Source organism: Cibotium barometz, chromosome 43 (assembly GCF_041138505.1).
Source record: "Cibotium barometz isolate CiBa-2024 chromosome 43, ASM4113850v1, whole genome shotgun sequence".
Classification (NCBI taxonomy): Eukaryota; Viridiplantae; Streptophyta; class Polypodiopsida; order Cyatheales; family Cibotiaceae; genus Cibotium; species Cibotium barometz.
In genome coordinates, this window is record NC_141088.1 from 22,766,427 (window position 1) to 23,343,142 (window position 576,716).

Sequence of the window (576,716 nt, forward strand, 5' to 3'; positions counted from 1 at the left end):
GAAATGAAAGCTTTCTACTCATTTACAACTCATCTTAATCACATGAAAAGTTTAATTTCTCTTGCTCTTTTATTAAAAAGTATGAAGCTTTGTTGAATGGGGGTGGACTTTTTGAGTAGCCTAAGTTTATACCCCTACTTTCTTAATACCTCACCATTTTTAAACCTATCTACTCAACCCTGCAGCAGCGAAACATCATTAGATTCTCTCACATGACCTATTGAGAGATGTAATCATGGTGATGTGTGTATGTGTTAAATCACCCTAGAGGTGCAAGATATTGTGGTAAGATAAGCATGCCACATGTAATATTGTTTAGTGTGTGAGTGTTGACCAAAAGAGTGGAAAAGGGTGTGCCACATGGATGATGATGTGTAAAGTGGGATAAGGCTAGAAGGCCTATATCATTGTATGGTTCATTGTGAATGCAATAGAATAGAGTTGTGTTGGCAATCTCTCTCTCTCATGGAGTTTTTAGTGTGGTATAACCCACCTTAAGTTTTATGATTAATCTTGTGTCTATCACCATGATCAATCCCATTTTAGGATTGTTAACATGGTATCAGAACTTGGGTGGGCTCTTGGTCATGGTGAATATCTATATATAGTTTTCTTGCACAACAACACAAAGAAACTATAGACGCGCAAAATAGCAGGCGCATCTATAGGCGTTGCTTGAATTGAGAAATTACGGGCGTGTCTAACAGGGCGTCTAATAGCGCGTGTATTTACGCATGTATTGACGCGTCTATTAGGGCATCTACACTCAGAATCTAACACTGTGTCTAACAGCGCATCTATTTACGCGTGTATTAGCGCGTCTATTTATGCGTGTATTAGAGCGTCTATTAGTGCATCTACACTGAGAATTAGATGCGTATTTAGATGCAAAACAGAGAATACAAAAAGAGAGATTTTGGTGTAGGTTGGTAAATGTACATCACTGCTTTCCAAAAATTACCCATGATTACCAAAGCACATAATTTTAACAAAAACATCAATGCTTTTTTGCAAACCCACATATACAAAAATTAAGTGAGATGAGAAGAATGAGACAATATGTAAAATAGTTTAGCCAATATCAATATGGGCTACGGTTCAATCTCATCCTCAAGGAGATCAACCCTTGTTGCCAAACTATCTACTTCAAAATCCAAACAAGTGTTTAGATCTACAAATACATTCAACCCACTACTACTTGTGCTACTCATGTGCTCATCGAAATTAGCATCACCAATGGTAGGCTCGTCCTCACGGGTAATGGCCTCAATATCTGTATCTCCTATTTCATGATCATCCTCCTCTCTCGTATCACGATCATCATCACCTCCATGGCCATGATCATCCTCCATACGCTCCATATTCGTAAATGTACTATACATCACTTTGGAACGGGGCATAATAGGTATGACATACCACCATCTGTTATTATCCCACCATTGGTTGATAGACAACCTAATTCAAACACAAATACAATCATGTTATTTTCCTTGCATCAAAGGTATCAAATATTTAAAAGTGAGTACTTTTATGTGTGTGTACAATACCTCTTCACATTGTTGCGGTAGTACTAGTGTGTCCTTCTTACTTTGCCAAAACTTTGTGGAGTCAATAGTTACAAAGCCACTTGCATGGCATTTGATTGTTGCATTAGGGCCTCTTTCCACCACGTCCTTAAACCACTTTACATCCAAAACATACACAAAGAAGCGTCGAAAGTCAAGCTTAATATCTTGGATTATGCCACAATAATCATCCATGGCTCCATTGGCTCCCTCAAAGCTAGCAATGACGCTGCAATCTTGTGTGTTTCTCTTATCAGTGTTCAAAAATGCTTGCCCTGACACCATATAGCATTGAACATAGTGCACTACACCAAGACAAAATCAATTAAATAAGCAATCTAAATTATTGAAAGCTCCTAACTTATGCATAACATTCTATATACCGACCTTGCTCATGCATCCCCTAGCATACTCCCATTCTTCCATTGTGATATGCATCCCCTCGTCTTTCTCTGCTTTCTCCATTTCATCAAGTAGCCAATCCACATGAATATCCTTTGGAAGTGCTCTTAGATATTGAGGGTATGGCACACGAGATCCGTGGTGTGTACGAAAGAGGGCCCTTTCTTCTTGTCTTCTTGCCTTCGCATCCTTGTATCTTGTCACCCATCTTTTCATCACATCACTATTAAGCACGCAATAGAGGTTGATATTATTAAGCAACTCCGTGTCTATTACTTTGGTGCGTCCTTTCCCTAATAGAGGTCATCCTTAGGTCTTCATCATCATCTTTCCATAGTCGTGGGAGAGAGCTATCCACATCAACAAGAAACTCAGAAATATATACAAGTGACTCTTGTATCAACCAACCCTCGGCCATGCTACCTTCGGGTCTTGCATTTTGTCTCACGAAACCCTTCAAGGTCTTCATGAAGCACTCGAGGAAGAACAACCATCATGCATGTATAGTACCGCATATAGCAATCTCATCCACCAAATGCACTATGAGATGTAGTTGGCTTGTGAGAATAGAACATGGAAATGTCTCCTCCACTAAACAAACCACCTCCACTGACATAACTCGAGCATTCTCAAGCGTGGTGGGATCTATTTTCTTTGAGCTCACATACCTAGAAATGAAAAAGTACACCATATTAGCAATATGAACACCTTGCATGGAGCATTGATACGCATCACATTTTGTATCATGTAAAGTACCTCACAAGCTCGCCCATCTTGTAAATACAATCTTTCATGTCCTTCGATGCACTATGAGAAATGCTAGTAGGTAGTATGAACTAAAAACACGAGGAATGGTTGATTAGTTCTAATTCACTCACAAATTTGAAAGGAAAAAGATATTATGCACATAAAATACTTACTTGGAGCATCTTGTGCCAATCATGAGATTTCAAGCCATATAATTGCTCTACACCTCTTTTCTTGCTCTTTGTAAAGGCCCCCTTCAAACACCTCATGCATCCAAGTGGGAGTACGAATCGTAGTAATAGCACGCTTCACCGCGACCATCTCTAGCTTTGATAACCTCCACGGTGCACGAGGTAAAAAAACACGCCCATTTGGTCTCTCTTGTGGCCAAGCTTCACGCATCCTCCCTGTGGTACGTAGATCATCCCTTATGTCTACGGAATCTCGTGTCCCATTCAAATGTTCCCAAATGGTAGATGCCACATTCTTGAAGATATGCATGGGATCAAGTAGGTGATTGATCTTGAGGTGGGACCAATATGGTAAATGATAAAAGATGGAGTATCTAAACAAAAGCTGGTGTTAGCGGGCAATCTTTATTTCTTGCCAATATAGCATACAATAGTTACAAACCCTTACCGGCTCATGCCATGTGGCGGAGGAATCATGGAACCGTCCCAAATTCTCATCCAATCTCCCGCTGTGAGTGATTGTGGGAGAACTTCATTCCAAGGGGCAACATATCTAGGATGATCAAGTGGGAGAAATCGATGGTGATTCTCATAGATGACCTTATTCAATGCGTCTGCCCGTGAGGCAACAAGCGAAGGACCACAAACAGGACATGCATGGTAACCCGATGTAGTGAGACCTGAACAATAGAGGAAATTAAGAGTTGAAGGTGGGTTTAGGGTGCCACATCCTTTGCCTACTCATAATTAGAAGTGCAATGCTTACCTGAACACTCGCCATAGCCTGGGAAGTCATGCATCGTCCACATCAAGATTGCTTTGCAGTTGAAGTCTCGTGAGTGACGAGGGAGGCCTGCTCACATCATGCACCTCGATACCTCTCCAAAGTATCTCTAGCTTGTCAATCAAAGGCTCCAAATAAACATCAGGATTTTTGACTTTATGTTTCCTTGGAATTAGAAGGGATAACATAACATCGCCATAGAGGGTGGAAGATTATAATTCACCAATATCACTGGCCATACACTGTAAGAGGTGCTTTAGAGACCAAATGGGTTCACACCGTCCATACCCAATCCAAGTCTCAAGCTCCTAGGTTCTTCCTTGAAGCTTGGCCATGTGTCTTCAATATGCTTCCACGCAAGAGTGTCTGCTGGAGTTCTCCACTTGCCATCGGTTGATCGATGGGAGGAATGCCATGACATGAGCTGTGCAATGGATTTGCACTTGAACATAGGTTGGATGCGAGGGATTATGGGAAAATGTCGCAGAACCTTACGAGGCACGTCCAAAGTTTTGAGATCTGCTCTATATCTTGCCTCTCCACAAGTAGGACACTCTCTTGCATCCTTATGTAGTCCACGAAACAAAACGCAATCGTTGACGCATGCATGGATGCGCTTGTAATCTAATCCTCCAAGAGAGGTCACATGTTGCCTTGCCATATCTCTTGAGGTTGGTAATTTATTCTCCCTTGGAGGCATTTTACACAATAGCCTACACGTGAAGACCATAAATGAGGAAAAGAATTCGAGTAATTGACCCACTAGCATAATTCACCATGTTTGCAAAATAGACTTTAAAGCTTACTTGAGTAATGCATTTAAACTTGCATTGCTCCATCCATAGATGGTTTGCAAGTTTAGTAACTCAAGGGAGGCACATAGAATAGAGAATGTGCATCCCTCAAACAGTGGAGTCGATGCTACGATAAAAAGATCGTCTTCCTGGTCCATGCTATCATCCCTCCCTTCGGATTGATGGACATATAAATCCTGCATCATATCATCAAACACCTCCTCCTCCACGGCTTCATGAGGTAATGGCAGAGGGCTACTATCACCATCACTCCATGCATCCATAACGATCCCTCCTAAAGATCCCACCTCATATCGCCGATGCTTTGCCTCCTCACGCGACGAGCATAGGGCAACATATGCGGGTGTGGCACTGCATCATGTATCAAATTAAAACGGGATCATAACTCAAACATATGAACACCCATAGGTATCTCAATCAACCTTAACTCTTTAACACTTACCATGTTTACGATCGCATCCCATTCTCCATACTTTGAGATGTGATTGAGTGTAATCCTGCGTGCACGATACATGGTTCCTCGACATCGATCACGCATACATGTGATTTTTTGCTCCAACCACATTTTTCAATGGTGGATATGGAGGGATTCATCCTCACTGGAGCTACTTGTTGAAGATGAAGACATCCTACAAATAAACAACCCAAAAAAATTGCTCTTGTATCAAATATTCAATCTAAAAACTCTATGGTGCGTCTATTTGCGCGTCTAAAAGCGCGTCTATTCTGTGCAGTACACATCTATACGTGCATTTACATGCGGTTTTAGATGCTAATAGATGCTTCTGTAGACGCGATTTTCATTTTCAAACCTAATTTTAGCGCGCTTGCTTTTCTTCACATACTTTTAACAGGCTTGCTTTGCTATATATTAACAGATTCACAGCCTAGCATCCACACTTATCTTCAAGCACCCACAATTATCTCCATGCTTACACAATCATCTCCAAGCACACAAGAGAAGAGGGTGAACAAAGAAGAGAAGAAAGAGAAGCAAAGGGTGAACAAGGAAGAGAAGAAAGAGAAACAGCTTTGAAGAAGGACAAGAAGCTTCCATACCTCTATCCAAGGTAAGTCTCTTTAGGGTTGATCTTCTTTTTTGATCTTCTTTAAAAGTTGCTCTCGTTTGATTTGTCCTTTGCTCTCTTTGAAACGACTGTTTTTGTACAACAACTATGTTTTTTGTGTCGGGCACGTCAGACGCAACGCATGTCCTTTTCGTCTTTTTGAATAGTATGTCTGTCAGAACGCGTCTATAGACGCATCAGAGAAAGCGTTTAAAAGCGTGTCTAAAAGCACGTCTATAGACGCGTCTACTCTCTGTGTTAGAAATAGGTAGCCGCGTCTATAAACGCGCTGTTAAACGTGCAGATAGACGCTGTGTTTTTTTTCTCTCTTTTTTTCCCTCTCCCCTCCTCTCTTTTTCTCTTTTTTTCTCCTCTCTTTTCCTTCTTTTCCTCTCCTTTCTCCTCTCTTTTTCTACTCTCTTTTACTCTCCTTTCTCCTCTCTTTTCCTCTCCTTTCTCCTCTCTATTATCTCCACTTTTTCTCTCTTTTTCTCCTCTCTTTTCCTCTCCTTTCATGGAAATAGGTGATTGCATGAATAAAGAAAGGGATTGCATGAATGATGGAAAGGGATTGCATGATTGAAGAAGGGGATTGCATTAATGATGGTAAGGGAAAGCATGATTGAAAAAATAGATTGCACTCTATATTTTCCTCTCTTTTTCTCTATTATCCTCTCTTTTTCTCTCTTGCATCCCCCTCTTTTTCCCTCTATTCTCCTCTCTTTTTCTCTCTTTTATCACAAGTTAGGAGAGAATTAACAAAGGCCGTGAGCACTAGGAGAAAAACAAAAGAGAATGTGCCTGTTTGTAAAAATTTCACAAGCCGAGATGGATGAGGACATTACGCCTATATTAGATTGCTACATCAAGGGAAGGCTAGTTAAGAAGGGTCTAGTAGATAGGGGTGCACAAATTTGCATTATGACAGAGGACCTTATGCAAAGACTAGGCATGCATATTCATGAAACACCTAAAATTAAGGTGAAAATGGCAAACAATAGCAAAGCAGTGTCTTGGGATTTGTAAGAATGTTTTTGTGGAAGTTTTTGGCATTAAGAAGGTTGTTGATTTTTATGTTATGTCTACCAAGGGAAGTGGTTATCCATTTATCCTAGGTAGACCATGGCTAATGAGAATGCGAGCTTTTCAGGATTGGGAAAATGGAAAGTTAATTTGCAGGAATGAAAATCATAAGAAGATTATCTTTGACATGAAGGAGCAACGACAAGAGGAGATAAATAAAGAATCTTCTCAAGGTGAAACAGAGGAGGATTGGACCGATGACACCTCAGAGGAAGAAAGGAGCAGTAGCACTACGGAAGAGGAGTCTTCCATTGAAGTCATGGGGGTAAGATTCAGAGCAAAAGACAAAGAGACACCCTGTCAAGGTTTGGAGGAGGTAGGATCTCAAGAAGACCAAATTGTGCATGATGAAGAAATGTTTGATGCTACACTCTCAAAAAGGCTTACATCAGAGGAAGGATAGGAGTTTAGATGTGTGCTAAGGAAATTTCCTAGGTTTTTTGCTAAAGATTACATAGATGTGCATGGTGTAGAGGCCATTCAACAGAAGATTGAGCTAAAGCCAGAAGCCAAACCTAAGGCACAAAAGCTACGAAGGCTAGGAGTCATCAAGGAGCAAGCACTACTCAAAGAGAGGGTGGAAGAAGGCTTGAAGAAACTCTACGACATGGGGGGCCAACTCAATCCTGACAAATGTCATATCGAATCGATGAGGATGAAGTAATCTTGCTTGGTCATAAGGTTTCTTCCAAAGGCATTGAGGTGGATCCTACAAAGGCAAAGGCTCTTATCGATCTAGCTAGTACCATCTCCAAAGAGTCTCAAGGAGGCCATCGCATTCATTCAAAAGGTGAAGTACATGTCACGCTTCATTCACTTAGCCTTAGAGTTACTTCACCCCTTGCAAAAATTGACTCAACAAGTAGAGTTTGCATGGTCTAATGAGCTTGAGGAGTATTTTTGTAACATTAAAGTCATTTTGTCAGAGCTACCAACACTCATGCCTCCTTGTTGGGAGTACACTTTCTTCGTTAGCTCTAGTGTTGGAAAGGAAACAGTGGGTGCAGTTTTGTTACAGCAAGATCCCCACAGTACTAGGATGCGGCCCATCTACTTTGTTAGTAGGGTCATGAATGTCTTGGAGAAAGGCTACATGGAAGCAGAACTCATGATGCTTGCTCTCATCTTTGCGGTGAGAAAATTTAGATCCTACTTGTTACCAAAACCTTTTGTAATTCTCACTGCAGAAAATTTGTTTCCTTGGGTGTCTTCTCAAATGACTCTCAGCACTAGAATCACAAAGTGGGTTATGGAATTGCAAGAATTCCAATACTCTATCAAGGTAGAAGATAGTGTGCATGCACAATTGGTAGGGATTCTCACTTATAGAGTGCATGAAAAGGAGATTAAGGTGCCTGAAGTAAAGACCCTACCATTGCCACCACCCAAAACTATACCTAATGCATTCACCGTGTTCTTTGATGGAGCTTTTAGAAAAGCCACAGGTAAAGCAAGGGGAGGGCTGGTGTTGCTCAACCCAAGTGGAGAGGTGGTTATGAAGGAGAAGGTCAACTTGCCAAGTTCTACTAGCAACAATGCAATAGAGTACGACATACTACTTCATGGCTTGAAGGTGTGCATCAATCAAGGGATACAACGTCTCCTGGTAAAAGGGGATGCACTTCTTATTGTAAGGAAAATTTTAGGCATTTGGGCATGCAAGAATGAAAGATTAAGGCAAAAGGTTCATGCTATCCGTAGGTTGTTTAATCAATTTGAGGAGGTGCAATTGTATCATATTCCTAGGAACAAAATGAGGATGCTGATCTACTTGCACAACAAGCTGTTGCATGTGTTAAGAAGGAAATGCAAGTAGTCTTGGCTACAGCGGCTATTAAGCAAAGAAGGAAATGCAAGTAGTCTTGGTTGCAGTGGCTATTAAGCAACCACGATACCAAGGAATGGAGACACTGGCTCCCAGTAAGCTACATCTTGGAAGAAGAATTCCCACAAGACTTCACAAGGGCACAAAAGAGGAGGCTCATGAAGAGGGCAAGTCCTTTCTTGTTCTTACAAGGTACCCTCTACCAAAGAGGAAAAGATCAAGTGTGCAGAAGAGTACCAACAACCAAGGAGATTCTAGCCATTTTAGAAGGTTTGCATGAAGAAGCATGTGGTGGCCATTTTGCTCAAGAACTAACTATGAAAAAGATTTTGCTTGCTGGGTATGTTTGGCCAAGCTTACATGTGGATGTCCAACATTGGTGTAAGAGCTGTCATCACTACCAAGTCAATGGTAATAAGAGGTTGCTACATGGTCCACGCCAATTAGTCATAGTTGCAAGTGGTCCATTTGAAAAATGGGGCATTGATGCTATGGGTCCACTACCTAGAACTAAAAATGGATAATTGTACATCATCTTAGTGGCCATAGACTACATGACTAGGTGGGTGGATGCTCAAAGTGTGGCAAGGGTGAATGAAAAGACTGTAAGCAAATTTGTTTACACTCATATATGTTGCAGATTTGGCACACCCTTGGAGATTGTTTTTGACAATGGTCTAGGTTTTAGAAAAGGTTTTCTCACCCAAGTTTGTGAAGAGCTTCATATTTTACATCATCATAGCACACCCTACTATCCCCAATCAAATGGGTTAGTAGAGAAGGCTAATGGTGTCATTGCAGGAATCATAAGGAAGATGGTGAAGAACAAGACAAAGCTTTGGGACGAGTTCCTTGATGAAGCACTCTGGGCATACCAGATTACCTACCGAGAAGCAACGGGGTTTACGCTCTTTCACTTGGTTTATGGTCAAGAAGCATTGCAACCTATTGAGCTCAACATTTCAACAATGCGGCTACATGGAAAAGGTGGACTAGGAGATCAAGATGCATGGGTGAATCGACTTCTCACTTTAGTTGAGCTAGAGTGGAAAAGAGAAGCTACATATGAGTGTTATAGAAGAAAAGCCATGCAAGCAGCGGAGAAGTTCAATGCAACTTTGAAAGACAAGGGCATCAAAGAAGGAGATCTTGTGCTAAAGTATGACAACCGACTTGATATAACCGGTTTGATGCCAAGTTTGAAACTAGATGGCAGGGACCATACATTGTCAAGAAGGTTTTCAACTCTAGCTATTATCAGCTCATGAATTTGGATGGCAAAGGACATTCTAAGAAGGTTAATGGCTACAGACTCAAGCCATACTTGAGTCGCATTCTACCAACAGACTTACAAAAGCAACCACAAAAAGGAGATAAAAGGGCATGTAAGTTTTGTGGTTTGAGTGATGTCTGTGGTGCAAAACATGAGGAACATAATAAAGATGGACAAGAGAACCACATTACATCACTTGCTTTAAAAGGCCTACTTTATGATGGTACATGAATATACCATCATCTAGGGGGAGAGCTAAATGATTTTTTCGACTATCTGCATTACCACAGGGAGCTACCTCGGCCAAGGAAAATCACATGAACTCTTTGTCATAAATACCTTTTCACTGTAAATAGGCGTGTGTGCGTTAAGGACTTTACCCATATCTTCTATATATTTTTTATATTATTTAAAAAAAAATTTGCTAGCTACTCATCAAAAATAAATAAAATTATTACGGCCCATTTTGTGTAAATATTTCATTTCATATAGGGCCTAAATATGGGGGTCTCTATTTTCTCTAATTATGTAAATACTTCATTAGGTGTGCGTATTACAAACCTAAGTATATTTTATTTATTATTATTATTATTATTATTATTTCTTCATAATACTTTTGGACCATCATTGTACATATGCTTCAACTTCACCATGCATAAGTAAATCCTATGCCCTCATATTTCTACCCATACCGTGTAGAAAGCCTACTACTTCCCTTAGACTATTTCATCTTTTATTCTCTCATCTACCCTAAAATAATGAGGGTCTCCCTCCCTTTTGACTTCCATAGTTTAGTATTTTTGTATATATTTTTTACTATCAAATATTTTTTATATATTTTATTTATTATATTTTCATTAAACAGTTTTTCATATATCAATTATTTTTATATATTTTATTTTAGTATTTTTATTCACAATTAGATCTCTTTGTTTATTTTTTTTCCTATCATAATAACCATATTATCATGATATGTTGACCAGTTAAAGTACTAGCTTGTATTTTTCTTATTATATCTTTATAAAATGGAAAAAAATCTCCTGCATGTAAGTGTCCACATACACTTGAGTCTCTAAGGTCAGGATATGATGTATTGGGAGGCTCACTCTTGGAGCTATCAAGAAATTCCACCAATGGGGACCCACACAAAGATTTTGAAAATTCAGAAAATACATGATTTTGCTGAAATTTTTGCGCCCACCTCCACTCTGAATTTGGACTAAACATCAAAGGACAAAAGTTAGCTCGTGAGCTCAGGAATATGCTTAAATGTTTTGAGAGTTTTTGGAGCTAATGGCGATGAGATATGAATTTTTTATTGGGCCCCAGTCTGCCCACTTTTTGGCAAGGTACACCTAGTCTCTTCTCACCTCCCTTACACATTCATCACCTACACACTTACTCATTCCTTTCTCAATCCATCAAACCTGCAAACTTCATGTCCTCTCTCACCCTCTCCACCTTTGCCCTCTCCTTCCATCTCCATTTTCTCTCATATTTACTCTATACACCCATACCTCATCTCCATTTCTCTCCCTACTACTCCCATATTACTAAATTATTTTTCCAATCTCAAAAAATACATAAAAATTCAGCATGAATGTATCATATTAACTTCTGCAAATATGGAGTTTTCATCTACAAAAACCCCCATGTTCTTCACCTCAATCAACTTTTGTGGCGTCGAATGCAAGAAGGAGATCGGCGGTTAACTTAAAAATCTACACATGGGAGAGTCCAAGCTTCTTTGAGCTTTCAACCACACAAAGGATCTTTCATAATCTTTACTCCTCTCACTCAACCTCTCAGCCCTTCTCACCCATTTGTACATTGTACTACTAACCTTTTATAGTGATTACTAAAACTACTAACCAAACATATGTAAATAAGCACTCACTCTACTACTTTTTGAGTAGGCATTACTACAAGTTATTTGCTCAAACCTCTACATCACACTCTCCTCCCATCTTCAATAATTCTCTCACCTTGAGCCCACATCCATGTGACTCAAGGGATAAGAAGAGGCCCACTCTCATTCCAAAATAGAAAATCCATATTCTATGATTTCTCATAATAAAATTGATTAGGCTTAATCTTAATTGGAGCTTCTGAAACCTATAAATACAGCCTCTCCATTCCTTGTGGAGAGGGGGATTACACACATTGTACACCACTCCCAACTCTAGTGTGTAAGGAGATAGTGAACTTGTGAGCTCTCTCTATACATCAACACCTTTGATTGCATAGAGAAGCTTGAAGCTAGTTATGTCATTGTTTGTGAGGGCTTGAGTGATGCCATACTCCCTATCATAATTGTATCTTGCCCTTGTTACATAAATAAGATTAGTAGTTTGGGTGCAATTGTGTACAAAGTCTTGGACTCCTACATCTCCAAAGTTGATTTAGCAAAGCGGTCCGATGTTTGATTTTAAGGTGAATTCGATTCTTGTATTTTGTGGTGTGACTTTATGCTTGGCGGCTTGAGGGCCTGTTTTTGATTTGTTGCCTTTCAATCCATGGTAAGAGGGTCGTATGTTGAGAGGGTCGTATGGTGAGAGGGCTCCCATAACCTTAAGACCATGTGTATACTGACAACAAAATTAACTTTAAATCTTCTGTCTAAGTTCTTCTCCAAGTTTGGTGTGTATCTATTTGTGTTATGCTAGTCTCCTACACACACAATATCATATGTTATGAGTGTTTGTTGAGGGTGTGTGTGCCTTTTGATTGATGTATATGGTTAGCTTGTGTTGATTGGCTACAAGGAAAGATCTTTGGTGTCCTAGTTCACACACATAACTAGGTGGTGCCACTTTTCTTGTTGAGTGTGTGGTTTTGGGGTTCTTATGTTTGTGTTGCGTTGTGCCCCAAGCCCATTGAGCAACACGGGAGCCTTGAGGAGTGCTAAGAGGCCGCTCTTCTTGTTGCCCATCCCGGACTACCTCAGTATCAGAGTGTTGTTGAATGTTTAAAAAGGAAAAAAAACCTTATCAAATAAGAATTATCCAAGTTTTCTCTTGATGGATATTTTCATATTCTTTCTCAAATTTGTCAAGTAAAATATATTCGATATTCTTCTTTTCAAGTAAAAGATTCATGGGATTTACAAAAATCAATTCTACCCATATTTCCCAATAAAATTAATAATATTCAAATTTCCACATTCGATAAATACTCATAATTTGAATTATGTCGAAAATTCCTCTTGTACCATTTAAGTACTTGGATCTCAAATATCATGGGAATTCCTCTTTTTGCATAAAAATAAATTTACCAAAAAATCCTCTTTTACCATTTAATTACTTGGATCTCAAATATCATGGGAATTCCTCTTTTTGCAATTAGATCTCAAATATCAGAAAAATTCCTCTTTTTGCATAAAAATAAATTTACCAAAAATTCCTCTTTTACCATTTAATTACTTGGATCTCAAATATCATGGGAAATCCTCTATTTGCATAAAAATAAATTTACCAAAAATTCCTTTTTTACCATTTAATTACTTGTATCTCAAATATCATGGGAATTCCTCTTTTACCATTTAATTACTTGTATCTCAAATATCATGGGAATTCCTCTTTTAAAAAATAAATTTACCAAAATTTACTCTTTCTCATAATCAATTAGTTATGCAAAATTACAAAAAATTATTTCTCATGAATATGATGAAAATCATTCTTTTTGCATAGGATGTCCAATCCTAGAATATGGTAGGAAGTCCTCTTTTGTTATTATGCATAAAAATAAGATATGTATTATGTTCTAAAAATTTTACCAGCTGCTATTACTGATAATTCTTATTTTTTTCTAAAGAATAAAATCTTGTAATGAAAATATGATAGTAGTTCCTCTTTTATGCTTAAAATTAAACTATGAATTTAAATCATAATTTTAACCATAATCATAAACTTAATTATGATTATCCCACTAGATTAATCTAATTCCATTATTTCTCTTTTCCCAAATTGATAGGATAATCTATTCACAATATATACGGGTAGTCACGGTCCTTGGAGTTATAAGGTAAATACCATCATATCTAGGCCTCAAGCAAGTCAGGGATTCCATACAATTGCGATACTTCCGTCTGAAGACCCAATTTTCAATTTATGCATCTTTATTCTGAATATCAATTTGTATGAATGTCATCACACAATTACAATCTTTTACAGATACTTCATAAATTTTTGACTTTTCTTGCTTCTCGGTTGATCCACTTTAGCCAATTCGCTCTGATATACTAGTTGAAAGATCCCTGCCCCCTTTGCGTAATGAATTATGGGGTGCTAGGAGCGGAAGTAGCACTTCTTGCAAAGGGCAGAGCCTCGCCCCACGGATATCGGGATAAGAGACTAATACCTCGCCATGAGTTAGCCAACCGCCCAACCACTGTAGTGATATAGAATCCAGTTAGGAATTTGGTTATGTTTTGCCTCGGGTACCAACAAGGAAAAGAGTTCCTAGGCCCCGTAGCCGGCGCTTCAAGCAAACTTTAAGATAGTCACACCACACAACAAGACAAAGCACCTACAGACGCATTTAGTCAACTAAGAAAAAAACTTACAGGCGCGTCTATTTCCACGTCTATAGTAGCACGTCTCCAGACCCGTGTCTAAAGGAGCATTTAAAAGGTACCAAACAGGCATGCCTTTATACGCGCTTATATATGCGCATATAGACGCGCATATAGACGCGCAAATAGACGGTCAGGAGAAATTTAAAAAATAGACAAACGCGCTTTTAGACGTGCTTATATAGGTGCATATAGACGCTTATATAGACGCGCAAATAGACAGTCGGGGAGAATTTAAAAAACATACACGCATGTATAGACGCGTGTATACACGCAAACCAGACGCAGAGTAGATGCATTAATAGACGCTCAAATAGACGCATCTTGAACAGACAAACGCGTATATAGACGCGTTTATAGACGCGCTACAGAATATTTTTTTAAAATTTTGCGTGCTTTAACAGAATGCTGTGTATGTTGTGTATGCTATGTAGTTACAAGAATCCCATTTCCACATTTGTAATTCAATTCTTACAGCTAATCGCATTTTAATTAGCACTCTTGCAAGCATGTCTATAGTCGACAGAGATGTAGTTGGCTTCTTGTGAGAATAGAACGTGGAAATGTCTCCTCCACTAAACAAACCACCTCCATTGACATAACTTGAGCATTCTCAAGCGTGGTGGGATCTATTTCCTTTGAGCTCACATACCTAGAAATGAAAAAGTACACCATATTAGCAATATGAACACCTTGCATGGAGCATTGATACGCATCACATTTTGTATCATGTAAAGTACCTCACAAGCTCGCCTATCTTGTAAATACAATCTTTCACGTCCTTCGATGCACTACAAGAAATGCTAGTAGGTAGTATGAACTAAACACACGAGGAATGGTTGATTAATTGCTTCTAATTCACTCAAAAATTTTAAAGGAAAAAGATATTATGCACATAAAATACTTACTTGGAGCATCTTGTGCCAATCATGAGATTTCAAGCCATATAATTGCTCTACACCTCTTTTCTTGCTCTTTGTAAAGGCCCCCTTCAAACACCTCATGCATCCAGTGGGAGTACGAATTGTAGTAATAGCACGCTTCACCGCCCGCGCGTCGACCATCTCTAGCTTTGATAACCTCCACGGTGCGCACGAGGTAAAAAAACACACCCATTTGGTCTCTCTTGTGGCCAAGCTTCATGCATCCTCCCTCTGGTACGTAGATCCTCCCTTATGCCTATGGAATCTCGTGTCCCATTCAAATGTTCCCAAATGGTAGATGCCACATTCTTGAAGATATGCATGGGATCAAGCAGGTGATTTGAGGTGGGACCAATATGGTAAACGATAAAAGATGGAGTATCTAAACAAAAGCTGGTGTTAGCGGGCAATCTTTATTTCTTGCCAATATAGCACACAATAGTTACAAACCCTTACCGGCTCATGCCAAGTGGTGGAGGAGTCGTGGAACCATCCCAAATTCTCATCCAATCTCCTGCTGTGAGTGATTGTGGGAGGACTTCATTCCAAGGGGCAACATATCTAGGATGATCAGGTGGGAGAAATCGATGGTGATTCTCATAGATGACCTTATTCAATGCGTCTGCCCGTGAGGCAACAAGCGAAGGACCACAAACAGGACATGCATGGTAACCCGATGTAGTGAGACCTGAACAATAGAGGAAATTAAGAGTTGAAGGTGGGTTTAGGGTGCCACATCCTTTGCCTACTCATAACTAAAAGTGCAATGCTTACCTAAACACTCGCCATAGCCTGGGAAGTCATGCATCATCCACATCAAGATTGCTTTGCAGTTGAAGTCTCGTGTGACGAGGGAGGCCTGCTCACATCATGCACCTCGATACCTCTCCAAAGTATCTCTAGCTCGTCAATCAAAGGCTCCAAATAAACATCAGGATTTTTGACTTTATGTTTCCCTAGAATTAGAAGGGATAACATAGCATGTCCTTTCTTAATCGCCATAGAGGGTGGAAGATTATAATTCACCAATATCACTGGCCATACACTGTAAGAGGTGCTTTTGAGACCAAATGGGTTCACACCGTCCATACCCAATCCAAGTCTCAAGCTCCTAGGTTCTTCATTGAAGCTTGGCCATGTGTCTTTAATATGCTTCCACGCAAGAGTGTCTGCAGGAGTTCTCCACTTGCCATCGGTTGATCGATGGGAGGAATGCCCTGACATGAGCTCTGCAATGGATTTGTACTTGAACATATGTTGGATGCGAGGGATTATGGGAAAATGTCGCAAAACCTTACGAGGCACGTCCAAAGTTTTGAGATCCTTATGTAGTCCACGAAACAAAATGCAATCGTTGACGCATGCATGGATGCGCTTGTAATCTTATCCTCCAACAGAGGTCACATGTTGCCTTGCCATATCTCTTGAGGTCGGTAATTTATTCTCCCTTGGAAGAATTTTACATAATAGCCTGCACATGAAGACTATAAATGAGGAAAAGCATTCGAGTAATTGACCCACTAGCATAATTCACCATGTTTGCAAAATAGACTTTAAAGCTTACTTGAGTAATGCATTCAAACTTACATTGCTCCATCCATAGATGGTTTGCAAGTTTAGTAACTCAAGGAAGGCACGTAGAACAGAGAATGTGCATCCCTCAAACAGTGGAGTCGATGCTGCGGTAAAAAGATCGTTCTGCTCCATGCTATCATCCCTCCCTTCGGATTGATGGACATATAAATCTTGCACCATATCATCAAACACCTCCTCCTCCACGGCTTCATGAGGTAATGGCGGAGGGCTACTATCACCATCACTCCATGTATCCGTAACGATCCCTCTTGAAGATCCCACCTCATATTGCCGACGCTTTGCCTCCTCACAAGACGAGCATAGGGCAACATATGCGGGTGTGGCACTGCATCTTGTATCAAATTAAAACAGGATCATAACTCAAACATATGAACACCCATAGGTATCTCAATCAACCTTAACTCTTTAACACTTACCATGTTTACGGTGGCATCCCATTCTCCATACTTTGAGATGTGATTGAGTGTAATCCTACGTGCACGATACATGTTTTCTCGACATCGATCACACATACATTTTATTTTTTGCTCCAACCAAATTTTGCGATGGTGGATACGGAGGGATTCATCCTCACTAGAGCTACTTGTTGAAGATGAAGACATCCTACATATAAACAACCCAAAAAAAATTGCTCTTGTATCAAATATTCAATCTAAAAACTTTGTGGCGCATCTATTTGCGCGTCTAAAAGTGCATCTATTCTGTGCAGTACACGTCTATATGCGCATTTACACGCAGTTTTAGACGCGATAATAGACGCTTCTGTAGACGCGATTTTCATTTTCAAACCTACGTTTAGCGTGCTTACTTTTCTTCACATACTTTTAATGGGCTTGCTTTGCTATTAACAGATTCACAGCCTAGCATCCACACTTATCTTCAAGCACCCACAATTATCTCCATGCTTACACAATCATCTCCAAGCACACAAGAGAAGAGGGTGAACAAAGAAGAGAAGAAAGAGAAGCAAAGGGTGAACAAGGAAGAGAAGAAAGAGAAACAGCTTTGAAGAAGGACAAGAAGCTTCCATACCTCTATCCAAGGTAAGTCTCTTTAGGGTTGATCTTCTTTTTTGATCTTCTTTAAAAGTTGCTGTCGTTTGATTCGTCCGTTGCTCTCTTTGAAACGACTATTTTTGTGCATTAACTGTGTTTTTGTGTCGGGCATGTCGGGCGTAACGCATGTCCTTTTCGTCTTTTTGAATAGTATGTCTGTCAGAACGCGTTTATAGACGCATCTGAGAAAGCGTCTAAAAGCGCGTCTATAGATGCATCTACTCTGTGTTGGAAACAGGTAGCTGCATCTATAGACGCGCTGTTAAACGCACAGATAGACGCTGTGTTTTTTTCTCTTTTTTTCCCCTCCCCTCCTCTCTTTTTCTCTTTTTTTCTCCTCTCTTTTCCTTCATTTCCTCTCCTTTCTCCTCTCTATTATCCCCACTTTTTCTCCTCTCTTTTCCTCTCCTTTCATGGAAATAAGTGATGCATGAATGAAGAAAGGGATTGCATGAATGATGGAAAGGGATTGCATGATTGAAGAAGGGGATTGCATTAATGATGGTAAGGGAAGCATGATTGAAAAAATAGATTGCACTCTATATTTTCCTCTCTTTTCCTCTATTCTCTTCTCTTTTTCTCTCTTGCATCCCCCTCTTTTTTCCTCTATTCTCCTCTCTTTTTCTCTCTTTTATCCCCTCTTTTTCTCCTCTCTTTTTCTCTCCTTTCTCTTTTATCCCCTCTTTTATCCCCTCTTTTTCTCCTCTCTTTTCCTCTCCTTTCTCCTCTCTTTTATCCCCGCTGTGCATGCCTTTTATACTCTCTTTCCTTCTCTCTTTTTCTCTCTTTTTCTCTTCTTTTTCTCTTCTCAGTTCATCAGTAATCTTATTTTTTTCTTTTTTCTAGTTCATCATGTGGCCAGGAAGCGCTTCAGGCTCACCTGATCCTCGGGAATCCATCTTTCGGGACTTATATAACCTTTTGGGGCACCCTCCCAGTCCTGCGGAGTTATACGGCTACATGACGGGTACTCTAAACACCCCCCAAGAGTCGGCACTACAGACTCCAAACCACCCCAACCCCACACCTTTTGAGATTACCCAAGTGGAGTCAACACAGCCCAGCCGACTACATAGCCGAGACCCTTCCCCCATGCCGTCCTATGTCCCTTCCCCCATGCCATCTCACATGAGGCCCTTCTGCCTCGCAGAGCCGTCGGCGTACTCCCGTGCAGTCGAGACTTGGTTCTCCAACAGCAGCTACAGGTGGCCAGCGTAGTAGCTCGACACGACACAGTAGCATGCGTAGTAGCAGGGAGAGCGGTGGGGGATGCATGGCACAGTGCTTTGGGGGGGGGTGGGGGCGAGAATGATTCAAATGATCAAGATGTGCCTTTGGGTGATGGTACGATCTACTATGACATCACTCAGACAGGAGGCATCTTGATGGATGCACGAGGGAAGGACATCATGGCCTTCATGCGCTCTGTAATTGCTAACAATTACAGAGATTGCTTTATTCACTACAAAGATCAACCAAAGAGGTTAGCTGATGAGACCCTCGCTGTGTTCGCTCTAGGTATCCTAACCCCCCCAATGTTCAGTTCACAGATAAATGGGCCAAGTCAAAGATTGTTTCGATACTTAGCAATAAAAGATCTTCGCTTAAGAGGCATGCACTAGCGGAGCTTGCCAGGCTCCAGGGAGGTCAACCACCAAGGGGCCCGCCCCACACCGCTCACAAGCGTGAGTGGAAGAAAGCAATGAAGTCAGCGAAGGAGGAACCTAGTCTAAAGCACGTGGAGGCACGAAGGATCCAAATGGAGCGATATGGAAGCATGCATTTTGGAGCAGGGGGTGTTGAATCATGGGAGGCCCAATTTGTAAGTATCGATCTCAAATTATATTGTTTATGTAGTTTATTAGGAGGTTGTTTCTTTGTACTAACCCCTCCGCAAATTGTGTCATCTTGCAGCTTGATATCGTGGGCAGGTACCCTACTCCTGTCGAGACAGCCTACCACCGCCAGCATCGCAGAGGAGATACATGGAGGCACTTCTATAATGCGGGTTGATTATTGAGGAGCAGTATATCCGAGCTACAGGAGAGTCCCCCGAGGTATTCGAAAGTAATTAAATAATGTCAATATTATAAATAAAGATTTGATTTTTCATACATTGATATATGTTGTCCCTTGTTTACAGGACCCTCCACAAGAAGAGGAAGAAGACGAGGAAGAAGGAGGCGGAGAAGGGAGCACAAAAGGGAGCAAGGAGTAGTGCTAGCTACTCTTTTTTGTACTTAGCCACTGGCTTGGCTTCGTGCCTCTTGTATATACACTCCTCTTATTTTTGGTACTTGAAGCCACAAGACGTGGCTTAGCTTCATGCTATATATACATACAAGCACTTTTTGAGCTATCAATTAATGCCTTTTGTAACTAAACGTTTCGGAGTTGTAATGTTTTATTTGGAATTGTAGTTGCGCATTTGGTGGATGAGATTGCTATATGCGGTACTATACATGCACGATGGTTGTTCTTCCTCGAGTGCTTCATGAAGACCTTGAAGGGTTTCGTGAGACAAAATGCAAGACCCGAAGGTAGCATGGCTGAGGGTTGGTTGATACGACAGTCACTTATATACATTTCTGAGTTTCTTGTTGATGTGGATAGCTCTCTCCCACGACTATGGAGAGATGATGAAGACCTAAGGATGACCTCTATTGTGCCTCAAGCGAAAGGACGCAACAAAGTAATGGACACAGAGTTGCTTAATAATATCAACCTCTATTGCGTGCTTACTAGTGATGTGATGAAAAGATGGGTGACAAGATACGAGGATGCAAAGGCAAGAAGACAAGAAGAAAGGGCCCTCTTTCGTACACACCACGGATCTCGTGTGCCATACCCTTAGTATCTAAGAGCACTTCCAAAGGATATTCATGTGGATTGGCTACTTGACGAAATGGACAAAGCAGAGAAAGACGAGGGGATGCATATCACAATGAAAGAATGGGAGTATGCTAGGGGATGCATGAGCAAGGTCGGTATATAGAATGTTATTCATAAGTTAGGAGCTTTCAATAATTTAGATTGCTTATTTAATTGATTTTTTATCTTGGTGTAGTGCACTATGTTCAATGCTATATGGTGTCAGGGCAAGCATTTTTGAACACAACGGATTGATGTGATAAGAGAAACACACAAGATTGCGGTGTCATTGCTAGCTTTGAGGGAGCCAATGGAGCCATGGATGATTATTGTGGCATAATCCAAGATATTATTAAGCTTGACTTTCGACACTTCTTTATGTATGTTTTGGATGTAAAGTGGGTTAAGGACGTGGTGGAAAGAGGCCCTAATGCAACAATCAAACGCCATGCAAGTGGCTTTGTAACTATTGACTCCACAAAGTTTTGGCAAAGTAAGAAGGACACACTAGTACTACCGCAACAATGTGAACAGGTACTGTACACACATATAAAAGTACTCACTTTAATATATTTGATACCTTCGATGCAAGGAAAATAACATGATTGTATTTGTGTTTGAATTAGGTTGTCTATACCAATGGTGGATAATAACAGATGGTGGCAAGTCATACCTATTATGCCACGTTCCAAAGTGATGTATAGTACATTTAGGAATATGGAGCGTATGGAGGATGATCATGGCCATGGAGGTGATGATGACCGTGATACGAGAGAGGAGGATGATCATGAAATAGGAGATACAGATATTGAGGCCATTACCCGCCGTGAGGACGAGCCTACCATTGGTGATGCTGATTTCGATGACATGAGTAGCACAAGTAGTAGTGGGTTGAATGTATTTGTAGATCTAAACACTTGTTTGGATTTTGAAGTAGATAGTTTGGCAAGGGTTGATCTCATTGAGGATGAGATTGAACCGTAGCCCATCATTGATGTGAGATCCCTGTTCCCACCGCGCAACGGAATCGGGGTGCTAGCAGCGGAAGTAGCACATCTTGCGCGAGCCAGGGGTCCCACACTCGGGGCCTCGCCCATGGATATCCAGACAAGAGACTAGTCCGTCGGTTTTTCCAAAACCGAACCCGGAAAAACTTCCTTTACCCGAAAAGCACGGGCGATTCCACTAGGATAACTCTTTACTCTAACGTAGTCAAGATCATGACTGACCAAACTGATCCGCCCGTACCTATAAAGATACTCGGCCAGATCAAGGAAGAAACTTGCACTTGGATCATTTATGATCAACGCGTTTTTCCCCATCAAGAGGCACAGCCGTTGATTCCTATCCATAGAACAATTTCTATCTGGGATTTACTTCATCTATCGTATTAATAACAGAAACTGAGTCTCGATTTACGGATCCATCAGTCCAGTCTAACCCCCTCCAGTCCCATGGGTTAGCCAACCGCCCAACCACTGTAGTGATGCAATCCAATTAGGAATTTGGTTAGGTTTTGTCCCGGGTACCAAGGAAAAGAGTCCCAAGGCCCCCTAGCCGGAAGTTCATGCAAACATAAAACTAGTCACACCACTTACACACCCAATATGAAATTGCCTTTTTCTCAGTATCAGCTAACTTTAAAACAATCTTTTAATGAAACCATTATGTCACTGATGACAATCCTCAAAGTCTTTGGTTGAATCCTTATTTCTCATTATTCATTCATCGGTGTACTTATGGCATCATTGGCAACTAGAACGCTCACCGCCTGTTCACTCAGGGCCCTTTTCCATAGTTCGTAGCTCATAGTAACCGGCAATATATTGTTGAAATTTGAGCAAAATGATGAGCTATGGTGGATCATACACTAGAATCAACATGATTAACAAAGTGATTAAGAAATGATTAAGACGTAATTAGTGAATAATTAGCAGATAAATTAATGTAGGCATGGATACTCAAAAACCAGCAAATTCTCATTAGGGCTATGCCTCAATTTATAGAGTTTACATCAAGCATCAAATCCCTTTGATTTCTCCATGATTCACTCCCTGAATATCTCCACCTTTTGCCTGATTCTCTCCACCTCTTCTCTTTTCCCTGATTATCTCCCAGAATAACTCCACACTCCTAAATTCCCTCATGCTACCCATTATTCTCTCCCAGTAGATTCTCCTAACCTTTTCACAGGTTCTTTCACAATTACATCTCCTCTTTTACAGCCTCTATCCAAGAGCTTGTTCCCACACACACCCTATTCACTTGTATTTTCAACACCTCCCCTCAAGTGAATACTCCTAGTACACCTAGACCCTATACCAAGTTTGCCTCCCCTTACTTGGAAGTCCGCGACCAGTGTCTACTCCTCCCCTCAAGTTATCTCAGCACACCTGGACCCTATATCAAGTTTCTCTCTTACTTGATAGCCTGCGACCAGTGCCTCAAGTCCCTAAACTCCATAGTCCTTGACACTCTCTCTCTCTATGTGTCCAAGGCTACTATAAGTGCTCGCGACCTTGACTAAAGTGCTCACACATACATTTACCACTTGGCCTACATCATCGGTGGCTCAGAGGTGGTTTTACTTTATTGGGGCAGGTTACATTGGGTTGTGGGCTCTCTCTCTCTCTCTCTCACAGAGATTTTCACTGTGAGATCCCCCTGTTCCCACCGAGCAACGGATTCGGGTACTAGCAGCGGAAGTAGCACTTCTCGCACGGGACAGGGGTCCCACATTCGGGGCCTCATCCACGGATATCCGGACAAGAGACTAATCCGTCGGTTTTTCCAAAACCGAACCCGAAAAAAACTTCCCTTACCCGGAAAGCACGGGCGATTCCACCAGGATAATTTTTTACTCTAACGTAGTTAAGATCATTACTGATCACGCTGATCCAATTGCACCTATAAAGATACTCGATCGGATCAAGGAAGAAACTTGCACTTGGATCATTGGGATCAACGCTTTTTTCCCCATCAAGAGGCACAGCCGTTGATTCCTATCCATAGAACAATTACTGTCCGGGACTTACTTCATCTATCGTAATAACAGAAATTGAGTCTCGGTTTACGGATCCATCAATCCAGCCTAACCCCATCCGATCCCATGGGTTAGCCAACCGCCCAACCACTGTAGTGATGGGATCCAATTTGGAATTTGGTTAAGTTTTGTCCCGGGTACCAAGGAAGAGAGTTCCAAGGCCCCCTAGCCGGAAGTTCATGCAACATAAAATTAGGCACACCACTTACACACCCAATATGAAATTGCCTTTTTCTTATCATCAGCTAACTTTAAAACAATCCTTTAATGAAACCATAGTACCACTGATCACAATCTTCCAATTTATCCGGTTGATCCTCAAATTTCCCATCATTCCTTCATCAGAGTATCTATGGCATCATTGGCAACTAGAACGCTCACCACCTGTCCACTCAGAGGCCGTTTCCATAGTTCCTAGCCCATAATACTCGGCAATATAATCACTTATCAAGATGGACTCTCGTTGAAGATCAGCAAGATCAACCAACAGATCCATATAAAAGAGCCATGGACTCATCCGTTGAGGACCAGCAAGGTCAGTCAACCAGATCCATGCCCGGTTTCACAAAACAACTCTTACTCCTTGTTCCAATATCTTCCTCGACGCACGCGTGGGTATCCTAGGCGACCCAGAGCCCGAGCACCGTATGGTCAGCACCCTCTAGGATCCTTCGCAGGTGACCTAGCGCTTCACTCATAGGCCGCTTCCTTGGTCCCTCATCCACCGTACCGGAAGCTCACCATTTTAATCGAACCGAGGCTGGTCAAGACCTCGGTCGACCTTGCTACGCGAGACGTCCTCCATTGACTCTCCGTCAGCAGTTGCAACTTTAACAGTTAGGTCTTCATGACCTTAATCCACAAGATGGTCAAAATGCTTCCCCAGCATTCTTGACATAAAACAGTTATTTACAAACAGTCACAAAATACAGTTTCTAAATCAAACTTTCGTCTTTCCACATTATCCCTCCTTAGTCCACATTACTTATTCCACATTCCATTCAATGTGTACTCATTCTCATCCATTTCCTCATATCGACGACACATTAATTCACATTCACATTCATACATCCACATTTACATGGATACATCCATTTTCACATCCTCATTTATACATCCACATCCCATATCCACATTCATACATACACATCCATATCCACATCCATACATCCACATTCACATCCACATTCACATTCACATCCACATTCACATCCTCATTTATACATCCACATCCACATCCATATTCACATCCATACATCCACATCTACATGCATACCTCCATTTTCACATCCTCATTTATACATCCACATCCCTTATCTACATTCATACATACACATCCATATCCACATCCATACATCCACATCCACATCCACATTCATATTCACATCCATATATCCACATCTACATGCATACATCCATTATCACGTCCTCATTCATACATCCACATCCACATACATACATACATCCACATCCACATCCACATTCCCATTCACATCTATACATCCACATCTACATCCACATACATACATACATCCACATCCACATTCCCATTCACATCTATACATCCACATCTACATCCACATTCATATACATCCACATCCACATTCCCATTCACATCTATACATTCACATCTACATCCACATACATACATACATCCACATCCACATTCCCATTCACATCTATACATCTACATCTACATCCACATTCACATCTATGCATATACATCTTCATGCATACATCCATTTTCACATTCATACATCCACTTTCACATTCATACATCCATACTCCCATCTCCACATCTACACATCCACATACATACATCCATTTCCACATTCCCATTCATGTAACCCCATATGTCTTCACATCTAATATTTTACATCACATCCATTCTCGCCCTATCATAACCCATATACATCCTATTCTATCACATACACTTCTTACCTCATCCCATACACATCTTATCACATCCTATCACTTTCCATACGCATCTTATCAATTCTTATCACATCTCATACACCTCTTATCACATCTTATCACATTTCATATCTTTTTTTTTAAAAAAAAGAGAATTCTTATATTTAATATAAGATTTCTCTACACATTTATTTATACATAAATTCCATTTAAGGAGACTAACACTTTCGAAATTAAAATCAATCTTTTATGCATCTTCTTATGCATAAATTCAGTTTGGTAGGAAATTACACTTTTAGAATAAAAGAATTTCTCTTATGCACCTAAGTTAAGCATAAAATCCATTTATGAGGAAAATCACACTTTTAGTATAAAAAGAATATCTTTTATGCATACCTATATGCATGAAATCCAATATGATAAAAGTAACACTTTTGATATAAAAATTTTTCCTTTATGCATACTTCTATGCATGAAAATTAAAAATGATAAAAGTAACACTTTTGATATAAAATTTTTTCCTTTATGCATACTTCTATGCATGAAAATTAAAAATGATAAAAGTAACACTTTTGATATAAAAATTTTTCCTTTATGCATACTTCTATGCATGAAAATTAAAAATGATAAAAGTAACACTTTTGATATAAAATTTTTTCCTTTATGCATACTTCTATGCATGAAAATTAAAAATGATAAAAGTAACACTTTTGATATTAAAAAAAATTTCTTTTATGCATAATATTAAAATTCAATTTCTCCATGATTGTAATGAAATTCTTTCAATTAATCTAGGATGATAATTCCTAGAATATGGTAGGAAGTCCTCTTTTTATGCTTTGAATGAGATTATTTTATGCATAATTTTTATAAAAATTTTGCCATAGCTGCGCTGCTATGACTGATAAATCTCAATTTTTCTAAGGGATAATGCTTATCATTAAGGAATAATTAAAATAATCTCTAATTGGATTATTAATCCATAATGGATTGAATCATTAATATACATAAACTAAAAGCATAGAAAAAAGCCAATAATTTGGCCTCAAGCATAGCTTAATCTTGGTTTACGGAAAAGCTTTATGAAAAGCTTGATTTGGATTGAGAATGGGTCATGAGTATGACCATTTATTGAGTGAGAGAGGAAATTTACATAAAAATCATTAGAATTTAAACATAAATGAAAATTAACTTCAATAGCATTATGTAACTCTTCACTACTATTCAAACTTCATTAGCATTTAAAAAAAAACCATACCAATTAAACTTCTCAAGCTTGAGAGGGGTTGAGAAGAGAGAAACATTGAGAAATTATAGAAAGATCAATATTCACTAATTACCTTACAACTTGCTTGATTCTTTGTTCACGGTAGAGGCCCCCAACCAATCAATTGGTTAAGTATGTTGATGGAGCCACTAATGGGGATTGAAGAAAGAGGGAAGCTCCAAAAACTAGTGAATTATTAAATGAATTCACAGTTCTTGGCTTAGGTGGAGTAGAGTAACGATGCATAAACACTATCTATCTTTCAACAAGGGGGAGGCTTCTATTTATAGGAAAAATTGAGCTCCTAACCAAACAAACTGATTCTAGAATTTTCTAAATCAGTTTGGTCAATAATTGACCATTTTTTAGGTCAGTTAAGCTAACTTTTTGGAACTAGACTTGAATGAGGAGAGAGGAGAGATGAAATATCTCAATTTTTATGAGTTTAAAACTCATTCAAGCATGTGAAATATGCACCTCCTTTAAAGAACTCCCCTTCCTTACATATGTGTCATAATGGAATCATTTTAATATTGCTCATAGTTTTTTACTAATAAACCTTGTACATTTTCAACTCTTCATCTTATGTGAAATATGCACCTCCTTTAAAGAACTCCCCTTCCTTACATATGTGTCATAATGGAATCATTTTAATATTGCTCATAGTTTTTTTACTAATAAACCTTGTACATTTTCAACTCTTCATCTTATGTGAGCATTTAAGGGACTCCCCTTCCTTACATATGTGTCATAATAAAATCATTATACCCAAAATATCTCATATTTTTAATATTGCACATAGTTTTTTACTAATAAACCTTGTACATTTTCAACTCTTCACCTTATGTGAGCATTTACTCATTTTTGGGTATTTTCTTTTTACAAGTTGGATTTATCTCTTCCCTACACATGGATTGATGCTATTGGTCCATAGGAACCTTAATTGGACCATAGTCTAAAGACTTCTGAAAATCTAGACCCTTAGGCTAAGGTTCTTTATACCTATTTTCAATTAATTCCAATTGCACATTGGAAAATTCTTTTTTAAATTTCTGTTTCAGGGGAACTCATCTGAATTAGAAGAGATATTTTTCTATCCAAAAATATTCAAAATTTGAATATTCTCTCTCTAGAATATTTTTCTCTCTCTAGGCTAAAACAGATAGAAACAAGGTCTTTATATTTCTGAAGAGGGATTGATTACAGGGAAAGATACTAGACATCAAAAAGGGGGTGGGGGAGGAATCTTACATTCTACCCTACTTAAAAAACGCGAGATGTCCTCATCTCGCAACTTGTGATAATTTCGCAAGATTCACGAATATGAGACTTAGAGAAAAATTTTAATCAAGATTAACCACCAAGATAAGTCTTAAAGAGAGCAAGATTCAAAATACGAACAAGATTTAAACTTTATTCATTCTCGGAGCTTATACAGTAAAGATAGAGGAACTCTTTACACTTCCATAAGCCCGTCCATCATATGGTCACAAAAGCAGTCCTCACAAGCTGCACAAGTATAAGGTAACTCATCTATGGGAATAATTCTGTTGGTTATTGCTGCACCTATCTCAGAGGTATGAGGTGATCTAACAAAAGGACCTCTGAGAGGCAAGCCAAAAACGGGATAAAGGCATATCTTCTCATGAGGAAGAAAACATGCTAGTAAGAAGACCCGCTCAGAAAACCCAGGATGCCTTGATCTCATGACACAGTAATATCGGGGACCCAAACCCAAAGCTTCAATAACCATGGCCAAGCGGACATTGTTACGAAAGTGTTGCTGACCCCAGGGTGTTACCCTAGTTATGTTTTGATAGGTCCGCCATTTGGTTTGCGCTACAGAAGTTCCCAAGTGAGGGAAAAGTGAGCGCTCATACTGCTCTATAAAATCCTTCTTCACAGATTCACTTGCGTCTTGAAGGTGAGGAATCATTATGGATAAAACTAATTCTTGTTGCCAAGCCATGAAGGAGATTAGGAAGAAAGGAGATCGATGGGAGTAAGATTACTGTGAGCGACAAGTAAAAGTTACGACTTATATAAAGGAAGGAGCTAGCGTAACTTAGAAGCCAACGGTAGCTTGCCACTGAAGTTTTACCGTCTTTCCATGATTTGGGTTTGGCACAATTTTCTATAGAAGGCATTAAGAATTTTGAGGTGAAGAGATAAAAGAAGCTTGTAGGCTAAGTCACCTACTTTCATTGAATTCAGATATAAGGCTCACAATATCTGGGGGATAACTTCATATACTCCCCAAGAGATAAAGAACTTCTTTTGGGCCGTACTCGAATGAAGACCAAAACCTTGATATCCAAAACATCGATTCTCACTTCTGAACTCATTGTTCTGAATCCTTAAAACAGGTGGGACTCTTGAGAAGTATTCTAGAAAAAGGGTCTTCCTTTGTTAAACAAAACTTTCTTTTATTTTAGAGAGGGAATAATTATAAGATCAGAAAGGGAGATTCTTACTCCTGTATACCTCAAAGGTTGGGGAGGAATCTTACATTCTACCCCACTTAAAAAAGTGTGAGATGTCCTCATCTCGCCAAGTAGAGGACAACTCTTTTTCTTAAGATCCAATTTATTCTAGGGTTCCTTATATTCTGGTCAACCCAACAGAATACGGGGATAAATATCCCTTATATAGAACTCATCATTAAATAAATTCATTTCAGATCATATCATTCATATCTTTAACACGATAATGGTCCATCAGATCGAAATTTTTTCTTGCTGAACATTCCTCCACGGGAATTTCAGTCAAGCAAGTTTTCAATTTGTCATCCCTTAACTTGATATACCGAGTCAAGTGTTAACAGTAGTACTTTGACAGCACAATCCACTAATCTCATAGTGATTTGTTGAAATCATTATCATCATTTATCATTACAGGGACTCGTCCCATTCATCCTCATTGCGGTTTTGCTCAAGTTATTATATTTCAACTAAATTTCAAAAATCATCATTTTTCAATCAGAATCCCAATCAATTCATCAGTTCCCAAACAGAATTAAAAATCATATCAACCACATTCAAATTCGTCATCTGGATAGCATTAACGCTTATAATTTCAAGTCTTAGATTTACTCGTATATACTGTCAATAAAGAGCTGCAGTTATACTCTCGGTATATACGGATAGTCACGGCCCTTGGAATTATAAGGTAAATACCATCATGTCTAGGCCTCAAGCAAGTCAAGGATTCTATATAATTGCGGTACTTCCATCTGAAGACCCAATTACCAAATTACGAATTTCAATTTGAATATCAAATTGTATGAATTATATCACACAATTACAACCTTTTTGTGTTTCTTGATAAATTTCTGACCTATTTGTCTTCTCAATTGATCTTTATTAACCAAAGGCTCTGATACCAACTGTGAGATCCCCCTGTTCCCACCGAGCAACGGATTCGGGTACTAGCAGCGGAAGTAGCACTTCTCGCACGGGACAGGGGTCCCACATTCGGGGCCTCATCCACGGATATCCGGACAAGAGACTAATCCGTCGGTTTTTCCAAAACCGAACCCGAAAAAAACTTCCCTTACCCGGAAAGCACGGGCGATTCCACCAGGATAATTTTTTACTCTAACGTAGTTAAGATCATTACTGATCACGCTGATCCAATTGCACCTATAAAGATACTCGATCGGATCAAGGAAGAAACTTGCACTTGGATCATTGGGATCAACGCTTTTTTCCCCATCAAGAGGCACAGCCGTTGATTCCTATCCATAGAACAATTACTGTCCGGGACTTACTTCATCTATCGTAATAACAGAAATTGAGTCTCGGTTTACGGATCCATCAATCCAGCCTAACCCCATCCGATCCCATGGGTTAGCCAACCGCCCAACCACTGTAGTGATGGGATCCAATTTGGAATTTGGTTAAGTTTTGTCCCGGGTACCAAGGAAGAGAGTTCCAAGGCCCCCTAGCCGGAAGTTCATGCAACATAAAATTAGGCACACCACTTACACACCCAATATGAAATTGCCTTTTTCTTATCATCAGCTAACTTTAAAACAATCCTTTAATGAAACCATAGTACCACTGATCACAATCTTCCAATTTATCCGGTTGATCCTCAAATTTCCCATCATTCCTTCATCAGAGTATCTATGGCATCATTGGCAACTAGAACGCTCACCACCTGTCCACTCAGAGGCCGTTTCCATAGTTCCTAGCCCATAATACTCGGCAATATAATCACTTATCAAGATGGACTCTCGTTGAAGATCAGCAAGATCAACCAACAGATCCATATAAAAGAGCCATGGACTCATCCGTTGAGGACCAGCAAGGTCAGTCAACCAGATCCATGCCCGGTTTCACAAAACAACTCTTACTCCTTGTTCCAATATCTTCCTCGACGCACGCGTGGGTATCCTAGGCGACCCAGAGCCCGAGCACCGTATGGTCAGCACCCTCTAGGATCCTTCGCAGGTGACCTAGCGCTTCACTCATAGGCCGCTTCCTTGGTCCCTCATCCACCGTACCGGAAGCTCACCATTTTAATCGAACCGAGGCTGGTCAAGACCTCGGTCGACCTTGCTACGCGAGACGTCCTCCATTGACTCTCCGTCAGCAGTTGCAACTTTAACAGTTAGGTCTTCATGACCTTAATCCACAAGATGGTCAAAATGCTTCCCCAGCATTCTTGACATAAAACAGTTATTTACAAACAGTCACAAAATACAGTTTCTAAATCAAACTTTCGTCTTTCCACATTATCCCTCCTTAGTCCACATTACTTATTCCACATTCCATTCAATGTGTACTCATTCTCATCCATTTCCTCATATCGACGACACATTAATTCACATTCACATTCATACATCCACATTTACATGGATACATCCATTTTCACATCCTCATTTATACATCCACATCCCATATCCACATTCATACATACACATCCATATCCACATCCATACATCCACATTCACATCCACATTCACATTCACATCCACATTCACATCCTCATTTATACATCCACATCCACATCCATATTCACATCCATACATCCACATCTACATGCATACCTCCATTTTCACATCCTCATTTATACATCCACATCCCTTATCTACATTCATACATACACATCCATATCCACATCCATACATCCACATCCACATCCACATTCATATTCACATCCATATATCCACATCTACATGCATACATCCATTATCACGTCCTCATTCATACATCCACATCCACATACATACATACATCCACATCCACATACATACATACATCCACATCCACATTCCCATTCACATCTATACATCCACATCTACATCCACATACATACATACATCCACATCCACATTCCCATTCACATCTATACATCCACATCTACATCCACATTCATATACATCCACATCCACATTCCCATTCACATCTATACATTCACATCTACATCCACATACATACATACATCCACATCCACATTCCCATTCACATCTATACATCTACATCTACATCCACATTCACATCTATGCATATACATCTTCATGCATACATCCATTTTCACATTCATACATCCACTTTCACATTCATACATCCATACTCCCATCTCCACATCTACACATCCACATACATACATCCATTTCCACATTCCCATTCATGTAACCCCATATGTCTTCACATCTAATATTTTACATCACATCCATTCTCGCCCTATCATAACCCATATACATCCTATTCTATCACATACACTTCTTACCTCATCCCATACACATCTTATCACATCCTATCACTTTCCATACGCATCTTATCAATTCTTATCACATCTCATACACCTCTTATCACATCTTATCACATTTCATATCTTTTTTTTTTTTAAAAAGAGAATTCTTATATTTAATATAAGATTTCTCTACACATTTATTTATACATAAATTCCATTTAAGGAGACTAACACTTTCGAAATTAAAATCAATCTTTTATGCATCTTCTTATGCATAAATTCAGTTTGGTAGGAAATTACACTTTTAGAATAAAAGAATTTCTCTTATGCACCTAAGTTAAGCATAAAATCCATTTATGAGGAAAATCACACTTTTAGTATAAAAAGAATATCTTTTATGCATACCTATATGCATGAAATCCAATATGATAAAAGTAACACTTTTGATATAAAAATTTTTCCTTTATGCATACTTCTATGCATGAAAATTAAAAATGATAAAAGTAACACTTTTGATATAAAATTTTTTCCTTTATGCATACTTCTATGCATGAAAATTAAAAATGATAAAAGTAACACTTTTGATATAAAAATTTTTCCTTTATGCATACTTCTATGCATGAAAATTAAAAATGATAAAAGTAACACTTTTGATATAAAATTTTTTCCTTTATGCATACTTCTATGCATGAAAATTAAAAATGATAAAAGTAACACTTTTGATATTAAAAAAAATTTCTTTTATGCATAATATTAAAATTCAATTTCTCCATGATTGTAATGAAATTCTTTCAATTAATCTAGGATGATAATTCCTAGAATATGGTAGGAAGTCCTCTTTTTATGCTTTGAATGAGATTATTTTATGCATAATTTTTATAAAAATTTTGCCATAGCTGCGCTGCTATGACTGATAAATCTCAATTTTTCTAAGGGATAATGCTTATCATTAAGGAATAATTAAAATAATCTCTAATTGGATTATTAATCCATAATGGATTGAATCATTAATATACATAAACTAAAAGCATAGAAAAAAGCCAATAATTTGGCCTCAAGCATAGCTTAATCTTGGTTTACGGAAAAGCTTTATGAAAAGCTTGATTTGGATTGAGAATGGGTCATGAGTATGACCATTTATTGAGTGAGAGAGGAAATTTACATAAAAATCATTAGAATTTAAACATAAATGAAAATTAACTTCAATAGCATTATGTAACTCTTCACTACTATTCAAACTTCATTAGCATTTAAAAAAAAACCATACCAATTAAACTTCTCAAGCTTGAGAGGGGTTGAGAAGAGAGAAACATTGAGAAATTATAGAAAGATCAATATTCACTAATTACCTTACAACTTGCTTGATTCTTTGTTCACGGTAGAGGCCCCCAACCAATCAATTGGTTAAGTATGTTGATGGAGCCACTAATGGGGATTGAAGAAAGAGGGAAGCTCCAAAAACTAGTGAATTATTAAATGAATTCACAGTTCTTGGCTTAGGTGGAGTAGAGTAACGATGCATAAACACTATCTATCTTTCAACAAGGGGGAGGCTTCTATTTATAGGAAAAATTGAGCTCCTAACCAAACAAACTGATTCTAGAATTTTCTAAATCAGTTTGGTCAATAATTGACCATTTTTTAGGTCAGTTAAGCTAACTTTTTGGAACTAGACTTGAATGAGGAGAGAGGAGAGATGAAATATCTCAATTTTTATGAGTTTAAAACTCATTCAAGCATGTGAAATATGCACCTCCTTTAAAGAACTCCCCTTCCTTACATATGTGTCATAATGGAATCATTTTAATATTGCTCATAGTTTTTTACTAATAAACCTTGTACATTTTCAACTCTTCATCTTATGTGAAATATGCACCTCCTTTAAAGAACTCCCCTTCCTTACATATGTGTCATAATGGAATCATTTTAATATTGCTCATAGTTTTTTTACTAATAAACCTTGTACATTTTCAACTCTTCATCTTATGTGAGCATTTAAGGGACTCCCCTTCCTTACATATGTGTCATAATAAAATCATTATACCCAAAATATCTCATATTTTTAATATTGCACATAGTTTTTTACTAATAAACCTTGTACATTTTCAACTCTTCACCTTATGTGAGCATTTACTCATTTTTGGGTATTTTCTTTTTACAAGTTGGATTTATCTCTTCCCTACACATGGATTGATGCTATTGGTCCATAGGAACCTTAATTGGACCATAGTCTAAAGACTTCTGAAAATCTAGACCCTTAGGCTAAGGTTCTTTATACCTATTTTCAATTAATTCCAATTGCACATTGGAAAATTCTTTTTTAAATTTCTGTTTCAGGGGAACTCATCTGAATTAGAAGAGATATTTTTCTATCCAAAAATATTCAAAATTTGAATATTCTCTCTCTAGAATATTTTTCTCTCTCTAGGCTAAAACAGATAGAAACAAGGTCTTTATATTTCTGAAGAGGGATTGATTACAGGGAAAGATACTAGACATCAAAAAGGGGGTGGGGGAGGAATCTTACATTCACATGGCTCCTCACTCTTTGGAGCCTCACATCTTCTCTTTTCTTCAGTCTTCTTCTCGTGGCAGCATCTCTCCACGCGTCCGTCTCTTCTTCCAGTCTTCTTGGGGCAGCTTCTCTTCTTGTGGCAGCTTCTCTTCTCGTGTCCATGTCTTCCTTCAGATCTTCTTGGTGTGGATCCTCTTCTTGGGAAGAGATATTCTTCTTCTTTCATGGCTGGGGCCATGAGCTCGTCCATCAGGTCTTTTTGCTCCATGTGAGCAACATGTTTCAATGTTTTGCTAACAATTCCTTTGGGCTTTTTATGTTTATCTTGTGTCATTATGCAACGCAAACCCAAATTTATGCAGGAGGTCTTACCTCTTGCCTTAATCTGGACAAGGACAGTGTATGTTCCCATTTTTACACTGATAAAATGTGCCCAATACATAATGCGTATAGCATTCATTCTCATGCACATTCCAAATGCAATTCTGGCTGTGAATAATCTTGAATTTGAGTGAGATTTACAGGCATTAACCAAGGGTTAAATGCAAAATGATGATTTTCACAATTTTATCAGCACAATTTTCCCAGAAATTACACTAAATTAAGGGTAACCGATTTGTACGGGATGGTTGGAGTATCAAACCAACTCCGATTTGAAATCTGAAGTTATAGGGATCTGTATCAGATACCTAATGGTTAATTTGAACCCTCAATTGCACCAAAGTACAGTGATTAGCACTGATTAATCACTGATTAGCAAATTAATACTCTGGTTTGTGTGCAAAAAACAGAGTATGCGGGGAGCTCAGATCTGGTGCCTTCCACTTCAAATGAGCTCAAATGCTTTCAAAGGCATCAATAGCAATGAGTCTAGTAGAGGATTAAGCCAAGAAACACAAGATTTGACCAAATAATGAAAGCTTAATCTCTGTTTTACCAAAGTCACCTGCAGATTTGATGAAGAGCATGGATCTCACTGTAGACTTGATGAAATTGATTTCTGTCTTCACCAGCTTGTAGAGCATGCTTGATTACCCTTTTTGCTAAGAGGAATTAGAAACATTTGAACTGTGCTTGAAGAAATCTCAATTCTCCTCCAGAAAAAACGCGCCGGCTAATTCGCTGATTTCTGCTTCATTTCTGCGCGGTTTGCTACGCCATCTTGCTGAGCTTGAAGCTAGGGATGTTAGCTAGCTTGTGTATAAATCTTGTGCCCTAATTTTGAGTGTGCTAGATGCTAGAGACCCTCCACTGGCTGGGGGTGAAGGGGAAGAGTGAAAACTCACTAAAAACTGATTTTTTTTTGCTAATTACCTACTAATCCTGATTAATTCACTAATGGGCTCATAAATCTGGTTGATTCTAGGCATGGCTCTGATACCATGTTGAAATTTGAGCAAAATGATGAGCTATGGTGGATCATACACTAGAATCAACATGATTAACAAAGTGATTAAGAAATGATTAATGTAATTAGTGAATAATTAGCAGATAGATTAATGTAGGCATGGATACTCAAAAACCAGCAAATTCTCATTAGGGCTATGCCTCAATTTATAGAGTTTACATCAAGCATCAAATCCCTTTGATTTCTCCATGATTCACTCCCTGAATATCTCCACCTTTTGCCTGATTCTCTCCACCTCTTCTCTTTTCCCTGATTATCTCCCAGAATAACTCCACACTCCTAAATTCCCTCATGCTACCCATTATTCTCTCCCAGTAGATTCTCCTAACCTTTTCACAGGTTCTTTCACAATTACATCTCCTCTTTTATAGCCTCTATCCAAGAGCTTGTTCCCACACACACCCTATTCACTTGTATTTTCAACATATATTCACATAACAGAATGGAATCTCCGTGGAAGATCAGCAAGATCAACCCACAGATCCATATAAGAGAGCCATGGACTCATCCGTTGAGGACCAGCAAGGTCAATCAACCAGATCCATGCCCGATTTCAGAAAACAACTCTTACTCCTTATTCCAATATCTTCCACGATGCACGTGTGGGTATCTTTGGTGACCCAGAGCCCGAGCACCGTATGGTCAGCACCCTCTAGGATCCTTGGCAGTTGACCTAGCGCTCCACTCATAGGCCGCTTCCTTGGTCCCTCACCCACCGTACCGGAAGCTCACCATTTAAATCGAACCGAGGCTGGTCAACGACCTTGCTACGCGAGACGTCCTCCATTGACTCTCGTCATCAGCAGTTGCAACTTTATCAGTTAGGTCTCCATGACCTTAATCCACAAGACGGTCAAAATGCTTCCCCAGCATTCTTGACATAAAACACTCATTTACAAATAGTTCACAAAATACAGTTTCTATATCGAACTCTCGTCTTTTCACATTATCCCTCCTCAATCCACATTACTTATTCCACATTCCATTCAATGTGTACTCATTCTTATCCTTTTACTCATATCGACGACACATTATTTCACATACACATTCATTATTCTACATACATATCCATGTTCGTACATCCCATCATACGTCCAATCCCATATCTACATCCATACATCCACATTCATATCCACTTCACATCCATACATCCACATATACGTGCATATCCATTTTCAAATCCTCATTCATATATCCACATCCACATACATACATACATCCACATTTCCATTCACATCTATACATCCACATCTACATCCACATTCACATCTATACATACATCCACATCCACATACATACATACATCCACGTCCACATTCCCATTCACATCTATACATCCATATCTACATCCACATTCACATCTATACATACACATCTACATGCATACATCCATTTTCACATTCATACATCCACACTCCCATTTCCATATCCACACATCCACATACATACATCCATTTTCACATTTCCATTCATATAACCCCATACGCCTTCACATCTATTCTTTTACATCTCATCCATTCTCGCCCTATCATAACCCATATACATCTTATCCCATCACATACACTTCTTATCTCATCCCATAGTAACACATTTTATCACATCTTAACTCATCTTATCACATCTTAACTCATCTCATATGCATCTTATCACATCTTATCACATCTCATACACCTCTTATCACATCCTAACTCATCTTATCACATCCTAACTCATCTCATATATATCTTATCACATCTTATCGCATCTCATCACATCTCATACACCTCTTATCACATCTCATCGCATCTCATCACATCTCATACACCTCTTATCACATCCTATCTCATCTTATCACATCCTAACTCATCTCATATACATCTTATCACATCTTATCACATCTCATACATCTCTTATGCATACCTCTATGCATAAAATTCAATTATGCTAAAAGTAACACTTTTACAATAAAATAGTCATCTTTTATGCATACCTCTATGCATGAAATTCAATTATGCTAAAAGTAACACTTTTACAATAAAATAATCATCTTTTATGCATACCTCTATGCATGAAATTCAATTATGCTAAAAGTAACTCTTTTATAATAAAATATTCATCTTTTATGCATACCTCTATGCATGAAATTCAATTATGCTAAAAGTAACACTTTCATAATAAAATATTCATCTTTTATGTATACCTCTATGCATGAAATTCAATTATGCTAAAAGTAACACTTTCATAATAAAATATTCATCTTTTATGCATACCTCCATGCATGAAATTCAATTATGCTAAAAGTAACACTTTCATAATAAAATATTCATCTTTTATGCATACCTCTATGCATGAAATTCAATTATGCTAAAAGTACCACTTTCATAATAAAATATTCATTGCATACCTCTATGCATGAAATTCAATTATGCTAAAAGTAACACTTTTATAATAAAATATTCATCTTTTATGCATACCTCTATGCATGAAATTCAATTATGATAAGAGTAACACTTTTATAATAAAAATTTATCTTTTATGCATACTTCTATTCATTAAAATCAATATGATAAAAGTAACACTTTTGATATAAAAATATATCCTTTATGCATACTTCTATGCAAAATGATAAAAGTAACACTTTTGATATAAAAAAATTATCGTTTATACATACTTCTATGCAATTAAAAAAATGATAAAAGTAACACTTTTGATATAAAATTTATCCTTTGTGCATACTTCCATGCAATAAAAAATGATAAAAGTAACACTTTTGATATAATAAAATTTATCCTTTATGCATACTTCTATGCAATAAAAAAATGATAAAAGTAACACTTTTGATATAAAATTTATCCTTTATGCATACTTCCATGCAATAAAAAATGATAAAAGTAACACTTTTGATATAAGAAAATTTATTCTTTATGCATACTTCTATGCAATTAAAAAAAGATTTTTAGAATATAAAAATCATAAGGATTACTCTTTTCGAAAAGGATGAATTTTTTTTTTACTTAGAATATAAAAACCATAAGGATTACTCTTTTCGAATAAATAAAGGATGAATTTTTATTTTACTAATTACTAAAAATTTCGCCATAACCTCCTTTGTATGGCTGACCATTTTTCAAGTTCCTAAGTCTACACCAAAGTATTGAAATTTTCCTAAAGTAAAAATTTATTCATTTACTTGAAACAACTTATAAAAATTAGACATTAATCAATTAACCATTCACCTAGGATAGAGAAAGGTTGGTTTTGCTAGAGAAGAGAGCGGAATGCCTTTTGTAATGAGGCCTAACATTATAGAGAAGACATAAAGCATAAAAATCATTTAACCCATAAACATCCATAAAACATCATTTAACCCATAAAGCATAAAAATCATTTAACCCATAAAGCATAAAAATCATTTAACCCATAAACATAAAGCATAAAAATCATTTAACCCATGAACATCCATAAAATAAGTGCAAGAAAAGAAGAATTACCAACTTACTAATGACTTTGATAGCTTTCCTTTGGCTTGATGGTTTGAGGGTTCAACTCTTGTTTGGACAAGAGTGGCCACCAATCTTTGGAAGAGGGAAATGTCAAAAACTAGTGAATTATTAATGAATTCATAGTTCTTGGCTTGGGTGGAGTATAGTAACAGTGCATAAAACACTATTGAGTTTTAACAAAGGGGAAGGCCTCTATTTATAGGAAAAAGTGAGCTCCTAACCAAACAAACTGATTCTAGAATTTTCCAATTCAGTTTGGTCAAGTTTTAACCATTTTTAGGTCAGTTGAGCTAACTTTTTGCAATTAGACTCAGGAGAGAGGAGAGATAAAATATCACATTATTTATGAGTTTAAAACTCATTCAAGCATGTGAAATATGCACCTCCTTTAATGGACTCCCCTTCCTTACATATGTGTCAAAATGGAATCATTATACCCAAAATATCTCATATTTTTAGTAATACTCATAGTTTCTTACTAATAAACCTTGTACATATTCAACTCTTCATCTTATGTGAGCATTTACTCATTTTTGGATACCCAAAATATCTCATTTTTTTATATTACTCATAGTTTCTTACTAATAAACCTTGTACATATTCAACTCTTCATCTTATGTGAACATTTACTCATTTTTGGATACCCAAATTATCTCATTTTTTTGATATTACTCATAGTTTCTTACTAATAAACCTTATACATAGTCAACTCTTTATCTTATGTGAGCATTTACTCATTTTTGGGTATCTTCTTTTACAAATTGGATTTATCTCCTCCCCACACATGGATTGATCCTATTGGCCCATAGGAACCTTAATTGGATCATAATCCAAAAATTTCTAAAAATCTAGACCCTTAGGCTAAGGTCCTTTATACCTATTTCCAATTAATTCCAATTGCACATTGGAAAATTCTTTTTGAATTTTTGTTTTAGGGGAATTCATTTTAATAAGATGAGATATTTTTCTATTTTAAAATATTCAAATTTTGAATATTCTCTCTCTAGAATATTTTCTCTCTCTAGGTTAAAACAGTTAGAAACAAGATCTTTTATATTTCTGAAGAGGGGATTGATTATAGGAGAAGACGCTGGACATTTTGAGAGGCTGGGGAGGAATCTTACATTCTCTCCCACTTGAAAAATGCGAGATGTCCTCATCTCGCAAACTGGGGTAATTTTACAAGATGCACGAATATGAGACTGAGAGAAAATTTAATTAAAATTAATCACCAAGAAAAGTCTCAAAAGAGAAAGACTCAAGACAAGAACAAAGATTTCAACTGTATTCACTCTTGGAACATATACAGTAAGATAGAAGAACTTTTAACACTTTCATAAGCCCGTCCATCATATGGTCACAAAAACAGCACTCACAAGCTGCACACGTATAAGGTAACTCGTCTATGGGAATAATTCGGCCGGTTATTGCATCACCTATCTCATTGATATGAGGTGACCTATTAAGAGGACCTCTGACAGGCAAGCCAAAAATGGGATAAAGGCATATCTTCTGATGTGAGGAAGAAAACACGCTAGTAAGAAGACCCGCTCAGAAAACCCAACATGCCTTGATTTCATCTCGCAATAGTATCAGGGACCCAAACCCAAAGCTTCAATAACCATAGCCAAGCGGACATTGTTACGAAAGTGCTGCCGACCCCACAGTGTTACCCTAGTTATGTCTCGACAGGTCCACCATTTGGTCTGAGCTACAGAAGTTCCCAAATGAGGAAAAAGTGAGCACTCATACAGTGCTATAAAATCCTTCTTCACAGACTCACTTGCGTCTTGAAGGTGAGAAATCATCATGGATAAAACTAATTCCTGCTGCCAAGGCATAAAGGAGATTAAGAAAGAAAGGGGATCGATGGAAGTAAGATTACTGCTGTGCGAGCAACAAGTAAGAGTTATGACTTATATATATAAAAAACTAGCGTAACCTAGAAGCCAACGGGGTATCTTGCCACTGAAGTTTTACCGTCTTTCCATGATTCGGGTTTGGCACATATTTCTATAGAAGGCTTACATGAAATACATTATGAACTTTGAGATGAGGAGATAAAAGAAGCTCGTAGACTAAGTCACCTACTTTCTTTGAATTCAGATAAGGCCCACAATATCTGGGGGATAACTTCTTATACTTCCCAAGAGATAAACAACTCTTTTTGGGCCGTACATTCACATCTCCATACATACATCCATTTTCACATTCATACGTCCACACTCCCATTTCCATATCCACACATCCACATACATACATCCATTTCCACATTTCCATTCATATAACCCCATACGCCTTCACATCTATTCTTTTACATCTCATCCATTCTCGCCCTATCATAACCCATATACATCTTATCCCATCACATACACTTCTTATCTCATCCCATACACATTTTATCACATCTTAACTCATCTTATCACATCCTAACTCATCTCATATGCATCTTATCACATCTTATCACATCTCATACACCTCTTATCACATCCTAACTCATCTTATCACATCCTAACTCATCTCATATACATCTTATCACATCTCATCACATCTCATACACCTCTTATCACATCCTATCTCATCTTATCACATCCGAACTCATCTCATATACATCTTATCACATCTTATCACATCTCATACATCTCTTATGCATACCTCTATGCATGAAATTCAATTATGCTAAAAGTAACACTTTTACAATAAAATAATCATCTTTTATGCATACCTCTATGCATGAAATTCAATTATGCTAAAAGTAACTCTTTTATAAAAAAATATTGATCTTTTATGCATACCTCTATGCATGAAATTCAATAATGCTAAAAGTAACACTTTTATAATAAAATATTCATCTTTTATGCATACCTCTATGCATGAAATTCAATTATGTTAAGAGTAACACTTTCATGCTAAAATATTCATCTTTTATGCATACCTCTATGCATGAAATTCAATTATGCTAAAAGTACCACTTTCATAATAAAATATTCATTGCATAACTCTATGCATGAAATTCAATTATGCTAAAAGTAACACTTTTATAATAAAATATTCATCTTTTATGCATACCTCTATGCATGAAATTCAATTATGATAAGAGTAACACTTTTATAATAAAAATTTATCTTTTATGCATACTTCTATTCATTAAAATCAATATGATAAAAGTAACACTTTTGATATAAAAATATATCCTTTATACACACTTCTATGCAAAATGATAAAAGTAACACTTTTGATATAAAAAAAATTATCGTTTATGCATACTTCTATGCAATAAAAAAAATGATAAAAGTAACACTTTTGATATAAAATTTATCCTTTATGCATACTTCCATGCAATAAAAAATGATAAAAGTAACACTTTTGATATAAGAAAATTTATCCTCTATGCATACTTCTATGCAATAAAAAAAATGATAAAAGTAACACTTTTGATATAAAATTTATCCTTTATGCATACTTCCATGCAATAAAAAATGATAAAAGTAACACTTTTGATATAAGAAAATTTATCTTTTATGCATACTTCTTTGCAATTTAAAAAAAAAGATTTTCAGAATATAAAAACCATAAGGATTACTCTTTTAGAATAAATAAAGGATGAATTTTTATTTTACTAATTACTAAAAATTTTGCCATAACCTCCTTTGTATGGCTGACCATTTTTCAAGTTCCTAAGTCTACACCAAAGTATTGAAATTTTCCTAAAGTAAAAATTTATCCATTTACTTGAAACAACTTATAAAAATTAGACATTAATCAATTAACCATTCACCCTTGATAGAGAAAGGTTGGTTTTGCTAGAGAAGAGAGGGGAATGCCTTTTGTAATGAGGCCTAACATTATAGAGAAGACATAAAGCATAAAAATCATTTAACCCATAAACATCCATAAAATAAGTGCAAGAAAAGAAGAATTACTAACTTACTAATGACTTTTATAGCTTTCCTTTGGCTTGATGGTTTGAGGGTTCAACTCTTGTTTGGACAAGAGTGGCAACCAATCTTTGGAAGAGAGAAATGTCAAAAACTAGTGAATTATTAATGAATTCACAGTTCTTGGCTTGGGTGGAGTATAGTAACAGTGCATAAAACACTATTGAGTTTTAACAAAGGGGAAGGCCTCTATTTATAGGAAAAAGTGAGTTCCTAACCAAACAAACTGATTCTAGAATTTTCCAATTCAGTTTGGTCAAGTTTTAACCATTTTTAGGTCAGTTGAGCTAACTTTTTGCAACTAGACTAAGGAGAGAGGAGAGATAAAATATCACATTATTTATGAGTTTAAAACTCATTCAAGCATGTGAAATATGCACCTCCTTTAATGGACTCCCCTTCCTTACATATGTGTCAAAATGGAATCATTATACCCAAAATATCTCATATTTTTAGTAATACTCATAGTTTCTTACTAATAAACCTTGTACATATTCAACTCTTCATCTTATGTGAGCATTTACTCATTTTTGGATACCCAAAATATCTCATTTTTTTATATTACTCATAGTTTCTTACTAGTAAACCTTGTACATATTCAACTCTTCATCTTATGTGAACATTTACTCATTTTTGGATACCCAAATTATCTCATTTTTTTGATATTACTCGTAGTTTCTTACTAATAAACCTTGTACATAGTCAACTCTTCATCTTATGTGAGCATTTACTCATTTTTGTGTATCTTCTTTTACAAATTGGATTTATCTCCTCCCCACACATGGATTGATCCTATTGGCCCATAGGAACCTTAATTGGATCATAATTCAAAAATTTCTGAAAATCTAGACCCTTAGGCTAAGGTCCTTTATACCTATTTCCAATTAATTCCAATTGCACATTGAAAAATTCTTTTTGAATTTCTGTTTCAGGGGAATTCATTTTAATAAGATGAGATATTTTTCTATCTAAAAATATTCAAATTCTGCATATTCTCTCTCTAGAATATTTTCTCTCTCTAGTTAAAACAGTTAGAAACAAGATCTTTTATATTTCTGAAGAGGGGATTGATTATAGGAGAAGACGCTGGACATTTTGAGAGGCTAGGGAGGAATCTTACATTCTCTTCCACTTGAAAAATGCGAGATGTCCTCATCTCGCAAACTGGGGCGATTTCACAAGATGCACGAATATGAGACTGAGAGAAAATTTAATTAAAATTAATCACCAAGAAAAGTCTCAAAAGAGAAAGACTCAAGACAAGAACAAAGATTTCAACTGTATTCACTCTTGGAACATATACAGTAAGATAGAAGAACTTTTAACACTTTCATAAGCCCGTCCATCATATGGTCACAAAAACAGCACTCACAAGCTGCACACGTATAAGGTAACTCGTCTATGGGAATAATTCGGCCGGTTATTGCATCACCTATCTCATTGATATGAGGTGACCTATTAAGAGGACCTCTGACAGGCAAGCCAAAAATGGGATAAAGGCATATCTTCTGATGTGAGGAAGAAAACACGCTAGTAAGAAGACCCGCTCAGAAAACCCAACATGCCTTGATTTCATCTCGCAATAGTATCAGGGACCCAAACCCAAAGCTTCAATAACCATAGCCAAGCGGACATTGTTACGAAAGTGCTGCCGACCCCACAGTGTTACCCTAGTTATGTCTCGACAGGTCCACCATTTGGTCTGAGCTACAGAAGTTCCCAAATGAGGAAAAAGTGAGCACTCATACAGTGCTATAAAATCCTTCTTCACAGACTCACTTGCGTCTTGAAGGTGAGAAATCATCATGGATAAAACTAATTCCTGCTGCCAAGGCATAAAGGAGATTAAGAAAGAAAGGGGATCGATGGAAGTAAGATTACTGCTGTGCGAGCAACAAGTAAGAGTTATGACTTATATATATAAAAAACTAGCGTAACCTAGAAGCCAACGGGGTATCTTGCCACTGAAGTTTTACCGTCTTTCCATGATTCGGGTTTGGCACATATTTCTATAGAAGGCTTACATGAAATACATTATGAACTTTGAGATGAGGAGATAAAAGAAGCTCGTAGACTAAGTCACCTACTTTCTTTGAATTCAGATAAGGCCCACAATATCTGGGGGATAACTTCTTATACTTCCCAAGAGATAAAGAACTTCTTTTGGGCCGTACATACACATCTCCATACATACATCCATTTTCACATTCATACGTCCACACTCCCATTTCCATATCCACACATCCACATACATACATCCATTTCCACATTTCCATTCATATAACCCCATACGCCTTCACATCTATTCTTTTACATCTCATCCATTCTCGCCCTATCATAACCCATATACATCTTATCCCATCACATACACTTCTTATCTCATCCCATACACATTTTATCACATCTTAACTCATCTTATCACATCCTAACTCATCTCATATGCATCTTATCACATCTTATCACATCTCATACACCTCTTATCACATCCTAACTCATCTTATCACATCCTAACTCATCTCATATACATCTTATTCTGATGACATCTCATACACCTCTTATCACATCCTATCTCATCTTATCACTTCCGAACTCATCTCATATACATCTTATCACATCTTATCACATCTCATACATCTCTTATGCATACCTCTATGCATGAAATTCAATTATGCTAAAAGTAACACTTTTACAATAAAATAATCATCTTTTATGCATACCTCTATGCATGAAATTCAATTATGCTAAAAGTAACTCTTTTATAAAAAAATATTGATCTTTTATGCATACCTCTATGCATGAAATTCAATTATGCTAAAAGTAACACTTTCACAATAAAATATTCATCTTTTATGCATACCTCTATGCATGAAATTCAATTATGCTAAAAGTAACACTTTCATAATAAAATATTCATTTTTTATGCCATTAGGAACTCAATGGAGTCTTTTTGGGCCCTTTAATTTGCCATGAGGTTATGGAAACATTTAACTTTTTGACAAATAGGAGCCCGCCATGTAAGCAAAAACCAATGGTTTGTAAGAGAGGTGTAAGAGTGGTCAAAGGGTGCACTTTTTTCCCCAAAAAGGGGAGGGGGCAATTTTACAATTTTCGGACCTCCATAACTTCTACATACAAGCTCCGATTTGAGCGGAGATTACAGATCCGTGATCTACGCATCAAGAGCTTTCCATAGATATGTTACATGATATGGTTTTATCCGCTAGATTTTAAATTCCATTTTTTCCCCAAAATTCAAATTCGAATAAAGTAGCCGTTTTAAAGCTTCAAATTAGAAAACGTTTCTTCTTAAGAGAAAAGGTTTGACTCCCTTAAACTGCCAAATAAAAGGGCCCAAGAAGACTCCATTGAGTTCCTAATGATACCTCTATGCATGAAATTCCATTATGCTAAAAGTACCACTTTCATAATAAAATATTCATTGCATACCTCTATCCATGAAATTCAATTATGCTAAAAGTAACACTTTTATAATAAAATATTCATCTTTTATGCATACCTCTATGCATGAAATTCAATTATGATAAGATTAACACTTTTATAATAAAAATTTATCTTTTATGCATACTTCTATTCATTAAAATCAATATGATAAAAGTAACACTTTTGATATAAAAATATATCCTTTATGCATACTTCTATGCAAAATGATAAAAGTAACACTTTTGATATAAAGAAAAATTATCCTTTATGCATACTTCTATGTAATAAAAAAATGATAAAAGTAACCCTTTTAATATAAAATTTATCCTTTATGCATACTTCCATGCAATAAAAAATGATAAAAGTAACACTTTTGATATAAGAAAATTTATCCTTTATGCATACTTCTATGCAATAAAAAAAATGATAAAAGTAACACTTTTGATATAAAATTTATCCTTTATGCATACTTCCATGCAATAGAAACTGATAAAAGTAACACTTTTGATATAAGAAAATTTATCCTTTATGCATACTTCTATGCAATTAAAAAAAGATTTTTAGAATATAAAAACCATAAGGATTACTTTTTTAGAATAAATAAAGGATAAATTTTTATTTTACTAATTATTAAAAATTTCGCCATAACCTCCTTTGTATGGCTGACCATTTTTCAAGTTTCTAAGTCTTTAGAACGAATTAAAAGTACACCAAAGTATTGAAATTTTCCTAAAGTAAAAATTTATCCATTTACTTGAAACAACTTATAAAAATTAGACATTAATCAATTAACCATTCACCTAGGATAGAGAAAGGTTGGTTTTGCTAGAGAAGAGAGGGGAATGCCTTTTGTAATGAGGCCTAACATTATAGAGAAGACATAAAGCATAAAAATCATTTAAACCATAAACATCCATAAAATAAGTGCAAGAAAAGAAGAATTACCAACTTACTAATGACTTTGATAGCTTTCCTTTGGCTTGATGGTTTGAGGGTTCAACTCTTGTTTGGACAAGAGTGGCCACCAATCTTTGGAAGAGGGAAATGTCAAAAACTAGTGAATTATTAATGATTTCACAGTTCTTGGCTTGGGTGGAGTAGAGTAACAGTGCATAAAACACTATTGAGTTTTAACAAAGGGGAAGGCCTCTGTTTATAGGAAAAAGTGAGCTCCTAACCAAACAAACTGATTCTAAAATTTTCCAATTCAGTTTGGTCAAGTTTTAACCATTTTTAGGTCAGTTGAGCTAACTTTTTGCAACTAGACTTGAATGAGGAGAGAGGAGAGATAAAATATCACATTATTTATGAGTTTAAAACTCATTCAATCATGTGAAATATGCACCTCCTTTAATGGACTCCCTTCCTTACATATGTGTCAAAATGGAATCATTATACCCAAAATATCTCATATTTTTAGTAATACTCATAGTTTCTTACTAATAAACCTTGTACATATTCAACTCTTCATCTTATTTGAGCGTTTACTCATTTTTGGATATCCAAAATATCTCATTTTTTTATATTACTCATAGTTTCTTACTAATAAACCTTGTACATATTCAACTCTTCATCTTATGTGAGCATTTACTCATTTTTGGATACCCAAATTATCTCATTTTTTTGATATTACTCATAGCTTCTTACTAATAAACCTTGTACATAGTCAACTCTTCATCTTATGTGAGTATTTACTCATTTTTGGGTATCTTCTTTTACAAATTGGATTTATCTCCTCCCCACACATGGATTGATCCTGTTGGCCCATAGGAACCTTAATTGGACCATAATCCAAAATTTTTTGAAAATCTAAACCCTTAGGCTAAGGTCCTTTATACCTATTTCCAATTAATTCCAATTGCACATTGGAACATTCTTTTTGAATTTCTGTTTCAGGGGAATTCATTTTAATAAGATGAGATATTTTTCTATTTAAAAATATTCAAATTCTGAATATTCTCTCTCTAGAATTTTTTCTCTCTCTCTCTCTAGGTTAAAACAGTTAGAAACAAGATCTTTTATATTTCTGAAGAGGGGATTGATTATAGGAGAAGACGCTGGACATTTTGAGAGACGCTGGGGAGGAATCTTACAATTGATATTGGCGAAACTATTTTACAGATTGTCTCATTCTCCTCACCTCACTTAATTTTTGTATATGTGGGTTTGCAAAAAAGCATTGATGTTTTTGTTAAAATTATGTGCTTTGGTAATCATGGGCAATTGGAAAGCAGTGATGTACATTTACCAGCCTACACCAAAATCTCTCTTTTTGTATTCTCTGTTTTGCGTCTAAATACGCGTCTAATTCTCAGTGTAGACGCGCTAATAGACGCTCTAAAACACGCGTAAATAGATGCGCTAATACACGCGTAAATAGACGCGCTGTTAGACGCAGTGTTAGATTCTCAGTGTAGACGCCCTAATAGATGTGTCAATACATGCGCAAATACACGTGCTATTAGACGCCCTGTTAGACGCGCCCGTAATTTCTTAATTCAAGCAACGCCTATAGACGCGCCTGCTATTTTGTGCGTCTTTCAAGCGCGTCTATAGTTTCTTTGTGTTGTTGTGCCACTTGCACACCCAATATGAAATTTCCTATTTCACAGATTCACCTATCTTTAAAACAATCCTTTAATGAAACATAGTATCACTGATCATAATCCTTCAAAATAGCTAGCTTCAGTTCTAATTTGCAATCATTCCTTCATTCGTGTACCTATGGCATCATTGGTAACCAGAACGCGCATTCTCATCCATTTACATCACATCACATCCTTTCACATAGCATCATATCTCACCGCATTCATATCCACATCCACATCCATTTACATCACATCATATCCCATCCACATCTCATCCCATCCACATCCACATCTATTTACATCACATCACATCTTATCATATCCACTCACATCGCATTCACATTTAGTACTATTTTCTACTTTCGATACCAATGGGACTTTTCTAAGTTTTTGCCAATTGCTTGGCCTAGTTAAAGGTACTTTTTCTCAGTGGATATTTTCATATTCTTTCTCAAATTTCTCAAGTGAAATATATTCAATATTCCTCTTTTTGAGTAAAAGATTCATGGGATTTACAAAAATCAATTCTACACATATTTCCCAATAAAATTAATAATGCTCAAAATTCTCCTTTTGATAAATACTCATAATTTGAACTATGCAAAAAATTCCTCTTTTACCATTTAATTACTTGGATCTCAAATTTCCAAGTCCAATTGGGTTCTAGAATTTTCCAGGTTCATTGTTTCTCAATTAGGACAAGATTTGGATCAGTTTGGCTCCCTTTTTTATTTGGTTTGATCTAGGAGAGAGGAGAGATAAAAATATCACAACTTTTTTGAATTAAAAACCTTCCACACATGTGAAAAAGGTGCCTCAAGAGTCCCCCTCTCCTTACCAAGGTGTCAAAAATGCATCATTATTCTAAAATATCTCTTCTTTTAGTAATATCTCATAATTTTTAACTAATAAACCTTGTACTCAGTCAACTCTTCATCTTATGTGAGCATTTACTCATTTTTGGATATTTTCTTTTATTCTTTTAGATTTATCTCATCCCAACACTTGGATTAATCCAATTGGCCCATTGTAGCCTTAATTGGACCATAATCCAAAAATTTGTGAAAATGTAGACCCTTAGGCTAAGGTCCCTTATACACATTTTTAATTAATTCCTAAAGCACATTAGAAAGGTCATTTTGAACTTCTATTTCAGGGGAATCCATTTTAGACACTAGAAGGATTTTTATATCCAAAGATATCTTAATTTTGGATTATCTCTCTCTAGGCCAAAACAGGGTAAAACAAGATCTTTCTTCTATTTTAGAGAGGGGAATAATTACAAGAACAGAAGGGGAGGTTCTTACACCTTTACGCCTCAAAAGCTGGAGGGAGGGATCTTACAATCATAGTTATATTTAATTTTATGGTTAAAATTATGATTTAAATAATTTATAATCTAATTTTAAGCGTAAAAGACTACTATCATATTTTCATTACAAGCTTTTATTATTTTAGAAAAAAATTAAGAATTATCAGTAATAGCAGCGAAGCTATGGCAAAATTTTTAGAAAATAATACATATCTTATTTTTATGCATAATGCTAAAAGAGGACTTCCTACCATATTCTAGGATTGGACATCTTATGCAAAAAGAGGAATTCCCATGATATTTGAGATCCAAGTAATTAAGTAGTAAAAGAGGAATTTTTGGTAAATTTATTTCTATACAAAAAGAGGAATTCCCATGATAATTGAGATCCAAGTAATTAAATGGTAAAAGAGGAGTTTTTGGTAAATTTATTTTTATGCAAAAGAGGAATTCCCATGATATTTGAGATCCAAGTAATTAAATGGTAAAAGAGGAATTTTTGGTAAATTTATTTTTATGCAAAAAATGAAATTCCCATGGTATTTGAGATCTAAGTAATTAAATGGTAAAAGAGGAGTTTTTGGCATAATTCAAATTATGAGTATTTTTCAAAAGTGAAATTTTGAGTATTATTAATTTTATTGGAAAATATGGATACTAAATGTGAACGCGATGTGATAAGATGTGAATGCGATGTGATGAGATGTGATGTGATGTGATGTAAATAGATGTGGATGTGGATGGGATGTGATGTGATGTAGATGGATGTGGATGTGATGTAGATGGATGTGGATGTGAATGTGATGAGATGTAGATGGATGTGGATGGATGTGGATGGATGTGAATGTGATGAGATGTAGATGTGATGAGATGTGAATGTGATGACATGTGAATGTAGATGGATGTGGATGTGAATGTGATGAGATGTGAATGTGATGAGATGTGGATAAGATGTGATGATATATGAAAGGATGTGATGATATATGAAAGGATGTGGATAAGATGTGATGATATATGAAAGGATGTGATGGGATGTAAATGGATGAAAATGAGTGTTTTGGTTACCAATGATGCCATAGGTACACCGATGAAGGAATGATTACAAATTAGAACTCAAGCTAGATATTTTGGAGGATTATGATTAGTGATACTTTGGTTTTATTAAAGGATTGTTTTAAAGACAGCTGAATCTGTGAAATAGGCAAGTGGTGTGACTATTTTGGAGGATTATGATTAGTGATACTATGGTTTTATTAAAGAATTGTTTTAAAAACAGCTGAATCTGTGAAATAGGCAATATCATATTAGGTGTGTAAGTGGTGTGACTATCTTGAAGTTTGCTTGAAGCGCCGGCTAGGGGGTCTCGGAACTCTTTTCCTCCCTGGTACCTAGGGCAAAACATTATCAAATTCCTAAATGGATCCTATCACTACAATGGTTGGGTGGTTGGCTAATGAAAAGATTTTGTGGTGCTCATGCTAGATTCAAACATGTGGAGAAGAGAGACCCAAAATACAAGAATGACTCTTGCTTATTAAGTTGCTCAAAATACAACAAAGCTTCATGCTCCATAAAATACTTTCTAGCTCCACCATTAAATAGGTGAGCTAGTGGACCATAAGTCCATTCACACACACCCTTCTCCTCCCCTTTTACATAACCTTAGTCTTTTAATACCCCCTCTCAATACCAACTATGATGAAAAAAATTGGAATAGGTGGTATTGGACATAGGTTGCCTTTATAATATTAGGTGTACAAGGTTAGGAATATAGGTGTGGTTTTATTGAGATTTAAAACAATTTCTGAGTGGAGTTAGAGGCTGACACAAAGTTAGCCTCCTTTGACTCTTTGTTAGCCTCCTCTGACTCTTTTTTAGGACATTTGGAAGTGATATGTCCCGTTTGTTTATACTTATTACATTTCATTTTGTTGAGATATTTGATCCAACAATTATTTGCCAAATGACCCACCTTTTTGCAATGGACACGCCTTACTTTGATCACTTGATGTGACAAAGCTTGTTCGATATTCGATGAAGTTGTTGCATTTGAAGATTTAGCTCTTCCCTTTGGCCTCTTTTCTTCTCAAGACAAGATTGAATGACTCCTTTAAGGGTGGGATTAGGTATGTTCTTCAGGGTGGTGACTAAGGTGGGGTACACCTTCTTGACTGCTTTTAGCAAAACAGCCATTGCGTCATCTTCATCCATTCTCGCATTCATTGATGCAAGTTGAGCCATAAGGCCCTTCAAGTGAGAGATGATGGCTCCAATGCGGTCTCCCTCTTTAAGCTCCAAGCTGAAAAATTCAATTTTAAGTGAGATCTTGGAATTCTTACCACGAGCTCCATCAAGCTTGTCAAGCTCATCCCATTTCTCCTTTGCAGTCGGAAGCTGGTTGACATGGTGAATGAGAGCCTCATCAAGATGAAGCATGATGATGGCTTTGCAGTCGGAAGCTGGTTGACATGGTGAATGAGAGCCTCATCAAGATGAAGCATGATGATGGCTTGTGCCCTCTCATCATCTTCAATAACCTTATAGTGCCGGAGATGAATGGCCAAAAACCTTTGGACATCATTGTACTTGACAAGAACTTGCCAAGTGTGGAAGCCCTCTCCTGAGAACTTCTTAATTTGGGTGTTGTCCTTTGACATTGGGTATTGAAGGAGATTACAAGAGAGTAATGGGCTGATTTATGAAGATGAAAAACCAGAAAACTTGTGATGTTTTGGCTTAAGTAGAAAGAGAAAGGCTTATGAGAGTGCAACAACCCTTTATCAAGCCAAGGATGTTGCATAAAAAAGGACATTAAGATGGTGAAGCTTATGATTTAGCACTTAGGGTTTGTGCCCAACCACTAATTCTGATGGAGATTAGCTTTATTAGTGTCAAAGAACACTTTGTTTGGTGATTAAGATCACCATTAGTGTTTAGAAACACGATTAGTGTTTAGAAACATGATTAGTGATTAAGATCGCCATTAGTGTTTAGAAACATGATTAGTGCATAAGAGCACATTTTTGGCATCAATTGACACTTGTATTGGTGATTAGATTCACCATTAGTGTTTAAGAACACACTTAGTGTTTAGAAACACTTTGGAATGGCTCCCCTTTGTTGGATTAGTAGCCTCATTAGTGTTAATCAACACTATTAGTGTTTATGAACACTATTAACAAGCTCTTAAGTAAGCTTTCATGGAGAAAACCAGTAGGCCACCTGGTCTTTTGCCTATTACGTGCGTGTCGAGCAACCATTGGAGCTGATCTCTGAGCTGTAGATACTTGAGACTATGGGCTTCAAAAGCCCTAAGCTTATGTGGCTTGAGATTGCCCACAAGCTGCGCATTGCTATGTACGACAGAAAGCGCTGCAGATTTTGTGCGCCGACCTGCTGCTCAGAGTTCAATGCCGCGCGTAAGTGAGATGCAAACCATCAATTGGCTGTACAATCCTGTGCGCATGGAGGTAATCTTTATCTTCTTAGTTGAAATCACACCAAGATATGGCCTGGAAGGCCTCCATTGGCTGGGGGTTCTTCTCCACAAAAAATGAAATGTGGATAACCTAGTCTACACCAACCAAAATGTGACCTAATCTACCCAAGCTCTAGAGACCATGAAAAGATTTTGTGGTGCTCATGCTATATTCAAACATGTGGAGGAGAGAGACCCAAAATACAAGAATGACTCTTGCTTATTAAGTTGCTCAAAATACAACTAAGCTTCATGCTCCATAAAATGCTTTCTAGCTCCACCTTTAAATAGGTGAGCTAGTGGACCATAAGTCCATTCACACACACACACCATTCTCCTCCCCTTTTACATAACCTTAGTCTTTTCATAGCTAACCCATGGGATTGGATGGGGTTAGGTTGGAGCGACGGATCCCTAAAATGAGACTCAATTCTGTTATACGATAGATGAAGTAAATCCTAGATAGTCCTTGTTCTATGGAAAAGAATCAACGGCTCTACCTCTTGACGAGGAAAAAAGCGTTGGTCTCTATGATCCAAGTGCAAGTCTCTTCCTTGATCTAACCATGAGATTTACGGGTTCGGTCGGATCAGTTTGGTTAGTTAAGGCTCTTGACTTTTTTAGTATAGATTTTCCTAGAGGAATCGCCTATGTTTGCTAGAGGCGAGGGAAATTTTCTAGGTTCGGTTTTGGAAGAACCGAGGGATTAGTCTCTTGTCGGGATATTCGTGGGCGAGGCCCTAAGTGAGAGGCTTTGCCCTGCGTGCAAGAAGTGCTACTTCCGCCTGTGCTAGCACCTCATAATTCCTTGCGTGGAGGAGACAGGGATCTTTTAATGATTATCCTAGTAGATTAAGCTAATTTCAACATTCCTCTTTTCCCAAATTGTTAGGATAATCCATTTCTCATTTAGAATGAATTTGAGTAGCTTTTAACTACTCTCATAAACAATCTAAAAGAATTTACCATTATTTTAATAGCACAAAATCATGAAAATATCATTTTCTTAATCTCTAGCTTATCAAGCCTAGAGTTTAGCTTTGAATTAAGAGACTATCATTGAGAAGCATCCTTTTTCAAGAGATTTAGCCATAAAGATGGCTATTCTTTTAGAGAGAGAGATTTACTTAAAGAAATCATTAAAAATAGCATAAAGATTGAATTTCTCTTAATTAAACACTAACACTTTAAGAAAAATCTTGATTTGAATTAAAACAATCATTTAGAAAGCTTCTCAAGCTTGAGAGGGGTTGAGAAGAAGAAAGTTATTGAGAAAATTGGAAAGAACTATTAAAATTTAATTTTACCTCCTAGTTTGGCTTGATTCTCTAATTGTAGTCAATTGGTCCACCAAGAGGAGAAGAGCAACTCCAAGATTTGTTGTATACAGAGAGAGCTCTCCAAGCTCCCAAGAGAGAAAATTTTAAGGGATAATAGAAAATATGATTATTTTAATATAATACTGGCATGCTATAGCTCCAATATCCAATTACAAATGACTGATGGTCTATTTTGAAAAGATGCAGGGGGGAAGAGAGCTTGAGCTCTTAAAAGCACACACACACTCACAAAACCCTAATAGAGAACACACAAGATGAGAGGCTTAAAATCTTCTTCTTCTTCACTCAACACTCAACACACCATATACAAGATAAGAGTACACACAATATGAAAGGTACTCAACCAAATACATACAAGGGCTCTCTATAGTGTGAACCCAACTAAATGAGCTAGCGCTATAACTATGCCAGTCTCTAGAATGGCTGTCACACAGCCTATCATCCCACTGGCCGCATATCACCCATGATCTCACCAACCATGCCAGTGGTATAAGTGTGGGGCCTATCCCCCAATCAGTGTCCACCGCCTCACTAGACGAGCTCGATATCTCAACACTCCCCCTCGAGCTCAACTCCATCTCATGTACACCAAGTGAAGCCCTGAATTTGCGGAGCTTCTCTGTACCCAATGCTTTGGTGAAGATGTCAGCTACCTGATCCTACCTGATCCTCTGTGCTGACATAAACAAGGTCAAGGTCTCCTGCCAAGACCTTCTCTCTGCCGAAATGGTAGTGGACCTCTATATGCTTCGTGCGAGCATGAAAAACTGGGTTCCTGGCCAACTGTATACTGGTAATGTTGTCACAGAAAATGACAACTTGTATATCCACTGATAGACCCAAATCTGCAAGTAGCTTTCTCAACCAAGCTACCTCACATGCTGCCATAGCAGCTCCTCTGTACTCGACCTCTGTACTAGATAGAGCAGCCGTAGGCTCCTTCTTGCTGCTCCAAGTCATAGCAGCACTCCCCAAAGAAAACATGAATCCACTGGTAGATCTTCTATCTGAGATACTACCAGCCCAATCAACATCTGTGTACCCATGTACACATATCTCTGTCCCAGTCTCATAGAATAGTCCACAATGCAAAGTAGACCTCACATACCTCAGTATGCGTCTCAATGCATCCAAATGCGATTTCCATGGAACCTGCATAAACTGACTCACCAACCCAATAGCATAGCTCAAATCTGGTCTGGTGATCGTCATATAGATCAAGCTTCCTACTATGCACCTATACATAGTAGGATCCTCCAAGATCTCTCCTGAATCTACACACTCAACTTGCCATTCTGATCCAATGGCACGGAAATAGGCTTATAGCCTATCATACCATACTTGGACAACATGTCTAAGCCATACTGTCTCTGCAGTAATCCAATACCATGTGGTGACCTAATCACCTCAATGCCCAAGAAATATCTGAGCTCCCCCAAATCCTTCATCTCAAACTTCTGTCTAAGCAAGATCTTTACATCAAAGATCTCTGCATCATGATCCCCCGTAATGATCAAGTCATCTACATAGATGACAACAAGCACAACCCCTTTATCACCATGTCTCACATACAGCGAGAAATCTGCATTGGCTACATGAAAGCCAATAGTGACAAGATATTCAAAAATCTTGTCAGACCATGCTCTTGGTGCTTGTTTTAAGCCATACAAGGCTTTCTTCAACCTGCAAACATGCTCGGGGTGACTCACATTCTCATAGCCAGGTAGCTGCAACATATACATCTCTTCTTGCAAATCCCCATGCAAGAATGCATTCTTTACATCCATCTGATGTAAAGACCATTGCTTTGATGTAGCCACTGCTATCACAACTCTCACTGTTGCCATCTTGGCAACTGGGCTGAAAGTTTTCTCATAATCAATGCCATATGTCTGCGCATATCCTTTGGCTACCAATCTAGCCTTGTACCTGTTTATGCTTCCATCAATGTTATGTTTAACTTTGTACACCCACTTGCATCCAATGGCTTTCTTGCCTTCAGGCAATTGCACTAAGTCCCAAGTTTCATTTCCATATAGTGCATCCATCTCCTCATCCATAGCTTTCTCCCAACACACATTTCCAATAGCGTCATCAATGCATGTGGGCTCAACAACCTGCACAACCTTTGCCGTATATGCATAGTGATGTGCCACATAACCATCATAGGTAAATCTCTGCATAGGATTTTTCACTCTCCCAGATCTTCGCAGCTTTTCATTCATGGCTTCCATAGCCTTCTTTACACCAGGTGTTCTCATAGCTGGGATCTCAAGCTCCTCACATCATCAAGGCTCATATCTGAGCCACTAGACTCTCCATCAACATGAGAATGCCCTGCAGAAATGTCAGGCATACCAAGGGGCTCAACCACTTTCTCTTTTCCTTTACGTGATGTACTAATCACATTTGCAGGACTGGTATTGTGACGTAGCCTGCCACTCCATGGTCTATCAACAGACCCACTAGATGAGGACTCTCCTGGTCCACTCAAAGACTGTGATTGCTGACCTGCATTCTGTGCAACCACACTTCCACTCACATCAACCCCAACAGCTTCTTTTTCAGCAGCATACCATCTCATCTCATCAAAGACAACATCCCTGCTTACCCTCAACTCACGTGTAGCAGGGTTATAACACCTGTATCCCTTTTGCTCAAGGGAATATCCAATAAACACACATTTTTCAGCTTTCGGATCCAGCTTAGTTCGCAGCTCATCTGGCACATGCACATATGCAATGCACCCAAAAACTTTCAGATGAGACAAATCAGGTTTTTTGCCAGTAAACCTCTCCTCTGGAGTTACATCACGTATGGCTGTAGTTAAAGTCCTGTTCATGATGTATACTGCTGTAGAAACAGCCTCAGCCCAATAGCTATGTGGCATATTTTTCTCTTCCATCAATGCTCGCACAATCTCAGCAATGTGCCTGTTTTTTTGCTCAGCAACTCCATTTTGCTGCGGAGTATATCTGATGTAAACTGTCTCTGAATACCATTCTTCTTCAAAAATTCAGAGAACTCATTGGAGAAGTACTCTCCCCCTCCATTTGACCTTAGGCACTTTACATATTTCCTTGTTTGCTTTTCAACCAAAACTCTGAAATTTTGAAAGTGAGTGGACACCTCACTCTTCTCCTTCATGAAATATACCCACACTTTCCTTGTGTGGTCATCAATGAAAGTCACATAATACCTGAAGCCTCCCATAGACATGGTCTTCGTAGGACCCCATACATCTAAATGCACAACGTCTAGTGCATTTCTGCTCACATATTTGTTACGTGGAAATACATGTTTTGTTTGCTTTCCAAATTGGCATGCTTCAAATATTCTCTGCATACCTTCCACTTTAAACTTTGGCAGCTCTGTCACAATTCCTTTAGTCTGCATAGACTTCATTCTCTGCACATTCACATGTCCAATTCTTTTATGCCAAATGTTAGTGTCTGCAACAATTCCTGAACCATTTGCAAACATCACAGCACTCATTTCAGGCATGTCTACATTCAACGTAAACATTCTGCCCACTCTGTTGCCTTTTGCAACCAACCTGCACTTGTCTTTAAAATCTTCAACATAACAACCATCACGGTTAAATCGAACCTACAAACCCTGCTCAATCATCTGGCCAACTGAAACCAGATTCTTTGTTATGTTTGGAACGTGAAGTACATCTGCAAGGTACTTCACTTTGCCATTCTACATAGACAATGGCACATCTCCAACATGGGCAATCGGATGAGCAGTGTCATCCCCTGTTTCCACAAAACTTGGTCTTTCTGGGTTTTTCATCTCCTTGAACCACTCCCCATGACTTGTCATGTGGTTCGAAGCACCTGAATCCACGTACCACACATCATCTTTTTGTGCTGCTTCAACATTTTCAGACATGGCATTCATGACATGCTGCATAACAAACAACCTTTCATTATCCTCATTATTTCTGCTGGAGGATGCATAGTTGTTTTGCTGCACTTTCCCATTTGGCATGTCAACCTGCTTCTTATAACATTCTACCTGCACATGTCCAGGCTTACCACAATAATAGCATTCACGTGCATCATTATACTGCCTTTGCCAATTTCCACGGCCTCCTGCCTCTGAATTTGCCTCTTCCACCTGCGTGTTGTTGTTGTTGTTGTGAATTCTGGGACTGTTATTGTTGCTGCTGCTGCAAATAATTCTGATTACCTGTTCAGCCACCTCCTTGACCGCGTCCACGGCCTCCTCTACCTCGTCCTCTTCCTGAACTTGTGTAGAAGGCTTGTTGCTCTGAACTGTTTTTGTTTTGTGAAGACTGTTGGTCTTCACCCAAGCTCTTCTCTTCTATAATCAGCATAGACACCAAATCTGTAAAGTTGGGAATGTTTTCCCGAGTCTGAATAGATGTCTTGAACGCCTTGTATTGTGGCCCGAGACCACGTAGAGACAGACCTCCACCTTATCATCATCATCTACTGACACACCAATAGATGCAAGGGATTCCACAATACCCTTTATCTTCAATGCATAGTCATTCACAGACATGCTCTTTTTCTCCACAGTATGAAGTTCATTCTTCAACTGTATCTTACGTGCCTTGGTATTTGTTTCATAGAGCTTTACCAAGGTGTCCCACGCCTCCTTGGGAGACTTGGCATCCTGAATGTGCCCAATCATGGTGTCCTGGAACAGCGGTACTGTAGTACTCTCAAATGTCACAGCTAGTGATGACTTCAATACGCATACATACACCCAATGGCAACTGTTGACCTCTTTGCAGCACACACTGTGTCTGCACAGTCAATCTGTCTTACTGCAGTTCTTAAAAGAGAGTTTTGTAGAGAATTGATGACTTACCCACTGTCGTGGAGTGTGCGGTACAGCCAGGAAAGTACGAAACTTCTAGCTGTGAGAGTGAATGTCAAATCCAACAAGGAAACTCACGCACAAAATTTCCCAAGGAGTATTGAACATCACTATTTCCAATGACAAAACATGTGTCGATTCACCTCAATACATCCTTGAAATCATTCCATTGATTGCACAAAATTGCATGAAATCCTTTGAACCATTCACATGTGGGCATAACAAAGCCTTCCCATTTTTCCAATAAACATGTGTCCAGTTACATCCTTTACATCCAGTGCCATTAAAACCATGATATCATGATGCTCTTTTTCACCTGAAAACCTGCCTTAATATTCTAACATTTCACAAGCAAAAGATAGAATACGGCATAGCTATTTCATGTACATAATTTCCAAAACTCAGTCAAGCAGAAACAAGGCCATCTTCCGTGATTTTACAAAACTCCAAGTTCCCCCAAAATTATATCTTGTTCACAAGCTTTTTCCCATATATTCCAAATCTTTTAAGGACTTATATGTCATGCCCTTTTTCTAAAGTAACAAAGTGGTTTTTAAAATTAAGCTTATCTGAATGATGCGTTGAGTGAACACGTCAATTTTTTTATTTTTGTTAATCCATAATGGTCGCTTCAGCGCCGATAACACGATGGAGGAAGAAATGGTGAAACAGTCGCCTCTGCGCTGACTGTGAGCTTTGATTTTCCAAAAAGCACATCATCGGATAGCACTCAATTTTCCCTTCATTTCTAGCACCTAAAAGCTATGCACAGAAGATATGGTCTTCGAATGAAATCCTCTGGTCGCCAACGACACTGTTCCCTAACTCTGCAAATTTTTCCTCCCCTCTCTGCAATCGCCGTTTGCCTCCGGTGCCCTTTCTATTTTTCCCGCGGTGAACTCGGCGCACCCCCCCCACCACCTTTTTCCAGCTATACATGCCATTTTAAAAAAAACTTCGCAATTCACTTCTATGTTTTCTAGAAAAAATCCCAAATATACTTTGCTTTTAACCTTAGCACTAAGGTTACAAGGCATAACCTTAGCATTAAGGTTAAAGTTCCCAATGCAAAGCATTTCATTTAATTCTATTCCCCGGCATTCAACAATTTCTTCGGCACTGCAATGTCTATTACTCTTGATGTCTCCGTAGTGTATAAATCATCATATTGGCCATGTTATTTATAGACTCCCCAATTGTTCATTCAAGTATTTTTCCATATCTTCATAAATACATTCCTTTGTGCATTGAGATACCCTCATGCTTGCATTCCATAAGATTCACTGATTTGACCCAATCGATACCATTTAGCAGAACCATCACCCTCCACACTCATATACAAAAACTCCTAGATTTGACTCAGCCTCAGCTTGTCTTATTGAGCCTTATATACAATATGAACATATGTACATGTCATCATATAATGACTCGTCATGGCACATAACCTCATGCATCCGGATGTGTATTTGACGGCCTCACATGCACGGTTTCACATCATAGACGTGCCATGGCACGACATCCACCCCCTCTAAACCTGCACATCCTCTGGTATGTGCCAAATCATCATCAAGGTCCACATATAACTGGATGTCGTCTTCATCTTCTGCAGTTCCAGGAAGATCATCCTCTTCCTCTTCAATCATATCCATACTTCCACTGTCAAGCTTCTCATCCTGAATTTCTTGTGAATCAAAAGGATCACCATCATGCCTTCTTTTAAATATCTTGATTCTTTTGCCAGCCACAAGATTCTTTACTTCTGTTCCATCAAGCTCACACAGAGTATACATGGCATTTCCATGCACATGCTTGACAATGTAAGGGCCAAACCATCTTTTTGCAAATTTTCTTTGAACAGTGAATTGGTTATCAAGGCTACTATCATACATTAGAACCCAATCACCTTCTTCAATAGGTTTTGGCCGGAGTCTGTGTCTACTATCAAATCTTTCTTTGTTTTTCAGCCTTGCATCTTTCAAGCGAGCTTTAGCAAGCTCTACATCTTCAGGCCTCCTCTCCAACTGTCTTATTCGCAATGCAAGGAGGTCATCTCTGCTCAATCCTTCCACCCAGGGCAATACATTCCAAGTTAGAATTACTTCTTCAACTGGCATCACTGGCTTCTGACCATACATTAATTCTGCAGGCATGTATCCTGTCACTGAGCTATGAGTTGTACGGTCAGCCCACAAGGCATATGGTAGCAGCTTTGGCCACTCTCTCATCTTTTCTCTGCATGCCTTAGCCAAAGCTTTAATGATTGGAGGATGTCCTCGCTCACTTTTCCCATTGCCCTCAGGATTGTAAGCACATGTTAGAGACAGTTTGATACCAATTCTAGAGAAGAATTCCCTTGCTTCTTCAACATCTAGCTCACCCCTAAGGACTAGTATCAACTGTAACAATCACAGGCCTGCCACACTCATAATCTGCCTTTCTCAAAATGGGTGATGATTGGAGCAAATATTTCAGCTTCCGCATAGCTTTAATATGTACTGCACTCCACAAAAATTTTTGATTTTTCCTCAAAAGCTGATAAAGAGGATCTGCTACATGTGCATAATGTGGGATCCAAATAACATAAAAGACGCATGCTCCAAGAAATCTCCTCAGCTCTGTAACATTAATGCATATTTCCTTCATTCTTTGTATTGCATCTATCTTGGCTGGACAAGGACGGCGTCCACTAGTACTACAAAGATGTCCCACTATTAGCACTTCACCAACCCCAAACACTGATTTCAGCCCAGATGAAGTAAGATTCACTTCTTCAAGCCTGGATAGAATCATGTCACAATCCTTTATATGATTTGCCACAAACTTGCGGCACCCTTTTGAATCCAAATTCCCATCTTTATCTTTCTCATCACAGCCCTTTATTGGCACATCATCCAAAAATGGCATAGTTTTTTGTGGTATGAAGTCCCGTAAGACTTTATTCATTCCATTCATCATATGTGCCACTGAGTTAGTGGCTCCCTGTGGTAAAGTACACATCCTTACTAATCCCAAAGGAGTTCTCATTGTGGTCAAGTCCCTGCTTTGTATATCCAGCTGGAACTGATCATATCCCGAATACAGATCACCCATAGAGTATATAGCTTTCCCTGCAAATGCTTCTGCAAACTCATCCACAATTGGACCTGCTCCCACATTCCTGATTGTGACTTTGTTTACAGGTTGCATGTCTTGAATAAAGCGCAATGTCCCATTTTTCTTTGGTACAGTAAACCATCTGTTGGAATATGGGGCACATGAAGGCTCCAAGATTCCCATCCTGATCTTTTCCTTTAGTAATTCCATCAACTTTGGCAAGAGAGCCTTTAGTACTGGAATTGGCCGCAGGTTCCAGGGTACATGTGGAACAGTAAAGATCACCATTGGTGCTGTTACACTTGGATCAACACAACCTATCTCATGCGGCTGAAAGGCAAAAACTTTCCCATGTTTTACAAGCATCTCCTCAAAGCATTCCCTTTCAACTGGCAACAGAAAATCCCTCTCACCAATCTTCAGCTCTTTCAGAGTTTCTTGAGTAAATTTATGCCCAATTTTCTTCGGATCTCTAAGATTTGGCTGCATAGAAGCTTCATCTATCTTCTCCTTGCTTCCTGGTGGCAAGGGCAAGACAACTGGTTTCACCTTCTTTGCAACCGTTTTGTACTTTGTATCCACATGAGCATCCATCTCACAATTCATGTTTTTACATTCCACCCCCTCAAATTCCTGGATTATATCATACATCTCCACAGATGACACCTTTATCATTTCATTTCCACCCTGTAAGCATGCTCTTCCCATATCAAAAAGCACATCCATAGTATCTATAAATGACACCTCATCAAGCACCCCTGAAATAAACTCATTCTTCTCCAAAAGACCACACTGCTCAAAACTTTTTTGTTCATTTTGTATATGTTTTTGCATGCCACGCTTTAAATCCTTGCTTTTTACAAAAACCAGTGACCCATAGCTGGAGAATCCCTGAAAATTTGCTGAAAAACTATTTACATTGATTGAGTCCTGCGAGAACTCATTTCCCCTTGTACCATTGGAATCCCGCTTTACAATGGCACCTGGCCAAAATCCCTCATCTCCCTGTAATTCATGAACTCTCTGTTTATCTTTGGGAGTGACTGTGCCCGAAGAGATTCACGATTCCTTTCATGATTAATGCAAACTGTCAAAAACTGAACAGCCTTTTTGCCATCTTTACTCCTTATTCTTGCATAAGCTGAACCATCATCCAAAACCTTTGTTTCCATCCTTACAGCTGTAATGTAGGGTTGCCCAAGAATGAGGGGATACGATGACATCTCCTGAACAAAGAAATTCTGATCATCCTTCACATCCCCTATAGTTACCCTTACATTTGGACATGCTGCATAAAGCTCACCAGATGAATTATTAGCTGCTTTAATCATCCACCCATGATCCACATCCATTGGCCACTTACATTTGTTGTAGAGATTTTTAGCCATAAGATTTATTTCAGACCCATGATCAATTAGAGCGACATATGGCTCTTCCAAATCACCTATCTTGACAAGGGTTTCAGTGGTTGCTCTTGCCCAATGGCTCCTGGAGTAATGACTCTTTGTAAGAACTTCTTTTTCATCATCCTCTTCCACAAAGCGCACTTGTCGTGCCCCATCAGCAGAGTGATTACATTCCACCACATTTTCTCTCTCTTCCTTTTTCTGTACCTGTACTCCATGAGTCTTGGAAGTGCTTGCCTCCCCTTGTGATGGAATAGATTCAATTATGGACTGCCTTTTTCTTCGTATAATATCAATTATCTCATCATGAAATTCTTTCTTTGCAATTCCCAAGACTTCCCCTAGTGTGAATTCCACCCTGCTGTTTAGAATCCTTTCTTCAAGTACCTTTTTGAGATCTGTTGCAACTTCAATATCAGATTGAAGCTTGTAGAGTGGACTTTTCCCTTTACCCTTCTCCTTCATTTTTGTTGGCACTTCTTCCATTGAAACATCATGTGGAGGTCTGCTATGCTGTGGAGGCATATGTGATGGCCCAGGATCCTTCTTTTCACTTCCACGTGTAACTCTTTTTGATGGCCCTCCTTCCTCATTTTCCCTTTTTCGCTTCTCCTCTACCTGTGCCTCATTATTTTGGCATTTGGCAATATAGGCATGAATGGATAAAGAATCCACAGGCTCCTCCCAGCCAGTCTCAAGACGTATACAATCACCTGCCTCATGCAAAGCTTGCTTTGACACTTTCTTTGACGCAATTAATTCCATTGTTGATGGCCAAAAATCCTCATTCTCATAATCCTCATCATTCTCAAATCCCTGCTTCAATTGACCAACCTTTAATCCATAGGTTGCTGCCTCAACCATAGAAATGGCATGACTAGCAGCCATATCCTCTACCAGCTTTTTCATCCCTCCTTTCCCAAAGTTTGTACTCAATGGAAGACCAGTCTCTGTAAGATGGATTTTCCCATCTTTGAAAAACACAAGTTGATTTTTAAGAGCTTCTTTATAGCTAGTACAGTCCTTCTTTGCATGCTCTGGGTCATCACACCATATGCATCTATATGTAAACCCTTCTTTGGTTTGAGGCCTTTGCATAGAAGCCTGCCCCAATGGTAGACCTTTTTCTTCAATCCTGGACATCTTCAATTTTAAATCACGCATACCCTTGATAAGCTCATCCATCGGCCCATCTATCTTAGGAATTGTAGCAGCTGGCTTGGATAAATTCTCAGGGGTAACAGCAGCTATGGGGGTTGCAGAGCCCATCACCATTTTATCCCTCCTCCGCTGCCGCTTTGCTAACATAGTGACTGCATCCTAAACATCATTCCAATCACTCTTTAATCCCTGCTCTGTATTCTTATCCTCAAGGAGGATTTCCAATTTCTCCTGGAGATCTTTCCCAGCTGCTTGCAAGAAGAGCTCTGTCTTTTCTCTGTCCAAAGTTGCACGCTCTATTCTTGACAACTGGGCATAACACTTCTCAAACTCCCTTAGCAATTCTGTGGCAGAAATTCCCATTTTAGGTTTTATGACCCATTCCAAGAAAGTTCGTTTGGTCACTCGCTCAGAATCCTCCATGAAGTATTCATCCTTTAAAGCAAGCTTGAACTCTTCCCAATTTCTGCCACCCTGTGCTGTCTGTAATCCTTTTATGCGCTCTCTTATTTCAGGAACGCATACCAGCTCGAAACTTCGAACCATATCCTCGTCAGTCACCCTGTTTAGCTCCATCTCCTTTATATAATTACGCAGGTACTTTGTAATGTCCTTCCCATCAAATTGATCTACCTTTTTTACAATTGATTGTAATGCCTTGGTTGTGGAAATCTGTCCCCTCTCAGCAGCTTGTTGCTGTTGCATGTACATGGTAAACATTTGAAACATCTGCACAACTCCGGGGTCAAAATGAACCCCCTGACCCTCAGAATTCTCAGCCATAGCTTCCCTGTATATTTCACCACACTCTCACCCCAGCAGTTTCACGTCGGGTTCGCCAAAAGCTGTCGTGGAGTGTGCGGTACAGCCAGGAAAGTACGAAACTTCTAGCTGTGAGAGTGAATGTCAAATCCAACAAGGAAACTCACGCACAAAATTTCCCAAGGAGTATTGAACATCACTATTTCCAATGACAAAACATGTGTCGATTCACCTCAATACATCCTTGAAATCATTCCATTGATTGCACAAAATTGCATGAAATCCTTTGAACCATTCACATGTGGGCATAACAAAGCCTTCCCATTTTTCCAATAAACATGTGTCCAGTTACATCCTTTACATCCAGTGCCATTAAAACCATGATATCATGATGCTCTTTTTCACCTGAAAACCTGCCTTAATATTCTAACATTTCACAAGCAAAAGATAGAATACGGCATAGCTATTTCATGTACATAATTTCCAAAACTCAGTCAAGCAGAAACAAGGCCATCTTCCGTGATTTTACAAAACTCCAAGTTCCCCCAAAATTATATCTTGTTCACAAGCTTTTTCCCATATATTCCAAATCTTTTAAGGACTTATATGTCATGCCCTTTTTCTAAAGTAACAAAGTGGTTTTTAAAATTAAGCTTATCTGAATGATGCGTTGAGTGAACACGTCGATTTTTTTATTTTTGTTAATCCATAATGGTCGCTTCAGCGCCGATAACACGATGGAGGAAGAAATGGTGAAACAGTCACCTCTACGCTGACTGTGAGCTTTGATTTTCCAAAAAGCACATCATCGGATAGCACTCAATTTTCCCTTCATTTCTAGCACCTAAAAGCTATGCACAGAAGATATGGTCTTCGAATGAAATCCTCTGGTCGCCAACGACACTGTTCCCTAACTCTGCAAATTTTTCCTCCCCTCTCTGCAATCGCCGTTTGCCTCCGGTGCCCTTTCTATTTTTCCCGCGGTGAACTCGGCGCACCCCCCCCCACCACCTTTTTCCAGCTATACATGCCATTTTAAAAAAAACTTCGCAATTCGCTTCTATGTTTTCTAGAAAAAATCCCAAATATACTTTGTTTTTAACCTTAGCACTAAGGTTACAAGGCATAACCTTAGCATTAAGGTTAAAGTTCCCAATGCAAAGCATTTCATTTAATTCTATTCCCCGGCATTCAACAATTTCTTCGGCACTGCAATGTCTATTACTCTTGATGTCTCCGTAGTGTATAAATCATCATATTGGCCATGTGATTTATAGACTCCCCAATTGTTCATTCAAGTATTTTCCCATATCTTCATAAATACATTCCTTTGTGCATTGAGATACCCTCATGCTTGCATTCCATAAGATTCACTGATTTGACCCAATTGATACCATTTAGCAGAACCATCACCCTCCACACTCATATACAAAAACTCCTAGATTTGACTCAGCCTCAGCTTGTCTTATTGAGCCTTATATACAATATGAACATATGTACATGTCATCATATAATGACTCGTCATGGCACATAACCTCATGCATCTGGATGTGTATTTGACGGTTTCACATGCACGGTTTCACATCATAGACGTGCCATGGCACGACACCGCAGTGCTCGAAATCGCCTGCTTTCTGAAAAACGGAGGTCCAGACGCGCCCGAAACGCGTTTTCGGCCCAGGAAAATTTTGTGATAGGACACTATAGTTGCCCTATAGCTTTACTCCTACAAAGAAAGCTCCTCAATCAGAGATCGTTTGTCAGTGCCTCCCGTAGAGCTCCCGACACAAGGGTGTAGTCACCAACACAAATAGGGAAGCGTAGTTGAAGCTCTTACCCTCGTATCGCTTCCTGTGGTTCTCTTGCTTTTTGTAGCTCAGCCCTTAGCACTAACCAGGCTCTCATACCATGAAAAGATGCAGGGGGGAAGAGAGCTTGAGCTCTTGCAAGCACACACACACTCACAAAACCCTAATAGAGAACACACAAGGTGAGAGGCTGAAAATCTTCTTCTTCTTCACTCAACACTCAACACACCATATACAAGATAAGAGTACACACAATGTGAAAGGTACTCAACCAAATACAAACAAGGGCTCTCTATAGTGTGAACCCAACTAAATGAGCTGGCGCTATAACTATGCCAGTCTCTAGAATGGCTGTCACACAGCCTGCCATCCCACTGGCCGCATATCACCCATGATCTCACCAACCATGCCAGTGGTGTAAGTGTGGGGCCTATCCCCCAGGCGGGTCATCAGTGTCCACCGCCTCACTAGACGAGCTCAATATCTCAATATATTTATAGGTGAGGGAGGCCACTAACGAATTCCAACTAGGTTTTAGAATTTTCCAGGTTCAGTTTGACTCAATTTGGACAAGATTTGGACCAGTTTGGCTCTTTGTGAAGGCTGTTGATCCTCACCCAAATTCTTTTCTTAAATGATTAGCATTGGCACTAAATATATAAAGTTGGGAATGCTCTCTTGAGTCTGAATAGACATCTTGAACGCCTTGTATTGTGGCCCGAGACCACGCAGACACACTTCCACCTTTCATCATCATCAACAGAAACACTAATTGATGCAAGGGATTCCACAATGCCCTTGATATTCAAGGCATAATAATTTACATAAATATTTTTCTTCTCCAGAGTATGAATTGCATTCTTCAACTGAATCTTTTGTGCCTTGGTGTTGGTTTCATACAGCTTCACGAAGGTGTCCCATTCCTCCTTAGGTGATTTGGCATCCTATATTTTCCCAAGCATTGTGTCGTGTATACTAATAGAAATCCAATACATGACTTTCCTTGCTCTTTGATTCCAATCCTTGAGTTCTTTGATATTTGCAGCCATTGGATTAATCTTCGGTATCTCTGGTGCCTCCTCATGTTCACCTTCAATGTAGTCTCAATACCCTTTTCCCATCAAGAAATTTGTCAGTCTAAATTTCCAAGCATGGAAGTTATTCTTGTAAATCTTCTTTGCAACAATTTGGTTTATTCCATCATTCGACATCTTGTCTGTAACACAAATTTACCAAAAAAAACACTCTTGTTTGACCTACACAAATTGCTATATTTTTTGCAGTGGTACTAGACTGCACCCAAACTGTCACAACGAGTGACCTGAATTTGCATACGTACACCCAATGGAAACTTTGAGACCTCTTTGTATTACTACACAGTGTCTGCACAACCAATTTTCCTTTCTCCAGTTTGGGTACTAAACTGCACCCAAACTGTCACAAGGAGTGACCTCAATTTGCATACATACACCCAATGGAAACTTTGAGACCTCTTTGTATTACTACACACAGTGTCTGCACAACCAATTTCCCTTCCTCCAGTTCCAAAAACAGAGTTTTGCAGAATCGAAACTTACCCCGCAATGCCCATGAACGCCTGCTGCTGTGAAGTGAAAAACAGAGGTTCAGACGCGCCCAAAATGCATTTTCAGCCTTAAAAAAAGTTCATCCAATAGACACTATAGTTTCCCTATAGATTTTCTCTCGCAAAGAAAGCTCCTCAATCGGAGTTCGTTTGGCAGTGCCTCTCGAAGAGCTCCCAACAAGGGTGTAGTAGGAGCCAACACAAAGGGGGAAGAGTAGATGAAGCTCTTACCCTTGTACCGCTTCTTCCTGTGCTTCTCTTTCTTGCCACACTAAGCCCTTAGCATGAACTAGGCTCTGATACCATGAAAAGATGCAGGAGAGGAGAAGAGAGCTTAAGCTCTTGCAAGCACATACACACTCACACAAACCTAGAAGAGAACACACAAGGTCAGAGGCTGAAAATTCTTCTTCTTCTTCAGACAACAAAAGAGGTATGTAAATAACCCGACCACTGTATTGGTGGGACTTGGTTGTGTTTTACCAGGGTACCGAGGAAAAGTTCCTAGGCCTCCTAGCCGATGATTCATGTAAAAATTAAGGTAGGTATACCACGTACACATCCAATATAAAATTGCCATATTTATAACAGATTCAGCTGGCTTTAAAACAATCCTTCAATAGAAATCATAATATCCTCCAAAATTATGAGTTCGTTGTATTACAAAATGTGTCCTCTCAACTCTCCATTGAAGACCAGCTGGCCAACCAAACGAGATCAGTATCAAAATTTGATTCACAAAAATCTTTCCTTTTAGTCCATCCGAATCTTCCTTGACGCACGCATGGGTGTCCTAGCAATCGCAAATCCCTGCATCACCTAGTCAGTACCCTCTAGGATCCTCCTTAGGTGTCCTGGCACTTCACTCAGGGACCACTTCATCAGTCCTCGCCCATCATACGAGAAGTGCACCATTTTAACCGTACCGAGGTTGGTCAAGACCTCGACAGGCTTTGCCACAAGCGACATCACTCGGCGTCGACTCCCCGCTAGCTATTACAACAAACCTCCTCTTAGTAAAACACATGCCAAATGCTTCCTCTAGTATTTTAGCATAAAATAGTCCTTTAAATGAAAACAGAGGTTCTATGCAAGTAAAATTCCCAGTTTGAGATTAGTTCCACAAAAACCCCTTTTTCCTTTATTTTACAATTTCATAATGAGAATCCTTGATCTCTCATCAGGGTAATCTACCCATCATTTGATTGATTATCCAACTAAATTCTTGGTGATTTCGGTCAAAGGAAAACTAGTTTAATTCAACGGTGGTCTATTCTTTGTATTTAGGAACTAGAATTGGTCATGAAAGTTTTTGCTTGATTCAGATCGAGAGATAGACAGGTAGGTTTATTGTATGTCCCTCTCGTAGTCTAATCATTTGGTTTAGTTCTAACAAGGATTTTCTTCACATAAACATCTACTTTTGGGTAAATACCAATTTAGTGATTTAGCCACATAAAATATCTAAAGACATTCTTTCTACCATTTAATTTCTCAACCTAATTCCCTAGGTAGAATTATGGCGAAAATTCATCTTTTGACACCTAAAATTAATTCAAATCTTTCTTTTCGTAAATATCATTAAAAAAATTTTTTAACTAAATATACCAATATCTATTTTTTTGAATAAGTTTGAAATTCCTCTTTTTCTCATTTAATGAGTTCAATCCAAATGTCATGGGAATTCCTCTTTTATCATAAATTAAATCTATCAAAAATTCCTCTTTAAATTAAATAAAAATATTCAATATTCCAATATACCAAGAATTCTTCTTTTCCTATTTAAATGATTGATTTCTAATGCACCTTCTGAAAATCTTTTTGAACTTCTATTTAGGGGGAGTTTTTTTTAATAAGAAGAGATATTTTTCCATCCAAAAATATCTATAATCTAAATAACCTCTCTCTAGAATATTTTCTCTCTCTAGACAAAAACCGATAGAAACAAGATCTTTTATATTTCTGAAGAGGAATTTGATTACAGGGGAAGATATTGGACATCTTGAGGGGTTGGGGAGGAATCTTACTATATGCATCCACCTACTTTGATGCATGTTGAGATCCTTCTGAGTGAAGATCCACTTTAAGCTCTGATGATCTGTCATCAAAGTGAATCTTTGACCCAATAGGTAATGTCTCCACAACTTTAGGGCATATACTTTTGAAAGTAGTTCCAGGTCGTGGACAGCATAATTTCTCTCATGCGTTCCAGGTCGTGGACAGCATAATTTCTCTCATGCGTTCTGAGTTTTTGGGATTCATAGGCCACTGCATGACCTTGCTGCATGAGTGCAACTCATTCATTTTGGTTTCCAGGAAGCTCGAAGTACAGAACCTTTTCCTAAGGTATGCTTTAAGATCTGACCAGGTCTAGGTATTTCTGTCGAGACGGTTTGTCTCGCAATGGTTCCTCCATGCAACCTTGGCCGTTTCCAGAATCTTTCATCTAGCGAGAGCCATCTTGCTTCTCTTGTTTTAGCCAGTTACATCAAAGTATTCTTCCATTGCCTCAATCCAGTTTTCCACTACTTCACCTAACTGCTCCCCTTCACCCTTGAAGGGACCAGGTTGGGATTTGTGCAGTGCTTTTCGAACATCCAGATCTAACTCTTCGTCATTGGTAGTTAGAGGATCCAGTTCCCTGGCACGGGCCGGGTGCCTCATGACTCTGACAAAATGAGATTTTTGTCAGCTTAACTTTGACAATAGATTTATGATTATTTAATTTCTGAGATTTATCTTTAAACAGATAATTATTTCATCATACTTCTTGAACAAGATTAACCATATTCACAATCATGAAAGCAATTTGGATTTTTTTTTTTTTTGTAAAACCTCATTTATTATCAAAAGTTTTCGATATATACATGGAGCATCACGGCTCCAAAGTCACTGCCTCAATCGCATACGCATAAAGAAGCAAAATTGCGAAGGAGACATGCCATGGCACACACGATTCATTACAGAAAGAGGTGTTGTAATTCTACTTCTAGGGATAAAGTGGCTAAGAAGCCTAAAAACTTGGCATGAAATTCTGAAGTTCTTGGGAAAATGATTAAAGAGTTGTACATGCTAAACAAACCCTAGCCTTATCAGAATCATGGCTAAGGAAATATTTTACCTGAGCCTTTGATGCAGATTGGTACTGATATTAATACATCCTCCTCCAAAGAACCACATATACCGACGTCGCTCTATAGGATCAGGAAAGTAAATACTCTCAAAATGACGTGCGAGTCTCACTCTGCTTCCTTGGGTCGTAGCAGAGTTGATGAGGTGCTCGAATGCAAAGGCTAACATATCCTGACTCTCGGAGAGTTCAGGAATGCCAGATAGATTCGAGGTATCCATCTATAAATTTCCAATTGAATTTATGAGTTTTCAATTTTTGAAGTTCATTCAACATAATATTAACAAGCAAAAACATTATTTTCCAAATTTACTTTAAAACTTTAAGCAATTTCTGTTGCTGTTACGTAAATTTACAACAGCACTCTGATACCAACTATGAGATCCCACTGCCCCCTCCGCACACCAGATTACCGGTAGCTGGCAGGCAAAAGCAGCTCCCTCATGTGCGGGGTAGGGTCTCCCACTCCGGGCCTCGCCCTCGAATGTCTGCGCACGAGACTAAGATGGTGGTCATTCTGAAAACCGAAACCAGGAAAATTTCCCATGCTCGAAAAACGAGGACGATTCTACCATTTTTATTTTCTTAATTTTTCTAATGAAGTCAAGATACTGAACTAACCTTCACCTGAATAAACCAGATAGAAGGAAAACTATTACAGACTTAACTTGAAGGGATCAATGCTTTTTTCCTAATTGAATCAGGCACAGCCCGTTAGTTTATTCATTAGAGAAGTCTTCAGGCTTTTTTTTAACTATTCGAGTTTTAGACGTATTCTTATTAATCAATTTTATTATTAAAACTCTACTGATTCCAGCCTAACCCCATCCGGCCCATGGGTTAGCCACCGCCCAACCACTGGAATTGGTAGAACCAGACAAGTACTCGTGAACCCACCCATAATTGAATGCCTTTCTTAACTTTTGCTTTAGAATACAAACACGCACACACTCCTCTTTAAACTTTAACTTATAAAACAATCCATTGACAAACAATTCTTGGTTTACAGATATCATAACTCAAAATTTCCATCCAGTTCCTTGTTTCTCAAAAACAGGTATCACTTTGGACTCTCCGTCGCTCGAGACCAGCTGGTCAGCGCAACGAGATCCAGTAATAGATTACAATAATTTTTCGTCATTATACATATATATCTTCCACGACATATGCATGGGTGTCTTAAGCACCACGAGCCTTTATCACCTGGTCAGAACCCTCCAGGATCCTCCTTAGGTGTCCTGGCACTTCACTTAGGGACTGCTTCGTCGGCCCTCGCCCATCGTACCGGAAGCACACCATTTTTCACACCATACCAAGGCTGGTCAAGACCTAGGTAGGTTTTTGCCGTGTGAGCCATCCTTTGAACACTCCCCGCCAGTTGTTGCAACCGAACTTCCCTTAGAAAAACACATATACCAACAGTCCTTTAAGAAAACAAGGTTTCTATGCAAGTTTTCAGTTTTGAGTTTCTTTTGAATACAATGAGTATATCTTAAATCCATATCCCAAGACTTTCTGATCGCAGGTCTAAATTCCAAACAAAATTCCTCGAATTCTCTAACCTTGATCCTCATATCAAAATCAAAGAGTCTCAGCTTAGTTTCAGATTCGGTGGGTGATTTGAGTGAATTTTCTTGAACTGATCACATCGTCTTTTCTTGAAACGGACGAAGGAGTTATGTCTTGGTCATAGTCTGATTCAAGGTTTGAGTCTGGAAAGGTTCTCCCTGAACTATCTTTCTCGAAGGGTAATATTTCAATTACTACTTTACTGAGTTTCATTCATTGAGTATTTGCTTAACTGAATTCAAAACTAATCACGAATTCCTATGAGGAATAAATTATTCATTTATCTAAAATTCTGACTTCGATAGTAGAGATTATGAAACGGTAGAATTTTCTCTCATAGAATATTTACTTATTCATTTACCAATATTCATGGGATTTAAACATAGGATTAAAGAGAACTCTGATTTTGATATAAAAATTTTGTATGTATCTGTTTATGCATAAAATCCAACTTCTATGGAAATAACACTTTTATATAAAAGAAAATCCTTTTATGCATAAAAATCAATTTTGATGAGAGTAACACTTTTAGAAAAAAAAAAACTTTTATGCATCTATTTATGCATAAAAATCAATTTTGATGAAAGTAACACTTTTATAATTTAAAAAAAAATCTTTTATGCATCTATTTATGCATAAAAATCAATTTTGATGAAAGTAACACTTTTATAATTAAAAATTTTGTTTAATGCATCTATTTATGCATAAAAATCAATTTTGATGAAAGTAACACTTTTAGAATAAAAAAATTCTTTTATGCATCTATTTATGCATAAAAATCAATTTTGATGAAAGTAACACTTTTATAATTAAAAAATCTTTTATGCATCTATTTATGCATAAAAATCAATTTTGATGAGGGTAACACTTTTATAATAAAAAAATCCTTTTATGCATCTATTTATGCATAATAATCAATTTTGATGAAAGTGACACTTTTATAATTTTAAAAAAAATCTTATATGCCTCTATTTATGCATAAAAATCAATTTTGATGAAAGTAACACTTTTATAATTAAAAAAAATTCTTTTATGCATAAAAATCAATTTTGATGAAATTAACACTTTTAGAATATATTTTTTTTCCAATATGCATCTTTCTATGCATAGAAATTAATTCTAATGGAAATAACACTTTTATAATAAAAATATTTCTAATATGCATTTTTCTATGCATAGAATGAAAATAACACGTTTAGAATACACAAATGGTAGGGATTACTCTTTTTGATTAATAAAAGATAAAACTTATTTCACAAAATTTAAAAAAAATGCCATAACCTCCTTTGTATGGCTGACCATTTTTCATTTTTTTTCATTCTCGAGTTACTTAGAAATTATCCCAAATGGTTTAAAGCATTCTAAACTAATCAAATTCCACTTTTTAAAGAGAAACAATATGAAAAGTTTAATTCTAAGAATTTGATTACATATCTAGGATAAAGAAAGGCTGATTTCAAGAATGAAGAGAGGGGGAAAGCCTTTCCAACAAGGCATAACATATCTAGGATAAAGAAAGGCTGAATTCAAGAATGAAGAGAGGGGGAAAGCCTTTTCAAAAATTAGAAAACCATTAAATAGAATAAAGAAAAGTAGGATTTCTAGCTTACATGAAATTTGTGAGCTTTTCTTTGGCTTGATGGTTTCAGGGATCTACTCTTGCTTGCAACAAGAGTGGCCACCAATTCTTTTGAAAAGGAAATGGTCAAAAACTACTAAATTATCAATAAATTTACTGTTTTTGTCTCTAGGGAGGAGTAGAGTAACAATGCATAAAAGACTATTAAGCTTCTACAAAAGGAGGAGGCTTCTATTTATAGGAAAGTTCTAAAGAGGCTCTTACATGTAGCACACTCCCCACATCTGGAGGAAGCTCCCACAGCCATGTTTGCTCTGTGAGACCCCCCTCCGGGGGTGCCAGCGGGGCGGAAGCAGTGTCAGCCTCCTGCGCGGGGCGGGGATCCACACTCGGGGCCTCGCCCGTGGATGTCCGACGAGAGTAGCTCGGCACTTCGTCCGAAACCGAGCCCCAAAAGACTTCCCTCACGCGGAAGGCGCCGATGATTCTGCCATGGGAAAATCTTCTAACGGGGGAATTACTCTAACGAGTCAAAGTCTTAACTAGTTAAACTGATCTAACCGAACTGAAGTCACATGGTCAGATCAAGAAGAGACTTGCACTTGGTCCATGGAATCACCGCTTTTTTCCTCCTTTAACGAGACACAACCGCTCATCCCCTCCCACAGAACAAGGTTTTCTCTAGACTTAATCTAACTAATGTATCTAATCGCATCGTAATTATTTCGCAAGAATCCTCCAATCCAGCCTAACCCCAACTGGACCATGGGTTAGCCAATCACCCGACCACTGTATTGGTGGGATTCCTTTATAAAGATTTGGTTATGTTTTACTCGGGTACCGAGGAAGAGTTCCTAGACCCCCTAGCCGACGATTCATGCAAAAATTAAGGTAGGCATACCACGTACACACCCAATATAAAATTGCCATATTGATAACAGATTCGGCTGGCTTTAAAACAATCCTTCAATAGAAATCATAATATCCTCCAAAATTATGAGTCCGTTGTATTACAAAATGTGTGCTCTCAACTCTCCATTGAAGACCAGCTCGCCAACCAACGAGATCAGTATCAAAATTTGATTCATAAAAATCTTTCCTTTTAGTCCATCCGAATCTTCCTTGACGCACGCATGGGTGTCCTAGCAATTGCGAATCCCTACATCACCTAGTCAGTACCCTCTAAGATCCTCCTTAGGTGTCCTAGCACTTCACTCAGGGACCGCTTCGTCAGTCCTCGCCCATCATACGAGAAGTGCACCATTTTAACCGTACCGAGGCTGGTCAAGACCTCGACAGGCTTTGCCACGAGCGACGTCACTCGGCGCCGACTCCCCGCTAGCTATTACAACAAACCTCCTCTTAGTAAAACACATGCCAAATGCTTCCTCTAGTATTTTAGCGTAAAAAAGTCCTTTAAATGAAAACAGAGGTTCTATGCAAGTAAAATTCCAAGTTTGAGATTAGTTCCACAAAAACCCCTTTCTCCTTTATTTTTCAATTTCATAATGAGAATCCTTGATCTCTCATCAGGGTTATCTACCCATCATTTGACTGATTGTCCAACTAGATTCTTGGTGATTTCGGTCAAAGAAAAACTAGTTTAATTCAACGGTGGTCTATTCTTTGTATTTAGGAACTAGAATTGGTCACGAAAGTTTTTGCTTGATTCAGATCGAGATAGGTTTACTATATGTCCCTCTCGTAGTTTAATCATTTGGTTTAGTTCTAACAAGGATTTTCTTCACATAAACATCTACTTTTGGGTAAATACCAATTTAGTGATTTAGCCACATAAAATATCTAAAGATATTCTTTCTACCATTTGATTTCTCAACCTGATTTCCTAGGTAGAATTATGGTGAAAATTCATCTTTTGACACCTAAAATTAATTCAAATCTTTCTTTTCATAAATATCATAAAAATTTCTTTTAACTAAATATACCAATATCTATTTTTTTGAATAAGCTTGAAATTCCTCAGTGCAATCCAAATGTCATGGGAGTTCCTCTTTTATCATAAATTAAATCTATCTAAAATTCCTCTTTAAATTAAATAAAAATATTCAATATTCTAATATACCAAGAATTCTTCTTTTTCCATTTAAATGATTGAATTCCAAATATGATGGAGATTCGTCTTTCATCATTTAAATCTATTCATGCATAAAATAATTTTAACTAAAATTTCTCTTAAAAATTACATAAAAATATACATTAACCCTAATATGACAAGAATTCCACTTTTTCCATTTAAATGATTGAATTCTAATATTATGGAAATTCCTCTTTTATCATTAGAATTTTTCCTATACATAAAAAAAATTAACTAAAACTTCTCTTAAAATTGAATAAAAATGTCCATTAATCCAAATATGACAAGAATTCCACTTTTTCCATTTAAATGATTGAATTTCAATTATGATGGAAATTCCTCTTTCATCATTTAAAATTTTCATGCATAAAAATATGGGTGCTACAAAGAGGTCAACAGTTGCCATTGGGTGTATGTATGCACATTGAGGTCACAGGTTGTGACATTTGAGAGTACTACAGTACCGCTCAAAAATATAGCAGTTTGTGCAGAGGACAAACCAGAGTGCTGTTTCTGGTAAAATTGTGTATCTGGCAAGATGTCAAATGATGGCATAACCCAGATTGTGGCTGAGAAGCTTGATAAGAATAACTTCCATGCTTGGAGGTTCAAGTTGACGAATTTCCTGATGGGAAAGGGCTATTGGGACTACATAGAAGGTGAGCATGAAGAGGCACCAGAGATACCGGACATAAATCCGACTGCTGCAGATGTGAAAGAGTTTAAAGACTGGAACCAAGGAGCCAGGAAAGTTATGTATTGGCTCTCCATTAGTATACAGGACACCATGATTGGGCACATTCAAGATGCCAAGCCGTGGGACACCTTGGTAAAGCTCTATGAAAAAAATACCAAGGCACGTAAGATACAGTTGAAGAATGAACTTCATACTGTGGAGAAAAATAGCATGTCTGTGAATGACTATGCGTTGAAGATAAAGGGTATTGTGGAATCCCTTGCATCTATTGGTGTGTTAGTAGATGATGATGATAAGGTGGAAGTCTGTCTACGTGGTCTCGGGCCACAATACAAGGCGTTCAAGACGTCTATTCAGACTCGGGAAAACATTCCCAACTTTACAGATTTGGTGTCTATGTTGATTATAGAAGAGAAGAGCTTGGGTGAAGACCAACAGTCTCTACAAAACAAAAACAGTTCAGAGCAACAGGCCTTCTACACAAGTTCAGGTAGAGGACGAGGTAGAGGAGGCCGTGGACGCGGTCAAGGAGGTGGCCGAACAGGTAACCAGAATTATGGCCAGCAGCAGCAACAACAACAGTCCCAGAATACACAACAACAACATCAACAACACACAGGTGGAAGAGGCAAATTCAAAGGCAGGGGGAGTCAAAGAGGACGTGGAAATTGGCAAAGGCAGTATAATGATGCACGTGAATGCTTTTATTGTGGTAAGCCTGGACATGTGCAGGCAGAATGTTATAAGAAGCAGGCTGACATGCAAAATGGGAAATTGCAGCAGAACAACTATGCATCCTCAAGCAGAAACAATGAGGATAATGAAAGGTTGTTTGTTATGCAGCATGTCGTGAATGCCATGTCTGAAAATGTTGAAGCAGCACAAAAAGATGATGTATGGTATGTGGATTCAGGAGCTTCGAACCACATGACAAGTCATGGAGAGTGGTTCAAGGAGATAAAAAACTTGGAAAGACCAGGTTTTGTGGAAACAGGGGATGACACTGCTCATCCAATTGCCCATGTTGGAGATGTACCATTGTCTATGCAGGATGGCAAAGTGAAGTACCTTGCAGATGTACTTCATGTACCGAACATAACAAAACTCAAATTTAGGAATTTTGGAAAATATGCACAATTTTGGGACACTTCTTTGTTGGATCCAATACAATGTTTACTATGCGATATGCAAGATTTATTATTGGATGTTCTCAACAAGCATTTGAATAATGCGATATGAGTTATGTACTATTGTACATTTGTAACAAGTATATATGATGTTGGTGGGATGTAAATTTGCCTGCACACACACACATGCACACCAAGAATTAAGTTTATTTATATCACATAGCCTCCAGTTGATTTTGTAGATCTGTTGTCATCCTAGAGGATGACACTTTTCTCTTTCCAGCTCTCCCTATCTATAAAGTGATCTTCTTGATCAACAATAAGTTCCGCAAAATTATTCTCTTTGGTATTAGTAATGTCTTTGTCCATAACAAGGTTGACCAATGGCCATTTGATGATGCTTCCAACTGCTTGAGACATTGTTCTTGCATCCATTGTGGCAAATGGAATGAGAAATGTGTCATCAAAGCTTTGTTGAACATGTATTGCTGCACATGTCTCACCAATGAATTGAAAACCACATGTTTGAGATGCATCAATGGAATGAATAACCCCGCGTGCCTTCCTTTGCAGAACCATCAATGAGAAACACTGAAGCACCTTGTTTTAGACCCTCCAATCCCTGAGAAAATCAAGATCTCAATAAGAAAGATTAAAGCGATGTTTTTACGGTAGTACACAGAACTATAGATGTAATTCAATCTCAACATGGGTTTAGGCTCCAACCAAAGTTTGAATCTCACCTATCAATGCTAGTTTGCTAGGAGGCTAGGCTCCATCCATCTAATGCTAGCCTGTTAGTAGGAGGCTTCATGAGCCTCACCATCATATGTTAGTTTGTTAGGAGGCTCCAATTAAAGTTATCATCCTCCCTCACTTGCATAATATATTAGTTTGCATATGTTAGCTAGAAGTGTAGGCTCCTCCAACAAAAGTTTGAGCCTCACCCGCGGATGCTAGTTCGCTTCTAGGAAGCTGAAAGTAAAGTTGTAGGAAGCTGAAAGTATATTTGGGTGTATGGGGAAAGAGGGAAGAAAAGAAGAAATCTCAAGCTCAAGCTCAAGGCTCAAACTTGAGTTTGAGCCTTGTCTATTACACAAGCAAGTAGGAATAGAGAGGGAAGCTAGAAAGTATATTTGGGTGTATGGGGAAAGAGGGAAGAAAAGAAGAAATCTCAAGCTCAAGCTCAAGGCTCAAACTTGAGTTTGAGCCTTGTCTATTACACAAGCAAGTAGGAATAGAGAGGGAAGCTAGAAAGTATATTTGGGTGTATGGGGAAAGAGGGAAGAAAAGAAGAAATCTCAAGCTCAAGCTCAAGGCTCAAACTTGAGTTTGAGCCTTGTCTATTACACAAGCAAGTAGGAATAGAGAGGGAAGCTAGAATAATCCCAGAGAACAAGTGCGGTGGGTGAAGAAGGGTAATAATAAACAAAAGTGAAACTAACTATAATCAAAAGACCTGGGACCTAGGCTTGGGGAATGAAATCAAAATCAAAATTTATTTCCACCGCCCCGCCCCCCCTGTCTCGCCATATCAATTGACACCGCTCCGCCCTCAATTGATTGTCTCTATTGACACCGCCCCACCCTCAATTGATTGTCTCTAATTGACACCGCCCCGCCCTCAATTGATTGTCTCTATTAATTATTTTGACACCACCCCGCCATATCAATTGATTGTCTCTATTGACACTGCCCCGCCCCCCCTCTCCTCTCTCTCAGACCCCGCCATCGCCCCTCTCTTCTCTCTCTCGCAGCCTCCTCTCCTTTCTCTCGCAGCGCCAACCCCAACCCCCTCACTCCCCGCCCCGCTTCTCCAGCCCCCTCTCCTCTCTCTCGCACCCCCCCTCTCCTCTCCTCTCTCTCGCACCCCGCCCAGCCCTCTCTCTCTCGCCACAGCGCTCGCCAGCCCTCTCTCTCTCTCTCTCGCCTGCAGCGCCAGCCCAGCCCCCCTCGCACCCTGCCCCGCACCCCACCCCACCCCCCCTCTCCTCTCCTCTCTCTCTCTCTCGCCGCAGCGCCCGCCAGCCCTCTCTCTCTCTCTCTCTCTCTCACCCGCAGCGCCCGCCAACCCTCTCTCTCTCTCTCTCTCTCTCTCACCCGCAGCGCTAGCCCCTCTCCCCTCTCTCGCAGTGCCGCCAGCCCAGCCCCCTCTCCTCTCTCTAGCAACGCCAGCGCCAGCCCCAGCCTCCTCTCCTCTCTCTCGCCGCAGCGCCCTCTCTCTCTCTCGCACCCCGCTAGCCCTCTCTCTCTCTCGCCCGGAGTGCCAGCCCAGCCCCCCTCGCACTCTGCCCCGCCAGCCCCCTCTCCTCTCCTCTCTCTCGCACCCCACCCCCTCTCCTCTCCTCTCCTCTCCTCTCTCTCGCACCCCACCCCCCCTCTCCTCTCCTCTCTCTCTCTCTCGCCCCCGCAGTGCCAGCCCCTCTCCCCTCTCTCGTAGTGCCGCCAGCCCAGCCCCCCTCTCCTCTCCTCTCTCTCGCAGCGCCAGCGCCAGCCCCAGCCCCTTCTCCTCTCTCTCGCCGCAGCGCCCGCCAGCCCTCTCTCTCTCTTGAGCCCTCTCTCTCTCTTGCAGTGCCGCCAGCCCAACCCCCCTCTCCTCTCCTCTCTCTCGCAGCGCCAGCGCCAGCCCCAGCCCCCTCTCCTCTCTCTTGCACCCCACCCCCCCTCTCCTCTCCTCTCGCAGCGCCAGCGCCCGCCCCAGCCCTCTCTCTCTCTTTCACCGCAGCGCCCGCCCAGCCACACCTCCTCTCTCCCTCTGCAGTGCCCGCCCTGAAATTTGAATTTTAAATTTCCCCCCTCTCTCCCATTTGAAATTTGAATTTCAAATTACCCCTTCTCCATTTGAAATTTGAATTTTAAATTTCTTCCAAATTCAAATTTGAATTTCAAACTTCCTCCTTCTCCATTTGAAATTTGAATTTTAAATTTCTCTCAAATTCAAACTTGAATTTTAAATTTCCCCTCGCTCGACGCCCGTGCCCCAATTTCGAATTTCTCCCCCAATTACCTGCTCGGCGCCCGACTTTGAAATTCCATTTGAGCCCTGCGTTTCAAATAGGTTCTTTTTCTCCCGCAATCGACACGTCTGCGTTTGTTCCGACCTCTGTTTCCTACAAAACCATCACGCCCACACGCCATTGGAGACTTCAAGCATCCGTCACGTCTGTGTGACATCGGAGACTTTCGTGCGCCCATCTACGTTTTGTGTGTTCCCTCATCTAATTGAATACTTTACACAACAAGTAAGTCCTTCTTTAATTGATTGTCTATATCAATATAAACGCTTACTTGATTGCACGCTAAGTGTGCCATTTGTCAATCGTTTCTCGTCGTAGATTGTTTACACTTCTTGCTGCTCTCTTTTGTATCTTCACATATGTCGAGAACTTGTAAAAGTAATCTTTGTGCACATTATATAATCTAAATGACAAGGGTTTCCTATATAAACATGGTATATGTGTCACATATCTGAGTGCATGCTAAGTGTGCCATTTGTCAATCGTTGCTCGTCGTAGAATGTTTGCACTCCATGCTAGTGCACCCTGGCCTTAAGGCTCGAACTTCAGATTGAGCCTTCGTTCTCCATGCTAGTGTACCCCGGCCTTAAGGCTCGACCTACATTGAGTCTTTCTTCTCCATGTTAGTGCACCCCAGCCTTAAGGCTCGAACTTGAGTTTGAGCCTTTGCTCTCCATGCTAGTGCACCCCGACATTAAGGCTTGAACTTGAGTTTGAGCCTTTGCTCTCCATGCTAGTGCACCCCGGCCTTAAGGCTCAAACTTCAGATTGAGCCTTCGTTCTCCATGCTGGTGCACCCCGGCCTTACGGCTCGAACTTGAGTTTGAGCCTTTGCTCTCCATGCTGGTGCACCCCGGCCTTAAGGCTCGAACTTGAGTTTGAGCCTTTGCTCTCCATGCTATGCACCCCGGTCTTAAGGCTCGAAATTGAGTTTGAGCCTTTGCTCTCCATGCTAGTGCACCCCAGTCTTAAGGCTCGAAATTGAGTTTGAGCCTTTGCTCTCCATGCTAGTGCACCCCAGTCTTAAGGCTCGAACTTCAGATTGAGCCTTCATTCTCCATGCTAGTGTACCCCGGCCTTAAGGCTCAACCTAGATTGAGTCTTTGTTCTCCATGTTAGTGCACCCCTGCCTTAAGGCTCGAACTTGAGTTTGAGCCTTTGCTCTCCATGCTAGTGCACCCCGGCCTTAAGGCTCGAACTTGAGTTTGAGCCTTTGCTCCTTTGCTCTCCATGCTAGTGCACCCGGGCCTTAATGCTCAAACTTCAGATTGATCCTTCGTTCTCCATGCTAGTGCACCCCGGCCTTAAGGCTCGAACTTGAGTTTGAGCCTTTGCTCTCCATGCTAGTACACCCCGGCCTTAAGGCTCGAACTTCAGATTGAGCCTTCGTTCTCCATGCTAGTGCACCCGGCCTTAAGGCTCGACCTAGATTGAGTCTTTGTTGTCCATGTTAGTGCACCCCGGCCTTAAGGCGTGAACTTGAGTTTGAGCCTTTGCTCTCCATGCTAGTGCACCCCGGCCTTAAGGCTCGAACTTGAGTTTAAGCCTTTGCTCCTTTGCTCTCCATGCTAGTGCACCCCGGCCTTAACGCTCAAACTTCAGATTGAGCCTTCGTTCTCCATGCTAGTGCACCCCGGCCTTAAGGCTCGAACTTGAGTTTGAGCCTTTGCTCTCCATGCTAGTGCACCCCAACCTTAAGGCTCGAACTTCAGATTGAGCCTTCGTTCTCCATGCTAGTGTACCCCGACCTTAAGGCTCGACCTAGATTGAGTCTTTGTTCTCCATGTTAGTGCACCCCGGCCTTAAGGCTCGAACTTGAGTTTGAGCCTTTGCTCTCCATGTTAATGCACCCCGGCCTTAAGGCTCGAGCTTGAGTTTGAGCCTTTGCTCTCCATGCTAGTGCACCTCGGCGTTAAGGCTCGAACTTGAGTTTGAGCCTTTGCTCCTTTGCTCTCCATGCTAGTGCACCCCGGCCTTAAGGCTCGAACTTCAGATTGAGCCTTCGTTCTCCATGCTAGTGCACCTCGACGTTAAGGCTCAAACTTGAGTTTGAGCCTTTGCTCTCCATGCTAGTGCACCCCGGTCTTAAGGCTCAAACTTGAGTTTGAGCCTTTGCTCTCCATGCTAGTGCACCCCGGTCTTAAGGCTCGAAATTGAGTTTGAGCCTTTGCTCTCCATGCTAGTGCACCCAGTCTGAAGGCTCGAAACTTGAGATTGAGCCTTCGTTCTCCATGCTAGTGTACCCTGGCAGCCTTAAGGCTCGACCTAGATTGAGTCTTTGTTCTCCATGTTAGTGCACCCCGGCCTTAAGGCTCGAACTTGAGTTTGAGCCTTTGCTCTCCATGCTAGTGCACCCCGGCCTTAAGGCTCGAACTTGACCCTTTGCTCTCCATGCTAGTGCACCCCGGCCTTAAGGCTCGAACTTGAGCCTTTGCTCCTTTACTCTCCATGCTAGTGCACCCCGGCCGTAATGCTCGAACTTCAGATTGAGCCTTCGTTCTCCATGCTAGTGCACCCAGGCCCTTAAGGGTTGAGCCTTTGCTCTCCATGCTAGTGCACCCCGGCCTTAAGGCTCGAACTTCAGATTGAGCCTTCGTTCTCCATGCTAGTGTACCCCGGCCTTAAGGCTCGACCTAGATTGAGTCTTTGTTCTCCATGTTAGTGCACCCCGGCCTTAAGGCTCGAACTTGAGTTTGAGCCTTTTCTCTCCATGCTAGTGCACCCCGGTCTTAAGGCTCGAACTTGAGTTTGAGCTTTTGCTCCTTTTCTCTCCATGCTAGTGCACCCCGGCCTTAATGCTCAAACTTTTGAGCCTTCGTTCTCCATGATAGTGCACCCCGACCTTAAGGCTCAATCTTGAGTTTGAGGCTTAGCTCTCCATGCTAGTGCACCCCGGCCTTAAGACTCGAACTTGAGTTTGAGCCTTTGCTCTCCATGCTAGTGTACCCCGGTCTTAAGGCTCGAAATTCAGTTTGAGCCTTTGCTGTCCATGCTAGTGCACCCCGGCCTTAAGGCTCGAAATTCAAATTGAGCCTTCGTTCTCCATGCTAGTGTACCCCAACCTTAAGGCTTGAACTTGAGTTGGAGCCTTTGCTCTCGATGCTAGTGTACACCAGCCTTAAGGCTCGAACTTCAGATTGAATCTCCCCTACATGGAACTTATGTGTTAAGGCTCATACTCCATGCTTAACTTTACATGGAAACTTGGCCTTAAGGCTCCAACTTGAGTTGGAGCCTTGCCTATCTATGCTAGCATATCCCTAGCATATGAGTGCACAACTTGGATCTAGGCTCCAGCTTAAGTTCGAGCCTCTCCTACATAAATCTTGGCCTAAAGGCTCAAACTTGAGCTTGAGCCTTGTCTCTATATGCTGGTGTACCCCTGTCATATGAGTGCACAACTTGGATTTAGGCTCTAGCTTAAGTTTGGATTTCCCCTATATGGAAATTGGCCTTAAGGCTCCAATATACTAGTGTACCCCTGGCATATGAGTGCACAACTTGTATCTAGACTCCAGCTTAAGTTCAAGCCTCCCATACATGGAACTTCGCCTTAAGGCTCAAACTTGAGTTTGAGCTTAGCCTCTCTATGCTAGCGTAACCCTAGCATATGAGTGCACAACTTAGATCTAGGCTCCACGAGCTTCTATATGGATTAAGTAAATACAAGTGAGGCCCCCGCTATTCAAGAAAACTAAGTGAAGCATCAATAATTGTAGCATGCATTAAGTTTCTTAAGTTTGATAGGTTTTGATTTGATATGTAGCATTTAAATCCATTTTTTTCTAAGGTTTTGAAACTTTTTTTGTGCTTCACAGGAATGGAAGCTAGCAGAGCGCCTGCTACCTCGCAACCACATGGTGCACCAATCTTTACTCTGGATGCTCTCGAAACAACAACTCACGGGTGGATAATGTGGCGGACCTGGTGAAAGCGGTGAGGCATGCAAAGAAGGCTTTGGATTCACGAAAAAATTCCATACTTGAAAAGGAGACAACAACCATTCAAGTTAGGAAAATTGTAGAGAAAAAAGGCAGGGCCATAGTGAACAGTGCACTTGAAGCATCTAGAAATGCTGGTGCATCTTCTTCAAAACATAAAAAGGAGGGTGACAAAACAAAAGTCCTTGATGTAAGCACAATAGCAGATGAAGACATGGCAGGCTCTCAGGTGCAAGAAGAGGAGCAAGCACTTACAAAAAGAAGAGAAAGGCAAAGCACTCTACCATGCTCATAGCCCATCAAGCTCTCAACCAAAGAAAGGTAGAAAAGTGCATTGATAGTGATTACGAATGTACAACGAATGGTGATCATTGAAAGGAGCATATCAACTACTAATATTAACATAGGTCTTATTCAAAGTGTGGATTTGTTGAAATAATTATTAGTCTTTTGATTAATACATTAGCTTTTTTGGATTCACTTTTAATATTTTTCTATTAAAGTGAATATTTCTATTCTACTTATCTTTTATTTCATGCCAACGTCTGGTACAAATGATGATGCACACTTACTATTAAGAAATTACTCCATATCCTAGTGTAGCACAGCGAGGCTCAAAATTAAGTTTGAGCCTAATACAAATTATGATGCACACTTACTATTAAGAAATTACACTTACTCCATATCCTAGTGTAGCGGTGAGGCTCAAAATTAAGTTTGAGCCGTACCTCCACTCAACCTTGGGGATGTCTTCTAACACAAGGCACAATCTCAAGTTGAGCGATCTTTACTTTGCCCTTGTGAGTGAGGCTCAAACTCAAGTTTGACCCTTATGTGAAAGTCTTGGCATGTAATATGGTTCCTAATTCATTATGGTACATCACTCAATGTTGAGTAATCTAAGTTTGGATACAAAGTATCTGTGCAAATATAAAAATGACTAGTATTATCCTTGGTGTATTATTTAAATCCTAAAAGTAATAGCATTTTATTTTAATCTTACAGATATATATACAAAGAAGGGAAAGATGAAGATAACATTGCTGAACTACAACATCATCATGAAAGCCCTACTAGAGAGATCAACTCTCATGATTCAAATGCTAGAAATAATGAAGACAACATGGTGGAGGTAGATCACATTGATGATTCAGCTTTGCAAACATCTTCAAGGTTAATGAAGAGCTTCAAGAGACTTTTGCAACCAATATTTGGTCTGCCATGCTACACAAGAATATTTGTGCCTATGTAAACACTCTTCAACAGTATGCACATAAGAAATATCATTTCTTTATGGTGTGGGGACAAGAAGAATGTACTTAGCACATTGTACTGTCATTGAGATTTACTTTTTGTTTTGTTGTTTCTAACACCACACCCTTTAGAGATCTCTCACTTCTAAGGTTCTTTTTAAGTGATATTTAGAATTCTTTTGGCAAATTAAATAAAGCCCATGTTTTTACTTCAATGTCTCAAAGTGGAGATAGTATTTAACAGGTGTTGTATAATCTCAATTAAGTTTAGTGTCATGTTTCCCTTGTCCTTCCAATATTGTTGCATTGACATATGTATCTATACAACTACAAACAAATATGCCAAATAGTTGTGTCAAGATATAATCTAATGGCACAAAGAGTGTACCAACAAATAGATGTTAGCTCAAACTACACAAAAATACCGAGTTTCTAACCAATCCTATAAGAAATGGGACTCGAATAATTCCCAAAATTCCTAAATTTGTCTTTGTAGCCAATTCGCTCTAATACCAGCTGTAAGATCCCTGTCCCCACCGCGCAGCAACAAATTCAGGGGTGCTAGCAGCAAAAGGAGCACTTCTTGTACGGGGCAGGGTCTGACACCCGGGGTCTCACCCACAGATATCCGGACAAGAGAATAATCCATCAGTTTTTCCAAAACCAACCCCAGAAAAACTTCCTTTGCCCGGAAAGCACGGGCTATTCCACCGAGATAACTTTTCTCTAACATAGTCAAAGGCCTTAACTAATTGAGCTCATCTGACCGAGCCCGTAAGTCCCATAGTCAGAGCAACCGAAAAAGACTGTACTTGGATCATAGAGACCAATGCTTTTTTCCTCATTGAGAGGCACAGCCGTTGATTCTTTTCCATAGAATAATTTTTGTCCAGAATTTACTTCATCTATCTAACTACAATAGAAATTGAGTCTCAATTTACGGATCCATCAGTCCAGCCTAACCCCATCCAGTCCCATGGGTTAGCCAACCACCCAACCACTGTAGTGATGGGATCCAATTTAGAATTTGGTTAGGTTTTGTCCCGGATACCAGGGAAAAGAGTTCCCAGGCCCCCTAGCCAGTTTTTCAAGCAAATTTAACTCCAGTCACACCACTTACAAACCCAATATGAAATTGCCTTTTTCCCAGATTCAACTGTATTTAAATCAGTCATTTAATGAAATCATAGTGTTACTGATCATAAACTTCCAATTATCCGATTGGATCTTAATTTCCAATCATTCCTTCATCGGAGTATCTATGGCATCATTGGCAACCAGAACGCTCATCACCTGTTCACTTAGGGGCCTTTTCGATAGTTCCTAGCTCATAGTACCCGGCAAATATTCACTTATAAAAATCAAGATGGAATCCTCGTTGAAGATCAGCAAGATCAACCAACAGATCCATATAAGAGAGCTATGGACTCATCAGTTGTTGACAGGGTCAATCAACCAGATCCATACTCGGTTTCAGAAAACAACTCTTACTCCTTGTTCCAACATCTTCCACGACGCACGTGTGGGTATCTACGGCGACCGAGAGCCCGAGCACCGTATGGTCAGCACCCTCACAATCCTTCGCAGGTCACCTAGCGCTTCACTCATAGGCCGCTTCCTTGGTCCCTCATCCACCATACCGGAAGCTCACCATTTAAATCGAACCGACGCTGGTCAAGACCTCGGCCGACCTTGCTACGCGAGACGTCCTCCGTTGACTCTCCGGCTGTTGCAACTTTATCAGGTAGGTCTCCACGACCACATTCTCAAGACAGTCAAAATGCTTCCTCAACATTCTTGACATAAAATAGTCATTTACAAACAGTGCACAATTACAGCTTCTATAATGAACTCTCATCTTTCGAGATTGTTCCACTTCAATCCATATTACTTAACCCAAATCCAAATCATATGCGTATCCATTCTTAACCAGACTCCATCATTTTCCATCCCATCACATCAGATTCATTCACTTCACATAACATCCATTCCTATCTTTCTTAAATTACATTATGTCTCATCACATCCATTTCTCATTACATCTCATTCATTCACATCTTATATCATTTATTCACATGACATCTCATCTCATCCATTCGCTTCATATCGACGTCATATCCATTCACATACATATTCACATTCATTATTCCACATACACATCCACATTCGTACATCCACATCCACATCTACATCCATACATCCATTTCACATCCACATTCATACATCCACATCCACATCCACATTCATACATCCACATCCACATCCATATCCATACATCCACATCCACATCTACATCCATACATCTATTTTTACATCCACATTCATACATCCACATCCACATCCATACATCCATTTTCACATCCACATTCATACATCCACATCCACATCCATACATCCACTTTCACATCCACATCCATATTCATATCTACATCCATACATCCATTTTCACATACATCCACATCCATACATCCACATCCACATCCACATTCATACATCCACTTCCACATCCACATTCATACATCCACATCCACATCCATACATCCACATCCACCTCTACATCCATACATCCATTTTCACATCCACATTCATACATCCACATCCACATCCATACATCCCCATCCACATCCATTTCCACATCCACATCCACATTCACATCTACTGCCACATTCATACATCCACGTTCACATCTACATCCATACATCCATTTTCACATCCACATCCACATCCATACATCCATACATCCACATCCACATCCACATCCATACATCCATTTCCACATCCACATCCACATTCACATCTACATCCATACATCCATTTTCACATCCACAATCATACATCCACATCCCCATCCACATCTAAATGCACATCTATACATCCATACATCCACATTCATACATCCATACATCTATACATCCACATCCACATCCATACATCCATTTCCACAGCCACACCCACATTCACATCTACATCCATACATTTATTTTCACATCCACATCCACATCGATACATCCACATCCACACATCCACATCCACATGCATACATCCATTTCCACATCCACATCCACATTCATACATCCACATTCATACATCCACATTCATATCTACATCCATACATCCATTTTCACATCCACATTCATACATCCACATCCCCATCCACATCTACATCCACATCTATACATCCATACATGCACATCCATACATCCACATCCACATCCACATCCATACATCCATTTCCACATCCACATCCACATTCATACATCCACATTCACATCTACATCCATACATCCCCATTTTCACATCCACATTCATACATCCACATCCCCATCCACATCTACATCCACATCTATACATCCATATCCACATCCATATTCATACATCCACATCCACATCCTCATTCGCACATCCGCATCCACACTCACATTAACATTCGTATTCTTATTCACATTCACACATCCATTCTCGTCCTATCACAGCCCATACACATCTTATCACATCTTATCACATCCCATACATATCTTATCACATCCTATCATATCACATACTCATCTTATCACATCCATTATTATCTGATCACATCCCCTACACATCTTATCACATCCTATCACATCACATACACATTTTATCACATCCCATTTTCATGCGATTACCATTTAATACCTTTTTCCAGATTGATATTGATAATAGGACTTTTTTTTTAAATTCCTTCCAATTGCTTGGCCTAAATTAAAGATTCTTTTCTGAGGACTATTTCTATATTGCTTCTCAATTCCTCAATTTAATTATATTCAATATTCTTCTTTTGAATAAAAGAATTCATGGGATTTATAGATATCAATGCTACCCATATTTTCTCTTATGGTAAAATAATCATTAGTCAAATTTATACTTCTTCCCATTTAATTTCTAGAATCCCAATTACCATGGGAATTCCTCTTTTCCCATCAAATATTTCTTATAAAATGAATTCATTTAAAATATCCATTATTTCAATATGCTAGAAATTTCTCTTTGTCCATCTAAATGATGGAATTCCAAATGTCGCAAGGATTCTTCTTTTGACATTTAAATGTTTCTCATAGATAAATAAATTTATCTAAAATTTTATCTTTGAAATTAAATAAATTATCCCATAATTCCAATATGATAGGAAATTCTCTTTTTTCCCATCCAATCATGGAATTCCAAATGTAATGGGAATTCCTCTTTTAACATTTAACTATTTCTCATAGATAAATAAATTTATCTAAAAAATTATTTTTAAAATTAAATTAATTATCCCATAATTCCAATATGATAGGAAATTCTCTTTTTCCCATCCAATGATGGAATTCCAAATGTAATGGGAATTCCTCTTTTAACATTTAATTAATTCTCATAGATAAATAAATTTATCTAAAAATTTAATTTAAAATAAATAAATTATCTTATAATTCCAATATGATAGGAAATTCTCTTTTTCCCATCCAATGATAGAATTCCAAATGTAATGGGAATTCCTCTTTTAACATTTAATTACTTCTCATACATAAATAAATTTATCTAAAAATTCATTTCGTAAATTAAATGAATTATCCCATAATTCCAATATGATAGGAAATTCTCTTCTCCCCATCCAATGATGGAGTTCCAAATGTAATGGGAATTCCTCTTTTAACATTTAATTATTTCTCATAGATAAATAAATTTATTTAAAAATTCATTAATTATGCATAATTTAAAAAATTAATATTTCTATGATCACAATGTGAATCAATTAATTTATCTAGGATCATAATTCCTAGAATATGGTAGGAAGTCCTCTTTTCATACTTTGAATGAAAATGTGTGTAATTTTTACAGAAATTTTGCCATAGCTCCGCTGCTATTATTGATAAATCTCAATTTATTCTAAAAGAATGAAATTTAACATTATGGATATGATTAGAATGATTCCTAATTGGATCATTAACCCATTATGGATTGAATCATAAATTTTCATGAAATAATTAACTTAAAAGCATAAAAAAGCCATTAATTTGGCCTCCAATTAAACATGCATAGAATTTATTCTTGGATTAGGGAAAAGCTTCAAGAGAAGCTTCATTTGGATTGAGAATAGGTCATGGGAATGACCATTCTTTGAGTGAGAGAGAGAAATTACATAAAAACCATTAAAATTAAGCATAAATAAAAATTTATGTATTTCCTTACTACCATTCATCAATTAACTTCAATAGCATTAAAAAGCCATTCCAATTAAGCTTCTCAAGCTTGAGAGGGGTTGAGAAGAGAGAAACATTGAATAATTATAGAAAAAGATCAAAATTCACCCTTTACCTTCTTACAAATTGCTTGATTCTTTCACGGTAGAGGCCCCCAACCAATCAATTGGTTTGGTATGTTGATGGAGCCACCAATGGAGATTGAAGAAGGAGGGAAGCTCCAATTTCTTCAATTTGGAGAGAATTTTAGAGAATAGTAAAAATTATCATTATTTTAGCATAATTCTGGCATAGTATAATTCTCCTGTTTTTTTACAAAGGGCTCAGGTTCTATTTATAGGAGAGGGAGGCTCTAACCAAGACCAACTGATTTCTAGAATTTTCTAGATTCAGTTTGGTTGAATTTGGACTAGATTTGGACCTAGTTTTGTTCCTCTTTGATTCGGTTTGATCCAAGAGAGAGGAGAGATAAAAATATCACATTATTTTTGAGTTTAAAACTCATTCAAGCATGTGAAGTAGGCGCCTCCTTGAAGGGACTCCCCTTCCTTACACATGTGTCAAAATGGAATCATTATACCCAAAATATCTCATTTTTTTAGTAATACTCATAGTTTTTTAGTACTAATAACCCTTGTACATAGTCAACTCTTCATCTTATATGAGCATTTACTCATTTCAGGGTATTTTTCTTTTACAAATTGGATTTATCTCCTCCCCACACATGGATTGATCTTATTGGCCCATAGGAACCTTAATTGGACCATAATCCAAAAATTTCTGAAAATCCAGGCCTCTTAGGCTAAGGTCCTTTATACCCATTTCCAATTAATTCCAATTGCACATTGGAAAGTTATTTTTGAATTTCTGTTTCAGGGGAATTCATTTTAGACACTAGGAGGATTTTTATATCCAAAAATATCTCAATTTTGGACTACCTCCCTGTAGATATTTTCTCTCTCTAGGTCAAAACAGGGTAAAACAGAATCTTTCTTTTATTTCAGAGAGGGGAATAATTTTAAGTCAAAAGTAAAGATTCCTTTACCTACACACCTCAAAAAGTTGAAGGGAGGAATCTTACATCCTACCCCACTTAAAAAACACGAGATGTCCTCATCTCGCAAACTAGAGGACAACTCTTTCTCTTAAGAATTAATTGATTCTGGGGTTCCTTATATTCTGGTCAACCCAACAGAATCCTAGGAAAAAGATCCCTTATATAGAACTCATCATCAGATAACAATTCATTCAGATCATAACATTCTTATTTTTAACACAAAAATTGTCCATTAGACTGAAAAAAGATTTCCTTCTGACCATTCCTCCACGGGAATTTTAGTCAAACGAGTCCTTAATTTGTCATTTAATTATCTTGATCCACCGGGTCAAGTGTTAAGAGTAGCAATCTGACAGCACAATCCACTAATCTCATAGTGATTTGCTGAAGTCACTATCATCATTCCAGTTACGAACACCATCACAAGGACTCATCCTATTCATCCTTCAGCATAACGCTTCTTAACCGAAATTCAAGAGTTATCTTATTCCAATCAGAATCCAATTCAACTCATCAATTCTCAACCACAATTTCAAAATCATATCAACCACATTCGAATTCATCATCCGGGTAGCATTTTTGCTTTTAATTTCAAGTCTTAGATTTACTCGTATATACTGCTAATAAAAGAGCTCCAGCTATACCCTCGGCATATACAGGTAGTCACGGTCCTTAGAATCATATGGTAAATACCATCATGCTTAGGCTTGAACCAAGTCAGGGATTCCATACAATTGCGGTACTTCTATCTGAAGACCCAATTACCAATTTGTGAATTTCAGTCGGAATATCAATTTGTATGAATTTCATCACACAATTCCAACGTTTTTTCTGTTATTTCATAAATTTTTGACATTTTTGGCTTCTCAGTTGATCCACTTTAGCCAATTCGCTCTGATACTAGCTGTAAGATCCATGTCCCCACCGTGCAACAAATTCAGGGGTGCTAGCAGTGGAAGTAGCACTTCTTGCGTGGGGTAGGGTCTGACACTCGGGGTCTCGCCCACGGATATTCGGACAAGATAATCCATCGGTTTTTCCAAAACCGAACCCGAAAAAACTTCCTTTGTTTGGAAAGCACGGGCGATTCCATAGGGATAACTTTTCTCTAACGTAGTCAAAAGCCTTAACTAACTGAGCTCATCTGATCGAACCTATAAGTCCCATAGTCAGATCAGGGAAAAAGACTCTACTTGGATCATAGACACCACAAGACAAGGTTGTCATACATGCGTTTCATACACGTGATAAATTACGGGCGCGTGTATGGTCGCGCATGTATTTGAATAGAATCGGGCACGTGTATTTTAGCAATTAAATTTGCGTGTATATTAGCATTTACCAGTGCGTGTATAAGCACGTGTATATACACGCAATAATACACGGATTAATACACGCATCAATACATGCTTGGTAAAGAAAAACTAAATTCCTTTACAAAATTAAAAACTATTTTCTTTAAACCATCTCATAGTACATTACAGTATATATCATTACACAATCCCACTACATGCATTTACAACAATGAAATATATTCAAAAATAAATCATGAGATGATAATTAAAAGACAACACATACAATAGAAATGTCATCAATTTAGAACGATACAGTGACGGATTTGGTTAGGGTTCGATCTCATCTTCAATAAGATCCATCGTTGCGATCAACATCAATATCCATTTGATCAATTTGTAAGGCTACGATTAAATTTATTCCACTATCGATATTCTGTACTCCATTGATAATGGTATCGATGTCCTGATCATTCTCATCAACATTACCATCATCCTCAATGGTAGGGTCATTCTCATGATCATGAGAAATGGCATGCTCATCCTCATTATCATGATCATCTCTTATTTCTTGATCATCGATCACATCTTCATTGGCATGTTTGACATCATCTTCATTGCGGCTTGTTACATCCTCCATATGCTCCATATCAATGAATGTAATATACATCACTTTGGAACGTGGTGCAATAGGGATGACGTACCACCATTTAATGTCATGCACCATTGGTAGATAGATAACCTACTCAAATACACATACTGTAGTAATTAATTAGCATATCAAAAGTCAAGGGGTACGCGAGCTTAGATATATATGTACATAAAACACACTAGTAAAAAAATGCATACCTGCTCACATTGTTGTGGCAATACAAACCTATCTTTCTTTGTTTGCCAAAACTTTGTAGAGTCAATAGTTACATAGCCACTTGCATGGCATTTTATCGTTGCATTAGGCCCTTTTTCCACCATGTTCATTTGCCATTTGATGTCCAAAACATACACAAAGAAGCGACGAAAGTCAAGCCTAAATATGTCTTGGATTGTGCCACAATAATCATCCATTTTTCCATTAGCTCCCTCAAAGCTACTAATGACACCGCAATCTTGTGTATTCCTCTTTTCATCAATTCTTTGTGTTCGAAAATGCTTGCCTTCACACCGTATAGCATTGAACATAGTGCACTGGACCAGAATAGAAGCAATATTTGTGTAAGCAATGTGAATAAATATTAAAAGCAAATCACTTACAACTAATGCAAAACATTAGTTCTATGTACCTTTAACATGCATCCTCGAGCATACTCCCATTCTTCCGCCGTGATATGCAGCCCCTTGTCGCTCTCTGCTCTCTCCATTTCCTCATGCAACCAATCAACATGGATATCATTCGGAAGTGTTGCTAGATGCTTAGGGTACGCCTTACGAGAGCCTTGTTGCCTCCGAAAGAGAGCTCTTTCTGCTTGCCTTTTTGTCTTTGCATCCTCATATCTTGTAACCCATCTGCTCATCACATCACTATTAAGGATGCAAGTGAAATTGAGATCATCAATCAATGTTCTGTCAATTACTTTACTCTGTCCTTTTCCTTGAGGCACAATAGAGGTCATCCTCAAGTCCTCTTCATTGCTCCATAGTCGTGGCAAAGAGCTGTCCACCTGACCAAGAAATTCTGAAATATATACAAGAGACTCTTGTATCAACCAGCCCTCGGCCATGCTTCCTTCAGGCCTTGCACTTTGCCTCACAAAGTCTTTTAAGGTCTTCATGAAGCGCTCTAGGAAGAACATCCAACGTGCATGCACAGTGCCACATAAAGCGATTTCGTCCACTAAATGCACAATGAGATGTAGTTGACTTGTGAGAATGGTTCGCGAAAAAATGTCTCCTCTACCAAACCCAGAAAAACTTTCTTTGTCCGGAAAGCATGGGCGATTCCACCGGGCTAACTTTTCTCTAACGTAGTCAAAAGTCTTAACTAACTGAGCTCATCTGACCGAACCCGTAAGTCCCATAGTCAGATCAGGGAAAAAGACTGTACTTGGATCAGAGACCAACGCTTTTTTCCTCATTGAGAGGCACAGCCGTTGATTCTTTTCCATAGAACAATTTTTGTCCAGAATTTACTTCATCTATCAAACTACAATAGAAATTGAGTCTCAATTTACGGATCCATCAGTCCAGCCTAACCCCATCCAGTCCCATGGGTTAGCCAACCGCCCAACCACTGTAGTGATAGGATCCAATTTAGAATTTGGTTAGGTTTTGTCTCGGGTACCAGGGAAAAGAGTTCCCAAGTCCCCTAGCTAGATTTTCAAGCAAATTTAACTCCAGTCACACCACTTACACACCCAATATGAAATTGCCTTTTTCCCAGATTCAACTGTATTTAAATCATTCATTTAATGAAATCATAGTGTTACTGATCATAAACTTCCAAGTATCCGATTGAATCTTAATTTCCAATCATTCCTTCATCGGAGTATCTATGGCATCATTGGCAACCAGAACGCTCAGCACCTATTCACTCAGGGGCCTTTTCGATAGTTCCTAGCTCATAGTACCCAGCAAATATTCACTTATAAAAATCAAGATGGAATCCTCGTTGAAGATCAGCAAGATCAACCAACAGATCCATATAAGAGAGCTATGGACTTATCAGTTGTTGAGGACCAGCAAGGTCAATCAACCAGAGCCCGAGCACCGTATGGTCAGCACCCTCTAGGATCCTTCGCGCAGGTCACCTAGCGCTCCACTCATAGGCCGCTTGCTTGGTCCCTCATCCACCATACCGGAAGCTCACTATTTAAATCGAACCGATGCTGGTCAAGACCTCGGCCGACCTTGCTACGTGAGACGTCCTCCGTTGACTCTCCGTCAGCTGTAGATAGGTCTCCGCGACCACATTCTCGAGACAGTCAAAATGCTTCCTCAACATTCTTGACATAAAACAGTCATTTACAAACAGTTCACAATTACAGCTTCTATAATGAACTCTCGTCTTTCAAGATAGTTCCAAATCAACCCATATTACTTAACCCAAATCCAAATCATATGCGTATCCATTCTTAACCAGACTCCATTCTTAACCAGACTCCATCATTTTCCATCCCATCACATCAGATTCATTCACTTCACATAACATCCATTCCTATCTTTCTTAAATTACATTATGTCTCATCACATCCATTTCTCATTACATCTCATTCATTCACATCTTATATCATTCATTCACATCCTGATTCACATGACATCTCATCTCATCCATTCGCTTCATATCGATGTCATATCCATTCACATACATATTCGCTTTATATCGACGTCATATCCATTCACATACATAGTCGCATTCATTATTCAACATACACATCCACATTTGTACATCCACATCCACATCCACATCTACATCCATACATCCATTTCACATCCACATTCATACATCCACATCCACATCCACATTCATACATCCACATCCACATCCATATCCATACATCCACATCCACATCTACATCCATACATCCATTTTTACATCCACATTCATACATCCACATCCACATCCATACATCCACATCCACATCCATACATCCATTTCCACATCCACATTCATATCTACATCCATACATCCATTTTCACATCCACATTCATACATCCACATCCACATCCATACATCCACATCCATACATCCACTTCCACATCCACATTCATACATCCACATCCACATCCACATCCATACATCCACATCCACCTCTACATCCATACATCCATTTTCACATCCACATCCACATCCACATCCACATCCATATATCCATACATCTACATCCATACATCCTCATCCACATCCATTTCCACATCCACATCCACATTCATACATCCACATTCACATCTACAGCCACATTCACATCTACAGCCACATTCACATCTACAGCCACATTCATACATCCACATTCACATCTACATCCATACAGCCATTTTCACATCCACATTCACATCTACATCCATACAGCCATTTTCACATCCACATTCACATCTACATCCATACAGCCATTTTCACATCCACATTCATACATCCACATTCACATCCACATCCATACATCTATACATCCACATCCATCCATACATCCACATCCATACATCCATTTCCACATCCACATCCACATTCACATCTACATCCATACATCCATTTTCACATCCACATCCCCATCCACATCTATACATCCATACATCCACATCCACATCCATACATCCATTTCCACAGCAGCCACATCCACATTCACATCTACACCCATACATCCATTTTCACATCCACATCCACATCGATACATCCACATCCATACATCCACATCCACATGCATACATCCATTTTCACATCCACATCCACATTCATACATCCACATTCACATCTACATCCATACATCCATTTTCACATCCACATTCATACATCCACATCCCCATCCACATCTACATCCACATCTATACATTCATACATCCACATCCATACATCCACATCCACATCCATACATCCATTTCCACATCCACATCCACATTCATACATCCACATTCACATCTACATCCATACATCCATTTTCACATCCACATTCATACATCCACATCCCCATCAACATCTACATCCACATCTATACATCCATATCCACATCCATATCCACATCCATATTCATACATCCACATCCATATTCATACATCCACATCCACATCCTCATTCGCACATCCACATCCACACTCATATTAACATTCGTATTCTTATTCACATTCACACATCCATTCTCGTCCTATCCCTCACAGCCCATACACATCTTATCACATCTTATCACATCCCATACATATCTTATCACATCCTATCATATCACATACTCATCTTATCACATCCATACACATCTTATCACATCCATAATCTGATCACATCCCCTACACATCTTATCACATCCTATCACATCACATACACATTTTATCACATCCCATTTTCATGCGATTACAATTTAATACCTTTTTCTAGATTCATATCGTCATATCGATAATAGGACTTTTTTTTAAATTCCTGCCAATTGCTTGGCCTAAATAAAAAATTCTTTTATGAGGACTATTTATATATTGCTTCTCAATTCCTCAATTTAATTATATTCAATATTCTTCTTTTGAATAAAAGAATTCATGGGATGTATAGATATCAATTCTACCCATATTTTCTCTTATGGTAAAATAATCATAAATCCAATTTATACTAAAAATTCCTCTTCTTCCCATTTAATTTCTAGGATCCCAATTACCATGGGAATTTCTCTTTTCCCATCAAATATTTCTTATAAAATAAATTCATTTAAAATATTCATTATTTCAATATGCTAGGAATTTCTCTTTGTCCATCTAAATGATGGAATTCCAAATGTCGCAAGGATTCCTCTTTTGACATTTAAATGTTTCTCATAGATAAATAAATTTATCTAAAAATTCATCTTTGAAATTAAATGAATTATCCCATAATTTCAATATGATAGGAAACTCTCTTTTTTCCCATCCAATCATGGAATTCCAAATGTAATGGGAATTCCTCTTTTAACATTTAACTATTTCTCATAGATAAATAAATTGATCTAAAAATCTATTTTTAAAATTAAATGAATTATCCCATAATTCCAATATGATAGGAAATTCTCTTTTTCGCATCCAATGATGGAATTCCAAATGTAATGGGAATTCCTCTTTTAACATTCAATTACTTCTCATAGATAAATAAATTTATCTAAAAAATCAATTTAAAATTAAATTAATTATCCCATAATTCCAATATGATAGAAAATTCTCTTTTCCTATCCAATGATGGAATTCCAAATGTAATGGGAATTCCTCTTTTAACATTTAATTACTTCTCATACATAAATAAATTTATCTCAAAATTTATTTTTAAAATAAAATAAATTATCCCATAATTCCAATATGATAGGAAATTCTCTTTTCCCCATCCAATGATGGAGTTCCAAATGTAATGGGAATTCCTCTTTTAACATTTAATTATTTCTCATAGATAAATAAATTTATCTAAAAATTTATTAATTATGCATAATTCTAAAAATCAATATTTCTATGATCACAATGAGAATCAATCAATTTATCTAGGAGAAAATATGGTAGGAAGTCCTCTTTTCATACTTTGAATGAAAATGTTTTATGTGTAATTTTTACAAAAATTTAGCCATAGCTCCGTTACTATTACTGATAAATCTCAAATTATTCTAAAAAAAATGAAATTTAACATTATGCATATGATTAGAATGATCCCTAATTGGATCATTAACCCATTATGGATTGAATCATAAATTTTCATGAAATAATTAACTTAAAAGCATAAAAAGCCATTAATTTGGCCTCCAATTAAACAAGCATAGAATTTATTCTTGGATTAGGGAAAAGCTTCAAGAGAAGCTTCATTTGGATTGAGAATAGGTCATGGGAATGACCATTCTTTAAGTGAGAGAGAGACATTACATAAAAACCATTAAAATTAAGCATAAATGGAAATTTATGTATTTCCTTACTACCATTCATCGATTAACTTCAATATCATTAAAAAGCCAATCCAATTAAGCTTCTCCAGCTTGAGAGGGGTTGAGAAGAGAGAAACATTGAGAAATTATAGAAAAAGATCAAAATTCACTCTTTACCTTCTTACAAATTGCTTGATTCTTTCAGGGTAGAGGCCCCCAACCAATCAATTAGTTTGGTATGTTGATGGAGCCACCAATGGAGATTGAAGAAGGAGGAAGCTCCAATTTCTTCAATTTGGAGAGAATTTTAGAGAATAGTAAAAATTATCATTATTTCAGCATAATTCTGGCATAGTATAATTCTCCTTTTTTTCTACAAAGGGTCAGGTTCTATTTATAGGAGAGGGAGGTTCTAACCAAGACCAATTGATTTCTAGAATTTTTTAGATTCAGTTTGGTTGAATTTGGACCAGATTTGGACCTAGTTTGGTTCCTTTTTTATTCGGTTTGATCCAAAAGAGAGGAGAGATAAAAATATCACATTATTTTTTAGTTTAAAACTCATTCAAGCATGTGAAGTAGGCGCCTCCTTGAAGGGACTCCCCTTCCTTACACATGTGTCAAAATGGAATCATTATACCCAAAATATATCATTTTTTTAGTAATACTCATAGTTTTTTACTACTAATAACCCTTGTACATAGTCAACTCTTCATCTTATGTGAGCATTTACTCATTTTTGGGTATTTTTCTTTTATAAATTGGGTTAATCTCCTCCCCACACATGGATTGATCTTATTGGCCCATAGGAACCTTAATTGGACCATAATCCAAAAATTTCTGAAAATCTAGACCCTTAAGCTAAGGTCCTTTATACCCATTTCCAATTAATTCCAATTGCACATTGGAAAGTTCTTTCATTTTCTCTCTCTAGGTCAAAACAAGGTAAAACAGAATCTTTCTTTTATTTCAGAGAGGGGAAAAATTATAAGTCAGAAGGGAAGATTCCTACACCTGCACACCTCAAAAAGTTGGAGAGAGGAATCTTACATCCTACCCTACTTAAAAAACGCGAGATGTCCTCATCTCGCAAACTAGAGGACAACTCTTTTCCTTAAGAATTAATCGATTATGGGGTTCCTTATATTCTGGTCAACCCAACAGAATCCTGGGATAAAGATCCGTTATATAGAACTCATCATCAGATAACAATTCATTCAGATCATAACATTCTTATTTTTAACACAAAAATTATCCATTAGACTGAAAAAAGATTTCCTTCTAACCATTCCTCCATGGGAATTTTAGTCAAACGAGTCTTTAATTTGTCATCCAATTATCTTGATCCACCGGGTCAAGTGTTAAGAGTAGTTGACAACACAATCCACTAATCTCATAGTGATTTGCTGAAGTCACTATGATCATTCCAGTTTACAAACACCATGACAAGGACTTATCCTATTCATCCTTCAGCATAACGCTTCTTAACCGAAATTCAGGAGTTATCTTATTCCAATCAGAATCCAATTCAACTCATCAATTCTCAACCACAATTTTAAAATCATATCAACCACATTCGAATTCATCATCTGGATAGCATTTTTGCTTGTAATTTCAAGTCTTAGATCTACTCGTATATACTGCCAGTAAAAGAGCTCCAGTTATACCCTCGGCATATACGGGTAGTCACGGTCCTTGGAATCATAAGGTAAATACCATCATGCTTAGGCCTCAAGCAAGTCACGGATTCCATACAATTGCGGTACTTCTATCTGAAGACCCAATTACCAATTTGCGAATTTCAGTTGGAATATCAATTTGTATGAATTTCATCACACAATTCCAACCTTTTTTCTGTTATTTCATAAATTTCTGACATTTTTGGCTTCTTAGTTGATCCACTTTAGCCAATTCGCTCTGATACTAGCTGTAAGATCCCTGTCCCCACCACGCAACAAATTCAGGGGTGCTAGCAGTGGAAGTAGCACTTCTTGCGTGGGGCAGGGTCCGACACCCGGGGTCTCGCCCACCCCACGGATATCCGGACAAAAGAATAATCCATCGGTTTTATCAAAACCAAACCTGGAAAAACTTCCTTTGCACGGGCGATTCCACCGGGATAACTTTTCTCTAATGTAGTCAAAAGCCTTAACTAACTGAGCTCATCTAACCGAACCCGTAAGTCCCATAGTCAGATCAGGGAAAAAGACTGTACTTGGATCATAGAGACCAACGCTTTTTTCCTCATTGAGAGCCACAACCGTTGATTCTTTTCCATAGAACAATTTTTGTCCGGAATTTACTTCATCTCTATCGAACTACAATAGAAATTGAGTCTCAATTTACGGATCCATGAGTCCAGCCTAACCCCATCCAACCCATGGGTTAGCCAACCGCCCAACCACTGTAGTGATGGGATCCAATTCAAAATTTGGTTAGGTTTGTCCCGGGTACCAGGGAAAAGAGTTCCCAGGCCCCCTAGCCAGATTTTCAAGCAAATTTAACTCCAGTCACACCACTTACACACCCAATATGAAATTGCCTTTTTCCCACATTCAACTGTATTTAAATCAGTCATTTAATGAAATCATAGTGTTACTGATCATAAACTTCCAAGTATCCGGTTGAATCTTAATCATTCCTTCATCGGAGTATCTATGGCATCATTGGCAACCAGAACGTTCAGCACCTGTTCACTCAGGGGCCTTTTCGATAGTTCCGAGCTCATAGTACCCGACAAATATTCACTTATAAAAATCGAGATGGAATCCTCGTTGAAGATCAGCAAGATCAACCAACAGATCTATATAAGAGAGCTATGGACTCATCAGTTTGCTGAGGACCAGCAAGGTCAATCAACTAAATCTATACTCGGTTTCAGAAAACAACTCTTACTCCTTATTCCAACATCTTCCACGACGCACGCGTGGGTATCTTCGACGACCCAGAGCCCGAGAACCGTATGGTCAGCACCCTCTAGGATCCTTCGTAGGTCACCTAGCGCTTCACTCATAGGCCGCTTCCTTGGTCCCTCATCCACCATACCGGAAGCTCACCATTTAAATCGAACCGACGCTCGTCAAGACCTCGGCCCAGCCCTTGCTACGCGAGACGTCCTCCGTTGAATCTCCCTTAGCTGTTGCAACTTTATTAGGTAGGTCTCCACGACCACATTCTCAAGACAATCAAAATGCTTCCTCAGCATTCTTGACATAAAACAGTCATTTACAAACAGTTCACAATTACAGCTTCGATAAGGAACTCTCGTCTTTCGAGATTGTTCCACATCAATCCATATTACTTAACCCAAATCCAAATCATATGCGTATCCATTCTTAACCAGACTCCATCATTTTCCATCCCATCACATCAGATTCATTCACTTCACATAACATCCATTCCTATCTTTCTTAAATTACATTATGTCTCATCACATCCATTTCTCATTACATCTCATTCATTCACATCTTATATCATTCATTCACATCCTGATTCACATGACATCTCATCTCATCCATTCGCTTCATATCGACGTCATATCCATTTACATACATATTCGCATTCATTATTCCACATACACATCCACATTCGTACATCCACATCCACATCTACATCCATACATCCATTTCACATCCACATTCATACATCCACATCCACATCCACATTCACATCCACATCCACATTCATACATCCACATCCACATCCACATCCACATCCACATCCACATCCACATTCATACATCCACATCCGAATCCATATCCATACATCCACATCCACATCTACATCCATACACCCATTTTTACATCCACATTCATACATCCACATCCACATCCATACACCCATTTTCACATCCACATTCATACATCCACATCCACATCCACATCCACATCCACATCCACATCCACATCCACATCCATACATCCATTTTCACATCCACATCCACATTCATACATCCACATCCACATTCACATCCACATTCATACATCCACATTCATATCTACATCCATACATCCATTTTCACATCCACATTCAGACATCCACATCCACATCCACATTCATACATCCACATCCACATCCATACATCCACATCCACATCCACATTTATACATCCACTTTCACATCCACATTCATACATCCACATCCACATCCACATCCATACATCCACATCCACCTCTACATCCATACATCCATTTTCACATCCACGTTCATACATCCACATCCACATTTATATATCTATACATCCATATCCATTTTCACATCCACATCCACATTCATACATCCACATTCACATCTACAGCCACATTCATACATCCACATTCACATCTACATCGATACATCCATTTTCACATCCACATTCATACATCCACATCCACATCCATACATCCATACATCCACATCCACATCCATACATCCATTTCCACATCCACATCCACATTCACATCTACATCCATACATCCATTTTCACATCCACATTCATACATCCACATCCCCATCCACATCTTCATCCACATCTATACATCCATACATCCACATCCACATCCATACATCCATTTCCACAGCCACATCCACATTCATACATCCACATTCACATCTACATCCATACATCCATTTTCTTATCCACATCCACATCGATACATCCACATCCATACATCCACATCCACATGCATACATCCATTTCCACATCCACATCCACATTCATACATCCACATCCACATTCATACATCCACATTCACATCTACATCCATACATCCATTTTCACATCCACATTTATACATCCACATCTTCATCCACATCTACATCCATACATCCACATCCATACATCCACATCCACATCTATACATCCATTTCCACATCCACATCCACATACATACATCCACATTCACATCTACATCCATACATCCATTTTCACATCCACCTTCATACATCCACATCCCCATCCACATCTACATCCACATCTATACATCCATATCCACATCCATATTCATACATCCACATCCACATCCACATCCACATCCACATCCACATCCTCATTCGCACATCCACATCCACACTCACATTAACATTCGTATTCTTATTCACATTCACACATCCATTCTCGTCCTATCACAGCCCATACACATCTTATTACATCTTATCACATCCCATACACATCTTATCACATCCTATCATATCACATACTCATCTTATCACATCCATTCTTATCCGATCACATCCCCTATACATCTTATCACATCCTATCACATCACATCCCATTTTCATGCGATTACCATTTAATACTTTTTTTTAGATTGATATCGATAATAGGACATGCGATTACCATTTAATACCTTTTTTCAGATTGATATCGATAATGGGACTTTTTTCTAAATTCCTGCTATGCTAGAAATATCAATATGCTAGAAATTTCAATACCAATATTTCAATATGCTAGAAATCTCTCTTTGTCCATCTAAATGATGGAATTCCAAATGTTGCAAGGACTCCTCTTTTGACATTTAAATGTTTCTCATAGATAAATAAATTTATCTAAAAATTCATCTTTGAAATTAAATGAATTATCCCATAATTCCAATATGATAGAAAATTCTCTTTTCTCCTATCCAATCATGGAATTCCAAATGTAATGGGAATTCCTCTTTAAACATTTAACTATTTCTCATAGATAAATAAATTTATCTAAAATTCATTTTCAAAATTTAATGAACTATCCCATAATTCCAATATGATAGGAAATTCTTTTTTTTCCATCTAATGATGGAAATCCAAATGTAATGGGAATTCCTCTTTTAACATTTAATTACTTCTCATACATAAATAAATTTATCTAAAAATTTATTTTTAAAATTAAATGAATTATCTCATAATTCCAATATGATAGGAAATTCTCTTTCCCCCATCCAATGATGGAATTCCAAATGTAATGGGAATTCCTCTTTTAACATTTAATTATTTCTCATAGATAAATAAATTTATCTAAAAATTCATTAATTATGCATAATTCTAAAAATCAATATTTCTATGATTACAATGAGAATCAATCAATTTATCTAGGATGATAATTCCTAGAATATGGTAGGAAGTCCTCTTTTCATACTTTGAATGAAAATGTTTTATTTGTAAGTTTTACAAAAATTTCGCCATAGCTTCGCTGCTGCTATTACTGATTTATCTCAATTTATTCTAAAAGAATGAACTTTAACATGATGGATATGATTAGAATGATCCCTAATTGGATCATTAACCCATTATGGATTGAATCATAAATTTTCATGAAATAATTAACTTAAAAGCATAAAAAAGCCATTAATTTGGCCTCCAATTAAACAAGCATAGAATTTATTCTTGGATTAGGAAAAAGCTTCAAGAGAAGCTTCATTTGGATTGAGAATAGGTCATGGGAATGACCATTCTTTGAGTGAGAGAGAGAAATTACATAAAAATCATTAAAATTAAGCATAAATTGAAATTTATGTATTTCCTTACTACCATTCATCAATTAACTTCAATAGCATTAAAAATCCATTCCAATTAAGCTTCTCAAGCTTGAGAGGGGTTGAGAAGATAGAAACATTGAGAAATTATAGAAAGAGATTAAGGTTAACCCTTTACCTTACAAATTGCTTGATTCTTTGATCATGGTAGAGGCCCCCAACCAATCAATTGGTTTGGTATGTTGATGGAGCCACCAATGGAGATTGAAGAAGGAGGGAAGCTCCAATTTCTTCAATTTGGAGAGAATTTTAGAGAATAGTAAAAATTATCATTATTTCAGTATAATTCTGGCATAGTATAATTCTCCTTTTTTTCTACAAAGGGTCAGGTTCTATTTCTAGGAGAGGGAGGCTCTAACCAAGACCAACTGATTTCTAGAATTTTCTAGATTCAGTTTGGTTGAATTTGGACCAGATTTGGACCTAGTTTGGTTGAATTTGGACCAAATTTGGACCTAGTTTGGTTCTTTTTTTATTCAGTTTGATCTAAGAGAGAGGAGAGACAAAAATATCACATTATTTTTGAGTTTAAAACTCATTCAAGCATGTGAAGTAGGCGCCGATGGACTCCCCTTCCTTACACGTGTGTCAAAATGGAATCATTATACCCAAAATATCTCATTTTTTTAGTAATACTCATAGTTTTTTACTAATAACCCTTACTAATAACCCTTGTACATAGTCAACTCTTCATCTTATGTGAGCATTTACTCATTTTTGGGTATTTTTCTTTTACAAATTGGATTTATATCCTCCCCACACATGGATTGATCTTATTGGCCCATAGGAACCTTAATTGGACCATAATCCAAATTTTTTTTGAAAATCTAGACCCTTAGGCTAAGGTTCTTTATACCCATTTCCAATTAATTCCAATTGCACATTGGAAAGTTCTTTTTGAATTTTTGTTTCAAGGGAATTCATTTTAGACACTAAGAGGATTTTTATATCCAAAAATATCTCAATTTTGGACTACCTCCCTCTAGACATTTTCTCTCTCTAGGTCAAAACAGGGTAAAACAGAATCTTTCTTTTATTTCAGACACGGGAATAATTATAAGTCAGAAGGGAAGATTCTTACACTTGCACACCTCAAAAAGTTGGAGGGAGGAATCTTAAATTGGCATTTCAAAAATATCCATTTTCTAGCTTATGCATCTTAGAATAGTATCATATTTATTCTTCTTAATTTAAAAAATAGCATGCACATTTTAGAATAGTATCATATTTATTCTTATTAATTTAAATGATAACATGTGCAACTTCACTTTTTGGCTCTATACGAGGACCTCATTATATAGCCCATAAGCTTCAGGATTTACGTAGTGGCTTAAATCCGTTATATAATTTACAAGGCTTGTTTATAAAAGTTGGATGGAGATGTAAACACTTCATTGATTACTAAATTTTTGTACATGGAAAAAATTAGAGTTTTAGTGGAGACCCACAACAAATTCATCATGCTTTTTTCCAACTAGGAAGGGTATAATATGCTTTTTTCCAACTAGGAAGGGTATAATATGCAAGTTAAAATCTAGAGTCTTTATTGCGATTTGGAGCCTTGGAAGGCGTGTTAATTCAGGGTATCCCGCACTGAGTGAGTCAGTTCATCTTGGATGATTACAGGTTGATTTTCTACATCAAATTTGGAGTTTGTTGGCTACCTTGGAGTATCTGGATCATTCATTGGAGTGTGGTTGAGCTGAGGAAGGCTCATTTACAGATTTTAAGTGTGCGGAAGGTGTATGCATTGAAAAACATGTCGGACAATCCAGTTTAGATTGTTGGTGAAAAGCTGGATAGGAAGAACTTCCAGGCATGGAAGTACAGGATAAAGAGTTTCTTGAAAGGGAAAGGATTTTGGAATCTCATTATAGGTGCTGAGCCTCAGCACCTCGGCAACCTACACAGCAGCAGCTTATTGCTCATAAGCAATGGTCAGAGAGAGCATTCAAAGTGCTGCATTATTTGTCTATATGTATTTTTGATGCTATGCTCATACACATTCAGGATGCTGAGAATCCCAAAGATGCATGGGATACTTTGGTCAAGATGTTTGATACAGATACGAGTGCTCGTCGCAAGTCTCAATTGCGACAGCAGATACACAATGTGAAAAGGAATAAAAGGAGCATACATGATTATGTGCAAGAAATCAAGAAGTTTGCAGATGCATTGGCCACAATAAATGCCCCCATGCTTGATGATGATTTGGTGGATATTACCTTGCGTGGTCTTGGCAAGGAATACAAATCCTTTGATACATCTATCTCAGTGAGGAGTACAGGTCTACCCGACTTCGATGAGTTGGTTTCTCTCTTGTTGGTTGAGGAAATCAAGCTCAGTGATTCATTTCTGGATGCATCTTCTAGCCATGATGATGGAAGAAATCAGGCTTTCTACTCGCAAAGAGGCTTTAGAGGCAGGGGGAGATTTGCATCACGTGGACGTGGTGGTAATGGTCGTGGATGGCAGGATAGACCTCCACAACAGAATTTTCAGCCTTCATATGGTGCTCGAGGTGGACGTGGATATGCACCTCAGCGAGGCAGAGGTACCCCCCGTGGTCGAGGACGTTGGCAAGGCCAACAAAATTCTATGCAAGATGTTGAATGCCATTATTTTGGAAAATATGGTCATATGGCGAGAGATTGTTTCCGCAAACAGAATGATTTGAGAGGGGGAAGAGCACAACGTGGTGGTCATTATGGTGGAAACTATGCACAACATGGTGGCAACTATGCATCAAGTAGCAATGATGGAACTGCAAATCATTTGTTTGCCATGAAGCATGTTGTGGGTTCTATGACAACAAATGCTGAGAATGATGATACATGGTACATGGACTCAAGAGCATCAAACCATATGACATGTCATGGTGAATGGTTTGAGCACATGAAGCCAATGGATGTCAAAGGCTATGTGGAAACAGGTGATGATACCCAGTATGTCATTACACATGTTGGAAGTGTACCATTGGTCATGCATAATGGTCAGACAAAGTCTATGTCAGATGTGCTGTATGTGCCTTCGATCACTAAGAGCTTGGCCTTAGTTGGTCAAATGGTGGAACAGGGATTACAGGTTCGAGCATGGATGCTTTGTTGAAGACTTCAAACATGGATGTAGAGTGATTGCTAAAGGCAAGAAAGAAGGAAGATTGTTTAAGTTGGATGCTGGAATTCCTGAGCTAAAATCAGCCATGTTCTCAAAGAGCAGGAATGTGGTACAGGACATTGATATGTGGCATAAGAGGATTGGCCATGTCAATATAAAGAGATTAAAGAACATGCAAACAAGAGGCATTGTCAATGGTTTGCCTAGGTTCAAATATGATGGACATATGCATGTTTGTGAAGCCTGTCAGTTTGGGAAGCAGGCAAGGTTGAGGTTTCCTAGAGAAGGAAATATGAGTAACAGGCCACTTGAGATCGTACATAGTGATGTATGGGGTCCTGCACAAAACCCATCTATCAAAGGCAGTTTATACTATGTTACATTCATAGATGATTTCAGCAGGATGACATGGATATACTTTCTCAAAGAGAAGAGTGAAGTGTTGGAAAAATTCATGGATTTCAAAGCTTTTGCAGAAAAGTAGTATGGCTGTTGGATTAAATGTCTGAGGACAGATGGAGGTGGTGAATACACCTCAAAGGCTTTTGAGCATTTCTTGAGGAAGCATGGAATAAGAAGACAATTGACTTGCAGGTATACACCTCAGCAGAATGGTGTGGCTGAGAGAAAGAATAGAGTCATATGTGAAGTGGCAAGGGCAATGCTTAATGAAAAGAGCATGCCAGATTACTATTGGGCAGAAGCATGTGCTACTGCAGTGTATATTCTGAATAAAACACCTACAGCAGCCATTCATGGAAGCACGCCAGAGATGCGGCTCACAGGTTACAGGCCAGACATTGGACATCTTAAAGTTTTTGGATGCATAACTTATGTACATGTGCCTGATGAAAGAAGAAGGAAGTTGGATCCTAAAGCAGAGAAATGTGTATTTGTTGGATATGCACAGGATCAAAAGGCATACAAATGTTATAACCCTCAAACTAGACAAGTGGTCATCTCACGTGATGTGGTGTTTGATGAGCTTGCTAGTTGGTACAAGGCAAAAGATGAGGGTGTTATTGAGTCACTTGAGGCTGATGTTCATGTGAACTTGCCATCACAAGCAAGTTCTAGCTCTACTACTATGTCTGGGCCAGCAGCAGAAGCTGAGAGTAGCAGTGTACGTCCATGGTCAGGACGTTTGAGGCATGAGAGTGTAAGCACTGGGACTAGTGCTATGGATAAAGGGAAAAAGAAAGTCGAAGGAATTGGAATCACAGGTTATGAGTCATCTAGTTCGGAGAGCCTTGATGAGGAGCTTGGCATACCTGTTTTACGCACACCTGGTGCTAGACAGGACACATATGTGCCACCACATGCTAGAGTTACAGGTGTACAGAGTGACCCGCAGGCATTGCGGAGATCCCAGAAAGTCAGATATCCTGTTGACAGATTGACATATAGAGATTTTGCTATGCACTATGCATACATGACATCTATGGTGAAGCATGTGGAACCTACATGCTATACAGAGGCTATTGGAGAGCATGTATGGGAAAAAGCAATGGATGTGGAGATGGACGCATTGGTCCATAATGATACATGGGATTTGGTTGCACTACCAAAGGACAAGAATGTTATTGGATGTAAATGGGTTTACAAAGTGAAGTGCAAATCTGATGGTTCTATTGAGAGACACAAAGCAAGATTGGTAGCAAAGGGCTATACACAAACCCAAGGATTGGATTATGATGAGACGTTTAGTCCAGTGGCTAAGATGGGCACAGTGAGAGCAGTCATTGCTATGGCTACAGCTAATGGCTGGGAAATGCATCAGATGGATGTTAAGAATGCATTTCTGAATGGAGATCTACAAGAGGAAGTATACATGGTACAGCCAGAAGGGTATGTACACCCTAGATATCCCACTCACGTATGCAGGTTAAAAAAGGCATTGTATGGTCTGAAGCAAGCACCTGGCGTGCTTGGAGTGATAAGATGAGCAGATATCTTATCTCACTTGGTTTTCAGATTTCTACAGCAGATTCTTCACTCTATGTGAAGAAGACACAGCATGGGATTGTTTTACCAGTCATCTATGTGGATGACTTGATTATCACAGGTGATCATGGTGCAGATGTGATGCGTGTCAAGAAAGCTTTAAGTGGGAAATTTGACATGAAAGATCTTGGTGAGTTGAGATACTTTCTTGGCATTGAAGTGGTGAAAGATCATGCAGGTACTTGGTTAGTACAGCGCCAATATGCATTGGATATGTTGGCAAAGTATGGCATGAAAGGGTGTAAGCCTATGAGTACACCATTGGAGCAAAATGTGAAGTTGCGGGCTGATTATGGCAAGGAATTGGATGATCCTTCTATGTACAGGAAGATGGTTGGTAGTCTCATATATATGACTATCACACGCCCGGATTTGAGTTATGCTGTGGGGCTAGTCAGCCAGTTTATGCAGAGCCCCAGGAAACCACATTTGGATGCAGTGAGACGCATCATGAGATATGTGAAGACCACAACACATTATGGTCTATCTTATGAGAGTGGTAAAAGCTTGGACATACATGGCTACACAGATGCTGATTGGGCAGGTAGCGCATATGACAGGAGGTCTACTAGTGGATATGCTTTTACACTTGGAAGTGCCGTGGTGAGTTGGAGTAGCAAAAAGCAACCTACAGTTGCTTTGTCCAGTACAGAGGCTGAGTACAGAGGAGCAGCCATTGCTACTTGTGAGGCTATATGGTTAAAGAGTCTCTTGGCAGATTTATGTGAGCCTCTTGATGGCAAAGTTGTCATTCATTGTGACAACATGAGCAGTATACAGTTGGCAAAGAATCCAGTGTTTCATGCGAGGACCAAACACATAGAGGTCCATTATCACTTTGTCAGAGAGAAGGTGCTGGATGGAACAGTTGATCTTCAGTATGTGAAGACTGATGAGCAGGTGGCAGATATCTTTACAAAGCCACTTAGCAGGGAGAAGTTTGAGTACTTCCGGACTATGTTGGGAGTACATGGGATGAGCTTGAGGGGGAGTGTTGAGAGTCTTGATATCCCAAGCTCATCTACATCTTCATCGGCAGTACATCATGAGCTTGAGAGGGGCTGTTGAGATTCAAGCTCGATGTCAGTGTGATTCAGTGTGAGCCAGCTATGCTATGTGCTGGCAGATTAGGTAGGAACATGTGTGAGACATAAATGACCGCGTGTCCAGCTGGTCATAGTGTGTGGACATTAGCTAGGGTTAGTAGAGTGTGGACACAACTCATTGTGTGGTGTGTGGATTATGGATTAGTGCATTATGCTTTGTGTGAGAGTGGACATGGCTTCCCTCTATGGTTAGGGTTTGCAATATACATTAGGGTTTGCTCTTGTGTGTGTGTCTCCTCCTCCTCTACCGTTCTTTCAACAGAGGGGGGGTAGACCTTTAGACTCTCATTAATTGACTTCAAGTTTAAGCTATAACAAGGAAGCATACTCATTCCATGGTTATATGTTTGAGCTTGAGGGTTTTATGCCTAGATATTTGAGGCACTTATTTGATGAGAGGGATATACATGCTAGCAGGTGGTCCAAATGGTCTATTTATGGCAACTTTGTTGTTGATTCATTGCTTGGCTTCCTTGACATAGATGGGTCAACATTGTTCCCATGGGATGATTCTTCTTTGGGCGACTTGCATGAGTTTCCTACACTCTTGAGCCATCATGAGTACGTTCCTGAGGGTGTAGCCTACACCAACACAAATTCAAATGGTCCTGATGATGTATTATACACACATACACATGATGCTATATCGCACACACATACTCATGATGATATTGGTAGATATGCACATGATGATGGCATTGACACATATACACATGGTGCACATGATGATAATGTATGTGGTATTGATTCGTGTGAGCTAGATCATGTGGACATGATATCGAGGGGGTAGGTATAGCATCGAGTATTATGAGTACACCTAGGGCTTTCCTTCTAAAGATTACACATGTGGGTTCATTCTTGATTCGATGACCACTACTCCTAAACCTCATAGCTTTCCTACCAACATTTGTGTGCATAGAGTTCATGTTAAGGTGAGGCCTCAAAAGAGAAAGAAATAGAATTTCTAGCTTTATACTAAATCTTATAAATCTTATTGTCTCCTCTTCATGTGCTCATTTGAAATAAAAAAGACTTACATCTAGGATGGACATAATATCAAAGAAGTTTCTTCGTCGAAGGACCAGAATTGATCACAAAACTTTTGTAATGATGGCTTGGCCTAAGAATTCCCTTTTTGTCAAATTTGGATATCCTGCTCTTATTGATCTCATAAATCATCTCTCACTGTCACCAATGAAGGTAAGGTTTCTACGAGAGATTTTAGCTCAAGCTTAGGTTTGAACCCAAATGTTGTACGAATTGGTAAAAGATGTCATTGCTTGTTTATAAGAAAAATATCACATTGCGTCTTATAATAAAAAATCAATGGGCTTGCCATGGTGGTGGCAAAAAATGATTTTCTCATATTCCTCTAGAGATTAAATGATGTCCCTTTGCCAACATCTAAAAGCTATCCTTATCAATCATATTCCTCTAGAGATTAAAGGATGTCCCTTTGCCAACATCTAAAAGCTATCCTTATCATGCAAGGGAATGCCATATTAGATTATAAAGGGTGGGGGTGGTTTTTTGGTTTAGACTTCATCATTAAGGCTCGGCATGATTCAAATTTCTTCCCCCAAAATAAAATTGAATGCAAGGCATAAAGGCTTGGAGGTGGTGTGAAGACTTCACATTGTTAGGTGCATCCAGGTTAAATCTTCGTACACAAGCTTTTGTGATAGTAAAACTCTACATAGATCTTGTAATAGATATTGGGATTTGGGTAAGTTAATGGACAACATGTATGAAAGTGCTTAAGGGAACATGGGGTTTGCTCCTATCTCTGGCAACAAAACAGTTCTATAGAGAATTATTATGATAGAAGTGCATAGTTCTGCATTTCTAAAGTGTTCCCTACACACTTGTTTAAAGCTACATATTCACTTTAATGACATCATCATCTTCCAAAGGAAAAATTCTTTTATCACTTGATTAATATCATCCATCTACAATTCTATGTAGTAATTTCTCTCAATGAATTCCCTTCTATCAATGATTAAATTTCTCATTGGTTGGAATAAGCCTTGTAAGTTGGGGTGGAAACACACCGAGCCTTCAAACTCTTACATAACAGTGACTAATCAAAGTAGACTCTTTAATGCAAATCATGAATGCAAGAAGGCCATTTTTTCTACTCAATGACTTGAATGATCTTACCACCATAAGAATTTCTCTCATAAGAATTGACACACAAAATAAATGTGCACCGATCTTGAAAAGCGGTAAATACGTTCAAGCTCAAGCGTGAAAAATGAAAAACATGTTGACTACTATTTTGTTTAAATAATTAAACTTTTTTGGGGTTATAGTCAGGCTTTGTTTATAGTTAAAACTATCAATAAGGCATGGCAGACAAAGAGAGAGAGAGAGAGAGAGAGAGAGAGAGAGAGAGAGAGAGAGTTATATAGGAAATGAGTTAGTGAGTGTATACAAGATATAAGTCACTAATAACAAATCACTCTCTACCATAAGCCTCCGAGTATCCTTCACTCAAGATATAAATTCAAAGAATAATTGTAACAAATCACTCTCTACCATTAATTAACCTTCGAGTATCTAATTTCTGGGCATTTATAGCTTTGTCTCGAAGAACCGTATGCCATATGGTCACGCATCAGAAGACTAACCTTTGGAGCTGTTGGTGGGAGGGGAGGAGGTGGCCTTGGTGTTCTTTTTAAATGAGCTTGGAGAGCGAGCAAGCCAGGTTGGTATCTATGGCTACCTTCACCTACCCCCTGCGGCGAGGAGGGGGGTTTGCCCAAATCTCATACCCCATGGCAACAAAATTTCACTTACTAATTAAATATGCAACTGAGGTCATTTGCAACCCAAGCGAGAGATGATACAAATAATAAAATTATCTATTTATCTTGGGTGACCCAAGTGTGCTATAAGAATTAAAAGCAAATCTGATTAATTCTTTATCAGGTGACCCACGTTGGTTTTGAGTGAATCCAACTAGTTGTGACACGTGTGAAACATGCATATTAATTGATAAATCGATTTTGTGAGTGAATCCGATCAAACTCTAAGACACATGTGACGCATGTAAAGATTGTGTGAGTTTGATTGTGAGTGAATCCAATCATGTAAGATTCCTCCCCAGCCTCTGAAGATGTCCAGCATCTTCCCCTGTAATCAAATCCCTCCTCAGAAATTTAAAAGATCTTGTTTCTACTAGTTTTGGCCTAGAGAGAGAAAATCTTCTAGAGAGTGGTAATTCAGTTTTTAAATATTTTTGGATGAAAAAATATCTCTTCTTATTAAAATAAGTTCCCCCAAAATAGAAGTTCAGAAGGTGCATTAGAAATCAAGTATAATCTGTTCAAGAGGCCTTATCCTAAGGGTCAAGATTTTTTTGAAATTTTAAATTAAGGTTCCTATGGACCAATAAGATTCATCCAAAGGTAGGGAGGAGATAAATGGAAGAATAAAAGGAAAATCCTTAAAAAATGAGTAAATACTCACATAAGATGAAGAGTTGACTAAGGACTAGGTTAATAGTTAAAAAAGAGAGATATTTAGAAGAAATGATGCATTTTTGACACCTCAGTATGGGGGAATTCCCCTCATGAAGGAGGTGCCTATTTCACATGTGTGGGAGAGTTTTAAACTCCCAAATAATGAGATATTTTTATCTCTCCTCTCTCCTGTTTCAACTAGATCCAAAAAGTGGACTAAACTGACCCAAAAATGGTCAAAATTTGACCAAACTGATCTGGAAAATTCTAGAATCAATTGGCTTGGTTAGAAGCTCACTTTTTCCTATAAATAGAAGACTTCCCCTTTGTTGAAGCTCAATAGTGTTTTTGCACTGTTACCCTACTTCTCCCAAGAGCCAAAAACTGTGAATTTACTCTCATAATTCATTAGTTTTTGACCTTCCCTCTTCTAAAGATTGGTGGCCACTCTTGTTTCAAACAAGATTATATCCCTCAAAACATCAAGCCAAAGGAAAGCTCTCAAATTCTCCTTGTTGTAAGTTGGAGATTCTTCTCTTTTCTATTTCATTTTATGGTATTTTATGATTTTTGTCTTCTCTAAAATGACTACGATGTTATGCCTCATTGAAAAAAGGCATTCCCCTCTCTTCTTTAGTAAATCCAACCATTCTTTATCCTAGATGAATGATTAATGGATAAGATCAAGTTTTTCATAATGTTTCTCTTAAATAAGTAGAAAATGTTTACATTAGAATGATTTAAATACTCTTGGAGAACTTCTAATTAATTTTAGAGAGTTAAAATTTGAAAAATGGTCAGCCATACAAAGGAGATTATTGCAAAATTTTCTAAAATTGTGTAAAATAAGTTTTACTTTTTTTAATTCAAAAAGAGTAATCCCCATCGTATATGTATTCTTAAAAGTGTTATTTTTCATCCTAGGTATAGAAAAATGCATACGAAAAATATTTCATTAAAAAAGTGTTACTTCTTTAGAATTAAATTCTATGCATAGAAGTAAGCATATTGAATTTTTTATTTTTGATTATAAAAGTGTGATTTTCATCATAAATAATTTTTATGCATAAATGGATGCATAAAAGAAATTCTTTTATATTAAAAGAGTGATTTTTATCCTAAATTATTTTTATGCATAAATGGATGCATAAAAGAAAATTTTTTATATTAAAAGAGTGAATTTAATCATAAAGGATTTTTATGCATAAAATATTTTTTTATATTAAAAGAGTGATTTTCATTATAAATGATTTTTATGCATAAATAGATGCATAAAAGAAATTCTTTTATATTAAAAGAGTGATTTTCATCATAAATGATTTTTATGCATAAATGGATGCATAAAAGATATTTTTTTATTAAAAGTGTGATTTTCATCATAAATGATTTTTATGCATAAATGGATGCATAAAAGAAATTCTTTTATATTAAAAGAGTGATTTTCGTCATAAATGATTTGTACGCATAAACATATGCATAAAAGATATTTTTTATATTAAAAGTATGATTTTCATCATAAATGATTTTCATGCATAAATGGATGCATAAAAGAAATTCTTTTACATTAAAAGAGTGATTTTTGTCATAAATGATTTTTATGCATAAATATATGCATAAAAGATTTTTTTATATTAAAAGTGTGATTTTTATCATAAATGATTTTTATGCATAAATGGATGCATAAAAGAAATTCTTTTATATTAAAAGAGTGATTTTCATCATAAATGATTTGTATGCATAAAAGATTTTTTTTTAAAATAAAAAGTATGATTTTCATCATAAATGATTTGTATGCATAAATATATGCATAAAAGATTTTTTTAATACTAAAAGTGCGATTTTCATCATAAATGATTTTTATGCATAAAAGAAATTCTTTTATATTAAAAGAGTGATTTTCATCATAAATGATTTGTATGCATAAAAGATTTTTTTATATTAAAAGTGTGATGTTGATCATAAATTATTTGTATGCATAACTATATGCATAAAAAGATTTTTTTTATATTAAAAAGTGTGATTTTCATCGTAAATGATTTTTATGCATAAATGGATGCATAAAAGAAATTCTTTTATATTAAAAGAGTGATTTTCATCATAAATGATTTGTATGCATAAAAGAGTTTTTTATATTAAAAGTGTGATTTTCATCATAAATGATTTGTACGCATAAATATATGCATAAAAGATTTTTTTATATATTAAAAGTTTGATTTTTTATCATAAATGATTTTTATGCATAAATGGATGCATAAAAGAAATTCTTTTATATTAAAAGAGTGATTTTCATCATAAATGATTTGTATGCATAAATATATGCATAAAAGATTTTTTTTTAATATTGAAAGTTTGATTTTCATCATAAATAATTTTTATGCATAAATTGATGCATAAAAGAAATTCTTTTATATTAAAAGAGTGATTTTCATCATAAATGATTTGTATGCATAAAAGAAATTCTTTTATGTTAAAAGAGTGATTTTCATAATAAATGATTTTTATGATGATAAAAGTGTGACTTTCATCAGAATTGGATTTTATGCATAATTAGATGCATATAGAATTTTTATATTTAAATAAGGTTTCTCTTTAATCCTCTGTTTGATTTTCGCAAAAATTAAAAAAATGAATAAGTAGATAATCTGTGAGAGGAAATTCTACCGTTTCATATTCTCTAAGATGGTAATGAGAAAACTTAAATAAACTATCGAAGTTGGAGATCGAGATAAATGATTATCTTATGCCTCATAGGAATTTATGTTTAGTTTAGAAATCTGTAAGCAAATGTTCAATGAACAAAATTTAGAAAAAGAGAAATTGAAATATTACCTTTCAAGAAAGATAGTTTAGGAAGAACCTTTCCAGACCCAAACTCTAATTCAGACTGTTGACCAAGACCTAATTCCTTCGTCAGTTTTGATCAATGACGATGTGCCTAGTTCAGGAAAAAATGCACTCAAATCACTCACCGAATCTGAAACTAAGTTGAGACCTTTGATTTTGATCTGAGGATCAAGATTACAGAATTCGAAGAATTCTGCTTGGAAATCCAGACCTCTGATCTAGAAGTATTGGGATACGGAATTAAGATATAACCATTGTATTCAAAAACAAAATCAAAACTGCAAACTTGCATAGAAACCCTCTTTTCTTAAAGGATTGTCTTACGCCAGAATGTTGGAGGGAGCATTTGGCATATGTGTTTATCTAAGGGAAGTTTGGTTGCAACAGCTGGCGGCGGGGGGAGTGTTCAAGGGACAGCTCATGCGGCAAAAACCTGCCCAGGTCTTGAAAGTTGACCAGCTTGGGTATGGTGAGAAAAATGGTGCGTTTCCGCGCTACGATGGGAGAGGGCCGACAAAGCGGTCCGTGAGTGAAGTGCCAGGACACCTAAGAGCTCGTGGTGCTTAGGACACCCATGCGTATGTCGTGGAAGATATATATATGAAGATTATATATATATGAATGTTGTGACGAAATGATTATTGTAATCTGTTACTGGATCTCGTTGCTGACTAGCTGGTCCCAACGGAGAGTCCAGAGTGGTACTCTTTTTGTGAAACAAGGGATTGAATGAAAATTTTGAGTTATGAAATCTGTGACCATATCTGTTTTATCAATGGATTATTTTTATATTGAAGTTTTAAAAAGAGGAGTGTGTGCGTACCTGTTTTCTAAAGCTAAAGTTAAGAAAGGCATTCAATCATGGGTCAGTGAGTACTTGTTTGGTTCTACCGATTCCACTGGTAGGCTAACCCATGGGCCGGATGGGGTTAGGCTGGAATCAGTGGAGTTTTAATAATCAAACTGAAAAATCTTAGGATTACGCTAGGATTCGAGTAGTTAGTTAATTCCCTGATAAATTTCTCAATTGAGTGGATCAACGGCTGTGCCTAATATTGATTAGAAAAAAAGCGTTGAATTGCTCAGATGATCAAATTATATCAGCGATAGTTTCCTTCTATCTGGTTTATTCAGGTGAAGGATAGTTTAGGTTTTGATCTCGTTAGAAGAATTCGTTAAGAAAATTCAAAAAGATGGAATCGTCCCCGCTTTCCGGGCATGGAAATTTTTCTCGGTTTCGGTTTTCGGAGTGACCACACCAGCCTGGTCTCGTGCCCGGACATTCGTGGGTGCGCGAGGCTTCGAGTGAGAAACCCTACCCCGCGCCGCATGAGTGGGCTACTTCCGCTGTCAGCTATCGGGTGTCCTGGTGTGCAGAGGGGGCAGAGGGACCTCACAGTTGGTATCAGAGCTTTGTTGAAAGCTAATAAGGATAAATAAATTCTTATCAGAAATTGATAATAAAAACTCAAAAAAAGCATTTTTCATAATGTATTTTCATTCCGTAAGCTTCTTTAATGAAATCAAAGAAATTATTTTTATAGATAGAAGTTTCCTATTTATCTGGTATTCCCGACCTCACCCAGTCTCAAGATATGACTGCGTTCACCTTCGAGCATCTCATTTCTTCCGCTTCAACTCGAACAAGCCGAGCATGACTCGCACACCATTTCGAGGATTTATATTTTCCTAGCCCAGCGGAGAGAGAACAACATAAGTGGTTTGCAGGGCAGTATGTCCCTGCCTCCTCTGACCGCCGTGCAATGCTGTGGCAGAACCTCTCATTGGCAATGATTTTGTTAAAGCTGAAAATGGTGCGTGGCATCATTCTATATCATTCGACGCCTCGAAATTTCAGACTTTCATGCCAAGTCTACAGACTCCTTAGTTGTTTTATTCCTAAGGAGAAAATAATAGCTCCCTTGTCAGTAAGTGAACGTTTGTATCAGGGCATGGCCAGTACCGTCGTCTTATGCATCTCCCAAGGAGATTTTGAATTCTGGAGCCTAGCTGCTCTATGTTCATGCTCTTTGTACATATTGTAACTTTTATATAAATAAGAAATATTTTTTAGAGAAAAATTCCCTGTTGTATAAGTGATTGTTTATGGACGATCTGATAAAGAAAAATCTATTATCGGACATATGTCATAGATCTCCAATAAGATCATTGTCTTGTTTAAGAAATTGTTTTATGAACCTCATAAGTCTTAGGATCTCGTGGATGATATCAAAATAAAAATTCAATAATATATAAATATTTGGCAGAATCATGAGACGAGGAAACCGTGGCCGTCAACCAGATCCTCTCTCTGAAGATGACGAGCTTGACCCTGATGTTTGGACTTAGCCAGGACCCTTCAAAGGAACCTTCAAAGGAAAAGGAGAGAACCTAGGCGAGGCTGTGGAGAAATGGGTGGAAGCCATGGAAGAATATTTTGACGTCATAGGCTACAATGAGCTGAGCAAAATGGCTCTTGCTAGGCTGAAAATAGTGGAAACAACCAGGGTAGCATGGAGGAACCACTGTGACACCAACCGTCTGGACAGAAATACTCAGACCTGGAATGACCTAAAAACCTATTTTGTCCCCCTAGATTTTTGGAAATCAAAATGAACGAATTCTTATTGCTAAAGTAGGGGAGAAAAACCATCGAGGAATATCACCAGGCCTTTGCTCTTCTACTCAAATATTCACCACCTCTAGATGAAGAACAACTCATGGCCAGGTTCATTCGTCGGGGAATGAACGAACCCTTGGACACACTGGTCAAAAATGCCAAGCCAGTGTCCATGGTGGCTGGCTAAAGCTGTAAGAATGGCAAAGGATTTTGCCAAAGCCTTTGTACTAAAGGTCCCCCTGAAGCCTTCACCCTCTAACTTTAAAAGATTCCAAACCCAGGGAAGTACTTCAAACTTTCCACCCCCAAAAGAGGTAGCAAGGCCCGAATCAGAATCAGGATGCAGGAAGATTCCGAAGTGAAGGAAAACCCTTCCCCCAGAATACTTTCTTAGGAGCCCCACCTCTTTCAAGAAATCTGAGAGATGAGCTCATAAGTGAAAACCGATGTTTTGGAGGGCAAGGTTTTGGTCAGCAGCTGAAAGACTGCCCGACTCCTGCCATGTCGAGGGGACAGGGAAGTCAAGGACCCCGAGTTCAGAGACCAACTCCTTCATACCAATTTAATCACGGTCCGTCTCGCCCAAGCCAGGGAAACCCCAGAAGAACTCCAGCTTAGCCATCTACCTCTGTCCAGAGTAACCTTAGAACTCCTTCCCAGAACTGGGGCAACCAAAGAGAAAGAGTTTCGCCTCAGACTGCAGCAGCCAGAGCAGTCACAATTTTAGATGTAGTAGAAGAGGAAAGAGGGCAGATCTATGCTGCAATTGAAAACCAAGGGCCTAACCGTCAGTTCTCAGTCATCCATACTTCGGCAGAGTATCAAGATAAACCTTTTAAGCTTTTGATTGATTCAGGCAGTTCTCATTCAAGGAACCAAAATTTCAAGATCCCCAAGTCTGCAGTTAGTAAAGGCTTCTAAGTTACTAAAAGGACTTAGAAAGAAGCAACGCATTTATCTTGTCAAAATGAATCCGATAGACTCAAAGTTAAAAGCTAAAGAACCTGAATGGTTAAGTGATTACGATGATTTATTCCCAGGAGAATTAACAGAGATGCCTCCAATTCGAGAAGTAGATCATGTGATAGAATTGACCCCAGGAGCTTAGCCAGTAGCCCTGTGCATGTACAAAATGCCAGTTCCTGAAGCCATCGAACTCAAGGAATAGCTTAGACAGCTGTTAGAACAAGGGTTTGTAAGACCCAGTGTTTCACCTTGGGGTCTCCCAGTTCTCTTTCAGAAAAAGAAAGATGGAATGCTTAGACTCTGTGTGGACTACAGAGGTCTAAATCAGCTATAGTTAAGAATAAGTATCCTATTCCCAAAATTGATGAGCTTCTGGACAGGCTAAGTGGAGCCCAGATCTTCACTAAGATAGATCTCAAATCAGGGTATTACCAGATTAGGATTAATGAGCAAGATATCCCGAAGATAGCCCATCAATACTCGGTATGGGCATTATGAATTCACTGTCATGCCGTTTGGATTGACAAATGCCCTAGCTACATTCAATCGCTTAATGCAAAACATTCTCAGAGAATACTTAGAAGATTTTGTTCTTGTTTTCTTTGATGATATTTTGATTTACTCAAAGAATGCAGATGACCATGAAGCTCATGTCAGAAAAGTTCTTGAGATTCTAAGGAAGCACCAACTCTTTGCAAAAAAGAGAAAATGCACTTTCTCTACTGACCATGTTGAATACTTGGGCTTTCTAGTATCCAAAGATGGAATTTCTCCAGATTTCGCAAAAGCCCAAGCAGTCATAGTTTGGCCTGAACCAAAGATAGTGAAAGAAGTCAGAGGATTCTTGGGATTAACTGGTTGGTACAGAATTTTTATGCCAAAGTATGCTGTCATAGCTTCCCGCTTGACTAATCTTCTCAAGAAGAATATTCCGTTTCAATGGTCTCCCAGGTGCCAGAGTGCTTTTGATAAGCTAAAGACCGCCTTGGTAACCAATCCCATTCTGAAGTTGCCAGATTTCTCTCTACCCTTTGAGGTAGTAAACTGATGCCAGTGGTTTTGCCCTGGGAGGTGCACTCATGCAAGAAGGTCATGCAATGGCCTATGAATCTCGAAAACTTAGAACGCATGAGAGAAATTATGCTGTCCACGACTTGGAACTACTTTCAGTAGTATATGCCCTGAAGATGTGGAGACATTACCTACTGGGACAAAGATTCACTTTGATGTGACAGATCATCAAAACTTAAAGTGGATCTTCACTCAGAAGGATCTCAACATGCGCCAAAGAAGGTGGATGCAGACCCTGCAGGAATTTGATTTTGAAATCAAGTACCGCCCAAGCAAAGAAAATGTGGTAGCAAATGCCCTTAGCACAAAAGCCTCCTTGCTTGCAATTACTGTAGTATCAAATCCTTTGATTATTGAAGCAAGAGAGAAGATCATGCAGCATAGATTCTTTGGCCCTATTGCTACCCTACTTATGCAGGAAAGAAAAACTCCACAGGAGTTGAACAGAGTTCAAGGGTACAGCCTGGATGATGGCATTATGTATTATAATCACAGGCTATGCATTCCCAATGATGAGGGAACCAAGGGTCAAATTTTGAATGAAGCCCATGACAGCCTTATAGTAGGACATCGAGATTTAATCAAAACCTACATGTCTGTAAAGAAAAGCTTCTTTTGGCCTGGTGTGAAAAAGGATGTACTGAATCATGTACGTTAATGTCTGACATGCCAGAAAGTCAAAGCTGAAAGAGTAAAAATGCCTGGGAAGCTACATCCACTGGCCCCAGATGAAGTGGGAATGTATCAGTATGGATTTTATTACTGGATTACCTTCAGTGCAATCAGGTTACAACTCCATTTTCATAGTAGTTGGCAGACTAACCAAAGTTGCCCATCTGATTCCAGTAAAAGAATCCTACACTGCAGTGGATGTGGCTAGAGTGTTCCTCAAAGAAATCTTTAGATTGCATGGCCTACCAAGGAGAATAGTAAGTGATCGAGATTCCAAGTTTACTTCAAGGTTCTGGACTACATTTTTCAAAGTCGTGGGAACTTTCTTGGATCTCAGTACAGCTTATCACCCTGAGACCGATGGTCAAACTGAAAGGGTAAACCAAGTAATCGAAGATATACTTTGGTCATGCTGTGGTGGCAGGGAACCCAAGAAGTGGCTAAGCTATCTGCACCTAGTCGAGTTCGCCTATAATGCTTCTTATCATCACAGAAGTATTGGGATGAGCCCTTTTAAAGCTCTGTATGGACAAGATTGCTTAACTCCATTAGCTTGGTCCGACCCATTGATTAGGGTCGAGATGTCCAGACAAATGCTTGACGACATGGAGCAGCAGATGTATTTAATTCGTAAGGATATTAAAGCTGCCCAGGATCGACAGAAGCAGTATGCAAATAAGAAGACGACATACAGAAATTTTGAAGAAGCAGATATGGTCTTCATTAGAGTACGGCCCAAAAGAAGTTCTCTATCTCTTGGGAAATACAAGAAGTTATCCCCCCAGATATTGTGGACCATATCTAATTACAAACAAAGTAGGTCACTTAGCCTACGAGCTTCTTCTGCCTCCTCATCTCAAAGTTCATAATGTATTTCATGTAAGCCTTCTAAAGAAATATGTGCCAAGTCCAAATCATGTGCTTGATGATGAAATCCTAACCTCTTCAACCCAAGGGCAGATGGAACTCCAACCTCAAGAAATTCTTGATGTTCGAGAAAAGATTCTCATTAGGAACAGAATTCTCAGAGAATTATTGGTAAAATAGAAATTCTATCCTTTTGAAGATGCCACCTGGGAGAATGAAGCCGATCTATTGCAGGATTACCCCCAGTTTGCGAGATGAGGGCATCTCACATTTTTCAAGTGGGAGAGAATGTAAGATTCCTCCCCAGCCTCTCAAGATGTTCAGCATCTTCCCCTGTAATCAAATCCCTCTTCAGAAATATAAAAGATCTTGTTTCTATCAGTTTTGGCCTAGAGAGAGAAAATCTTCTAGAGAGTGGTAATTCAATTTTTAAATATTTTTGGATGGAAAAATATCTCTTCTTATTAAAATAAGTTCCCTCGAAACAGAAGTTCAGAAGGTGCATTAGAAATCAAGTATATTCTGTTTAAGGGTCAAGATTTTTTTAAAATTTTAAATTAAGGTTCCTATGGACCAATAAGATTCATCCAAATGTAGGGAAGAGATAAATGGAAAAATAAAAGGAAATCCCCCAAAAATGAGTAAATACTCACAGAAGATGAAGAGTTGACTAAGGACTAGGTTAATAGTTAAAAAAGAGAGATATTTAGAAGAAATGATGCATTTTTGATACTTTAGTATGGGGGAATTTCCCTCATGAAGGAGGTGCCTATTTCACATGTGTGGGAGAGTTTTAAACTCCCAAATAATGAGATATTTTTATCTCTCCTCTCTCCTGTTTCAACTAGATCCAAAAAGTGGACTAAACTGACCCAAAAATGGTCAAAAATTGACCAAACCGATCTGGAAAATTCTAGAATCAATTGGCTTGGTTAGAAGCTCACTTTTTCCTATAAATAGAAGCCTTTCCCTTTGTTGAATCTCAATAGTGTTTTTGAACTGTTACCCTACTTCTCCCAAGGGCCAAAAACTATGAATTTACTCATAATTCATTAGTTTTTGACCTTCCCTCTTCAAAAGATTGGTACTCTTGTTTCAAACAAGAGTAGATCCCTCAAACCATAAAGCCAAAGTAAAGCTCTCAAATCCTCCTTGTAAGTTGAAGATTCTTCTCTTTTCTATTTCATTTTATGGTTTTTTATGATTTTTGTCTTCTCTAAAATGACTACGATGTTATGTCTCATTGAAAAAAGGCATTCCCCTCTTTTCTTTAGTAAATCCAACCATTCTTTATCCTAGATGAATTATTAATGGATAAAATCAAGTTTTTCATAATGTTTCTCTTGAATAAGTAGAAAATGTTTACATTAGAATGATTTAAATACTCTTGGTGAACTTCTAATTAATTTTAGAGAGTTAAAAATTGAAAAATGGTCAGCCATACAAAGGAGGTTATGGCAAAATTTTCTAAAATTGTGTAAAATAATTTTTACTTTTTTTAATTCAAAAAGAGTAATCCCCATCGTATATGTATTCTTAAAAGTGTTATTTTTCATCCTAGGTATAGAAAAATACATAGTAAAAATATTTCATTAAAAAAGTGTTACTTCTTTAGAATTAAATTCTATGCATAGAAGGAAGCATATTGAAAATTTTATTTTTTATTATAAAAGTGTAATTTTCATCTTAAGTGATTTTTATGCATAAAAGAAATTATTATATATTAAAAGAGTGATTTTTGGCATAAATGATTTTTATGCATAAAAGAAAATTTTTATTATTAAAAGAGTGATTTTCATCATAAAGGATTTATATGCATAAAAGATTTTTTTAATATTAAAAGAGTGATTTTCATCATAAATGATTTTTATGCATAAATGGATGCATAAAAGAAATTCTTTTATATTAAAAGAGTGATTTTTATCATAAATGATTTTTATGCATAAATGGATGCATAAAAGATATTTTTTTTATATTAAAAGTGTGATTTTCATCATAAATGATTTTTATGCATAAATGGATGCATAGAAGACATTCTTCTATATTAAAAGAGTGATTTTTGTCATAAATGATTTGTATGCATAAAAAATATTTTTTATATTAAAAGTGTGATTTTCATCATAAAATTTTTATGCATAAATGGATGCATAAAAGAAATTCTTGTATATTAAAAGAGTGATTTTCATCATAAATGATTTTTATGCATAAATATATGCATAAAAGATTTTTTTAATTAAAAGTATGATTTTCATCATAAATGATTTTTATGCATAAATGGATGCATAAAAGAAGTTCTTTTATATTAAAAGAGTGATTTTCATCATAAATGATTTGTATGCATAAATATATGCATAAAAGATTTTTTTATATTAAAAGTGTGATTTTCATCATAAATGATTTGTATGCATAAATATATGCATAAAAGATTTTCTTTATATTAAAAGTGTGATTTTCATTATAAATGATTTTTATGCATAAATAGATGCATCAAAGAAATTCTTTTATATTAAAAGATTGATTTTCATCATAAATGATTTGTATGCATAAATATATGCATAAAAGATTTTTTTATATTAAAAGTGTGATTTTTATCATAAATTATTTGTATGCAGAAATATATGCATAAAAGTTTTTTTATATTAACAGTGTGATTTTCATCATAAATGATTTTTATGCATGGATGCAAAAAAGAATCTCTTTTATATTAACAGAGTGATTTTCATCATAAATGATTTGTATAGATAAATATATGCATAAAAGATTTTTTATATTAAAAGTGTAATTGTCTTTATAAATGATTTGTATGCATAAATATATGCATAAAAGATTTTTTTTAATATTAAAAGTATGATTTTCATCATAAATCACTTTTATGCATAAAAGAAATTCTTTTATATTAAAAGAGAGATTTTCATCATAAATGATTTGCATGCATAAAAGATTTTTTTATATTAAAAGTGTGATTTTTATCCTAAATGATTTGTATGCATAAATATATGCATAAAAGATTTTTTTATATTAAAAGTGTGATTTCCATCAAAAAATAATTTTTATGCATAAATGGATGCATAAAAGAAATTCTTTTATATTAAAAGAGTGATTTTCATCATAAATGATTTGTATGCATAAAAGATTTTTTTATATTAAAAGTTAGATTTTCATCATAAATGATTTGTATGCATAAAAGATTTTTTTTATATTAAAAGTGTGATTTTCATCATAGTTGATTTTTATGCATAAATGGATGCATAAAAGAAATTCTTTTATATTAAAAGAGTGATTTTCATCATAAATGATTTGTATGCATAAATATATGCATAAAAGATTTTTTTAATATTAAAAGTGTGATTTTCATCATAAATAATTTTTATGCATAAATGGATGCATAAAAGAAATTCTTTTATATTAAAAGAGTGATTTTCATCATAAATGATTTGTATGCATAAACATATGCATAAAAGAAATTCTTTCATGTTAAAAGAGTGATTTACATCATAAATGAATTTTATGATGATAAAAGTGTGACTTTCATCAGAATTGGATTTTATGCATAATTAGATGCATATAGAATTTTATATTTAAATAAGGGTTCTCTTTAATCCTCTGTTTGATTTTCGCAAAAATTGGAAAAATGAATAAGTAGATAATCTATGAGAGAAAATTCTACCGTTTCATATTCACTAAGATGGTAATGAGAAAATTCAAATAAACCATTCCTCATAGGAATTCATGTTTAGTTTAGAAATTTGTAAGCAAATATTCAATGAACAAAATTTAGAAAAAGAGAAATTGAAATATTACATTTCAAGAAAGATAGTTTAGGAAGAACCTTTCGAGACCCAAACTCTGATTCAGACTATTGACCAAGACCTAATTCCTTCGTCAGTTTCAATCAATGACGATGTGCCCAGTTTAGGAAAATCCAGACCTGTGATCTAGAAGTATTGGGATACTGAATTAAGATATAACCATTGTATTCAAAAACAAAATCAAAACTGAAAACTTGCATAAAAACCCTATTTTCTTAAAGGACTGTCTTACGCTAGAATGCTTGGAGGGAGCATTTGGCATATGTGTTTATCTAAGGGAAGTTCGGTTGCAACAGCTGGCGGGGAGTGTTCAAGGGACAGCTCAGGCGGCAAAAACCTGCTCAGGTCTTGACCAGCCTGGGTATGGTGAAAAATGGTGTGCTTCCGGTACGATGGGCAAGGGCCGACGAAGCGGTCCCTGAGTGAAGTGCCATGACACCTAAGGAGGATCCTGGAGGGTTCTGACTAGGCGATGCATGGGCTCGCGATGCTTAGGACACCCATGCGTATGTCGTGGAAGATATATATATGACTGTTTACGAAATGATTATTGTAATCTGTTATTGGATCTCGTTTGCTGACCAGCTGGTCCCAACGGAGAGTTCAGAGTGGTACTCTTTTTGTGAAACAAGGGATTGAATGGAAATTTTGAGTTTTGAAATCTGTGACCATATCTGTTTTATCAAGGGATTATTTTTATATTAAAGTTTTAAAGAGGAGTGTGTGCATACCTTTTTTCTAAAGCTAAAGTTAAGAAAAGCATTCAATTATGGGTGGGTGAGTACTTGTTTGGTTCTACCGATTACAATGGTAGGGTGGTGGCTAACCCATGGGCCAGATGGGGTTAGGCTGGAATCAGCGGAGTTTTATTCGAGTAGTTAGTTAATTCCCTGATAAATTTCTCAATTGAGTGGATCAATCGGCTCTGCCTGATCTTGATTAGTAAAAAAGCGTTGAATTGCTCAAATGATCAAATTATATCAGTGATAGTTTCCTTCTATCTGGTTTATTCAGGTGAAGGATATTTTAGGTTTTGATCTCGTTAGAAGAATTCATTAAGAAAATTCAAAAAGGTGGAATCGTCCCTACTTTTCGGGCATGGGAAATTTTCCCAGTTTCAATTTTCGGAGTGACCACCAGCCTAGTCTCGTGCCCGGACATTCGTGGGCGACGCCTCGAGTGAGAAACCCTACCCCGGGCGGCTGCTTTTGCTGTTAGCTACTACCGGGAGTCCGCCGGTGCACGGAGGGGGGCAGAGGGACCTCACAAATCAACTCTAAGCCATGTAGGATGCATGTAAAGACATTTTGAGTGAATCCAATGTGGTAGTGGATCCGCTTAATTATGTGGGAAGCCATATGTGAAGTATGTAGATTGAACTAATGTTGTTTTGGTGTATTGGGTGGCAGATTGTGAGTTAGGCATGGGTGGACATGCGTTGGACCATATCTTGGTACATTTGATTAGCTCTTAGGTTTTCAGATTTGGCATTTATATTTTTTGGAAGGCCTTATCCTTAAACCTTTGTGCATACCAAATATGCTTTTGGTAGGCCCAAGACTCTATAATTAGGCTTGCTATATTTTTGGAAGGAGCTTACATGCTCAAAGACTCAAAAGCTATTAAGCTTTATTTTTGGAGTATCTTGTTGTAAATAGTAAGCATCAATATATTTAAATATGGGTGAGTGGTACGATGGGCCACACTCACCCTGGGAAGATTGAAACCAACCTTGTGTCGAGACGATGACTTCTTCTCTATTTTGAAGCTTTCATGGTTTATGCTATTTTGTTAAATTGTTTTTGTATAGTTTTGGTCTTTAATTTGTGCAAAGTCTATGTTCTATTAATTTTTGTGTTTGAGTTTGAGTAATTCTTCTCCAAGGTGTCATAAGATTCTGATAAATCGCCTACCCAATTTGGCCTACTATGGGTGATACTATAAGGATAGGTTTTTATGTTTATGGTTATTTGTGTTACAGATTGCATTTGTTATGGATAATAGGACTTGAACTTTGTAACCATGGTTTTGGTAATGGAAATTATAACACTTGTAATAATTATTGTTGTCTTTATGATTTTCAAGTTTACGCCTGCATTCTTTGAATAATTCTTTTTCTCACAGATAATTTTTTACTTTATATAGAGTATGTATGTTCTCTCTCTCTCTCTCTCTCTCTCTCTCTCTCTCTCTCTCTCCAATCCTCATATGCATTTTAACATTGGAGGATAGAAAATAAGGTTATATCCTCTAAATTTGATAATTAAAAAATAGTATTAAACATTTGTACTAGTAGAGATTAATTATTAGAAAAATAAATTATAATACTTCAACTTCTAAACTAGTTCAAATATTTACCTCTATTTTATTGTAATCTTTCTCTACCTCACCTATATAATGAGGTTCCATGCAAGTCGTTAAAGAAATCATTCTCTTTTTCAAAAAAGATTACAATTTTAAATGTAGGGAACAACATCTTCCAACATCTCTAACTCATAACTTTATGAAAAAGAAATACTCTCAAATTCCATGTATTGACCAAAGGGAAATGTGCCAAAATTATGAAATTTTCCCAAAATTCCTAAATTCGTGTTCTATCTTGTTTATCCAAAGCTTCCATGTACGTATTCAATGTTAATAGTTGTTCAGTGCACCTAAGATCACATTTTAAAATGTAAAACCCTATTGTTTACTCCTCGTATGGGAACCCCTTTATATATTCAATTTTAATAGTTGTGGGTAAGGGTTGTATTGAGAAGGGAAAGTCTAAGGTAAGAGGAAGAATGTCACCTATAAGATATGATGGGAGGGAGTTGGTGGCGGGCATGCCTGGGTGCCTCTACAAGTTTTTTGGAGCCCCCCCCTTAAACCCTCCCCCAAACTTTACCACATCGTTAAAGATGAAACCCTCTTTCTGATCACCTTGACCATGTCAACTACCTGACCATCACTCTCTCTATCCTCCATCTTTCCCTCTTGTTCACTCACTTTTGTGTGCATCTAGGTAGCCATCCCCTTTATTGGATTCAACTAAAGTTGAAAAAAATGTGAAGATCTAAAGCTCTTCAAACCCTTGAGGATATTTATTTTCATCTCAACTACCTTGTCGGAGATACATGCTAACCATTGATTCCAGCATTGGTAACAACATGTGTTGTTTGCAAAGTTGATCATTTCATAAGTGATGCATGTTATAACATTCTAAGGGAGAGAGTTAAGAACATTGACAACAAGAGGCCCATTTAAAGGATTCCTAAGCTCCAAACCCTTTGTGTATTCTATTGTCTTCTACTATTGTGAGTCATGGGTAAGAGTGCTCTCTCATTATAGAAGTGAAAGCATGTAGACAAGAGACCAAGCATGGAGATGGGAGGTGGGACATGCTACTGAAGGGGATGAAAGAGAGCAACATTGGATGTATTGGTACCTTCATAGGCCATTGGAGCAGTGATCTTTAATGGGGCTCGAATGGGGATAATGCTTCTTCCCTTACCAATGGTAGTGATCAATGGATAATGGGGCTCGAATGGGGATAGTGCTTCTTCCCTTACCAATGGTAGTGATCAATGGATAATGGATGGTAGTGATCTTTTGGTGGTGGCTCCAATATTAGCCTACATGCAATAGTTAAATTAGGTGGACGGGGTAGTGATCAATGGATAATGGTGATGGCTCCAATAGTAGCCCATGTTAAATATTTAAATTAGGCAGACGGGGTATGAGATGACAATATGAATGATACGAGCAATCTAAATATGAGGCTAGATGGTTAGTAATGGAAGTCAAGCACCTTAAACACTTGATTACGATTAACCTCAGAGAAAGTGGCCATGACCATCCTCCAATGAATGTAAGTTTTGGTCTTCCTTATGCCATGTAAGTACCTAACTTGAAATAGTAAATTTGCAAATGTGGTTCAATAGATGGTTTGATACATACAACCATATATATTAGAGAAGTAAATGTAGGATCTTATGTATGTAATTATTGGTTGCATATATTGCTACAAATTACAACGAGAAATAAAATGTTGTACTGAGTATGGAGATTTGATTTTTAAATTTTTTTCTTTATATAACCAAGAGATGTGTTCTCTTGGGGCAAACATTCTCATGTGATTGATTTAGGGCAACCGGGTCCCCACCCCCACCTAGGGCAACTAACTTTAGAAATACTTGGGATAGAGGTCGGGGAAACTATTTTGAGGTGATTGATGTAAGGCAATCATTCCAATGTGATTAATCTAGCGCAACCGGGTACTCTCCATCCCCACCCAAGGCAATCGACTTTAGAAATACTTGGGATAGAGGTCGAGAAAACTTTCTTCTTTAGGTAACCTACCATGGGGAGCAGCAAGGGTTCTTTCTAGTAGCTACAAGCCTGAGCTGAAAAGGTCTTCCATAACAAGAAGAGGTTGAAGGGGACACTTCTTGTTCGACTATGTGATTTTTCACCACGATGGTTATAAGCTCTAGATTGTTTTGTGTGACTGAGTGAGACGATGGATTGGATATGGATGAAACTTGGGGCATCGAGGGTTTGAAATGATGGTTGTTCTTATGATGAATTTATGTTTGTGTGTGGACTTACTTGATTGGAAAAGAATGTATTCATTAAGGAATAAAGGAACTTGTGCACAAGAATAAATAAATGAATCATGTTATAACTTGCATTTATGAAAACAAGTGCTTCATAAATTAGGGAAACAAGTGCTTAGGAACTTATGAAAAACCTTATAGATGAACGATTTTAATTGTTGGGAAAGCGGGTGGTCTCGAGGAGTTAGGTGTTTCCTTACAAGAGACTAGAAACCGAAATGAGATCTTTTGACATTAGGTAGGACCCCCAACCTAGTAGAGATCGCTTAGAAATCAGATCATCTAGAAGAAGAACTGATGAGATAGCTCTTATAATGGGTTGGGATCGATCTTACCGAGTGGGGTGCATCCCTATCCTTGGTGATGGCATGGGGCGGGTATCTTACAAGTGGTATCAGAGCCTTGGTTTATTGGAGTTTGAATTGACGTACGACCTTGTAGTGTGTGGTGACCACGCTGGTATAATTTAAAGGGACCTTCAACCACTTGGTAGTCAAACCAATTGTTGAACAAAAGGCTAGGTAAAATACTTCTTAGACCATTATAGGAACCTAGATTGTGAAATACACATTTTAGAAAAATATACATGATTCGAGTTTTAAATTAAAAAATGGGATTTTAAAATACTTTATATTTTTGGAGTCCTCGTAGTGGATGAGACCTTAGAAGTAATTGGAAAACCAACACAGGACTACTTTTCATGTATAACTCCAACCTTAATTGTAAGACTAGAAAAGTCTCAAGAAGTAGTAACCTTAGGGAGAATTCTACATTTCTAGACCAAGTCTCTAACTCAATTGTGAGACTAGAAAAGTCTCAAGAAGTAGTAACTTGAGGGAGAATTCTACAATGCTAGACCAAGTGTCTAAAACTCAGGAGAGTGCACTTTGACCCAAGCCTTTGGTTTCTACATCTAGTTTCTCAAGAAATATTCTCCTTTGTAGATCAATCATCTCTGGTGGTTTTGTGTAAGACACATGCCCATGCTATCACTTGCCTACTCGGTAAGATCAATTGCAATCCATTGTAACTATCTCATTGGTGCCTCTTCTAGATGATCCGATTTATAAGAGATCTCTACCAGTTTAGGAGTCCTACCTAATATGTTCAAAGATCTCATTTTGGTTTCTAGACTTTTACAAGGAAACACCAAACTCATCTCGAGACCACCCACTTCCCAGAGCAGACTAGAATCGTTTATCTATGAGGTTTTTTTCAAAGTTACTAAGCTCACCATTTTCATTGATGTAAGTTACAGCACGGTTCATTTATTTATTCTTGTGCATAATTTCTTTTATTCATTAATGAATACATCCTTTTCCAATCAAGTTATTCCACACCGACAAAAACTCAACATTAGAACAATCATAATCTCAAATTTTTGGTGTCTGGAGTTTCATCTATCTCCAATCCCTCGGCTTTGGGAGTCACAAAATAGTATAGAGCTTACAACCGTTGTGGTGAAAAATCACTCGCATAGTAAAACAAGAAGTGTCCTCTTCTTGCTATGAAAGACCTTTCCAGCTCAGGCTTGTAACTACTAGAAAGAACCATGATGGGTTACCCAATGAAGGTGGTTTCCCCGACTTCTATCCAAAGTATTTCTAGAGTGAGCTACCCCAAGTGGGGAGTACCCAGTTGCCCTAGATCTTCCACATCATAATGGTTGCTCCAAGAGAACACGCATCTTGATTAATAAAGAAAACAATTTAAAAACAAATCTCCATACTCATCACAATCTTTTATTTCCATTGTCATCTGTAGCAATTCATGCAACCAAAAAGTTTTAGACATAAGATCCTACATTTACCTCTATAATATATGATTGCATGTATCAGACAATCTATTCAACCACATTTACAAATCTACTACTTTGGGTTAGGCACTTACATGGTGAGGAGGACTAAAACTTATAGTCATTAGAGGATGGTCACGACCACTTTCTCTCTAAGGTTAATCATAGTCAAGCATACTACTTTGGGTTAGGCACTTACATGGTGAGGAGGACTAAAACTTATAGTCATTAGAGGATGGTCACGACCACTTTCTCTCTAAGGTTAATCATAGTCAAGTGTTCAAGGTGCCTGATTTCCATTACCAACCACTCTAGCCTCATTCTTAGATTTCCCCTGTCATTCATATCATCATCTCCTACCTTGCTATGTTGTGCAAGAGGTCAGGATGCATCATGCACTTCGATGCCATACCATAGTGTCTCAAGCTAGTCGATCAAAGGTTCAAGGTAGACATCCATGTTCTTGACCTTGTGCTTGTTGGGAACAAGAAGAGCTAGCATCACATGACCCTTCTTTATTGACTTCCAAGGAGGGAGATTATAGTTCACCACTACTACTTGCCATGTGGTCCATGATGTCAATTTGAGACCAAATGGATTGAGTCCATCCATACCCAATCCAAGTCGTAAGTGACGGGGCTCATCCTTGAATTTCGACCACTCCTCTTCTATGTGTTTCCATGCCCTAGTGAGTTTGTTGGGACCCTCATCATGCCATTGTGGTGGAATAATTGTGTGCATGCCATATCATGCGTTTGGAAATAGACTTACATCATTGTACTTTGAAATTCACTTTGGTAACAAGACTCTCCACATTTTAGACATTCAGTTGCATCTTTATTATGAGCACCTCAAAATAGCACACAATCCATGCCAAGATCCATGAATACGCTCCTAGCATGGATATGCTATGTTAAAATTGTGACAGGCTAACCACAAACACCAAGGACTCATTGAAAGAGTCTTGTAACACTAGAATTTCTCCAACCATACATGGTTTGCAAGTTTAGCAACTACAAGGTCACAGAAAGGGTGGAGTATATACATCCCCCCTCGTAGAGTGAAGTGCAAGTAGTTTGTCGTAATTGATCTTCATCAATTGAGGCCTCAGACTCCTCCTCATCAATTGAGGCCTCAGACTCCTCCTCTCCTTCTTTCTCAAAGCATTCATCCATCATCTCGTCTATGCCCAAATACTCTTTGACTTCATGTGCCATTTATGGAGGCATTTCTTCTTCATGTCAAGCATGTAGACCCACCCCAATTTAATCATGGATGTCTCAAATCCTTTACGTAGTTGTCGACTAAAAATAGATTCCCTCATCCTACCTATGACATGTCCCCTCCTTGTTCTGTCCTAAAAAATTTGGACTACCTTATGTGAATACCTAAACCATGTGCATAAGAACTTGTGCTAGAGAATATATACACTCACCAAACTAGCCGCGTGTCGTACATCTTTGAATCGGCCATAATTTTATGTATGCTTTATTGTGATTTGTTGTATACACACAATTTCTCCCTTGCATCTCTCGCATGGACATGGAATCTTTTGATGTAACCACTCATGCTAACTTCACAGAGGTGCCCCATCATGAATGGAAGAAGAAGGCGTTAATAGTCATCTATGCATACCTAAAAAGGATGTGACACAATGCAAGTGAGTAAAATTACCATTTAACTTCATCAAACATAAATTTAGCTCTTTGGAATCTTTCAAAAAAAGCTCATTGGATTTTTTCCCAATATGTGACTATAGACATGGCTATCAGCACGGCTATAGACGCGACTAGTCATAGCCATGCCCATAGCCACATACTAGGAAAACAAAATCGGATACTTCCCTCTCGTGCTGCATCGCTTACTTTCATATTCTAGCATTTACAGTTTGCAGGCTATTTAGGAGGGAATGAAGGCTACCTAATCTCCAACCCATCTCTCTCATCTTCACAACCTCTTGTCCTCATCTCTCTCATGAGCCCTCCTCTTCTACCTTCTCACCTTCACAAGTGAAAGATCCCTACCCCCTCCGTGCAATGGATTCGGGGGTGCTAGCAACGGAAGTAGCACTGCTTGCATGGGGAAAGATCCCTCACTCGGGGCCTCGCCCATGGATATCCGGATAAAAGACTAATCCCTTGGTTTTTCAAAAACCTAACCTGGAAAAAATTCCCCCTACCAGAAAGCACAAGCGATTCCTCCAAGATATTTGTACTCTAAAATAGTCAAGGTCATTACTAACCAAACTGATCTGACCTAACCTCTGAGTCACTTGGTCAGATCAAGGAAGAAACTTGCACTTGGATCATAGAAACCAATGCTTTTTTCCCCATCGAGAGGCATAGCCGTTGATTCTCTTTTCTGTAGAACAATTACTATCCGGGATTTACTTCATCTATTGTACTATAACAGAATTGAGTATCATTTTATGGATCCATCAGTCCAGCCATCCAGTCCCATGGGTAAGCCAACCGCCCAACCACTATAGTGATGGGATCCAATTAGGAATTTGGTTAGGTTTTGTCCCGGGTACCAGGGTAAAGAGTTCCCAAGCTCCCTAGCCAGATAAGCATGCAAATTTAACGCCAATCACACCACTTACACACCTAATATGAAATTACCTTTTTCACGGATTCAACTATCTTTAAAACAATCATTTAATGAAACCATAGTGTCACTGATCATAATCCTCAAAATCTCCGGTTGAATCCTTATTTCCAATCATTCCTTCATCGGTGTATCTATGGCATCATTTTGGCAACAACCAGAACACTCACCACCAGTCCACTGAGGGGCCTTTTTGATAGTTCCTAGCTCATAGTAACCAGCTATATATTCACATATCAAAAATGGAATCTCCGTTGAAGATCAACCAACATATCCATATAAAAGAGCCATGGACTCATCCGTTGAGGACTAGCAAGGTCAATCAACCAGATCCATGCCCAAATTTAGAAAACAACTCTTACTCCTTGTTCCAATATCTTCCTCGACGCACGTGTGGGTATCTTCGACGACCTAGAGCTCGCCGAGCACCGTATGGTCAGCACCCTCGAGGATCCTTCGCAGGTGACCTAGCTCTTCACTCATATGCTGCTCCTTGGTCCCTCATCCACCGTACTAGAAGCTCACCATTTAAATCAAGACCTCGGCCGAGACCTTGCTACGCGAGATGTCCTCTGTTGACTCTCCGTCTGCTATTGCAACTTTATCAGATTAGGTCTCCACAACCTCATTCACAAGATGGTCAAAATGCTTCGCCAGCATTCTTGACATAAAACAGTCATTTAAAAACCGGTCATAAATACAGTTTCTATAAAACGAACCCTTGTCTTTCCACATTGTTCCACATCAACCCACATTATTTAATCCACATCCTTTTTATATGTATTCCCATTCTCATCCAATCACATCATTTTTCATCTCAACACATTCTTTCCTCATTTATCCTCATCAGATCTCATCCACTCGCATCTACCCATATCCACATCTCATCACATCACATTCATTCACATCTCATCCATTCATATCTACCATATCCTCATCAGATCTCATCCACTCGCATCTACCCATATCCACATCTCATCACATCACATTCATTCACATCTCATCCATTCATATCTACCCCGATCCACATCACATCCATTTCACCTCACATCTCATTCATTCACATCTATCCCAATTCACATCCCATTCGTTCACATCTCATTCATTCACATCTATCCCAATTCACATCCCATCACATCTCATCACATATCATCCATTCACATCACATCTCATTCATTTACATCACATCTATCCCAATTTATATCCCATCATATCTCATCCCTCACATCACATCTCATTCATTCACATCTATCCCGTTTCACATCACATCACATCTATTCACGTCACATCTCATTCATTCACATCTATCCCGTTTCACATCACATCACATCACATCTCATTCATATCCATTACATTCATTCTCATCACCATCCCATTACATACATTCTATCCACATTACATCACATCACATCTATCCACATCATATCTCATTCATCCTATCCACATTACATCACATCCACATTACACATTACATCACATCCACATCATGTCTCATTCATACACATCTCATCTCATTCATCCACATCCATTCAATCCTTCACATACGTGTACATCCACATCCATTCTTCACATACATCCACATCCATTCTTTCACAAACATGTGAAATAGGCGCCTCCTTGAAGAGCTCCCTTCTCTTTACCAAGGTGTCAAAATTGAATCATTATACCCAAAATATCTCATTTTTGAAGTAATATTCATAGTTTTTTTACTAATAAACCTTGTCCTTAGTCAACTCTTCATCTTATGTGAGTATTTACTCATTTTTGGGGGTTTTTCTTTTAATTCTTCAATTTATCTCCTCCCTACATTTGGATTAATCTTATTGGTCTATAGGAACCTTAATTGGACCATAATCTAAAAATTTCTGAAAATATGGCCCATTAGGCTAAGGTCTTTTTTTACCTATTTTCAATTAGGCTAAGGTCCTTTTTACACTAATCTAGGTTTTGAGACTTACCTGTTAATGCTTACTTCTCTTGTATGCTTTCTTGGTCTCTTGTATTCTTGCCTCTCTTTAATCTTTTGTTGCTTGCTTCTCTTGTATGCTTGCTTGATCTTTTATATGCTTGTATGCTCTCTTGAATGCTTAACTAGTGTTAATCACTCTGGTTAACATTACCTTTAAAGTGGCTACACTTATTGTAATCCATCTTTTGTAACTGCGTATTGTAACTGCGTAAAGCACTTATTGTAAAAGAGACATAGGATGACTGAGCTTATGGCTTGTGTAATGCCGGTGAATAGTTGTACACAGAGCGCTAGAAAGACTAGGAAGACTAGTGTTGGGTGCCCAATTGTTAATGGGGCGGCCGACCTTTGTAACTATGTATATAAGTCATTTTATGGAATATGAAAAGGTACAATTCCATTAGTCTCATTTGAGCTTTGCCTCTTCTCTCTCTCTCTCTCTCTCTCTCTCTCTCTCTCTCTCTCTCTCATTTGGGCTTGTGAATGTATGCATGCTTGCTTGCTTGATTGTCATTGGTGCATGTAGGGATGGTGATGTTCGAACCTCTCTCCTTGTCTCCCCTCTCTATTCTCTCTATGAAGTCCCTTTTCCATGCATGTGTCATCAAGTGAAGGTTGAGCTTTCCATAGCTCCCTCTTTCTTTCTCTCAGCCTAGCCATTGAATCTCTTCTTGGGTGACACAAGAAGAGGTAGAGTTAGCCCCTAGTGGCTTCATGTGTTGAGGAGATAACCCTCATTAGGGTTGGCTAAGTGCAACTCTCCAGACTCAACCCTTGCATGTGTCTCTTTGTTCTTATCTCCCCTTATTTGTGTGTAAGGTAGTATGTTCCGGGTGTTTTACATCTTTGTTCTTATCTCCCCTTATTTGTGTGTAAGGTAGTATGTTCCGGGTGTTTTACATCTTTGGTGCTGCTCTGCCGGGGAATGCATTTAGCTTAGGGTCCTCCACTTTGTTCATTTGCTAGTGTCTTTGTTTATGGTCTTCAAATCACGACCTAGATGCCAATCCACATGAAAGGATCCCACACCATCCACCTCATGGGACATAACAAAACCACCATTAGAACTATCAGGAAAAACCTTTAAATTAACACATACATAAAAAATAGAAACAAAAAATTCCATGGAAGCATACCTTGTTGCCATGACCCTCCATTTCCTTGTGCCACCTTGCACCGAAAGATTTTCAATATTAAAAAGATTTTGTTTACGCTCACGTGCACCAATTGGTGTGTGCTTCAACCTCCTTGTTTTTCTTTGTAACCTAGACAATTTATCTCTTTGATTTATTTATGAGTGTTTCTTGTTCCTTATTTTTCATGTCTAGGTAATGTTAATGTTTTTAAAAATCTTCAATACTTGATTGAAGACTTTAATTAATTGAGTGTAAGTATTGGTTATCAAAACCACCACTAATAGAAAGTCTTTTACAATAACCTAAGAGCCCATTTTCCCCATCACTTACATATATTGAACATAACTAGTCAAGTCACGAAATGGTGGACTATACAAGGTCAAAGGATCAAAGGGGAAGAGATTCCCATCCACCCAAAGATAAAAATTCTTCTTCCCCTCATTTCTTATTGTGGACATGGTTAAATTAGGTAATGGTTGCCTAACATATGGACGTTTTGCTAGTGCATAATCTCCATCTATACGAATGTGAATGTCTACTTTACTCTTACTTACCATTCGTAATATCATCTAAAGGCATGCCTAATTCAAGATGACAGAAAAATAAGATTAATAGAGGATTAAAAAAGAGAATTAAATTAGATAATAATATTCTAACTTTTGGAATGATCCTAGAGAAATATATATTCAGAATATATCTCTCTAAAGAATATATCTCTCTAAAAAACCATTTTTGACACTCCAAAATAAAGATTCTAGTCATGATAAGGAGATACAATAAGAATGAAAGGAGTGGGGTGGTTGTTTATCTCAAAATGATAAGTAAAATACAATTTTGACCTTATATATTTTTTAGGAAAAAGTTTTACATGAGAATACATCAAAATATGAAAAATATCTAAAAGTGAAATTTTTAATGGCCTTTAAAAACCACCTTCTTATTTTGGTATTAGAAAAAAGATGGAGAATAGTGTAGCCTTACAATGATTAGATTTATTGCTTTAAAATCAGTACTGGTTTAAAAAAACATTAAAAAATAAACTTATATATATATATATATATATATATTTGGGAGGAAAGTTTTACATGAAAATACACTAAAATGTGAAAAGTATCAAAAAGTCATTATTTTAAAATGCCCTTCTATTTTGGGATATAAAATATTAGAATGCATCTTGTAATCATTAGATAGCATAGAAGTTAGGAAGATATAATAAAAGTAAAGATTCTAAGGAAGTTATGAGTAAGAAATGACATAAGAAATTCACTTTTTGGGTATATATATGTATAAGGAGAGTTTTTTTAATGAAAAAAAAATTAAAAAGAAAATTTTGAAAAAGTCAATTTTTTGGGCACCCTTATGGTGCCCAAAAATTAAAGTCTTGGGAATGGTGATGCAACTTGCATCCTTAAAGACATTAAAAAATAGGTTTTTTGAATTGATATATATTTGAGAGGTATGGTTTGAAAATGACATTAAAAAATAAGTTTTTCAATATATATATATATATTTGGGAGGGAAGTTTTGCATGAAAATACACTAGAATGTGAAAAATATCAAAATTTCATTTTTTAAGAGAACTTAATAAATTCTCTTCTATTTTTGGTAAAATATTAGAATGCATCTTGCGATCATTAGATATCATAGAAGTTAGAAAAATATGACTAGATTGTTATGAGGTAGTTATGACTAAAAGATGATATAAAACTTTCACTTTTGGGTTTATATATGTATAAGGAAAGTTTTTTTTTTATGAAAAAACTCAAAAAAATGAAAATTTTGAAAATGTCAATTTTTGGACCCCCCTTATGGCCGAAAAGTGAAACCGTGGGAATGGTGATGCAACTTGCATCTAAAAGTAGACTATAAAAGTACGAAAAGCTAGTGAGAGAGTGGATAAAATGTAGATGGTAGTACATAAAAAGTCTATAAAAAATAGGAGAATCATTTTCTTTATCTCCCACTATGGGGTCAAAATTAGCATTTTTAATTAAAAGATTACTAAAAATTAGGATTTCTTATAGGGCCCATTTCATAGTCCAAATTTCCCATAATTGTGTGTAGGGTGTGGTATTGACCATATGTATAAGGATTGTCCCACTAAGACCTGGAATAATAGGAAAGGCTTGCGAAGCTAATCCCAGGACTAGCCTTAACGTGCTAAGTGTTAGAGATGGCTTCATCTCAGCAGTCGCTCTGAATGCTATGACTAGACTCCAAAACAGGTAGAGCTCCATGGCTCATGCTACAGTGGAGGCATCAACCTCACGAGAGAAGGGCCAAGCAAGTGCCCCTGAACAAGCACAAGCAACTAGGCGCTCAAGAAAGAAAACCACAAAGATCGACAAAGGTGAGAGCCGGGTGGTTATCAGAAGTGGTTCTAAAGATGGCACAACAATTCATGCATGAACTTCTTCATCTGAAGAGGAAGATTTGCTACACTCTGCCACCCAGCTAGAGAACCTATTGACGCTCCTCACCAACTCCCCAAAAATGTTGTTGAATATCCTAACCCCATAGAGTAAAAGGAGAGATTCTTGGCAACCCAAGAGTTGGTATGGGATTGCCAAGTACAAATAGAAGATGAGCCTCCTACCACCTACCTTGATCCATGCCCCCATCGGTCTCAAACCTAAGACCTGCTAAAGAAGCTCAGGTACATCCTAGAAAGCTCCCAGACCAGCCACCCCCAAAAAGGCTAACAGATACGACAATTCCCACTACGGTAGCTACCCTCCAGCACAGTAGGGAAACAAGGTGGTTGAATATCTTAGAGATCTAGGGGATGACCATCTTAGGAGAATGAGTATAGAAATCCTTGTTCACATCCCGTACACTCAAAAGAGCTTAATACTAAGCCAAACCAACCTTCCTCACGGGAGAGCCTCTTCTCCTCGAGAAATCACTGGTCTCTCTTCCTTCATTTCCTCTTAGTTGTTCCAGATCCCTATAGCCACCTTACTTCAAGGCTGCCCAAGTTTATGGAAAGATCTGAAGGTCCAGATGGAGGGATGCATCGAGGTAGGCATGAACAAATCTATGGAGCCTAATAGCTCTAATAAATCTAAGGAAGATGAACTTGTTATACCCCATGAGATAATAGGAACCCCCATAGGTTGAGTGAATAAGATTGGACAATACTTTGAAGGCGACAAACTCAATGCAGCTTTTCCAATAACCTTCAATGGCCTCCAAGTCAAAGCAATCTTCAATGGGGGAGTAGGAGTGAGCATTGTTATAAAACAATGCTGGAAAAAATGGGGAGTGCCTACCAAGGATGACACTACATTGTTACTCAAACTCACTGATGAAGCCACAACTAGACACATTGGTCTATTGAGGGATCTAAAAATTAAGATCCTTGGAACTACTTATTACTACCACACCTTTGTTGTGATGAGCTTTGGATGTTAGTAGTTACTACATCCTTGGTAGACCATTCATGAGAGAATAAAAATGATTCACGAACTGGGATACCGACCACATATACATAGAGAAAGGATCAAACATTCAAGATTAATCTACACACATGGAAGGTACACCCAATGAGTACCAGACCATTCGTAGAGGACTCTATCACAACAACCCAATCTACTGCTATCCATCTATGTCAGGCGTGCCACACGACACTTGAAGATAAAAAGGATAGTGAGGAGTGTAGACCTCTTCTAGAGCCAGAAGACTCTTAGAACTGGATGCATATCCTTGCCACCCTAGACATTTTTCCTAAACACACGAGTACGAGGTTTTCTCTATGGCAGACGGGCAGCAGGAGATTACATCTCTATATATTCTTAGCTCAACATACCTACCCAATGCTGCCACCCAAGAACTTGAACATGCCATTAGAGCTAAGCCATCAAGGGACACATGCTCCCATAGGACTCATAGGCTTGATGGGTTTCCCAAGCCAAAATGATATGTCTTCCCAGATGATTTAGACAACCACCACTGGCTGAAGTATGTTGGGGCTATTGAAGCACATGGCCACTTCAATGAATTATGGCAAAAGAAGTTTTCCAATAGATCCCTTCTCATCCACATGACCATCCCATAGCCAGCAAAACCCATTGATTCCAAATTAGAATAAGAAAAGATTTGCCACTCACAGCAGAGAAAGCACGAAACAAATAGTTAGCACTAGTAGAAAAAGAAGCCAAAAGGCTAGTAGGCGAAGAAAGTGCTAAAGCCGAAGAGACCAGATAGGTACCTAAACATTTAAAGACCTTCCAGATGTCCAACAATAGATTTTTCCAATATGATTCGGCCCAAAGGTCTCACATTGGACAACTAGGGACTTGTTCTCGGAGGTTGGTATATCTTGGAGAAGACCTCTCTATAGAGGAAGAGACCAAGTTCATTGCTCTATTGACAAAATTCGAGGATTTTTTTACCTGGAAGTACAAGGACATGAAAGGTTTACCTCCAGTAGTCTAGTATACCATTCCAATGGTTGATGGAGCCAGACTCATCAAACAACTGGCTTATTCGATGAACCCAAAATACTCCAAGATGGTTTGAGAAGAGTTCAACAAACTTATTAATGCCGTATTCATCTATGAATTTGAGCATCCGGAATGGGTATTGCCCATTGTGATAGTGCCCAAGAAGAACAAAAAAGTCAGAGTGTGTATAGACCTCAAAAAGGTCAATGCCACTACCATCAGGGATCATTATCCCTTACCTTTTACAGAGCATCATGTGCTAGAACACGTAGTAGGAAAGGAAGCCTATAGTTTCCTTGACGGATTCTCTAGATATAATCAGGTGCTCATTGATCCCAAGGATTAGCACAAAACAGCCTTCGCGATGACTGAATGGGGCAGATATGCATATTGTGTTTTGCCCTTCGGGTTGACCCATGCCCTCGATACCTTCCGATGTCTCATGTGCACGGCTTACAAGGAATATCTTCAAAAATTCCTTGAGGTCTTTATGGATGACCTTTGTGTCACCTCCTCCTAGAATAAGGTGCACCTTTACTGTTTGCGCGCAAAGTGTTAGAAAGGTGCAGGCTATATATTGAACCCACTTAAATGTCAATTTTTGGTTCGACACAGAGTGATTGTGGGACACATTGTATCTAGGTAGGGAATCTCTACAAATGATAGAAAATTGCGGCTCATCCTTGAGCTTCCCCCACCCACCAACTTCAAGGGAGTCTAGCATTTCATGGGAGTCTAGCATTTCATGGGGCCCTTCGGCTACTATCCGCGATTCATTTTTATGTATGTGGATATTTTTGACCTCTTTATGGACTCTTGATCATCTTCGAGTAGACTGAAGAATATAAACATGCTTACACAACGCTTGAAACAGCCTTGGCCAGTGCCCCAATTCTCAGGTTCCCCAACTAGGAGATCATCTTCCATGTCCACATCAATGCCTTAGCTTTTGTCGTTCGATGTGTGTTGGCCCAACCAGGAGAACACAAGATGGTTTTCCCCATCAGCTTTGCCATCCGCCAACTCAATGAAGCTAAGAGGAACTACATCACAACCGAGAGAGAAGGACTAGCCATGGTCTACACTATCAAGAAGTTTAACCATTATCTTCTGGCGACTAAGTTTGTTTTCTTTCTAGACCATCAAGCTCTTCTGTACCTCGTAAACAAGCTCTGTATGACAGGTAGGCTATTTATATTGCTTGATTTTGACTTCATCATTTCAGAGTAAATAAAGGCTTTCAACATGTTCTAGCAGTCCACATGTCAAGGATCCCTATTGGTGAACCGTTGGTGGGAGTAGATAATGATTCACCAGACACCTCCCTATTCCAACTAAGCTCGATTCCTAAATAGGGCAAGGAGGTGGAACACTTCTTAGCCAATGACTTGCCAGTAGATCCCCTCCTCAATATAGAGACTCAGCTCGTTGCCTAATTAAATAGGTGGCCCTCTACGAGCTCATTTTGCAGACAAACTTTATAGGCAGGGGAAATATAAAATTCTTCGACGCTGTGTTCGAGAAGATGAGTATGTCATCCTTCTTAAATAGTTTCACTCTTCTTGTGTTGGGGAGGGCACTTTGCAGTAGATATCACTATGCGTAAGGCCCTCACGGTCGGGTTATGGTGGCCTACTCTAATGGCAGAAACAACAAAATAGGTCAAGTGGTGTGATGAGTGCCAACGTGCAGTAATTCCCCACTTCAAGGACCACATGCTTTTGAACCCAGTTGTGTCTTTGCAACCATTTCAAAAATGGGGCATAGATTTCATTGGACCCATTAGTCCAATAGCCAAATACACTCAAGACCGATACATAATAGCTGTCTAATAGATTATTGCACTAAATGGGTAGAATCTCGAGGGGCAACCTGCAAAGTTGATGTGTGATCAAGTGCTAAATTCCTTTATGAATTAATCATCACACGCTTCCATTGCCCCCTCGAGCTCATTAGCAATTAATGAGGGAGGTAATCCAATTCCTCTCTTGCAAGAGTTCCTGTCACTCATAGAAAGTCATCCCCCTATTACCCACAAGAGAATGGCCAAGCAGAAAGCACGAACAAGATCTTGTGTGCCATTTTGATTAAAACGGTGGAGGCTAATCTGAGATGATTGGGAACAAAATTTGTCGATTGCACTTTGGGCTTATAGAAATTATTACAAGGAAGCAACCAATGCCACCCCCTTTAGTTTAACCTATGGTACTGAAGCGGTCATACCAATGGAGTTCTTGGTCCTCGGCTTATGCATCGTCGTACAAGAGAACCTCATCAATAATATCTTAGTTTGTTGCCTTTTTAAGCTTGAAAAGCTTGATGAAACATGCCTTTTAGTAGTATACAACATGATTGTTGAGAAGCTGAGGTGCAAACAATGGTTTAATCGACCAGCTTAAAGGCAAACAGATGGACGAGGGCGACATGGTCCTTTTATATCGAGTACAAAGACACACAAAAAGAAGCTCAATCTCAGAGGCTTAGGAAGTTTCCTAGTCTCACTGAGATAACACCACAAGGTGAAATGCGCATCGAGACACTTGATGGTGTAGAAATGGTTGATTATTTCAATGGTAGTAAACTAAAATGCTACTATGGCCCTCTCACAGAGGCCACCTTTAGAGCCATCCATGATAAAAAACAATGCAAAAAAGACCATGAGGATATGAAACAATCTGCACAACAAGAGGCCAAGGTGAGAAAATCCAAGCTTTGGCAGAGTCACGTCATGGTCAATATGGCCCAAGTGGTCGACCTTGAAGAAGAAGATTGGGAGGTGAGTCCAGCTCGGTTGTAGTTAGGAATGACCACCCCGATGATCTTTGTCTAGAAATTAGGTCTTGTCGATAAATAGGGGCTAGTTACAATTTGATGTCCCATGAAACATGGCGTTCCCTTGGGGAACCTTCACTAAAATAAACCCCTGCCATAGTTACAACAGTGGCGTCACAGCATGTTCACTGTTTAGGCACATGCATGCTTTTATTCCACATTGAAAATAATCCTTTGGAAGGGAAGTTCTATGTGATGCTTGCAAGAATGATGCGGGAGGAAGTACTCCTTGGACGGGGTTAGATGGGACATAACAGGTGAAATAGCGATTGGGATGCATGGACGATAACCTTATAGCTGGCCTCTAGCCAAGTTATTTTCCTCATGATGGATGAAGAGCCCGTACCCACTGCTCCCCCATGCCAAGAAGTTACCCCTCCACCAACCACCATCATTTCATAATCACACCCCCAAAAATTCACCCCACTAAAAAAGAGGCCACTCATCATTTCAACCACATCAATGCCTCTCACACCCTCCTTATCACCACGTTCGATTAGCAACCCATTCTCACATCACCATGTCACAAGGTGCTAACCCACCAACCAAAACTAACCAAACTATCATTTCTGACAAAACTAAATTGGGCATGCCATCTCTCCATTGGGTACCTAGAAAACTTATCACAGCACAGAGCTATTATAATTGGCGAATCTACATCAATGTGGATCCCCCGACAATCCAACTCTTCCCCTCGTGTGCCAGAGACACCCAAATCTCCTCGTCACACACATTGGGAACCGATTCGACAACACAAGCCTATAGGGTACATGATAAATGCATGCCAAAACCATCTTCACGACACCCCTGTCCTCAATTAAACCCTCATCCCAAGACCAATCCCCAGTGGATCCCCAAACCTCTCCTACAAGCCCAACACTTCTATGAGGGAAATCACTGAATCTGGATCCCCAAATCTCCCAACCCCAACTTCCACCCCATGTCGCTCTGTAGTCACCTATCTTTCAATGGAAACCAAAGGTGGCCTCCACCATAAAGATTTCTCATGAAAAAGGGAAGCAGAAGCTCACAATGACACTCTAAACCCCATTATGTCTACCGCCGCCCGCCGATGATAGAGCTGACAAATGATATACCCTCAACGTCAGCAACTTCTCCACCTGTCATTCTAAGGCTGCAAAATGTACTATAACGCCATTATCAACTCCTTCAGTCTCAGGTACTCCCTTGTCATCATCCTCTACATTCCTCAAGGAAATAACACCCCCACCTCACGACATCACCCAATTGGAATTGACTTCTCACCTTTGCAAATTGGGCACACAATGAGTACAAAACCCACAATGGGTGTTGGTAGTATAGCCCATGGGTACAAAACCTAATTTAAGGTTCACAAAAAAAAGAAGAAGTGCCACAGTTGTACCACATTTGCCGCACGGCTGTACCAACCCCCACCTGTTTTTTCCATGGTCGTGCACTCTTTAGGATTTCAAATTTTTCACAACCGTTCCTGATTTGCCACACCCATTCCATCCTCCACTCATTTGCCCCCACGGTCATTCCAGATCTACCATGGCCACACCAACTGTGTTCACAAGGCCATGAATGTTCCCTTCTCAGCCAATTTTGGAGCGACCACCCATTCCCTTCAATTTTTCAAAGAAAACACCCATTCCCTTCTCAGCCCAAGCTTAGTACGCCCATTCCAACCCATACCACAGTCATTTGATTAAGATGCCACAAAAATGTGATCAAGATGTTGCAGCCGTTCGCTCAAGTTGCTGCATGCCACGGCCATTCGATCAAGATGCCGCAGTCGTTTGCTCAAGTTGCCACATGCCACGCCCATTTTCTCAAGTTGCCGGCCGTTCGTTTGGTGAAGCCACACCCCTACCATCCCATATTCCACGGTTGTGTCCTTATGAAAAAGTATAAATATGGGTCCCATCCCTCATTTCCTCACTTTCAGCTCTTCTTTTATTCATACTCTCGTAATTTTTTCTCTTGAGCCTTCACATCCTCACATGCTCTCCACACCGTGATTGACACCTCGGACTTCTCCAAGGAGGTCTTGAGCCACACTTCCATTAGGAGAAAGCACCCAGGAGGGGGAAGATTTGTGGAATATGCTCGTCACCCCAAATAGATGTCAAATCTAGGGAAGCCCTTATGAAGCAAGTGAATGGCCACATCGTCCACTGCTTAATGAAGAACAACCACAAGGTGGAGCACAAGCTCCTCTACTTCACTGGACTATGTTAGAGGGTAGTCATAACAGACCTTGCGGTCATAACTAGAGCAGTTGGGCCTGGGGAGATTTCCTTGTCTGGAGCCATGGGGGCCAGATCTATGCAATAGTCTATACTTCACAGAGACCTATGACGCCAACCTGCAGAGAGGGGATGTTTTGGACAATGAAGGCCAGTCGCACAGGGTACAGCTCAACATGGAGCTTATCATAGATGCCTTACAACTCCCTAATCTGGACCAGCCCCATGTTAGACTCATCAATGTCACCAAGTTGACCGGGGGATTATACAGAGGCAACCCGAACAAAGAGAGGATGGACCTAGGAGGATTTAATTATTCCAGCCCGTGCCTTTTAATTTCTACTCACTACATGCTGGACCGATAGATTCAGCAAGTGCAGCATGACTACCTTATCCCGTGTGCACCAAGGATAGATGGTCAACTAGGGAGAGTATCTTTACAAAGAACTACATATAGTCTGCTCTACTTGCAGTGGCCACCTTACTCACCAACTTGTAGCAGCTGGGTGGGAGGAGTTATCCTGCGCCACTCAGATTAATGGCCCTGACGATAGCGACGGTGGCGATCACATCTCTGCTTCCACCCCAGTCCTTTCCCCAATCCCCACCACCACCACCCAGTGAGTGAAGAGGCACCACCACAAACCTAAGGAAAAAGAGACATTACCCCCACTACCCAGTCTAGACCGTACACAGGAGGAGTTGATAGATTAGGAAACAAGAAGAAAGGTCCACAGAGGGGGAGGAGAAGCAAAAGTAGAACCTCTATGAGAGACCACCCGCATACCACTTTATAGATTTCCCATCTTTCTTAGATGCTGGACCCTCCTCCCCTAATGCATCTTGGCAAAATACAGTACACACTCTCCATTGGGCATGGTTAGGAAGCTTTCAATCCAGCCAGGCCTACGCCGAGAGAATCCATGCAGCCCATGGCGATGTGCCCAACTTTACCTTAGAATTTTCACACATGGCTAGAGAATTTATCACACAAATGACGGATTGTCTCTACCATCAAAAACAGGAGGTGGCTACAATTTCGCTAGCGGGAGATGTTGCTCGCCAGGGCATATGAGAGACAGATATCTGAAGATCTCTACCAAGTTAACTTACACAACCTCCAGCTACAGGGCAAGTTTGATGAATAGTTGCAGTAGCTCGGGCATGCCCATCACCGAACTCCCAACAGTTCCAACAAGCCCATGAAGCTTCTCTCACAGCGAGCACACCAAAAACTTTATGTCGTGGAGCTTCCTATCATGGAAACCCTTGCCACACCAAGCCCAAGATCAAACAATAGCTGTAGAGGAGGCCGTTGCACAAACCGAGCTAGATTTACAGAGATATTGGGAGATCTCAGAAGATACCATCCACCACTAGATGGAGGAGCACCTCGGAGAAGCCGAAGCTAGAGCAACACAGCCACCCTCTACCACCTCTTCTCCCTCCTCCAACGCCATGGATAGGAAGGTTGACGCACTTATGGAGATATCCACGAAGCTCGCCGTCCTTTCACTCCCCCCACAAATCCCATTGCAACTAACTGACCTTCATTACAAGAGCATTTGGCTCATTCTCCTCCAACCTAATGTCTATTTGGATGAGCCCCTCTCCCGTTAGACTTACACGTATCTCCTCACCAAGCTTCCTATTGCCAGCATTACCCTCATCCCCCACTTCTATTTTTAGGGCCTCATCTTCTTCAACGACCCCCATGAATTCTAAGAGCTCCCTCTCCACCCTCTCCAAGCCATCTTGATTAGCTAGAGTCACCTTCTCCGTTTCAGCTTCCCATTCAACCCAATTGAGGTTATAGACCTATCTGTTCCCAAAAGGTTTGTGCCCATACCCCTACCCCTCCTAGAGGATAACCGATGATTTGCACTATCTATAGGGTAGGGGATGGCACGTGGTAAATGAAGCTTACCTCTCCCTTCCCACTCTAGTGCCCTTATGCCTTACTCTATTGGCTAGCCTCCTCATCCTATACCATAGGTGTCACGAGCAAATGGAGGTCATGGGGCCACCATTGAAATATGTTAGTTTGATGATTCTCGTGTCTCCTTCTCCATGGAATTCACCTCTGAGGAAGCAAAAGCCGTTGAAACCTTTGTTTGATCCCACCGCCCAACTGAAGCAACAGATGGTGCTCCTGCCCCCTCGATGACCAAGATGGTGACAATGGGCCATGGCAACCTCCCACCACCACCCCCACAATCCTAATATCCCCCACCTCCCCCTTCATCAGTGTAAGATTCCTCCCCAGCCTCTCAAGATGTCCAGCATCTTCCCTTGTAATCTTGTTTCTACCTGTTTTGGCCTAGAGAGAGAAAATGTTTTAGAGAGAGGTTATTCAGATTTTGAATATTTTTGGATGGAAAAATATATCTTCTTATTAAAAAAAGTTCCCCCAAATCAAAAGTTAAAGATTTTCAGAAGGTGCATTAGAAATCAAGTATAATTTGTTCAGAGGCCTTATCCTAGGGATCCAGATTTTTAAAAAAATTTAAATTAAGGTTTTGAGTGGCCAATCAGATTCATCCAAATATATGGAGAAGATAAATAGAATAAATAAAGAAAATCCCCCCAAAAATGAGTAAATACTCACATAAGATGAAGAGTGGACTAAGGACCAAAGGAAATACTAAAAAAATAGATTTTTGACACCTCACAATGGGAATTCCCCCCTCATGAAGGAGGTGCCTATTGCACATGTGTGGTGGAGTTTTAAACTATCAAAATTTGAGATATTTCATCTCTCCTCTCTCTTAATTCAAGTCTAGTTCCAAAAAGTAAGCTAAACTGATCTAAAAATGGTAAAAAATTGACCAAACTGATCTGAAAAATTCTAGAATCAGTTTGCTTGGTTAGGAGCTCACTTTTTCCTATAAATAGAAGCCTCCCCCTTTGGTGAAGCTTAATAGTGTTTTATGCACTGTTACTCTACTCCTCCCAAGATCCAAGAACTGTGAATTTCTTCATAATTCACTAGTTTTTGACCATTCCCTCTTCTAAAGATTTGGTGGCAACTCTTGTTGCTGCAAACAAGAGTAGATCCCTCAAACCATCAAGCCAAAGGAAAGCTCTCAGAATTCATGTAAGTTAGAAATCTTATATTTTTCTTTACTCTTTTAATGGTTTTCTAATTTTTGTTGTGTTGAAATGATAAATTGATGCTATGCCTTGTTGGAAAGGCTTTCCCCCTCTCTCATTCTTAAAATTAGCCCTTCTTTATCCTAGTTAAGTGATCTAATAATTGGAATTAAACTTTTCATATTGTTTCTCTTTTAAAAGTGAAAATTGATTAGTTAGAGTGCTTTAATTTTTAAGTAAATTAAAGTAAGAAAATTTAAAAAATGGTCAGCCATACAAAGGAGGTTATGGCAAAATTTTCTAAAATTTTGTGAAATAAGTTTCATCTTTTATTATTCTAAAAGAATAATCCCTATTGTTTGTGTATTCTAAAAGTATCATTTTCATTCTATGCAAAGAAAAATGCATGGTAGAAATATATTTATTCTAAAAGTGTTATTTCCATTATATTTAAATTCTATGCATAGAAAGATGCATATTGGTTATTGTTTTTATAAAAGAGTGATTTTCATTAGATTTAAATTCTATGCATAGAAAGATGCATATTGGTTTTTTTAAATATAAAAGAGTGATTTTCATTAGATTTAAATTCTATGCATAGATGGTTATTTTTTTTATTATAAAAGGGTGATTTTCATTAGATATAAATTCTATGCATAGAAAGATGCATATTGGTTCATTTGTTTTTATTACAAAAGTGTTACTTTGAGCAATATGGATTTTTATACATAAATAGATGCATAAAAGAATATTTTTTAATTCTAAAAGTGTTACTTTCATCAAAATAAAATTTTCTACATAAATAGATGCATAAAAGAATATTTTTTTATTATAAAAGTGTTACTTTTATCAAAATGGATTTTTATGCATAAATAGATGCATAAAAGAGTATTTTTATTATAAAAGTGTTACTTTCATCAAAATGGATTTTAATACATAAATAGATGCATAAAAGAATATTTTTATTATAAAAGTGTTACTTTCATCAAAATGGCTTTTTATGCATAAATAGATGCATAAAAGAATATTTTTTTATAAAGTGTTACTTTCATCAATATTGATTTTTATGCATAAATAGATGCATAAAAGAATATTTTTTTAATTATAAAAGTGTTACTTTCACTAATATCGATTTTTATGCAAAAAATGATGCATAAAAGAAATTTTTTAATTTTAAAAGTGTTACTTTCATTAATATTGATTTTTTTGCATAAATATATGCATAAAAGGATTTGCTTTTATATAAAAGTGTTATTTCCATAGAAGTTGGATTTTATGCATAAATAGATGCATACAAAATTTTTATATCAAAATAAGAGTTCTCTTTAATCCTTGTTTAAATCCCATGAATATGGGTAAATGAATTAAGTAAATACTCTAGGAAAGAAAATTTTACCGTTTCATATTCTCTAGGATGATAATGAGATAATTCAAAAAATCTATAGTTAAATGATTAATTTATCCCTCATAGGAATTCGTTATTAGTTTTGAATTCAGTTAAGCAAATACTCAATGAATTAAATTTAGTAAAGTAGTAATTGAAATATTACCCTTCGATAAAGATAGTTCAGAGAGAACCTTTCTAGTCTAAAAACCTGAATCAGACTATGACAAAGACATAACTCCTTCGTCAGTTTCAAGAATAGACGATGTGACCAGTTCAGTTATCTACACTCAAATCACCCACCAAATCTGAAACTAAGTTGAGATCTTTGATTTTTGATCAGAGGATCAAGATTACAGAATTCGAGGAATTCTGCTTGGGAATCCAGACCTGTGATCTAGAAGTCTTGGGATACGGAATTAAGATATATCCATTGTATTCGAAAGGAAATCAAAACTGAAAACTTGCATAAAAACCCAGTTTTCTTAAAGGACTGTCTTACGCGAGAATGCTGGAGAGAGCATTTGGTATATGTGTTTTTTCTAAGGGAAGTTCTGTTACAACAGTTGGCGGGGAGTGTTCAAAGAATGGCTCATGGAGCAAAAACCTGCCCAGGTCTTGACTAGCCTGGGTATGGTGTAAAATGGTGTGCTTCCAGTACGATGGGTGAGGGCCGACGAAGCAGTCCCTGAGTGAAGTGCCAAGACACCTAAGGAGGATCCTGGAGGGTTCTGACCAGGTGATGCACGGGCTCGCGGTACTTAGGACACCCATGCGTATGTCGTGGAAGATGTATATATGAATGATGACGAGAAAATTATTGTAATCTGTTACTGGATCTCGTTGTTGACCTGCTAGTCTCAACGCAGAGTCTAGAGTGATACTGTTTTGTGAGAAATAAGGATTGAATGGAAATTTTGAGTTATGACATTTGTAACTAGTAATTGTTTGTCAACGGATTGTTTTATAAATTAAAGTTTAAAGAGGATGTGTGAGTATCTATATTCTAAAGCAAAAGTTAAGAAAGGCTTTCAATTATGGGTGAGTGAGTACTTGTCTGGTTCTACTATTCCAGTAGTTGGGTGGTGGCTAAAACCCATGGGCCGGATGGGGTTAGGCTAATCAGTAGAGTTTTAATAATAAAATTGATTAATAGGAATACGCTTAGAACTCAAGTAGTTAATTAGAATCCTGAAGACTTCTCTAAAGAATAAATCAACGGCTATGCCTGATTCAATCAGGAAAAAAGCCATTGATTCCTTCAAAGTGAAGTCTGTAAACGTTGATTCCTTCAAAGTTAAGTCTATAATAGTTTCCCTTCTATCTGGTTTTTTCAGATGAAGGTAGTTCAATATCTTGACCTCGTTAAAAGAATTCGTTTAGAAAAATAAAAATGGTGGAATCGTCCCCGTATTTCGGGCATGGGAAATTTTCCCGATTTAAGTTTTCGGAATGACCACCAGCTTAGTCTCATGCTTGGACATTCGAGGGCGAGTCCCCGAGTGAGAAACCCTACCCTGTGCAAGAGGAAGCTACTTCCGCTACCATTCGAGAATCCGGAGCGCACAGGGGGTAGTGGGATCTCATAGTTGGTATCAGAGCCCTGTTGTAAATTTACGTAATAGCAACAGAAATTGCTTAAATTTTTAAAGTAAATCTAGGAAATAATCTTTTCGCTTGTTAATATTATGTTGAAGGAGCTTCAAAAATTGAAAAACTCATAAATTGAATTCAAATTTATAGATGGATACCCCAAATCTATGGCATTCCTCAACTCTCCCAGAGTTAGGATATGATAGCCTTTGCATTTGAGCACCTCATCAACTCTGCTACGACCCGAGTGAGCAGAGTAAGACTCACGTGTCATTTTGAGAGTCTTTACTTTCTTGATCCTCTTGAGCGATGTCGGTATACGTGGTTATGTGGAGGACGATGTATTAATGTTAGTACTAGTCGCGTCGGAGGCTCAGGCAAAATATTTCCTTAGACCATGATTCTGATAAGGCTAGGACTTGTTCAGCATGTATAGCTCTTTGACCATTCACCCAAGAACTTCTGAACTTCATGCCGAGTTTTTAGGCTTCTTAGCCGCTTTATCCCTAGAGATAGAATTACAACACATCTTTCTGTAATGAGTCGTGTGTACCATGGCATGTCTCCTTCGCAATTTTGCTTTTTTATGCATATACGATTGAGACAGTGATTTTGGGGAGCCGTGATGCTCTATGTATATATCGAAAACTTTTGATATTAAATGATGTTTTGCAAAAAAATTCCAAATTGTTTTCATGATTGTGAATATGGTTAATCTTGTTCAAAAAGTAGGATGAAATAATTATCTGTTTAAAGAATAAATCATAAAAATTAAATAATCATAAACCTGTTGTCAAAGGTAAGTTGACGAAAATCTCGTTTTGTCAGAATCATGAGGCACGTGGCCCGTGCAACCGCCGATGACGAAGAGTTAGATCTAGATGTTCGAAAAGCCCTACACAGATTCTGACCATGTGACTTCAGTTCGGTTAGATCAGTTTAATTCGTTAAGACTTTGACTCGTTAGAGTAATTCCCTAGTTAGAAAATTTTCCCATGGCAGAATCGTCCGTGCCTTCCGGGTGAGGGAAGTCTTTTGGGGCTCGGTTTCGGACGAAGTGCCGAGCTAGTCTCTCGTCCGAACATCCCACGGGCGAGGCCCCGAGTGTTGATCCCCGCCCCGTGCAGGAGGCTGACACTGCTTCCGCCCCGTTGGCACCCGGAGGGGGGTCTCACAGAGCAAACATGGCTGTGGGAGCTTCCTCCAGATGTGGGGAGTGTGCTACATGTAAGAGCCTCTTTAGAACTTTCCTATAAATAGAAGCCTCCTCCTTTTGTAGAAGCTTAATAGTCTTTTATGCATTGTTACTCTACTCCTCCCTAGAGACAAAAACAGTAAATTTATTGATAATTCAGTAGTTTTTGACCATTTTCTCTTCAAAAGAATTGGTGGCCACTCTTGTTGCAAACAAGAGTAGATCCCTGAAACCATCAAGCCAAAGAAAAGCTCACAAAAATTCATGTAAGCTAGAAATCCTACTTTTTTTTAATTCCATTTAATAGTTTTCTAATTTTTATTTTCTTTAAAATGAAAAATGATGTTATGCCTTGTTGAAAAGGCTTTCCCCCTCTCTTCATTCTTGAATTCAGCCTTTCTTTATCCTAGATATGTTATCAAATTCTTAGAATTAAACTTTTCATATTGTTTCTCTTTAAAAAGTAGAATTTGATTAGTTTAGAATGCTTTTGGGATAATTTCTAACCAACTCGAGAATGAAAAAAAAATGAAAAATGGTCAGCCATACAAAGGAGGTTTGGTGGCCACTCTTAGTGCAAACAAGAGTAGATCCCTCAAACCCAGGGATTTCACTGACATAAACGAGAACATGTGAACATGTTAATAACATATGTTAATAACACAAAAAATCTTGTGATCACATGTTATATTCACAAAGCTTTCACAAGGACCCAAAAAAATTATCTTTGTCGGGCATAAAAAATCTTCTTAGTAGGTGGCCACTGACCTGCTATTATGTGAAGATGGTAACATGAGAAAATGAGAATAGCTTATTCCCATGTGTAGCCAAGCTTTTAAGGGGTTCCCAAATGGCAAGTGACCTGTTATTTTGTGAACAGTAACATGAGAACATGTGAATAACTTGTTCACATGTGTTATTATCACCAAAAATCTTGTGATCACGTGAATATTAAATCCCTGCTCAAACCATCAAGCCAAAGGAAAGCTCTCAAAAATTCAAGTAAGCTAGAAATCCTACTTTTTCTTTATTCTTTTTAATGGTTTTCTAATTTTTGTCTTCTTTGAAATGTAAAATGATGCTATGCCTTGTTGGAAAGGCTTTCCCCCTCTCTCATTCTTAAATTCAGCCTTTCTTTATCCTAGATAAGTAATCTAATTGTTGGAATTAAACTTTTCATATTATTTCTCTTTTAAAAGTGGAATTTGATTAGTTTAGAATGCTTTAAACCATTTGGGGATAATTTTTGAGTGAGTTAAGTATAGGAAAAATTGAAAAATGGTCAGCCATACAATAGAGGTTATGGTAAAAGAGTAATCCCCACCGTTTGTGTATTATTATTCAAAAAGAGTAATCCCCACTATTTTGTGTATTCTAAAAGTGTTATTTTCATTCTAGGAATAGAAAAATGCATAGTAGAAATATTTTTATTATAAAAGTGTTATTTCCATTAAAATTAAATTCTATGCATAGAAAGATGCATATTGGTTTTTTTTTTAATTATAAAAGAGTGATTTTTATTAGATTTAAACTCTATGCATAAAAAGATGCATATTGGATTTTTCTAATTATAAAAGTGTTACTGTCATCAATATTTATTTTTTGCATAAATAGATGCATAAAAGATTTTTTTAATTATAAAAGCATTACTTTCATCAATATTGATTTTTATGCATAAATAGATGCACAAAAGAAATTTTTTTATTAAAGTATTGCTTTCATCAATATTGATTTTTATGCATTAAAGAAATTTTTATCATAAAAGTGTTACTTTCATCAATATTGATTTTTATGCATAAAATGATGCATAAAAGATTTTTTTTATTATAAAAGTGTTACTTTCACCAATATTGATTTTTATGCATAAAATGATGCATAAAAGATTTTTTTTCAAATTATAAAAGTGTTACTTTCATCAATATTGATTTTTATGCATAAAATAATGCATAAAAGATTTTTTTTAATTATAAAAGTGTTACTTTCACCAATATTAATTTTTATGCGTAAAATGATGCATAAAAGAATTTTTTTATTGTAAAAGTGTTACTTTTAGAAATATTATTTTTTATGCATAAAATGATGCATAAAAGTGTTACTTTCATCAAAATTTATTTTTATGCATAAATAGATGCATAAAAGGATTTTCTTTTATATATAAGTATTATTTCCATAGAAGTTGGATTTTATGCATAAATAGATGCATACAGAATTTTTATATCAAAATAAGAGTTCTCTTTAATCCTTTGTTTAAATCCCATGAATATTGGTAAATGAATAAGTAAATACTCTGTGAAAGAAAATTCTACCGTTTCATATTCTCTAGGATGATAATGAGAAAATTCAGAAAAACTATCGAAGTCAAAATTTTAGTAAATGATTAATTTATTCCTCATAGGAAATCGTGATGATTAGTTTTGAATTCAGTTAAGCAAAATACTCAATGAATGAAATTCAGTAAAGTAGTAATTGAAATATTACCCTTCGAGAAAGATAGTTCAGGGAGAACCTTTCTAGACTCAAAACCCTAAATCAGACTATGACTAAGACTTAACTCCTTCGTCAGTTTCAAGAATGGACGATGTGATCAGTTCAGTAAACTACACTCAAATCACCCACGGAATCTGAAACTAAGTTGAGACCTTTAACTTAGTTTCAAGAAAAGACGATGTGACCAGTTCAGTAAACTACACTCAAATCACCCACTGAATCTAAAACTAAGTTGAGACCTTTGATTTTGATCTGAAGATCAAGATTAAAGAATTTGAAAAAATATGCTTGAGAATCCAAACCCCTGATCTAGAAGTCGTAGGATACGGAATTAGGTTATACTCATTGTATTCAAAAGAAAATCAAAACTGAAAACTTGCACAGAAACCTTGTTTTCTTAAAAGGACTGTCTTATGCCAGAATGCTAGAGGGAGCATTTGGTATATGTGTTTTTCTAAGGGAAGTTCGGTTGCAACAGCTGGGTGGGGAGTGTTCAAAGGACGGCTCAAGCAGCAAAAAGTCTTGACCAGCCTGGGTATGGTGAAAAATGGTGTGCTTAGGGATGATGGGCGAGGGCCGACAAAGCGGTCCCCTGAGTGAAGTGCCAGGACACCTAAGGAGGATCCTGGAGGGTTTTGACTAGGCAATGCACGGGCTCGCGGTGCTTAGGACACCCATGCATATGTCGTGGAAGATTTATAAATGTATGATGACAAGAAAATTATTGTAATCTATTACTGGATCTTGTTGCTGACCTGCTGGTCTCAACGGAGAGTCCAGAGTGATACTGTTTTGTGAGAAACAAGGGTTGAATGGAAATTTTGAGTTATGACATATGTAACCAATAATTGTTTGTCAATGGATTGTTTTAAAAGTTAAAGTTTAAAGAGGAGAGTGTGCGTATCTGTATTATAAAGCAAAAGTTAAGAAAGGCATTCAATTATGGCTGGGTGAGTACTTGTCTGGTTCTACCAATTCCAGAGGTTGAGCGGTGGCTAACCCATGGGCCAGATGGGGTTAGGTTGGAATTAGTAGAGTTTTAATAATAAAATTGATCAATAGGAATACGCTTAGAACTTGAGTAGTTAATTAAAAGCCTGAAGACTTCTCTGATGAATAGATCAAACGGCTGTGCTTGATTCAATTAGGAAAAAAGCGTTCATTTCTTCAAGTTAAGTATGTAATAGTTTCCCTTCTATCTGATTTAATCAAATTAAGGTTAGTTCAGTATCTTAACCTCGTTAGAGAAATTTGTTAAGAAAATAAAAATGGTGGCATCGTCCCCATTTTTCAGGCAAGGAAAATTTTCCCGATTTCGATTTTTGGAATGACCACTAGCTTAGTCTCGTGCCCGGACATTCGAGGGCGAGGCCCGAGTGAGAAACCCTGCCTCGTGCAAGAGGAAGCTACTTCCGTTGTTGCTACCATCCGGGAATCCATACGGGGCAGTGGGATCTCACAATTGGTATCAGAGCCCTATTGTAAATTTACATAACAGGAGTAAAAATTGCTTAAATTTTTAAAGTAAATTTGGTAAATAATGTTTTCACTTGTTAATATTATGTTGAATGAACTTCAAAAATTGAAAACTCATAAATTGAATTGGAAATTTATAGATGGATATTCTATATCTATCTGGCATTCCTGAACTCTCCCAGAGTCAAGAAATGATAGCCTTTCCATTCAAGCATCTCATCAACTCTGCTGCTACGACTTGAGTAAGCAGAGTGAGACTCGCACATCACTTTGAGAGTCTTTACTTTCCTGATCCTCTTAAGCGACATCGGTATATGTGGTTCTGTGTGGAGGATGATGTATTAATGTCAGTACCAGTCCGTGTCAGAGGCTCAGGCAAAATATTTTCTTAGCCATGATTCTGATAAGGCTAGGGCTTGTTCAGCATGTGCAATTCTTTGATAATTCACCCAGGAACTTCAGAATTTCATGCCAGATTTTTAGGCTTCTTAGCCATTTTATCCCTAGAAGTAGAATTACTGCACCTCTTTTTGTAATGAATTGTGTGTACCATGGCATGTCTCCTTCGCAGTTTCGCTTTTTTATGCGTATACGATTGAGGTAGTGATTTTGGAAGCCGTGATGCTCTATGTATATATTGAAAACTTTTGATAATATGTTTTACAAAAAAAATTCAAATTGTTTTCATGATTGTGAATGGTTAATAAAATTATTAGAGTAAGTCTTGTGTCATGAAGTATGATGAAATAATTATCTGTTTAAAGAATAAGTCACAAAAATTAAAATATTCATAAATCTAATGTCAAAGGTAAGTCAAAAAATCTCATTTTGTCACAGTCATGAGGCGCGCGACCCGTGGAAGGCAACCAAAACCTCTAACCGATGACGAAGAGTTAGATCTGGATGTTTGAAAAGCCCTGCACAGATCCCAACTTGGTCCCTTCAAGGGTGAAGGGGAGCAGTTAGGTGAAGTAGTGGAAAAGTGGATTGAGGCAATGGAGGAATACTTTGATGTAACTGGCTACAATGAAAGAAGCAAGAGGGCTCTCAACAGGTTAAAGATTATGGAAACGGCCAAGGTCGCTTGGAGGAACCACTGCGAGACTAACCGTCTCGACCGGAATACCCAAACTTGGACCGATCTTAAAGCTTACCTCAGAAAAAGGTTTTGTCCTCTAGGCTTTCTTGAAACTAAAATGAATAAGTTCTTGGAATCCCTACCGTTTGTGTATTCTAAAAGTGTTATTTTCATTCTAGGCATAGAAAAATGCATAGTATAAATATTTTTATTATAAAAGTGTTATTTCCATTAAAATTAAATGCTATTCATACAAAGATACATATTGGTTATTTTATTTTAAATCATAAAAGAGTGATTTTTATTAGATTTAAATTCTATGCATAGAAAGATGCATATTTGATATTTTTTACTATTATAGAAGTGTTACTTTAATCAATATTGATTTTTATGCATAAATAGATGCATAAAAGATTTTTTTATTATAAAAGCGTTACTTTCTTCAATATTGATTTTTATGCATAAATAGATGCATAAAAACACTTTTTTTTATAAAAGTGTTACTTTCATCAATATTGATTTTTATGCATATATATTTTTTTATAAAAAAAGTGTTACTTTCATCAATATTGAATTTTATGCATAAAATGATGCATAAAAGATTTTTTTTATTATAAAAGTGTTAGTTTCACCAATATTGATTTTTATGCATGAAATGATGCATAAAAGACTTTTTTTAATTATAAAAGTGTTACTTTCATCAATATTGATTTTTATGCATAAAATGATGCATAGAAGAATTTTTTTATGTAAAAGTGTTACTTTCACCAATATTGATTTTTATGCATAAAATGATGCATAAAAGAATTTCTTTTATTATAAAAGTGTTACTTTCATCAAAATTGATTTTTATGCATAAATAGATGCATAAAAGGATTTTCTTTTATATAAAAGTGTTATTTCCTTAGAAGTTGGATTTTATGCATAAATAGATGCATTCAGAATTTTTATATCAAAATAAGTGTTCTCTTTAATCCTTTGTTTAAATCCCATGAATATTGGTAAATGAAAAAGTTATCACTCTGTGAAAGAAAACTCTACCGTTTCATATTCTCTAGGATGATAATGAGAAAATTCAGAAAAACTGTCAGAATTTTAGATAAATGATTAATTTATTCCTCATAGGAATTCGTGATTAGTTTTGAATTCAGTTAAGCAAAATTCTCAATGAATGAAATTCAATAAAGTAGTAATTGAAATATTACCCTTCGAGAAAGATAGTTCAGGGAGAATCTTTCCAGACTCAAACCCTGAATCAAACTATGACGAAGACTTAACTCCTTCGTCAGTCTCAAGAAAAGACGATGTGACCAGTTTAGTAAACTACACTCAAATCACCCACCGAATGTGAAACTAAGTTGAGACCTTTGATTTTGATCTAAAGATCAAGATTACAGAATTTGAGGAATTTCGCTTGGGAATCCAGACCCATCATGGGATACGGAATTAAGATATACTCATTGTATTCAAAAGAAAATCAAAACTGAAAACTTGCATAGAAACCCTATTTTCTTAAAGGACTGTCTTATGCGAGAATGCTGGAGGGATCATTTGGTATATGTGTTTATCTAAGGGAAGTTTGGTTGCAACAGCTGGCGGGGAGTGTTCAAAGGATGGCTCACATTGCAAAGGACTGTCTTAAAGGACTGTCTTATGCGAGAATGCTGGAGGGATCATTTGGTATATGTGTTTATCTAAGGGAAGTTTGGTTGCAACAGCTGGCGGGGAGTGTTCAAAGGATGGCTCACATTGCAAAAACCTGCCCAGGTCTTGCCAGCCTGGGTATGGTGAAAAATGGTGTGCTTTCGGTACGATGGGCAAGGACTGACAAAGCGGTCCCTGAGTGAAGTGCCGGACACCTAAGGAGGATCGTGGAGGGTTCTGACCAGGTGATGCATGGGCTCACGATGCTTAGGACACCCATGCATATGTCGTGGAAGATATATATATATATATATGATGACAAGAAAATTATTATAATCTATTACTGGATCTCGTTGTGCTCACCTAATGGTCTCAACAGAGAGTCCAAGGTGATACTGTTTTGTGAGAAACAAGGATTGAATGGAAATTTTGAGGTATGACATCTGTAACCAATAATTTTTTGTCAATGGATTGTTTTAAAAGTTAAAGTTTAAAGAGGAGTGTGTGCGTATCTGTATTCTAAAGCAAAAGTTAAGAAAGGCATTCAATTATGGGTGGGTGAGTACTTGTCTGGTTCTACCAAGTCCAGTGGTTTGGCGGTGGCTAAACCCATAGGCCGGCTGTAATCAGTAGAGTTTTAATAATAAAATTGATCAATAGGAATACGCTTAGAACTGGAGTAGTTAATTAAAAGCCTGAAGACTTCTCTGATGAATAGATCAACGGCTGTGCCTGATTCAATTAGGAAAAAAGGGTTTATTCCCTCAAGTTAAGTCTGTAATAGTTTTCCTTCTATCTGATTTAATTAGGTGAAGGTTAGTTCAGTATCTTGACCTTGTAATTCGTTAAGAAAATAAAAATGGTGGAATCATCCCCGTTTTTTGGGCAGGGAAAATTTTCTCAGTTTCGATTTGCCAGGAAACCTAAGGAGGATCCTGGAGGGTTTTGACCAGGCGATGCACGGGCTCGATGATGGGAACTAGCAAATATTATATATAAGTTCAATTTTTTTAAAAAAGAAAAATTTCGGCTGTTATTTCAATGTTTATTCAGACGACTTTTTCCACGCTTATTTCGACGCATTTTTCCACGCATATTTCGACATCTATTTCGATGCCTATTTCGACGCACATATCGACGACGCGACCAGGCGTGGAAACTAAGCATCGAAAAACAATGATTCTCTTGTAGTGTGTCCAGGAAACAAACTCCACTCTGTTGTAGTGATGTACACAAAAAAGCAAAAGAGGAAAATGTGGTTTGATTCTCACATCCAAAAAAGGAAAGATTAAAACAAGGATATCTTGTTCTTTTCTACTCTCTCAAGAAGAACAAGAGAAAATTCACAATGAGAGGGCTAGGACCTTATCGTATCATCAATAAGTTTTCCAACAGAAAAGCTATCAAATTAGAGACCCTTGATGGAGTAAAGATGGAAGGCTTTCTCAATGGGAGAAAGCTCAAGAAATACTATGGTCCCCTATCCTCTAATCAGATAAAGGGTTTATACCAAGCCCGAGAAGAAAAGAAGGCAAGGAAGCAGACCTTCTGCTTAGCGCAAGAAGATTCTAGGACGAGAAGAAAAGAATCACACATGAAGAAGTGCACTCTTAGTGAACATGGCTAAAATTCTACATTATGGCGTAGATGAAGACAAAGAGGTGTGTAGGGAGGTGTTTATTGAGGAATGTATACATATGCAGGTGACACTTAACTATCACCTTTCACATAGAGCCAAGAGCCAAGAGTCAAAGGTAACCTGGAGAGAGAATCAAAGGGAGATCTTACATTCCAAGGGGCACTGAGCCTAATCACTATCATGAGCCTTGAGCTAATCCATGTATCTCAATTTATTTATGAGGCATCAAGTCAAAGAAAACTACACACTCTACTTCCCTCATTACAATGTCATTATGTTGCCATCAAGTGCTATGAACCTAGTTTAAGATAATCTCTCTCTAGCACCACTCAATCATGCTATTCATCTAAAAAATGCACACATACTATTGCTAAAAGGATGACATTCATGGCGTTCTAGTTGGGATCCTTTTTTAGTCACAATGCACAAAATCTCACGTGTGTCTTGCTGCAATGCACAAAAGCTTTTGTTATTCAGGATGTTGTTTTTCATGATGCTATTCATATTAATTAGGTGCAGCAACAAAGTTTGTGAATCACATGTATTTTGGTGTGTGCATGTGTGTATATATGTGGTGTGAAATATTTATCTGCCAATGTTATTTTATAAAAATACTCTATTTATTAATATAGACTTTCGATTTTATCAATTGCATATGCATTTTGTTGAGATGATACATGCATGTCTTTACACTATAAAGAGAGTTTTTTTAATTCCCTAAATATAGTTAGAAAAGTGGCATATTTGATGGCCAAGTTGAGGGGGAAAAGTCGCAAAATGATTTGATGAAACCTTTCTTTGGGCTTCAAATGCAAGGCCTTCTCTCATATCAAGTGTGTGAGGTCCCTATCCCCACCGCACAACAAATTCGGGGGTGCTAGGAGTGGAAGTAGCACTTCTTGCACGGGGCACGGTCCCACACTTGGGGCCTCGCCCAGGGATATCTGGACAAGAGATTAATCCATCGGTTCTTCCAAAACCAAACCCGAAAAAAACTTCCCTTGCCCGGAAGGCACGGGCGATTCCTCCAAGATAACTTTTCTCTAACTTAATCAAAATTCTTAACTAACTGAACTGATCTGACCAAACCTGTAAGTCCCATAGTCAGATGAGGGAAAAGATTGTACTTGGATCATAGAGACCAACACTTTTTTCCTCATTGAGAGGCACAGCCGTTGATTCTTTTCCATAGAATAATTTTTGTTCGGGATTTACTTTATCTATCATACCATAAAAGAATTGAGTCTTAATTTAGGGATCCATCAGTCCAGCCTAACCCCATCCAGTCCCATCGGTTAGCCAACCGCCCAACCACTACAGTGATGGGATCCAATTAAGAATTTGGTTAGGTTGTCTCGAGTACCAAGGAAAGGAGTTCCCAGGCCCCCTAGCCGGATATTCATGCAAACTTAAAACTAGTCACACCACTTACACACCTAATATGAAATTACCTTTTTCATAGATTCAACAGTCTTTAAAACAATCATTTAATTAAACCATAGTGTCACTAAACATAATCCTCTAATTATCTAGTTGAATCCTTATTTCCAATCATTCCTTCATCGGTGTACCTATGGCATCATTGGCAACCAAAACGCTCACCATCTGTCCACTTATTAGGGGCCTTTTCGATAGCTCCTAGCTCATAGTAACTGGTAATATATTCACATATCAAAATGGAATCTCCATTGAAGATCAGCAAGATCAACCAACAGATCCATATAAAAGAGCCATGGACTCATCCGTTGGAGGACCAGAAAAGGTCAATCAACCAGATCCATGCCCGAATTTAGAAAATAACTCTTACTCCTTGTTCTAATATCTTCCACGATGCACCTGTGGGTATCGTCGGTGACAACCGAGAGCCCGAGCACCGTATGGTCAGCACCCTTTAGGATCCTTTGCAGGTGACCTAGCACTTCACTCATAGGCTGCTTCCTTGGTCCCTCATCCATTGTACCGGAAGCTCACCATTTAAATCAAACCGAGGCTGATCAAGACCTCGGCCGACCTTGCTATGCGAGACGTCCTCCGTTGACTCTCCGTCCAACAGTTACAACTTTAACAGATAGGTCTCCCCCACGACCTCATTCACAAGACGGTCAAAATGCTTCCCCAGCATTCTTGACATAAAACAGTCATTTAAAAATAGATTTCACATACAAATACAGTTCCAACAATATTTCCATCTTTTCTCATCACTCCACATCCTTTCACATTAGTCCCCATCTTTTCTCATCTTCCCATAAATTTTTTTTCTTCATCGATCCCTATCACATCACATCATTCCCATATCAAATCACATCCAATCGCATCATCCACACATCAATCCACATCATCCATACATCCATCCACATTATCCACATCAATCCACATCATCCATACATCCATCCACATCAATCCACATTATCCACACATCCATCCACATCTTCCATACATCCATCCACATCAATCCACATGTCAATCCACATCATCCATACATCCATCCACATCAATCCACATTATCCATACATCAATCCACATCAATCCACATTATCCACACATCAATCCACATCATCTATACATCCATTCACGTCAATCCACATTAATTTCATAAGTATTCCCATTCTCATCTTATCACATCTTTTTCTATCTCATCACTTATTTCCTCATTTATCCTCATCAGATCTCATCCACTTGCATCTACCCATACATCTCATCACTTCACATACATTAACATCTATCCAGTTTACATCGCATCTTATCACATCCATTTCACAACACATCTCATTCATTCACATCCCGATTCACATGCTAACACATTCATTCACGTCCCTTATCGTTCATTCACATCCTGATTCACATGCTAACACATTCATTCATTTACATCCTGATTCACATGACATCACATCTCATCTATTCATTCACATTTATCTAATTCACATCACATCTCATCACATCTAATTACCTCTCATTCTCATCACATCCATTCATCCTTCCATTTCCATCTATCTTATTTGTATCACATATCATCACATCTATTTACCTCTCATTCTCATCACTTCCATTCTCTATTCATTCTCATCTATCTGATTCATATCACATCTCATCACATCTATTTACCTCTCATTCTCATCACATCTATTCTCATCACATCGATCCATCCATTCATTCCCATCTATTCGATTCGCATCACATATCATCACATCTATTTACCTCTCATTCTCATACATCCATTCTCTATTCATTCTCATCTATCTGATTCATATCACACCTCATCACATCTATTTACCTCTCGTTCTCATCACATCCATCCATCCATCCATTCCCATCTATCTGATTTGCATAGGGAAGGCCTGCAGTTTGTGGTTGTAGATCTTTGGCGACCCAGAGCCCGAGCACCGTATGGTCAGCACCCTCTAGGATCCTTCGCAGGTCACCTAGCACTTCACTCATAGGCCGCTTCCTTAGTCCCTTATCCACCGTACCCAAAGCTTACCATTTAAATCGAACTGAGGCTGGTCAAGACCTCGGTCGACCTTGCTACGCGAGACGTCCTCCATTGACTCTCCGTCAGCAGTTGCAACTTTATCAGTTAGGTCTCCATGACCTTAATCCCCAAGAGACGGTCAAAATGCTTCCCCAGCATTCTTGACATAAAATAGTCATTTACAAACAGGTCACAAAATACAGTTTCTATATCGAACTCTCGTTTTTCCACACTATCCCTCCTCAGTCCACATTACTTATTCCACATTCCATTCATATGTGTACTCATTCTCATCCATTCACTCATATCGACGACACATTATTTCACACACATTCACATTCATTATTCTACATGCATATCCATGTTCGTACATCCACATCATATATCCAATCCCATATCCGCATTCATACATACACATCCATATCCACATCCATACATCCACATCCACATCCACATTCACATCCATACATCCACATCTACATGCATACATCCATTTTCACATCCTCATTCATACATCCACATTCACATACATACATCCACCTCCGTATCTACATCCATACATCCACATCCACATCCACATTCACATTCACATCCATACATCCACATCTACATGCATACATCCATTTTCACATCCTCATTCATACATCTACATCCACATCCACATCCACATCCACATACATACATACATCCACATCCACATCCATACATCCATACATACACATCCACATTCACATTCACATCCATATCTACATTTATACATCCACATCACATCCATTCTCACCCTATCACAACCCATATACATCTTATCCCATATACTTTTTACCTCATCCTATACACATTTTATCACATCCTAACTCATCTTAACACATCCTATCACATCTCATACACCTCTTATTATATCCTATCACATCTCATACACCTCTTATCACATCCTATCACTTTCCATATGTATCTTATCACATCTCATACACCTCTTATCACATCCTAATATCTATTTATAGAATACAAGAGAATTCTTATATTTGATATAAGATTTCTTTACACATCTATTTATGCGTAAATTCCATTTTAAGGAGAATAACACTTTCGAAATAAAATCAATCTTTTATGCATCTTCCTATGCATAAATTCATTTTAAATGAGAATGACACTTTTGAATTAAAAATCAATCTTTTATGCATCTTCCTATGCATAAATTGAATTTAGTAGGAATTACACTTTTAGAATCAAAGAATTTCTCTTATGCATCTAGTTTATGCATAAAATCCATTTATGATGAAAATCACACTTTTACATTAAAATATTAATCTTTTATGCATACCTCTATGCATGAAATCCAAATATGATAAAAGTAACACTTTTACATTAATATAATAATCTTTTATGCATATCTCTATGCATGAAATCCAAATATGATAAAAGCAACACTTTTACATTAAAATAATAATCTTTTATGCATACCTCTATGCATGAAATCCAAATATGATAAAAGTAACACTTTTACATTAATATCATAATCTTTTATGCATACCTCTATACATGAAATCCAAGTATGATAAAAGTAACACTTTTACATTAAAATAATAATCTTTTATGCATACCTCTATGCATGAAATCCAAATATGATAAAAGTAACACTTTTACATTAAAATAATAATCTTTTATGCATACCTCTATGCATGAAATCCAAATATGATAAAAGTAACACTTTTACATTAAAATAATAATCTTTTATGCGTACCTCTATGCATGAAATCCAAGTATGATAAAAGTAACACTTTTACATTAAAATAATAATCTTTTATGCGTACCTCTATGCATGAAATCCAAGTATGATAAAAGTAACACTTTTACATTAATATAATAATCTTTTATGCATACCTCTATACATAAAATCCAAATATGATAAAAGTAACACTTTTACATTAAAATAATAAACTTTTATGCGTACCTCTATACATGAAATCCAAATATGATAAAAGTAACACTTTTACATTAAAATAATAATCTTTTATGCATACCTCTATGCATGAAATCCAATTATGATAAAAGTAACACTTTTATGTTAAAATAATATTTATGCATACCTCCAAGCATGAAAATCAATTATGCATAATATAAAAATCAATTTCTCTTTGATTACAATGAATATCTTTCAACTAATCTAGGATGATAATTCCTAGAATATGGTAGGAAGTCCTCTTTTCATGCTTTGAATGAAATTATTTTATGTGTAACTTTTATAAAAATTTTGCCATAGCTCCGCTGCTATGTGACTGATAAATCTCAATTTTTCTAAGGGATAAGCTTATCATTAAGGAAATAATTAGAATGATCCCTAATTAGATCATTAATCCATAATGGATTGAATCATCAATATTCATGAAATACATAAACTAAAAGCATAGAAAAAAGCCATTAATTTGGCCTCAAGCATAGATTAATCTTGGATTAAGGAAAAGCTTTATGAAAAGCTTTATTTGGATTGAGAATGGGTCATGAGTATGACCATTTCTTGAGTGAGAGAGAGAAATTACATAAAAACATTAGAATTAAGCATAAATGAAAATTTATGTAATTCTTTACTATCATTAATCAATTAACTTCAATAGCATTCATCAAATTATGTAATTCTTCACTACCATTCATCAATTAACTTCAATAGCATTCAAAAAGCATTCTAATTAAGCTTCTCAAGCTTGAGAGGGGTTGAGAAGAGAGAAACATTGAGAAATTATAAAAAAGATCTAAATTCACCATTTACCTTACAAATTGCTTGATTCTTTGTTCATGGTAGAGGCCCCCAACCAATCAATTGGTTTAGTATGTTGATGGAGCCACCAATGGGGATTGAAGAAAGAGGGAAGATCCAATTTCTCCAATTTGGAGAGAATTTTAGAGAATAATAAAAATTAGCATTATTTCAGCATAATTCTAATATAGTAAAATTCTCCTATTTTTTCAAAGGATTCATGTCCTATTTATAGGAGAGGGAAGCTCTAACCAAAGCTAATTGATTTCTAGAATTTTCTAGATTTCAGTTTGGTTGAATTTGGACTAGATTTGGACCTAGTTTGGTTACTTTTTGATTCGGTTTGGTTCCATTTTGATTTGGTTTGGTTCAAGAGAGAGGAGAGATAAAAATATCACATTATTTTTGAGTTTAAAACTCATTCAAGCATGTGAAGTATGCACCTCATTAAAGGGACTCCCCTTCCTTACATATGTGTCAAAATGGAATCATTATACCCAAAATATCTCATATTTTTGATATTACTCATAGTTTCTTACTGATAAACCTTCTACATAGTCAACTCTTCATCTTATGTGAGCATTTACTCATTTTTGGGTATCTTCTTTTACAAATTGGATTTATCTCCTCCCCACACATCCTAGAAGCCAATGGGGTATCTTGCCCCACTGAAGTTTTTCCGCATTTCGATGAATTGGGTTTGGCACATTTTTCTTTAGAAGGTTTACATGAAATACATTATGAACTTTGAGATGATGAGGTAGAAAAAGCTCGTAGGCTGTCACCTACTTTCTTTGAAATCAGATATGGCCCACAATATCTGGGGCTAACTTCTTATACTTCCCAAGAGATAAAAAACTTCTTTTTGGCCGTACTCGAATGAAGACCATATCTGCTTCTTTGAATTCTCTGACTGTCCTCATCTTATCTGCATACTGCTTCTGTCGATCCTGGGCAGTCTTTTAACTGAGGACCAAATCCTTGGCATCCAAAACACCGGTTCACACTTCTGAACTTATCGTTATGAATCCTTAAAACACGTGGGGCTCTTGAGAAAGTATTCTGGGGAAAGGTTTTCCTTCTTAAACAAAATCCTCTTTTATTTTAGAGCAGGAAAATATAAGATCAGAAAAGGAGGTTCTTACTCCTGTATACCTCGAAGGCTGGGGGAGGAATCTTACATTCTACCCCACTTTAAAAGTGCGAGATGTCCTCATCTCGCAAGGTAGAGGACAACTCTTTTTCTTAAGATCCAATTTATTCTGGGGTTCCTTATATTCTGGTCAACCCAACAGAATATGGGGATAAATATCACTTATATAGAACTCATCATTAAATAGCAATTCATTCAGATCATATCATTCATATCTTTAACACGATAATGGTTCATTAGATCGAAAAATTTCCTTCTTCCTCCACGGGAATTTCAGTTAAGCAAGTTCTCAATTTGTCATCCCTTAACTTGATCTACCGTGTCAAGTATTAACAGTAGCAATTTGATAGCATAATCCACTAATCTCATAGTGATTTGTTGAAATCATTATCATCACTTATCATCACAGGGACTCGTCCCAATCATCCAGATTGTGGTTTCGCTCAGCTTATTACATTTCAACCCATTTTTAAGGATCATCATTTTTTCAATCAGAATCCAAATCAATTCATCAGTTCCCAAAGAGAATTAAAATCATAGCAACCACATTCAAATTCATCAACTGGATAGCATTAATGCTTATAATTTCAAGTCTTAGATTTACTCGTATATACTGCCGGTAAAGAGCTGCAGTTATACCCTCGGTATATATGGGTAGTCATGGTACTTGGAACTATTAGGTGAATACCATCATGTCTAGGCCTCAAGCAAGTCAGGGTTCCATACAATTGCGGTACTTCCATCTGAAGACCCAATTACTAATTTACAAATTTTGAGTTTGAATATCCAATTGTATGAATTATATCACACAATTACAACCTTTTTTGTGCTTCTTGATAAATTTTTGACATATTTACTTCTCAGTTGATCTTTATTAGCCAATTTGCTCTGATACCAACTGTGGGATCCCTGTCCCACCCGAGCAACAGATTCGGGGTACTAGCAGCGGAAGTAGCACATCAAGCACAGGGGTCCCACACTCGGGGCCTCGTCTACGGATATCCGGACAAGAGACTAATCCGTTGGTTTTTCCAAAACCGAACTCGAAAAAACTTCCTTTATCCGGAAAGCACGGATGATTCCACCGCGATAACTTTTTACTCTAACGTAGTCAAGACCATTACTGATCAAACTGATCCGACTGCACCTATAAAGGTACTCGGTCAGATCAAGGAAGAAACTTGCACTTGGATCATTGGGATCAACGCTTTTTTTCCCATCAAGAGGCACAGCCGTTGATTCCTATCCATAGAACAATTACTATCCGGGATTTACTTTATCTATCGTAATAATAGAAATTGAGTCTCGATTTACGGATCCATCAGTCCAGCCTAACCCCATCCAGTCCCATGGGTTAGCCAACCGCCCAACCACTGTAGTGATGGGATCCAATTAGGAATTTGGTTAGGTTTTGTCCCGGGTACAAGGGAAAAGAGTTCCCAGGCCCCCTAGCTGGAAGTTCATGCAAACATAAAACTAGTCACACCACTTACACACCCAATATGAAATTGCCTTTTTCTCAGCATCAGCTAACTTTAAAATAATCCTTTAATGAAACCATTATGTCACTGATGAGAATCCTCAAAATCTCTGGTTGAATCCATATTTTCAATCATTCATTCATCGGTGTACTTATGGCATCATTGGCAACCAGAACGCTCATTTTCACATATAAAAATCAAGATGGAATTCTCGTTGAAGATCAGCGAGATCAATCAACAGATCCATATAAGAGAGCCATGGACTCATCCGTTGAGGACCAGCAAGGTCAATCAACCAGATCCATGCTCGGTTTCAGAAAACAACTCTTACTCCTTGTTCTAATATCTTCCATGACGCACGTGTGGGTATCTTTAGCGACCCAGAGCCCGAGCACCGTATGGTCAGCACCCTCTAGGATCCTTCGCAGGGCACCTAGTACTTCACTCATAGGCCGCTTCCTTGGTCCCTTATCCACCGTACCGAAAGCTTACCATTTAAATCGAACCGAGGTTGGTCAAGATCTCGGTCGACCTTGCTACGCGAGACGTCCTCCATTGACTCTCTGTCTCAGTAGTTGCAACTTTATCAGTTAGGTCTCCATGACCTTAATCCCCAAGACGGTCAAAATGCTTCCCCAGCATTCTTGACATAAAACAGTCATTTACAAACAGGTCACAAAATACAGTTTCTATATCGAACTCTTGTTTTTCCACACTATCCCTCCTCAGTCCACATTACTTATTCCACATTCCATTCATATGTGTACTCATTCTCGTCCATTCACTCATATCGACGACACATTATTTCACATACACATTCACATTCATTATTCTACATACATATCCATGTTCGTACATCCACATCATACATCCAATCCCATATCCGCATTCATACATACACATCCATATCCATATCCATACATCCATATCCACATCCACATTCACATCCATACATCCACATCTACATGCATACATCTATTTTCACATCCTCATTCATACATCCACATTCACATACATACATCCACCTCCGTATCTACATCCATACATCCACATCCACATCCACATTCACATTCACATCCATACATCCACATCTACATGCATACATCCATTTTCACATCATCATTCATACATCCACATCCACATTCACATACATACATACATCCACATCCACATCCACATCCTTACATCCATACATACACATCCACATTCACATTCACATCCATATCTACATTTATACATCCACATCACATCCATTCTCACCCTATCACAACCCATATACATCACATCCATTCTCACCCTATCACAATCCATATACATCTTATCCCATCAGATACACTTTTTACCTCATCCCATACACATCTTATCACATCCTAACTCATCTTAGCACATCCTATCACATCTCATACACCTCTTATCATATCCTATCACATCTCATACACCTCTTATCACATCCTATCACTTCCCATACGCATCTTATCACATCTTCACATCTCATACATCTCTTATCACATCCTATCACTTCCCATACGCATCTTATCACATCTTATCACATCTCATACACCTCTTATCACATCCTATCACTTCTCATACGCATCTTATCACATCTTATCACATCTCATACACCTCTTATCACATCCTATCACTTCCCATACGCATCTTATCACATCTAATCACATCTCATACACCTCTTATCACATCCTATCACTTTCCATACGCATCTTATCACATCTCATACACCTCTTATCACATCCTATCACTTCCCATACGCATCTTATCACATCTCATACACCTCTTATCACATCCTATCACTTCCCATACGCATCTTATCACATCTCATACACCTCTTATCACATCCTATTACTTCCCATACGCATCTTATCACATCTTATCACATCCTATTACTTCCCATATGCATCTTATCACATCTTATCACATCTCATACACCTCTTATCACATCCTAATATCTATTTATAGAATACAAGAGAATTCTTATATTTGATATAAGATTTCTTTACACATCTATTTATGCATAAAATCCATTTTAAGGAGAATAACACTTTCGAAATAAAATCAATCTTTTATGCATCTTCCTATGCATAAATTCATTTTAAATGAGAATGACACTTTTGAATTAAAAATCAATCTTTTATGCATCTTCCTATGCATAAATTCAATTTAGTAGGAATTACACTTTTAGAATCAAAGAATTTCTCTTATGCATCTAATTTATGCATAAAATCCATTTATGATAAAAATCACACTTTTACATTAAATTAATAATCTTTTATGCATACCTCTATGCATGAAATCCAAATATGATAAAAGTAACACTTTTACATTAATATAATAATCTCTTATGCATATCTCTATGCATGAAATCCAAATATGATAAAAGTAACACTTTTACATTAAAATAATAATCTTTTATGCATACCTCTATATGCATAAAATCCAAATATGATAAAAGTAACACTTTTATATTAATATAATAATCTTTTATGCATACCTATATACATGAAATCCAAGTATGATAAAAGTAACACTTTTACATTAATATAATAATCTTTTATGCATACCTCTATACATGAAATCCAAATATGATAAAAGTAACACTTTCACATTAAAATAATAAACTTTTATGCATACCTCTATGCATGAAATCTAAATATGATAAAAGTAACACTTTTACATTAAAATAATAATCTTTTATGCGTACCTCTATGCATGAAATCCAAATATGATAAAAGTAACACTTTTACATTAATATAATAATCTTTTATGCATACCTCTATACATGAAATCCAAGTATGATAAAAGTAACACTTTTACATTAATATAATAATCATTTATGCATACCTCTATCCATGAAATCCAAATATGATAAAAGTAACACTTTTACATTAAAATAATAATCTTTTATGCATACCTCTATGCATGAAATCCAAATATGATAAAAGTAACATTTTTACATTAAAATAATAATCTTTTATGCATACCTCTATGCATGAAATCCAATTATGATAAAAATAACACTTTTACATTAAAATAATAATCTTTTATGCATACCTCTATGCATGAAATCCAATTAAGATAAAAGTAACACTTTTATGTTAAAATAATATTTATGCATACCTCCATGCATGAAAATCAATTATGCATAATATAAAAATCAATTTCTCTATGATTACAATGAATATCTTTCAACTAATCTAGGATGATAATTTCTAGAATATGGTAGGAAGTCCTCTTTTCATGCTTTGAATGAAATTATTTTATGTGTAATTTTTATAAAAATTTTGCCATAGCTCCACTGCTATGATTAAAACTGATAAATCTCAGTTTTTCTAAGGGATAAGCTTATCATTAAGAAAATAATTAAAATTATTCCTAATTAGATCATTAATCCATAATGGATTGAATCATCAATATTCATTAAAATACATAAACTAAAAGCATAGAAAAAAGCCATTAATTTGGCCTCAAGAATAGATTATTCTTGGATTAAGGAAAATCTTTATGAAAAGCTTTATTTGGATTGAGAATGGGTCATGAGTATGACCATTTCTTGAGTGAGAGAGAGAAATTACATAAAAACCATTAGAATTAAGCATAAATAAAAATTTATGTAATTCTTTACTATCATTAATCAATTAACTTCAATAGCATTCATCAAATTATGTAATTCTTCACTACCATTCATCAATTAACTTCAATAGCATTCAAAAACCATTCCAATTAAGCTTCTCAAGCTTGAGACGGGTTGAGAAGAGAGAAACATTGAGAAATTATAGAAAAGATCTAAATTCACCATTTACCTTACAAATTGCTTGGTTCTTTGTTCACGGTAGAGGCCCCCAACCAATCAATTGGTTTAGTATATTGATGGAGCCACCAATGGGGATTGAAGAAAGAGGGAAGCTCCAATTTCTCCAATTTGGAGAGAATTTTAGAGAATTGTAAAAATTAGCATTATTTCAGCATAATTCTAATATAGTAAAATTCTCCTATTTTTTCCAAAGGATTCATGTGCTATTTATAGGAGAGGGAAGCTCTAACCAAAGCTAACTGATTTCTAGAATTTTTTAGATTTCAGTTTGGTTGAATTTGGACTAGATTTGGACCTAGTTTGGTTACTTTTTGATTTGGTTTGGTTCCATTTTGATTTGGTTTGGTTCAAGAGAGAGGAGAGATAAAAATATCACATTATTTTTGAGTTTAAAACTCATTCAAGCATGTGAAGTATGCACCTCATTAAAGGGACTCCCCTTCCTTACATATGTGTCAAAATGGAATCATGATATCCAAAATATCTCATATTTTTGATATTACTCATAGTTTCTTACTAATAAACCTTGTACATAGTCAACTCTTCATCTTATGTGAGCATTTACTCATTTTTGGGTATCTTCTTTTATAAATTGGATTTATCTCCTCCCCACACATGGATTGATCCTATTGGCCCACAGGAACCTTAATTGGACCATAATCTAAAAATTTCTGAAAATCTAGACCCTTAGGCTAAGGTCCTTTATACCCATTTCCAATTAATTTTAATTGCACATTGGAAAGTTCTTTTTGAATTTCTATTTCAGGGGAATTCATTTTAATAATATGAGAAATTTTTCTATCTAAATATATTCAAAATCTGAATATTCTCTCTCTAGAATATTTTCTCTCTCTATGTTAAAACATTTAGAAATAAGATCTTTTATATTTCTGAAGAGGGAATTGATTACAGGGGCAAGATGCTGGACATTTTGAGAGGCTGGGGAGGAATCTTATATAAGTTTATCTAATAATGTTACGGCCAAATAGACTATTCACACACGGGTTTCTATGCAGTGCGATCATGCCTTAGGCATTCCAAGTAGCTACATTATGCAACTTGTAAAAGCATCAAATATAATAATGGAGAAAACATGGCTTTGGGAGCTTCCTCCAAATGTGAGGAGTGTGCTACATGTACAGGCCTCTTTAGAACTTGTGTCATGCTACAATGCAAAAAAAGCTTTTGTTATCAAGATGATTACCATGTTATTTTTCATCATGTTATTCATATTGATTAGGTGCAACAAAGTTTGTGTATCACATGGTGTAAAATATTTATATGCCAATGTTATTTAATAAAAATACTTTACTTCAATTTTTGGAGAGTGATTTCCAAGTTTATAAAATTAAAATTCTCGATTGAAATTGCAAGTGCATTTTGTAGAGATACTTGCACGTCTTTATACTATACGATACATTTTGTAGAGATATGTGCACTTCTTTACACGATAGAGTGTTTTTTTTGAAGCATAAATATAGTTAAGAAAGTGGCTATTTAATGACCAAGTTGAAGGGAAAAAAGTTGCATAAACTTTTTGATGATGAAACCTTGCCTTGTTTTGTTGGTTCTGTGTCCTGCAGCTTGCTCCCTCTCATCAAGCATGGCATGCCTTTGACTCGATAGAGCTCCCTTGCTACTGCATGCCCTCCGTGTGGACACGCTTGCGTTCTACGTGTCCGCCACGTGACTGCCACATGCTCGATGCGCGCCCGTTGAGCTATGATCTTTTCAGTCCACTTCATGCCCACCACGTGGCTAATCCTCAGAGAGGCGGTCACCTACCGATATTCGCATAGATGGCCTCACTTGTGCTACCTCAATGCAATGCCGCCATCTAGTGTCAGAGCCAAGGGAAGCCGGACATTTCTGAGAAGCCTGGTCTGGGGTGAAGTGAAACCACAATGCTTCCAAACATCTGTTTAACTCCAACAGAGAGATCGAGACCCCCTGCACCCGATGGAGAGCTATGGACCGGAAGCTCCTTTCTACAGAAGAGATGCAGGAGCTATAGCGGTTGCTGGAGGCTAGCTCGATGAAGACACCAGAATGGGCGGTGCATACCATCACGCGCAAGTCAGCGATGCGGCTGTTGGTGGAGGAGGGAATACTCGAAGGCAAGAAGGTAAGCCTATCTCTGCTTCCTTGCCTGAGGAAGACGTCAAGCTTCTGGAGATAGACTACCAGGGTAGGACCCTGGTAGACCCGATATTTGGGGCTAGACCCTCTGTTGAGGTCCTCAGAATGTGGATTAATCATGAATGGTCCCCAAGAGGGATTAATGTAGAGCGTGTCCAGTTCCTCCCAACAAACAACTATTTTGGGGCTAGACCCTCTGTTGAGGTCCTCAGAATGTGGATTAATCATGAATGGTCCCCAAGAGGGATTAATGTAGAGCAGTTCCTCCCAACAAACAACTATTTTGTTTTTCTCTTCAAAAAAGAAGAGATGGCTCTGAATGCGCTAGGTGCAGGGCCAATGGCTGATTAGGAATGCTCCATTAGTGTTGTTTAGTTGGACAGTTGATTTTTCCCCGGATGGGCCTAAACCCTCTGTATGCACGGTATAGATGGAGCTCCCCAACTTGCCTTTTTACCTATACCCGCTGGTCAAAAGATTACTGGCCCCATTAGGTAAAATCCTCGGTGTGAGATCAACATAGGAATTTAAGCCTAGATGGCACCCCCAAATTTTGGTGGAGCTAGACCTTAATCCAGGACCTGACCGAAACTATCATCATTCATGTGGGGGGAGGAAACACCATTAACCAAAGGATGCTTTACAAGCAGCTCCCCAATGCATGCTTCCACTATGGGCAGAAGGGCCATTTTATTAAAGACTTCCCTGCTAAGGCTCCACCTGCTCTACTACTGAGGATAATGAGCTAGGTAATGGGTTTAAAGCAGTAAAGAAAAAAGCAGGAAACACACAAATTTGTCAAACCAGAGATCAAAGCCAAAAATGGCAACATATTCACTACACTCCTAGCTGAGGTGAATGACCCATCTCAGGACATGCTTCAACGGACAGCCATGGATGACTCAGAAAATGATGATGATGAGGGATTTGTGATGGACACCCAACTTCAATCCCTGCCAGCCCCAAACCCTCTAATTTTTGAAGTCAACAGTTTGGATATTCAGCTATATAATCATATGGAAAACATAGAAATGGCTGATAAACCACGTAACCCAAGCAGAGGAAGAGAGACTCCCCCTCCCTTCACCTCCAAAATTTGACCCAAAGGAAAGAAGAAGGCCTTCTAACCTAGCCTGTACCCCCCCAGCTACTACTGATAAGATCCCTAGAACTATGGAGATTAGGAAAACCTCTTCACATAAAAAATGAGAATCATGTCATTCAATGTTAAAGGGCTTTCTGACCCTTCCAGAGCAATGATAATTATTCAATGGCTTAGAGCACAGAAACTAAAGCCAGATATTATATACCTTCAAGAACTGAAATGTTCCTCGAGACATCTTCAAAAGATTTAAAAGTATAGCAAAAGACTATGCTTGGTACTGTACCAGCCATGCCCAAGGTTCAGGGGGCATGGCAATAGGGATTTCCCAAAATCTCTTACCATTGCTTTTAAAAAACCTACACTGACCCTAATAATAAATGGGTGGCGGTAGAGATAGGAGCACCAGACCCATTAACATGTGTAAGTGTTTATGCATCAAAACCGACAAGCTCTAGACCAGAACTCTGGAACTCCTTATGTAGTCTTCCCCCTACAATGGTGCTAATTGGAGATTTCAACATGGTGGAATCCCCAAATGATAGATACCAATGTAAAGGAATCACAATTTCAGGAAGGGAGGGCTTGGGATAACCTTACAAGGCTACAAGACCTAATGGATATAGACCTAAAAAAGGAGTTCACATGGAGCAATAATAGAGAGGGCACTTGCTCAGAAAGGCAAGATTGGACCGCTGCTACCTGGCATCCAACGTTTGCAATAGATACCTAAAGGCCAAAGTAACTATAGCCACAGACATAGCCCTCTCAGACCACCAACCTATCGTAGTACAGCTAGAAAAAAGTGACTCCAAAATTAGATCAGGGTGGTTTCACACTGATCCAGCTCTTTTTGAATTGCCTTCTGTTAAAGCAAGTGTGGAAGCCAAGAGATGGTCTCTAGCGATAAAATAAACTCAGAGATTCCTTAGCCATATAAGAAAGGCAATGGCTGAAGTCACACAGGAGAGGAGAAATGCCAAATACAAAAGAGTGATCCTGCTAGAGCAAGAGGTCAACAAAGGCAACCTCTCCCTTCAATCCTCTGTGATGCAAGCCAAAGCAGACCTCAGAAGAGAAGAGGAAATCCAATGCCACCATTTAAGATTGTATTTCAGAGAGTGGTGGGCTGGAAAATAAGAGAGGCCCACAAAAGCCATGTTCACAGCCCTTAAGAGAAAGCAAGCAAAATATTACCTACCCATGATGGTAGGTCCTGTGATGGAAGAAAAGCAGAAATAGTGGAAGAAAACATCAAGCTTATATCATACCATTTTGCCAAAATTTTCAGCCCCCCCACAAGGGAGGATGACAAAGAAAAGTCAAGGTGCAAACAAATAATTGCTGAAGCAAGGGATAAGGTTGCCCCCTTATCTCTGGCTACCCAGTTGGACTTAGATCTGCTCCCTTTAGAATTTGAAGAAGCCATTGACTCCCTCCCAAATCACAAAAGCCCATGCCTAGATGGTCTTCCAGTAGAGTTCTTTAAAAAGTTTAAACATGTCCTCTTGAAGCCTTTAGCCCTGGTATGGGAAGAAGCCACAAGGTTTGGTGCACTGCCATTTAGCATCAACGATGGAGTCATCAAGCTCATTCACAAGAGAGGAGAGAAGGAGAACATCTCAAACTGGAGGCCTATCACGATGCTAACAACAGCTTACAAAATCTATGCAAAAATCCTCTCAAGAAGGCTATTTATGCACTTAAAGGATTGGGTGAGAAAAGAACAAAAGGTTTCATCAAAGGCAGGTACATCTTGGATGCGATCATAGGACTATGGGAAGGCATAGAGTTTGCTGAGAAATCCAACCAAGATTTTGTATTCTTCAAGATTGACTTTGACAAAGCCTATAACAGGCTAGAATGGAACTTTATTGTAGATTCTCTATAGAATATGGGGTTGGGTGACAAATTCATTTAATGGGTCTCCACTCTCTCTTTGGCAATGCAAGGGCAAGAGTCTCGGTCAATGGCTCGCTCTCTCAACCTATCATCCTACATAGATCCATCAGACAAGGTTGCCCGCTAGCTCCTCTCCTCTTTGCAATAGCTGTAGATGGGCTGAGCTGGTTGATCCAAAAGAGAATGTAGGCTAGGCACATCAAAGGAATTCAGCTTCTAATGGGAGCTGGTTAAATGTGGGCTGAGTTGGTTGATCTAGAAGAGAATGTAGGCTGGGCACATCAAAGGAAGTCAGCTTCTAATGGGAGCTGGTCAAATGTGCCTCCAACAATGCTGATGACACAAATGCGCTGGTAAATAATGATCCTAACTCTCTCAGAAACTTTTGGGAATGTCTTGAGATCTTCTGTAAAGCATCAGGCTTAGTGATCAATCATAGCAAAACAGGCATCAGGGCGCTGTTGAAACCCCCTCCCCAATGGCTATCTAATACAGGATGTCAAACCCTCAAAGAGGGTCAAATCTTCAGAATCTTGGGAATCCCAATGGGGTTTGGGGTGACCATCAACCAACGGGGGGAATGGATATGTATGTGTGTATATGTATGTGCTTGTGTGCATATACATGCATGTATGTGTATGTGAAAGCTTTATGTGTGTGCATGTAAGTGTGCATATCTCTATGTATACACGTGTGTCCATGAGTCGAGTGTGTGTGTTTGTGTGCATGTGTCCATGTATCATGTGCGTGTGTGTGCATGCACATATATGTGTACGTTGACATACATACAGATCTATTTATACATACATGCTTACATACCTATAGATAGATATATACATATATATTATATATTTGTGTATGTGTATGTATTTATCTATGAGTGTGTGTGTGTGTGTATTTATCTATGTATGTATAGGTAGGTATATTCTCTCTCTTACACATGCATATAATATAACATTAGAATATGTGTGTGTGTGTGTGTGTGTGTGTGTGTGTGAGGAGGAGGAGCAGGAGGGAGGGGTGGGTAATTTGCTTTCTAATGTATTATATATATATATATATAAGAAACTCATTCAATGAGAAAATGACTTGATGGTGATAATTAATTGTGAGACCGGGCAATGTAGCTAGGCATATAGGAAAGAAACCCCCAAAGATTGTTTTCTCTTCTCCTTTCTTCTTTTCAAAAGTTCTCCCTCTCCTTTCTCCACGTAAAGGCTAGGTTTATAGGGTAGGCACCCTTGCTTTATCTTGTACAGATATAGATGTATGTGCATATATACGTGTATATGTATGTGAGAGTATGTGCATGTACACGTGCAATTGTGTATGCATGTGTGTCTATGTATACATATGTGTACATGTGTGCTTGTGTATGTGAGTGTGTGTATGTGTGTATCTATTTGTGCTTATATGCTTGCATATGCATGTATGTGTATGTGCAAGCTTGAGAGTATATGTGTGTGTGTGTGTGTGTAAGTGTGCATATCTCTGTGTGTGTATGTGTGTCCATGCATGCAAGTCTTTGTGTTTGTGTAGGTGAGTGTACATGTACGTGTATGCATATACAAACGTGCAACTCTATGCATATGTTTGTGTAGGTGAGTGTATGTGTATACATGTTTGTACATGTGAGTGAGTGTGCGTACGTCTAAATGTGTGTGCATGTACTTTATGTGGTGTGCATTCCATGTGTATACACATGTGTTTATATATGCAAGTGTGTATGTGTGTATGTTCATGTGTGTGCATGTGTACATGCGTGTGTGTGTGTCTGTCATAGAGACACACTCAATCTCCCACATATACGCATACAAACATCCTCACATATACACATATACACATGCACATGCACCCCCCCCCTCTCTCTCTCTCTCTCTCTCACACACACACACACACACACACTCACTCTCTCTCGCTCTCTCTCTCTCACACACACACACTCACCTCTCTGTCTCTCTCTCTTTCTCATGCATACATTGCACATGTACTGTCTCTTCTCACACCCCCTCACATACATAGAAACTCTCTCTCTCTCTCTCTCTCTCTCTCTCTCTCTCACGCATACTTGCACGCTTATCTATGTGATTGTGTGTGTACATACACACGTGTCTTTGATTATGTAATGTCGACTTCATGTTTGCATGCATTGTGCAAGTGTCTTGATTGTGCGCATGTGCTAGTGTTTGTATGTCCATGTGTTTGTGTGTACAGTGTGAGTGTGTACGTGTGTATGTTTGTGTTTGTATGTCCATGTGCGAGTGTGTAAGCATTTGAATGTGTTTGTGTGTGCATCTTTGTGTCTATGTGTGTGCGTGTACACATGTAAATGTGTATGTGTGTGCATCTATGTATACATGGATGTGCATGTGGGCGTGCACATCCATGTGTGCACACGTGTACTTGTGTGTGTGAGTTTGTGTATGTGTGTATATATATGTATATACTTATGTGCGTGCATATGCATGTATATGTGTGTGTAAGCTCAAGTCTGTGTGTGTGCATGAATACATGTACGTTTATGTGTGTGCATGTATGTGTGTGTGTGTCTCTCTCTCTCTCCCCTCACAGAGACACAATCTCCCACGCACGCATACACAGACATCCTATCTTCTCACATGCACGCACATACACCTGCAATATACCTCTCTCTCTCTCTCACACACACACACACACACACACCCCTCTCTTATGCATACACATGCACATGCACTCTCTCTTCACACCCCCTCACACACGCATAGAAACAAACACACACATTCTCTCTCTCTCTCTCTCTCTCTCTCTCTCTCTCCACACACACACACACACACTTGCACGCATATGTGTGTGACTGTGTGCACATATATATGTGTGTGATTGTGTAATCTCGACTTCATGCATCATGCAAGTGTCTTGATTGTGCGTATGGCTAGTGTATGTATGTGTACGCGGTGTGTATGTTTATGTTTATGTGTATCCATGTGCAAGTGTGTGTGAACATGTGAATATGTCCGTATCTACATCTTTGGGTCAATGTGTGTGCACATGCACATGCACGTGTGTGTGTGTGAGTGTGTGCATGTAGCACGTGTGTGAGTGTGTGCATGTAGCATGTGTTTCCATCTATGTATACATGTGTGCATGCATGTACTTGTGTATGTGAGCGTATGTATGTGCTTGTATGCATATATACACATGTATGTGTATGCGTAAGCTTATGTGTGTGTACATATCTCTATGTGTGCACCTGTGTCCATGCATGTGAGTGTGTGTATGTGTGCGTGTGTGCACATATCACGTGCATGTGTTTGTGTGGTGTGCGTGTGTGTGTATAGATCTATTAATATATACATGCTTACATACCTATAGATACGTACATACATAATATATATGTGTGTGTGTATGTATGTATTTATATATGTGTGTTTGTGTATGTATATATTTATCTATATATGTATAGGTATGTATATTCTCTCACTTACACATGCACATAATATAATATTGGAAAATATATGTGTGTGTGTATGTGAAGAGAGGGGGGGTTACTTTCTAATGTATGATATATATATATATACATGCTTACATACCTATAGATACATACATATATACATAATATATGTGTGTGTGTATGTGTGTATTTATCTATGTATGCATTGGTTTTTTATATTCTCTCTCTTACACATGTACATAATATAATATTAGAAGATATATATGTGTGTATGTGGAAGGGTGGGCAATTTGCTTTCTAATGTTTTATATATATATATATATATATATATATATATATATAAGAAACTCATTTAATGAGTAAGTGGCTTGATGGTGACAATTAATTGTGAGCCCCAATGCATCTAGGTGTGTGGGAAAGAAACTCCCAAAGAGTGTCTTCTCTTCTCCTTTCTCCTTTTTAAAATTTCTCTCTCTCCTTTCTCCAAGTAAAAAGGGTAGTAGACAGATAGATTTGAATAAATGCCTCCTCCTTTGCCCACGTGGAGGGAGAGGTAGTCGTCCTTTATCATGTATAGATTGTTGACTTACTGAATCCAAGATATGCTATAAAATTAAAATGGCCCACTGGGGGTAGCCCGACTTGTTGCACACGACAGGGACCTGGTTCACACCCTGAGCAGCCTTCTATGTTTGCAGCTACAGGTGCTAACAAAGGTGGATAAAGTTGTTGTCAATACCAAGAAGTCAGCACTAGAACTGGACAACGAACTAACAATGAAGAAGCTCCAACGAAAGCACCAAGAGTCAGTCAATAGAGCCAACAAGAAACTTGATAAACTCACCCAAGCAGCTAACTCCCAGTTCAATCAAGCATGGGAAGCAATAGAAGAAGAGATGAGGATCATCAACCAGAGGGATGAATCAGTAGTAGAAAAAATTTCAGAACTTGTAGCATTTAAAAGATCTATCCCTTAAAGAGTTATGCTTCTCTGTGTAAAAAGCATTTTGTAATCGGTTCGGTTTTATTTTAATATAATCCCTCATGCCTTAAAAGAAAAAAAAAAAAGAAACCTTGCCTTGTTGGGCTTCAAAATTAAAGCCTATGACAACAGGGACATACACCATTAAAAGTCAAATAAAGAAAACAATATATATTGGGCTCATTCAATGGATGTTGACTTTGTGAATCCCTCAAACATTAAAATGGCCAGTACTTAAGTTGCGTAGTATAAAGGGGGGTAGCCCGAGTCATGAGCAAGTTGAAGGGGAAAGGTTGCATATAGTTTTTGACCTTATTGGGCTTCAAATGTAAAGCCTGGAGGGGACATACCCCCTTAAAATAAAACAATATATTGGGCTGATGCAAACAATAAAACAATATTGTTGACTTACTGAATCCAAGATATGCTCAAAAATTAAAATGGCCACTGGGGGTAGCCCGACGTGTTGCAGAAGACATATATAGCAAAGGACTTTGGTAGGGTTGGTTCTGTTATAACTGCAGAGCTACGAAATGTAAACTAATGACTAAATTAATCCAAATCGGAGTGGAATTCTAGTAGCTCAATAATAATTGCACGTCGACGGATTTCTCTGTATATATTTGATCAGAAGACTGTCTAATTCCTGCATCACCGATTCACCACGATTAGCCATTATAATTAGAAGTATTAAGTACAATTACTAATCATGAGTACTAGCGCGGGCTTTCCCATGCTTTCTTCATGCCAGCTATGCTACAAACTCAGGGCCTCAGAACTCTATGCTTTTGCGTTGCAGACCATTACTGCAAAACGCCATTAATCAGCAAATCCTCAATTTCTATTACTGCTCTGATGATCATAGTAGCCGCCGCCGCGTCTTTAGAATAGCTGATATGGGCTGCTCCAGCGGACCCAATTGCCTGACCAACATGCAATTCATGTTCGACCGGATTACGAAGCAGCTCTATAATAATAACTTTGATCATCTCGAATTGCAGGCCTTCTTCTGTGATCTACCTAGCAACGATTTCAACACTCTCATTCAACTCTATGACGCAGAATATAAGAACAATTATCGGCCATTCGCAGCAAAATCTAGTAATCCGCCTCCTCCCATTATTAATCACTCCAATTTCTTTGCTGCAGTACCAGGAACGTTCTATGGACGGCTCTTTCCTCGCTCGTCTCTTGATCTGGTCTTCTCCTCGTGTTGCCTGCACTGGCTTTCTCAAGTAATTAAATAATCCTTTCCTATTTCATGTCATTGCCCTAAAAAATATTGATTACATTAGTTAAGATTTTCCTACTACAGATTGGGGCGTGTCCACCGCCTACAAAAGTGGCTAATCTTTGGAACCCTTGTGGAGTTTTTTAAAATTATCTTGACCTCTTTGTGGCACTCGGGTGTGTAGCAGGTGTAGAGGTCCATAGCCCCATTACATAGATCAAGGCTTTTTGGGGGAAAAAAATATTAATTCTTCTTTTTATCAGACCCCTGCCCCGTAGTTTTGGAGCGTGGATCTAGGGAGTGGAATAAAGGCAAGATCTAGGTGGATGGACCTGGGGCGAATGAGGCCACAGGGAGAGTCTATGCCAAGCAATTCCAACAAGATTTAGGCACATTCTTTAGGTGTCGCAGCGAGGAGATGGTTCCTGGAGGCTTGATGTTCTTGCTCATCCCATGTCGACCAGACCATTTTCCTCCTCATCAGCAACAAGAGGACAATTGCTTCAGAAATCTCGAGATTGCATGGCAACAGTTGATCCAAGAGGTATCCTAAATACTTTAACGTAATGTTGGAGTGTAATTGAATGGATCATGATTCTATGTTAGGCATATCGATCACGACCTTAATCATGTGCTAGTTAGTTACCACCTTTTGTAATCCTCCCCATTCCCTTACCTAGTCACACACTTGGCTATACACACCATAACTAACACCTAGGTACCACAAGGGAGTGCCACCCTCCCAAATATTAGCCACTTTGATGATTGACCTCATTTAACTGTAGGGAGTGGTAGATCAGAGCGAGTTGGACACCTTTAATGTTCCCAAGTATTTGGCAACTCTAGAGGAGATCATATCTACAGCAAATCTTGTCTCGACTTTCAGACTTCATAGCATTGAAGTGATAGAAGAGCCCATTGGGGACAACTACTGGTGACAATGGAGTAACAATGCAAGTGAATTTGCTATGAGGCAGAGTAGGTTCTACAAGAGTACATTTTGGAATGTAATAGAGGGACATGTTGGCACCGAAAAGTGTGAGGCCATTTTCGAGAGATTTGAAGAGTTGATGAAGAGGGGTTTGGAGAATATGACAAGTTGGGATTCCTATTGGGCACATCCATGGTCTTCTTATGCAGTTGTGCAACTCTGCAAGGATGCTTAAGGCCCACTAATGCTTAAGCTTTGCTTTACAATTAGACATATTCTGCGTAGCATTGGATATTTAATATGGACATCATGTAAGTGTAAACAACCCAATTGCAAATATGTGAATTGCCATTTGTGATATGCTCTTATCATCACGTAATTGGATAGCTCTGTTAATTCAATTCAATATATCTATTGTTCACAAAAAACTAAGGTTTAGTGTTGGGTGAATGGAAAATTTTGGAAAGGAACCTTCTAGAAAGTCATAAAAGGTTGCAATTTGTAAGGCCTTAAATAGTGAATATTTTTTCTTACAACCTTCAAATTTTTACATTTGAACATTTTTTGAAGTATAAGAAAAAATGTTTTGTATGAACATTGAATCTATCTACTTGTGCTAATCATGCATTTAATTAATCTCTTCTAATTATGTCTTTATGATCCATGAAGGTGTAGCTTGCAAGCTCAACATGGTATTAGAGCTTTTTGTTAGATCCTAGCTCACACACAAACACACAAGAAAACAAAGAGAAGAGAGTGGGAGTGAGAGAGTAGGAGAACATTGAATAATCAATGTACTCGAACAGAGTGAGCTCAATAAAGGTACAACAAGGAATGAAACAGTAATGACTTGATGTACTTTGAAGACCATATTAGGGATTCCTTACAATTCCCAAAGCAATGCAATTTTTCCAAATGGTCTTTTTGACATTTTGATCACAATACCATCATCATGTTGAATGAACTACATGCCCAAATAGTAGTGCATAAGAACTACATCGGTCATCTCAAAAGAGGCATTTAAAATAGCTTTGAAAGCTACAATATGATCCTCATTGGTTCCTATGAGACAAGCATGTCATCAACATATAAAATCACAATGAGCTTGTCATTTTCTTTCTTTTGGACATAAAGTGTGTTTTCTAATCGTACTATTCTGAAAACCTTGGCTAATCAAATGGGTATCTATTTTCTGATACCATGCTCATGGATCTTCTTTCAGACCATAAAGGCTTTCTTAAGCCTTAATGCCTTATGTTATTGACCACATTTAGCAAAACCAGCAAGTTCACTCACATAAACATCTCCTTTCAAGACACCATTCAAGAATGTTGTTTTTAAATGTCTAACTAGTGCACTTTTCAACCTTGGTTTGTAGACAATGTAGTCACAAAATCTTACAGGAAGTGGGCACAAAGGTTTTATCATAGTTAACACCTTTCCTCTAGGCATACCCTTTGGTAGCAGTTCTAGCTTTGAATATGTCAATAGATCTATCTAACTTTCTTTTAACCTTGTAAACCCATTTGTTGCAATAGCTTTCTTACCAAGTCAACAAAATCTACCTTCGAATATGTCAATAGATCTATCTAGCTTTCTCTCGACCTTGTAAGTTGACATATTTATCGAACTTTCTCTTGACCTTGTAAACCCATTTGGTCGTAATAGCTTTCTTACCAAGTCAACCAAATCCCAAGTACCATCTTGTGAACTGAATCAAGTTCATCCTAGAATATGGCTTTCACCCAATTCTAGTCCTCTTGAGCCTCTTCAAAAGACTTAGGCTCATCTATATCATGCAAACAACAACAAAAAAATAAATTCAATGACATTTATTGAAGTTGAGGTATGATTTTCTCCTAATCTTATCCTACTGGTAGTGGAGCTATTAGTTTGCTATTCTACAATATGCTTCTTAGTCATCTAGGTAGATTCCTAGCTTCATCAATAATAGTTCTTTCATGATTGACCACTTGTTCCAATTGATTTGGAGTTGGTGAAACTTAAATCAGTGTCAAATGTGGAGGAATCTCTCCCTTGCAATAAATCTTGGTAAAAACTAGGCACATAAATTGGAAGTATTCCTTCAAAAATATTCGATGAATTGGCATAAATTGTGCTTGTTAAAATCAACCCTATATTGAATTCTCATCAAAGGCAACATCCCTACTCACAATCACCTTTTTAGTGACATGATTGTAGAGACGAGGACCCTTAGTAGCACAAATATGCATTTGACTTCCTTGTCATCACGCTTGGCCCTTAACTGAGCTAGCACATGTGCATGTACTAAACAACCAAACACGTGCATGTGATCAACCTTTGGTTTTTTGTTGTACCAAGCCGCATAAGGCATTATGGTCTAGGGATCTTGTTTAAAACATGAGTGGCACAAGTTGCGGCTTCCATCCAAAATTTGTATGGCTGTCATGCCTTAATCATAGATCTGACCATTTCATTGATGAGATAATGATTGCATCTCTCAACAACACCATTTTGTTGTGGCATATAAGGGGTAGTCAGCTAATGTTTGATGCCTTTATCAGCCAAAAAATCTTCAAATTCCTTTGACAGGTACTCCCCACCTTGATGTAGAGAGTTTGAATTTTACATCTAAATTTATTTTCCAGCATAGTAATAAAGTTCTAGATATGGGAAAACACTTCTATTTTTTTTTCATAAGGTAGGTCCGCCCATACTTACTAAAGTCATCAATAAATGTGACACATTAAATATAACCACTTTAAGAAGGGGTCTGCATGGGTCCATGAACATTGATGTGTATAAGCTCTCAAAGTTGTAGATGGATGCATTTGCCTAGAACACAGCCTTTCCACACATATTTTGGTTGCAGAGAGACAAGTGAGGAAGACCCTTAAGCATACCTTCCCTTTGCAAGATAAGTAAGCCACCTGTAGAAGTGTGTGTGAAGTAAACATGCCAAAGCTTTGTAATCTTCATTTTTGCATTAGGTTCCTCTATCAAACATGCATGATCTGACTTTTTGTGATCATCCTCTTGGTACAAGTTAGTGCAAAGTGGCCCAGTAAAAACAATGATAATTGTTTGATATTCAAAGAAAAAGAGTGTGTGAGTGTGTTTACATGGGAACACCTCCTATTGAATTAGCTAAGAAATGATATCATTTGTTCATAGGTAGGTGTGAAAAAGGTTTTCTAGGAATCTAGAATATTTTCCAAATATGCTTGTACTTCTTGGCTATTTAAAGAGCCCTTATCTAATGAGAGATTCATCTTTGTGGCCCCAACCATTTTCTGTTAGTAGTTACTCGAATCTTTTCAAGGTGTAGCCCTCTAAGCTCTCCATGTCCATTAGTTCAAAATTACGTCGTGGCATTTATAGGTGGATCTCGATCCCTAAGATAGATCAACCCTTTGATATCTTTTGTCTCATGATAGGCCCTAGGAAATCCATGATGACGTGGGCATCCTGGATTAACCTTGAGGCAAGGAAAGCAAGATCGTGGGTGATTAGTCCCCTAACGATCCATGATGACATGGATGATCAAGCTTATGGATGCCTAATCTATCTATACAACACATGACCATACATCCAGTACGGTGTGTCACAACTTTCAAAGTTCATGGATTGCCCATGCATTAAATATAATCCCAAAATTGCCTATAATTCTTTCCTTATGGAGTTAATATTATGATGAATTAGTATGCATGCTTGTGTGGGCTATGTGACCAAATTACGTGGGCACTAGACACAGCAAATCGAGGACACTGTTCTTGGGTTGCCGAGCCCGGTTCAGGGTCCGGACAGTCTCAGATGGTCATGGGAACTATGCATAGTCCGGACTCTCTCTCTCTCTCTCTCTCTCTCTCTCTCTCTCTCTCCCCCCCCCCCTTTCTCTTGAATTAACATCCCTCCCTCCCCCCGCTCATTCTCTCTCTCTCTCTCTCTCTCTCTCTCTCTCTCTCTCTCTCTCTCGGGATGACTATTGTTTTTGAGTCATTAGAGGAAGAGATGGGGTGGCTGAGTGGTGGGAGGAGGAGGAGGATGAAGGCAAGTCAACTATTGGGAGGTGGTGGCAAGTTGTAGAAGGAGGAGGATGAGGCTTGGACCTTAGCATAGAGTTGTGCAAATGGGGTGTTTGGATGAAAAATGAGATTGTGATATTGTTTAGAAGAATCTAGTTAAGATTCTTGGGACATTAATTGACTTGAAACAATAGATCTTTAGAGAGACAAAAGTAATTGGGCATTAGCAGAGTAGAGTATGGCTGAGGTGGAGGTTGAATTGGCTTGATAGTAACAACCTAGTGAAAAATTAGAGCAAATGTTGTGATTTGATGGGGAGAGGAGGGTGACTTCAGTTGATCCCTCCAATTGTGATGTGATGGGGAGAGGAGGGTGACTTCAGTTGATCCCTCCAATTGTGATGTAATGGGGAGAGGAGGGTGACTTTAGTTGATCCCTCCAATTGTGCCAATATAGACCTTATTGCGGTGCCTGAGGCATTCACACAAAAGACCCTATCCTAGAACCATGTCTCTAATACCACTTGTTGGAAAATGAGAGTATAGAGAGAGGAGCAAAACACATGCTAAAATGTGATTAAGAAAACCTACTTATAAAGTAGTTTTTGCAAGTACTCTATACTACAACAGAAATCATGTTAATAATTTCACGATGTTGTAGACTACTGGCAAAGTATTTTGTCCTACTTGTAAATACTTTGGACTACTCTAAAATTCCATAAACAACTTAGAAATGTTTTTCACTTAGGGTGAAGTACTTGGGACTTGTGTTGTTGACATAATGATTGCTTGTGAAGTACTTTGGACTTGAGCTTCCTGAAAGTTTTTTCTCTAGTACTTGTATAGAAGTTTGGACTATTTTCAAAGCACTATCAACTACTTTAAAAGGTGCAAGGCACACATTTAAAACTTTGGACTACTTATAACGTAGTTTTTATAAAAACTTTATACTTCAACTGAGTCATGTGGATAATTTCAAGGTATTGGAGCGTCATTCAGAGTATTTTGCAATACTTTTGGGATAATTCTAGAGCTTACAAACTACTTAAAAGTCATTTGCACATTTTTTGAAGTACTTTAGACTCATGCTAAAGTATTTTTGACTATTTTTTAGATACTATAGACTATTCTGTAGTAGTCCAGCTATACTTTTGACCACCTTGAATATGTGGAGATATCACTTAGGCACTTTTTAGTGTTCAAACTACTTTCAACGTTTGATCAAGAACTTTGAAAATTTTGCAAGATATGTACATGGGGTTTGTTAAGCAAATGTAAAGGATGTTGCATGATAGATTTTCTTCCTGGTTGCGTTTGGCAAACATCCTTTTTATTAGATGAGACTCGGGTCCCAAACATCCAAAAGGCAAAAACAAGGTCCTTGACCTCATCTGTGTGAGGATACTACTTTGAGGCGGCTATCTTTGGCATGTTTGCAAGGACAAGGCACCATTGTCGGCAAGCTGTAAAGCGAGAATTCGCTAGATTTCTACGATGGATGTATTATAGCTTTGCTACTTGTGAAAAATTAACACGTTTTTAGTTGCTATCATCACTATTCACCATCATGATACAAGCTGATCTCTTGAGAAAAATCTAATCTCTTGAGCAGGAAACCTTCACTTGCATCAAAGTTTTCTGTATGTTTGAAAAAATAACTCTTTCAAGACCTGAACTTGAAGGTTGTAGATTCTGAAAAGTAGGATGGAGAAGGAGCTGTTGAAAAATCTCTGTTTGAGTAGCGATGCCAATTCCTTGGGTGGCCTCTTGCCAACAATTTGCAACAACCCTACAATTCTTCATTTGTTGAAATTGTGCAATTTCAACATTCTCCTTTAAGCTCAGCTCAATGACCTTATTTTGTGTTCATTCCTCCCTCTTCTTTAAAGCCCAGTACTCCCCAATTGCCCTTGTAGTATAGGGACATGGCAATTTTCCTCAGTGAGGTTTTTTCCAAATGAGATGAAATTTTAGGAGAAGGTAGCTAGCGGAGAGAAAGCTACCTGTAAAATTTTGTGAAGAAAGAAGTAGAGATGGTGAGGATATGACGAAATTGAATTTCATCAAAAAAGGGGGGGAAATGAAAAGGTAGACAAATGAAAATGGAGGGAGAGTAGAAAGTTGAACATAAAAAAAGATAAAAAAATAAAATACATTTTTCAAACTTCCATGTGCTGACCACGCTGTACATCTGACATGAAAGAATAGTTGATGGTGAAAACCACAAGGACATCTAACATTTCTCTATTTTTTGAAGTTATGGGCTCTATTTTTTTATTATACAAAGAGATTTGGGAACAGATATGACAAAAAGATCCATGTTACATGGATCTAGAATCCCAGCTCTCTCATTGGCTGGGCCATTCTTTTTTTAGAAAAATGGAGAGTCCATATTTCTCCTAATAATGAATGTTCTTTATGTTCCCAACTTATCTAAAAACTTCCTCTCTGTGTCTAAGATAGCCCAAAAATGCTATGGCTTTTATTTTGATGATCAGGGTTTGGAGATCATTCACAGAGATTCTCACAAGATTACTGCAAGAAGGGGCATTCAGGAAGGTGGTCTTTACAAGATCACCAGCTTCCAGGAGGAACCTAGTCTCGAGCACTCTCACTTATTTCAGATTGTAGCTTCTTAGTAGGCTCTACTTACACAAAGAAGGATACCACTCTTTGGCATTCCCGTTATGGGCATCTTCCCTTTTCTTCACTAGAACTACTTATCTCTCGCTAGATGGTGGACGGCTTGCCTTGACTACCTCGAATGTCTGACATCTGTTTTGTTTATCTTCAAGGCAAGAAACATCAGGATTCATTTTCCACCACTCTTCCTCTCGTCCATATGGAATTGAGTGGAGATATGACTACGACCGCGCACTTGGAGGAGCTAGATTCTTCTTTTTATTGGTGGGGATGCTTTTTCCAAGAAAACTCAAATTTAGGAATTTTGGAAAATATGCACAATTTTGGGACAATTCTTTGTTAGATCCAATACAATGTTTATTGTGTGCGATATGCAAGATTTATTATTGGATGTTCTCAACAAGTATTTGAATAATGCGATATGATTTATATACTATTGTACATTTGTAATACAAGTATATATGATGTTGGTGGGATGTAAATTTGCCTGCACACACACACACATGCACACCGAGAATTAAGCTTGTTTATATCACATAGCCTCCAGTTGACCATTAAACACACAGAAACTTTAACAAAGAAAGGATATTCAATGTAACTTTAAGTTGTAAGAAAGACTAGGTGATAGAATTAAAAAGATCACCATCTGTATTGAATCAAAATTCTTGAACAATGGGTGAACCATAAATCTAAAAGCTTAAGAAAGCCTTACAATCTGAATAATGATTGAACTATGAGTTTGGTAGCTTCATACAACATTGCTAAAAGATTACGAAGCTAGTTGCCCATGTGCTAACAAATCATTCTTGCTCAACTGCACTGACATGTTGATTCAATTGATTCTGTTTGGCCTTGAGTATTATAGCCTTTGGAATCTTGATTTTCTCTGGAAGTCGTCCACCCTTGGGCTTCCATGCCCAAATGATGCAGCTAGTGTCTTCCCAGCGCTGAGGATCATTTCTATTCTCTCGCCAATACTTGTTCCAGCAATCCTTATAAACCTCCACATCACTTGCATTCTTCTTCTTTGAAATTGGTGCCCAATATTGTATCTGAACTTATAGGTAGTTTATCGAGTTGTTGTTTTGATCATCACTTGTTGTCACTCCCAACCATATTGGGTAATTTGCATCACAAGGTTGTACAAGCACAAAATCTCCTTTAGACACATCAAGAGTCGGGTTGAACTCTTTAGTAGGTTTGTTGCGCATTGGACCACAATAATGGTCCTCATTTACATCAAACCCTTCATCTACATTATCCTACACTTGAAGGTTAAGAGGCTCAGCTTTTTCGCATACACTCCTTGGCCAAAAGTCATGAAATCCAATGTCTTCCCTTGCACTAGGGGTTTACATGTTTATCATAAGATTCTTCCAATAGGCAAGGACCGGATTGATCCACTTAGCATAATCACTTTGGTCTCCTTTCTCTTGAAAGTGCTCTTTCCACCAATTGACATGTTTTTTTAAGCCCTCCACAACCTTCTCATTTTCCTTAACATACTCAAAGGGTGGCAATACTTTTGGAAAACCTTCAAGAAGCTTGGGTCCTCCCTGGTCATTTCTCTTCCATAACTCTATACCGCTTTCTGGTAACCAATCAAAATTTTTGGGGTGTACTTTGTATTGCATCAAAGGTATTCCATCACTCATAAAAAACCTAAATTGCAAAGGTATTCCATCACTCATATAAAACCTGAATTGCAATGGCTTTGAATGTCCAATCAAGCTATCGGCTCCATCATGTAAGCATCCCTTGACAAAGCCTTTGAAGTCTGCCACCTTTTGTAGGAGAAAGGGTGCATGCTAACACACTCATTAAAGATCTTCATCAAATGTGGAAATGTGAAAATGGATTGTTTCCTCCAAAGAAGCGACTAAACAATGCATCAATATCTTCATGAGTATGACCAACCATAAGAAAACCAAGTTGCACCATGTCAAACACTCCTCGTGCAACCAATAGGGATAGATAGGCAAATACATAATGGTTCTTATTTTCAGAATCACAATTGTCAAGTTGCAACAACAACATCCTTGGCAATCTCTTAAAAAATGTCCTTGAATTTGATGGCATTAAACTTGAAGCATTTCCATTGCCCCTTTCCTGCACATGTGTGTTAGTATGAAAGACTGACTGCATATGTGAAGAACAATTTCCCTCTATATCCACATTTGTTTCTGTCTCTGCATCTGCATCCTCAATGCTCTGCTTGCAATATGTGTTTCTCTCCTTCAGCACTTCCATATGATGATACAGGGCCATAGTAGACAAAACACAATCAAAAAGATCTGTTCGTGGTTTAGCATCTGAGTTTTGTGAGCTCAAGTCACCATACATGTGTTGCTCTCCTGTTTCTAAGTTTCTTAAACATTTTGAGAGAGATGAAATTGTGAAGGGATCACTTGGCCATAACCCCAAGGCAAAGTGACCATAAGTTGTTTGTCCATGTCCATGAGTGAGCATTCCTGTTAAGGATACTGGAAGCCTCTCAACCCCATTGAGAGATTTAGGAACTGGTTTAATTTGTGGTATGGTAGTCTTGCTCTGGTCCATCTTATCATGTATAATACACAAATACCTGTTTGGGTTCATTTTGGAAGAGCTCCTCCAGCATAGTATAGATTTCTACAACTCATTTGTTGCAACATGTGTGCCCTTCTTTGTGCCATGTATCTGGCATGCTCCTCTTGATTTTTTCTTGATTCCAACTTGACCTTGATTGCCGTACAAATGTCGCATTTTGAGAAGGTGCTGGTTTTTGATAAACTAACTGTCTTGAACTCTGTGTTCCATAATCTTGAGAATGATTGTTGTGACAGTGGCCGGTATTCGAATGAGACAAGTGTGTCATTCACTTCACGCAATAAGTCCACCTGTTTGTACATTGCTGGTAGAACACGTTGGGTCTCACCACGGGGGGCTCCATGCATAGTTGTCCTTGACCTATGTGGCATTTGATCGGCATTATTATCTATGAAGCCCTGTATGATTGATTTTGCCATCTCAACATGTGCCATGCTCTTCCGTATTATCCCACTGTTGCCATGACTGACATTACATGCACCATTCAAGAACTTCTTTCTGAGCCTATAGAACGTTGACTTACCGATGCCATGCATTACATACCATGCTTTACTAGAAACCTTCTTCCCCCATCAAATGTGAACTCAAGGCACTCGTCATCTTGACCTTGTCTATAGGCCATGCCCATGCAATCTAGTACAAATGTGTATCGTGTACTATAGCTCTGTCCCCAAAAGTGTACCCTAGCTTTCATGATTTTGGATCTATCTCCAATTTAACAACATCGGTTCTCATAACAATCAATGGTTGCGACATTGTGAATGTTTGCAACATCACATTTTTTGCTAGCTCCATGGGTTTTATCGTAATTTTTCATTACCCTTACCCTATGGACATAGCTCCTTTTCTTATTTGTCTCTTCAATGATATCATAGTCAGTGATCATGGCATCATGGTGTCTGTCATCAGAACTATCGCCATCATTTGTGAGGTATGGGGGAGTCTTGGGATTTCTATCCGGCCTCACGTGGTGCTCTCGAGGGATACTTGACCGCACCGAATATCATGCATCTATATGGGGAGGAAGTGTAAGGAGCGGCGAAACATGGACCCATATCTAGGCCTACCCGGTGCGTGAGTGCGTTCTAGTGTGCCTAGATATGGGTCCATGTTTCGCCGCTCCTTACACTTCCTCCCCATATAGATGCATGATATTCGGTGCGGTCAAGTATCCCTCGAGAGCACCACGTGAGGCCGGATAGAAATCCCAAGACTCCCCCATACCTCACATCATTGCCCTCTACATCATCATCCTCTTTTTCATCACTTGAATTGTTTAGGCTATCAATATTTTTTTGCATGAAGTGATCTTGAATACCCTCATCAATAGAAGAAGATTTTGTGTCCTTCACTAATGGTTCACCATTCTCAAATGTGAGTTGCCTGATTGGCCAACTAACCAAATTCAGACCTGAAACACAAGTTGAACTTGGATGCAAAGATCCTTCTATAATGACACCCAGCTACTCTCCCCTAGTTCTCTACAATTTATAGCCTCGTATGGGTGGACCAGCAATACTACTCCATTGCCAAGTTTTGTAGATCTGTTGTTGTCATCCCAGAGGATGACACTTTTCTCTTTCCAGCTCTCCCTATCTATAAAGTGATCTTCTTGATCAACAAGAAGTTCCGTAAAATTATCCTCTTTGGTATTAGTAATGTCTCCGTCCATAATAACAAGGTTGACCAATGGCCATTTGATGATGCTTCCAACTACTTGAGACATTGTTCTTGCATCCATTGTGGCAAATGGAATGAGAAATGTGTCATCAAAGCTTTGTTGAACATGTATTGCTGCACATGTCTCACCAATGAATTGTGAAAACCACGTGTTTGAGATGCATCAATGGAATGAATAACCCCGCATGCCTTCCTTGCAGAACATGTATTGCTGCACATGTCTCACCAATGAATTGTGAAAACCACATGTTTGAGAAGCATCAATGGAATGAATAACCCCGCATGCCTTCCTTGCAGAACCATCAATGAGAAACACTGAAGCACCTTGTTTTAGACCCTGCAATCCCTGAGAAAATCAAAATCTCAATAAGAAAGATTGAAGCTATGTTTTTGCAGTAGTACACAAAACTATAAATATAATTCAATCTCAACATAAGTTCAGGCTCCAACCAAAGTTTGAATCTCACATATCAATGCTAGTTTGCTAGCAGGCTAGGCTCCATCTAAAGCTTGACCCTTTTCCTGCATATGCTAGCTAAGCCTTGTTAGTAGGAGGCTCCATGAGCCTCACCATCATATGTTAGTTTGCTAGGAGACTCCAGTTAAAGTTATCGTCCTCACTTGCATCATATATTAGTTTGCATATGTTAGCTAGAATGGTAGGCTCCTCCAACAAAAGTTTAAGTCTCACCTGTGGATGCTAGTTCGCTTCTAGGAAGCTGAAAGTAAAGTTTGAACCTCCCCCACAGATGCTAGTTTGCTTGGAGGCTCCAACCAAAGTTTGAGCCTCACCTTCATATGCTAGTTTGCTATTAAGAGGTCCCAATTGAAGTGATAATCCTCACCTCATGTATATGCTAGTTTCCCCCAAGAGGTAGGCTTCATCACCCTCTGTATCTGGCCACATCGTTTCATTGGGATATTGAGTCAAGGTATGGTGTCAATTAGCCATCAATATTTCATAGCTACAAAAGGCAAAGGTGAGTGGTTACAACAGCAGCAAAGGCAAAGAGAAAGCAATCGAGAGAAACAATATGCTAGTGAAGAGAATGTGACATGGAAATGAGCAAATGGACATTGGATTTGAGACTCTTCTCCTTCGAGAGACTCAAACTCAAGTTTGAGCCATTGTGCATTATATAGATTTTAGTTGAATTTTTAATCGCATAGAGGGAAGAAAAGAAGAAATCTCAAGCTCAAGGTCAAGCTCAAGGCTCAAACTTGAGTTTGAGCCTTGTCTATTACACAAGTAAGTAGGAATAGAGAGGGAAGCTAGGATAATCCCATAGAACAAGTTGGGTGTGGGTGAAGATGGGTATATAACCAAAAGTGAAAGTAACTATAATCAAAAAACCTGGGACCTGGGCTTGGGCTTGGGCTTGGGTTTGGGTTTGGGTTTGGGTTTGAAACCGAAACCCAACTTTCTGCCGCACTGGGATGGAACGACGCTCTTTTGACTTTCTATCGTGCTCCTCGGGCAATGCTCGCCTCCTCCTCTCCCGTCCGGCGTAGCCCCCGCCCACCTCCTCCTCTCCCGATGGCGCCCGGCCCCGGCCCCCTCTCCTCCGTCCGGCGCAGCCCACGCCCCCGCCCGCCTCCTCCTCTCCCATCTGGCGCAGCCCCCGCCCACCTCCTCCTCCCCCAGCCCCAGCCCCAGCCCCCTCTCCTCCGTCCGGCACAGCCCATGCCCCTGCCTCCTCCTCTCCCATGCCCCGTCCGGGCGCAGCCCCACGCCCCCGAGATTTGAAATTCAAACTTCCCTCCCCCCGCCCTCCCGAATTTGAATTTCAAACTTCCCTCCCCCCCGAATTTGAAATTCAAAATTTTCCCCCTTCCCCCCGAATTTGAATTTCAAAATTTCCCCCCAACCAAATCCAAATTTTTTTCCTTCCTCCCACCGACCTCACAAAATTTCCGCCTTTCGCCTTTCCCCCACCACTGACCTCACATGAAAAAGCGCAACCAAATCCAAAATTTTTGCCTTCCTCCCACCGACCTCACAAAATTTCCGTCTTCTGCCTTCCCCCCACCGACCTCACACGAAAAAGTGGCCGACCTCGCATTTCAACCAGACAAAAGGACCTACGAGCCCTGGAGCGATTCTCTGTGGTGAGCGAACACGATTCTGTGTGGTGAGCATGCAGTTCTCGTAATCGCCATCGTGCGCAATAATCATCTCTGTTTCCTGTCTCTGAAGTCCTCGCTCGGCCCTGCATTTCAAACAGTTTCTTTTCCTCCCGCAATCGACACGTTTGCATTGGCTCCGACCTCTGTTTCCCTACAGAACCATCACGCCCACATGCCATCGGATACTTCAAGCATCTGTCACGTCTGTGCGACATCGGAGACTTTCATGCGTCCATCTACGTTTCGTGTGTTCCCTCATCTAATTGAATACTTTACGCAGCAAGTAAGTCCTTCTTTAATTGATTGTCTATATCAATATAAACGCTTACTTGATTGCACGCTAAGTGTGCCATTTGTCAATGGTTGCTTGTCGTAGATTGTTTGCACTTCTTGCTGCTCTCTTTTGTATCTTCACATATGTCAAGAACCTATAAAACTGATCTTTGTGCACATTATATAATCTAAATGACAAGGGTTCCCTGTATAAACATGGTATATGTGTCACATATCTGAGTGCACAACTTATGTGTTAATGCTCGACCTAGATTGAGTCTTTGTTCTCCATGTTAGTGCACCGACCTTAAGGCTCGAACTTGAGTTTGAGCCTTTGGTCTCCATGCTAGTGCACCCCGGCCTTAAGGCTCGAACTTAAGTTTCAGCCTTTGCTCTCCATGCTAGTGCACCCCGGCCCCTTAAGGCTTGAACTTCAGTTTGAGCCTTTGCTCTCCATGCTAGTGCACCCCGGTCCCTTAAGGCTCGAACTTTAGATTGAGCCTTTGCTCTCCATGCTAGTACACCCTGGCCCCTTAAGGCTCGAACTTAAGTTTGAGACTTTGCTCTCCATGCTAGTATACCTCGACCTTAAGGCTCAAACTTCGTTGAGCCTTCGTTCTCCATGCTAGTGTACACTGGCCTTAAGGCTCGAACTTGAGTTGGAGCCTTGGCTTTCCATGCTAGTACACCCCGATGTTAAGGCTCGACCTTCAGATTGAGCCTTTGTTCTCCATGCTAGTGTACACCTGCCTTAAGGCTCGAACTTGAGTTGGAGCCTTTGTTCTCCATGCTAGTGTACACACCAGCCTTAAGGCTCGAACTTGAGTTGGAGCCTCGGCTCTCGATGCTAGTGTACACCGGCCTTAAGGCTCGAACTTCAGACTAAGCCTTTGTTCTCCATGCTAGTGTACTCCGGCCTCAAGGCTTGAACTTGAGTTTGAGCCTTTGCTCTCCATGCTAGTGCACCCCTAGCATCTGAGTGCACAACTTGGATATAGACCCACCTTAAGATCGAACCTCCTCTACATGGAACTTATGTGTTAAGGCTCATTCTCCATGCTTAACTTTACATGGAACTTGGCCTTAAGGCTCCAACTTGAGTTCAAGCCTTACCTATCTATGCTAGCGTATCCCTAGTATATGAGTGCACAACTTGGATCTAGGCTCCAGCTTAAGTTCGAGCCTCTCCTACATAAAACTTGGCCTTAAGGCTCGAACTTGAGCTTGAGCCTTGTCTCTATATGCTGGTGTACCCTTGTCATATGAGTGCACAACTTGGATCTAGGCTCTAGCTTAAGTTCGGGTTTCCCCTATATATGGAACTTAGCCTTAAGGCTCCAATATACTAGTGTACCCCTAGCATATGAGTGCACAACTTGGATCTAAACTCCAACTTAAGTTCAAGCCTCCCATACATGGAACTTTGCCTTAAGGCTCAAACTTGAGTTAGAGCCTTGCCTCTCTATGCTAGTGTATCCCTAGCATATGAGTGCACAACTTGGATCTAGGCTCCCGCTTAAGTCGAGCTTCTGTATAGATTAAGTAAATGCAAGTGAGGCCCCCGCTATTTAAGAAAACTAAGTGAAGCATCAATAATTGTAGCATGCATTTAAGTTTCTTAAGTTTGATAGGTTTTGATTTGATATGTAGCATTTAAATCCATTTTTTTCTAAGGTTTTGAAACTTTTTTTATGCTTCACAAGAATGGAAGCTAGCAGAGTGCGTGCTACCTCGCAACCACATGGTGCACCAATCTTTACTCTGGATGCTCTCGAAACAACAACTCAAGCTAAAAGTGTCACTCCTAGAATTAAGGTGGATAAAACCTTCGAATTGAGTAACAAAGAAGGAGTAAAATGGTTTGTGGATAGCTACGATGCTAGTGCAAACTTCAAAGGAGTCCTCCATTTGTTTCTTTCTCAAGGTGATACATCATATGGAGATATGGGGATTGTGGTAGGCACTAAGGATGATGTGGATGCAAGAGCAAACCCATGCTTCACATGCACTGTATTGCCAGAAGGAGAAACTACAAAAGCAAATAAGTTTTTCTTATCATTGGACACTTTTCACCCAGCAGACATGACTGGCAGTAAACTAGGAAAGGATAATTCTATTGTAAAGCTAGGATTGAAGATCATTGACTTTTCCAATCAAGAAGACTCAGGGGTGGATAATGTGGAGGACCTGGTGAAAGCGGTGAGGCATGCAAAGAAGGTTTTGGATTCACGAAAAAAGTCCATACCTGAAAAGGAGACAACAACCACTCAAGTTAGGAAAATTTTGGAGAAAAAAGGCAGGGCCATAGTGAAGAGTGCACTTGAAGCATCTACAAATGCTGGTGCAACTTCTTCACAAAACATAAAAAGGAGGGTGACAAAATAAAAGTCCTTGATGTAAGCACAATAGCAGCTGAAGACATGGCAGGCTCTCAGGTGCAAGAAGAGGTGCAAGCACTTGCAAAGAAGAGAAAGGCAAAGCACTCTACAAAGGTTCAAGAAATCTCTTCAAAGAGGCAAAGGACAAAACCAGCAAGTGGTTCAAAGGAGATAGATGCATCCGATGATGAGCTAATCGAGGTTGAGACTCTAAACAAGGGCAGCAAAGCAATTATCTCATTAGAAATAAAGAAGGGATATTATCCCTTTGGTCTAAATGAGGTCTTCAACATTGATGTGATGAAATGTTATCCTGCTCCTTCAAAATATGTGTATAGAAGGTTAAATAAGGATTGGGTTTGTATTTTGACCCAAGACTTTATTGAGGACCCAAAGCAAGAGGAGATACTTGCAATTTTGATGCCCTGTAATTGTGCTACAAAACAACCCCTTGATAAACTCACAAAAGAAGATATTCATAAAGTTGAATATTGGATTATCTCTGGTCAACACTCCATTAGTGCTGCAAAAAGCTTGCAGGCTCTAAATATGGCTATAGTGACCCCTCAATTGCGTCAGCAATTTAGGTTCAGGAGATCAAAGATAATTATAAATTTCCCACCCAAGATTTCTTGTGACATTTCCAAGGATGCAAATTTATCTGTTGCAAAGTCAATGCAAAAGGAGCCATTCCTCGATCAACTTCTACAAGCTCGAGCACAATGGCATGCAAACGGTCATCCTAGTAAACCTTTGCCTGGTGTCAAACAACCCAAGATGGACGAGTCTTGGAAGGTACTCTTTTGATTCTTTGCTATATCTTGGTAAATCATAGACCTACATTACTTCTTCTTTACTTTTCATAATATCTTTTACGGATCTATAGTTTTAAGTGTAGCAATAGCATAAGAAAGATGCATGTGAGGCTTCTTCTCAAATAGCATAAACTTAATAGTTTGGTTTGAAATTGAACTTCAAGCCTCACCTCTCTGTGATGGTGTAGCACTTGCATATCTAATTGTGGCTCGAATTTAAGTTGGAGCCTCACTTGCAAGTGCATACAGAGGTGATGCTCAAACCTAAGATCGAGCGACGAGCATCACCATTATATACTAGTTTATCTCACTGGCAAGTGAGGCTCAAACTCAAGTTTGAGCATAAGCTCCAAATGATTGAAAACCCATAGATGCATGATTCCTCCTAATATTTTGTGATATCTATAGTGAGGGGGCTAACTTCTTACTTTGCAACTTTGCAGGCCTTTTTGTGGAGACCACGGAGCACACACTACATAAGAATTTTGTCAAAAATTATTTACACTTACTTCTATGTGATGATGATGTGTATGGCAGAATTGGGTTAAGATCATGAGGCTATATGCAAAAGGCTTGCTACCAAATACAAAGGGTGAAACTCAAACTAAAGGTCTTGATCAAAATCCCAAACTTCCAACTTTGAAGAGTGGGCAAATTCAGCAGGCACCAGGAACAGTCACACTAGGCCCAACATTGTTTAGGTGCATTTTAGGCCTTCAAAAGAGTGAAGTTTTGGACATTCAAATAGCACTTCTTGACAAGAGAATGTTGCTTAATAAGGGAAAGCAAACCCATTAAAGAATGGATATGGAGGAGATGGCTTGGAAGCTAAAAACAGATGGAGTTCTCAAAGATGCAATAATTGCCTTCTATTTTGATCTGAGAAGGGAAAAGATGACTTGGGAATAGGTGTGTGAGACATTTAAGCTAGGGAAGTATGAGTATAATTAATTGAGGAGCTACAGCCAGTCCTTTGTTAGTCAATCGTTCAAAAAAAATCCTTCACTTCCAAAAAGTGTAGTAACTTTACTGAATCACCTATATAGAGCATCTATGGGTATTGTATCTCAGCAAGAGTCTATTCCTTGGACAATTAGGTGGGGGGTTTTGATATGACAAAGATTTAGCCTAAGATTTAGCCTTCTGTAGAGTGAAGAGCATGTACCATTTCAACTAGCAATCATGGACCTACATGGTAGAAAGGAGCAGCTCTCGTCAGAATTTTTCTCCAAGTTGGCACTTGCTTTGAACACACTAAACTCACAATATGAATATATTCTTGTGTGTTTTGTTAATTTCATCACCATTGGAATGCTTATCGAAGGGATTTCTAGCCAGTCAACAAGGTGCACTATGAATTTAGCGTGATCCACACACAAAAAGATGATGCCTGGACATCTAGAACAGTTGAGATTGCAACTGTTATTCTTTTCATCAGCAAAGTTGACAAGTTTGAGGCCATTGATAAGGTTCTCACAAAAAATGTATTCATCTCAGGCTCTAGTGGAGAATTCATCGACAAAGGCTTTATTAACGGTCTCATCACAGGGTTTTGTCCTGAACAGAGCTATGTTGTAGAGATATATTGTGGTGGAGTTGTGCTAGAGGAGAGCTTGCTAAAGAAGAGGCGATGTATTGCTTTATGCAAAGATGATTTGAAAGCGATGGCATTAGAATCAAAGTGCTCTACTCTTTTAGACGGTCACCCGTCCTTTTGCAAGAGTGGTGTGGTGTAAGTGGCGACACAAAAAAGCAAACACTAGATGATGCAGAAAAAGAGAACCTTCAAAATCTTCACATTGATGACGACCCACCAAGTACAGAGGACGAAGACGAAGGTGATGATATTGACAACAAAAATGACACAGATGATGATAAAGAAGTTGGGGATGCTATAGACTTTGAAGATGCAGGGCAAAGGAATGAAGAGGACCAAGGGAATGATGATCTATTCAATGAGGATGCCGAAGACAATTTGGAAGATATTTAAAGGCATGAAAATGATGATGAAGGTGGGAATGGTGATGATATATTAGATACTGCAAAAGCAATGGAAGCTACAAATGTTGGGGTTGCTATGGCCGTTGAGAAGATTGGGGATACAGATGTCAACAAGGCTTTCCATGCTCATAGCCCATCAAGCTCTCAACCAAAGAAAGGTAGAAAAGTGCATTGATAGTGCTTATTATGAATGTACAACGAATGGTGATCATTGAAAGGAGCTTATCAACAACTAATATTAGCATAGGTTTTGTTCAAAGTGTGGATTTGTTGAAATAATTATTAGTCTTTTGATTAATACATTGGCTTTTTTGGATTCACTTTCAATATTTTTCTATTAAAGTGAATATTTATATTCTATTTATCCTTTATTTCATGCCAACGTCTAGTACAAATGATGATGCACACATACTATTAAGAAATTACTCCATTTCCTAGTGTAGCAATGAGGCTCAAAATTAAGTTTGAGCTTAATACAAATGATGACGCACACTTACTATTATTAAGAAATTACACTTACTCCATATCCTAGTGTAGCGGTGGTGAGGCTCAAACTTAAGTTTTAGCTGTACATCCACTTATGTCCAACCTTGGGGATGTCTTCCAACACAAGGCATAATCTCAAGTTCAATAATCTTTACATCGCCCTTGTAAGTGAGGCTTGACCCTTATGTTATGGTTCCTAATTCATTATGATACATCACTCGAAGTTGAGTAATCTAAGTTTGGATACAAAGTATATGTGTAGATATAAAAATGACTAGTATTGTATTAGCCTTGGTGTATTATTTAAATCCTAAAAGTAATAGCATTTTATTTGAATCTTACAGATATATACAAAGAAGGGAAAGACGAAGATAATATTGCTCAACTAGAACATCATCATGAAAGCCCTACTAGAGAGATCAACTCTCATGATTCAAATGCTAGAAATAATGAAGACAACATGGTGGAGGTAGATCACATCGATGATTTAGCTTTGCAAACATCTTCAAGGCCTTCAAGTGATAGGACTAAAGAGACTAAGGAGATTCCTGATTTGAGATTAGTGAGAATAAAGATAAAGTTAATGAAGAGCTTCAAGAGACTTTTGCAACCAAGGAGAGACAAGAAGAGATTGTCGAACAAATTGATGCTGCTACATATGCTACGAATAAAGGGAAAATAGTTGAAATCAAGGACTCTATGGCAGAGGGTGTTGAAGAAATTGACGAGGCTACATATGCTACGAATAAAGAGAGAATAGTTGAAATCAAGGACTCTGTGTAACAAAGGGTGCCAAGAAAACTAAAGGTATATCTTTTTCAATAGGATGTTATTTAAGATGATTTATTCAGCAATTTTGTGTGTTAAAAAGTATGTTTCTCAGCAAGAGTTTTTTTTGCAAGTATAGTTGCTTCTAACAATCACAAGTTAAGTGTGCAAGAAATAGAGCTACGTGTTGAGGAGCTACGTTCCGATACACAAAAGAGTAGGTCTCTAGGAAGTTTACATTCTTTTGAGAGAGATAGAGATAGATTAGCATTTCAATCTTCACCAATCAATAGGAAAATGCAATCAAGTCTAGGAGCCATCATCATAGATGAGTATGGGAGCATGAAACGAAAGTAAACTTGTGGATGTTTTGTTGTAATTAGCTCTCATTGATAATATAGGATCACTTGTTTTAATATTGTTAAGTATGTAAACACATTAAAGTGTTATCATTCTTCTGTATTGTATGCAGAAAATATTCCTCATGCTATCACCATAAAGAAACATGCACTTATACTTGATCTTAATGGAGTTTTACTCAACAAGGAAGAGAAGAGGCATCCACAAACAAATTGTATTTGAATTGATATTGGTCGCACCACAGTTGTTATTCGGCCCGGGTGTTTTGAATTTTTAGATGAGATTTGCTGGTACTTTCATGTTGGTATTTGGTCCACCATGCTACACAAGAATGTTTGTGCCTATGTAAACACTCTTGAACAGTATGCACATAAGAAATATCATTTCTTTATGGTGTGGGAACAAGAAGAATGTTATATCCATAATCCTCGAAAAGTGTATAGGCCAGATAAGCCTACTGTTGAGGCTATGTTTAAACCTTTACTCAAGGTTTGGAATAAGTGCCAAGATATTTGCAATAAGAAGAATACATTGCTTTTGATGATAGCCCTTTCAAGGGATCTGTTAATCCAGAAGACAACTGTCTCTTCCCTGAAAGTTTTCAAGGAGGGCACGACTACGTACTGTGCAATGACCTTCTACCCTACCTTTTAAATCTAAATAATACAAATGACATTAGGTCTATTATTTTGCTTAATTGGCTAGGTCAATCTCCTGTCACACATGGCCATAATTTATTTATCGATTTTCAAGATGTACTCAAAGAATGGCTCTAATTCACCTCCCTATTTTTGCGAGAAGAGCTTAATGAATATTCAGATTAAGTGGAAAACTCATCTTCTGCATCTTCACACTTACCATTGTATGGTGATAAGCTAAAGTATGTCCAATCAAGAGGGGAAAAAAGAGAAGTAGAATCCATAAGCAAGGATCTAGCAATGTTGGCATCCAAAGCTGGAGTACCATTACTATCCAAAGACCAGATAAGCTTGTTAAAAGTGTGTTATAAAAGAAGGATTTTGAGTGATCAACATGCTATTGCTTATGCTACTCGCTTGGGATATGATCGTGGTCATCTCATAAGTGGAGTTGCAGCAAAAGCATACATATCAAGGTTACAAAAGGCTTACTTGAGCTTATGGGTAGGATAATGTCTGGTCTCATTAAACATTGAGTGACAATATAATTAGATTCCAACCTAACCCATACTAGTTGTTGCTGCAGGTCGAAGGAAACCATTTCTGAGGTCTAAACGTGTAGTTTGAAGTATGGGATCTGCACAAATATCAAGACTTGTTGGGTGCAGAATGTTTGGAGCTATTTTGTACTAAAAGCCCATAAGATAGACTTAGGATTTGGCCAAAACAATGTGCTTAGATGGGTTTAATTTTTGGATTGTACGAGCCAAATCTTTACACTATTATATCAAGAAATCAAATGCCTCTAAACTTACTGTCATTTGATTATCTCTTTTGTCAATATTTGCAATTCGATTGAAGATGTGTTTATTTTTTATTGAAGATATTGCCTTATCAAGGTGTAAGGCTATGAATATTATAATTTAATTTGGATAGCTCAATTATAAGGCTATGAATATTATAATTTAATTTGGATAGACTCAATTATCTCAATAGTGAAAATCTTTTATACATCATATTCAATAAATTTGATGAAATTTAGCATTGACAATATACTCCTATTTTATTTTTTTGGTTGAACTAATGAGGTATTGGAGCGTTTGTCTATGAAGGTTTAAGACCATCCATATCATGGATGAATTTATGTTGTTGGCACATAATATATTTATTCAAAATTTTGAATGTCCATTAACCAAACATTTTGTTTTCAACAGGATATATTGAAGCATATAGCTTTGATTTCAAGTGTACAGAAAACTTACTATTGAGGTGGAACCAATCATTGGTGACTCATGTACCTAGAAGCAAAAGAGTTCCACCACCCCCAGATACAATAAACAAAGAAGAGTATTGATACTTGAACTCAATGGTGTTTTACTTAAGACCATTGAGATGCAACATGGTGATGTATGTCTAGAGTTCCACCACCCCGAGATACAATAAAGAAAGAAGAGTATTGATACTTAAACTCAATGGTGTTTTACTTAAGACCATTGAGATGCAACATGGTGATGTATGTCCAGAGATTGGGCCAAACATATGCATCTTGTGGAAGAGAATACAAGTGTTTGGCATTTGATTCGCAAAGATGCATTCACTTTCCTTGATTCTTGTATGCAATGGTTTGAGGTATGGATCTGGAGTAATAATAGACTACAAAGGACTTGATGCATTCTTGAGTTGTGCTTTCCTCGGCACCATCAAAAGTTTAAGGTTGTAGGAGGGCAGGCAGCATGTCAAAAGACGGATCTTCTAATTGGATATTGATTTGTATACTACAAAAACTTGGATGTAGCATGGAGAATTTTTCATGACCTGGATGGAAATAACAAGCTAATTTTTGATGATACCCTCTACAATGTAATGTGGAATATGCCCGGAACCTACTTGATTTTTCCAAAGATGTGGAATCAAAATATAGAGGAGCTTCAAAGTTTTTTGGAGACAACAATCAGCGCATGGTTACTTCGTTGGATTTATGCAAAGAACAAACGGGAGTATACTTGCAACACTTTAGTAAATGAAGCAACTTATGATAGAGAAACTTTGTATGTATTGGAGCAATACATGAGAAAACGCTATGTTTGAGATACAATTTGTACTCAATTATTATCTTGACAAAGTGTCTAACGAAGGGTTTTTGTCTTCGGATGCATTGTCAACTTGAATGTAACAATCTCATTGAACGTAATAAGTGTTCTTTGGCATTATCATCGCATGTTTTTACTTCAATGTCCCTCAAATTTGAGCATATATATCATGATTTATAATCTTGATATAGTGTCTAAGATGGGTTTTTATCTATAGATCAATCGTAAACTTAGCACATTGTTACTGTCATTGAGATTTAATTTTTGTTTTGTTGTTTCTAACACCACACCCTTTAGAGATCTCTCATTTCTTAGGTTCCTTTTTTCATGATATTTAGAATTCTTTTGGCAAATTAAATAAACCCCATGTTTTTACTTCAATGTCTCAAAGTGGAGATAGTATTTAACATTATCTTCTTCATATGAAAGGTGTTGTATAATCTCAATTAAGTTTAGTGTCATGTTTCCCTTGTCCTTCCAATATTGGTGCATTGACGTATGTATCTATACAACTACAAACAAATACGCCAAATAGTTGTGTCAAGATATAATCTAATGGCACAAAGAGTGCACCAACAAATAGATGTTAACTCAAACTACACAAAAATACCGAGTTTCCAACCAGCTACCTAGGATAGGGGGGATGGATTGATCAGAGAGTGGAGTTCTCGGGGCTCCCGAACCAATGCTTTGATGGCCCGCCCACAGATGCGGCTCGGCAGGCAGCCTCCGAGACACCTGCTCAGGCCACAGAGACCTTGGAGTGGCAGCCTGGACAGGGGCGCCGTCGAGGGAGACAGGCATAACAGCACGCCCAGAGACCGATGCAGTAGCAGCCACCACAGTCTCAGCATCACTGGATTCCCGTGAGGAACAGCTTTGCTCCCCTCCAGGAGGAGACCCCTGCGCCGAATGAGGGCTAGGAGATGCCAGCACCCCTCCTTCACCCCCCACCCCCATCCCCCCCTACCGCCTCGATTCCACCTTTGCCTCCTCCCGTCCCCGCTCCGGTTTTGACAGTGGCTCCTTCTCCACCACCCTCGCCCCCCCTCCTCCCCCCCGCCTGCCTCAGCTCCCCGGGAGGCCTTGGCAGTCCCCTGGCGTTCACCTGCAGTTCGGAGGGCTCTGAGCACCGACCTTGCTCGAGCACCGCAGAAGAGACTTACCATGCCGATTCGGTCTTCACGGATATCATCTATCCATAGTCGCCTGAGTCGCCTCGGCACTAGACAGCGCTCGAAGGCTTTTGATTACTCCTTCACATGGCTTTTTGGAGTAGAGGGCCCCCATGAGCAAGCACCCATCAGAGTTCATGTAGTGATACCTCCGGCCCGTGGGGAGGAGGCACTTGATTCAGCGGTGGCCTTCTCGTTCCCTCTTTGTGGCCCATGCGACCGGGAGTGGACTCTGGAGCTCGCTCTTAGCACTTTGAAGATTCAGGGAGTTGAGTTTTCGCACCATGTGAGCGATCTGGAGGTGACAGATGTGATAGGCCGACTATGGGAGTTGGCTCATTTTTTGTTGGATCCCGGGAGTGTGGATGCCTTAGGGATTCGTCATTTGGTCATTCACATAGTGGCAGACTTAACACGCGACCCTGGATATGTATGCATACACGAGGTTGCTCTGTTTGAGCGGGAGGCAGTTGCCATGGGACACAGCCACCAACAACTGGCGTTTGATCCGTGATTCTTGCAGCAGAGCGGGTGGGCAGATTCGTAGCTGCTTGGATGGGGACTATTCTCCATCCAAGCCGCTTGCAAAGGCCCACCGTACGGCTTAGATAGCATCCACCTCAGCAGGTCATCCATGAGGATCATCTCATGGAATGTATAGGGCCTTGGCGGAGCACATTATATACGCTATCGTGGTTGCTTGAGGCAGGAGTTCAGAGATGCCTGGTTGGTGGCAATATTGATATTTTGATGATGCAGGAGCACCGCTTGGGTGAGAGCAGGATCCGGAGATATGGTTCGGTGATGCCTGGTAGATGGGACACCTTTTGGTCTGCAAGGTTTGGCCCTTTGGGTGGACAGGGAGGAGTATGCATGGTCATTGCAGATGTATGGCGGTAGGCCATTGTGGATCGAGGGATCATTGTGCCTGGTAGAGCACAGTATGTCATTCTGAGGATGCATGATGAGCTCTTGGGCATGCTCAACGTCTATGCGCCCAACCGTGCTAGTGCCAGAGCAGAGTTCTAGACCCAAGTTACGAATGCATTGCCAGAGGCCGCACATTGGTGTGTCGGGGGAGACTTCTGTTGGAAATCATGGATCTAGGACTAGGCTAGCCTATGGAGGCTCAAACATAATGCTAAACATAATTATAAACAAATGACAAAAGCAATACAAAGCAACACAAGATGCACTTACTTGACCAAGAGATTGTGTACTTGAGAATGAGTTCTTGTTTTACATTACATTGAAATGACCCTTTATATAGGTCCAAGTACCATATGGGCTTTGCCTTTGCATGTGGGATAACTCCTAGCCTTCACCACATTCATCCACATCCCTTTAACCTTGTCTATGATATGACATAGATCACTTTTTCTAACACCCTTCCTTGATCATGGCATATCATAATGCCCTTCCTTGCTTCTAACATTACATGAAAGAAAAAGCTTAACTCATAAGGAGTATAGCTCTACAGTACATAAAAGAAATTAGCATCGCTCATAGGGATTCTAACAACTTCAACATGCTTGAGGACCCGGCCGATAGGGTGGGAGGCAGTCATGTTACAGTGCACGGCACGGAGCTTGCAGCTTGGGAGTGATTTTGCATGTCATTGAGGATCATTGATGCATGGCAGCATGGGGCCTTCTCCCGCTCTCAGGGCAGTCTTAGTTTCTCTCGGTTAGATCATCGGCGGTGAGGGACTAGTGGGCGACTGGTTAGGGGAGCGAGGGGGCTCCGTTGGCATTCTCGCTGGCACCTCATTTTCAGACCATGCGCCAGTTATTTTGACACTTGAGGAGAGGACACGAGAGGATCCCAGAGAGGGTACTTACAGATCCTAGTCTCGTTGAGGACATTGAGAGGATCTGGCATGATAGTCAGTGCTCTGACGAGGATGCAGCATGCCAGTGTGCCCAGGGACTCATCGAGCTTAGCTCTTTTCTGCATGCTGCAGCTTTGACACGGTTGGGAGAGACTCGTGAGCAGGAGCATCGGCTAAGACGCAGCCTTGCTTTGCTTCAGCGCCTTCAGGAGCAACAGCCTACATGTGAGTGGGTGGCATCCCAGCTGAGTCAGGCACGCCAAGAGGTTAGAGAGGCAGAGGAGTAGAGACATGAGTTTTACTATCTTCGCGAGGCCTCTCAGTGGATGCAGCTTGGTGATAGAGTGACTGGGGAGTTTTTTGAGATTACTAGACCCCGCCATGCTCGAGCAGGAGTCCATCAGCTTGGGAGGCCAGACGGATTGGTAGCTTACTGAGCCCGGGGAGATCAGAGCCATTGCCACTGGGTTCTATAGAGACCTGCTTTCAGCGGAGCCAGCCACACTGAGGCTCGGGATGCTTGCAGAGAGACTGTGTGGGCCCATGTGCAAAGGAGGGTCACAGATCGTATGCGTACAGTTTTGGGTGAGCCTCTTTTAGAGGTTGAGCTTGCTGAGGCCTTGAGGGTCTTGCCGCGCCATAGTTGCCCAGGGGAGGACGGATTGATGCCTGCCTTTTTTATGTGCTATTGGGACCTTTTGGGGCCAGGCCTTCGCAGGGGCTTTCAGTATGTTTTGGACACTAGGGTTATGCCATAGAGCTTTTCAGAGGGCTTTCTCTTTCTTATCCCCAAGGGGGAGGGAGTATCAGATGATATTCGGCATTGGAGACCTATTACGATCCTCAATACTATCTACAAGGTCTTAGCAAAGGCCTTGAGTTTGAGGATCCAACCCTTCCTGGGGGAGTTGATTCATGCTACCCAGACAGGATTCGTCAAGGAGCGTAGTATCCTTGACAACATTTTCACCTTCTGGGAGAGGCGACGGCCCGAGCTAGATTTCTTGGTGAGGACTTGGTCGTGATGCTTCTCGATTTTGAGAAGGCATACGATAGAGTCGATTGGGCTTTCTTAGAGGGCACTATGCTTCGCCTAGGCTTTCAGCCACGTTGGAGTATTCCACAGCTCGAAGCCAGGTGTTGATTGTAGGAGGACGGGGGCCGAGTTTTGAGCTGACCAGATCAGTCCGTCAGGGGTGTCCTCTCGCCCTGTTTCTTTTTCTCTTCTTTGTTGTTGAGGCTATGAGCATGTATTTGACGGCAGAGGAGGTTGGTTTGAGGGGACTCCAGCTCCCAGGAGGGAGGACGTGCTCGATGCTGATTTTGTTGCTGCTGACGACACGTGCTTATTTTTGCATGGCCAGGAGGCCAATCTTCTTTGGGAAGAGCAGTCGCTCTCCAGGTTTTAAGTACAGCTTCGGGAGCATTGATCAATTGGTGCAAGACAGTGGCCTTTTGGATCAGTAGCGCTCCCACTCCGGCATGGAGCCCAGACCCCAGTTTTAAATGGATCCCTCCTGGCATAGCAATGCGATATTTGGGATGCCAGATTGGACTAGATTTGTTACTTGAGCAGCAGATTCCCCCGCTTCTTCTGAGCATTCGAAAGAAGCTTTTGTATTGGAGTACAGCTCGGCTATCCTTGGCTGGGAGGGTGGTGGTGGCAAATCAGGTGCTTTTAGCGACCATGTGGTACATTACGTCTTGCTCGATCTTCTCGAGCTCTTGCATTAGCCAGGTACAGAGGCTGATCAGGAACTTTCTTTGGTCTGGGCGGGACGGTCAGCCAGCCCGGGCAAAGGTTGCTTGGGTACTTATTAAACTTCTGTTGGCCCAGGGAGGCTTGGGCATTATAGATCCAGTCGATCAGAGTAGAGCCTTATTGGGGAAGCTTATTGTTCAGGGGCTGCTTCCAGGCGCTGAGCCTTGGAAAGAGCTTCTTTTGCAGCGGCTGCAGGCTCGGGCTCCCCGCAGGAGGCACTTGTTGGGCACTAGAGATTCAATGGATCTTCATAGAGATGAGGAGGACAGGCCTCAATAGAGGATGGGAGGATAGATTTGCCTTGAGTATCCTGAGAGCTTGGGAGCTGCTGAGACCGGGGCTCTCTCAGAGACCTCCTTCTTGTGTTGAGGAGCGGGCCAGACAGCCGTGCATCTGGAGCCCAGCGGTTCACACCACAGAGCAGGGTCATATGCTAGGTTCTCGGCCTCGTCTAGCCTAGGGACCTTTGGCGGCAGGCCCAGCACGTAGCTTTGGAGACTGGCAGGCCTTCTGCAGTCTCCCAGGAGATAGAGGTGGAGAGGCTGAGTCACTTCAGAGGGGGGTTGATTATGAGGGATGACATTCAGGAGGCACTCTCACAGAGGAGTGGTTCACGCCTCTCGAGCTAGTGGCCCCACGGTGGATGGGAGCCTTTACACAAATGGAGATCCTAATTGCTGTTAGAGCTTGCACTGAGGATGGCAGATGCCTCTACTATGAGATTCAGGATGAGGGCAGAATTCAGAGAGTGGAGATGGAGTCGCCTTTGGTTGCAGAGTGCACCTTTCAGAGGATACGGATAGTGGCCGGAAGTAGCATATTGACCGAGACCCTGCAGATGTGCTCCCAGATTGGTGCATATGGGCATATGCAACGCGCCCCTTGGTCCGGCTCTAGTGGGACCCTGGTGAGTACGAGTGGCATGATCCTTATGCATCCCTTGAGGCCACAGAGATCACCTTTTTCCAATATACTATTCGGTTGGGGCGGCATATTTTGACGGCGAGGAGGCTGGTCTCTCCAGCTATCTGCAGAGCGGGACACTGGCAGCTACAGGGACTCTCACAGGAGTTCCTAGAGGATTTTTGGGCCCAGCTCTGGGCTAGTCGACATGCCCGCAGGATCTCGACTTTCTAGTGGCTGGTCACCCACAGGGGCTCAACAGTTGGCACCTAGCTTGTCTACAGCAGTCTTCCGACGGCCTACATCCGATGCGGCCACCCTATGGAGACATAGAGACATTGCCTATGGGACTGCCCTCAGGCGCGCAGCAGATTTGGCTGCGGATGCTGCATGAGTCTGGTCCCCCTCTCTCCAGAGGGTATGTATACGTGGGGTGCCGCTGCTTGGTCGTCTTTGTCAGGGCCTGCTATGGGCTTTGAGATGGAGCAGGACAGCCAGGCCATCAGATTCATTAGGGGCCAGCCTCGCCTTGTTCCTTCACTGGATTTCTCGTCCGCCAGCTGGACACAGGAGAGGGATCTACGATGGGAGCTCCTCACAACAGCCTCACCATCTGTACCTCATCTCCATTTCTCTCCCTACTACTCCTATATTACTAAATTATTTTCTCAATCTCAAAAAATGCATAAAAATTCAGCATGAATGTATCATATTAACCTCTGCAAATATGGGGTTTCCATCTACAAAAACCCCCATTTTCTTCACCTCAATCAACTTTTGTGGCGTCGAATGCAAGAAGAAGACCGGCCGGTTAACATAAAGATCTACACATGGGTGAGTCCAAGCTTCTTCGAGCTTTCAACCACACAAAGGATCTTTCCAAATCTTTACTCCTCTCACTCAACCTCTCAGCCCTTCTCACCCATTTGTATATTGAACTACTAACCTTTTATAGTGATTACTAACTAGTAACCACACTAAACATATGTAAATAAGCACCCACTCTAGTACTTTTTGAGTAGGCATTACTACAAGTTATTTGCTCAAACCTCTACATCACACTCTCCTCTCATCTTCAATAATTCTCTCACGTTGAGCCCACATCCATGTGACTCAAGGGATAAGAAGAGGCCCACTCTCATTCCAAAATACAAAATCCATAATCTATGATTTCTCATAATAAAATTGATTAGGCTTAATCCTGATTGGGGCTTCTCAAAACTATAAATAGAGCCCCTCCATTCCTTGTGGAGAAGGGGATTACACACATTGTACACCACTCCCAACTCTAGTGTGTAAGGAGATAGTGAACTTGTGAGCTCTCTCTATACATAAATACCTTTGATTGCATAGAGAAGCTTGAAGCTAGTTATGTCATTGTGAGGGCTTGAGTGATGCCATACTCCCTATCATAATTGTATCTTGCCCTTGTTGCATAAATAAGATTAGTAGTTTGGGTGCAATTGTGTACAAAGTCTTGGACTCCTACATCTCCAAAGTTGATTTAGCAAAGCGGTCCGATGTTTGATTTAAGGTAAATTTGATCCTTGTATTTTGTGGTGTGATTCTATGCTTGGTGGCTTGAGGGCCTGTTTTTGATTTGTTGCCTTTCAATCCATGGTAAGAGGTCGTATGGTGAGAGGGCTCCCGTAACCTTAAGACCATGTGTATACCGACAACAAAATCAAGCTTATATTGTCTCTCTAAGTTCTTCTTCAAGTTTGGTGTGCATCTATTTGTGTTATGCTAGTCTCCTACACACACAATATCATATGTTATGAGTGTTTATTGAGGGTGTGTGTGCCTTTTGATTGATGTATATGGTTAGCTTGTGTTGATTAGCTACAAGGAAAGATCTTTAGTGTCCTAGTTCACACACATAACTAGGTGGTGCCTCTTTTCTTGTTGAGTGTATTGTTTTGGGGTTCTTATGTTTATGTTGCATTGTGCCCCAAGCCCATTGAGCAACACGGGAGCCTTGAGGAGTGCTTAGAGACCACTCTTCTTGTTGCCTGCCTCGGACTGCCTCAATTTTGGTGCCCCCACTGAGGAACAAGCAGTTTTTGAATGGGTATTTAAGGTACATCGATCTCTTTAACACATAAATTTCCTTGTGTGCTTGTTGGGTATCATATTTTAAGAAGGAAAGTTGGTACTTTTGTGTGATCTTTCATGAATAATCTACCTCCTCCTAATCCTCTTGGGATTCAATTTAACCAATTTCATTGGGTGCGCTCCATTAGAGTGAATGTTTTCATTGATAGAAAAATTTTCTACCAACAATGCATGGTTCTTCTTTTTGGTCCAGAAAGACTAAGAGAGGTTTTAGCATCACCTGATCCTGTCATATTTTCCATTGTAGATTACACCATTTCCTTTGATGTGCATATTTTCATCTTATTTTAGCTTAGTTTTATGAATCAAGAAGACTTATACCATAGGCTAATTTCTTATTCTAGGCAAGAAATACACATAGTTCTTGGTAGTAAGTTGCAATTTCAGCGTGTCATTCGTCGTATGTTTGGACCTAGGCAAGTAGCAGCCATTAATACCTCAGTTAATCCATTTATTTTGCCTTTGATTCATTATGACATAAGCTTTGACATCTACATTTTCATTCTACTTTGAAAAAAAAGAAAGAAAAAAGAGAGAGAGAAAGAGAGTGAAGGAAGACCTTTGTGCAATCATATTTGTGATTCTTTTTCTTAAGCATGGATACCACCAGGCAAATGAGTGGCTACCCTTATTCTTTGGAGAGCCCGGTGAGGATGCCAAGTTGTTCTTATCAAACTTTAGAATGGCACTCAACATAAACAGAGTGGTAGGAGACCAAGAGTGCTTAGACATGTTTGAGTTGGTCCTACGAAGAGATGCTTCCACTTGGTTTCAATCTCTACCTGCACCTGCACGAGTAGATTACAAGGGGGTCATACAACTTTTTAGAGACAATTACTTCACTCCTTTGAACACACAAAAGCTATGGCAAGAAATAGTTGCTCATAAGCAAAAGAATCTAGAGGACTACTTGAGTTATAAGCAAGAATTCTTACGTCTTTGGACTCTTTGGTTGCGTAGTCTTCCTAACCCTGGAGATGGTGCAGAATTCTTGAAGAAGGAGAGATTTATTGCAAGGATGTACCCATCACTAAAATTGCAAGTAGAGTCAGGAGAGCCCACAACATTTGATGTTGCTGAGGCTAGGGCTACCAAGAAACTCTGAAAGATGAGGTGTATGCTAGAGATGTATGCTAGGGGGGGCTTTATCTTTGATTATTCAAAGCCTAGGGAAGAGGTACAGTCTTGCACTCGTAGAGAATTACATGAGGTCATAGTCGAGGTGATAGAAAAGTTAAATGAGTCTTTAAATAACTTGTCTATCCACTTTGCACAAGCTGTGGAATAGAAGGGCCAAGCCAAAAGGGTTGAAGAACAAGAGCCACGACCTAGGTGAATCTTGCAATATTGGAATTGCGGAGAGTCAGGGCATGGGATGTATAATTGTCCTTGGCCTCGTGGGAGCCAGGGAAGCCTAACATGAATTATCCAGTGATGAATGCACGTGAAGGCACTAGTCAACAAAAACCCATGATTTTGCAAAGGCCCAATGCAACAAGACCACCTCCACGAGGAATGGAAGAAATGTCGCCCTTGCCGGACCCAAATGTACATGTGGTAGAGGTAACAAAGGCCAAGGAGATAGACATTGAAGCAAATGGTATCAAACGAGGGAGTGGAAAAGAGAAGGAAAAGAAGGGTGTGGCATCACAAAGTGACCATGGACGAGGAAAGAAAGTGAAGGAAAACAAGGAAGTCAAGAGGAGACGACGTCGTATAAACCTCCAAGATTTTCCCCGTGGACATGGTATGACTCCATACAACCTTTTGGACGACATGAGAGGTAAGGGTCCTGATATCGCGTGGCCTCAATTTCTAGCCTTATGTCCAGAAGTTAGGAGAGAATTAACAAAGGCCGTGAGCACTAGGAGAAAAACAAAAGAGAATGTGCCTGTTGTAAAAATTTCACAAGCCGAGATGGATGAGGACATTACACCTATATTAGATTGCTACATCAAGGGAAGGCTAGTTAAGAAGGGTCTAGTAGATGGGGGTACACAAATTTTCATTATGACAGAGGACCTTATGCAAAGACTAGGCATGCATATTCATGAAACACCTGAAATTAAGGTGAAAATGGCAAACAATAGCAAAGCAAAGTGTCTTGGGATTTGTAAGAATGTTTCTGTGGAAGTTTTTGGCATTAAGAAGGTTGTTGATTTTTATGTTATGTCTACCAAGGGAAGTGGTTATCCATTTATCCTAGGTAGAACATGGCTAATGAGAATGCGAGCTTTGCAGGATTGGGAAAATGGAAAGTTAATTTGCAGGAATGAAAATCATAAGAAGATTATCTTTGACATGGAGCAACGACGAGAGGATATAAATGAAGAATCTTCTCAAGGTGAAACAGAGGAGGATTGGACCGATGACACCTCAGAGGAAGAAAGCAGCAGTAGCACTATGGAAGAGGAGTCTTCCATTGGGGGTAAGATTCAGAGCAAAAGACAAAGAGACAACCTGTCAAGGTTTGGAGGAGGTAGGCTCTCAAGAAGACCAAATTGTGCATGATGAAGAAATGTTTGATGCTATACTCTCAAAAAAGCTTACATCGGAGGAAGGAGAGGAGTTTAAATGTGTACTAAGGAAATTTCCTAGGTTTCTTGCTAAAGATTACACAAATGTGCATGGCGTAGAGGCCATTCAACACCAGATCGAGCTATTTAAAGCCAGAAGCCAAACCTAAGGCACAAAAGCTACGAAGGCTAGGAGTCATCAAGGAGCAAGCACTACTCAAAGAGGTGAGGAAGCTTCTAGCAGCAGGGTTCATATAACCAGAAGCCAAACCTAAGGCACAAAAGCTACGAAGGCTAGGAGTCATCAAGGAGCAAGCACTACTCAAAGAGGTGAGGAAGCTTCTAACAGCAGCGGGGTTCATATATCCCCTGTAGAAAATTCAGAGTGGGTCTCTCCCGTCGTGGTCACCCCCAAGAAGAACGGCAAATGGAGGGTGTGTGTGGACTATCGTCCACTCAACGAGGCGATAAAAAGGGACCACTTTCCTCTCCCATTTCAAGATGAGATCCTAAATGAGGTAGCAGGTCATGAGAAGTATACGATATGTGATGGCTACTCTGGTTACTTTCAAATTGGAGGATCAATTGAAAACAACCTTCATCACTCCTTGGGTTTGTTATGCTTTCAGAGTCATGCCATTTGGTTTGACCAATGCTCCAGCAACATTTCAACGTTTCATGAACATGGTGTTTCAAGCATTCTTTGGCATTAGGGGAAGGTTGAGGTCTATAGGGGCCCTTTAACCTGCCATATTATGATTTTAATGACTTTTTGTTAAAATGTTAAGTTTCTTTGACTTTAGATACCTTCTTATTCTTCAAATGGCTAGAAGTTTGAATTTCAAAGTTTCTCGCCAAAATTGAATTTAAAATTGAGTGGGCAAAACCATATCATGTGACATATCTATGGAAAGAGCTCAACGAGTAGATTCTAGATCTCTAATCTTCGACAAATTTTGAGCTCATATGTAGAAGTTATGGATGTCCAAAATTTCAAAAACTTTCCCCCCACTTTTTGGGAATGAAAAGTACAAAAAGGTATCTTCTAGAGAAACTTTTGACCACCTTTATTCACCCAACAATTTTGTATACATGGCATCACATGATTGGCCCTTTTCCTTAATAACCTTTTAATCACATGGCATCTTAAAGGGCCCCTATAGACCTCAACCTTCCCCTAATGGAAATCCATTAGAGTGTTCATAGATGATTTTTGCATCTATAGCTCTAAGTCATTGCATGTGCAGAGGGTGGAAGAAGGCTTGAAGAAACTCTACAACATGGGGGGCCAACTCAATCCCGACAAATGTCATATCGGTGAGGATGAAGTAATCTTGCTTGGTCATAAGATTTTTTCCAAAGGCATTGAGGTGGATCCTACAAAGGCAAAGGCTCTTATCGATCCACCATCTCCAAAGAATCTCAAGGAGGCCATCTCATTCATTCAAAAGGTGAAGTACATGTCAGCTTCATTCATTCAAAAGGTGAAGTACATGTCACGCTTCTAGCCTCAGAGTTACTTCACCCCTTGCAAATATTAACTCAACAAGTAGAGTTTGCATGGTCTAATGAGCTTGAGGAGTACTTTTGTAACATTAAAGTCATTTTGTCAGAGCTACCAACACTCATGCCTCCTTGTTGGGAGTACACTTTCTTCGTTAGCTCTAGAATGGAAACAGTGGGTGCAGTTTTGTTACAGCAAGATCCCCACAATACTAGGATGTGGCCCATCTACTTTGTTAGTAGGGTCATGAATGTCTTGGAGAAAGGCTACACGAAAGCGAAACTCATGATGCTTGCTCTCATCTTTGCGGTGAGAAAATTTAGATCCTACTTGTTACCAAAACCTTTTGTAATTCTCACTGCTGTTGTTGCAGAAAAATTGTTTTCTTGGGTGTCTTCTCAAATGACTCTCAGCGCTAGAATCACAAAGTGGGTTATGGAATTGCAAGAATTTCAATACTCTTTCAAGGTAGAAGATAGTGTGCATGCACAATTGGCAGGGATTCTCACTTATAGAGTGCATGAAAAGGAGATTAAGGTGCCTGAAGTAAAGACCCTACCGTTGCCACCACCCAAAACTATACCTAATGCATTCACCTTGTTCTTTGATGGAGCTTTTAGAAAAGCCACAAGTAAAGCAGGGGGAGGGCTGGTGCTGCTCAACCCAAGTGGAGAGGTGGTTATGAAGGAGAAGGTCAACTTGCCAAGTTCCACTAGCAACAATGCAGAAGAGTACGACATACTACTTCATGGCTTGAAGGTGTGCATCAATCAAGGGGGGATAAAATCAAGGTGAGATAATTATTGAAGATGAGAGGAGAGTGTGATGTATAGGTTTGAGCAAATAACTTGTAGTAATGCCTACTCAAAAAGTAGTAGAGTGGGTGCTTATTTACATATGGTTAGTAGTTAGTAATCACTATAAAAGGTTAGTAGTACAATATACAATAGGGTGAGAAGGGCTGAGAGGTTGAGTGAGAGGAGTAAAGATCTTTTGTGTGGTTGAAAGCTCGAAGAAGCTTGGAGTTAGTAATCACTATAAAAGGTTAGTAGTACAATATACAATAGGGTGAGAAGGGCTGAGAGGTTGAGTGAGAGGAGTAAAGATCTTTTGTGTGGTTGAAAGCTCGAAGAAGCTTGGACTCACCCATGTGTAGATCTTTAAGTTAACCGCCGGTCTCCTTCTTGCATTTGACGCCACAAAAGTTGATTGAGGTGAAGAACATGGGGGTTTTTGTAGATGGAAACCCCATATTTGCAGAGGTTAATATGATACATTCATGCTGAATTTTTATGTATTTTTTGAGATTGGGAAAATAATTTAGTAATATGGGAGTAGTAGGGAGAGAAATGGAGATGAGGTATGGGTGTAGAGTAGATATGACAGAAAATGGAGATGGAAGCAGAGGGCAAAGGTGGAGAGGGTGAGAGAGGACATGAAGTTTGCAGGTTTGATGGAGTGAGAAAGGAATGAGTAAGTGTGTAGGTGATAAATGTGTAAGGGAGGTGAGAAGAGACTAGGTGTACCTTGCCAAAAAGTGGGCAGACTCGGGTCCAATAAAAAATTCATATCTCACCGCTATTAGCTCCAAAAAATCTCAAAAACATTGAGCATATTTCTGAGCTCACAAGCTAACTTTTGTCTCTTGATGACCAGTCCAAATTCAGAGTGGAGGCGGGCGCAAAAATTTCAGCAGAATCATGTATTTTCTGAATTTTCAAAATCTTTGTGTGGGTCCCCATTGGTGGAATTTCTTGATAGCTCCAAGAGTGAGCCCCCAATACATCATATCCTGACCTTAGAGACTCAAGTGTATGTGGACACTTGCATGGAGGATATTTTTTTCTATTTTATAAAGATATAATAAGAAAAAAAACAAGCTAGTACTTTAATTAGTCAACATATCATGATAATATGGTTATTATGATAGGAAAATAAAATAAACAAAGAGATCTGATTATGAATAAAAATACTAAAATAAAATATACAAAAATAATTCATATATATAAAAAACTATTTAATAAAAATATATAAAATAAAATATATAAAAAATATTTAATAGTAAAAAATATATACAAAAATACTAAACTATGGAAGTCAAAAGGGAGGGAGACCCTCATTATTTTAGGGTAGATGAGAGAATAAAAGATAAAATAGTCTAAGGGAAAAAGTGATTTAGGTAGTAGGCTTTCTACACGGTGTGGGTAGAAATGTGAGGGCATAGGATTTACTTATGCATGGTGAAGTTGAAGCATATGTACAATGATGGTCCAAAAGTATTATGAAGAAAAAATAATAATAATAGTAATAAATAAATAAAATATACTTAGGTTTTGTAATACACACACCTAATAAAGTATTTACATAATTAGAGAAAATAGAGACCCCCATATTTAGGCCCTTATATGAAATGAAATATTTACACAAAATGGGCCGTAATAATTTTATTTCTTTTTGATGAGTAGCTAGCAAAAACTTTTTTAAAAAAAATATAAAAATATATAGAAGATATGGGTAAAGTCCCTAACACGCACACACGCCTATTTACAGTGAAAAGGTATTTATGACAAAGAGTTTATGTAATTTTCCTTAGCCAAGGTAGCTCCCTGGTGGTAGTGTGGATAGTTGAAAAAACGGCTATCATTTAGCCCTCCCCTAGATGATGGTATTGTGACACGAAGTTGGGGTTTGGACTTCGGTCACTTCTCAGAATCAAAACACACTTGTATGAAACCTCACAGCCTCCTCACCTCCCTTTCTCTCCCTAAGTTAAGATAAAGATATACACATCAAAGGTGAGATCATAATTCATGGAAGGAAAGATGAAAGGCTCCGAAGAAGCAAGAATTTTTGTTAGTCTTGCAGCTCTAAACAAGAGGGCGATTCTTTGTTGGAAAAAAATCTTCCGACTCAAGATTATGTGAACGGAAATATACGGGGAATATTGGTAAGGTTCATCCATTCGAATTGGTCGATTTGGTCGGAACATATTAAAGCCAATGAATATAGCAATCACTTACAAGAGGATAAAACACATGGGATTAGCCTTTTGATAAGAGATTAAGAGGGATTAATCATGATTAAGAAGAAAGAATGGCCAAAAGTCTATAAAAATAGAGATACACAGAGAATTGCAGTTTTAAATCCATATAGGCTGTGCAAAAGAGGATTACATAGGTGCGTAGTGCTTGAAGAGAGCTTTGTGCCCATATAAAAACTTTCAAAAACGGACAACCGAGCGAAAGGTTATGAGCATTTTACTACAAGACTATAAAACTACCGAAATTCGCCTAAAAGTTAGCAAATTTGGGAGAAATTCTGATCATCAATGAAGTAAAGGATTAAGAAAATAGTTACATGATTGGAAAGAGCATATAAAGAGCTTTCTAGACATATGATCAATTTTAGAAACCAATACCTGAGTAATGAGTAATTATCGATTGAAATTTAGGTATTGGACCACAAAAACTGCACTTCTCTCTCTTTGCATGAAACCTCAATTTTCACATAGCCTCTTGCCTCTCATCTCCTTCATGATTCAAGCTAGAGGGTAAGGGTTAACATTGCTCAGTGGACAATCGTAAAGATTTACCTATGGTCCCCAAAGTCTTTTCACATGCTCATTACCGCTAAAACCATTAGTACCTCCAAAGGAGGGCGGCAATAAGGCAAGGGCTACCTTGAGAAGTCACAGGCCCACCAAGATAATAACTCCTTATCCCCCTTATCATGAATCATCAAAGAGGTCCAAAATTGGGTTAAGCATGAGGAGCTAATGCTAAATGAGATATTCACATGTAAAGAGAGTGTTTGAATAAGGGTTTGAAAGATAAGAGAATGGCAATGACACAAAATGCTCAATTGAGGAGGCTCATTCTTTGATTTGAAAGGGAGAGGAGGGCTCCCTTTATAGGTGGAGAATCACCCTCTCTTCCATTGTTACAAATTACAACATAAAAATCTTCAACCCTTCAGTGACGTAAGGGTAGATGTCACCATCAATTGTCCTCTTAGGCTAAGTCTTCTATTGATTATTAAATTGAAGACTTTTTGACTTTGAGAGTGTGATGAAATAATAGCCAAGTCTAAGTGGCATGTAGGTGGAGATCCCACTTACACATGGCGAAATTCTCCTCTTCCATGTAGGCATTCTAGAAGAATCTTTCCCAATTATGCACCTACACACACTCCTCCACATGCCTTCTACACTCCCCAACTTGTAGCCTTATGGTGAATACCATATTAATAATACAATTAAAATCCATGTGAGCATGAAGGCCCACTTTTATTTTCCACATCACTAGCCTATCTACCATACCAAAGTATTTATCAAGCATACTTGTGGCATTTACAATGTGTGCACCCTAAATCAAGTAAAACCATTATATTTGAAGATAGAATGCTGTTATCGGGGTAGCCGCCAAGCCGCCGCATCACCACGCCGTTATTCCATTGTGGGCGCCGCAATCTTCTTGAACAAGCTTCCACATTATTACCATTGAGAAACCATCAAAATATGCACAAAATTGAAAATGAAAGATATCAATTTTTCATGCCACATCTTCCCCCCCCCAACAGATCCTCCATGCTTGTCTTGGGGGTCTGCTGGCCATGGTGCTCGAGGGTAGAATATCTTTTGAGTACCGGCTCATTGGTACGTCCGGGAACCTCCTAGCCACTTGCATTCTCTAGAAGATAGGTGTTATTTTTGAACTCCTGAAGGGGCCTTCCCATCCATCGAAGAAGCTTCTTATCTAGCCGTTTCTCCACACGGCCATCATACCTCACTAAGCTTCCTTGCTTGTGTTTTGGCTTCTTCTTCTTCTTCGTAAGAGTGTCATGACTTGCCTTGTGCTGTTGTTGTGCAGCCTCCAAATTTTGAAGTGCCTAAAGTCGCCTCTCATACAAGATCTCCAGTTGTGCTAGGCGTTGGGCATGTGTTTCTTCTTCATTATTCAAGCGTGCAAAAGATATGCGAAGGCTTGTGATTTCCAATTCTATTGGCAAAATAGCCTCCATTCCGAGGAACGAGGAAGTGGGCCCACAAAATCTAATCCCCACCTTTCAAATGGACCATATTCTGGGATAGGGTTTAAGGGTCCGGGAACCAATTGCTTATGCCCATATGCCTGGCATACTTCACAGCTTCTGCACCACTCATAGACATCTTTACTAAGTCGAGGCCAATAATACCCTGTGTTAAGTATCCTCCGAGTTGTGCTGGCTGAGGCAAAGTGACCTGAACATTCATGACATAATTCCATAATCCTTTTAGATTCTTCCAGGCTCACTACCCTCCTAAGGATCTTATCCTTACCTTCCTTGTAGAGAACATCCCCTAGAATTGTGTAAAGATGAGCTTTCCTGGTAAGCCTTTGCTTCTATTGAGGATTCAATCCAGGAGGGAAGTATCCTGTATCTAAATAGTGTTGAACATCTTGGAGCTCAGGCCAACCTGTATCCATTAATGCAAGAGTAGCTACTTTGAAAGAAGCCAAGGTTTTAGTAGCCAATTCATCAGCCTTTTGATTATCCTTCCTGTTAACATGCACAAATTTACAAATCCCAAAAACTTCTTTTAACTCCATTACCCTTTTATACAATTTATGGAGATTAGGACTCCTTGCCTTATATTCTCCTTTCATTTGTCGGATGACCAATTGTGAATCCCCTTTAACCTCTACCTCTTTAATTTCATCTTTTATGCAATCTTCTAATCCCCAAATCAATGCATTGTACTCAGCCACATTATTTGATATAGCCTTTGGAAATTCCCTACCCTTGGCCCATACCTCTTTTCCTTCTAGATCAAATAAAACTATCCCCCTAGCCCCACATTGCCTGGAAGGGCTAAAGGCTCCATCAAAATGCATAGTGAAAGCAGTTGGTGGTGTCTCCAAATCTTCAGACACTTCTTTCTTTGCTCTTGTTCCTTCTTCCTCTTCCTTCCTGGTAAGCAAATCTGCAAGAGAGGCCCTAGTGGTGTTTTCTGTAATAAAACTGAAAGAGAATTCTTGAAGCTCACAAATCCACTTTGCAAACTTCCCTCCTGTAGGATTGGGTTTACGGACCAAGAATTGTAAGGAAGGTTGAGATGTGAGGAAGAAAAAAGGGCGAGGTAACAAGTATGACCTGAACTTCTTTACTGCAAAAACAAGAGACAAACCACCTTTCTCCATTTCACCATACCTCTCCTCGGCATCAGTGAGTTGTCGGCTTACATAATACACTCGTTGCATACGCCCTTGCTCTCCCTTTTGCAAGAGTATAGCACCCACTGAATGTGATGAGACACTTGGGTTCACATAAAAGTCCTCCCCCCACACCTAGGAGCCTGCACAATTGGACTTTGACTCATGCATTCCTTGAGCAAACAAAAAGATTGAATTTGATCGGGTCCCCATTGGAAAGAAAAATTCTTCTTTGTTAACAGATTTATAGGATACATCTTCTCAGAGAACATGTCAACAAAGCGTTGGTAATACTTTGTTTTACCCAAAATCCTCCTTACCTCCCTTACATTGGTAGGTGGTGGGAGGGCCACAATTGCCTGCACCTTCTCAGGATCCATCTCTGTTGGGACAAGCATAATGAGTGATAATGCAAGCTTAATGTGAGCAAGGAATGATAAAAGAGCTATGGTGGTTCAAGATAAACCATGGTGGTCACATGAGCAAAAAAGGTAATTAACTAGCACTTAATCAAGGATTAAGGAAACACAATGGCAGCATAATGAGGAGCTTCACATAGCATAGAAATTCGTGTATTTCTCATTAAGAGGGCCATCATTTTATAGCCAAAGTGTACAAGGTTGAGTGACATCATTGCTTACATAACATCAAGGGCATCCAAGGCCATCTCCCCCCACATGGCTCCCTAGAATATAGCCTCCAGAGCATCTTCTGAAACTCGCCTATCTCAAGTGGGGGTTTACCCTTCACTCACCTAGATTCTCTTCATATTACATGGTCCTTTTACATTTCATTGTGTGCCTTAACCTTAGACCATGACATTGATCACATATTCCAACACCCTCCCTTGATCATGGCATGGTATATTGCCCTCCCTTGATCCAAACATTACATGAAAGAAAAGAAGCTTAACTCATAAGGAGTATAGCTCTACAGTACATAGAAGAAGTTAGCATTGCTCATAGGGAGCATAGCTTCTACATTGCGAAAAGAAAATAGCATGACATGAAAACATTCCTACATGAAAACATTCCTCTCCCATACCCCATCATCATCATAGCATCATCATCATCATATCCATGGGCATCATCATCATTTGTTGGTCATGGAGACCCAACTTCCCATCAATCCCCCCTTGAGGGCTACATGGCCTACTGAGAGATATTGTGGGCATCATAAAAATAACACATAACCTACATCATCGGTGGTTAGAGGTGTCCATACATAAACATTTGGGTAAGAGAGGGCATAAACATTGTCGGCTTTAGAAAGCCCAATCTGCATCTACCGCTTCATCAAAAGAGGTAGTAACATTGTTACATGTTTGAATTGTTTCTTCGGAATCATTCGAAGTGCTTGCCATATTTGCCTGATTGGTGTAGCATTTGTCGGCGAGGTGACCTGGCTTTCCACATTTCGCTTTGGCTTGTCTTTGTGGTAGCAATTCTTGAGAAGATGGCTTGTCCTTCCACAATGTGTACATTGGAGTGGTTTGCCGGCTTGCTTTTGAACAAGGTATGCCTAGGTTGAGACAAGATCAATGGCCCTACCTTTCAACTTCTTCTCTTCTTCCAAGAGAACACTCTCTATTCCCTCCAAAGTGGGATCCTGCATGTACTTTAAGGTCGGCATGAGTGTATCATACTCGGATGGCATTGACTTTAGGAGGATGGCTATGGCATCACTCTCCTTGACTGGTTCATTGATGGCTTCGAGCTGGGCCATCAAGCTCTTCATGGTGTTGATGTGAGACGCAAGTGTCTCATCAACCTTGAATTCTAGACTGTAAAAGTCTACTTTGAGACTGATTTTGTTGTGGAGGCCTTGAGCACCAAAGGATTTATCCAATGAATTCCAAGCAATTTGTGAAGATGTTCCATTACCAATGTAATGTATATAACTATCTTCAACTCCAAGGGCAATGAGAGCTAATGCTTTCTCATCCTTGGTTTGCCAAGAGACTTCTCCTTCTCGTGTGGCAGGTTTAGGTATAGTACCATTGACTATGCCCCAAACTCCTTCTTTCATTAGTAAGAACCTCATTTTGACTTGCCAAGTGTGGAAGTCATGACCGTTGAATTTCTTGATGAAAGAGGATGATATGTAAGTTGACTCCATGATTGGAATTGAACAATGCAAAGTATTAAAAGCTAGAATCTCCCTTCACCATATAGATGCATGATATTACTCAAGAATTCCCCAAACCCATAGGCCTTTGCATAGTAATAATAACTGGGCCTAGACTTGATTTTCATCCTAGGTTTTCTAATTTTGCTTTTGGGTTTCAATGATTTCTTGATATAAGCTTCATTAGATGATTGCGCATCCGAAGGCATGATTGCAAAGAGGTATTCAACTCAATATGCATATTAAAATGTCATCTCAATAGATAATTACTATTAAGTACATGATGATTAGTGGAGGTGATTAATTCAAAGAGGGAAAATTGCCCCAAAAAACAGAGTGAGCTTTGAGCAATTGAATGAGGCTCTTCCCAAATGAGAAACATAAAATGCTTTAAACCAAGTGAAAACCAAGGTGTTGGCTTTAAACTCAGCACTCAAACATGTCAAGATGCTGCTTCAATCTTTGGAAATCTTCTCTGCAACACAGCATGTACTGATAAATTAGTTCAAACAGCAGCTACAGTGGACCATTGCTCATGAAAATCAACACGTGGGAGCTTCATAGCATCAATGTTATGCTCACAAGAGGAATTAGCAAACCATTCACCGTACAGCGTGAATTTGACGATTTTTGCTAGAAGGCAACGTGCTGTTGCAGAGTTGATTGCGCTGCGTAGACTGCGTGGGAGCTCACATGGAGCTAGGCGTCGATGGAGCCGACTGCTAGCTTTCTTTTGAATCAAAAAGCTTGAGATTTGATGGACTATAGAGCTCGTATGAAGCAAAAAACCAGCAGGGGGTGAGTTGGTGGAGCTTTAATGGAAAGCTTGAAAAAATGAGAAATCAAATTAATGTGGTTAATTACTATGCCTAAGGATAATCATGGCTCTGATACCATGTTGGGAAAAGCATAATGAGTGATAATGTTGGAGCTTTAATGGAAAGCTTGAAAAAATGAGAAATCTAATTAATGTGGTTAATTACTATGCCTAAGGATAATCATGGCTCTGATACCATGTTGGGAAAAGCATAATGAGTGATAATGAGTGAAAAAATGAGAAATCTAATTAATGTGGTTAATTACTATGCCTAAGGATAATCATGGCTCTGATACCATGTTGGGAAAAGCATAATGAGTGATAATGCAAGCTTAATGTGAGCAAGGAATGATAAAAGAGCTATGGTGGTTCAAGATAAACCATGGTGGTCACATGAGCAAAAAAGGTAATTAACTAGCACTTAATCAAGGATTAAGGAAACACAATGGCAGCATAATGAGGAGCTTCACATAGCATAGAAATTCGTGTATTTCTCATTAAGAGGGCCATCATTTTATAGTCAAAGTGTACAAGGTTGAGTGACATCATTGCTTACATAACATCAAGGGCATCCAAGGCCATCTCCCCCCACATGGCTCCCTAGAATATAGCCTCCAGAGCATCTTCTGAAACTCGCCTATCTCAAGTGGGGGTTTACCCTTCACTCACCTAGATTCTCTTCATATTACATGGTCCTTTTACATTTCATTGTGTGCCTTAACCTTAGACCATGACATTGATCACATATTCCAACAATCTCTATATCTTCTTCTGAGATAACGTCCTAAAAGAACCACCTTCCTTCGTGCCAAAGTGGCATTTTCCAGGATTAAGAAACCCTTTTGCATCATCAATACTTTGCAAGGCCAACCTCAACTTTTCCAAGTGATCCATGCAGCTTGAATAAATGCAAAAATCATCCAGAAAGACCCTTATACACTTCCCCAAGTAAGGTGCAAATACCTGACTCATGAAGCGTTGAAAAGTTGATGGTGCATTGGTCAAGCCAAATGGCATCACCCTATAGGCATACACTCCCCAAGGAGTGATAAATGAGGTTTTCCTTTGATCTTCTTCAGAAATCCAGATTTGAAAGTATCCAGAGTATCCATCACACTCTGAATACAACTCATGACCTGCAACTTGATCCAAAATCTCATCCTGAAAAAGGGTAGAGAATAATAATCCCTCTTTGTGCATGCATTCAGAGGGCGAAAGTCCACACACACACACGCCATTTTCCACCCTTTTTGGGAGTGACTACAACTGGGGAAATCCATTCTGAATTCTCTACTGGAAAAATAAATCCAGCTTCAAGCAAATTTGTTACCTCCTTCTTAAGCACCTCTGCTTGCACTACTCCCAAATGCCTTAGCCGCTGCACCACTGGCTTACTTTGGGGCTTGAGATCAATCTTGTGCTCTACTAGGGTAACTTGGCATACTTGTGAGTAGCTGTTTGCAAAAAGGTTAGGAAATCTATCCAATATTTTTAAGTAATTCTCCCTTTCAATACCTGCTATGGACTCATCAAGAAGAAGTTCATTTTGTTGGTGAAGACTAGTGAGGTCCACATCTCCTTTCTTGCACATGGTTGAAGAAGCTTCCCCTTACAAGGCTCCATTGTCTTTAGCATCCCCTCGATCCCTTCCTAGGGAAAGACCAAATGCAACTCCCTCCACCTCTCCTTCTGAGATGGAATCCTCGGAGCTACCACTTGTCTCTTCTTCATTGGATGACTCTGACTCTGAACTTTTGGAAGTTGAAGGTTCACCTCTTACCACTTTCTTGCGATGACTCTTGATGTTGTAGTGGACCTTCTTATTCTCACCTTGTAGAATAAGATCACCTGTCTCCCACTTTTGGATTGCCTTCACTTGGCGAAGCCATGGCCTACCCAATATCAATGGGTAAGCCCTAGCATCAGGCTTTGTAGGAATGACCTGGAAAGTTGTAGGCACAAAAATACCACATACATCTACTCCCAAATTCCTGACAATTCCTAAGGTTTTCACCCTAGTATTATCAGCAAGTTTGATGCGATAGGGAGAGTTAGTAGAAGACAACTTTAAATCGGCATCTTTCATTGTTTTTTTCACTCATGACATTGATTGACGTACCTCCATCAATGTATGCATTAGAAATTGTTTGCCCCTCAATGATGACATCAATCACAAGCACATCATCTCCTACATCAATATCCACCTTTTGAACCATAGGACTCCCATTATCCCTCTTCTTCTTTTTCTTAGATTCCCTTGTGCTAGCCAGCTTACCCCATTCCTTTCTGAGCTTTGGAGAGAGTGCCAAAAGCTGCCCAAATGTGATTTGTGCCGTTTTCTCCCTAAGATCTGTTAAGAGGTCATAACTAAGAGATCCTTGTCCAAGAGGAAAGTCAGATTGTCCAATTTTTCTCCTAGATGACTTCTTCTTCTTCTTATTTTTCTCCTCTTCTTCAGATTTATCTTCTTGTTCTTCCTCTTCCTGGCTTCTAGTTTTACGACCCCGGGGTTGGCACACTCAGAGAAGATTGGAATGTGGACTCAATATGAAGAGTGGCCTCCTTCTTCAAAGTAATACGAAGAGCCTCTTTAAAATTAGTGGGATCTTTGCTAAGAACTTTTCCATGCAAGCGGGGATCCAAAGCCCTGATAAACTTGCTCATCTTAAAGTGCTCCATTGCTAAAGAAATCTTTGAATCTTCCATAGATGGTGAAGAAGAAGAAGCAACAACATGTAAAGCAGCTTGTTGATATTTGATGAATAAGGCTTCATACCTCACTGAAAAGGCAGAAACTGACTCTCCTTCCTTTTGGAAAATTTGATTCAATTGCAATAGTAAAGCATTTGTGGTGACTCCACTGTCCCAAATCTCTCCTTCATTGCTTTGGTCAACCTTTCCCAATCATTCTTGGACTCCTCTGGCAAAGCCTCATGCCAAGTTAAGGCCATACCCTCCAAGAAATATGGAAGTATTTCTGCCCTCTCCTTCATAGACCAACCCGTCAAGCGGCATGCTCGGTTAAACTCTCGGAGATAACTCCCCAGGTCTTCTCCTTCCAATCCTTGGAACACCGGAATGTTGAATATCTTGCACCGAAAGATGAGTAGCCAAACAACAAGGGAAATTTACTTATTTCAAAATAATTTTTCTTTAATCATGCGGGACCTTGAGGTTAAAATAGAATAATTCTAAGTAAAACCTGCCCGCCATCTCCACCAAAAGATGTGACACGAAGTTGGGGTTTGGAATTCGGTCACTTCTCAGAATCAAAACACACTTGTATGAAACCTCATAGCCTCCTCACCTCCCTTTCTCTCCCTAAGTTAAGATAAAGATATACACATCAAAGGTGAGATCATAATTCATGGAAGGAAAGATGAAAGGCTCTGGAGAAGCAAGAATTTCTGCCAGTCTTGCAGCTCCAAACAAGAGGGCGATTCTTTGTTGGAAAAAAATCTTCCGACTCAAGATTATATGAACGGAAACATACGGGGAATATTGGTAAGGTTCATCCGTTCGAATTGGACGATTTGGTCGGAACATACTAAAGACAATGAATATAGAAATCACCTACAAGAGGATAAAACACATGGGATTGGCCTTTTGATAAGAGATTAAGAGGAATTAATCATGATTAAGAAGAAAGAATGGCCAAAAGTCTATAAAAATAGAGATACACAGAGAATTGTAGTTTTAAATCCATATAGGCTATGCAAAAGAAGATTATATAGGTGCGTAGAGCTTGAAGAGAGCTTCGCGCCCATATAAAAACTTTCAAAAATGGACAACCGAGCGAAAAGTTATGAGCATTTTACTACAAGACTATAAAATTGCCAAAATTCGCCTAAAAGTTAGCAACTTTGGGAGAAATTCTGATCATCAATGAAGTAAAGGATTAAGAAATTAGTTACATGATTGGAAAGAGCATATAAAGAGCTTCCTAGACATATGATTAATTTTAGAAACCAATACCCGAGTGATGAGTAATTACCGATTGAAATTTGGGTATTGGACCACAAAAACTGCACTTCCCTCTCTTTGCATGAAACCTCAATTTTCACATAGCCTCTTGCCTCTCATCTCCTTCATGATTCAAGCTAGAGGGTAAGGGTTAACATTGCTCAGTGGACAATCGTAAAGATTTACCTATGGTCCCCAAAGTCTTTCCACATGCTCATTACCGCTAAAACCATTGGTACCTCCAAAAGGAGGGCGGCAATAAGGCAAGGGCTACCTTGAGAAGTCATAGGCCCACCAAGATAATAACTCATCCCCCTTATCATGAATCATCAAAGAGGTCCAAAATTGGGTTAAGCATGAGGAGCTAATGCTAAATGAGATATTCACATGTAAAGAGAGTGTTTGAATAAGGGTTTGAAAGATGAGAGAATGGCAATGACACAAAATGCTCAATTGAGGAGACTCATTCCTTGATTTGAAAGGGAGAGGAGGGCTCCCTTTATAGGTGGAGAATCACCCTCTCTTCCATTGTTACAAATTACAACATAAAAATCTTCAACCCTTTAGTGACATAAGGGTAGATGTCACCATCAATTGTCCTCTTAGGCTAAGTCTTCTATTGATTATTAAATTGAAGACTTTTTGACTTTGAGAGTGTGATGAGATAATAGCCAAGTCTAAGTGGCATGTAGGTGGAGATCCCACTTACACATGGCGGAATTCTCCTCTTCCATGTAGGCATTCTAGAAGAATCTTTCCCAATTATGCACCTACACACACTCCTCCACATGCCTTCCACACTCCCCAACTTGTAGCCTTATGGTGAATACCATATTAATAATACAATTAAAATCCATGTGAGCATGAAGGCCCACTTTTATTTTTCACATCACTAGCGTATCTACCATACCAAAGTATTTATCAAGCATACTTGTGGCATTTACAATGTGTGCACCCTAAATCAAGTAAAACCATTATATTTGAAGATAGAATGCTGTTATCGGGGTAGCCGCCAAGCCGCCGCATCACCACGCCGTTATTCCATTGTGGGCGCCGCAATCTTCTTGAGCAAGTTTCCACCTTATTACCATTGAGAAACCATCAAAATATGCACAAAATTGAAAATGAAAGATATCAATTTTTCATGTCACAGTATATTCATATACCATCATAAAGTAGGCCTTCTAAAGCAAGTGGTGTAATGTGGTTCTCTTGTCCATCTTTCTTATGTTCCTCGTGTTTTGCACCACAGACATCACTCAAACCACAGAACTTACATACCCTTTTATCTCCTTTTTGCAGTTGCTTTTGTAAGTCTGTCGGTAGAATGCGACTCAAGTATGGCTTGAGTCTATAGCCATTAACCTTCTTAGAATGTTCTTTGCCATCCAAATCCATGAGTTGATAATAGCTAGAGTTGAAAACCTTCTTGACAATGTATGGTCTCTGCCATTTAGTTTCAAACTTGGCATCAAACCGGTTATTATCAAGTCGATTGTCATACCTTAGCACAAGATCTCCTTCTTTGCTGCTTGCATCGCTTTTCTTCTATAACACTCATATGCAGCTTCTCTTTTCCACTCTAGCTCAACTAAAGTGAGAAGTCGATCCACCCATGCATCTTGATCTCCTAGTCCACCTTTTCCATGTAGCCACATTGTTGGAATGTTGAGCTCAATAGGCTACAATGCTTCTCGACCATAAACCAAGTGAAAGGGCGTAAACCCCGTTGCTTCTCGGTAGGTAGTCCGGTATGCCCATAGTGCTCCATCAAGGAACTCGTCCCAAAGCTTCGTCTTGTTCTTCACCATCTTCCTTATGATTCCTGCAATGACACCATTAGCCTTCTCTACTAACCCATTTGATTGAGGATAGTAGGGTGTGCTATGACGATGTGAAAAAAGAAGCTCTTCACAAACTTCGGTGAGCAAACCTTTTCTAAAACCAGGACCATTGTCAGAAACAATCTCCAAGGGTGCGCCAAATCTGCAACATATATGAGTGTAAACAAATTTGCTTACAGTCTTTTCATTCACCCTTGCCACACTTTGAGCCTCCACCAACCTAGTCATGTAGTCTATGGCCACTAAGATGTACAATTTTCCATTTTTAGTTCTAGGTAGTGGACCCATAGCATCAATGCCCCATTTTTCAAATGGACCACTTGCAACAATGACTAATTGGCATGGACCATGTAGCAACCTCTTATTACCATTAACTTGGCAGTTATGACAGCTCTTACACCAATGTTGGACATCCACATGTAAGCTTGGCCAAACATACCCAGCAAGCAAAATCTTTTTCATAGTTAGTTCTTGAGCAAAATGCCACCACATGCTTCTGTATGGAAACCTTCTAAAATGGCTGGAATCTCCTTGGTTGTTGGTACTCTTCTGCACACTTGATCTTTTCCTCTTTGGTAGAGGGCACCTTCTAAGAACAATGAGCCTCCTCTTTTGTACCCTTGTGAAGTCTTGTGGGAATTCACCTTCCAAGATGTAGCTTACTATGGGAGCCAGTGTCTCCATTCCTTGGTACTGTGGTTGCTTAATAGCCACTGTAGCCAAGACTACTTGCATTTCCTTTTTAACACATGCAACAGCTTGTTGTGCAAGTAGATCAGCATCCTCATTTTGTTTCCTAGGAATATGATACAATTGCACCTCCTCAAATTGATTAAACAACCTACGGATAGCATGAACCTTTTGCCTTAATCTTTCATTCTTGCATGCCCAAATGCCTAAAATTTGCCTTACAATAAGAAGTGCATCCCCTTTTACCAGGAGATGTTCCCATATCCACATGACTCAAGGGATAAGAAGAGGCCCACTCTCATTCCAAAATAAAAAATACATAATCTATGATTTCTCATAATAAAATTGATTAGGCTTAATCCTAATTGGGGCTTCTAAAACCTATAAATAGAGCCCCTCCATTCCTTGTGGAGGAGGGGATTACACACATTGTACACCACTCCCAACTCTAGTGTGTAAGAAGATAGTGAACTTGTGAGCTCTCTCTATACATCAACACCTTTGATTGCATAGAGAAGCTTGAAGCTAGTTATGTCATTGTGATGGCTTGAGTGATGCCATACTCCCTATCATAATTGTATCTTGCCCTTGTTGCATAAATAAGATTAGTAGTTTGGGTGCAATTGTGTACAAAGTCTTGGACTCCTACATCCCCAAAGTTGATTTAGCAAAGCAGTCCGATGTTTGATTTAAGGTAAATTCAATCCTTGTATTTTGTGGTGTGATTTTATGCTTGGCGGCTTGAGGGTCTGTTTTTTATTTTTTGCCTTTCAATCCATGGTAAGAGGGTCGTATGGTGAGAGGGCTCCCGTAACCTTAAGACCATGTGTATACCGACAACAAAATCAAGCTTATATTGTCTCTCTAAGTTCTTCTCCAAGTTTGGTGTGCATCTATTTGTGTTATGCTAGTCTCCTACACACACAATATCATATGTTATGAGTGTTTGTTGAGGGTGTGTGTGCCTTTTGATTGATGTATATGGTTAGCTTGTGTTGATTGGCCTACAAGGAAAGATCTTTGGTGTCCTAGTTCACACGCATAACTAGGTGGTGCCCCTTTTCTTGTTGAGTGTGTGGTTTTGGGGCTCTTATGTTTGTGTTGCGTTGTGCCCCAAGCCCATTGAGCAACACGGGAGCCTTGAGGAGTGTTTAGAGGCCGCTCTTCTTGTTGCCTGCCCCGAACTGCCTCAATGCATAAACGGATTTTTATAAAAGTGTTATTTCCCATTGAAGTTCTTTTATGCATAAATAGATGCGTAAAGAATCTTTATATCAAAAATAAGAAGTCCTACATTCTATAAATAGTTGTGATAAGATGTGATATGAATCAGATAGATGAGAATGAATAGAGAATGGATGTGATGAGAATAGAAGTGATGAGAATGAGAGGTGAATAGATGAGATGTGATGTCATGTGAATCAGGATGTAAATGAATGATATAGGATGTGAATCGGGATGCGAATGAATGATAAGGGATGTGAATGGATGTGATGTGATGTGAATCAGATAAATGTGAATGAATAGATGAGATGTGATGTCATGTGAATCATGATGTACGTGAATGATATAGGATGTGAATCAGGATGTGAATGAATGATAAGGGATGTGAATGGATGTGATGTGATATGAATTAGATAAATGTGAATAAATAGATGAGATGTGATGTCATGTGAATCAGGATGTAAATGAATGATATAGTATGTGAATGAATGTGTTAGCATGTGAATGAGGATGTGAATGAATGTGTTATCATGTGAATCGGGATGTGAATGAATGATATAGGATGTGAATGAATGTGTTATCATGTGAATCGGGATGTGAATGAATGATATAGGATGTGAATGAATGTGATAACATGTGAATCGGGATGTGAATGAATGATAAGGGATGTGATGTGATATGAATCGAGATGTGAATGAACGATAAGGGACGTGAATGAATGTGTTAGCATGTGAATCGGGATGTGAATGAATGAGATGTGATGTGAAATGGATGTGATAAGATGTGATGTAAACTGGATAGCTGTTAATGTATGTGAAGTGATGAGATGTATGGGTAGATGCAAGTGGATGAGACCTGATGAAATAAGTGAATACTTATGAAATGAATGTGGATTGATGTGTGGATAATGTGGATTGATGTGGATGGATGTATGGATGATGTGGATTGACATGTGGATGGATGTATGGAAGATGTGGATAGATGTGTGGATAATGTGGATGGATGTATGGATGTTGTGGATTGATGTGGATGATAAGGATGGATGTATGGATGTTGTGGATTGATGTGGATGATAAGGATGGATGTATGGATGATGTGGACTGATGTGTGGATGATGCGATTGGATGTGATTCGATGTGGGAATGATGTGTTGTGATAGGGATCGATGATGAAGAAAAATTGTGGGAAGATGAGAAAAGATGGGGACTAATGTGAAAGGATGTGGAGTGATGAGAAAAGATGGAAATATTGTTGGAACTGTATTTGTATATGAAATCTGTTTTTAAATGACTCTTTTATGTCAAGAATGCTGGGGAAGCATTTTGACCGTCTTGTGAATGAGGTCGTGGTGGAGACCTATCTGTTAAAGTTGCAACTGCTGAACGAAGAGTCAACGGAGGACGTCTCGCGTAGCAAGGTCGCCGAGGTCTTGACCAGCCTTGGTTTAATTTAAATGGTGAGCTTCCGGTACAGTGGATGAGGGACCAAGAAAGCTGCCTATGAGTGAAGCGCTAGGTGAACCTATGAAGGATCCTAGAGGGTGCTGACCATACGGTGCTCGGGCTCTGGGTCACCGAAGATACCCACACATACGTCGGGGAAGATATTGGAAGAAGAAGTAAGAGTTATTTTCTGAATTCGGGCATAGATCTGGTTGATTGACCTTGCTAATCCTCAACGGATGAGTCCATGGCTCTTTTATATGGATCTGTTGGTTGATCTTGCTGATCTTCAATGGAGACTCCATTTTTGTTAAAGTGAATACTTGCCGGTTACTGTGAGCTAGGAACTATCGAAAAGGCCCCTGAATGGTCAGGGGGTGAGCGTTCTGGTTGCCAACGATGCCATAGGTACACCGATGAAGGAATGTTTGGAAATAAGGATTCAACTGGATAATTAGAGGATTATGATCAGTGACACTATGCTTTCATTAAATGATTGTTTTAAAGACTGTTGAAAAAGGCAATTTCATATTGGGTGTGTAAGTGGTGTGACTAGTTTTAAGTTTGTATGAATATTTAGCTAGGGGGCCTGGGAACTCTTTTCCCTGGTACCCGGGACAACCTAACCAAATTCTTAGTTGGATCCCATCACTACAGTGGTTGGGCGGTTGGCTAACCTATGGGACTGGATGGGGTTTAGGCTCGACTGATGGATCCCTAAATTGAGACTCAATTCTGTTTTGGTTCGATGGATGAAGTAAATCCCAGACAAAAATTGTTCTATGGAAAAGAATCAACCGCTGTGCCTCTCAATGAGGAAAACAGCATTGGTCTCTATGATCCAAGTACAATCTTTTCCCTGATCTGACTATCGGACTTACGGGTTTGGTCAGATTAGTTCAGTTAGTTAAGGCTTTTGACTACATTAGAGAAAAGTTATCTTGGAGGAATTGCCCATGCTTTCCGGGAAAGGGAAATTTTTTCCGGGTTCAGTTTTGGAAGAACCGATGGATTAGTCTCTCGTTCGGATATCCGTGGGCGAGGCCCCGAGTATGGGACCCTGTCCCACGCTAGAAGTGCTACTTCTACTGCTAGCACCTCTAAATTCATTGCACGGTGGGGATAGGGACCTCACAGAAAATTAATATACAATGACACAATAATCAAGATGCATATACAGAAGAGAAGTCTTGTTCTATTTCCAAGAGAGGATCTAATACAATGAGTAGCCAGCCTTGCAAGGCTCCGAATCAATTCTTTTATACTGCTTGCTTGTAATATCCATTGGTACCATGATTCCCTGGTGATAAGGTGCGCGGACTGGGTGTTAAGGAAGCATTGTTCTTGTATTAAAGTAATCTAGCTAATATTCAGCTAGCCCCGCGACAGTTGGCGGGCGGCTGCCCGGCTATTGCTATGGCATAGGCTGGCCAACTGCCAACATGACCCAACAAGATTAGGAAAAGAGGAGGTTAACTAATCTGTATTCTTTATTGCTAGACAGAGAAGAAGTAGTTAAGTGGTATGAGAAGAACAATGAGAGGAGAATTGAAAATTTCAATCAGAAGCTTGGGAACAAAGACTTAAAGGAAGGAATGTTGGTCCTTAGCTATAATAATGCCTTGGATACTACTTTTCAAACCGAATTTAGAGTCACATGTGAAGTACCATATGGGAAGTACCATTTATCATTCGTGAGGATTTTTCTAATGGATCTTATCAATTGGAGGATTTGAGTGGTTAGTTACATGCAAGCAGGGTGGATGGCATGAGGCTGAGGGCATATTACATTAGGGTAATGTGAAAGTGGAGAACAAGGGTGAAACACTTAATAGTGTTTCATAGCAAGGTTGGGGCAATATGTGAGAGGTGCCCAAGGCCCAAAATAAACATGGAATGTGGAAATATTTAAAAAATTTATGTGTGTAATGTGTCCAAGGTGGCAAAGATAGCGTGGCAGTGGAGGGCATAAGAGCATATGTCTAAAAAACAAAAATAGAAGGTGCATGATCGAAGGCGAGAGACAGCGCAAAGGTTCTAGAAGGCGATGAAGCAAAGGCAGTGAGGTGGATGAGAAAAAAGGGGGATTTGAAGATGACCTACAATTACAGGAGGGGAGAATAGAGTGGAGAGACAGGGTGTACAAGGAAAAGAGAAGCTGCTATGAGAAAAGAGAAGGAAAACCCTGTAGTGAAGGAAACTTGCAGACGAGGGGGTTCAAGTTTTGCAAGGTCGCAGAGTTTGAGGCATAATACAATTGAGGTGAATTTTAAGAAATCAGATCAGAGGAGGTGACTTAGTCCAGATAATCAAGCAAGAGAGGTGTCCCTTGCTATCTCTCGAATGAGACTTTGTTCGATACTTGGTTTAGCCCATTTTATGATCAATTGTTGATGTAGTAGGTCAGACGTGTGATGAATAGAATCTTTCTTAGAGGAACCTATAGTAGGAGTGGGTGAGCTCACTATAGTTTGGATAACAATTGACTCTACGAGTGGAGAAACTACAAGTTTTCTGCATGTTTGTCTGATAGTTTTCAACCCATTATCTCAGGGTTGTTGAGACGGTCTTTCTTGGCTTTGGAGAGAAAACAATGAGTTTGAAGCTTGAATCTATGTTTTGATCAATGAGAAATTATGTTTCATAGTTTGATTTGAGTTGATTAGTTAGATTTAGATGAGATAGAACTCTTGTTGGGAAGTGTCTGACGATTTAGGAGATTTGAACTGCTTTATGTTTGAAACTATTTACTTTTGATGAGAGAATGTTGTCAAAATGGGTCAAAAGAGAGTCAACCACCATAGGCAACCAAGTGTCGGGGGTCGGCTAATCAAGTAAAAGGGTCATTTTAGTCATTTTGGATGCAAAAGAAATCATTATGAGTCCAGTCTGACACACAGAAGTCTGTCAAAAGTCAGATAGGGTTGTGGTGGATAGATTAATATGTTTGGAGCAGATGTGGCTACAATGATCAGCTAGATGTTCTCTGGGTCATATTTTAAGCTGGTTTGAATGTTTAGAGGTTTCTGAGGTCTTAGTAGCTAACCCAGAGTTGAAAGAGTATGTTCCACTTGTATCAGTAACAACAATCAGTAATCTCAGCAAGATCAGACTATAGAAGTCAGTTGTTGACAACAAAGTGTCTATGAAGTCATATAATCATGAAACTAGGGAAGCTCTAGGGTTAGAAGGATACAACTGACTTAAAAGGGAGAGTTTCTGATCCAAATAGGGATTATGAATCGATTGGTTCTGCCTCCGAGAGCAAAATTAGTTATAGTATAAACCAATTAGATCAGTGTCAGTTGGTGGTCAGCATGTCATAGAGGGATGTCTAACATGGCTCTAGGGATGATAGATTGATGTTAGCTGACAAAGGAGGTCACTACAAAGATCCAAGAGGACAAATATTGTGAGTGAATTTTGCATCAGGTATCCAACCAAGTTTTCTATCACCTAAGATAGTTAGAGACAACAGGGTGTCAGCAAAAGGGAGCTGACAGGTTTTAAGAAGGTTAAGATCAAGTGTTTGAAGTTTGTTGCCACTAGTGGAGGATATTCTAGAGGTTAGGAGGACGTGTTTCTTTTGCAGATATATGTTCCAAACTATGAGGAGGATTTTTTCATTTTTGCGCTAGTATCAAGGAGAGTTTTCTCAGACTTTTCCTGTCATCAGGGGAGAGGGGGGTCAGCCAAGAGATGGGTAAGGTTGCGAGATAACAACTGCAAGGTTTGGAGAAGCAGGAAGATCATAGAGGCTCGAGAAAGGCTCATATTGGACTAGAAACATAAAGGAAGATTTCAAAAGAAGTTTTCTTTCATTTTTTGCATCAGGATTGAAGAGAGTTGTAGTCAGCTAGAGGTTGCTAATGTGTGCTATGAAGTTTTGAATCAAGATTATGAGGTGTTCTGATGTTAGAGAACATTTTTTGGTCTGATACCATCAATTAGTGTCTGTCTTGAGTGACTGAGTAACAAATCTGTCTGGGGCAACACAGAAAGATTTTGGTCAACTACTCATAAGCTCTGGTCAGATAAGGCTTTTGGGTGAAAGGCTTGAGATCTTGGAGGTTTGTTCTGACGATGGAGGACAGTTGGAGTCAACAAAGCTAAATCAGACAAAAAGGTGTAGAGGTGCTCATTTGTGACAGCTAGAGGTCAAGGGACAGAAGCTAATGCCATTTGAGCTGGGACCTTAGATTCCTCAAGTTTTGACCCTCTTACATATTCATCTTGTGTGTCTATTGGTGTTGTTATAGAGGCCATCTCCTAGCCACCACACAACGTATAAGCACACTCTAGCTGTGGTGGAATTTGGGCAAGCCACCAATTATGATGTTATCCTAGGTAGACCTTTCATGCAATAGACAATGCTGATCCATGATTGGGGCTCTGATTGTAGCATAACTTGAGTAGATCTGAGAGATCACACCTTCAAGGAGGTGGTGAGAACCCCACTTGAAGATCTAGACTTAGATACTAGCTCTCAAGGTACGTCTCACAAAGTGCCCCCACATAATCTTCGAATTCAGTAGATTTGCAAGTGGCCAGATTACACTTATTTGAACCTACTCAAGGAGAGAAGAAAGAGAGAGGCATCAAAGATGATGACCTCGTGGTAGCAAACCTACCAGATGAGGATGACCTCAAGAATTGGATGCACATATTGGCAACAACCATTAATACATGTGCCCTTGGAGGAGGAACCCAATTCTAGAATGGGGACGAAAATGGGGTAGTCCCCATCAGGACTATGGAATTTAGTCATCCCACAGAAGAAGGTGAAGAAATCATCATTCCCTTAAGAACCTTTAGTGCCATACTCAATCCCTTGGACTTTATTGACCAAAGGAGAGAGGAAAAAGATGATGAGGTAACCCACGGAAGGGATGATGAAATTGTTACGGAAGATCACTAGAACCAAATAGCTGACTTCCTCAAAGAAAACAACCTCCTGGAAAGAGCAAAGGTTGAGTTGTAGAAACTTGTAGTAGCCGATAAACCTCTTGAGTTTTTTGATAAAGATCAATACTTGAGGTATGTCAAGGCTATAATCTACCTACACGATAATTCTACAAAGAATGGAAAAGAATGATGAGATCTCAAAGGCTAGGTATTGATAGCTTCAAAATCGATCCAGAGATTAAGGAAACCTTGGGTGAAGACCCAACCGTTGGGTGAAGACCCAACGGTTGAGGCAAAGAGCTCATTCGCGTGAGAGAAGATCCAAGAAATCTTCTCGAAGGAAAGAAAGAAAGGAACAATGGAAGCTCAAAGCTGAATTGGAAAAGAAGGTGAAGCAGGTCACAGATTCTTCTGGATGAGGATAATTCCAATGAAGAAGAACTAAGACCAATACCCCCTCACTACAAGAGCTACCAAATCAATTCCAAAAGAGTGTGCAATTAGGCACCAACGAGAGAAAAACCAGAAATCCCAGGCAAATCCTACTATGGACCTGAGGATGCAAAGAGGGTGGACTTAGCCAAACAAAAAGATAGTCATAAACAAGTATGGATAGCCATAGACTTAACCCTAGAAGAAGAGTTAGAGCTTATTGCTCTACTCAAGGAATTCAAGGATGTATTTTCTTGGAGTTATGATGAGGACTTAAAAGGAGTTCCACCAGAAGTGTGTCAGCACACTATCCCTCTTGTGGATGGTGGTCGGCCCTCAAAACAACGCCCATACACATATAATGATAACTTTGCTCGACAAATCAAAGAAGAACTTGATAGACTTATCAAAGCAAGATTTGTCAATGAGATCAAGCATATAGAATGGGTGTCAATGAGATCAAGCATACAGAATGGGTGTCAATGAGATCAAGCAGGATTTGTCAATGAGATCAAGCATACAAAATGGGTGTCACCAGTGGTAATCATTCCCAAGATGAACGGTAAGATGAGAGTGTAAGTGAACCTCAAAAAGGTGAATGCAGCCACTGTGAGAGACCACTATCCTCTACCATACACAGAACATGTTCTCGAAAGGGTAGCTGGTAAATAAGCTTATAGCTTCTTGGATGGATTTTCAGAGGACAACCAAGTATCCATAGATCCCAAGGACCAACATAAGATGGCATTCACATTGAATGGGGGATCTATGCCTACAAGGTAATGCCCTTCGGCCTTACTTTTTCCCCTGCCACATTTCAGAGAGACTGATGAGCACAGCGTTCAAAGAATACCTCAGGATCTTCCTTCAGATATTCATGGATGATTTATGTGTCAATTCTACCATTAGAGATGAGAGCACTTTCTGCATCCCAAAAAGGTATTCACCCAGTGTCGATATTACAAGATTTGTCTAAATCTGGAAAAATGTAAATTCATGGTAAGACACGGGGTAATACTAGGACACATAATCTCTAAGAACAGGATAACCATAGATTCAGGGAAAGTAAGAATCATCATAGAACTTCCAAGACCGAAAAAACCAAAGGGAGTTCAAAGATTTATGGGGCATACGAGGTACTATTAAAGACTTATCTTCATGTATGCTGACATTGCAAGACCCCTGTATGCCCTATTAATCTATTTTGAATGGACACAAGAGTGTGAGGAAGTTTTCCACAAGCTCAAGACATCTCTTGTATCTAACACCCATCCTACGGTCACCCAATTGGACAATCATCTTCCATGTGCATATTGAAACTTTTGCATTTGCTATTGGATGTATTTTGGCCCAACCTAGCAAGAAGAACATGGACTTCCTGATTTCTTATGCCAGTAGATAGCTAGATGATGCAAAGAAGAACCATTCCATGACAGAAACAAAAGGCGTAGCGATGGTTTATGCTGTCAAGAAGTTTCGTCATTATATTTGGGCAAATAAATTCATCTTTTATGTTAACCATCAAGCCCTTATCTACCTTGTAAACAAACCATGTGCCATAGGACGCATCACTAGATGGCTTCTACTGTTGCTTGAATTCGATTTCACCATTGTTGTGAGAAAGGGTTCAACACATATGAGAGCTAATCATATGTCCAGGATCCCGAATGGGGAGGAACCAATAGGAGTAGATGACGATCTCCCTAGTATGCAATGTTGTTCTCAGTAGGCCTTGTACCCAATTGGAGTCATGAGATAGTGACTTATCTCTCAACAGGCTTAGCTAAGGACACAAACATAAATTTGACTAGGAAATGTCAATTGGTTAAGTCCATGTCCCCATACTAATTGATAGCAAGATAGCTATACCAAAGAGGGAAGGATGATGTTCTTCGTCTCTGTGTCTATGAGGATGAATACCTAGATATCTTGGAGCAAGCCTATGCAAGCATTGCTGGCAGACACTTTGGAGGAGACATCATAGCATAAAAGATCCTCCTTTCTTGCTTTTGGTGGCCAACCCTTTTCAAGGATGATCATGAATATGTGAAATGATGTGATGAATGTCAAAGGACTACAGTCCCTCAATTGAGAGATCATATGCCTCTATGACCCATGATATTATCCAAGGCTTTTACCAAATGGGGAATGGATTATGTTGGACCCATCAGTCCTGCAACCAAGAGTACACAGGCCCAATACATTATCATGCCCACATATGGGTTTTTTTTTTGTGAGCATTTTTGAGCGAGCGCTTTTTGTTTAGGCGAGCGGTTTCTCTCTCTACACTTCCTTCTCTCTATTGTCTTACACAATGCACTACACACATTGCAACTCACTTACAACTATCAATGCATATCAAGTTACAACTACCATTGCAACTAGTTTACAAAGTCACCATATTATGATCTTAAACTTCCATTTTTTATTCCCTAGCAAACTTACAAGGCCACAACATTACATGACAAACACCTACGACATGACATGATCATTTGTACTTCTTTACAAAGACACCATATGAAAGCATTTTGGGTTGGGCCTCAACTATCATCTTCACCTTTTCCATCTACCCTAGCTTGCGAATGAAGGTGGCAAATTCAACTCTTAGAGGATCCTGCTTTACCTCTTCAATGATGCTGCCGAAAGCTCTCCATATCCCAATGGGGCTGAAGCTGCTTTCACCTCTAGCATGTTCTTCTCTACAAGGTCTACTGCTTGGCATGTTTTGAGCTTCTTGTAAAGCTCATTTACTTTAGACATTGTTGTCCATGCCTCCAAAATGGCATCCGATCTAGGTTCCTTTTCTTTGAGTTGCATGAAAGATTGAAGAGATTTACTTAAGATGGTTGCAAACGTAGTAGTATTAGAGGGATTACTAGATGAAGCCATAACCATAGAGTTCACAAGGACTCTGTTGCAATATGAAGATATAAGGAGAGAGTGGTGTGGGATGTGTCTAGAAGAAGAGTGTTGGAACATGGCAATCTCTACTGTTTTTATAACTTAAAAGGAATAAAAATTTACTTTTTTAAGCACTAGAATTCTTATTTTAAGCATAAGAAACATACACATTAAGCACAATTGTTATTATTTTAATGTCTCAATCATACACTCTTTCTCTCTTTCACTCACTATCTCTCTCTCGTGTTGCTGAGATCTCACTCCAATTGCATCATCTCCCTCAAAAATCTATGCCATGGAAGAAGCAAAAAACAAAGCCATTGTAATAATATGAGTGAACAACAATAATGTGAGAAAATCAATATATTTCGGACATTACAAGTTACTAAAATACATAAATATGGATGCCGCATCCCCGGTAGAAGAAGGGAGGTGGTATGGGATAGGGACCTCTACCAAATGGTACAAGTGCAGGTGGAAAAAGTGGCCTTACAAGATTAGGTCATGGTACAAGTGCAGGTGGAAAAAGTGGCCTTACAAGATTAGGTCATGGTACCATGAGGGAACTTGTAAGATTCCTCCCTAGCCTCTCAAAGATGTCCAGTATCTTCCCCTGTAGTCAAATTTTTCTTCAGAAATATAAAAGATCTTGTTTCTACCAATTTTAGCCTAGAGAGAGAAAATCTTCTAGAGAGTGGTAATTCAGTTTTTAAATATTTCTGGATAAAAAATATCTCTTCTTATTAAAATAAGTTCCCTTGAAACAGAAGTTCAAAAAGATTTCCAGAAGGTGCATTAGAAATTAAGTATAATCTGCTCAAGAGGCCTTATCCTAGGGGTCCAGATTTTCGAAAAATTTTAAATTAAGGTTCCTATGGGCCAATAGGATCAAGCCATGTGTGGGGAGGAGATAAATCCAATTTATAATAGAAAATAACAAAAAATGAGTAAATGTCCACATAAGATGAAGAGTTGACTATGTACAAGGTTTATTAGTAAAAAACTATGAGTATTACTAAAAAAATGAGATATTTTGGGTATAATGATTCCATTTTGACACATGTGTAAGGAAAGGGGATCCCTTCAAGGAGGTACCTACTTCACATGCTTGAATGAGTTTTAAACTCCAAAATAATGTGATATTTTTATCTCTCCTCTCTCTTGGATAAAACTGAATCAAAACAACCGAATCAAAAAGGAACCAAACTAGGTCCAAATCTAGTCCAAATTCAACCAAACTGAATCTAGAAAATTCTAGAAATCAGTTGGTCTTGGTTAGAGCCTCCCTCTCCTATAAATAGAACCTGAGTCCTTTGTAAAAAAATAGGAGAATTATACTATGTCAGAATTATGTTGAAATAATGATAATTTTTACTATTCTCTAAAATTCTCTCTAAATTGAGAAAATTGGAGCTTCCCTCCTTCTTCAATCTCCATTGGTGGCTCCATCAGCATACCAAACCAATTCATTGGTTAGGAGCCTCTACCATGATCAAACAAGCAATTTGTAAGGTAAAGTGTGAATTTTGATCTTTTTCCATAATTTCTCAATGTTTCTCTCTTCTCAACCCCTCTCAAGCTTGAGAAGCTTAATTTGAATGGCTTTTTAATGCTATTGAAGTTAATTGATGAATGGTAGTAAGGAAATATATAAATTTCTCTTTATGCTTAATTGTAATGGTTTTTATGATTTTTGCCTTCTCTAAAATGAAAATGATGTTATGCCTCATTGAAAAAGGCATTCCCCTCTCTTCTTTAGTAAATCCAACCATTCTTTATCCTAGATGAATGATTAATGGATAAAATCAATTCTTTCATAATGTTTCTTTTAAATTAGTAGAAATTATTTACATTAGAATGAATTAAATACTCTTGGTGAAATTCTAGTGATTTTAGAAAGTTGAAAATTGAAAAATGGTCAGCCATACAAAGGAGGTTATGGCAAAATTTTCTAAAATTGTGTAAAAATAAGTTTTACTTTTTTACTCTAAAAGTGTAATTCCTACTAAATTGGATTGATGCATGGATAGATGCATAAAGAATTGAAATTAATCCAAAAAGTGTTATTTTCATCAAAAATAATTTATGCATAGAAAGATGCATAAAGAATTTTATTTTTAATTCAAAAGAGTGATTTTCATCATAAATGATTCTATGCATAAATTAGATACATAAAAGAAACTCTTCTATACTAAAAGAGTGATTTTCATCATAAATGATTTGTATGCATAAGCATATGCATAAAAGATATTTTTTATATTAAAAGTGTGATTTTCATCATAAATGATTTTATGCATAAAAGAAATTCTCTTATATTGAAAGAGTGATTTTCATCATAAATGATCTGTATGCATAAAAGATATTTTCTTTATCTTAAAAGAGTGATTTTCATCATAAATGATTGTGTGCATAAACATAAGCATAAAAGATATTTTTTATATCAAAAGTGTGATTTTCATCATATATGATTTTATGCATAAATTAGATGCATAAGAGAAATTCTTTTATTTTTAAGTGTAATTCCTACTAAATTGGATTTATGCATGGAAAGATGCATAAAAATTTTATTTTAACCCAAAAGTGTTATTCTCATCAATTTTGATTTTATGCATAGAAAGATGCATAAAGAAATCTATTTTTACTTCAAAAGAATTATTTTCATCAATTTTGATTTTATGCATGAGAAGATGCATAAAAGATTGAATTTTAATTCAAAAGTGTCATTCTCATTTAAAATGAATTTATGCATAGAAAGATGCATAAAAGATTGATTTTTATTTCGAAAGTGTTATTCTCCTTAAAATGGAATTTATGCATAAATAGATGCGTAAAGAAATCTTATATCAAAAATAAGAATTCTCTTATATTCTATAAATAGATATGAGGATGTGAAATGAATAATATAGATGAAGATGAACGAAGAATGGATGGAGATGTATGTATGTGAAAGAATGGATGTAGATATGTGTATGTGAAAGAATGGATGTAGATATGTATGTGAAAGAATGGATGTAGATATGTGTATGTGAAAGAATGGATGTAGATGTATGTATGTGAAGGATGTATGGGAAAGGAAAGATGTATATGTATGTGATAAGTAAGGATGTGGATGTATGAATGAGGATGTAGATGTGGATATGGATGTATGGATGTGGATGTATGGATGTGGATGAGGATGTGGATGTGGATGTATGAATGTGGATGTGAAAATGGATGTATGGATGTGGATGTGGATCTGGATGTGGATGTGGATGTATGAATTTGGATGTGGAAATGGATGTATAGAAGTAGATGTGAATGTGGATGTGTGGATGTGGAAATGGAAGTGTGGATGTATGAATGTGGATGTGGAAATGGATGTATGGATGTAGATGTGAATGTGGATGTGTGGATGTGGAAATGGAAGTGTGGATGTATGAATGTGGATGTATGGATGTGGATGTGGATGTATATATGTGGATGTGGATGTATGAATGTGGATGCGGATGTGGATGTATGGATGTGAATGTGAATGTATGAATGTGGATGCAGATGTGGATGCATGGATGTGAATGTGGATGTGGATGTGGATGTATGGATATGAATGTAGATGTATGGATGTGGATGTGAAAGTATAGATGTGGATGTGGATGTATAAATATGGATGTGGATGTGGATGTGGATGTGGATGTGGATGTGAAAATGGATGTATGGATGTAGATGTGAATGTGGATGTGTGGATGTGGAAATGAAAGTGTGGATGTATGAATGTGGATGTGGATGTGGAAATGGATGTATGGATGTGGATGTGAATGTGAAAATGGATTTATGGATGTGGATGTGGATGTATGCATGTGGAAGTGGATGTATGGATGTGGATATGGATATGTATGTATGAATGCGGATGTGAAAGTGGATGTATGGATGTGGAAGTACGAATGTGGATGTGTATGTGGAATAATGAATGCGAATGTGTATGTGAAATGATGTGACATCGATATGAGTGAATAGATGAGATGTGAAATGATGTGACGTCAATATGAGTGAATAGATGAGATGTGAAATGATGTGACGTCGATATGAGTGAATAGATGAGATGATATGGCATGAGAATTGGGATGTGAATAAATGATATGTGATGTGAATGAATCTGATGTGATGGGATGGAAAATGATGTGATTGGATAAGAATGGGTACACACATGAATGGAATGTGGAATAAGTAATGTGGACTGATGAGAGATAATGTGGAAAGATGAGAGTTCATTATAGAAACTGTATTTGTAAACTGTTTGTTGTAAATGACTGTTTTATGTCAAGAATGCTGGGGAAGCATTTTGACCGTCTTGTGATTAAGGTCGTTGAGACCTAACTGTTAAAGTTGCAACTGCTGAGACGGAGAGTCAATGGAGGATGTCTCGTGTAGCAAGGTCGGCCGAGGTCTTGACCAGCCTCGGTTCGATTTAAATGGTGAGCTTCCGGTACGGTGGATGAGGGACCAAGGAAGCGGCCTATGAGTGAAGCGCTAGGTGACTTGCGAAGGATCCTAGAGGGTGCTGACCATACGGTGCTCGGGCTCTAGGTCGCCGAAGATACCCACTCGTGCGTCGTGGAAGATATTGGAATAAGGAGTAAGAGTTGTTTTCTGAAATCGGGCATGGATCTGGTTGATTGACCTTGCTGGTCCTCAAACGGATGAGTCCATGGCTCATTTGTATGGATCTTTTGGTTGATCTTGCTGATCTTCCATGGAGATTCCATTTTGTTATGTGAATATATTTGCCGATTACTATGAGCTAGGAACTATCGAAAAGGCCCTTGAGTGAACAGGTGGTGAGCGTTCTGGTTGCCAATGATGCCATAAGTACACCGATGAATGAATGATTGGAAATATGGATTCAACCAGAGATTTTGAGGATTGTGATCAATGACATAATGGTTTCATTAAAGGATTGTTTTAAAGTTAGCTGATGCTGAGAAAAAGGCAATTTTATATTGGGTGTGTAAGTGGTGTGACTAGTTTTATGTTTGCATGAACTTCCGGCTAGGGAGCCTTGGAACTCTTTTCCCTGGCACCCGCCGGGACAAAACCTAACCAAATTCTAAATTGGATCCCATCACTACACTGGTTGGGCGGCTGGCTAACCCATGGGATTGGATGGCGTTAGGCTGGACTGATGGATCCGTAAATTGAAACTCAATTTCTATTATAGTACGCTACATGAAGTAAATCCCGGATAGTAATTGTTCTATGGACGGCTGTGCCTCTCGATGGGGAAAAAAGCGTTGATCTCTATGATCCAAGTGCAAGTTTCTTCCTTGATCTGACCAAGTGACTTTAGGTTCTGCTGGATGAGTTTGGTCAATAATGACCCTGACTACGTTAGAGTAAAATTTTATCCTGGAGGAATCGCCTCTGCTTTTTGGGCGAGGGAAGTTTTTCTAAGTTCGGTTTTGGAAGAACCGAGGAATTAGTCACCTGTCCGGATATCCGTGTGGGCGAGGCCCCGAGTGTAGGACCCTGCCCCACGCAAGATGTGCTACTTCTATTGCTAGCACCCAGAATCCATTGCGCGGTGAGGACGAGGATCTTACAGTTGGTATCAGAGCTATTTGGCTAATGAGGATCAACCGAGAAGCCAAATATGTCAAAAATTTATCAAGAAGCACTAAAAGGTTATAGTTATGTGATAAAATTCATACTATTTGATATTCAAACTCAGATTTGTAATTTGGTAATTGGGTCTTCAGATGGAAGTACCGCACATATATGGAATCCCTGACTTACTTGAGGCCTAGACATGATGGTATTTACCTTATAATTCCAAGAACCATGACTACCCATATATACCGAGGGTATAACTGCAGCTCTTTACTGGCAGTATATACGAGTAAATCTAAGACTTGGAATTAAAAACATTAATGCTATCCAGATGTTGAATTCCAATGTGGTTGATATGATTTTAAATTCTGATTGAAATGATGAGTTGATTTGGATTCTGATTGAAAAATGAAGATTTTTGAATTTTGGCTGAATTGTAATACTAAACTGAACAAAACCTCAATGAGGATGAATGGAACGAGTCCCTATGATAATGTTCGTAGTTAGAATGATGTTAATGACTCCAGTAAATCACTATGAGATTAGTGGATTGTGCTGGCAAATTACTGCTGTTAACACTTGACCCATTGGATCAAGTTAAAGGAGGAGAAATTAAAAATCTGCATAAATGAAAATTTTCCATGAAGGACAGTTCAGATAGAAATTTCCATGAAGGACTGTTCAAGTAGAAATTTCGGTCTAATGGACCATTATTGTGATAAGGAATTGAATGTTATGATCTGAGTGAATTGTTAATTAATAGTGAGTTTTATATAAGGCATAGAAAATAACCAAAAATGAGTAAATGCCCACATAAGATGAACAGTTGACTATGTACAAGGTTTATTAGTAAACAATTATGAGTATTACTTAAAAAATGAGATATTTTGGGTATAATGATTCCATTTTGACACATGTGTAAGAAAAGGGATCCCTTCAAGGAGATGCCTACTTCACATGCTTGAATGAGTTTTAAACTCCAAAATAATGTGATATTTTTATCTCTCCTCTCTCTTGGATTAGACCGAATAAAAAAGGAACCAAACTAGGTCCAAATCTAGTCCAAATTCAACCAAACTGAATCTGGAAAACTCTAGAAATCAATTGGTCTTGGTTAGAGCCTCCCTCTCCTATAAATAGAACCTGAGTCCTTTGTAAAAAAATAGGAGAATTATACTATGCTAGAATTATGCTAAAATAATGATAATTTTTACTAGTCTCTAAAATTCTCTCCAAATTGAAGAAATTGGAGCTTCCCTCCTTCTTCAATCTCCATTGGTGGCTCCATCAGCATACCAAACCAATTGATTGGTTGGGGGCCTCTACCATGATCAAAGAATCAAGCAATTTGTAAGGTAAAGTGTGAATTTTGATCTTTTTCCATAATTTCTCAATGTTTCTTTCTTCTCAACCCCTCTCAAGCTTGAGAAGCTTAATTGGAATGGCTTTTTAATGCTATTGAAGTTAATTGATGAATGGTAGTAAGGAAATACATAAATTCCCATTTATGCTTAATTGTAATGGTTTTTATGATTTTTACCTTCTCTAAAATGAAAATGATGTTATGCCTCATTGAAAAAGGCATTCCCCTCTCTTCTTTAGTAAATCCTAGATGAATGACTAATGGATAAAATCAAGCTTTTCATAATGTTTCTCTTAAATTAGTAGAAATTATTTACATTAGAATGAATTAAATACTCTTGGTGAAATTCTAGTGATTTTAGAAAGTTAAAAATTGAAAAATGGTCAGCCATACAAAGGAGGTTATGGCAAAATTTTCTAAAATTGTGTAAAAATAAGTTTTACTTTTTTACTCTAAAAGTGTAATTCCTACTAAATTGGATTTATGCATGGATAGATGCATAAAGAATTTAAACTAATCCAAAAAGTGTTATTTTCATCAATTTTTATTTTATGCATAGAAAGATGCATAAAGAATTTTATTTTTAATTCAAAAGAGTTATTTTCATCATAAATGATTCTATGCGTAAATTAGATGCATAAAAGAAATTCTTTTATATTAAAAGAGTGATTTTCATCATAAATGATTTATATGCATAAAAGATATTTTTTATATTAAAAGTGTGATTTTCATCATAAATGATTTTATGCATAAATTAGATGCATAAAAGAAATTCTTTTATATTAAAAGAGTGATTTTCATCATAAATGATTTGTATGCATAAAAGATTTTTTTATATTAAAAGAGAGATTTTCATCATAAATGATTGTATGCATAAACATAAGCATAAAAGATATTTTTTTATATTAAAAGTGTGATTTTCATCATATATGATTTTATGCATAAGAGAAATTCTTTTATTCTAAAAGTGTAATTCCTACTAAATTGGATTTATGCATGGAAAGATGCATAAAAATTTTATTTTAACCCAAAAGTGTCATTCTCATCAATTTTGATTTTATGCATGGAAAGAAATCTATTTTTAGTTCAAAAGAGTTATTTTCATCAATTTTGATTTTATGCATGAGAAGATGCATAAAAGATTGATTTTTAATTCAAAAGTGTCATTCTCATTTAAAATGAGTTTATGCATAGGAAGATGCATAAAAGATTGATTTTTATTTCGAAAGTGTTATTCTCCTTAAAATGGAATTTATGCATAAATAGATGCGTAAAGAAATCTTATATCAAAAATAAGAATTCTCTTGTATTCTATAAATAGATATGAGAATGTGAAATGAATCAGATAGATGAAGATGAACCAAGAATGGATAAAGATGAATGTATGTGAAAGTTTGGATGTAGATAAATGTATGTGAAAGAATGGATGTAGATGTATGTATGTGAAGGATGTATGGGAAAGGAAAGATGTATATGTATGTGATAAGTATGGATGTGGATGTATGAATGAGGATGTAGATGTAGATGTGGATGTATGAATGTGGATGTGGATGTGGATGTATGAATGTAGATGTATGGATGTGGATGAGGATGTGGATGTATGAATGTGGATGTACATGGATGTGGATGTGGATGTGGAAATGGATGTATGGATGTGGATGTGGATGTGGATGTATGAATTTGGATGTGGAAATGGATGTATGGATGTAGATGTGAATGTGGATGTATGGATGTGGATGTGTGGATGTGGAAATGGAAGTGTGGATATATGGATGCGGATGTGTGGATGTGGATATGGATGTGGATGTGTGGATGTGGATATATGGATGCGGATGTGTGGATGTGGATATGGATGTGGATATGGATGTGGATATGGATGTGTGGAAGTGTGGATATATGGATGAACTTTGAAGGATCCTAGAGGGTGCTGACCATACAGTGCTCGGGCTTTGGGTCGTCGAAGATACCCACTCATGCGTCGTGGAAGATATTGGAATAAGGAGTAAAAGTTGTTTTCTGAAACCGAGCATGGATCTGGTTGATTGACCTTGCTGGTCCTCAATAGATGAGTCCATGGCTCTTTTATATGGATCTGTTAGTTGATCTTGCTGATCTTCCACGGAGATTCCATTTTGTTATGTGAATATATTTGCCGGTTACTATGAGCTAGGAACTATCGAAAAGGCCCTTGAGTGAACAGGTGGTGAGCGTTCTGGTTGCCAATGATGCCATAAGTACACCAATGAATGAATGATTGGAAATATGGATTCAACCAGAGATTTTGAGGATTGTGATCAGTGACATAATGGTTTCATTAAAGGATTGTTTTAAAGTTAGCTGATGCTGAGAAAAAGGCAATTTCATATTGGGTGTGTAAGTGGTGTGACTAGTTTTATGTTTGCATGAACTTCCAGCTAGGGGGCCTGGGAACTCTTTTCCCTGGTACCCAGGACAAAACCTAACCAAATTCTAAATTGGATCCCATCACTACAGTGGTTAACCCATGGGACTAGATGGGGTTAGGTTGGACTGATGGATCCGTAAATTGAGACTCAATTTCTATTATGGTACGCTACATGAAGTAAATCCCGGATAGTAATTGTTCTATGGAAAAAGGAATCAACGGCTGTGCCTCTCGATGGGGAAAAAAGCGTTGATCTCTATGATCCAAGTGCAAGTTTCTTCCTTGATCTGACCAAGTGACTTTAGGTTCGGCTGGATCAGTTTGGTCAGTAATGACCCTGACTACGTTAAAGTAAAATTTTATCCTGGAGGAATCGCCTGTGCTTTTCGGGCAAGGGAAGTTTTTCTAAGTTCGGTTTTGGAAGAACCGAGGAATTAGTCACCTGTTCGGATATCCGTGTGGGCGAGGCCCCAAGTGTAGGACCTTGCCCCATGCAAGATGTGCTACTTTCGCTACTAGCACCTAGAATCCATTGCGCGGCGGGGACGGGGATCTTACAGAAATGCAAATGAACCTACAGGGGATGTATGTGGCATGACATGTCAGTATTGGGGCTCCATTGGAGCACCAAGTGGCCATGACGAACTACTTGTGTTGGGCTCATGGGAGGACTAGAGGATATGATGTCCCCACATCCATCTGCTGCTCTCGTCGAACAATCTCACTGACCTCACCCCTGAAAAAATGGTTACCTAAATCATTGTTAACAATTGCAAGTGGTCGTAGACATGAACTAAGGCACACCTCGTCTCTCTTCACGTGGATGCAATGTCCTTGCAGTGTCCCGCATGCTCTAGCCATGGACCCAATACCAGCAAAGCAATCTAGGACTGCATCCCCACGATCAGTGAATGAACATCTCGAGTAACCACTTGCCATAGTAGAAGCCCACAATTACCATATGTACAAATGGACGACAATGTCTAAGACATTGATTATATAACAATTTCAATACTCGAATCGTACACATGATTACCTTGTGAAAGGCTCGCTACACTCAACAGTATATCGGATGGCATCCCTGTCTACATCCAACTAGTATGGGGAGGTCTCCTCCTCTGCTTTCAGCTCCAAGAAGATATCATTACCCACCTCAAACCCTCCACAATGTGCATCTTCCTTGCCTCCCCACCTGTCATACTTTGGATGAGTGGATGTACTCTCACTAGGGTGCATGAAGATACCGATGACCAAAGCAGAGACCTACTTGCACACACTAGTAAGTACGTTAGGGAGGAAAGTCATTCAGCTTCACTTTGATAAAAACCAAAGAATTCTGCACTCTCGTCTTCTTGGCCATCTTCTGACATGACACAGATATCGCGGGATGCGCAAGAACAAAGTCCTTCGCAATGTGAAGTTCCAAGTTCTCGCCTCCCGCATAGCAATCCCCAAGTGCTCCGCACATAGAGTGCACACCATAGTGCATTAGCCTGTAGGAACTCTGCAGCAAGCACAAAAGCTGACTCCACAAGTGTCTCCTGAAAAACATTCCATCAAGGAACCACTATGCCCTTGTGGAGACACGTATCTGTAGGAAAATCAACCCACACCAAGCGCACGCCTCCAAGGCTGTCAAAGGCATCCATGCTTCCCCACCTTGTCAGAGATCCCATGATTCGTTGCAATACTGCAAGATTCCTAGAACCACAAAGCATGTAAGGGGAGTGCAAATGCTATAATGAGAATGAATGGAGAGAGTCACTCGCACACATGAGAGATCATACCTGTGTTTTCACTTTCCCCATAAGTGCGAGATGGAGGTGATCAATGTTCGAGCTCAAAACTAAGTGCAGGGGGTTCACCATAATGAGATGATAGTCTTGATTTACACAACACCAAATACATGTTATGAGCGTTGATGAATAAATGATCTAATGAATGCTCTAACAAGTTAAGTTTACTTACTAGATCCCAAGAGGTCCGCCTTGTCATCTTTTGAACTCTCCGACCCCCCTGCTCTTGGGTTTGGCCATGCAAAGGGGTCACCTGCTCTTTGCCATGTGCATGGGACTACGTCGCTCATATTCATGCTCATCATCCTTGGAATTGCTATCCTTAGATTCCTCATCTGAGTCATCCCCTTCCCATTCTAGCCGTTGTGACACCTTTTTTGGGATGATGGAGGTGTGGATTTCTTACTCTTTTTCTTCCTGGGGGCCAATTCTTTCTCTGTGGTGGCAGGCTTCTTGCCCTTTGTGGCCACTGCATTCAACTAACATTAGAACTTTAAGCTCCTAAAAAACAGGCTTCATACCTTGTACAAATTAAATCCTATACACAAGGAAACATACTCTGAAACTCCTTTGCCTCTTCTGGAGGAAACTCCCCCTCTGGGTAGTCTAACCACCATGGGCAAGGTATCCATGTGTCCTTTCCATAAAGCTCGTTGATCCAGTCTTTGGGGTACAATCCTGTAAGGTTCCCCCCTTCTAAAATAGGGGAAACACTTAAGATAGTCCACTAAGTCTTAACTTGGAGAAAATTTCCTATTTATCGACACCTTGACCATGTAGAGATTCAAGGATAGTCCTATCCCGCAGGGGGAGTGTGATCTTCTAAAAAACAAATCACCCATAGGGTAATTGATCATAAATTAGGCAACTACTAGACTTGATTTCTAGAGGCAACGCTTTTTTCCTCATCTATGCAAGGCACAGCCCCGCTGGCCTAGTCTTCTAGAATACAGTTGCCCAAGAACCTATTTATCTAGCGTACGGCTTTCACTTAATCTATTGGAAAGCTACCCGACTAATTGGGTCCACCCGTCCGTAGGATGGTGCCATCGGGGCATTCCATCCTCCCACTTTCCACCCTACTCACGCGTCAATTTGTTTTCTAATTAATCCTACCACACTATTTGACATAAATAAACATGTTCCTTAATTAAGGCCCTTTTCACAAGGTTTGTTAAAACAGTCTTTTTCCACAATACAATAATGCTAAAGATAAGATTTATAGAAAAGGTTTATACATGAATAAATTCCATACAAGCCAAAGTTCCGGCTCTCTTATTCTTTTCCTTTAAACTGTCGATGATCTAGAATTCAGCCTTCCAGTCTTTACATGCTGGGAAAAATCCTACGGGACCATACACCTCATCGTTTGCTCCTGTGGCGAGGACTCAAGCTGACCTGTCGCCCTCTCAGGGTCCATCGTACGATCCTCCCACCCCTCAGAGGGATGTCTGCACACTAGGGTGGGCTTATTCACCGCACTAGCCTGGGCCTTCAGAACTAGACAGCATCATAATCTCTCGCCTCAATCGAAGAACCTTATTCTCCCAATGGTATGAGGGATACCTTGGGCCATTCTCGGGCTTTGCTAACGACGCCGCTCGGCTACACAAGCATGCAACGGAGTTAGCGTCGAAGCCAGGAAAAACTTGCACTCTTTAAACATAATAATTTTAATGCAATTCATTGAATAATACAGCATCACTCAATTCGTAACTTCATACAATTTTGTCATTATTTTAAAAGGAAAAGATACACATTTATTACCACTAATATTTAAAAAAAAACTCTTCTTTAAAAGATAACCAAGCTAACCTGGCCACCATTTCCTTGAGGAGCTTGTAAAGGGAGGGTTAGAGCCGCATCGCGAGCATCTTCTCTAATCTCCTTGTTGCACGCTCCTCCCGAGGCAATATTCTGACGTTGCCGAGAAGGGGCCATCTTGGACATCGTCTTGTAGGGCTCACTGTCTCGCGGTCAAAACGCTCCAGTTAGATCTCAATTCTAAGATCGTTTGCTCACCGTATGAGCAAAAGACCACAGCGCATGAACCCTCTCTTAAGGCTAAAACCTCTTGCTAAAGTCCACGCAAATGAGGAGAGGGGGATTGTGAGATGTCCTTAACACAAAAACATTGTGCTGAAGGGGAGAAGGGCTGCTATAAGTCTCTTTGCATGAGGGGGGGGAGAATAGTTAAGGACACTGCCTCCTAGCAAGAGGGGGATAGAGGAAAAAGGGGGGGGGGAGAAGAGTTAAGGACCCTGCCTCCTAGCAAGAGGGGGATAGAGGAAAATTGCCTTATCTGAAAAGTGGCAAATGAGGGGGTGTGGAGAGGGGTGGCTGTACTACAACAAGTACATTGCACAGGGACAGACGACGGTACGGACGGCGGCACAGCACAGCATAAGCTACGCAGAAATGCATGTTGCCCATGGAGCACCTCGACGAGGGTTTATATAACTATGGGATACGGGTATGGGCGCTGCGCAAAGCAAGGATGAAAGGACGGTGTACCAACAAAGGCTATAGATCAGTGGCTTGCATGGCTTAGGGAGAAAGGTACGGTGTCGGTTAACAGGGAAAGGAGTGGTACGCATGTACCTTATCTCGTCAGGGGCAGCATGTACCTTATCTAGTCAGGGGCAACATGGGTGTCCACGTAGCGGTACGTGTGGACCACACAGTGGGCAGTCGTCCTTTGGTTCTTGTGCGACCATCATACAGGCACCCTGGTGAGTGTGTACGGTCCAAATTTTGGGGCGGGGTCCCCAAATTTAGGACGCCGACCTCGATTTGCGTGCCGGGCTGCCCGGGGGGTGAATTTTTTTTTTGTCCAAGAGGTTCTCCTGGTCGTTGGGGTGCTGACCGTTCATCAATTGGATGCCTGGTCGTGCATTTATTAAGGTTTAAAGGTCGTCGCTTTTTAACTAAAAATGATTGAAATTTGCATATAAGCTTGATCCAGTGTCCGTTTTGGTTGCTGTAAAATCCTATATTAGGGTAAAATCGCACTAAGATTCTAAATTTGGGCTCAAAATTTGAAGATTCTAAGTAGAAATACCTCATTTAATAAAATCATTGATTTTTATACCATAAAAACTTATAAATTTATCTATTACATGGACATTTCTTTATTAGTGAAGATGGGTATGTTACATCCTTCCCCCCTTAAAGAAATCGAGATGTCCTCATCTCGTCATGAATTGGGGATAATCCTTTAAGAGTGTAGCTTCATCTTCCCAAGTTGCATCCTCTTGAGGGTAATCTTTCCACTGTACTAGATGTTCTACAAGAGTTCTATTTCGGAGTTGCCTTTCCTTAGAATCTATGATGCTACTGGGCTGTAATTCAAGGACTGCTTGAGTAGGGATTACAACTTGTTCATCATTAAGAATTTGATCGAGACTGGGTACATAAGGTTTTAACAAACTTACATGAAATACATTGTGGACTTTGATATGGGCTGGGAGTTGGAGTTTATAGGCACTTTTGCCTAGACACTTGATAATTGTATAGGGGCCACAATACCTAGGGCTGAGCTTCTTATATTTCCCAAGTGATAGAGAACTTCGTTTGGGTCGCACTCATAGAAGAACTTTGTCTCCTTCCTTGAAGATCCTTTCAGACCTCTTGGTGTCAGCATAATGCTTTTGTCGATCTTGGGCAGCTTTAATATCCTTTTGGATTGCCTTGGTTTGTTCCTCCATCTCTTCGAGCATTTTCCTGGATTTCTCAACTCTTATGGTCAGATCAGAGAAATTAGAGGAGACAAGCATTCTTGCCCATAGAGTGCTTTGAATGGTGACATTCCTATGCTCTGATGATAAGATGCATTGTAGGCTAATTCTACTAGAGGAAGGTATTGAATCCACCTTCTTGGTTCCTGTCCACAATATGCTTTGAGAATGTCTTCAATTACTTGATTGACTCTCAGTTTGGCCATTGGTCTCTGGATGATAAGCTCTCCTAAAGCAAAGTTGAGTTCCCAGGGCTTGAAATAAGGATTGCCATAACTTTGAAGTGAAGTCAGAATCCCGGTCACTTACTATCCTTTTTGGGAGACCATGAAGTTTGAGGACTTCCTTAATGAATATTCGAGCAACATTAGAAGCTTTGAAGGTCTTCTTTGTTGGTATAAGGTGAGCTACTTTGGTAAGTAAGTCCACTACTACTAGAATGGAGTCATATCATCCTTGAATAGTGGGGAGACTTGTGATAAAATCCATACTAATGCACTCCCACTTCATTTGGGGAATATCCAAGGGTTGAAGTTTCCTAGCAATCTTGACCCTTTCAGCTTTGATCCTTTGGCATGAGAGACATTGCTTCAAGTACCGAAGGACATCATTTTTCAAGCCTGCCCAATGAAAGCTCCTTCTTATGGCATTTAATGTTTTTGCATAGCCTGGGTGTCCTGCAGAGCAGGACTGTCATGGGCTTCATGGAGGATTAGTTTCTTTAAAGCAGGATCCTTAGGGATACATAGTCTGTGATTGAAGTAGAGGCTTCCTTCATGAGTGGAGTATCCCTTGATTAGATTCTTCTCTTTCTCTGAATTTCTCCCTTCTTCTACTAACTTCATCATCCTCTGATAATCTGGATCATGAGATGAGACTTCTTCCACCTTGACCACTATGGGATTATTTGGCATTGAAATTTCACTTAAGAAAGATTTGTGGCTAAGTGCATCTGCTACCACATTATCTTTCCGAGGGTGGAATTTGATATCGAAGTCATATTCTTGTAGAATTTCAATCCATCTCTTTTGTCGCATGTTGAGGTTAGGCTGGGTGAAGATCCACAAGATCCACTTCAGACTTTTGTGGTCAGTTACAAGTTGGAATCCCCCCCAAAGAGATAATGTCTCCATAATTTGAGGCAATGAACAACTGCTAAGAGCTCCAAATCATGGGTGGCATAATTTGCTTCATATTGCTTCAGCTTGTGGGAAGTATAAGCGACGACTAGTCTTTCTTCTTGGCCTAAGACACCACCAAGTGCTAGACTACTGGCATCGGTAACCACTTCAAATTCCTTGGTGAAATCAGGAAGTTTAAGGACTGAACACTATATTCATGAGTTTGGGAATTTTTCAACTCCCATTTTTTGAATACTAAAAAGGTGGGACCTGGATAACATGCCTATAAGTTTTTCAAAACCATATCATGTGACCTATTGTTGGAAAGCGCTTGGAAAATGGAATCTAGTGAGCTATAGAGCGCTCAATTTGGAGTAACGGTGTTCAAGTTATGATTAATCCAAAGATTTGACCATGTGTCCCAAACTTATGGAAAATTCCCATATTCCCGAATATGGTGTTACTGGGACAGAAGTAATAATGACCTTGAGCTGATCAAAGCTGTTTTGATGGATTGGCAGCCACACTATTTTGCAATCCTTCTTAAGAAGATCCGTCAAAGGTGCAGCTACCAAGGCATAATCTTTGATAAAAATCCTATACCATCCCGTGACTCCCAAGAACCCACAAACTTCACGAACTGATTTAGAGGGTGGCCACTCCAGAATATCTTTGACCTTGGCGGGGTCTACTGAAATGCCATCTTTGGAGAATGATAAACCCAAGATACTCAATTTAATGAGTAAAGAAGGTACATTTTCTCTTCTTGGCATAGAGTTTGTGTCTGCGCAACAATTGCAGAACTCTACGCACATGCTCCTCATGCTCTTCCATTGATTTGGAGTAGATTAAGATGTCATAAAAAAAACAGGCACAAATTCATCCAACCAAGGACGGAATATATCTTGCATTAGGTGGTTGAAGGTTGCAGGAGCATTGGTTAACCCGAATGACATTACATTAAACTCATAGTGGCCATAATGGGTATTGAAGGCTGTCTTGGGCATATCCGCTTCCTTGACTTTGATATGATAGTAATAACCAGACCTCAAATCTATTTTTGAGAAGACTTTGGCCCCATGAATCCTGTCAAGAAGTTCGTCGATGCGAGGGATAGGATACTTATTCTTGACAGAGTGACTTGATTTAGCCCTCGATAATCTATGCAGAGGCGGAGTGTTCCGTCCTTTTTTTGGAAAAGAACAGGTGCCCCCCAAGGAGAGCTACTGGGGCGTACGAATCCTTGCTCAATGAGTTGGGAAAGTTGCTCTTTAAGTTCAGTGGCTTCAGGAAGGGACATTTTATAGGGCGTTTTTGAGACGGATTGGCTCTAGGGATCACCTCGATTTCATGATCGACTTCTTGAGGAGGCGGTAGCCCTATAAGCTTGTCAGGGAAGATGTCAGAGAATTCTTAGAGCCAAGAGGGTTCTGTCTCCTTACTAGGTTTAATGGCTTTGTTGAGCTTGACTAAGAAAACTCGCTGACCCTTATGTGATCCTTTGAGAAGATGTTTTGCCTTGACTACCCTAGATTTAGGTTTTCCTGTTATCCCCTGAACGGATATTACTTGGCCATGCTCATTTTCAAAAGTGATACTCCCCTGGTTACAATGAATGCTAGCTTTGTTTGCAACAATTAACCAATCCATCCCAAGGATTCCATCATAAATTCCTAATGGCAAGACTCTAAAGTGGCCATGAGTTTGCTCATTACCCAGCTCAAAATCAAGGTTTCCTATAGAGTGGCGAGATACTACTTCTTTCCTATAGAGTGGCGAGATACTACTTCTTTCCCACACTGGCTAACTTTACAATCTTTCTTCTAGCTGTTTTTTGACCCAAGTTTAATTTTTGCAAACACCTAGGAGAAAGAAATGAATGGGTACTGCCACAATCAATCAAAAGCTAAAATGGCTTACCCCGTGATGAGTGGCTGGGGTTTGGATTACACCAAATTGTTTATTCAGACCTTGGTGTTCTGCTGCCGCATGGACGGTGGCGCGCTCTTCTTCAGCCATTTCCAAGGTCGGTTCTTCACTTATAATACAAGCGGTCCTACCTCCGCGGCCTCTGCCACGCCCACTGCCTCTTGCACCTTGGTGGATAGGGGTTCCACGGTCTTGATTTCCTCTGCCACCTTGGGAAAATGATGTTGCCATCTTGGGACAGTTGGCCCTAAAGTGTCCCGACTCATTGCACTCAAAACACAGAGGGCCTTCTCTGGAAGCAGCACCATACGAGCGGGGGACAAAAGAGTTTCTTTGTCGCCCTCTGTTGTAGTAGGGTAAATTCTGTTAGGGTTTCTTGTAGGGTTGATCTTTAGGATTTGCCTTAGGGTAAGATCTCTTTTGAGGCTTAGGTTTGTCAGTCCTCATTTCTTTCACAAGGGGCTTTGCTCGTATGAGAGCATCCTATAATGTGCTTGGCCTCATTGCTTCAAGGCGAGAATCTAAGGGTTCATTTAACCCTTGGCAGAAACGAGCCACTTGCTGGGAAGTAGTCATAGCTGGGGCATACTTTCAAAGAGTGATAAGTTTGGAATAGTAGTCCTCAAGAGTGATAAATTTGGAATAGTAGTCCTCAAGAGTTAAGCTGCACTGCCTAAGACTAAAAAACTCATTCATCTTTATGGATTCATGGGATAGGGAAAGATATCTTTCCTTCACGGCCTGCTTGATGTCTTTCCACGTTTGAGAATGCTCGGTGACTCCCTTGTCATGGCAGCACTATTTCCACCAGAGTTTAGCATCTCTGATGAGGCGAAACCGTGCAAGCATAGATTGATTTGCTACTCCAGTACTGGCGGCGGCAGAGAAATAATCATCCATCGCTTCAATCCACACTTCAGCATCATTCTCAATCTTTGAACCTTCTCCTTTTTAAAGGAGGGAGGTTGCATTTGCTTGAGCAGGAGCTTCTTCTCCTGGATATCAGTGTAAAGCGCATTGGGAAGTGGAGGGTGATCGTCCTGGCCATCATTGTAAAAACAATTTTAAGATTACAAGATTCATACTTGCACAACGCTTATTTTGGAGAGTAAAACATTGAAATCATTTTATTTCCAAATATTTACAAGGATGAGTTTTATTACAAAGATCTAAGACTAATATAATTAGTCTTATTTGCCATGAAGGAAAACTCCTAAGCTTGACTATGACATAAGGGTAGAGCGGTCCACATAGGTGAAATATGTTGGAATATGTTGGAATTGATGATCAATGTCATGGTCTAAGGTTAAAGCACACAATAAAATGTAAAAGGACCATGTAATGAGAAGAGAATCCAGGTGAATGTAAGGGTCAAACCCCACTTGAAGTAGGCGAGTTTCATAAGATTCCATGGAGGCTATATTCTAGGGAGCCATGTGGGGGGAGATGGCCTTGGATGCTCTTGATGAGATGTAAGCAATGATGTCATTCAAGCATGTACACTTTGGCTATAAAATGGTGGCCCTCCTAATGAGAAAAACACGAATTTTTATGCTATGTGATGCTCCTTATTGTGCTGTCATTATGCTCTCTTAATCTTTGATTAAGTGCTAATTAATTACTCTTTTGTTCATGTGACCACCATGTCTTATCTTGAACCTCCATAGCTCTTTCATCACTCCATGCTCTCATTAAGCTTGCATTATCACTCATTATACTTTTCCCAACATGGTATCAGAGCCATGATTATCCCTAGGCATAGTAATTAACCACATTGATTAGTTTTTCATTTTTTCAAGCTTTCCATTAAAGCTTCACTGCACCCCCTGCTGGTCTTTTGCTTCATGTGAGCTCTATACTCCACCAAATCTCAAGCTTTTTGATTCAAAAGAGAGCTAACAGCCGGCGCATTCTACACCTAGCTCCATTTGAGCTCCCACGAAGTACACGCGGCGAATTTTGCTCTGCAGAGCAGCCCGCCTCTACGCTGCGAAATTCAACAAATTGGAGCTGTACAAAGAATGGTTTGCTAATTCCTTTTGTGAGCATAACATTGATGCTATGAAGCTCCCACGTATTGATTTTCATGAGCAATGGTCCACTGTAGCTGCTGTTTGAACTAATTTATCAGTGACAGTACATGCTGTGTTGCAGAGCAGATTTACAGAGATTGAAGCAACATCTTGGCATGTTTGAGTGCTGAGCTTAGAGCCAATACCTTGGTTCTCACTTGGTTTAAAGCATTTTATGTTTCTCATTTGGGAAGAGCCTCATTCAATTGCTCAAAGCTCACTCTATTTTTGGGGGCAGTTTTTTCCTCTTTAATTAATCATCTCCACTAATCATCATATAATTATCTATTGAGATGACATTCTAATATGCATATTGAGTTGAATATCTCTTTGTAGTCATGCATTCGGATGCTGAATCATCTAATCAAGATTATATCAAAAAATCATTGAAATCCAAAAGCAAAACTAGAAAACCTAGGATCAAGTCTAGGCCCCGTTATTATCACTATGCAAAGGCTTATGGGTTTGGGGAATTCTTGAGTAATTTCATGCATCTATATGGTGAAGGGGGATTCTAGCTTTTAATCTATTGCATTGTTCAGTTCCAATCATGGAGTCAACTTACATATCATCCTCTTTCATCAAGAAATTCAACGGTCATGACTTCCACACTTGGCAAGTCAAAATGAGATTTTTACTAATGAAAGAAGGAGTTTGGGGCATAGTCAATGGTACTATACCTAAACCTGCCACACGAGAAGGAGAAATCTCTTGGCAAACCAAGGATGAGAAAGCATTAGCTCTCATTGCCCTTGGAGTTGAAGATAGTTACATACATTACATTGGTAATGGAACATCTTCACAAATTGCTTGGAATTCACTGGATAAATCTTTTGGTGCTCAAGGCCTCCACAGCAAAATAAGTCTCAAAGTAGGCTTTTACAGTCTAGAGTACAAGATTGATGAGACACTTGCATCTCACATCAACACCATGAAGAGCTTGATGGCCCAACTCGAAGCCATCAATGAACCAGTCAAGGAGAGTGATGCCATAGCCATCCTCCTAAAGTCAATGCCATCCGAGTATGATACACTCATGCCGACCTTAAAAAAGTACATGCAAGATCCCACTTTGGAGGGAATAGAGAGTGTTCTCTTGGAAGAAGAGAAGAAGCTGAAAGGTAGAGCCATTGATCTTGTCTCAAACCAGGCATACCTTGTTCAAAAACAAACCGGCAAATCACTCCAATGTACACATTGTGGAAGGACAGGACATCTTGCCAAGAATTGCTACCACAAAGACAAGCCAAAGGGATGAATATGCACCAAATGTGGAAAGCCAGGTCACCTCACCGACAAATGTTACACCAACCAGGCAAATATGGCAAGCATTTCGAATGATTCTGAAGAAGCAATTCAAGCATGCAACAATGTTACTACCTCCTTTGATGCAGAGGTAGATGCAGAATGGGCTTTCTAAAGCCAACAATGTTTATGCCCTCTCTTACCCAAATGTTTATGTATGGACACCTCTAACCACCGATGATGTAGGTTATGTGTTATTATTATGATGCTCACAATATCTATCAGTAGGCCATGTAGACCTCAAGGGGGGATTGATGGGGAGTTGGGTCTCCATGACCAACAAATGATGATGATGATGCCCATGGATATGATGATGATGATGCTATGATGATGATGGGGTATGGGAGAGGAATGTTTTCATGTAGGAATGTTTTCATGTCATGTCATTTTCTTTTTGCAATGTAGAAGCTATGCTCCCTATGAGCGATGCTAATTTCTTTTATGTACTGTAGAGCTATGCTCCTTATGAGTTAAGCTTTTTCTTTCATGTAATGTTTGGATCAAGGGAGGGCAATATACCATGCCATGATCAAGGGAGGGTGTTGGAATATGTTGGAGTTTATGATCAATGTCATGGTCTAAGGTTAAAGCACACAATAAAATGTAAAAGGACCATGTAATGAGAAGAGAATCCAGGTGAATGTAAGGGTCAAACCCCACTTGAAGTAGGCGAGTTTCAGAAGATTCCATGGAGGCTATATTCTAGGGAGCCATGTGGGGGGAGATGGCCTTGGATGCTCTTGATGAGATGTAAGCAATGATGTCATTCAAGCATGTACACTTTGGCTATAAAATGGTGGCCCTCCTAATGAGAAAAACACGAATTTTTATGCTATGTGATGTTCCTTATTGTGCTGTCATTATGCTCTCTTAATCTTTGATTAAGTGCTAATTAATTACTCTTTTGTTCATGTGACCACCATGTCTTATCTTGAACCTCCATAGCTCTTTCATCACTCCATGCTCTCATTAAGCTTGCATTATCACTTATTATACTTTTCCCAACAAAATATGGGGGTTCCGCTGTAGTTTCTAAGACTCTAAAAACTGATGTTAAGGGTGGTAGACTCTAGATTGGGGTAGCTCCCAACACAGCTACTCTGTCAGCAGGTAAGACCTGCATCACTTGGTCATACACCCAGCGATCCTGAGGTATGCGAATCCCATCTATAGCCACAGAGGTGTTGGCCCTGGGGGTACCGACGACGAGCCAAAATAAACGGATCATCTTCAACTTTTCAATCAAACGAATCTGCTTTAGGTTGGTGTGGTAAGATCCCAATTCGATCTGCTTGGATGAAGAAATATCTCGGCCCAGGACACCAAAAATATCTATCCCATCCTCTTTCAATACGAGAGAAATGAGGGAGGGACATCTTCTCTAGTATCTGCACCATGGTGTCACGGAACTCGAAATTTGAGGAGTGACTAGCAGTCTTGAAGATGCAATGGAAAACTAGAAACTTCGAGTAGGTATCTTCCTCTTCCTACAATCATTCAAACATCAATTCAACTTGTTTTTTTAGTAGGGTGTTTTTATTAATTAACATTATGTTAGGTAAAAAATTCATTGAAAAACAGTCCTTAAATGGTAATTACTAGGAGCTAAGATCGGCTGTGATACAAATTCTAAGGTTCTAAAATAGGGGAAATACTTAAGATAGTCCACTAAGTCTTAACTTGGAGAAAATTTCCTATTTATCGACACCTTGACCATGTAGAGATTCAAGGATACGATTCATAGGTAAGACCTAGTCCTATCCCGTAGGGGGAGCGTGATCTTCTAAAAATCAAATCACCCATAGGGTAATTGATCATAAATTGGGCAACTACTAGACTTGATTTCTAGAGGCAACGCTTTTTTCCTCATCCATACAAGGCACAGCCGTGGCCTAGTCTTCTAGAATAGAGTTGCCCAAGAACCTATTTATCTAGCGTAGGGCTTTCACTTAATCTGTTGGAAAGCTACCCGACTAATCGGGTCCACCCGTCCGTAGGATGGTTCCGTCGGGGCATTCCATCCTCCCACTTTCCACCCTACTCACGCGTCAATTTATTTTTTAATTAATCCTACCACACTGTTTGACTTAAATAAACATGTTTCTTAATTAAGGACCTTTTTACAAGGTTTGTTAAAACAGTCTTTTTCCACAATACAATAATGCTAAAGACAAGATTTATAGAAAAGATTTATACATGAATCAATTCCATACAAGCTAAGCCGGCTTCTTATTCTTTTCCTTTAAACTACTGATGATCTAGAATTTGGCCTTCTAGCCTTTACATGCTGGGAAAAACCCTACGGGACCATACACCTCATCGTCGGGTGGTCGCTAACAAGGACTCAAGCCGGCCTATCGCCCTCTCAGGCTCCATCGCACGATCCTCCTGCCCCTGTCTGCACACTAGGGTGGGCTTATTCACCGCACTAACCTTGGCCCTCAGAACTATACAGTATCATAATCTCTCGCCTCAATCGGTGAACCTTATTCTCCCAATGGTATGAGGGATACCTTGGGCCATTCCTGGGCTTTGCTAACGACGCCGCGTGACTACACAAGCACAAAATGGAGTTAGCATCGAAGCCAGGAAAAACTTGCACTCTTTAAACATAACAATTTCAATGCAATTCATTGAATACAGCATCACTCAATTCGTAACTTCATACAATTTTATGTCATTATTTTAAAAGGAAAAGATACACATTTATTAACACTAATATTTAAAAAAAAACTCTTCTTTAAAAGATAACCAAGCTAACTTGGCCACCATTTCCTTGAGGAGCTTGTAAAGGGAGGGTTGGATCCGCATCTATCGGGAGCATCTTCTCTAATCTCGTTGTTGCGCGCTCCTCTCCCGAGGCAATATTCTGACGTTTTCGGGAAGGGGCCATCTTGGAATTCGTCTTGTAAGGCTCTTTGTCGTGCAGTCTCCAGTCAGATCTCAATTCTGAGATCGTTTGCTCACCGTATGAGCAAAAGACCACAACGCATGAACCCTCTCTTAAGGCTAAAACCTCTTGCTAAAGTCCACGCAAATGGGGGGGAGGATTATGAGATGTCCTTAACACAAAAACGTTGTGCTGAAGGGGAGAAGGGCTGCTGTAAGTCTCTTCACACGGGGGGGAGAGAATAGATAAGGACACTGCCTCCTGCAAGAGGGGGATAGAGGAAAAGGGGGGTGGGGAGAAGAGTTAAGGACACTGTCTCCTAGCAAGCGGGGGATAGAGGAAAATTACCTTATCTAAAAAGTGGTAAATGAGGGGGTGTGGAGAGAGGTGGCTGTACTATAGCAAGTACACTACATAGGGAGAGACGGCGGTACGAACGGCGGCACAACACAGCATAAGCGACGAAGAAATTCATGTTGCCCATAGAGCATCCCGAGGGTTTATATAACTCTGGGGTATAGGTATGGGCGCTGCGTAAAGCAAGGACGAAAGGATGGTGTACCAGCAAAGGCTGTAGATCAGTGGCTTGCATGGCTCAGGGGGAAAGGTACGGTGTCAATTTTAACAGGGAAAGGAGTGGTACGCATGTACCTTATCTGGGCAGCATGGGTGTCCACGTAGCGGTATGTGTGGACCACACAGTGGGCGGTCGTCCTTTGGTTCTTGTGCGGCCGTCGTACGGGCACCCTAGCAAGTGTGTACGGTCCAAATTTTGGGGTGGGGTCCCCAACTTTGGGGTGCCGGCCTCGATTTGCATGCCACCCAGACTGCCCGGGGGTGAATTTTTTTATATTCAAGATGTTCTCCTGGTCGCTGGGGTGCAAACCATTCGTCAATCAGACACCCGGTCGTGCATTTATTAAGGTTTAAAGGTCGTCGCTTTTTAACTAAAAATGACTGAAATTTGCGTATAAGGTTGATCCGGTGTCCGTTTTGGATGCTGTAAAATCCTATATTAGGGTAAAATCGCGTGGAGATTCCAAATTTGGGCTCAAAATTTAAAGATTCTAAGTAGAAATGACTCATTTAATAAAATCATTGATTTTTATACCATAAAACTCATAAATTTATCTATTACATGGACATTTCTTTATTAGTGAAGATGGGTATGTTACAAATCCTGTCTCCTCCACCTCAGACAACACCCATGTGTCTGAAGGGTCCTCGGGAATGTAGACTCGATCACATACACTACTTCTCCACCACCTAATACATAACAATTAAAGAATTCTAAGAAACTAATACAAAGAGATAGGACAACTTAAGGAACGTCATATAAGGCAGGAAAAAAAAGAGTTGTGGTATTTTATATCTGTACAAGAGGGGTCATGTTGTGCACGGTAGGTGTGGTTGTTGGTCAGGATCCAAGGTAACACGCATTTGTCCTTTCCACCTAACGAATGCCATCTCAAAATGAGACTTCTTGTAAGATTTTAGGGCATCCGTGATACCTACTATGGCTCTTTCGTGCATTCCGGCTACTGTGCAAGTGAGCCTACCTCCAGCTTCGCATGCAATTTTAGTGTTTACTCCTTCAATTGGAACTAGTACACATGACGATGGATCCACATGAAGAAGGCTATGTCAGATGGTGGAATCTGTGTATCCCTCATAGCAAACTTGCCACCAGCCAATATGTCAAGTAGCCTACATTTTTGCATTGTAAACAAGCATTAGGTTTCTAATTACTTTATTAAAAAAATGTAATGCATCAAGAGAGCTGGAGATCCTACTCTTCATTTGAAACATGTGCTCGAGCAATCTCGGCCATCTTTGGCATAGTGAATTTGCTAGCCTTTTCACCCCACCCTTGGTACGAGATCACTTTTTTAAAGAATTTTTTTCCACATTTGAGGTTGGCAATTTGTGCCAGCATGTCCCCTTTTAGTGAAAAGTGCCTCCGTCTCCTTTAGGGCATCTCTATAGTTCTTGTCAAACATTTCTGCATCCATCATGTGTTCTCTACTCCCTCGCTCTAAGGCAAGCCACTAATCTTGGCATGGAACGTGGCCTCAAAGTCTGGACTGCAATGCGTTTATATTTATTTAAGAAACATACTTCAAAATGAAAACATTAAGAAAATCAAAACATACTACAATGCGCACACACCTTGAAAATTAATTGTGACAAGAGTGCCATGGGAAGCTTTAACCACTTGGTTGGGTCCCTGATGAGTAAGCACTTTCTGGGCCCATTCACGATCAGCATCACTAAACTTTAACAACAATGATTGTAGATCAACAAGACCCACACGCTGCATCATAAATATATCATGTGATGTTGTGTTTTACACATGAATGGTAGTGACCCTAAAAAATTTGCATGCATTTTAAACAAGGCAAATGATGACATACACAATGTTTGTTCATTTCATATACAAAAAAAACATTGTACAATACACTTACTTGTTGATCATGTGCAACACCAACAAGAACTTCGCCTCCTCTTCCTTAAGGAACTAGACCACTCTACAATTCACCTTGGGAATCCTCTTCCTTTTAAGGAACTAGACCACTCTACAATTCACCTTGGAAATCCTCTCTTTTTTGACTCGATTGGTATTCACCCATTCTTGCCAAGATTTGAGTCAATGGTTTCCATCCCAAACAACGAACATCTTCCCAACCATGTGTTTCCATCCTTTGTGGGAGGGGTTGAGAGAGAGAGAGAGAGAGAGAGAGAGAGAGAGAGAGAGAGAGAGGCTGCTGAGGGCTCTTTTTGAGCGAGAGAGAGGGTGGGGCTGTTGAGGGCTCTTTTGTGACACCCTCCTCCTATCGCTCCCTCTCCTATCACTGCAAATATTTTAAGTATATCACTACAAGTAATCAAGGCAGAATTTATCTTTATTCTCCATCAGCGCGTGCAGACATCCATTTTTACACGTCATGACCACATTAACGTTTTCTACTTTCTTTTCCATTTATAATGTTTTCCTTTTTGAGATACTGAATTCTAGAATTTTTATAAAATATTTTAAACCAAGCATTAAATCAAGTCAAGATTTTGATCTATGTAAGTCATTGAAAGAGGTCATGTTAAAATTGGAATGTTAAGATCTATGTAAGTCATTGAAAGAGGTCATGTTAAAATTGGAATGTTAAGTTGAATTATTTTGATCCATTGTGTGTTTTTTGAATGGTTCCGCAAAGGTCATTGTGTGTGCACAAGAGGTGATAATGTAGAGGCATGTATGGTTACATGGTTTATGCAAGCCACATGAGATGTACCATAGCGGAAGGTTTGAGCCAAAGCAAGAACCACAACCTTGAGGTTGATTAATCTTGAGACATAAAGAGATCCTCAAGTCCCATGTTAAGCTAGAGCATGAGTCTCATTCTTGAATTTTAGCATAAGAGTCGGACAAGAGCCTCAACCTTGAGGTTGAGCCTCAAACTTAAAAGGGAACATAAAATTGAGGATGATGAAAAGCATGAATCTCAATTTAAGCTTGAGTTCAAACTTAAGGTTTAGCTAAAGGACGAGCCTCAATCTTGGGGTTGAGCCTTTGAATTAGAAGGAAGCCTCATATTTGGGGCTCAGCCAAAGCATAGAGGTCAACGTTGAGGTTGAGCCTCTGACTTAGATGGGACTCTCAAAATTAAGGGTGAACCATAACATGAGGCTAAAAGTTGGGGTTGAGCTTCATATTTATAAGGGATGCTAAAACTTGAGGTTTGAGCCAAAGTATGAACCTAAACATTAATGTTGAGAAAGACCTAAGACGTAGACGGGACCTTCAAGCGTGAGGTTAAGCCAACACATCACGCTCAACTTTGAGGTCGAGCCTCTAAGAGAGGAGCCCCAAGCTCATTTTTCACAATCAAGATTTGTGACATGTTAGCCTCTTTCACGAGTAGAAAGTGAGGGTGCATGCATTGGGAAGTTGGTGTGGTTGATGATGTCACCATGCTGTGGTTCTTGGTTTGAACCTTGCACCAGAATAAGTTGACGATGTCACTAAGCTGTGGTTCTCAGTTTGAACTTCGAAGTGGAAAAGGTGAGTAGAATTTCCAACTGAACCTATGAGGATTATGAAAACAAAGGCCACACTCAACACAAACCTATCCATCACTTTCTTTATACCTGAATTTTCATGGACTAAAGTTCTAGATTACTTGAGAGGTACATCTTTAAGCATATGAATTTAAAGCTTCTACCAATAATTGCTCCCTCTATAAGGTTCAGTAGTTGTGAAGGGATTACCTTAGGGCTTCTTCTTCTTCTCTTATTCTATGAAGAGAAGAGTTGTGTCCTCTGCAAGGTTCACTAGTTGTGAAGGAATTTGCTTAGGTTTTCTTCTTAATCTCTTATTCTTCACTACTTTATCTTCCTCTTGAGATTAAGAGGGTGGAGAGTGAAATAGGTACAGGGGGGAGAGTGAGGAGGAAGAAAATGGGAGAGTGAAGTGTACTATCATAACAAATAGGATTGTAGCTAGAACCCAAAGGATTACCAAAGTGTCTATGGCTTACTAGTGGGCTAAGCCCATAAATAAGATGGACCACATAATAAGGCATTTGCATTGTAAAGCACACATGTAGGAGCAAGAGAAAATCATTTTATTTCTTCTCTGATCTATGGGTGGCCAAATACCAAGTCAACAAGCACCCAAACACTTGACTATTCCCACTTTAGACTGGTCAGTGGATGGTGGCCAAATGTGGCTAGGATGGTTAGAAGATGCATTATGTAGACTTGGGGACCTTGCCAAAGTAGGATGCATGCAAGTAATGGACCACACTCATAGGTAGAAGATGGCTTATGTATACTTGGTGCCTTGCTAAGTACAATGCATACAAGTAATGGACTACACTCTTGGGTAGAAGGAGATCTTCTCGGGCTATATTATCCTTGGGTTGTAGTGTTTGTTCATGTATGCAAATACCCATGTACCTAGTTAAGGATAATAGTTTATACATTACCGCCACTAGGAGACTACATATATTATAGTGGTGGTTTCTTGCTTTCATATCTTGTAGATTGAGATCTACCTTCATTGTAGTAGTGCACCCTTCTATGTGCAAGACATGATCGCCATCTAAACCTCCTTATCCATAGCACTTGAGTGGGAACATAGAGCCATCAACTTTTTGAATCAAAGTTGCAAGCAATTATATTGTTTATTCTTCACTTGTTTCTGCAGTTCAGTGATTTTTAATCAAAGTTTGTAAGCAATATTAATGTTTAGTCTCCACTTCTTTTTGCAATTAGAGAGCTTTATGTTGTGAAGATTTGGCTTCCATTGTTGTGTATTCTCACATTATTATCAATGAGAATTTCTCTCTTAATTGGGGAATGATCTTTCCACAAACCTTCAAAAGTGGTTTGAACATAGCCTCTACTCTACTATTATCTAGTCTATATGATGGTGTATACTGTTGGAATTTTGGCACTTTCCCCTTTGGTCAATACATGGAAAGCTGAGAGTATTTCTTTTGCATAAAGTTATGAGTTAGAGATGTTCGAAGACGTTGTTCTTTAAGTTTAAAATGGAAATTTTCGATAAAGAGGATGGTTGTTTCAATGACTTACATCATGGAACCTCATTATATAGGTGAGGTAGAGAAAGATTACAGTAAACTAAAGGTAAAGATTTGAACTAGTTTAGAAGCTAACACTACAAGAGCTTGAGGGCATACCGATGCTAAAATACCGATGCAAATGTCGAACGTCGGTATGCCCGTCTCGTAATGTTGGAGGAGACAAGTCGGGCGGGGTATTTTCAAATTTTCGTTTACCGACGCGTATACCGACGCTTATTCCGAAGCATATACCGACGCATATTTCGAAGCATATACCGACGCACATTCTGTAGCATATACCGACGCTCGTAAGTTTTTTACAGCCGAGAGCGTATTTTCTGATTTTTTCGCAGGCAGCGTTGCAGAGAAGGTCTCTTTCTCTCCCTCTCCTCTTTTTTCCTCTCTCCTCTTTTCTCCTTCTTTCTTCTTTTCTCCTCTTCTCCTTCTCCTAATATGTTCTTGCTTTTACTTTTTAATTTAAGAATTAGGACGTTTAGGGTTTTGTGTTTTTTTGGCTCTCTATGCATGTTGAGAGCTCTCTATGTATGCATAGATCTCCTAATGCATGCATAGAGATTTTAGGGTTTTGTATTAGTTCTTATTCTTGTGTTTAATTTACTAATTATTTTGTTTAATATTTTGTTTTGCAGCTCTTTCACCTCACCAATCTTTCACCAATCCTCTCCTTCAGCTTCGCAAAAAAGAGGTAGATCCTCTTTCGATTTTTCTTGTTTATGCTTTTTTCTATGTATTATTGCATCCCTGTTTTATGGTTTAGGGTTAGTTTAGGGTTCTTGTAAGCTTATACATAGGATTAATTTAATATCTATGCATTAAACCTATCATAAGCTTGCAATCTCTATGCATAGCCTTCTTGCAAGCTTTATGCATAAGCTCTATTCATAGAGCTTGCGAGCTTGTGAAATCTCTATGCATAAGCTCTATGCATAGGCTTTATGCATAGAGTTTGCAAGCTTATAAAATCTCTATGCATAGGTTTCTTGAAAGCTTGCATGGACATTGTACATAGAGCTTGCATAGCCTTCTTGTTGAAAGCTCTATGCATAGCCTTCTTGTAAAAGCTCAATGCATATGCTCTATGTATAGGCTTTATACATAGAGGTTGTAAGATTATGAAAGCTCTATACATAGGGCTTGTAAGCTTATGCAAGCTCTATACATAGAGTTTATGCATAGAGCTATATGAATCTAGCTGAATGCATGAATTAAGATCTATGCATAAAGCTTAATACATAATGTTTTATGTATAAATCTTATGGATGAGCTTTATGCATAAGGCTTCACATGCGTTATGTTTTTTTGCATAAACCTTTTTTTGATGTAGAGTGCCTTGCATGGATGGAAATCATAAGCTTTTTGAATATTTATACGCTCTTATACATATAACATATAAGTCTTATGCTCTGTTTTTCTATGCATAAGGTATTCTCTTTATTCATAGAGTTTATATATGTTATCAAGGTAAGATCTCTTATCCATGTAAAACAAGATCATGTTTATTACACCATTGGGTGATGGGATTAAGGGTTAGCATAGTGCATAAGGCTTATAGCACAGAGCTTATGCATAGAGCTTATGCATAAGTCTTGCATAGAGCTTATGCATAAGACTTATGCATAGAGCTTATGCATAAGACTTATGCATATGGCTTATGCATAGAGCTTATGCATAAGGCTTATGCATAGAGCTTATGCATATGGCTTATGCATAGAGCGTATGTATAAGACTTATGCATAGAGCTTATGCATAAGACTTATGCATATGGCTTATGCATAGAGCTTATGCATAAGACTTATGCAGTTGGCGTATGCATAGAGCTTATGCATAAGTCTTGCAGCCTTATTATGCAAGCTTATAATTATGGCTTACAAGCCTTACTATGCATACGATTGCATAAACCTTATTCATAAAGCTTGCATAAGACTTACGTATAGAGCTCAATGTGTAGGCTCTATTTACAGAATCTATGCATTTAGATTTTTGCATAAGGCCTTTATAAATAGCTATTTTTGAATAGAGATAGCTTCTCTCTCCATCCTTGTTCAAATTCATCTTAATTTTGTATGGAGAGAAGATAAGCTAATGTATAAGTTATTTTTAAAATCTCCCTCAACGGTTGGGGAAAAGAAGCCTGTTTGACGCTTTTTTAAATATTTTTAAAGTCTCCCTCAATGGCTGGGGAAAAGAAGCCCGTTTGATGCTTTAAATGTTATTTTTTAAAATCTCCCTCACGGTTGGGGAAAAGAAGCCCTGTTTTATGGTTTACATAGTGCTTTGTGTAATGCATAATGATTTGTGTTTAATGAGCTGCATATACATGTTATCCTGCTAGATGGAGCCTCTCAATCTTGAAGAGAGAATAGCGTGTCCATGCATGCAATGTAAGTACCAAATCTTTTGAAAACGAAGAATTTGCAACCAGCATGTTCATGACGCTGGCATATTTCCAATGGAGCGCTTACAAAATTTACGGTTTCAATCGTACAACCAAGCAAGTGTGCAGCCGCATCTTGATAACATTACGCCTGTGAATTCTCGTCCCCAACAAAGGATGAGGATATCGCAGGAGGGAGTGACAGATGGAGCTCAATTAACAGCACCCGAGGGAATGGAAGAAGGTCAGGAAATGGAAGAAGGTCCAATGGAAGAAATGTTGGATGCCTTCATCGAGCAACAAGAAGCTCTCTTCGAGGAGCATGAACATGAAGATCATCAACCACGACATTCTCAACGGTCAAATTATGAACCAGAGGAAGAGGCCATGCGTAAACTTGCACGCCTTCCATTATACAATGGTGCCAACATATCTGTATTGCGTGCATCTCTTACGATGCTAAATTTGCAGTCAATTTTTGGATGGTCTAATACAAGTGTCACTGAACTATTCAAGTAAGGACTTTTTTTGGAGATTACACCTATTGTTGATTTGATAAATTATCAACTTGTATTTGAGAGCATCTTAATAGTAACGATCAGATATTGCCATACTTGCAGGCTTTTGAAAGACCAGATATTGCCCCCTGGCAACGAGATGCCTCCATCTCGTGCAGATGCCAAGAAGTTATTGAAATCCATAGGCATGGATTACAATAATATTCATGCTTGTCGCAATGATTGTTGCCTCTTCCGCCATGAATATGAGCATTTGCAAGAATGTCCCCATTGTGGCTCTAATAGATATAGAGAAGATGTTCAGGGGGAAGCTGTCCCAGTAAAGGTTCTCAAGCACTTTCCAATCATCCCAAGAATAAAAAGCATGTTCAGGTGCAAATCTATAGCAAGCTTGATGACATGGCATGCCACAACTCGATCCACTGATGAAGTGATGCGTGTGCCTGCTGACTCACCCGCATGGAGACACATTGAAGAGAAATGGCCGGCTTTTAAGGAAGAACCTTGAAACCTCCATCTTGGCCTAGCAATGGATGGTGTAAACCCTTTTGGTTTAAGGAGCTCTTCATGGAGCACATGGCCTATTTGCCTCTTGTGAATTATAATCTTCCGCCATGGTTAGCAATAAAGAAAGGTCATTTGTTGATCTCATTAATAGTTCCAGGAAAGTATAAGGTGAAGAACATGGATGTATATTTGGCACCACTTATTGATGAGTTACGCATCTTATGGAACGGAATTGAAGTGAAGGACATGTCAAAGCAGCAGAGTGGCCAAAGACTTACAACTGTGCAAGGTATTCTCATGTGGACAATGCATGATTGGCCTGGCTATGGAGAATGCTCAGGTTTGTGACCTATATCGGGTTACAATGCATGTCCTGTATGTGGTCCTCGACTTGATTCAAGATACTCAAAAGCATTACGAAAGAATGTCTACCAAGGACATGTTAGGTATCTTCCAGAAAATCATGAATTGCGGGATGGTAATCTAGGAAGACCTCCTCCAAGTGCATTGAAGGCAAGCGATTGGAAGATCAAATGGGAGGAATGTGGCAACTTGGCATGTCCTGGGATGAAGAGGCTCTCTATCTTTCACCAACTCCCCTATTGGGGTGATCTCCTTATAAACCATTTGCTTGACCTGATGCATATTTTCAAGAATGTAGCTGACATTCTGTGGAAGACCATGACAGGAAAAAAGGAGACTAAAGGCCAAAGGGATGACTTGGAAGAGATTGGTTGCATGCAAGAGTTGTGGGCTCGCACTAGACCCAATGGAAAGGTGCTACTTCCAAGAGCCCCATGGGTTTTTAGCAAGATGGAGGAACAACAAGTCAAGAGGACAATTTCAGAGTTTCGGACTCCTACAGGTTGTATGCATTGCTTGAAAAGTGCATTTACAAAGGATGATGATCTTAGTGGCCTCAAGAGTCATGATTGGCACAAGTTTCTACAATTTGTGCTACCCATAGCAATAAAAGATTGCCTCACTGAAGACATTAGAGCTACTATCTATAAGATTGGCACATTGGTGCGCTGGATTTCTTCAAAAGAGATAAAGAGAGACACTTTGGAGACAACGCGTTTAAACTCCATAGAGGCAGTCTGCATGGTAGAGAAGTTTTTCCCTACAAGTTTATTAACAATCCAGATGCATCTGCTAGTTCATGTTGTAGATGAGGTTGCAGTTGCTGGAACAGTCCATTCAAGATGGATGTTCTTTTTGGAGAGGTTTATGAAGACATTAAAGGGATTTGTTCGCCAAATGGCTCGCCCAGAGGGTAGTATGTTAGAAGGGTGGCTGATACAAGAGTCCCTTGTTTACATCACTGAATATTTAAGTTCCTCAATCCAGAGATACCTCGACTATGGTCTCAAGAGTCTAACAGGCGAGTCATTGGTGAGGAACCTCAAGGCCAAGGCATTAAGAGAAAGATGGATAACAATTTGAGGGAAAAAATCAACAAATTTTGCATCTTGAACTCTCATGTAATGGAGAAGTGGATTGAGACATATGAAGCTCTCAAGCGACAGCGAGTACAACATCGTTTAAGTTTCAGAGGGAATCGCACTACAAGAAATCTCCCATATCCAGAAGGTATGCAAGCTCTTCTGGACTTTCCCACAGGTAGATGGCTAGAAGCTACAATTTTAGAAGCCAAACGTGCTGGTTTAACTATAACAGAGGAGAAGGAGCTTACAAAAGGATGCGATTGGCATGTAAGTGTTTAAGTTCTACATGTCTCTCTTTTTTTTCTCTACATGTCTCAGTGTTTGATTCTCCATCAACAATCTTTTTGTGCTATTTGTAGTATCACAAATATGGGGCGTTTTGGTCACATGGACGTCATTTTCGAGTAGAACGAATAGACCAAAGAAGAGCAACCTTTGATTGTGGTGTCACAGCACAGTTTGTTCAAGAAAGTCGTGCAAGTGCAAGTGATGATAACACAATTACTAGAATGCTTGATTACTTTGGAACCATTCAAGATATATTAAAGGTTGGCTTTAGAAGTTTTGAGTTGTTTATCTTTGATGTGAAGTGGTTCAAGGTAATCATGAATGGGCCACATGCAACTGTACGTAGAGACAAGAGTGGCCTCATCCAAGTGGACTCCACAAAGGTATGGACCGATCAGCAAGATACTTTTGTGCACCCAGAGCATTGTGAGCAGGTTGTCTTTAAAGCGGATCCAAAAGATCCATGCTGGCTGTTTGTGGTTCAAGTCGCCTCCCGTCGCAGTAAGCAAATTTTTGAAGAATTTGAGCTACAACAAGGTGATGTGGATGCACAGGGTGGTGGAGAGCAACAAGAACAAGCCGATATCAACAATGAAGAGGAGCAAGCAAATGAAGAGGAGCAACTAGAGCAAGATCCAAATGAAGAGGTGCAGACCAAGGAAGCTGAAAAACATGTTGAGGAAGAAGACATAGATGATGAAGACATCCTTCATCAGGGACTTTTAATGATGAGGATGCTGAAATGTACATAGACATAGATCTCTGTGGGGCTACTGATCTTAATGAGGATAATAGAATAGATAATGATTTTTAAAATGATGTATCTAAATGAATATGCAAATAGTTATGACATATTTGTAATGGTTTTTTGACATTGAAGGTCCTTTCATTGTTTACCATTGTTAGTGTTTACCATCATAATCACTACTATAGGAGCAAGTTGATATAGTTTTACCAATGTTGTTTATCATTGTTAATGTTTGTTATATGGTTCTTTCATTGTTTACCATGTAATTTTCATTTCGCACAAGTTTGTCATATGGTTTTTTGTCTAACAGGCCATGGGTGACTCACCGCCCTACTACTACAGTCCTGATTTCTCATTTAATCCTACACCACAGGGCATGAGTCCCCAGCAGTTATATGGTTTTCTTTCGTCCATGACTCCAGAGCAGAGAGCCATGGCTCAGAGTTATTAGGGTTCTGGAGCAGGGACATCTGCCTCACCATCTGGCTTCCCGACGCCAGTTCCCACACCCGTGGGTACGACAGTAGCTCCCACACCTCATACCACACAGCCTTCCACTCCTCTTACAGCTCGATCTACCACCTCTTCACATAGACGGCGCTCACGTAGTAGGTCTTCAGGGGGAGGTTGTTGTGGTGGTAGTGCCACAGATGCTGTGACACCACCACCACGTGAGCGTCGTCCTTCGCTCTCATCTGTTGATAGCACACCCATAGGGTCACCTTCCACTCCCTGGGGTGCACATGACCATGACAACAGCAAGATATACACAATTAGGGATGGGGCACCAATAATGGATAGTGCAGGGAAGGCAATGAAGACACGCATTCGACAATTGTGCACTATACAGTTTCACGACTCTGTCATGACTAAATGGGATTAGCAAGATAAGGGGAAGAAAAATTATATAAATACAAAGATAAAGCAAGAGTTTCAGCCATCTGACCCTATGAATGTCGTCTCTAATGAGTGGATACAGTATACAGCTCGCATTTTGATGGGGCATCGTAGGTCAGAGGCGAGGGACGCATTTAGAGAGGGGAAAGAGAAACCTGTTTGGCTAGATGACAGGGAGTGGGCAGCCATTGCTCAGGAGCTCACCGAGACACCAGAGAGGTTTCAACAACAAAGAGAGGCGGCAAGGGCAAGACTCCAAACAGTAGGGGCTTCTCATCTTGGGAGTGGTGGTTACGAAACCATGCGCCATGAATTCGTAAGTATTTGTAGCAATTTTATTTATGTAAATGTATGTATGTGGGCTAAATGTTGATTTCTAAAAGTTATAATTGTTAATCGTTTGTGCAGGAGTTGGCCATGAATCGCCCACCAAGTAGGCGAGACGAGAAGTACGCTCACAAACATGGCCTTGTGGCCTTATTTGAGATGCTTGAAGAAGAAGGAGAGACCGTCAATTGGGAGGCATTACCATGATGTAAGATGACCCTCAAACTAATGGTATATGATCAAAACATTCTTGAGTATTAATGTTTAATTTAATTTCTTGTTTGTCGATCAGGAAAATAAAAAAACGAGCACGGTTGTTTTTGTGCTCTATTTTAGACAGATTGGTGTTGTCTGTTTGCTGTTGTTGATCCTGTTCATTGCAGGCAGCCAGGCAACAGCCAGGCAGCACTATTCTGCCCAAAAAAAATTTCTGGTATAGCGTCGGTATATTCCCCGGTACTGGCGTCGGTATATTCATTGGTATATCTCTCGGTATTGGCGTCGATATAGAGCCCGGTATACACCCCAGTATACACCCCGGTATATGCACCGGTATAGATGCCGGAATAGCCGTCGGTATTATCCCCGGTGAGCATCGGTATAGACACCAGTATAGGTGCCGGTATTGTTACCCGACGCTTATACCGACGCTATGGTTCCGGCGCTTATACCGGCGTTTATACCGATGACGGGGCTTTTTTAGACCCCGTTGAATGACGTCGGTATAAGCGCCGGTATTAGGCTAACATGAAGTAGTGTAAAGTATTGTAATTTGTTTTTTTCAATAGTTAATATCAACTAGTATAAATGTTTAATATTTCTATTTTAAAACCAATTTTTAATTATCAAAATTGGAGGATATAACCTTATTTTCTATCCTCCAATTTTAAAATGTGTATGAGGATGAGAGAGAGAGAGAGAGAGAGAGAGAGAGAGAGAGAGAGGAAAACATGGAGAGAATGTACCAAATTTATATAAAGAAAAAATTTATTTGTGAAAAAAGAATTATCCACATGATGTAGGTCTAAACTTGAAAATCATGCAGACAACAATAATTATATTGCAAGTGCTATTTTCATTACAAAAACTATGGTTGCAAAATTCAAGTCTCATTATCCATAACTAATGCAATGTATAACCCAAATAACCATAAACATCCAAAAACTAGCCTTACAGTATCACCCATAGGAGGCCAAGTTGGGTAGGGAACCAAAGTACTCCACACACTAAATTGCAAAACCAAGACAAATGCATAGCTTCATCACCTTTGCTGATCGTATAGAGCAACATGTGTAAAGTTGCCATTGAAAACATTGTAAAAGAGTGCTTAATCCTCGTTTTCTCCCTCCTCACTATTATTGGCACAAGTGGTATCTCCAAGCTCCAAACTTGCTTGAGCTTTTGAGATTCTATTTTTGGAATCTCTATCTTATCTATGTTTTGTCCCTTCCTTGGAATCCAGCTCCAATAATGCTCCTAACATGTTCCCAACGTTCATTTTTATTGTATTTCCAATTCTTTTTCCAAAAAGCCTCATACGCTTCTGCATCAGTGGCATTCTTCTTTCTTGTGATAGGGGCCCAATATTAAATCTTAAGTCTTATATAGTTTATTGAGTGTTCCTCCACATCAACATTTGGAATTGCAACCCCAAGACACGTCGGATATATTGTATCACTTGGTCTCAGAAGTATAAAGTTATCTTTTGTGACATCAACTTCTGGCTTGAACTTTGTCCTTGGCTTATGGTGTGTTCGCCCACAATAGTGTCCTTCATTCTCCTCCAGTCCAATTTTCTTCTCCTTGTTTTTAGTGTCATCAATGGAAGAATCTCTAAAAGTCATACTTTTTGGGCCAAAAGTCAGAAGTCATTCTCACACACATTTACAGTATTCAAGGCAACAACCATGTTCTCCCAATACTCAATGATAGGTTTAATCCATTTTGCATACGTTGAACTATCTCCTTTGCTTTCCACAAAGCTTTTCCACCAATTCAAGAAGGTATTCAGACCTTGTACAACCTAGATGTTATCCTTTATGTATTCATACATAGGTAGAACCTTTGGTACCCCTTGAGGAATCATAGGTGCCCCTTCATCATTACGCTTCCATAGTTCAATTCCATTGTCAAGTAACCACTCGCTTTACTTGGGATGTTTTTGTTTCATTGCATCAATGGTATGGCATCATTCATGTAAAATATAAACTACAATGGCTTTGAATGGCTTACTAGTTTATCTTCTCCATCATGCAAGTACCCTTTCACATACTCTTAGTAGAAATATGACACCTCCTTCATAAGAAAAGGTGTTGGTTTCATACTTGTGCACTCATTAAAGCTTCTCATCATATGAGGAAAGGTAAATGTCTGACTTGTTCTAAGCTTATCAGAAAATTGACTAAACAATGCATCAATATCCTCATATGTGTGTCCCACCATAAGAAAACAAAGTTGAACCATCTCAAAAACCCCTTTTTCCCCACCAACAAAGACAAATACAGAAATACATACCGATTCTTATTCTCACATCCACAATTATCCAACTGAAGCAACAATGTTTTGGGAAACTCTTGAATGTGTCCACCATTGCAATAGCACATTGAGGATCTCGAATTGTGACACCATGTGTTTCTCTTTCCTTAGTTGTATGTTTATTTGCATTATCTTCTGCCATTGAATTGCCATCTTGAGTGTCCTCATTTTGTAATGTCATTTGTTTGATTGGGATCCATTGATGTAGAAAGCATTTTTTTAAGTTTTTAATCCTCATATGATGTTGTAGACATCAAGAAAATGTTGTAGACATCAAGAAATCAAAAACACTATGTGATGTTTGAGTAGTCCCACTATCATGTACCGAATCACCATGCATGTGACTATTTCTTCTCTCTAAGTTTGCAAGACATTTTGACAAAGAACCAAGTGAAATTTGGATCACTTGGCCACAATCCCATTGCAAAGTCTTGCTCGTGGTATGCAAGTCTTCTTTTGGTCCATTTTGTCATGAATGATGAATAGATATTTTATTGGATACAACTCTGAGTAAATTCTCTAGATAGTATACATTTTTGCAACTCATATGTCTCCTTCTCTGCAAGAAGCACTTAGAATGCTCAACTTTGCTCTTTGTTGACTCTAATTTCAACTTAATGGATGTGAAGAGAGCAACGGTATTGAATGTTGTATTCCACATTCGGTAACAATTGTAGTGTACAGTGGTGCCACAACAAGAGCAGCCGCACATGTGCAAGTCAACAAGGTGTCTCTGACAGTCTCTCTCTCTTAAACAACCATAGGCGCTATCAACGGCACCTAGCCACGGACCACGTAGGTGTGGACAACACACGGCGGGCAACATCGCCAAGGCACACAAACTGGCAAGTTGAGAGCAACACAACTCGAGTGTAAGCATGCGAGGAGAGTAAACACGCACTCTCTCTCTTTCTCTCATGCGAGGAGAGTAAACCAATGTCATCAACATCACCGATCCAACGCCACATACCGCCGTTCCAGCAATCGGCGTTTGGCAGAAGCAATATAGCCGGAAATCGAGATCGTTTTTTTTTTGAGAGAAACGTCACAGATCCAACGCCACAGACCACCGTTTTAGCAATCGGCGTTTGGCAAAAGCAATATAGCCGGCAATCGAGATCGTTTTTTTTAGAGAAACAATATATATATATATATATATATTCTTTAAAAAAATGCCCAGAGAAGTATATCTCTCTCTCTACAGCCGTGGAGGGGATAAGTACATTATCTTTCAATCTCTCTCTCTCTTCTCTATTTGAAGAGATATTGGCGAACAAGGAGAACCTCCTGTAGTGCCTTCACCCACATGCCGTCATCAAGTGATAATTCGTTGCAACACAACTTTGACATGGATACCTCTTTGCCTGATGCTACTCTAGAACAATAGATTTATCTATAACTGTAAGATCCCTATCCCCACCGCGCAACAAATTCAGGGGTGCTAGCAGCGGAAGTAGCACTTCTTGCATGGGACAGGGTCCCATACTCGGGGCACTGCACACGGATATTCGGACAAGAGACTAATCTATTGGTTTTTCCAAAACCGAACCCGAAAAAACTTCCTTTGCTCGGAAAGCACGGGCGATTCTACCAGGAGTTCCTAGCTCATAGTAACCGGCAATATATTCACATAATAAAATAGAATCTCTGTAGAAGATCAGCAAGATCAACCAACAGATCCATATAAAAGAGTCATGGACTTATCCGTTTGAGGACCAGCAAGGTCAATCAACCAGATCCACACCCGAATTCAGAAAACAACTCTTACTCCTTGATCCAATATCTTCCCCGACGTACTTGTGGGTATCTTCGGCGACCCAGAGCCCGAGCACTGTATGGTCAGCACCCTCTAGGATCCTTCACAGATCACCTAGCGCTTCACTCATAGGCCACTTCCTTGGTCCCTCATCCACTGTACTGGAAGCTTACCATTTTAATCAAACCGAGGCTAGTCAAGACCTCGGCCGACCTTGCTACGCGAGACGTCCTCCATTGACTCTCTGTCTCAGCAGTTGCAACTTTATCAGGTAGGTCTCCACGACCATATTCTCAAAACAGTCAAAATACTTCCCCAGCATTCTTGACATAAAATAGTCATTTACAAATACTTCACAATTAGAGTTTTTATAATGAACTCTCAAGAGTCTTTTCACATTGTTCCACATCAATCCATATTACTTAACCCAATTCCAAATCATATGCATATCTATTCTTAACCAGATACAACAATTTCCATCCCATCACATCATATTCACTCACTTCACATAACATCCATTCTTATCTTTCTTAAAATACATTACATCTCATCACATCCATTTCACATTACATCTCATTCATTTGTTGAAATTACAGTAATGTGATGAGCTATGGTGGATCAAATGCTAGAATTAACATCATTAACAAAGTGATTAGATAATAATTAAGATGTGAGTAATTAACAAATAGCTTAATGTAGGCATGGATAATAAAAAACCAGCAAATTCTCATTAGGCCAATACCTCAATTTATAGAGTTTACATCCAAGCATCTAATCCCACTGATTTCTCCTTGATTCACTCCACCTCTTTCTCTTGATTCTCTCTACCTCTCCCAGAATATCTCCACACTTCCTAGAATATCTCCACACTTCCTAAATCTTCTCATGCTACCCTTTATTCTTTCCCAGTAGATTCTTCTCACCTTTTCACAGATTCTCTCACATTTACAGATTCTCTTTTACAGCCTCTAACCAAGGGTTTGTTCCTGCACACACCCTATTCACTTGTATATTTCAACACCTCCCCTCAAGTGAATACTCCTAGCATACCTGGACCCTATACCAAGTTTCCCTCTTACTTAATAGCCCACGACCAGTGCCTCAAGTCCCTAAACTCATAGTCCTTGACACACTCTCTCTCTATGTGTCCAAGGCTACTACAAGTGCCGCGACCTTGACTAAAGTGCTCATATATACATCTATCTACCATGTGGCCTACATCATCGGTGGCTCAGAGGTGGTTTTACTTTGTTGGGGCAGGTTACATTGGGTTGTGGGGTCTCTCTCTCTCTCTCTCTCTCTCTCTCTCTCTCTGTCTCTCTCTCAGAAAAGATGATCTGACTCCACTTCCTTTGGAGCCTCCATGAAGTTTACCGATGTCGTTCCTTCTCCCACTGGGTTTGCTGTAGCAGTCTCTTGCCATGTGTCCTAGCTTTCCACACCTGGCTTTCCACAGTTGTGGCAAGTGAAGGTCCTTCCTCCTACTCTGCCTCTTCCTCGTCCTCGTCCTCGATAGAATCCTCCTCGGGTGAAGAATGCTTTTTCTTCTCCTGCTGTTGAGTCGAACCATTTCTTCTCTTTGCCTATGCTCTCTTGCTCTAGTAGAGCTCCTTCTATCTCGTGTAGCTTCAATTCAGGTACATTCTTTAGTGTTGCTACAATATTTTTATATTGGGTGCGTCTATTTAGCGAGCCAAGAGCAGTGAGCACAGAGCAGTGAGTAGAAATAAAGTCCTTGTGAAAGTGAGCAAGTAGGGGCATGGTATAATGTTAAGCGAGCATGTAATGTTAAAGAGAAGAGTGAAACCATAGTGCAACTCTATAATGAACAGAACAAAGAAGACTAAAAAAGTTTAAAAATGACTATTGCAAATAAAGCATTTTCAAATGAATGGTGCGGATATAAAAAATCACTACAAAACTCATACTACTTGGCTCGCTAAAAAGACGTTGAATTGGTCATTGAGCTACTAATAGAAACAAACTATTGTTTGCAACCACATGGAAACCACAGCGACTAGATAGCATAGAAATCAAGCCATTAAGATGCACACCAATTTTAATAGCCATACCACTGACACAACAATATAATACTCTTTAGAAACCATAACCATAGGATTTAAAAAATTTATAATCCAAATAAAAATTGTCCAACAATCAGCTACACGCTATTGTAAAAAACATTCAGAAGCATAACATCCATCAAAACATTACTTCCAATAGTCCCAAAAAAATGATTGTCTCAATTAAAAAAAAGACTATCTCTAATGGCATTCTGATGTAGACATGTGATCCTCATAACTGCAAGAGACACAAAGAAAAGAAAATAAGCTTTATCAATACAAAATTATTCTCTACTAACATATTTATCTTTTCAACATGCATACCTTTGCTGAGTATGGTTCTAACAGGTGATCATAGATCCGCTCATCCTTGTCTAACATTATGACATTGCGATCCATAAATGCTGCCACTAGCCCAAGAGTTCCAGTGCCAGCAAACAAATCCAAAATCGTGTCCCCAGGACGACTGAAGACGGAGACGATGTATTTGCTAAGCCGCTGACCTCTCTGACAACCGCCCCGCCATGGTCTACCCTTTCTCTTCACCAGATCCTCCGATGGCACTCTTGAAAATGCACACAAACCATTAAACATTTGCCATAAAGATCACCGAAAATCATTTTAAATTCTATCTTGATTTGAATGCATACATACATGTCAAAGATAAGATCTTGCCCTACATCAAGATCATCACCTAGTGCCAAATCCCTTAGTTGATCCCCATGCATCACAAAGCTTGTAGCAGGAGATGTTGAGCGAACAAAAACAGCCAATATTAGACAAGTGACCTACAAGCAAAGACACATTGGTTGTTCATGCATTTTCACCTTAAATGGGACAAAGAAGATTTGCACAAATGACAGCCCCAAAGAGAACAACACCAATACCTGGGTAGTAATCATTTGCCCCATCTTCTTCCCAATAGGTGGAGTACACCTCACAACCTGTCTATGATAAATGCCAAACCCAACGCTCTGTGCAACCTGCTCAATGGTCACTCCTTCTTCCATAGTGTAAAGGCATGTAAAGAAGCCTCGATCCGAGAGACAAGAATCAACAACTTTAAAAGTAGAGTCATACATGCCATCCCCAATCTTATTCCAATATGGAACCTTGTTTGCAACACAACCTCCAATGATGATATTTGAGGGGAAGTCTGCAAATATCAACTCCACACAGTAATCGGACCCTCTACTCTTGACATTCCCTACTGTGCAAATAACATTCATGGCATCAAGCACTTGCTTTCCCAATGAGGATGCATCCTCCATGTTCACAAAAGTAGCTGCAAGGTCCTCAATACTGACATTGAAGGCATAAATGGTTCCTATAGACAGGTTTTTGACATTTAACACACATAGTCTCAAGTCAAAACAATCGGATCACGATAGAGATGAGGTAGGAAGCTCACATACCTGGAGCTTGCAATGTCTTGGTTATGATGTCAGTTGGTTGTATCCCGCCTGCACTACTATTGGATGTCTGTTGTTGACTCTGCTCCCTATTTGCTTCCATTGCTCGATTCACCTCCAATGCACGATTCACTATTTCCCTCCCTAAATTCACTGGCAATGACTTACGAAAAGAAGCCGATGCAATCGATGTTGCATGTGATGTGGATGTGGCCTCATTATGATCAATTTGCTGGCTACGAAGCTCCAATATAGACTTATGTTGGCGATACAGATCAAGCTCCTCCTCAGGCACATGGTTTCTTTCAAGGTCCAACCACCACGGGCAGAAACGAGACTCTATGCTTGACATGGCCTGTTCAATGACAAACATGGGTAAACACAACTCACCCTCAATATGAACATGTTTCTCAATCATGGATTCAAAATGACAAATTCAATCACTTACTCTTCCAAGCTTCAAATCGGCATACATATAAGATTGATTGTCAACACAAAGCCACACACTAGCGAGAGGGGGTAAAATATCCAATTGGTGCTCCTCAATTTCAGAAAGCAACCATCTGCAAGCCAAAGCACAAATGATAAAACAACACACAGAAAGAAGCATGCATGTTTTTTAACAAGGAATATCTGGGTTATGTTGGAGGAAAACCTATAAACGACTCGCCGTGTAGCACTTTGTAGGCCTGGTTGATGGTCAATATCATGGCTAAATTTTATGCCTCCTTTGTGCACTTTGAAAGCCCTTTTGAAGTACTTTCTTCTGCATAGAACAACAAAAGAGGTGAATCGGCTCTCACCTGGCAACCTGACTCGATCGGCATTTTTAATATCATTTTGGATTCTCAAACCCAGCTCCGTGATCTGAAGCCAGTAGGAGTACATGTGCAGCCATTCCCTAACCTTTGTCTTATCATTTGGCATACCCTCAAGTGATCGCACTGCAGCCTGAGAGTTGTCCAATAGCTTGACAATGTGAGCCTTATCTGTGTCTCTGATGCAAGCAGAACCTATCATATTGAGCTTTTCCTCTGTGGCCACATGATTGCTTGACGCGTGCCATGGGAGGGAGAGCACTGCACACCAAAAGGCCTCACCATTGGAGGGATCAGCAATCCTTGCATATTTTGATGTTTTTCCTCTGTAGAGAACTTCTACCTTTCGAGTCACATTCTCCCTAGCAGACTCGGCAAGTGGTCCATTTGTTGATGCCTCATCAATTTTTTGCTCCATCTCATCCTTGAACAAGAGCCAAGTCATAATCTGGATTGGCAAATGAAGCCAACTAGGCCTTCCTCTGGCAGATGCACTCTGCATCTCTCTCTCAACCCATAGCTTGTCCTCATTGTCCAAATGTGCCATGAGAGTTGTTAGGTCGGACTCTCCCAATCTTCTTAGTTGAAATAGACGATCACCAAATGTGGTTGGCACAAATGCATAATCATGCGTCCTACAAAACAAAGAAGAAATATGTTAATATTCTTGAGTACAAACAACTTACTTGACATAGAAGGAGACTCTGATGACAAATTAACTTACTTGTTCAACCTGGACAATGAAAACAAAAGCTCACCCACATCCTTCCGCTCGAACACATAAAATTTACAGAGAACACAACAATGCATGGACGAATCCCCTTGAAACCCTGTAATAAAACACAAAATTAGGAAGGACAAAGAAGCATAAGAAACTATAACATCCCAATGAGAACTCACCTGTAGAAATGCAGTCCATCCAAGCATTGTGTCGATTATTACCATCAAGAATATGCACCATTTTTCGGCTCAAGTACGGACCCCACTCGGGGTCAAGTGCAAGAGTTTCCTCAAATTGTTGATTCACAGTCCTCCAATGCTCATCCCAAGATTCCTCCCTCTCTTGTGTCAATGGTGTCTCCTCCCCTTCCAAGTCCATAATTGATACTGTGAAAGCTCCCATGCTCTCAATGTACCCACCTAGTTTTTTGAAGCTTCGAGTAAGAGATTTATCTGTTGAGGGAGAAACCTTTCGGATTGCCTCCGTCTGGATCATCCTACAGAGAGGAACACGTGGAGGTGGAGACCTAAATTTGACTCCTATCCTATCTAAAAAGGCTTGTGGAGTAGATGTCTCTAGAATCTTCCCAAAAATATCAACCTTATTTTTTTTCTGCTTGCTTCCTTCAGTTTGGGTTGTGACAACTGTTTCTTCTTGATCCTCTAGTGGATGTGTGTTCTCTTCCCCCTCTATCTCTCTCCCAGTATCCTCAGTATTCTCACCTTCATCCTCATTATCACCACCTTGAGTATTCTCACCCTCATTTTGATCACCTTTATTTTCCTCAATTGCCCCCACTACATTTTGTCCATCCTCCTCATTTCTTTCATCACTATGTAGATGCTGCCTATCCATATCCACCTCCAGGTTAGTGTCATCTATGATATGTACCGCATGCTCTGTAGTAGTAGGGTTTGAGGAGGCGGCTTGCTCCAAAGTGCTAGAAAAATCAGCTTGCCTCCTTGTGTGTCTCGATGAGCTCTCACCTGGGCCAACCTGCACACTCTTTTTCCGCTTAGCAAGAGGTAACTCATCCATTTTTGCACAACAAGAACCTTTCAAGCAAGATGCTCTAGTGAAATGACTCGAACTCATTTGAAAACCAGATAGCCATGCAAAAATACAAGAACAAATCTTCAAATAGTATTGTACTCGTATTGTATAATTAATTGATTATTTTAACAGCAAATTCAGTAATACAACACAAACTTAAAGAAAAGGTGGCACATTCACTATCCAACAAAACGGCCAACTCATTATAACGAACAGAATATCTTTGAGATTATCATATGGAGTGCTTTGGCCCAAATTCCAAGGCATTCAAAGCCGTATTGAATATTTTAAAAAAATCTCCATTGGAAAATATTTACGGAGCCCTTTTCAGGTGTTCAATTCAAGGCATTCAAATTTATTGGAAAATATATAAAGATTCGGTAGCCCAAATCTGAAGGCGTTCAATATTGAGTACTAAGAAACTTTAGAAGTGATATTTCGCAATCCAACACTTTTTTAAGGACAAACTTTTTTCTTTTTGTGCTATTGTTCTTTAGATGCACATGTTTGCTGGTCTCCTCTCTCGACTGTGTGAGCCGTTTCTCAACCAAGAAGACATCAAATGTGAGTTTTTTGAGCTTCTTGTATACACAAAGTCTGCATAATATAGACAGTAGTAAGAGAGACACTCTATGCAATGTGTTTGAGACAGCACCATATAGATAGCATGTTCTTACACTACTCTCTCCAAATTTCTGCCGCCGGGGGGATCCAAGGGGGGCCGGCGGCAGAAATCAAAATCGAACTCAAAATCGTGACGATTTTGTCACTGCTCGGCAGCAAAACATCCTATTATTTTGTGCGCTGAGCGCACAAATTAATTCAAGAAAAATAGCAAGAGGTAACGCCGCACATCTCATACTGTGTGTGGAGTGTGGCAGCAGCAAAACATCCTATTATTTTGTGCGCTGAGCGCACAAATTCATTCAAGAAAAATAGCAAGAAGTAACACCGCACATCTCATACTACTGTGTGTGGAGTGTGGCGGCAGCAAAACATCCTATTATTTTGTGCGCTGAGCGCACAAATTCATTCAGGCAAAATAGCACAAATTCATGGATGATGATACCTTTCTGTGTCTCTTTGTTGGGGAGAAAGATTGGAGTGGGGAGAGGGCCCTGCGCATGAGATCAGCGTTTCTTTGCTGGGGAGACGTATGATGCTTCATGATCGCTTCTCTGCGTGTGTGTTCGAGGGAAGATGCTTCTGTGTGGAGGACGACTAAAAGCGTTAAGTAATTGCTTCATAAGAAGTAGCCGACTACTAAAAACCCTAAGTTAGGCACTGGACAAATTTTTTTATCCTAACACTAATGAATTTCAACACTAAAATTTAAGGGTTTGGTCAATATTTTTCCGATTTATTTAAATCTATAGCACAGTTATGCTATGGCATCCAACTGGTAGAGTTTTTGAAATCTAATAGGAGATTATGAAAAAGCGCAAGAACTAACACAAAGCAAATATGTGTGTGTGTGTGTGTGCGTGCGTGTGTGTGTGTATACATACACACACGTGTACACACAAACATATATACATATATACATGTACTCTTCTTGATACCCTTCATTATGACTATTTTTGCAATAAATATTTTTATTTGCTTCTACCCATAGTCTTAAAATGAGCCTGGTAAAATTGTATTATGGCTAGTATATGCTATTGATTAGAGCAAGAACATCTAGTATTAAAATATTTTTGGCTAATATTCAATGTAAATTCCTTAATTGTTGTTGTGATTGCATTATGCAGGGAGGCTCGTGTTTTCCTCCATTCTACAATGGGTGCATGCATTCGAGTCCCCTTCTTGAATGGCAAATGTCTTGTGTCAATCAACATGATCCGGGGGAAGCTTGGAACTATTGGTGGGATAAATGTGGAGGCCTTACTTGAAATTGGAGGAGAGTATGAGCCCATTTGTCCTTTACACTTGTATGCAGGGATTGGAGACGAGGCATATTTTATCTTGGAGCATTCATTGTCCTCTGTATATATTGCCAAATCAGAGAATTATTTTGAGACCCCAGAACAAGGCCCCTCAACTATATTTCCTCCCGGTTCTCGAAAGAGTACTCCAATGTAAGTGGCATTAACTTTGTCTTTGACATTTTTTGTTTTGCATTGCGCATTGAATTAGAGAGCATTGTGCTTTACAGTGACTTGGACACTGAAGAGATAGAAGAAATCAATGTCCAAGCACATGGGTCATTGCAAGAGGAGATAGAGGTCTCTCCTGTGGAAAAGTGCTTTCAACATTTGGAAGAGGAAGATGTTCAGTTTCATACTGCGGTCTCTTGCTTTCAAATAATCCGCATGTTACCTCCTACTGATGTCTTGCACACTTTAATCCATGATTGTGATTACAAAGGCAAGGTAAAAGAGCTTCCCAAGGTGTACCCAGAGTTCAGTACATATGAGCTTGAAGGTGGGAAAGGTATGGAAGGGATGGAGCAAAAATACGAGGGCAACATTTGGACAAAGCCACAAACGCAAACTAGGGCCAATAAAACTTTTGTTCTTAGGAAGAGCTTCTGCGGGGGAACCTTCCAGTGCATGAATGAGCACTGCTCCTTTAGGACACGTATGAATCAACCAAACAAACTCCATTGGAATGGGCAGCTGATAAAATCTCCAAAATATGGGAATTTAGCAATTGGGAGCTTCGGGAACCTTGAGTGTTTTTTCTGCAAGCATGTGCCAATGTGTCTTAAAGAATGTCCTGCCTGTGTCTATTATTTTATGCCAAAAGAATCAATGCATAGCAGACTATTTATTCATTATGGCAAACATACACACATGGTTTCCAAGGGAATGTGCCGAGCATCGATACGAAATATCAAGGCCTTTGTAGCACGTGCAGTGGGCATCGACCACAACGCTGGGCCCAGAAAGGTACAAATGATTGTGGCAAGGGAGGTGGTTTTAAGAGCATTCACTGATGATGACAAGGCACAGGGAGAATTCATGACAGAGAGGGAGCTACAGGAGATGTCGCAAGAGTTGCAAAGTTTGATAAATGTCAAAAAGTACGTAGGAAGTGCAATTTAGCAAAGAATAGTATGCAATTATCATCTTTAATACACTAAGTATGCTTTATGAATGCAGGGTGAAGCAGATGGTAATGCAAACACGAAAAACAACACGGCCTCTGGGTGAAGGATATGAAGCCATTCTTAATCTAAAAAGAACATGCCATTTTGAGTTCTTCCATGGTTCTCGATTTCCATTGCAAGCCACCACTACTACTGAGCGTTGCTTTATCTTTAAGATGTCTACTACTGGACCTGGTTCTGGGATTGACATTGTTCGGCGAATGGACAAGGATGGTAATGGGGATCTTAATCAAGCATGGGTCTGCTTTGATCATGTGCATCGATACTGGATGGCATACAATGGGAGCACATGTTTATGACCACATGTAAGTTACAAGCGGTAGAGAGCATTGCTTAATTTGTGTCTTTAATATAACTCTGTTTCCATTTGTGGCATGCAGGATTGGTGAGCTATTGACAATAGCAACTTGTGAATTTAGAGAAGAGGATGAGGATGCTCAAGTCATGTTTTGGGAAAATATGAATTTGGTAATGGTGGAGCACACAGGGAAGGTAGCAAATTTTTTTGGGTTTATGGCGGATGAGGCTGGCGCTAACTGGAATGCAGTGAGACGTGTCTTCAACGATGGAAAGGAGATGATTGAAAGGGAAAGGTCATGTTTATGGCATTGGGAAGACAACCTTCGTGTCCACACGCAGAGGTACATCTATAGCCCACATCAAGAAAAGCACAGGGAGATGTGTGAGAAGTGGAGGACTGCCCCAAACAAAGAAAGTGCCCTTCAGCAATTTCGCAGGATACGAGCATGGTGGGCAACTGGCAAGGCAGCTGATAGAAACATCCCTAAGCTTCTTAGCTGGTTGAGTTGGTGGCACTATAGGGTTAGTCGATGGGGTCATTTCATTTTAAAGGTAATGTTTGTAAGAGATTATTCATTGTATTATTGTGTGCCTCCTACTTATGTGCACTGCATTGTTTTTAATCAATTTCTACCACTCTCTTGTAGGATGGAGAGCCTATTGTCAATGCTCTTGTCCCAAGGACAAATATGTCAGAGACCAAGCATGCAAGCTGGTTGGCAGGGGAGGGGTATAGGCAAAAGATTAGTCTTTATGATGCTTGTGTGACAGATCTAATCAATGCTTACTTCCAATGTGCCAGACAACTGGCTTTCTTGGAAGGAAAATACACAGGTTGTGGGCCTACATTGGAGCTTTTGGTTGAGAGAGCTCTTTCTCGACAGAAAGCAAGTCCATCCCCAATAGCTACCTCACGAGCAGTGGATGATGCAGTGGCGGGGACCCCTATGTTTTCAAATAGGGTAAAATTCAAGGGTGAGAATAAAACTATTCGAGCCAAAAGGCCACTACACGACTTGACAGAAGAAAACTTTGGCAACTCTAGCCATAGGCCTGAGTTTAACTATGTGACAAGAGAGAGGTTAGAGCCTGCAATAGAGGTCGATGAGCAATGCAAAGTTTTAGAGAGCCTTGAAAGTGATGTGCATGATACAAAGTGGGCCTTGCGGAGGATACCAACAGTGAATCGAGTTGAGTGCAACCACTGGGCATCAGGGAAAAAGTGTAGCTCAAGGTTGCGAGGGGGTGATGTCAGTCCTTGTTTTTGGAGTGATTGTCAACTATCCTCCTGGAAAAAGGAGAAGTATTGCTATTTTTGTAATACAGATGTTAGGCACACTTGGAAAATTACAAAGACAATATTACATCCACCAGAGGATGTCCCTTGTGTTTGGCCCATTGCTAAAGGTACCAAGTTACAAGTGAAAGAAGCCTGCAAGCTTATTAGAGCAGGATATGACATTGGTATTCCTCTTGAGTTTTTTCTAGAAAAGGAGCTTGCAAAAGGCACTAGCGAGACAAACAAGGAGGTGAAACAATTTCCATATCGACGAGGAATTTCAAAGGCTGCATTTGGTCAAATCACTGCAGCCTTAGATATGCATGCAGAAGTTGTAGGCAGCCATATACATATAGAAGGGGTAAAGGAAACATTTAGTATTAATCCATTGACCAATGGGAGCCAAGACACATCTCTGATAGAGGTCACTATTCAGAAGAATCCAATGTGTTCATGTGTGGAGTTCAGAGATAGAGTGGCCAAGAAAAGACCATATCTTGCATGCAAGCACATATACTTTGTGTTCTTAATGATTCTTGGACAGGATGTGAACAACAATATGCATATTCATCAAGTTTGTATTTCTGAGAGAATTGTAAAAGACATGCTAACTAAGTCTATTAGAAGTCATCCTCAACAGCTTTAGGAACCTGCAACCCACTTTAGTTGAAATATGTATGGGGGTCATGTCATACCAGCTGAACCGTAGTACTTGTTTTGGAAATGTTTTGGTTATTTTATAAATTTTCCTGTCTATTGTCTTTTGTTTGCTAATGGCTCTCCAACATTGTGAATACTATAGATTCAATATCTTTTTAGCGAGCCAAGCAATATGGGTTTAATAGTGATTTTTTGTATCTGCACCATTGGTTCGGAAAAAAAATTATTGCAATGGTCATTTTAGAACATTTCATGTCTTCTTTGTTTGATTGCTATAGAATTGCACTGTGGTTCCACTCTCTCTTTAACATTTCATGCTCGCTTAACATCATACCATGCCCCTACCTGCTCACTTTCACAAGAACATGAGCTCTACTCATTGCTTTGTGCTCGCTGCTCTTGGCTCGCTTTTTGACCACCCCCTTTTATATTCACCTTTGTCCACACTCTTCAGAAGCACTGCTAGTGCCTCATCATCTTCTATCTTTTTGCCAATAGCTGCCAGCTGTTGCTTAATGCTTTTATATATGTTCAAGTGTGTGATTAAAGGTTCACTTTCCTTCATATCCAATTTGTAGAATTGCATTAACAAATTTATCTTTGAATTTTTAGCTTGTGTACCAAATAATTTATTGAGATCATCCCATGCATCTTTTGCCCATTGTATCCCTGTGATGTGATGAATGATTTTATCATTTAAACTGAGTGCAATAAGTCCCAATGCTTTTTCATTCCTACTCTGGGCATTCATCTCTTCCCTCAACTAGCCCCCACAGATTTTTCCTCATGAGCAAATACATGGTTTTTGTCTACCATGTGTAAAACTGCTTCCCATTAAATCTGGCTATTTCTTGTGTTGTACTCATGATGATGTGAAGGGGGTCATATCTCTTGATCCAATTTCAAGACTCAAGGGTAGTGTCTACCCTTTTACAACTCAATCTGGTGTTTAAGAGATGATTACAACAAATTTATCAGCATAAAATCACTAAAAATTACATTAAATCAAGGGTAACCAATTTGTACGAAATGGTTGGAGTATCAAACCAACTCCGAATTACAATCTAAAGTTATAGGGATCTGTATCAGATACTTAATGGTTAATTTGAACCCTCAATTGTACCAAAATACAGTGATTAGTATTGATTAATCACTGATTAGCAAATTAATCCTCTACGTAAAAAACAGAGTATGCGAGGAGCCCAGATCTGAGGCCTTAGAGTTCAAATGAGCTCAAATGCTTTCAAGGCCATCAATAGCAATGAGTCTAGTAGAGGATTAAGCTAATAAACATAAGATTTGACCAAATATTGAATGCTTAATCTTTGTTTTACCAAAGTCACCTGCAGATTTGATGAAGAGCTTGGATCTCACTGTAGACTTGATCAAAACAATTTCTGACTTCACCAGCTTGTAGAGCATGCTTGAAAACCCTTGGAGCTATGAGGAATTAGAGCAATTTGATTTCATGAAGTAGAAAATGCAGATTTCCTCCAAAAAACGATGCCTGCTAAAATCGCGATTTCTCCTGCATCCGACGGCGGTTTGCTGTGTTGATTCGACTGGTTGGAGCACAAGGGTGTTGGCTATCTATAGCTAGAAGCAATGGAGCTAATGTTGAGTGTGTAAGGAGATAGAGCTCCTCCACCAGCTGGGGGTGCAGAGAATAGTTGAAAAAGAGGGAAAAATTATAATTAGCTACTAATCCTAATTAGCAAAGAGATTAGCAAGATAATGGACTCACAAATTAATGGATTCTAGGCATGGCTCTGATACCATGTTGAAATTATAACAATGTGATGAGCTATGGTGGATCAAATGCTAGAATCAACATCATCAAGAAAGTGACTAGATGATAATTAAGATGTGATTAGTGCGTAATTAACAAATAGCTTAATGTAGGCATGGATAATAAAAAACGAGCAAATTCTCATTAGGCCAATGCCTCAATTTATAGAGTTTACATCCAAGCATCTAATCCCACTGATTTCTCCTTGATTCACTCCACCTCTTTTGCTTGATTCTCTCCACCTCTCCCAGAATATATCCACATCTCCCAAAATATCTCCACACTTCCTAAATCTTCTCATGCTACCCTTTATTCTCTCCCAGTAGATTCTTCTCACCTTTTCAATCCACAGGTTCTCTCACATTTACAGATTCTCTTTTACAGCCTCTAACCAAGGGCTTGTTCCCGCACACACCCTATTCACTTGTATATTTCAACATCATTCACATGTTATATTATTCATTCACATTCTGATTCACATGACATCTCATCTCATCTATTCGCTCATATCGACGTCATATCCATTCACATACATATTCGCATTCATTAATCCACATACACATCCACATCGATATCCATATCCATACGTCCAACATCCACATCCGCATCCATACATCCATACATCCACATCCACATCCACATCCACATCCGCATCCATACATCCACATCCACATCCACATCCACATTCATACATCCACATCCACATTCATATCCACATCCATACATCCACATTCATATCCACATCCATACATCCATATCCACATCCATATTCACATTCACACATCCACATCCACATTCACATTCACATACATACACATTCCATTGCCATATCCACATCCACATCCACATCTACATCCACATCCATACATCCATATCCACATCCACATCCATATCCTTATCCACACTCCACATTCATACATCCACATCCACATTCCATATCTACATCCATACATCCATTTCCACATCCACATTCATACATCCACACATCCACATTCACATTCATACATCCATATCCACATCCACATCCATACATCCATATCCACATTCCACATTCATACATCCATTTTCACATCCACTTCCACACCCATATATCCACCTATATCAATCTACATCATTCACATATCAAACCACATCATCCATACATCCATCCACATTGATCTACATCATTCACACATCAAACCACATCATCCATTCACATCCGATTCACATGCCTTCACATCCTATACCATTCATTCACATCCTAATTCAGAGGACATCACATTCATTCATCCATTTACATTCATCTGATGCATATTACTTCCATCCATCCATGTACATATATCTGATTCCTATCACATCTCATCACATCTATTTATAGAATGTAAGAGAATTCTAATTTTTTTGATATAAAGATTCTTTACGCATCTAATTAGGCATAAAGACAACTTTAGTAGGAATAACGTTTTTATAAAAATCCTTTTATGCATAAATTCAATTTTAAGGAAAATAACACTTTCGAATTAAAAATAAACCTTTTATGCATTTTAGTATGCATAAATTCCATTTTAATGAGAATAACACTTTCAAAATAAAAATAAATCTTTTATGCATCTACCTATGCATAAATTCAATTTCAATGAAAATAATACTTTCGAAATAAAAATAAATCTTTTATGCATCTTTCTATGCATAAAATCAAAATTGATAAGAATAACTCTTTTGGAATATGCATAAACTCAATTCTGATGAAAGTCACACTTTTATAATAAAATAATTTCTTTTATGCATAAATTCCATTTATGATGAAAATCACACTTTTAAAAAAAAATCTTTTATGCATACAAATCATTTATGATGAAACTCTATCTTTTAATATAAAAGAATTTCTTTTATACATCCATTTATGCATAAAAATCATTTATGATGAAAAACACACTTTTAATATAAAAAAATCTTTTATGCATATGTTTATGCATACAAATCATTTATGATGAAAATCACACTTTTAATATTAAAAAAATCTTTTATGCATAAGTGTATGCACACAAATCATTTATGATGAAAATCACACTTTTATGCAAAAAAAATATTTTATGCATAAGTTTATGCATACAAATCATTTATGATGAAAATCACACTTTTAATATATAAAAAAATCTTTTATGCATATAAATCATTTATGATGAAAATCTCTCTTTTAATATAAAAGAATTTCTTTTATGCATAAAAATCATTTATGATGAAAATCACACTTTTAATATAAAAAAAATCTTTTATGCATACAAATCATTTATGATGAAAATCACACTTTTGATATAAAAAAACTTTTATGCATACAAATCATTTATGATGAAAATCTCTCTTTTGATATAAAAGAATTTCTTTTATGCATCCATTTATGCACAAAAATCATTTATGATGAAAATAACACTTTTATAATCAAAATAACAATTTCAATATGCTTCCTTCTATGCATAGAATTTAATTCTAAAGAAGTAACACTTTTTTAATAAAATATTTTTAGTATGCATTTTTTATATTTGAAAAATATTCTAGATGCCTAGAAAACCTTTTTCACACCTACCTATGAACAAATGATATCATTGCTTAGCTAATTCAATAGGAGGTGTTCCCATGTAAACACACTCACACACTCTTTTTCTTTGAATATCAAATAATTATCATTGTTTTTACTGGGCCACTAACTTGTACCAAGAGGATGATCATAAAAAGTCAGATCATGCATGTTTGATAGAGGAATCTAATGCAAAAATGAAGATTACAAAGCTATGGCATGTTTACTTCACACACACTTCTACAGGTGGCTTACTTATCTTGCAAAGGGAAGGTATGCTTAAGGGTCTTCCTCACTTATCTCTCTGCCACCAAAATATGTGTGGAAAGGCTGTGTTCTAGGCAAATACATCCATCTGCAACTTTGAGAGATGAATGAAAGCTATAGCTTATACAACCTACCTTATGAAAAAAAAATAGAAGTGTTTTCCTATATCTAGAACTTTATTACTATGCTCGAAAAATAAATTTAGATGTAAAATTCAAACTCTCTACATCAAGGTGGGGAGTACCTGTCAAAGGAATTTTAAGATTGTTTGGCTGTTGATAAAGGCATCGAACATCAGCTGACCACCCCTTATATGCCACAACAAAATGGTGTTGTTGAGAGATGCAATCATTATCTCATCAGTGAAATGGTCAGATCTATGATTAAGGCATGACAGGCATACAAGTTTTGGATGGAAGCCGCAACTTGTGCCACTCATGTTTTAAACAAGATCTCTAGACCATAATGCCTTATGCGGCTTGGTACAACAAAAAACCAAAGGTTGATCACATGCACGTGTTTGGTTGTTTAGTACATGCACATGTGCTAGCTCAGTTAAGGGCCAAGCGTGATGACAAGGAAGTCAAATGCATATTTGTGCTACCAAGGGTCCTCGTCTCTACAATCATGTCACTAAAAAGGTGATTGTGAGTAGGGATGTTGCCTTTGATGAGAATTCAATCTAGGGTTGATTTTAACAAGCACAATTTATGCCAATTCATCGAATATGTTTGAAGGAATACTTCCAATTTAAGTGCCTATTTTTTACCAAGATTTATTGCAAGGGAGAGATTCCTCCACATTTGACACTAATTTAAGTTTCACCAACTCCAAATCAATTGGAACAAGTGGTCAATCATGAAAGAACCGTTATTGATGAAGCTAGGAATCTACCTAGATGACTAAGAAGCACATTGTAGAATAGCAAACTAATAGCTCCACTATCAGTAGGATAAGATTAGGAGAAAATCATGCCTCAGTTTCAGTAAATGTCATTGAATTTATTTTTTTGTTGTTGTTTGCATGATATAGATGAGCCTAAGTCTTTTGAAGAGGCTCAAGAGGACCAGAATTGGGTGAAAGCCATATTCTAGGATGAACTTGATTCAGTTCACAAGATGGTACTTGGGATTTGGTTGACTTGGTAAGAAAGCTATTACGACCAAATGGGTTTACAAGGTCAAGAGAAAGTTCGATAAATATGTCAATTTACAAGGTCAAGAGAAAGCTAGATAGATCTATTGACATGTTGGAAGGTAGATTTTGTTGACTTGGTAAGAAAGCTATTGCAACAAATGGGTTTACAAGGTTAAAAGAAAGTTACATAGATCTGTTGACATATTCAAAGCTAGAATTGTTACCAAAGGGTATGCCTAGAGGAAAGGTATTAACTATGATAAAACCTTTGCGCCCACTTCTTGTAAATATCAGATTTTGTGACTACATTGTCTACAAACCAAGGTTGAAAAGTGCACTAGTTAGACATTTAAAAACAACATTCTTGAATGGTGTCTTGAAAGGAGATGTTTATGTGAGTGAACTTGCTGGTTTTGCTAAATGTGGTCAATAACATAAGGCATTAAGGCTTAAGAAAGCCTTTATGGTCTGAAAGAAGATTCATGAGCATGGTATCAGAAAATAGATACCCATTTGATTAGCCAAGGTTTTCAGAATAGTACGATAGAAAACACGCTTTATGTCCAAAGGAAAAAAAAAAGGACATGCTCATTGTGATTTTATATGTTGATGACATGCTTGTCACAGGAACCAATGAGGATCATATTGTAGCTTTCAAAGCTATTTTAAATGCCTCTTTTAAGATGGCCGATGTAGTTCTTATGCACTACTATTTGGGCATGTAGTTCATTCAACATGATGATGGTATTGTGATCAAAATGTCAAAGCTAGGCAGAATATGTCTAATTGTAAAGTAAAGCTTAAGCATTAGTGGGCCTTAAGCATCCTTGAAGAGTTGCACAACTGCATAAGAAGACCATGGATGTGCCCAATAGGAATCCCAACTTGTCATATTCTCCAAACCCCTCTTCATCAACTCTTCAAATCTCTCGAAAATGGCCTCACACTTTTCGGTGCCAACATGTCCCTTTATTACATTCCAAAATGCACTCTTGTAGAACCTACTCTGCCTCATAGCGAATTCACTTGCATTGTTACTCCATTGTCGCCAGTAGTTGTCCCCAATGGGCTCTTCTATCACTTCAATGCTATGAAGTCTGAAAGTCGAGACAAGATTTGCTGCAGATATGATCTCCTCTAGAGTTGCCAAATACTTGGGAATGTTAAAGGTGTCCAACTCGCTCTGATCTACCACTCCCTGTAGTTAAATGAGGTCAATCATCAAAGTGGCTAATATTTGGGAGGGTGGCACTCCCTTGTGGTACCTAGGTGTGTATATGGTGTGTATAGCCAAGTGTGTGACTAGGTAAGGGAATGGGGAGGATTACAAAAGGTGGTCACTTAAAGTTATCTAGCACATGATTAAGGTCGTGATCTATATGCCTAACATAGAATCATGATCCATTCAATTACACTCCAACATTACGTTAAAGTATTTAGGATACCTCTTGGATCAACTGTTGCCATGCAATCTCGAGATTTCTGAAGCAATTGTCCTCTTGTTGCTGATGGGGAGGAAAATGGTCTGATCGACATGGAATGAGCAAGAACACCAAGCCTCCAGGAACCATCTCCTCGCTGCGACACCTAAAGAATGTGCCTAAATCTTGTTGGAATTGCTTGGCATAGACTCTCCCTGTGGCCTCATTCGCCCCAGGTCCATCCACCCAGATCTTGCCTTTATTCCACTCCCTAGATCCACGCTCCAAAACTACGGCAGGGGTCTGATAAAAAGAAGATTTAATATTTTTTTCCCCCAAAAAGCCTTGATCTATGTAATGGGGCTATGGACCTCTACACTACCCGAGTGCCACAAAGAGGTCAAGATAATTTTAAAAAACTCCACCAAGGGGGCTACAACACAACGGTTCCAAAGATTAGCCACTTTTGTAGGCGGTGGACATGCACGCCCCAATCTGTAGTAGGAAAATCTTAACTAATCTGATCAATATTTATTAGGCCAATGACATGAAATAGGAAAGGATAATTTAATTACTTGAGAAAGCCAGTGCAGGCAACACGAGGAGAAGACCAGATCAAGAGACGATCGAGGAAAGAGCCGTCCATAGACCGTTCCTGGTACTGCAGCAAAGAAATTGGAGTGATTAATAATGGGAGGAGGCGGATTACTAGATTTTGCTGCGAATGGCCGATAATTATTCTTATATTCTGCATCATAGAGTTGAATGAGAGTGTTGAAATCGTTGCTAGGTAGATCACAGAAGAAGGCCTGCAATTCGAGATGATCAAAGTTATTATTATAGAGCTGCTTCGTAATCCGGTCGAACATGAATTGCATGTTGGTCAGGCAATTGGGTCCGCTGGAGCAGCCCATATCAGCTATTCTAAAGACGCGGCGGCGGCTACTATGATCATCAGAGCAGTAATAGAAATTGAGGATTTGCTGATTAATGGCGTTTTGCAGTAATGGTCTGCAACGCAAAAGCACAGAGTTCTGAGGCTCTGAGTTTGTAGCATAGCTGGCATGATGGAGGCCAGAAAGCATGGGAAAGCCCGCGCTAGTACTCATGATTAGTAATTGTACTTAATACTTCTAATTATAATGGCTAATCGTGGGTGGTGATGCAGGAATTAGACAGTCTTCTGATCGAATATATACAGAGAAATCCGTCGACGTACAATTATTGTTGAGCTATTAGAATTCCACTCCGATTTGGATTAATTTCGTCATTAGTTTACATTTCGTAGCTCTGCATTTATAACAGAAGCAACCCTACCAAAGTCCTTGAGAATATATGTCTTGTGCAACACGTCGGGCCATTTTAATTTTTGAGCATATCTTGGATTCAGTAAGTCAACAATACTGTTTTATTGTTTGCATCAGCCCAATATATTGTTGTATTGTTTGCATCAGCCCAATATATTGTTTTTTTAATGTTTGAGGGATTCACGAAGTCAACATCCATTGAATGAGCCCAATATATATTGTTTTCTTTATTTGACTTTTAATGGGGTATGTCCGTGTTGTCATAGGCTTTAAATTTGAAGCCCAACAAGGCAAGGTTTCCTTTTTTTTTTTCTTTTAAGGCATGAGGGATTATATTAAAATAAAAACGAACCGATTACAAAATGCTTTTTACACAGAGAAGCATAACTCTTTTAATGGATAGATCTTTTAAATGCTACAAGTTCTGAAATTTTTTCTACTACTGATTCATCTCTCTGGTTTTGATGATCCTCGTCTCATCTTCTATTGCTTCCCATGCTTGATTGAACTGGGAGTTAGCTGCTTGGGTGAGTTTATCAAGTTTCTTGTTGGCTCTATTGACTGACTCTTGGTGCTTTCATCGGAGCTTCTTCATTGTTATCTCGTTGTCTAGTTCCAGTGCTCACTTCTTGGTATTGACAACAACTTTATCCACCTTTGTTAGCACCTGTAGCTGTAGACATAGAAGGCTGCTCAGGGTGTGAACCGGATCCCTGTCGTGTGCAATAAGTCGGGGGGCTACCCCTAATGGGCCATTTTAATTTTATAGCATATCTTGGATTCAGTAAGTCAACAATCTATACAAGATAAAGGACGACTACCTCTCCCTCCACGTGGGCAAAGGAGGAGGCATTTATTCAAATCTATCTATCCACTACCCTTTTTACTTGGAGAAAGGAGAGGAAGAAATTTTAAAAAGGAGAAAGGAGAAGAGAAGACACTCTTTGGGAGTTTCTTTCCCACACACTTAGGTGCATTGGGGCTCACAATTAATTGTCACCATCAAGCCATTTACTCATTAAATGAGTTTCTTATATATATATATATATATATATATATATATAATACATTAGAAAGCAAATTGCCCACCCTCACATCTTCTCTTGTTTTCAGTCTTCTTGTCATGGTAGCTTCTCTTCACGTGTTTGTGTCTTCCTCTTCTTTCAGTCTTCTTGTTGTGTGGCATCTTCTCTTCTCGTGTCCATGTCTTCCTTCTTTTCTTCTTGGTGTGGATCTTCCTCTTGTGGAAATAGATGTTCTTCTTCTTTCATGAGCTTGTCCGTCTCAGTTCTTGTTGCTCCATGTGTGAGCAACATGTTTAACTGTTTTGTTGACAGTTCTTTTGGGATTTTGATGTTTATCTTGTGTCATTATGCAATGCAAACCCAAATCTATGTGGAAGGTCTTACCTCTTGCCTTATTCTGGACAAGGGCAGTGTCTGATCCCATTTTTACACTGATGTAATGTGCCCAATACATAATGCATATAGCATTCATTCTTATACACATTCCCAAATACAACTTTGGCTGTGAATAATTTTGAATTTGAGTGTGATTTGCAGGCATTAACCAAGGGTTAAATGCAAAATGATGATTACCATAAATTTATCAGCATAATTTTACCAGAAATTACATTAAATCAAGGGTAACCAATTTGTACAGAATGGTTGGAGTATCAAACCATCTCCAAATTACAATCCGAAGTTATAGGGATCTGTATCAGATACCTAATGGTTAATTTGGACCCTCAATTGCACCAAAATATAGTGATTAGCACTGATTAATCCTTGATTAGCAAATTAACCCTCTGTTTTATGTGCAAAAAACATAGTATGTGGGGAGCCCAGATCTGAAGCCTTAGAGTTCAAATGAGCTCAAATCCTTTCAAGGCCATCAATAGCAATTAGTCTAGTAGAGGATTAAGGCAAGAAACACAAGATTTAACCAAACATTGAATGCTTAATCTCTCTTTTACCAAAGTCACCTGCAGATTTGATGAAGAGCTTGGATCTCATTGTAGACTCTTTCCACATTCATTCACATCATCCCACATCATTTCCACGTTCATTCACATCATACCACATCATTCCACATCCGAGAATGCCTCATCATGGGATAAAGCAGTTATATGACTACAATTTACATATTATAAATATGACCCCACAATAGATCAATGCATGGTATGAATCCAGAAGTATAGTGGAAAAAACTAGATTTATCACACTTGAAAATTTTCGGGTGGATTGCATATGTACATATTCCACATATGTACATATTTCTGATGAGTTACACAATAAGTTGGATCTGAAGGCTGAAAATGTGTTTTCATTGGTTACTCCTTGGAGAAAAAGGGGTAACAAATGTTACAACCCTGTCACATGTGAGATGAGGATGAGCAAGGATGTTGTATTTGATGAGATAAGTAGCTAGTATGCTAATGTAAAAGACTCTATTGGGTGATGCATAAGAACAGGTGGTTGCATAAAATGCAGGGCACAATCCCACAGTCGTTGAGTTGATCAAGAGAGTCCTCTAGCAATGGGTCTATTTATAGATCATGGAGTGGTTGGCTGTGTCAGAATGTCAGTCCTCCAAATTCAGCTAGGTACCTCATGTAAAGATAAAGAGAAGGTCAATGAGACCCTCTGTATGCTTGACATTTTAGTTGGGCTTTCAATTGTTTTGATGGAGAGTCTAGAGGCTCATAGAACAGCCTTAACAAGGACTTTGGGATTCCAACTATCAAGATACCTAGTGTAAGGAAGGCAAAGATAGCTGCAAGGACACCAAGGACAATTCCATAGCTACATAGGTTGAATAGGATGAAAATCCATGTTTAGAGATTGATGTATAATGGTTATGTAGCTCACCAATATGAATACATGGCAAAGTTTATGGAGGATGCTAACCCCACATGTTTTGAGGATGTTGTTGGGCATGAAATTTTGGATACAACCATGGATGAAGAAATGGTTGCATGCAAATAAGACATGGAAATTGATGCCTTTACCTAAGGGTAAAAAGTCTATTAGATGTAAGTGGGTTTAAAAAGTGAAGCTGCATAACTCAGATGAAAGAATTATCAGGTACAAAGTGAGATTTGTTTGTGAAAGGTTATGCTCAAAACTACGTCATTGATTATGAGGAGACATTTAGCCTCATTGCCAAGATGGCACAATCATGAGAGCTGTAATTGTAATGGTATCTACGTCAAAAGGTTGGGTCTTACATAAGATGGATGTAAAGAATGCATTATTGCATGGTGAGTGGCAAGAAGATGTGTATTTAGACCAGCCACTTGGTTATGAGCATTTGAGTCACCCAGATTATGTGTGCAAGCTACATAAAACCTTTTATTGTTTAAAATAGGCACTGAGATAATGGCATGATAAAATCAAAGAGTATCTTGTAACCATTATCTTTCATATGAAAGATTCAGCTCATTTACTCTATATGCAAAAGAGTGATAAGCATATTGTCGTTATGTACGTGGATGACTAGATTGTTGGGGGTAACAACATCGAGCAGGAAGTTGAGCATGCGAAGGGTCTCCACAAGAAGACGTTTGACATGAAGGATTTGGGTGAGCTAAGATAATTTCTTAGCATTGAGGTCATTAGGACACTGAAGGGAATATGGCCGTCTCACACAGAGAAACAACAATAGTATGCCTTGGACAAGTTGTCCAAATATGGTATGGTTGGCTGTAAGCCCATTTTTGTACCAGTAGATTATAATAGCAAGCTGAGTACGAATACATGTGAGATGTTGGATAATCCCACTTTGTATAGGAAGATAGTGGGTAGCTCAATCTACATAACAATCACTAGGACAGACTTAAACTACAAAGTTAGGTTGGAGCTCCAATTTATGCAAGATCCTCAAAAATCACATTTGGATGGTGTGAGGTGTACACTACACTATGTGAGAATCATAGTGGTGGATTATTGTCTCTTTTATGAGGCTGGTATGGAGTTGCAAGTATATGGATACACTAGCATAGAGATTGGGCTGGTAGCATTGTGGAAAGAAGATCTACTATAGTGGATTTATGTTTTCCTTTGCGAGTGGTGCTATTACAGTTACCTTGTTAAGTACAAAGGAAGAGTATAAGGTTATTGCAATCGCAGCATGTGAGGTAGCTTGGTTACGCAAGCTACTTAGTGATTTAGGGCTACATGTGGGCAGGCATGTTGTTATTTATTTTGACAACCTTAGTAGCATACAATTTTCCATGAGCCCAGTGTTTCATGCCTAGACCAAACACATAGAAGTCCACTCACTTCATTAGAGAGAAGGTCTTGGTAGGGGATATTGATCTTGTGTATGTCAGCATAGAGGACAGACATTTTCACCAAGGCCTTGGGTGCTCAAAAGCTTCGCATATTTTGCAGCATGCTTGAGCTTGAGGGGGAGTGTTGAGATGTTAAGCTCAACTAGAGTTGACACTCATGACATGCCTAGGCCATTCCACATTTACATCACTGGCACATTTGGTAGCTGACACGATGGATATTTATCAGTGACTACATCTACATAGTCCACCTATCGAGTTATGGCATACTTATCTTGCTAGCTCACCTACTTGCTGTGTTCACATTATGGACCACCTCTAGTACTTATGTTGATTTTCACTTAATCTTTTATAGCCTTCTTTTTAAAGTAAGAAGAAGAAGAAGATTTTAGCCTTCCATCTTTGTGTGTGTGTACCATCACTTGAGGTCCCGTTGTCCCCTCGCCACATGATCATCCATTCTGGGATAACCCCTCCTGCCTTGCTCCACACATCCACCACGAAGCATCCTTAGTTAATAGAATAAACATCCATCATTAAGAGTATAGTCTTTGATTATCCTCCTCTCTTCCTTAGAGTGAGTTTGAGAGTTGTAAAATATGCCCCAAAGTACTCATATAAGGCTATTTTGCCCTTCACTTCCATAAGTAAAGGGTTACCTAGCATAGATATTGTAGCCACAAAACACATCCCACTCAATGCATCTACCAAGTACATTGTCTTTTCACTATCTATATTTGATTTTAAAATCCAATTCTGATAAGACCACCATCGAGTTCCTTTTGCCTCATGTTGAGATCTAGCTGGGTAGAAATCCACTTTAAACTCTTATGGTTTATGATAAGCATGAACTTTAAACCTAGTAGGTAGTGCCACCATAGCTTAAGGGCATGAATTACAACAAAAAATTCTAGATCATGAGTAGCATAGTTTCTCTCATAATCCTTGAGTTTCCTTGAAGTGTAAGCTACAAGTTTCCCTTCTTGTGAGAGTAATCTATTGATAGTGAGTCCACTAGCATCAATGTAAGTGACTTCAAAATTTACGTCAAAATTCATTGGGTTTAGTTGTGAGAGAGACCTTGAATTTGTCAAATCTTTGTTGTTTCTCCATAGTCCAAACTACTTTTGCATTACTTTTAAGTAGCTTGGTTAAAGGTGTAGCTTGGTTAAAGGTGTAGCTACCTTTGCATAATCTTGAACAAAGATATAACACCACCTTGAGATACTGAGAAATCCTCAGATTTCCTTGATGTTGGACGATTGAGGCCATTGGATCTACTAAAATTCCATCTTTGGAGACAATGAATCCCAGATATTCAATTTTATCTATAAAAAGAAGGCACAGTTACTCTTTTTTGCAAAGAGTTGGTGCTTCATTAGGATTTCTAGAGCTTCTCTAACTTGGGCTTTATACTATTTCTCATCCTTAGAGTAGATTAGAATATCAAACCAAGAACCGTAAGACATGATAGTCTAGTTGCTTTTGAGAGCAAGGAAAAAAATAGGGGCTAATCTTCGTCAATTGGCTATTTTTGGGGGGTTTTGCCATAAAAACATTTGCATGGTATCTTAAAATATTCGCCCAAATTTTGGCTATTTTGAAGGGTTTTTAAAAATATTCACCCAATTTTGGACATTTTAGCCCCATTTTCTATAATTATAGGAGGAAGAATCACTAACCCACCTACACTTATATATTCATAGAGGCATCTAATTTTTTACCCTGTTCTTGAATATATCTTGTATGATCATGTTGAAAGTTTCTGAATAATTAGTTAACCCAAATGGCATTATGATGTATTCATAATGCCCGTATCTAGAGTTCAATGTTGTCTTTCGGATGTCTTCCTCCTTGACTCTAATTTGATAGTAACCAGACTTCTTCCTTGACTCTAATTTGATAGTAACTACACTTTAAATCCATCTTTGTGAAGACTTTGGATCTATGAAGTCAATCTAGAAGGTCATCAATCCTAGGGATTAGATGCTTAATTTTCACAATGACTTGATTTAGGGTCATATAGTCAACGCAAAGGTTCCATCCTTCTTCTTTTGAAATACTACTGGAGCTCCCTAACGCAATACACTCGTCTCTTGATGAACCTTTCTCAAACAATAAGAGTTGTTCCTTGAGTTCTATCAACTCTAGAACTGGCATTTTATATGGCGTTTTTGCCATAGGTTGTGCTCCTTGAATAAGCTCAATCACGTGGTCAATTTTCCTATGTGGAGGCATCTAGGTAAGCTCCTCTAGGAAGAGATCTTTGTAGTCCTGTAGCTAATTAGGTTCAATTCCTATAGTATCTTTCTCTTCCTTGTTGTGTTTTATTACAAACACCCTTTGATTCTTTCTGAGAACCTTTAGTAACTTACTACCCTTTACTAGCTATAAGTTGGGTCTACACATTATGGATGTTGTTGATGACCTTCCAAAGCTCTTGGAGATAGTTGCTGAGAAAGTGGTGGAACTTCCTTGTTGAAGTGGGCCACTATGTGTTGCACAACATGCCAATTGGCCAATAGAGATAATCGTCTAGATCTTAGATTTTCCACTACATCTAATATGCAGGTGGAACACTGTTCCAACTGTCGCTCTAATACATGTATTGATTTCTTCAATTCTGCAACATGTGTTTCCAAAAACGTCTTGTTACTTTCCATAAATTTTTCATTAATCGGTACGATGAGTATGGATCCTTTGAATATCTTCTTTATATTGATATTGGGGGATCACTCATAAATATGTAAACGTAGCACGTGGGTTCAACAGAAGGGATTTTTAAAATCCCTTTTTTTACAAATTTTTTACATATAGAAGGGTACCATTTAAAGGGGGTATTCACATCTTGAATTGAAAAAGGGTATGGTTTATTCATGAAAATCACCTTTTGCCTTTATCTAGAGTTTAGCCTAAAATATGGCCTATTGCTCTACTGTTACTATTTTTGTATGCTTTCTAGAATCATCTCCTCTAGATGTGACTTCTCTGGATCCTCCATCTCGAGATCCACCTGCTCCGAACTGATTATTTGGCCTTTTGTGCTGAAGAAATTTTGTTCGCGGTACGCAAGATCAATTATGTATTCAATTTCTTTAATATATCGAGCATACAAACTCTCTATAAGATCATAGATTCTAGCTTCATAGCTATCTATGTCATTTGCTGACATTTCATATATATCTGTATCCTCATTTGTATTTAAAGAACTGATTCTACTCTGCAAAATTTAAAGATTCTCTATGTCTGGTTGAGCCTCCTTTCATGTTGATCCATATAAAATTTTTGTTGTATTAATATTGTTTTTGACATTTAAGCTCCACATCTATATATTTCCTTTGAAAATCTAATATCTCTCCTCCTACATTTGTTCTTTAACTTGATTAGCCTCATTGGAGATTCTATACAATTTGCAAATACACCTACTCTAGTTCCAAAATCTACACCTTATGATTGAATGTAGAGAGTTTTGTTAGCTCTGATTTAATCTTCTCGAGCTCATCTTTTGTTGAATTCAACTCTTTTTGCAAGCCATCCTTCTGAGTTGTTATGCGTGTTACTACCGCTGTGGTTTTGGTGGCACATTTTGTGATATAATGATAGGCTTCCTTTTATAAATTGGTATGTCCACCTATTTCACCTCTTTCGGAAAGGAAACTGTTCACGATGGGCCTACACTATCCTAATTCTCCACATTATGGAATTCCTCAATATTGCCAAAAATCTACTAGCCTTCCCCTTGGATCCTGTGTAAGAGAGTGACAAGAGGAGTGTTCATTGAGCACGGTGCTTGCTTTCTTGAAATGACCCAAACTGAGTTGTATTCTCAGTTTGTGGCTTCGTATCCAGAGCTTAAAATTGGGCAAAGGTCATTTAAGGGGTGTAAGCCTTGGTTTGTGAGGTACTCACGTCAGCGTGACACATGTTGTTGTCGCTACCGTGTTGAGTTCAAACTTTTTTATGATGTGTTCCGTTCTCTTAGTGGGCATAGAGAGTTGCCTCGTAGTCCTCGTGATTTTATCCACTCTATTTTGTGTGCACGCACGGAGGATGCCCAGTTCCATAGGATGCCTTGTGTGGAGAGCAATTGCACATCATGTGGTTCACTTGCACATCTACAAATGGTAGATCTTGATGCAAGTGACCAAGAGATAGTGGCATGGCAACGTTATGAGTATGTGACACACCAGCTCCAGAGTGGTGGACAGTCCAAGAAGTTGCAGCTCGTGGACAAACATACACCACATTGTCACTTCACATTAGGGAGCAGATCTACCCCTATATACGGCACAGTCATTGTGCCAAGTGGTAGGATCGTGAGTTTCGAGCATGCCTGGCAGAGTTTCCTATTGGTGTGGTCGTCTCTGTGATTGATTTTGCAGAGAACTACACCTTCACACCTTTTCAGGAGATACAATCTGAGTATTACTTCTCAGAGCAGGTAATGGTTATATTTCATAATATTTGTTTTGTGTTTGAGCTACATTACTTATTTGATTTTTTGTGTCCTAAACGTCTATATTGCTTATCTCACCAGGTTGCTATTATGGTCCACATTAGCTATCGACATGCAGAGGCTCATGCAGATGGGATAGCGAGTACCCCCCCCGAGACCCGTGTCATTATTCGAGAATATCATTTCTATATCAGTGATGATCGTTCACATGATGCACATTTTGTGCAACACTGTTTTCATCTCCATGATGATTTTTTAGGAGATTGTGGGATCATACGTGGCCAGCGATGGGTTTGGTCGGATGGTTGTGGGCCGTGGCGCACAGTTCAAGTCATCATCACGACAATTCTATTGGCTCTACAAGTAGTACTTATGGTTCTCTTATATTTGCAATTTAACTAAATTCACTAGAACATCTTAAAGAAAACAATAACTAAGACTATCTTTTATGGATTTATAGGTGGCATGTGCAGTCTAGTGTCCCAGTGTTTGGTCATTCTTTGAGATTGGTCATGGGAAGGGAGAGCATGATGGTGCGGGCGCATGTGGGAAACGTGCCCTGAGGCGTCATCAGCTCTGCGGGCAGGATGCTCAACGGTTCAGAGATGCGGGCGACGTAGTCGAGTGGTGCTCCCAACATTTGTGTGGGAGTGCAGCATCATCGTATCCCAAACGTGATGATCGGATTGTCAAGAGATTTTTTTGGCATGTGGATGGTGGCATGATTGACCGTAGAGCCTCCCATGATTGTGACACAGTACTTGGCACCTTGAGCTTACATTCCATCAAGAGCACGTGCATGGCGGCCCCCACGATTTACACACGACGGTTTGCATGCTTTTGTGGAGCATGTATGGATGGCGATTGGTCACATTGTGCCTCGAGAGGATGGGCAGATGCATGGATACAGACATTCGCCATCCATACATGCTTTTGTGGAGCATGTATGGATGGCGATTGGTCACATTGTGCTTCGAGAGGATGGGCGGATGCATGGATACAGACATTCGTCTCCCCCAAGCATCCTTCACATCCAGTGTTGTCTGATGAGCACACAGGTCCTGCGTTCATGGTCAGTTATGATGACCTGACAGATTTGCTACAGGAGGGTGATGTATTTGCTGTTATTGCCAGTGAGGGAAATAGCGAGGGAGTAGACTACTATCTCATGAGTTGCACTAGGCCAAAGTGCATCCTTGACCAGGATACAGTGGGGATGATCATGGGTTTTCTTATAACGCCCATAGCATGATTGTGGCAGGCCAGTTCTACCAGCAGATTCAACTTCATCGGGGGAGTCTTGAGTTCCAGCAGTGGAAGTGGGAGTTAGAGGCATTTCAGTTCTCTCATCTAGTGGTTGCTACCAGGCTCACTCTTGATCGAGTACAGAGCCGAAAACACAGTTCTCACCCTCGTTTTTGGCTTCAAGTGGATGACCATGAGAGCATTCTAGAGCAGTTGAGAGCTAGAGAGGGTGCTGCTGACTAGATCTCTATCTTGATAGTGACTAAACTCAGACTAGCTGGGTTAGCTCACTTACATTGTACTTAGATTTCTTGGGAGTGACTAATCTCAGAATAGCAGGGGTAGCTCATTTTCATTCTGATGTAGTTATTTGATGTTTATATCATTATGAGTTTTTTCATTATTGAGTATCGTTATATTTTAGTTGATGTTCTTGATTTTATTAAATTTTTTAACACTTTGGCTATCATATTGTTTGTTGAAAATCTCCATGCCATCGTACCCAAACATGCCCCGATGGGAACCAAACTTTGCAAGCATGTGGAGGGACCCCACCCCCACATGCATGCAAAGTTTAGTCACAATCGGAGCATGTTTGGATTGGTAATTAGCGCACAGTGCGGATTTTTCAAGTCTCTTGGTACTTAAGAGGCCATGGAAAATCCGGGCCTTCCCCATACCATCATAACCAAACATGCTCGGATGGGGACCAAACTTTGCAAACATGTGGGGGGGACGCACCCCCACATGCTTGCAAAGTTTGGTCACAATCAAAGCATGTTTGGATTGGTAATTAGCGCCCAGTGCGGATTTTTCAAGTCTCTTGGTGCTTAAGAGGCCATGGAAAATCTGGGCCTTCCCCATACCATCATACCCAAACATGCTCCGATGGGGACCAAACTTTGCAAGCATGTGGGGGGGACCCACCCCCACATGCTTGCAAAGTTTGGTCACAATCGGGGCATGTTTGGATTGGTAATTAGCACCCAGTGCGGATTTTTCAAGTCTCTTGGTGCTTAAGAGACCATGGAAAATCCGGGCCTTCCCCATACCATCGTACACAAACATGCTCCAATTGTGACCAAACTTTTCAAGCATGTGGGGGTGGGTCCCCCCCACATGTTTGCAAAGTTTGGTCCCCATCGGAGCATGTTTGGGTACGATGGTATGAGGAAGGCCCGAATTTTCCATTGCCTCTTAAGCACCAAGAGACTTGAAAAATCCGCACTGGGCGGTGCTAATTACCAATCCAAACATGCCCCGATTGTGACCAAACTTTGCAAGCATGGTATGGGGAAGGCCCGGATTTTCCATGGCCTCTTAAGCACCAGGAGACTTGAAAAATCCACACTGTGCGCTAATTACCAATCCAAACATGCTCGGATTGTGAGTAAACTTTGCATGCATGTGGGGGTGGGGTCCCCCCGCATGCTTGCAAAGTTTGGTCCCCATCGGAGCATGTTTGGGTACGATGGTATGGGGAAGGCCCGGATTTTCCATGGCCTCTTAAGCACCAAGAGACTTGAAAAATCCGCACAGAGCGCTAATAACCAATCCAAACATGCTTCGATTTATTGTTGAGATATTCAAGCTCGATGTCAGTGAGCCAGCTATGCTATGTGCTGGCAGATTAGGTAGGAACATGTGTGAGACATAAATGACCGCATGTCCAGCTGGTCATAGTGTGTGGACATTAGCTAGGGTTAGTAGAGTGTGGACACAACTCATTGTGTGTTGTATGGATTATGGATTAGTGCATTATGCTTTGTGTGAGAGTGGACATGGCTTCCCTCTATGGTTAGGGTTTGCAATATACTTTAGGGTTTGCTCCTGTGTGTGTGTCTCCTCCCCCTCTACCGTTCTTTCAACATGGTATCAGAGCCTTGTGCTGTTTATTAGGGTTTATGAGTGAGTGAGTGAAGAGGGAGAAGAAGAAGCTGTGAAAAAGAAGTTGTGAAGCTGCCATTGGAGCTGTAAAGCTTGGAGCACACCGAATCTTATCAGATCTGAGAGCTAGGCCTACCGGGTAAGGTCTTCTAAACATCCTTGAGCGGATTGCAGGTGAAACAGGCAAAAGCAAAGCATTTTAGAGCAAATCAAAGCAAAGCAAAATTCTAGTTTTTGAAGCTTTCCATTAAAGCTTGGGGAACATTGATGTATGGTGAAAATACAAGTGATTCTGGCAAAAGACATATGCATTTGTCAAAGAGGGATGTATTAGCAAACCATGTGCAAGCCTTGAACAAATTTTGGAGCAATTTGGATGTATTTAATTGAGTGGAAAACTCTGGTTTTTGACCTCTCACAAAACAGAGAGAAGAAAGTCAAAAATTGATGCATTTGGAGCCTATTTTTGGTGAAAATCAAACCATTGGTGGGTTGCACACATACCTAGGTGTCTTGGGCACTTGTAGTACTCATCAATTATCATCATAAAGCTTCCCAAAGGGCTCTACAGCAGGCGGCGCAGCTCACAACAGAGAAACAGAGCAGTTTTTCTGGTTTTTGCCTACGAGGAGGTCAATTATTCATTGGTTGCTTGACATACTTCAAGTTTTCTTTAGCAATTGGATGCTTTATACTTTGGAGAAGAGGGCTATGTGATTTTTTTGGCCAATGATGCTTAATTGAGCTGGGAATGAGCTGATTAAAACAGGCTGTCCACTGGTTGCAGAGAAACAGAGCATTTTAATTGAGCAATTAATCTTTGGTGTTTTACAATTGGACAAATTCCTCTTACATGGAGTTGATGGACACTATTGCTAAGCCAATGAATGCCTGGTTGCTCAATTTGGTGAAATATTGAAGAAATTAGAGCCAAATCATTACTGGTTTTTCTGGTTTTTCCAAAAACAGAGAAAGGGGTTTTCAAAAATTGATAATTACACATGTCAAATGGAGTTGATACTCAACATTGAGGTTCATTAGGTGTCAATGCAAGTTGCCTATACTTGATTGCACCATTACATTGCAATTTGGAGCCTTGGAAGGCGTGTCAATACAGGGTATTCCGCACTGCGTGAGTCAGTTCATCTCAGATGATTACAGGTTGATTTTCTACATCAAATTTGGAGTTTGTTGGCTATCTTGGAGTATCTGGAACATTCATTGGAGTGTGGTTGAGCTGAGGAAAGCTCATTTACAGATTTGAAGTGTGCGGAAGGTGTACGCATTGAGCAACATGTCGGACAATCCAGTTCAGATTGTTGGTGAAAAGCTGGATAGGAAGAACTTCCAGGCATGGAAGTACAGGATAAAGAGTTTCTTGAAAGGAAAAGGATTTTGGAATCTCATTACAGGTGCTGAGCCAGAGCCTGAGCTACCTCGGCAACCTACACAGCAGCAGCTTATTGCTCATAAGCAATGGTCAGAGAGAGCATTCAAAGTGCTGCATTATTTGTCTATATGCATTTCTGATGCTATGCTCATACACATTCAGGATGCTGAGAATCCCAAAGATGCATGGGATACTTTGGTCAAGATGTTTGATACAGATACGAGTGCTCGCAAGTCTCAATTGCGACAGCAGATACACAATGTGAAAAGGAATAAAAGGAGCATACATGATTATGTGCAAGAAATCAAGAAGTTTGCAGATGCATTGGCCACAATAAATGCCCCCATGCCTGATGATGATTTGGTGGATATTACCTTGCGTGGTCTTGGCAAGGAATACAAATCTTTTGATACATCTATCTCAGTGAGGAGTACAGGTCTACCCGACTTCGATGAGTTGGTTTCACTCTTGTTGGTTGAGGAAATCAAGCTCAGTGATTCAATTCTGGATGCATCTTCTAGCCATGATGATGGCAGAAATCAGGCATTTTACTCGCAGAGAGGTTTTAGAGGCAGGGGGAGATTCGCATCACGTGGACGTGGTGGTAATGGTCGTGGATGGCAGGATAGACCTCCACAACAGAATTTTCAGCCTTCATATGGTGCTCGAGGTGGTCGTGGATATGCACCACAAAGAGGCAGAGGTAACCCCCGTGGAAGAGGACGTTGGCAAGGCCAACAAAATTCTATGCAAGATGTTGAATGCCATTATTGTGGCAAATATGGTCATATGGCGAGAGATTGCTTTCGCAAACAGAATGATTTGAGAGGGGGAAGAGCACAACGTGGTGGTCATTATGGTGGAAACTATGCACAACATGGTGGCAACTATGCATCAAGTAGCAATGATGGAACTGCAAATCATTTGTTTGCCATGAAGCATGTTGTGGGTTCTATGACAACAAATGCTGAGAATGATGATACATGGTACATGGACTCAGGAGCATCAACTCATATGACATGCCATGGAGAATGGTTTGAGCACATGAAGCCAATGGATGTCAAAGGCTATGTGGAAACAGGTGATGATACCCAGCATGTCATTACACATGTTGGAAGTGTACCATTGGTCATGCATAATGGTCAGACAAAGTCTATATCAGATGTGCTGTATGTGCCTTCAATCACTAAAAGCTTGGCCTCAGTTGGTCAAATGGTAGAACAGGGATTACAGGTTAGATTCAATGAGCATGGATGCTTCGTTGAAGACTTCAAACATGGATGTAGAGTGATTGCTAAAGGCAAGAAAGAAGGAAGACTGTTTAAGCTGGATGCTGGAATTCCTGAGCTAAAATCAGTCATGTTCTCAAAGAGCAGGAATGTGGTACAGGACATTGATATGTGGCACAAGAGGATTGGCCATGTCAATATACAGAGATTAAAGAACATGCAAACAAGAGGCATTGTCAATGGTTTGCCTAGGTTCAAATATGATGGACATATGCATGTTTGTGAAGCCTGTCAGTTTGGGAAGCAGGCAAGATTGAGATTTCCTAGAGAAGGAAATATGAGTAACAGGCCACTTGAGATAGTACACAGTGATGTATGGGGTCCTGCACAAAACCCATCTATCAAAGGCAGCTTATACTATGTTACATTCATTGATGACTTTAGCAGGATGACATGGATATACTTTCTCAGGGAGAAGAGTGAAGTATTGGAAAAATTCATGGATTTCAAAGCTTTTGCAGAAAAGCAGTATGGCTATTGGATTAAATGTCTGAGGACAGATGGAGGTGGTGAATACACCTCAAAAGCTTTTGAGCATTTCTTGAGGAAGCATGGAATAAGGAGACAATTGACATGCAGGTATACACCTCAGCAGAATGGTGTGGCTGAGAGAAAGAATAGAGTTATATGTGAAGTGGCAAGGGCAATGCTTAATGAAAAGAGCATGCCAGATTACTATTGGGCAGAAGCATGTGCTACTGCAGTATACATATTGAACAAAACACCTACAGCAGCCATTCATGGAAGCACGCCAGAGATGCGGCTCACAGGTTACAGGCCAGATATTGGACATCTTAAAGTTTTTGGATGCATAGCCTATGTGCATGTGCCTGATGAAAGAAGAAGGAAGTTGGATCCTAAGGCAGAGAAATGTATATTTGTGGGATATGCACAGGATCGAAAAGCCTACAAGTGTTATAATCCACAAACTAGACAAGTGGTCATCTCACGTGATGTGGTGTTTGATGAGCTTACTAGTTGGTATAAAGCAAAAGATGAGGGTGTTATTGAGTCACTTGAGGCTGATGTACATGTGAACTTGCCATCACAAGCAAGTTCTAGTTCTACTACTATGTCTGGGCCAGCAGCAGAAGCTGAGAGTAGCAGTGTACGTCCATGGTCAGGACGTTTGAGGCATGAGAGTGTAAGCACTGGGAGTAGTGCTATGGATAAAGGCAAAAAGAAAGTCGAAGGAATTGGAATCACAGGATATGAGTCATCTAGTTCGGAGAGTCTTGATGAGGAGCTTGGCATACCTGTTTTACGCACACCTGGTGCTAGACAGGACAGATATGTGCCACCACATGCTAGAGTCACAGGTGTACAGAGTGACCCGCATGCATTGCGGAGATCCCAGAGGGTCAGATATCCTGTTGACAGGTTGACATACAGAGATTTTGCTATGCACTATGCATACATGACATCTATGGTGAAGCATGTGGAACCTACATGCTATACAGAGGCTGTTGGAGAGCATGTATGGGAAAAAGCAATGGATGTGGAGATGGACGCATTGGTCCATAATGATACATGGGACTTGGTTGCACTACCAAAGGACAAGAATGTTATTGGATGTAAATGGGTTTACAAAGTGAAGTGCAAATCTGATGGTTCTATTGAAAGACATAAGGCAAGATTGGTAGCAAAGGGTTATGCACAGACCCATGGATTGGATTATGATGAGACGTTTAGCCCAGTGGCTAAGATGGGCACAGTGAGAGCAGTCATTGCTATGGCTGCAGCTAATGGCTGGGAAATGTATCAGATGGATGTTAAGAATGCATTTCTGAATGGAGATCTACAAGAGGAAGTATACATGGCACAGCCAGAAGGGTATGTACACCCTAGATATCCCACTCACGTATGCAGGTTGAAAAAGGCATTGTATGGTCTGAAGCAAGCACCACATGCTTGGAGTGATAAGATGAGCAGCTATCTTATCTCACTTGGTTTTCAGATTTCTACAGCAGATTCTTCACTGTATGTGAAGAAGACACAGCATGGGATTGTTTTACTAGTCATCTATGTGGATGACTTGATTATTACAGGTGATCATAGTGCAGATGTGATGCATGTCAAGAAAGCTTTGAGTGGGCAATTTGACATGAAAGATCTTGGTGAATTGAGATACTTCCTTGGCATTGAAGTGGTGAAAGATCATGCAGGTACTTGGTTAGTATAGCGCCAATATGCCTTGGATATGTTGGCAAAGTATGGCATGACAGGGTGTAAGCCTATGAGTACACCATTGGAGCAAAATGTAAAGTTGCGGGCTGATTATGGCGAGGAATTGGATGATCCTTCTATGTACAGGAAGATGGTTGGTAGTCTCATATACATGACTATCACACGCCCAGATTTGAGTTATGCAGTGGGGCTAGTCAGCCAGTTTATGCAGAGCCCCAGGAAACCACATTTGGATGCAGTGAGACGCATCATGAGATATGTGAAAACCACAGCACATTATGGTTTATTCTATGAGAGTGGTAAAAGCTTGGACATACATGGCTACACAGATGCTGATTGGGCAGGTAGCGCATATGACAGGAGGTCTACTAGTGGATATGCTTTTACACTTGGAAGTGCTGTGGTGAGTTGGAGTAGCAAAAAGCAACCTACAGTTGCTTTATCCAGTACAGAGGCTGAGTACAGAGGTGCAGCCATTGCTACTTGTGAGGCTATATGGTTAAAGAGTCTCTTGGCAGATTTATGTGAGCCTCTTGATGGCAAAGTTGTCATACATTGTGACAACATGAGCAGTATACAGTTGGCAAAGAATCCAGTGTTTCATGCGAGGACCAAACACATAGAGGTCCATTATCACTTTGTCAGAGAAAAGGTGCTGGATGGTACAGTTGATCTTCACTATGTGAAGACTGATGAGCAGGTGGCAGACATCTTCACGAAGCCACTTAGCAGGGAGAAGTTTGAGTACTTCCGGACTATGTTGGGAGTACATGGGATGAGCTTGAGGGGGAGTGTTGAGAGTGTTGATATCCCAAGCTCATTTACATCTTCATCGGCAGTACATCATGAGCTTGAGAGGGGCTGTTGAGATATTCAAGCTCGATGTCAGTGAGCCAGCTATGCTATGTGCTGGCAGATTAGGTAGGAACATGTGTGAGACATAAATGACCGCGTGTCCAGCTGGTCATAGTGTGTGGACATTAGCTAGGGTTAGTAGAGTGTGGACACAACTCATTGTGTGTTGTATAGATTATGGATTAGTGCATTATGCTTTGTGTGAGAGTGGACATGGCTTCCCTCTATGGTTAGGGTTTGCAATATACTTTAGGGTTTGCTCCTGTGTGTGTGTCTCCTCCCCCTCTACCGTTCTTTCAACATTTATGACCAAACATTGCAAGCATTTGGGGGTGGGTCCCCCCCACATGCTTGCAAATTTTGGTCCCCATCGGAGCATATTTGGGTATGATGGTATGGGGAAGGCCCGGATTTTCCATGGCCTCTTAAACACCAAGAGACTTGAAAAATCTGCACTGGGCGCTAATTACCAATCCAAACATGCTCGGATTGTGACCAAGCTTTGCAAGCATGTGGGGGTGGGTCCCCCCCACATGGTTGCAAAGTTTGGTCCCCATCGGAGCATGTTTGGGTACGATGGTATGGGGAAGGCACGGATTTTCCATGGCCTCTTAAGCACCAAGAGACTTAAAAAATCCACACTGGGCGGCGCTATTACCAATCCAAACATGCCCCGATTGTGACCAAACTTTGCAAGCATGTGGGGGTGTGTCCCCCCCACATGAGTACAAAGTTTGGTCCCCATTGGAGCATGTTTGGGTACGATGGTATGGGGAAGGCCCGGATTTTCCATGGCCTCTTAAGCACCAAGAGACTTGAAAAATACGCACTGGGCGCTAATTACCAATCCAAACATACTCCGATTGTGACCAAACTTTGCAAGCATGTGGGGGTGGGTCCCCCCCACATGCTTGCAAAGTTTGGTCCCCATCAGAGCATGTTTAGGAACGATGGTATGGGGAAGGCCCAGATTTTCCATGGCCTCCTAAGCACCAAGAGACTTGAAAAATCCACACTGTGCACTAATTACTAATCCAAATATGCTCCGATTGTGACTAAACTTTGCATGCATGTGGGAGTAGGGTCCCCCCACATGCTTGCAAAGTTTGGTCCCCATCAGAGCATGTTTGGGTACGATGGTATGTGGAAGGCCCGGATTTTCCATGGCCTCTTAAGCACCAAGAGACTTGAAAAATCCGTAGTGGGCGCTATTTACCAATCCAAACATGCCCTGATTGTGACCAAACTTTGCAAGAATGTGGGGGTGGATCCCCCCCACATGCTTGCAAAGTTTGGTCCCCATCGGAGCATGTTTGGGTATGATGATATGGGGAAGGCCCGGATTTTCCATGGCCTCTTAAGCACCAAGAGACTTGAAAAATCTGCACTGGGTGCTAACTACCAATCCAAACATGCTCCGATTGTGACCAAACTTTGCAAGCATGTGGGGGTGGGTCCCCCCCACATGTTTGCAAAGTCTGGTCCCCATCGGAGCATGTTTGGGTACGATGGTTTGGGGAAGGCCCAGATTTTCCATGGCCTCTTAAGCACCAAGAGACTTGAAAAATCTGCACTGTGCGCTAATTACCAATCCAAACATGCTCCGATTGTGACCAAGCTTTGCAAGCATGTGGGGGTGTGTCCCCCCCACATGCTTGCAAAGTTTGGTACCCATCGGAGCATGTTTGGGTACGATGGTATGGGGAAGGCCCGGATTTTCCATGGCCTCTTAAGCACCAAGAGACTTGAAAAACCCGCATTGTGCGCTAATAACCAATCCAAACATGCTCCGATTGTGACTAAACTTTGCAGGGGGTGGGGTCCCCCCACATGCTTGCAAAGTTTGCTCCCCATCGGAGCATATTTGGGTACGATGGTATGGGGAAGGCCCGGATTTTCCATGGCCTCTTAAGCACCAAGAGACTTGAAAAATCCACACTGGGCGGCGCTAATTACCAATCCAAACATGCCCCGATTGTGACCAAACTTTGCAAGCATGTGGGGGTGTGTCCCCCCCACATGCGTACAAAGTTTGGTCCCCATTGGAGCATGTTTGGGTACGATGGTATGGGGAAGGCCCGGTTTTCCATGGCCTCTTAAGCACCAAGAGACTTGAAAAATACGCACTGGGCGCTAATTACCAATCCAAACATACTCCGATTGTGACCAAACTTTGCAAGCATGTGGGGGTGGGTCCCCCCACATGCTTGCAAAGTTTGGTCCCCATCGGAGCATGTTTAGGAACGATGGTATGGGGAAGGCCCGGATTGTCCATGGCCTCCTAAGCACCAAGAGACTTGAAAAATCCACACTGTGCACTAATTACTAATCCAAACATGCTCCGATTGTGACTAAACTTTGCATGCATGTGGGAGTAGGGTCCCCCCACATGCTTGCAAAGTTTGGTCCCCATCAGAGCATGTTTGGGTACGATGGTATGCGGAAGGCCCGGATTTTCCATGGCCTCTTAAGCACCAAGAGACTTGAAAAATCCGCAGTGGGCGCTATTTACCAATCCAAACATACCATGATTGTGACCAAACTTTGCAAGAATGTGGGGGTGGATCCCCCCCACATGCTTGCAAAGTTTGGTCCCCATCGGAGCATGTTTGGGTATGATGATATGGGGAAGGCCCGGATTTTCCATGGCCTCTTAAGCACCAAGAGACTTGAAAAATCCGCACTGGGTGCTAACTACCAATCCAAACATGCTCCGATTGTGACCAAACTTTGCAAGCATGTAGGGGTGGGTCCCCCCCACATGTTTGCAAAGTCTGGTCCCCATCGGAGCATGTTTGGGTACGATGGTTTGGGGAAGGCCCAGATTTTCCATGGCCTCTTAAGCACCAAGAGACTTGAAAAATCTGCACTGTGCGCTAATTACCAATCCAAACATGCTCCGATTGTGACCAAGCTTTGCAAGCATGTGGGGGTGTGTCCCCCCCACATGCTTGCAAAGTTTGGTACCCATCAGAGCATGTTTGGGTACGATGGTATGGGGAAGGCCCGGATTTTCCATGGCCTCTTAAGCACCAAGAGACTTGAAAAACCCGCACTGTGCGCTAATAACCAATCCAAACATGCTCCGATTGTGACTAAACTTTGCAGGGGGTGGGGTCCCCCACATGCTTGCAAAGTTTGGTTCCCATCGGAGCATATTTGGGTACGATGGTATGGGGAAGGTCCGGATTTTCCATGGCCTCTTAAGCACCAAGAGACTTGAAAAATCCACACTGGGCGGCGCTAATTACCAATCCAAACGTGCCCGGATTAGGACCAAACTATCCAAGCATGTGGGGGTGGGTCCCCCCCACATGCTTGCAAAGTTTGGTCCCCATCGGAGCATGTTTGGGTACGATGGTATGGGGAAGGCCGGGATTTTCCATGGCCTCTTAAGCACCAAGAGACTTGAAAAATATGCACTGGGCGCTAATTACCAATCCAAACATGCTCCGATTGTGACCAAACTTTGCAAGCATGTGGGGGTGGGTCCCCCCCACATGTTTGCAAAGTTTGGTCAAGACAAAGGTCCAATGTGAAGGGTCCAATGCTTAGTGCTATGTAGCACTAATTAAGCTATAAAACAATGCTAATGGGCCCACTAATGCTAATCCAAATCAAGAGAGCAAGGAGAGTGAAAACGACTTCTGACAATGAGGTAAAAAAAAAAGTTTTTCGGTTTTATAACCTCGATCGAGGTTCGGTGGCATCATGCAATTATTGCAAGATGTACGCTCTGGATTTTAGGGTTAGAGAAACATACGGCCAAGATACGCACTTAATTTTAGGGTTGGTGAAGGATCGACGGTTGAGATTTGATATTAGTATCTCATTCGAGGTACATGGACGCTTTGATTTTAAGTCATTACCACGACCAAGGTATGTCGACGGTCGAGATTCATTATATACCTCGATGGAGATATTTAAACGGCTGAGATCGCATCTTCCAACGTGCCTAAATGGACGGTGGAGATTGCGTCTTTGTAACTCGAACGAGATATTTGGACAGTGGAGATTGCATCTCTGTATCTCGAATGAGATATGTGGACGGTGGAGATTGTATCTCTGTATCTCGAATGAGCTATTTGGACGGTGGAGATTTGATCTCAATATCTCGTTCGAGATATGTGGGCGGTGGAGATTGTATCCCTTTACCTCGAACAATGAATGGTCGAGATTTGATTTTGATATCTCGTTCGAGATACGTGGACGGTGGAGATGGGCTAGTCAAATATGCCTAGGGGGATACAGCATGGCCCTGATGTGGATCCGAGTGGCATAGATATCTCGATCGAGATAATGTGGTGGCGGTGACATGTAGTGGTGACATGGGTGACATGGATGACTGGAAGCCCGAACCTGATATAGCATTGCATTAGTTGGTATCTTGATCGAGATATGTCGGTTTAGGCTTGGGAGGCACGTGTCGTGTTTTAATTCACGGCGATATCACGATCGAGGTACTCCGTCGGAGATGCATGGATGTCCCAATTTTAGAGAGAGTGAACGAAAGTGAGTACCCTCATCTTGCAACCACCCTTTACAAAAGTAGCTTACAGTACGCAAGTAGTTTACAATACTTTCAAAATTAGTTTACAATACTTTCAAAAGAAGTTTGTAGTACTATGAAGCACTTATACCTGATTGTAAATATTTTTGTCTCGTAGGTGGAGTTTTTAAAAAGATTTCAAGACTAGCAACCATATTTTCAGATCTCTCTAAAAAGTTTTGAGGGGTTGAAACCTTTCTTTGTGCAAAAACTAAAAGATAGTTATACTTGATGTTGTATTGCTCATGTGCAAATGATGTTTTTAAGAGATGCATTCAATCACATGCACCATCAATCATTTGGGCTTCAGGGCCCTTCTTGTACATGTAGGTGTCTAGTATGTAGCCCAGAGGCAACTCCCACTTTATGTAGCATTGCTTTGTCCAAAGCCAACATCTTCAGAGTTCCATGCAAAGTCTTGTTTGCTAGGAGAGTGCAATGACTGTGGCACAAGCAGGGTTACACTATGTCCTAATGAAGTGTGCAATGATGATTTGCTACTTTTAGTCAAGGTCTTTGAAGACAATGAGTCAGGACATTGTGATGAAGAAGGAAACAAGAAGAAATGAAAGGATCTAGTAGTCAAATATTTGAAAGGCAAGGATTTCATATCCTTGTTTTAGAAGCATATTACCTCTTTCACCAAGCACAACTTCATAGTCAGTAGGTGGCAGGCTCAACAATTTAAAAATTTCTTATCAAAGTTTTCAAAATGCTCCATGATGGCAAAGTATAAAACGATGAGAGAACGTGAAGATGGGTTGGGTAACTATGTATCGGCACACTCATATGTGGTTGAGGGATACTGTTATGAGCTTGTACTACATCCCAACAAATCAACCTCCTATACTCTTACCCTCACACCTAGTAAGAGCCGTTAAGTTTGAAATGCAATGCATACAGGGTAAGCATAACCTATTTAGGTTGTCACCGGAGGTCCAAGAAAACATTTACAATAGCACATTCCTTGAGCTCTATAAAGATTTGTATTCATTTTCGAATGAAATTTGAAGTCATTTTTTGAATTCATTTGAAAAAGCGTAAACTACCTTGGCATGCACGTAAACTACTTTTTCCGTATTGTAGCTACTATTTCAGTACCATGGACTATAATCTTATAATCATATATGTATACCATTTGTGAAGAGAACATAGCCTAATTTTATATTTTTGAAAACTACATGTAAAGTAGTAAACTCATCTTTTCAAGTACTATAATCTATATGTAAACCACCTATATTCAAATTATAGCAAACAAGTTGTAAGCTCATATTTTCTAGTACTATAAACTACTTCAGAACCACCTCTAAAGTTTTTTACTTTCAACTCTCAAAAGTACTGTAGACTACTCTTGAAGGAATTAAAATTACTTGTAGATTAAATCCAAATTGAGTCTAGATATACTCCACTTATGAAGACAAAATACCCTCATTGCAAATTACCTGTAAAGTAATAAGAACATATTTTTAAGTAATAAAAACTACTTGAGAACCACCTGTAAAATATACCTTTAACTCTTCCAGCTGCTGCTTGTGGCCTTCCATGTCTGCTATATCAAGATAGCTGCAGCAGATGATGTGCCATCATTGTGAAGTAACGCATCCCTCTTCTTATTGAAATATGTTGTTCTGGAGGCGAGCTCGTGTGTTTTCTCAGACAACCTCTCACTAGCCTTAGCAGCCATGGACTCCACCTTTAGAATGTGCACACAACAAGGATTGTAATCAAGTATCCACGAACTAGGTTGAGCCATCTTGCTTCCACCGCCATGCTCCCACTTGGAATGCTTGGCCTTCTAGTCTTTACCACACCTATATCACATTCCATGTCAGCCACACTGCTTACTGATCTTTTTATGCAGGCCTCCTCGCTGAGCGTTACAAGTTTCCAAGACACTTTCCCCAAATGTTGCCCATCCAATTTGGTGACCTTCGGGATTACCTTTTGTTGATTTATACTTTTTGTCTGTGAAACACCTAGCAAACTTGTGACCAATCGTGTTGTTTGAGGGCACAACTTGGTACACCTTTTGATAAAGTAAGTGGCACTCGTCCACAAACTCCGACCGCAACATATGCAAGAAGATCTTGGAGTTCTTCTCACACCATGTTCTGAAAACACTCAGCCAATCTGCCTTTGACAAGTCTTCTTTTGATAGATGCTTCAGAAGCTTCTCCTCCATGCTCAAACCATATTCCTCATGGAGTTGCTCTTTTGTTAGGCAAAACTGTTGAAGCTTTGGGTATATATGTTTAGCTTTACCAATACCTATACCTATATCAAGAATCCAACTCTAGTCATAGATTTAGCAAAAAAAGATAAATTTAGGAATTTTGAGAATTATTCGAGTCCCATTTCTTATAGGATTGGTTGGAAAAGAGGATTTACCAAAAAGAGGAGTATATTGTCAATGCTAAATTTCATCAAATTTATTGAATATAATGTATAAAAGATTTTCACTGTTGAGATAATTGAGTTTATCCAAATTAAATTATAATATTCATAGCCTTACACCTTGACAAGGCAATATCTTCAATAAAAAACAAACACATCTTCATTGCAATCGAATTGCAAATATTGACAAAAGAGATAATCAAATGACAGTAAGTTTGGAGGCATTTGATTGCTTGATACAATAGTGTAAAGATTTGGCTCGTACAATCCAAAAATTAAACCCATCTAGGCACATTGTTTTGGCCAAAGCCTAAGTCTATCTTATGGGCTTTTAGTACAAAATGGCTCCAAACATTCTGCACCCAACAAGTCTTGATATTTGTGCAGATCCCATACTTCAAACTGCACGTTTAGACCTCAGAAATGGTTTCCTTCGACACCTGAAGCAACAACTAGTATGAGTTAGGTTGGAATCTGATTATATAGTCACTCAATGTTTAATGAAACCAGACATTATCCTACCCATAAGCTCAAGTAAGCCTTTTGTACCCTTGATATGTATGCTTTTGCTGCAACTCCACTTATGAGATGACCACGATCATATCCCAAGCAAGTAGCATAAGCAATAGCGTGTTGATCAATCAAAATCCTTCTTTTGTAACACACTTTTAACAAGCTTAGCTGGTCTTTGGATAGTAATGGTACTCTAGCTTTGGATGCCAACATTGCTAGATCCTTGCTTATGGATTCTACTTCTCTTTTTTCCCAGGCTCTTGATTAACTTTCAGGGAAGAGACAGTTGTCTTTTGGATTAACACATCCCTTGAAAGGGCTATCATCAATAAGCAATGTATTCTTCTTATTGCAAAAATCTTGGCACTGATTCCAAACCTTGAGTAAAGGTTTAAACATAGCCTCAACAGTAGGCTTATCTGGCCTATACACTTTTCGAAGATTATGGATATAACATTCTTCTTGTCCCCACACCATAAAGAAATGATATTTCTTATGTGCATACTGTTGAAGAGTGTTTACATAGGCACAAACATTTTTGTGTAGCATGGCGGACCAAATATTGGTTGCAAAAGTCTCTTGAAGCTCTTCATTAACCTTGAAGATGTTTGCAAAGCTGAATCATCGATGTGATCTACCTCCACCATGTTGTCTTCATTATTTCTAGCATTTGAATCATGAGAGTTGATCTCTCTAGTAGGGCTTTCATGATGATGTTCTAGTTGAGCAATGTTATCTTCATATTTCCCTTCTTTGTATATATCTGTAAGATTAAAATAAAATGCTATTACTTTTAGGATTTAAATAATACACCAAGGATAATACTAGTCATTTTTATATCTACACACATACTTTGTATCCAAACTTAGATTACTCAACATTGAGTGATGTACCATAATGAATTAGGAACCATATTACATGCCAAGACTTTCACATAAGGGTCAAACTTGAGTTTGAGCCTCACTTACAAGGGCAAAGTAAAGATCGCTCAACTTGAGATTGTGCCTTGTGTTAGAAGACATCCCCAAGGTTGGCATAAGTGGAGGTACGGCTCAAACTTAATTTTGAGCCTCACCGCTACACTAGGATATGGAGTAAGTGTAATTTCTTAATAGTAAGTGTGCATCATCATTTGTATTAGGCTCAAACTTAATTTTGAGCCTCGCTGCTACACTAGGATATGGAGTAACTTCTTAATAGTAAGTGTGCATCATCATTTGTACCAGACGTTGGCATGAAATAAAGGATAAGTAGAATAGAAATATTCACTTTAATAGAAAAATGTTAAAAGTGAATCCAAAAAAGCCAATGTATTAATCAAAAGACTAATAATTATTTCAACAAATCCACACTTTGAACAAGACCTATGTTAATATTAGTAGTTGATAATCTCCTTTCAATGATCACCATTCGTTGTACATTCATAAGCACTATCAATGCACTTTTCTACCTTTCTTTGGTTGAGAGCTTGATGGGCTATGAGCATGGAAGAGTGCTTTGCCTTTCTCTTCTTTGTAAGTGCTTGCTCCTCTTCTTGCACCTGAGAGCCTGCCATGTCTTCAGCTGCTATTGTGCTTACATCAAGGACTTTTGTTTTGTCACCCTCCTTTTTATGTTTTGAAGAAGTTGCACCAGCATTTCTAGATGCTTCAAGTGCACTGTTCACTATGGCCCTGCCTTTTTTCTCCATAATTTTCCTAACTTGAATGGTTGTTGTCTCCTTTTCAGGTATGGACTTTTTTCGTGAATCCAAAGCCTTCTTTGCATGCCTCACCACTTTCACCAAGTCCTCCACATCATCCACCCCTGAGTTGTTGTTTCGAGAGCATCCAGAGTAAAGATTGGTGCACCATGTGGTTGCGAGGTAGCGGGCACTCTGCTAGCTTCCATTCCTATGAAGCACAAAAAAAGTTTCAAAACCTTAGAAAAAAAATGGATTTAAATGCTACATATCAAATCAAAACCTATCAAACTTAAGAAACTTAATGCATGCTACAATTATTGATGCTTCACTTAGTTTTCTTGAATAGTGGGGGCCTCAGTTGCATTTACTTAATCCATATAGAAGCTCGACTTAAGCTGGAGCCTAGATCTAAGTTGTGCACTCATATGCTAGGGGTACGCTAGCATAGAGAGGCAAAGCTCAAACTCAAGTTTGAGCCTTAAGGCAAAGTTCCATGTATGGGAGGCTTGAACTTAAGCTGGAGTCTAGATACAAGTTGTGCACTCATATGCCAGGGGTACACTAGTATATTGGAGCCTTAAGGCCAAGTTCCATATAGGGGAAATCCGAACTTAAGCTAGAGCCTAGATCCAAGTTGTGCACTCATATGACAGGGGTACACCAGCATATAGAGACAAGGCTCAAGCTCAAGTTCGAGCCTTTAGGCCAAGTTTTATGTAGGAGAGGCTCGAACTTAAGCTGGAGCCTAGATCCAAGTTGTGCACTCATATGCTAGGGATACGCTAGCATAGATAGGCAAAGATCGTTGGAGCCTTAAGGCCAAGTTCCATGTAACGTTAAGCATGGAGAATGAGCCTTAACACATAAGTTCCATGTAGGGGAGATTCAATCTGAAGTTCGAGCCTTATGGCTGGTGTACACTAGCATCGAGAGCAAAGGCTCCAACTCAAGTTTGAGCCTTAAGGTCGGGGTACACTAGCATGGAGAACGAAGGCTCAATCTGAAGTTCGAGCCTTAAGGCCGGGGTGCACTAGCATGGACAGCAAAGGCTCAAACTCAATTTCGAGCCTTAAGACCAAGGTGCACTAGCATGGAGAGCAAAGGCTCAAATTCAAGTTTGAGCCTTAAGGCCAGGGTGCACTAGCATGGAGAGCTAAGGCTCAAACTCAAGATCGAGCCTTAAGGCCAGGGTGCACTAGTGTTATATGTACATTATGTGTGCTATGTTATATACACATTATGTGTGCATATACTAGGAGGCTAACCCACATTAGGCTTGTGAGCATGGGAGCATGGGAACAAGCTCTAGTGGAGCATGGGTTAGGACTAACCTTAAGGTTTAAGGTTAGGGTCAGGCATCCAAGGGTCACACATGAGGAATGGAAAGTCAAGAGTCACTTGAGGGCCCTCCTATATAATAGGGGCATGGGGCACACTCAAGGGGGCTTGGAGGCTAGGAAGCTTGAGGCTTATGCTATGGTCTCTTCTGTAGAGGTCCATATCTACTCACCTACCATTTCACACTATAGCTACATGCTATTGGATTGTGTTATACCTCTTGATGGTATGGGACATCAAGGTAGAGGTATGATGTATTTCATTCATTATTCATGTGTGCATCCCTTGGGCTCATGGTTGGGTGGTTGAGTTTATGCCTGATTTATGCATGTTTATGCATAACAATTATCTAGAGAGATCTTAGGGTTTTAACAGTGGTATCAGAGCAATCTCTATTTAATTGTTGTTGATTTTTTTAAGTAAATTTTAATATTTACTAATAAAATGTTATTTTGTTGATTTGTGTTGATGAAATGCACATGGATCATCGTTATGGTGATTGGAACGTGTGGTACTTCAATTCAGTGGACGAATCGACGTTGCGGGGGAATACCGTGAGTTAATGCTATTTTTTCCTATTTTTTATGGTTAAAATCGAGCATTAATGCAATTTTTTACAAAAATACCATAAAGTTTATGGTGGATATTTTTTTAGAATGGATTCCCTGAATTTCTATAATTTTTAGAAATTTTTTCCTAATTTTTTAGGAATTTTTTGAGCATTTTTATGATTAAAAATGTATTTTTATACATTTTTTGCGGGTTTTTTCCGTGGGAATGCGATCAAATTTCTGTCAATTTTCTACTGAAATTCAGTAGGGGACAGCGTGTTGATGCATAAATTGCTCTCCCGTGTTCGTGGGGTCCTCTCCGCCTCTCAAATCTGATATTTTCTTCATTTTTTCCATGAAATTTCTCTTAAAAATGATTTTTTTAAATTAAACATTAATCATAATTAATGTTAATTATGATTATGAGTTTAATTAAAAATCTTAATCAAAGATTAAGCTAATCTCTCTCTCATTGAGAGAGAGAGAGAGAAGAGATTGAGGAGAGATGGAAATGGAGAGGAAAGGGAGGAGAGAGGGGAGAAGAGAGATCTGATTTCTCTAAAGCATCCACGTGCAGGCGACCGGGGGGGGGGGGGGGGCTGCGCAGCAGCCGCCGGCGAAAAATGCCCCCCCCCCTAAAAAAATCAAATTGCTATAAGCTTAAAAAAAGCTTATTTTTTAATTTTTTTTTCATTTTTTTAAAAAAATGAGTTTTTTATTTCCAAAAAAAAGGCTTTTGAATATATTTCAGAAAAAAGCTTGGAAAAAGCCTGAAAATTACTGAAAAATTTGGGATTTGAGGAAAAAAATCCATGAAAATTTTCTGGAAATTTCTTATTGAAAAATTTTGGCTTTTCATCTTCCGGAAAACCTTTGGCTTTCCGTTTTCCCGAAACCTTTTGGCTTTCCGAATTCCGGAAAAGCTTTTGACCTTCCGTATTCCGGAAACCTTTGACCTTTCACATTCCGATTTTTTTTGTCTTTTCATTTTCCCAAAACTTTTGGTTTTCCGTATTCCGGAAAAACCGTTGGTTTTTCGTATTCTAAATGCGTTCGGGGTTGATTAAAAATTTCAAAAAATTCTTGAAAATTAGTGGAAAATTAGACAAAGGTTATTTTAAATTTTGGAAAATGTGGGGTTGGTGTTTGGCATGTGGTGTGTCCATTCGGGCGCCCATGACCATTCAAATTCCTTTAAAAATATATTTTTTGAACCAAAAAATTAGAAAAATCCATTAAAATTAAAAATTTTCATTGGATTTGAGAATTGTCGGGCGGAATTGGAAATTTCGTGAACGATGGGATTCTCAGGGAAAATTAGGAATATTCTAAAAATTATTTTTAGAAATCCTAAAAATTGGTATTTTTTAAATATCAATGGTATTTTGGCAAATTTAATTGCTAAAAATTTTCTGGAAAAATATAGGTTTGGAATGCCATAGGATAGGTTTGGTGGAATTCAAAATTATTATATTTTGAGGCCCTGTAAAATTTGGGAAAATTAGAAAAAAATCATGATAATTCTTTTTCTCGAGAATTTAATATTTTCGAGGGTTATTTAATGTTGAAGTACGTTTTCTCGTACTGACATTAGATAGATGCATGTTATTCGCATATTATTAATACGATTATATCTCGTATTAATGGATATTTATGTTTGGATTAATTCTAAACGATGTATTCATGATTTTTTACCATTGTTTAGCCATTCTTTTTGGACATGTTCCTTAATTTCTTTTGATGGCTATAATTTATGTTCAAAGTGTGTTTCACCTTTGACACTTTTCCATGATAATTTATTTTGGCACTTATTAAAGTGTGGATTGTGCTTAATTTCTTAAGCCTAAGACAAATTCTATCATGGGTTAGTTGATCGGTTTGTTTTGGTGGATTTTGGATGTTTTCCAAGTTTTATATGGACTCATCAGGTTTTGCCTAGATCACTTGTGTCTAGGGTTTTTTTTATTGAGTGCTACACACATGTGTTTCACTTTCTTACTTTGGAGTTTTATTTGAACAACACAATGTTCATATGCTCCAGATTGATGAGTTGGCCACCAATTTAAATGCTTCTTTTGGCATGATTTATGTCCATTAGATGGTATGCATTGATTTTTATGATCAACTATAGTTTTTATGGATTTAAGGAGCTTCTATGCTTTTATCCATGATGTTATAAGGATCCTTTGATCTTTTTGTGTGCTTTGAAGGTAGCATTTACCTTCGTTTTTTGCACGTAATTTTGGAGTATATTTCTTATACTCTTGTGTATATTCCAACTCGGATACCTAGTTACTTATATATCTAGGTGAGTTATTTGTCTACCCTAACTTTATTGTGTTTTGGGTAGTTATCATTAGAAAGGTGCCAATAATTCAATTTCTTTTCTAATGATGTACTCATAAGGAATTATTCCTTGATGTAGTCTCAAGTATATAGAGACAGGTTTAGTATGTGAAAGTCTAGATAAGGCCATCTTATTCCTTTTATACAGGATTTTATTCATATTTTCCTAGACGGCATACTAGGGAGTTTCAAATTGTTAAGGTATGTATGGGTGGTATCATGGTGGTATGGGACGCTAGGGATCCCTCACATATATTATCTTATGGGATAATTTGGGCTCAAGATTGTTGCTTTGCTTACATCACTTAGCATGTTGACCTCAACATTCAAAGACAATCTTATTTTCTAAATTCACTAGAAGTTATACTGTGGGCATTCTCTAGATAAACATCTTTTATCTATAGCCTACATGTTTTGATGAGGGTAATCTCGTCGGCATTTTCACTTGTTGAAATCTCTTTCTTTAGAATTCAAACAAGTTTATCTTGTTGTGTTCGGATAAGGAAATTTGGATTCTTCCTTTGTTGGCATTTCTTTCTCTAGTTCCGTACTTTAGGTGATTTACACAATCAACCTGATAGGTTTACGGATGGACATATGTGACTCATCGAGACGTTAATGACTCTCTATGTTGATATGGGTAACTCGAGACGTCGTTTATTCCATATGCAGATGTGGGTATGTCGGGGCGCCGATGAATCCCTGGTTTCTGCTGTTATAATGCCATGCTTTCCTACTTTATTCCGAATGGTTTACAATGAGAAAGTTACTTTGAATGTGAATTACTCTGATCATCCGCAGTCTGATGGGCAAACAGAGTGTATGAATCAGATTATAGTGTATATGCTTTGTGCATATGTCTCTAGAAAATCATCATATTGGGAAATATCTTCCAATGATGGAATTTGCCTATAACAGTTTTAAATATACGGCTATTGGTTTTTAGTCCGTGCATACTTATGTATGGGTATCAACCCAGGGCACCTATTGAGGTCGGTCTTAAGGACATCGAGCTTGATGCATCGAGGGATTTCTTGCGTGATATGTAGGAAATTCTAACCGAAGCTCGGGATTCTATCAGGAGTGCTCATGATAGGGCACGGTTTTATGCTGATAGGGGATGCTCATCTCGGTTTTTTGAACCAGGAGCGTTGATTTATTTTACTGTTCTTAAAGATTCTCAGACTTTGTCAATGGGAAAATGCTCGAATTTATCTCCTAGATATTGTGGTCCATTTCGAGTTATATATCGGATTGGCACGGTTGCGTATGAACTAAGACTACCTCCAATTGTTAGGGTTCATCCAGTCTTTCATATCGATAGATTGAAAGGGAAACTGGGAGGTGAGGATGACACAGTTACTCCTCAAGAACTCGTTGAAGTTGATGAATTATCCTATGTTCCACATGAACCTGATAAGGTACTTGAATTCAGGGAAAGGAAACTTTGTAGTTGACTAATCCCTGAGGTTAAAATAAGGTGGAAAGATAGGGAAATTGAGAATTCGACTTGGGAGTCGGTTGAGATTGTTCAGCGCAGTTCTCCTTCTTTTCATTGCAAGAGTGCAATGTTTTGAGAGAGGGGAAGTATGTTATATGTACATTATGTGTGCTATGTTATATACACATTATGTGTGCATATACTAGGAGGCTAACCCACATTAGGCTTGTGAGCATGGGAGCATGGGAACAAGCTCTAGTGGAGCATGGGTTAGGACTAACCTTAAGGTTTAAGGTTAGGGTCAGGCATCCAAGGGTCACACATGAGGAATGGAAAGTCAAGAGTCACTTGAGGGCCCTCCTATATAATAGGGGCATGGGGCACACTCAAGGGGGCTTGGAGGCTAGGAAGCTTGAGGCTTATGCTATGGTCTCTTGTGTAGAGGTCCATATCTACTCACCTACCATTTCACACTATAGCTACATGCTATTGGATTGTGTTATACCTCTTGATGGTATGGGACATCAAGGTAGAGGTATGATGTATTTCATTCATTATTCATGTGTGCATCCCTTGGGCTCAGGGGTGGTTGGGTGGTTGAGTTTATGCCTGATTTATGCATGTTTATGCATAACAATTATCTAGAGAGATCTTAGGGTTTTAACAACTAGCATGGAGAACGAAGGCTCAATCTGAAGTTTGAGCATTAAGGCCAGGGTGCACTAGCATGGAGAGCAAAGGAGCAAAGGCTCAAACTCAAGTTCGAGCCTTAAGGCCGGGGTGCACTAGCATGGAGAGCAAAGACTCAAACTCAAGTTGGAGCCTTAAGGCCGGGATGCACTAACATGGAGAACAAAGACTCAATCTAGGTCGAGCCTTAAGGCCGGGGTACACTAGCATGGAGAACGAAGGCTCAATCTGAAGTTCGAGCCTTAAGGCTGGGGTGCACTAGCATGGAGAGCAAAGGAGAAAAGGCTCAAACTCAAGTTCGAGCCTTAAGGCCGCGGTGCACTAGGATGGAGAGCAAAGGCTCAAACTCAAGTTCGAGCCTTAAGGCCAGGGTGCACTAACATGGAGAACAAAGACTCAATCTAGGTCGAACCTTAAGGCCGGGGTACACTAGCATGGAGAACGAAGGCTCAATCTGAAGTTCAAGCCTTAAGACTTGGGTGCACTAGCATGGAGAGCAAAGGCTCAAACTCAATTTCGAGCCTTAAGACCAGGGTGCACTAGCATGGAGAGCAAAGGCTCAAACTCAAGTTCGAGCCTTAAGGCCGGGGTGCACTAGCATGGAGAGCAAAGGCTCAAACTCAAGTTCGAGCCTTAAGGCCGGGGTGCACTAGCACGGAGAACGAAGGCTCAATCTGAAGTTCGAGCCTTAAGGCCGGGGTGCACTAGCATGGAGAGCAAAGGCTTAATCTGAAGTTCGAGTCTTAAGGCCGGGGTGCACTAGCATGGAGAGCAAAGGCTCAAACTCAAGTTCGGGCCTTAAGGCCGGGGTGCACTAACATGGAGAACAAAGACTCAATCTAGGTCGAGCCCCTTAAGGCCGGGGTACACTAGCATGGAGAACGAAGGCTCAATCTGAAGTTCAAGCCTTAAGGCCGGGGTGCACTAGCATGGAGAGCAAAGGCTCAAACTCAATTTCGAGCCTTAAGACCAGGGTGCACTAGCATGGAGAGCAAAGGCTCAAACTCAAGTTCGAGTCTTAAGGCCGGGTGCACTAGCATGGAGAGCAAAGGAGCAAAGGCTCAAACTCAAGTTCGAGCCTTAAGGCCGGGGTGCACTAGCATGGAGAGCAAAGGCTCAAACTCAAGTTGGAGCCTTAAGGCCGGGGTGCACTAACATGGAGAACAAAGACTCAATCTAGGTCGAGCATTAACACATAAGCTCTATGTAGGGGGGCGAATAAGGGGAGGCTCGAACTTAAGGTGGAGTCTATATCCAAGTTGTGCACTCAAATATGTGACACATATACCATGTTTATATAGAGAACCCTTGTCATTTAGATTATATAATGTGCACAAAGATCAGTTTTACAGGTTCTCGACATATGTGAAGATACAAAAGAGAGCAGCAAGAAGTGCAAACAATCTACGACGAGCAACGATTGACAAATGGCACACTTAGCGTGCAATTAAGTAAGCGTTTATATTGATATAGATAATAAATTAAAGAAGGACTTACTTGTTGCGTAAAGTATTCAATTAGATGAGGGAACACACGAAACGTAGATGGGCGCACGAAAGTTTCCGATGTCGCACAGACTTTATGGATGCTTCAAGTCTCCGATGGCGTGTGGGCGTGATGGTTTTGTAGGAAACAAAGGTTGAAGCGGGCATCGAGCGGGGGGGAATTTGACATTCAAATTTGAATTTGGTGGAAATTTGAAATTCAAATTTCAAATGGAGAGGGGCGAAATTGGGGCACGAGCGCCGAGCGGGGGAAAATTTGAAATTCAAATTTGAATTTGGTGGAACAAATGGAGAGGGGGGAAATTTGAAATTCAAATTTTGAATAGGGGGCGGGGCACTGGTGATGGCGAGAGGAAGGGGGGGGCGGTTTGCGAGAGGGGGGCTGGCGATGGCAATCTGCAAGGGAGGGGGGCTGGCATTGGCGAGGCTGCGAGAGGTGGGGGGACTGGCGATGGCGTGGCGAGGCTACGAGAGGGAGAGGGGGGGTCTGGCGATGGCGGTCTGCAAGGGAGGGGCTGCGCGATGGCGAGAGGAAGGGGGTGGCTATGGCGGTTCTGCGAGAGGGAAGGGGGTGCGGTCTCGCAGGGGGGGCTGGAGATGGCGTGGCTGCGAGAGGGAGAGGCAGGGGGGCTGGCGATGGCGTGGCTGCGAGAGGGAGAGGATGGCGTGGTTGCGAGAGGGAGAGGGGGGGTCTGGCGATGGCGGTCTACAAGGGGGGCTGGCGATGTGGCGGTCTGCAGGGGGGGCTAGCGATGGTGTGGCTGCGAGAGGGATGGCGGTGTGCAAGGGGCATGGCGATGGCGTGGCTGTGCGAGAGCGAGAGGATGGCATGGCTGCGAGCGGGAGAGGGGGGGTCTGGCGATGGCGGTCTGCAAGGGGGGCTGGCAATGTGGCGGTCTGCAACAAGGGGGGCTGGGGATGTGGCGGTCTGCAAGGGGGGGCTGGCGATGGCGTGGCTGCGAGAGGGAGAGGGGGGGTTTGGCGATGGCATGAGGGAGAGGGGGGGTCTGGCGATGGCGTGGCTGCAAGAGGGGGGGTTATAGAAAATCAACGGCTCTGATATGGCGATGATCATTGATACTTCTTGTCCTCAACGGGGGCGGGCACAAGCTTTGTCATGCAGAAAGGAATTTCGATTTCGATTTCATTCCCCAAGCCCAAGCCCAAGCCTAGGCCCCAAGTCCCGGGTCTTTTGATTATAGTTAGTTTCACTTTTGTTTATATACCCTTCTTCACCCACACCCCACTTGTTCTCTGGGATTATTCTAGCTTCCCTCTCTATTCCTACTTGCTTGTGTAATAGACAAGGCTCAAACTCAAGTTTGAGCCTTGAGCTTGAGCTTGAGATTTCTTCTTTTCTTCCCTCTTTCCCCATACACCCAAATATACTTTCTAGCTTCCCTCTCTATTCCTACTTGCTTGTGTAATAGACAAGGCTCAAACTCAAGTTTGAGCCTTGAGCTTGAGCTTGAGATTTCTTCTTTTCTTCCCTTTTCCCCATACACCCAAATATACTTTCTAGCTTCCCTCTCTATTCCTACTTGCTTGTGTAATAGACAAGGCTCAAACTCAAGTTTGAGCCTTGAGATTAAGCTTGAGATTTCTTCTTTTCTTCCCTCTTTCCTACAACTTTACTTTCAGCTTCCTAGAAGCGAACTAGCATCTGCGGGTGAGGCTCAAACTTTTGTTGGAGGAGCCTACCCTTCTAGCTAACATATGCAAACTAATATATTATGCAAGTGAGGATGATAACTTTAACTGGAGCCTCCTAACAAACTAACATATGATGGTGAGGCTCATGAAGCCTCCTACTAACAGGCTAGCATTAGATGGATGGAGCCTAGCCTCCTAGCAAACTAGCATTGATAGGTGAGATTCAAACTTTGGTTGGAGCCTAAACTCATGTTGAGATTGAATTACATTTATAGTTCTGTGTACTACCGTAAAAACATCGCTTTAATCTTTCTTATTGAGATCTTGATTTTCTCAAGGATTGGAGGGTCTAAACAAGGTGCTTCAATGTTTCTCATTGATGGTTCTGCAAAGGAAGGCACGCGGGGTTATTCATTCCATTGATGCATCTCAAACATGTGGTTTTCAATTCATTGGTGAGACATGTGCAGCAATACATGTTCAACAAAGCTTTGATGACACATTTCTCATTCCATTTGCCACAATGGATGCAAGAACAATGTCTCAAGAAGTTGGAAGCATCATCAAATGGCCATTGGTCAACCTTGTTATGGACAAAGACATTACTAATACCAAAGAGGATAATTTTGTGGAACTTCTTGTTGATCAAGAAGATCACTTTATATATAGGGAGAGCTGGAAAGAGAAAAGTGTCATCCTCTAGGATGACAACAGATCTACAAAACTTGGCAATGGAGTAGGTATTGCTGGTCCACCCATACAAGGCTATAAATTGTAGAGAACTAGGGGAGAGTAGCTTGGGTGTCATTATAGAAGGATCTTTGCATCCAAGTTCAACTTGTGTTTTAGGTCCGAATTTGGTTAGTTTGCCGATCAGGCAACTCACATTTGAGAATGGTGAACCATTAGTGAAGGACACAGAATCTTCTTCTATTTATGAGGGTATTCAAGATCACTTCATGCAAAAAAATATTGATAGCCTAAACAATTCAAGTGATGAAAAAGAGGATGATGATGTAGAGAGCAATGATGGCGATAGTTCTGATGAGACAGACACCATGATGCCATGATCACTGACTATGATATCATTGAAGGGACAAATAAGAAAAGGAGCTATGTCCATAGGGTAAGGGTAATGAAAAATTACGATAAAACCCATGGAACTAGCAAAAAATGTGATGTTGCCAACATTCACAACGTCGCAACCATTGATTGTTGCGAGAAGCGATGTTGTCAATTTGGAGATAGATCCAAAATCATGCAAGCTAGAGTACACTTTTGGGGACCAGAGCTATAGTACACGATATACATTTGTACGAGATTGCATGGGCATGGCCTATAGACAAGGTCAAGATGACGAGTGCTTTGTTGATGGGAAGAAGGTTTGTAGTAAAGCATGATATGTAATGCATGGCATTGGTAAGTCAACGTTCTATAGGCTCAGAAAGAAATTCTTGAATGGTCCATGTAATGTCAGTCATGGCAACAGTGGGATAATACGGAAGGGCATGACACATGTTGAGATGGCAAAATCAATCATACAGGGCTTCATAGATAATAATGCCGATCAAATGCCACATAGGTCAAGGACAACTATGCATGGAGCCCGCGAGACCCAACGTGTTCTACCAGCAATGTACAAACAGGTGGACATATTGCGTGAAGTGAATGACACACTTGTCTCATTCGAATACCGGCCACTGTCACAACCATCATTCTCTCAAGATTGTGGAACACAGAGTTCAAGACAGTTAGTTTATAAAAAACTAGCACCTTCTCAAAATGCGACATTTGTATGGCAATCAAGGTCAAGTTGGAATCAACAAAAAATCAAGAGGAGCGTGCTAGATACATGGCACAAAGAAGGGCACACATGTTGCAGCAAATGAGTTGTAGAAATCTATACTATGCTTGGAGGAGCTCTTCCGAAATGAACCCAAATAGGTATTTATGTATTATACATGATAAGATGGACCAGAGCAAGACTGCCATACCACAAATTAAACCAGTTCCTAAATCTCTCAATGGGGTTGAGAGGCTTCCAGTATCCTTAAGAGGAATGCTCACTCATGGTAGACATGAACAAACAGCTTATGGTCACTTTGCCTTGGGGTTATGGCCAAGTGATCCCAACTTCACAATTTCATCTCTCTCAAAATGTTTAAGAAACTTAGAAAGAGGAGAGCAACACATGTATGGTGACTTGAGCTCACAAAACTCAGATGCAGAACCACAAACAGATCTTTTTTATTGTGTTTTGTCTACTATGGCCCTGTATTAGCATATGGAAGTGCTAAAGGAGAGAAACGCATATTGTAAGCATAGCATTGAGGATGCACATGCAGAGACACATGTAGAAACAAATGTGGATACAGAGGGAAATTATTCTTCACATATGTAGTCAGTCTTTCATATGGAAGTGCTAAAGGAGAGAAACGCATATTGCAAACAGAGCATTGAGGATGCAGATGCAGAGACACATGTAGAAACAAATGTGTATAGAGAGGGAAATTGTTCTTCACATATGCAGTCAGTCTTTCATATGGAAGTGCTAAAGGAGAGAAATGCATATTGCAATCAGAGCATTAAGGATGTAGATGCAGAGACACATGTAGAAACAAATGTGGATACAGAGGGAAATTGTTCTTCACATATGCAGCCAGTCTTTCATACTAACACACATGTGCAGGATAGGGGCAATATCAATGCCTCAAGTTTAATGCCATCAAATTCAAGGACATTTTTCAAGAGATTGCTAAGGACGTTGTTGTTGCAACTTGACAATTGTGGTTCTGAAAATAAGAATCGTTATGTATTTGCCTATCTATCCCTATTGCTTGCACGAGGAGTGTTTGACATGGTGTAGCTTGGTTTGCTTATGGTGTTTGGTCATACCCATGAAGATATTGATGCATTGTTTAGTCGCTTCTCTGAGAAGTTGAGGAAACAAACCATTTTCACATTTCCACGAGCGGGGGACCTCACAACCATCAGACGTCAGACGGGCACAACGATGTGTTGCCACCCAGTTATTTTTCACATAGTGCCCAAAGGGTCCCCTATGCAATAAATACCAGGTTTAGGTGGGGCATCATTATCATACGGCATTGGATGGTGGTGAAACTTTACAAGCGGGTCTAGGGTCTACTCCCCCTCCACACGCAAAGTTTCACCAGCATCAGACGGTGTGTAGTTTATACAAGGGTCTAGCTATCTCCGCATAAAATATGATGAAGCGATAATAACCCACATGGCAGGAGTCGGGCAGTCTTTAAGCTGGCGACCGAAACCGTGACACCCAAAACACTTGTTCTCACTTTCTATGGCAACTCTCTAACTCTCTCTATTGTACTCTAATGAGCATCACCCTTTCTCCTACAAAAGGTGGCAGACTTCAAAGGCTTTGTCAAGGGATGCTTACATGATGGAGCCGATAGCTTGATTGGACATTCAAAGCCATTGCAATTCAGGTTTTATATGAGTGATGGAATACCTTTGATGCAATACCAAAAATGTTGATTGGTTACCAGAAGGCGGTATAGAGTTATGGAAGAGAAATGACCAGGGAGGACCCAAGCTTCCTGAAGGTTTCCCAAAAGTATTGCCACCCTTTGAGTATGTTAAGGAAAATGAGAAGGTTGTGGAGGGCTTAAAAAACATGTCAATTGGTGGAAAGAGCACTTGCAAGAGAAAGGAGACCAAAGTGATTATGCTAAGTGGATCAATCCGGTCCTTGCCTATTGGGAGAATCTTATGCTAAACATGCAGACCCCTAGTGCAAGGGAAGACATTGGATTTCATGACTTTTGGCCAAGGAGTGTATGCAAAAAAGCTGAGCCTCTTAACCTTCAAGAGGAGGACGATGTAGATGAAAGGTTTGATGTAAATGAGGACCATTATTGTGGTCCAATGCGCAACAGACCTGCTGAAGAGTTCAACCCGACTCTTGATGTGTCTAAAGGAGATTTTGTGCTTGTACAACATAAATTACCCAATATGGTTGGGAGTGACAACAAGTGATGTTGATCAAAACAACAACTCGATAAACTACCTACAAGTTCAGATACAATATTGGGCACCAATTTCAAAGAAGAAGAATGCAAGTGATGTGGAGGTTTATAAGGATTGCTGGAACAAGTATTGGCGAGAGAACAAAAATGATCCTCAGCGTTGGGAAGACACTAGCTGCATCATTTGGGCATGGAAGCCCAAGGGTGGACGACTTCCAGAGAAAATCAAGACTCCAAAGGCTATAATACTCAAGGCCAAATAGAATCAATTGAATCAACATGAAAGTGAGGCACCATCACACGTCAGTGCAGTTGAGCAAGAATGATTTGTTAGCACATGGGCAACTAGCTTCGTAATCTTTTAGCAATGTTGTACAAAGCTACCAAACTCATAGTTCAATCATTATTCAGATTGTAAGGCTTTCTTAAGCTTTTAAATTTATGGTTCACCCATTGTTCAAGAATTTTGATTCAATACAGATGGTGATCTTTTTAATTCTATCTAGTCTTTCTTACAACTTAAAGTTACATTGAATATCCTTTCTTTGTTAAAGTTTCTGTGTTTGATGGTCAACTGGAGGCTATGTGATATAAACAAACTTAATTCTTGGTGTGCATGTATGTGTGTGTGTGTGTGTGTGTGTGTGCAGGCAAATTTACATCCCACCACTATCATATATACTTGTTACAAATGTACAATAGTACATAAATCATATCAATTATTCAAATACTTGTTGAGAACATCCAATAATAAATCTTGCATATCGCACAATAAACATTGTATTGGATCTAACAAAGAATTGTCCCAAAATTGTGCATATTTCCCAAAATTCCTAAATTTGAGTTAAAATGTCTCTCTCTCTCTCTCTCTCACAACACACACACACACACAAATGTCTCTCTCTCTCTCTCTCTCTCTCTCTCTCTCTCTCACAACACACACACACAAAGCACACATTGTTTCTTGCTCTAAAAAGAAAGAGAGATTTACCAGTACCTATAGCAAGAATCTAATTCTAGTCATCAATTTCAAGCTACATAGATTTTACAAAAATCTCTCTCTCTCTCTCTCTCTCTCTCTCACACACACACACACACACACACACAAATCTCTCTCTCTCTCTCTCTCTCTCTCTCTCTCTCTCTCTCTCTCACACACACACACACACACACACACACACACAAAAAGCACACATTCTTTGTTGTTGAAAGAAAGAGAGGAACAATCAAGCCATGAAAGCACAAACATACCTTTAGAAGAGGATTCTGTCTTTAATATGAGCTCCTCTTGTGTGCTACTGGGTGTCTACAATGGCGGGGTTTCTTCAACTATCTTCGTGTGGTCCTTCCCATGTTTCCCTCAAAGAAGACTACTCCTAAGCTAAAGATTTTGAGGATAGGGCTCTGTTTAGAGAAAGGTTGTAGAGAGACGTTGGGCAAGACAAGCATGCAGGTTGTAGAGAAAAGATTGGGTGATAGCATAGACTTTTTTTTTTGAAACTGAGAAATGTTTCTAGATAGAGAAGGGGATTTGTTGCACAATGAAAATGATGAGGGGGAAAATTTTACCTTTCACACGTCTGAGATTATAAACGTCAAGAAGTGGTTCCATGCAATGATACTTTGATTCTCATGAAATAATTTACTTTTTATTCTCATGCAAAATTATATTTCATTCCAATTCTCACCCCAAAACTTCCATTTATTGAACCACCAAAAAAGTAGAATTTTTGTATCACCTATCCATGCTTTCACCCATTTAGGGTTAGCATTAATGTTCATTGTTAATGTGTTTAGGGTTAGTAATAATGTTGATTGTTAATATACCGGGAGTTTATTACAACAAAAGAGACAACCTAGGATGAGAGGAGTGGCTCAGCTTATGCTTTATGACATATTGATGTAGGGTTTGTTTATGTTTTCTCTTGATGTGTTAATGTTTATTTTCATAGGAGCAAGGTTGTGAGCAACAAGGTTATGTAAATCAAAGCAGTAGGTTGCTGTTTATTTCTAGTTGTTTTAATCTTTTTTTGTTGCCTACAATCTTAACACACATATTTAATAATCATGCAGTCTAACTTTGTTAATTTGGTGCCTTGTTTTTTATTATAGATGTCTTCAAGGAGGAGTAATATCAATAATATTAACACAGTGGAGGTGTTTAATAGGAGAGATGATAAAGGTAACTGGATACCTGATCAGTACAATAAGTTATATTGGATTTTAATGTGACCAAGTACTCGTGGGAGTTTCAAGGTCAAGCTTAAAGATGTAACTATCCCCAACAAACAATGGAAAGGTAGAATCATAGAGTTTAGGAGACGCACCAATGGTATGAGTACAATAAAAGAGGCTTTCATTCAACATGTTTATATGCACAAAGAGATTTGTTGCGTGACGAGTGAAGATCAATGCAAGGATGTAACAAAAAAGACACTTAGGGCTCTTGTAAAGAGTTCCAAGTTGTAGATGAATGTGGGAGTGGGATTGACAATAATCCCACATGGGAACTTTTGGGAGTTTTAGAGTTTTTGTATAAAAAGTGGCTCATTTGAGAGCTTAGGGACACATTGGGCAAACTCATGTTTGAGCTCTCTTGAGACTAGCTCTCCCTCTTTTCCCATAGAGATGCAAGCTCTTCTCTCTCCCCATCTACATTGTTGTAAGTTCTATTTTTATTAATTCAATGCAATGAGTTGATATTTGTCTCTCTTCTCATGTCAATTCTCTAGTGTGCATGTTTCTTATTGATAGCTTCAAGGGTTGTGTGCATGCTAGGGAAATGAGTATTTGAGAATGAAGAATGCTTTGATCTTGTGTATGCAATAGCTAAGCTTTCTTCTTGTTTGGATGCATGGATGAGTGGAATGTGGAGTTGAGTGAGCAATAGCAAGATTGAGCTTGTGTGTGTATGGATGAGTGGAATAGCTAAGCTTTCTTCTTGTTTGGATGCATGGATGAGTGGAATGTGGAGTTGAGTGAGCAATAGCAAGATTGAGCTTGTTAAGTCTATGTCAATGGTAGTAGTATTCTTAGCATTCTCTCCATCAAATGGATAAGCTTTTGTGCACCGGTACGGGTTGAATTCCTAGCTCCGAAAGGGATGCAAATCCCATTGGGTTGAATCCCTAGCTCCGAAAGGGATGCAAATCCCATTGGATTGAATCCCTATCTCCGAAAGGGATGCAAATCCCATTGGATTGAGCTACATGTGGATCATACTACTCTTACTACAAGTGAGAGAGTTTTTCGTCTCTCCATTGGCGCCGCTGCCGGGGAGAAGACTCAAATCCGGTTGAGAGTGTGTGGAAACCACCACAATTTCCTCTTTTGGTTGCAAAACCATTGAGTGATTAGGTTAAGTTCGGGTGTGCGATCTGGGTGTGAGTGGATAAGGTTAGGATAAGAAAAAAACCATTGAACGGTTTAGGTTTCTCCCGCATTGTTTTTTATGTTTTATTGCTTTTATTCCTTTTCAAGTACCATCATTATGCTTACATTCATTGTTTTTTTTGGCCATTTTATGCTTTAACATGTGATTAGTAAAAAAATAAATAAAAATAAAAGAGGTGCGTTGCTAAGCTCTTCCATAGCTTATGCAAGCTCCATAGGCTCCCAAGTGTGAAGCCTGCTTAAGGAAGAGAGGAGAGAGGGAAAGAGAAGGGAGAAAGAAAAAAAAAAGGAGAGGAGAGAGGTTGCAAATTTTATTTTTTTGTTATATATATATATATATATATTGGCAGTCTCAAAGATCCTTGTACTCTTTTAATATTTTATTATACGTTAGTGAACTTTACTCCTCCTCCTTCATTGGTCACCATTTGTAAAAGCACACTAATGATAAAATCACATAAAAATGAAGTTGACTGAAGTAGGCCCATAATGACCAAATTATTCCATTGTCAGCCACTACATAGCTGTTTTGCTGCAATTCGTTGCATGACTTATCAAAGATGCAGCCTATTGTGACACTAGAAGATGACACACTTTTCATGTTCTTTATGCCAAATATCTCAATCCAGTAACCATCAGGGTCCGTAATGAAAGCTAAGCCCTTCATTTTGCCGTCATCAGGTCTCTTCACAAACTGACTGGTCGGCTGCAGCTGTGTAGGGTTGGCTGCAGCAGCAGACGAGAAGAAGGTGGGGAGCGAAGTGGGCGGCTGGCAGTAGCAAGTTGACTGGTTCAAAGTCGGCTGGCTGTAGGCGCTGGGGTGACTGGTCGGCAGCTGTGTAGGGTTGGCTACAGCAGATGAGAAGAAGGTGGGAAGCGAAGTGGAGAGGCTACGTGGAGTTGAGAAGGAGAGGCTGCGTGGAGTTGTGAAGGCGGGCTATGGGAGGTGTGTAGGTGGAGGCGCAGCAGCAGTTGGAGGCGGCTGGCAAGGAGGAGGTCTTCGCAGCAGCAGTTGGAGGCAGGCTGTGGGAGGTGTGTAGGTGGAGGCGCAACAGCAGTTGGAGGCGGCTGGCAAGGAGGAGGTCTTCGCAGCAGCAGCAGTTGGAGAAGAACTGACTGGTCGGCTTCAGCTGTGTAGGGTTGGCTGCAGCAGCAGACGAGAAGAAGGTGGGGAGCGAAGTGGGCGACTGGCAGTAGCAAGTTGACTGGTTCAAAGTCGGCTGGCTGTAGGCGCTGGGGTGACTGGTCGGCTGCAGCTGTGTAGGGTTGGCTACAGCAGATGAGAAGAAGGTGGGAAGCGAAGTGGAGAGGCTACGTGGAGTTGAGAAGGAGAGGCTGCGTGGAGTTGTGAAGGCGGGCTATGGGAGGTGTGTAGATGGAGGCGCAGCAGCAGTTTGGAGGCGGCTGGCAAGGAGGAGGTCTTCGCAGCAGTAGTTGGAGGCAGGCTGTGGGAGGTGTGTAGGTGGAGGCGCAACAGCAGTTGGAGGCGGCTGGCAAGGAGGAGGTCTTCGCAGCAGCAGTTGGAGGCGGGCTGTGGGAGGTGTGTAGGTGGAGGCGCAACAGCAGTTGGAGGCGGCTGGCAAGGAGGAGGTCTTCGCAGCAGTTGGAGGCGACTGGCAAGGAGCAAAGCGTGGAAGAGAAGGAGGCCAAGTGGCCGAGCGAGGGCTGGCATGCGCGATAGAGGCGACCGGCAGCTAAGGCTGGCGAAGAAGAAAGAGGAGAAGGCGCCTGAGAGCGCCTGCTGTGGCCAACACAGCAGTGTGTGAAGCGTCGAAGAGGAGAGAGAAACGCATTAACGCCACCCCTCCCTTATCAGTTTTTAGCAGCGAGCAGAGCGTAGAGGCGGGTGAAGCGGACGGCTGCATGGAGTTGTGAAGGCGGTGGAGAGCTGCAGACAGCTGGCAAAGCGTTGAAGATGGACACGTGAAGGCGGCGAAGAATCCGGAACGGAGCTGATAAGGTTAGTGATTTTTTTAAATTTATTTTTTTAATTTTTGTTAATTTCTTTGTTAATTGTAATTTTTTTTAAAAAAAATATAAAAAATATAAAAATATAAAACAATAAACCTTTTTTTTTAAAGAGAAAAAAAATAATTAAAAAACCCAAAAAAATTTATGTTTGTATTTTGCGTCCATTTTTCATTTTTTAAAATTCTGTAAAATTTTGCATAATTAGTGTAACTTGCATTTTTTTAGAATTTCTATAATTTTGTGCATAGTTAGTATTTTTGTGTAATTAGTAAGAAAAAAATTTTAAAAAAAAAGAAAAATAAAAATTAAAAAAAAAGATAGAGAAGAGAAGAAAAGAAAAGAAATATAAATATAAAAAAAATTCTGTAAAATTTTGCATAATTAGTGTAACTTGAATTGTTTTAAATTTTTTAATTTTTGCTTGTGTGTAATTAGTTTTTTTTAAACAAAAAAATAAATAAATAAATAAAAATAATTTTTGTGTTTTTTTAAGAATCCATATTCTTTACCTATTCTGTAATTTTTTATTTTTTTAAAACTTTTGTAAACTTTTTTGTGCATAATTAGAGTAACTTGCATTGTTTTAAAATTTTTGTAATTTTGTGCATAATTAGTATTTTTTAACGTGATTCATATTTTTGTGTAATTAGGAAAAAAAAGTTAAAAAAAATAATAAAATCATTTTAAAAAAATCAAAAAAATAGAATAGATAGTTACACACATACTCATTTTAGTTGCATTTAGTGGTTAGGTAGGGTAATATATATATATATATATATATATATATATAACACACAAAAAAACAAAAACAAAAACAAAACAAAACATTAAAAAAAACGTAAAAAACCAAAAAAAATTGACCTTATGCACTTGTGGTCGGGACGTCTTATAGATTCTGCCATAGGGCCTAAGGCACCTTCTAGAGTACCTACGTAGGAAAGTGGGACCCAATCAGTAGGAAATTTGACAGATATTTCTGAAACCTTTTCCGAATCCCAATCCGATACCCTTTGCAGAACAACTAGCTCATTGTCCACATGGACAATCTAGGGCCGTCAAATAGTCATCCCTTAGCCCCAAATAGAACACCCACAAGATCTTTTAATCCATTTGAAGCCGACACCATGGGGTTAACACTCAATGTGAGACTCCAATATGTCTACACGAATGCTCAAGGAGCTGAGATCTTTAGGGATCCACAACAACGGTATCTTGTTAAGATCGCAGACATTTTCTCAGAACTTGATAGAGCACCTCTAGTCAATGACCAGGGTAACATGTACATGGGTGAAGATGGTGTTCGCTACAAAGTCACCTACCATCCAAAGAATGTAGACAAATTAGGGGAGCTCTCTAAAAGCGAGTTCTTAGACTTATCGAAGCTTTCCAAAGCAAGGAGTCTGGAGATGATTGGCTCATTGAGCCGGACATGCCTAGACCCTCCAATGCCCAGTCCTCAAAGCCATCCATAGATGATTCACTTCTTGTAGATCTAAATTTGGAAAGGGATAGGAAAGGCAAGAGCAAAATGGATCAGGGGGATGAGAACCAATGGGAGTTTGTACGACAAATTCCAGTGACAAAGGTCTTACAGGATGACCCACTTCAAGAGGTCTATAAGGACTCTTTAGAGGGATATTATGCCACAACTAGATTGCCAGAGCTAGATCTTCCTCTAGCACTTGTGGTGGTAGTTGAAAAGCTTGCAGGACACATGAACCGAATAGTTGATAAATGGGCCAATGAATACCGAACCTTAGATTGGAAGGAGATTCGGGAGCTCATGTGGAAAGGACAACCATTATTCATGGAAGTGTTCTCAACAAATACAGCTAAACTAGGAGAGACAGCCTTTCTTGGAGAAACTGTTGCTCCTCCCCTACAAGAGTTCATTAGAGAGGGACCCTCAACATCAAAGTGGACCACTGCTAGTAGCCCAACTCTAGCACCAAGATATTGTCCTACACCAAAAGTGCGACCACAGGTCACACCACAACAACATTTTTCTCACTATAACAATCGGAGGGTAGGGGAGCCAACTCAGCCTCCCATAAATGTACCTCCTGAAATGCGGGCAACAAGGTCTTTGGAGGGGATTGGTGAGGCTGGTAATAGGGGACCCTCACCAATTTGGGATGCATGTGGACCATCTTACCAAAGAGAGGAACAATTCCCACTGAGAGTGAGAGGCCGTAGGCCCTATGATGAGCATTCAGACAAGTAAGGCCATCAACTCTTCAGAAACTGGTAAAGAAGTATGAAGGGTCGGGAGATCCATATGACCATGTAGCAGCATTTAGGCAAGCAGTTCGAGCTGAGCAAGTGGCTGACAAGCATACTCAAATTGAAGGATTTGGGCTTACTCTTGAGGGAAAAACCCTTGCTTGGTTTCAGGCACTAGAGGCTTCACAAAAATCTTCTTTACAAGTTCTAGAAGAGAGATTCATTGCTGCTTTTTCCTTGATGGGGATTCAACATGACACAGTAGTAAACATCTACTCTTTCAAGCAAGGCGAGAATGAGAGTGTTAGAGATTGTGTAAATAGGATGAAGCAGTACATTAATCGTTGCCCAGAAGATGAGAAGCCTGCCCAGCGTCGATTAATTTCTCTCTTCTTAAAAGGACTCAAAAATTCAACACTGCATACACATCTCTATGCAAAGAAGCATACAAATTTCAATGAGTGTTGCCATGATGCTATGGATTTCACTAATAACTTCAAATTCCAAGATGGTACTGGCCCTGAGGTGAAACCTAGAGATCAGTGGGGTGATGACCAAAGTTCAGGGTCTAGCGCGCTAGTAAATCCAGACCAGATAGCTAACCTAGTACTAAGGAGATTGGGACAAACCTATCGCCCACCCATGCAGCCACAACAACAGCAGCAGCGAATGAGGAGTGTACTACCTACAGGTCCTCATCTTTGTGGAGCATGTGGCGGTAACCATAAAACCGAAGAATGTAATACCTTTTCTCCTCGTCACAAACCAACCCACAAAGAAGTGGTGCCAAGCCTGTGCTTGGAACTTTACCCATACCACACAAGAATGTACTCGCATTACAAGAATGAGATAGGAACGTGAGCAGCCAAGGGGTGGAGTGGCTCCACAAATGTATCAACAGTATACTAATTTTGAACGTAAGCCACCGATGGCACAAGAGCAAGCATGACCTGTTCTTGGTGCTTAACCTCCTGCTCCTGGGACTTCTCCTGTGAGGGTTGTTGACTACGACAATTCAAATATGTGTAGAGACTTGGTAAACCCAGGCTATGGGGAGGACGAATATGCATCATATTCATCCAAGGAAAATCTCTGTGAAAGTCCCGCATATCAAAGCCAAGCACTGGAGACTCAACCAGGGGAACAAAATTCTTTGATGTTGCTAGGTGGCTACCAACCTAGGACTCCAGGCCCCTCAGGTCAATGGCAGCAAAGGAAAGTAGAAGCCAAACTAATGGGCCCCTGTTATGAGTGCGGAGAACCCCATTGGGCTCGTGATTGTCCACATCACTCAAGGCAAGCATCTCGATCCAATACAACAGTACCACAGTTTTCACCAATTGAAAGATATTGTCTAGGGTGTTGTGTAGAACACTTCCCGAAGGATTGTTTGCTGAAACCACATGAGGAAGGCACCTCTCAACCAAAGGTCTCACTCAACCTTGTAGGGGCAGTTCCATCACCACCTTCATCTGAGAATGAGGATGTCGTGCCACTTAGAGTCATGACCAGATCACAGACATGAAATGCCGAAATGCAAACTGATGAGACACCTCGAACTAGGGATGCGAAGGCAAATCTAGTGGACAAGACCCTACATTCCAATAGAAAAAAAACCACTAGGAGGAAAAAGAACCGAAACAAGCGAACTAAAAGTGCATCCACTAATTCTCAAGAAGCCTCTAAACAAAACATGAAGGATCAAACTTTTACATCCCAAGAAGTGCACGAGGGGCATCAACCTCAACCTGGGCCTAGTGCTAAACAAGATGAGGCTAGTACGACCGAGGATAGTTCTGGGGGTTCTGTTTTTGTGGATAAGGTGAATGAGACTCTAGATGCCATCATTGATGCTCATAGAAGTCACATTGCAGCTTTATCTGAGCTACCCAAGAAGCTTCAAGAATACCCAAACCCTCATGAGGTGAGGAGAAGATCAATCTAGCTGTACATCAGCAACTCATTAGGGAAGCTCAATCAATACTTGAGGGACCACCTCCACCTATTCCTCGAGGCCCAACCTCTCTTAATCCAACATTAGAAACCATACCGGAAGTATCATCAAGTCGGGAAATGAAAAGTGAGCTCATTTCACAAGCTCATAGCGAAAGGTCTGCACCAATTGACACCCAATTGAAAGGAGGTATTCTGCCACCACCTAGCCTTGTCTTCCCATGCAATGATGAAGTTATTGATGCTAACGAGGACATGGCAAATGAGATGTGGGCAGCAGTTCATGAGAAAGTTAATGAGAACATGTCCTCTATTAGTTCACCTCCATTCTCTGAGGTGGATTTTACCAGGGGCATGAAAAACAACTTTAGACACCCAAACAGGAGGAAGTTCAAACAATTGTTTCTCCTAGAAGTAAGCATACAATGAAAACCTTACCATCATATTTGGGAGAATATGAGAACTGTTCTCAAACCTTGAGGATACTCTCCATGCATAAAAGGTTGACAAAGGAGATGGATATGGGTATCGTGCAAGCTATTTTGTCAGCACCAGTAGCTTGTACCTTACCTTTGCTTGATTTGATAAAGCTTCGACCTGAGTTGTGGAATGATATTGCCACATGTTTGTCAGAGCAGGTATTGCTACAAAAGGGTCACCATCATTGTACTATACACCCTGAGACAAAGCATGTTTTGCCAGTTCCTATCAACAAAGTAGGAAAATTTTATGAGGACGATCGAGGAAATGCTACCCTCCCATTAGAAGTGCGAAAAGTAGCTTCAACTACAATACTTGATAGTGGTGCAGGAGTGGGCATTGTGACAAGGTCCATTTGGAAAAAGTGGGGCAAACCAGCTATTAGGAGTACCAGGATGCGCTAGCAGCTAGCAAATGGAAGCTTAGAACATCCCCTCGGGTTGCTTGAGAACATATTGGTCACCACATGTGGGATTGAATATGAGCACACCTTTGCAGTAGTGGATTTTGGAAAACATCCAAACTATGAAGTGATATTGGGTAGACCATTCATGCGACAATTTCAAATGATTCAAGATTGTTGGGGATACAATTATTTGTACCTCCGACATGATTTTGTCATCACAAGAGTCAACCTAAGGAATCACTCATATCGTGATGTAACAAGGTCTCCAATAGATGAGTTTGATTCTGCTTCATCTGAGGGCTCAAGAGTTACATTGTCAGATGGGCGAGAAGATCTGTGGATGTGTGGAGCCTCATGTAGGGATTTCAACACAGAGACTTAAGGGTAATCAAAGTGTATCAGACGAGGCATACATTCCACAACCCTTCCCTGAGCATTTAATTGATCCACTAGAATGGAGTCATGTCCTTGCAACATTATCGACATGTGCTTTACCTAAGCCAATTCAATTTTGTGACTTAGATGGATATGACATTATTCCTATACGAATGGTACAACCACGTGACCTTCTAGATGATTTGTACTATAGGAATGCATCCACATCAGCTCTGCAGGTAGAGGAAGTCTCAGTGGAGGATTTAACACTCGAATCTGCTAATGATGCTGATAAGGAAGATGGATGGGACTCTGATTTTGATAATAATGTGATAATCCATGAGGAAGAGTTAGGAAATGCACGCCTACTCTTGAGAGGAAGGGAGGTTCAAGTAGAGATCCCTCGAAGCCGCCGACCTAAACGTAAATGCTGTAAGAGCCATAAAAGAATCTGTAAACAAGATGAGAGGGAACGACGTGAGAGACTACAAAAAGAAAAGGAGTCTAAGAGTGAACACTCTCGACCACAACCTCATTTCTCAGGAAAGAACGGATATCTATACTATGTCCAAGCACAAGATAGTATCAAAGACCAAGTAAAACGATCAGATGGATTCCAAGCAGGAGAAAAGCTAAAAACTGTTAGCAAAAATCGTAAAAAATGAAGAAACAAAAACCAAAACTCAAGTCTAAAACCGATTCAAAAGAGAGTGTCAGAAGTGCAAAGATAACGGTTGAACAAAAAAATCTGATGCAAGATGGCAAAGGAGAGCTCAAAACCACATGGTCTTCAATGAGTGAAGACTCAAGTGGACAAGAACAGGGTCTCAATGTTCCCCCCAACTTCACACAGTACACTCTTCAAGATCGGCAGATTGTTCTTCAACAGCCCATGCGACAAAAACCAAGCGTGCGAGGGGTTTCATATGATGGTCCAGAAGATGCAAAAAAAATTGATATCGCTAAGCCAGGAGAAGAGCCTCGCTATGTGTGGATTGCCACAGACTTGTCCTTAGATGAGGAGAAGTTATTAATTCAAACAATAAAGGAGTATCGCGATGTTTTTGCTTGGAGTTATAAAGACCTCAAAGGAGTGGATCCAAGCATATGTCAGCATACAATTCCATTGCGAGAGGATGCAAAGCCTTCCACAAGCAACGTCCTTATACTTACAATGAGAATTTTGCACGAAAGATAAAGGAAGAAATAGACAAGCTCTTAGAGGTAGAATTTATCTATGAGATTGAACACACTGAATGGGTCTCCCCTATTGTAGTGGTGCCCAAGAAAAATGGAAAACTTCGAGTATGTGTAAACCTCAAAAAGGTAAATGCAGCTACTGTACGTGATCATTACCCACTACCAATCACGGATCATGTTCTGGAACGAGTTGTAGGGAAAAAGGCATATAGTTTCTTAGATGGATTCTCCAGTTACAATCAAGTGTCAATTGATCCAAAGGATTAACACAAGACAGTCTTTGCTACTGAAGATGGCATCTTTGCCTATCATGTTATGCCATTTGCTCTAACAAATGCACCAGCAACCTTTCAGCGGTTAATGAGTCATGTATTCAAGGAGTACCTTAGGCAATTTCTTGAGATCTTCATGGATGATTTATGTGTTCACTCACAAGAGCGTGATGATCACATAGAACACCTCAGACTTGTGTTTCAAAAGTGTCAACTTTATCATATATGCTTGAATCCTGACAAGTGCAAATTCATGGTAAGACAAGGAAAAATTTTGGGCCATATTGTTTCTCGCAATGGGATTTCAACAGATATGGATAAAATTGATGTCATTGTCTCATTACCTCGGCCTATCAACCCTAAAGGGGTACAAACATTCATGGGACATTGTGGCTATTATCGTCGATTCATCTACATGTACGCGGTCCTAGCGAGACCATTATATGCTCTTCTTGTAAAGTTTAATTGGACTGATGAGTGTGAGGAATCCTTTGAAAAGTTGAAGCAAGCATTAGTGACTGCACCCATCTTACGGGCAGACTGCACCAGATTGGAACCAAATCTTTCATGTCCATATTGATGCTTCAAACTTTGCAATTGGATGTATTTTGGCTCAATTGGGAGAACATAATAAGGATTCCCCAATCTCATATGCTAGTCGACAGTTGAACAATGCTGAGAAGAATTATACCACAACAGAAAGAGAAGGTTTGTCCATGATATATGCAGTGAAAAAGTTTCACCATTACCTTTTGGCAAACAAATTCATATTTTTTGTGGACCATCAAGAACTGCTATATTTGGTCAATAAGCCTTGTGCAACTGGAAGGATTGTGAGGTGGTTTATCATCCTTCTTGAGTTTGATTTTGAAGTGGCAGTTTGAAAAGGAACAACTCATCTTAGGGCAGATCATTTGTCTCGAATCACCTCTGGCGAAGCTCCTGTGGGTGTGGATGATGATATGTTAGATTCAACACTTTTCCTTGTAGAGACAGCTCCTAGATGGTCTGAATCCATCTTAGAAATTTTGACAAGTGGGCAGATACAACTAGCGGGTCCTAATGCGGACCTATGGCGACCATTCAAGTTAATCTCAGGGAGATTATATCGTCAGGGTAATGATGGAGTGTTGCGGCTCATACCTAACCCTGACCAATATGAGGAGATCTTGGAATGGGCACATGCGGGTATCGGTGGAATCCATGCATCAGCTACTACTTGTGTGCGACGTATATCACAGGATGGGCAATGGTGGCCTACCATGCATGCGGATGCTGAAAAATTTATTCGTAACGGTGCTTCATGTCAAATTCAACAGCCAATTCATAATGTCACATTATTCCAAATTTCAACTACACCAAGTTGGAGTAAGTATATTGTGGACTATCTTCAGCATGGTCATACTGATCAAAAAATCCCTAGATATCGAAAGCATGCTATTGAAGTTGAAGCGGCCAACTATCTGCTGATAGAGAACTAACTCTACAGGAGGGGCAAGGATGGCAACTTACGCATGTGTGTATGTGAAGCTGACTACTTGAAAATTTTGACTCATGCACATGCAGGTGTTGGGGGTGGACACTTTTCGGGCAATACCACAGCTAAGTTGATTAGGTGGTCTGGGCTTTGGTGGCCAACCTTACAAATGGATGCCGAAGAATTGAAACGTTGTGACGATTTTCAAAGGACCAAACCTCCCGTCACAAAGGACAATATGCCATTGCGGCCTATGTTAAGCACACGTGCTTTTGCAAAATGGGGTATTGATTTTGTCGGTCCCATTAAACCTCCAGCTCGTCACACGCATGCCGAATATATTATAGTCGCAACTGACTATTTGACCAAATGGGTAGAGGGAAAGGCTATAGTTAAAAATGATGCCAGAACCACAGCCAAGTTCTTGTATGAGTACGTGTTTACACGCTATGGCTTACCTATTAAAATCGTTAGTGATCAAGGTGTGCACTTTGTGAATGAGGTCATAGAGTTTTTGCTTCAAGAATTTATAGTAATTCACAAGCGTTCTGCACCCTATCATCCCCAGACCAATGGACAAGCTAAGAGTACTAACAAGATTCTCTGCACAGCACTCACAAAGATTGTTGAGGGACATAGGACTAATTGGGAGCAAAAGTTACACTCAATTCTTTGGGCGTATAGGACAGCCTATAAAACATTTGTGGGCACAACCCCATTTGAGCTTGCTTTTGGGCTAGATGCAATTCTTCCCATTGAATTTCTTGTACCTACTCTACGAGTAGCTAAACAATTGGACTGGACTGGTCATGAGCTTTCACAACGCATTGATGAATTGGAAAAGCTTGATGAAACCCGCTTATTGGCGGTAATGGGGATGTATGCCGAGAAGAGGAGACAAAAGCAATGGTATGATAGAAATGTAACAACTGGCCGATTCAAAAAAGGAGACCTTATGCTCTTGTACACACTTAAGAAGCATAAACGAAAGCTCAAGAAACGTGGCCTAGGACCGTTTGTGATTAATGAGCTTACTCCAAGTGATGCAGTGCGTTTAGAGACACTAGAAGGTGAGAAAATGCCTAACTTCATTAATGGAAGTCGTCTCAAGAAATACAATGAGCCATTAACTGAAGCCACGCTTCAACAAATGCATACTGCACACACACGGAAAGAAGCACTTGACCTACTTAAACGTCAGGCTCAAGAGGAGGCTAAAGCTAGAGTTGCAAAAGCCAAGGAGCGTCGCAAAGCTTCTATGTTGGCCCTACAGTTGGCTACTGATGAACCATATGTCGATCCTTTCAATATTCAAGTGTGCCTTCATCTTCATGAGACTACCTACTTTGTCTCTGCCTTAATTGACTCGGGTGTAGATTTTAATGTTCTCTCGTTTGACACATGGATAGCCTTGGGACAACCAACACTTGCGCACATTCCTGTTGACTTACGAAGCTTCTCAGGGGAAGATAACCCTATAGAGGGAAACTGTGTCATTATGATGTCCATTCAGGATCACCAGATGTCAGTGCCCTTTTATGTGGCAAGTAAGTCCAAAGCAGTGGTAGAGGCTGTTCTCGGTCGATCATGGTTAAGTGCTACCAATTGCTCATTAGATTGGAAGAATAGACAATACAAGTTGCAAATTGATTCTGATTGCATCTTGGGATCTGCTACTCCACGAGCTTTATCATGTCAAAAGGGTGGTGTTTCTACCCTACACAACCCACTTTCAAAATTTGCTCTTGAAGCTCCAACACAAATGATGTGTATAATTGATGAGTACTCAAGTGGGCCATGGCTGGCATGTTCCAACAACTTTAGTCACTGCTCAAAGAAGGCCAGGCAAGAAGGAATTATCAATTTGGCTACCCAAAGATGCGTACAAACTTGTACCATCTAGCCCAGTTGCTAAGCCTCCTAAAAAGCACATCTTTTCCAAGCCTAAACCTCAGATTGTTACTCGTTGGGTCCCAAAATATGTTCTTAAAGCACAAGGCTATTATGAGGGTGCAACAGCAATTTGGCTTCCAAAATGCCATGGTTTGCTAGGGGTAAAAGAGTGTATCAATAAGATTCCAAAAGCCACCCTAGGTTTTCCATATCAGTGGGTGCAAAAGAAATCAACACAACCTCTTCAAGATAGGATAGGTGGCTGTGATAGCACCTACAAATCTACTTGTGTTGATCTTCCTAAAACATGTATTGAAACACCAGTTGTCCCAATTTCTCCTTGTTACACAATTCCACCATCAACTTGTGTACCTAAGACAAGTCCAAATGAGTCTCATTTGAGCATAGATTCTAGCACTTCAATGCCTAAATCCTCTTATCTTGCTCAAATTCCTCGACAATTGCTAAAATTCCCACCTCTTGAGAAGGACATACCCGAAATTCCCACCTCTGGACATACCCAAAATCAAAGATAAGGCATTAACACTACAATTGAAGCTCTTTGGTAGATCAATGTTTGAATAGTGTGGTTCCTTATGCCTTTAGAGGATTGTGTTCTTTTTGAGATAATCTTGTCGACAATTGCTAAAATTCCCACCTCTTAAGAAGGACATACCCAAAATTCCCACCTCTGGACATACCCAAAATCAAAGATAAGGCATTAACACTACAATTGAAGCTCTTTGGTAGATCAATGTTTGAATAGTGTGGTTCCTTATGCCTTTAGAGGATTGTGTTCTTTTTGAGATAATCTTGTCTACAATGTTTTTGATTGGGATTATAATGATGGATATGAGTGTTCTAAATTTCATTGTTCTACGTCCACATAACTCCTGATGGATATTTGGCGAGATACATGTCCACCATGCATTGACCCCGATAGTACTCGACCTGATCATCACGGGGGTTATAGTGCTCCTCCTTTTCAAACTCATTCTAGGTACTTCTATGCTCCCTTAGGTGAAAATTGCTGTGGGCATCACTTTGTCACGTTATTCTATCAACAGCATCACCCATTTCCACATTGTCAAGAGTGTGCACGACTCGTATTAGGAGAAGCTTCACACATTTGTTGGATATGCCGCTCTTACTTTAGACGATATGGCACGGGCTTAATGAAACAAATTGTGGGAATTACACCCCAATGCCATAATCTTCTTAATGTGAGAATACCAGAGAGAGGACCAAATCAACGTAGATTACCCTTCAAGCACAACAATGGAGGGATACATGCTTAAATGACTTGCAACCACCGATCTTGCAAGCCCTCCTTCCCCAAGCCTCAACATGTCAATATTGGATCAATATGAATACCGATCTTGCAAGCCCTCCTTCCCCAAGCCTCAACATGTCAATATTGGATCAATATGAGTACCTATATTACGCAGTTCCAAAATCGAAATTGTCTGCTGAACCTTCCCATAGAACCAATGCCATATTTTAGCGAGGAAGCACTCCTTCCTCTACCACCTTCTCCAGAGGTCGGTTTTTGTGAAGGGTTGTCCCTGCATCCTGAAGAAATTGATACCATCTTTCCAGCAGACGTGGACACGGATCCACCACCAGCGCAAGGGTAAGCTCAGTGACTCCACAATAAGATCAACAAGCCAGGGCACTTTTCTCCCACTGGGTTTTTTTCCTCGGCTATATTCGGTGATTTGGCACCAATAACAAATTTTATTCCTTTCTTTTCTTTTCTTGTTTGTTAATAAACATTTTGCAAAGATCTCAGCTAAACAAGAGCATCAAACACGCCCCAACAGTCCACCTACCATGCACATAAATTAGGAAGGGGGGAGACATGCAATGCCTACAAGAAGCAAAAAGAAGCAATCAGCATCAGCAACGAATCAATGCAAACACACAACATCAACGAGCACTACAACAGGTGTATTCAAATCATAATCTTTTGTTCTTTATGTGCTTTTAACTTTTGGATATATGGTTTGCATGTTCACACACAGTTCGCTGGTTTAAGTTTTAAATTAGTTGTTAAATGTGGTGAGTAATTTCTAGATTCTTAGAGGACTTAGTAGAAGGTATTTCTATTTAAAAACAGTGTAGGATATATACCAATGGAGTATGCCAAGTTCTTATGCTCTCAAGGTATATCAGTTATCCCTAGTGGTAGCTACCTCTTAGGTATGAGCTAGGTGCTAGGATTAATAAAAATTTTACGAAAATATACCCTAAAAAATATATACAAGTGAATCGAGACATGACATGTCTACAGCCATGTGGAATGCTTAGTAGGACCTGGGGTTGTCTTAGCACCTTGGGGCCGATGCCTTGGTTTCCACACTGACGTCTAAAAACTTCAGAAAAAGACCTTCAAGGAATCTATCGCCTTGATAGATGTTGGTAGGACTCTGGGGTACATTATGGGCCCTCGAGACCGATGCCCTCATCTTCATGGGATACTCCTTATGACAAAAAGAAAGAAAAGGGTCTGTCGCTCCCTTGAGATACTTAGCGGTCTTTAGATTCTCTTGGCGGAGGTCTCTTGGCCATTGCTTGGGTCTCATTGGGATGGAGCCTTCCTCTTTATCATCTTTTACACACATATTAAAGAAAAAAAAAACAGGGAAAAAAAAAGGGTCCAATCACCTTTGCTCATATTTAGGAGTAGGTTTGCCACTTAGGAATAACTTAAATACTTGTAGGACATTGAGACTGCGGTCATAACCTGTGGTGTGCAAGCACACTTGCCTTTGCATAGCACTATCTAACCACTTAGTCTCACTTTGACTAGTCTTCACTCACCTATTTTAGCACTCTTTAAAACTCTAATCAGCCTTTCACTTGTATGTTCACGTGTGAAATTATCATTGCTGGTTTTTTTTCTTTCCTTTTCTTTTCTTTTTTTCAATAAAAGGCTTTACTTGTATCCATTGTTTTTTGCAGCTCTTGCTTCTACCGCGCTCGAGGACGTGCGCAAAATAGGAAGGGGGGAGTGTTGTGTAACGAGTGAAGATCAATGCAAGGATGTAACAAAAAAGACACTTAGGGCTCTTGTAAAGAGTTCCAAGTTGTAGATGAATGTGGGAGTGGGCTTGACAATAATCCCACATGGGAACTTTTGGGAGTTTTAGAGTTTTTGTATAAAAAGTGGCTCATTTGAGAGCTTAGGGACACATTGGGCAAACTCATGTTTGAGCTCTCTTGAGACTAGCTCTCCCTCTTTTCCCATAGAGGTGCAAGCTCTTCTCTCTCCCCATCTACATTGTTGTAAGTTCTATTTTTGTTAATTCAATGCAATGATTTGATATTTGTCTCTCTTCTCATGTCAATTCTCTAGTGTGCATGTTTCTTATTGATAGTTTCAAGGGTTGTGTGCATGCTAGGGAAATGAGTATTTGAGAATGAAGAATGCTTTGATCTTGTGTATGCAATAGCTAAGCTTTCTTCTTGTTTGGATGCATGGATGAGTGGAATGTGGAGTTGAGTGAGCAATAGCAAGATTGAGCTTGTGTGTGTGTTAAGTCTATGTCAATGGTAGTAGTATTCTTAGCATTCTCTCCATCAAATGGATAAGCTTTTGTGCACCGGTACGGGTTGAATCCCTAGCTCCGAAAGGGATGCAAATCCCATTGGATTGAGCTACGTGTGGATCATACTACTCTTACTACAAGTGAGAGAGTTTTCCGTCTCTCCAAGATTCAAGTGTATCATGACAACTTCAGTGCAAGACATAAGCCTAACAATAATTTTATATCTCTATGCTTTGTGTTCTTCTACTTTCAGTCCATGGTTATTAGATAGATCTTTAATACAAGCATATTTGTTGCTTGAAGCTTTATATCTATCTACTCTACATGAATGGTAGAATGTAGGGTGTTTAATTAGAAAGCTAAATGTTTTACATGCAGAGATAGGCGCCTTGATCTATGACAAGAAGATTGCAAGTGAATTGGCATCTCAGAGTGTTTACTTTTATGATTCATTATATGTTGTGGAGAGACATAGTTTAGAGTACATTCTACTACCACCGTTGTCTAGCCAGGAATGGTCTAATCCTAGCTTAAACATGTCAGAAGCATGTGGGGTCAAGATAAAAATTGATGTTCATGGTGCCATGAAATCCTCCAGAGGCTCTAGAGATGCGTATCTAAGTTGGTTTGTTCCATTTGATTTGTTTGCACGTTTGTTTGGATCCTGTGAAGTAGTGAAGAAAACTAAGATTACTTACCAATGCAAGTTCCCGTCTGAGGATTGGATGACTCAGTTACTAGAGTCATGGCATCTCAAGAGAACTCACCACAATGATATCATTGAGTGTACAATCACTGTGTCAGATGTTGATTTTTGATAATTTTTATTCACAAGTACTTATGTTGATTGTTGTTGTTGTTTTTATGTTTTTATGTTGGTTGTTGCTTGTTTTTTATGACAAGTACTTCATTGCAAGACAAACTTTGTGCATTCACTTCAAGTATAGGAGGTGGTGACTTTTACGAGAGGAGTGGCAAGACATGCAAGATGGCATGCATTCAACACTCATTGATGTGGTTAATCTTTGGGAGGGTCATGACCATTTTAGCGTTAATGTAGAGAGACATTGGCCCCTTAGTTGTCTAAGGCAGGAAATCCAACTGATGTCCAATGATCCCCCTTGGAACTTCTATTTCAAGTTGGATGGTAGGAAGTTTGGAAGTCAGAGTGAACATTTCAAAACATGCAAGTAGTGTGTTGCTCCACACATCCTTGAGATTGTGGAGTCAATGAAATTCTTATTCTTCCAAGTGAATATAAGAAGTTGTTTCTCTAAAAGTGATGTAAATTTAATTTTAAATCATTTTTATAAAGTATTGTGGTTTTTCAAGTCCAATGTGTTTCAAACCCATCAATAAGTAAGAAAATAATGATAAGTATAAGTAAGTACAAACGTAAATTTAGGTATAAGTATTTATTTAAGTGCAAATAATAATATAATTAACTATGATAGAAATAGAAGTATGATTTATTATATTTTAATGAAGTGTCATTTCCTTTTAAGTCTATAGATATAAGTATAAAAATAAATATAACTTTAAGTATATATTTATGTGAAAATAATTATATAAGTACTATGTAAATAATATAATATAATAATAATAGTGTAATATAATATGAACTAGAATTATGATTTATGATTTATTATATTTTAATAAAGTGTCCTTTATTTACTAGAGTATAAACATAAGGTATAAAAATAAATATAACTTTATAGCTATTTATAAGTACAATAATAAACATAAGTATAAATTTATTAAAAATATTATAAATTTGAGTGTAAGTATAAATTTGAGTATAAGTTAGATCAAACTCATTTATACTATCTATTCTCTAGCTCTCCATTTGTGTGCTAGCTCTTCCCACTACCCATCATGGAGTGCTAATTCTACTGCTAGCACCTTAGAATTCGTTGCGCGGTGGGGTCAGGGATCTTTCAGCTAGTATCAGAGAGAATTAGCTAAAGTGGATCAACCGAGAAGCCAAAAATTGTAAAAATTTATGAAGTAATAGTAAAAAGTTAAAAATGTGTGATGAAATTCATACAAATTGATATTCAGACTGAAATTTATAAATTAGTAATTGGGTATTCAAATGGAAGTACCGCAATTGCATGGAATCCCTGACTTGCTTGAGGCCTAGACATGATGGTACTTACCTTATAATTCCAAGGACCATGACTATCCATATATATCGAGGGTATAACTACAGCTCTTTACTCACAGTATATACGAGTAAATCTAAGACCTTGAAATTATAAGCAAAAGTGCTACCCAGATGATGAATTCGAATGTGGTTGATATGATTTTAAAACTCTGGCTGAGAACTGATGAGTTGATTTGGATTCTTATTGAAAAATGATGATTCCTGAATTTTGGTTGAAAAGCGATAAGTTGAGCAAAACCACAATGAGGGGATGAATTGGATGAGTCCATGTGATGATGTTCGTAACTGGAATGACGATAATGACTTCAGAAAATCCCTATGAGATTAGTGGATTGTGCTGACAGATTGCTACTGTTAACACTTGACCCAGTGGAACAAGTTAAGGGATGACAAATTAAAAATATGTATAATTGAAATTCCCATGGAGGACTGTTCAGATGGAAATCTCGATCTAATGGACCATTCTTGTGTTAAAGATACGAATGATATGATCTGAATGAATTGTTATCTGATGATGAGTTCTATATAAGGGATCTTTGTCCCAAGATTCTGTTGGGTTGACAAGACTATAAGGAACCCCAGAATCACTTGGATCTTAAGGGAAAGAGCCGTCCTCTAGTTTGTGAGATGAGGACATCATCTCGCGTTTTTTAAGTGGGGTAGGATGTAAGATTCCTCCCTCCAGCTTTTGAGGTGCGCAGGCGTAAGAATCTTCCCTTCTGATCTTATAAATATTCCCCTCTCTGAAATAAAAGAAGGATCCTGTTTTATCCTGTTTTGGCCTGGAGAGAGAAAATGTCTAGAGGGAGGTAATTCAAAATTGAGATATTTTTGGATATAAAAATCCTCCTAGTGTCTAAAATGGTTTACCCTAAAATAGAAATTCAAAAAGAACCTTAGCCTAAGGAGTCCAAATTTTTAGAAATTTTTGGATAAATAGGTATAAAGGACCTTAGCCTAAGGGGTCCAGATTTTTGAAAATTTTTGGATTATGGTCCAATTAAGGTTTCTCTGGGCCAATAGGATCACTCCAAGTGTAGGGAGGAGATAAATTGAAGAATAAAAGAAAAACCCCCCAAAAATGAGTAAATGCTCACATAAGATGAAGAGTGGACTAAGGACCAAAGAAAAGAATTAAAAAAACTGAATTTTGACACCTCAGTTTGGGGATCTCCCCTCATGAAGTAGGCACCTTTTTCTCATCATTACCCCCAATTTTTAATCAATAAAATGAGATATTTTCATCTCTCCTCTCTCTTGTTTCAAAACTAGATCCAAAAAGTAAGCTAAACTGACCCAAAAATGGTCAAAAATTGACCAAACTGATCTGGAAAATTCTAGAATCAGTTTGCTTGGTTAGAGGCTCACTTTTTCCTATAAATAGAAGCCTCCCCCTTTGTAAAAGCTTAATGGTGTTTATGCACTGTTACTCTACTCCTCTGTCCTGAGCCATCTCTATATTGAATTTTTTAATAATTCAATTGTTTTTGGCCTAATCCTCTCCAAAATGAATTGGTGGTGGCCACTATTGCTTCAAACAATAGTAGAACCCTCAATCCCTCAAGCCAAAGGAGAGCTTACAAGCTCCACGTAAGCTAATGTTCTTACTTTGTTTACAAATTTTAATGAAAAATCTATGGTTTTCTTGATTTTTTATGAATTGCAAATGATTGAATTAAATTCAAATGATATGCCTTTGATGAAAAGGCCACCCTCTTCTCTTCTTTACATTCCAACCTTTCTTAATCCTAACGTAGTGATTAATTAAACTCTTCTTATTGCTTACTCTCAGATTAGAGTTTTATAATTCTAAATTGGGTTAATTAAGTTAATTGTAGAAAGATAAAAATGAGAAATGATCAGCCACCATTTTTGCATCTAAAAGAAATATTCTAATTACTCCATGTACATATTCACCCATGAATATGCATAAATATCACTGATATTAATTATTAAATTTGATTTTTATGCATAAAGGAATTTTTTTTAATTATAAAACTGTTATTCTTATTAAATTTGATTTCTATGCATAGAAAGATGCATAAAGGATTTTTTTAATTATAAAAGTGTTAGTCTTATTAAATTTGATTTCTATGCATAGAAAGATGAATAAAGGTTTTTTTTATTATAAAGGTGTTATTCTTATTAAATTTGATTTCTATGCATAGAAAGATACATAAAGGAATTTTTTTATTATAAAAGTATTATTTTTATTAAATTTGATTTCTATGCATAGAAAGATGCATATTGGAATTTTTTTATTACAAAAGTGTTATTCTTATTAAATTTGATTTCTATGCATAGAAAGATGCATAAAGGAAATTTTTTATTATAAAAGTCTTATTCTTATTAAATTTGATTTTTATGCATAAAAAGATGCATAAAGAAATTTTTTAATTATAAAAGTGTTATTCTTATTAAATTTAATTTCTATGCATAGAAAGATGCATAATGGATTTTTTTATTACAACAGTGTTATTCTTATTAAATTTAATTTTTATGCATAAATAGATGCATAAAGAAATTCTTTTTATTTAAAAAGTGTTATTCCTATTAAATTTGATTTTATGCATAAATAGATGCATAAAAGGATTTTTATATATAAAAGTGTTATTCCCATTGAAGTTGATTTTTATGCATAAATAGATGCATAAAGAATTTTTTTATCAAAATTAAAATTCTCTTAAATTCTATGAGTATTTGATAAATGAATAATTAAATACTCTAAGAGAAATTTTTATCGTTTTATATTCACACGGATTGTAAAAAGAATATTAGGGAAATCTGTTAAGATCAAAATATTCAGATAAATGATTAATTTGTTCCTCATTAGAATTCGTAACTAATTTAAAATTTAGTTAAGTGAATATTGAAAGAAAGAAATTCAGTAAAATAGTAAAATTGAATTATCAAACCTTTTTGAGAAAGATAGTTCAAGAAAAATCTTATCCGACTCGAACCTTGAATCAGATGGATGTGAATGTGTATGTGAAAGAATGGATTTGCATGTGAATGTGAAAGAGATGTGATGTGACATTGTGAAAGAGATGTGATGTGACATGAATCAGCAGATGGATATGAATGTGTATGTGAAAGAATGGATGTGGATGTATGTGGAAGAATGGATGTGGATGTGTATGTGAAAGAATGGATGTGGATGTATGTGAAAGAATGAATGTGGATGTGTATGTGAAAGAATGGATGTGGATGTGTATGTGAAAGAATGTGATGTAATGTAAAGAGATGTGATGTGACATGAATATATGTGGATGTGAAGTGATAGATATGAATGTATGGATAGATGTGGATAGTCGTACTTGTGAACGATTGGATGGATGTGGATGAATGAGATGGGATGTGTATGAATGAGATATGATGTGGATAGATGTGATGTGATGTTATGTGGATAGAATGTATGTGATGGGATGGTGATGTGAATGAATGAGATGTGATGTCATCTGAATCGGGATGTGATTGGATTAGATGTGAATCGAGATGTGAATGGATGAGATGTGATGTGATGTGAATCGAGAGGGGAATGAATGAGATGTGATGTGAAATGGATGTGATGTAAATTGGGATAGATGTGAATGGATGATATGTGATGTGAATGAATGTGATGTGATGTGAAACGGGATAGATGTGAATGAATGAGATGTGATGTGAATGGATGAGATGTGAATGAATGTGATGTGATGAGATGTGGATATGGGTAGATGCGAGTGGATGAGATCTGATGGAGGATAAATGAGGAAAGATGTGATGAGATGAAAATGTTGTGATAGGATGAGAATGGGAATAAATATGAAATGGATATGGATTAAATAATGTGGATTGATGTGGAGCAATGTGGAAAAATGAGAGTTTGTTATAGAAACTGTATTTATGACCTGTTTTTAGATGACTGTTTTATGTCAAGAATGCTGGGGAAGCATTTTGATCGTCTTGTGAATGAGGTCGTAGACCTAACTGATAAAGTTGCAACAGCTGACGGAGAGTCAATGGAGGAGGTCTCACGTAGCAAGGTCGGCCAAGGTCTTCACTAGCCTCGGTTTGATTTAAATGGTGAGCTTCCGGTACGGTGGATGAGGGACTAAAGAAGCGCTAGGTGACCTGCGAAGGATCCTAGAGGGTGCTGACCATACGGTGCTCATGCTTTGGGTCGCCGAAGATACCCACACGTACGTCATCACAAACTTTTTCACTTCTTGCATCTCACGGCACACACTAACTTATGCTTTTGCACCCTGGTCGACGTATTCATCATGAGAAGAAGCTCAATCTCTAAGCATCACGCTATGAGATCAAGGCATAATACCCTATCACACCAATCTATCCTGAATCACCATCCACCCATGCCAATCATCCCATTGGGTGGCCCTTATTCCATCAATCCTATAGTGCAACACCACTTCTACTAACCAGCTAATGTTGAAGGGTTCACACCACTTCCACCACTAATGGAGGCCTGAAGAAGAACCTCTATATCACCTATTATTTTCCATGCAGCCTCGACAAGTTGTCTGCCATCATCGGGACTACCTAAAGCTTCCCATCACTTTGTCTTGCATGTGGCTACTACAGAGATCGGTCCCAAACTATACCAACCTTGGCCGCCAACTCCATGGCATAATCTAAACCACTGGAAGATATTGGATCAAGGAGTAAGAGTTATTTTCTGAATTCGGGTATGGATCTGGTTGATTGACCTTGCTGGTCCTCAACGGATGAGTCCATGGCTCTTTTATATGGATGTGTTGGTTGATCTTGTTGATCTTCAATGGAGATTCCATTTCGATTTTTATAAGTGAATATATTGCTGGGTACTATGAGCTAGGAACTATCGAAAAGGCCCCTGAGTGGACAAGTGGTGAGCATTCTGGTTGCCAATGATGCCATAGGTACACTGATGAAGGAAAAATTAGAAATTAGGATTCAACCGGATATTTTGGAGGATTATGATCAGTGATACTATAGTTTCATTAAAAGATTGTTTTAAAGACAGCTGAAGCTGTGAAAAAGACAATTTCATATTGGGTGTGTAAGTGGTGTGACTAGTTTTAAGTTTTCATGAATATCCGGCTAGGGGGCCTGGGAACTCTTTTCCCTGGTACTCGGGAAAAAACCTAACCAAATTCTTAAATGGATTCCATCACTACAGTGGTTGGGCGGTTGGCTAACCCATGGGACTGGATGCGGTTAGACTGGACTGATGGATCCCTAAAAAGAGACTCAATTCTGATATGGTACGATAGATGTAGTAAATCCCGGATAAAAATTGTTCTATGGAAAATAATCAATGGCTGTGCCTCTCAATGAGGAAAAAAGCGTTGGTCTCTATGATCCAAGTGCAAGTCTTTTCCTTGATCTGACTATGGGACTTACGGGTTCGGTCAAATCAGTTTAGTTAGTTAAGGCTCTTGACTACGTTAGAGTAAAAATACCCTGGAGGAATCGCCCGTGCTTTCCGGGTGAGGGAAGTTTTTGTGGGTTCGTTTTGGAAGAACCGAGGGATTAGTCTCTTGTTCGGATATACGTGGGCGAGGCCCCAAGTGAGGGACCCTGCCCTGCGCAAGAACTTTTGCTGCTAGCACCCCAAAATTTGTTGCGCGGTGGGGTCGGGGATCTTTCATCTAGTATCAAAGTGAATTGGCTAAAGTGGATCAACCGAGAAGCCAAAAATGTCAGAAATTTATGAAGTAACAATAAAAAAGTTGAAAATGTGTGATGAATTTCATACAAATAAATATTCAGACCTGAAATTCATAAATTAGTAATTGGGTCTTCAGATGGAAGTACCGCAATTGCATGGAATCCCTAACTTGCTTGAGGCCTAGACATGATGGTATTTACCTTATAATTCCAAGGACCCTGACTACCCGTATATACCGAGGGTATAACTGCAACTCTTTACTGGCAGTATATATTAGTAAATCTAAGACCTTGAAATTATAAGCAAAAATGCTATCCAGATGATAATTTCGAATGTAGTTGATATAATTTCAAAACTCTCGTTTTGAGAACTGATGAGCTGATTTGGATTCTGATAAAAAATGATGATTCTTAAATTTTGGTTGAAAAGCGATAAGCTGAGCAAAACCACAATGAGGATGAATGGGACGAGTCCCTGTGATGATGTTCGTAACTGGAATGACAATAATGACTTCAGTAAATCACTATGAGATTAGTGGAATGTGCTGACAGATTGCTACTTTTAACACTTGACCCAGTGGAACAAGTTAAGGGATGACAAATAATAAATCTGTATAACTGAAATTCCCATGGAGGACTGTTCAAATGGAAATTTCGGTCTAATGGACCATTATTGTGTTAAAGATATGAATGATATGATCTGAATGAATTGTTATCTGATGATGAGTTCTATATAAGGGATCTTTCTCCCAGGATTCTGTTGGGTTGACCAGACTATAAGGAACCCCAGAATCAATTGGATCTTAAGGGAAAGAGTTGTTCTCTAGTAAGGAGATGAGGACATCTCGTATTTTTTAAGTGGGGTAGGATATAAGATTCCTCCCTCCAGCTTTTGAGGTGTGCAGGTGTAAGAACCTTCCCTTCTGATCTTATAAATATTTCCCACTCAGAAATAAAAGAAAGATCCTGTTTTACCCTGCTTTGGCCTAGAGAGAGAAAATGTCTACAAGGAGGTAATTCAAAATTGAAATATTTTTGGATATAAAAATTCTCCTAGTGTCTAAAATGGTTTCCCCTGAAATAAAAATTCAAAAAGAACTTTCCAATGTGCAATTGGAATCAATTCTAAGGGTCCAAATTTTCAGAAATTTTTAGATTATGGTCCAATTAAGGTTCCTCTAGGCCAATAGGATCAATCCAAGTGTAGGGAGGAGGAGATAAATTGACTAATAAAAGAAAAACCCCCCAAAAATGAGTAAACGCTCACATAAGATGAAGAGTGGACTAAGGACCAAAGAAAAGAATTAAAAAAATTAAATTTTGACACCTCAGTGTGGGGATCTCCCCTCATGAAGTAGACGCCTTTTTCTCATCACATTACTCCCAATTTTTAATCAATAAAATGAGATATTTTCGTCTTTGTTTCAAAACTAGATCCAAAAAGTAAGCTGAACTGACCCAAAAATGGTCAAAATTGACCAAACTGATCTAGTAAATTTTAGAATCAGTTTGCTTGGTTAGAGGCTCACTTTTTCCTATAAATAGAAGCCTCCCCCTTTGTAAAAGCTTAATGGTGTTTATGCATTGTTACTCTACTCCTGTCCTGAGCCATCTACATTGAATTTTTTAATAATTCAATTGTTTTTGGCCTAGTCCTCTCCAAAGTGAATTGGTGGCCACTATTGCTTCAAACAATAGTAGAACCCTCAATCCCTCAAGTCAAAGGAGAGCTTACAAGCTCCATGTAAGCTAATTTTCTTACTTTGTTTACAAATTTTAATGAAAAATCTATGGTTTTCTTGATTTTTATGAATTGCAGATGATTGAATTAAATTCATATGCTATGCCTTTGATGAAAGGGCCACCCCCTTCTCTTCTTTACATTCCAACCTTCCTTAATCCTAGAAAGATTAACTAAGTGATTAATTAAACTCTTCTTACTGCTTACTCTCTTGAATTTAGAAAATTGTATAGATTAGAGTTCTATAATTCTAAATTGGGTTAATTAAGTTAATTATAGAATAATAAAAATGAGAAATGGTCAGCCATACAAAGGAGGTTATGGCAAAATTTTCTAGAATTCTGTGAAAAAGAAAGTTTGTTTTTTATGTTATCTGAAAAGAGTAATTCCCACCATTTTTGCATCTAACAGAAATATTCTAATTACTCCATGTACATATTCACCTATGAATATGCATGGATATCACTGATATTAATTATTAAATTTGATTTTTATGCATAGAAAGATGCACAAAGAAATTTATTTTATTATAAAATTTTTATTCTTATTAAGATTGATTTCTATGCATAGAAAGATGCATAAAGGAATTTTTTCTATTATAAAAGTGTTATTCTTATTAAATTTGATTTCTATGTATAGAAAGATGCATAAAGGAAATTTTTTATTATAAAGGTGTTATTCTTATTAAATTTGATTTCTATGCATAGAAAGATGCATAAAGAAATTTTTTTATTACAAAAGTGTTCTTCTTATTAAATTTGATTTTTATGCATAGAAAGATGCATATTGAAATTTTTTTATTACAAAAGTGTTATTCTTATTAAATTTGATTTCTATTCATAGAAAGATGCATGAAAAGTTTTTTTTATTATAAAAGTGTTATTCTTATTAAATTTGATCTTTATGCATAGAAAGATGCATAAAGAAAAATTTTTAATTATAAAAGTGTTATTCTTATTAAATTTGATTTCTATGCATAGAAAGATGCATATTCTTATTAAATTTGATTTTTATGCATAAATAGATACATAAAGAAATTCTTTTTTTTAAGTGTTATTCCTATTAAATTTGATTTTATGCATAAATAGATGCATAAAAGGATTTTTTTAATAAAAAAGTTATTGCCATTGAAGTTGATTTCTATGCATAAATAGATGCATAAAGAATTTTTATATCAAAATTAGAATTCTCTTAAATTCTATGAGTATTTGATAAATGAATAATTAAATTTTCTAAGAGAGAAATTTCTATCGTTTTATATTCACACGGATTGTAACTAATTTAGAAATTAATTAGGTGAATATTCAAAGAAAGAAATTCAGTAAAATAGTAACTGAACTATCAAACCTTTTGGAGAAAGATAGTTCAGGAAAAATCTTATCCGACTCGAACCTTGAATCAGATGGATGTGAATGTGTATGTGAAAGAATGGATATGGATGTATGTGGAAGAATAAATGTGGATGTGTATGTGAAAGAATGGATGTGGATGTATGTGAAAGAATAGATGTGGATGTGTATGTAAAAGAATGAATGTGGATGTGTGTGTGAAAGAATGTGATGTGACATGAATCTACATGGAATTTTTTAATAGTTCAATTGTTTTTGGCCTAATTCTCTCCAAAGTGAATTGGTGGCCACTATTGCTTCAAACAATAGTAGAACCCTCAATCCCTCAAGCTAAAGGAGAGCTTAAAATCTCCATGTAAGCTAATTTTGTTACTTTGTTTACAAATTTAATGAAAAATCTATGGTTTTCTTGATTTTTATGAACTGTAGATGATTGAATAAAATTCAAATGCTATGCCTTTGTTGATGAAAAGGCCACCCCCTTCTCTTCTTTACATTCCAACCTTTCTTAATCCTAGAAAGATTAACTAAGTGATTAATTAAACTCTGCTTATTGGTTACCCTCTTGAATGTAGAAAATTGTATAGATTAGAGTTCTATAATTCTAAATTGGGTTAATTAAGTTAATTGTAGAAAGATAAAAATGAGAAATGGTCAGCCATACAAAGGAGATTATGGTAAAATTTTCTAAAATTTTGTGACAAAGAAAGTTTGTTTTTTATGTTATCCGAAAAGAGTAATTCCCACCATTTTTGCATCTAAAAGAAATATTCTAATTACTCCATATACATATTTACCTATAAATATGCATGGATATCACTCTTATAATTATTAAATTTGATTTTTATGAACTGTGACTACCCGTATATACCGAGGGTATAACTGCAACTCTTTATTGGTAGTATATACGAGTAAATCTAAGACCTTGAAATTATAAGCAAAAATGCTATCCAGATGATGAATTCCAATGTGCTTGATATGATTTTAAAAATCTGGTTGAGAATTGATGAGTTGATTTGGATTATGATTGAAAAATGATGATTCCTGAATTTTGGTTGAAAAGCGATAAGCTGAGCAAAACCACAATGAGGATGAATGGGACGAGTCCCTATGATGATGTTCGTAACTGGAATGACGATAATGACTTCAGCAAATCACTATGAGATTAGTGGATTGTGCTGACAGATTGCTACTCTTAACACTTGACCAAGTGGAACAAGTTAAGGGATGACAAATTAAAAATCTGAATAATTGAAATTCCCATGGAGGACTGTTCACATGGAAATTTTGATCTAATGTACCATTATTGTGTTAAAGATATGAATGATATGATCTGAATGAATTGTTATCTGATGATGAGTTCTATATAAGGAATCTTTATCCCAGGATTCTGTTGGGTTGACCAGACTATAAGGAACCCCAGAATCAATTGGATCTTAAGGGAAAGAGTTGTCCTCTAGTTTACGAGATGAGGACATCTCGCGTTTTTTAAGTGGGGTAGGATGTAAGATTCCTCTGTCCAGCTTTTGAGGTGTGCAGGTGTAAGAACCTTCCCTTCTGATGTTATAATTATTCCCCTCTCTGAAATAAAGGAAAGATCCTGTTTTTGTTTTGGCTTGGAGAGAAAATGTCTAGAGGGAGGTAATTCAAAATTGAGATATTTTTAGATATAAAAATCCTAAAATGGTTTCCCTTGAAACAGAAATTCAAAAAGAACTTTCCAATGTGCAATTGGAATTAATTGAAAATAGGTATAAAGGACCTTAGCCTAAGGGTCCAAATTTTCAGAAATTTTTGGATTATGGTCCAATTAAGGTTCTTATGGGCCAATAGGATCAATCCAAGTGTAGGGAGGAGATAAATTGAAGACTAAAAAAAAAACCCCAAAAAATGAGTAAATGCTCACATAAGATGAAGCGTGGACTAAGGACCAAAGAAAAGAATAAAAAATTTTAAATTTTGATACCTCAGTGTGGGGATCTGCCAACATGAAGTAGGCGCATTTTTCTCATCATTACCCCCAATTTTTAATCAAAAAAATGAAATATTTTCATCTCTCCTCTCTCTTGTTTCAAAACTAGATCCAAAAAGTAAGCTGAACTGACCAAACTGATCTGGAAAATTCTAGAATCAGTTTGCTTGGTTAGAGGCTCACTTTTTTCTATAAATAGAAGCCTCCCCTTTGTTAAAGCTTAATGGTGTTTATGCACTGTTACTCTACTCTTGTCCTGAGCCATCTACATTGAATTTTTTAATAATTCAATTGTTTTTAGCCTAATCCTCTCCAAAGTGATTTGGTGGCCACTATTGCTTCAAACAATAGTAGAACCCTCAATCCCTCAAGCCAAAGGAGAGCTTACAAGCTCCATGTAAGCTAATTTTCTTACTTTGTTTACAAGTTTTAATGAAAAATCTATGGTTTTCTTGATTTTTATGAATTGCAGTTGATTGAATTAAATTCAAATGCTATGCCTTTGATGAAAAGGCCACCCCTTCTCTTCTTTACATTCCAACCTTCTTATTGCTTACTCTCTTGAATTTAGAAAATTGTATAGATTAGAGTTCTATAATTCTAAATTGGGTTAATTAAGTTAATTGTAGAAAGATAAAAATGAGAAATGTTCACCCATACAAAAGAGGTTATGGCAAAATTTTCTAGAATTTTGTGAAAAAGAAAGTTTATTTTTTATGTTATCCCAAAAGAGTAATTCCCACCATTTTTGCATCTAAAAGATATATTCTAATTACTCCATATACATATTCACCTATGAATATGCATGGATATCACTGATATTAATTATTAAATTTGATTTTTATGCATAGAAAAATGCATAAAGGAATTTTTTTTATTATAAAAGTGTTACTCTTATTAAATTTGATTTCTATGCATAGAAAGATGCATAAAGGATTTTTTTAATCATAAAAGTGTGTCTTATTAAATTTGATTTCTATGCATAGAAAGATGCATAAAGGAATTTTTTTAATCATAAAACTGTTAGTCTTATTAAATTTGATTTCTATGCATAGAAAGATGCATGAAGGAATTTTTTTAATCATAAAAGTGTTAGTCTTATTAAATTTGATTTCTATGCATAGAAAGATGCATAAAGGAAATTTTTTATTACAAAAGTGTTATTCTTATTAAATTTGATTTCTATGCATAGAAAGATGCATATTGGAATTTTTTTATTACAAAAGTGTTACCCCTATTAAATTTGATTTCTATGCATAGAAAGATGCATAAAGGAGTTTTTTTATTATAAAAGTGTTATTCTTAATAAATTTGATTTTTATGCATAGAAAGATGCATAAAGGAACTTTTTTACTATAAAGTGTTATTCTTATTAAAATTGATTTCTATGCATAGAAAGATGCATAATGGAATTTTTTTATTACAAAAGTGTTATTCATATTAAATTTGATTTTTATGCATAAATAGACGCATAAAGAATTTTTTTATTTTAAAAGTGTTATTCCTATTAAAAAAATTTATGCATAAAAGGATTTTTTTTAATAAAAGTGTTATTCCCATTGAAGTTGATTTTTATGCATAAGTAGGTGCATAAAGAATTTTTATATCAAAATTAGAGTTCTCTTAAATTCTATGTTTAAATTCTATGAGTATTTGATAAATGAATAATTTAATACTCTAAGAGAGAAATTTCTATCGTTTTATATTCACACGGATTGTAAAAAGAAAATTCATGAGAGATCGAAATATTTTGATAAATGATTAATTTATTCCTCATTGGAATTCGTAACTAATTTAGAAATCAGTTAAGTGAATATTCAAAGAAAGAAATTCAGTAAAATAGTAACTCAATTATCAAACCTTTTCGAGAAAGATAGTTCAGGAAAAATCTTATCTGACTCGAACCTTGAATCAGATGGATGTGAAAGAATGGATGTGGAAGAATAGATGTGGATGTGTATGTGAAAGAATGGATGTGGATGTGTATGTGAAAGAATGTGATGTGACATAAAGAGATGTGATGTGACATGAATATATGTGGATGTGAAGTGATAGATATGAATGTATGGATAGATGTGGGTAGCGTACTTGTGAACGATTGGATGGATGTGGGTAGTCGTACTTGTGAACAATTGGATGGATGTGGATGAATGAGATAAGATGTGTATGAATGAGATATGATGTGGATAGATGTGATGTGATGTTATGTGGATAGAATGTATGTGATGGGATGGTGATGTAAATGAATAAGATGTGATGTCATGTGAATCGAGATGTGAATGAATGATATGGGATGTGAATGGATGAGATGTGAATCGGGATGTGAATGAATGAGATGTGATGTGATGTGAATCGGGATGGGAATGAATGAGATGTGATGTGAAATGGATGTGATGTAAATTGGGATAGATATGAATGGATGATATGTGATGTGATGTGATGTGAAACGGGATAGATGTGAATGAATGAGATGTGATGTGAATGGATGAGATGTGAATGAATGTGATGTGATGAGATGTGGATATGGGTAGATGCGAGTGGATGAGATCTGATGAGGATAAATGAGGAAAGATGTGATGAGATGAAAATGATGTGATTGAATGAGAATGGGAATACATATGAAATGGATGTGGATTAAATAATGTGGATTGATGTGGAACAATGTGGAAAGACGAGAGTTCGTTATAGAAACTGTATTTATGATCACCTGTATTTAAATGACTGTTTTATGTCAAGAATGTTGGGGAAGCATTTTGACCGTCTTGTGAATGAGGTCGTGGACCTAACTAATAAAGTTGCAACAGCTGATGGAGAGTTAATGGAGGACGTCTCGCGTAGCAAGGTCGGCCAAGGTCTTGACCAGCCTCGGTTTGATTTAAATGGTGAGCTTCCGATACTGTGGATGAGGGACTAAAGAAGCGGCCTATGAGTGAAGCGCTAGGTGACCTATGAAGCATCCTAGAGGGTGCTGACCATACAGTGCTCGGGCTCTACATCGCCAAAGATACCCACACGTACGTTGTGGAAGATATTGGATCAAGGAGTAAGAGTTGTTTTCTAAATTGGGGTATGGATTTGGTTGATTGACCTTGCTGGTCCTCAACGAATGAGTCCATGGCTCTTTTATATGGATCTGTTGGTTGATCTTGCTGATCTCAACGGAGATTCCATTTTGATTTTTATAAGTGAATATATTGCTGGGTACTATGACCTAGGAACTATCGAAAAGACCCCTGATGAGTGGACAAGTGGTGAGCGTTCTGGTTGCCAATGATGCCATAAGTACACCGATGAAGGAAAAATTAGAAATTAGGATTCAACCGGATATTTTGGAGGATTATGATCAATGATACTATAGTTTCATTAAAAGATTGTTTTAAAGACAGCTGAATCTGTTAAAAAAAAGGCAATTTCATATTGGGTGTGTAAGTGATGTGACTAGTTTTAAGTTTGCATGAATATCCGGCTAGGGGACCTAGGAACTCTTCTAACCAAATTCTTAAATGGATCCCATCACTACAGTGATGGGCAGTTGGCTAACCTACGGGACTGGATGGGGTAGGCTGGATTGATGGATCCCTAAAAAGAGACTCAATTCTGTTATGGTACGATACATGAAGTAAATCCCAGATAAAAATTGTTCTCTGGAAAAGAATCAACGGCTCTGCCTCTCAATGAGGAAAAAAGCGTTGGTCTCTATGATCCAAGTGCAAGTCTTTTCCTTGATCTGACTATGGGACTTATGGGTTCGGTCAGATCAATTCAGTTAGTTAAGGCTCTTGACTACGTTAGAGTAAAAATACCCTGGAGGAATCGCCCGTGCTTTCCAAGCGAGGGAAGTTTTTCTGGGTTCGAAGAACCAAGGGATTTTCTCTTGTCCAGATACACGTGGGTGAGGCCCCCAGTGAGGGACCCTACCCCACGCAAGAAGTGCTACTTTCGCTGCTAGCACCCGAGAATTCATTGCGTGGTGGGGTCGGGGATCTTTCAAATGGCACCAACATTCCATTCCTTTGAACACATTGGTCACGTGTTGGAGCACCACATTGCCTTGTCCTTGTAATCCATTGTTTCTTCACATCCTTGTCTTTCTTTCTGGATTTCATGCAATATAAGCAAGGGAACTCAGCAGCTGCTAAATTTGAAACACCAAACATACATTTCAATGTTTTCAAATCACCAGCAAGATGCCATTCTACCTCATATTCACCAAATCCATCGACATGAAAAACTTCACCATTTTTTCCCGTCGTACAATATTTGGTATCTCTATTAAGTTTAAAAAAATCTTAAGTACTTCATGGTCCTCCTTTGGTACCTCAAATCCAGCAAGCCACCATATTTCATTCTCCGATTGCACACTGAAATATTTTGGATGTTTTAAATTGATGTTGGGATCCAACGCCCTATTCATTAGTGTCAAGCTAACACGTTCAAGCTTTTTGCTCTTAACGACTTCACTCTCATCAAGCTTCAAAACAAATTGAAGCTTACCTTTGCACTCTTCGATAAACATGTTGTAGAACTTCACCATTGTTGCTTGTAGCTTACATACATCCAATATAAAGTTATTGTCTACATGCAATTTGAAGGGCACTTCCTTTGATCCATACTTAAGCATCTGTGTATGTTCCAACTGTATTGGCTCACCAATTGTGTCTAAGACTTTTGCATTAAGATCTTTCTGTGCCTGCTTCACATGGAATGGTTTAGGGGTTGGCACCACTCATCTGTTGTTAAGAACAACCTGAAACCCTACATCTCCAATTGCTTATAAATCATAGCATACGATTCGGAGCTAATCCCTACCTTGTCACATATGTCTTGAGCATCTATAGCTGTGAAGGTATTGCTTACTTCCTTCAAGCGTACTTTCCAATGTAGACTTCACCATACCTTTGCTTAGGACCTTTGCAAATGCATCATCAATCTCTTCACTTGGGTTGGAAAACATATTCTTTATGTTTGCACATTGTGCATAGACCTACCGATTATATTGCCCACTCCCTTTAGTTAACTCATGAAGTGGTTTGAGTAGCCTCACATGCTCATGTGCTTCTTTGGTTTTCATTGAGGGTCCAGCAACAAAAGTCTTTGCAGGCATTGCTACCATCTTTTTGTTCTTCTTCTCCAAACTCTGCATTTTGCAATGCAGTTCTTCATTGTCTACCTCGACAACATGCACCGCATTTTCCATAACATGCATCGCATCTTGCAATTTGTGGCTCCTTGATCCTTGCATCCATGCCCATCATGGTGCACTGAATAGATGTGTAAACACTATGAGCTTGCATTGCTAGCCTCCTAGTGTATCCCAATAACCTTGCATGGCCTTCACACATATACTTAATGAAAGATGTAAGCCCACTAAATTGTGGAGATCTTTGGGTAATTGGATTGGGTGGATAAATATACCTCTCTACCCAAATATGGACATGTTTTTTCCTTACATTTCTCTCTTGTTTCATTATCTCTAGTTGCTTTTCACTTCTCATTCTCTTGTATAATAGTGCATACTCGGGGAAGTGAATGTCTCTCTTCCTGTTCCAGTCTACATCATAAAATTCGTATTTGGAAAAAACACAGTTATTAACAAAAAATTAGCTTTGGACAAAACATAGGTATTAACAAAAAATTAGCTTTTATACATTTGTACAACTCAAAAATTTAACAAATAACACAACTTTAACCAGAAATAACATTATTGAACACAAAGTTAACCAGATATAACTTCAATATAACCTAGAACTAAATCATAACTTTCAATCAAAATAACACACTTGTTTTAAACAAATACCATAAAAATAATATCATAAAACTTAACTATTAATAATTTCACACGTGACTAAATGACATTTAGAATAATAAGATAGTCAAAATAGAAAAATAAACATCATTAAACACAACTATTAACCCCAAATTAGCTTTTATGCATTTTCATAACTCAAAAATTAACAAATAACACAGCTTAAATGTGAAATAATATTATTGAACACAACATATAGACTTTAATATATCCCAGAACTAAATCATAACTATTAATCAACAATTATATTTCACTGAGAAAATCACTAATTGTTAGACATATACATTAATTTAGTCCGAGGCAATTAGGCCTAGACGATCGGACATTATTCGTGTGTGCACGGGCAAGGGCCTAGTGGGCCAAGGTCCGTAGCTCGGGTTAGCCAGGAGTGCGGGAATGGGAGCTAAGAGAGCACTTCTACCTTTTGCTTCGCCTGTTTTACTTGTAAAGAAAAAGGATGGTTCTTTTAGGATGTGCGTAGATTACAGAGCACTCAATAAAATTACTGTCAAGCATCGTTATCCTATGCCTAGGATCGATGATCTCTTAGATGCTCTTGGTGGTGCTACTATTTTTAGTAAAATAGATTTGAAAAGTGGTTACCACCAAATAAGAGTAAGAGAAGAAGATGTATATAAAACAGCTTTTAGAACCAGGTTTGGTCAGTATGAGTATTTAGTAATGCCATTTGGTTTGACTAATGCTCCAGCTACTTTTATGATGTTAATGAATGATATTTTAAGACCATTCATGGGTAAATTTGTGGTAGATTTCATTGATGATGTGCTAGTTTATAGCAAGAACATCATAGAACATGAATCACATTTAATTTCTGTTTTTCAAGCGTTACGTGAAACAAGTTTGTTTGCCAACAAGGAAAAGACTTTTTTGTGTATGACTGAGATTGAATATCTAGGTCATATAGTTTCTGCAGATGGGATTAGAATGGATCCCAAGAAAGTTTCCGTGATATTGGCATGGCCAGTGCCAGAAAATATCACTGCACTTAGATCCTTTTTGGGATTAAGTGGTTTTTATCGTAGATTTATAGAGCTCTATTCTCTAATAGCAGCTCCTATGACAGATTTGTTGCAAGAACAGGTGCCCTATGTGTGGACATCTATGCAACAAGAAAGTTTTGATACAATGAAACAAGCAGTTTCAACGGCTCCAGTTTTGAAAGTGGTCGACCTAGAAAAGCCTTTTGTCTTAGAAACTGACGCCAGCGGTGTGGCTGTTGGCGCAGTGTTAAGCCAAGATGGTAGGCCAGTGGCCTTTGAAAGCAAGAAGCTTTCGCCAACTCAATAGAATTGGCCAGTCCATGAGCAAGAATTGTATGCTATTATACATGCTCTCAGAATTTGGCGGCACTATCTTTATGGTGCTGAGTTTAAAGTGTATACAGATCATCATACACTTAAGTATTTTTGCAGTCAACCTGATCTACGAGGAAGACAAGGTAGATGGGCTGAGTTGATGCAAGAATTTCATATGGAAATTTTGTATCGTAAAGGTCGAGATAATGTAGTCGCTGACGCATTATCTAGAATTATGTATAATACGAGTTTTACAGTTTTAGAAAACTCATTGCTTCAAGAAATCAAAGAAGCACAGTTGGAGGACCTTTATGCACAGACAGTAAGGTCCAGACTCGAGTCTACTATGGATACTAGTGAGGAGTTAGCTTCGTCTACTTCTTCACTAAGACCTTCATCAAGTCCGTATGCCAATTTCTCAGTTGAGAATGGATGGCTAAAGCGGAAAGGAAAGATATATGTTCCTTGTGCACGGGAACTAAGAACAAAAGTTTTGCAAGAGAACCATGATAGTCCCTGTGCTGGGCATCCTGGTCAAGATAAAACAGTTCAGCTTGTTAGACGGGCATTTTGGTGGCCACATCTATTTAGAGATGTCCACAAATATGTCCAACAATGCTTTCAATGCCAAGCAATAAAGGCAGAAAGAGTAAAAAGCCCAGGGTTACTACATCCCTTACAAATTCCGGAATCTAACTGGCAAAGCATATCCATGGATTTTATCACCGGATTGCCACGAACTCAAAGACAAAAAAATACCATTTTGGTGGTAGTTGACCGCCTGAGCAAGATGGCTCATTTTATAGCAACCAAGGACACTGCGGAAGCTCCACAGGTTGCAGATTTGTTTATCCAGAATGTATTTAGATTACATGGATTACCTTTGTCTATTGTCTCAGACAGAGATGTGCGTTTTTGTGGACATTTCTGGAGACATATTTTTGCAAAGTTGAAGGTTACTCTCAATATGAGTAGTGGTGACCACCCCCAGACAGATGGTCAGACGGAAAGGGTCAACCAAGTACTCGAGGACATGTTACGTGCTTATGTATCTGATAGCCAGACAGATTGGGATTTATACTTACCCTTGCTAGAGTTTGCATATAATAATAGACCTCATAAGGTAACCGGTATATCTCCTTTTGAGATGAATTATGGTATATCTCCCTTAACTCCTGGTACTATTGGCACACCACAGAAATGTCCTACTGCGGCAGAATTTTTGGCAAGAATGCAAGATACTCTAGCATTGGCTAAAACTAAGCTTCAGCAAGCAGCTGAAAGAGCTAAGTTTTATGCTGATAAGAAAAGATCTTCTCGATCTTTTGAAAAGGGAGAAAAAGTTTTTCTTCAAGTACCATTAAACTCTACATCTTTATTTACTGGAAAGTGTCCTAAGCTTTCACCTAGATTTTGTGGACCTTGGACCATTATGGAGAAGCTTAGTGACGTAGCTTACCGGTTGGAACTTCCACCATGCTGTCGTGTCCATCCGGTGTTTCATGTTAGTAAACTCAAGAGATATATCTCTAAGGATGATAACCTAATTGATGGTCTTATTTCTTTGCAGGAAAATGACTCTGTAGACTATGGTCCAGACAAGATACTAGATCGCAGAGAGAAGCGGTTACGTAATCGAGTTCTCCGAGAGTTTCTAGTTGCCTGGAAAGGTCTTCCTTTAACCGATGCTACTTGGGAATCAGAAGCTCTGATTCGTAAACATTTCCCACAGCTGATCATCGAGGACGATGATCTTAGAAGGGGGAGAGAATGTTAGACATATACATTAATTTAGTCCGAGGCATTTAGGCCTAGACCGGACATTATTCGTGTGTGCACGGGTAAGGGCCTAGTGGGCCAAGGTCCGTAGCTCGGGGGTTTGCCAAGGAGTGTGGGAATGGGAGCTAAGAGAGCACTTCTACCTTTTGCTTGATAAGAAGGTAAGAACATGCTCTAGAGAACATGCTCTAGGGGACTTCCATTTATAGAAACTCATGGGCTATATTGGCTGGGAGGAGAGAAGCGCACACATGTCATTTTTTTATTTCGTCCTCTTACATTTGACATATACATTAATTTAGTCCGAGGCAATTAGGCCTAGATCGGACATTATTCGTGTATATGTCTAACACTAATGAACAATCCAAATAACATCATTAAACTCAACTATTATCTTCAATTTCACACATGACTAAATCACATTGAGAACAATAAGGTGGTCAAAATAGAAAAGAAAACATAATAACTTAGAGAAAATTATACCATAACAAAACAACATAACAAATAACAAGATGGACATACCTCCATTGCGCTCTTATTCTTTGATTCTTTTGCAGAGATTAATGACCATAAAGATGATTGAAGGGGAAGATAAATATGTGGTTCCAACTAAATGGCACCAAATAATCAACATACCCTTCAATTTCTCTGTTTACAGAAGAGAAGAAACCCCATGATTGAGAAGATCTAAAGCCATTAATGTGGTTTATGAGGGAAAGAAAGCTTTTGAGCATAGCTACTAAAGAAAACAAACACAGATTTGAACTTTCTTTGAGGGAAAGTGAAAAACCTAAAGACATATCTCATCAAAGCATACTAAAATTGCCTTACACTAAAAACCCTATTTTTCTTATTCTAAAAATCTAGAGAAGTCTCTAAGTGACGAAAAAATTCATAAGCCCCTGTATACTTAATGAAAAATGACAAAAATTAACAGCCACTCTCTTAGGCCCAAGTTTATATTTGATGTTAACCCACGTTGAAAGCTTCATCCATCACACTAACTTCTAGCCTCGTCTTGATGAGTGGTGGTCCCTCAGATGCAAAATCTCTATCAAATTTCCTAAGAAACTCTTTTGCAACTACTCATAATTGCACTCTATTATCTTCCTAGAGAACACACAAGGTGAGAGGCTGAAAATCTTCTTCTTCTCTACTCAACACTCAACACACCATATACAAGATAAGAGTACACACAATATGAAAGGTACTCAACCAATACATACACGGATTCTCTATAGTGTGAACCCGACTAAATGAGCTGGCGCTATAACTATGCCAGTCTCTAGAATGGCTGTCACACAGCCTGTCATCCCACTGGCCGCATATCACCCAAGATCTCACCAACCATGCCAGTGGTGTAAGTGCGGGGCCTATCCCCCAGGCGGGTCATCAGTGTCCACCGCCTCACTAGAGCTCGATATCTCAACACTCCCCCTCGAGCTCAACTCCATCTCATGTACACCAAGCGAAGCCGTGAATCTGCGGAGCTTCTCTGTACCCAATGCCTTGGTGAAGATGTCAGCTACCTGATCCTCTGTGCTGACATAAACAAGGTCAAGGTCTCCTGCCAAGACCTTCTCTCTGACGAAGTGGTAGTGGACCTCTATGTGCTTCGTACGAGCATGAAAGACTGGGTTTCTGGCCAACTGTATACTGCTAATGTTGTCACAGAAAATGACAACTTGTCTATCCACTGATAGACCCAAATCTCCAAGTAGCTTTCTCAACCAAGCTACCTCACATGCTGCCATAGCAGCTCCTCTGTACTCGGCCTCTGTACTCGATAGAGCAACCGTAGGCTGCTTCTTGCTGCTCCAAGTCACAGCAGCACTCCCCAAAGAAAACATGAAGCCACTGGTAGATCTTCTGTCTGAGATACTACCAGCCCAATCAGCATCTGTGTACCCATGTACACATATCTCTGTCTCAGTCTCATAGAATAGTCCACAATGCAAAGTAGACCTCACATACCTCAGGATGCGTCTCACAGCATCCAAATGCGGTTTTCGTGGAACCTGCATAAACTGACTCACCAACCCAACAGCATAGCTCAAATCTGGTCTGGTGATCGTCATGTAGATCAAACTTCCTACTATGCTCCTGTACATAGTAGGATCCTCCAAGATCTCTCCTGAATCTGCACTCAACTTGCCATTCTGATCCAATGGCACAGAAATAGGCTTACAGCCTGTCATACCATACTTGGACAACATGTCCAAGCCATACTGTCTCTGCAGTAATCCAATACCATGTGGTGACCTAATCACCTCAATGCCCAAGAAATATCTGAGCTCCCCCAGATCCTTCATCTCAAACTTCTGTCTAAGCAAGATCTTTACATCAAAGATCTCTGCATCATGGTCCCCCGTAATGATCAAGTCATCTACATAGATGACAACAAGCACAACTCCTCTATCACCATGTCTCACATACAATGAGAAATCTGCATTGGCTACATGAAAGCCAATAGTGACAAGATATTCAGAAATCTTGTCAGACCATGCTCTTGGTGCTTGCTTTAAGCCATACAAGGCTTTCTTCAACCTGCAAACATGCTCGGGGTGACCCACATCCTCATATCCTGGTGGCTGCAACATATACACCTCTTCTTGCAAATCCCCATGCAAGAATGCATTCTTTACATCCATCTGATGTAAAGACCATTGCTTTGACGCAGCCACTGCTATCACAACTCTCACCGTTGCCATCTTGGCAACTGGGCTGAAAGTTTCCTCATAATCAATCCCATATGTCTGCGCATATCCTTTGGCTACCAATCTAGCCTTGTACCTGTTTATGCTTCCATCACTGTTATGTTTAACTTTGTACACCCACTTGCATCCAATGGCTTTCTTGCCTTCAGGCAATTGCACTAAGTCCCAAGTTTCATTTCCATATAGTGCATCCATCTCCTCATCCATAGCTTTCTCCCAATTCACATTTCCAACAGCCTCATCAATGCATGTGGGCTCAACAACCTGCACAACCTTTGCCATATATGCATAGTGATGTGCCACATAACCATCATATGTAAATCTCTGCACAGGGTTCTTCACTCTCCCTGATCTTCGCAGCTTTTCATTCATGGCTTCCATAGCCTTCTTTACACCAGGTGTTCTCATAGCTGGGATCCCAAGCTCCTCATCAAGGCTCATATCTGAGCCACTAGACTCTCCATCAACATGAGAATGCCCTGCAGAAATGTCAGGCATACCAAGGGGCTCAACCACTTTCTCTTTTCCTTTTCGTGATGTAGTAATCACATTTGCAGGGCTGGTATTATGACGCAGCCTGCCACTCCATGGTCTATCAACAGACCCACTAGATGAGGACTCTCCTGGTCCACTCAAAGACTGTGATTGCTGACCTGCATTCTGTGCAACCACACTTCCACTCACATCAGCCCCAACAGCTTCTTTTTCAGCAGCATACCAGCTGCTCATCTCATCAAAGACGACATCCCTGCTTACCCTCAACTCACGTGTAGTAGGGTTATAACACCTGTATCCCTTTTGCTCAAGGGAGTATCCAATAAACACACATTTTTCAGCTTTTGGATCCAGCTTAGTTCTCAGCTCATCTGGCACATGCACATATGCAATGCATCCAAAGACTTTCAGATGGGACAAATCTGGTTTTCTGCCAGTAAACCTCTCCTCTGGAGTTACATCATGTATGGCTGCAGTTGGAGTCCTGTTCATGATGTATACTGCTGTAGAAACAGCCTCAGCCCAATAGCAATGCGGCATATTCTTCTCTTCCATCAATGCTCGCGCAATCTCAGCAATGTGCCTGTTTTTCCGCTCAGCAACTCCATTTTGCTGCGGAGTGTATCTGCATGTGAACTGTCTCCGAATACCATTCTTCTTCAAGAATTCAGAGAACTCATTGGAGAAGTACTCTCCCCCTCCATCTGACCTTAGGCACTTTACATATTTTCCTGTTTGCTTTTCAACCAAAACTCTGAAATTCTGAAAGTGAGTGAACACCTCACTCTTCTCCTTCATGAAATATACCCACACTTTTCTTGTGTGGTCATCAATGAAAGTGACATAGTACCTGCAGCCTCCCATAGAAACGGTCTTTGTAGGACCCCATACATCTGAATGCACAACATCTAGTGCATTTCTGCTCACATATCTGTTACGTGGAAACACATGCTTTGTTTGCTTCCCAAATTGGCATGCTTCACATATTTTTTGCATACCTTCCACTTTAAATTTTGGCAGCCCTGTCACAATTCCTTTTGTCTGCATAGACTTCAATCTCTGCACATTCACATGACCAATCCTTTTATGCCAAATGTCTGTGTCTGCAACAACTCCTGAACCATTTGCAAACATCGCAGTACTCATTTCAGGCATGTCTACATTCAACGTGAACATTCTGCCCACTCTGTTGCCTTTTGCAACCAACCTGCACTTGTCTTTGAAATCTTCAACATAACACCCATCGGGGTTAAACCGAACCTGTAAACCCTGCTCAATCATCTGGCCAACTGAAACCAGATTCTTTGTTATGTTCGGTACATGAAGTACATCTGCAAGGTACTTCACTTTGCCATCCTGCATAGACAATGGCACATCTCCAACGTGGGCAATTGGATGAGCAGTGTCATCCCCTGTTTCCACAAAACCTGGTCTTTCCGGATTTTTCATCTCCTTGAACCACTCCCCATGACTCGTCATGTGGTTCGAAGCGCCTGAATCCACATACCATACATTATCTTTTTGTGCTGCATCAACATTTTCAGACATGGCATTCACAACATGCTGCATAACAAACAGCCTTTCATTGTCCTCATTATTTCTGCTTGAGGATGCATAGTTGTTTTGCTGCACTTTCCCATTTTGCATGTCAGCCTGCTTCTTATAACATTCTGACTGCACATGTCCTGGCTTACCACAATAGTAGCATTCACGTGCATCATTATATTGCCTTTGCCAATTTCCACGACCTCTTTGACTCCCCCTGCCTCTTCCACCTGCGTGTTGTTGTTGTTGTTGATTCTGGGACTGTTGTTGTTGTTGCTGCTGCTGGCCATAATTCTGATTACCTGTTCGGCCACCTCCTTGACCACGTCCACGGCCTCCTCTACCTCGTCCTCTTCCTGAACTCGTGTAGAAGGCCTGCTGCTCTGAACTGTTTTTGCTTTGTGAAGACTGTTGGTCTTCACCCAAGTTCTTCTCTTCGATAATCAGCATAGACACCAAATCTGTAAAGTTGGGAATGTTTTCCCGAGTCTGGATAGACGTCTTAAACGCCTTGTATTGTGGCCCGAGACCACGTAGACAGACTTCCACCTTGTCATCATCATCTACTGACACACCAATAGATGCAAGGGATTCCACAATACCCTTTATCTTCAGCGCATAGTCATTCACAGACATGCTCTTTTTCTCCACAGTATGAAGTTCATTCTTCAACTGTATCTTACGTGCCTTGGTATTTGTTTCATACAGCTTTACCAAGGTGTCCCACGCCTCCTTGGGGGACTTGGCATCCTGAATATGCCCAATCATGGTGTCCTGGATACTAATGGATAGCCAATACATTACTTTCCTGGCTCCTTGATTCCAGTCTTTGAACTCTTTCACATCTGCAGCAGTCGGATTTATATCCGGTATCTCCGGTGCCTCTTCATGCTCACCTTCTATGTAGTCCCAATAGCCTTTTCCCATCAGGAAATTCGTCAACCTGAACCTCCAAGCATGGAAGTTATTCTTATCCAGCTTCTCAGCCACAATCTGTGTTATGCCATCATTAGACATCTTGCCAAACACACAACTTTACCAGAAACTGCACTCTGGTTTTTCTGCACAAATGTTGTATTTTCTGCACAGCGGTACTGCAGTACTCTCAAATGTCACAACCAGTGACTTCAATGCACATACATACACCCAATGGCAACTGTAGACCTCTTTGCAGCACCCACAGTGTCTGCACAGTCAATCTGTCTTCCTACAGTTCTAAAAACAGAGTTCTGCAGAGAATCGATGACTTACCCGCAGTGCTCGAAATCGCCTGCTTTCTGAAAAACGGAGGTCCTGACGCGCCCGAAACGCGTTTTCGGGCCTTTGAATCTTAGTCCGTAGGACTGTATAGTTGCCCTATAGCTTCACTCCCGCGAAGAAAGCTCCTCAATCGGAGATCGTTTGCCGGTGCCTCCCGTAGAGCTCCCGACAAGGGTGTAGTCACCAACACAATAGGGAAGAGTAGTTGAAGCTCTTACCCTCGTACCGCTTCTTGTGGTTCTCTTGCTTGCAGCTCAGCCCTTAGCACAAACCAGGCTCTGATACCATGAAAAGATGCAGGGGGGAAGAGAGCTTGAGCTCTTGCAAGCACACACACACACTCACTAAACCCTAATAGAGAACACACAAGGTGAGAGGCTGAAAATCTTCTTCTTCTCTACTCAACACTCAACACACCATATACAAGATAAGAGTACACACAATATGAAAGGTACTCAACCAATACATACACGGATTCTCTATAGTGTGAACCCGACTAAATGAGCTGGCGCTATAACTATGCCAGTCTCTAGAATGGCTGTCACACAGCCTGTCATCCCACTGGCCGCATATCACCCAAGATCTCACCAACCATGCCAGTGGTGTAAGTGCGGGGCCTATCCCCCAGGCGGGTCATCAGTGTCCACCGCCTCACTAGAGCTCGATATCTCAACATGGGTCCATAGTTATAATCCCCCTATGCCAGCTTTGATCACATTAGACCTGTAGTAACCAAGGTCTCCCAAATAGGATTGGAAAAGGCATCACATAGGTTGTGGATCCAACCATCAGGTAGCTCATATGAAACTTCAATCCTACTACAATTCCTAAAGGCTTAACTTTACATCGATCTTTGCCCTCAAAATTATTGAAAAACAGATAGAGGGAGAGGAGACACACACACAAGAGCAAACCCTAATGTATATTGCAAACCCTTACCATAAAGGGAAGCCATCTCCCTTCTCACACAATGCATAAATCCATAAAAAACAGATAGAGGGAGAGGAGACACACACACAGGAGCAAACCCTAATGTATATTGCAAACCCTAACCATAGAGGGAAGCCATCTCCCTTCTCACACAATGCATAAAACCATAATCCATAATACACAAGACACACTATGTGTTGTGTCCACACACATCTAACCCTAGCTAATGTCCACACACTATGACCAGCTGGACGTGGTCATTTATGTCTCACACATGCTGCTACCTAACATGCCAGCACGTAGCACAGCTCGCACACAGTGACATCGAGCTTGAATCTCAACAGCCCCTCTCAAGCTCATGATGTACTGCCATAGATGAAGATGTAGATGTAGATGAGCTTGGGATATCAAGGCTCTCAACACTCCCCCTCAAGCTCATCCCATGTACTCCCAACATAGTACGGAAGTACTCAAACTTCTCCCTGCTAAGTGGCTTTGTAAAGATGTCTGCCACCTGCTCTTCAATCTTCACATACTGTAGATTCACTGTACCATCCAGCACTTTTTCTCTGACAAAGTGATAATGGACCTCTATGTGTTTGGTCCGCGCATGAAACACTGGATTTTTGGCCAACTGTATACTGCTCATGTTGTCACAATGAATGACAACTTTGGGCAACCCTATTTTGCTTTGTTTCTGCTTGAATCACCTGCAATCCACTCAAGGATGTTTAGAATACCTTACCCGATAGGCCAAGCTCTCAGATCTAATAAAAATCGGTGTGCTCCAAGCTTCACAGCTTCAATGGTAAGCTTCACAGCTTCTTCTCCCTCTTCTCTCACTTACTCATAAACCCTAATAGAGAGCACCAAGCTCTGATACCATGTTGAAAAACAGATAGAGGGAGAGGAGACACACACACAGGAGCATACCCTAATGTATATTGCAAACCCTAACCATAGAGGGAAGCCATCTCCCTTCTCACACAATGCATAAAACCATAATGCATAATACACAAGACACACTATGTGTTGTGTCCACACACATCTAACCCTAGCTAATGTCCACACACTATGACCAGCTGGACGCGGTCATTTATGTCTCACACATGCTACTACCTAACATGCCAGCACATAGCACAGCTGGCACAAACTGACATCGAGATTGAATCTCAACAAAAATGAGTATGTTCGATATTACTCAACCCTAATTCTTCCATTGTTTACTCTATCATTAAATTAATTATTGCACCACCATCTAATTATACACCAATGAGTGACTAAATGATTGCCTATTTCAATACTAGTGGTAAATGCTTCTAGATCCACAAAAAGATCCACGATATGAGCTCCTTTTTGGTTGTTCACATTGGGAGAGGGCTCCCTTTCACGCAATCTGTGTGGTCATCATCTTTGCATTAACTTCTGATATAATTCCTACATATCGAGGAAACATATATGAGTTCCGCCAAGTTAGTAGAATTGGCACATCTTCTAATGTTTTGGCCACATATTATATGGATCTAACATGTGTTTATGCATTCTATTATTATTCAGTCATCTCTACTACACAAACCGCTTAGGAAAAGGTGTCTCCCCCACATTGATTTTCATTGAAGGACTTTTCAAATGTATAGATTGTTTAGGGTGCTTCGAAGACTGATCTTGTAATTTAGAATTAGGTAGCTCTAGTTGCTCTTAGTCTTGAATTTTTGTTGTGGTCCCATGTTTCTTATTATTGTAACCCATCCACCACTTTGCTAGATTGTGTGACTACTCCTACTAGAGGTGGAGTGTCAAAGGTCACCCTTTTAGGCATTACATTTACCTTTTTTGTGATAAAGATTTGAAATATGTGGTTTTGACAATTTCCACAAGGTTGGTAGAAGTATTGGGTCCTTCATCGACCATTTGCTTATCCTTTGCCTCCACTGAATTTTGATTCTTTTGGGGAAATCCTGTTCATACTAGTCTTCACCACTATAATTTCTACATATTGGAGTATAGTCTTGATGCTTAAGCTCATTGGGGAAAAAGTTGGCAATATGTTCTGATTGCTAACAATTCTAGCATACTATAGGTCCTTGTGGTATGCCCCCTCTCCCACTACTGTGAAATCCTATTGAGTTTCCTTTGGAAGGAAATATATAAGGAGTGCACATTAGCATTATTATACGGGTAAGGACTAGATGTCCTTGGCCATAGGTGGTCTGCCTTCTTGTGTAGGTAACCCACCTTGCAAAAATGCTTCTAAAATACCTCTTTGTATAAAAGGTTGGGGTGGGCATCTGATCTCGTAGGTTTTATTATTACGATCCATGAAATTAAATTTCATCGTCACAAGACCTTATCTTGCCTTTGTTCATGCACTTGTTTTACAAAACATTGCTCTTTGTATGATTGTTCTTTAAACAATAAGTAAATAATTTACGTGGCTAATCTTGAACTATTCAATAATCCATGGGGCACTCCATAGCCAAGTGACCACACCCATGACACTTACCACACCAACTGTTAGATCTTGAAGGAGGTTGAGTGTTTGCTACTACCCCTTGTGGGGCAACTTGAGAAGTCACTTTGTAAACATATTTCTCTTGGGATTTCATTGCATTAAGTAGTGCACAAACATTGAGGAATAGCTCTATTGGTGCATGTCTCTGTGCTATATAGCTAGTGCACAAACATTGAGGAATAGCTCTATTGGTGCATGTCTCTGTGCTATATAGCACAAAAAATGCTACTAATATGTGCTATGAGAACTACATATAGTATGCATATTTACTTCATTGCACAACCTTTATGGTGTATATGTCCTTGTGATAGAGTCTCCTATATATAGCTATGCTGATAAATCTCTCTGGGCTATGCAGAAAACAAACTAACTAAATAGCATATTGACTCTGAATATATAGGCGTTATAATTATTTCCAATGAGCTAATAATTCAGTCTGTGCTATATGGCATTATTTCTACAATTAATTTGTATATAGCTAGTGCACAAACATTGAGGAATAGCTCTATTGGTGCATGCCTCTATGCTATATAGCACAAAAAATGTTGCTAATATGTGCTATGAACTACACATAATACATATAGTATGCATATTTTCTTCATTGCACAACCTTTATGGTGTATATGTCCTTGTGATATATAGTAAAGAGAGTCTCCTTTATATAGCTATGCTGATGAAGCTCTCTGGGCTAAAATGTATAGACCCAGCTGTTGTGGATCGTCCCGATAGACCCAGCTGTTGTGGATCGTCCCGATAGCATATTTGTTGGCTAATGGACATATATGGAGGTATAAATGTACACTAACATTTTCCACGTCTTCATTTTCTAGATATTTTTTCTTAAGTGATTTTGGTTTGTAAAAAGGAACTACGGAGATGGAACCAGCTTCTAGTAGTCGCCAAAATTTTTTTTTTTAAAGAGTTGGTCCTCGTGTATATATATATATATGCCAACTCTATATATACGAGTCCTATATATATATATATATATATATATATATATATATGCCAACTCTATATATACGAGTCCTATATATATATATATATATATATACGAGTTGGCCGTGCAGAATTCTGCCGACTGGGCAGAATTATGCCTGGAGGCAAACTGCTGCATCGGTTGTCAGCCTAGGGTTTTCATATCCAGTTTGATGTTTGCCTCTTTTCTGCTTCAGTCAGCTTGTTCTCCAAGTTTCGTGGAAGACGCTTCAGAGTATCATCATGGCTGCTGCACAGAAGACACTCGCCGACCTAATCTGCGAAGGGGTACTTCCTGAAAGATATCAACCGAATCATCTGCGAAAGAGCACAGGCAAAACCAGGCCTATGGGAGGTGGAAGGACACCCTTGATGGTCGGAAGATGGCAAAGCTTCGACGAAGAAGTTCGTGCTTGGTGGACAGAGAGGGCAAGCAGACAGTTGACACAGGTAGATGCATCCCAAACCTACCCCAAAGTTTTGCCTCTGCACGGTGTCATCAGCAAGGAGGACGGTGTCAGAGCAGCTCTTCAGCTCTGTGTCTTTGAACCTGTTAACGAGGCTCTATCTCGAGGGCTACTCTTGGATTTTCTGCTAAATGAAACTGAATCAATTGCCTGTGTCAAATCAAATGTTGACTGGGGAGGGTTTCTGATTGAACGAAATCAGGATGACATGTTTGTTAGAGTAGCTTTACCAGTAGAGGTAAAGCCACCTTGGCAATTCAAATTGTCAGCTGGTGATGGACATGTAGTGGACCTTCTCCAATCCCTTGATCCTGCACAGCGTGACAAAGTCAGGTTTAGTGTTGCTCAGATTTACCTGTACATGATTCTGGAAGAAGCAGAATTCGGGGTTTTGTGCTCTAAAGAACAGTATATCTTTATGAGGAGGTGTGGAAGGCCTGAAGACAAGGTGCTGCAAATTTCTCGGACCTTTCAATGTGAGGATGAAGTAGGTATTCGGAGATGCCTGCTGTATATGTGTGATTGTGCACGATCGTCACTGAACATACCGAAGGCTGCTGTAGATGTGGCAGGGCCTACACCGCTTGCAATGAAACTTGTGACACCACCTGGCCAAAGAAGGGATAAGAAGAGGAAGAAAACAAAATCTGATAGGTCTGGGGAAAAGAAGAAGTCTTCTAGGTCCTTTGCAAGTTGTGTACAGGCCAGAGGTGCAGATGAATGGACACCATTGAAAGGTGGTTCAAAGCCTCTAGAACTCCCATATGAAAGGGTTAATGACTGGCCTCCCATGTTGTCAGCCCAAGAATCAATGGAGCCAACAAGTTGGAGAAGAGAGTCTGATTGTAAACTGGACCCGATCTCTTGGTTTCAAAAATTGGCTGAATTTGACATATTCTCATTGAAGCTTGGCAAAGTCCTTTCAAGTGCAGGGAAGGTCATTGTCAGGGAAGGCAGTGTTGGAGGAGTTCTGGCGGCAATAAAGTTGTTTGACTTTATAGATGGTAATGAGTTGCTACAGGAATTTCACAATGAAGTTCAAGCCTATCAGCTGTTGGAAAGCCTCCAAGGGCAAGCTGTACCAAGGATCCTAGCTTATGGATCTTTGTGGGGTCATTACATGGGGTTTTTGGCTCTCACCTTGGAAGGCCAAGCACTGCACAGAAGCTGTTTTCAATCTCAGCCTCATCTTATCGAAGAAGCGAAGAAATCATTGAAACTAATACATGCAGCTAATGTTCTTCATGGTGATGTAGCATTCCGCAATATGGTCTTGTCTGCAATGGGCCAGATAATGTTCATTGATTTTGGTAGATGTCTCTCAAAGGTGGATGAAGAAAGTTGCTTGGAGGAGCTTGAAGACTTGGAAGAGCTATTGAATGAGTCACTATGAGAGGAGGTTGGTTCAGCCTGATGTAGATAGTTGGTAGCAACCAATGTTTTGGGGGATCTAAGAAAATACAGCCCAGCACATGTTAGAATTCAAATTTTGCAAGGATTTCACTGTAAATAATTGCCTTTTGGGGGGCTTTGAATGATGGAATGGCAAAAATCAAAACAGGTCTTACCAGAATGTCTCTATTTGTGGAAAAGCCTAAGTTGTCTTGTGGTTTCATCACTTGTTGAGTACTTGCATAACCAAGACATGCAGTGGCATGTGTGCATCAGCAAGCACAAGCACAAGCACAACATGGATATATGTTTATATATGAAAAGGCAACATGAATAATGAAATGAAATGGGAAGTGCAGGGGGTGCATTGGAGAAGAGACCTACGCTGGTCTGCTGGTGACTGCTGCTGCACAGATGTGGCCAATTTCTGAAGCTGGAAGAGCACATGTGCTGGTGGATAATGAGAATTTCTGATCGAATTTAATGCTTGAAGAAGGTGTCTTTCATAGAAAATGGGGACAAGCATGTCGTCCTATTTGTAATCCCATAAAGTCCCTAAATATCATGACTTGCCACGTGCAGGCTGCCTGGCTGGCCAAGCACATAAACTTATGCACTTTGTAACACTGCATAGACCAGCAATATGAGTTCTTGTGGTAGCCTACTGTAATTTTTAATGCACAATTGATTCAACATGCATACATTTCTACTATAGATGGTGATCAGCACTTTGTGCTTTCAGAAAGGGTGTCATCTTCCTGATCTGGATGCAATCCGTCATGTGTATTCAAGGGCTTCACCCCCTGGATTCTTTACAGGATACTAAATACATAGTCAGATTCAAAACTCGAAAGACTTTTGAATACATGCTATCCTTGCTTGTTACAATGCTAAAGATTGTTGTCTTTCTGGTTCGACACACTTCGCTACAGGCACACCCCTGAACCCGTATGCAATGACCCCATGGGTCTTGGAAAGGGAAATTTTGCAATTGCAAGTTTGTTATTCTGTGAACATTCTGAGGCTTGAGAGAGAGAGAGAGAGAGAGAGAGAGAGAGAGAGAGAAGTCAAAAAGGCAGAGAAAGAGCCTGAGAGATAAGGGTAAAACAAAAGAGATTATATATGAGAGAGAGAGCAGAAGAGGGGGGGGGGGCTGCAATGCTCACATTATCATGTAGCAATGCTTGATTACTCTAAATGCCTATCTAATATACTATATTGCTCATGATAAACCCATTTCATATCTCATGCTCTCACTAGTGGTAAAGCAAATCTATGTCTCAAAAGCTTGAAATTAATCATAAGCATTTGATATTTTCAATGGTGAATGGAGACATTGAATAAGTACATAAAGCATCACTTTTTTCTGAAATTCAATGTTGAAACAAGACACCATTTCAAGATCATTTTCAAATTCTCTATGTGAGTTCAATGACCACAATGACAAGTCTTGAACCTATATTGACTCAGAGTGAAACAAAACCAACAACATTAAAACTCAAGAAAACCATGAGAGATGCATTGCAACAACAAAGCTGCTTACGTGTACATTATAGATAGGGACAGACAGAGTATATGGAAACTTGATCGTGATTTTAAGATAGTCATAATACAACTCACTATTCTGTTTTGGTGTGTAGCAACATGACCATTTGAAAAACCTTTCAACTTAAATAGCAAGTGTTCACAACAAGTTAATATGATAGAAAAACATTAAGTGTTATCCTTTGACCCAATTACCTTATAAATAAAGCCACCTCCAACACTGGAGGCCAAAATGACACTTTCAACAACAAATGAGGGTAGCAGCGTATTTATAACTAGAAGGGTACGAAGATGTCGGGCCTATTTCGTTGCTAGAAACACTGCTGGGATTGCTACTTCAGTAGCGAGAAAATGTATTTGCAGACGAATTTTTGAGAGCAAAATGTATTTGCACTTGCTTAATGTAATGCTCATATTATCATCTAGGAATGCTTGATTACTCTAAATGCCTATCTAATATGCTATATTGCTCATGATAAACCCATTCCATATCTCATGCTCTCACTAATGGTCAAGCAAATCTATTTCACAAAAGCTTGAAATTAATCATAAGCATTTGATATTTTCAATGGTGAATCAAGACATTGAATAAGTACTTGAAGCATCTCTTTTTTCTGAAATTCAATGTTGAAACCAGACAGCATTTCAAGATCATTTTCAAATTCTCTATGTGAGTTTAATGACCACAATGACTAGTCTTGAACCTATACTAACTCAGAGAGTGAAACAAAACCAACAACATTAAAACTCAAGAAAACCATGAGAGATGCATTGCAACAACAAAGCTTCTTATTATGTGTACATTTTAGATAGGGACAAATAGAGTATATGGAAACTTGAGCGTGATTTTAAGATAGTCGTAATACAACTCACTATTCTGTTTTGGCTTGTAGCAGCACAACCATTTGAAAAACCTTTAAACTCAAATAGCAAGCGTTCACAACAAATTAATATGATAAAAAATCGTTAAGTGTTATCGTTTGACCCAATTACGTTATAAATAAGGACATCTCTAACACTGGAGGCCAAAATGACACTTCAACTACAACAGAATGAGGGTATAGCAACGTATTTATAACTAGTAGGATACGAAGATGTCGGGCCTATTTCACTGCTAGAAATGTTGTTATTTTTTCTGCAAACAACGGGATTACTACTCAGCATAGCAGCAAAAATAGCAGCAAGAAAATGCTGTTGATGAGCAGCGAAAAATGCTGCTCAGCAGCAAAAATAAACCCATAAAAAAGGTGGGGCAGACTGGGGATGTCTCACAGAACTCCCTAGTCTACCTGAGCTCTAAGAAAAAATTGTCTATCCAGCCTTCATGAGCTTTCATGAAGCTGCTGGCATGCCTAGATAGCACCCAGCATGTATTAGGTGCTCCGGTGCATGTCGATAGTTACCGGCATGCATTAGAAGCTACCATCATGCCTAGGTAGTACCCGGCATACATTGGGTGCTCCCGGTGCATGTATTGGAAGCTACCGGCATCCTAGGTAGTACCGGGCATGCATTGGGTACTCTCAGTGATGCCCATAGCTACCGGCAAACTTAGGTAGCACTCGACATACAATGGGAGCTCCTGCTGCATGGCTCCTACTGCGTGTCGGTAGTTACCGGCATGTGTTTGTAGCACCCAACATACATTGGGTGCTCCCTGTGCATATCGGTAGTTACCGACATGAATTGGAAGCTACCGACATGCCTATGTAGCACCCGGCATGCATTGGGTGCTCTTGATGCATGCCGGTAGCTTTCGGTGCATGCTGGTATCAACATGCATTGGAAGCTACTAGCATGTCACTACAACACATCGGGGACACATCATCGCTTCAGCAGCGCTTTTTTTGTCGGGATGTTGGGGATTACGTTCGCTACTCATCAGCAGTGCTTCTAGCAGCAAAATTTCACTGCTCCCACAGCGTTGATAGCAGTGAAATTTTGCTATTGGAGTAGTGCTTTTAGCAAGTGAAATTTCGCTCTACTAAACAGAGAAGATAGCAGCGAAATTACACTGCTGTTTTTGCTGCATGAAATTCCAGAGAGTTGAACATTGGATGCTGGATTCTAAAAATACATGTCATATTTTTAAAAATCGTCCATTAAAACCCTTGGAGCCATGTTTCGAGCAAAAAAAAAAAGGATAGTTGAAAACTTTTGAGAAGCAAAACAATGTCAAGATCATGAATCTATCCCATCTTGTAATAAATCCATATGTGTTGCTTCATCAATGTCTATATCTAATGAGAGCTCAATGAAAAGATGGGGTTCTATATCAATATCAATATCCTATCATGATCCTATGAAGCATTGTCATGATTAATAGGTGACTCATCATCTTCTTTCAATTGATGTTCCTCATGCTCTTCATTTGCCCCGTCCAAAATGTTTTCTTCATCGTCTTCTTCCAATGAACTAATTTAAGGTAGTACTCATCCAGAAATTCAACCTCCACATCTTGATCTTAAAAGATATGTTTTGAATGAGAGGAAACTTGTATAACATACCACCACTTTGGATCAATTTGATTGGCGTGAAACACAACCTAATATCACAAAGCAAAGGGGTTACACTTTTATTATACTACATCAGATTTAATTTGGGATTGGTTGGGTTACTAACCTGTGATAGTGTTGAGGTAGTACGAAGGTATCTTTCTCATCATTCCAAGACTTGGTGGAATCAATTTTTGGAAGAACCTATTTGGATGTTTCTTCACGGTTGCTTGAGCACCTCTATATATTACCTTGAACCATTTGACATCAAAGATGAATAGACTAAATGCTCTAAATCCAACCTCAAGAATATCCTGAATAGTTCCACACAATACTCAAGATTGTCCTCTACGACATTGGTATCATGTCTACTGGCTTGACTTTCTTGCTCAAAAGTTCCCATCACAACACAATCAAATGTGTTTCTTTTAGAATCCACACGCTCCATGCGAAAGTGCCTTCCCTCTGACCATATTGCATTATATAGTTTATACTAACATTAAACAAAAGCATGACATTTAGTATATATAGTGCATTAAACAAGGTATATACGTGATATAGAGATGAAGAATGCACTTACTTGAGGGTCACATCCTCTTGCATACTCATGCTATTCTCTTGTGATCATCTCTCCATTTTGCGATTCCATCAATATTGCCATACAAAGCCATTCTATATTGATCACATTTGGTAGAGGTTCCAAGCTAGGCGGGAATGGCAAGCGTCTATTTTCTCTTCTGAAAACTCCTCTCTCATCCTTTTGTCTATTGATTGCATCCTTATATCTCCCAATCCACTTCTCTATGATGGGACTATTTAGAATGTAGAATGTACTCACCTTGTGGCGTCGTCCAGTCTTCGTTGCCTTCCTTTTCCCTGAGGCACATTAGTGATTAGTCGGTCATCCTTCTCATTGCTCCATAATCGTGGCATGGAAGGATCTATGCGAGATAGATATTTTGAGATATACACAAGAGACTCTTGCATATCATCAACTATCCCTTTGCCATGCTTGCTTCTAGCCTTGCTCTTTGTCTCACAAAGTCCTTCAAGGTTTTCATGAACCTTTCAAGGAAAAACATCCATTGAGCGCATGAACAATGCCACACAACGCCACTTCGTCAATTAAATGCACCACAAGATGCAATTGGCCTAGTGAGAATTGTTCTAGGAAAGTTGTTCTCGATCATACACACTCCATCAATAGCATTGAGACAAGCCATCTCAATGGATGTAGGATCTATCTCCTTTAAGGATATGTACCTACATAACATAGCAATTATGTGTACTATTTACCAATACATAACTTGTGAGCGCCTGAGAATTCCAAATAAGCAATATAACTTAGTGAATTGAAGAGAAGATTCATACCTCACCAAGCTTCCCATTTTGTAAATAGCCTCTCTCAACTTATTTTGTCTCCACAACCAACTATATTAATTGGAAGAATAAACTATGCATAGAAAAAAATGGAAGTTAGTATATGAGCTTAGAAATTATGTACCACAAAGAGAAAATAAAAAAGTGAATATTTATATACTTGTAATATCTTGTGCCAATCATGTGTCTTGAGGCCATATAATTGTTCCTCTCCTTTCTTTTTTGGTCTTTGTGAAGGCACCCTTCAATGAATGCATTACTCCCGTTGGTGTACGAAAAGAGGTGATCACACTTTTCACCTTATTGCGCTCTCTCTTGGTTAATACCCATGGTGCCTTTGGTAGGACTATTTTACCACTCTCACTTTCAATTACTTTCAATTGGCCATACACTTTGAAGGCGTCCAATGTTTTGTAAGTCATCCTTTGTATCTCTTTTACCAATTAAATGGTCCCAAATATTTGTTGCCACATTCTTGAAGATATGCATGGGATCTAAGAGATGATTGATCTTCATGTCACACCAATATAGAAGTTGAAAGAAGATTGAGTGTCTAGACATCCCATTTGGTGGTGGATTGGGAGTGCTTCTCCTTGCCTCAAACCAATCTCTACCTCTCAACACAAGTGCTAAGACATCATGTGGCACATACTTGGGATGTAAAGGAGGGAGAAATCGATGATGTTTATCATACACCACCTTCCTAAGTGTAGAGGGTCTTTCTGAAACAATTGATGGTTTGCAAATCGGACATGCATGATGTTCGGAGGTTGCCAAACCTATTTTAATTGAGATGATTGAGATAGAGATATAAACTTAAAGTTTAAAGGCTAAAACTTATGCATATAAGGTTCAAGTAGGTACCTGAGCACTCCGAGAACCCGGGATAGTCATGCATCGTCCAAAGCACAACTCCTTTCACCTCTGCCTCATGCCTATTTATTGGCCTTGAATCGTCATGTACTTTGATACCTCGCCATAGTGTCTCAAGATCCTCAATCAAAGGCTCGAGATACACATCCATGTTTTCCACCTTATACTTGCGTGGTACAAGGAGAGCAAGCATGATATGACCTTTCTTGATTGCCACCCATGGAGGGAGGTTGTAATTCACCAATACAATAGGCCAAGTAGACCTTGAAGCCAAATGGGTTAACACCATCCATGCCCAAGCCAAGACGTAAGTGACGAGGCTCATCTTTAAACTCTCGCCATTGATGCTCCACATGTTGCCATGCCGGTGAATCAGATGATCCTCATGATGTCATCGATCGAGCGATGAGTAGCATGCTACGTCATGAGTTCTATAATCCCCTTATATTTAAACATGCGTTGGATGCGAGGAGTGATAGGGAAGTGTCTCAAAACCTTTCGGGGAACTTTATCAACTTGCAAATCATCCCTATAGAGGCTCTCCTCACATTGTAGACATTGTGTTGCATCTTTATTAACCCCTCTAAATAGCCTGCAATCATTGGGACATGCATGTATTTTTGTGTAATCGATACCTAGCATAGAGAGCATTTTACGAAACCCATCTTGTGAGTTTGGTAATAGATTTTGAGGGGGAAGAATCTTCTTGAGAAGCCTACAACATAGGGTAAGAAATCATATGTCAAAATATTAGCAAGGAGAGTATATAGAACATGAAATATTTTCAATAGAATGAGGCGGTCTTACCCCAAAGAAGATTTGTAACACTTGCATCACTCCATCCATAAGTTGTTTGCAAGTTCAATAGCTCCAAGTTTGTTCGTAGTGTGGAGTATGAACATCCCTCATACAAAGGTGTGGAGTATGAACATCCCTCATACAAAGGTGTGCTTGCCTCTCTATGCAAGGTTTTTTCCTCTTATGACATTGGAGCTTGCCCACTATTATCTATGACCACTCGTCCAAAGACGTCATTCACACCATGTCGTCCATGATGAGATTCTCTTCCTCCTCAAGTGGCAATGGTGGATGCACCTCATTCATTGGTTGGGGAAGATGAGTCTCAGCCATGCTTTCCATATGAAGCATTGCCACCTTCCGCACTTTACCCGATGTCACCGAATGGTGTGGCATATTACGTGGAACTCTCCTATGGTTCTCCTCTATGTCATCATCCGCACTTGGTCGAGCCACTGCCTCATGAAGACCATATGTTCGGACATGCTCAATTGTTATACGGCGTTGTTGTATATACTGGCCCTCATCGATCACACACACATCAAATTTTTTCTCTCAACCATGCCTCGAATCCAACTTTTGGCCCTTGACGATCACTGTCAGACATCTTTAACCTGGCTAAAATTGATTTAGGGTTCATACAAAACACACAACAATATCCAGTACTCGACCACAACAGTGTTTTTTTGCTCCCCAATAGGCGAAACTACACTACCCAACAGCGAAAATACGCTACCCAATAGCGAAAATACACTGCTCAGTAGCGAAATTTCATTGCTTAGTAGTGACCTGGGAAACTGTCACTCCTACCTAAATCACCATCGAAGACACGTGTCAATACCTACCTACTTCCCTATTGCTGCACATGCACAGCTACGCTTGCAGCCTGAGTTTTCCTCCCACCTCAACTCATTCCTCAAGGGTCTTGAATCAATCAAGTCTCCCTCTCCAAGGTAAGCCCTTCTTGCTTTCTTCTCTCTTTCATGGTTTTATGTCTTCTTCTAAGCTTTCATGGAAAGCTTGGAAATAGGATTTAGGTGAGCTTCTCTCCCTTCCCCTCTCTCCTTTTCTTCCTTCCCCTCTCTCCTTTTCTTCCTTTCTGTCTCTTTCCTCTCCCTTTCCCTAACCCTAGCCTGATGCATAGAGCTCTAATAGGAGAGCTTTGATGGAGCTTTGATGGAGAGCTCTCCATCAAAGCTTTCTATTCAGCGCTCTATGCATTATGCATAGGTTTAGGCTTAACATAAACTAGTTTTTCCATTCACTTATGCATTAAGAGTAGGGCACTCAACTCTTTTTTCTCTTATTCTTCTTGCTTACTAATATGTTAATGAGGACTAACTTTTTTATTTATTATGTTTCTTTTTTGTAGGATTATTCAAGTGAGCAAGGTTTTGGGCATAGCCTCTCATATGGTAAGCCCTCTTTCTTTGTGCTTTGTGGTTCTTGTCTTTGCATTTTTGCACCCTTGGGTGCCGGGGATTAGGGTTAGGTCAATAGGCTAGGCCTTTGCATAAGGGCTAGGCTATCCATAGCCCTCTTTATGCATAGCCCTCTTTATACATAGGGCTAGGCTATGCATAGCCCTCTTTATGCATGGCCCTGTTATGCAATAGGGCTTATGCATAGCCCTCTTTATGCATAGGCCTTATGCATAAGGGCTTATGCATAGGGCTTATACATAAAGCCTTATACATAGGGTTTATGCATAGCCTTATGCATAGGCCGTTGCATAGGCCTTACACATAGGCTATGCATAGCCCTCTTTAATAGCCCTCTTGCAAGCATAGCCCGCTTATGCAATAGGGCTTATGCATAGCCTTATCATGCATAAGCCTTGTTATGCATAATGAACTAATGTTTTGATTTATTATGATAATCTTTTGTAGGTCTATTCAAGTGAACGACCTCCAAGGGCATAAGCCCTGTTATGCATAATGAACTAATGTTTTGATTTATTATGATAATCTTTTGTAGGTCTATTCAAGCGAACGATCTCCAAGGGCATAGGCCATGCACACGGTTCATATGGATTCGGCTAGTAGAGGTAAGCTCTCGTTGTTTATGCTTCTTCTCTTTGTGTTTTGGCACCCTTGGGTGCCAGGGAGGATTAGGTTTAGGTCAAGAGCCATATGCATACGGCCTATGTATGTCTTATGCATACGGCCCCATACATAGGCCGTATGCATAGGCTATATGCCGTATGCATAGGCCTTTACATAAAGCTTATGCATATGGCCTATGCATATGGAATATGGCTTATGCATAGGCCATATGCCGTATGCGTAGGATGTATGCATAGGCCTTATGCATAGGTTGTATGCCGTATGCACACGGCCTTATTCATAGACCATATGCCGTATGCATACGGCATACAACCTATGTATACAGCCTTATGCATAGGCCTTTACATAGAGCTTATGCATACGGCGTTATGCATAGGCCTTATGCATAGGTCTTATGCAGAGGCCTTATGCATAGGTTGTATGCCATATGCATACGGCCTTTACATATGTGAGGTAAGTGGCCTTATTCATTCAACCTCATGTTTATTGTACCCTTGGGTGCCGGGTTTAGGAAATGGACTTATGCATAGAGATATGGGGCATTTTATATGCCATCTAGAATGCTACTTATCAAGTTAGGAATGGTTATCAAGTAGGTGGTTATAGTGGAGTGGTTATCAAGTAGGTGGTTATAGTGGAGGGGGAGCCCTCGATATTCTCACTATCCTTCTCTTGCAAAAGAGGAGTTGCCTTTGGCTTTAATAGTGGGGAGCGTGTGGAAAGTCCTTAGAAGCTATCAGAGCACTATCCACCCTATTTGTCTAAGCATTGTAGGTTGTCTTAACAATATTCTAATATTACATATTGTATTCTTTGTCTAAGCTTTAAGTATGGCTTGGGTTAGAGTAATCTTCTTTTGTTGCCTATGTATGTATGTAGCAGCAATGTCGATCGACCTGTCACAAGATCCCGATGTGGCTAGTCTACTGTCCATTATAAATGAGCGATATGGGCATGAAGCTTGGTCGCAATTTACACAGACACAGGTATGGTTTCATCAAACCTTTTCACATACACAAAGTTAATCTTTTATGCATTCTATTTGTCTTATATTTTAATCTTATAGGCAGGCGCGCTTGCAGTTGTGGGCCAGTCGACGCTAAGGGGGCATACTACCCCACTTGGCCAGTCGACGTCGTGGGGGCAATCTACCCCACTTGCTCTGTCGGGGTAGACCATGCCTTTGATAGGCACGGGGCCGAGTGGTGTAGGCCCATCATGGTATGGGTGTGATGAGCCTACATCACCTTCCTCTACTAGACTCACCCCCTCTCCCTCACGTCCGTCTTCACCACCACGACGACCACATAGTAGGGAGTTTGGATCATACATGCTAGTAGTAGACTTGCTAGCGGGGGGGAGCTGGCTGCTTTTGCTTTGGTAAAAGGAGCACTAGATCTTCCGATGCGTCTCCCCAACAGGGGGGCTCATCATAGACACATTATGAGCCAGCCTGTTGCCATACATATATAGGCAGTGATGTGTGTGAACACACTTAGGACCGCCGGGGTACTTTTTCCCTCTTTAGGAGGTTTTTTCCCCCGGCTTGTATATACGCCCATCCTTCTAGGGCAAACTAATCTTTTGTACATTGACACAATCTAATACATTGTGTGTTGTGTGCATTCTTGCTTCTTCTCCAAGCTTTGTGTGCTTTCCTGCAACCCTAATTCCAACAATTGGTATTAGAGCAGGCATCGGCTTCCAAGGCTACACCGCCAGCACCCTCCGACTCACATTCTCCGATTGAGGTGAGCTTTCACGAGCGCTTGCAGGTCCATATACTTTGCAAATAAGCCAGCACCCTTCGACTCACGTTCTCAGAAATCGCATCTGAGGTCGTTTCAGGCTCTGTTTTTGCATTGCAAGTTCTGCACAGGTGTTTTCGTCATTTTCTGTAGAAATTTTGATAGTGCAGTTTTCTGCAAAACAGGCATACGTATTCTATTGTGGACCATGCTACATAGCACGAGTTGTTCTCTGTTTAGTCTTTGCTTCATTACAGGTAGCTTTTGCATCAGTTTCAGTCAGTGGCCATGGCTGATAACAGCAATGATGTATTTCGCATGTTATCTACTGATGACAAATTGGATGGAGACAGCAACTACCCACTTTGGGCATACATAATGCAGCATGTTTTGGTTGCAAAAGGAGTGTGGAAAATTTTACAGGGTATGGATGTACGTATAGGTTCTGTGGATGTAGGATCTGTTGAGGATGTTGCAAGTTCTAGCAGCTCTACTGTTGCTGTTGTTTTACCCACTGCTGAACAAGCTCGTTGGGATGGTAAAGATGCGTAGGCTCATGCCTTGATTGCACGTTCTGTCAAACGAAACATCACCCCACATATTCGTTTAGCTAAAACAGCAAAACAGACTTGGGATATTCTAGCTGGTTTGTATGCAGTCGTAACGAGGTAAAAATCGCTTACTTGCGTAAAGAGCTAGAATTGAAGATTATGTAGGAAGATGATGACATGAATGTTTTTCTTGCTGAGATTAAAGATCTCAAAGAACAGTTGATTTCTGCAGGTGAGATTATTCTTGATCATTCTCTTATGCAGACTGTTCTTGATGCTTTACCTGAGACATATCAGACTTTTGCTTCCACGTGGAGACTTCTTGCTGTGAGGACAGACCTGATGCTGTCAAGTATGATACTTTAGTCAACAAGCTCTTGCAAACAAGAAGCGCAGTCCAGGCAAAATAGGGCCAGGCAGCGTGCAGTTGATCAAGCATTTATTGCTGCCCAGCAGTAGAGAAGAAGTGGTAAGGCAGCCCCTTCCACTGTTTCTTCTCCTATTAGTAGGTCTGCAACTTCTTCTCCTTCCACAGGTAGCAACAATAAGTCTGAGAAGGCTCTTGATAAAGGCAAGAAAAAGACCAGGTGCAACTATTGTAAGGCAAATGATCATGTCATTAAGAATTGCCCTAAGCTAAAGGCTAAAGAGGCAAAGAAGAAAGAGTCAAATACAGCCACAATATAGCAGATGCTTCTACAAATGCAGATTCTGCAAATGTTGTACAGGATACAGAATGGGCGTTTAGCGTGTATTGCCAGTATGACCCATCTGTACATGATGCATGTTTGGCAATTTTTGTTGACTCTCATGTTTGGTATTTTGACAGTGGTGCTACAAAGCACATTACCTCGCATCGTGATATGTTCACTTCTCTTGAGGCTGTCTCTAATGGGAATACTGTCACATGTGCCAATAATGCTTCTTACCTAGTGAAGGGCGTTGGTAAAATTATGCTTACTGCTGCAAATGGCAGCGCTTTCACACTTTCAGATGCTTTGTATGTGCCAGGGATAAAGAAGAATCTATTGTCTGTCTCTGCGCTTGCTAGACTTGGACTTGTAGTCAAATTTGTGGATGACAGATGTACTGTTCATGATTTGACTTCTGGTGATACGATTATTGCATCTGGCACCTTGTTTCGTGGGCTGTATAGGCTCAATTCTTATGACAAGTGTGTGGGCTGTATAGGCTCAATTCTTATGACAAGTGTATGGAAGATTCAGCAAATGTAGTTTCTGATGAAAAGGCAGGTTCAGATGCAAAACTATGGCATGCTTGTTTTGGTCATCTGAACTTTGCTAGTTTGCTGCGTTTGCAGAAATTTGATATGGTTGCTTCATTGCCCCCTCTTGAGGCACCATTGAAACATGTTTGTGAAGGCTGTATTTTGGGCAAAATGCAGCGTTCTGCGTTTCCAAAGGATGGTTCTGTGTGGGCCACTCGCAAATTGCAACTTGTACATAGTGATGTACGTGGGCCTATGCAAACTCCGTCATTTGGTAAACACTTGTACTTCATGACTTTCATTGATGATTACTCAAGGCATGCATGGGTATATCCACTGAAGGCAAAGTCCAAAGTGTTTTTGTGCTTTAAACAGTTTTTTCTTATGGTTGAAAATGTATCCAATTGTACTGTGGGTACCCTCCGTTCTGATCGAGGGGGGGAGTACTTGTCTAAAGAGTTTGATGCATTTCTCGCTAGTCGTGGGATAAAACACCAATGTACAGTGCCGTATACCCCTCAGCAAAATGGTGTTGCTGAGAGGAAAAATAGGTCACTTATGGAGATGGCACGATGTATGGTCAAGAGCCAAGCTTTGCCATATGCGTTTTGGCTTGAGGCTGTCATGTGTGCTGCATATGTACTCAATAGGTGTCCCACTAAGGCCTTGCAGTCTATTACTCCATACGAAGCTTGGCATGGCAGGAAGCCTTCTATTGGTCACTTGCGTATCTTTGTTGCTTAGCCTATGCTTTAGTGTCTATGCAACAACGCGGAAAATTAGATGATAAGGCTGTCAAATGCATTTTTGTTGGTTACAATGCTGAGAGCAAGGGTTACAGATTGTATCATCCACAGTCAAAGCGTATCTTGATTAGTCGAGATGTTTTTGTGGAAGATGCTGTGCAGCCTTTGTTATCATGTACCAAAGAGACAGGTGTGAGCTCACAGGATGTATTTGATATGCTGTTGCCTCTGTTTATAGGTGGGAATTCAAATGTAAGTCCTAATGAGGCAAATATTCAGCCTATGCAGATTTCAAACGACATCATAGATCAGCCTATTTCTGATGCAGATTTACAGGATGTAATCTATGAGGATAGGGCTGAAAATGAGCAGGCTAGAGGTATGCCTAAATGGTTGGTGCAAACCTTGCGTGATAGTAAAATTGATGCACCTATGTCTAGTCGTACTCGTTCAAGTTTTCAGCATGCCTCTTATGCATCAGATTGTTATGCTTTGGCTATGTCTAGTATGTTGGATATATCATCCAAATCCATTCAAAGGTTGAAAGGGGCTATGTAATCTTGATTACTTCACTCAAGACACCTCCTCAAAAGGGCGCCTACATCAAATATAGCCTAGAGGGAATATTTCTCATTTAAGGCATACCCACATGGGGGAGATGGCCTCTTATGGTTGTAAGACATCATAGGTGATGTCATGTGGTCATGTACTACTTGCCTATATAAGAGGCCTTTGCTAATGAAGATTCAACTCGTGTATTTCCATTATAATGCCCAAGCTATGTCTCATTAGTGTTTCTTAATTCACTCTTAATCATGGTTATAATCATGACCTAACCATGACTATAACCATGTTTGATCCTCCTTAGTTTTGTTAATTCACTCCTAATACCAACATTTGGTATCAGAGCCAGGTTAATACAACCTAATCCCTCTCATTTGCCTCATCATTAGTGATTAATTAGCTTAATCATAAGCTTATCTCTTCCTATTTCATAGCCTGAAATATAGGGCTGCCTTGGAGCATCCACAGCTCACAGTCGCCTCCACGAAATCGTACGGGATTCAAACCGTGCATTCTCAACATCATAAAGAAGCTGCAGCTTGGTGGAATTAGGCGGATTTTGCGCAGAGACGCCAGCATTGCAGACGAAACCGGCGCCAGTTTTTTTGGGGGAAATCAATCCACCGATTGAACCAGTAGAAGATTCTCTAATTCGCCTTGGCTTTGGGGGTTTTCAATAGCTGCAAACACGCCTGTGCAGTCAGTTTCTTGAATGGATTAGTGGTTTGGTGGCTTCAGGTCTGACATAATCTCAGAAAGCTCTTTTGGTAACAGTTAAAGCATGGATGATTAACTCACTTAATCACTAGTAATTAGTGCTTAATCTGGCCTCAAGTCATTGCTATTGAAGGTGCTAAAGGCATTTTGTATTTAGACTTAGGCTTCTATCTCATTCAAGTACTCCAAGTGACCCAATTTTTTGGAAGTTGTTTTGAAAGCATTATCACATTGGTCACCATATACTTGATGATATTACTATATTGTGATGATGATATTGTTTACATCATTTTTTGAATCACAATGACTGAACCATCTGATGCTGAATCATCAAATATTCAACATTTGAGGCCTAAGAAGAAAAGCAGAAAGCCGAGGAGACGGGTAAGAAACAATGTCTACAACTCAAGAGCAAACAATGTTTTAGGAGGGCATGATTGGTCTGAATTTTTCATAAATAACCTCCATCTATTTGGTGAAGGTATCTAATCTTGTAAAAGCATTAGACACTGCCCTTGAGGGATACTCAAGTGGTAAGACCTTGCTTTATCATCATGTCTACATCCTCATTTCATGTTGATAAGTTTAATGGGATAGGCTTTCATACCTGGCAAGTTAGAGTAAGATTTATTCTCATGAAGAAAGGTCTGTGGGGAGTTGCTAGTGGAAAGGAGAAAAAACCTACCACTAGAGATGGTGAACAAGGATGGTTACCTAGGGATGAGAAAGCTTTTGCCATAATTGCATTAGGTCTAAGTGACAACTACATACATCATATCTCTAATGCAAACAACTCAGCTGAAGCATGGGAAATCTTAGAGAAATTATTTGGGGCAAAAGGGAAGCATTCCAAGATAGGGCTGAAAATCCAATTCTTTAAACTTGAAAAGAAAGCTTCTGAGTCTTTACCTACTCATCTTAATTATATGAAAAGCCTAATGTCACAACTTGCAACAATAGGAGCACCAATAGATGAGGAGGATGCCATTGCAGTTTTATTGAAAAGCATGCCTTATGATGAATATGGGCACTTAGTGTCAACTCTCATGAATCTTCCGGATCCTACTTTAGATGCCATTGAAGCTGCACTCCTTGAGGAGTACAAGAAGAAGCAAGAGAATATAGGGATAATGGAAGGGGCATACTTCTCCAACAACAAGTCACACTTCAAGAAGAAGAACTTCATCGACACAAAAGGAAAGAAGAAGACTTGTGGATTCTGCGGCAAGGACAATCATACTGAAGAAAATTGTTTCTTCAAACAAAAGGCACAAAAGGCATTTCTCGCAAGTCAAGACAAAGAAGAGCTGCAAGAAGAGGCCTCCGAAGAGGCCAATTTTATCGAAGAAGATTGGGCCTTTTGAGTAAAATCAAGGGATAGCCCAAACCATGTTTAAAAACCTCTCCATCCTAAACATAACTATCTCATTGTAAGCTTTACTATGGTATTCTAGCATCATCCATCATTGCTAGCATTGTAAACCTAACTGGAATAAGACCTACGGGCACCAGCATGGTCATCATAACTAGTTCTTGTATGTTGTAACTAGAACCTAGAATTGCCATCATAAAGGTAGCATTGTCATGGATTTGGTTGAAGGAGGGTTTGTTGGATATATCATCCAAATCCATTCAAAGGTTGAAAGGGGCTATGTAATCTTGATTACTTCACTCAAGACACCTCCTCAAAAGGGCGCCTACATCAAATATAGCCTAGAGGGAATATTTCTCATTTAAGGCATACCCACATGGGGGAGATGGCATACCCACATGGGGGAGATGGCCTCTTATGGTTGTAAGACATCATAGGTGATGTCATGTGGTCATGTACTACTTGCCTATATAAGAGGCCTTTGCTAATGAAGATTCAACTTGTGTATTTCCATTATAATGCCCAAGCTATGTCTCATTAGTGTTTCTTAATTCACTCTTAATCATGGTTATAATCATGACCTAACCATGACTATAACCATGTTTGATCCTCCTTAGTTTTGTTAATTCACTCCTAATACCAACATAGTATGTGTGAAGAGGAAGAATCTCTTTCATTTGATGAGGCACAAAAATCAGAAAATTGGTTGGCTGCAATGCAAAGTGAATATGATGCTATAATGAAGAATGGTACATGGTCTTTGTGTGATTTGCCTATTGGTAAAAAGGCCATTGGATGTAAGTGGGGTTTTAAGTTGAAACGAAAGCCAGATGGCAGTGTTGATCGCTATAAAGCTAGACTTGTTGCAAAGGGTTATGCTCAAGAAAAGGGCATTGATTTTGATGAGACCTTTGCTCCCACTTGTCGTATGACTACCATTCGTAGCATTTGTGCATTGGCAGCTCATAATGGTTGGAATGTACATCAGTTGGACATAAAGACTGCATTCTTGAATGGAGATTTGCATGAGGAGATGTATGTATCGTAGCCTCGTGGTTTTGTTCAAAAAGGGCAGGAAAATAAAGTGTGCAGGTTGAAAAAGGCTTTATATGGTTTAAAGCAAGCTCCGCGAGCTTGGTATGAAAAGATACATGCATATTTGACTGCACAAGGTTTTCAGAATAGTCCAACAGAAAGCACTTTGTATGCTAAACGTGTGGATGATGTACATCTAATCATTGCTCTCTATGTCGATGACATGCTGCTCACAGGACCAAATGAGAGTCATATTGCTGATTTTAAGGCTGATTTGAATGCCTCTTTTGAAATGTCAGATTTGGGGCATTTGCATCATTATTTGGGGATACAATTTAAGCAGTGTGATGGAGGTATTGCTTTGTGTCAGACAAAGTATATTGAGACATTGTTGCGGAGATTTGGCCTTGAAGACTGCAAGCCTATTGCTACTCCAATGGAGACAGGTTTGAAGTTGAGTCTTCATGATGCTGGAGATCACTTTGATGTCACACTCTATCAGACAGTTGTTGGTTGCCTCATTTATGTATGCATTACGAGGCCGGACATTCAGTTTGCAGTCTCACAGGTGAGCAGGTTTATGCATAGCCTAGGGTCTCAGCATTGGAAGGCAGTTAAATGCAGCTTTCGCTACTTGAGTGGCACCATACATCTTGGGTTGTTTTATCCCAAGGGGGGATCGTTGCCGCCATATTTACATGCTTTTTCGGACTCAGATTGGGCTGGTTGCTATGACACAAGAGTGTGCACAAGTGGTTTTTGTTTCATGCTCGGTAGCTCATGCATATCTTGGTTGAGCAAGAAGCAACCTACTGTGGCCACTTCTAGTTGTGAAGCTGAGTATAGGGCAGCTTTCACAGCTACGGTTGAGTGTGTGTGGCTTAGACGGCTTATGGCGGACTTGGGTGTTGGACAGGAGTCTGTCACCTCTATCTTCACTGACAGTTAGAGTGCATTGGCAGTTGCGAGAAACCCAGTTTTTCATGCTCGCACAAAGCACATTGAGGTGCATTATCACTATGTCAGGGAGAGACTCTCAGCAGGAGAGATCAGCTTGGCCTATGTGCCAACACAGGACAACCTCACCGATCTTTTCACAAAGGCGCTTCCTCGTGAGAAGTTCGAAGCTTTCCGCAAAGCTTTGGGCTTGCTCCCCTTTGTGGACTGATCTACTTCGGGCATGGCACTCCCCTATACATGAGTGCCAGGTCTCGTTCACACCATCACTCCCAGGGGGGATTTGTTGCCATACATATATAGGCAGTGATGTGTGTGAACACACTTAGGACCGCACTTTTTCCCTCTTTAGGAGGTTTTTTCCCCCGGCTTGTATATACGCCCATCCTTCTAGGGCAAACTAATCTTTTGTACATTGACACAATCTAATACATTGTGTGTTGTGTGCATTCTTGCTTCTTCTCCAAGCTTTGTGTGCTTTCCTGCAACCCTAATTCCAACACAGCCCCCCCAGGGACCCATTTCACCGTTTGATCCACTCCTCCTACCATACACCGTGGATGTGGATGGTGCCCTCATGTGATGGATGCACGAGGAAAGCAAGTCATGAATTATATGCATGTACTTGCAAGCCTGGAGTTCATGAACTCCTTCAAAAAGTGAAAAGCACAAGATTAACTTTCTAAACAATATGTTATCGATGTGCTTAAGTTGGAGTTCCCCGTACCACATGCGGGTCTGTGCTTCTCCAAGGAGTGGATGAAGCAGTGCATCAAGCTTTTTCTCTCTAATAGGAGAGCAAATATCAAGAGAGCAGCGAAAAATAATTTGGATAAGCCTAGCATGTGTACGGCCGAGGAGTGGAGGCATGCACACAGTTTTGTGAGAAAGCACCCAAGTGCTTTTCAATAACGAGTGCTTCCCGACTATAGAAGCGAGGGGCTTTGCACTTCGGCTCCGGCACGAAATTCTCCTTTCTTGCTCGTTTCATAAGTATTATTTCTTCTCTCCTTTCATTTCATTTTGTATTATATTATTTTCTTGAAATAATTATATATTTTCTTAATTGTTTTTTGTGGAGGGAGGTTGTTGGGTGTGACCTAACAAAGGAGGAATATGACTATGGGTATAGAGCCCCCCCTCCACAATTGTGGGCGTGGATGCGTACACAAGCTATATGCTTGGATGAGTCCATTTTGGGGACTCAAGCTGATGAGGTAATGTGTTTCCTAAACCACTCTCTTTTGTATGTCTAATTGTATTTTAATGCTCTTACTTACCTTATGCTTGATGACATGTATGCAGGATGAAGGGGAAGAAGAAGAAGAGGAGGATCCAAATTATCAGCATGAAGCAAGTGAAGAGGACGAGGAATCGGATGATGAAGATCACTCGAAATCCGATGAGGATTCCAGTTAGACACTCACCTCTTCATACCTATTCATTGTTGTAAATACTTTATGTATATATGGCCAAAGGCCCCAATAATTTTTGAAATATAATAACTTCTTGGGATCAATTGCATTCTCCACAATGTATGTGTTTCTCATATTTGTGTTTGTGTTACAAATCTGAAACTGTGACTCTGTTTTAATTTTTTTTTAAAAGAACTGGGGAAGACTACTGGGGAATCCTGTGCAGACTCCCTAGTCAGCCCCAGCTCTTTTTTTTGTTGTGTAGAGCGTTTGCTGCTCATCAACAATGAAAATATAAGTCGCTGCTTAGCACGAACCCGTTTGTAGTAAAAATAGCAGTGTTTCTAGCAGCAAAAATAGCCCAACACCTAGCTACGCTTCTAGTTATAAAAACACTATTATTTTTGCTGCTAGACCCTCGTTTTATTGTAGTGTGCCTAGGTAGCACTCGCGACATACATTGGGAGCTCCCGGTGCATGCCGGTAGCCCCACCAGCATACTTAGGTAGTAGCTAGCATGCATTAGGAGCTTTGGGAGCATGTTAGGAGTTACTTAGGTATGCACTCGTTATGCATTGGGAGCTCCTGGTGTATGTCAGTAGTTATTGGAATACTTAGGTAGCACTTGGTATGCATTGGGAACTCTCAATGTATGTTGGTAGTTACCGGTGTCAGGCATTTTTCTGAGAGGTGTTTTGGGCTTGTGTACATACGTGTGCATGGCATGTGTGAAGACTTGGCTTTGAATGCATTGGCAGGTGTACAGGGTGGACGGTTTGGTTTTGAGCTTGTGCAGGCCTGTCCGGAGTAAGGTCAGCTGTGCAGGTGGTATCAGCCGTTCGATGGCTCGTATGCTCGTATGTGTATGTGTCCAAAATAAAGTGGGCACTCAAAGCTATATCTAAAAGTGTGTGTGGAAGCATGGGAGCAATTAAAAGATTATGGGGCCAGTGTTACCTTGTATATGGTGAAATGGAAGAGAGAGAGCGGCTACATGTGGATAGTAATGGAACAAAATCATTGGATGGAGCGAAAGAGTGATGATGGCCATCTTCTAGGCCTTAGAAGAAATAAAAAAAATGATAACAACGTGGCCACTAAAAAGCATAGCCACGTGGAAGCTTATATTGCTGCCAGCACGAGGCTGTGGAAAGTTGGCGAAGATGTGAGAAGCACAGGTGGAGTCGGCGGGTTGAAAAGGTGTGGCCGCCTCGTATGAAGGGGGGGCTCTGGTCATTCTGAAGAGCCAACGGCGTGGAGGAGCCGCCTTGGGCTAGCTACTGAAGCTGCTCTGCTGGTGGTGACTGGAGCCCTGGGTTTTGAAGAGCTGCGGTTGGCTACGCAAGCAGGCAAGAGGCTTCTGGTCGACTGGGCTGACGGGCAGACACTTGCAAGGGAGCCGCCAAAGAGAGAACGTGTGGGACAGGCTGGCGAGCAGTGGATGACGGTCTAGGCCCTGTAGAGAAAGGAGCGGCCTAGATGGGTTTTCGAAGGAGAGCTACCGAAGGGCAGAGGCGTGGTGAGAGACCAGAGGGAGGCTGCCTTTGAAGTGGGTGGCCTGGCTGCAGCAGGCGCGCAAGGGGTCTGCCCTAGAGGAGCTGAAGCAAGAGAGTAGTGGCAGGGAGCAGCTAAGCGTGTGGTTGTGGATATGGTAGAAGGCTGTTGGTGACTGTGAGGAGGTCACCTAGGAGACAGAGGTGTGGACAAGCGAAGAGCAGGGGCTGGATGTGAGACAAGCTTGACGTGGAAGCTGTATAGAGATAGGTGTTACTGCTTGGTTGGTGGGGCCGGTACCACTGCAAAGAAGCTGCTTGTGGCAGAGGAAGTGGCTGGCAGAGGATTAGCACAGAGAGAGAGAGAGAGAGAGATGTTTGGGTAGCTGCTGCTGGCGACATACACAGAAGTGATGGGCTGCAGAGAGAGTTGAGGGTTAGCTGGTGGGGCACCCTCTGAAGAGTGAGTGGCCGGGTTCTTTGTGGTGTGATTGGCATAGCAGGCATGCGAGAGGTTCGCGGTGATTGAGGATGTGGTGTATCCTTGGCAGTGACAGGTCAGAGTGTTGATGTGTTTGTGGTTGCAAAGGCTTGGTCGTCAGACGCAAGGTCGTAATTCCTGAGGTGGTGTGGCCGTGGTGGAATTCCCTTGGCAGTAAATCTAGGCCTGAGTGTTTGTAAGTTGTGTGAGTAAGGCTGCTGTGTCGAGAGAAGCTTGTATACTGTGTTGACTGGGAATATAAATGCTGGGTGTTTGTGGTGCCCCTGTTTTGTGCTGTCTTTATGGTGTGGGTGGTGTGGTAATAGTGAAAAGTGTTCCAGTCGGTGGGTGGTGGTGCCCCCGTTCGTGGTGTTTTATCAAAGTTTGGGAGGTGAAGGGCTATAGAGGCGTGGTTCTTCTTTCTTTTTTTCACCTCACATTCTTCTGGTGCCCCCACAGAGGATAACTCTGGCATTGTTCTTTGCCTAGAAGGGCGTATGTCCCACTGAGGAGAGCTCTGGGATTGTGACAGGTTTTCATGATGTGGTCTTATCCGGAGTTTCATGGCAGGAAGGGTGAAGATGTGTGTGACTTTTTGGAGCAAATGGAGTTGGCATGCATTAGCAATCATGTGACAGATGAAGAGCAAGTTCTGAAGCTGATAAAGATTTTCTTGAAGGGAGATGCCCGAAGCTGGTTTAAGGATTTTGAAGCACAGGATGCGGCATGTGAGCTACATGGTGTTTTGATCTTAGACAGGTTGAGAGAAGGCCTTTTTTTGGAGAGTTTTCAGCAAGTGGAGGATTCTAGTGTGCTTTGGCAGGAGTTGAGCATCATGAAGCAGGTCCATGGGCAATCACTGGCTGACTTTGTGAAGGTATTTACATGTTTGTGGGGTAAGTGGTGTATGACATTAAAGCAGGAAATTCCTCCTATGTTTCTGAAGAAAAGCTTGTTTATTGATGGTTTGCTACCTCATTTGAAGGTCAAGGTTGAGTTAAAGAATCCCAAGTCATTTGATGATGCTGTTAGGATTGCTAGGGAAAAGGAAGGCAAGATTTTGAAGCAGATGGAGATGGGTATCTATCCGTATGAAGGTGTTGTGTCTTCAAGGGATATGCATGTAAATTTGGTTGAGGTGGATAAGAGTCCTATGCAAAGTTTGATTAAACAAGAGCCTCAAAGGCCTATACAGGTGCAAAGGGGGATGTTCTATGTGCCTTCTGATTTTTTTTCCAAAGTCTTTAAAGCATGTGCAGGTGGATGAAAAGCAGGTGAAGGAGCAAAGTGAAGATGAGGAGTTGCCAGTGGATTCTTCTTTGGATTTGGACGTCATAGCTGTACAGGAGAGTGATTTGGAAGGTTCTATTGGAGATCATTTGCATTTGGATTTGGATGATATGCCTGCACATGGAAGTAAAGAGGATGATGCCTTGGGATTGGCTGATGATAAGAAGGAAAAGGAGCTGGATACAGGATGCTTTGAGGATGATTCTTTGCCAGATTCTACAAGGGAGAGGATGGGGTAGAGACTTGTGATGAAGTCAAGATGGTTTGTGATGCGGATGTGGAAAGCATGGAGGAAGATCCTATTATCCTAGATTTTCTTGGACAGCTTGATGGTGGTCTGGTACCTACGATGAATGGTATGGATGTTTTTCCATTTGATGCATTTTGTGCTAGGGAGTCTTTGGACGATGATACCAGGGGGGTTGGCAACACTCAAGAAGTTATGCATGTAGATTTGGCTGATGAAGAGCATTGTGAGGTGAGTATTGTGTTTGAGGATGATATGTGGGAAGTTGCTAGCCTTGATGAATAGGAGCCAGAGATGGAGATGGATGCAAACATGGTTGAGAGTGTAACTAAGGCTTCTTTGCATGTTGCTGAAATGCTGAAGGCAAAGTCCATGGATGACAAGGATTTTGAACCAGCTGAGCTGTATGGTTGTGAAGAGATGCCTGAAGTACAAGAGCTGGAAGTGCTTGTAGACACTGTTGATGGAAAGGATCTGGATTTTTGTGTGCAGAAAAGTCAAAATGCTCGAACCTGGCCTTCACTGGTATTAATGAATGGGATGCTAAAGATTGCAATGCCACAGGTTTTGAAGATAGGGAGGTTTGTTGTAGGTGAAGTGGATGGAAATGTTGTGGCACATATGATTGATGTTTGGCATGTAGTGATACAGCCATTGTTTTTAACAGATGCTGGAAAATGGGATGGTCAATTACAGCTGTTTCCTTTTGATCCTGGTGGATAGCTACTGGATTTTATCTTTTGCTGAGCATGAAAGCTCTAGCAGATGGGGGGGTTGGCAAAGTATGTCAGGCGTTTTTCTGAGAGGTGTTTTGGGCTTGTGTATATACGTGTGCATGGCATGTGTGAAGACTTGGCTTTGAATGCGTTGGCAGGTGTACAGGGTGGACGGTTTGGTTTTGAGCTTGTGCAGGCCTGTCCGGAGTAAGGTCAGCCTGCAGCAGGTGGTATCAGCCGTTCGATGGCTCGTATGTGTATGCGTCCCAAAAAAAAGTGGGCACTCGAAGTTGTATTTGAAAGTGTGTGTGGAAGCATGGGAGCAGTTAAAAGATTATGGGGCCAGTGTTACCTTGTATATGGTGAAATGGAAGAGAGAGAGCAGCTACATGTGGATAGTAATGGCACAAAATCATTGGATGGGAGCGAAAGAGTGATGATGGCCATCTTCTAGGCCTTGGAAGAAATTAAAAAAAATGATAACAACGTGGCCACTAAAAAGCATAGCCACGTGGAAGTTTATATTGCTGTCAGCACGAGGCTGTGGAAAGTTGGCGAAGATGTGAGAAGCGCAGGTGGAGTCGGCGGGTTGAAAAGGTGTGGCCGCCTCGTATGAAGGGGGGGTTCTGGTCACTCTGAAGAGCCAACGGCGTGGAGGAGCCGCCTTGGGCTAGCTACTGAAGCTACTGGCAGGTGACTGGAGCCTTGGGTTTTGAAGAGCTGCGGTTGGTACGCAAGCAGGCAAGAGGGCGCAGCTGCTGGTTGACTGGGCTGACGGGCAGACACTTGCAGGGGAGCCGCCAAAGAGAGAACGTGTGGGATAGGCTGGCGAGCAGTGGATGATGGTCTAGGCACTGTAGAGAAAGGAGCGGCCTAGATGGGTTTTCGAAGGAGAGCTGCCGAAGGGCAGAGGCCTGGTGAGAGACCAGAGGGAGGCTACCTTTGAAGTGGGTGGCCTGGCTGCAAGCGCAAGGGGTCCACCAGAAAGAGAGTAGTGGCAGGGAGCAGCTAAGCGTGTGGCTGTGGATATGGTAGAAGGCTGTTGGTGACTGTGAGGAGGTCACCTAGGAGACAGAGGTGTGGACAAGCGAAGAGTAGAGGCTGGATGTGAGACAAGCTTGACGTGGAAGCTGTACAGAGACAGGTGTTGCTGCTTTACTGGTGGGGCCGGTAGCACTGCAGAGAAGCTGCCTGTGGTGGCAAAGGATCAACACAGAGAGAGAGAGAGAGATGTTTGGGTAGCTGCTGCTGGCGACATACACAGAAGTGATGGGCTGCAGAGAGAGTTGAGGGTTAGGTGGTGGGGCGCCCTCTGAAGAGTGAGTGGTCGAGTTCTTTCTGGTGTGATTGGCACAGCAGGCAGCCGAGAGGTTTGCGGTGATTGAGGATGTGGTGTATCCTCGGCAGTGATGACAGGTCAAAGTGTTGATGTGGTTGCAAAGGCTTGGTCGTCAGACGCAAGGTCGTAATTCTTGAGGTGGTGTGGCCATGGTGGAATTCCCTTGGCACAGTAAATCCAGACCTGAGTGTTTGTAAGTTATGTGAGTAAGGCTTCTATGTCGGGAGAAGCTTGTATACTGTGTTGACTGGGAATATAAATGCTGGGTGTTTGCTTTGTCTATGGTGCCCCTGTTTTGTGCTGTCTTTATGGTGTGGGTGGTGTGGTGAACCGTGAAAAGTGTTCCAGCCGGTGGTGGCTAGTGGTGCCCCCGTTCGTGGTGTTTTATCAAAGTTTGGGAGGTGAAGGGCTATAGAGGCGTGGTTCTTCTTTCTTTTTTTCACCTCACATTCTTCTGGTGCCCCCACAGAGGATAACTCTGGCGTTGTCCTTTGCCTAGAAGGACATATGTCCCACTGAGGAGAGCTCTGGGATTGTGACAGGTTTTCATGATGTGGTCTTATCCGGAGTTTCATGGCAGGAAGGGTGAAGATGTGTGTGACTTTTTGGAGCAAATGGAGTTGGCATGCATTAGCAATCATGTGACAGATGAAGAGCAGGTTCTGAAGCTAATAAAGATTTTATTGAAGGGAGATGCCCAAAGCTGGTTTAAGGATTTTGAAGCACAGGATGCGGCATGTGAGCTACATGGTGTTTTGATCTTAGACAGGTTGAAAGAAGGCCTTTTGGAGCGTTTTCAGCAAGTGGAGGATTCTAGTGTGCTTTGGCACGAGTTGAGCATCATGAAGCAGGTCCATGGGCAATCACTGGATGACTTTGTGAAGGTATTTACATGTTTGTGGGATAAGTGGTGTATGACATTAAAGCAGGAAATTCCTCCTATGTTTTTGAAGAAAAGCTTGTTTATTGATGGTTTGCTACCTCATTTGAAGGTCAGGGTTGAGTTAAAGAATCCCAAGTCATTTGATGATGCTGTTAGGATTGCTAGGGAAAAGGAAGGCAAGATTTTGAAGGAGATGGAGATGGGTATCTATCCGTATGAAGGTGTTGTGTCTGCAAAAGGGATATGCATGTAAATTTGGTTAAGGTGGATAAGAGTCCTATGCAAAGTTTGATTAAACAGGAGCCTCAAAGGCCTATACAGGTGCAAAGGGGGATGTTCTATGTGCCTTCTGATTTTTTTTCCAAAGTCTTTAAAGCATGTGAAGGTGGATGAAAAGCAGGTGAAGGAGCAAAGTGATAATGAGGAGTTGCCAGTGGATTCTTTTTTGGATTTGGACATCATAGCTGTACAGGAGAGTGATTTGGAAGGTTCTATTGGAGATCATTTGCATTTTGATTTGGATGATATGCATGCACATGGAAGTAAAGAGGATGATGCCTTGGGATTGGCTGATGATAAGAAGGAAAAGGAGCTGGATACAGGATGCTTTGAGGATGATTCTTTGCCAGATTCTACAAGGGAGGAGGATGGGGTAGAGACTTGTGATGAAGTCAAGATGGTTTGTGATGCGGATGTGGAAAGCATGGAGGAAGATCCTATTATCCTAGATTTTCTTGGACAGCTTGATGGTGGTCTGGTACCTGTGATGAATGGTATGGATGTTTTTCCATTTGATGCATTTTGTGCTGGGGAGTCTTTGGACGATGATACCAGGGGGGTTGGCAGCACTCAAGAAGGTATGCATGTAGATTTGGCTGATGAAGAGCGTTGTGAGGTGAGTATTGTGTTTGAGGATGATATGTGGGAAGTTGCTAGCCTTGATGAACAGGAGCCAGAGATGGAGATGAATGCAAACATGGTTGAGAGTGTAACTAAGGCTTCTTTGCGTGTTGCTAAAATGCTGAAGGCAAAGTCCATGGATGACAAGGATTTTGAACCAGCTGAGCTGTATGGTTGTGAAGAGATGCCTGAAGTACAAGAGCTGGAAGTGCTTGTAGACACTACTGATGGAAAGGATCTGGATTTTTGTGTGCAGAAAGGTCAAAATGCTTGAACCTAGCCTTCACTGGTATTAATGAATGGGATGCTAAAGATTGCAATGCCACAGGTTTTGAAGACAGGGAGGTTTGTTGTGGGTGAAGTGGACAGAAATGTTGTGGCACATATGATTGATGTTTGGCATGTAGTGATACAGCCATTGGTTTTAACAGATGCTGGGAAATGGGATGGTCATTTACAGCTGTTTCCTTTTGATCCTGGTGGATAGCTACTGGATTTTATCTTTTGCTGCTGAGCATGAATGCTCTAGCAGATGGGGGGGTTGGCAAAGTATGTTAGGCATTTTTCTGAGAGGTGTTTTGGGCTTGTGTACATACGTGTGCATGGCATGTGTGAAGACTTGGCTTTGAATGCATTGGCAGGTGTACAAGGTGGACGGTTTGGTTTTGGGCTTGTGCAGGCCTATCCAGAGTAAGGTCAGCTCTACAGGTGGTATCAATCGTTCGATGGCTCGTATGTGTATGCATCCAAAATAAAGTGGGCACTCAAAGCTGTATTTGAAAGTGTGTGTGGAAGCATGGGAGCAGTTAAAAGATTATGGAGCCAGTGTTACCTTGTATATGGTGAAATGGAAGAGAGAGAGCGACTACATGTGGATAGTAATGGCACAAAATCATTGGATGGAGCGAAAGAGTGATGATGGCCATCTTCTAGGCCTTAGAAGAAATAAAAAAATGATAACAATGTGGCCACTAAAAAGCGTCGCCACGTGGAAGCTTATATTGCTGCCAGCACGAGGCTATGGAAAGTTGGCGAAGATGTGAGAAGCGCAAGTGGAGTCGGCAGGTTGAAAAGGTGTGGCCACCTCGTATGAAGGGGGGGCTCTGATCATTTTGAAGAGCCAACGGCGTGGAGGAGCTGCCTTGGGCTAGCTACTGAAGCTGCTGGCGGTGACTGGAGCCCTGGGTTTATAAGAGCTGCGGTTGGCTATGCAAGCAGGCAAGAGGGCGCAGCTGCTGGTCGACTGGGCTGACGGGCAGACACTTGCAGGGGAGCCGCCAAAGAGAGAACGTGTGGGACAGGCTGGCGAGCAGTGGATGACGGTCTAGGCGCTGTAGAGAAAGGAGCGGCCTAGATGGGTTTTCGAAGGAGAGCTGCCGAAGGGCAGAGGCATGGTGAAAGACCAGAGGGAGGCTGCCTTTGAAGTGGGTGGCCTGGCTGCAGGCACAAGGGGTCTGCCAGAAAGAGAGTAGTGGCAGGGAGCAGCTAAGCGTGTGGCTGTGGATATGGTAGAAGGCTGTTGGTGACTGTGAGGAGGTCACCTACTAGGAGACAGAGGTATGGACAAGCGAAGAGCAGGGGCTGGATGTGAGACAAGCTTGACGTGGAAGCTGTACAGAGACAGGTGTTGCTGCTTGGCTGGTGGGGCCGGTAGCACTGCAGAGAAGCTGCCTGTGGGCAGAGGAAGTGGCTGGCAGAGGATCAGCACACAGAGAGAGAGAGAGAGAGAGAGAGACAGACAGAGAGAGAGAGAGAGAGAGAGAGAGAGAGAGAGAGAGAGAGAGAGATGTTTGGGTAGCTACTACTGGCGACATACACAGAAGTGATGGGCTGCAGAGAGAGTTGAGGGTTAGCTGGTGGGGCGCCCTCTGAAGAGTGAGTGGCCCGGTTCTTTCTGGTGTGATTGGCACAGCAGGTAGGCGAGAGGTTTGCGGTGATTGAGGATGTGGTGTATCCTCGGTAGTGACAGGTTAGAGTGTTGATGTGTTTGTGGTTGCAAAGGCTTGGTCGTCAGACACAAGGTCGTAATTCCTGAGGTGGTGTGGCCGTGGTGGAATTCCCTTGGCAGTAAATCCAGGCTTGAGTGTTTGTAAGTTGTGTGAGTAAGGCTTCTGTGTCGGGAGAAGCTTGTATACTGTGTTGATTGGGAATATAAATGCTGGGTGTTTGCTTTGTCTATGGTGCCCCTGTTTTGTGCTGTCTTTATGGTGTGGGTGGTGTGGTGAATAGTGAAAATTGTTCTAGCCGGTGGCTAGTGGTGCCCCCGTTCGTGGTGTTTTATCAAAGTTTGGGAGGTGAAGGGCTATAGAGGCGTGGTTCTTCTTTCTTTTTTTCACCTCACATTCTTCTTAGCCTCTATAGCCCTTCACCTCCCAAACTTGGAAAAGACTAACACAATGGAGGCACCACCAACCACCGGCTGGAACACTTCTCACTGTTCACCACACCATCCACGCCAAAAAGACAGCACAAAACAGGGACACCATAGACAGAGCAAACACCCAGCAATATATTCCCAGTCACAACACTTCATACAAGCTTCTCTCGACACAGAAGCCTCACTCACACCACTTACAAACACTCGGGCCTGGATTTACTGCCAAGGGAATTCCACCACGGCCACACCACCTCAGGAATTGCAACCTTGCATCTGATGACCAAGCCTTTTCAACCACAAGCACATCAGCACTCTGACCTGTCTCACTGCCGAGGATACACCACATCCTCAATCACCGCGAACCTCTCGCTTGCGTACTGTGCCAACCACACCAGAAAGAACCTGGCCACTTCTCTCTTCAGAGGGCGCCCCACCAGCTAACCCTCAACTCTCTTTGCAGCCTATCACTTTTGTGTGTGTCGCCACCAACAGCAGCTACCCAAACACCTCTCTCTCTCTTTCCCTCTCTCTTTGTGCTGATCCTCTGCCATCTTCACAACAAACCCAAGCACCACCTGTCCCTTGTCTCTATCTTTGACGTGCTATCAGCCCCACCAGCCTAATGCACGATCCTTTTTACGGCCACACGTGCCCTCTTCACTGCTCCCTCTTTGCCACCCTGTCTTCAGCACCTACCTTTGCTTCCACATCCGGCTTCACCTAGCCTAAGCCACTTCAAAGGCGGCCTCCTTTAATCCATCGCCAGCTCTTCCTGCACACCCAAAGGCCCCCAGCTCCAATAGCGGACCACCAGCCCGTCGGCTCCCCTCCTTTCTTCTTCTTCTCTGCAGTGCTACCAGCTACCAGTAGTAGCGATCTCCACTCAAGTGGTTCCCTTTGCTGTCGCCTCTGCCCACCTGTGTTCAGCAGCAGTCGTCTAGGCGCTCATCTCAGTCTTCGCCAGCCCGTCCCCCTTGATGCCAGCCAGTCTCTCTCACTGTCGAAGGCTGCCCGTCTCCCTTTGCAGACGACCACCACCTCGAGAGCCTCAAGATCTCCAGATCCCCTCTGCACCTGTCACCACTTCTCGTACCCAAGGCGGCCACCCTTCGCCTCAGTGCCTGCGTGCTGCGCCCCAGATGCACTTCCACGACCCTCTTGCGCCTGCAGCCATGCTATCACCTCAAGGCAGCCTCAACTCTCTACAAGACGGCACCTTCCAGTCCGTCACGTTTCCACCTGTCTTCGCCTGACTTCTGCACCCAAGCCTGCTTGCGTAGCCAACCGCAGCTCTTCACCAAGGGCCCTGCATCCGTCTGCAGCTGTGCTGCTAACCCCCAGGGCGACCTCCCCTTTGTGTGTGCCTGCGGCTACGCCCGAGAGCCCCAAACAAACAAGGCGGTCTCCTCACTTTTAGTCTGCAGTTGCGCATCACCCGCCGACTCTCCACGCTTCTCACATCTTCGCCAACTTTCCACAGCCTCGTGTTGGCAGCAATATAAGCTTCCACATGGCTATGCTTTTAGTGGCCACGTTGTGGTGTATTTTTTTATTCTTATTTTTCCTAAAGCCTAAAGGATGGCTACAATCACTCTTCATTTCACACCATGCTCAAGGCTACATTAGCCCAATGTGCTTCCACACCTCCTAACTTATTTCATAAGCATCTTATCACCTCTTATCACATCTTATACACCTCTTATCACATCCTATTACATCTCATATCTATTTATAGAATACAAGAGAATTCTTATATTTGATATAAGATTTCTTTACACATTTATTTATGCATAAATTCTATTTAAGGAGATTAATACTTTCGAAGTAAAATCAATCTTTTATGCATCTTCCTATGCATAAATTCATTTTAAATGAAAATGACACTTTTGAATTAAAATTCAATCTTTTATGCATCTTCCTATGCATAGATGAGAATGACACTTTTGAATCAATCTTTTATGCATCTTCCTATGCATAAATTCAATTTGGTAGGAATTACACTTTTAGAATAAAAGAATTTCTCTTATGCACCTAAGTTATGCATAAAATCCATTTATGATGAAAATCACACTTTTAATAAAAAAAAAGAATATCCTTTTTTTTGGCATACTTCTATGCATGAAATCCAATTATGATAAAAGTAACACTTTTATAATAAAATAGTCAACTCTTATGCATACTTCTATGCATGAAATTCAATTGTGATACCAACTATTTTGAATCCTCTGACTGTCCTCTTCTTATCTGTATATTGTCTCTGTCGATCCTGGGCAGCATTTATATCTTTATGAATTGCCTGCATCTGCTGCTCTAAGTCGCCAAGCATTTGACTGGTCATCTCGACCCTAATCAATGGGTCAGACCTAGTTAATGGCGTTAAGCAATCTTGTCCGAGAGACGGACCTTGATTAGATTGGTATGAAGGAATTGGTCTCTGAATTTGGGTTCTAGACTTCCCTGTGCCCTTTTCATGGTAGGAGTCGGGCAATGATGACCAAAACCTTGGCATTCAAAACACCGGTTCTCACTTCTGAACTCATCGTTCTGAAACCTTAAAACAGGTGGGCTCCTAAGAAGGTATTCTGGGTAAAGTGTCTTCCCTTTTTTAAACAGAATTTTTCTTTTATTTAGAGGGAATAATTATGAGATCAGAAAAGGAGATTCTTACTCCTGAATACCTCGAAGGCTGGGGGAGGAATCTTACATTCTACCCCACTTAAAAAGTGCGAAATGTCCTCATCTTGCAAGTAGAGGACAACTCTTTTGCTTAAGCCAATTTATTATGGGGTTCCTTATATTCTGGTCAACCCAACAGAATATGGGGATAAAGATCCCTTATATAGAACTCAGCATTAAATAACAATTCATTCAGATCATATCATTCATATCTTTAACACGATAATGGTCCATTAGACCGAAAAATTTCCTTGTGAACATTCCTCCACGGGAATTTTAGTTAAGCAAGTTCTCAATTTGTCATCCCTTAACTTGATCTACCATCTCAAGTATTAACAATAGCAATTTGACAGCACAATCTACTAATCTCATAGTGATTTGTTGAAATCATTATCATCATTTATCATTACAGGGACTCATCCCAATCATCCACATTGTGGTTTCGCTCAGCTTATTATATTTCAACTAAATTTCACAAATCATCATTTTTCAATCAGATCCAAATCAATTCATCAATTCTCAAACAGAATTAAAAATCATATCAATCACATTCGAAATCATCATCTCGATAGCATTAACGCTTATAATTTCAAGTCTTAGATTTACTCGTATATACTGTCAGTAAAGAGCTGCAGTTATACTCTCGGTATATACGGGTAGTCATGATACTTGGAACTATAAGATAGATACCATCATGTCTAGGCCTCAAGCAAGTCAGGGTTCCATACTATTGCGGTACTTCCATTTGAAAACCCAATTACTAAATTACGAATTTTTCAGTTTGAATATCAAATTGTATGAATTATATCATACAATTACAACCTTTTTGTGTTTCTTGATAAATTTTTGACATATTTGTCTTCTCAGTTGATCTTTAATCGCTCTGATACCAACTGTAAGATCCCTGTTCCCACCGAGCAACAGTTTCGGGTACTAGCAACGGAAGTAGCACTTCTCGCGCGGGACAGGGGTCCCACATTCGGGGCCTCGTCCACAGATATCCGGACAAAAGACTAATCCGTCGGTTTTTCCAAAATCGAACCCGAAAAAACTTCCCTTATCCGGAAAGCACGGGCGATTCCTTTAGGATAACTTTTTACTCTAACGTAGTCAAGACCATTAGTGATCAATCTGATCCGACTGTACCTATAAAGATACTCGATCAGATCAAGGAAGAAACTTGCACTTGGATCATTGGGATCAATGCTTTTTTCCCCATCAAGAGGCACAGCCGTTGATTCCTATCCATAGAACAATTACTATCCGGGATTTACTTCATCTATCGTAATAATAGAATTTTTGAGTCTCGATTTACGGATCCATCAGTCCAGCCTAACCCCATCCGATCCCATGGGTTAGCCATCCGCCCAACCACTGTAGTGATGGGATCCAATTGGGAATTTGGTTAGGTTTTGTTCCAGGTACCAAGGAAAAGAGTTCCAAGGCCCCCTAGCCAAAAATTCATGCAAACATAAAATTAGCCACACCACTTACACACCTAATATGAAATTGCCTTTTTCTTAACATCAGCTAACTTTAAAACAATCCTTTAATGAAACCATTATGTCACTGATGACAATCCTCAAAGTCTCTCGTTGAATCCTTATTTCTAGTCATTCATTCATCGGTATACTTATGGCATCATTGGCAACCAGAACGCTCACCACGTGTTCTCTCAGGGGCCTTTTACATAGTTCCTAGCTCATAGTAATCGGTAATATATTCATATAATAGAATGGAATCTCTGTGGAAGATCAGCAAGATCAACCCACAGATCCATATAAAAGAGCCATGGACTCATCCGTTGAGGACCAGCAAGGTCAATCAACCAGATCCATGCCCGGTTTCAGAAAACAACTCGTATTCCTTGTTCCAATATCTTCCACGACGCACGTGTGGGTATCTTCGGCGACCCAGAGCCCGAGCACCGTATGGTCAGCACCCTCTAGGATCCTTCGCAGGTGACCTAGCGCTTCACTCATAGGCCGCTTCCTTGGTCCCTCATCCACCGTACCGGAAGCTCACCATTTAAATCGAACCGAGGCTGGTCAAGACCTCGGTCGACCTTGCTACGTGAGACGTCCTCCATTGACTCTCCGTCAGCAGTTGCAACTTTAACAGTTAGGTCTTCATGACCTTCATCCACCAGACGGTCAAAATGCTTTCCCAGCATTCTTGACATAAAACAGTCATTTACAAACAGTCACAAAATACAGTTTCTAAATCGAACTCTCGTCTTTCCACATTATCCCTCCTTAATCCACATTACTTATTCCACATTCCATTCAGTGTGTACTCATTCTCATCCATTTCCTCATATCGACGACACATTAATTCACATACACATTCACATTCACATCCATATATCCACATCTACATGCATACATTCATTTTCACATCCTCATTTATACATCCACATCCCATATCCACATTCATACATACACATCCATATCCACATCCATACATCCACATTCACATCCATACATCCATATTTACATGCTTACCTCCATTTTCACATCCTCATTTATACATCCACATCCCATATCCACATTCATACATACACATCCATATCCACATCCATACATCCACATCCACATGCATACATCCACTATCACGTCCTCATTCATACATCCACATCCACATCCACATACATACATACATCCATATCCACATTCCCATTCACATCTATACATCCACATCTACATCCATATACATACATACATCCACATCCACATTCTACATTCACATCTATACATCCACATCTACATCCATATTCACATACATCCACATCCACATTCCCATTCACATCTATACATCCACATTCACATCTATACATCCACATCTACATCCACATCCACATTCCCATTCACATCTATACATCCACATCTACATCCACATTCACATCTATGCATATACATCTTCATGCATACATCCATTTTCACATTCATACATCCACACTCCCATCTCCACATCCACACATCCACATACATACATCCATTTTCACATTCCCATTCATATAACCCAGCCTTCACATCTAATCTTTTACATCACATCCATTCTCGCCCTATCACAACCCATATACATCTTATCCTATCACATACACTTCTTACCTCATCCCATACACATCTTATCACATCTTAATTCATCTTATCACCTCCTAACTTATTGCATAAGCATCTTATCACCTCAAGCCTGTACAAAGCCTACAGCCAAACCATTCTCCCTGTACAACTGCCAACGCATTCAAAGCCAAACTCTTCACACATGCCATGCATCCTGTATGTACACAAGCCCAAAATACCTTTCAGAAAAATGCCTAACATACTTTGCCAACCACCTAGCTTGCAGGACATTCATGTCCTAGCAGTTAGTATTCATAAACTATTAGCCTCCAGGATCAAAAGGCCACTGTTGCATGTCTCTTCCAATTATACACGCCTGCCCACTAGTTCATCTAGGTGATATACCAATTGGGAGTTCCTTTCATTCAAAACTAATGGCATCACACCATTCTGACTATCCTCTTCATGCACACTCTTAGCATCACCAAAAACTGGGTCTGCGCATAACCCTCATCCACATCTTTTTCTCCTTGGGTCAATCCCAAACATACTTGGGCCTCACTTGCCCACTTTACAGCCACAGTTAAAAGCATATGCATTAACATTTTGCAACCCAAATCCTTGGGCCTTTGATTACCTGGCTCATAAGCATTCACTGTTGTGGGAAAATTTCCGTCTTTTTCCAGCATAGCATTCCCAGACCTCATAATCCCAAATTCACCTGACTCTGGCTCCCACATGCCTGGTTGCTGAAGCATTAGTTCTTCTTCAACCGGTTCAATAAGAAAATTCACAGAATCCAGTAGATAAGCATTGCTCTCACTCATAGGATCATCCGTGACCAGCTTTCCACTTCCACTGTCCTCTTCGGAAGAGAGACTCATTTCCGAAGGTGCTTCAAGCATCATCTTGTCTTCTACTTCCTCATTGCCAACCACCTTTGGTTCTTCTTCAGGCTTAAGATTCTCCCTTGTCTCACCCCTCGTGTCAAATCCTGCTAGATCCTCCATTTGCAATCCATCTCCTTCAATCTCTTCATCTACCTACTCTTCCACTCCATCCTCTTCTTGTAGACTATCTTTTGTGTCTCCCTTGTCCACCTTAGGCTCCTGAACTGGCTCTTTAAGCCAAGAGAAGCATCTGTTGACATCTAAATCCCTGCCTATGATTGGCAAAACCTTATTCTCTGCAAGAATTTTCTCTGCTTGAACTTTAGTGCTAATCTTGATAACCTGATGGAGGAGAATGACACTAGTTCTATTCTCCATAATTCATGGTAGAGAATGGTACTAGTGCCATTCTCTACCATAGGTATGGATAATGGCAGTACCATTCTCTAGTGTCATTATCCCCATTGGGTTATGGAGAATGGCATTAGTGTCAATCTTCATAACTCCATGGAGAATAATGGCACTATTACCATTCTCCATAACACATCGTAGAAAATAACAGTACTGTCATCTAGAACCATGTAGCTAATACCACTTGTTGGAAAATGAGAGTATAGAGAGAGGAGCAAAACATATGTTAAAATGTGATTAAGAAAATGATTAATATTAAACCTAATCTAATTCTAAACTAATGGACATGGAGAGAGCTTAGAGGGCTACACCTTGAAAATATTCGAGTAACACAAAATGGACATGGAGAGAGCTTAGAGGGCTACACCTTGAAAATATTCGAGTAACACAAAATGGTTGGGCTCTCATTAGATAAGGGCTCTTTAAATAGCCAAGAAGTACAAGCACATTTGAAAAATATTCTAGATGCCTTGAAAACCTTTTTCACACCTACCTATGAACAAATGATATCATTGCTTAGCTAATTCAATAGGAGGTGTTCCCATGTAAACACACTCACACACTCTTTTTCTTTGAATATCAAACAAACATCATTGCCTGAGGCAGTGCTTTTTTGCTACCCAAAGGACTCTTTTGTTTTTGGTGGGCAGTGAAAAAGTGCAGCTCAGTAGCAATATTACGCTGTTGGGCAGCGATTTTTTGCTGATAAATGCGTTGCTTAGCAGCGAAAAAGCGCTGTGGAGCAGCGATAGATTGTTGTTGAGCATCTTGAAAATCCCCAATATTTTCCTTCCAAAAATGCTGCTACGCTTCCCATGTGTTATAGTGCTAGACCTTCAGTCATCTCATCACACAAACACAATTTGCATTCACACAACAGACCCTATCCTAGAACCATGTCTCTAATACCACTTGTTGGAAAATGAGAGTATAGAGAGAGGAGCAAAACACATGCTAAAATGTGATTAAGAAAATTATTTATATTAAACCTAATCTAATTCTAAACTAATGAACATGGAGAGGTTAGAGGGCTACACCTTGATAAGATTTGAGTAACATAAAATGGTTGGGGCCACAAAGATGAATCTCTCATTAGATAAGGGCTCTTTAATGGTGTTGCTAAGAGACGCAATCATTATCTCAATGAAATGGTTAGATCTATGATTATAGCACGACAGCCATACAAGTTCCAGATGGAAGCCGCAACTTGTGCCATGCATGCTTTAAACAAAATCCTTGGTTCGTAATGCCTTATTTAGCTTTTGGTGTACAACAAAACACCAAAGGTTGATCACAAGCACGTGTTTGGTTGTTTAGAACATGCGCATGTGCTAGCTTAGTTAAGGACCAAGCGTGATGACAAGGAAGTCAAATGCATATTTGTGCTACCAAGGGTTCTTGTCACTTCAATCATGTCACTAAAATGGTGATTGTCAGTAGGGATGTTGCCTTTGATGATAACTCAATCTAGGGTTGATTTTAACAAGCACAATTTATGCCAATTCAACAGATATGTTTGAAGGACTACTTCCAATTCCAGTGCCTATCTGATCAAGATTTATTGCAAGGGGGAGATTCCTCTACATTTGACACTGATTTAAGTTCACCAACTCCAAATCGATTGGAACAAGTGGTCAATCATGAAAGAACTATTATTGAGATGAAGCTAGGAATCTACCTACATGACTAAGAAGCACATTGTAGAATAGCAAACTAATAGCTCCGCTACCTAGTAGGACAAGATTAGGAGAAAATCATGCCTCAATTTCAGTAAATGTCATTGAATTTATTATTTTGTTGTTGTTTTCAAGAGAAAGTTTGATAAATATGTCAATTTACAAGCTCAAGAGAAAGCTAGATAGATCTATTGACATATTCAAAGCTAGATTTTTTTGACTTGGTAAGAAAGCTATTACAACCAAATGGGTTTACAAGGTCAAAAGAAAGTTAGAAAAGCTAGACTTGTTACGAAAGGGTATGCCTAGAGGAAAGGTATTAACTATGATAAAACTTTTACACCCACTTCCTGTAAATATCAGATTTGTGACTACATTGTCTACAAACCAAGGTTGAAAAGTACACTAGTTAGACATTTAAAAACAACATTCTTGAATGGCGTCTTGAAAGAAGACATTTATGTGAGTGAACTTGCTGGTTTTGATAAATGTGGTCAATAACATAAGGTATGAAGGCTTAAGAGATCCCTTTATGGTCTGAAAGAGGATCCAAGAGAATGGTATCAAAAAATAGATACCCATTTGATTAGCCAAGGTTTTCAGAATAGTACGATAGAAAGCACACTTTATGTCAAAAAGAAAAAAAACCACATGCTCATTGTGATTTTATATGTTGAGGACATGCTTGTCATAGGAACCAATGAGGATCATATTGTAGCTTTCAAAGTTGTTTTAAATGCCTCTTTTGAGATGACTGATGTAGTTCTTATGCACTACTATTGGGCATGTAGTGCATTCAACATGATGATGGTATTGTGATCAAATAGTCAAAAAGACCATTTGGAGAAATCGTATTGCTTTGGGAATTTTCTTCTCAATCTACTTTTTGGTGTATCTTGAGCATATGAATTCCAAAGTTGTCAAAGAATGTAGATTTAGAACCTACTCTTCACATGAGGGGGTTTTAACAAAATCTTGGATCTTGCCAAATGGGAATTGGGATTTTTCCAAACTCCCTCGTATGGTCTTAAAAGTACATCAAGTCATTACTGTTTCATTTCTTGTTGTACCTTTATTGAGCTCACTCTGTTCGAGTACATTGATTCAGTCTTCTCCTACTCTCTCACTCCCATTCTCTTCTATCTATTTTCTTGTGTATTCGTGTGTGTGTATTCGTGTGTGAGCTAGGATCTAACAAAAAGCTCTAATACCATGTTGAGCTTGCAAGATACACCTTCATGGATCATAAAGACATAATTAGAAGAGATTAATTAAATGCATGATTAGCACAAGTAGATAGATTCAATGTTCATATACAAAATATTTTTTCTCATACTTCAAAAAATGTTCAAATGTAAAAAATTGAAGGTTTTAAGAAAAAATATTAACTATTTAAGGCCTTACAAGTTGCAACCTTTTATGACTTTCTAGAAGGTTCTTTTCCAAAAATTTCCATTCGCCCAACACAACCTGATTGTCCATATTAAATATCCAATGCTAGGAAGAATATGTATAATTATAAAGCAAAGTTTAAACATTAGCGGGCCTTAAGCATCCTTGAAGAGTTGCACAACTACATAAGAAGACCCTGGATGTGCCCAATAGGAATCCCAACTTGTTATATTCTCCAAACCCCTCTTCATCAACTCTTCAAATCTCTCAAAAATGGCCTCACACTTTTTTGTGCCAACATGTCCCTCTATTACATTCCAAAATACACTCTTGTAAAACCTACTCTGCCTCATAGCAAATTCACTTGAATTGTTACTCCATTGTCCGCCAGTAGTTGTCCCCACCACTGGGCTCTTCTATCACTTCAATGCTGTGAAGTCTCAAAGTCGAGACAAGATTTGTTATAGATATGATCTCCTCTAGAGTTGCCAAATGCTTGGGAACATTAAAGGTGTCCAACTCGCTTCTGACCTACCACTCCCTGCAGTTAAATGAGGTCAATCATCAAAGTGGCTAATATTTGGGAGGGTGGCACTCCCTTGTGGTACCTAGGTGTGTATATGTGGTTAGTTATTATTGTGTATAGCCAAGTGTGTGACTAGGTTAGGGAATGGGGAGGATTAGAAAAAAGTGGTCAATTAATGTTAGCTAGCACATTATTAAGGTCGTGATCTGTATTCCTAACATAGAATCATGATCCATTCAATTACACTCCAACATTAAGTTAAAGTATTTAGGATACCTCTTGGATCAACTATTGCCATGCAATCTCGAGATTTCTAAAACAATTGTCCTCTTGTGGATGATGGGGAGGAAAATGGTCTAGATGGCATGGAATGAGAAAGAACATCAAGCGACCAGGAACCATCTCCTCTGGTGACACCGAAAGAATGTGCCTAAATCTTTTTGGAATTGCTTGGCAGCATAGACTCTCCCTATGGCCTCATTCGCCCCCAGGTCCATCAGATCTTGCCTTTATTCCACGCCATAGTTTAGGCTCCAAAACTAGGACAAGGGTCTAATAAAAACAAGAATTAATATTTTTTCCCAAAAGCCTTGATCTACGTAATGGGGCTATGGACTACAACATGACATCTACACCTACTACACACTCGAGTGGCACAAAGAGGTCAAGATAATTTTAAAAAACTCCACCAAGGGGGCTACAACACAAGGGTTCCAAAGATTAGCCACTTTTGTCGACGGTGGACATGCCCCAATATGTAGGAAAATCTTAACTAATATGATACTAAAATAGGCTTACACCCTATCATACCATACTTGGACAACATGTCCAAGCCATATGGCCTCTGCAATAGCAAAATGCCACGAGGTGATGTCACCACATCTATGCTGAAGAAATATCATAGCTCACCCAAATCCTTCATCTCAAACTTTTGCTTCAAAAGCATCCTGACATCATGTATGTCTGCATCACTATCACCAATGATAATCAAGTCATTCACATAGATGACTAATAGTATGATCCCTCTATCTGTATTTTTCACATATAGTGAAAAATCTGCATTGGATATTTGAAATCCAATGGTAACAGGATACTCCCGAATCTTGTTTGCCCATGCTCTGGGTGTCTGCTTCAAGCCATACAAGGCTTTGCATAACCCATACACAAAATCTGGATGTGCATCACTCTTTTAACCTGGTGGCTGCATCATGTACACTTCTTCTTCCAAATCACCATGCAAGAAGGCATTCTTTACATCCATTTGATTTAAAGACAAACCCTTCGCTTGCAGCCATAGCAATAACAGCTCTCATGGTTGCCACTCTTTCAATCGGGATGATTGTCTCCTCTCATAGTTTATGCCATAAGCCTACGCATAGCCCTTAGCAACCAATCTTGCCTTACCATCAGCATTGTGCTTGACTTTATACACCCATTTACATCCAATTGCCTTCTTTTTCTTAGTAGGCAAAGGCACTAACTCCCATGTTGTATTTGCATCCAATGCTACCATCTTCTCATCCATGGCATCTTCCCATTTCTTATTTCCAATTACCTCCTCAAAGCAAGTGGGTTCAACCTCCTGTATTGCTCTTACCATGTAAGCATAATGATGGGCTGTATATCCATCATATCTCAACTTGTCAATAGAGTATCTAACCCTTGTAGACCTGCATACACCTAGATCACTGCTAGGTGTCCTCATAATAGCCATGGTTCTTCTTACACCAAGAGTAACGTTAGACAAAATGCCAAGCTCCTCATCAAGTCTCTACTCAGAGCCACTAGAGTCACCATCCACATATGAGTGACCTGCTAACAGATCAAGCACAAAAGGTTGATCTACCTTTTTCTTCCCTTTCCGTGATACATGTGTACGTGCATCATTCCTCAACCTACCTGACCATGGGCTAACATTGGATCTACTACTCGAGGACTCCCCAAGTCCACTCAGCACCTGTGATTACTGCTCTACATGTGGTGCAACATCAGTACTTCTTGCATTTGCATATTCTCTTGCCTTCACTCTTGGTGCATACCAGCTACTCATCTCATCAAAGACAACAACTTTTCTTACTCGAATCTCACGAGTGGTAGGGTTATAGCATCTATATATAACCTTTTTGCTCCGTAGCATAACCAATGAAGATGCATTTCTCTGCCTTTGGATCCAACTTTGTTCTTACTTCATCAAGAGCATGTACATATGCAATACAACTTTTCTTACTCGCATCTCACGAGTGGTAGGGTTATAGCATCTATATATAACCTTTTTGCTCCATAGCATAACCAATGAAGATGCATTTCTCTGCCTTTGGATCCAACTTTGTTCTCACTTCATCAAGAGCATGTACATATGCAATACACCCAAACACTTTCAAGTGAGACACATCTGGTCTTATGCATGTAAACTTCTATTTAGTAGTCATACCATGAAAAGCTACAGTGGTGTCCTACTCATAATGTACACAGTAGTTGCTACTACTTCTACCCCCAAAAGTAATGTGGCATATTCTTTTCAGCCATCAAGGCACGTGTCACTTCTACAATGTGCCTGTTTTTCCTTTCTACAACACCATTTTGTTGCGGATTGTACCTGCACGTAAACTGCCTCTTGATTTTTTACGATGATTGGAGTAACATCTACTCAATTGTCACCAGTATCGATGATGTAAAGCATCATACGTGGTAAGGGAGACCAATCTTTCACACAGAAAAGGTTCAAGTAGGATCAATAGCTATAGCTAGAGACCCGGAGAAATGGAGTATAACGCAAGGACTCCAAATCACATGGATCCTTTCAATTCTTACTTTGTAAACATGGGATTAAATCTATGGATGATGAGACGTCTGACTGAGAGCACCAACATGGGATTACCTACTTACCCTTGCGGAGGAGTAGAGAGGACACACATACATGAAACAACAAGACGTGTAATGGGTGGAATGGGAGGCTATATGGCCATCAGAGTGCCACACATACCTCATGAAACAAGACCAAGTACAACAAAGAGACACAACAAAGTTTGAGAACGAGAACCGAGGGCGAGATGAGAAGAGTCCTGTGGTAAACAAGTGAGACCGTCAAGTCTCAAAAATTTTGTAAAAGGTTTGATGGAACGCGCGATCTGTACGAGACCATGATAATAAGGAGGACCATAACCAGAAGAGGACCATAACCATAACCAGAAGAGGACCATAACCACAACCATATTCATAACCATAACCATAACGATCACCATAACCATAATCCTAAACCATGAACCCTAAACCCTAGCCCATATGATATAAACTCCAATGGCCACAAAACCTTGAAGAACGTTCCCCATGCAATCCTAATAAGCCACTTGCAAAGTTTGGTGGTCATCGGAGCTTATATCATATGGGCTAGGGTTTAGGGTTTTGACATGCGAAAAGTGTGATTCCATTTCACCCGACCACCCGTGCAAGCTATGTTGGCAATGTGTGAGATCCCTCTGCCCCCTCCGCGCACCGGACTCCCGGTAGGGCTGACAGCATAAGCATCCCCCTCATGCGCGGGGCAGGGTTTCTCACTCGGGGCCTTGCCCACGAATGTGCGGGCACAAGACTAGGCTGGTGGTCACTCCGAAAACTGAAACCGGGAAAATTTCCCATGCCCAAAAAGCGGGGACGATTCCACCTTTTTGAATTTTCTTAACATTTTTTTTTTCTAATGAGATCAATTCTAAACTATCCTTCACCTGAATAAACCAGATAGAAGGAGACTACCGCTAATATAATTTGATCATTTGAGTAATTTCAACGCTTTTTTCCTAATCAAGATCACACACAGCCGTTGATCCACTCAATTGTGAAATTTATCAGGGAATTAACTAGCTACTCGAATCCTAGCATAATCCTAAGATTTTTCTGTTTGATTATTAAAACTCCACTGATTCCAGCCTACCATCCGGCCCATGGGTTAGCCACCACCCTGCCACTAGAATCGGTAGATCCAAACAAGTACTCACCCACCCATAATTGAAATGCCTTTCTCAACTTTAGCTTTAGAAAACAGATACGCACACACTCCTCTTTAAAACTTTAATATAAAAATAAACCATTGACAAAACAGATATGATCACAGATTTCATAATTCAAAATTTCCATTCAATCCCTTGTTTCACAAAAACAGTACCAATCTGGACTCTCCGTTGGGACCAGCTGGTCAGCAAACGAGATCTAGTAACAGATTACAATAATCATTTCGTCAACATACATATATATATCTTCCTCCACATATGAATGGGTGTCCTAAGCACCGCGAGCCTGTGCATAGCCTGGTCAGAACCCTCCAAGATCCTCCTTAGGTGTCCTGGTACTTCACTCAGGGATCGCTTCGTCGGCCCTCGCCCATTGTACCAGAAGCACACCATTTTTCACCATACCCAGGCTGGTCAAGACCTGGGCAGGTTTTTGCCCCGTGAGTTGTCCCTCGAATACTCCCCGCCAGCTGTTGCAACCGAACTTCCCTTAGTTAAACACATATGCGAAATGCTCCCTCCAGCATTCTGGCGTAAGACCATCCTTTAAGAAAATAGGGTTTGGTTTCTATGCAAGTTTTCAGTTTTGATTTTGTTTGAAAACCATGAATAATCTTAAATCCGTATCCCAATACTTCTAGATCCAAGTCTGAATTCCAAATAGAATTCCTCGAATTTTGTTAACTTGATCATCAGATCAAAATCAAAAGTCATAACTTAGTTTCAGATTCGGTGGGGGATTTGAGTACATTTTTCCTGAAGTGGGCACATGGCGATTCGAAGGAATTAGGTCTTGGTCAATAGTCTGAATCAGAGTTTGGGTCTGGAAAGGTTCTTCCTAAACTATCTTTCTCGAAAGGTACTATTTCAATTTCTCTTTTTCTAAATTTCGTTCAAACGAATATTTGCTTACAGATTTCTAAAACATGAATTTCTTATGATGAGGAATAAAATAATCATTTATCTCGATCTCTGACTTCGATAGTTTATTTGAATTTTCTCATTCCCATCTTAGTGAATATGAAATGGTAGAATTTCCTCTCACATATTATCTACTTATTCATTTTTCCAATTTCTATGAAAACTAACAGAGGATTAAAGAGAATCCTTATTTAATTATAAAGATTCTATATGCACCTAATTTTGCATAAAATCCAATTCTGATGAAAGTCACACTTTTATCATCATAAAAATCATTTATGATAAAAATCACTCTTTGAACATGAAAGAATTTCTTTTATGCATATGTTTATGCATACAAATCATTTATGATGAAAATCACTCTTTTAATATAAAAGAATTTCTTTTATGCATCCACTTATGCATAAAATCATTTATGATGAAAATCACTCTTTTAATATAAAAGAATTTCTTTTATGCATAAAAATCATTTATGATGAAAATCACACTTTTAATATAAAAAAATATCTTTTATGCATATGTTTATGCATACAAATCATTTATGATGAAAATCACTCTTTTAATATATAAAAAATATCTTTTATGCATATGGTTATGCATAAAAATCATTTATGATGAAAATCACACTTTTAAATATCTTTTATGCATATGTTTATGCATACAAATAATTTATGATGAAAATTACACTTTGAATATATATAAAAATTATCTTTTATGCATATGTTTATGCATACAAATCATTTATGATGAAAATCACACTTTTAATATATATAAAAATATCTTTTATGCATATGTTTATGCATACAAATCATTTATGATGAAAATCACTCTTTTAATATTTAAAAAATTATCTTTTATGCATATGTTTATGCATAAAAATCATTTATGATGAAAATCACACTTTTAATATAAAAAAATATATTTTATGCATACAAATCATTCATGATGAAAATCACACTTTTAATTTAAAAAAATATCTTTTATGCATATGTTTATGCATACAATACATTTTTGATGGCTGACCATTTTTTAATTTTTAACTCTTTACAATTAAATATAAGTTCTCGAAGAGTATTTAAATCATTCTAATGTAAACATTTTCTACTTTATCAAACGTGAGATGCCCTCATCTCGCAAACTAGGGGTAAACAACAGATCGGCTTCATTCTCCCAGGTGGCATCTTCAAAAGGATAGAACTTCCATTTTACCAATAATTCTCTGAGAATTCTATTCCTAAGAATCTTTTCTCGAACATCAAGAATTTCTTTAGGTTGGAGTTCCATCTGCCCTTGGGTTGAAGAGGTTAGGATTTCATCACATCAAGTACATGATTTGGGCTTGGAACATATTTCTTTAGAAGGCTTACATGAAATACATTATGAACTTTGAGATGAGGAGGTAGAAGAAGCTCGTAGGCTAAGTCACCTACTTTCTTTGTAATCAGATATGGTCCACAATATTTGGGGGATAACTTCTTGTACTTCCCAAGAGATAGAGACTTTCTTTTGGGCCGTACTCTAATGAAGACTATATCTGCTTCTTCAAACTTTTTGTCTGTCCTCTTCTTATTTGCATACTGCTTCTGTCGATCCTGGGCAGCTTTAATATCTTTACGAATTGACTGCATCTGCTGCTCCATGTCGTCAAGCATCTGTCTGGACATCTCGACCCTAATCAATGGGTCGGACCAAGTTAATGGAGTTAAGCAATCTTGTCCATACAGAGCTTTAAAAGGGCTCATCCCGATACTTCGGTGATAAGAAGCATTATAGGCAAACTCGACTAGGTGCAGATGCCACTTCTTGGGTTCCCTGCCACAGTATGACGGAAGTATATCTTCGATTACTTGGTTTACCCTTTCAGTTTGACCACATCGGTCTCAGGGTGATAAGCTGTGCTGAGATCCAAGAAAGTTCCCACCACTGCTTCAAAAAATGCAGTCCAGAACCTTGAAGTAAACTTGGGATCTTGATCACTTACTATTCTCCTGGGTAGGCCATGCAAACTAAAGATTTCTTTGAGGAATACTCTGGCCACATCCACTGTAGTGTAGGTTTCTTTTACTGGAATCAAATGGGCAACTTTGGTCAGTTTGTCAACTATCACGAAAATGGAGTTGTAACTTGATTGCACTGAAGGTAATCCAATAATAAAATCTATACTGATACATTCCCACTTTATCTGAGGGATGTCCAATGGTGGATGTAACCTCCCAGGCATTTTTACTCTTTCAGCTTTGACTTTCTAGCATGACAGACATTGACGTACATGATTCAGTACATCCTTTTTCAGGCTAGGCCAAAAGAAGCTTTTCTTTACAGACATGTAGGTTTTGATGAAACCTGGATGTCCTGCTATAAGGCTGTCATGGGCTTCATTCAGAATTTGTCCTTTGGTTCCCTCATCATTGGGAATGTATAGCCTGCGATTATAATACATAATGCCATCATCCAGGCTATACCCTTGAACTCAATTCAACTCCTGTGGAGTTTTGCTTTCCTGCATAAGTAGGGTAGCAATAGGGCCAAAGAATCTATCCTGCATGATCTTCTCTCTTGCTTCAATAATTAAAGGATTTGATACTACTGAAATTGCAAGCAAGGAGGCTTTTCTGCTGAGGGCATCTGCTACCACATTCTCTTTGCCTGGGCGGTACTTGATTTCAAAATCAAACTCCTGTAAGGTCTGCATCCACCTTGTTTGGCGCATGTTGAGGTCCTTCTCAGTGAAGATCCACTTTAAGCTCTGGTGATCTGTCGTTAAAGTGAATCTTTTTCCCAGTAGGTAATGTCTCCACAACTTTAAGGCATAGACTACTGAAAGTAATTCTAGGTCATGGATAGCATAATTCCTCTCATGCGTTCTGAGCTTTCGGGATTCATAGGCCACTGCATGACCTTCTTGCATGAGTGGACCTCCCAGGGCAAAACCACTTGCATCACTACCTCAAAGGGTAGAGAGAAATCTGGCAGCTTCAGAACGGGACTGGTTACCAAGGCGGCGGTCTTCGGCTTATCAAAAGCACTTTGACACCTGGCAGACCACTGAAATGGGGTATTCTTTTTTAGAAGGTTAGTCAGCGGGGAAGCTATGAGAGCATACTTTGGTATAAAAATTCTATACCAACTAGTCAATCCCAAGAATCCTTTGACTTCTTTCACTGTCTTTGGTTCAGGCCAATCTATGACTGCTTGGACTTTTGCGAAATCTGGAGAAATTCCATCTTTGGATACCAAGAACCCAAGTATTCAACGTGGTCGGCAGAGAAAGTGCATTTGCTCTTTTTGGCAAAGAGTTGGTGCTTCCTTAGAATCTCAAGAACTTTTCTGACATGAGTCTCATGGTCAGCTGCATTCTTTGAGTAAATTAGAATGTCATCAAAGAAAACTAGAACAAAATCATCCAAGTATTCTCTGAGGATGTCCTCCTGCATTAGGTGATTGAATGTAGCTGGGGCATTAGTTAATCCGAACGGCATGACAGTAAATTCATCATGTCCATGCGAGTATTGATGGTTGTTTTTGGTATATCTTGATCATTGATCCTGATCTGGTAATACTCGGATTTGACATCTATCTTTGTGAAGATCTGGGCTCCATTTAGCCTATCCAGAAGCTCATCAATTCTTGGAATAGGATACTTATTCTTTACTGTCAGCAATCAACAGCTGATTTAGACCTCTGTAGTCCACACAGAGTCTAAGCGTTCCATCTTTCTTTTTCTGAAAGAGAATTGGCACACCCCAAGGTGAAACACTGGGTCTTACAAACCCTTGTTCTAACAGCTGTCTAAGCTGTTCCTTGAGTTCCATGGCTTCAGGAACTGGCATTTTGTACTTGCGCAGGGCTACTGGGGCTGAGCTCCGTCAATTCAATCACATGATCTACTTCTCGGATTGGAGGCATTTCAGTTAGCTCTGCTGGGAATAGATCATCAAATTCATTTAACCATTCTGGTTCTTTAGCCTTAAGCTTTGAGTCTACTAGGTTCATTTTGATAACATAAATTTGTTGCTTCTTTCTAAGTCCTTTCAGCAACCTAGAATTTTTTACTGACTAAAGATGTGGGGATCCAAAAACTCCAGTTCCTTGAACTTTGATCCCGTGAAGGTCATGGAAGAAAATGGTTCCATTGTGACAGTGTATGTCAGCTTGATTTTTGTGGAGCCAATCCATTCCAAGGATACCGTCAAAAACTCCCAGAGGTAAGACTTTGAACTGACAATCGGTTACATTACCATCTAGATTGAACTGGATAAGATCTGTCTCATGGTGAGTGAAAAGAGTCTTCCCACTGGCCAATTCAACTTGTATAGGTTTCCTTGATTTTTGTTCTAAGACTAGCTTATGCAAGCATCTAGGGGAAATGAATGAAAGAGAACTGCCTGAATCAATCAAAAGCTTAAAAGGCTTACCCTGATATTCTGCTGGAGTATGGATGACTGAGAACTGACGGTTAGGTCCTTGGTTTTCAATTGCAGCAAAGATCAGCCCTCTTTCCTCTTCTACTACATTTGAAATTGTGATTGCTCTGGCTATTCCAGCCTGAGGCGGAACTCTTTCTCTTTGGTTGCCCCAGTTCTGGGAAGGAGTTCTGAGGTTACTCTGGACAGAGGCAGATGGCTGAGCTGGAGTTCTTCTGGGGTTACCTTGGCTTGGGTGAGACAGACCTTGATTAGACTGGTATGAAGGGATTGGTCTCTAAATTCAGGGTCCTTGACTTCCCTGTCCCCTTGATATGGCAAGAGTCGGGCAGTCTTTCAGTTGGTGACCAAAACCTTGGCATCCAAAACATCAGTTTTCACTTCTGAGTTCATTCTTCTGATTTCTTGAAAGAGGGGGGCTCCTGAAAAAGTATTCTGGGAGAAGGGTCTTCCTTCACTTTGGAATCTTCCTACATCCTGATTCTGATTCGGGCCTTGCTGCCTCTTCGGGGGTGGAAAGTTTGAAGTACTTCCGTGGGCTTGGAATGTTTTAAAGTTAGAGGGTGCAGGCTTTGGGTGGGACCTTTACTACAAAGGCTTTGGCAAAATCCTTTGCCATTCTTATTCAACCATGGACACTGGCTTGGCATTTTTGACCAGTGTGTCCAAGGGTTCGTTTATTCCCCAAATAAATCTGCCAAGAGTTGTTCTTCATCTAGAGGTGGTGAATATTTGAGTAGAAGAGCAAAGGACTAGTGATATTCCTCGATGGTTTTGCTCTCCTGCATCAGCTCTAAGAATTCGTTCATTTTGATTTCCAAAAATCCAGGGAGACAAAATCTCTTTCTCAAATAGGTTTTTAGGTCGTTCCAGGACTGAGTACTTCTGTCCAGACGGTTGGTGTCAAAGTGGTTCCTCCATGCTACCCTAGCTATTTCCACTATTTTTAGCTAGGCAAGAGCCATTTTGCTCCGCTCATTGTAGCATGTGACGTCAAAATATTCTTCCATGGCTTCCACCCATTTCTCCACAGCCTCCCCTAGGTTCTCTCCTTCTCCTTGAAGGGTCTTGGCTGAGTCCTATGAAGAGACTTGCGAACATCAGGGTCAAGTTCATCATCTTCAGAGAGAGTGTCTGGCTAACGGCCATGGTTTCCTCGTCTCATGATTCTGCCAAAAATTTATATATTATTAAATTTTTATTTTGATATCATCCACAAGATCCTAAGACTTAAGAGGTTCGAAAAACAATTTCTTAAACAAGACAATGATCTTATTGGAGATCCATGACATATGTTTAGATAACAATTTTTTCTTTATCAGATCGTCCATAAACAATCACTTATACAACATGAATTTTTCTTCAAAAAACATTTCTATATTATAAAAGTTATAATATGTACATAGAGCAGCTTGGCTCGAGAATCACCGCCTCAGTCGTTATCGCATAAAGAAGCAAAACTACGAAGAAGACATACCATGGTACACACGATTCATTACACAAAGAGGTGCTCTAATTCTATTTCTCAGGATAAAGCGGCTAAGAAGTTTAAAAAATCGGCATGAAGTTCTGAAGTTCCTGGGTGAATGATCACAGAGTAGAACGTACTGAACAAGCCCTAGTCTTATCAGAATCATGGCCTAGGAAATATTTTGCCTAAGCCTCTAACGCTGACTAGTACTGATGTTAATACACCATCCTCCACAGAACCACATATACCGACGTCACTTAAGAGGATCAGGAAAGTAAAGACACTAAAAATGGCGAGCGAGTCTCACTCTGCTCATTTGGGTCGTTGTTTTGCAGAGTTGATAAGGTGATCAAATGCAAAAGCTATCATATCCTGACTCTGAGAGAGTCCAGGAATTCCATATAGGTTTGGGGTGTCCATCTATAAATTTCCAATTAAATTTATAAGTTTTCAATTTTTGAAGTTCATTCACATAGTATTAACAAGTGAAAAACATTTCTTTCCCAGATTTCTATTAAAAATTTAGGCAATTTCTGCTGATGTTACTTAAATTTACAACACCGCTCTGATACCAACTGTGAGATCCCTCTGCCCCCTCCACGCACCGGACTCCCGGTATGACAGCGGAAGCACCCCCTCATGGGCGGGGCACGATTTCTCACTCGGGGCCTCGCCCACGAATGTCCGGTCACTCCGAAAATCAAAACCGGGAAAATTTCCCATGCCCGAAAAGTGGGGATGATCCAACCTTTTTGAATTTTCTTAACAATTTTTTTTTTCTAACGAGATACGCACACACTCCTCTTTAAAACTTTAATATAAAAATAAACCATTGACAAAAAAGATATGATCACAGATTTCATAATTCAAAATTTCCATTCAATCCCTTGTTTCACAAAAACACTACCAATCTAGACTCTCCGTTGGGACCAGCTGGTCAGCAACGAGATCCAGTAACAAATTACAATAATCATTTCGTCAACATACATATATATATCTTCCTCGACATACGAATAAGTGTCCTAAGCACTGTGAGCCCGTGCATCGTCTGGTCAGAACCCTCCAAGATCCTCCTTAGGTGTCCTGGTACTTCACTCAGGGACCGCTTTGTCGGTCCTTGCCCATCGTACCGGAAGCACATCATTTTTCACTATACCCAAGCGGGCAGGTTTTTGCTGCCTGAGCTGTCCCTCGAGCACTCCCCGCCAACTGTTGCAAACAACTGAACTTCCCTTAGTTAAACACATATGCCAAATGCTCCCTCCAGCATTCTAGCGTAAGACAATCGTTTAAGAAAACAAGGTTTCTATGCAAGTTTTCAGTTTTGATTCTGTTTGAAAACCATGAATAATCTTAAATCCCTATCCCAATACTTCTAGATCCAGGTCTGAATTCCAAACAGAATTCCTCGAATTCTGTTAACTTGATCCTCATATCAAAATCAAAAGTCATAACTTAGTTTCAGATTCGGTGGAGAATTTGAGTACATTTTTCCTGAACTGGGCACATCATCATTGATTGAAATTGACGAAAGAATTAGGTCTTGGCAGAATGAGAGTTTGGGTCTAGAAAGGTTCTTCCTAAACTATCTTTCTCGAAAGGTACTATTTCAATTTCTCTTTTTCTAAATTTTGTTCGACGAATATTTGCTTACAGATTTCTAAAACATGAATTTCTTATGAGGAATAAAATAATCATTTATCTCGATCTCCGACTTCGATAGTTTATTTGAATTTTCTCATTCCCATCTTAGTGAATATGAAACGGTAGAATTTCCTCTCACATATTATCTACTTATTCATTTTTTCAATTTTTACGAAAATTAACAGAGGATTAAAGAGAACCCTTATTTAATTATAAAGATTCTATATGCATCTAATTATGCATAAAATCCAGTTATGATGAAAGTCACACTTAGATCATCATAAAAATCATTTATGATGAAAATCACTCTTTTAACATGAAAGAATTTCTTTTATGCATATGTTTATGCATACAAATCATTTATGATGAAAATCACTCTTTTAATATAAAAGAATTTCTTTTATGCATCCATTTATGCATAAAATCATTTATGATAAAAATCACACTTTTAAAAAAATATCTTTTATGCATATGTTTATGCATAAAAATCATTTATGATGAAAATCACTCTTTTAATATAAAAGAATTTCTTTTATGCATAAAAATCATTTATGATGAAAATCACACTTTTAATATAAAAAAATTATCTTTTATGCATATGTTTATGCATACAAATCATTTATGATGAAAATCACTCTTTTAATATATAAAAAATATCTTTTATGCATATGTTTATGCATAAAAATCATTTATGATGAAAATCACACTTTTAATATTAAAAAAATATCTTTCATGCATATGTTTATGCATACAAATCATTTATCATAAAAATCACACTTTTAATATATATAAAAATATCTTCTATGCATATGTTTATGCATACAAATCATTTATGATAAAAATCACTCTTTTAATATAAATTATATATCTTTTATGCATATGTTTATGCATAAAAATCATTTATGATCAAAATCACACTTTCAATATAAAATATATATCTTTTATGCATATGTTTATGCATACAAATCATTTATGATGAAAATCACACTTTTAATATAAAAAAATATCTTTTATGCATATGTTTATGCATACAAATCATTTATGATGAAAATCACACTTTTAATATAAACAATATCTTTTATGCATAAAAATAATTTATGATGAAAATCATTCTTTTATGATCAAAATAAAATTTCAATAAGCTTCCTTCTATACATAGAATTTAATCCTAAAGAAAGTAACACTTTCTTTTTATAAAATATTTTTAGTAAGCATTTTTCTATACCTAGGATGAAAAGTAACACTTTAAGAATACATATACGATGGAAATTACTCTTTTTGAATAAAAAAGTAAAACTTACTTTTCACAATTTTTAAAAAAATTCTCCATAACCTCCTTTGTATGGCTGACCATTTTTCAAATTTTAACTCTTTACAATTAATTATAAGTTCTCCAAGAGTATTTAAATCATTCTAATGTAAACATTTTCTACTTTATCAAAGAGAAACATTATAAAAAAAATTATTTTATTGATTAATCATTCATTTAGGATAAGAATGGTTGGATTTACTAAAGAAGAGAGGGGAATGCCTTTTTTTCAATGAGGCATAACATCATTTTCAATTTAGAGAAGACAGAAATCATAAAAAACCATAAAATGAATAGAAAAGAGAAGAATCTCCAACTTACGAAGGAATTTGAGAGCTTTCCTTTGGCTTGATGGTTTGAGGGTTGTACTCTTGTTTGAAACAAGAGTGGCCACTAGTCTTTAGAAGAGGGAAGGTCAAAAAACTAATGAATTATGAGTAAATTCACAGTTTTCTGGCTCTTGGGAGAAGCAGGGTAATAGTACAAAAACACTATTAAGCTTCAACAAAAGGAAAGGCTTCTATTTATAGGAAAAAGTGAGCTTCTAACCAAGCCAACTGATTCTAGAATTTTCCAGATCAGTTTGGTCAATTTTTGACCATTTTTGGGTCAGTTTAGTCCACTTTTTGGATCTAGTTGAAATAGGAGAGAGGAGAGATAAAAATGTCTCATTATTTGGGAGTTTAAAACTCTCCCACACATGTGAAATAGGCACCTCCTTCATGAGGGGAATTCCCCCATACTGAGGTGTCAAAAATACATGATCATTTCATCTAAATATCTCTCTTTTTTAACTCTATTAACCTTGTCCTTAGTCAACTCTTCATCTTATGTGAGTATTTACTCATTTTTGGGGATTTTTCTTTTATTCTTCTATTTATCTCCTTCCTACATTTGGATGAATCTTATTGGTCCATAGGAGCCTTAATTTAAAAATTTTCAAAAATCTGGACCCTTAAGATAATGCCTCTTGAACAGATTATACTTTCTAATGCACCTTCTGAAAATCTTTTTGAACTTCTCTTTCAGGGAAACTTATTTTAATAAGATGAGACATTTTTCTATCCAAAAATATTTAAAAACCGAATTACCACTCTCTAGAAGATTTTCTCTCTCTAGGCCAAAACTAGTAGAAACAAGATCTTTTATATTTCTGAAGAGGGATTTGATTACAGGGGAAGATGCTGGACATCTTGAGAGGCTGGGGAGGAATCTTACACAATGAAACTTGGTAAGCACAACCAAGTAGTATATTCGGCCACTCTTGCCACATTTCATGGCCAACGGTGCTCGCACGGGTGGGTTCACGCGTTGGAATCACCCATTTTTGGGCCCTCGCCATGCTTTGTGGCCATGTTCGAAAAGTGTGATTCCATCACACCCAACCACCCGTGCGAGTTTAGTTGACCATGAAACTTGGCACCCACAACCAAGTAGCGTAGTCGACTGCTCTTGCCAAGTTTCATGTCCAACAGATCTCACACATGTGGGTTCGTGCGCTGGAATCACCCATTTTTGGGGGCCCACTGTGCTTTGAGGCCATGTTTGAAAAGTGTGATTCCATCGCACCCGGCCATCCATGTGAGATTTTTTGGCCATGAAACTTGGCAAGCATAGCCCAACAGCATAGTCGGCCGCTCTTGCCAAGTTTCATGGCCAACGGAGCTCACAATGGTGGATTCGCGCGTTGGAATCACCCATTTTTAGGCCCCCGTCGTGCTTTGAGGCCATGTTCGAAAAGTGTGATTCCATCGCACCCGACCACCCATGCAAGCTCTATTGGCCATTAAACTTGTCAAGCACAGCCAAGTAGCACAGTTGGCCACGCTTGCCAAGTTTCATTGCCATCGGAGCTCGCATGGGTGGATTCGCGCATTGGAATAAACCATTTTTGGGCCCCCGGCGTGCTTTGAGGCCATGTGCGAAAAGTGTGATTCCATTGCATAAACCCACCCGTGCAAGATCTGTTGGCCATGAAACTTGGCAAGCAAACACCAATTTTTGGATAAAACCAAACAAAAATTATAGACATTAATATGAACATGGATGACATGAAGCAAACTAGGAAATCTGAATAAATATAAGCCATGATATACAAAAACATGTATATGAATAATGATCTGGAAAGAGATACGGGAAAATGAAAAGGTCTAGAGCTATGGATTTAACCTCAATCTTCTCCCTCTCTAGCTCTGATGACCTCAATGATGCTCTCATGGTCATGAATGTCCAAATGATAACAATTTAGGGGACGCGTGGAGCTGCTCACCTCAAGAATCATCTCAGTAGGCTTGAGTTTGATAGCAACAACGAGGTGGGAGAAGTGTATGGCCTCCTTCTTCCACCTGTAAACGCTCAAACTCAGTATGTGAGCTATCATCCGGCTCTTAGATCTGTATGAAATATCTACCACCGACAACCATACTATGGCTCTCAAAATGCAGGCCATGCCCATCAACTATGTCCTCAACTATAAGGCCTTTTGGCCTACTGCACTGTAGAAGGTAGTACTCTACTCCTTCATGGTTATCACTCTCTGTAATGATTGCGAAGATGTCACCTGTAGCCAAATCATCTCTAAGAGTATCATAGTCCCTAGAGAAAAACATAGCATTCTGTTTTGCTGCTGGTCCTCCTTCTCCTCTACTACAAGGTCCTCCTGTGCCCTCGTCGGATGTAGTCGCTGTTCACTCCAACATGTAACCCACTCACTAGAGAGACAACGCCCCCAATCGCCATCTATGCATTGTCCACAAAAACATGCGAGTGCCCAAGTGTAGATAGTAGGGTCTGGGAGATCTGAACTCACAATACTATGAAGCTGCTGGGTGCCTTTGACTATACGACAGTCAAAGATATCAACACTAGCAACGAGACTAATGGAGATAGTCAAAGAGTATCGAGAGACCTGTTGAGCATCACATCGAGAAAATTATGAGAGTGTGTTGCTCCCAATGTGATCCCTACACCACTCGGCCACGTGCTATGTGTCAGGCATTTTTCTGAGTGGTCTTTTTGGTCACTGTACATACGTGTGCATGGTGTGAATGAAAACTTGGCCGTGGAATGCGTTGCCAAGGTGTACAGTGTGGATGGATTTCATTTTGGGCTTGTGCAGGCCTGTCCGAAACAGGGTCCATGGAGATGGTATCAGCCACTTGGTCACCTTGAAGTGTGTATGCGTCCCCAAGGATCGTGGGTTGCATTTGAATGCGTGTGGAAGGCATGGGCAGTTAGAGAAGAAATGGGCCGGTGTTGCCTAGAGAAATGGTGTGAAATGGATATTGGTGTGGCTAAGGTTGCTTGGACATAGTGTGAAAGCATTATGTAGCCTTCCATTGGGCTTTAGGTGAAATAAAAATAATAATAATATTAAATGGCCAAAAAAGCAAAGTAAGCGTGGAGCTTTATTACGCCGCCAGTGCATATTCTAGAAGATGGCGAAGCATGGCGAAGTCGGCAGCTGCAGATGAAAAAGAAGGAGAGGTCGTTTGTTATAATGGGGCTCTAATTGAACTGCAGCGAAGACAGGCGCCAAAGGTGAGCGCAGCTGGCGTATAAAAGAGACGAGCTGCAGAGGTTGTCGGGCTCCCCGTGTGAAGAGAAGGTGCAGAGGAAGCAGGCGACTGGGCTACGCCATGCTGCAACGAGGTCTGGTGGTGAGCCTCCCTGGTGAAGAAGCCGACTGTAAACAAGGTGATGGCAGCAAAGAGGTAGCTCTGCAGGTGAGCGTGGAGCGCTGTGAGGCGCAGCTGGTCGAAGGACGGTGGGCTGGCGTGGTTGGAGCGCAGCCGTGTGCGAGAGGGTAGCAAGCGAAGGCTTATGTGTTGGGCGACAAGTGGTGAGCCGAGCTGGCGTATACTAGTTGACGGGCTCAAGTGTGGAGGGTGCAGCCGCAAGCATCTGTGAAGAAGCCGCCTTGGTCAATTGCCGACGGGCGTGAAAAAGGAGTGGAGAAGGCCCTTGGGTGTGGCCGCCTCAGAATTGAACGCAAGCAAGCGTAGGTGCTGAAGCTTGGAAGAGCTGACGGGCTGACAGCGTTAGAGTAGTTGAAGCCGTTTGGGCTGCAAGCGTGGAAGACATGCGTGTTGGAGAAGGCAGAGGCTGGTGGGGCGCTGCCTGTGGGAAAGAAGCGGGTGCTGGCATCAAAGGGAGCTGCTAGCGAGGACAAAAGGGGAGCAGATAAGCTGTAGGTAAGTGAGGGCTGGTGTGGGCCGCGTAGGTGAAGACGGTGTGGGCGCCTTTTGAAGTGAGAGTGGCCGGGTTCTTTCTGGTGTGTATTGGTACAGCAGGCAGGCGAGTGGATCATGTGGTGATTGGGGATGTGGTGTATCCTCGGCTGACAGGCCTGAGTGTTTTGTTTGTAAGTTGTGTGAGTAAGGCTTCTGTGTCGAGAGAAGCTTGTATGATGTTTTGATCTGGAAATATATTGCTGGGTGTTTATCTTGTCTATGGTCCCTGTTTTATGCTGTCTGTGTGGCGTGGGTTGGGTGGTGAAGTGTGATAAGAGTTCCAGCCGGTGGCTGGTGGTGCCCCCGTTCGTGTGTGTTATTCCAAGTTTGGGAGGTGGAAGGGCTATAGAGGCAGGGTTTTCTTTCTTTTTTTCACCTCACATCCTTCTGGTGCCCCCACTGAGGAGTTGCTCTGGCATTGTTCTTTGCCTAGAAGGGCGTGTGTTACACTGAGGAGAGCTCAGGGATTGGTACAGGTTGTCATGATGTGGTCCTATCCAAAGTTTCATGGCAGGAAGGGTGAAGATGTGGTTGATTTTTTGGAGCAGATGGAGTTGGCATGCATTAGCAACCATGTCACAGATGAAGAGCAGGTTCTGAAGCTGATAAACATTTTCTTGAAGGGAGATGCCCGAAGTTGGCTTAAGGGTTTTGAAGCACAGGATGCTGGTGTCTTGACCTTGGACAGGTTGAAAGAAGGTCTTTTGGAGCATTTTCAGCAAGCGGAGGATCCTAATGTGCTTTGGCAAGAGCTGAGCATCTTGAAGCAGGTACATGGGCAATCACTGGACGATTTTGTGAAGGTATTTACATGTTTGTGGAGTAAATGGTGTATGACATTGAAGCAGGAAGTTCCTCCAATGTTTCTAAAGAAGAGCTTGTTTATTGATGGTTTGCTACCCCATTTGAAGGTCAGGGTTGAGTTGAAGAATCCCAGGTCATTTGATGATGCAGTTAGGGTTGCTAGGGAAAAGGAAGGCAAGGTTTTGAAGCAGATGGAGATGGGTATTTATCCGTATGAAGGTGTTGTGTCTGCAAGGGATATGCAGGTAAAATTGGTTGAGGTGGATAAGAGTCCTATGGAAAGCTTGATTAGACAGGAGCCTCAAAGGCCGATACAGGTACAAAGGGGGATGTTTTATGTGCCTTCTGATTTTTTTCCAAAGTCTTTGAAGCAGGTGCAGGTGGATGAGAAGCAGGTGAAGGAGCAAATTGCAGATGAGGAGTTGCGAGTGGATTCTTTTTTGGATTTGGACGGCGTGGCTGTACAGGACAGTGATTTGGAAGGTCCTATTGAAGATCATTCGGATTTGGATGACATGCATGGACATGGAAGCAAAGAGGATGATGCCTTGGGATTGGCTGATGATGAGAAGGAAGAGGAGCTGGATACAGGATGCTTTGAGGAAGGTTCTTTGCCAGATTTTGCAAGGGAGGAGGATGGGGTAGAGACTTGTGGTGAAGTGGAGATGGCTTGTGATGCCGATGTGGAGAGCGTGGAGGAAGATCCTATTATCTTGGATTTTCTTGGACAGCTTGAGGATGATGGTATGGTACCTGCGATGAATGGTATGGATGTTGTTCCATTGGATGCATTAGGTGCTGGGGAGTCTTTGGATGATGATACCAGGGGGGTTGGCAACACTGAAGAAGGTAGGCATGTAGATTTGGCTGATGAAGAACGTTGTGATGAGAGTATTGTGCTTGAGGATGATATCTGGGAAGTTGCTAGCCTTGATGAACAGGAACCAGAGGTGGAGATGGATGCTGATATGGTTGAGAGTGTAGCAAAGGCTTCTTTGCGGGTTGCTGAAATGCTAAAGGCAAAGTCCCTGGAGGATAAGGGTGCTGAGCCAGTTGAGCTGAATGGTTGTGAAGAGATGTCTGAACCAGTTAAGCTGGAAGTGCTAGTGGACACTCCCATTGGAGAGGATGTGGATTTTGGTGTGGATAAAGGCCAAAATGCTGGAACCTGGCCTTCATTGGTGTTGATGGATGGGATGCTAGATATTGCATTGCCACAGGTTTTGAAGACGAGGAGGGTTGTTGTGGGTGAAGTGCATGGAAATGATTTGGTGGTGGTTGTGGTTAATGTTTGGTGTGCAGTGATGTAGCCATGGTGTTTTACGAATGCTGGGGAGTGGGATGGTAAGTTGTTATTTCCTTTTGATCTTGGTGGATAACTACTGGAATTGCTTTTGCTCTGCTGAGCATGAATGCTCTAGCAGATGGGGGGTGGCAAAGTATGTCAGGCGTTTTTCTGAGTGGTCTTTTTGGTCAGTGTACATACGTGTGCATGGTGTGAATGAAAACTTGGCCGTGGAATGCGTTGCCAAGGTGTACAGTGTGGATGGATTTCATTTTGGGCTTGTGCAGGCCTGTCCGAAACAGGGTCCTTGGAGATGGTATCAGCCACTTGGTTGCCTTTAAGTGTGTACGCGTCCCCAAGGATCGTGGGTTGCATTTGAATGCGTGTGGAAGGCATGGGCAGTTAGAGAAGAAATGGGCCGATGTTGCCTGGAGAAATGGTGTGAAATGGATATTGGTGTGGCTAAGGTTGCTTGGACATAGTGTGAAAGCATTATGTAGCCTTCCATTGGGCTTTAGGTGAAATAAAAATAATAATAATATTAAATGGCCAAAAAAGCAAAGTAAGCGTGGAGCTTTATTACGCCGCCAGCGCATATTCTAGAAGATGGCAAAGCATGGCAAAGTCGGTAGCTTGCAGATGAAAAAGAAGGAGAGGTCGTTTGTTATAAGGGGGATCTGATTGAACTGCAGCGAAGACAGGTGCCAAAGGTGAGCGCAGCTGGCGTATAAAAGAGATGGGCTGCAGAGGTTGTCGGGCTCCCCGTGTGAAGAGAAGGTGCAGAGGAAGCAGGCGACTAGGCTACGCCATGCTGCAACGAGGGCTAGTGGTGAGCCTCCCTGGTGAAGAAGCCGACTGTAAACAAGGTGATGGCAGCAAAGAGGTAGCTCTGCAGGTGAGCGTGGAGCGTTGTGAGGTGCAGCTGGTCGAAGGACGGTGGGCTGGCGTGGTTGGAGCGCAGCCGTGTGCGAGAGGGTAGCAAGCGAAGGCTTATGTGTTGGGCGACAAGTGGTGAGCCGAGCTGGCGTATACTAGTTGACGGGCTCAAGTGTGGAGGGTGCAGCCGCAAGCATCTGTGAAGAAGCCGCCTTGGTCAATTGCCGACGGGCGTGAAAAAGGAGTGGAGAAGGCCCTTGGGTGTGGCTGCCTCAGAATTGAACGCAAGCAAGCGTAGGTGCTGAAGCTTGGAAGAGCTGACGGGCTGACAGCGTCAGAGTAGTTGAAGCCGTTTGGGCTGCAAGCGTGGAAGACATGCGTGTTGGAGAAGGCATAGGCTGGTGGGGCGCTGCCTGTGGGAAAGAAGCGGGTGCTGGCATCAAAGGGAGCTGCTAGCGAGGACAAAAGGGGAGCAAATAAGCTGCAAGTAAGTGAGGGCTGGTGTGGGCCGCGTAGGTGAAGCCGACAGAAGACAGTGTGGGCGCCTTCTGAAGTGAGAGTGGTCAGGTTCTTTCTGGTGTGTATTGGTACAGCAAGCAGGCGAGTGGATCATGTGGTGATTGGGGATGTGGTGTATCCTCGGCTGACAGGCCTGGGTGTTTTGTTTGTAAGTTGTGTGAGTAAGGCTTCTGTGTCGAGAGAAGCTTGTATGATGTTTTGATCTGGAAATATATTGCTGGGTGTTTATCTTGTCTATGGTGCCCCTGTTTTATGTTGTCTGTCTGGCATGGGTTGGGTGGTGAAGTGTGATAAGAGTTCCAGCCCGGTGGCTGGTGGTGCCCCCGTTCGTGTGTGTTATTCCAAGTTTGCGAGGTGGAAGGGCTATAGAGGCAGGGTTTTCTTTCTTTTTTTCACCTCACACAATGCATCATGAAGTCGCTCACTGCTGTCATGCTAAAGTTGATATAGTCTAAGCGCGCATTTCACACATGCTCCTGCACCATCATGCTCTCTCTTATCATGCTCCAATTAACTGGAGCACTAGTAGATCTATGCCAGCACCAAATCCATAAAAATTGTACTCTACTCTCAAATTGTGCCCCACAACCATCTGACCAAATCCATCGCTGCATGAGCATGACTCGTCACTCACGTAGGTGGCTATCATGGTGAAAAAACAATAATGTACAAACTGAGCACTATGAGTATGATCATCACTAATATAGAAGTGATACTCCATGAACTATACGTTGGTCCTCCAAGGTGGAGCCAAATCTTGACAATCTCCTCAGCATGTCGGTAAGTGATGTGCACCAGAATTGCCACCTTCACATCAAACAAAAATTTAAACAATTTTCATTAGTTTCACGACTCTAATATATCATGAATCACGAGAATGCATGGTGTTTTCATTTGATAACATATAATGAAATTAATGACCATAAAAAACAATAACCAAATGTTCTTAAAGATCACATACCTGCACAGAGAAATAATACTCTGACTGTATCTCTCGCTGGGGCACAAATAAGTAGTTCTCTGCAAAGTGCACCACAGAGACTACTGTGCCGATGGGAAAGTGAGACAAATAGTGTCAAAACTATTTATCCTTCGACTTTGCCTTTTGTGCATGCTGCACATACATATAAATCTGCTCGCAAAAGATTGCAATGAAGACATGACAAGGTGCAGAGCCCGATGCCAAGTCTAATCTCCTAGTTCGTCACCCACCATCAGGTAGCTCTCGAATCTCATACTGATACTGTTGCCATGACTCTTTGTCATCATCCTCTGGGACAAAGGGAACCCTCACCAACTGTCCACATGACATGCAAGTACCTTGCACACAGGCCTGTCAGTGATACAAATCCTTCTCAGACCGAGGGCATAAGTTCCTATGAACAAAATCTTGTGGGCTATGAGGGAGAGTTGCTCTATGCCCGAGAGGGCATGATGTAATAAAATGCCCCTTCGTACCTCATAATGTAACAAATCAACAACCTGCGCAACTCTGTCTCCTTTCCTCTCTGTTTGCATGTGTATCTGTATGCGTGCATTAATGTCAATTCTACAGTGCTAAGGTGCCGCCCTCCTCGCATATAGCAGCTGTGCCTTGCTGGCCATGCGGTTGTTGTTGAAATTTGAGCATTGTGATGAGCTATGGTGGATCAAACACTAGAATCAACATCATTAACAAAGTGATTAGAAAATAGTTAAGACGTAATTTTAGTGGGTAATTAACAAATAGATTAATGTAGGCATGGATACTCAAAAACCAGCAAATTCTCATTAGGCCAATGCCTCAATTTATAGAGTTTACATCAAGCATCTAATCCCACTGATTTCTCCTTGATTCACTCCACCTCTTTTCCCTAATTCTCTCCACCTCTTCACTTTTCCCAGAATATCTCCCAGAATATCTCCACACTTCCCAGAATATCTCCACACTTCCTAAATCTTCTCATGCTACCCTTTATTCTCTCCTAGTAGATTCTTCTCACCTTTTCACAGGTTCTTTCACATTCACTCATCCTCTTTTACAGCCTCTAACCAAGGGCTTGTTCCCGCACACACCCTATTCACTTGTATATTTCAACACCTCCCCTCAAGTGAATACTCCTAGTACACCTAGACCCTATACCAAGTTTGTCTCCCCTTACTTGATAGTCCGCGACTAGTGCCTAAGCACACCTCCCCTCAAGTTAACTTAGCACACCTGGAACCTGTATCAAGTTTCTCTCTTACTTGACAGCTCGCGACCAGTGCCTCGAGTCCCTGAACTCATAGTCCTTGACACTCTCTCTCTCTAGGTGTCCAAGGCTTACTATAGTTGCCTGCCGCGACCTTGACTAAAGTGCTCAAACATATATATATCTACCACGTGGCCTACATCATCAGTGGCTCATAGGTGGTTTTACTTTGTTGGGGTAGGTTACATTGGGTTGTGGGGTCTCTCTCTCTCTCTCTCTCAGAGATTTTCACATGGATCCTCACTCTTTGGAGCCTCACATCTTCTTTTGTCTTTAGTCTTCTTGTCGTGTGGCAGCTTCTCTCCACGCATCCATGTCTTATTCTTCTTTCAGTCTTCTTGGGGCAGCTTCTCTTCTCGTGTCCATGTCTTCCTTCAATGCTTCCTTTAGATTTTCTTGGTGTGGATCTTCCTCTTGGAAAGAGATATTCTTCTTCTTTCATGGCTAGGGCCATGAGCTTGTCCGTCAGGTCTTTTTGCTCCATGTGAGCAACATGTTTATTCTCTCCCAGTAGATTCTTCTCACCTTTTCACAGGTTCTTTCACATTTACTCATCCTCTTTTACAGCCTCTAACCAAGGGCTTGTTCCCGCACACACCCTATTCACTTGTATATTTCAACAGTTGTCACTCCTCAACCCCGTTTGATGACCCAAGAAGCTATCTTTGTACTACAAGACTTTGTCTCTGGAATTGCCCATATGACCCCTCAAGTCGTTATGTGTGTACTACAAAGACTTTATCTCAAGAAATGCCTTGCATCCCATTATCACCTTTATCCCAATATGTGTGTGTGTGTGGGTGTGTGTGTGTGTGTGTGTGTAAGAGAGAGAGAGAGAGAGAGAGAGAGAGAGAGAGAGAAGAGGAGTCAAACTGTTTATTGTGGCCTAAAGCATGTTGGCTCAACCAAATCTCTCTCTCTCTCTCTCTCTCTCCCCCCCTCTCTCTCTCTCTCTCTCACAGCCAATGTTGGCACCATAATGCATATATACAACTGGATACGCCATGGGAGCTGCAAGCACTACCCAAACATAGAATCAAAATGCACCAATTAAACACAACCAACAAGACATCAAGAACTGTCCACACAACCACTGGAAGTGCAAGCATGTTAGCAATGTTTGCACACCACCAAAAGAGATGGAGATGAGCGCTTTGACTTTACCCTCTTTGTGCTTCACTCCCCCCCAGAAATGACAGACATGCATGCAAAGAAGCTCCTGCAATTACAACCTCTTCCTCTTCCTTTCCTTTTCCCCCTCCTTTTGGTGATGCTTCCAAGGTCAATGAGAGCAAGCAGCAACTATGGAGGTCGAGGAGATAGAGAGCTTTAACACTCTTTGTGCTTCACTCCCCCCGAGAAATGATAGACATGCATGCAAAGAAGCTCCTGCAATTGCAACCTCTTCCTCTCCCTTTCCTTTTCCCCCTCCTTCTGGTGATGCTTCCAAGGTCAGCTCAATGAGAGCAAGCAACAACTATGGAGGTCGAGGAGATAGAGAGTTTTAATGGGTGGGGGGAGCCCACAAGCTCTTGCGATCAGGAAGTAAGTTTCTGAAGCTGGGTATAATGCTGGCGAGCTTACTTGAAATAGGCTTGGGTGGCATCCTTCTTTCTCTTCCCTCTCTATTGCCTTGCAAACAAACTCACGGACCCCCAAGAAGAAGAAGACCACCTCCCCTCTTCCCCACAACCCCTTCGCCCAAAGTCGAGCCCCCTAGCCCCTGTGAGGTGGGATTTCTATCCGAAGGGCATTGGTGCCTTGAGGGTATGCTAGCCCACCCCGAATAGTTTGCCTCTATATGGGGAGGAGGTGCAAGGAGAGGCAAAGCACGGACCCATGGTAGGCACCTTAGGAACGCACTCACTCACCCGGCACCAAGTCCCTTCGGATAGAAATCCCACCTCACAGCCCCTTCCCAACAATATTCCAATCTAGAACAAGCTGGGATTTATGTCCCACACCCAAAAAATTGATGGAGGAGCGTAGTTCCAACGAGGCTTTGCTAGAAGTCACCTTGGGGTGGTCACTCATAAATATGTAAGCATAGCATGTGGGTTCAAGAGAGGGGATTTTTTAAATCCCTTTTTTTCACATTTTTTTACATACAATAGGGTACCATTTAAAGGGGACATTTACAGATTGAATAGAAAAAGGGCATGCTTTATTCATGAAAAATTTACAAACAAGGAATTTTTAAAGTGGGCCTTGAACGCACGTGATATAGAGAGTTTATATATAGTGCACCCCCCGAGGAAGTCACTGGCTAAGAGAGGTGGGGTGATCAACCACAAGAAGTTTTTGGACATTTTCCCTTGTGGAAACGTTTCCCTTGTTTTTCCCTATAGTATTCAACATCATGAGCTTCTGCAGGAGAGGCACCGCACACCTAGCTAGGTGCATGATGCCTCTCCCGCAGAAGCTCATGATGTTGTCGTAATCTGCAAAGTGGGAATTATAGAGGGAATTTGTCTAAAACTTCTTGTGAATGAAGGCACATAAGGGGGAAGAAATTAGTAGGTCAACAACTGAGATTACTGCATTATGACTGTTAATGGAATGGATCAAGGCCAAGGTAGGTAGCGTAGTGTGCGAAGAACAATTGCAGAGGGGGAGAAGTTAGGTTATACAGAGCTATGTCTATGGTTGAAGATTGCAGAGTATGCAACTTAGAGAATGAAGTCAGTGCAGTGTACCCATGTTTCTCAGTCCTCACCTATACCTATCTTCTGACATGCATTTCACTGGGAAATTTTGCAATGCATAAAACAATATTCAAATTTTGGAAGTTCATGTGACAACCCGATTATTCAGAAATGAAAACTTGTCATATGGTATGAGTAGCCTTTACAAACACCATTTAATAAGGATGTAAGATCCTCTTACATCCCTTTTGTAAGATCCTCTTACAAGGGATTTGAACCCACCAATGAAATTTTTTCTCAATTGTAAAATATAATCACCCTTTTTAATTAAGAAAAAAGGAGAAGTAACGCTTAATCCTTGCCCTTTGGGCAAAACAAAAATCAAAGGTTAAGTTATAAGAATAATTTTGATGAGTGCGTACTTGTACTTGGTTTAGTATTGCTCGTATTCATTGATGTTGTTGTTGAAGATAGTTTTATACATATATCAAAACAAAGAATTACAAAAACAAAGTTAGTGACATATTAGCTTTAATACATAAAAAAACTTTGACACAACAAGTATGTGCATGATTTAAACTAGTAGCGTGGTTGGAAAAAAAACACACTTTCGTGTGGTGGGAGTTAGTACTATTCTCCCTAGATTTATAAACATAGGGAAACGTGTCCTTTTTCTATTTCATAAATAACACCACACTTTCGTGTGGTGGGAGTTAGTACTATTCTCCCTAGATTTATAAACATAGGGAAACGTGTCCTTTTTCTATTTCATAAATAACTTCTAGTGTTGAAACACTACAACACATCGGGGGCACAACAGCATTTTAGAAGAGAAAGCGTCGGGGCTTTTAACGCTGCTGAGAGCAGTGAAAAAGCGCTACTTCAACAGCACTTTTTTCACTGATCAACAACCTTTTTTCAGTGATCAACAACCTTTTTTCACTACACAATAATATTTTTAACAGTGAAAAACGCTGCTATATTGCAAAAAAAAATATTTTTCGCTGCTACACTGTAAAAAAAATAAAGCGCTGCTCAGCAGCATGGCCTTGAAAAAGTAATTCCGCTTCTTTTATCACCGCGCCGATTTTATCATTTGAATGTCCTAACCTTGATACCTTGGGTTTTTTGCAAGTTCATATCTAATCTATCTCTTCTACCTCTCCTACCCTATCCTCCTCAAACTCAAGCAAGGTATGTCTTCTCTTTTCATTTATCTCCTATGCAAACAAACTTTCCATGAAAGCTTTCTTGTGATTATTTTCCTTCTATTTCCTCTCTTTTGAGTTTTTATTTTCTTCTTTTTCCCTTCTCATTGAAGCTTAACCCTAATCCTAGCTTCTACATAGAAACCCTAATAGAGAGCTTTGATGGTGGAGAGCTCTCCATCAAACCTTTCTATTATGTTTTCTATGTAGAAGATAGGGTTAAGGTTAAGCTATAATGAGAACGAAAAAAGAAAGATTCAATAAGTTTTCTATGTTATGCAAAATCTTTCATTAAGATTTCTACCATTAAGATTTCTACCATTAAGATTTCTATTAAGATTAGGATTTTGTATATGCTTTCTATTAGGATTAAGATTAGATTTACTAATAAGCCTCATAAGGTAAGAGATCTCTCCCTTTTATGTTTCTTGTCTTATGCTTTTACATGTTATAGGGTTTGTAAGTTTTAGGATTTGTTCTTTTTTCTCCCCTCTATGGATAGCATAGCTCTTCTCAAGAGGTGGCCATATGCCTTAGTCTCATGTATGAGGCTTTGTGTAGAAAGCTTATGCATTAGCCATATGCATAAACCTCATACATAATGATAGTGCATAAACCTCATTCATGAGGTTTATACATAAGGTTTATGCATGAGACTTGTGCATAAAGCCTCATGCATAAAGCTTATGCATATGCATCATGTAAAAATCCATTTGCACAAGCCTTATGTATAAAGCTTATGCATATGGCTAATGCATAAGCCGGGTACATAAGCTTTATGCATGAGGTTTTATGTAGAAGCCTCATGCATAAGCTGCATACATGAGGCTTATGTATAAGCTCCAGACATGAGGTTTATGCATAGCTTTATGCAGGCTAGGAATGCATAGCCTCGTGCAAGCTATGAAGGCTTATGCATAGGCCTACATATGAGCTTTATGCACAAGGCTTATGTATTAGCCGAGTGCTAATACATAAGCACTCGGCTAGGAATGCATAGCCTCGTGCAAGCTATGAAGGCTTATGCATAGGCCTACATATGAGCTTTATGCACAAGGCTTATGTATTAGCCGAGTGCTACCTAGGCATGCAAGTAGCTACCAGAATGCACCGAAAGCTCCCATTAGATGCCGAGTGCTACCCAAGCATGACGGTAGCTACCAACATGCATAGGTAGCTACCCAATGTATGTGGGTAGCTACCATAATGCACGGAAAGCTCCCATTAGATGCCGGGTGCTACCTAAGCATGACGGTAGCTACCAACATGCATAGGTAGCTACCCAATGTATGCTAGGTGCTACCTAAGTATGCCGCTAGCTACTGGCATGCACCGAGAGCTCCCAATGCATGCTAGGTGCTACCTAAGTATGCCGGTAGCTACTGGCATGCATCGGGAGCTCCCAATGTATGTCGAGTACTACCTAGGCATGCCGATAGCTTCCAATACATGCCGATAAGTACCGGTATGCATCCAATGCATGCCAGGTGTTACCTAGTCATGCTAGGTGCTTCTAACGCATGCCGATAACTACCGACATGCACCAGAAGCAAGCAATGCATGCTAGGTGCTACATAGGCATGCCGGTAGCTTCCAATGCATGTCAGTAATTACCGACATGCACCAGGAGCACCCAAAGCATGACGAGTGCTACCTAGGCATGCCGATAGCTTCTAATGTATGCCGGTACCTATCGACATACACCGGGAGCATCCAATGCATGTTGGGTGCTATTTGGGCATACCGGGTACTATTTGGGCATATCGGGTGCTTCTAATGTATAGTGGTAACTACCGACATACATCGAGAGCTCCCAATCCATACCGAGTGCTACCTAAGTATGCCAGTAAACTAGCGACATGCACCAAAAGCTCCCAATGCATACTGAGTGCTACCTTAGTAACTCTCGACATGTACCCAAAGCTCCACCCATGCATGCTAGGTGCTACCTAAGTATACCGCTAGCTACCGGCATGCACCGGGAGCTCCCAATGCATGCAACCTAAGTATGTCGGTGTTAGGCATAAAATAAAACAATTGGGCTGATGCAAACAATAAAACAATATTGTTGACTTACTGAATCCAAGATATGCTCAAAAATTAAAATGGCCACTGGGGGTAGCCCGACGTATTGCACACGACTGTGCTAATAAATGTTGAAAATACATATTGTTGACTTACTGAATCCAAGATATGCTCAAAAATTAAAATGGCCACTGGGGGTAGCCCAACGTATTGCACACGACTGTGCTAATAAATGTTGAAAATACATATATACCAAAGGACTTTGGTAGGGTTGGTTTTGTTATAAATGCAGAGGTACAAAATGTAAACTAATGACTAAATTAATCCAAATCGAAGTGGAATTCCATGTATATCCATGTGCGAGTGTGTAAGCATTTGAATGTGTTTGTGTTTGTATATCCATGTGCGAGTGTGTAAGCATTTGAATGTGTTTGTGTGTGCATCTTTGTGTCTATGTGTATGCGTGTACACGTGTAAATGTGTATGTGTGTGCATCTATTTATACATGGATGTGCATGTGGGTGTGCATATCCATGTGTGCACATGTGTACTTGTGTGTGAGTTTGTGTATGTGTGTATATATATGTATATACTTATGTGCGTGCATATGCATGTATATGTGTGTGTAAGCTCAAGTGTGTGTGTGTGCATGAGTACATGTACGTTTATGTGTGTGCATGTATGTGTGTGTGTGTCTCTCTCTCTCTGTCTCTCACAGAGACACAATCTCCCACGCACGCATACACAGACATCCTATCTTCTCACATGCATGCACATACACGTGCAATATACCTCTCTCTCTCTCTCTCATGGTGACAATTAAATGTGAGCCCCAATGTATCTAAGTGTGTGGGAAAGAAACTCCCACAAAGAGTGTCTTCTCTTCTCCTTCCTCCTTTTTAGAATTTCTCCCTCTCCTTTCTCCAAGTAAAAAGGGTAGTAGATAGATAGATTTGAATAAATGCCTCCTCCTTTGCCCACGTGGAGGGAGAGGCAGTCGTCCTTTATCTTGTATAGATTGTTGACTTACTGAATCCAAGATATGCTATAAAATTAAAATGGCCCACTAGGGGTAGCCTGACTTGTTGCACACGATAGGGACCCGATTCACACCCTGAGCAGCCTTCTATGTCTACAGCTACAGGTGCTAACAAAGGTGGATAAAGTTGTTGTCAATACCAAGAAGTCAGCACTAGAACTAGACAACGAGCTAACAATGAAGAAGCTCCAACGAAAGCACCAAGAGTCAGTCAATAGAGCCAACAAGAAACTTGATAAACTCACCCAAGCAGCTAACTCCCAGTTCAATCAAGTATGGGAAGCAATAGAAGAAGAGATGAGGATCATCAACCAGAGGGATGAATCAGTAGTAGAAAAAAATTCAGAACTTGTAGCATTTAAAAGATCTATCTGTTTAAAAAGTTATGCTTCTCTGTGTAAAAAGCATTTTGTAATCGGTTCGGTTTTATTTTTTTATTTTTTTTTTCTTCAAAAAAGGGCTGATGAATTATGAAAAGAGAGGGGCAAAATTACAAAGGCCACGTGTCCTTACAGCGTGGACATGCATGATTCGAAAAAGGAAAATTTACAAAAATACGCTGAGGTATCCGATGAAGGACCAGCCACTTGGCGCACACCAAGCACGTGGCGGCATGTGCGCCGCGTGGGAGGGGCGCTGGGGATTGGCTAGTCTTCATCCTTGTGCATGATCGACGGACGGCCTTGCATGTTGGATTCGACCGCCTTCTCGATCAGTTGAGCCTTCCTTCCTTCTCTACCTACCGCCGGCACCTTCTCTCGCTCGGGTCGCCTGTTGGTGCTTGAAGGGGATCTGCAGCTTTCTGAATGGCCCTTCCTCCTTTGTCTCTTCCGGCTCGGTCTGTTCTGGCTCGGTCGTCTCCTCTCCAATCTGAGGGAGGGTGGCGTTGAACCTTGTTCCGATTTGCAGGCGCCCCTGAAAGCCAGCCTTCTGAGCTGCGTCATTTCTTTCTTGCTCTTGATTCCAGGTGGTGGGCTCTCCTGGAGGCTGAAGGCGGACTACCCCTGGGAGTCTTGTATATTCCTATCCCTTTGTGACCGATTGGTATCGATTCTTTGAAGGGATCCCTTATGGGAAACCTGGATTTTCCTCTTGATTCACAGTAAGCCTTCCTCTCTTGATGCTGGGTAATGTGTTTCGTTCTGACCCTTTCCTTCTTTGCAGGTACAGAGAGGGTGCTGAGGCTGGCACCGGTCCCTTGATGATTTGGGATTCTGTTTTCGATGACTCTGGCACATCGTTGTCATGAGGTTGTGAACATGCCTGCTTTGCCGATATGTGTTAGCTTCTCCATGAATCCTGGTGGACAGTACGCCGGTGCCTCCATAATGTCGACAGGTCACTTTGGCTTAGCTGCCTTTTGACTTCTCTTGGTTGATTAATGACTGCATGTCTGGTGCTGCTCTCTTCTCCTGTGAGGGGAGGGTTAGGGTAGTTTACTGCATCCTTCTGATAGCTTCTATTAATGCTCTGTCTTTTGATAGGATTAAAAGGATCTTGTCTCTGGTTTTTTCAAGTTGATTCATTGTATAATCTGATTTCCTCTTTTGTAATTTTATCATCAGCCTATTCTCTAGCTTGAAAAGGGCTTGTGTTTGGTTGTTCCAGAATCTAATGCATGTTGTGATTAAGCATTCTGCTAGGGGAGGACCCTTAATTTCAGGATTATCAAAAGTGGCAGCTAACCTCTGCAGCCATGCATGCCAAATGTACTCGCACCTTATTGCATTCCAAAGAGATGTAGAGCATCCTATATTTTCCCCAAGAATTGTGTTCTTCCAGTTTATTTCTTTCCCCCAGATTAGAACAACGGACTGTAGCTCTTTGTAGGATTCTGAGATGTGCTTGCAGTGAATAAAAATGTGTAGATCATCCTCAGGGAGGCCACATCTGGAACATTGGTCTGTGGCAATGTTGAACTTGGCTGCCTTACACTGGGTCCAGATGGCTCTATAGGCAATCAGCCATGCGAGACAAGATTTCTTAGGCTCTATGTGCTGACTCCACAACTCCTTGAGGCAGCTGTACCATCTTTTCCTGTCCCAGGCTATATTCCATCTGCGGTTCAGAGTAACCTGGATAGGGGGGGACTTTCCAAGTGAGGGAATGGGTAGGATGGGCTTATTTTATTTTTTTTTTCAAAAAAAGGGCTGTTGAATTATGAAAAGGGAGGGGCAAATTTACAAGGTCCACGTGTCCTTAGTGACGCGTGGATATGCATGCTTCGAAAGATGAAATATTACAAAATACGGGGGATCCCTCATGCCTTAAAAGAAAAAAAAAAAGAAACCTTGCCTTGTTGGGCTTCAAATTTAAAGCCTATGATGACAACACGCACATACCCCATTAAAAGTCAAATAAAGAAAACAATATATATTGGGCTCATTCAATGGATGTTGACTTCGTGAATCCCTCAAACATTAAAATGGCTTGTACGTATTGGGCTTCAAATGTAAAGCCTGGAGGGACATCGTTGGCTTGAGTGTCAAAGTCCGACGTGTTGCACAAGACATAGGGCCTGGTCGCATTATGGATTTCATCCAGCTATCTAGCTCCACCAACCGGTGCCGCCCAGCCATTTGAGTTGCTCCAAATCCCTACCCTCTACTTAAGCAGTTCGTTCAGCTATTTAACTGTCAAATCCAGCTATTTAACTGTCAAATCCAGCTTTTCAACGTCAAATCAATGCATTAACTGCACCAGTACTGGTGAGGGGTAACCGGAAGGGGCACCGGTTGTTTGAGCTAGATAGCTGGATGAAATCCATAATGCGACCAGGCCCATAGGGTTGGTAGGGTTGGTTCTGTTATAAATGCAGAGCTACGAAATGTAAACTAATGACGAAATTAATCCAAATCGGAGTGGAATTCTAGTAGCTCAACAATAATTGTACGTCGACGGATTTCTCTATATATTCGATCAGAAGACTGTCGAATTCCCGCATCACCACGATTAGCCATCGTAATTAGAAGTATTAAGTACAATTACTATCATGAGTACTAGCGCGGGCTTTCCCATGCTTTCTGGCCGCCATCATGCTAGCTATGCTACAAACTCAGAGCCTCAGAACTCTGTGCTTTTGCGTTGCAGGCAATTACTGCAAAATGCCATTAATCAGCAAATCATCAATTTCTACTCTGATGATCATAGTAGCCGCCACCGCGTCTTTAGAATAGCTGATATGGGCTGCTCCAGCGGACCCAATTGCCTGACCAACATGCAATTCATGTTCGACCGGATTACGAAGCAGCTCTATAATAATAACTTTGATCATCTCGAATTGCAGGCCTTCTTCTGTGATCTACCTAGCAACGATTTCAACACTCTCATTCAACTCTATGATGCAGAATATAAGAATAATTATCGGCCCTACAAAAGTGGCTAATCTTTGGAACCCTTGTGTTGTAGCCCCCTTGGTGGAGTTTTTTAAAATTATTTTGACCTCTTTGTGGCACTCGGGTGTGTAGCAGGTGTAGAGGTCCATAGCCCCATTACATAGAAAAAATATTAATTCTTCTTTTTATCAGATCCCTGCCGTAGTTTTGGAGCGTGGATCTAGGGAGTGGAATAAAGGCAAGATCTGGGTGGATGGACCTGGGGCCAATGAGGCCACAGGGAGAGTCTATGCCAAGCAATTCCAACAAGATTTAAGCACATTCTTTAGGTGTCGCAGCGAGGAGATGGTTCCTGGAGGCTTGATGTTCTTGCTCATTCTATGTCGACCAGACCATTTTCCTCCCCATCAGCAACAACAAGAGGACAATTGCTTCAGAAATCTCGAGATTGCATGGCAACAGTTGATCCAAGAGGTATCCTAAATACTTTAACGTAATGTTGGAGTGTAATTAAATGGATCATGATTCTATGTTAGGCACGACCTTAATCATGTGCTAGATAACTTTAAGTGACCACCTTTTGTAATCCGCCCCATTCCCTTACCTAGTCACACACTTGGCTATACACACTATAACTAACCACATATACACACCTAGGTACCACAAGGGAGTGCCACCCTCCCAAATATTAGCCACTTTGATGATTGACCTCATTTAACTGCAGGGAGTGGTAGATCAGAGCGAGTTGGACACCTTTAATATTCCTATATATTTGGCAACTCTAGAGGAGATCATATCTGCAGCAAATCTTGTCTCGACTTTCAGACTTCATAGCATTGAAGTGATAGAAGAGCCCATTGGGGACAACTACTGGCGACAATGGAGTAACAATGCAAGTGAATTCGCTATGAGGAAGAGTAGGTTCTACAAGAGTTTATTTTGGAATGTAATAGAGGGACATATTGGCACCGAAAAGTGTGAGGCCATTTTCGAGAGATTTGAAGAGTTGATGAAGAGGGGTTTGGAGAATATAACAAGTTGGGATTCCTATTGGGCATATCCATGGTCTTCGTATGCAGTTGTGCAACTCTTCAAGGATGCTTAAGGCCCACTAATGTTTAAGCTTTGCTTTACAATTAGACATATTCTGCCTAGCATTAGATATTTAATATGGACATCATGTAAGTGTAAACAACCCGATTGCAAATACGTGAATTGCCATTTGTGATATGCTTTTATCATCACGCAATTGGATAGCTCTGTTAATTCAATTCAATATATCTATTGTTCACAAAAAACAAAGGTTTAGTGTTGGGTGAATGGAAAATTCTGGAAAGGAACCTTCTAGAAAGTCATAAAACGTTGCAATTTGTAAGGCCTTAAATAGTGAATATTTTTTCTTAAAACCTTCAAATTTTTACATTTGATCATTTTTTGAAGTATAAGAAAAGATGTTTTGTATGAACATCGAATCTATCTACTTGTGCTAATCATGCATTTAATTAATCTCTTCTAATTATGTCTTTATGATCCATGAAGGTGTAGCTTGCAATCTCAACATGGTATTAGAGCTTTTTGTTAGAGCCTAGCTCACACACAAACACACAAGAAAACAGAGAGAAGAGAGTGGGAGTAAGAGAGTAGGAGAACATTGAATCGATGTACTCGAACAAAGTGAGCTCAATAAAGGTACAACAAGGAATGAAACAGTAATGACTTGATGTACTTTGAAGACCATATTAGGGAGTTTGGAAAATTCCTAACAATTCCCAAAGCAATGCAAATTTTCCAAATGGTCTTTTTGACGTGTGTTTTTGATCGTACTATTCTGAAGACCTTAGCTAATCAAATAGGTATCTTTTTTTTGATACCATGCTCATGGATCTTCTTTTTTCCAGACCATAAAGGCTTTTTAAAGCCTTAACGCCTTATGTTATTGACCACATTTAGCAAAACCAGCAAGTTCACTCACATAAACATCTTCTTTCAAGACACCATTCAAGAATGTTGTTTTTAAATGTCTAACTAGTGCACTTTTCAACCTTGGTTTGTAGACAATGTAGTCACAAATCTGATATTTACAGGAAGTGGGCACAAAGGTTTTACCATAGTTAATACCTTTCCTCTAGGCATACCCTTTGGTAACAATTCTAGCTTTGAATATGTCAACAAATCTATCTAACTTTCTTTTAACTTGTAAACCCATTTGTTGCAATAGCTTTCTTACCAAGTCAACAAAATCTAGCTTCGAATATGTCAATAGATCTATCTAGATTTCTCGTGACCTTGTAAATTGACATATTTATCGAACTTTCTCTTGACCTTGTAAACCCATTTGGTCGCTTTCTTACCAAGTCAACCAAATCTCAAGTACCATCTTGTGAATTGAATCAAGTTCATTCTAGAATATGGCTTTCACCTAATTCAGGTCCTCTTGAGCCTCTTCAAAAGACTTAGGCTCATCTATATAATGCAAACAACAACAAAAAAGATAAATTCAATGACATTTACTGAAATTGAGGCATGATTTTCTCCTAATCTTATCCTACTAGGTAGCGGAGCTATTAGTTTGCTATTCTACAATGTGCTTCTTAGTCATCTAGGTAGATTCCTAGCTTCATCAATAACAATTCTTTCATGATTGACCACTTGTTCCAATTAATTTGGAGTTGGTGAAACTTAAATCAGTGTCAAATGTGGAGGAATCTCCCCCTTGCAATAAATCTTGGTAAAAAATACGCACTTAAATTGAAAGTATTGCTTCAAACATATCCAATGAATTGGCATAAGTTGTGCTTGTTAAAATCAACCCTAGATTGAATTCTCATCAAAGACAACATCCCTACTCACAATCACCTTTTTAGTGACATGATTGTAGAGACGAGGACCCTTGGTAGCACAAATATGCGTTTGACTTCCTTGTCATCACGCTTGGCCCTTAACTCAGCTAGCACATGTGCATGTACTAAACAACCAAACACGTGCATGTGATCAACCTTTGGTTTTTTGTTGTACCAAGCTGCATAAGGCATTATGGTCCAGGGATCTTGTTTAAAACATGAGTGGCACAAGTTGTGGCTTCCATCCAAACTTTGTATGGCTATCGTGCCTTAATCATAGATTTGACCATTTCACTAATGAGATAACGATTGCATCTCTCAACAACACCATTTTTCTGTGGCATATAAGGGGTGGTCAGCCGATGTTTGATGCCTTTATCATCCAAACAATCTTCAAATTCTTTTGACAGGTACTCCCCACCTTGATGCAGAGAGTTTGAATTTTACATCTAAATTTCTTTTCCAGCATAGGAATAAAATTCTAGATATGGGAAAACACTTCTATTTTTTCTTCATAAGGTAGGTCCACCCATACTTACTAAAGTCATCAATAAATGTGACACAGTAAACATAACCACTTAAAGAAGGGGTCTACATGGGTCCATGACCATTGATATGTATAACCTGTAGCTTTCATTCATCTCTCAAAGTTGCAAATGGATGTATTTGCCTAGAACATAGCCTTTCCACACATATTTTGGTGGCAGAGAGACAAGTGAGGAAGACCCTTAAGCAAACCTTCCCTTTGCAAGAGAAGTAAGCCACCTGTAGAAGTGTGTGTGAAGTAAACATGCCATAGCTTTGTAATCTTCATTTTTGCATTAGGTTCCTCTATCAAACATGCATGATCTGACTTTTTATGATCGTCCTCTTGGTACAAGTTAGTGCAAAGTGGCCCAGTAAAAACAATGATGTTTGTTTGATATTCAAAGAAAAAGAGTGTGTGAGTGTGTTTACATGGGAACACCTCCTATTGAATTAGCTAAGCAATGATATCATTTGTTCATAGGTAGGTGTGAAAAAGGTTTTCTAGGCATCTAGAATATTTTTCAAATATGCTTGTACTTCTTGGCTATTTAAAGAGCCCTTATCTATTGAGAGATTCATCTTTGTGGCCCCGTGTGGCCCCAACCATTTTGTGTTACTCGAATCTTTTCAAGGTGTAGACCTCTAAGCTCTCCATGTCCATTAGTTCAAAATTAGATAACATTTAATATATATCATTTTCTTCATCACATTTTATCATGTGTTTTGCTCCTCTCTCTATACTCTCATTTTCAAACAAGTGGTATTAGAGACATGGTTCTAGGATAGGGTCTTTTGTGTGAATGCCTTAAGCACCGCAATAAGGTCTATATTGGCACCATTGGAGGGATAAACTGAAGTCACCCTCCTCTCCCCATCACATCACAAGATTTGCTCTAACTTTTCACTAGGTTGTCGCTATCAAGCCAATTCAACCTCCACCTAGCCATACTCTACTCTGCTAATGCCTAATTACTTTTGTCTCTCTAAAGATCTATTGTTTCAAGTCAATGAATGTCCCAAGAATCTTAACTAGATTCTTCTAAACAATATCATAATCTCATTTTTCATCCAAACACCCCATTTGCACAACTCTATGCTAAGGTCCAAGCCTCATCCTCCTCCTTCTACAACTTGCCATCACCTCCCAATAGTTGACTTGCCTTCATCCTCGTCCTTCTCCCACTCAACCACCCCATCTCTTCCTCTAATAACTCAAAAACAATAATCATCCACTGAGAGAGAGAGAGAGAGAGAGAGAGAGAGAGAGAGAGAGAGAGAGAGAGAGAGAGAGAGAGAGAGAGAGAGAGAGAGAGAGAGAGAGAGTCGGACGATGCATAGTTCCCATGACCATCTCAGACTGTTTGGACCCTGAACCCTGGGCTCGGCAACCCAAGAACAGTGTGTCCTCGATTTGTTGTCTAGTGCCCACGTAATTTGGTCACATAGCCCACACAAGCATGCATACTAATTCATTATAATATTAACTCCATAAGGAAAGAACTATAGGCAATTTTGGGATTATATTTAAAGCATGGGCAATCCATGAACTTTGAAAGTTGTGACACACCATACTGGATGTATGGTCATGTGTTCTATAGATATATTAGGCATCTAGAAGCTTGATCATCCATGTCATCATGGATGGTTAGGGGACTAATCACCCACGATATTACTTTCCTTGCCTCAGGGTTAATCCAGGATGCCCACATCATCATGGATTTCCTAGGGCCTATCGTGATCGACGAAAGATATCAAAGGGTCAATCTATCTTAGGGATCGAGAATCCATTTATAAATGCCACGACGAGTCCACATTAATGCGTGTTGATATCCAATCAAGCCACACCACTGGGATCGGGTCTCATTGACACGTCACTAGGATTAGGTCATTTTTGCCATGTCACAAGGATTGGATAGCCGTTGCCACATCATAGGGATCGGATCATCGTTTGCCACTGTTATCATTCTTCATAAACCATGGTAGAGAATGGCACTAGTGCTAATCTTTACCATGGGTTATGGAGAAAAGCAATAGTTCCATTGTCTTCCATGGGATTATGGAGAATGGCACTAATGCTATTCTCCATAACCTAATTGGGAGAATGACATTACTGCCATTCTCGATAACTAAATGGTAGAGAATGGCACTACTACGATTCTCCATAACCTAAGGTAGAGAAGGGCACTAGTCCCATCCTCCCCTTTTGATATTTGCAGAAAGACACCTATGCCATTCTTCCTCTTGGGGTATGGAGAATGGCAATAGTGCCATTCTCTACTATGGGGTATGGAGAATGGTTGTAGTGTCATTCTCTCCCTTGGGGTATGGATAATGATGTTGAAAGAACGGTAGAGGGGGAGGAGACACACACACAGGAGCAAACCCTAATGTATATTGCAAACCCTAACCATAGAGGGAAGCCATCTCCACTCTCACAAAATGCACAATGCCATAATCCATAATACACACAACACACTATAATTTGTGTCCACACACATCTAACCCTAGCTAATGTCCACACACTATGACCAGCTGGACACGCGGTCATTTATATCTCACACATGTTCCTACCTAATCTGCCAGCACATAGCATAGCTGGCTCACACTGACATCGAGCTTGAATCTCAACAGCCCCTCTCAAGCTCATGATGTACTACCGATGAAGATGTAGATGAGCTTGGGATATCAAGACTCTCAACACTCCCCCTCAAGCTCATCCCATGTACTCCCAACATAGTACGGAAGTACTCAAACTTCTCCCTGCTAAGTGGCTTCGTAAAGATGTCTGCCACCTGCTCATCAGTCTTCACATACTGTAGATCAACTGTACCATCCAGCACCTTTTCTCTGACAAAGTGATAATGGACCTCTATGTGTTTGGTCCTCGCATGAAATACTGGATTCTTTGCCAACTGTATACTGCTCATGTTGTCACAATGAATGACAACTTTGCCATCAATAGGCTCACACAAATCTGTCAAGAGACTCTTTAACCATATAGCCAAGTAGCAATGGATGCACCTCTGTATTCAGCCTCTGTACTGGATAAAGCAACTGTAGGTTGCTTTTTGCTACTCCAACTCACCACGGCACTTCCAAGTGTAAAAGCATAACCACTAGTAGACCTCCTGTCATATGAGCTACCTGCCCAATCAGCATCTGTGTAGCCATGTATGTCTAAGCTTTTACCACTCTCATAAAGTAGACCATAATGTGCAGTGGTCTTAACATATCGCATGATGCGTCTCACTACATCCAAATGTGGTTTTCTGGGGCTTTGCATAAACTGGCTTACTAGCCCCACAGCATAACTCAAATCCGGGTGTGTGATAGTCATGTATATGAGACTACCAACCATCTTTTTGTACATAGATGGATCATCCAACTCATCACCATAATCAGCCCGCAACTTCACATTTTGCTCCAAAGGTGTACTCATAGGCTTACACCCTGTCATGCCATATTTTGCCAACATATCCAATTCATATTGGCGCTGTACTAACCAAGTACCTGCATGATCTTTGACCACTTCAATTCCAAGAAAGTATCTCAACTCACCAAGGTCTTTCATGTCAAACTGCCCACTCAAAGCTTTCTTGACATGCATCACATTTGCACCATGATCACCTGTGATAATCAAGTTTGCACCATGATCACCTGTGATAATCAAGTCATCCACATAGATGACGAGTAAAACAATCCCATGCTCTGTTTTCTTCACATAGAGTGAAGAATCTGCTGTAGAAATTTGAAAACCAAGAGAGATAAGATATCTTCTCATCTTATCACTCCAAGCACGAGGTGCTTGCTTCAAACCATATAATGCCTTTTTCAATCTGCATACATGAGTGGGATATCTTGGGTGAACATACCCTTCTGGCTGTGCCATATACACTTCTTCTTGTAGATCACCATTTAGAAATGCATTTTTGACATCCATTTGATGCATTTCCCAGCCATTAGCTGCAGCCATAGCAATGACTGCTCTTACTGTCTCCATCTTTGCCACTGGACTAAAAGTTTCATCATAGTCCAAACCTTGGGTTTGTGCATAACCCTTTGCTGCCAATCTTGCTTTATGTCTCAATAGAACCATCAGATTTTCACTTCACTTTGTAAACCCATTTACATCCAATAACATTCTTGTCCTTTGGTAATGCAACCAAGTCCCATGTATCATTATGGACCAATGCGTCCATCTCAACATCCATTGCTCACCATAGATGTCATATATGCATAGTGCATAGCAAAATCTCGATATGTCAATCTGTCAACTGGATATCTGACTCTCTGGGATCTCCGCAATGCATGCGGGTCACTCTGAACACCTGTAACTCTAGCATGTGGTGGCACATATCTATCCTGTCTAGCACCAGGTGTGCGTAAAACAGGTATGCCAAGCTCCTCATCCAAACTCTCCGAACTAGATGACTCATAACCTGTGATTCCAATTCCTTCGACCTTCTTCTTTCCTTTATCCATAGCACTACTCCCAGTGCTCACACTCTCATGCCTCAAACATCCTAACCATGGACGTATACTGCTACTCTCAGCTTCTGCTGCTGCTGGCCCAGACATAGTAGTAGAACTAGAACTTGCTTGTGGCAAGTTCACATGCACATCAGCCTAAAGTGACTCAATAACACCCTCATCTTTTGCTTTGTACCAACTAGCAAGCTCATCAAACACCACATCTCGTGAGATAACCACTTGTCTAGTTTGTGGGTTGTAACATTTGTATGCCTTTCGATCCTGTGCATATCCAACAAATACACATTTTCTCTGCCTTAGGATCCAACTTCCTTCTTCTTTCATCAGGCACATGTACATAAGCTATGCATCCAAAAACTTTGAGGTGTCCAATGTCTGGCCTATAACCTGTAAGCCGCATCTCTGGCGTGCTTCCATGAATGGCTGCTGTAGGTGTTTTGTTCAGTATATACACTGCAGTAGCACATGCTTCTGCCCAATAGTAATCTGGCATGCTCTTTTCATTGAGAATCGCTCTAGCCACTTCACATATGACTCTATTCTTTCTCTCAGTCACACCATTCTGCTGAGGTGTATACCTGCAAGTCAATTGTCTTCTTATTCCATGCTTCCTCAAGAAATGTTCAAAAGCCTTTGAGGTGTATTCACCACCTCCATCTGTCCTCAAACATTTAATCCAACAGCCATATTGCTTTTCTGCAAAAGCTTTGAAATCCATAAACTTTTCCAATACTTCACTCTTCTCTCTGAGAAAGTATATCCATGTCATCCTACTGGAATCATCTATGAATGTCACATAGTATAGACTGCCTTTGATAGATGGGTTTTGTGCAGGACCCCATACATCACTATGTACGATCTCAAGTGGCCTGCTACTCATATTTCCTTCTCTAGGAAACCTCAACCTTGCTTGCTTTCCAAACTGACAGGCTTCACAAACATGCATATTCCCATCATATTTAAACCTAGGCAATCCACTGACAATGCCTCTTGTCTGCATGTTCTTTAACCTTTGTATATTTACATGTCCAATCCTCTTATGCCACATATCAATGTCCTGTACCACATTTCTACTTTTGGAGAACATGGCTGATTTTAGCTCAGGAATTCCAGCATCCAGCTTAAACAATCTGCCTTCTTTCTTGTCTTTAGCAATGACTCTACATCCATGTTTGAAGTCCTCAACGAAGCAACCATGCTCGTTGAACTGAACTTGTAATCCCTGTTCCACCATTTGACCAACTGAGGCCAAGCTCTTTGTGATAGAAGGCACGTACAATACATCAAACATAGACTTTGTCTGACCATTGTGCATAACCAATGGTACACTTCCAACATGTGTAATGACATGCTGGGTATCATCACCTGTCTCCACATAGCCTTTCACATCCATAGGCTTCATATGCTCAAACCATTCACCATGACATGTCATATGGTTTGATGCTCTTGAATCCATATACCATGTATCATCATTCTCAGCATTTGTCATCATCGATCCCACAACATGTTTCATGGCAAACAAATGATTTGCAGTGCCATCATTACTGCTTGATGCATAGTTTCCACCATGTTGTGCATAATTTCCACCATAATGACCACCACGTTGTGCTCTACCCCCTCTCAAATCATTCTGTTTGCGGAAACAATCTCTCGCCATATGTCCAAATTTGCCACAGTAATGGCATTCCACATCTTGCATAGAATTTTGTTGGCCTTGCCAACGTCCTCTACCACGGGGGTTACCTCTGCCTCTCTGAGGTGCATATCCACGACCACCTCGAGCAGCATATATAGGCTGAAAATTTTGTTGTGGTGACCTGTTCTGCCATCCACGACCATTACCACCACGTCCATGTGATGCGAATCTCCCCCTGCCTCTAAAACCTCTCTGAGAATAGAAAGCCTGATTTCTGCCATTATCATCATGGCTAGTAGATGCATCCAGAAATGAATCACTGAGTTTGATTTCCTCAACCAGCAAGAGTGAAACCAACTCATCAAAGTCTGGTAAACCTGTACTCCTCACTGAGATAGATGTATCAAAAGATTTGTATTCCTTGCCAAGACTACGCAATGTAATATCCACCAAATCATCATCAGGCATGGGGGCATTTATTGTGGCCAATGCATCTGCAAACTTCTTGATTTCTTGCACATAATCATGTATGCTCCTTTTATTCCTTTTCACATTATGTATCTGCTGTCGCAACTGAGACTTGCGAGCACTTTCTGTAGTATCAAACATCTTTACCAAAGTATCCCAAGCATCTTTGGGATTCTCAGCATCCTGTATGTGTATGAGCATAGCGTCAGAAATACATATAGACAGATAATGCAGCACTTTGAACGCTCTTTCTGACCATTGCTTATGAGCAATAACCTGCTGCTGTGTAGGTTGTCGAGGTAGCTCAGGCTCTGGCTCAGCACCTGTAATGAGATTCCAAAATCCTTTTCCTTTCAAGAAACTTTTTATCCTGTACTTCCATGCCTAGAAGTTCTTCCTATCCAGCTTTTCACCAACAATCTGAACTGGATTATCCGACATGTTTGCTCAATGCATACACCTTCCGCACACTTCAAATCTGTAAATGAGCCTTCCTCATCTCAACCACACTCCAATGAATTTTCCAGATACTCCAAAGTAGCCAACAATCTTCAAATTTGATGTAGAAAATCAACCTGTATGCATTCAAAATGAACTAGCTCATGCAGTCCGAGATACCCTGTTTTGATGCGCTTCCACGGCTCCAAATCACAATGTAGTGGTGCAATCAAGTATGGGAAACTTGCATTGACACCTAAACAACCTCAATGTTGAATATCAACACCATCTGACATGTGTACATATCAATTTTTGAAAACCCCTTTCTCTGTTTTGGGAAAAACCAGAAAAACCAAAAAAACCAGTAGTAATTTGGCTCTAATTTCTTCAATATTTGTCCAAATTGAGCAACCAGGCATTCATTTAGCTTAGCAATAGCATCCATCAACTCCATGTAAGAGGAATTTGTCCAATTGTATAAGACCAAGGATTAATTGCTCAATTAAAATTGCTCTGTTTCTCTGCAACCAGTGGACAGCCTGTTTAATCAGCTCATTCCCAGCTCAATTAGGCATAATTGAACTATCCAATCACATAGCCCTCTTCTCTAATGTGTGTAGCAACCAATTGCTAAAGCAATCAATGAGAATTTGATCTCCACCTGTCAAAGACTATGGAAAAAAAGCTTTGTTTCTGCAGTCCAGTCAGCGCCGCTGCATTTGAGGGGTTTGGGAAGGTTTGAAGTACTATTTGATGATGGGTTTGAGTCCCCAACACACCTAGGCATGTGTGAAATCCATCAATGCTTTGATTTTTGCCAAAAACACGCTCCAAATGCATCAATTTTTGACTTGCTTTTCTCTGTTTTGTGAGAGCTCAAAAAACCAATAATTTCACTCATTCAAATGCATGTAACTTGCTCCAAAATCACAGTAGGGAAATATATCTCTCATTGTCAAATACATGTGTCTTTTGCCAGAATCACTTCTATTTCACCATACATCAGTGTTTCCAAGCTTTAATGGAGAGCTTCCAAAAACCAGAATTTTTCTTTGCTTTGATTTGCTTTAACTTGCTTTGTTTTTGCCTGTATCACCTGCAATCCGCTCAAGGATGTTTAGAAGACCTTACCCGGTAGGCCAAGCTCTCAGATCAGATAGTAGTTGGTGTGCTCCAAGCTTCACAGCTCCAATGGCAAGCTTCACAGCTTCTTCTCCCTCTTCACTCACTCACTCATAAACCCTAATAAATAGTACAAGGCTCTGATACCATGTTGAAAGAACGGTAGAGGGGGAGGAGACACACACACAGGAGCAAACCCTAATGTATATTGCAAACCCTAACCATAGAGGGAAGCCATCTTGTTATATGTACATTATGTGTGCTATGTTATATACACATTATGTGTGCATATACTAGGAGGCTTACCCACATTAGACTTGTGAGCATGAGAGCATGGGAACAAGGTCTAGTGGAGTATGGGTTAGGACTAACCTTAAGGGTTAAGGTTAGGGTCAGGCATCCAAGGGTCACACATGAGGAATGGAAAGTCAAGAGTCACTTGAGGGCTCTCCTATATAATAGGGGCATGGGGCACACTCAAGGGAGCTTGGAGGCTTGGAGGCTTGGAGGCTTATGCTATGGTCTCTTGTGTAGAGGTCCATATCTACTCACCTACCATTTCACACTATAGCTATATGCTATTGGATTGTGTTATACCTCTTGATGGTATGGGACATCAAGGTAGGGGTATGATGTATTTCATTTATGATTCATGTGTGCATCCCTTGGGCTCGGGGGTGGTTGGGTGGTTGAGTTTATGCCTAATTTATGCATGTTTTATGTATAACAGTTATCTAGAGAGATCTTAGGGTTTTAACAGTGGTATCAGAGCAATCTCTATTTAATTGTTGTTGATTTTTTTTAGTAAATTTTAATATTTACTAATAAAATGTTATCTTTTGTTGATTTGTGTTTATGAATTGCACGTGGATCATCGATATGGTGATTGGAACGTGTGTAACTACAATTCAATGGACGAATCGACGTTGCGGGGGAATACCGTGAGTTAATGCTATTTTTTTCTATTTTTTATGGTTAAAATCGAGCATTAATGGAATTTTTTACAAAAATACCATAAAGTTTATGGTGGATATTTTTGTAGGATGGATTCCCTGAATTTCTAGAATTTTTAGAAATTTTTCCTAATTTTTTAGGAATTTTTTTGAGCATTTTTATGATTTAAAATGTATTTTTATACATTTTTGCGGGTTTTTTTCGCGGGAATGCGATCAAATTTCTGTCAATTTTCTACTGAAATTCAGTAGGGGACAGCGTGTTGATGCATAATTTGCTCTCCCGTGTGCGTGGAATCCTCTCCGCCTCTCAAATCTGATTTTTCTTTCTCTTTTTCGGGTGAAAATTCTCTTAAAAATGAATTTTTTTTACATTAATCATAATTAATGCTAATTATGATTAAGGATTTAATTGAAAAAGCTTAATTAAAGATTAAGCTAATCTCTGATTAACAGAGAGAAGGGTGGAGAAAGAGAATGGAAAGGAGGTGAAGGAGAGGAAAGAGGGGAGAAGAAGGTTGTGACTCTTTCCATCTCTCTCTCTCTCTCAGGCGCAGGCGACGACGGGAGGGGGGGGGGCTGCGCAGCAGCCGCCGGCGGAAAAACGCCCCCCCCCCCCTAAAAAATCAAAACCAAGTTATAAGCTTATTAAAGCTTATTTTTTCATTTTTTAAAAAAAAATGAGTTTTTTATTTTCAAAAAAAAGCTTTTGAATATATTTCAGAAAAAAGCTTGGAAAAAGCCTGAAAATTACAGAAAAATTTGGGATTGAGAAAAAAAATCCATGAAAATTCCTGGAAATTTTTTATTGAAAAATTTTGGCTTTTCATCTTCCGGAAAACCTTTGGCTTTCCGTTTTCCTGAAACCTTTTGGCTTTCCGAATTCCGGAAAAACTTTTGACCTTCCGTATTCCGGAAACCTTTGACCTTTCACATTCCAATTTTTTTTGTCTTTTCATTTTCCCAAAACTTTTGGCTTTCCGTATTCCGGGAAAACCGTTGGAATTCCGAAATTTTTTGACCGTTCGTATTCTAAATGCATTCGGGGTAATTTAAAAATTTCAAAAAATTCCTGAAAATTAGTGGAAAATTAGACAAAGGTTATTTTAAATTTTGGAAAAATGTGGGGTTGGTGTTTGGCATGTGGTGTGTCCATTCGGGTGCCCGTGACCATTCAAATTCCTTTAAAAATATATTTTTTGATCCAAAAAATTAGAAAAATCCATTAAAATTAAAAATTTTCATTGGATTTGAGAATTGTCAGGCGGAATTGGAAATTTCGTGAACGATGGGATTCTCAGGGAAAATTAGGAATATTCTAGATATTATATTTGGAAATCCTAAAAATTGGTATTTTTAAAATATCAATGGTATTTTGGCAAATTAAATTGCTAAAAATTTTCTGGAAAAATATAAGTTTGGAATGCCATGAGATAGGTTTGGTGGAATTCAAAATTATTATATTTTGAGACCCTATAAATTTGGAAAAAATTAGAAAAAAATCATGATAATTTTTTTTCTCGAGAATTTAATATTTTCGAGGGTTATTTAATGTTGAAGTACGTTTTCTCGTACTGACATTAGATAGATGCGTGTTATTCGCATATTATTAATACGATTATATCTCGTATTAATGGATATTTATGTTTGGATTAATTCTAAACGATGTATTCATGATTTTTTACCATTGTTTAGCCATTTTTTTTGGACATGTTCCTTAATTTCTTTTGATGGCTATAATTTACGTTCAAAGTGTGTTTTACCTTTGACACTTTTCCATGATAATTTATTTTGCACTTATTTAAGTGTGGTTTGTGCTTAATTTCTTAAGCCTCTATCATGGGTTAGTTGATCGGTTTGTTTTGGTGGATTTTTATTGGATGTTTTCCAAGTTTTTTATGGACTCATCAAGTTCTGCCTCGATCACTTGTGTCTAGGGTTTTCTTATTGAGAGTGCTACACACATGTGTTTCACTTTCTTACTTTGGAGTTTTATTTGAACAACACAATGTTCATATACTCCGGATTGATGAGTTGGCCACCAATTTTAATGCTTCTTTTGGCATGATTTATGTCCATTAGATCGTATGCATTGATTTTTATGATCAACTATGGTATTTATGGATTGAAGGAGCTTCTATGCTTTTATCCATGGTTTTATAAGGATCTTTTGATCTTTTGAATAATTACATGTGCTTTGAAGGTAGCATTTGCCTTTGTTTTTTGCACATAATTTTGGACTATGTTCCTTGTACTCTTGTACATATTCCAACTCGGATACCTAGTTGCTTATGTATCTAGGTGAGTTATTTTTCTATCCTAACTTTATTGTGTTTTGGGTAGTTATCATTAGAAAGGCGCCAATAATTCAATTTCTTTTCTAATGATGTACTCAGAAGGATTTATTCCTTGATGTAGTCTCAAGTATATAGAGACAGGTTTAGTATGTGAAAGTCTGGATAAGGCCATCTTATTCCTTTTATACAGGATTTTATTCATATTTCCTAGACGGCATACTAAGGAGTTTCAAATTGTTAAGATATGTATGAGTGGTATCATGGTGGTATGGGACGCTAGTGATCCCTCACATATATTATCTTATGGGATAATTTGGGCTCAAGATTGTTGCTTTGCTTACATCACTTAGCATGTTGACCTCAATATTCAAAGACAATCTTATTTTCTAAATTCACTAGAAGTTATAGTGTGGGCATTCTCTAGATAAACTTCTTTTATCTATAGCCTGCATGTTATGATGAGGGCAATCTCATCGGCATTTTCACTTGTTGAAATCTCTTTATTTAGAGTTCAAACAAGTTTATCTTGTTGTATTCGGATAAGGAAATTTGGATTCTTCCTTTGTTGGCATTTCTTTCTCTAGTTCCGTACTTTAGGTGATTTACACAATCAACCTGATAGGTTTACGGATGGACATATGTGACTCATCGAGACGTTGATGACTCTATGTTGATATGGGTAACTCGAGACGTCGATTATTCCATATGCAGATGTGGGTATGTCGGGGCGCCGATGAATCCCTGGTTTCTGCTGTTATAATGCCATGTTTTCCTACTTTATTTCGAATGTTTTACAATGAGGAAGTTACTTTGAATTTGAATTGCTCTGATCATCCACAGTCTGATGGGCAAACAGAGTGTATGAATCAGATTATAGAGTATATGTTTCGTACATGTCTCTAGAAAATCATCATATTGGGAAATATCTTCCAATGATGGAATTTGCCTATAAACAGTTCTAAATTTACGGCTATTATTTTTTTAGTCCGTGTATACTTATGTATGGGTATCAACCCAGGGCACCTATTGATGTCGGTCTCTTAAGGACATCGAGCTTGATGCATCGAGGGATTTCTTGCGAGATATGCAGGAAATTCTGACCGAAGCTCGGGATTCTATTAGGAGTGCTCATGATAGGGCACGGTTTTATGCTGATAGGGGACGCTCATCTCGGTCTTTTGAACCAGGAGCGTTGGTTTATTTTAATGTTCCTAAAGATTTTCAGACTTTGTCAATGGGAAAATGCTCGAGTTTATCTCCTAGATATTGTGGTCCATTTCGAGTTATATATCGGTTTGGCACGGTTGCGTATGAACTAAAACTATCTCCAATTGTTAGAGTTCATCCAGTCTTTCATATCGATAGATTGAAAGGGAAACTGGGAGGTGAGGATGACACAGTCACTCCTCAAGAACTCGTTGAAGTCGATGAATTATTCTATGTTCCACATGAACCTGATAAGGTACTTGAATTCAGGGAAAAGAAACTTTGTAGTTGACTAATCCCTGAGGTTAAAATTAGGTGGAAAGATAGGGAAATTGAGAATTCGACTTGGGAGTCGGCGGTTGATATTGTTCAACGCAGTTCTCCTTCTTTTCATTGCAAGAGTGCAATGTTTTGAGAGAGGGGAAGTATGTTATATGTACATTATGTGTGCTATGTTATATACACATTATGTGTGCATATACTAGGAGGCTTACCCACATTAGACTTGTGAGCATGAGAGCATGGGAACAAGGTCTAGTGGAGTATGGGTTAGGACTAACCTTAAGGGTTAAGGTTAGGGTCAGGCATCCAAGGGTCACACATGAGGAATGGAAAGTCAAGAGTCACTTGAGGGCTCTCCTATATAATAGGGGCATGGGGCACACTCAAGGGAGCTTGGAGGCTTGGAGGCTTGGAGGCTTATGGTATGGTCTCTTGTGTAGAGGTCCATATCTACTCACCTACCATTTCACACTATAGCTATATGCTATTGGATTGTGTTATACCTCTTGATGGTATGGGACATCAAGGTAGAGGTATGATGTATTTCATTTATGATTCATGTGTGCATCCCTTGGGCTCGGGGGTGGTTGGGTGGTTGAGTTTATGTCTGATTTATGCATGTTTTATGTATAACAGTTATCTAGAGAGATCTTAGGGTTTTAACACATCTCCACTCACACAATGCACAATGCCATAATCCATAATACACACAACACACTATAAGTTGTGTCCACACACATCTAAACCTAGCTAATGTCCACACACTATGACCAGCTGGACACGCGGTCATTTATGTCTCACACATGTTCCTACCTAATCTGCGAGCACATAGCATAGCTGGCTCACATTGACATCGAGCTTGAATCTCAACAAATGACACCAAGTTAATGGAGTTAAGCAATCTTGTCCATACAAAGCTTTGAAAGGGCTCATCCCAATACTTCTGATAAGAAGCATTATAGGCAAACTCGACTAGGTGCAGATAGCTTAGCCACTTCTTGGGTTCCCTGCACAGCATGACTGAAGTATATCTTCGATTACTTGGTTCACCCTTCAGTTTGACCATCGATCTCGGGGTGGTAAGCTGTGTTGAGATCCAAGAAAGTTCCTTCTGCTTCAAAAAATGCAGTCCAAAATCTTGACGTGAACTTGGGATCTCAATCACTTACTATTCTTTTGGGTAGGCCATGCAATCTAAAGATTTCTTTGGAGAACACTCTGGCCATATCCACTGCAGTGTAGGTTTCTTTTACTGGAAATCAGATGGGCAAATTTGGTTAGAGTCTATTGACTACCACAAAGATGGAGTTGTAACCTGATTGCACTGAGGGTAATCCAGTAATAAAATCCATACTGATGCATTCCCACTTTATCTGGGGGATGTCTAATGGATGTAACTTCCCCGGCATTTTTACTCTCTCGGCCTTGACTTTTTGACAGGTCACACATTGACGTACATGATTAAGCACATCCCTTTTTAGACCAGTGCAAAAGAAGCTTTTCTTCACAGACATATAGGTTTTGATGAAACCTGGATGTCCTGCACAATAAGGCTGTCATGGGCTTCATTCAAATTTGACCCTTGGTTCCCTCATCATTGTTGGGAATGCATAGCCTGCGATAATAATACATAATTCCATCATCTAGGCTGTACCCTTGAACTCGGTTCAACTCCTATGGAGTTTTGCTTTCTTGCATAAGTAGAGTAGTAGTAGGGCCAAAGAATCTATCCTGCATGATCTTCTCCCTTGCTTCAATAATCAAAGGATTTGACACTACAGTAATTGTAAGCAAGGAGGCTTTTCTGCCGAAGGGCATCTGCTACCACAATTTCTTTGCCTGGGCAGTACTTGATTTCAAAATCAAATTCCTGCAGGGTCTGCATCCACGGTCTTTGGCGGATGTTGAGATCCTTCTGAGTGAAGATCCACTTAAGCTCTGATAATCTGTCATCAAAATGAATCCTTGACCCAGTAGGTAATGTCTCCACAACTTCAGGGCATATACTGAAAGTAGTTCCAGGTCATGGACAACATAATTCCTCTCATGCGTTCTGAGTTTTCAGGATTCATAGGCCACTGCATGACCTTCCTGCATGAGTGCACCTCCTAGGGCAAAACCACTGGCATCAGTTACTACCTCAAGGGGTAGAGAGAAATCTAGCAGCCTCAGAACGGGATTGGTTTACCAAGGCAGTCTTCAGCTTATCAAAAGCACTCTGGCACCTGGCAGACCATTGAAACGGGATATTGTTCTTGAGAAGATTAGTCAGGGGCGAAGCTACGAGAGCATACTTTGGTATAAAAGTTCTATACCAACCAGCCAATCCCAAGAATCCTCTGACTTCTTTCACTGTCTTTGGTTCATCAAGCCAATCGATGAGACTGCTTGGACTTTTGCATAAAACACTATTAAGCTTCAACAAAGGGGGAGGCTTCTATTTATAGGAAAAAATTGAGCTTCTAACCAAGCAAACTGATTCTAGAATTTTCCAGATCAGTTTGGTCAATTTTTTTACCATTTTTGGGTCAGTTTAGCTTACTTTTTGGAACTAGACTTGAATTAGGAGAGAGGAGAGATGAAATATCTCAATTTTTGTGAATTTAAAACTCCACCACACAAGTGAAATAGGCGCCTCCTTCATGAGGGGGAATCCCCACATCTGGGGTGTCAAAAATTTATTTTTTTAGTATTTCCTTTGGTCCTTAGTCCACTCTTCATCTTATGTGAGTATTTACTCATTTTTGGGGGGAATTTTCTTTATTTCTTATATTTATCTCCTCCACACATTTGGATGAATCTGATTGGCTCCTCAGACCCTTAATTTAAAATTTTCAGAAAATATGGACCCCTAGGATAAGGCCTTTTGAACATATTATAATTGATTTCTAATGCACCTTCTGAAAATATTTTTGAGCTTGTGTTTCAGGGGAATTTATTTTAATAAGATGAGATAGTTTTCCATCAAAAAATATCTAAAATCTGAATAACCTCTCTCTAGAACATTTTCTCTCTCTAAGCCAAAATAGGTAGAAACAAGATCTTTTATATTTCTGAAGAGGGATTTGATTACAGGGGAAGATACTGGACAGCTTGAGAGGTTGGGAAGGAATCTTACAACCTAATTGGATGTCAGTGATTGAGGTTAAGGAGCTGAGAGAGGAGGATAGCCAGAGGAGCCAAAAACCATCCTCGAGTACCCCTAATACAACATTAGAGCTACCTTTGGTCACCCATAAAAATCAGCAAAGTAATCAGAGAGATCAAGGAGTGGAAGAGGGTGAAGGCAAGAAACCAAATCAGATTGAATCAGGTGCAATCACAAATTTTTAAGTATTTAGGAATAGCCAAAGGGATGGCATATTCGGATTTCAGAATGTACTCAAAGTAGTTCAAGAGGAAACTAAAGAAGTTCAAGGAATGGCTAAGAAGTTGCAAGAAAGTGCAGAAAACATTTACCTTGATTCAAAGAGGGCAAAGAAGAATTGAGGTGGATTCACAATGAGTCATTTTCAGCATTTTTTCTTATTCAAATATTGGTCATTGAAGTAAGAAGAGTAATCCAAGTGGAGATATCCTTAAAACAGATTCAGGTGCATTTCAAGAAAATATACCTAAACAGGAGAACCTCCAGAGGGAATATCAGATGATTTCCCTGATGTTTAGATTTTTAAGGTTTAGAATGTGGAAATAGAGAATTGGTATTATCAAATGCTTGTTTTTCTCATCGATGGAGTATTTCCTGACTCAATGCGTAAGGATAGAAGGAAGAAGTTGGCTTTGAAGAGTAGGTCATTCCTAGTAATTGCAAGAGTACTTTACAAAAGAGGGATAGATCAAGTCATTAGAAGATGTGTACTAGATGTTGAACAATCAGTGGTCTTGAGAGAAGCACGTGAAGGAATAGCTGCGGGACATTTTTTCGGTGAAATAACAGGCAGAAAGATTTTTCAAGCAGGATTGTGGTGGCCCTCAGTGTACTGAAAGATGCTCATGAGTATGGAAAACAATGCATTCAATTTGAAAGACAGGGGAAGCCTACTCAAGCAGACAGAATGCCTCATCAACCTATGTTACCTTTGGAGCCTTTCTAGAAATGGGGAATGGATTTTGTGGGCCCTATTAAACATGTAGCAAAGATCACAAGAAATAGATATATCTTGGTGGCAACATACTACTGTACAAAGTGGGTGGAGGCAGTAGCATGGAAAGATAATAAGGCCTCTAGTGTTGCCAAATTCTTGTACAGGAATATCATGACCAGGTATGGGTGTCGAATAGAGCTTGTTTCAGATCAAGGAGGACATTTTCTTAACAAGGTCATTAAGAAGCTTACTTCACCACTTATGATTGTTCACAAGAAGTCAACAGTTTACTATCCTGTTGCAAATGGTCAGGCAGAGAGTTCAAACAAAATTCTTTTGACGATCTTGAAGAAAATTATTTGAGATAATAAAAAGGATTGGGATCAAAAGTTAGACTTTGCATTGTGGGCATTCAGAATAGCCTTTAAGGTAACAACAGGGCTAACCCCATTTAAGCTGGTGTATGGATTGGAGGTAGTAGTCCCAATGGAATACTTAGTACCCAGTTTGAGGGTAGTAACAGAACACAAATTGTCACCTAAGGAGTCTCTAGATTACATGTTAAAAAGCTACTTGAGCTAGAATAGGATAGGATTCAGTAATCCTATATTTCAGAAGTAATACAAAGGAGAAGGCAAGCTTGGGTGAATAGGAGCATCAAGTTCAAACTATTTAAAGAAGGTGATTTGGTGATGCTTTATAATTCTAAGTTAGGACCACATCCAGAAAAGTTGAAACTGAGATATGTGGGACCTTTCTTGATAAAATAGGTGTTAGATGAGGGGACTTCAAGGTACACTTAGACCTTACCCTTACTTAGCACAAATCCTGGTTGCAAAAAGTTGGTCTGTTAGACTATACTAAATTTCCATAGGACATGCGGAAGGGGAATAAAAAAGCCAACCTGCAGTTTAGATATTTTCAAGCAAGTGATGGGTTTATTTCACCTAATGTTTTTATGACTGTGGAGCTGATCTCATATGTCTTCAAGCTCTCCATGGAAGGAGAAACCCGTTTTGACAAATCAATTAAAGACGATGGACAAGGAGTTTGGTCGTACAAAAACCACACAAAAATATTATGTGGTTAAGAAAGTGCTGGATCCTGAGAGAAGATTGCAGTTGGAATGAGTTTTAGAAAATGTCTTGTTGGTGCTGATCAGAATATATGTCAGATAAGAATTATGCTTACCTGTACAATGCAGAGAAGGGAAAAACTGCAGCAGGACACATATTTTGCACCAAAAGATCATGTCAGAGATTAGAGAAAATGACAAAAGAAAAGTGGATAAAAGTTCAAGCCCAGGGCCAGTACTGGGTGCTCTGTTTCACAGAGTAAAACATTTGGAATTTACGCATGGAGACTCAAAGATAACACCATATACTAAGACAACAAAAAGAACAATATATAAAGGAACTTGGTGTTCTTTAGGCATCGGCTTTAACAATAGCCTTTCCTTCTTCCCACTTGGTCAAATAGTATGTGGCCATGATAATGTATCGGACCTAGGTACTTCGATTTCTAGGGCTACTGGGTCCAACATAATCCATCATCCACTTGGCAAATGCTTTAGATGACATTATGGGTCTGAAGCGTATGGTCCTCAATTGAGGTATTGTAGCTCTCTAGTATTCATCACATCATTTTTGCAAAAGAATTGGAGTGTTCTCTCACCCTCTTTCTTGCAACTCTAATCTAACATCTGTGGTGTGCTTAGGGTTAGGGTTTGGACATAACTAGTCCTAATTACTCATTTCCTTTTTCTTCTTCTCTCCCTCTTGCTTGAGTGATTAGGATATCACCGTGATCGGCTTCTGCACAGATCTCATGCATTCTATGTTAGAGCAGTGCACCACCCGTAGGATTAGATAAGTGCGGGAGGATCATCACAACAATGACGAGTGGCTATCCACATGCAACAGTGAAGCTCTTGAGCATGGTTCAAGCTTGGCAGATCGGTAACATCCCATGATAAGTTGCAATAGTGCCATTCTCTACCGTAGGTTATGGAGAATGGTAGTAGGGCCATTGTCCCATTCTCCATAACCCATACTAGAGAATGGCACTAGTGCCATTATCCAAAATTGATGGTACAGAATGGCACTACTTCCATTATCCCCATTGGGTTATGGAGAATGGCATTAGTGCCAATCTTCATAACTCCATGGAGAAGAATGGCATTACTACCATTCTCCATAACACATCATAGAGAATAACACTACTATCATTCTCCATAACCCAAGATAGAGAATGGTACTACTACCATTTGCCCCCATGATCAAAGGGGGAGAATGGCACTATTGCCATTATCCATAACCCATGGTAGAGAATGACACTATTGCCATATCCATACCCCAAGGGGGAGAATGACACTAGTGCCATTTTTCAAAACTCAATAGTTCCGATTAAGAAAGGTCCCTAACCAAATAGGTAGAATGGCACTAGTGCCATTCTCTACCATGGGTTATGGATAATGGCAATAGTGCCATTCTCCCCATTGGAGAAGAATAGCACTACTACCATTCTCCATAGCCCATAGTAGAGAATGCTACTACTTACCTAGGGGGATAATGACACTAGTGTCATTCTCCCCATTGGAGAAGAATAGCACTACTACCATTCTCCATAGCCCATAGTAGAGAATGCTACTACTTACCCTGTAATTAAATCCCTCTTCAAAAACATAAAAGATCTTGTTTCTACCTACTATTTTGGCTTAGAGAGAGAAAATATTCTAGAGAGAGGTTATTCAGATTTTAGATATTTTTGGATGGAAAAATATCTCGTCTTATTAAAATAAATTTTTCCGAAAACAGAAGTTCAAAAAGATTTTGAGAAGGTGCATTAGAAATCAATTAGAATCTGTTCAAAAGGCCTTATCCTAGGGATCGAGATTTTCTCAAAATTTTAAATTAAGATTCTGACGAGCCAATCAGATTCATCCAAATGTGTGGAGGAGACAAATTGAAGAAATAAAGAAAATCTCCCCCAAAAATGAGTAAATACTCACATAAGATGAAGAGTGGACTAAGGATCAAAGGAAATACTAAAAAAATGAATTTTTGACACCTCAGATGTGGGGATTCCCCCTCATGAAGGAGGCGCCTATTTCACATGTGTGGTGGAGTTTTAAACTCACAAAAATTGAGATATTTCATCTCTCCTCTCTCCTAATTCAAGTCTAGTTCCAAAAAGTAAGCTAAACTGATCGATTAATGGTGAAAAATTGACCAAACTGATCTAGAAAATTCTAGAATCAGTTTGCTTGGTTAGAAGCTCACTTTTTCCTATAAATAGAAGCCTCCCCCTTTGTTGAAGCTTAATAGTGTTTTATGTACTCTTACTCTAGTCCACCCCAGAGAGCCAAGAACTATGAATTTCTTAATAATTCACTAGTTTTTAACCTTTCCCTCTTCTAAAGAACTGGTGGCCACTCTTGTTGCAAACAAGAATAGATCCCTCAAACCATCAAGCTAAAGGAAAGTCTTAGATTACATGTATGTTAGAAATCCTACTTTTTCTTATTCTTTTAATGGTTTTGTAATTTTTTTGTTATCTTAAAATGATAAACAGATGCTATGCCTTGTTGGAAAGGCTTTCCCCCTCTCTTCTTTCTTAAATTCAGCCCTTCTTTATCCTAGTTAAGTAATCTAATTGTTAGGATTTAACTTATCATATTATTTCTCTTTTAAAAGTGAAAATTGATTAGTTTAGAATGCTTTAAACCAATTGGGGTTAAGTTGTAAGTAATTTTAGTATAGAAAATTTAAAAAATGGTTAGCCATACAAAGGAGGTTATGGCAAAATTATCTTAAAAGTTGTGAAATAAGTATTACCTTTTCTTATTTAAAAAGAGTAATCCCCATTCTTTGTGTATTCTAAAAGTGTTATTTTCATTCTATGCATAGAAAAATGCATAAAAGAAATATTTTTATTACAAAAGTGTTATTTCTATTAGATTTAAATTCTATGCATAGAAAGATGCATATTGACTTATTTTTTATTATAAAAGAGTGATTTTCATTAGATTTAAATTCTATGCATAGAAAGATGCATATTGATTATTATTTTTATTATAAAAGAGTGATTTTCATTAGATTTAAATTCTATGCATAGAAAGATGCATATTAATTATTTTTTTAATTATAAAAGAGTGATTTTCATTAGATTTAAATTCTATGCATAGAAAGATGCATATTGGATATTTTTTAATATAAAAGTATTACTTTCGCTAATATTGATTTTTATGCATAAATAGATGCATAAATGAATTTTTTTATAAAAGTGTTACTTTCACTAATATTTATTTTTATGCATAAAATGATTCACAAAAGAAATTTTTTATTATAAAAGTGTTACTTTCACTAATATTGGTTTTTATGCATAAAATGATGCATAAAAGAATTTTTTTAATTATAAAAGTGTTACTTTCACTAATATTGATTTTTATGCATAAAATGATGCATAAAAGAATTTTTTTTATTATCAAAGCGTAACTTTCATCAATATTGATTTTTATGCATAAAATGATGCAAAAAAGAATTTTTTTTAATTATAAAAGTGTTACTTTCACTAATATTGATTTTTTCACTATTAGAACAAGCGTTTGTAAGACCCAGTGGTTCACCTTGGGGTGCGCTAGTTCTCTTTCAGAAAAAGAAAGATGGAACACTAAGACTCTGTGTGGACTACAGAGGTCTCAATCAGCTGATAGTTAAGAATAAGTATCCTATCCCCAGAATTGATGAGCTTCTGGACAAGCTAAGTGGAGCCCAGATCTTCACAAAGATAGATCTCAAATCAGGGTATTATCAGATCAGGATTAATGAGCAAGATATCCCAAAGATAGCCGCATCAATACTTGTTGGTATGGGCATTATGAATTCACTGTCATGCCGTTTGGATTAACAAATGACCCAGCTACATTCAATCGATTAATGCAGGACATTCTCAAAGAATACTTGGATGATTTTGTTCTTGTTTTCTTTGCTGATATTCTGATTTACTCAAAGAATGCAGCTGACCACCATGAAGCTCATGTCAGAAAAGTTCTTGAGATTCTAAGGAAGCACCAACTCTTTGCAAAAAAGAGAAAACGCACTTTCTCTGTCGACCATGTTGAATACTTGGGCTTTCTGGTATCCAAAGATGGAATTTCTCCAGATTTCGCAAACGTCCAAGCAGTCATCGATTGGCCTGATGAACCAAAGACAGTGATGAAAGAAGTCAGAGGATTCTTGGGATTGACTGGTTTGGTATAGAATTTTTATACCAAAGTATGCTCTCATAACTTCCCCCCTGACTAATCTTCTCAAGAAGAATATCCCGTTTCAATGGTTTGCCAGGTGCCATAGTGCTTTTGATAAGCTGAAGACTGCCTTGGTAAACCAATCCCGTTTTTAAGCTACCAAATTTCTCTCTACCCTTTGAGGTAGTAACTGATGCTAGTGGTTTTGCCCTGGGAGGTGCACTCATGCAGGAAGGTCATGCAGTGGCCTATGAATCCCGAAAACTCAGAACGCATGAGAGGAATTATGTTGTCCACGACCTGGAACTACTTTCAGTATATGCCCTAAAGTTGTGGAGACATTACCTATTGGGTCAAGGATTCACTTTGATGACAGATCATCAGAGCTTAAGTGGATCTTCACTCAGAAGGATCTCAACATGCGCCAAAGACGGTGGATGTAGACCCTGTAGGAATTTGATTTTGAAATCAAGTACTGCCAAGGCAAAGAAATGTGGTAGCAGATGCCCTTCAGCAGAAAAGCCTCCTTGCTTGCAATTACTGTAGTGTCAAATCCTTTGATTATTGAAGCAAGGGAGAAGATCATGCAGGATAGATTCTTTGGCCCTATTGCTACTCTACTTATGTAGGAAAGCAAAACTCCACACGAGTTGAACCGAGTTCAAGGGTACAGCCTAGATGATGGAATTATGTATTATAATCGCAGGCTATGCATTCCCAATGATGAGGGAACCAAGGGTCAAATTCTGAATGAAGCCCATGACAACCTTATTTGCAGGACATCCAGGTTTCATCAAAACCTATATGTCTGTGAAGAAAAGCTTCTTTTGCACTAGTCTAAAAAGGGATGTGCTTAATCATGTACGTCAATGTGTGACGTGTGAGAAAGTCAAGGCCGAGAGAGTAAAAATGTTGGGTAAGTTACATACATTAGACATCCCCCAGATGAAGTGGGAATACATCAGTATGGATTTTATTACTGGATTACCCTCAGTGCAATCAGGTTACAACTCCATCTTTGTGGTAGTCGATAGACTCTAACCAAAGTTGCCCATCTGATTCCAGTAAAAGAAACCTACACTGCAGTGGATATGGCCAGAGTGTTCCTCAAAGAAATCCTCAGATTGCATGGCCTACCCAAAAGAATAGTAAGTGATCGAGATCTCAAGTTCACGTCAAGATTCTGGACTGCATTTTTTAAAGCAGTAGGAACTTTCTTGGATCTCAGCACAGCTTACCACCCCGAGACCGATGGTCAAACTGAAGGGTGAACCAAGTAATCGAAGATATACTTCAGTCATGCTGTGGCAGGGAACCCAATAAGTGGCTAAGCTATCTGCACCTAGTCGAGTTTGCCTACAATGATTCTTATCACAGAAGTATTGGGATGAGCCCTTTCAAAACTTTGTATGGACAAGATTGCTTAACTCCATTAACTTGGTCCGACCCATTGATTAGGAGTCGAGATGTCCATACAGATGCTTGATGACATGGAGCAGCAGATGCAGTCAATTTGCAAAGATATAAAAGCTGCCCAAGATAGACAGAAGCAGTATGCAGATAAGAAGAGGTCAGACAGAAAATTCGAAGAAGCAGATATGGTCTTCATTCGAGTACGCCCCAAAAGAAGTTCTCTATCTCTTGGGAAGTACAAGAAGTTATCCCCCAGATATTGTGGACCATATCTGATTACAAAGAAAGTAGGTGACTTAGCCTACAAGCTTCTTCAGCCTCCTCATCTCAAAGTACATAATGTATTTTATGTTAGCCTCCTTAAAAAATATATACCAAGCCCAAATCATGTTCTTGATAAAATCTTAACTTCTTCAACCCAAGGGCAGATGGAACTCCAACCTAAAGAAATCCTTGATGTTGAAAAAAAGGTTCTCAGGAACAAAATTTTGAGAGAATTATTGGTCAAATGGAAGTTCTATCCTTTTGAAGATGCCACCCGGGAGAAAGAAGCCAAGCTGTTGTGAGATTACCCCTAGTTTGAGAGATGAGGATATCTCACGTTTTTCAAGTGGGAGAGAATGTAAGATTCCTCCTGAGCCTCTCAAGATGTCCAGTATCTTCCCCTGTAATTAAATCCCTCTTCAGAAACATAAAAGATCTTGTTTCTACCTATTTTGGCTTAGAGAGAGAAAATGTTCTAGAGAGAGATTATTCAGATTTTAGATATTTTTGGATGGAAAAATATCTCATCTTCTTAAAATAAATTCCCCCGAAACAGAAGTTCAAAAAGATTTTGAGAAGGTGCATTAGAAATCAATTAGAATCTGTTCAAAAGACCTTATCCTAGGGGTCGAGATGTTTTGAAAATTTTAAATTAAGGTTTTGACGGACCAATGAGATTCATCCAAATGTGTGGAGGAGATAAATAGAAGAAATAAAGAAAATCTCCCCCAAAAATGAGTAAATACTCACATAAGACGAAGAGTGGACTAAGGACCTCAGATGTGGGGATTCCCCCTCATGAAGGAGGCACCTATTTCACATGTGTGGTGGAGTTTTAAACTCACAAAAATTGAGATATTTCATCTCTCCTCTCTCCCAATTCAAGTCTAGTTCCAAAAAGTAAGCTAAACTGACCCAAAAATGGTGAAAAATTGACCAAACTGATCTAGAAAATTCTAGAATCAGTTTGCTTGGTTAGAAGCTCACTTTTTCCTATAAATAGAAGCCTCCCCCTTTGTTGAAGCTTAATAGTGTTTTATGCATTGTTACTCTACTCCACCCTAGAGCCAAGAACTGTGAATTTCTTAATAATTCACTAGTTTTTGACCTTTCCCTCTTCTAAAGAACTGGTGGCCACTCTTGTTGCAAACAAGAGTAGATCCCTCAAACCATCAAGCCAAAGGAAAGCTCCCAGACTACATGTACGTTAGAAATCCTACTTTTTCTTATTCTTTTAATGGTTTTCTAATTTTTTTGTTATCTTAAAATGATAAACAGATGCTATGCCTTGTTGGAAAGGCTTTCCCCCTATCTTCTTTCTTAAATTCAGCCCTTCTTTATCCTAGTTAAGTAATCTAATTGTTGGGATTAAAATTTTCATATTGTTTCTCTTTTAAAAGTGAAAATTGATTAGTTTAGAATGCTTTAAACCAATTGGGGTTAAGTTTTAAGTAATTTTAGTATAGAAAAATTAAAAAATGGTCAGCCATACAAAGGAGGTTATTGCAAAATTTTCTTAAAATTTATGAAATAAGTATTACCTTTTATTATTTAAAAAGATTAATCCCCATTCTTTGTGTATTCTAAAAGTGTTATTTTCATTCTATGCATAGAAAAATGCATAAAAGAAATATTTTTATTACAAAAGTGTTATTTCTATTAGATTTAAATTCTATGCATGGAAAGATGCATATTGACTTATTTTTTATTATAAAAGAGTGATTTTCATTGATTTAAATTCTATGCATAGAAAGATGCATATTGATTATTATTTTTATTATAAAAGAGTGATTTTCATTAGATTTAAGTTCTATAAATATATAAAGATGCATATTAATTATTTTTTTAATTATAAAAGAGTGATTTTCATTAGATTTAAACTCTATGCATAGAAAGATGCATATTGGATATTTTTTCTAATATAAAAGTGTTACTTTTGCTAATATTAATTTTTATGCATAAATAGATGCATAAAAGAATTTTTTTTATAAAAGTGTTACTTTTCACTAATATTGATTTCTATGCATAAATAGATGCACAAAAGAACTTTTTTATTATAAAAGTATTACTTTCACTAATATTGATTTTTATGCATAAAATGATGCATAAAAGAATTTTTTTAATTATAAAAGTGTTACTTTCACTAATATTGATTTTTATGCATAAAATGATGCATAAAAGAATTTTTTTTATTATAAAAGTGTAACTTTCATCAATATTGATTTTTATGCATAAACTGATTCATAAAAGAATTTTTTTAATTATGAAAGTGTTACTTTCACTAATATTGATTTTTATGCATAAAATGATGCATAAAAGAATTTTTTTTATTATAAAAGTGTTACTTTCATCAATATTGATTTTTATGCATAAGAAAAAAATTTATATTATAAAAGTGTTACTTTCAGTAATATTGATTTCTATGCCTAAAATGATGCATAAAAGATTTTTTTAAATTATAAAAGTGTTACTTTCATCAATATTGATTTTTATGCATAAAAAGATGCATAAAAGAATTTTTTTAATTATAAAAGTGTTACTTTAATCAATATTGATTTTATGCATACAAGATTTTTTTATTATAAAAGCATTAGTTTCATCAAAATTGATTTTTATGCATAAATAGATGCATAAAAGGATTTTCTTTTTTATAAGTGTTATTTCCATAGAAGTTGGATTTTATGCATAAATAGATGCATACATAATTTTTTATATCAAAATAAGAGTTCACTTTAATATTATGTTTAAATCCCATGAATATTGGAAAAATGAATAAGTAAATACTCAGTGAAGGAAAAATATATCGTTTCATATTCTCTAGGATGGTGATGAAAAAATTTAGAAAAACTATCAAAGTCGGAATTTTAGATAAATGACTAATTTATTCCTCATAGGAATTCGTGTTTAGTTTTGAATTCAGTAAAGTAGTAATTGAAATATTACCTTCGAGAAAGATAGTTCAGGGAGAACCTTTCTAGACTCAAACCCTGAATCAGACTATGACCAAGATGTAACTCCTTTTGTCAGTTTCAAGAAAAGACCATGTGACCAGTTCAGTATTCTTCACTCAAATCACCCACCCAATCTAAAACTAAGTTGAGACCTTTGATTTTGATCTGAGAATCAAGAATTCAGAATTCGAGGAATTCTGCTTGGGAATCGAGACCTGTGATCTAGAAGTCTTGGGATACAGAATTAAGATATACTCATTATATTCAAAAGAAAAATCAAAACTGAAAACTTGCAGACACCCTGTTTTCTTAAAGGAGTGTCTTACGCCAGAATGCTGGAGGGAGCATTTGGTATATGTGTTTTCTAAGGGAAGTTCGGTTGTAACAACAGTTGGCAATGAGTGTTCAAAGGATGGCTCATGCGGCAAAAACCTGCCGAGGTCTTGACTAGCCTATGTATGGTTTAAAATGGTGTGCTTCTAGTACGATGGGCGAGGGCCAACGAAGCGGTCCCTAAGTGAAGTGCCAGGACACCCAAAGAGGATCCTGGAGGGTTCTGACTAGGAGATGCACGGGCTCATGGTGCTTAGGACACCCATGCGTATGTCGTGGAAGATATATATATGTATGATGACGAGAAAATTATTGTAATCTATTACTAGATCTCGTTGCTAACCTTCTAGTCTCAACAGAGAGTCCAGAGTGATACTGTTTTGTGAGAAACAAGGATTGAATGGAAATTTTGAGTTATGACATCTATAACCAATATTTGTTTGTAAATGGATTGTTTTATAAATTAAAGTTTAAAGAGGAGTGTGTGCGTATCTGTATTCTAAAGAAAAAGTTAAGAAAGGCATTCAATTATAGGTGGGTGAGTACTTGTCTGGTTCTACCAATTCAATTATAGATGGGTGAGTACTTGTCTGGTTCTACCAATTCTAGTGGTTGGGGGCGGTGGCTAACCCATGGGCCTAGGTTGGAATCAGTAGAGTTTTAATAATAAAATTGATCAATAGGAATACGCTTAGAACTTAAATAGTTAAATAATAACCTGAGACTTCTCAAATGAATAGATCAACGGCTCTGCCTAATTCAATTAGGAAAAAAGCGTTGATTCCTTCAAGTTAAGTCTTTAATAGTTTTCCTTCTATCTGGTTTAATCAGATGAAGGTTAGTTCAGTATCTTGACCTTGTTAGAAAAATTTGTTAAGAAATTTAAAATGGTGGAATTGTCCCCGTTTTTCGAGCATGGAAAATTTTCCCGGTTTTGGTTTTCGAAATGACCACCAGCTTAGTCTCGTGCCCAGACATTCGAGGGCGAGACCCCGAGTGAGAAAACCTGCCCCGCGCAAGAGGAAGCTACTTCCGCTGCTACCATCTGGGAATTCAGTGCGCAGACGGGGCAGTGGGATCCCACAGTTGGTATTAGAGCACTGTTGTAAATTTACGTAACAGCATCAGAAATTGCTTAAAATTTTAAAGTAAATTTGGGAAATAATGTTTTCGCTTGTTAAATTTATGTTGAATGAACTTCAAAAATTGAAAACTTATAAATTGAATTGGAAATTTATAGATGGATACCCCGAATCTATGTGGCATTCTTGAACTCTCCCAGAGTCAGGATATGATAGCCTTTGCATTTGAGCACCTCATCAACTCTGCTCTACGACCCAAGTAAGCAAAGTGAGACTCGCACGTCATTTTGAGAGTCTTTACTTTCCTGATCCTCTTAAGCGATGTCGGTATATGTGGTTCTGTGAAGGACGATGTATTAATGTTCAGTACCAGTCATCAGCGTCAGAGGCTCAGGCAAAATATTTCCTTAGCCATGATTCTGATAAGACTAGGGCTTGTTCAGCATGTGCAACTCTTTGATCATTCACCCAGGAACTTCAGAATTTCATGCCGAGTTTTTAGGCTTCTTAGCCGCTTTATCCCTAGAAGTAGAATCATAGCACCTCTTTCTGTAATGAATCGTGTGTACCATGGCATGTCTCCTTCGCAGTTTCGCTTCTTTATGTATATACGATTGAGGCAGTGATTTTGGGAGCCGTGATGCTCTATGTATATATCGAAAACTTTTGATAATAAATGATGTTTTGCAAAAAAATCCAAATTATTTTCATGATTGTGAATTTGGTTAATAAAATTATCAGAGTTAATCTTGTTTCATGATGTATGATGAAATAATTATCTGTTTAAAGAATAAATCGTAAAATATAATAATCATATATTTGTTGTCAAAGTTAAGTTGATGAAAATCTCGTTTTGTCAGAATCATGAGGCGCACCAGCCCGTGTGCAAGGCAACTGGGTCCTCTAAACCGATGATGAAGAGTTAGATAGGGATGTTCAAAGCCCTGCGCAGATCCCAACCTGGTCCCTTCAAGGGTGAAGGGGAGCATTTAGGTGAAGTAGTGGAAAAGTGGATTGAAGCAATGGAGGAATACTTTGATGTAACTGGCTACAATGAGAGAAGCAAGATGGCTCTCGCCAGGTTAAAGATTGTGGAAACGGCCAGGGTCGCTTGGAGGAATCACTACGAGACTAACCATCTCGATCGGAATACTCAGACCGATCTTAAAGCTTACCTCAGAAAGAGGTTTTGTCCTCCGGGCTTCCTTGAAACTAAAATGAATGAGTTCTTGGAACTAAAGCAGGGTAGCCAGACAATTGAAGAGTACCATCAAGCTTTTGCCCTTCTCCTCAAATATTCTCCTCAATTGGATGAAGAGCAACTAATGACCAAGTTCATTCCAAGAATGAACGATGAAGAGCAGTTGATGGCCAGGAATGAACGAGCCATTGGACACCTTAGTAAAGAATGCAAAACCTATCTCAATGGCCGAAGCAGTAAGAACGGCGAAAGACTTTGCCAAAGCCTTTGTTGTTAAGGTCCTGCCAAAGCCTGCACCCTCTAACTTTAAAAGATTCCAAACCCCAGGAAGTACTTCAAACTTTCCTCCCCCAAAGAGGCAGCAAGGCCCAATTCTGAATCAGGATGCGGGAAGATTCAAAAGTGAAGGAAGACCCTTTCCCCAGAACACTTTCTCAAGAGCCCCACCTATTTCAAGGATTCAGAGGGATGAGCTGAGAAGTGAGAACCGGTGTTTTGGATGCCACGGTTTTGGTCACGAGCTGAAAGACTGCCCGACTCCTGCCATGTCAAGAGGACAGGGAAGTCAAGGACCGAGAGTGCAGAGACCAGCCCCTTCCTATCAGTGAGGGTCCATCTCGCCCAAATCAGAGCAATCCCAAGAGAACTCCAGCTCAGCCGCGTCTGCCTTTGTCTAGAAGTAGCCTCAAAACTCCTTACTAGAACTGGGGCAACCGAAGAGAAAGAGTTCCATCTCACACTACAGCAGCCAGAGCAGTCACAATAGCAAAAGTAGTGGAAGAAGAAAGAGGACAGATTTATGCAGCAATTGAAAACCAAGGGCCAAACCGTCAATTCTCCGTCATTCATACTCAAGCTAAGTACCAGGGTAAGCCTGCAGTACTCATTCTTTCATTTCCCCTGTGGATGCTTGCGTAAGCTAGTCTTAGATTAGAAATCAAGGAAACCTATGCAAGTTGAATTGGCAAGTGGGAAGATTCTTTTCACTCACCTTGAGACCGATCGTATTCACTTCAATCTAGATGGAAATTTAACTGACTGTCAGTTCAGAGTTATACCTTTGGGAGTTATCGACGGGATCAATGGAATGGATTGGATCCATAAAAATCAAGCTGACATTCACTATCATTATGGAACCCTTTCCTTCCATGACCTTCACGGAAATAAAGTTCAAGGAGCTAGAATTTCAGGGTCCCTAAGTCTACAGTTAGTAAAGGCTTCTAAGTTACTAAAAGGACTTAGAAAGAAGCAGCTCATTTATGTTGTCAAAATGAATCCAGTAGACTCAAAGTTAAAAGCTAAAGAACCTGAATGGTTAAGTGATTATGATGATTTATTCCCAGCAGAATTAACAGAGATGCCTCCAATTTGGAAAGTAGATCATGTGATAGAATTGACCCTCGGAGCTCAGCCAGTAGCCCTGCGCACGTACAAAATGCCAGTTCCTTAAGCTAGTGAACACAAGGAATATCTTAGAGAGCTGTTAGAACAAGGGTTTGTAAGACCCAGTGTTTCACCTTGGAGTGCACCAGTTCTCTTTCAGAAAAAGAAAGATGGAACGCTAAGACTATGTGTGGACTACAAAGGTCTCAATCAGCTAATGATGACAGGTAAGAATAAGTATCCGATCCCCGGAATTGATGAGCTTCTCGACAGGCTAAGTGGAGCCCAGATGTTCACAAAGCCTTAGATCTAAAATCAAGGTATTATCAGATCACGATTAATGAGCAAGATATCCCGAAGACAGCCATCAATACTCGGTATGGGCATTATGAATTCACTGTCATGCCATTTGGATTGACAAATGCCCCAACTACATTCAATCGATTGATGCAGGACATTCTCAGGGATGATTTTGTTCTTGTTTTCTTTGATGATATTCTGATTTACTCAAACAATGAAGCTAACCATGAAGCTCATGTTAGAAAAGTTCTTGAGATTCTAAGGAAGCACCAACTCTTTGCTGCAAAAAAGAGCAAATGCACTTTCTCTGCCGAGACCATGTTGAATACTTGGGCTTTCTGGTATCCAAAGTTGGAATTTCTCCAGATTCCGCAAAAGTCCAATCAGTCATCGATTGGCCTAAACAAAAGATAGAGAAAGAAGTCAGAGGATTCTTGGGATTGACTGGTTGTTGGTATAGAATTTTTATACCAAAGAATGCTCTCATAGCTTCCCGCCTGACTAATCTTCTCAAGAAGAGTGTCCCGTTTCAATGGTCTACGAGGTGCCAGAGTGCTTTTGATAAGCTGAAGACCACCTTGGTAACCAATCTCGTTCTAAAGCTGTCAGATTTCTCTCTACCCTTTGAGGTAGTAACTAACTAATGCCAGTGGTTTTTCCCTCGGAGGTGCACTCATGCTGGAAGGTCATGCAGTGGCCTATGAATCCGGAAAACTCAGAACGCATGAGAGGAATTATTCTGTTCATCCACGACCTGAACCTACTTTCAGTAGTATATGCCCTCAAGATGTTTAGACATTACCCTCTGGGTCTAAGATTCACTTTGATGACAGATCATCAGAGCTTAAAGTGGATCTTCACTTAGAAGGATCTCAACATGCACCAAAGACGGTGGATGCAGACCCTGCAGGAATTTGATTTTGAAATCAAGTACTACCTAGGCAAAGAAAATGCGATAGTAGATGCCCTTAGCAGAAAAGCTTCCTTGCTTGCAATTACTGTAGTGTCAAATCCTTTGATTATTGAAGCAAGGGAGAAGATCATGGAGGATAGATTCTTTGGCCCTATTGCTACCCTACTTATGCACGAAAGCAAAACTCCACAGGAGTTGAGCCGAGTTCAAGGGTACAACCTGCATGATGAATTATGTATTATAATCGCAGGCTATGCATTCCCAATGATGAGGGAACCAAGGGTCAAATTCTGAATGAAGTCCATGATAGCCTTATTTGCAGGACATCAAGGTTTCATCAAAACCTATATGTCTATGAAGAAAAGCTTTTTTTGGCCTGGTCTAAAAAGGGATATGCTTAATCATGTACGTCAATGTCTAACCTTTCAAAAAGTCAAGGTCGAGAGAGTAAAAATGCCGGGGAAGTTACATCCATTAGACATCCCCTAGATGAAGTGGGAATGCATCAGTATGGATTTTATTACTAGATTACCCTCAGTGCAATCAGGTTACAACTCCATCTTTGTGGTAGTCGATAGACTAACCAAAGATGCCCATCTGCTGATTCCAGTAAAAGAAACCTACACTGCAGTGGATGTGGCCAGAGTGTTCCTCAAAGGAATGTTCAGATTGCATGGCCTACCTAGAAGAATAGTAAGTGATCGTGATCCTAAGTTCACGTCAAGATTCTGGACTGTATTTTTTGAAGCAGTAGGAACTTTCTTGGATCTCAGCACAGCTTACCACCCCGAGACCGATGGTCAAACTGAAAGGGTGAACCAAGTAATCAAAGATATACTTCCGTCATGCTGTGGGGCAGGGAACCCAAGAAGTGGCTAAGCTATTTGCACCTAGTCAAGTTTGCCTACAATGCTTCTTATCACAGAAGTTTTGGGATGAGCCCTTTCAAAGCTTCGTATGGACAAGATTGCTTAACTCCATTAACTTGGTCCAACCCATTGATTAGGGTGGAGATGTCCAGACAGATACTTGATGACATGGAGCAGATGCAGTCAATTTGCAAAGATCTAAAAGTTACCCAGGATAGACAGAAGTAGTATGCAGATAAGAAGAGGTCAGATAGAAAATTCAAAAAAGCATATATGGTCTTCATTCGAGTACGCCCCAAAAGAAGTTCTCTATCTCTTGGGAAGTACAAGAAGTTATCCCCCAGATATTGTGGACCGTATCTGATTACAAATAAAGTAGGCAACTTAGCCTACGAGCTTCTTCTACCTCCTCATCTCAAAGTACATAATGTATTTCATGTCAGCCTTCTTAAAAAGTATATACCAAGTTCGAATCATGTGCTTGATGATGAAATCTTAACTTCTTCAACCCAAGGGCAGATGGAACTCCAACCTGAAGAATTCCTTGATGTTGGAGAAAAGGTTCTCAGGAACAAAATTGTGAGAGAATTATTGGTCAAATGGAAGTTCTATACTTTTTAAGATGCCACCTGGGAGAAAGAAGGTGAGTTGTTGCGAGATTACCCCCAGTTTGCGAGATGAAGACATCTCGCATTTTTCAAGTGGGAGAGAATGTAAGATTCCTCCCCAGCCTCTCAAGATGTCCAGTATCTTCCCCTGTAATCAAATCCCTCTTCAGAAATATAAAAGATCTTGTTTCTACCTATTTTGGCTTAGAGAGAGAAAATGTTCTAGAGAGAGATTATTCATATTTTAGATATCTTTGAATGGAAAAATATCTCATCTTATTAAAACAAATTCCCCCGAAACAGAAGTTCAAAAAGATTTTCAGAAGCTGCATTAGAAATCAATTATAATCTGTTCAAAAGGCCTTATCCTAAGGGTCCTGATTTTTTGAAAATTTTAAATTAAGGTTCTGAGGGGCCAATTAGATTCATTCAAATGTGTGGAGGAGATAAATAGAAGAAAAAAAGAAAATCCCCCCAAAAATGAGTAAATACTCACATAAGAAATACCAAAAAAAAATGAACTTTTGACACCTCAGATGTGGGGATTCCCCCTCATGAAGGAGGCACCTATTTCACATGTGTGGTGGAGTTTTAAATTCACAAAATTTGAGATATTTCATCTCTCCTCTCTCCTAATTGAAGTCTAGTTCCAAAGAGTAAGCTAAACTGACCCAAAAATGGTCAAAAATTGACCAAACTGATCTGGAAAATTCTAGAATCAGTTTGCTTGGTTAGAAGCTCACTTTTTCCTATAAATAGAAGCCTCCCCCTTTGTTGAAGCTTAATATTGTTTTATGCACTATTACTCTAGTCCACCCTAGAGAGCCAAGAACTGTGAATTTCTTAATAATTCACTAGTTTTTGACTTTTCCCTCTTCTAAAGAACTGGTGGCCACTCTTGTTGCAAACAAGAGTAGATCCCTCAAACCATCAAGCCAAAGGAAAGCTCCCAGATTTTCATGTAAGTTAGAAATCCTACTTTTTCTTATTCTTTTAATTGTTTTCTAGATTTTTTGTTATCTTAAAATGATAAACAGATGCTATGCCTTGTTGGAAAGGCTTTCCCCCTCTCTTCTTTCTTAAACTCAGCCCTTCTTTATGCTAGTTAAGTAATCTAATTGTTGGGATTAAACTTTTCATATTATTTCTCTTTTAAAAGTGAAAATTGATTAGTTTAGAATGCTTTAAACCAATTGGGGTTGATTTTTAAGAAAATTTAGTATAGAAAATTTAAAAAATGGTCAGCCATATAAAGGAGGTTATGGCAAAATTTTCTTAAAATTTGTGAAATAAGTATTACCTTTTATTATTCAAAAAGATTAATCCCCATCGTTTATGTATTCTAAAAGTGTTATTTTCATTCTATGCATAGAAAAATGCATAGTAGAAATATTTGTATTTCAAAAGTGTTATTTCTATTAGATTTAAATTCTATGCATAAAAAGATGCATATTGATTATGTTTTTAGTATAAAAAAGTGATTTTCATTAGATTTAAATTCTATGCATAGAAAGATGCATATTGATTATTTTTTTATTATAAAAGAGTGATTTTCATTAGATTTAAATTCTATGCATAGAACCTCCTTTCGGGAATGAAACTTAGGCAGATATAGATTAACGGTAGATTATCTGCCTTCCAAGCAGAGGATATGGGTTCGATTCTCGAGAAGATGCATATTGGATTTTTTATATATATAAAAGTGTTACTTTCACTAATATTGATTTTTATGCATAAATAGATGCATAAAAGAGTTTTTTTATCAAAGTGTTACTTTCACTAATATTGATTTTTATGCATAAATAGATGCATAAAATAAATTTTTATCAAAAAAGTGTTACTTTCACTAATATTGATTTTTATGCATAAAATGATGCATACAAGAATTTTTTTAATTATAAAAGTGTTACTTTCACTAATATTGATTTTTATGCATAGAAAGATGCATAAAAGAATTTTTTTATTATAAAAGTGTTACCTTCATCAACATTGATTTTTATGCATAAAATATTTTTTAAATTATTAAAGTATTACTTTCACTAATATTGATTTTTATGCATAAAATGATGCATAAAAGAATTTTTTTTAATTATAAAGTGTTACTTTCACTAATATTGATTTTTATGCATAAAAGAATTTTTTTATTATAAAGGTGTTTCTTTCATCAATATTGCTTTTTATGCATAAATAGATGCATAAAATAAATTTTTTATATTATAAAAGTGTTACTTTTATCAATATTGATTTTAATACATAAATAAATGCATAAAAGATTTTTTTATTATAAAAGTGTTAGTTTCATCAAAACTGATTTTTAAGCATAAATAGATGCATAAAAGATTTTTTTAATAAAAGTGTTAGTTTTGTCAAAATTGATTTTTATGCATAAATAGATGCATAAAAGGATTTTTTTTATAAAAGCGTTATTTCCATAGAAGTTGGATTTTATGCATAACTAGATGCATAAAGAATTTTTTATATCAAAATAAGAGTTCACTTTAATCCTATGTTTAAATCCCATGAATATTGAAAAAATGAATAAGTAAATACTCAGTGAACGAAAATTATACCGTTTCATATTTTCTAGGATGGTAATGAGAAAATTTAGAAAAACTATCGAAGTCGGAATTTTAGATAAGTGACTAATTTATTCCTCATATGAATTTGTGTTTAGTTTTGAATTCATTAAAGTAGTAATTGAAATATTACCTTCGAGAAAGACAGTTCAGGGAGAACCTTTCCAGACTCAAACCCTGAATCAAACTATGACCAAGACGTAACTGCTTCTCGTCAGTTTGAAGAAAAGACGATATGACCAGTTAAGTATTCTTCACTCAAATCACCCACACCGAATCTGAAACTAAGTTGAGACCTTCGATTTTGATCTGAGGATCAAGAATTCAGAATTCGAGGAATTCTGCTTGGGAATCTAGACCTGTGATCTAGAAGTCTTGGGATACAGAATTAAGATATACTCATTGTATTCAAAAGAAAAATCAAAACTGAAAACTTGCATAGAAACCCTGTTTTCTTAAAAGGACTGTCTTATGCCAGAATGCTGGAGAGAGCATTTGGTATATGTGTTTTCTATGGGAAGTTCAGTTGCAACAGCTGGCAGGGAGTGTTCAAAGGACGGCTCACACGGCAAAAACCTGCCCAGGTCTTGACCAGCCTGGGTATGGTGTAAAATGGTGTGCTTCCGGTACGATGAGCGAGGGTCGACGAAGCAGTCCCTGAGTGAAGTGCCAGGACACCTAAGGAGGATCCTGGAGGGTTCTGACTAGGCGATGCACGAGCTCACGGTGCATAGGACACCCATGCGTATGTTGTGGAAGATAATTAGGTGTATGATGACGAGAAAACTATTGTAATCTGTTATTGGATCTCGTTGCTGATTTGCTGGTCTCAACGGAGAGTCCAGAGTGATACTGTTTTGTGAGAAACAAGGATTGAATGGAAATTTTGAGTTATCACATCTAAAACCAATCATTGTTTGTCAATGGATTGTTTTTTAAATTAAAGTTTAAAGAGGAGTGTGTGCGTATTTGTATTCTAAAGCAAAAGTTAATAAAGGCATTCAATTCTGGGTGGCGATGGAAAAATATCTCATCTTATTAAAATAAATTCCCTCGAAATAGAAGTTCAAAAAGATTTTCAGAAGGTGCATTAGAAATCAATTATATTCTATTCAAAAGGCCTTATCCTAGGGATCCAGATTTTCTGAAAATTTTAAATTAAGGTTCTGAGGGGCCAATTAGATTCATCCAAATGTGTGGAGGAGATAAATAGAAGAAATAAAGAAAATCCCCCCCAAAAATGAGTAAATACTCACATAAGATGAAGAGTGGACTAAGGACCAAAGGAAATAAATGAATTTTTGACACCTCAGATGTGGGGATTCCCCCTCATGAAGGATGCGCCTATTTCACATGTGTGGTGGAGTTTTAAATTCACAAAAATTGAGATATTTCATCTCTCCTCTCACCTCTCTCCTAATTAAAGTCTAGTTCCAAAAAGTAAGCTAAACTGACCAAAAATGGTCAAAAATTGACCAAACTGATCTGGAAAATTCTAGAATCAGTTTGCTTGGTTAGAAGCTCACTTTTTTCTATAAATAGAAGCCTCCCCCTTTGTTGAAGCTTAATAGTGTTTTATGCACTATTACTCTAGTCCCACCCCAAAGAGCCAAGAACTGTGAATTTCTTAATAATTCAGTAGTTTTTGACCTTTCCCTCTTCTAAAGAACTGGTGTCCACTCTTGTTGTAACCAAGAGTAGATCCCTCAAACCATCAAGCCAAAGGAAAGCTCCCAGATTTTTATGTAAGTTAGAAATCCTACTTTTTTTATTCTTTTAATGGTTTTGTAATTTTTTTGTTATCTTAAAATGATAAACAGATGCTATGCCTTATTGGAAATGCTTTCCCCCTCTCTTCTTTCTTAAATTCAGCCCTTCTTTATCCTAGTTAAGTAATCTAATTGTTGGGATTAAACGTTTTATATTATTTCTCTTTTAAAAGTGAAAATTGATTAGTTTAGAATGCTTTTGGGGTTAATTTTTAAGTAATTTTAGGATAAAAAAAATAAAAAATGGTTAGCCATACAAAGGAGGTTATGGTGAAATTTTCTTAAAATTTGTGAAACAAGTATTACCTTCTATTATTCAAAAAGAGTAATCCCCATTGTTTGTGTATTCTAAAAGTGTTATTTTTTTTCTATGCATAGTAGAAATATTTTTATCACCAATGGAACCATTTCCTTCTGTGACCTTCACGGAAATAAAGTTCAAGGAACCGGAATTTCAAGGTCCCCAAGTCTACAGTTAGTAAAGGCTTCTAAGTTACTAAAAGGACTTAGAAAGAAGCAGCTCATTTATGTTGTCAAAATGAATCCAATAGACTCAAAATTAAAAGCTAAAGAACCTGAATGGTTAAGTGATTATGATGATTTATTCCCAGCAGAATTAACAGAGATGCCTCCAATTCGGGACGTAGATCATGTGATAGAATTGACCCCCGGAGCTCAGCCCGTAGCCCTAGCCTGTAGCCCTGCGCACGTACAAAATTCCAGTTCCTGAAGCCATCAAACTCAAGGAACAGCTTAGAGAGCTATTAGAACAAGGGGCTGTAAGACCCAGTGTTTCACCTTGGGGTGCGCCAGTTCTCTTTCAGAAAAAGAAAGATGGAACGCTAAGTTTGTGTGTGGACTACAGAGGTCTCAATTAGCCGCCGCTGACAGTTAAGCATAAGTATCCTATCCCCAAAATTGATGAGCTTCTAGACAGGCTAAGTGGAGCCCAGATCTTCACAAAGATAGATCTCAAATCAGGGTATTATCAGATCAGGATTAATGAGCAAGATATCCTGAAGACAGCCATGAATACTCGGTATGGGCATTATGAATTCATTGTCATACCGTTTGGATTAACAAATGCCCCAGCTACATTCAATCGATCAATGCAAGACATTCTTAGAGAGTACTTGGATGATTTTGTTCTTGTTTTCTTTGATGATATTCTGATTTACTCAAAGAATGCAGCTGGCCATGAAGCTCATGTTAGAAAAGTTCTTGAGATTCTAAGAAAGCACCAACTCTTTGCAAAAAAGAGCAAATGCACTTTCTCTGCCGAGACCATGTTGAATACTTGGGCTTTCTGGTATCCAAAGATGAAATTTCTCCAGATTCCACAAAAGTCCAAGCATCCCCATAGGGCCATAAAGTAATTCCCTCCGTCGTTGCTGTCCCAGCTGTACCTCTTCCCAGTTTCTAGCTTCTTGTTTGGCCACGTTCAAATCAACAGGCTGATGAAGCCCAACATACTTCTGAGCCTCTAGATCCCTTAGACCATCAATCAAACGACGCTTTTGTGTGTCATCATTAGGGGCTGCTACTCCCATCTTCCTCACAATGGTCTCCATGCGTTGTATGTAATGGTCAATACTCTCGTTCACTCCTTGCAACAAGTAGTCTAATTGCTGGGCCAATCTATCTTGAAAACCTTGCCTTCTAAATTTGGCCAAAAAAGATGTTGATAGATTTTGGTACGTAGCCTTGAAGGCTGCATCCAAGTTGCCATACCAACTTGCTGCTTCATCTTTAAAAGTTGCCAGAAAGATATGCAGCTTTTGATCTTGATCAATTATCTTGTTAGCAACACATGTCACATCAAACTTTTGTAAATGCGCATCAGGATCCTCGTCCGAAAGTCCCGCAAATTGCACAAAGTCGGCTAACCAGATTGTTGCTCTTTGTGCTGGAACAGCCATTTGGAAAAATGGTAATACCTCAAAAGTTGGATCGTCCCAGAAATTTAAAGCTCTAGGTCTTACCCTAGGTAATCGCGGATAGCTTCTAAGTCCTCTAGGCACACTACCGCTAGTGCCTGCAATAGTCTCTCTTTCTTCTCTTGTTGGGCTATCAACTTGTACAGGTCGATTGCTGACTCCTAAATCCCTTATTGTTTGGTCATCACACGAAAGATCTTCCCCGCTTAGACTAGAAGGAACGCTAACCTGAAATTGACCGCTCTCCAAAGATCTTCCTTGTATCATGTTCGGTTCTTGCTCTCTTAACAATAGGTTCACTAACTCTAATTGCGCAGCGAGACGGATTTCAGCTCGTTCAGCCCTCCTTTTCCTCCTTTCTTCCCTTGCTTGTCTTGGGTCAATTGTTCGACCCTGAGTAGACTCACTCATGCACTTCTTACTTCCTGAGGTTCTTCGTGATTCTCTGAATTATCTAGCTTGATGGACCTTAAAATTTCCTTGATAAACCACTTCCACCAAATTGGTGCATGGAACAAACCAAAGGGCTCTATGGATCTAAGATAATCCTTGCAGTATGTGGCCTTGATCTTACGTATCACATCACCGGGAAATCGTGGGTAATATTCTTGAATGAATATGTTCTCCCACTCTTGTCGTTCTTCTTCATACGGAACCCAGTTAGAAAAACTCTCCAAAAAATCACATGTGTTTACCAATGCCCCTCTCTCATTTGACTCCTCGCGGCCACTCCTAAGTCCTTCTGATCCTAGGAGTCGTGCCGTTTTTTTTTTGAACTCCTAAACCCTGGTTCTCACATGCAAAATATATGTGCCGAGATATCCCGTAGCTACTAACTAGCTAGTGATCTCCCGGCGAACGCACCAAAAAATGACTAGCCTTCCTACTCTCTAGTCCAACGCACTAAATACCCACTAAAACAATGAATGCGTCCTAAATAACAACCACACACAGCCTAAATCCTAGAAACACACACCGAAAAGACATCTTTTTGTATGAAATAATTTACAATGTTTTATTTACACACACCCACACAGACACACAAATGGAAAAGAACAAACTACTACGACCCAACAGATCATCAAGACACAACTTCACTATTCTAAACTGAATAAAGGAATTTAATGTCAAAATGGTTTTGTGTAAGTTGTTTCCAAGAATTTAATGAAAAAGAACCAATATTTCCAACACTTCCACGTTTCAGTCAATCTGCAACAACAGCATCACTGCATTCAACATTTGGCTAATCTTCACTTCACTCCACCCTTCACTCTCTCTCTTTCACACTTCAAAACTCTTTCTTCTCTCTCTCTACTCACTATTCTCGTGAACTCTCTTCTTCTTCTTCTTTCTTTCTCTTCCTCCTCCTGAAACACAAACACAAGAATAATGCACACAATCTAATACATTCTCTCACACTCTCATGCTTTTACTTTTAAGTATGCACCATGTCAAAGTGATCAAATCTCTTTCTCTCTCTTTCCTATTTTGCATGTACACACATAGCGCAGCCATATTGCCCTCTCTCTTCTTTCCTTCTTCTTTTACCCACACACAATGTCTCCTCTACTTGCTATGGTTCCCCACCTTCTCTCTCCTCATTTTAGCTTGAGAGCATGGAGACCTCCCACATGCACACACACGTTTCTTTCTCTCTCTCACAGTCTACCATGGGTGCCTCTCTCTCTCTCTCCTACTGATTGCCATCACGGCAAAAAACCATACAAGACACGCACACACCCATACTCTCTCTTTATGTACAGAGTTCACACACATACATTAACAACAACAAACAAACAGGCTTACCTCCTCCTCCTCCTCCTCCTGTTCTTCACATTAGCCAGAGAAAGAAACGCTCCCTCTCTCTTTCTCTTATATGCTCTCAAGAGGTTGGCGGGTACCAACGGGTGCTAAAACTACCCACCCTTCCATTTTTAATTTGAAACTTTTCATTTGTAACCACATTAAGGTCTCCAAACTTGCGTTCCTACCTAACCATCCTCAAAGCTTGAGCTCGAAACTCATCATACTAACCCTCGTTCTCTCCCCCTCGATCTCTCTCTTCTCTCTACCCACTTACATACAACCTCCTCTTTATGTACAAAACAATGTTAATCGTCACCATTCCCATGCAATGTGCATACACCAATGGACAACATCGACAATCATGATGCATGCAAATACCATGACATTCCACACACACATGCTTTCAAATACCATGGAAATGCATCCAAAATGACCATAATTGACCCTATTTAAATCCTAAAAATTGCTAAAAATGGCTTCGATCCAGGGGTCATTATTCCCCCCACAATGAAATGTGAGCGTCCTCGCGAACACAGCAGCAACTTCATTTTATAGCTTCCCCCACACTTAACTTCTTCACCATCACTGCCTAGCATCACATCTCCACTTCATCACTCTGAAACAATCACCAACCATACACTAGAATTATACCGTACCAAACAAACAAACAAAAACAAAAACAAACCTTCAACACCTTCACATCAGCACACATAAATGAGTGAATGAAAATCCAAGTTGCAAACACCACTACAAGACTTATATAACACTAACCAATAGATAAACCAAAAAGGTTTATTAAGCAAACATCAAATCCCAAGAAACAATAAAAAGTAGCAACTACCACAACATCCTCACTATGTCTATAATATTTCCACTTTAACAAATAGGAAACAACCCATCCATAACTACAAAACTCTAGGAAAACTACCTTCCACTCACTTCCATATTTCATAAAGACAATAGTAGCACAACTAACCATGGAAGTCATTGCCTGATTGTAATTCCCTTATATCAAAACCATGCCTTTCTCGTTTCATTTTTTTCGCTTGATTTATTTATTTTTATTTTTATTTTACCAATGGCACACCACAATGGCAACCACCCCATATGAAACTAGGCTGCGATTCTCAGACCTTGCCACCCGGCTAGGTTGACTCCAGGAACCTACCAAGCTCACATGACGATGGCTATCCCAAAACAGCCCAAGGCATCGGTTTAGAGTACTGACAACCCTGCCAGCATGACTCTCCTCACCTACCAAGAACCATTAAGGCGATAGACCACATATACCACATACATACATTTGAATTTTTATTTTTCTTCCTTCCTTTTTTTTTCCTTCTCTTTTTTCCTTTTTTTCATCATTTTTCAAAGGCAATGATTTGAAAACCCTCCCCAGGCTCATCATGAAAATCGAGACTATTATGGTCATTATAACCCAGGAATAAGGGAGAAAAGTTCCTTCCACTAGAGTTCTTAAGCACTTCCAAGCTGTTTCCTACCATTAAAGAGAAAAAATATAGTCAATGCAGCACATGCCTAGTTAAGATGAATGTGGTAATGACCAATTTCTACTACAGAGCTCAGCAAGAAACTCATAGAATTAGTATCCTTGACTAATAAACCCCAAATCTTTCCAAAAGAAAGAATCATATAAGTCAAGTACCAAGCAATTGCAACTGGATTAACACAACTCACAATCCCCATTATTACACACACCATGCAAGTGATACCAAAAAAATAACCAAATATATTGGAGAAAATACACCTGTGGAACACTGCATATCCTCTGAGTAGCAAAAATTGCATGTCCAGAAACAATCTTCAATACTATGATATCATTGTTCCCAAGTTACTCCCCCATCTCCTTGCACCTAGCAATGCAAAAATACAAAGAAAATACCATATCTGCACATACTAACCATTCAAACAATTAGATTACAACTTCCAAGAAACATAATGTACCTAAAATTGAAAACAAACAAACACAAAAAACCAATCCACATGCAAACCAAAACAAACAACAAAAACACATAACAAATCACACAAACAAAACAATTGTTTCTTTTTAAAGTTTTTTTTGAGAAATAAATAGCAAGAAAAACAAAACTAATTGACATCATGGGACTCAGAAAAAACGGTGCGAAAACTCACAAGCGCATTCACTACACCAAAAGGCAAAAGTTGAGGTGTCACTCCATGGCCCTTTGTCTCGTTCAAAAGTACAGCTCTCGAAACAAAACTACTCTCTCTAGGTAGAAGTATCCGATACAAGCCATGAGGAAGGCCAAAGCCCAAACCCTCATCCTTATCCTCCTCATCAAGATAGTCTACCACAACATCTTCAGGATGAAAAGAATCATTCGAAGAATCATCAGACGCATCGGTTAAGGTGTCCACACCTGAACCAAAAATCTCTGGCGCAATAACGGCCAAAGATTGCATGTATGCATGGAGTTATGGATGTATGCATGTAGATATGAATGTATGCATATAGAGGTGGATGTATGGATGTGAATGTGGATGTAGATGTGGATATATGTATGGATGTGAATATATGATATGTGATGTGAAGAAATATGAAGTGAGGAGATGGAAACTGATGTGATTGGATGAGTACACATATAAATGGAATGTGGAATAAGTAATGTGGGTTGATGAGGGATAATGTGGAAAAATGAGAGTTAATATAGAAACTGTATTTGTAAACTATTTGTAAATGCTGTTTGTAAATGACTGTTTTATGTCAAGAATGCTGGGGAAGTATTTTAACCGTCTTGTGATTAAAGGTCGTGATGATAAAGTTACAACTGCTGACGGAGAGTCAATGGAGGACGTCTCGCGTAGCAAGGTCGACCGAGGTCTTGACCAGCCTTGGCTCGACTAAAATGGTGAGCTTTCGTCGGTACGGTGGATGAGGGACCAAGGAAGCGGCCTATGAGTGAAGCGCTAGGTCACCTACGAAGGATCCTAGAGGGTGCTGACCATACGGTGCTCGGGCTCTGGGTCACCTAGGATACCCACACGTGCGTCGAGAAAGATATTGGAACAAGGAGTAAGAGTTGTTTTCTGAAACCGAGCATGGATCTGGTTGATTGACCTTGCTGGTCTTCAATGGATGAGTCCATGGCTCTTTATATGGATCTGTTGGTTGATCTTGCTGATCTTCAACGAGAGTCCATCTTGATAAGTGATTATATTGCCGAGTATTATGGGCTAGGAACTATTGAAAAGGCCCCTGCAGGTGGTGAGCGTTCTGGTTGCCAATGATGCCATAGATACTCTGATGAAGGAATGATTGGGAAGTTAAGAATCAAACGGATAAATTAGAATATTGTGATCAGTGATACTATGGTTCATTAAAGGATTGTTTTTGACACATATGTAAGGAAGGGGAGTCCATTAAAGGAGGTGCATATTTCACATGCTTGAATGAGTTTTAAACTCATAAATAATGTGATATTTTATCTCTCCTCTCTCCTAATTCAAGTCTAGTTGCAAAAAGTTAGCTCAACTGACCTAAAGATGGTCAAAAATTGACCAAACTGATTTGGAAAATTCTAGAATCAGTTTGTTTGGTTAGGAGCTAAATTTTTCCTATAAATAAAATTTTGACCGTCTTGTGATTAAAGGTCGTGATGATAAAGTTGCAACTGCTGACGGAGAGTCAATGGAGGACGTCTCGCATAGCAAGGTCGACCGAGGTCTTGACCAGCCTCGGTTCGATTAAAATGGTGAGCTTCCGGTACGGTGGATGAGGGACCAAGGAAGCGACCTATGAGTGAAGCGCTAGGTCACCTGCGAAGGATCCTAGAGGATGCTGACCATACGGTGCTCGGGCTCCAGGTCACCTAGGATACCCACACGTGTGTCGAGGAAGATATTGGAACAAGGAGTAAGAGTTGTTTTCTGAAATCGGGCATGGATCTGGTTGATTGACCTTGCTGGTCTTCAATGGATGAGTCCATGGCTCATTATATGGATCTGTTGGTTGATCTTGCTGATCTTCAACGAGAGTCCATCTTGATAAGTGATTATATTGCCAAGTATTATGGGCTAGGAACTATTGAAAAGGCCCCTGAGTGGACAGGTGGTGAGCGTTCTGGTTGCCAATGATGCCATAGATACTCTGATGAAGGAATGAGGGGAAGTTAAGAATCAACCGGATAAATTGGAAGATTGTGATCAGTGATACTATGGTTCATTAAACGATTGTTTTAAAACTGGTTGAATCTGTGAAAAAGGCAATTTCATATTGGGTGTGTAAGTGGTGTGACTAGTTTTATTTTTGCATGAACTTCCAGCTAGGGGACGTGGGAACTCTTTTCCCTGGTACCCGGGACAAAACCTAACCAAATTCCTAATTGGATCCCATCACTACAGTGGTTGGGTGGCTGGCTAACCCATGGGACTGGATGGGGTTAGGCTGGACTGATGGATCCGTAAATCAGACTCAATTTCTGTTATTACGATAGATAAAGTAAATCCCGGATAGTAATTGTTCTATGGATAGGAATCAACGGCTGTGCCTCCTTGATGGGGAAAAAAGCGTTGATCCAAATGATCCAAGTGCAAGTTTCTTCCTTGATCTGACTGAGTATCTTTCTAGGTGCAATCGGATCAGCTTGACCAGTAATGGTCTTGACTACGTTAGAGTAAAAAGTTATCCTGGTGGACCCGTGCTTTCCGGGTAAGGGAAGTTTTTTCGAGTCCGGTTTTGGATTAGTCTCTTGTCCGGATATCCGTGGACGAGGCCCCGAATGTGGAACCCCTGCCCCGTGTGAGAAGTGCTACTTCCGCTGCTAGTACCCCGAATCTATTGCTCGGTGGGAATAGGGATCTCACAGGGCCTATAGAACAACATACAAGATCTCTATAGATACAACACCTTTTTAGTTATTCTATGGACTAGATGCTATTCTACCTACTGAGTCCTTGGTGCCGACATTGAGAGTTGCAAAAGAACAAGAGTGGATTGGACACGAACTGTCTCAGAACATCTCGTAGATCTTGAAAGGCTTGAGGAAACCAGACTCCACTCTGTTGTAGTGATCTACATAGAAAAGTGAAAGAGGAAAATGTGGTTTGATTTTCACATCCAAAAAATGAGATTCAAACAAGGACATCTTGTGCTTTTCTACTCTCTCAAGAAGAACAAGAGAAAATTCACAATGAGAGGGCTAGGACCTTACCACATCAATAAGTTTTCCAATAGCAAAGTAAAGAGAATGTGGGGGAGAGGGAGAGCTTCAAACCCTAGCAAGCAAACACACACATGCAAGAGAGATCAAGACACAAGAGAGAGATAGATAGCTAAATCTTCTTCTATCTTCTTCTTCTCTACTCAACCAACATAACATAAAGATAAGAGTACACACTATATGGGTTAGTACTCAACTACTACAACATACAAGGGTCGGTCCATAATGTGAACCCGACTAAATGAGTTGGCGCTATAACTATGCCAGTCTCTAGTAGTCCAAAATGTCTATCACATAGCATCTCATTACACTTGCCACATATCACCCATAATCTCACCAACCATGCCGGTGGTGTAGATGTAGAAGCTAATACCCACGCGGGTCATCAATGTCTGCCCATAGCACTAGTTGAGCTCAATATCTCAACACTCCCCCTCGAGCTCAACTCCACACACTACACTCCAAGTAAGCTCCTAAACCTAGAGCATAGCTCAAGTCTAGCCTTATAATGGTAATGTAGATCAAAATACCCACTATGTGCATGTATGTAGTGGGGTCCTCCAAAAACTCACCCTTATCTGTGGAAAGCTCCAATGGCATTGAAATAGGCTTACAGCCTATCATACCATACTTGGACAACATATCCAAGCCATACTGGCTCTGCAAAATGCCATGAGGTGATCTCATCACCCCTATGCCCAAGAAATACCGTAGCTCACCCAAATCCTTCATCTCAAACTTTTTCTTCAAAAGCATCCTAACATCACGTATGTCTGCATCACTATCACCAATGATAATCAAGTCATTCACATAGATGACTAATAGCATGATCCCTCTATATGTCTTTTTCACATATAGTGAGAAATCTACATTGGATATCTGAAATCCAATGGTAAAATATACTCCCCGATCTTGTTTGACCATGCTCTGGGTGCCTACTTCAAGCCATACAAGGTTTTGCATAACTTGCACACAAAATCTGGATGTGCATCACTCTCATAACCTAGTGGCTGCATCATATACACTTCTTCTTGCAAATCACTATGCAAGAAGGCATTCTTTACATCCATTTGATGTAAATACCAACCCTTTGCTATATAGCCATAGCAATGATAGCTCTCACAGTTGCCATTCTTGCAATCGGGCTAAATATCTCCTCATACTCTATGCCATAAGTCTGCGCATAGCCCTTGGCAACCAATCTTTCCTTGTACCTGCTCACTAAACCATTAGCATTGTGCTTGACTTTACACACCCACTTACATCCAATTGCCTTCTTTTCCTTAAGCAAAGGCACTAACTCCCATGTTGCATTTGCATCCAATGCTACCATATTCTCATCCATGGAATCTTCCCATTTCTTATTTCCAATTGCCTGCTCAAAGCAAGTGGGCTCAGCCTTCTGTATTGCTTTTACCATGTAAGCGTAATGATGGGCTATATATCCATCATATCTCAACCTGTCAAGCAACAGGGTATCTAACCCTCAAAGACCTGTGTACACCTAGATCATTGCCAAGTGTTCTCATAATAGCCCTGGTTCTTCTTACACACCAGGAGTAACCACAGACGGAATGCCAAGCTCCTCATCAAGGCTTTGTGCACAAAGCCACTAGAGTCACCATCCACATATGAGTGACCTGCTAACATATCAGGCACAAAAGGTTGATCTACCTTTTCCTTCCCTTTTCATGATACATGTGTACCTGCATCATTCCTCAACCTGCCTGATCATGGGATCCACTACTCGAGGACTCCCCCCAGGACCACTCAGCACATGTGATTGCTGCTCTACATGTGGTGCAACATTAGCACTTCTTGCATCTGCATCTTCTCTTGCCTTCACTATTGGTGCATACCAGCTACTCATCTCATCGAAGACAACATATTTTCTTACTCGCATCTCACGAGTGGTAGGGTTATAGCATCTATAACCTTTTTGCTCCATAGCATAACCAATGAAGATACATTTCTCTGCCTTTGGATCCAACTTTGTTCTCACTTCATGAGGAGCATGTACATATGCAATACACCCAAACGCTTCAAGTGAGACACATTCAATCTTATGCTTGTAAACTTTTGTTTAGGAGTCATACCATGAATAGCTGTAGTGGTGTCGTGTTCATAATGTACACAGTAAATGCTACTACTTTTTTGCCCAAACGTAATGTGGCATATTCTTTTCAGCCCCATCAAGGCACGTGCCACTTCTGCAATCTGCTTATTTTTCCTTTCTACAACACCATTCTGTTGGTGGACTGTACTTGCATGTAAACTGCCTCTTGTGCTTTCTTAGGAAATCATTAAACTCCTTGGAGAAATATTCTCCCTCACCATCTGATCTCAGGCATTTTATTTGCATGCCTTTTTTCTTCTCGACCAAGGCTTTATTAAATCTTCGAAAGTGAGAAAACACCTAACTTTTCTCCTTCATGAAATAAACCCACACATTTGTAGTGTGGTCATGAATGAATGTAGCATAGTACTTACAACCTGCAATAGTTGCAGTCTTGGTCAGTCCCCATACATCTGCTGGATGTATGACATCCAGTGGCCTTACAGCATTGACATGCTTCTCAAGTGGGAAAGCATGTATGGCCTACTTACCAAGTTGGCATGCTTCACATACCTTATGCATATGGTAAACTTTAAACTTTGGCAAGCTTGTAACAATATTTTGGGCTTGCATACACTTCAGTCTCGCTGTACATTCACATGACCAATGTCCTTGTGCCACATGTCAATATCTACAAAATGACACCTGTTACATACACAAACATGGCTGCCCTTATCTCAGGCATGTTCACATCTAAAGTAAACATCCTCCCATTTCTGTTACCCTTTGCAACCAAGCGACACTTATTTTTAAAACATCCTTGAGGATTAATATGTCCAATAGAAATAGGTTCTTTGTAATATTCAAAACATGAAGTACATCAACCAAGTACTTCATTTTGCCATCCTGCATAGGCAATGACACTTTAGCAGCATGCGCAATGGGGATGTGTAGTATCATCACATGTTTCTACATAACCTAGTTTTTCCATTTTCTACATATCTCTAAACCACTCAGCATGACTGGTCATGTGGTTAGAGGTGCCAGAATCCACATACCATATATCTTGAGATCCTGACACATCCTTTGTTACAGAACTAAGCATGTGCTGCATCACAATTTTCTGAAAGGTATTTTGGGCTTGTGTACATACAGGATGCATGGCATGTGTGAAGAGTTTGGCTTTGAATGCGTTGGCAGTTGTACAGGGAGAATGGTTTGGCTGTAGGCTTTGTACAGGCTTGTCCGGAATGTGGTCGGTTGGGGATGATGTTAGCTGTTTGGCTGCTCTGAATGTGCGGGCGTCCCAAGTATCCATGGACACTCGAGGTTGCAATTGAGAAGTATGTGGAGACATGGGCAATTAAAGTTGAAAGAGGACCAGGTAGCCTTGAGAATTGGTGTGAAAAGAAATATAATTGGTGGCCATCTTTTAAAAAAAATGAAATGATATTAACGTGGCCGCCAATGTGAAAGGCCACATGGCTGCTTGTATGGTTGCCAAGTAGTCGCCAGCAACAGCAAGGAGCTTGAGAAGATGTGAGAAGACAGGGAAGTGGGTGCGCCAAGTAGAAGAGGAGAAGGATGCCTTTTTGGAAAGGAACGGCCTCAGAAACACAGGTGGAAGGCTGGCGTAGAGCAGCTCTGGTGCAGCCGAAAGCACATATGCAGTGGAGGTCACCCTGGGGGTCAATCAGTAGCAGTGAAGGCAAAGGGAACTCAAGCCGGTGCAGAGCTGCTGAGGTGATCTTGTAGAGAGCCGAAAGCGCTCTTGTGAGCGGACAGAGCGAACGTCGAGTTGGTAAGAGAGAGCTTTTGAGGTGGTGTGGCCGTCACCTAGAGCCGGGAACTTCCTTTGTCAGCTCTGCTGCTGCAGGCATAGAAGCTAGCTGGTGAGTGCAGTGGCCTTGGCAACGCCGACGTGTGGGTTGGCGCGAGGAGTTGAGGTTGCAAGGCGTGTGAGTTTGTACCAGGCCGCAGGCAGAGCTGGCTGGGCACTGGACAGAGTGGAGCCGGGGGCCTCCCTTGTGAAGAGCAGCAATGTGGAAACTGCTGTAGGTACATGCATCAAGAGAGGACGGGCTGGTAAGCTATAGGGAAGGTGGCCGTTTTTTTTCTTGGTGTTGAGCGGGCAAAGGCATGCAAAGGAGCCGCCGTGGTGTTGTGTTACGGGCTGGCTGTTGTGCTGGTGACAGAGAATTAGGTTGCTGTGAAGTCGGCAAGGGCTGGTACAACTGGTGGGTTTGCAGAAGCGAAGAGGAGCTGGTAGCGAAGGAGACTATCGCTGCAGCTTCAGAGGAAGGAGTTGCCTTGGTTTTGGTAGGCTGCTGTGGTGACTGATTGGTTCCAGTTGGACAGGGAAGCCGCCAAAGAGAGGAGCTGCCGCTTTTGAGGCGGTGTGGCAGTCTTTGATAACTGGATGCTGCTGAAGAGAAGGCTACAGGGCAAAGGTGATTACTGGGATATACATTTATATTTTGCTCGAGTGCAGTTTTACCGTCATGTATCTAGTCCTAGAATTAGGTCCAGATGTTGATGAGTTGTACTTTGACGATTCCTCACTCTTTGAAGTTGTATTTTCCAATAGTTCTTCTGGTTATTGGTCAGTGGTAATTTATATAAAAGAGGGGGAATGGGTAGATTGTGAATGGATATTGGATGAGGACGGTTCTGAGGACATTTTAGATGTCCAGCTATGTAAAGATGAGGATTTCTATTGAAATATAGGTTTTGTTTTGTGTTGTCTGTCTGGCATGGGTGGGTGGTGAAGAGTGAGAGATTTCTGTTTCCAGCATCATGCTGGTGGTGCCCCTTGAGTTTGTTGTATCTTCCAAGGCTGCTGGGTAGGTAGCTGTAGAGGCATTTCTTCTTTTTCCAGCCTCCCGACAGTTTTTTGGTGCCCCCCATTGAGGATCTTTCTTCAGGTTCCTTCAGTTTACAGGTTGCAACCATGGCGTTTGCTTATCCTGAATTTCATGGTGATAAGAATGAGGATGTAGAGGATTTCTTAGAGCAAATGGAAGTAGCATGTATTACCAACCATGTGGATAATCCGGATCAAATTTTAAGGCTCTTCCAAGTCTTTTTGAAGGGAAAGTGGGTACATGGCTTCGAGGGTTTGAAGCAGAAAGAACGATTGGTAGCCCATCTAGAATGACGATGGTGGAAAACCTGAGAGAAGCCCTTACAAAGGAGTTTCAGAGAAGAGAAGATCCCAATGACGTTTGGCAGGAGCTCCAGCAGCTGAAGCAAGGTGAAAGCCAGAGTGTGGCAAGTTATGTTACAATTTTCAGTGAGCTATGGACAAGATGGTGTTTAGCTCTTGACACAGAAGTTCCCTCCATGTTTGTGAAGAAGATGCGATTCATATCAGGTTTGAAGCAAAGTTTATTGGTAAAAGTGGACTTGAAGCAACCTTCTACTTATGAAGAGGCGGTGAGGATTGCGGAAGAGAAAGAATGGAAGCTGAAGATTGGCAGAATGGCACTACTGCCGTTCTCCATAACCCATGGTAGAGAATGGTAATAGTGCCATTTTCCTCCATGGAGTTATGAAGATTGACACTAATGTCATTCTCCATAACCTAATGGGGATAATGTCACTAGTTCCATTCTCTACCCATCGATTTTGTATAATGGCACTAGTGTCATTCTCTAGCATGGGTTATGGAGAATGGGAGAATGGTTCTATTGCCATTATCCATACCTATGGTAGAGAATGGAACTAGTGCTATTCTCTACCATGAATTATGGATAATAGTAGTAGTGCAATTCTCCTCCACAAGATTATCGAGATTAGCACTAATTCTATTCTCCATAACCCAACCAAGAGAATGGCACTACTTCCGTTCTCTATAACCCATGGTAGAGAATGGCATTAGTTCCATTCTCCCCTTTTGGTTAGGGACCTTTATTCATGTGGACTATGGAATTTTGCAGAAAGACACTAGTGCCATTCTTCCCCTTTGGGGCATGGATAATGGTAGTAGTGCCATTCTCTACTACGGGGTATGGAGAATGGTTGTAGTGCCATTCTCTCCCTTGGGCTATGGAGAATGGCACTAGTGCCATTATCCCCCTAGGTGTATGGAGAATGGCAGTAGTGTTATTCTCCACTATGGGCTATGGAGAATGATAGTAGTGATTCTTCTCCAATAGAGAATGGCACTATTTCTATTCTCCATAACCCATGGTAGAGAATGGCACTAGTGCCATTCTCCCTGTTGGATTATTAGGGACCTTTCTTCATCATCAGGACTATGGAGTTTTGGAGAATGGAACTAGTGCCATTATCCCCCTTGGGGTATGGATAATGGCAATAGTGTCATTCTCTACCATGGGTTATGGATAATGGCATTAGTGCCATTCTCCCCCTTTGATCATGGAGAAGGGTAGAAGTACCATTGTCTATCCTAGGTTATGGAGAATGATAGTAGTGTTATTCTCTATGATGTGTTATGAAGAATGGTAGTAGTGCCATTCTTCTCTATGGAGTTATGAAGATTGGCACTAAATTTGCCATTCTCCATAACCCAATGGGGACAATGGCACTAGTGCCATTCTCTAGTATGGATTATGGAGAATGGGAGAATGGCACTACTGCCATTCTCCATAACCTATGGTATAAAATGGCACTATTACAACTTAGCATGGGAGGTTACCGATCCACCAAGTTTGAGCCATGCTCAAGAGCTTCACTGTTGCATGTGGATAGCCACTCGTCATTGTTGCGATGATCCTCTCGCACTCGTTGTCAGACCAAGATAGTTACTAATCCTACGGGTGGTGCACTGATCTAACAAAGAACACATGGGATCTGTGCAGAAGCCAGTCATGGTAATCACTCAAGCAAGGGGGAGAGAAGAAGCAAGAGGAAATGAGTAATTAGGACTAGTCATGTCCAAACCCTAACCCTAAGCACACCACAGATGTTAGATTAGAGTTGTAAGAGAGAGGGTGAGAGAACACTCCAATTCTTTTGCATAAATGGGAGAATGAGATATAAACAAGAGAAATTGGTTTTTGTAGTTCCAAGTCTTTTCCCACCAGGCTGCATAGGAGTAAGTGACCCGAGGCACCTATAACATAGTTACAAGGCTTTTCTTTATGGTTTGGCTAAGTAGATAAGATCCTATAGTCTGTCCTTTGAAGCACAAGAGCTTGCAGCATCTTTAGGGCATTTTCTTAATTAAATGATGGGATTTACAATAATGTATTATGGTGCCTGTTACATAAGTGTGCAGACATGGTTGTTGTATAACCATATTAACCAAATGTGGTTAACATACTCTCCTTCCTAAAGTCGATCGCATCCCTGTGATTGGTGAAGAAGTGGTGGAGGCATGATAGCTAGGATTTTGTTGATATGATTACGTCATCATCAACAAGTTATTGATGTGAAGTAATCACGAGGTAATTACTCATGTAGATCACATAATTATGTTGATTGTTGACGTAACAAGTTATTGACACGCCGACGAGGTAAAATTTGGACCTCACTAGGGTTTTTGGAAACCCCAACAAATCCATTGCGTTTTACATAAACCCTGACATAACTCGACAAAATCCCCTATATGGGGCTAGCCCACCACCATTTTGTCATTTTCCTCTCTTTCTTTGTATAGTGGGTTCTCTTCCCAGATAGTTTTCTCTTGCATAGGCTTGGGTAAGTGCTATCCTTGAAGAAATCTTAGTTTTCCTGTTGATTGGGCTTTGAGTCCTATTATTGGACTGGAGTGGCTCTTCAGACAAGCAGCATAGCTAGTGTCAAGTGACTAGGAAGTTGTGCATTGATTGGACAACTGATCCTTCATTGGGAAGATGTTGTCCTTGATATAGAGCTGATCACATGTCAAGAATCTCCAATGGCAACAAGAAACCCATGGGAGTAGATGATGATCTCCTGATGCAGCATCATGACAGTCATAAGCCTAGTGCCCAATTGGAGCCATGAGCTCAGGAGTTATCTTTCCACGGGCTTAGCTGACGACAAAGATATGAACCTAACTAGGAAACACCAATTTTTTAAGGCAATATCCCCATACCAAATTGATAGTAGCAAGATAGTTGTATAGAAGATGTAAGAATGATGTTCTTCACCTATGTGTCTGTGAAGATGATTACATAGATATTTTGGATAAAGCCCATGTGGGAATTGCTGGTGGACACTTTAAAGGAGACATCACTGTAAGGAAAATCATTATTTTAGGCCTCTAGTGGCCCACCACCCTCTTTAAGGATGCTCATGAATATGTCAAACGATGTGATGAATACTAGAGAGCTACAATACCCTAATTGAGGGACCATGTGCTTCTTTCAGACCCATGATGTCATCTAGAGAATTTGCCAAGTGGAGGATGGATTATGTTGGACCCATCAGCCCCGGAACTCGAATTACCCAGTTCTGATACATTATCATGGTCATATACTATTTGGCCAAGTTGGAAGAAGGCAAGGCTATTGTTAAAGCCGATGCCTAAAGCACAACCAAGTTCCTATATGAGAATAGTGAGTGACCAAGGAACAAATTTCATTAATGAGTGAGTGACCAAGGAACAAATTTCATTAATGAGGTTATTGAGTTTTTGCTTGAAGAGTTCTTGATCATTCATCATAAGTCACAAGCAAATGGCCAACCTGAGAGAACCAATAAGATTTTATGCACAGTTCTCCAAGACCTTAGAGCCTTCTAAGACTAAATGGGAGATGTTGAGGCTAAACTCAACACCAAACAATCACAATCACCACACACCTAAGTTTTCAACAAACAACATTAACATACTTTACGGATAGCACCATCGTGACCTCAGATTATCCATACACTCACAAACTGTTTAACAACATCACTACAAACAATATTCATCGTCATTAAAGAATATCAAACAATAGATAACACATCCCTGAAACATCAAACAAAACTTCAAAAACATAGATCCAACTACATAGACCTCACGCAAACGGTTATGAACATTTCTTCATGTTCCTTGAAATACGATTACATCTATATATAGAATTCAAAATGATGTCCCCTAAAATCTCAAGTAATTGACTAAAGTTTAAAAGTACTTAACTAGACCGTGTAAAACTTCAGAATTTACACCTGGCACACCCTATGGCTAAAAATTTTCTTCAAAAACTTTTGTGACCTGAACCCACTCTGAACTAGTGTAATGTTGAACAATCAGAAAACTACTTTTTAGTCACAGAATTTTCTTTGTAGGTTCTATGTGAGATCCCTCTGCCCCCTCCGCGCGCCGGACTCTCGGTAGCCGAACAGCGGAAGCAGCCCCCTCATGCGCGCGGGCGGGGTTTCTCACTCGGGGGTCTCGCTCTCGAATGTCCGGGCACGAGACTAGGCTGGTGGTCACTCCAAAACCGAAACCGGGAAAAATTCCCATGCCCGGAAAGCGGGGGCGATTCCGCCATTATGAATTTTTTTTTTTAAACGAATTTTTCTAACGTGATCAATTCTAAGCTATCCTTCAACTGGATAAACCAGATAGAAGGAAACTATCACTGATATAATTTGATCATTTTAGTAAATTCAACGCTTTTTTCCTGATCCAGGTGTCAGGCACAGCCGTTGATCTACTTATTGAAAAATTTATCAGGAGATTATCTAACTACTCGAATCTTAGCGTAATCCTAAGATTTTGCAATTTGAGTATTAAAACTCCACTGATTCCAGCCTAACCCCATCCAGCCCATGGGTTAGCCACCACCCTACCACTAGAATCGATGGAACCAAATAAGTACTCACCCACCCATAATTGAATTGCCTTTCTTAACTTTAGCTTTAGAAAACAGATACGCACACACTCCTCTTTATTAAAACTTTAATAAAAACAATCCTTGATAAACAATTTACGATTTATACATGTCATACTTCAAAATTTTCATTGAGTCCTTGTTTCTCAACAAAACAGTATCACTCTGGACTCTCCGTTTGAGACCAGCAAGTCAACAACGAGATCCAGTGATAGATTATAAAAAAAAACATAGGTCCATCATATAATATCTTCCTCGACATACGCATGGATGTCCTCGGCACCGCGAGCCCGTGCATCGCCTGGTCAGAACCCTCCAGGATCCTCCTTAGGTGTCCTGGCACTTCACTCAGGGACCGCTTCGTCGGCCATCGTCCATCGTACCGGAAGCGCACCATTTTAACCATACCGAGGCTGGTCAAGACCTCGGCAAGCCTTGCCGCGTGAGCTGTCCCTCGAACACTCCCCGCCAGCTGTTGCAACCGAACTTCCCTTAGATAAACATATATGCCAAATGCTCCCTCCAGCATTCTGGCGTAAGACAGTCTTTTAAGAAGGCAGGGTTTCTATGCAAGTTTACAGTTTTGATTTTTGTTTGAATACCATGAGTATATCATAAATCCCTAGATCCAATTTTCAATTCCAAACAGAATTCTTCAAATTCTGTTAGCTTGATTCTTAGATCAAAGTCACAAGTCTTAACTTAGTTTTTGATTCGATGGGTGATTGAATACATTTTCCCTGAACTGGGCACATCGTCATTGATTGGAACTCACGAAGGAATTAGGTCTTGATCAATAATCTGAATCCGAGTTTAGGTCTGAAAGGTTCTCTCTAAATTTATCTTCTCGAAAGGTACTATCTCAGATTCTCTTTTTCTAAAATTTCCTACGATGAATATTTGTTTACAATTTCAAAACATGGATTTCTCAAGGAATATTCATTTACGTCGATCTCCGATTAAAATTTATCTTTTTTTTATACCTCTATACATTAAAATCAATTTTTATAAAAGTAACACTTTTATAATAAAAATATATCTTTATACATACTCTTATGCATGAAAATAAAAATGATAAAAGTAACACTTTTGATATAAAAATTTAACCATTATGCATACTTCTATGCATGAATATAAAAATGATAAAAATAACACTTTTGATATAAAAATTTATCCTTTATGCATACTTCTATGCATGAAAATAAAAATTGATAAAAATAACACTTTTGATATAAAAATTTATCCTTTATGCATACTTCTATGCATGAAAATAAAAATTGATAAAAATAACACTTTTGATATAAAAATTTATCCATTATGCATACTTCTATGCATGAAAATAAAAATGGTAAAAGTAACACTTTTGATATAAAAATTTAACCATTATGCATACTTCTATGCTTGAAATAAAAATGGTAAAAATAACACTTCTGATATAAAAATTTATCCTTTATGCATACTTCTATGCATGAAAATAAAAATTGATAAAAATAACACTTTTGATATAAAAATTTATCCATTATGCATACTTCTATGCATGAAAATAAAAATTAATAAAAATAACACTTTTGATATAAAAATTTATCCTTTATGCATACTTCTATGCATGAAAATAAAAATTGATAAAAATAACACTTTTGATATAAAAATTTATCCATTATGCATACTTCTATGCATGAAAATAAAAATGGTAAAAGTAACACTTTTGATATAAAAATTTAACCATTATGCATACTTCTATGCATGAAATAAAAATGGTAAAAATAACACTTTTGATATAAAAACTTATCCTTTATGCATGATATTAAAATTCAATTTCTCCATGATTATAATGAAATTCTTTCAATTAATCTAGGATGATAATTCCTAGAATATGGTAGGAAGTCCTCTTTTTATGCTTTGAATGAAATTATTTTATGCATAATTTTTATAAAAATTTTGCCATAGCTCCGCTGCTATGACTGATAAATCTCAATTTTTCTAAGGGATAAAGCTTATCATTAAGGAAATAATTAAAATGATCTCTAATTGGATCATTAGTCCATAATGGATTGAATCATCAATATACATAAACTAAAAGCATAGCAAAAAAGCCATTAATTTGGCCTCAAGCATAGCTTAATCTTGGGTTAAGGAAAAGCTTTATGAAAAGCTTGATTTGGATTTAGAATGGGTCATGAGTATGACCATTTCTTGAGTGACAGAGAGAAATTACATAAAAATCATTAGAATTTAAACATAAATGGAAATTAACTTCAATAGCATTTATTAAATTATGTAACTCTTCACTACTATTCACCAATTAACTTCAATAGTATTTAAAAAACCATACCAATTAAGCTTCTCAAGCTTGAGAGGGGTTGAGAAGAGAGAAACATTGAGAAATTATAGAAAAGATCAATATTCACTAATTACCTTACAAATTGCTTGATTCTTTGTTCACGGTAGAGGCCCCCAACCAATCAATTGGTTAAGTATGTTGATGGAGCCACTAATGGGGATTGAAGAAAGAGGGAAGCTCCAAAAACTAGTGAATTATTAAATGAATTCACAGTTCTTGGCTTAGGTGAAGTAGAGTAACGATGCATAAACACTATATATTTTTCAACAAGGGGGAGGCTTCTATTTATAGGAAAAATTGGGCTCCTAACCAAACAAACTGATTCTAGAATTTTCCAAATCAGTTTGGTCAATTTTTGACCATTTTTAGGTCAGTTAAGCTAACTTTTTGGAACTAGACTTGAATTAGGAGAGAGGAGAGATGAAATATCTCAATTTTTATGAGTTTAAAACTCATTCAAGCATGTGAAATATGCACCTCCTTTAAAGAACTCCCCTTCCTTACATATGTGTCATAATGGAATCATTTTAATATTGCTCATAGTTTTTTTACTAATAAACCTTGTACATTTTCAACTCTTCATCTTATGTGAAATATGCACCTCCTTTAAAGAAGTCCCCTTCCTTACATATGTGTCATAATGGAATCATTTTAATATTGCTCATAGTTTTTTTACTAATAAACCTTGTACATTTTCAACTCTTCATCTTATGTGAAATATGCACCTCCTTTAAAGAACTCCCCTTCCTTACATATGTGTCATAATGGAATCATTTTAATATTGCTCATAGTTTTTTACTAATAAACCTTGTACATTTTCAACTCTTCATCTTATGTGAGCATTTACTCATTTTTGGATACCCAAAATATCTCATATTTTTAATATTGCTCATAGTTTTTTACTAATAAACCTTGTACATTTTCAACTCTTCATCTTATGTGAGCATTTACTCATTTTTGGGTATCTTCTTTTACAAATTGGATTTATCTCCTCCCTACACATGGATTGATGCTATTGGCCCATAGGAACCTTAATTGGACCATAATCCAAATTTTTTTGAAAATCTAGACCCTTAGACTAAGGTCCTTTATACCTATTTTCAATTAATTCCAATTGTACATTGAAAAATTCTTTTTGAATTTCTGTTTCAGGGGAACTTATTTTAATAAGATGAGTTATTTTTCTATCCAAAAATATTCATAATCTGAATATTCTCTCTCTAGAATAATTTTCTCTCTCTAGGCTAAAACACTTAGAATTAAGATCTTTTATATTTCTGAAGAGGGATTTGATTACACGGGAAGATGCTGGACATCTTGAGAGGCTGGGGAGGAATCTTACATTCTCTCCCACTTGAAAAAGGTGAGATGTCCTCATCTCGCAAATTGGGGATAATCCCGCAAAACAGATCGGCTTCATTCTCCCAGGTGGCATCTTCAAAAGGGTAGAACTTCCATTTTACTAATAATTCTCTGAGAATTCTGTTCCTGAGAAGCTTTTCTCGAGCATCGAGAATTTCTTCAGGTTGGAGTTCCATCTGTCCTTGGGTTGAAGAGGTTAGGATTTCATCATCAAGCATATGATTTGAGTTTGGCACATATTCCTTTAGAAGGCTTACATGAAATACATTATGAATTTTGAGATGAGGAGGCAGAAGAAGCTTGTAGGCTAAGTCACCTACTTTCTTTGTAATCAGATATGGCCCACAATATCTGGGTGATAACTTCTTGTACTTCCCAAGAGATAAGGAACTTCTTTTGGGCCGTACTCGAATGAAGACCATATCTGCTTCTTTGAATTCTCTATTTGTCCTCTTCTTATCCGCATATTGCTTCTGTCTATCCTGGGCAGCTTTAATATCTTTACGAATTGACTGCATCTGTTGCTCCATGTCGTCAAGCATCTGTCTGGACATCTCGACTTTAATCAATGGGTCAGACCAAGTTAATGGAGTTAAGCAATCTTGTCCATACAGAGCTTTAAAAGGGCTCATCCCGATACTTCGGTGATAAGAAGCATTGTAGGCGAACTCGACTAGATGCAGATAGCTTAGCCACTTCTTGCGTTCCCTGCCACCACAGCATGTTCGAAGTATATCTTCAATTACTTGGTTTACCCTTTCAGTTTGACCATCGGTCTCAGGGTGATAAGCTGTGCTGAGATCCAAGAAAGTTCCCACTGCTTCAAAAAATGTAGTCCAAAACCTTGAAGTAAATTTGGGATCTCGGTCACTTACTATTCTCCTCGGTAGGCCATGCAATCTGAAGATTTCTTTGAGGAACACTCTGGCCACATCCACTGCAGTGTAGGTTTCTTTTACTGGAATCAGATGGGCAACTTTGGTTAGTCTGTCGACTACCACGAAGATGGAGTTGTAACCTGATTGCACTGAAGGTAATCCAGTAATGAAGTTCATACTGATACATTCCCACTTCATCTGGGGGATGTCCAATGGATGTAACTTCCCAGGCATTTTTACTCTCTCAGCTTTGACTTTTTGGCATGTCAGACATTGACGTACATGATTCAACACATCCTTTTTCAAACCAGGCCAAAAAAAACTTTTCTTTACGGACATGTAGGTCTTGATGAAACCTGGATGTCCTGCAATAAGGCTGTCATGGGCTTCATTCAGAATTTGGTCCTTGGTTCCCTCATCATTGGGAATGCATAACCTGCGGTTATAATACATAATGCCATCATCCAGGCTGTACCCTTGAACTCTGTTCAACTCCTGCGAAGTTTTGCTTTCCTGCATAAGTAGGGTAGCAATAGGGCCAAAGAATCTATCTTGCATGATCTTCTCACTTGCTTGAGTAATCAAAGGATTTGATATTACGGTAATTGCAAGCAAGGAGGTTTTTCTGCTGAGAGCATCTGCTACCACATTCTCTTTGCCTGGGCGGTACTTGATTTCAAAATCAAATTCCTGCAAGGTCTGCATCCACCTTCTTTGGCGCATGTTGAGGTCCTTCTGAGTAAAGATCCACTTTAAGCTTTGATGATCTGTCATCAAAGTAAACCTTTTACCCAGTAGGTAATGTCTCCACAACTTTAAGACATAGACTACTAAAAGTAATTCCAAGTCGTGGACAGCATAATTCCTCTCATGTGTTCTGAGCTTTCGGGATTCATAGGCCATTGCATGACCTTCCTGCATGAGTGCACCTCCCAGGGCAAAACCACTTGCATCAGTTACTACCTCAAAGGGTAGTGAGAAATCTGGCAGTTTCAGAATGGGACTGGTTACCAAGGCGGTCTTCAACTTATCAAAAGCACTTTGGCACTTGGCAGACCATTGAAATGGGATATTCTTTTTTAGAAGGTTAGTCAGGGGGGAAGCTATGAGAGCATATTTTGGTATAAAAATTCTATACCAACCAGTCAATCCAAAGAATCCTCTGACTTCTTTCACTGTCTTTGGTTCGGGCCAATCTATGACAGCTTGGATTTTTGTGGAATCTTGAGAAATTCCATCTTTGGATACCAGGAAACCCAAGTATTCAACGTGGTCGGCAGAGAAAGTGCATTTGCTCTTTTTGGCAAAGAGTTGATGCTTCCTTAGAATCTCAAGAACTTTTCGGACATGAGTCTCATGGTCGGCTACATTTCTTGAGTAAATCAGAATGTCATCAAAGAAAACTAGAACAAAGTCATCCAAGTATTCTCTGAGGATGTCCTGCATTAGGCGATTGAATGTAGCTGGGGCATTACTTAATCCGAACGGCATGACAGTAAATTCATAATGCCCATAGCGAGTATTGATGGCTGTTTTTGGTATATCTGGATCATTGATCCTGATCTGGTAATACCCAGATTTGAGATCTATTTTTGTGAAGATCTGGGCTCCATTTAGCCTGTCCAGAAGCTCATCAATCCTTGGGATAGGATACTTATTCTTGACTGTCAGCTGATTTAGATCTCTGTAGTCCACACAGAGTCTAAGTGTTCCATCTTTCTTTTTCTGAAAGAGAACTGGCGCACCCCAAGGTGAAACACTAGGTCTTACAAACCCTTGTTCTAATAGCTGCCTAAGCTATTCCTTGAGTTCGATGGCTTCAGGAACTGGCATTTTGTAAGAGCGTAGGGCTACTGTGGTTGAGCTTCGGGGGTCAATTCAATCACATGATCTATTTCTCGAATTGGAGGCATTTCAGTTAGCTCTGCTGAGAATAGATCATCAAATTCACTTAACCATTCTGGTTCTTTAGCTTTAAGCTTTGAGTCTACAGGGTTCATTTTGACAACATAAATTTGGTACTTCTTCCTAAGTCCTTTCAGTAACCTGGAAGCTTTTACTAACTGAAGGTCTGGGGATCCGGAAACTCCAGTTCCATGGACTTTGTTCCCGTGAAGGTCATGGAAGGAAATGGTTCCATTGTGATAGTGTATGTCAGCTTGATTTTTGTGGAGCCAATCCATTCCAAGGATTCCATCAAAAACTCCTAGAGGTAAGACTTTGAACTGATAGTCGGTTACATTACCATCTAGATTGAATTGGATAAGATCTGTCTCATGGTGAGTGAAAAGAGTCTTCCCACTGGCCAATTCAACTTGCATAGGTTTCCCTGATTTTTGTTCTAAGACTAGCTTACGCAAGCATCCAGGGGAAATGAATGAATAAGAACTACTTGAATCAATCAAAAGCTTAAAAGGCTTACCCTGATACTCTGCTGGAGTATGGATGACGGAAAACTGCTGGTTAGGCCCTTGATTTTCAATTGCAGCATAGATCTGCCCTTTTTCCTCTTCTACTACATCTGAAATTGTGACTGCTCTGGCTGCTGCAGTCTGAGGTAGAACTCTTTCTCTTTTGTTGTTCCAATTCTGGGAAGGAGTTCTGAGATTGCTCTGGATAGAGGCAGATGGCTGGGCTGGAATTCTTCTGGGGTTTCCCTGGCTTGGGCGAGACGGACCCTGATTAGACTGGAGTGAAGGGGTTGGTCTCTGAATTCGGAGTTCTTGACTTCCATGTCCCCTTGACATGGCAGGAGTCGGACAGTCTTTTAACTGGTGACCAAAACCCTGGCATCCAAAACATCGGTTTTCAGTTCTGAGCTCATCCTTTTGATTTTTTGAAAGCGATGAGGTTCCTGAGAAAGTACTCTGGGGGAAGGGTCTTCCTTCACTTCTGAATCTTCCTGCATCCTGATTCGGATTCAGGCCTTGCTGCCTCTTTGGGAGTGGAAAGTTGGAAGTACTTCCCTGGGCTTGGAATCTCTTAAAGTTAGAGGGTGCAGGTTTTGGTGGGACCTTTACTACAAAAGCTTTGGCAAAATCTTTTGCCCTTCTTACTGCTTCAGCCATGGACACTGGCTTGGCATTTTTGACCAGTGTGTCCAAGGGTTCGTTCATTCCTCGAATGAACCTGGCCATGAGTTGCTCTTCATCAAGAGGTGGTGAATATTTGAGTAGAAGAGCAAAGGCCTGGTGATATTCCTCGATGGTTTTGTTCTCCTGCTTTAGTTCTAAGAATTCATTCATTTTGGTTTCTAGAAATCCAAGAGGGCAAAATCTCTTTCTTAGATAGGTTTTTAGATCATTCCAGGATTGAGTATTTCTGTCCAGACGATTGGTGTCACAGTGGTTCCTCCATGCTACCCTAGCTGTTTCCACTATTTTCAGCCGACCAAGAGCCATTTTGCTCTGCTGATTGTATCATGTGACGTCAAAATACTCTTCCATGGCTTCCACCCATTTCTCCACAGCCTCGCCCAGGTTTTCCCCTTCTCCTTTGAAGGTCCTGGTTGAGTCCTATGAAGAGCCTTGCGAACATCAAGGTCAAGCTCGTCATCTTCAGAGACAGGGTCTGGCTGACGACCATGGTTTCCTCGTCTCATGATTCTGCCAAAATTTATATATTAATAAATTTTTATTTTGATATTATTCATGAGATCCTAAGACTTAAGAGTTCGAAAAACAATTTCTTAAACAAGACAAGATCTTATTGGAGATCTATGACATATGTCCGATAACAGATTTTTCTTTATTAGCAGATCGTCCGCCGTAAACAATCATTTATACAAGAATTTTTTTCTCCGAAAAACATTTTTTTATTTATATAAAAGTTGCATTATGTACATAGAGCAGCTCGGCTCCAGAATTTAAAATCTCCTCGGGAAACGCATATGACGACGGTATTGGGCCATAGCCATGCCCTGATACAAATGTCCACTTACTGACAAGGGAGCTATTATATTCCATTTAGGAATAAAACAACTAAGAAGTCTGTAGACTTGGCATGCAAGCCTGAAATTTCAAGGCGTTGAATGATATAAAATGACACCACGTACGATTTTCAGCTTTAACAAGATCATAGCCAATGAGAGGTTCTCCCACAGCATTGCACGGCGGTCGCAAGAGGCGTGGACATATTGCCTTGCAAACCACTTATGCTGAATTCTCTCCGCTGGGTTAGGAAAATATAAATCCTCGAAATGGCGTGCGAGTCTTGTTTGGCTTATTCGAGTTGAAGCGGAAGAGATGAGATGCTCGAAGGCAAATGCAATCATATCTTGAGACTGGGTGAGGTCGGGAATACCAGATAAATGGGGAACTTCCATCTATAAAAATAATTTTTTTTTGATTAAAATTTCTTCATTAAAGAAGCTTACGGAATGAAAATACATTATGAAAATGCTGTTTCTGAATTCTTTTTACCAATTTCAAATAAGAGTTTAATTATCTTTGTTAGCTTTCAATTTGGCTCTGATACCAACTGTGAGATCCCTCCGCCCCCTCCGCGCGCCGGACTCTCGGCAGCCGAACAGCGGAAGCAGCCCCCTCATGCGCGGGCGGGGTTTCTCACTCGGGGTCTCGCTCTCGAATGTCCGGGCACGAGACTAGGCTGGTGGTCACTCCAAAAACCGAAACCGGGAAAAATTCCCATGCCCGGAAAGCGGGGGCGATTCCGCCATTATGAATTTCTTTTTAAAACGAATTTTTCTAACGTGATCAATTCTAAGCTATCCTTCAACTGGATAAACCAGATAGAAGGAAACTATCACTGATATGATTTGATCATTTTAGTAAATTCAACGCTTTTTTCCTGATCCAGGTGTCAGGCGCACAGCCATTGATCTACTTATTGAAAATTTTATCAGGAGATTATCTAACTACTCGAATCTTAGCGTAATCCTAAGATTTTGCAATTTGAGTATTAAAACTCCACCGATTCCAGCCTAACCCCATCCGGCCCATGGGTTAGCCACCACCGTACCACCACTGGAATCGGTGGAACCAAATAAGTACTCACCCACCCATAATTGAATTGTCTTTCTTAACTTTAGCTTTAGAAAACAGATACGCACGCACTCCTCTTTATTAAAACTTTAATAAAAACAATCCTTGATAAACAATTTACGATTTATACATGTCATACTTCAAAATTTTCATTGAGTCCTTGTTTCTCAACAAAACAGTATCACTCTGGACTCTCCGTTGAGACCAGCAAGTCAACAACGAGATCCAGTGATAGATTATAAAAAAAAACATAGGTCCATCATATAATATCTTCCTCGACATACGCATGGATGTCCTCGGCACCGCGAGCCCGTGCATCGCCTGGTCAGAACCCTCCAGGATCCTCCTTAGGTGTCCTGGCACTTCACTCAGGGACCGCTTTGTCGGCCCTCGTCCATCGTACCGGAAGCGCACCATTTTAACCATACCGAGGCTGGTCAAGACCTCGGCAAGCCTTGCCGCGTGAGCTGTCCCTCGAACACTCCCCGCCAGCTGTTGCAACCGAACTTCCCTTAGATAAACATATATGCCAAATGCTCCCTCCAGCATTCTGGCGTAAGACAGTCTTTTAAGAAGGCAGGGTTTCTATGCAAGTTTACAGTTTTGATTTTTGTTTGAATACCATGAGTATATCATAAATCCCTAGATCCAATTTTCAATTCCAAACAGAATTCTTCAAATTCTGTTAACTTGATTCTTAGATCAAAGTCACAAGTCTTAACTTAGTTTTTGATTCGATGGGTGATTGAATACATTTTCCCTGAACTGGGCACATCGTCATTGATTGGAACTCACGAAGGAATTAGGTCTTGATCAATAATCTGAATCCGAGTTTAGGTCTGAAAGGTTCTCTCTAAATTTATCTTCTCGAAAGGTACTATCTCAGATTCTCTTTTTCTAAAATTTCCTACGATGAATATTTGTTTACAATTTCAAAACATGGATTTCTCAAGGAATATTCATTTACGTCGATCTCCGATTAAAATTTATCTTTTTTTTTATACCTCTATACATTAAAATCAATTTTTATAAAAGGATAAAAATATATCTTTATACATACTCTTATGCATGAAAATAAAAATGATAAAAGTAACACTTTTGATATAAAAATTTAACCATTATGCATACTTCTATGCATGAATATAAAAATGATAAAAATAACACTTTTGATATAAAAATTTATCCTTTATGCATACTTCTATGCATGAAAATAAAAATTGATAAAAATAACACTTTTGATATAAAAATTTATCCTTTATGCATACTTCTATGCATGAAAATAAAAATTGATAAAAATAACACTTTTGATATAAAAATTTATCCATTATGCATACTTCTATGCATGAAAATAAAAATGGTAAAAGTAACACTTTTGATATAAAAATTTAACCATTATGCATACTTCTATGCTTGAAATAAAAATGGTAAAAATAACACTTCTGATATAAAAATTTATCCTTTATGCATACTTCTATGCATGAAAATAAAAATTGATAAAAATAACACTTTTGATATAAAAATTTATCCATTATGCATACTTCTATGCATGAAAATAAAAATTAATAAAAATAACACTTTTGATATAAAAATTTATAATTTATGCATACTTCTATGCATGAAAATAAAAATTGATAAAAATAACACTTTTGATATAAAAATTTATCCATTATGCATACTTCTATGCATGAAAATAAAAATGGTAAAAGTAACACTTTTGATATAAAAATTTAACCATTATGCATACTTCTATGCATGAAATAAAAATGGTAAAAATAACACTTTTGATATAAAAACTTATCCTTTATGCATGATATTAAAATTCAATTTCTCCATGATTATAATGAAATTCTTTCAATTAATCTAGGATGATAATTCCTAGAATATGGTAGGAAGTCCTCTTTTTATGCTTTGAATGAAATTATTTTATGCATAATTTTTATAAAAATTTTGCCATAGCTCCGCTGCTATGACTGATAAATCTCAATTTTTCTAAGGGATAAAGCTTATCATTAAGGAAATAATTAAAATGATCTCTAATTGGATCATTAGTCCATAATGGATTGAATCATCAATATACATAAACTAAAAGCATAGCAAAAAAGCCATTAATTTGGCCTCAAGCATAGCTTAATCTTGGGTTAAGGAAAAGCTTTATGAAAAGCTTGATTTGGATTTAGAATGGGTCATGAGTATGACCATTTCTTGAGTGACAGAGAGAAATTACATAAAAATCATTAGAATTTAAACATAAATGGAAATTAACTTCAATAGCATTTATTAAATTATGTAACTCTTCACTACTATTCACCAATTAACTTCAATAGCATTTAAAAAACCATACCAATTAAGCTTCTCAAGCTTGAGAGGGGTTGAGAAGAGAGAAACATTGAGAAATTATAGAAAAGATCAATATTCACTAATTACCTTACAAATTGCTTGATTCTTTGTTCACGGTAGAGGCCCCCAACCAATCAATTATTGGTTAAGTATGTTGATGGAGCCACTAATGGGGATTGAAGAAAGAGGGAAGGTCCAAAAACTAGTGAATTATTAAATGAATTCACAGTTCTTGGCTTAGGTGGAGTAGAGTAACGATCCATAAACACTATATATTTTTCAACAAGGGGGAGGCTTCTATTTATAGGAAAAATTGAGCTCCTAACCAAACAAACTGATTCTAGAATTTTCCAAATCAGTTTGGTCAATTTTTGACCATTTTTAGGTCAGTTAAGCTAACTTTTTGGAACTAGACTTGAATTAGGAGAGAGGAGAGATGAAATATCTCAATTTTTATGAGTTTAAGACTCATTCAAGCATGTGAAATATGCACCTCCTTTAAAGAACTCCCCTTCCTTACATATGTGTCATAATGGAATCATTTTAATATTACTCATAGTTTTTTTACTAATAAACCTTGTACATTTTCAACTCTTCATCTTATGTGAAATATGCACCTCCTTTAAAGAACTCCCCTTCCTTACATATGTGTCATAATGGAATCATTTTAATATTGCTCATAGTTTTTTTACTAATAAACCTTGTACATTTTCAACTCTTCATCTTATGTGAAATATGCACCTCCTTTAAAGAACTCCCCTTCCTTACATATGTGTCATAATGGAATCATTTTAATATTGCTCATAGTTTTTTACTAATAACCTTGTACATTTTCAACTCTTCATCTTATGTGAGCATTTACTCATTTTTGGATACCCAAAATATCTCATATTTTTAATATTGCTCATAGTTTTTTACTAATAAACCTTGTACATTTTCAACTCTTCATCTTATGTGAGCATTTACTCATTTTTGGGTATCTTCTTTTACAAATTGGATTTATCTCTTCCTTACACATGGATTGATGCTATTGGCCCATAGGAACCTTAATTGGACCATAATCCAAATTTTTTTGAAAATCTAGACCCTTAGACTAAGGTCCTTTATACCTATTTTCAATTAATTCCAATTGTACATTGAAAAATTCTTTTTGAATTTCTGTTTCAGGGGAACTTATTTTAATAAGATGAGTTATTTTTCTATCCAAAAATATTCATAATCTGAATATTCTCTCTCTAGAATAATTTTCTCTCTCTAGGCTTAAACACTTAGAAATAAGATCTTTTATATTTCTGAAGAGGGATTTGATTACACGGGAAGATGCTGGACATCTTGAGAGGCTGGGGAGGAATCTTACATTCTATCTGCATATCATATGCCACCACTAGTATTGCATCTACTTGGCTTGTCTAATTATCTTCCTTTTACTACTTTAACTGAATCCACTTGAAAGTTTGAAAACTTGTTCGCTACATCATGAACTTTGTTAGGAAGAGAAACTGAATTATGAGCATGCTTTTCTGGACTATCAGGTGTGCCAATCTGACAAATTTCACACTTTTTGCCTCCATTTTAGATTTCTGGCAGTCCATTGTCTCCCTTCTCTGCAAAACCATTAAAATTAAAAGATCTTTGACTCTCACCATACAAAGTGTCATCTATTCCCTGATAGCTTTTAAGTGAGAAAAGAGGAGCTTCCCACATGGACTTCTCAGGTGGTGTGATCTGTAAGGGTTTTGGGTTGTTTGCTATCTGCTTCATCTGCAATTTAACATTCTCCTCTTCAAGAGCTTTAATGTGTGCTTCGATAGAATTAATTTCATCCTTATAAAATTTATTAGTAAATGCTTCCCAAGGCCTTTTCAGAACATTGTTAATCCTGTCTTTAATTCCTCACCATATCATATTTTATGTCTGCAATAGCTCTTTTTTCATTGTAGCCAGATCTGTGCTACTCATGAATACTTCTTCTACATCAATTTCCTCATCATCTACCATATTTCTCAATTGGTCCTGAACCTTCGTGCTATAAGTTGTTGCAACAAAATTTCATTAGATGAAGTCAATTCAGCATTTTTCTTGCTCAGCTCGTCCAATTCACTAGTAAAAGAAATTTTTATCTCTTGAACTTTAATCTTCTCTTCCAGCTCCTTCATTTTCTGATTCTTTGTATCCTACTTTGTTAGCTGTTGTTCCAAAAGCTGCACTTTATTCTCTAGTTCCCTCTGCTTCCTTTTGTCTATTTGAGCATTACTCTATTGTTGGAGAAGGAAATCGTCATTAATTTCCAAGACTTTAGCTTCTTCAACAGTAATCTCGTTTTGCATCTCTGTAGTTTGAAAACTAAGAAATTCAGGTTTTCTTGACACTCTAGTATCTTCTAACCTAACAGATTTGCCTCTATTCATCTTCAGCTTTCAGACCTTTCTTTGGAACTGATCTTGGTATCACAACTTCCTATTCTATCATTGCCTATTCAAAAGGTGCTGGGAATAAGGGATCTTCAATAGCCTTATGGCTTTTAACCACCTTGCTTGACTCCTCAACTGAATATCCAGCTTTAATAAGAGCTGACTCTAGCTTTTCACCATCTAACACTTTATCCATCTTCCAAATCTTTAGGTGGCTCTCCATCAAATTTATCCCCTGTTCTTTCTACTATCTTAGTGTATGGTGTTATCATTGAGAGAAATTTTCCTCCATGCGTAAATTCTAAATGTTTTACTCTCTGAAATAGAGCGCCCAATACTGGCCCTAGTCTTGAACTTTTATCCACTTTTCTTTTGTCATTTTCTCTGATCTCTAACATGATATTTTGGTGCAAAGTATGTGTCCATGCAACAGTTTTTCCCTTCTCTCCAGTGTACAGGTAAGCATAATTCTCATATATTCTGATTTGATCAGCCAACAAGACATTTTCTAAAAACCATTCCAACTGCAGTCTTCTCTTAGGATCCTGCACCAATTCTTTTTATTATCTGAAACAATTTTCTTCAAGATCGTAAAGAATTTTGTTTGAACTCTCTTCCTAACCATTTGTAGCAAGATAGTAAATTGTTGACTTCTTGTGGACAATAATATGTAGTGAAGTAAGCTTCTTAATGACCTTGTTAAGGAAATGTCCTCCTTGATCTGAAACAAGCTCTATTGGACACCCATACTTGGTTATGATATTCTTGTACAAGAATTTAGCAGCACTAGAGGCCTTATTATCTCTCAATGCTACTGCCTCAACACACTTTGTACAGTAGTTTGTTGCCACCAAGATATATTTATTTCCTGTGATCTTTGTTGCAGGTTTAATAGGGCCCACAAAATCCATTCCCCATTTTTGAAAAGGTTCCATAGGTAGCATAGGTTGATGAGGCATTTTATCTTCTTGAGTAGGCTTCCCCTCTCTTTGACATTGAATGCATTGTTTTGCACTCATGAGCATCTTTTAGTACTAATGGCCACCACAATCCTGCTTGAAAAATCTTTCTTCTTACACGAGGAGAAGATTAGATCAAGAGACGAGCTAGGAAAGAGCCTTCCATAGACTGTTCCGGGTACTGCAATAAAGAAATTGGAGCGATTCGTAATGGCAGGAGGCGCATTCTTAGATTTTTCTACGAATGGCTAATAATTATTCTTATATTCCGCATCATAGAGTTGAATGCGATATTTGAAATCATTGATGGGTAGATCACAGAAGAAGGCCTACAATTCGAGATGATCAATATGATCAAAGTTATTATTATAGAGCTGCTTTGTAATCCGATCCGGTCCAACATGAAAAAAAAAACTCTATAGTTTAACGACATGCATGTATCATCTCAACAAAATGCATATGCAATATCACAATCAAAAGTTTATATTATAAACTTGGAGATCACTATGCAAAAATTAAATAAAGTATTTTTATAAAATAACATTGGGAGATAAAAATTTCACACCACATATATATACACACACACACACACACCAAAATACATGTGATACACAAACTTTGTTGCTGCACCCAATCAATATGAATAACATAATGAAAAACAACATCGTGAATAACAAAAGCTTTTGTGCATTGTAGCAAGATGCGTGCAATCTTTTGCGCATTATGAATAAAAAAGGATCCCAACTAGAACACCATGTGCATTTTTTAGATTAATAGAATGATTGAGTGGTGCTAGAGAGAGATTATCTTAAACTAGATTCATAGCACTTAATGGCAACCTAATGACATTGTAATGAAGGAAGTAGAGTGTGTATTCTTCATTGACTTGATGCCTCATAAATAAGCTGAGATACATGGATTAGATCAAGGCTAGTGATAGTGATTAGGTGCTAATTAGGCACCCCTTGGAATGTAGAATCTCCCCTTCAGGTGACCTTTGACTCTTGGCTCTTTGTTCTATGTGAAAGGTGATAGTTAAGTGTCACTTGCATATGTATACATTCCTCAAGAAACACCTCTCTACACACCTCTTTGTCTTCATCTATGCCACAATGTAGCATTTTAGTCATGTTCACTATAAGAGTGCACTTCTTTGTCTATGATTCTTTTCTTCTCTTGTCCTAGATTCTTCTTGGGCTAAGCAGATGGTCTATTTCCTTGCCTTCTTTTCTTCCGGGGCTTGGTATAAAGCCTTCATCTGATCAGAGGATAGGGGACCATAGTATTTCTTGAGCTTTCTCCCATTGAGAAAGCCTTCCATCTCTAATCCATCAAGGGTCTCTAATCTGATAGCTTTGTGTTGAGATATCGAGCTCAACTGGTGCTACGGCAGACATTGATGACCCGCCTAGGTGACAGCTTCCGCATCTACACCACTGGCATGGTTGGTGAGATTATGGGTGATATGTGTTGAGATTCACGCTCGATGTTAGTGTGAGCCAGCTATGCTATGTGCTGGCAGATTAGGTAGGAACATGTGTGAGACATAAATGACCGCGTGTCCAGCTGGTCATAGTGTGTGGACATTAGCTAGGGTTAGATGAGTGTGGACACAACTCATAGTGTGTTGTGTGGATTATGGATTAGTGCATTATGCTTTGTGTGACAGTGGACATGGCTTCCCTCTATGGTTAGGGTTTGTAATATACATTAGGGTTTGCTCCTGTGTGTGTGTCTCCTCCCCGTCTACCATTCTTTCAACAATATGTGGCCAGTGGGATGAGGAGCTTGGCATACCTATTTTACGCACACTTGGTGCTAGGCAGGATAGATATGTGCCACCACATGCTAGAGTTACAGGTGTTCAGAGTGACCCGCATGCATTGCGGAGATCCCAGAGAGTCAGATATCCAGTTGCCACAGATTGACATATCGAGATTTTGCTATGCACTATGCATACATGACATCTATGGTGAAGCATGTGGAGCCTGCATGCTATACAGAGGCTATTGGAGAGCATGTATGGGAGAAAGCAATGGATGTTGAGATGGACGCATTGGTCCATAATGATACATGGGACTTGGTTGCATTACCAAAGGATAAGAATGTTATTGGATGTAAATGGGTTTACAAAGTGAAGTGCAAATCTGATGATTCTATTGAGAGACATAAAGCAAGATTGGTAGCAAAGGGTTATGCACAGACCCAAGGATTGGACTATGATGAAACCTTTAGTCCAGTGGCTAAGATGGGCACAATGAGAGCAGTCATTGCTATGGCTGCAGCTAATGGCTGGGAAATGCATCAAATGGATGTCAAGAATGCATTTCTGAATGGAGAACTACAAGAGGAAGTGTATATGGCACAGCCAGAAGGGTATGTACACCCTAGATATCCCACTCACATATGCAGACTGAAAAAGGCATTGTATGGTCTGAAGCAAGCACCTCGTGCTTGGAGTGATAAGATGAGCAGATATCTTATCTCACTTGGTTTTCAGATTTCTACAGCAAATTCTTCACTCTATGTGAAGAAGACAGAGCATGGGATTGTTTTACTCGTCGTCTATGTGGATGACTTGATTATCACACGTGATCATGGTGCAGATGTGATGCATGTCAAGAAAGCTTTGAGTGGGCAATTTGACATGAAAGACCTTGGTGAGTTGAGATACTTTCTTGGAATAGAAGTGGTCAAAGATCATGCAGGTACTTGGTTAGTACAGCACCAATATGCATTGGATATGTTGGCAAAGTATGGCATGACAGGGTGTAAGCCTATGAGTACACCTTTGGAGCAAAATGTAAAGTTGCGGGCTGATTATGGTGATGAGCTTGATGATCCATCTATGTACAGAAAGATGGTTGGTAGTCTCATATACATGACTATCACACGCCCGGATTTGAATTATGCTGTGGGGCTAGTCAGTCAATTTATGCAGAGCCCCAGAAAACCACATTTGGATGTATGAGACGCATCATGAGATATGTGAAGACCACTGCACATTATGGTCTATTATATGAGAGTAGTAAAAGCTTGGACATACATGGCTACACAGATACTGATTGGGCAGGGCACATTATGGTCTATTATATGAGAGTGGTAAAAGCTTGGACATACATGGCTACACAACGCATATGACAGGAGGTCTACTAGTGGTTATGCTTTTACACTTGGAAGTGCCATGGTGAGTTGGAGTAGCAAGAAGCAACCTACAGTTGCTTTATCCAGTATAGAGGCTGAATATAGAGGTACAGCCATTGCTACTTGTGAGGCAGTATGGTTAAAGGGTCTCTTGGCATATTTATGTGAGCCTATTGATGGCAAAGTTGTCATTCATTGTAACAACATGAGCAGTATACAGTTGGCCAAGAATCTAGTATCTCATGCGAGGACCAAACACATAGAGGTCCATTATCACTTTATCAGAGAAAAGGTGCTTGATGGTACAGTCGATCTTCAGTATGTGAAGACTCATGAGCAAGTGGCTGATATCTTCACAAAGCCACTTAGCAGGGAGAAGTTTGAGTACTTCTGGACTATGTTGGGAGTACATGGGATGAGCTTGAGGGGGAGTGTTGAGAGTCTTGATATCCCAAGCTCATCTACATATTCATCGACAGTACATCATGAGCTTGAGATGGACTGTTGAGATTCAAGCTCGATGTTAGTGTGAGCCAGCTATGCTATGTGCTGGCAGATTAGGTAGGAACATGTGTGAGACATAAATGACCGCGTGTCCAGCTGGTCATAGTGTGTGGACATTAGCTAGGGTTAGATGAGTGTGGACACAACTCATAGTGTGTTGTGTGGATTATGGATTAGTGCATTATGCTTTGTGTGATAGTGGACATGGCTTCCCTCTATGGTTAGGGTTTTCAATATACATTAGGGTTTGATCTTGTGTGTGTGTGTCCTCCCTGTCTACCATTCTTTCAACAATATGTGGCCAGTGGGATGATAGGCTATGTGACAGCCATTTTGGATTACTAGAGACTGGCATAGGTATAGCGCCATCTCATTTACTTGGGTGATATGCGGCCAGTGGGATGATAGGCTATGTGACAGCCATTTTGGATTACTAGAGACTAGCATAGGTATAGCGCCATCTCATTTACTTGGGTTCACATTATGGACCGACCCTTGTATGTTGTAGTAGTTGAATACTAACCCATATATTGTGTACTCTTATCTTTATGCTATGTTGGTTGAGTAGAGAAGAAGAAGATAGAGGAAAATTCAGCTATCCATCTCTCTGTTGTGTCTTGCTCTCTCTTCTGTGTGTGTGTTTGCTTGCTAGAGTTTGAACCCTCCCTCTCCCCCATATTCTCTTATGGTATCAGAGCCTAGTTCCTGTGAGAGATAAGGAGGCAAACAAAAGGCAAGAACAAGAAGCAAGGAAGGAAGCGGTACTACACGGGTAAGAGCACCATCATCTCTTTCCCCCCCTCAATAGATGTGGGAGCTACACATCTCCTATTAAGGAGCTATCTTCATGGGAGAGGAGCTACAAGGTAATTTTTGGAAGTTCTGGTAGAGAAATATTTCTGCTCTTGAAATTTGGTTATTGCACTAGAGTAGTGCATTTTGGAAGTGCAGACAGGGTTTACATATGTATTGTTGATACTAGGTGTATGTACATGTACTCTAGTCACATTTGGTGACACACAGGCTGTGCTGAAGTAATGTTGGTGCAACAGTTATAGGAGATACTCTTGTATTATAGGTTGAGTATAGAAGTTGTCTGTTTGCAAGTTATTTGATTGCTGCAGGAAAACATGTCTAACGAAATTAATCAGATTGTTAGTGAAAGCTGGATAAGAATAACTTCCATGCCTGGAAGTTCAGAATGACCAATTTCCTAATGGGTAAAGGATTTTGGGATTATGTAGAAGGAGACAATGAGGAGCCTCCAAAGTTATCTAAGGATAATGCCACTCCTGTAGATATAAAGGCATTCAAGGATTATAAATACGGTGTAAGAAAAGTCATGTACTGGCTTTTGGGACTTGATATCTATGCTGATCATAGAAGAAAAGGCTTTAGGTGAGGATTTTTATTCACAAAGCTAGAACACATCGGAACATGCCGTCTACTCTAATTTAGGTGTAGAGGTAGAGGTAGAGGCCAAGGTGGTGGTTGACACAAGGAAATCAGAATTCTAGACAACAACAATCCAATGACACATCAACAATCATACACAGGTGGAAGAGGCCAGTCTAAAGGCAAAGAGGCCGAGGTGGTTGGCAAAGAAATCAAAATTCAAATAGCATAGAGTGCTTTTACTCTGGCAAACCAGGACACATGGTAAAGGACTACTACTAAAAGTAGAATGACAAGTCAACAATATTGTTTTATTGTTTGCATCAGCCCAATATATTGTTTTATTTGAAGGGGGTATGTCCCTCCAGGCTTTACATTTGAAGCCCAATACGTACAAGTCATTTTAATGTTTGAGGGATTCACGAAGTCAACGTCCATTGAATGAGACCAATATATATTGTTTTCTTTATTTGACTTTTAATGGGGTATGTCCGTGTTGTCATAGGCTTTAAATTTGAAGCCCAACAAGGCAAGGTTTCTTTTTTTTTCTTTTAAGGCATGAGGGATTATATTAAAATAAAACCGAACCGATTACAAAATGCTTTTTACACAGAGAAGCATAACTCTTTAAACGGATAGATCTTTTAAATGCTACAAATTCTGAAATGTTTTCTACTACTGATTCATCCCTCTGGTTGATGATCCTCATCTCTTCTTCTATTACTTCCCATGCTTGATTGAACTGTGAGTTAGCTGCTTGGGTGAGTTTATCAAGTTTCTTGTTGCCTCTATTGACTGGCTCTTGGTGCTTTCGTTGGAGCTTCTTCATTGTTAGCTCGTTGTCTAGTTCCAGTGCTGAATTCTTGGTATGGACAACAACTTTATCCACCTTTGTTAGCACCTGTAGCTGTAGACATAGAAGGCTGCTCAGGGTGTGAACCGGGTCCCTATCGTGTGCAACAAGTCGGGCTACCCCCAGTGGGCCATTTTAATTTTATAGCATATCTTGGATTCAGTAAGTCAACAATCTATACAAGATAAAGGACGACTACCTCTCTCTCCATGTGGGCAAAGGAGGAAGCATTTATTCAAATCTATCTACCTACTACCCTTTTAACTTGGAGAAAGGAGAGGGAGAAATTTGAAAAAGGAGAAAGGAGAAGAGAAGACACTCTTTGGGAGTTTCTTTCCCACACACTTAGATGCATTGGGGCTCACAATTAATTGTCACCCCATCAAGCCATTTACTCATTAAATGAGTTTCTTATATATATATATATATATATATATATATATATATATATATATATATATATATAATACATTAGAAAGAAAATTGCCCACCCTTCCACATACACACATATATATCTTCTAATATTATACTATGTACATGTGTAAGAGAGAGAATATAAAAAACCAATGCATACATAGATAAATACACACATACACACACATATATATTATGTATATATGTATGTATCTATAGGTATGTAAGCATGTATATATATATATATATATATATATATATATATATATATATATATATATATCATACATTAGAAAGCAATCTCCCCCTCCTTCGCATACACACACACATATATTTTTTAATATTATATTGTGTGCATGTGTAAGTGAGAGAATATACATACCTATACATATATAGATAAATATATACATACACACATACACACATATATAAATACATACATACACACCACACATATATATTATGTATGTACGTATCTATAGGTATGTAAGCATGTATATATTAATAGATCTATACACACACATGCACACGACACAAACACATGCACGTGATACGTGCACACATGCACACATACACACACTCACATGCATGCATGCACATGCGCACATAGAGATATGTACACACACATAAGCTTACACATACACATACACATACATGTGTATATATGTACACAAGCACATACATACGCTCACATACACAAGTACATGCATGCACACATGTATACATAGATGGAAACACATGCTATATGCACACACTCAAACACACTCACACACGTGCTATGTGCACACACACACACACGTGCATGTGCACGTGCACACACATAGACCCAAAGATGTAGATACGGACATATTCATATGTTTACACACACATATATGCACACACTCGCACATGGATACACATAAACATAAACATACACACCACGTACACATACATACACTAGCCATACACACAATCAAGACACTTGCACGATGCATGAAGTCGCGATTACACAATCACACACATATATATGTGCACACATAGTCACACACATATGCATGCAAGTGTGTGTGTGTGTGTGTGTGTGTGTGTGGAGAGATAGAGAGAGAGAGGGAGAGAGAGAATGTGTGTGTTTCTATGCGTGTGTGAGGGGGTGTGAAGAGAGAGTGCATGTGCATCTGTATACATAAGAGAGGGGTGTGTGTGTGTGTGTGTGTGTGTGTGAGAGAGAGAGAGAGAGAGAGAGAGAGAGAGAGAGGTATATTGCATGTGTATGTGCATGCATGTGAGAAGATAGGATGTCTGTGTATGCGTGCGTGGGAGATTGAGAGAGAGAGAGAGAGAGACACACACACACACATACATGCACACACATAAACGTACATGTATTCATGCACACATATACATGCATATGCACGCACATAATTATATACATATATATACACACATACACAAACTCACACACACAAGTACACGTGTGCACACATGGATGTGCACACCCACATGCACATCCATGTATACATAGATGCACACACACATTTACATGTGTACAGGCACACACATAGACACAAAGATGCACACACAAACACATTCAAATGCTTACACACTCGCACATGGATATACAAACACAAACATACACACGTACACACACTCACACCGTACACACAAACACATGCACATACACACACTAGCACATGCGCACAATCAAGACACATGATGCATGCAAGCATGAAGTCAACATTACATAATCATAGACACGTGTGTATGTACACACACAATCACACAGATGAGCGTGCAAGTATGTGTGTGCGTGTGAGAGAGAGAGAGAGAGAGAGAGAGAGAGAGAGAGAGAGTTTCTATGTACGTGAGGGGGTGTGAGAAGAGACAGTACATGTGCAATGTATGCATGAGAGAGAGAGAGAGAGAGAGAGGTAAATGTGTGTGTGTGTGTGTGTGTGAGAGAGAGAGAGAGAGAGAGAGAGAACGAGTGCATGTGCATGTGTATATGTGTATATGTGAGGATGTTTGTATGTGCATACGTGGGAGATTGAGTGTGTCTCTATGACATACACACACACATGCATGTACACATGCACACACATGAACATACACACATACACACTTGCATATATAAACACATGTGTATACACATGGAATGCACACCACATAAAGTACATGCACACACACTTAGACGTACACACACTCACTCACATGTACAAACATGTATACACATACACTCACCTACACAAACATATGCATAGAGTTGCACATTTGTGTATGCATACACGCACATGTACACTCACCTACACAAAGACTTGCATGCATGGACACACATACACACACAGAGATATGCACACTTACATACACACACACACATATACACTCAAGCTTGCACATACACATACATGCATATGCAAGCATATAAGCACAAATAGATACACACATACACACACTCACATACACAGGTACACATGTACACATATGTATACATAGACACACATGCATACACAATTGCACGTGTACATGCACATACTCTCACATACATATTCATGTATATATGCACATACATCTATATCTGTACAAGATAAAGCAAGGGTACCTACCCTATAAACCTAGCCTTTACGTGGAGAAAGGAGAGGGAGAACTTTTGAAAAGAAGAAAGGAGAAGAGAAAACAATATTTGGGGGTTTCTTTCCCATATGCCTAGCTACATTGCCCTGGCTCACAATTAATTATCACCATCAAGTCATTTGCTCATTGAATGAGTTTCTTATATATATATATATATATATATAATACATTAGAAAGCAAATTACCAACCCCTCCCTCCTCCTCCTCCTCCTCACACACACACACACACACATAGATAAATACATACACACACACATATATAATATATATGTATGTATCTATCTATAGGTATGTAAGCATGTATGTATAAATAGATCTGTATGTATGTCAACGTACACATATATGTGCATGCACACACATGCACATGATACATGGACACATGCACACAAACACACACACTCGACTCATGGACACACGTGTATACACAAAGATATGCACACTTACATGCACACACATCAAGCTTTCACATACACATACATGCTTGTATATTCACACAAGCACATACATATACACACATACATACACTCACATTCACAAGTACATGTGCACACACATGCGTGCACATGTAAGCTCATACACATTTGCACATGGTACATGCACACACTCACACACGCATATACACGTGCATGTACACACACATAGATAAAAAAATATGTACATGGATATATTCACATGGTCACACACACGTACATGCACACACTCGCACATGGATACACACAAACACAAACATACACACCACGTACACACACTCACACCATACACACACCACGTACACACACTCACACCATACACACAATCAAGAGACTTGCATGACACATATGCACATGAAGCTGACATTACACAATCACGTATACGTGTGTATGTGCACACACAATCACACACATTAGTGTGTAAAAGAAAACACAAAAGACATTCTATGTAAGATACACTTATTGAAGAGTGAGCACACCTCACCATGCATCCCTACGTATTAAAACTTATTATTAATTAAAAGTATATGTGTATGTGTGTTTATTTATTTTATAAATGTACATGTATATATAGGTAAATGCACATGTGTGTATAGGTATATGCACACACACTCACACATATATGTCTCTAAATATAATAAAACATAATATTATAGATTATATATATTTACATATATGTGTGAGTGTGTGTGTGCTGCATACGTGCATGATAAAGAGTGTGTGTGTTTGTGTGTGTATGAGTATATTTACATATATGTGTGAGTGTGTGTGTGCATATGTGCATGATAAAGAGTGTGTGTGTTTGTGTGTGTATGAGAGAGAGAGAGAGAGAGAGAGAGAGATAGAGAGAGAGACATGGAAGCCTATGTGGTGTGAGAGTGTGTGGGGGGGGAAGAGTGTGTTCACATTAGTGCATGTGCAGGTGTGTACATGTGTGTGTGTGTGTGTGTGTGGGTGTATATGTGTGTGTGAGAGAGATAACTTAATTAATTAAGCTTATGTGTGTGTCTGTGTGTGTGTGTGTGAGAGAGAGAGAGAGAGAGAGAGTGAAAAGAGAGAGAGACTGTGTTTGTGCGTGAGAGAGAGAGAGAGAGAGAGAGAGAGAGAGAGAGAGAGAGAGAGAGAGAGAGAGAGAGAATCTCTATGTGTGAGATAGCTTGTGTGGGAGGAGAGTGTGTGTGTTTGCATTAGTGCATGTGCGGGTGTTTACATGTGTGTGTGTGTGTGAGAGAGAGAGAGAGAGAGAGAGAGAGAGAGAGTGCATGTGTGTGTGTACATCTACATCTATGTGTGTGTGTGCTTGAGAGAGAGTGAGATGGGGCAAGCCTGGAAAGAGAGAGAGAGAGAGAGAGAGAGAGAGTGAGAGAGAGTGAGAGAGAGATGCAAAGAGGGAGAGGGTGAAAAGAGAGAGAAAGAGAGCGAGAGATAGAGAATAAAAAGTAGCTTTTAATAAAATATAAATTAAATTAAAAATATATATGTATATGTGTGTATACATGTATGTGTGTTTTTATTTACATTTATACATACATACATACATATATATGTATGTGTGTGTGTGTGTGTATACATATATATATGTAAATGTATACACACACACACACACACATATATATATATATAGAAATATATATATCTGTGTGCGTGTGTCTGTGTGTCTGTGTGTATAATATATCTATCTATATATTTAAAAGTGAGCACACCTTACCACCCATCTCCATATGTAGGGCCTGAAAAACAATTGCATTTCTGGAAAACCAAATAGACCATAAAAAGCAAGCTCTTATTAAAGACCATAGATGAGAAGAACATCCGATAGACTCGCCCAGAAGAACTTGAGACCATGATAGAGATGGCCTGATTGGAGACAAACATTCAAGCAGCAGTACACGTGCCTTCTTATTTGCTGGACAGGCCCAAAAAAGATGGGTGATAGATTCTGGGTGGTTCCGACATTTGGGGCAGGTACTTTGACCTATGCCCAACTTGGCAGCCCTTTCATTGGTCCATACTATGTGGTGTAGGATCAGCCAGAGGAGGCAGGAGAATTTCGGGGGAATTAAGCTCGACCAAATGTTTTTGAACTTGTTGTTCCGTGTTTTCCTATCCCAAAGGATATTCCATAGCTGATTTAGCTTTACATGGGTTGGAATACTTTGGATAGGGAGATGGTATAGGGAGGAGAGGCTCCCCTTTACACCACAAGAAGGACTTTTGGTGGATTTTACCTCTACTCAGAAGATGTAAGTATTGTCCTTCCCATAGGTCCATTCTAGCCTGCATAGATCTGAACTAGCTTGATTGATTCTATACGTGTTGCTTATTTCCTCCTGTGATGATCATCTGCTTTCTGTTGGGTGCCTGAGATCATCCCAAGCTTGTATACCTTTTTTTGACAAAGAAAGGGCCAATTTGACCTGTTGAGGTTGGATAGGGGGGAGGTTGATCGCCGACCACCAAATTGAGTCATTTGAGTGAGCTCCCTGATCCCATCTTGGGTTAGGATGATTTAATCGGGTGTTACCTTTAAGGGTGTTCCAAGCTCTCCAAAAGCTCTTAAGAAGGGAGTTTCCTTTGGGTTTAATCTGATAGGGGCTGAACCAGAGAGTGGTTTGCGGGAGGTTTCTCCAAGCTAGGTAGTTCTGCAGAGAGAATTTCTCCAAATCTCTGTTTAACAGAATAGCCTAGTCCTCCTTGGGAGCCATCGAGTTCCTTATTATCCATTTGGCTGCCAATCTGTTAGCCATTTCAGTGATGTTGATGATGCCCAAACCACCTTTCTCCCTTGGGAGGGTACATATCTTCCAGCTTACTTTTGGGATTTTGGTCTTCAAAGGGTCCTCGGACCAGAGGAAGTTCCTACAAAGCCTTTCAATACCTTTCAGTGCTCTGTCAGAGGAGGGTCTCCAACATGAGAGAAAGAAAAGATTTGCTGGGATGAGAAAGTGGTTAATCACCATTATTCTACCCCCCATAGATAGCTGGTATCCTCTCCATCTGTCAAATTTACTTTGTAGTTTATTTGCAATCCATTCCCACCGCTGGTTGATGGTCACCCCACACCCATTGGGATTCCCAAGATTTTGAAGATTTGACCCTCTTTGAGGGTTTGACATCCTGTATCAGATAGCCATTGGGGAGGGGGTTTCAACAGCACCCTGATGCCTGTTTTGCTATGATTGATCACTAAGCTTGATGCTTTATAGAAGATCTCAAGACATTCCCAAAAGTTTTTGAGAGAGTTAGGATCATTATTTACCAGCGCATTTGTGTCATCAGCATTGTTGGAGGCACATTTGACTAGCTCCCATCAGAAGCTGAATTCCTTTGATGTGCCCAGCCTACATTCTCTTCTGGATCAACTAGCTCAGCCCATCTACAGCTATTGCAAAGAGGAGAGGAGCTAGTAGGCAACCTTGTCTGATGGATCTATGTAGGATGATAGGTTGAGAGAGCGAGCCATTGACCCGAGACTCTTGCCCTGGCATTGCCAAAGAGAGTGGAGACCCATTGAATGAATCTGTCACCCAGCCCCATATTCTATAGAGAATCTACAATAAAGTTCCATTCTAGCCTGTCATAGGCTTTGTCAAAGTCAATCTTGAAGAATACAAAATCTTGGTTAGATTTCTGAGCAAACTCTATGCCTTCCCATAGTCCTATGATCGCATCCAAGATGTACCTGCCTTTGATGAAACCTTTTTGTTCTTTTCTCACCCAATCCTTTAAGTGCATAAACAGCCTTCTTGAGAGGATTTTTGCATAGATTTTGTAAGTTGTTGTTAGCATCGTGATAGGCCTCTAGTTTAAGGCGTTCTCCTTCTCTCCTCTCTTGTGAATCAGCTTGATGACTCCATCGTTGATGCTAAATGGTAGTGCACCAAACCTTGTGGCTTCTTCCCATACCAGGGCTAAAGGCTTCAGGAGGACATGTTTGAACTTTTTAAAGAACTCTACTGGAAGACCATCTAGGCATGGGCTTTTGTGATTTGGGAGGGAGTCAATGGATTCTTCAAATTCTAAAGGGAGAAGATCTAAGTCCAACTGGGCAGCCAGAGATGAGGGGGCAACGTTATCCCTTGCTTCAGCTATTATTTGTTTGCACCTTGACTTTTCTTTGTCATCCTCCTCGGGGGGGGCTGAAAATTTTGGCAAAATGGTCTGATATAAGCTTGATGTTTTCTTCCACTATTTCTGCTTTTCTTCCATCAAGACCTACCATCATGGGTAGGTAATCTTTTGCTTGCTTTCTCTTAAGGATCATGGCTTTTGTGGGCCTCTCCCATTTTCTAGCCCACCACTCTCTGAAATACAATCTTAAATGGTGGCATTGGATTTCCTCTAAGGTGTGCTTTGGCTTGCATCACAGAGAGGATTAAAGGGAGAGGTTGCCTTTGTTGACCTCTTGCTCTAGCAAGATCACTCTTTTGTTTGGCATTTCTCCTCTCTTGTCTGACTTCAGCCACTGCCTTTCTTATATGGCTAAGGAATCTCTGAGTATATTTTATCGCTAGAGACCATCTCCTGGCTGGAAGATATTTTCCTTGGAAGTTCCTGCGCCATATTTCTTCCACCCTTGCTTTGATAGAAGGCAATTCAAAAAGAGCTGGATCAGTGTGAAACCACCTTGATCTAATTTTGGAGTCACTTTTTTCCAACTGTACTAAGATAGGTTGGTGGTCTGAGAGGGCTATGTCTGTGGCTATAGTTACTTTGGCCGTTAGGTATCTATTGCAAAGGTTGGATGCCAGGTAGCAGCAGTCCAATCTTGCCTTTCTGAGCAGGTGCCCTCTCTATTATTGCTCCATGTGAACTCCTTTTTTAGGTCTATATCCATTAGGTCTTGTAGCCTTGTAAGGTTATCCCAAGCCCTCTTTCCCTTCCTAAAATTGTGATTCCTTTACATTGGTATCTATCATTTGGGGATTCCACCATGTTGAAATCTCCAAATAGCACCATCGGAGGGGGAAGACTACATAAGGAGTTCTAGAGTTTCTGGTCTGGAGCCTACCAGTTCTGATGCATAAACACTTACACATGTCAATAGGTCCGGTGCTCCTTTCTCTACCGCCACCCATTTATTATCCGTTTTAGTGTAGGTTTTTGAAACCAATGGTAAGAGATTTGGGGAAATCCCTATTGCCGTGCCCCCTGAACCTTGGGCATGGTTGGTACAGTACCCAAGCATAGTCTTTTGCTATACTTTTAAATCTTTTGAAGATGTCTATAGGAACATTTCAGTTCTTGAAGGTATATAATATCCGGCTTTAGTTACTGTGTGCTCTAAGCCATTGACTAATTATCATTGCTCTGGAAGGGTCAGAAAGCCCTTTAACATTGAATGACATGATTCTCATTTTTTATGTGAAGAGGTTTTCCTAATCTCCATAGTTCTAGGGATTGGAGACCTATCTATTAAAGTTGCAACTGCTGATGACGGAGAGTTAACGGAGGACGTCTCGCATAGCAAGGTCGGCTGAGGTCTTGTTGACCAGCCTCGGTTTGATTTAAATGGTGAGCTTCCGGTACGGTGGATGAGGGACCAAGGAAGCTGCCTATGAGTGAAGCACTAGGTCACCTCCGAAGGATCCCAGAGGGTGCTGACCATATGGTGCTTAGGCTCTGGGTCGCCGACGATACCCACACATGCGTCGTGGAAGATATTGGAAAAAGGAGTAAGAGTTGTTTTTTGAATTCGGGCATGGATCTGGTTGATTGACCTTGCTGGTCCTCAATGGATGAGTCCTTGTCTCTTTTATATGGATCCATTGGTTGATCTTGCTGCTGATCTTCAACAGAGATTCCATTTTGATATGTGAATATATTGCCAATTACTATGAGCTAGGAACTATCGAGAAGGCCCCTGAGTGGACACGTGGTGAGAGTTCTCATTGCCAATGATGCCATAGGTACACTGATGAAGGAATGTTTGGAAATAAGGATTCAACTAGATAATTAGAGGATTATGATCAGTGACACTATGGTTTCATTAAATGATTGTTTTAAAGACTATTGAATCTGTGAGAAAGGCAATTTCATATTGGGTGTGTAAGTGGTGTGACTAGTTTTAAGTTTGCATGAATATCCGGCTAGGGGGCCTGGGAACTCCTTTCCCTGGTACCCGGGACAACCTAACCAAATTCTTAATTGGATCCCATCACTACAGTGGTTGGGAGTTGGCTAACCCATGGGATTGTAGGCTGGACTGATGGATCCCTAAATTGAGACTCAATTTTGTTATGGTACGATAGAAAAAGGAAATCCCGGAAAAAAATATTCTATGAAAAAGAATCAACGGTTGTGCCATGAGGAAAAAAGCATTGGTCTCTATGATCCAAGTACAATCTTTTCCTTGATCTGACTATGGGACTTATGGGTTTGGTCAGATCAGTTCAATTACTTGAGGCTTTTGACTACGTTAGAGAAAAGTTATCTTGGAGGAATCGCCCGTTCTTTCCAGGCAAGGGAAGTTTTTTCCGGGTTTGATTTTGGAAGAACCGATGGATTAGTCTCTTGTTCGGATATCCATGGGCGAGGTCCTGAGTGTGCGATCATGCCCCGTGCAAGAAGTGCTACTTCCGCTCTTAGCACCCCTGAATTCTTTGCGCAGTGGGGATAGGGACCTCACACACTTGATATGAGAGAAGGCCTTGCATTTGAAGCCCAAGGAAAGGTTTCATCAAAACATTTTGCAGCTTTTCCCCCTCAACTTGGCCATCAAATATGCCACTTTCCTAACTATATTAGGGAATAAAAAAAACTCTCTTTATAGTGTAAAGACATGCATGTATCATCTCAACAAAATGCATATGAAATATCAATCGAAAGTCTATATTAAATAAAATATTTTTATAAAATAACATTGGCAGATAAATATTTCACACCACATATATACACACATGCGCACACACCAAAATACATGTGATACACAAACTTTGTTGCTGCACCTAATTAATATGAATAACATCATGAAAAATAACATCATGAATAACAAAAGCTTTTGTGCATTGCAGCAAGACACATGCGAGATTTTGTGCATTATTGTGACTAAAAAAGGATCCCAACTAGAACGCCATGAATCTCATCCTTTCAGCAATAGTATGTGTGCATTTTTTAGATTAATAGCATGATTGAGTGGTGCTAGAGAGAGATTATCTTAAACTAGATTCATAGCGCTTAATGGCAACATAATGACATTGTAATGAGGGAAGTAGAGTGTGTATTTTTCTTTGACTTGATGCCTCATAAATAAGTTGAGATACATGGATTAGCTCAAGGCTTTTGATAGTGATTAGGTGCTAATTTAGTGCCCCTTGGAATGTAGGATCTCCCTTTGATTCTCTCTCTAGGTAACCTTTGACTCTCGGATCTTGGCTCTTGGCTCTATGTGAAAGGTGATAGTTAAGTGTCACTTGCATATGTTAACCTTTGACTCTTGGATCTTGGATCTTGGCTCTTGGCTCTATGTGAAAGGTGATAGTTAAGTGTCACTTGCATATGTAAACACCTCCCTACACACCTCTTTGTCTTCATCTATGCCACAATGTAGAATTTTAGCCATGTTCACTAAGAGTGCACTTCTTCGTGTGTGATTCTTTTCTTCTCTTGTCCTAGATTCTTCTTGGGCTAAGTAGGTGGTCTGTTTCCTTGCCTTCTTTTCTTCTCGGGCTTGGTATAAACCCTTCATTTGATTAGAGGATAGGGGACCATAGTATTTCTTGAGCTTTCTCCCATTGAGAAAGCCTTCTATCTTTACTCCACCAAGGGTCTCTAATTTTTCTGTTGGAAAACTTATTGATGATGCGGTAAGGTCCTAGCCCTCTCATTGTGAATTTTCTCTTGTTCTTCTTGAGAGAGTAGAAAAGCACAAGATATCCTTGTTTTAATCTTTCCTTTTTTGGATGTGAGAATCAAACCACATTTTCCTCTTTTGCTCTTTTGTGTACATCACTACAACAGAGTGGAGTCTGTTTCCTTGACACTACAAGAGAATCATTGTTTTTTGATACTTAGTTTCCATGCCTGGTTGCGTCGTCAAATAGGCATCGAAATAGGCATCGAAATAAGCATGGAAAAAATCATCGGAATAAACGTTGAAATAACAGTCAAAATTTTCTTTTAAAAAAAATGAATTTATATAATATATTTGCTAGCTCCCATCCTAGGGGGTGTTTTATTGTTCTCTTTCTACCTCTTTGCAAGCATATGTGTCTATGAGAGAGAGAGAGAGAGAGAGAGAGAGAGAGAGAGAGAGAGATGATCAGAGAGAAAGAGATAGATAAAGAGAGAGAGAGAGAGAGGGGGGAGCCGAGGGAGAGAGGAGGGTATAACTTCCATCACGTTCTTTTTTGAAGGAGAAAAAATTCTAGCTCCTCCTCCTCATCACTAAGGTGCAATTAAGAAAGTGC

The 576,716-nt window shown here is 39.5% G+C and overlaps 3 protein-coding genes and 2 pseudogenes across 4 annotated transcripts; 4 read left to right on the forward strand and 1 right to left on the reverse strand.

Moving 5' to 3' along the window:
* The first annotated feature begins 7,903 nt into the window (after positions 1 to 7,903).
* LOC147613700 (uncharacterized) lies at positions 7,904 to 154,329 on the forward strand (annotated as a pseudogene).
* A 29,794-nt stretch (positions 154,330 to 184,123) lies between these two features.
* Positions 184,124 to 191,784, forward strand: LOC147613701 (uncharacterized). Its single transcript, XM_086781299.1, has 2 exons — positions 184,124 to 184,359; positions 191,506 to 191,784. The coding sequence occupies exons 1-2, from the start codon at positions 184,270 to 184,272 to the stop codon at positions 191,782 to 191,784; spliced, it is 369 nt and encodes a 122-aa protein (XP_086637425.1). The 5' UTR covers positions 184,124 to 184,269.
* A 676-nt stretch (positions 191,785 to 192,460) lies between these two features.
* On the forward strand, positions 192,461 to 484,910 carry LOC147613702 (gibberellic acid methyltransferase 2-like; annotated as a pseudogene). Its single transcript, XR_015263259.1, has 3 exons — positions 192,461 to 193,024; positions 483,801 to 484,082; positions 484,333 to 484,910. The product of XR_015263259.1 is annotated as a gibberellic acid methyltransferase 2-like (transcript).
* Positions 193,276 to 194,171, forward strand: LOC147613703 (3,7-dimethylxanthine N-methyltransferase TCS1-like). The gene is made up of 2 exons (XM_086781679.1): positions 193,276 to 193,564; positions 193,806 to 194,171. The coding sequence occupies exons 1-2, from the start codon at positions 193,439 to 193,441 to the stop codon at positions 193,956 to 193,958; spliced, it is 279 nt and encodes a 92-aa protein (XP_086637805.1). The 5' UTR covers positions 193,276 to 193,438; the 3' UTR covers positions 193,959 to 194,171.
* LOC147613704 (gibberellic acid methyltransferase 2-like) lies at positions 314,313 to 316,143 on the reverse strand. The gene is made up of 3 exons (XM_086781678.1): positions 315,507 to 316,143; positions 314,956 to 315,234; positions 314,313 to 314,708 (listed from the first exon to the last, which is right to left on the reverse strand). The coding sequence occupies exons 1-3, from the start codon at positions 316,038 to 316,040 to the stop codon at positions 314,328 to 314,330; spliced, it is 1,194 nt and encodes a 397-aa protein (XP_086637804.1). The 5' UTR covers positions 316,041 to 316,143; the 3' UTR covers positions 314,313 to 314,327.
* Positions 484,911 to 576,716: the final 91,806 nt, after the last annotated feature.

What these genes read in the sequence shown, in the direction of transcription:
- LOC147613701 (XM_086781299.1), top strand. Translation starts at nt 184,270, where the DNA reads ATGAAGACACCAGAATGGGCGGTGCATACCATCACGCGCAAGTCAGCG. An exon ending in GAATACTCGAAGGCAAGAAG is followed by an intron (nt 184,360 to 191,505) that starts GTAAGCCTATCT and finishes CTATGTTTGCAG; the next exon opens with CTACAGGTGCTAACAAAGGT.
- LOC147613703 (XM_086781679.1), top strand. Translation starts at nt 193,439, where the DNA reads ATGGTTCCTGGAGGCTTGATGTTCTTGCTCATCCCATGTCGACCAGAC. An exon ending in GGCAACAGTTGATCCAAGAG is followed by an intron (nt 193,565 to 193,805) that starts GTATCCTAAATA and finishes ATTTAACTGTAG; the next exon opens with GGAGTGGTAGATCAGAGCGA.
- LOC147613704 (XM_086781678.1), bottom strand. Translation starts at nt 316,040, where the DNA reads ATGAGTACTAGCGCGGGCTTTCCCATGCTTTCTGGCCTCCATCATGCC. An exon ending in GCCTGCACTGGCTTTCTCAA is followed by an intron (nt 315,235 to 315,506) that starts GTAATTAAATTA and finishes TCTTTTTATCAG; the next exon opens with ACCCCTGCCGTAGTTTTGGA. An exon ending in GGCAACAGTTGATCCAAGAG is followed by an intron (nt 314,709 to 314,955) that starts GTATCCTAAATA and finishes ATTTAACTACAG; the next exon opens with GGAGTGGTAGATCAGAGCGA.